This window comes from Rana temporaria, chromosome 2 (assembly GCF_905171775.1).
Source record: "Rana temporaria chromosome 2, aRanTem1.1, whole genome shotgun sequence".
NCBI lineage: Eukaryota > Metazoa > Chordata > Amphibia > Anura > Ranidae > Rana > Rana temporaria.
This window is the reverse complement of record NC_053490.1, coordinates 262,122,413-262,693,101: the sequence shown is the minus strand read 5'-3', so window position 1 is coordinate 262,693,101 and position 570,689 is coordinate 262,122,413. Positions and strand designations below refer to the sequence as shown.

At 44.3% G+C, this 570,689-nt stretch overlaps 6 protein-coding genes across 8 annotated transcripts; 4 read left to right on the top strand and 2 right to left on the bottom strand.

Moving 5' to 3' along the window:
- The first annotated feature begins 23,014 nt into the window (after positions 1–23,014).
- LOC120926720 (uroplakin-3b-like protein 1) lies at positions 23,015–86,417 on the top strand. 2 transcript variants are annotated; one of them, XM_040336876.1, is made up of 6 exons: positions 23,021–23,281; positions 39,839–39,991; positions 46,171–46,381; positions 52,268–52,344; positions 69,182–69,308; positions 86,129–86,417. In XM_040336876.1, the coding sequence occupies exons 1-6, from the start codon at positions 23,218–23,220 to the stop codon at positions 86,277–86,279; spliced, it is 783 nt and encodes a 260-aa protein (XP_040192810.1). In that variant the 5' UTR covers positions 23,021–23,217; the 3' UTR covers positions 86,280–86,417. The 2 variants fall into 2 exon arrangements, with proteins under 2 accessions (XP_040192811.1, XP_040192810.1); XM_040336877.1 differs by lacking the exon at positions 39,839–39,991 and having other exon boundaries at positions 23,015–23,281.
- Positions 86,418–138,362: 51,945 nt separating this feature from the next.
- RBBP7 (RB binding protein 7, chromatin remodeling factor) lies at positions 138,363–167,110 on the top strand. Its single transcript, XM_040336874.1, has 12 exons — positions 138,363–138,570; positions 154,573–154,717; positions 155,091–155,236; positions 155,419–155,592; positions 160,027–160,142; positions 162,166–162,326; positions 163,129–163,255; positions 165,022–165,099; positions 165,474–165,550; positions 166,066–166,123; positions 166,217–166,327; positions 166,833–167,110. Coding segments are annotated over exons 1-12 (1,263 nt in total). The 5' UTR covers positions 138,363–138,569; the 3' UTR covers positions 166,902–167,110.
- Positions 167,111–183,065: 15,955 nt separating this feature from the next.
- Positions 183,066–262,327, bottom strand: TXLNG (taxilin gamma). Its single transcript, XM_040336872.1, has 10 exons — positions 262,140–262,327; positions 238,112–238,388; positions 212,473–212,564; positions 212,199–212,369; positions 210,425–210,619; positions 207,981–208,100; positions 206,788–206,862; positions 200,606–200,698; positions 194,550–194,645; positions 183,066–183,591 (listed from the first exon to the last, which is right to left on the bottom strand). The coding sequence occupies exons 1-10, from the start codon at positions 262,209–262,211 to the stop codon at positions 183,262–183,264; spliced, it is 1,521 nt and encodes a 506-aa protein (XP_040192806.1). The 5' UTR covers positions 262,212–262,327; the 3' UTR covers positions 183,066–183,261.
- Positions 262,328–262,780: 453 nt separating this feature from the next.
- Positions 262,781–284,979, top strand: POLR2J (RNA polymerase II subunit J). Its single transcript, XM_040336873.1, has 4 exons — positions 262,781–262,910; positions 276,632–276,721; positions 284,280–284,454; positions 284,636–284,979. The coding sequence occupies exons 1-4, from the start codon at positions 262,858–262,860 to the stop codon at positions 284,669–284,671; spliced, it is 354 nt and encodes a 117-aa protein (XP_040192807.1). The 5' UTR covers positions 262,781–262,857; the 3' UTR covers positions 284,672–284,979.
- Positions 284,980–292,427: 7,448 nt separating this feature from the next.
- On the top strand, positions 292,428–313,447 carry SYAP1 (synapse associated protein 1). Its single transcript, XM_040336871.1, has 9 exons — positions 292,428–292,776; positions 298,752–298,870; positions 299,891–299,957; positions 302,965–303,038; positions 304,417–304,556; positions 304,872–305,017; positions 309,786–309,844; positions 310,149–310,293; positions 312,747–313,447. Exons 1-9 carry the CDS (start codon positions 292,563–292,565, stop codon positions 312,872–312,874), a joined length of 1,092 nt encoding a protein of 363 aa, XP_040192805.1. The 5' UTR covers positions 292,428–292,562; the 3' UTR covers positions 312,875–313,447.
- A 19,955-nt stretch (positions 313,448–333,402) lies between these two features.
- Positions 333,403–520,080, bottom strand: LOC120926714 (ras GTPase-activating protein 4-like). Of its 2 annotated transcripts, none has more exons than XM_040336869.1 (21): positions 519,835–520,080; positions 459,531–459,587; positions 452,741–452,854; positions 441,627–441,688; positions 429,825–429,954; positions 408,800–408,881; positions 407,602–407,733; positions 398,692–398,783; positions 391,131–391,248; positions 383,112–383,265; positions 378,800–378,864; positions 370,793–370,905; positions 359,224–359,416; positions 356,242–356,379; positions 353,742–353,886; positions 352,539–352,708; positions 351,424–351,561; positions 349,833–349,968; positions 346,455–346,575; positions 340,037–340,095; positions 333,403–336,439 (listed from the first exon to the last, which is right to left on the bottom strand). In XM_040336869.1, the coding sequence occupies exons 1-21, from the start codon at positions 519,942–519,944 to the stop codon at positions 336,309–336,311; spliced, it is 2,460 nt and encodes an 819-aa protein (XP_040192803.1). In that variant the 5' UTR covers positions 519,945–520,080; the 3' UTR covers positions 333,403–336,308. The 2 variants fall into 2 exon arrangements, with proteins under 2 accessions (XP_040192803.1, XP_040192804.1); XM_040336870.1 differs by having other exon boundaries at positions 452,741–452,849.
- Positions 520,081–570,689: the final 50,609 nt, after the last annotated feature.

Below are 570,689 nucleotides of genomic sequence, written 5' to 3'. Positions count from 1 at the left end.
CAAAGAACATTAAACCATTGAAGGAAAAGTAAGTAGCAGACTTTGTTTCTGGTTTAACAAAGCTAACTCATGAGACCTGAAAAAAAACATGGAAGAGTGATGAATAAAAAAGGTCAAGTGGTCCTTTGAATCTTCTGCTTTTTCTCCTAAATTGTATGTATTTCTGCCTTATCCACCTCAATACTGCTGTATACTGCTGTACAGTCTGACACCCTGCAACATCGATCTAGGTAAAGAGTCTCTGATGGAGACTCTTTACCACGTGATCAGCCGTGTCCAATCACGGCTGATCACGATGTAAACAAGAAGAGCCGGTTATCGGCTTTTCCTCACTCGCGTCTGTCAGACGCGAATAGAGGAGAGCTGATCGGCTGCTTCTCTGATGGGGGGTTTGTGCTGATCGGGTTTGAGGATGCCCACACTAGACCACCAGGGATGCCACCAGGGATGCCCTCCACCAGGTATGCCACCCTAGACCACCAGGGATGCCAATCAGTGCCCACAATGGATGCCAATCAGTGCCCACAATGGGCATCACTGATTGGCAGGCATTGTTTGGCACTGATTGGCATTCATAAGTACAATATAATACAGTACATTCATGCCCATCTGTGCCACCTATCAGTGCCCATCGGTGCCACCTATCAGTGCCCATCGGTGCCACCTATCAGTGCCCATCCATGCCGCCTATCTGTGCCCATCCATGCCGCCTATCTGTGCCCATCCGTGCCGCCTATCTGTGCCCATCCGTGCCGCCTATCTGTGCCCATCCGTGCCTATCAGTGCTGCATATTAGTGCCCATCGGTGCCCATGAGTGCCGCCTTATCAGTGCCCATCAGAGCAGCCCCATCAGTGAAGGAGAAAACGTACTTATTTACAAAGTTCTGTAACAGAAACAAAAAAAAGCATTTGTTTTTCAAAATGTTCGGTCTTTTTAATTTTTTTTAGCAGAAAATAAAAATTCCTGAGGTGATCAAATACCACCAAAAGAAATCTCTATTTGTGGGAACAAAATGATAAAAATTCTGTTTGGGTACAGTGTAGCACGACCGCGCAATTGTCATTTAAGCGCGGTCATTTAAGCGCTGAAAGCTGAAAATTGGTCTGGGCAGGAAGGTGTAAAAGTGCCCTGTATGGAAGTGGTTAATCAGCGTTTTTCAGTGTTGCCTTTTTTTTTCTTTTGACTTTTTGACTTTTTTTTAAATGGATAAAAAAACGCTTAAAAAGGCTGGTGCCAGCGTTTTTGAGTATTTTGCGTTTTTACCGCCAAAAAACAGCACTTTGAACGCAAATTTCGGGCGTTCAGAAAAAAGCCAATAAACTCCAAAGCTCATTAACACTAAAAAACACCCAGGTGTGCATGGGCACATAGGCCTTACATAGGGTTCAGTTTTATGGGCTTTAAAAAAAAAAAAAAAAAAACGCCAATAAACTACAGTTTATCAGCTTCAGCGTGCATGGAGCCTTACAGGTGATAGAATGGCCTTTATTAGGCTCTTCCGTTCCACTGGGGGGCCCAGTATCGATGCGACCTGTCATAGTTCCTCCCAGTCTCTGTGATGTCATAAACTGGAAGTAACGAGGATTTCCTCACCTCTGCGTTGTTTGTTCACAAGTCATTACCGGCTTCATCTGATCAAACTGATCTTGGTTTGTTTTGCTAAAAGTTTTATTGATTTTCACAATAAGGAGAAATAAACAGAAAATAAAGGCACATTGGGAAAATACACAAAGTGTGGCTAAGAAAAACTCACCTCATCGGGGACTTCATTGTCCCAGTTCCATGTATTAGAGTGTTCCCTTGGTATGCACAGGAAGGTAGAAACCAAAGGTAGGAACCAAAGAGAACAATGAAGTTCAATAATCAATAAAGAATGCCCTTTGCCATTCATAGCCAACACATTAAAATATGTTGTAAAGAGGGATGAGGGGAAAAAAAAGGGGGGAGGGGAAGAAAAATAAGCGAATGTTTCGGGAAGCTTTGGGAGGCAGAGGAAAGAAAGAGAACAAAAACTGAGGAAGAATGGAGTGAGAGAAGAGCATGTAGGAGGAAGAGCAGGAAAGAATTGCCTGGGAGAGGCTCTCCCACTTGGTCCAGCTAGGTCACACAATAATGTTGAGTTTCCAGATAAGGTTAAACTAAGAGTAAAGTCCTGTTGATGTTCACTTGGGAGTTGTATGCAATCCAGGGATCCCAAACCTTAAGAAATGTAATATGGGTGTCCTCAACAGAGGTGAGCTTCTCATGCACCATTGTGCCCATGAGCCTGTGTCTCACTTCTGTGAAATTGAGGAATGGTTGTTTCCATGCCCTAGCCAGGGTTTGTCGGGCAGCAGAAACACAAATCCCACCAGCTTTCTCTGATTTGCAGTTGGTGGTGGATTCGGTTCTAGCAAGATCTTCCCAGGGGTTGCGGGCTAGAGTGATGTGAAGGACTAATCTAATCATGCTATATACCCAAAACCAAATGGCATTGGGACAGGACCACCAAATGCCTCACTCTCTGCAGCCTCGAAAGCACATGGAGAACACCATTGGGATGAACTTGGACACACGGTCAGGGGTCATATGCCACTCGAAAAGCAGTTTGTAGGTGTTTTCCTGGGCAAAAATGTTTCAGGAACATTTGGACGAGGCAAGCCAAATTTTGACCCATGTGGCATGGTGGCATGGTTGGGGTTTTTGTTTAGGTCAGCCGCCCATTTCGCCGTGTAAGGAGGTGGCCCACAACTCATTATGTTGATCAGAAAAACATATAGATCTGAGACCAGGCCTCTCAAGTTGGGGTCATTACGGTAGAGATTCTCAAATGGAGTCAGGTGTTTAGGAGGCCCTTTGTAACATCGGAGCAAACTATGGGCATAATAGTTGATTTGAATGTAGCAAAAGAACTTATTAGATGGTAGTTAGGAAATGCTCTTGCAGGTACTAAAAGGACTTTACCAAGTACAAGGCAAGAAGCTTGTATACATCCTGAAGTCCCCTCCTACGCCAGTATCCAAAAGCCAACTGGCCATCGTATGCAGGTGTGAACTGTGGAGTGTCCAGGATGCCGGAGAGAGGTAGATGGAAAGAGAGTAATCCACAGGAGAATATCACAGAGTCCAATATGTGTAAAGAGTGTGTTGGAGGGGAGGGTCCAGGGAAGATTGTAAACGGGGAAGGGCCCAATCTCAGTTTGGTGGGATGCTTTGGAAGGCAGAGGAGTGATATGGGTTCTAATAGACTTCAGATCTCTCCAAAAAGAGATCCTTCGACGGCCCATGCTATCACAAGGAATATTGTTCATCCCTTGTGATGGCAATAAAGTTGATCAAAACAAATTTAAAGGTACAGTGTAAAAAAAATACATGTGCATGCGCATGTAGATCCTGCATGTATATGTAAACAGCAATCGCACCACATATGTGAGGTATCATCACAAACATCAAAGTGAGAACAATACAGTATTTCTAGCATCAGACCATCTTAATAACTTGAAACTGTTAAAGGGGTTGTAAAGGTACAATATTTTTTCCTAAATAGCTTCCTTTATCCTAGTGTAGTCCTCCTTCACTTACCTCATCCTTCGATTTTGCTTTTAAATGTCCTTATTTCTTCTGAGAAATCCTCACTTCCTGTTCTTCTGTCTGTAACTACACACCGTAATGCAAGGCTTTCTTCCTGGTGTGGAGTGTCATTGCTCTCTATGATGCAGATAGAGAAAGGAGCTGTGTGTTAGTGGGCATCCTGTATTCCAAGGGAGGGGGCGAGCACAACACTCCACACCAGGGAGAAAGCCTTGCATTAATGTGTGGAGTTACAGACAGAAGAACAGGAAGGGAGGATTTCTCAGAAGAAATAAGGACATTTAAAAGCAAAATCGAACCCCTTATTAATATAATTTTTTACTACTAATGGAGGCGATCAGCGATTTTTATCGGACACTTTTGACACATTTTTGGAACCATTGTCATTTTTACAGCAATCTGTGCTATAAAAATGCACTGTTACTGTGAAAATGACAATGGCAGTGAAGGGTTTAACCACTAGGGGCTGCTGTAGGGGTTAAGTGTGCCCTAGTGTGTGATTCTTACTGTAGGGGGCCGAGGCTGGGCGTGTGACGTCACTGATCGTCGTTCCCTATGACATTGAACAGACGATCAGTGACAAACCACTAGGAAGAACTGGGAAAGGTGTGTTTTACACGGCTCCCGTGGGCGTGGTCACGGAGCACAGGACCGGCTCGCGAGCGCACCGCCAGTGCCGCGCTCGTGACCCACGGTTGGGTTCTTAAAGGGGACGTACATGTACACCTTTGTGCCCAGCCGTGCCATTCTGTCGACGTATATCATCGTGCGGTGGTCCTCAATCGGTTAAAATGTATTTTTTCTGAAAGTTGCGTTTGATAAACTGTTGCACAAATATCGTTCTACATAATAACTTGCAACAATAACCATTTTATTCTACAGGGCCTCTGCATATACAGTAGCTCACAAAAGTGAGTACACTTCTCACATTTTTGTAAATATTTTATTATGTCTTTTTTTTTTGAACATTCAAGATGTCTTTTTATATGTAATCACTGAAGAAATTACACTTGGCGACAATGTAAAGTAGTGAGTGTACAGCTTATATAACAGTGTACATTTTCTGTTACCTCAAAATAACTCAACACATAGCCCTTAATATCTAAACAACTGGCAACAAAAGTTAGTACACCCCTAAGTCAAAATGTCCAAACTGGGCCCAATTTGCCATTTTTGCGTGTCAGTGCACGTGCTCAGCGTCATATCCAGAGATTGTCTTTGGGAAATAGAGGTATGAGTGCTGCCAGCATTTCTGCAGAGGTTGAAGGGGTGGGGGTCAGCCTGTCAGTGCTCAGACCATACGCCACACACTGTATCAAATTGATCTGCATGGCTGTCGTTCCAAAAGGAAGCCTCTTCTAAAGATGATGCACAAGAAAGCCCGCAAACAGTTTGCTGAAATCAGGCAGACTAAGGACATAGATTACTGGAACATGTCATGTGGTCTGATGAGACCAAGATAAACTTATTTGGTTCAGATGGTGTCAAGTGTGTGTGGCAGCAACCAGGTGAGGAGTACAAAGACAAGTGTGTCTTGCCTACAGTCAAGCATGGTGGTGGGAGTGTCATGGTCTAGGGCTGCATGAGTGCTGCCAGCACTGGGGAGCTACAGTTCATTGAGGGAACCATGAATGCCAACATGTGCTGTGACATATTGAAGCAGAGCATGATCCCCCCCTTCGGAGACTGGTGCTGCAGGGCAGTATTAAAACATAAATGACCCCAAAAACACCGCCAAGACGACCACTGCCTTGCTAAAGAAGCTGAGAGTAAAGGTGATGGACTGGCTAAGCATGTCTACAGACCTAAACTCTATTGAGCATCTGTTATTGGGCATCTCTGGGGCAACTTCAAATAGAAGGTGAAGGAGTGCAAGGTCTCTAACACCCACCAGCTCCATGATGTCGTCATGGAGGAGTGGAGGCGGACTCCTGTGGAAACCTGTGAAGCTCTAGTGAACGTCTTGCCCACGAGGGTTAGGGCAGTGCTGGAAAATAATGGTGGCTACACAAATTATTGACACGTTGGGCCCAATTTGGACATTTTCATTTAACGTGTACTCACTTTTGTTGCAAGCGGTTTAGACATTAATGGCTGTGTGTTGAGTTATTTTGAGGGGACTGCAAATTTATACTGTTATACAAGCTGTACACTCACTACTTTACATTGTAACAAAGTGTCATTTCTTCAGTGTTTTCACTCGAAAAGATATAATAACATACAGCAGATATGTCTTTCCTCTCCTGTCAGAATGGGGATTTGTGTGTTTACATTCACAGATCCCCATTATGTCTCTCGTGCCTGCAATTGCGGGTGGCCGGCGGACATCATGACCGCCGGCCACGTGCATTGGATTCCCTGCCGTGCCTGCTTTGGCTCTTAAAGGAGCCAAAATAAAAGTATGGCGATTAGTGGGAACAAGCCAGCCTGCTACCATATAATGATGGTGGCTGGTTGGCAAGTGGTCAAAAGGCTTCAGCAGTGGCAGCTGGTGCTATATTTTTTGGAGGGGGGACAGCAAACAATCCAACTGCTTCCCCCAGGCAGGGCTGGACTGGGACAAAAATTTGGCCCTGGACTTCATCCAGACAGGCCCACTTTAATAAAAAAAAAAAGGCCCTTACATCCATTATTGTATATCATGAGAGGGTGAGAGAGAGAGAGAGAGAGAGAGAGAGGGGGGGTTGAGGAAAAGGGAGTGAGTATAGGACCCCTTTCACACTAAGGTGTTTTTCAGGGCGTTAAAAAAAAGTCCTTCAAGCAGCTTCTTTGGGGCAGTGAAGGATCGCTGTATACACCGCTCCTGCCCATTGAAATGAATGGCCACTGCTGCTGAAGCATCTGCAAAGCACTTCAGCAGCAGAAAACTAGCAGCGTTTTACCGTCAACACCAGCCCCAGTGTGAAAGCAACCTAAGCGTCAGGGAGTGAATGAGACAGAGGAGGGGCAGAGAGACAGAGGAGTGGGTCTGAGAGAAAAAGGAAGGGGGCTGGCTGAGAGACAAAGGAGGGGGGGCTGAGAGACAAAGGAGGGGGTCTGAGAGACAGAGGGGGGGTCTGAGAGACAGAGGGGGGTCTGAGAGACAGAGGAGGGGGTCTGAGAGACAGAGGAGGGGGTCTGAGAGACAGAGGAGGGGGGACTGAGAGACAGAGTAGGGGGGACGGAGAGACAGAGGAGGGGGTCTGAGAGACAGAGGAGGGGAGCTGAGAGACAAAGAAGGGGGGCTGAGAGACAAAGAAGGGGGTCTGAGAGACAGAGGAGGGGGTCTTAGAAACAGAGGGGGTCTGAGAAACAGAGGAGGGGGTCTGAGAGACAGAGGAGGGGGGACTGAGAGACAGAGGAGGGGGTCTGAGAGACAGAGGAGGGGGGTCTGAGAGACAGAGGAGGGGGTCTGAGAGACAGAGGAGGGGTCTAAGAGACAGAGGAGGGGGGAATGAGAAACAGAGGGGGGTCTGAGAGACAGAGGAGGGGGTCTGAGAGACAGAGGAGGGGGGTCTGAAACACAGAAGGGGGGTCTGAGAGACAGAGGAGGGGGTCTGAAAGACAGAGGAGGGGGGACTGTGAGACAGAGGAGGGGGGACTGTGAGACAGAGGAGGGGGACTGTGAGACCGAGGGGAGGGCTGAGACAGACCACAAATCACGGTCCCTTCCTGCAGCCCCTCCCCCTTTTTAGTGTGCTGGCATGTATGTACAGGATGCCGGGTACCTAATGGCCAGCAGTGGCAGCACCGAGTCTCTCTCTTGATCCGAGGGGGGTTCTCTAGCTGCTCTGCTCCTTCCAGTGGCTCCTTGGCAGCCTTCCGCCTCCTGCATGTTCTCTTCCTCCAGGCTCCCAGTCTGTCCTCCGGCCCGGGATGCACGGTTCCTGGAGCAGAGAGGAGGTGGAGGAATCCAAGTTCTGGGAGCGCGGGGGTGGCCACCCTCGCTCCTGCTCATCTCTTCGATGGTCAGGAAGGGGGTGGAGCTCTTTTCCCTCCTCAGCTTTTACATCCAACTCCCCTCCTTGCTGGCCACCTTCCTGGGAGTAGACAGAAACACAGGGCACATTGTGCTGCACCGAGCACACAGAAGGGAGAGGCAAGGGAGGTGCAGCGTTCCTAATGACCACTTGGGGGTACTGCCTGTAGGTGGTCTTTGCTGAGTGGAGAAAACTCCTCCTTCTGCAACTTCTCCGGCCGATAGGTCAGTCCATCCCTGGGCAGTACAGCAAGCCGCACAGCCATTACTTTGACAGGCTGTTTTGACAGGAAACTCCCGGTAGTCTCGATGGCCAGTCCATCACTGCCCCCAGGTCATTCAGGTGCAGCACTCGTACCCCCCTCAGTCAGTCACCAGCCCGCACTTACCCCATCTAGGTTGCAGGTAGCGCTTCTTATGGGCAGCAGGGGGAAGCTACACCTGGCGTCTCCTCCTCAGCTTCACGGTGGCCTCTCCTGCGTCTCCTCCTCCTGTACCTATTCTCCTCCAATACAAGCACTTCTTCTCTCGGCCAATTGGGTCTCAGTTTTAGCTGTGCTTTTGCACCACTTTTTGGGCGCTAGCGGGGCGGTTTTTATCCCCCAAAAAAATGAAAACTCAATTTTTACAGTTTTAAAGCGCTTTTGAATCGCTACCTATTCATTGCAATGGGCAGAGCATTTTGGGAGCGCTAAATACAGTGCTCCCAGCCCGCCTCAAAGATGCTGCTTTTCGTAACGTCCCGCAAGTGCACCGCCGGCGCCCCAGTGTGAAAAGACACACTGCAGTGATGGGAGGTGGTTTTCAGGCACTTTGCAGAGGCTATTTCTAATGCTAAAGCACCTTAAAACTGCTCCAGTGTGAAAGGGTACTTAAAGTGGTACAAAACTCAAAAAGTGAAGGCTTGCTATGTTATAAGGTCTATTTCAAAACTGTATTGTGCCTAACCAGTGAAAAATGTACCTTTGCCTGAAATTTGCCTTGAAAAATAGCAGTGCACTTCCTGGTATGTGAGGGTGCCTAGACACTCCTGTGCCTACGGTCTCATAGTCATACATACAGTATGTAGCTTGAGGTGTAATGCTGGCCATACACATGTAGATTTTGTCTGTTTAGTCTTGCAGGCTGAATTTAAAAAGTCTGTTTCCTCCATCCACGCCATACAGAGTGCAGTTTAACGTACTTTCTGCTGCCGCTATTGTATTTTGACAGCCAGTTTGTCCAACAATTTTAGACCTGGTTCCTTCAATTTTTCAATTAGAGGACGTAGGCAGCCGACCGGGTTTCCCTGAGTGAATTTTGGCCGGTTTATCAGAAACCAGGAAAAATTCTTACAGGTTTGGAGTGAGATTCTGTGATGTCACTACTGTGTTGTTCACTGTTCTCCTCCTAAAGGCTTTGACATGAAGAAGGACAGTGTAAAAATCACACAAATAGGGATCAAAGTAAATAATAACTTAGGGACATTAAAAATGTATAAGGTGAATATCAATCTGCACAATCTCGTGAAAATAAAGTAGTGTAAAAATGTTATGAATAATTAATAATAGCTGCTATAACTAACAAGTGTTCTCACTTCACTTAAAAGGTGCAAATAATCAATAAACAGTGCTGCGCTATAAATCAAAAACCATCAATAATGATAAAAATGTAACTAAAAATGGTAATTAATAAACATATATTGCTGAAAGTTCAAGATATAATATCTGTGACTGATTGAAGTGAATTAAAAAATCCCAATAAATCAACGGTGCAAAAATCCAAACTGCTTGTGCTTTCCTCCACCAGTATCACAGGCTGCTCACCTCACATCTGAATAAATTCAGCAGTGTTCCCCTCTGGGGATAATAGAGAAGGCTGGCGTGGTGCTGGTAATCACTTTCCTCCTTCAAATCGCCTATTCCCATGGGATAAAACTCTGATCATCTCACCAAATATGATGGATATGCAAAAGAAGGAAAGCAGAATCTAGTGCTCTCTGTTAGGTAAGGTATGAACTCACAAAGATGGCACTGTAAGCAAACACATTTCAGACACAATAGGTCTCAGGATGGCCGCGATGTAACGTCAATACGCAGGCTTTGTCCCCTATAGGGGAAAGTGATTACCAGCACCACGCTAGCCCTCTCTATTGTCCCCAGAGGGGAACACTGACGATTTGACTCAGATGTGAGGTGAGCAGCCTGTGAGACTGGTGGAGGAAAGCACAAGCACTTTAGATTTTTGCACCGTTGATTTATTGATGTTTATTGATTACCATTTTTAGTTACACTTTTATCATTATTGATGGTTTTTGATTTATATCGCAGCACTGTTTATTGATTATTTAGAACTTAGGGACATACGGTATGGTTTGAAGTGCATTTCAAGTGGATAGAAGAATCCTATCTGCTGAGACATTGTATTTTGACAGCGGGAAGCACAGAATACATTGATCAGTGGCTTCAGCCGGTAGATCTAGAAATAAAAATTCCAACAAGTGCTTTCGACAAAAGTCAATCTAGCGATCCATTTTTATCAAACATGCATTGACACACATGGATCAAAATTTGGCTATTCCCTGTTAAACTGATCAAATGTTGATCCACATACGACCAACTAAAGAGACTAAATTGGTACATAAAGCAAAGCTGTCTAATAGACTCAACAAACCACACAAACAACTGTATTTGTGTACGCAACATCAAACCAGAAACAAAAGCTGCTTCTCCTTTCCCACGCAATCATTTATTGTATAGCAAAACACATCTTAAAACCATGGTGAGTACACATAGGTATCTAGGAATCCCCACCCTTCCACATTCCCCAAGTAGCAAAGTGACTCATAGCATACTTTCACACTATTAAAGCAATGTAAACAGTCCTCCTATTATTAATCACTCATAATAAAAATCATATTGCATGTAGCTTCTGGGATATATTCAAATGATAAGATATTGGTCAGAGATCACTATGCACATTAATGCACACAAGAAGATCCCCTTGGAAGGCATACAGTATTCAGATTTTTGCATACTTCAATACATTCTATCTAATACAATCTCCAAGCTTTAATCATGCAGAGCACAGTTAGCATTTCAGTGCAACTGGAGTAACAGAGGATGGCTGCCAGTAGTCTGGATATAATCATAAATGCCTCAAAATATACTGTGTATACGAATCGTTTGCCAGGAATGCGCCATCCCAGGAATGCTGCCAGAGCTGGAAGGGTAAGGCAAGCATGTACCTGACCAGCTTTACCAGTAACAGCTGGATGCACTAGAGGGAAGGTTCTGTTTACTGCCCCTAATTTGCATCCAAAAGAGGAAGTACAGGGGTAGAGTTTGCCCCCCATGCCTCTCACGCTGGGTAGACGAAGACCTAATGACACCACATAGGCAGTTCATCATGTCATTCTGTGTGTCCATCCACTCCATGTGCAGCCTCTTCAAAAAGTGGAGCTAAATGGGGATATTGGGTCATTGAGCAGGTACAAAAATATATAAGTGGCAGGGACCATTTTGTTATACAAAGAGAAACCAAATGGATTTGGGACCTCAAAGCCTCGTACTCTCAGGGGTTGAACGACAGTTTGAACTTTAGTTTGTTTTTGTACAATATTTGTTTATTATTATGTTTTCATTTTTTTTTTCAATTTCTTTAAAGTTATATAAATTATTCTGGTGCAGGCTTGTCCTTACCCTACCAGCTCCCCACTTGGACTGGCAGCATTCCTGCTATGGCACCTTCCTGGCGGGAGTTTGATTTAATAAAGGCAAATATACTGTGCACTGCAAGTGAAGTTGTGCTAGTTCTGAGGGGAAGCTATGAAATGAGGGAAAGCTCTGCTGATTTTTATCATTCAATCATATGCACGCAAAAATGCTGTTTTTTTTTTTTCCTTGCATGTTCCCCTCAGATCTAGAGCAACTGCACTTGCAGTGCACAGACTTTTTGCCTTTAATAAATCAAGCCCAATATTCTCTCATGCGTTTGTGATTATACCTGGACTACAGGTACCATCCTCTGTGACTTCATAGGGCCATTGGTGGTCATTAATGATTATGATTGGTCTTTCCTATTTTCATTTATTTTGTACTATGAATTTTTACATCTACTAGTGGTTGAACTCATTGGGAGATTTATGGAATGAGGATTACATAGTATTATGGCACAGATTTGAAACATTACTGCCCATATGTATGGAAGTTTATGTGGCCTCAGGGGACAGCATATTTCCCAAGATACTGTCCCGCATGCTTGATATTTCCAGACTTCATTGCAGTCATGCACTGATGCTATCATTGGATCTCTGTAACTATTTGATGACACTAACCATGACATCTTTTTGTGGATATACAGTACAATTACTGTACAGACCTTTATGGCCTCCCTTAATAACAACCATAGAGGTATAGAATTGAAATACGAGATAAGTCAGTCTGAGATCAATTTCCTGGACCTGAGAAAGTTGAAGGTGACAAATTGACTACTTTGACGTATTTCAAGTTTACGGACAGGAATTCATTCATCCCAGTTGAAAGTTGTCATCATAGGCCCTGGCTTGGATCAGTTCGGAAGAGTCAATATATGAGGCTTAAAAGGAACTGTTCTACCCAGGATGAATTCCTCCAACAGGCCCAGATACTTACCCATAGGTTTTTGGAAAAGGGCTGTACTGAAGCCAATCTAATGACCACTTTAGAATCTGTTAAACAATTAAATAGAGATGACCTCCTTATTGATAGACCACCCTAGCTTCTGGGTGTTTTTTCACAGGGAGTCCCATTTGTAACCATCTATTCATTGCAGCATAAAAACATCAAACAGATGGTGTCCAGACATTGGCATATTGTAAATAACAATCGAATATTGGGGAACATTCTGCCTGAAAGGCCTTAGAGGGGCCTCCTCTTTGAGGAATAGGGTGTCCCCCAATATTCTTGATCCTCCCAATAGGGTTAGTTTTTTCAGCCAACTAACAGGGTACTACCAATGCCAGAGATGCAGAGTATGTTCTCATAATAGCTGTACCCATAGGAGGACTACTTTTTTTGTCTACTAGTACTCAAATACGCCACAACATTAAACCAATTATCACATGTTCCACATCAGGCGTGGTGTATTTACCATCATGTGGGCTACAGTATATAGGGAGGACTAAACGCCCCCTACTGGTCAGATTAAACAAGCATATTACGAATATAAAATCAGGTTTTAAGAATCATTCATGCTGCATACACACAATCGGTTAAACCAATGAGAATGGTCTAATGGACCGTTTTCATCGGTCAAAACCGATCGTGTGTGGGCGCCATCGGTTAGTTAACCATTGGTTAAAAAAAAGGCAACTTGTTTTAAAATTAACCGATGGATTCCTAATCGATAGGACAAAACCGATCGTTAGTAGGCACGACCATCGGTTAATAATCCACGCATGCTCAGAATCAAGTCGACGCATGCTTGGAAGCATTGAACTTCGTTTTTTTCAGCACGTCGTTGTGTTTTACGTCACCACGTTCTGACACAATCGTTTTTTTAACCGATGGTGTGTAGGCGCGACGGACCATCAGTCAGCTTCATCGGTTAACCGATAAAAATGGTCCATCGGTCCGTTCTCATCGGATGGACTGATCGTGTGTACACGGCATAAGTGTCCAAGCACTACCTATTGGTGCATAAAAAAGATCATTCAAATACCCTGTTCCTAGGCATTGACAAATGTAGTCCTGATTGGAGAGGGAGTTCTTTAGTGAGGGAAATCTTTAAATTAGAGATGTCCTGGATATTTAAAGCCCAGACTAATGTGCCTCATGGGTTAAACATTGATGTAGGATGTCAATGCCTTTATTGATAATTCCTAAAGTGCTTACACTGTAAACTCCGTCTGAGTCACATATATGGTTTATATGTATCCATGTATTCATCTAACCAAGCCAGTGGTGTTGTGGAAATTATAATCAATTGCCAATGGAATATCAACAATTTCCAATGTAATTTCTGTGTTATTGATATTCAGGTTTCCATTTTTTATTTACATATTTCATAATTTTTTACATATTTTTAATATATTTTTATAATTTTTTTGTTTTTCCTATAGCCCACCTTGTACATAAACATCTCACTATTATGTCACGTACAATTATATAAATTTATATTGGCACTAATTGATTATTTAATGTCTATTCACTTATGCCGCATACACACGATCGGTCAAACCGATGAGAACGGTCTGATGGTCCGTTTTCATTAGACCAAACCGATCGTGTGTAGGCCCCATCGGTTATTTATCCATCGGTTAAAAAAATTCAATCTTGTTTTAAATTTAACCGATGGATAACTAACCGATAGAAAAAAAACTATCGTTTGTAGGCACGTCCATCGGTTAAAAATTCACGCATGCTCAGAATCAAGTCGATGCATGCTTGGAAGCATTGAACTTTGTTTTTCAGCATGTCGTTGTGTTTTACATCACCGCGTTCTGACACGATCGTTTTTTTAACTGATGGTGTGTAGGCACGACTGACCATCAGTCAGCTTCATCGGTTAACCGATGGAAAAATCCATCAGACCGTTTTCATCGGATGAACCGATCGTGTGTACGCGGCATAAGTCTTGATATAATATTTGACAATTATGTCATTTATTTCTTATATACAGTACAGACCAAAAGTTTGAACACACCTTCTCATTCAAAGAGTTTTCTTTATTTTCATGACTATGAAAATTGTAGATTCACACTGAAGGCATCAAAACTATGAATTAACACATGTGGAATTATACATAACAAAAAAGTGTGAAACAACTGAAAATATATTTCATATTCTAGGTTCTTCAAAGTAGCCACCTTTTGCAGCAGACACATCTCTAGAACTGTTAAGAGGAGACTGTGTGAATCATGGTAGAATATCTGCTAGGAAACCACTGCTAAAGAAAGGCAACAAGCAGAAGAGACTTATTTGGGCTAAAGAACACAAGGAATGGACATTAGACCAGTGGAAATCTGTGCTTTGGTCTGATGAGTCCAAACTGGAGATCTTTGGTTCCAACCCCTGTGTCTTTGTGCAACGCAGAAAAGGTGAACGGATGGACTCTACATGCCTGGTTTCCACCGTGAAGCATGGAGGAGGTGGTGTGATGGTGTGGGGGTGCTTTGCTGGTGACACTGTTGGGGATTTATTCAAAATTGAAGGCATACTGAACCAGCATGGCTACCACAGCATCTTGCAGCGGCATGCTATTCCATCCGGTTTGCGTTTAGTTGGACCATCATTTATTTTTCAACAGGACAATGACCCCAAACACACCTCCAGGCTGTATAAGGGCTATTTGACCAAGAAGGAGAGTGATGGGGTGCTGCGCTAGGTGACTACCTCTTGAAGCTCATCAAGCGAATGCCAAGAGTGTGCCAAGCAGTAATCAAAGCAAAAGATGGCTACTTTGAAGAACCTAGAATATGAAATATATTTTATTTATTTTTATATTTAGTTTTGATGCCTTCAGTGTGAATCTACAATTTTCATGGTCATGAAAATAAAGAAAACTCTTTGAATGAGAAGGTGTGTCCAAACTTTTGGTCTGTACTGTGTATATATATATATATATATATATATATAAATATATATATATATATATATATATATATATATATATATATATATATATATATATATATATATACACACAGTTGATTTATTTATATTAATCAATTGTAATATATACACTACTTGTCACATTAAATGTTTATATTTTTTTATAATGTATATATATAAATATCCAATACAAGTAAAAAATGCGCAAGTGAACAATGCTTCAGGTATCAAGCCAGCACCAAATGAGAGGAAGGGTTAAAGTCAATATATAATGTTTTTTTGTTTACAAAAGTTTATTGAAAATTTCAGTGAAAAAATAGCAATACATGGTTAGTCATAAAAGTTGACAAAGACAGATGTCAATACAAAGTTATTGAAAGGGTTGTGGAGACATATGTGGGGTACATTGCACGTTGTAACATTAAAAAAATACTGGGAGGATTAGTTGCTTAGTAAAACATGGGTAAAGAAAGCAAATTGAATAATATACAGAGTAAGGTTAATTGTGTGGTGGGATATTCCAACATGACCATTTTGTGTTGTATACCTGAATGCTGTCGTTAAGTGTGTGATAAACTCTTTCGGAGAGTTTGATCGTTTCCATTCTTTCAAGAACCTGTGGCCAAGAGATATTACTGGATCTCCAATTGAGTGCAATCATCCACTGAATTGAGCTACATAATGAGTGAAATAGTCTAGTGGAATGGATGGGGACCTCTGGGATCTTGGCATATAATATACAGATTTGAGGAGTAGGGGTAACTGTGTGGCCTGAGGAGTCTTTGAATATGGTGACTGCCAGATTCCAGATATGTTTCAAAAGAGGGCATCTCCAGAAAGTGTGTAACAGCGTGCCCGGTTCTGTGCAACCTCTAAAACAGTTCGGGGAGACTGAAGGATAAAATGTATTTAACTTGGAGGGGGTAAGATACCACCTGGTAAAGAGTTCCGTTGGGGTCTCTCTGAAGGAGATAGCCTTGTTGCATTTTCTTAGATTTTCTGCCATGGTGTACCATGTGTCAGGGGAGAAGGTGACATTTAGATCATTTTCCCAATGAAGCATTTGATTAGATTTGTCTTGTAGATTAAGGGTGTTGAGGTAGCAATATAGGCGGGAAATAATCCCTTTATCCCTGGATGATGAAATGCATATTCTTTCAAATACTGTGTTCGTGGAGGGAATGGTGAGAGAGAAGTGTTGGGCATAAAAGGATTTGATCAGTTCATAGTTTTCTAGTTCCATGGGGGGGAGGCCCTTTTCTCTCTGAATCACTGTAAAGGGTTTAAATACGCATTTGGTTAGAAGTGAGGAAAGTGTAGTGAGATTGTTATTGATCCAAGCAGAGAACCTCTGCCTGTTGTCGAAGGCAAGCCTAAGCCTAGGGTCTCCCAAGAAGGAGGTAAGGGGGGAGATGGGTGAGGAGAGGAGGTACGTATCTTTGATTTTCAGCCAGAGTTGGATTAAGTGTGCAACTATTAAGTTGAGTTTTGAGAGTTTCTTGTATGTAATGTTGTTGGACCAAATAGTACCTTGGAGATGGAAAGGGAGGGTCGAGATAGCTTCGAATCTCTTCCATGGTAAGTCCTGAGAAGGGGGAAACCACTGGGAGATCTGAGATAGTTTGGTGGCCAGATAATAATGCCAAAGATTTGGGAGTCCCAGACCACCTATAGATTGAGAGCGGTGTAGAAGTGCATAACCATACCTAGGTTTTTTATCCGCCCATAGAAATTTATTTATTGTTCTCTGAAGGCCCTCTATCTTAGATTTCGGAACTGTTATAGGGAGGGAGCGAAAGTAATAAAGTATTTTAGGTATGATAGTCATTCTAACTGCACATACTCTACCCAGGAAGGAGATATGATATGAGGACCAGGACTTAAGAAGGTTTTCAATCCGAGCTATGATATGGGGAAAGTTGAATTTATAGAGGAGCGAGTGTGAAGCTGTAATATTAACCCCCAAGTATTTGAATGAAAGAGGGCACCATATAAAAGGGAAGTTATGTTGTAATAAATTTTGCACATCAGAGGGAATATTAACTGAAAGGGCAGAACATTTATTGGCGTTAATTTTAAGGCCTGAGATATCATGAAATGTCTTTAGGGTATCTAGGAGGACCGGTATGGACAGTAAGGGTTCTGAGATGAAGACCAAGGCATCATCCGCATACATACTAATTTTAAATTCTGAGTCATTTTTAATATATCCTCGGATATCCGTGCTGGCTCTAATGGCATGTGCTAGTGGCTCTATGGCAAGTGCAAATAAGAGTGGGGACAGTGGGCAGCCCTGCCTCGTACCTCTGCCCAGTGGGAAGAAATCCGAGTTGTTGCCCAGAATCTTTATACGAGTCTGGGGTGAGTGGTATAAAGCGTTAAATCCCTGTAAAAATTGGGCTGAGATTCCAAATCTCGGGAGCAGATCATTTAAATAGGACCAGCTGACGCTGTCGAAAGCATGTGTATATCTAGGCTTAAAAGACAGGCCCGCCGGGAATTCAGATTGGCATCTTGGACAATGTTCGTTACCAATCTAATGTTGTCCACTATTTGCCTGCCTGGTATAAAACCAGTTTGATCTGGGTGAATTAGGGGGGATATGACCTTAGCTAATCTGTCTGCCAGTATTCTGCCAAAGATCTTTAGATCGTTGTTTAGTACTGATATGGGACGATAATTTTGAGGGAGAGTGTGGTCCTTATCGGGTTTAGGGATCAGGGAGAGGTTTGCTAGAAGCATCTCCTCTGGGGAATTGTTTCCTTCGAGAATGTGATTGAAGAGGTTCGTTAGGTTGGGAGCTAGTAGGGGGGAGAATTTTTTATAATAAGAAGACGTGAATCCATCCGGGCCAGGGGCCGTGGATGTTTTGAGTGTTTTAATAATTTGGGAGATTTCATCTGTAGTACAGGGTCTGTTTAGCGAATCTTTTTGGTTTTGATCTAAGGTAGGAAGTTGGAGGTTGTCTAACCAGGATTTGGAGTGAGCATTTGGTCTGCCACCTGAATCAGATAGTAGATCTTTGTAAAAGGTAGTAAAAAGTTTTAAAACCTCTTGAGGGTGTGTGATGAGGTTCCCATTATTATCTCTTAGCTTGTATATATGGGTGGGTTACCATCCTGATTTAACTTTCTAGCATACATGGCTGATGGGGAGTTACTGTGCAGTAAAAATTTGGCTTTTGAAAATCTCAAGGATCTTTCAGTATTAGCAGATAGTATTAGGTCGAGGTCTCGACGTTTAGCTTGTATTTGATCAGTAATGTCCTGGGAGGTGGAGTGTTGTAATTTTTTGTACAGTTGATTTAGTTCATTTGTTAGACTTTTAATTCCTGCCAGCCTCTCCCTATTCTTGGTCGCCGCAATTTGGATGATGTGGCCCCTCAGGACCGCTTTATGAGCAACCCAGAGGGAGGTAGGGGGGGTGTCACCATTAATGTTTGTCAATATATAATGTTTAACATTAGCTGACATAGGGATGAATAATAAAAGTCTGTGAATTGTTGATGAGGTTATACACTTTCAGGGCTGCCATCAGGGGGGAACAGAAACCATGTTCCAAATCTATAGGAGAAAAAAAAGGGAAGAGGCGCCTCTGGGTGTAATAGTTTTAAAACAATTTAATAAGGTTAAAACTTAGGTAATGGTCACTCACATTTTAGAAGTGACAAATAGGCATGTAAGTCAGCAATCCTGAGGTGGGGAGAGGTGTCATCCGGCCATCACTGTCATCCAGGGTCTGCTGGAGCGCTGTGTGGACTCACTGTCACCGCTGATGGAGGTGGTTGGCTGCAATGGGGAAATCTTTCCAAAACGAGGCTTGGAGCGCAGGTGGACAGCAGGCGAGGGATGATGACGTCACCGGGTATGCAACGCGTTTCCGAGTGACAGGCAGCGAGTGGTGAGGCTGCCGCACTCCTTTTTCAAGCATGTATATATCTGTATAAAACTTTGCACAAATTTATATGATTTTTTTAATAAAAAACAAAAAAATATTTTGTGGTTCAAATAGTGCCATGAAAATATTAATTATAATCTATTTATTCGTTTTTGGTTTGGTGCTCTCAAGGTTTAATAGCACTTATAATAATATAAAGCTTTTATTTATTTTTTTCTTTTTATCTCCCATACATATGTGACCCATATCACGTTCATGTGTGGTTGGATTGTCCTCTTTTATTGTTTGTTATTAGTGCCTCTTCTGGAAACGGATGGGCCTGGACAAAGTTTGTATATGTTCAAATAGGGCTGCCCATGGTTAAGATGGCGGTAATAGATTCATATCTGGGACTCAGACCGAGGCATGTTAGTATTTATGGTGGTGAGTCAGCACGCTATCTGTTTCTCATTGAGAATTTCAGTTATGATGAAACGTGTCTGAGGAGGTACGTGTTGACGTCACCATGCCATCTCGTTGAGGAGGACGGGAGCTTTGCACTGTAGGCGGCCAGCTTTGAACATCATGCAACTTTTTAACGTCTGTTTGTAAGTGTAACCTTTTTACTCAATTAAACCAGTATAGATGGTATTACACTATAGTCTATTATCTTTCTTTGGGTTGGAAATTATCAATTCCCATGAGACCTACAGAGTACATTGTTCACAGCCGAAGGTTTCTCTGCATCCATCCATCTATCAGTCCCTCAATCTGACTTAAATCAGAGAATATCTTTCAGCGTTTTTCTGCCTTCTTTATTTGTTATCTGGTAAGGAGATAATTTGTACGGTGGTGGTGCACATTGCGGATTTTTCACTCTGTGCCTCTTGATGGTCATCTGTTCAGGACAATTTTGGCTTTACTTATCTGCTGTTTGGGAAGGAGGCTCTTCTTGCACTGGTGGTACACCAGTGTGTAATCTATTCACTGAGTGCCAGTTGATGCAGTTTTTTTATTTTTCACACTGTAAGTTTAATGGTCATATTATTTAATCATTGGATTTGACAATATTACGCTATGGTACATTTTTATTTTTTTGGGACATTCACTAATCATCACTTGCGGAGTCAACTTTAATCCCATCTGGAGACCTTTAACCATACACTGGGGAGTTGGTGTCATCTCACAAACCAAAGGCCTGGGCTGGGTTATAGCCACCTGCTTTAGTGGCTTACTATCTGGTAAGCATGCCTTTTATAAGGTTTTGACCCAATTTCAGAACAACATTGTGTGTCACATTGCATCTTGTTCCATTTGTACATAAACTTGGGACTATTTATTTATTTTTATTTTTACTTTTTATTTGGACTGTAATCAGCGCAATTTTCTCTTTTCTATTCTATTTGTGCTTTATCTCACAATTATTTCTGATTTTTGGACTGGTTCATCCATTTGGATACATTTTTTATATTTATATTTTTATTTTTTATTTAGTTTTGTCTAGCGCAGTTTTTTACCCTTTACAATTACATGTTACTTTTAAGTTTAATTGTTTAAAGTAGAATTATACCCAAGGATTTAACCAGTGTGGCTCCAGAGAATTTATTTTTATTTTTCGCATACATGTAAAAATCTTAATGTTTGGCAATAAAATTATTTAAACCCCCAGAACATTATATATTTTCTGAAAGCATAAGCCCTGTAAAATAAAAAGGTGATAGTTGCCTATTAGACATGTTCTGATATTCCTTCATGAAAGTAAAGTATTCTGCTGTATACAAAAAGCTTCCAGCGCATGATTCAATACCCTGCTAATAAGTTATGGGTCCAGGCACACCCAGCAAACCCAGCAGGCACTGGAAAGATAATTCTGCAATGCTCAGTGAGTACAGCAAGTCTGTGAGTACTGTATACAAACTACTAAAAGATGGCAAGCGGTTCAGTTTTCAATTGCAAAGCTGAACAATGCCAATTACCAGCTGTGGAAGCTTAAACTGGAAGTGTTTCAGAAAGTTGTACAAGATGGCCAGCAAATGTGTAACCAGGTGAAAGCTATGCTACAGATCATAGAGCAGCTTTGTGCCATCAGAGAGGACATCAAAGATAATCATATTGTTGCCCTGCTCCTCTGCAGCCTTCCAGAGACATATACTGCTCTCATTAATGCTTTAGAAACTAGACCCGAGCAGGAGCTAACACTGGAATATGTCAAAGGGAATATGGCATAAGAAAAGAAAATATGTACCATGATGACAAAGCTCTTAAGATGTACAAAAAGGCACAAATCACAACAAAGAAAGCAGATCCTGTTTTCGCTGTAAGAGGACTGATCACTTAAAAAGGACTGTTCTATCTGGAAAGTCAAGCAGTGAAAGCTAGATCTATCCACAAAAGAAAGAGTCAAAGCAGCCACAAAGGAAACTGCAAACACATCATGGAATGGCACCTCTAAAGTGACACAGAGCAGCATGCCACGTGGCTGGTGCATAGACTCAGGTGAGACAAACTACATGACTAGTGATAAGACCTTCTTCACAAACATTGATTACAGTTCAAAAGACCAAGTTTTCCTAGCAAACTGAAAAAAGCATCACATCAGAAGGTAAGGGGCAGGGCTTCCTGAACTGCATTACAGAACTAGATATGAGAAGGGCAAATCAAGGTCAGGTTATGGGTATATGGGGTATCTCAGCCAATGGGCAGGGCTTTTTTTTGGATCCCTTGGCCTGCTGGGAGAGACCATATATTCGGGTGGAGTCAGGTGATCTGTGTTCTGTGCCACCTGGACGGCTGTCTGGGTGTACGTATGTTATGCTGCCCCGGGCTGCTAGGCCAGAATTCTGAGGCCTATCCTGGGGACATCTGGCTGCTAGGCTGTCTGAGAGCCTATCCAGAAGCAGGAGAAGCAGCACAGGGTTGGGACTGCAGGATTGGAGTCCAACCCGAGAGTAAAGGTTTAGCTGGCTGGGGAACCAGTTGTAGTCGGAGGTAGAGGGGAAGCTGTCGCCACTAAGGGACCATTCATTATTATATGTGTACACTTTGTGCAACACTGTGTTATTTTTCATTGCTAATTTATTGTTTTACTTTTAGCGCAACACTTATTATTTAAGTATTATTACAATAGGCTGTTCGGTAAGTGGTTAAGATACACTAATAAACTGAAGCTGAACTCCAGCTAATATTTTATAAGCAGTCACAGCAACAGTTTTTTGTTCCTTTTACATTTACTCAAATTAATAAAATCTGATCATTGTAAGCACTCCTGCCAGCGGTAAATGGCTTGCCTCAACCCTCTAACTGCCACATCTGCAGGACAGCTTTTTCTGTTAAAAACAACAGGTTAACTGACAAGATCACCAGATGAAAATAAAAGAAAGAACATAAAAAAAGGAAAACTAAAGCAGCCATCAGATATAAGAATTGGTAAGCTGCATTATAATAAATGTTTGCTTTTAGGTTTAATATTGCTTTAAGAAACAAACACTTAGAGGTCTTGTTCCCTCCCCAGCCAATGAAAGAAGACCAGCACACTGAGGATCTCTCTATCATCTTGTTAACACGTGAACAATGCAAGACAACTGACTGGCTCTTTGTGCTGCTTCGCCCTTTACTAGTCTTAGCTCTGCTATATAGGGGGCATCAAATGAATGATACCAAGTTAAATTCAGGTACTCACACTGCTAAGGCTGCAATCATTTGTTACAGTTGTAACTCCCCACCGCTTAGAACAATAGAATAATAATAGTCAGGTGTGTGTTAGTCTGTAAATTTAAGTCAAGGTATCTAAACCACCCATGTCATATAAGTTCTTAAACTCAACCAACCCTTTCTTTACCAGTAAAATCTTGTAAAAGAAGCTTAAACAAATTATCCTTCACTATGTTCAACCATTCAAAGAATCTGAGTTGCTGTTACCAAGTGACATTGTGATCTACTTTATCATTAATACCACAGTGTTCCTTCACATAAGGAACTGTGTCTCCTCCTATAATTTCCTTTTAAACAGGTTTAACACGTATGCCAATCATTCCATACACAGCTTAGGTCAAAGTCTGAAGAATGTCATTTTAATAAATAGCATTACACCCCTTAGGGGAGAACAAGTACTGCTGGGAAATGTCACCTCTCCTAAAGTACGCAACAAATGTTTCCGCATGTAAGGATATCAAACAGTGAAAAGTATCGATAGAAAACCTACTACAACATCAAACGCTTACAAGAAACCTTGATCTTTTGGAATGATGGATCTGATTATTAAACTGGGACTATTCTTAACAATGTGCACCGTTGTATCTACAGAAGGTAGGAATTCACTACAAAGGCATTATTAGATATCTAGATTCACTATTATACTGTCGTATGATCATTAGCTACCTATTTTTAGTAATAAGCTTTCATTAAGACACCATGTACATGCCTAGTCACTTTAGTTTGGACACATTTTCCAATTCTAGAGAAGGTTAGCAGCTAAAATAATCTAGTTAGTGAAAAATATAACTACATGTAGTAAGGCACATATAACCTAGTAGTCAGAGGGAACACATGTTTTAATGCAGGCATTAGGCAACCTGGGGGACATAGGAGTAACCTCACAGTCTAATGCAATGAATCACATGCACCCGTTTCAGGTTTGGTAAGCCTCTGCCATTTACATTAATTCACAGCTGATATTACACAATAAGCAGAAAAAAGTGGTAACAAAATCCGCTGAAACATCAGAATAAGAGTAATTATGAGGAAGAAGTTGGTATAGATATTTGCTGATGGCTGTTGATTAAGCTAGGTACACACTATAATTTTTTGTATATTAAACCCAGCAGGGGAGCTTGAGAGGAGCTAAAGAGGAGCTCGCTATACTAACGAACCGATGTTAGTACAGCGATCTCCCTCTGGGCTATTCTGACAGGCCGAATAGTTTCTGTTGAATCAGCCAATATTTGGCCTGTGTGTGTACGGAGCTTTAAGAAGCAAGCAACAGGACCAACAAAAATGTAATACATACTGTACAACAAGTGTAGAGGATGGTAGGACTTTCGAGGCAATACACAGCAACAAATACTTCATAAGATAACATTATTTTTATTCATACAGTTTTTTAATGTAAAGAAATGTAATGTTGATTAAAAGAAAGGTAGGTAGTAATGTAATTTCCCCAAATAAACTATGTACACTATCGTCCATTACAGGTAACTTAATAATGATAATACATCATGGGCAATGCGCAATAAATCCTTTAAACAGTTCCCTTTGATAGTTTACCACTGCCAATTTAGGGCTGAACTTGTTTCCCCGACTTCAAAATCCACTTCATCAGGAGTACCACGTGTCGATTACTCACTTACTCCTCCAGAGAGATGAAACAAGGGATCATATCATGGCCTGGGTGGGAGCCACACAGGAGGGCCAAACAATACCAAAGCAAGCACACCTCAAAACCCATGGTGGACATGCTAACCACAGGTTAACTGGTATGGTAGTTTGGTAAGATCTGTGTAATAAAGGAATATTACACACAGTGGCTCAAGTATAATAAACAAAATTTCCAGAGGAGTGCCTCTGCACTCAAGACAATTGTAGGCTACTTTCAAACTGGTCAGTAAGACACCATGTGCCGCAAAATAGTGTCCATAGTGTGGTTGGACAACACAGTTATGGTTTTGTACAACACAAAAAATCCATACTAATGTAGAGTTAACACTGCCAGCCATGATAAGCAGGGCTCACTGTCTCTCATAAACAAAATGCAGTTTATTTGTGAATCATTGTGATTTAGCTTACCGAAAAGGGATTAAAAAATAATCAAGTAGAATAAGAAGAGTCCTTTCTTGAGAAGTATTTTAAGAAAATATAAAAATAGGAATACGGAAAGCACTAAAATTATATAAAACTTTCTAAAATATATGCAAATGTAATTTTTTAATAATCTAAACAGTATACAACAGAAAACGTTATCCTTTAAATACTGTTTTTTTACTTAACATAAGCCACTGTTGTTCGCTTCAGTGATTTCAATGGGGAAATATGTAGCTTCAAACCTGGGTTAAAATATTCTAAAATTATTTTTCATAAACCACTGTTCTAAAATCCCTGCTCCCTTTCTTCTGTGAATTGAGGGGGCATACAAACAGAAATAACATTCTACAACCATTGGGATGTGTGCTGGACTTTATTGAATCTGCATGTGCATAGATAATCTAGAGCCTTGCATTTCCCCCAACGGACTTGGATTTAGCAAATCAGAATAGGGCAAACATGCTGTGATCCTAAAAAAAATCTGCAGCTTGGAAAACAGAAAATGGTATTAAATACCTACCATCATTTTCCTTTCCTGGCACCAATCCATGGCAGTAGACATGTGGCAGTTTAACCAGTTAACCACCAGCCGCCGTCCAAAAACGGCGGCAAGGTGGTTGCTTAACTGGGGGTCGCCGTTCTGAAACGGCGCACAGCAGAAGCAGTAATGCGCGCCGCCTCGGGCGCGCACACAGAAAATTCTGTGCGCGCCGGGTCTATGAGACCCGGCGCTACACAGATCAAGGTAATTGACCAGTAACAGCGGTCTTTTACCATGTGATCGCGCCGTCCAATGACGGCGCGATCACATGTAAACAAACCGGCGTCTTTTGAAGACGCCGGTTCCTCCCTCCTCTTTCTGTACCGAGCGGAACAGTGTGAGAGGAGGGAGCGCGGGTGTCAGCAGCGCTGTGGATGGATCTGTGACTATTGCAGTCACAGATCCATCCATCCCTGCTCAGCCATCCCTGAAACCCCCTGCAATACTGTGCATTACCCCCTACAATACTCTGCAATACCCCCCCTGCGCAATACTCTGCATACCCCCGGCAATACTCTGCATACCCCCCTGTGCAATACTCTGCATACCCCCCTGCGAAATACTCTGCATACCCCCCTGCGAAATACTCTGCATACCTCCCCTGCGCAATACTCTGCATACCACCCCCTGCGCAATACTCTGCATACCCCCCCCCTGCGCAATACTCTGCATACCCCCCCCCCTGCGCAATACTCTGCATACCCCCCCTGCGCAATACTCTGCATACCCCCCCTGCGCAATACTCTGCATACCCCCCCTGCGCAATACTCTGCATACCCCCCTGCGCAATACTCTGCATACCCCCCTGCGCAATACTCTGCATTACTCCCCGGCAATACTCTGCATTACTCCCCGGCAATACTCTGCAATACCCCAGCGCAATTACTCTGCAATACCCCTGCGCAATTACTCTGCAATACCCCCCGCACCAATACTCTGCAATACCCCCGCACCAATACTCTGCAATACCCACGCACCAATACTCTGCAATACCCACGCACCAATACTCTGCAATACCCACGCACCAATACTCTGCAATACCCCCGCACCAATACTCTGCAATACCCCCGCACCAATACTCTGCATACCCCCCTGCGCAATACTCTGCATTACTCCCCGGCAATACTCTGCATTACTCCCCGGCAATACTCTGCAATACCCCAGCGCAATTACTCTGCAATACCCCCGCGCAATTACTCTGCAATACCCCCCGCACCAATACTCTGCAATACCCCCGCACCATACTCTGCAATACCCCCGCACCATACTGCGGGGGTACTGCATACCCCCCCTGCGCAATACTCTGCATACCCCCCCTGCGCAATACTCTGCATACCCCCCTGCGCAATACTCTGCATACCCCCCTGCGCAATACTCTGCATTACTCCCCGGCAATACTCTGCATTACTCCCCGGCAATACTCTGCAATACCCCAGCGCAATTACTCTGCAATACCCCTGCGCAATTACTCTGCAATACCCCCCGCACCAATACTCTGCAATACCCCCGCACCATACTCTGCAATACCCCCGCACCATACTCTGCAATACCCCCGCACCAATACTCTGCAATACCAAGCGTGTGCAATTTTGAAGGGTGACATGTTGGGTATCTATTGACTCGGCGTAACTTCATCTTTCATATTATGCAAAAACATTGGGCTAACTTTAATGTTTTTTTTTTTTAAAAGCACAAAACCGTTTTATTTCCAAAAAAACGCATTCGAACAATTGCTGCGAAAATAACGTGCGCGATAAAAAGTTGCAACGACCGCCATTGTATTGTCTAGGGTTTTTGCTAAAAAAGCATATATAATGTTTTGGGGTTCTATGTAATTTTCTAGCAAATAAAAAATGATTTTTCCATGTAGGAGAGGAATGTCAGAATTGGTCTGGGTGCTTTAGAACGCCTGATGGTGCTCCCTGCATGTTGGGCCTCTGTATGTGGCCACGCTATGTAAAAGTCTCACACATTTGGTATTGGCATACTCGGGAGGAATAGCAGAATGTGTTTTGGGGTGTAATTAGTGGTATGCATATGCTGTGTGTGAGAAATAACCTGCGAATATGAACATTTTGTGAAAAAAAAAAAAATCTTGATTTTGCAAAGAATTGTGGGAAAAAATTACAACTTCAAACTCACCATGCCTCTTTCTAAATACCTTGGAATGTCTTCTTTCCAAAAAGGGGTCATTTGGGGGGTATTTGTACTTTTCTGGCATGTTAGGGTCTCAAGAAATGAGAGAGGCCATCAGTACTTCAGGTGTGATCAAATTGATCAATTTTCAGTAATTGGTACCATAGCTTGTAGACCCTATAACTTTCACCCAGACTAAATAATATCCAAATTTTTTTTTTTTTAACCAAAGATATGTAGCAGTATACATTTTAGGCCAAATTTATGAAGAAAAATTCATTTTTTGCAAAAAAATTTAATAGAAATGAAGAAAAATTCATTTTTTTACAAAATTTTCGTTCTTTTTTCTTTTTTCTTTTTTTTTTTTTCTTTTTTATTTCTCATCAAAAAGTCAGTCCTCACGGACCACCAATATACACAAGTTACAGTAGCAACAGTATAAATCAAACACAGTCACAGAGATAAATGTAGTCCTTTGGTTGTACAAACAATGTCACAGTGAGATAGTAAGGCACAACTGAGAGCTCTCAGAACTTGTCTCTTGGAGGGTAATGTTGCCCCCAGCTGCTCTGGCATTGGGACCCGATCGGACCGACCTCCAGATCCGTTTTCCATTTTCAATAGAAGAAATAGAGTAAAGGTTAGAGAGTATATTAGAGAGGGATAGAGAGAGGTTTATCAGAGTGGAGACAGGGAGGGGGGAAGAGAGGCGGAGAGGGGGGGGGGGGGGGGAGTCTGCACGAGCAGGGGTTCTTTTTTCATTTATAGCGAAAAAAATAAAAACCGCAGAGGTGATCAAATACCACCAAAAGAAAGCTCTATTTGTGGGGAAAAAAAAGGACAAAAATTTCATTTGGTTACAGTGTTGTATGACTGAGTTATTGTCATTCAAAATGTGAGAGCACCGAAAGCTGAAAATTGGTCTGGTTATTAAGTGGGTTTAAGTGCCCAGTTGTCAAGTGGTTAAGAAGAATGCTGTCATTCCAGGAAAATGTAAACTTGTATAAAATATTTACCATAATTTTCCTTTCCTGGTGCCAATTCAGGGCAGTATACTTAAGCTACAACATGTATTCTGCCATGATGATGCCAGGAATCGAAGTTTAGGATCTTGGTGAATCAAGTCTCTGGTGAATGGTGGCAATAAATAACGTGAACTCACATCTGGTCTGGCACCCAATGCTTTGCTGAGAAATGGGCTGTTTAGGGCAACCTTACTGGGTGTTACCACGCACTATTACAGTGCCTTGAAAAAGTATTCATACCATTGAAATTTTCCACATTTTGTCATGCTTCAACAAAAAATGTAAATGTATTTTATTGGAATTTTATGTGATAGACCAACACAAAGTGGCACATATTTGTATAGTGGAAGGAAAATGATAAATGGTTTTCAATTTTTTTTTTTACAAATAAATATCTTTTCATTTGTATTTAGGCCCCTTTACTCTTATACCAATAACTAAAATCTAGTGGAACCAATTGCCTTCAGAAGTCACCTAATTAGTAAATAGAGTCCGCCTTTGTCTAATTTAATAGTATAAATAAAACTGTTCTGTGAAGCCCTAAGACATTTGTTAGAGAACCTTAGTGAACAAACAGCATTGTGATAGCCAAGGAACACACCAGACAGGTCAGGGATAAAGTTGTGGAGATGTTTAAAGCAGGGTTAGGTTATAAAAAATTATCCCAAGCTTTGATCATCTCACAGAGCACTATTCAATCCATCATCCGAAAATGGAAAGAGTATGGCACAACTGCAAACCTACCAAGACATAGCCGTCCATCTAAACTGACAGGCCAGGCAAGGAGAGCATTAGTCAGAGAAGCAGCCAAGAGGCCCATGGTAACTCTGGAGGAGCTGCAGAGATCCACAGATCAGGTGGGAGAATCTGTCCACAGGATAACTATTAGTCATGCACTCCACAAATCTGGCCTTTATGGAAGAGTGACAAGAAAAAAGTAATTGTTGAAAGAAAGCCATGAGAATTCCCGTTCGCAGTTTGCGAGAAGCCATGTGGTGGACACAGCAAACATGTGGAAGAAGGTGCTCTGGTCAGATGAGACCAAAATTTTACTTTTTGGCCTAAAAGCAAAACGCTATGTGTGGCGAAAAACTAACACTGCAGATCACCCTGAACACACCATCCCCATCGTGAAACATGGTGGTAGCAGCATCATGTTGTGGTGATGCTTTTCTATAGCTGGGACAGGGAAGTTTGTCAGAGTTGATGAGAAGCTGGATGGAGCCAAATACAGGGAAATCTTAGAAGAATTCCTGTTAGAGTCTGCAAAAGACTTGAGATTGCGGTTGAGGTTCACCTTTCAGCAGGACAACGACCCTAAACATACAGCCAGAGCTACAATGAAATGGTTTAGATCAAAGCATATTCTACAATGAAATGGTTTAGATCAAAGCATATTCATGTGTTAGAATGGCCCAGTCAAAGTCCAGACCTAAATCCAATTGAGAATCTGTGGTAAGACTTAAAAATTGCTGTTCACGGATGCTCTTCATCCAATCTAACAGAGCTTGAGCTATTTTACAAAGAAGAATGGGCAAACATTTCACTCTCTCGATGTGCAAAGCTGGTAGTGACAAACCCAAAAAGACTTGCAGCTGTAATTGCAGCGAAAGGTGTTTCTACAAAGTTTTGACTCAGGTGGGCTTTTCACATATTTATTTGTAAAAAAAATGAAAAACATTTATCATTTTCATTCACTTCACAATTATGTACCGTTTTGTGTTTGAAATGCAAATTATATCCCAATAAAATAAATTTTGTTTTTGGTTGACAAAATGTGAACATTTTTAAGGGGTATGAATATTTTTCAAGGCACTGTATCTATGCATGCACTACTTCGATCAGTTAGCTGATTTAAATGGGAATCGGCGGGGGGATTCCAGTTACACATAAGTTGTTTTCCCACCTGTCATTTTGGGAATACACCTGGATGTTTATGGGTATCATACAGCCTGTGGGTAAAGAAAATTGGATGAGTGCACCCCAGTGAACATTAGTGGTATATTGATTCATTCATAAAACTTGGCAGCCTGGCACAATCCAACAAGTATTCTCTCGTTCTTGCTGTACTGTGCTGCTAACTTTAATGAATAAAGAATCTGCTAATTTTTGTTGTGCAGTCATCCAGTTTTCTCTTTCCACTTATTACCAGTGATGGGCTGGATGTGCACCCGGCTTCAGTGAGCCGACCTGCAGTGGCACCTGTAAAGTTTCTCAGTGGGTACAGTCAGGCTGTTCTGTAGGTATGGAATGAATGACATATATACAGTATATGTTTATGATATTGTTTACCATGAGCCCAGGGCCCTAAACTGTAAAGAGATCAGTACTAGTGATACCTTTGTAATGCTGAGACATTTATGGAATTTTGGAATAGCCATTCCCTTTCCCTAAACTTTGTCTAAGCTTTATTGTTGATAAAATTAAGGTGCTAGGCATATACATATTTAAAATTTGTTTCGCTAGTGATCTGATCTGTTTTGTTGTTCATAGTACTGTATTTATTGGCGTATAACACTCACTTTTTTTACCCTGAAAATAGAGGGTAAACTGTGCCTGCGTGTTATACGCAGGGGGCTGTGCAAAGTTTTTTTCCTGAAACTTCCCTCTTAAAGTTAGGGTGCGTGTTATATGCCGATAAATACGGTATGTTGTACAATTATGAACTGTGTATATATATATATATATATATATATATATATATATATATATATATATATATATATATATATATATATATATATATATATATATATATATAAAATTAATCATAAACAACAGAAATAATAGTAATCCCTACAAAGTTCTGTTATTTTGTTATACTGGACACATCTCTATTTTGCTTTTTGTACTAAATACCTATTTGTATCTTGAAATTGTCCTTCAAATTAATCTCGATAAAAAAAATATTGAAACAGAAGTAATAGTAATAATAAACTTGTCAGATTTTAAGGATTTTTTTTATCAGGTATATTATTAAAGTTAGGTAAAGGATAACTATGCTTGTAGAAGATCATTGGCCCACTATCCCCTTCTCCCTCCCTATCCTCAGGTCAACAGATAACAGTAGCTAAGCACCATGACCTACTAAAGGTGGACCATGGTCAATCCTCCATGTGTGGCCATGACAAAACGCCTGTCTACTTATCAAAATCTTTTTTCTTGGATGAACTCAAGGCCAGAAAATTAAAGCAATTTAAGCAACATCGGTGAATCAATTATACAATATATTCATGGATTTCAAGACTTGGCTTTAAGGAATACCAATAACAGAAGTTATGTTGAAGTGTGATAATCAAAAACGGCATTATGGAATACAACATTAAGGACCAAAATGTCATATCATTTTAATAAATAGTTCCATATGCTTAGTTAATCATTTAAAAAAAATTCAATATTTTATCAGCACCCTGTGCTCAGCAATGCTGGATATGAAAAATCTTGTACCTTGGACATTATTTGACCAGTGGCTGTACAGTAATGCCCTGTACACACGATTGGTTCGTCTGATGAAAACGGACCGATGGATATTTTCATCAGATATCCGATGAAGCTGACTTTCATCAGTCTTGCCTACACACCATCGGTTAAAAATCCGATCGTGTCCAACACGGTGACGTAAAACACAACGACGTGCTGAGAAAAATGAAGTTCAATGCTTCCGAGCATGCGTCGACTTGATTCTGAGCATGCGTGGATTTTTGACCGATGGATTTCCCCACAGACGATCGGTTTTTTAACCATAAGAAAAATTTAAAACAGGTTCTATTTTTTTGCACCGATGGAAAAAAAACTATGGGGCCCACACGCGATCGGTTCGTCCGATGAAAACGGTCTGTTTTCATCAGACGAACCGATCGTGTGTACAGGGCATAACAGCACTAACAGTTATGCCCTGTACACACAATCGGTCCATCCGATGAAAACGGTCTGATGGATTTTTCCATCAGTTATCCGATGAAGCTGACTGATGATCAGTCGTGCCTACACACCATTGGTTAAAAAACTGATCGTGTCTAAACGCGGTGACGTAAAACACGACGTGCTGAGAAAAATTAAGTTCAATGCTTCCGAGCATGCGTCGACTTGATTCTGAGCATGCGTTGATTTTTAACCAATGGATTTCCCCACAGACGATCGGATTTTTCTATCGTTTTTTTAACCATCAGATAATTTTAAAACAAGTTCCTAGTTTTTTAACCGATGGTTAAAATACCGATGGGGCCCACACACGATCAGTTAGTCTGATGAAAACGGTTCATCAGACCGTTTTCATCAGACAAACCGATCGTGTGTATGCGCCATTACTGTTATGCCGCGTACACACGATCAGTCCATCCGATGAGAACGTACCGATGGACCGTTTTCATCGGTTAACCGATGAAGCTGACTGATGGTCCATCGCGCCTACACATCATCAGTTAAAAAAACGGTCGTGTCAGAACGCGGTGACGTAAAACACAACGACGTGCTGAAAAAAATGAATCTCAATGCTTCCAAGGATGCGTCGACTTGATTTTGAGCATGCCTGGATTTTTAACCGATGGTTGTGCCTACTAACGATCGGTTTTATCCTATCGGTTAGGAATCCATCGGTTAATTTTAAAACAAGTTGCCTTTTTTTTAACCGATGGTTAACTAACCGATGGCGCCCACATACGATCGGTTTTGACCGATGAAAACGGTCCATCAGACCATTCTCATCGGTTTAACCGATCGCATGTACGCGGCATAAGAATGATAATATAACCCAACCTGTCTGGTGAACACATTAGGTTATTGGCAGATATTCGTTTCTTCCAGCAAAGAAACGTAGAAATGGCAATAGGGAAGGGGTAAGGTGGAAGATCGATGCTACATATCTATGCTAAGACCCCTTTCACATTGAGGCGTTTTTCATGCGGTACAGTGCTAAAAATAGCGCTGCTATACCGCATGAAAAAATCATGCTCTGCAGGCTTCAATGTGAAAGCCCGAAGGCTTTCACACTGAAGCGGTGCGGTAGCAGGACCGCTCCAAAAGTCCTGCTAGCCGCATCTTTGGAGCGGTCTAGGAGCGGGGTGTTTACCGTTCCTATACCACTCCTTCCCATTGAAATCAATGGGAAACGCGGTAATACGCATTGTGGCGGTATTAACCCTTTTTCGGCCGCTAGCGGGGGGTTAAAACCTCACCGCTAGCGCCCGAATATCGCGGTAAATACGTCGGTATAGCGGCGCTAAAAATAGCGCGGCTATACCGTCACCGCACCTCCGCTGCCCAATGTGAAAGCAGCCTGAGGGTAAAGTAGGGCAGATAGGTATGTTATCTAAAATATATATGTTTCTGAACATCTAACTTCGCTACAAATGAGTCATGAGATAGGCATCTAAAGATTCCTCAAAGGTCTTGCAATACCACTGCAATTATATTATTAATACATAGTATATGTGACTCCATTCTAAACTACCCAATTAAATGACCTAATTAAACTACCTAATGAAGTCTTTACTTAGCAGCTGTGTTCTAATCTATGCTGATAAAAAATGTTTTCAGTGTACTCAGCGATTAATTTAGCTGAATAAAATAAATGTATGACTTAATATTGTGTTTTTGTAAACACCCTAATGCATATTCATATTCTATGTAACAAAACCCAATGGGAAAGTAAAGTCAAACTGCGTAACAAGAAGCACTGTGGGAGTAGGCTTTTAAAGGAATGTAAGTGTAGAGGCCTGCTATTTTCATAGCTGGTGCTGCCTTAAATTTAGAGGGTAGTCAGAGATTTAACTACCTCTGACTGTATTGTTTTGCCAAATTTGGGCCTCTGTTCCAGCCGTGTCTGTACTGTGAGTGACCACTATTGTTGTCTGGGGTGTTGGTACCACCCCAGGCCAAGGGTAGCAGCAGTCGAGTCAGGGCATATTGGGTGTTTTTCCTCGGCAGCCAATTAGTGAGGGTTGATCGCCTCGCTGTGCATGCTGGGGGAGAGTACTTAGGGGACAGACGTCATTAGTTCTGGGTCGTCTTCGCCGATCCTGGTCTGTCGTCCCACCACCCCCCGTGTGTGGCCCTCATGGCCGGGGGTGCGTGTTCAAGTGTTCCTAGCTTTGGGACCACGTTGGTCCGGAGCTGTGATCTACCAAGTAGGCCCGGTAGCTAGGCTGGGTCTACGCTTGCAGAGTGGTCCTGTGCTGTCCGTCCTAGAGGGAGGAAGCCACTTATTGAAGCACCTATTCTGGAGAGCACCGAGCAGAAGACTGGTACGCTCAGGAGAGGCCTTGAACTTCATCGAAGGACGCACTTATACTGAGAGGCCAAGTGAAGGTCGCCTGTCAGTTCTGAGTTCACAAGAGTTTATTCAAGAGAGATCCAGGTGCTTAATCCTGTGCTGAGAGGATTCTGGACCGAATACATCTCCACCTTTGGGAATGTCTGTGGCAGAGACTTTGCTAAAGTTTCCGTGTGACACCCTGGCTGTTAGGCTAGTGAGAGAGGCCTATCCAGGTGCACAATACTCACTCTGGCTAGAGTGGCGACGAAAGCTACGTTGCTGGAAGCAGGAGTGTTTCCGAACAAAGTTATACACCTGAACATACTACCTATTACCAGGGCCATTTGAAGACATTTGGGGGCCCAGGCAAAAAAAAAGTGACATTTCAGTTTTTCAGTTGAGAAGCGGGGGGGGGGGGGGGGGGGTTGGCGGCTTACCTCTATCTCTACGCTGGCAGATGTTGGTGTCCGCACAGGGGATTCAGTGTGTGCACTTCCAGTCAGTCCATACCGTGTGGTTATGGTACACGGCCGACCGGACTGCAGGAGGACGCAGCGGTGCGGCAAGGGCCCTCCCTGCTGGGGCCCCTGGCCAGCTCGGGGGCCCCAGGCAAATTCTTGCTTTGCCTGTCGGGTTCCGACGGGCCTGCCTATTACCCTTTCACCTCTTCAACTACTACTTTTATTCTTTTACCATGTTGGGTAAATAAAGCAAAGAAAAAGAAACACAATGTGTGGAAGTTTTCTCAACTCTCATTGTATACCCTAGACGGCGAAGGAATAGAGGTAACATGCCACCCAAAACAAACCAGCAGCTCATTCAGGGGGAGTGCTACATAAGTACTGGATGTACTGCTTTATGTGAATTGTTTGAAGGGCACACATGAATCTTTGCATTTTCTCATATGTAATATAAATGTGCATTAGGACGTATACATACAAGAACATAGGACACAATATCAGGGTATATATATATTTTATTTAGCTACAGTAAGCACAGGTCACACAGAAAACACAAAAACAATACATAGTATAGAACTGTGAATAGAAACACTTAAAGCGGGAGTTCACCCATTTATTACATTTTTTTTTTCTCCCCTTAGATTCCTGCTCGTTTGGTCTAGGGGAATCGGCTATTTGTATTAAAATATGAGCAGTACTTACCCGTTTTCGAGATGCATCTTCTTCCGTCGCTTCCGGGTATGGGTCTTCGGGAGCGGGCGTTCCTTCTTGATTGACAGTCTTCCGAGAGGCTTCCGACGGTCGCATCCATCGCGTCACTCGTAGCCGAAAGAAGCCGAACGTCGGTGCGGCTCTATACTGCGCCTGCGCACCGACGTTCGGCTTCTTTCGGAAAATCGTGACGCGATGGATGCGACCATCGGAAGCCTCTCGGAAGACTGTCAATCAAGAAGGAACGCCCATTCCCGCAGCCCATACCCGGAAGCGACGGAGAGTATGCATCTCGTAAACGGGTAAGTACTGCACATATTTTAAAACAAATAGCCGATTCCCCTAGAGAAAACGAGCATGAAGCTAACGGGAAAAAGTGCCCTCTAAGGGTGAACCCCCACTTTAATATTGCTTAACTTAAAAAAAGAGGGACAGCCATTCTGTTTTCTGTTTTGTTTTGGGGTTTTATTTCCTTGAACTTGATTACCTATTTAAAGTCAATGCAGGTTTTCTAATCTGTCAAGTATTTGGAAAAATCACTTTTTTTTTGCAGATAAATATAATGTAGTGTTAAGCAGGCCATAGATGGTTTGTGCTTCAGCCAGTTCAGCAGGAACCGGCTGAGATACAAACCATGTGTAGGTGGGCTGAATGTACCCAAGGTGATCAATTGATCAACTTGGGTACAACCAGCCTGCTGGATTTTACATGCAATTATTGCAAGCAGTTGTTATAGCTGCTAGCAATAATTACTGTCTCCTCTTTGTGGGGATGTCCCCTTCTCCCCCCCCTCCCTCAAGAGAATGCAGTGACTCAGCTGGAGGGATTCACCCATCAACACGGCAACCTTTATTGTGTAAAGTCTGATATTAAAATATGAATTAATTGGTCAGTCTGAGAGATCAGAGACCAGATGCTCCAGTGCCTTGATTACATAGGCAGTAACTAACAGCTCTGTTGACTATTTCAGATGATTGCTGTTGCCCACTCCCAAGATAAGCCTTTGATGAAAGTGTCTGGTTGCGCTCTCCTTCCTCTATAGATAAACATGTATGTTCAGAAATTTCAAATGCACAATTATGTACAAACCTTTGAATAAAGGGTATAGCCTGCCTGCATGACCAACTGCTTTGTAGAATTTATGGGTGGTTTTAGTATGAAATGGTTGAATGGAGGTCTAATGCTTGACTTGATCAACTGACCAACATTCGGGCAGACCCTGCTGAACCTGATTTAGATCCAACTTTGGACAGCTTTATGCCCCATTCACACCTGAGCTGTCTGTAGCAGGAATCACAGGTGTTTGGAGACAGCCGCAGCTTTTTTCCCACACCCCCCCCCCCCCCCCATCTTCCTTCATTCGCAATAAGACCCTTAAAAGCTTAGTTAGAATGTTCCCATAGTCAGTACAGTACTATAATCAATATAATATTACATCAAACCTACAAATACAATTGAATGAGATTAAATGTAGTTATGTTAGATATGTAACTAAAGGCAACAGTTTTTTTAGTTCACCTGTCAGGTTTTCACTGCTGTCTGTGCCCCCATTATGGAGATTCACCCCCTATTTGTTCTTTTTAACCGTTGAAAAAATAGAGAACTCCGTGCTATGGTAATGTATTAAAGAAGCTTCTCCCCTAAAGTGGTGTGAAAACAACTTTAGCAATGTGGGGGGTGTATAATAATAAAGGGGCGCGAATAGTAGGTGATAGATAAATCCCAAATTCTATCTTGAAACAATATATTAACTATAAGGTCAACAATGCAATAGTGATTTAAAGTGCAAGTGCTTATAAAATAACTTTAAAAAATAGGTGCAAACAGGTCCAAAAAATGCAGCAATGTTCACTAAATGATAAGCATTGGTAAATCCATGCATCAAATGGTTGACTTGAGAGTAGACACCATCACCACGGAACAGATATCAAACTGACGACACCCCGATGAAAGGTAGAGGTAAGTGCCTACTTACCAGACCACCATGACCCTTCGTTTTAAAAAAAGGATCAGGTGGAGCGTTAGTATTTTTTTCAGGCGGCATTGGCGTTCGGCCATACAAAGCAATGGGAAGGCTTTGTTGAAAAAAAAAAAAGGTTACACACTCGCGGCAAAATACGCCGCGTACGCGGCGTATCTTGTCGCGGAGGTGTGAATGCAGCCTAAAAGAAAATCCCAAATTTTGGGTCAACACTAAAATTGAGGACACTAGTTCTGGTGACACCCTGGGATTCTCTGACTTTGGGGGACTTTCCTCTCTCTTCTTATTTTGGCTATAGGGCAGAAATTGAAAGAAAATCTCCTCTACTCAACTAAGATGGCAAAAAAAAAAAAAAGACTGACAGGGGTTAGAACTCTTCCTTACTCTATCCAAAATGAAAAAAACTCTCTGCTTAAAAGGACCAATACAAAGATGCTGCAGTGAATTTGTAATGAATCACATAGGTTGGACAACAGGCCTGAACGATGGACCTAATGGGAATCATCAAACCCTTATGCCGCGTACACACCATCACTTTATGTGATGAAAAAAAATGACGTTTTTAAAAACGTCACTTTAATTGACTGTGTGTGGGGGAAAACGTCGTTTTATGTCTTGTAAAAAACGACCAAAAAAAATTGAAGCATGCTTCAATTTTATGTGTCGTTTTTCAAAAGTGCACTTTTTACTTCACAGAAATTGACCGTGTGTAGCAAAAAACGTTGTTTTCTAAGACGTTTTTTCATCCACGCATGCCCAGAAGCTACTTATGAAGCAAGCTTCAATGGAAAACGTGGTGGAACGTAACCTCACTTGCAAGAACATTGTGAGAAAAACGATGGTGTGTAGGCAACTTCGTCTTTGAAAATTGAAGTTTCAAAAACGTCATTTTTTACTTCACAGAAAGTGTCATTTTTTTTCATCACATAAAGTGATGGTGTGTATGCGGCATTAGACAAAGTCTGACTTAAGAAGAGCACTTTTGCATGAAGAAATTCCCAATGATTATTAACCCCATTCCTTACTGGGCCATAATAATATGACGCCGGCAGGAACCCTCCCTCCCTACGGGTGGACGTCATATGACGTCCTTTCTTCCTGGCCATCTAGGGGGCGTGTGGCACCGCTCGTGACCCGGTGAGCGAGACCAGCGGCCTGCAATCATGGCAGGAGTGTGGATCTGTGTGTGTAAACACACAGATACACCTCCTGTCAGAGGTGAGGAGACCAATGTGTGTTCCCAGTACAGAGGAACACACATCAGTCTCCTCCCCTTGTGAGTCCCCCCCCTACAGTTAGAATAACTCAGTAGGGAACATATTAACCCCTTCAGCACCCCCTAGTGTTAACCCCTTCCCTGCCAGTCACATTTACACAGTGATCAGTGCAGTTTTATAGCACTAATCACTGTATAAATGTGAATGGTCCCAAAAACCTGTCAAAAGTGTCCGATATTTCTGCCGCAATGTCACGGTCACCGCCATTACTAGTCAGATCGCCGCCATTACTAGTAAAAAAAAAAAATTCCATAAATGTATCCCCTATTTTGTAGACGCTATAACTTTTGCGCAAACCTATCAATATACGCGTATTGCGATTTTGCCAAAAATATGTAGAAGAATACATATCGGCCTAACCTGAGGGAAAAAAAATGTATTTATTTTTTTAAATGTGATATTTATTAAATCAAAAAATAATTGTGTTTTTTTTTCAAAATTCTCGCTCTTCTTTTGTTTATTGCGCAAAAAATAAAAACCGCAGAGGTGATCAAATACCACCAAAAGAAAGCTCTATTTGTGGGGGGGTGGGAAGTATTAAAATTTGGGTACAGTGTTGCATGACCGCACAATTGTCATTCAAAGTACAACAGCTTTATAAATTGGTCTGGGCAGGAAGGGGATGAAAATGCCTTGTTGGAAGTGGTTAATAATGTGGCTGTTTGTTTGTTTGTTTTTTAGATGTGTCGCAATATCAACCAACGTTATTAACAAACCCAACATCTAACACAAAATATAAGCCGACATACAGTACGTTTGTACTGGAACAACCAAACTGCCTTTTTACTCAGTATAATACAACTAATGTGTGGCTAGTTGTTGCAAAGAATGACAGTAAGTAGAATAATTATGCATTTGTATTTTCTTAATGTAAAAAAAAAGGATAATGGGTATTAAGCTATGTGTATTTAAAATGAAACTTTTACTGTGGCAAATCCATTTCTATGGCCCACCATGAAGTGTTTCTAAACCCAAAACCAAAAATTTGATATATTGCAGCCTACTAGTCCTTAGATATGGTGGCTGCATTTGTTTTCTTTTTTCATTATTTCCTATTGTTTTCACCTGGCCATCCTGCAAATAACATACTTATTGTCCTACGTTGTAGATGGCTACACTCATTCACTCCATTGTATCTATACAACATGGTTGTCACCTAGGCTGTTCTCCTGGTTTAGGCTACAAAAACGTTTTCCTCTCTCCATTACCAGAAGGCAGAGGGATTTCTAGTTTACAAAAGATAGCTTTTGTGACGGAACGTCCAGCACCCAGCTTGGGTGTTTCCGTCAGTATACAGCTTCCTCCAGTCTGGACCCAGGAACCAGGTATTGTAGCTGAGAACCCAAGGATTAGACAACACTAGCTTAGGTGCAAACTGGAACTCGAACTGACTTTATTGTAAATTCACACAGAATCTATAGCATGCAAGATCAGGTAGAGTCTGATCTCATTATTGTATACAATGCAAACTGTAAACAGGAATATAATTAACACAGCTAAGGAACAGCCAACATAAGCATACATTGTACACTGATTAAACAACTAGCCACCTAGGCAAGTGTAGGTGACTTAGTGCCCACCCAGATCTTTCGGCACCAAGCCCACCTAGGAGGCACACAATGGGGCAAAGACACACATAACACCTTAAACAGATTATAGCAGGAAATCCCAGCATCAGGTTGGTTTGAGCTGATTATATTATATAACATTGGCCCTAAGTCTCATAGTCTAAAGTAGTCATTACTGGTTTGGACACAAATCTGTATCCTGGGCCTAGATTAACAGAGTCTGTATATTTCAGGGAGACAGTCCCGAAGCAAGCCCACTCCAAGGGTCCACCAGGCACACATCTCCCAAGAATAGAGCCACCTCAAAAGCCAGGATCCATAGTCAGTAGGCAAGAAGCTACCCTGCAGTCCCCTCCAAAAGCCCCAGTCCTGGTTGGGTCTGGTACAGCTCTGAACGAAGATAAGATTGTTTGGGCTTTTAGTTTATTTCACAGGAAGTTAAAAGTTCACTGGCAAGATCTTTTGGTATTTTCTATAGCTGCTGAAAATATTCTTATGCCACGTACACACGGTCGGAATTTCCGATGGAAAAAATCAGACAGAATTTTGAAGTATTGTGATGAAATGTAAAAACTGTAGAGAAAATAGAAACTGTAGAGAAAATAGAGACGGGGATTTGGTTTAAAAGGGAATTTGGCTATTCCAAAGGGGATTATCTATCCATCAGAATATTTCCGTCGGAAATTCAGACGGACTTAGAAAGAGAACATGTTCTCTTTTTTTCCTCTGTATGGAATTCAGACGGAGAAAAAAACATGCATGCTCGGAAACAATTTGACGCATGCTCGGAAGCATTGAACTTATTTTTTCTAGGCTCGTCCTAGTGTTGTACATGTTCGGAATTTGATGTGTCCGTGTGTATGCAAGACAGCTTGAGCAGAATTCCGTCGGAAAAACCCGTAAGAGTTTATTCAGACGGAAAAAACGGTCGTATGTACGCGGCATTAGCCTGAAAAACAAACAAATGCAGCCAACACATTGAAGGACTGCTAAGCTACAATATTATAATTTTGTTTTTGGGTTTAGGTATTGTTTAAGTCTCATGTTTAGCATCCACCTAAAATGTATAAGTGATCCTCTTTTTGGATAGATAATCCCCTTTGGAATAGCCAAATTCCCTTTTACAGCGGTTGTAAACCGCATATACAATTTTTTTTTTTTAAACCTGCAAGGCAAAAGGCATAATCAGCTAGTATGCACCGCATACTAGCTGATTATGAAATACTTACCTCGGAACGAGGTGAAGAGCACTTACCTGGTCCACGCCGAGCGAGATGTCATCTTGCTCCGGCGTGTCTTCCGGGTATCGCCGCTCCAGCGCGGTGATTGGCTGGAGCGGCGATGACGTCACTCCCGCGCGAGTGCGCAGGAGATTTAAATTCTGCAAGGTCCGGCGGCTGCCGGTCCTTTCGCCGTGGATTCCCCCTGCGCATGCGCAGCTGCAATCAGCGGCGCATTGCGAGGGGAATATCTCCTAAACCGTACAGGTTTAGGAGATATTCTTACAGGTAAGCCTTATTATGGGCTTACCTGTAGGTAAAAGTCAAAAAGTTTGGTTTACAACCACTTTAAACCAAATCCCCATCTCTATTTTCTCTTTTTACATTTACAGTTTTTTCATTTCATCACAATACTTCAAGGAGGGTCACAGATGGACTGCCACAGAGCAGTCTGCTACTAATAGAAAGTTCTGGCAATAGAGCAGGTACTCATTCTCCAGTAGTGATTGGCAAATACATTTTTGAACCCTCAACTAGAGGACTGCACGGTTTGGCAAATGTGTGGATCATAGAAACTCCAGACTGATTTGACAATGTTTATCTAGTAGTCTTTGCATTGAAAAAGCCACAAAGTAATAGAAGTGGGGAGGAGTTGAAACATGAAAACCCCCAAGATGCTGCTTTCATAAACCCTAGTGGTCCAAGGTGTACAACATTCACCGATAACTGCATAAAAGGTCCACTTTCAGCCAAACACACCAATCAATATAGCCAGCTGAAGCAACATGTATATGTATATGGGCGATTAGGACCATACACCTACCAGATCAGTTTAGGGCAGGGATGCCCAACCCATGTAGTTTGCAGACCTCTGATGTGGCCCGTGACCTCCTGATCTGGGATGGAATAGAACACTGTTATTAAAGGTCAGTTTTATTACTAAAATCACAGGGTATATATGCGCATATCTGTTCTGCAGTGGTTACTGGGCTGCTTTCAAACTCATCCGTAGGTGCAAAACAGTGCACCTGCGGGTTACCTTCACTGAGCTATAAACTTCTGTTATTACCTGTGAGTTTGGGGAGTGTAAACTGCAGCGCATCTGTGCGAAAGCAGCCTTGGGCTCCTTTCACAAGGTCAATCTGAACCAATTGGACTCTCCATTCACCTCTAAGGCCCCGTACACACGGTCGGACTTAACCAATGAGAATGGTCCGACGGACTGTTTTCATCGGTTCACAGCAGAAGTGGCCTGATGGTCAACAACTCGCATTCGGCGCTTCTATAAGTATTTTTTCCAATCCAATCCAATCCAATGGTCTGATGTGTGTACACACCATCAGTTTAAAATCCGATCGGGTCAGAACGCGGTGACGTAAAACAAACGACGTGCTGAAAAAAACGAAGTTCAATGCTTCCAAGCATGCGTCGACTTGATTCTGAGCATGCGCGGGTTTTGAACCAATGCTTTTCTGTACTAACCATCGGTTTGGTCCGATCGGGCAGCGGTCCATCGGTTCGGTTTTGAAGCATGTTTTAAAATTTTGGACCGAGGGAAAACGGACCGATGGCCTATACACACGGTCGGTTTGGTCTGATGAAACTGAACTTCGGTTCATTCTCATCGGTTCGGTCCGACCGTGTGTACGGGGCCTTAGGCCCCTTTCACACTGTAGCGGGAGGTGAGCTGATGGTATATCGGCGCTATACCGTCGGAATTCGGTTTTAACCCCCGCTAGCAGCCAAAAAAAGGGTAATATCGCCGGCAATGCGCCTCTGCATATTGAGACATTGAGACTGCAGGGCAGAAGTTTTTCAGGCGGTATTTAGGCGCTATTTTTAGCGCTAAACTGCCTGAAAAACTCTTCAGTGTGAAAGGGGTCTAAGGAGTGGCAGATGTAAACTGACTTGTGTCTTACCTCTAATCCAATCCACAAAAAAAAAAGAAAAAAAAAGAGAGTATAGTGGGCTGTGTCTGTGTCTGCTCTGCATATGCAGAGCAGACACAGACCTGCCATCCACCCGCTCCACTCATTGTGGCCCACGTCCTGTTACCAAGTCGCTTAAGTGGCCCTCTCTCCTCAAAAGGTTGGGCACCCCTGGTTTAGGGTAAGGCTCGGTGCAGACAGGAAGCCCATGCAAATCAATGCAAGGCCGACGCTGTCCACGGCTTTCCGCAGGTTTTTGCATGTAATAGTGCATGGAGCAGATGTGTACCCCTGGATGCAGACAGTCTGCATCCAGGACCATACATCTATCCGTAACTGTAGGTAATCGTTCCATGTGCTATTACATGCAAACATATAGACAGTGTCAGCCTGCTATTGATATGTACAGACTTCCTGTCTGCAGATGATCTAAAAAAACCTTGGCAGATCCACAACACAAATGTGCTAGTCTGGGATGTATACAGCCCTGATTGGCCTTTTGCATGAGCCCCTTAGCCTCTTGTTGATAATCACCTAGTTTTTTCAGCGGCATGCTGAACTCTAAGGACCCTTTCACACGGGGCGGATCAGTAATGTGTCCGTCCGTGTGTCCGTCAGCTCAGCGGGGATCGCTCCGTATATCCCTGCTGAGCCGGCGGCTGACAGGGCGGTCCCCGCACACTGTGCAGGGACCGCCCTGTCTTTTCTCCACTCTCCCCTATGGGGGATCGAATGAACACGGACCGTCTGTCCCTGTTCATCCGATCCGATCCGCAGACGGAAGAAAAAATAGGGTCTTCTTCCGTCCGCAAAATCGGATCTTTGCGGAGGCGGGTGATTACGGGTGTCAGCGGATGCTTATGTATGTCCCTTTTTCATCCGCAAATGGATGGATGAAAAAGCGGACATACGGTCCGCACATGTGAAAGGGGCCTAAAGCTGAACTCCAGGAAAACAGCTAAATACACAGTATATATATATATATATATATATATATATATATATATATATATATACACACTACTGTATATCATAGCTGTTATATCTGCCAAAGGATGGTTCTAAAGCCTAAAGATTTGTTACCTTAACCACTTAAGCCCTGGACCATTTTGTTGCTAAAGGACCTGCGACCTTTGCGATTCGGCACTGCGCCGCTTTAACTGACAATTGCGCGGTCATGTCACGTAGCTCCCAAATAAAATTGACGTCCTTTTTTTCCCACAAATAGAGCTTTCTTTTGGTGGTATTTGATCACTTCTGCGGTTTTTATTTTTTGCGTTATAAACAAAAATAGAGCGTAAATTTTGAAAAAATATATATTTTTTACTTTTTGCTATAATAAATATCCCCAAAAAATATATAAAAAAAAAAAATGTCCTCAGTTTAGGCAATTATGACAATGGCAGTGAAGCGGTTAACCTGTAGTGGGCGCTGAAGGGGTTAAGTGTGCCCTAAAGGAGTGATTCTTACTGTGTGGGGGCGTGGCTTGGCGTGTGATGTCACTGATCGTCGTTCCCTATGACAGGGAACAGACGATCAGTGACAGTCTGACTAGGAAGCATGGGGAGAGGTTTGTTTACACTTACCTCTCCCCGTTCTTCAGCTCTGTGACCCGATCGCGGGACACCGGCGGCGATTGGGTCCGCAGGTCCCTCGGTCACGGAGTACCCCGACCGGGTCACGAGCACGCCACCGGTGGCGCGCACGTGACCCACGGCTGTACATATTAAAAGGGACGTAGCTGTACACCAATATGCGCAGCCATGCCATTCTGCCGACGTACATCAGCGCGCGGCAGTCGGCAAGCGGTTAAAACAGGGGTAGTCAACCCTTCAGAGGTTGAGAAGAATAACCTGGAAAACATGGAGGAAAGATTTGGGGGGTGGACAGTGGTGTCCTCTGCTCCCCACCCCCATAGCAGTGTCCTCCGCCTCCCCATAGTAGTGTCCTCTGTGATCTACCCACCAGCTTCCCTTAATCGACAGGTAGATCGTGATTGACAGGTTGTTGACCCCAACGTTAAAAAGCATGCTCTGCTTCAAAATTTTTGGTTTTAAGAAAGTTTGTTTAATTTTCTAATAAATGTGGGGTTAAATTGATGTTTGTTTTCAATGACAAGAAAATTTGACTTTTTTCCTTTAACGGTGTTTTTTTTGTTCTGGAAATTACATTCATTCCAAAGTCAAATGTTAAAAGGAAATAACATTTTGAAGTACTTTCAAATAACATTTGTTCAGGCATTGAATTTACAAAGAATGGCCAGCTATACATTTTAACAATTTCTTGTTTTGTTGCAGCTTATTCCCAGATTACTGATACAAATCTCAGCACCCCAGTCAAATATACGTCATTTATAAATAATCTTTCAAATTATTATCATACTCTACCTATGCCAGCTGGAGCGTACCCATGCTCAAACGGCTTAATTAATGCTTTGCTAATTGGTTCACAAAAAAACTGTCCAGGAGATACATTCTGCAATGGTCCACTGAAAAATGATACATACAGGTAGGAATCATTTTTATGTTTTCCTGATTTTTCTTTTGTGATAGTACATGTGTGCAAATTGTACACTAAATATGTGTGCAATTTGAATGCTTTATTCTCCACCCCCTTCCCCACTGTTCCACAAGTGTACATTTTTAGGGTGGGAAAGACTCATGGCTGGCCTAGGGGGAAAAGCCAGGTGATCGTTTGCCCTGGCAGGATTACTGCTAAACATTGAACAGATTCCTGTATACTAGAGATGCTAAAAGCTATTTGTTATTCAGACACTGGGAATCCAGGCAAACATATGAACACTGGTATAAACAAAACAGATACACATGGGTAGATTCAGTAAGATCGCCGTAACTTCGCGGCGGCGTAGCTTAAGGAATTTAAGCTACGCCACAGTAAGTTAGCGAGGCAAGTACATGATTCACAATGTACTTGCCTGCTAAGTTACGTCGGCGTAGCCTGAATCGGCGGGCGTAAGGGCGCCTAATTCAAATGTGTTGGGGGGTTGGGCGTGTTTAATGTTAATGAGGCTTGACGTTTTTTTTCACTGCGCATGCGCCGGGCGACTACATTTCCCAGTGTGCATTGCAGTTACGTACGCCGCACGGGCCTATTGATTTTGACGTGGACGTAAACGACGTAAATCCCGATTCGCGGACGACTTACGCAAACAACGTAAAAAATTTGAATCTCGCGGCGGGAACGGCGGCCATACTTTAACATTGTTATTCCACCTAATAGATGGAATAACTTTAGGCCTGTAATGCGCTACGGAAACGACGTAAATCGACTGCGGAGGCCGGGCGTACGTTCGTGAATCGGCGTATAAACTCATTTACATATTCTACGCCGGCCGCAATGGAAGCGCCACCTAACGGCCATCCAAAATATTGCAACCTAAGATAGGACGGCGCAAGCCGTCCTATCTTAGATATGTTTAAGCGTATCTCTGTTTGAGCATAGAAGTTGGCTGACCAACTGGTAGATCTGTTAAAGCAGTCACTGAGGACCTCTGCATCAGCTCTGCAAATGTTCAGCAGAGGCTTCCTCTTACTCCAGTAACCAGTGGACACATTTCTAGGGACAAGGAGGATCCTATAATGAAAGAAAAGGAGAGGGCTCCAAAAGCCACTAAATGGTCCAGCTGTGCAGCAAGACCAGGGAGCCAATACAGCACTGGCATTGCTATGAGTGGAGACATACTACTGCAAAATGTCCTCTGTGCCAGGGAAGGGTACACTAAGGGGGAAAAGGCCCCATAACTCAAGCTTGTAGACCGCTGAAAGCATGTCTCTTACCCAAGCATCCACAATGCTTCTTGACCAGATGTTTGTACAAGCTAATTGAAGCCCTCCCCACCCCACTTTCTAATGTGGAGGCATTCTTTAAAGCTGGCGGACTTGTCTACAGACTTGTGGGATTTAGGAGCCCAGAGTTTAGGGTTGAACTGGGTACCTGGCCTGGAAACCTCAAAGTAATGAAAGGAGCTTCTCCTGGCCTCAGAGGAGAAGCTTTCATCCTAAGCTTCTTCAGGTGAAGCAAGTACTCATACCACCTGTAATTAGAGTTGAGCAGACACCTGGATGTTCGGGTTCGGGTCCGAACCCGAACTTAAAAAAAAAAGTTTGGGTTTGGGAACCCGAACTCCGAACCCCATTGTAGTCAATGGGACACGGACGTTAAAAAAAAAAAAATGTGCGGAGGTCCCCGCAAATTCAATAACCAGACCCTTTAGGTCTGGTATGGATATTAAGGGGAACCCCGCCGTCAATTAAAAAAAAAATGACGTGCGGTTCCCCCTAAATATCCATAACCAGACCCGTTATCCGAGCACGTTGACCTGGCCGGCCGCAGAAAAGAGGGGGGGGACAGAGGCTGGCCCCCCCTCTCCTGAACCGCACCAGGCCACATGCCCTCAACATGGGGAGTATGTCCCCATGTTGATGGGGACAAGGGTCTCATCCCCACAACCCTTGCCCGGTGGTTGTGGGGGTATGCAGGCGGGAGGCTTATCAGAATCTGGAAGACCCCTTTAACAAAGGGGACCCCCAGATCCTGACCCCCCCCTGTGTGAAATGGTAATGGGGTACACTGTACACCTACCATTTCACGAAGGAAGTGTAAAGTCTTGTAAAAAAAACACACACACACACACCGTAGAACAGGGATATGCAATTAGCGGACCTCCAGCTGTTGCCAAACTACAATTCCCATCATGCCTCTGCCTCTGGGTGTCATGCTTGATGCTGTTAGAGTCTCGCTATGCCTCATGGGACTTGTAGTTTGACAACAGCTGGGGGTCCGCTAATTGCATATCCCTGCCGTAGAATAAAGTTTTCCCGAACTCCGATCCCGGACCCAAACTTTTTCCAATTATTCGGGTCCGGGAAAACCCCAAAGTCCGTACCGAACCCGAACTTTACAGTTCGGGTTCGCTCAACCCTACCTGTAATATCTTTTGTGAGGGCATCCAAAACAGCTTCTAATAGACATTCACCATCAAAAGTCATGCACAGCAAACCCTTCCAGTGCTCACTGGAGTGCTGGGCTGGAGAGGGAGTGGGAGTAGCCAGCTTCAGTTCTCAGCTGCACACTGAAAGCCAGCAGTTAATTAGGCAGCTGGGCGGATCCTAGCAATATGGTTGAATCTTTTCAGAGCCTGGAATGGCTCTGTGATGCTAGCTAATTGTGGGCAAAATCCCACTATTAGCTGACCCTGAGAGCAAAAGTAAGTGCACTCCTCTGACCCAAAAGAGAAGTATGACCAAGAAAGCTTTGGTCATACATCTCTTTTAACAAAACATTTGGGAGGTGTGAATAGATTTTCAGGAGTTTTCCAATCTCCATGCAAAATGCTTTCAAGTAGGGTGTGTAATAGAAACGTTTTAGTAGTCTTGGGATCCTTAAGGCCCATTTCACACTGAGGCGGTTTGCAGGCGCTATTGCACTAAAAATAGCGCCTGCAAACCGACACTAAACAGCACCTGCTGTTTCTCCAGTGTGAAAGCCCTTGGCTTTCACACTGTAGCGGTGCGCTAGCAGAACTGCTCCAAAAGTCCTGCTAGCAGCATCTTTGGAGCGGTGTTTACACCGCTCCTCCACCGCTCCTTCCCATTGAAAGCAATGGGAAACTGCGGCTATACCGCCGGCAATGCGCATCTGCAGAGGCGCATTGCCGGCGGTATTAACCCTTATTTGGCCGCTAGCGGGGGTTAAAGCCGCATTTTCCGCACCTCCAGCCCCAGTGTGAAAGGGGCCTAAAGGTCCCAGACAAATAACAGTGCTAGTAAAAGCTACAGCCTTTTTTTACTTTTTTCATGTGATATGCACCTCATCAATAAAAAATAAAAAAAATATTGTAGAAAATAATCCCCCAAAAAATATTGTAAAAAAATAATAAAAAAAAGACTGACGCTGTCCCCTGCCCTACTGACACCAGTCTTTGCTCTACTGACACTGTACACTGCTCTGCTGATTATACACGCATGTGTGTTTGTGCTCTGGGGTGCACACCCTAATGCAATAGGCTGTGCACACCAATGGCGTGTGCATTAGCCACTTGACCACACTTCAGCTCCCAAGAAGTGCATTGCTGGGCGCAAACAGCCACATTTGTTCATCATATTCTTAAACCGCGAATGACTGGGTTTCTGTTCAAACTCATGGTCAGCCTGAATCCAAAGCTAATTTTTCATTATACTTCTTTGCCAATAGGCCAGTCTGACTCTGTTTAAGTGCTTATGCGCTGACAGTTAACATGCTAACACGAGGGCGCTGCCATTAAAATGTCAGTAAAGGCCTTTTAATGATTTATACCTACCGGTAAGCCAATAATAAGGCTTACCTGTAGGAAAAGTAAATATCTGCTAAATGTAAACCGTTTAGGAGTTATTTACTTTGCAGCGGTGGTGATGTCACTGGTGCATGTGGACTGCACTCTCAATGGACTGCATGCTGTCCATACAGACAGCCATGCCCGTGACTCCTGTAATGCGTGGAAGTTATGTCATCACGGCTTGGTCAGTCAACCGGCTGCAAACCCAGAAGGAAGACCGTGTGAAGATTGAAGTCCCAGGGCAGCCATGACAGCGCTCTGCTGGAGAGCTTTGTTTTCAGGTAAGTCTTTCATAATGTGCTAGTGTGCAATGCATACTGGCACATTATGCTCTTAATTTGCAGGGAGAGAATTTTTTTTTGTTTTAAGTTTTGCGGTTTACTACCACTTTAATCTACTTTTCAATCAGCAGGTTGAGGGTTTGTCCCCATTAGGGAAGTTTACCCTCTCTTTTGTATATGTGAAAAATAAAGTGAGGTAAAATACAAAATCATAGAGTTGTCCCCAGGACAAGAAGAAAATTGAAAACTTCTAATAGGGACAATGGTTACATTGACTTAGTCTAGGAGAGAAAATCCCCTCATTAGAGTTTTCCTCTGACAGGAAGTGAGGGGAAATGTCCCCAATAATACACAGACAGCAAAAACAGCATGGCAGAGGTTTTAACCTTTGCCTACTCTAGCTAAAACACAACATTTTGGATATACATACATTTTATTTACTTCTACACGTCTGAGGCCCCGTACACACGGCCGAGGAACTCGACGTGCCAAACACGTCAAGTTCCTCGTCGAGTTCTGGGATGAAGCCGCCGAGGAGCTCGGCGGGCCGCCTTCTCCCATAGAACAACGAGAAAATAGAGAACATGTTCTCTATTTTCTCGACGAGTTCCTCGGCGGCTCCATCGAGCCAAAAGTGTACAGACGACAGAGTTTCTCGGCAGAATCCGGGTTTTGACCGAGTTTCTCTGTGAATTCTGCCGAGAAACTCTGTCGTGTGTACGAGGCCTGATACTTCCTGCATTTGCTGGATGTTTTCTGCCTTTCTGAAATTAGTTCATCAGCAACCAGTACATACCTTTTCTTCCCCTGTGGTGAACAGTACATAGTGGGACAAAGTTGAAAGACCGAAGAAAACTGAAGCAAATTATGTTGTTCAAAGTTTCCACAAACCCAGAATGTAAACAATTTTATTAGTACTTTGAATTACCCATCAAGTTTATTAGGACATATGCAGGCTCTGGGGCAGATCCACATAGAATTAGATCCGTGCAGTGTATCAGAGATACGCTACACCGCCGTACCTTACCTGGCGGATCTTCGAATCCTCAAAGAATTTGCGCCTTAAGTTACGGCGGCGTAGTGTATTTCTGGCAGGGGAATTCAAATCGGCGGGTAGGGGGCGTGATTCATTTAAATGAAGCGCGTCCCCGCGCCGATTGAACTGCGCATGCTCCGTTTTGAAATTTCCCGCCGTGCTTTGCGCGAAATGACGTCGCAACGACTTCATTTTTTTAACTTAGTTACATCCATCCCTATTACATCCATCCCTATTCACGGACGACTTACGCAAAAAAAAGAAAAAATTCAAATTTCGACGTGGGAACGACGGCCATACTTAACATGGCAAGTCTATCTATACGCCGCAAAATACCAGCTTTAACTATACGCCGGAAAAAGCCGACTACAGACAACTTTAGAAAATGCGACGGCCGCGTGTACGTTCGCGGATCGTCGTAAATCGCTAATTTGCATACCCGACGCGGAAACCGACGCAAACTCCACCCAGCGGGCGCCAAAGTATTGCATCTAAGATCCGAAGCCGTACGAAGCCGTATGCCTGTCGAATCTTACCCAAATGCCGTCGTTTCTTGGTTTGAGGATTCAAACTAAAGATACGACGCAGAAATTTGAAAGTAGATATGCCGGCGTAATTGCTCTGTGGATCTGGCCCTATGACTGGGTAGATTTCAGCATTTTATTATACTTGTCTAATAATTATAACAAAGGTTTTAAATGTTTTAAATATTTACTTTTTCTCTTTTCTTTTTTCTTTTTTAGAGTAAAATTTATTTTACTATCAAGTACTGGAATATTTAATCAAACACAATGGTCTGATACAATTTTGGTTCCAAAACGTAAGAAAACACATTTAACATATTTATATAAGTAGAACGTCACATATCTTATCTTATCTCACGGCACTGGATTTGGAAATAACGACACCTATAGGTAAGCCTTATTATAGGCTTACCTATAGGTAAATGTAAGCAGAGGAAGTTTACTTCCTCTTTAAAGCTCCATTCACACCTACGCATGTTGCTTTTGACCTTTTCTGCAGTGCTTTTTGCATTTTTTACCCCATTTCTATTACGATTTTGCAGCAATTTACATTTTGCTATTTTTTTTTTTTTTTAGGCAAATCATGTCAAAACTGTGGTAAAAATTTGCTTTTCTGCAACTTCTCCATTAAAGTCTATTGAACCAAAAAAACAAAAAAAAGCAGCGAGTTTTGCATTTTAAAAATATTCCTTGACCCTTTCTAAAAGCCCAGAGGCACAAAAATGCATTGATGTGAACGTGTTCCATAGGAACCCATGTTAAAAATAATGTCATGTGTTTCTGCAAAAAGCAAACAGCATGAAAAAACGAAATGGTGTAAACAGAGCCTTAAAGTGGAACTAAACCAAATTGTGAGTGCACAACTCTTTATTGCAGAAGGGACATGCTATGACTCTTCTGCCTACTTTTACCTACAGGTAAGCCTCGATTAAGGCTTACCTGTAGGTGCTTGAGATATTTACAAAAATCACAGGCACCGATGTCTACGTGCTGTTCCTAATGGAGGCCGTGCCGTGACTGACGTCATCGCGGCTCCAGCCAATCACAACGCCGGGGCCGCGATACTTGGAAGTCAGTCCCAGGAGAGATGTCGCCGCCCGAGCGGTGTACGAGGACGGCTGCGGGGGCTTTGATCTGAGGTATTACATAATGAGCTAGTATGTTATGCCTTTGTCTTGCAGGGTTTTTTTTTTAGGATTTTTTACTTCCTCTTTAAATGTACACTGAGCTGTACATACACAGCTCAACATGCATTCCCAGAACACTCCAGCCATGCCAGAATGACTGACTCCCATGCATATGTATGGGGTGATGCCATCCCCTACCGGCAATAAAAAAGCTGCCATGGAAGGAGCCCGGGGTGGAGATGACAATGGCGGGCAACAGATGTAACCTTTGTATCACTGTAAGATGAAGGTAAGTATGTTAGGGAGTTTAGTTCCTCTTTAAAGCAGTTAGGGAGTTTGGTTCCTCTTTAAAAAACAGCAGCTACAGATACTGCAGCTTCTGGCTTTTAATAATAGGACACTATGGGGGGGAACTCCAATATAGGGGATGTGTTACCTTCCAGATCAGCAGGTGAAAACAGAGGGGAAAAAAGCCCAAAAAAGAAAACCAATATCACTATATAGAACTCATTGTTCCTTCTAAACAGTGGCGACTCTAGGAACAAAATATAGGGGGGGCACATAAGATACCACAGTCAAAACTGGGGGGGGGCAATAATAATTTTCCATGGTATAACTACTTGAAATCCAGCGATGTACAGGAAAATATAGTTTCCTGATAGACTCCATGGCAGCCTACGTGTGGGTTAATCCCGCCTCCTCTCCAATGCTATAGGACCCCATACCCATAAAAGTCGGCTCACCTCCCAGTACTGTGTTCCTTTTTTGTCCTCCTCCATGGATTTAGGATGCACATTCATTCAGATGTCCAACAGAACAGGATGGATAGCACACTTTAGTGGTGCAGCTCGGAACCCAGCCATGGGCGGGTGGAGAGCTTTTGCAGCAACTTCTTCACTATACTGCGTTGTTGCTGTGTGTGCTAAAGATTCTGGACTCCACGGCTGGCAAGGTCTGACAATATCTCCATGGCAGTCACCTCTGTGTATCATATGTTTTATGTCTGTCTGTTTTTCCCCTGGTATTATAATATTGCCTTTTCCTGCATTATTTGCCTTTATGGCGGCCAGAAAGCTTCTGCGTTCCAGCTCGCCTTGGTATTTCCGGGTCGCGGGCGCCATTGCCGCTCTCGCATGCGCAGTGTCCACTTCCAGAGTGAGGCTTGGCTCGCGCATCTGCAGTTCGGCGAAAATCGCGGCAGCCACGCAGGCGCCATTGGGCCGCTTTCCACCGCGCAGGCGCGTGCGTGGATGACGCGTGACGTCACCGGCAGGTGATTTAAAGCAGCTGCTCGCCTGTTTCTATTGGGATTCCCCTGACAGGCGAGCAGCTGCTGCACTGATACTCGGCTATCCAGGTCAGTGAGTGGGATCTGCCTATGGGATAGGCTAGATCCTCTTTTTCTTTTCTTGGTGCAATTTAAAAAAATAAATAAAAAATATAGAGTAAATAATATATTTAAATTTTAATGCATTACTGTCAGTCTGTAAAAAAAAAAAAAAAAAAAAAAAAAAAAAAAAATAAATATAAATATATATTATATATATATATATATATATATATATATATATATATATATATATATATATATTGTGAGGGATTAGCTCGTGGGGATCACCTTTTCTGAAATCATAGTCTGTAAGCAGGCACTTTCTTTTAAGTCTGGCGGATGCCAGATTTTATTTATAAACGGTTTGCAGATTAAAATAAACAAAACAATAAATTAAATCCTTGCCGTCCGGCGCTAAACTAAACAAACAGGATCTCCTCTCTATACAGTGTGGGGCTAGTCCCTGACACCCACAAAACATGTAGTAAAGCAAACCTTTTCAGTCCAGCACTCAGCGCTCCCCTCACTCAGGTCCCTTCCGGAGTTTCAAGCCAGAGCCCTGTTGTGCTCTCTTCCTGGACATTTAAAGTCCAGCTGATTGTGGACTCCAGTGGACCCAAACATCCGGACCGGAACCCTAGCCAGGCCCAGAGGCTGTAAAACCCGGAATGGATTCCGGTTCAGTCTCTCATGATAGAACGTATGCGAGGTGAAATGTACCTATGATCATGTATCGCACCTCGCATAGCGTCACATATCCTCCCCCTCTGCTCAAGCCCCTGCGGCTGAGCACTTGACCCAACCATACAGTGCACACGGGAGAGGGCATCTGCATTATTTTGGAGCTTCCCTGGCCTGTGCTCCACCGTAAATTTAAAAGGCTGTAGAGCCAGGAACCACCTTGTCACACGATCATTTTTCTCCCTGTTATCACACATCCACTTCAGGGGAGCATGGTCTGTGACCAGCTTAAATGACCTCCCCAGTAGGTAATACCTCAGGGAGTCTAAGGCCCACTTAATGGCGAGACACTCCTTTTCTACGATGGCATTATTTTTTTTTTCTCGTGCTTGTTCAGCTTCCTGCTCAGGTATACCACTGGGTGCTCCTCACCATCCCTGATCTGTGACAGTACGGCCCCTAGTCCCACCTCAGAGGCGTCCGTCTGTATAACAAACTCCTGGCTAAAATCCGGGGTTACTAGTACGGGTACCATACAAAGAGCCTGTTTTAACTTCTGAAATGCCCCCTCGGCTTCGGGGTTCCATTTGACCATGACCGACCCCTTACCCTTCGTTAGATCGGTCAAGGGGGCGGCAATGGTGGCAAAATTGGGTATGAAACGCCTGTAATACCCCGTAATGCCCAGGAAGGCCCTCACTTGTTTTTTATTGACTGGTTGGGGCCATTTTTGAATTGCCTCAATCTTATTGGTCTGCGGCTTGACCATCCCCCGGCCAATAACGTACCCAAGGTATTTGGCCTCCTCCAGGCCTATGGCACATTTCTTTGGATTGGCCGTGAGACGTGCTTCCCTAAGGGAATCTACGACCGCTTGTACACGGAGCAGGTGCGATTCCCAATCTGGGCTGTGGATGACCACATCGTCCAAGTACGCCGCTGCATACGAGCGATGTGGTCTCAAAATTTTGTCCATCATTCGCTGGAATGATGCAGGGGCTCCGTGCAGACCAAACGACATCCGCTTATACTGAAACGAGCCCTCAGGAGTGGAAAAGGCAGTCTTCTCCTTGGCCGATTCAGTAAGCGGTATCTGCCAATAACCTTTCGTTAGGTCTAGGGTCGTTATGTAGCGAGCCTGTCCCAACCTGTCCACAAGTTCGTCGACCCGGGGCATCGGGTAGGCGTCAAATTTGGACACACTGTTAAGTTTTCTAAAATCATTACAAAACCTAATACTGCCATCAGGTTTTGGGACCAGCACTATGGGACTTGACCACTCACTGTGAGACTCCTCGATCACATCCAACTCTAACATATTTTTTATTTCTTCCGCAACTGCCTCTCGCCGGGCCTCTGGAATTCTATATGGTTTTACATTTACCCGAACCCCTGGTTCCGTCACTATGTCACTATGTCATGTTGGATCGTGTTGGTCAGTCCCGGTAAGGGGGAGAAAAAGTCTCTATTTTTCTGCACGAATGCCCTAACGTCACTTTGCTGTGCTACGGACAGGGAATCTGTGATGGGAACGTCAGGTATCACGGGTATCCGGTCTGTTGGAGGCGGGGACGTGGCCAGTAAAGTCTCTCGGTCCTTCCAGGGCTTTAAGAGATTTACATGGTAAATTTGGTGTGGTTTCCTTTTCCCTGGTTGGTAGACTTTGTAGTTTACCTCCCCCACCCTTTGGACAACCTCAAAGGGACCCTGGAACCAGTACCAACACTCTGTCCCCCGGGCTGAAAGTATGGACCTTGGCACCCCGGTTATAGACCCTCCTTTGGGCCTCCTGGGCTCGCTCCATATGTTCCCGTACTAGGGGCAGAATGTTTGCGATTCGGTCCTGCATCAAGGAGACATGCTCTATGATGCTCCTATATGGGCTGACCTCTCCTTCCCATGTTTCTTTAGCAATATCTAGCAGGCCCCTGGGATGCCTACCATACAAGAGCTCAAAGGGGGAATAGCCTGTGGAGGCCTGTGGAACCTCTCGTATGGCAAACATGAGATATGGTAGCAAAAAATCCCAGTCTCTCCCATCCTTGTCGACCACCTTTTTCAACATACTCTTCAACGTTTTATTAAACCTTTCGACCAGACCATCTGTCTGGGGGTGGTAGACAGAAGTACGGAGATGGGAGATTTTGTACAATCTACACAATTCCTTGGTAACCCTTGACATAAAAGGGGTGCCTTGATCGGTCAAGATCTCTTTTGGGATCCCCACTCGACTAAACACCTGGACTAATTCCTTGGCAATAACCTTGGCGGAGGTGTTACGCAAGGGTATGGCCTCAGGATAGCGAGTCGCATAGTCCAGGATCACCAGAATATGCTGGTGTCCCCGGGCAGATTTCACGACCGGCCCCACCAGGTCCATGCCAATCCTTTCAAAGGGGACCTCAATTATTGGTAGAGGAACAAGGGGGCTGTGAAAATGGGGCGATGGTGCTGACATTTGGCACTCGGGGCACGATTCGCAGTACTCCTTGACCTCTGCATGCAAACCGGGCCAGAAGAATCTTTGGGTGATTCTCTCCCTGTTTTTTTCGACCCCGAGATGTCCCCCAATAACATGACCATGAGCCAGGTCTAGCACCACCCTGCGAAAGGGTTTGGGAACCAGTAGCTGTTCTACCTCTTCCTCTCCATGTTTTATCACTCGATATAACAAATTGTTTTTAATTGCCATGTAGGGAAAGGACACCACCCAATTAGGATCCACCGGTTCCCCATCCAACACCTTAACATTTTCCCTGGCATTCGTGAGGGTGGGCTCTCGCAGCTGCTCGGTACAGAAATCCTCCCTCTTGACCTCCAAGTCGGGTACCACATTTTGGCTACTCTCCATGTCAGGGTCAGGCGAGGTTTCCTGTTCGTTACCCTCAGGCTGGGTGCTAGCTTCTAAGTCATCCGGTTCCCCAGCCATGGCAGGGAATGGTGGAGGATCTCTGGCCTCCTCGATCCCACCAACAGCATGCCCTTCCCTTTGGCAAAACGGGTCTGGTGAGAGTTCTCGAGTTTCGCCAGTAGGGGGAGCGCTATCTACGGGCCTCCCTTCACTCTCCCATAACTTCCAAAAATGAGGAAAGTCTCTCCCCACTAAGGTTTCATGGAGCAGTGAAGGTACCACCCCCACTGAATGTGTTACACAGCCCCAGGGGGTATCAACCTCAACCACCGCTGTCTGGTAGTCCCGAGTGTCCCCATGGATGCATATTACCCCAATACAACTGGGGTGTAGTTTTGCGGGGTCTACACACGCACTCCTGACTAAGGTCACCACACTACCAGAGTCTAGCAGGGCTGTAAGAGGCTTTCCATCTATTGAAATAACGCACATTTGTTTTTCAAGGCGACTCTGACCTGTCGCAACACATGCGACCTGTGCAAACAGAGAAATGCGTCTTACCCTATCAACATAATCACATTGCATAGGTTCATCATTTAGAGGGCAATCTGCAGCAATATGGCCTAATGCATGGCAACGAAAACACCGTATTTGCTCTACCCCCAGTCCTTTTAACGGTCCCAAAAACCTTCCTGGCTTCTTTGGCCAGTCTCCAGGTCTAGGACCTACAGTCTCATCTGCTGTAACAACAGTCTTATCCACTCTCCCCAAACTCTTGAACCCCGGAACTGTCTTACCCGAACCGTTGGGAGATCTTGCAGCCCGAGACACTCCGAAGTGGGGCGTGGGTGGGTTTATTAAGTCCTCGGTAGCATTGTACCTCTCCACTAGGTCCACCATTTGGGCTGCAGTGTTGGGGTCCCCCTGTCCTACCCACCTTCTCAGGGCAGCAGGGAGCGCACGCAGGTATCGGTCCATTACCACACGCTCCACAATCTGAGGGCTGGTCAGAGTCTCTGGCTGCAACCACTTCCTGGTGAGGTGGACCAGGTCAAACATTTGTGACCGGGGTGGCTTGCTGCTGGAGTAGGACCACTGATGCACGCGCTGGGATCGGACTGCCATGGTGACACCCAAGCGTGCGAGTATTTCTGTCTTTAGAGTCTCATAGTCCTGGGCCTTATCTGCTTCTAGGTCAAAATAGGCCTTTTGGGGTTCTCCTGTTAGGAATGGGGCCAATAGTCCCGCCCACTGCTCTTTTGGCCATCCTTCGCGGTCAGCGACTCTCTCGAAAGTCGCCATGTACGCCTCAACATCATCCGCCAGTGTCATCTTTTGCAGGTGGTAGGAGGCACGTACAATCTTTGGTTCCGCTAACACCGGAGGTGCGGACCCCTTTTTCAGTTCCACGAGAGCTTCAGCGAACTGTCGGTTCATCTCCTGCTGGGCAGCGTGTTGTGCTGCAACGGCCTCTGCGACTTGGCGGTGTTGTGCTGCAGCGGCCTCTGCGACTTGGCGGTTTATCTCCTGCTGGGCAGCCTGTTGTGCTGTAGCAGCCTCTGCGACTTGGCGGTTGGTTTCCCGCTGGGCTGCATTGGCCTGTAGCAGGGCCTTTAACATTTCTTCCATTTTCAGAAAAGTGCCCGCTGAATCCACCACGTGTGAGGGATTAGCTCGTGGGGATCACCTTTTCTGAAATCATAGTCTGTAAGCAGGCACTTTCTTTTAAGTCTGGCGGATGCCACTTTTATTTATAAACGGTTTGCAGATTAAAAAAAACAAAACAATAAATTAAATCCTTGCCGTCCGGCGCTAAACTAAACAAACAGGATCTCCTCTCTATACAGTGTGGGGCTAGTCCCTGACACCCACAAAACATGTAGTAAAGCAAACCTTTTCAGTCCAGCACTCAGCGCTCCCCTCACTCAGGTCCCTTCCTGAGTTTCAAGCCAGAGCCCTGTTGTGCTCTCTTCCTGGACATTTAAAGTCCAGCTGATTGTGGACTCCAGTGGACCCAAACATCCGGACCGGAACCCTAGCCAGGCCCAGAGGCTGTAAAACCCGGAATGGATTCCGGTTCAGTCTCTCATGATAGAACGTATGCGAGGTGAAATGTACCTATGATCATGTATCGCACCTCGCATAGCGTCACAATATATATATATATATATATATATATATATATATATATATATATATATAATCTTAAAGGGGCAGCGTATTTATTTTACGTTTTTTTCCGGCACCATAGGATCCTCAATTTCAGACCTAGTGTTGCTGTGTTACGCCGGTCCAGAAGTTATGGACCAGTCACCGCCTATACGTGGCCAGCCCTCACGCACAAGGTATGTGCAGGAGAGGGCAGGGCGTGGGGTTGCAAGTCGCAAATCAGTGGTTTCTCGTTTGACGGTTTCCCCCCCTAAATTTCTTCTCTTTAGTCCTTCCAGTCCAGATCCTTGTGCCGCAATCCAGACCAACTCAGACCTTGCCAGGCAGCAACACAACCATCTTCTAAATTGAAGAGCAAACGTAATACTCCGTCTGCATCTCACCACCAGAGGAGAAGTTCCCATTCCTCCTCCAGACACCGCTCCCACCGACATGATAGCCACTCTGGTCGAAGAGCCTGCTGGGGATGTGACACACAAGTCCCCGAGGGCAAGTCATCATGTGACCGATGTTATGCCTGTGCGGTTGGGGAAAAGGAGACAGAAGATCGACGCATCAAGTCTCTAGTTGAACGGGTGGTGCAACGATCTTTAAAGGAGAAGGCTGCGTCCCACACACAAAGCCAGGCCAGTACCATTGGGTCTGGTTCTCCAGCCAATGAGGTCCACGAGGATCCAGGTCTTTCCCAGCCCTACGCTTCCTCGCCGGGTTCCCCGGAAGGCGAACTGGAAAGCGATGAGGAGAGTTTGGAGTTTGATTTCTCCCAAGTAACTCCGCTTATCAAAGCCGTTAAAACAGGCACTCCTGTGGGAAGATCAATCTACTCCCCCAGCTAAACAGAAGAAATACTTTGAGCGTCTGGGGAAAGAGCGCCAACGTTTTCCGTTACTAACTGAACTGAAGGGCATCTTTGACGAAGAGTGGAGTAAGGTGGACAGGAAGTCCTCCATGACCAACAAAGTTTTCAGATTGTATCCTTTCAGAACGGATGTGTCATGAATATGCATCAAGTCTGTCCGCTTACCTGATCTCCATGTGTTGTTTAGAGGCAGATCCTGTTCTGGTTTCCCTTTTTATCACTTCCTCTTCCTGTATGGCTCCACCCTAGTCCATCCCAGGAAGCCTATATTAACCTTTGCTCTACAGGTCTGCAGTGCTGTTCAACAGTGTTCCTATGCTTAGTTCCTGTCTGCAGTGTAATCGCTAGTTCCTGTTTGCAGAGTGCTACGATCATCTTCCGTGTACCGTTTTGGCTTGTCCCCGACTTCCTTGTCTGCCTGTGCCCCTAAATATTTGCATGTTCCACGGTTATCCTTGTCTGCCTGTTGCCCTGACCTCGGCCTGTCCATCACCACTGTTTGTCCTGCTGACTGCTTCCCCCTTCTCCCTGCGGAGTGTGACTTGAGGAATCTCGGGGATGCGACCTGGACCCAGTTGCGGCCAAGACCATCCCTACCATCAAGGGCCCTGGTGAATACAAAACTGGGTCTTAGACTCCGCGCCCTGGGTGATCTTAGGTTCACGCTTCGTCTCTGCTAGCAGCAGTCGGCCATAGGATTCACCACCCTGTGGTGCATCCCTGACCCCTACGGGGTGCACTTGTCACCTGGCTACGGGTGACCTGACAGTTTGAACAGCCATGAATCCGGCCGACATGCCGCTCCCCGCAGATGATCCATTACAGTGCATTGTTCGCAGACTCGAGACGCATGAAGCTAATCAGGATCAGGTGATGCGTTTCCTTCAGGATCTGGCTTCCCGCTTTGATCAGCTTCAGACCTCGCTGGGAACCCCGAATCCGCAACCCCAAGTACAACCAGCAGCTGCACCTGTTGCACCAGTCGCAGAGTCGCATTCACTGAAGTTATCACCTCCAATCCGTTTTTCTGGAGACTCCAAAGCCTGCAGGGGATTCCTTAGCCAATGCACTATCCATTTTGAACTACAGCCTCAAAACTTCTTGTCTGATCGGGCAAAGGTAGCCTATATCATTTCTCTCCTCTCCGGGGAAGCCTTAGCCTGGGCTGCCCCTCTGTGGGAATTGAATGATCCAGTGGTTTCTAGCCTGCCTGTTTTCTTGAAACTTTTTCGGAATATCTTTGAAGAACCGGCTCGTGTCTCTTCAGCAGCCAGCGCCCTTTTACGTCTCCGCCAAGAATCCCGTTCAGTGGGACAATATTCTCTTCAGTTCCGTATCCACTCAGCTGAACTGAGTTGGAACAATGAAACCTTAGTCGCAACCTTTTTGCATGGCCTATCTGATAGAGTGAAGGATGAACTAGCAGGAAGAACCATCCCCACTGATCTGGACGGAGTGATCTCCTTGTGTAATCAGATCGATATTCGCTTTCAGGAAAGGACCCTAGAAAAGCGACGCCAACATCCCTTGGCCCTTAGTCAGCCTGAGATCCCCTCTCTTCGACCCGTGGAGCATCCCTTGCCAACTGAGGAACCCATGCAGCTGGGTCGGACCAGGCTATCCCCTGAGGAACGTGCCAGGCGCAGAACTCTAGGCCTGTGTCTATACTGTGGGGGCAAAAGTCATTTTCGTGACACTTGCCCTCTTCGCCCCGAGAAACGCTCGGGTTCAATACATCTGGAAGGTGGAGTATTGGATCCAGAAATATCTCCTTCACCTTCTCGTCTTTTTCTTCCTGTGTCCCTTAATTTTGGTGCTTCTTCTCATTCGGTCTCGGCATATCTGGATTCCGGAGCCGCTGGCAATTTCATAGACTGGGAAATCGCATCGTCCATGAGACTTACCCTTTTGCCCCTCACCACACCATTGGTGGTCTCGGCGATTGATGGCACTGTTCTCCCGGGGGGTCCTATTCGCTTCCAGACAGTCCCTGTTAAGATGTCAGTAGGCACACTTCACCAGGAGTGGATATCCTTCCTTGTTCTACCTAAGACCTCAGCTCCTATCGTTTTGGGTCTTCCTTGGTTAAGACTCCATTCTCCTCACATTGACTGGACTGCCGGACAGATCCTGGCTTGGGGTCCCTCCTGTTCCACGTCTTGCCTACCCAAGGTTGCCCCAAAAGAGAAACTTCCTGTTGCCACCATTCCAGAATCTTTTGCTCGTCCTACCACATGTAGTGGTGTCCGGAATGTGTCCTGCAATAGTCAGGCTGATGCACTTTCTAGCCAATGTAGCACTCTGGATGAGGAGCCCGTCTGTGAACCTGAGCCGATCATTCACTCCAGTTTACCGTTGACTGTCCCTAAAACGCACAGCCAGGCTAACTTGTCTGCGAGTTCTGCAGTCACTATGCCTTGTGATGCGATTCGGGTAATCACTACACCTGACTATGCTATTCAATCAGCCTCTGCATCAGCTATGCCAGGTCGGCCCATGCCCAGTGAGCCTCCTACCTTTTTTTGTTCAGGCCCTCCTGCAACCTGTCTAAGGGGCTCAATCCATCCTTTGGATAGATTGCCTCATTCGGCTAAATGGGGTTTTCTACCTTGTTTTCAGGGCTCTCTGCATTCTGCTGATTTCCCTGCTATCCAGCTTGACTCCTGTGCCCTGTCACCTTCTAACCAACCTGACTTCAGGGTTCCTCTGATCTCTGCCCAGTCTGATGGTCTTGTGCTTAATCCCCAGTTCATCTTTAAGGGTCTGCTTGATCCTCCTCGGATTCCTGTTGACCCTCTCATGCCCTTACTTATTCCTAAAAGGCCTTTGGTCCTCAATAAATCCTCTCCTCCTGTCCCTACTTCGGTTTTGGTCAATGAGGATACTCAAGTTCTGGATTCTCGTCTCTGCGGAGGCATTCTTCAGTACCTTGTGCTTTGGAGAGGATTTGGTCCTGAGGAGGCGTCTTGGATTTCTGCATCTGAGATCTTTGCGCCCCATTTGTTAAAGAGGTTTCTTCTGGGATTCCCCTTTAGCCCTGGCTCCAGGCTGGGGAGGGGGAGGGGCCTTAAGAGGGAGGGTACTGTCATGAATATGCATCAAGTCTGTCCGCTTACCTGATCTCCATGTGTTGTTTAGAGGCAGATCCTGTTCTGGTTTCCCTTTTTATCACTTCCTCTTCCTGTATGGCTCCACCCTAGTCCATCCCAGGAAGCCTATATTAACCTTTGCTCTACAGGTCTGCAGTGCTGTTCAACAGTGTTCCTATGCTTAGTTCCTGTCTGCAGTGTAATCGCTAGTTCCTGTTTGCAGAGTGCTACGATCATCTTCCGTGTACCGTTTTGGCTTGTCCCCGACTTCCTTGTCTGCCTGTGCCCCTAAATATTTGCATGTTCCACGGTTATCCTTGTCTGCCTGTTGCCCTGACCTCGGCCTGTCCATCACCACTGTTTGTCCTGCTGACTGCTTCCCCCTTCTCCCTGCGGAGTGTGACTTGAGGAATCTCGGGGATGCGACCTGGACCCAGTTGCGGCCAAGACCATCCCTACCATCAAGGGCCCTGGTGAATACAAAACTGGGTCTTAGACTCCGCGCCCTGGGTGATCTTAGGTTCACGCTTCGTCTCTGCTAGCAGCAGTCGGCCATAGGATTCACCACCCTGTGGTGCATCCCTGACCCCTACAGGGTGCACTTGTCACCTGGCTACGGGTGACCTGACAGGATGATATAAAACACCTAGGGAACGTTCCTCTGGTAGACGCTGCAGTAATGCGTCTGGCCAAGCACGTTATGCTCCCAATGGCCGATTTAGTCTCCTTCAAGGACGGTCTAGACAGAAAGATGGATCAAGATCTTAAAAGAATTGACTGTCTTGCTGGTACAGCTTGCAAACCTGCCCTAGTCTTGGCAGCCTTATCAAAGGCAATGGAGGCCTGGACGGAGAATGTGGACTCCTTCCTTAAGGGCGTTTCTGAAGATCTGGCCAGGAATTCTGCAACAGCGGAGCTGAAGCTAGCGGTGGCCTTCCTGGGGGATTTAATCCGCCTATTGGCGAGAATTATGCTGTCTTCAGTTACAGCCAAGCGGGCCCTGTGGCTATGCCCTTGGGTTGCTGACCCGTCTTCGAAACAGAATTGGTGCAAAATTCCCTTTGAGGGAACGTCTCTGTTTGGCAACAAACTGGAGGACGCCATAGCTAAGGCTGTGGGTGGAAAATCAGGCTTCCTCCCCCAGGACAAGCGTCAGACCGGAAGGAAGAAACCTCAGTTCCGAAGACGTAGCCCGGAGCGTTCAAGGGAAGCTCGCTCTTACAGACCCGGTAGGGACTTTAGGAGGAACTGGAGCAGAGGTCAGACGTCTTTCCGCAAGCCAACAACAAGCCAGGCGTCAAGTGGACGCAAACAAGCGAAGTCTTTTTGAGATAACGCCCGCCCAGGTGGGTCGGGTGGGAGCCCACCTGCTCCTCTTTCGGCACGTCTGGGCGGCCTCGATCATGGATTTTTGGGTCATCAGGACAGTGTCATCAGGCCACGCATGGTCCTTCTCCAGCATTCCTCCCCCAGATTCATCTCCACCCTACTTCCAAGTATGCTAGAACAGAAGCAGGCTCTACTGTCCTACGTGGACCTGCTAAAATCTCAGGGAGCAGTAATATGCGTCCCAAAGGACGAACAGTTTCTTGGAGTATACTCCCCTCTCTTCTTGGTTCAGAAGAAAAGCGGTGCCTGGCGTCCACTTATAGATTTAACTTACCTGAACAGGTTCATAAGGCACGGGAAATTCAAAATGGAAACTCTGTCAACAATCCAACAAGCCATACAGCCAGGCGACTGGATGATCTCTATAGATCTAAAAGACGCTTATTTCCATGTGCCAGTGACAGAGGAGTTTCAGATGTACCTCAGATTCCACGTCGGGCAAGAACACCTTCAATTCATTTGCCTACCCTTCGGGTTGACGACTTCCCCGCGAGTCTTCACCAAGACCCAATTAGCAGTAGTGGCCCTCATCAGGCTAAAAGGAGTACGCCTTTATCACTATCTGGACAACCTCCTTGTCCTGTCCCAAGACAGAACTCATCTCCTGGCGCAAAGAGATCAGGTAATCTCGACCCTGTCCGAGTTCGGATGGCTCCTGAACTTAGAGAAAAGCCACCTGGATCCAACTCAGCTTTTAATATACTTAGGGGCTCAGTTCGATACAGTGAAGAAAACCATCTCTCTTTCGTTAGAAAAGATTCCTGTGATCCAGGAGAGGATCTCTCGGGCTCTGGATACTCATCACCTGAAAGCATCTCAGTGCCTAAGAACCATTGGCACGATGGTCTCCACGACCCCCATGGTGAAATGGGCACTGTGGAGGTTACGCCCCTTCCAGTCAGGCTTCCTCAAGCAGTGGAAGTCAGGGAACAAGAATCAGCGGATTCGCATTTCAACATCAATGAGGAACAGTCTCTTTTGGTGGCTTCAGCAGAAGAACCTGCAAAATTGCCATTCCACCCCCCTGTGTCCTGGGTTACAGTGACGACCAATGCCAGCTGGGGGGCCCTCTGCGGCGCGAACATAGTGCAGGGCAAATGGGATGCTTGCCTCCGCAATCCGGGGTCGAATGTCTTGGAGCTTCGGGCGGCCTGGTGTGCCCTTCAGTCCTTCTCCCGGCTCCTGAAAGGGAAATCAGTGCTGTTGAGGATGGACAACACCACGGCGGTGTCCTATGTGAAGAGACAAGGGGGGACACAGAGTTTAACACTTCTGCAGGAAGTCGAACTCATTATGAGGTGGGCCCAGAAGAACCTGGCCAAATTGTCAGCAGTCTTCATCCCTGGAGTACAGAACTCCCAGGCAGACTTCCTCTCACGCACTCAGACAACAACGAGTGGTCCCTCCACGAACGGTCAATCAGATGGATCCTGTCCCTGGGAACCAATCCCCAAGTGGATCTTTTTGCTTCCCTCTACAACTTCAAGATGGAGAAGTTCTATACGAGGGGCCGCTGCATGCAGGCGATCGGGATGGATGCCTTGACGGATCGGTGGAGGTTCAAGAGGGCGTATGCCTTTCCCCGATCCCAATAATCCTCAAATTCTTGCGGATTTGGTCCAGCTGAGCTATCGAGACCCAGTACCTCTACCCGTCAGACCGGACCTTCTCTCTCAGGGGTCACTCCTACACCCTTGTCCGGCTCTGATGAGACTGACGGTTTGGTTCTTGAGAGGGAGAGGCTGGAATCCCACGGTTGCGCCTCTAGAGTGATCTCCACGCTGCTGAGCTTGAGAAGAGCGAGTACAAACAAAGTTTATGGAAGAATCTGGGCCAAGTTTGTAGAGTTCTCCTCTGCTTCGGGCAGGTCCTACAGGAATCCAGAAATACAAGACATCCTCAGCTTCCTTCAAACGGGGTTAGACCTTCCCCTGTCCGTCAGCTCCCTGCGGGTTCAAATCTCGGCCCTGTCAGCCTTCTCTGGGATCTCGTGGGCAGTACACCCACTAGTTAGGCAATTTTTTAGAGGAGCATCAAGATTGAAGCCTCAAAGGAAGCAAAGATTCCCCAAGTGGGATCTTCCCTTGGTTCTTGATTTTCTGAACGGACTTAGTACAAGGGGGCCTTTCCCCTCCTCCATAAAGGACTTTTCAGCTAAAGTGGCATTCTTAGTCGCAATCACCTCGGCCAAGAGGGTTTCAGAGATCGGGTCTCTTGGTCATAAAGAACCGTTCCTGACGTTCTTTCTGGATCGGGTAGTCCTGATACCCATGCTGGGTTCAAATCCAGAAGTTTTGTCAGTATTCCACGAGAATCAAGAAATTGTTCTTCCTACCTTTAAGTTTCCGGAGTCCAACGAAACTCACTCCCTGTACATAGGCAAGATCCTTTCTGAGTATCTTCAGGTTATATCTCCCTTTAGACGCTCCGATCATCTATTTATCCTGCACTCAGGCAGTAACAAACGGAAAAAGCCCTCAGCCAGGACAATCGCATCTTGGATCGTCCAGACAATTCAGCAGGCTTATAGGGCTAAGGGCTTGGCTCCCCCACAGGCGATGACGGCACACTCCACCAGAGGGATGGCAGCTTCCTGGGCAGCGGCTCGTCATGTGGCCCCGGATGTCATCTGTAAAGTGGCCTCTTGGTCATCCATAAATACATTTATGTCTCACTACTGTATTGAGCCTGCATCTCTTTCCTCTGTGAATTTTGGTTTGAGAATCCTGTCGGTTGACAGGACAAATTAAAACGACTTTTTGTTCAGCATACCCACCCATGTGGTCTGGCTAGTTATTTCCCACACGTAGGCTGCCATGGAGTCTGTCAGGAAAAAGGAACATTTATCATAAGATACTTAACGTAATTTTCCTTTCCTGATGGACTCCATGGCAGACGGAGTTCCTACCCTAAGAAGAGAGTAGTCGGCTAGTTACGGAACACAGTATTGGGAGGTGAGCTGACTTTTATAGGTATGGGGTTCTATAGCATTGGAGAGGAGGCGTTATTAACCCACACGTAGGCTGCCATTGAGTTCATCAGGAAAGGAAAATTACGGTAAGTATCTGATAATAAATTTTCCTTTGTATATAGTGCAGGAGTATGTAAGGTACAATATAGTGTAGGAATGTGCAATGGATAATATAGTGTATATAGTGCAGGAGTGTGTAATGGACAATATGGTGTATATAGTGCAGGAATGTGTAATGGATTATATAGTGCAGGAATGTGTAATGGACAATTTAATGTAAGTGCAGGAGTGTTTAAAAGAAAAAACCTTGGATATAAATGTGTGGCTGTGGGCACCCACTACGCAAAAAAGGTATTTTAATTGGGGGGGCACAGTATAATGTTGGTGGGGCCATGGCCCCCTCTGGTCCCACCCTAGTGATGCCACTGCTTCTAAATTCTCATTATATGGTGGACCTGATTCAGATCTGGAGAGAAGCTGAAGTTATTGTCCATCAGTCAAATGCCTTGTTTTATTTTTAAAAATGAAACTTGAGCCATAAACTGTTTTTTATATGAAAAACAACTCCAAATGTGAGAAACTTTTTTCCAGGTTTCAAGAATTGGCCCAAATTACTTTACTTGCATAATTTCCTCAAAAAAATATATGATTTCTTTTTTTTTTCCAGTGGAAGTTTTTCGGGAAAAAGTTGAACCTGAAGGCCGAAGTAGAGGAATGATTGTGCTAACTTCCATACTTTCTGTTTTACTAGCTATTTTGGTAATAAGCTTAATTGCTGCATTAGCTATTGGAAGGTAAGAAAATATGTTAATGCCTAATCATCTTTTAAATATATCTTATTATGTGAGATATGAGATGATCATTAACAATCCAGCTAACCTGGCCAGTTCAAGAACAGTAGTATGTTCGTGGGAACCCTTCTACTAGCACAGGAATGTTTACATTGTCAGTGCCTTATGTTGATTGTAGAAATGGTTTGACATGTCCCTGTCCCCTTGCCGGCCCCTGGTATTTAACAGGTATTATACTCACCTGTCTGTCCCTTTGCTTCGCTTACCTTTACTCTTGTACTACAGTCCCAGTCATATTTCAATACTTTCAGAGTTTTGGATACCTAATGCCATGTACACACGATCATTTTTCAGCATGAAAAAATGTTGTTTTTCAAAAACGTCATTTAAAATGATCGTGTGTGATATAATAGTGTGGTATAGGGGTGGTGGCGCTGCCTAAGAGTGGTCACTAAAAAACTGATCACCAATGTGTTAATCCCTAAGTTCCATATAAGGTGATTGTGTATAGCGAAATTTGTCGGACACCTCTGTTCGGTGGGCTCATAAGAATAGGAGCCCCCGGAGTGGTCTCAATAGGTGATCCTAATAATGAACTTCAGGGTCCCACCTCTGGATTCTGAGTCTGTGTCACTTAGTAGTGTGTAGAATATCCCTGTGATAAATAGTGGTAATGTGGTAGTATGTGAATGTTTGGCCCTAGTGTGGCCAGTGGTTGATGTGTGACTGCCTGTGGCCAATTAATTAAATGATGATTTGTGTAAATAGATGCAATAGCGACTTTGCATATGAAAAATAATAAGGAAAACAATATAAATGTGGAAAAATTATAAATTATGCAATAATATTATCAGGTACTATCAGGTAGTAACAAAAGTACACTTACCAAGGCCAAGATGCTGAGGGTGGCTCCCTTTGCGACCCGGCGCGGTCCGCCCCCTGAATTGGGGACAGGGGAGCAGACGCACCAGGAGGCACCGGTACCGATGGGAAGGTGAAGGTTCGGTGCGTGAAACAGGAACAACCAGGCAGTAGTCCACTAGGGAATGGCTGAAGATATGGTAGGGAATTCCAGGAGGTCCGGGAAGCAGGATTGGTAGGAAACAGGGAAATCCAGAAAACAGGCTGTGGTCAAGGAAGTTCAGATAAACAGGGTAGTCCAAAGTTCAAGCCAAAAGGTCAAGGGCAGGTGAGATCAGAATAGTCCAATAGGCAAGCCGAGGTCAAGGTAGGAGAAGGCAGCAATCCGGTAGAGTATAGCCAAGGTCAGGTAAACAGGAACAAGATCAGATAAGGTTTTTCCAGGATCCAGGAAACACTCCAAACAAGCGCTGTGACAAACCAGCAACTAGCCACAGGAAAGGGAGAGGTTTAAATAGCCCGCTCAGGGCTCTGATGGGCTGGACGGAACTACAGATCTTGCGCGCCCGTGCGCGCGCACCTGCACACGCCCGCGCGCGCCAACACCACGCACGCGCGCGCGCGGCGCAAACAGCCGCGATTGCACCGTTCTGGAAGGCAGGTAAGAGTTAGTGCCCTGACAGTGCCCCCTCCCTAGGGGCGGACTCCGGACGCCTAAACTGTCCATCAGTTCTGGATGGTCCCGGTGAAAAATTCGGATCAGGCGAGGAGCATGTAAATTTCTGGAAGGTTCCCATGAGGTGTCTTCAGGCGGGTAACCCTTCCACTTGACAAGGTACTGGAGTTGTCTCCCTCTCTTCCGGCAACCTAAAATAGATTCGACCTCAAATTCTTTTTCACCTTCAATCTCCACTGGAGGAGGTGGAAGTTCCTCCCTTCCTGGAAAAGAGTCTGGAATAACGGGTTTGAGCAGAGATGCGTGGAATACGGGGTGGATCTTGTATGACCCTGGTAATGTTAGTTCAAAAGCCACAGGATTGATCACTCTTTTAATTTCGAATGGGCCTATGAATCTGGGACCTAATTTCCGAGAAGGAATGGGTAACCTAAGGTTCGTGGCTGATAGCCATACCTTCTCCCCGACTTTAAAAACTGGACACTCCTTCTTTCCCTTATCGTAGGATCTTTTGTAATTTTCCTGGGCCTGTTGCATGTTTTTTTTAAGTCTTTGAAAATTTTGTTGTAAAGCAACTATATGTTCTTGGACAGCAGGTACAGGAATCTCGGGAATTGAATTTGGAAGAAAAGTTGGATGGTAACCATAGTTAGCCCAAAATGGAGTTTGGTTAGTGGATGAATGTAGAGAATTGTTATACGCAAATTCTGCGGATGGTAGCAAAGACGACCAGTCATCTTGCGACGAGGAGCAGAAGCAACGGAGATACTGTTCCAACGTTTGGTTGGTCCTCTCTGTCTGACCATTGGACTGCGGATGGTAAGCTGATGAAAGGCAGATTTTAATCTCCAGAGATTTACAAAGTTCCTTCCAAAACTTAGATGTAAACTGCACACCTCTATCCGAAACAATGCTTTTGGGTGTTCCGTGGAGCTTCACGATCTCTTTGAAGAAAACTTTAGCGGTTTCTGCTGCAGAGGGTGTGCCAATCATGGGTACAAAATGTGCAAATTTGGACAGCCGGTCGACCACTACTAGGATTGTAGTAAAGCCTCCAGAAGGTGGTAAGTCTACAATAAAATCCATAGAGATGTCCGCCCAGGGGCGTTCAGGAACAGGAAGAGGTCTGAGTAAACCCCAGGATTTGGCGTTTGGGCCTTTGTAACGCTGACACCGAGAGCACGAAGTTACATAGTCTTTACAGTCCGACCTCCACTTTGGCCACCAGAAGGAGCGGCTAACTAGTTCCGCGGTTTTCCGAGCTCCAAAATGGCCTGCTAGTTTATGGTCATGGAATATGCTCAGTACTAGTTGTCTCGTTTGTTCAGGTACAAAAATTTTGCCTCGAGACCATAGTAAACCGTCCCGTCTTTCAAGAGAGAGTGAGGGTACGTTGGTAATTTGAGTGGAAGCCGTCTTTAAAGAGGAAAGTAGATCCAACTGAGAAATCAGAAAGAAATTTTGGGACGTCAAGATGGTACTGGGTTCTGACTGATCATGAGTTTCAGTGAACATTCTGGATAGGGCGTCAGCTTTTCCATTCTTAGATCCTGGTCTGAAGGTTATGTGAAAGTTGAAGCGGGCAAAGAACAAGGCCCAACGGGCTTGCCTAGGTCTCAGACGTTTGGCAGATCGCAGGTATTCCAAATTTTTATGGTCTGTGAAGATCAAGATGGGATGAAGAGCACCCTCCAAGAGGTACCTCCATTCTTCTAGAGCGAACTTAATGGCCAATAGTTCCCGGTCCCCAACATCGTAATTTCTTTCCGAGAGATTTAGTTTTCGTGAAGCGTAAGCTACGGGGTGCAGTAAGGATTTGGGTCCTTGCCTTTGTGACAGGATAGCACCGATGGCTGTCTCCGAAGCGTCGACTTCCAGGATAAAGGGCAAGCTTGGATCTGGATGCCTAAGGATAGGGGCTGAAGAAAACAAGATTTTTAACTTTTTGAATGCTTCTTGAGCTTCCCGGGACCAATGAAAGCGAAGACCTTGGTGAGTTAGACGAGTGATAGGGGCCACAATGCATGAAAAACCAACAATGAATCTTCGGTAAAAGTTGGCAAAGCCAATAAAACGCTGTACCCCTTTTTTGTTAACTGGCGCTGGCCAATCCTGAACTGCTTTGACCTTTTGCGGATCCATGGATATACCGTCGGTTGAAATGATGAACCCCAAAAACTGAATTGTAGTCTTCTCAAATTCGCATTTTTCCGCTTTAAGATAAAGCTTATGTTCTCTGAGGATTGTCAGGACCTTCTTAACGTGGGTGCGATGTAGTTCGAGTGATACCGAAAAAATGAGGATGTCGTCCAAGTAGACGACTAGAAAATCATCCAGATATTGACGAAAAATGTCATTTACCAGATGTTGGAAAGTGGCAGGGGCGTTGCAGAGGCCGAATGGCATTACCAGGTATTCAAAGTGCCCGAACCTTGATCTAAAAGCGGTCTTCCATTCGTCCCCATGCCTGATCCGGATAAGGTTGTAGGCCCCACGGAGATCGAGCTTAGAGAAAATCCGGGCTGATCGGAAGCGTTGAAAAAGTTCCGGAATGAGGGGCAACGGATACCTATTTTTGACAGTGATTTTATTTAGCTCCCTGTAATCGATACAGGGCCTGAGGGAACCATCTTTTTTCTCAACAAAAAAGATTCCAGCCCCGGCTGGGGAAGATGAAGGGCGAATGAATTTCTTTCCTAAATGTTCATCAATATAGGCCTTTAGAGCCACCAATTCAGTCTCTGAGAGTGGGAAGATTCGACCAAAAGGGATTTTAGAACCGGGAAGTAAATCAACGGGGCAATCGTATGGCCGATGTGGGGGAAGGCGGTCAGCCTGTTGCTTATCGAACACATCCTTAAAGTCCGAGTATGCAGCAGGAACGTGTTGAAGATCCGATGGTGCAGACATCAAGGCGGAGCAGGAGGCTTTAACGGGAGGAAGACAATGCTGAGAACAGAAAGCAGAAGGGAATGTGATGTCTTTTTTGAGCCAGTCTATAGAAGGTTGATGCACTTGTAGCCAGGGTAAGCCCAAAATAATAGGGAATAAAGGGGAAGGAATGAGATCAAGGCACAGATACTCTCGATGGCCGGTGTCGGAGATGGTGTGGATGGGCAGAGTTTCCATGGTAACTAATCCAGAGCGGGGTAGAGAGCCGTCTGCCAGATGGATCTGTAAGTGAAAGTTTTTTGGCCGGTATGGGACATGCAGCTTCTGGGCTAGGGCAGAATCAAGGAAGCAGCTGCAAGCCCCGGAGTCAACGATGGCTGGCAGCCGGACCGCCCCCTGCGGGAGCTGTAGGGAAAGAAAAAGTACAACGTAAGTCTGTGGTAAGTTGGAAATATGGCAATTGAAAAAAGACGGTAGTCTTGACTTACTGGGTCTTATGGGACAGGTGCGAAGAAAATGTCCTGCAGCGCCACAATACAGGCAGAGGTTGGACTGCCGTCTACGTTGTCTCTCTTCAGGGGTGAGAGGTGCCCGGAGTAGACCGAGCTGCATTGGTTCTGGATCTGAAGACGAAGCAACAGGTGGAACTGGAGCAGGTGGAGGAGCCGGTGAGAATCTAGGCGGAACCCAATTAGGACGGGATGTCTGGAAGCGTTCCTGCCGGCGTTCTCGAAGACGTCGATCAAGCTGGGTGGCTGATTGGATTAAGGCTTCCAGAGTGGCAGGCGGGTCACCTCTGGCTAGCTCGTCCTTGAGGGATTCCGACAATCCTTGGCGAAACTGGTATTTTAGGGCAGTTTCATTCCACCCTGTATCAGCAGACCATTTACGGAAGTCGGCGACGTAGTCCTCTACGGGTCTCCTCCCCTGGGTTAGTTGATGGAGAGTAAGTTCTGCGGTAGCTGAACGGAGAGGATCATCGTATAACTTGGATAAGTGTTCAAAGAAAGTGTCCATGGTGTCTAATATCGGGCTCCCTTGTTCCAACAAACTATGGGCCAAAGCTTGTGGTTCATCTGCAAGGAGGGAGATCACAAAACCAACCTTTACAGCTTCTGAACAAAAAGTCCTAGGTTGAAGAGTCAGATATAGGGAGCAAGCGTTCTTAAATGCCCGAAACTTCTTTCGGTCGCCAGCGAATCGCTCCGGGGTAGGCACACGTGGTTCAGGATGAGTTACCAGCACTGGAGAAGCAGAAGAGGGTTGAGAAGAAGTAGGGCCTGTAGCTAATGCTGCGGAAGCAGTCGAGGATCCGGGGGTGACATTCATCTGTTGTAAGCGACCGTCTATATGCAGATAGCCTTCTTGAAGTTTCTGTACCGCTTCGGTGAGGGCTGAGACTTGTTGGCATAGCGTCTCAAAAGGCGAGCGCACCCTGTCGGCCTCGGACATCTGGCTGGTTTGTACTATCAGGTACTATCAGGTAGTAACAAAAGTACACTTACCAAGGCCAAGATGCTGAGGGTGGCTCCCTTTGCGACCCGGCGCGGTCCGCCCCCTGAATTGGGGACAGGGGAGCAGACGCACCAGGAGGCACCGGTACCGATGGGAAGGTGAAGGTTCGGTGCGTGAAACAGGAACAACCAGGCAGTAGTCCACTAGGGAATGGCTGAAGATATGGTAGGGAATTCCAGGAGGTCCGGGAAGCAGGATTGGTAGGAAACAGGGAAATCCAGAAAACAGGCTGTGGTCAAGGAAGTTCAGATAAACAGGGTAGTCCAAAGTTCAAGCCAAAAGGTCAAGGGCAGGTGAGATCAGAATAGTCCAATAGGCAAGCCGAGGTCAAGGTAGGAGAAGGCAGCAATCCGGTAGAGTATAGCCAAGGTCAGGTAAACAGGAACAAGATCAGATAAGGTTTTTCCAGGATCCAGGAAACACTCCAAACAAGCGCTGTGACAAACCAGCAACTAGCCACAGGAAAGGGAGAGGTTTAAATAGCCCGCTCAGGGCTCTGATGGGCTGGACGGAACTACAGATCTTGCGCGCCCGTGCGCGCGCACCTGCACGCGCCCGCGCGCGCCAACACCACGCACGCGCGCGCGGCGCAAACAGCCGCGATTGCACCGTTCTGGAAGGCAGGTAAGAGTTAGTGCCCTGACAAATATACTGTGATTCAGTCCAAATATTCAGATGTGCATCATGGTGAGTACGCCAACTCATATGCAGAAATCTGTAAATTCAAAAGTGCAATCTCCAAAAATGGCCACATATAAACCTTACAGAAAACAAAAAACAAAAATAGAATCGTCCACTGATTGAATTAAGTGGTAATGCTGTGATAGTGACCAGCAGTGTGGATTCAACAGTGCATCACAGTTGATTTGAAATGGCTAATGAGGAAAAGAGATAACTTGAATATCTTATGCTTGGATCTTCAATATGCTGACATCCGTGTTCCCCCCTGCTAGATCCCCACTCACCAGATAGTTGTCCCCTATAAGGGGTGTAGTGCCTTACGGTGTCAGGGGAGATCCTCAGTTTGCTTCGCAGCTGCTTCTGATGGTTCGATTTTCCCAGCAGGGTTTGGGGGCCACGTTGAGCGGTAAAAAATAAAGAGAAGATTCCACGTAGTGTGATACCAAAAAGGAATTCGGGCGCTTTATTATAAAATTATGTATGCAAAAATAGCTAAAATAAGAAGTAAAAAACTTGCTTGCAAGCAAGATAAAAACAATGCCAGCAAGAAACAGCACCAGGCTGTTCCTGTTAGTCAGATCCAGTGCGCTCCGCTATGGAGAGCGTGTGGTCCGTCCGTTTGCGTTCCACACCTCGTCTTTCGCTACCCGTAAGTGACGTGTGCCGTGTGACGTCTGACGCTGCTCGATCACCTGACGTGTTTCATTCAATGGACTTCCTAAAAGGTGTTGGCAGCCTCAAGCATCGTGTGTGGGCTTCACATAATTTTTCAGGTTCTGAAAAACGACAAAAAAAAAAAAATCGAACATGCTGCATTTTTTAACAACGTTTTAAACAATGTCGTTTTTCTTGTTGTAAAAAATGATCGTGTGTGGGCTAAAACGACAAAAAAAAAAGCGCATTCTCAGAAGCAAGTTATGAGATGGGAGCGCTCGTTCTGGTAAAACTACCGTTCATAATGGAGTAAGCACATTCATCACGCTGTAACAGACAAAAAAGCGTGAATCGTCTTTTACTAAAACGGAATCCGCTAAAGCAGCCCAAAGGCGAATGAAACTTCCCCTTTAAAGTGCCGTTGTACGTGTTGTACGTCACCGCGCTTTGCTAGAGCATTTTTTTAAAACGATGGTGTGTAGGCAACATCGTTTTAATGACGAAGTTGGGAAAACATCGTTTTTTAGACATGCTGAAAAACAAAGGTTTTTTTTCATGCTGAAAAATGATCATGTGCTATAGTCTCCCCTCATGTGTTGTAGTTCTTTCTTCAAACCTCAACATCGCTACAGAAGTCAACAGTTTTGTGGGACTTAAGAATAGAGTTGTGTCATGCAGCAGGAGACTCCCAGAAGTATTGAATGCCAAGGAGTCTTCTCATCCAGTACACGATTAACGTTTTTTTTTTCATTCAACCCAATGGGCTGAATGACAAAAAAATTACAGATCGCCATACTATGACATTGTACTGATACCTATTCGCTATGGAAGATTTGTGGACAAGTTGAAGGATCTTGTCCATCTGTTGTTTGGTAAAAAAGTCACGTCTAGGTCAGAGTCCCAGTGGTGTACAGTATAAACGCTGGAAAGGAGTTGTCAGAGGATGCAGTCAGTAAGTCATAAAGGAGTAAAAGCATATGTCTCGATGGTTTCCCTTTCTATAAGATTGCTTCAGAGTACATAAGAGTATGTGGGGAATAATATACCATTTGCATTCAATAATACGATTTCCCAAGAGTCTGTAGATTAAGCTAATTTCCCAAGAGTCTTTAGATTGTGTCTAAGCTCAATAGTGCTCCAACTGTCCAGAGGCGGGTCAGAACATATAGATAGGTCAGCCTGAGTGGGAAATCATCTGTGTGGCCAAAAGTCTACCAGCCAGAATTTCCCTGATGTACTAAGGCGTCTGAGGTTCCTGTTGGTAAAGCCTGGTTTAAAGTCCAAGTTTACAATAATAGGTGTTATAGGTGAGATTGAAGGGGAGAGGTTGGGAGAGTGAAACACAGATTGAGCTACTCTGATTGAATTTCCGATGGGTGGGTGGGTCTGTATCTCAAATGGAGGCTGGGAAGTCATCCAGAACAGGTCACAGAGAGGGATGGAGGTATCCTCGCCCTCCATGGCCACCCACTTCTTTGAACTCTGGCCTTGGAGTGAGTTAAGAGCTGAAATTTTAACCTGGGCAGCTTTTGGGACCATAGAGATTCTGGAAACGTGGACATAATTAGTTGGAGGGAAGTTATGGGCATGTGCACCGGAAAAGCCTGCAACAGATAGGATCCGTGGAAGTATGGTCTTTTTCAGGGAGTTGCAATGTCTGAACCATGTATGCCACTGTTTCAGGTCCCAATTTGTATTTTGAAGTTTGGGTACGAAATTTGCCTGGTAGAGATCTGCAATATCCTTAGTAATCTTGGTGCCCAAGTACATGATTTCTTGGTCTCCCCAGTGAAAAGAAAAAATGTCATGGAGAGGTTGCAGGTCTTGAGGAGGAACCTTATGTCGAGTGCTGCTGATTTAGCAAGATTTATTTCAAAATGAGAGCTCCCCATAGGTACGCAACGCCCTCAGAATGTTGGGCAGAGTTGTGCTTAGGTTTGTTACATAGAATGTTAAGTTGTCCACAGTGGCCGCAATTTTGTGATGGCCCGAGGGTTTAATATAGCCGGTAATATCAGGGTTACTTCGGACTGAGCAGAGGAAGAGCTCCACAGCAGTGACAATCTTAAAGAACAATCTTTTTTTTTTGGAAAATTATTTTTATTAAATTTTTGCAACACAGATACAATACTAGGCCGCAACATGCGACCAACAATTACCGGTCAAAACACAGGAACCGGCTGGGAAGGAAAAAAAAAAAAAAAAAAAAAAGGGGGGGGGGGGGGTGGACAGCACTGGTACACATTAAATGTTCACAAACCTAATCAATCAAAATCAGTGAAATCAGATTAAATCAAATCAAAAATAGGTCTACACTCCACCCCCACCTGACACTATCACACATACACTCAATGACTGTACTGAACCCAGCCTAATCCGACACTGTATCCACCGAGGCCAACCAACCTCCCCACACCTTATCAAATTTTGTCATGGCCCCCTTGCTCAGGTAAGTAGCCTTGTAAAATGGAATGACCTTGTTGACCAGTACTTTCCAGGACTCCACCGTTGGGGCCGAGGAGCTCTTCCAAGAAAGGATGATCCGCTTTTTAGCATAAAAAAAGAGAAGAATGAGGAGTGTCCTAATCGCCCTGGTCGTAGCCAGGGGCTCCACCAAATGCAGTAGACACACCTCCACAGTGATGGGAATCGAAATAGAAGTGACCGACCGTATACAGTCCACCACACCTTGCCAGTATGGTTGAACCCGGGGACAGTCCCAAAAGACATGCATAAAGTCCGCAGAGGGCATGGAACACCGCCAGCATACTGATCTCTGATTCCCAAATATTCTAGCTAGTCTAGCAGGGGTCAGGAAATTTGTAATGAATGAGTCTATCCCTGGTAGAAACCAGGGCCTGAAAAGCTGCCCCCCAAACATCATCCCAGTCATCTCTGTCCAGTCCCGAAGTCACTGTCTCCCAGGCCCGTCTACATGGCACCAGCAGTTTAGTCGTTTCCAGAAAAAGGTCCCTATATAGGACAGAAAGCGCTTTGAACAGCGATTCACCACGAGCCAATAATTCCAAATCACTAAGTTTAAGGACAAGAGGACCCCCCCTGAATTGGGCCTGAAATGTATGTCTTAGTTGCAGGTACCTGAAGAAATGCGTGTTTGGTAAACCATAACAAGTTTTTAGGTTGTCAAACGGCATAAGAGTGCCATTGACCACTATATGGCGCAGGAGCTTGACTCCAAAGGCAGTCCACACCACTGGGTCTGGATAGTCAAGAAAGTGTGACAGCTTGGGATTCCTCCACAAGGGGGTCTCAGGAGAGAAAGTGACACTATCCTGGGGTCTCAGTTCCTGGGCCACAGCCCATGCTCTGAGTACCGAACGCATAGAGAACGTCAAGGGGTAGGGGGCCCTCGGCCCTCTATAGATCAGAAGCGAAAGCGCCTCATAGGAGCCCACACAAGCAGCCTCCAAAGAGACCGCAGCGTCGTCCGGAGCGGTGATCAACCAACGGTTAGCCACCGCCAACTGGCCGGCTAAAAATTATTTGTGGAAATTGGGTACCGCCAATCCTCCCTCCCCCCATGGTTGCTGAAGAATAGCCAGTTTGAGGCGAGGGAGCTTCCCTTGCCACAGGAAGGAGGAGATCATACTGTCTATGGACCTGAAAATTGACCTTGGTATCCACACCGGAGAGTTCCTGAGGGTATAGAGCAGGAGGGGAAGAATCTTAATTTTAATCAAACTAACTTTCCCAATGAGGGACAGGGGGAGATTTTTCCAGGAATGGAGTTTTTTAGATACAGTAGCCAGCAGTGGAGACACATTAAGGCTAATGAAATCTGTCACAGAATTTGTGATTTGTAGCCCCAGGTATCTAATCTGAGTCACCCACTGTAAGGGATTGGAAGGGTCAACCCGCCCGGGCATCCAATGGGAGCGTAGCGGAAGGATCTTCGACTTAGTCCAATTGACCTTGAGACCGGAAACCTCAGTGAACCTACCCATCAATGAGAGTGCAGCATGTAGAGAAGGGCCCGTATCCCCAAGAAATATAACCAGGTCATCAGCATAGAGGGCCACAGTCTCAGTCAGGGTGCCCACCCTAATCCCCTGAATCTGCGATGAAGAACGCAGTGCAATCGCCAGGGGTTCCATAACCAGAGAAAACAAGCCCGGGGACAAGGGGCATCCCTGCCTGGTGCCCCTGGATACCGGAAAAGTGTCAGACACCCCGCCGTTCAGGCGGATTGCCGCTACTGGGCGGTCATAGAGCATTGTTATCCATTGGAGGAACACAGGGCCGAAACCCATGTGCTCCAGCACCTGGACCATGTATCCCCAATCAATGGAGTCAAACGCCTTTTCCAGGTCAAAAAACACCAGGGCCCCCCCATGAGACAGCTCACCATCAATTTGCGTATGCGCGTACACCCTGCGGATATTAATATCGGTAGCTTTTTTGGGCATAAACCCCGTCTGGTCAGGTGATATCAAGTGGTCCAGGCATTGCATTAATCGATTGGCCACCATTTTGGTAAGGATTTTAAGATCCATGTTCAACAGTGCAATGGGCCTGTAAGAGGAACAGTGAAGTGGGTCCTTTTCTGGCTTGGGGAGCAGAACCACATGTGCCTCATACCACGTAGGGGGCAAGCTCCCAATCTCAAGACAGTCTGTATACAGGTTTAAAAGCTTGTGGGACAGCACTTCTGAGTAGGTCTTATACCATTCAGCCGGAAACCCGTCAGGTCCTGGCGCCTTACCATTCGGGAAGGAGGCAATTGCCACGCCCAGCTCCTTGGAGGTAAAGGGGGCCTCCAAGTCTGCCGCCGCCTCCCCGGGCAGCACCGGGATCTGAAAGGAGTCCAGCAAATCCATCAGCACCTGACTGTCATATTGCGGGATAGCCGCATAGAGATCAGAATAGTAGGATACAAAAGCCTGCATGATACTCTCTCTATCCCTCACTAAGGCACCCCCTGCCGAATAAACGCAAGGAATGGCCGCATGGGGTCGAGCATCCGCCGCCAAGTAGGCTAACAATTTCCCATTCTTATCCCCCTTCTCAAATAGCTCCTCCGCCCTGCACTTAAATGTACATTGCGGAAGAGTTTGAAAATGGACCAAGAATGCCCTCCTTGCCATCTGCAACTCCACAAGCGTCGATTGAGAAGGCGCCTCAGCATGTTTCTTCGAGCACTGTAATTCATGAGCCTGGAGTGCCTCCGACTCAGAGTTTTTCTCAATTTTAGCGGCTTTAATGGCCGCTATGTATGCCCCCCTGGTGGACACCTTAAATGCATCCCATACCATGTCACCATCCGCGTAGCCCTCATTCACATTTCAATATTCTGAGACATGTGCGGAGATCAATGGCTCCACAGATAACTCATCCACCCACCCCGGGTGCAATCTCCAGACCCTCCGACCTCCATCCCCAGGGCGGCTCAGCGTCACCTGCAAGGGGGTGGTCCGAGAGTCCACCAGCCAGATAACTGGCCTCCGCCACCTGAGGCAGCAAGGCCGAGTTCGCGAAGGCCAGGTCAATACGGGAGGAGGAGGAGCTGACGTGGGAAAGATAGGAGTAACCTCTCTCACCAGGATGTTTCCACTGCCACACCTCCTCCAAAGCCGCCGTGTCCGCCCACTGCCGGAGGTCAAGATTCCGCACCCGATTTGGGTTGGAGGCGTCCAGTGTATAATCAAGAATGTTATTTAAATCCCCGGCCACCAGCACTTTTATCGGGCCGAAGGCAGCAATTTTCTCCAGAACTTGGTACAGTACCTCTTTGCTAAAGGGGGGGGACATAGACATTCGCTATAGCCCATAGTTGAGAATCAACATTTAAAACCACAATTGCATACTTCCCATAAGGGTCAGTTACTACATGCTCAATAACACATTGCAATTTCTTGTGTAACAAGATAACCACTCCCCTGGCATATGAGGAATAAGTGGAGTGTATCGCCCTCTGTATCCAGCTCCTGTTCAGTGATAGGGTTTTACTGCCCACTAAGTGGGTCTCTTGTAAGAGAATGACATGGGGGTTCAGGGATTTAAGATACTGAAGGACTAGGGAACGCTTATACTTAGAATTTAGACCGCGGACATTCCACGAGACTACTTTAATGTCATTCATTAATGCGGGCAGGGTACAATAGAGAGACAGGAGAAGCCTGTAAGACAGGGCGACTAGGAGGGAGGAGACCGGACACAGAGAGCCACACTACAACACCATACAGCATCCCAAGAGCAAATCTCACACTGGGCAGAAAATAGTCCTCTGAACTTGCGTACAGGAAGCAAAAATCACATGTATTGAGAGGGGGGAACAAGATGTTGCTGTCCCGAACAAAAACAAAAAAAAGGCAAAAAAACATACCAAAAAATGTGAAAAAAATCGAAAAAAAATTACAACCAAAAAATCCCAACTCCCTGTTTGCTCCAGGCGAACCAAACTAAAAAACGGAAACACCGCTGGAGAAACTTAAGACCCAAAAACATGTTGGACAGAAGTGGAGTATCTGTAAAGTTCATCCACACAAAAGGAGGGGGGAAAGGGAGTCCAGAGAGACACACAAAAACTCCAACCTGAATAGTTCAGTACCTGATGCTCCTGTCAAGAACGGATAACTGATCTTGTAGTCCTCTGCAGCATGCATTCTTCCACAAGAGCCAACATCAGGAGGTAGCAGGAATGAAGGAAAGGATCGCAGCAATGAGGAACCACTGCTCCCAGCAACGACATCTTAGGTAGGTGAGTATCTCCCATCTTCAGGCCACCGGCATCACCACCCTGGAGCCCTGGATCGGAGCGGAACACTAGGCCAGCGAATCCAGCCAGTCCACCGCCTCCGACGGAGAGTCAAAAAACTTTGCAGACCCACGATGAATCACTTTCAGACAGCTAGGATAGAGCATGCTGTACACCAAGCCCTTTTCCCTCAATCGGCGACGGATGTCTGTGAAGGAGCGCCTCTTCTTCTGTAGATCCTGAGAAAAATCGGGATAGAGATGAATTACAGCATTATCATGCTTCAGCTCTGGGTGTTTACGAGCCTCAGCCAGGATCATATCCCTGTCTCTGAAATTCAGCAGGCGGACAAGGAAGGCCCGCAGGCCATGCACCCGCCGTCCTCCTCCCTGCAGGCACCCTGTGGGCACGTTCCACCACATAGACAGGGGACAAATTCTGTAGGCCCAGGAGTTCCTTAAAAAAGGCTTCCACAAACAGCACCGGGTTGGCCCCTTCAGCCCCCTCAGGGAGCCCGACTACCCGCACATTATTGCGATGGAGGCGATTTTCGGCATCTTCAGAACGGGCCATTAGGACCTTAACCTGCTGCTGCAACTCCCCCACATCATGAGTATTAGATGCCACTGCGTCTTCCACCGCAGATATGCGGTGTTCTGCTTCAGACAGGCGGCCCCGGAACTTGTCCATATCCTGTCTAATGAGCCCGCACTCTATAGCAAGAGTGTCAATCTTCCCCTCCACAGAGGACTTACTGTCAGCGATGGCTGCCAGGATCGCGGCGGTGGACTGGCTCCCCAGCAGCCCCGGCGGCTCCTTCATCTCCACCGACGAGTCCTCCAGGTCCAGAGCCCCCAAGTCTGCCATCCAGGACTCTGTCTGCACCGCCACCGCGGCCGGGGAAGATGACAGGGGAGGCAAGATGGCCGCCGCACGTGTGGCCGGCGTCTGGATCCGGGCTGAGTAGCTGTCTGCCTTCTTAGCTGAACCTCGCTTCCCAGGCATCGGGAGGACCTGGGCAGCCCCCCGGACAGGAGGAAGGTGTTTGCTGAGCAGGATGGCTCTGTAAGACAAGGATTCAGTCGGATGGAGAGCACGGATGGCAGGAGCACAGGCTGAACTCGTCCGTCTCTCTCTACATTCCGGCCACGCCCCCCTTAAAGAACAATCTTAAAGAACTCGGACCGCATCTCGTTCACCCTTACTGATGCCAAGGGTTTTGAGTGGAGGATCCACCGTTGCATATGGGGTCTAGGCCTATATGTTGCAGGGTGGCCTACATGAAAGGCCAGACCACCCTATAAAAGGCCTTTTCTGTGTCGGCCGAGAGCAATAGAAAGAGGAACTTTGAGAACTGGGCTGCATAGATGAGATTGAAAACCTTGGTGGTGTTCTCCCTGGACATTCCATTTTAAAGCAAACCCATGGACATGAAAAATTAAAAAGGCAAATCGATTTCAAAGCAAGCACATTAATGTGACTATGCTAAACTATTGGTATTTGAAGCCCTCTATCATAGTGGTGGGCCAAACTTGGATTTGGGAGGTTGAAGTGGGAGAGCTAAACCATAGTAGATTTATCACTCTCCGCAGAACAGCATACCATGGGTTCTGAGAATTTATAGTACTTTTATCAAAAAAATTAAGTTACATGCAGGTACCTGCTATTTTGTATCTAAAAGTGCTCATTCATCATTTGGAAAGGCAACATAACTGGGCTAAGAAAAAAATGCATTCTCAGAGTGACAGATATCAGGTTGAGAGCATTCCAAAAAGATAGGTTTGTAACATACTAATTCTATACCATGCTATATGTCAAGAGTTTGGTGTCTATTTTCTTTAATGTTTCAAATCTGGTGTGTTTTCCCTGTCAGTTTATGTCGTTGGCTTAATTTTTATATGTTTGTGACTATTTATGGGATGCTACCAACCAGTATTGCTGCAGCCTGAGCCTGTTAAACTTCAGCCCCTGCCTGCTTTTGGGCTAGGTCCTTCTGCTTTTATTCTAATCTGACGTGTACTGGCTTTAACTTCTGATCACTTTCTTGCCTGTATTGACCTTGCTTCTGATTCTCTGTTTTTATGGGTATTACAGATTTCACCCTTTTTTTTTTTGTCTACTGTGTAATGCAACTATATTTGTTCCTGTCCATTTGTACTTTCAGCGGGTCTCTGAAATTAGCCCCTGCAAATTGATGAGAGTAAACTTTCACCATATGGCAATAATGTATATTTCTGCCTATCTTCCCTGATCCTGTCCTTTATTTCTGCTTTGCTCCTGTCATCAAATTCTTTTAATTCAGATATCCCCAAAACCCCTAAAAATGGCCAGCAGTCCCCTGATACCTGTGCCAACCTGTTTCAAATTGAACTAAATATGATTTTAAGAGCATTTATACACCAATGTGCAAGGACCAGCAGTTGGTGACTGCAGGTAGTCAGAACAACAAAAGGATTTAGAGAATGATCGTTCTCTGAACTGAAAATATGATATTTTTTTTAATAATTACCAGAAGGGCTCAGTTTTACAAATGCAGTGAAGTGAATACAGTGGTGCTCCAAAATTTGATTATTTTAATTCTAATGAGTTGATTTAAGCCAACAAAACAGAACTCTATAAGCAATGCTTCAGTATAATTGTCAAAGTTAAAACATATACATTAACAGGTTAATTTTGCACCTCAATTTATAGGTACTTATTTATTCTGATGTATCTGTGGCTTATTTTATTGGCAATATTGTATAATTTGGGTGTTTACTCAACAACATTTGTGCAGGTATGTTGTTTTGTTGTCAGTACCTTAACAAACTTTGTTTTTCTTTTAATTAGTCGGGACATTTGTTGGAAACAAACACTGAACTACGATGTAGGTGTATATGGAAATTTTGATCATTTAACCCGTGGCACTTATAGAACACATTATGAGCATTTCACCTCTTCATCTTTTCGTGGCAGAAAACCACTTTCTGAGGACATGTAAACAAAAAACATTGTGTTTCTTTATAACCATACAGTATATGTATTTGTTTTGTCACTGTATACTGATTTCATTCTGTTGTGTACATAGAAATGAGAAAGAATGTATGCAAATGTCATTAAAGTATAACTAAAGGCAAAACTTTACCCTGTCAGTTCTTATTGCTGTCTGTGTCCCCATTACTTACCCCCCCCCCCCTCCCCTAACTTACATTCTCTGATTGTCCTGTTCACCATTAATATGGAAAGTAAAGGTAAAAGAAAATCCCCACATTTTTGGTTGTCCCCAGAAAATTAATAGAGTAGACATCTTCCAATGGGGACACTAGTTCTGGTAACCTGGGGGTCCCCAAGGAATTCCCTTAATTTGCAGGGATTTTCTCTCATTTCTTATTTGGTTGTGGGACAGGAAGTAAAGGGAAATCTCCGCAATGGGATGCAGATGGCAGAAAAAAATCTGATTGGGGTTACTCCTTTCCCCTGCTCTGTCCAAAATGAAAAAAAAAAGGTTTGCCTATAGTTCTACTTTAAGATTGTAACACATAATTACCCTTTCAAAGTGACTGCTACGTAAATGTTATCATTTTACTATTCATTTACAATGTGCTGGTTAAAAAGTGGGCCAAGAAATAATTACATTAAAATAAAAGAGCAGAGAAGGACACTTTAGAGCAAACTACTGCTTTGTCAATGCAGGGCAAAAGCAACAGGTTTGTTTTTATTGTACCTCTCCACAGCATGGCTGTATAAAAAGAGTCCTCAGCCCAGTGTAAGCTGGGAATAGAGTGATTAAGAACTTACAGTGGCCTTGTTTTCTTCCCTCTGGCAGCTGAACAGAGTGGCAGGGCAGTGAAGGAAAGAGGACTATGTGCTGCAACAAGGGCTGTAAGAAATAAAACCTTTTGCATTGCCCTGCATGAGCAGAGCACAGGTATGTTTTGCAAATGCCCTAAATGTCCACGTAGTTGAATCAAGTAGTATGTTGAATCAATAGGGTTAATTTACTAGAGAATAGACAAGTTTCACTTTGCAAAGAAAATGGTTATTTAATAAAGTGAATTTAGGGTACCTTAGTGGAAAAAATTAAGCTGTATTCATTTCGTTCAAACATATGCAAGGCTAATTCATATTTTTTATTTCCCTGGACATAATCTGGTAATCAAACTGGACATCTTGTTCTTTCAAAGTGAACACTATTTACTCAGTAAATGAACCTCAGTTTTTGTTAAAAAAAAAAAAAAAAAGCATGACCAAAGTTTAAAGAAAACTTAATCAGGAGATCCATGACAACCTGGTAACTAGCACTAGTCAACTCTCACATTTCCCCAGTGACAACTTCCATCCATTTTATTTTTTTTTTAACAAGAAAAACTTCCATCCATTTACTAATAAAAAAAATAATATAGCCATATAATAATCAAATTCAAATATTCAGACATAGAACATTGGGGCTGGATTGACATCACTTCCACTGCATTTGACGTGTGTTGATATGCCCTTAACCTCTTCCATACCGGGCAGTTATACACCCATCCATACCGGGCCTATTCTGGCACTTCTCTCCTACATGTACAAATCATAATTTTTTTGCTAGAAAATTACGCAGAACCCCCAAACATTATATATGTTTTTTTTAGCAGACACCCTAGGGAATAAAACGACGGTCATTGAAACCTTTTATCTTGCACGGTATTTGCGCAATAATTTTTCAAACGCCTTTTTTTGGGAAAAAAATTGTTTCATGAATTAAAAAAATTTAAAAACAGTAAAGTTAGCCCAATTTTTTTGTAAAATATGAAATATGATGTTACACCGAGTAAATAGATACCTAACATGTCACGCTTTAAAATTGCGCACACTCATGGAATGGCGCCAAACTTCGGTACTTAAAAATCTCCATAGGCAACGATTTGAAATTTTTTACAGGTTACCAGTTTAGATTTACAGAGGAGATCTAGTGCTAGAATTGTTGCTGGCACTCTAACGCACGCGGCGATACCTCACATATGTGGTTTAAACGGCGTTTACATATGTCGGCGGGACTTGCGTGTGCGTTCGCTTCTGCGCGCAAGCTACCGGGGACAGGGGCGTTAAAAAAATAAATTTTTATTTCTTTTTTTTTTTATATATATTTATTTCTTTTTTACACTTTTTTTTAAATTTTTTTTTTTTTTTATCACTTTTATTCCTATTACAAGGAATGTAAACATCCCTTGTAATAGGAATGTGTGTGACAGGTACTCTTTATGGAGAGATGCGGGGTCAGTAAGACCCCACATCTCTCCTCCAGGCTGGAAAGCATGAAATCGGTGAAAAAAAATTCACCGATCTCATGCTTGTGGTTGCTTAGCAGCCGCAATCGCGGCTTTGTTTACTTACGGGACCCGGGCGTGACGTCATCACATCGCGCCCGGGTCCTCCGACGGTCATAGAGATGACTGGTGACCATCTGGTCACCAGTCATCTCTATGCTTCCTGCGAGCGCCGGACGATTCGTTCTCCGGGCCCCCGATGGCACGGGAGAGCCCGGAGAAGCACCGGATGGCGGCGGGAGGGGGGGGATGTCCCCTCCCGCCGCCTGTAAGAACGATCTAGCGGCGGAACCGCCGCTATGATCGTTCTTACGTTGTGCAGAATCGCCGGCAGTTTAGAAGGATATCTGAATGATGCCTCTTAGCTGCAGGCATCATTCAGATATCCACCCGGAAAGCCCAGGACGTCATATGACGTCCACTCTGAACGGCAGAAGTTCTTTGTGGACGTCATTTTACTATGGGCCGGTAGGGAAGTGGTTAAACACTAAGGCCTGGATTCAGAAAGACTTACGACGGGCGTATCAGTAGATACGCCGTCGTAAGTCCGAATCCGCGCCGTTGCAACTTTAAGCGTATGCTCAAACTGAGATACGCTTAAATGTCTCCTACGCTGTCGTATCTTAATTGCATCTTAACTGCATATTTACGCTGGTCGCTAGGGGCGTGTACGCTGATTTACGCCTAGAATATGTAAATCAGCTAGATACGCCTATTCACGAACGTACGCCTGGCAGTCGCAGTACAGATATGCCGTTTACGTAAGGCTTTTTCCGGCGTAAAGTTACCCCTGATATATGAGGCGCAGCCAATGTTAAGTATGGACGTCGGGCCAGTGTCGAATTTTCCGTCGATTACGTCGTTTGTGTAAGTCATTCGCGAAAAGGGCTGTGCGTAATTTACGTTCACGTCGAAAGCATTGACTTTTTGCGGGTTAATTTGGAGCATGCGCACTGGGATACGTTCACGGACGGCGCATGCGCCGTTCGTAAAAAGCGTCATTTACGTGGGGTCACAATTCATTTAAATAAAACACGCCCACCTCTTCCAGATTTGAATTAGGTGGGCTTACGCCGGCCAATTTACGATACGCCGCCGCAACTTACGGAGCAAGTGCTTTGTGAATACTGCACTTGTCTGTCAAAGTTGCGGAGGCGTAGCGTAAATAGGATACGCTACGCCCGCACACAAATACGCGCTCCCTACCTGAATCTAGCCCTAAATGAGTTGACTTGTTTGGACATAAATTTTTTAATGCATTTTGTTCTCATGGCAGAAGCCAAAATACTTGATGCGTTGTAATGAGTTGAGCTGTGTTTAAATGCAGCATGGTACATTTTCAACCAGTGCTCAGCAATGCTTTCTACATAGAGAATTGCAATTATTAGATTGTGTGATCTCTCACAAATGTGAGATTGAGTTATCTCTTATAATTGCACAATTCCACAATTTTATGCAGTGCACGGCAAATAGGCCCATACACACTACAATCCAGTGTGCTTCAACACGTGTTCTCGTTTGTTGCCATATATTGTGTTAGGCAGTCCATTAATACACAGAAAAGCGGTCCTGCTCTGCTTTTAAAAATGTAGCACACTACAACACACAGAGCAATTGTTTCTGTGCATTGTGATGCACTGCAGTGCACTGTATTTGTGCATTGGGATTGACAATAAATGGCAAAGCAGAGCAACACACACACACATATGCAGTGCATTGCATTACCCATAACTCACATTATAATGCTTGTTATGATGTGTGTCAACGCACATTGTGGTATGAATAAGTGCTTGGTGTTTATTCTCCTCTATAGAATTAAATGGGAGATTAGTCACCACTTTTTGATTTCCAAGATTTTGGACAATTTACTGCAGTTCAGTTCAGGGCTGTATTAGTGATTTTAGTTCTGCAGTTGTACAACTTTGATCTTATGTTATTGATCATCATATCTGTATCAAAAGTGATTCATAAAATTGTTATGTGATTATTATTATTATATACCTATGGTATTGATCTCAGAAGGCTAATGCCGCATACAGACAGTCATTTTTTGTGATGAAAAAAAAAATGACGTTTGAAGTGATGAAAAAAAACGACATTTTTGAAACTTCATTTTCAAAAACGATGTAGCATACACACCATCATTTTGAAAAATGATGAACAAAGTGACGGCACTCTAAAGGGGAAGTTCTATTCGCCTTGAGGCTGCTTTTAGCTGGTTACTTGTTAGTAAAAGATGATTCGTGCTTTTTTGTCTGTTACAGCGTGATGAATGTGCTTACTCCATTATGAATGGTAGTTTTACCTCCCGTCTCAAAACTTGCTTCTGGGCATATGCGGGTTTAAAAACGTCGTTTTGCCCACACACTATCATTTTCATTGACACAAAAAATGACATTTTGAAAAACGACACAAAAAATTCGAGCATGTTCGAATTTTTTTTTGGTCGTTTTTCTGAAGACATAAAACGACATTTTCCCCACACACTATCATTTTAAATGACGTTTTCAAAAACGTCATTTTTTTTCATCACAAAAAACGACCGTCTGTATGCGGCATTAAGGCTACACTGCCTGTTTATAGTTGCTCTGTACAAAATAAAACCTCATGCAATCTTTTACTGTCTTTGCATTATACTAGCTTCACTACAAGTGCTCTTAAATAAATCTGAAAAAACATAACTAAGCAATCCATCTGCCAGGATTGTATAAAGCCACATTATTTTTTCATGCAGCAGAAAGTATCATTAATCATTCCTCTTGCCTTCTCCCCCAATTTCTGAATAGGAGTCAATAACATGTTCAACACCTATGTTACTTTATTCATATATTACTGTATATCTCATGAATCTCATGATGCTGATCTTTTAACAATTACCCCCACAAATGCCCTGCAGTAGCACACAATAACTGAATGTTTAACCCAGGCTATTCATACAAAATCCAAACTCAGATGGTAGATTGGACAACAAGAAAGCCCTGGAAATTGTAAAGGTAAAATCGACCTTTGGTGGTTGTCACTGAGAGGGATGTCCTGATTGGAAGATCTTCTTTTTTTGTCTGCATAAGTGTGTGCAGCCTATTACATTAGGGTGTGTACCCCAAAGCTCAAACCCAGATGCTTTTCTTTGCAGCCTCGGCTGCACTGCACAGGTGATGAACGGGATAGTGCTCTGCGCTTCCTGTTCATTCACAAACCGAAGCATAGTAACTAGGGTTGTCCCGATACCACTTTTTTAGGACCGAGTACAAGTACCGATACTTTTTTTCAAGTAGTCGGCGATACCGAATACCGATACTTTTTTTAAATGTGTCCCAAAATGCAGCCATGTCCCCCACATATGCAGCCATGTCCCCCCAGCCATGTCCCCCACATATGCAGCCATGTCCCCAAGCCATGTCCCTCACATATGCAGCCATGTCCCTCTAGCCATGTCCCTCACATATGCAGCCATGTCCCTCCAGCCATTTCCCCCATACCTTTGCCGCCGAAAGCCGCCACCGCCGCATGGACAAAATCACAGCATTCATTTGAATAGCTGTTTTGCCCGCGCGAATAGACACTCCCCCTTGCTCGGCATTGGACAGAGCACGATCACCCATCCAATCCCAAGCAAGGGGGAGTGTCTATACGCTCTGGAACACTACAGCTATTCAAATGAAAGCTGTGATGTTCCCGCACGCTGTTTAACCCATGCGGCGGCTTTCGATGCGGCGGCGCGATGCGGCGGCAGCGGCAGGAAAGTATTCTATTTAGGTATCGGGGGTATTTGCGCGAGTACAAGTACTCCCGCAAATACTCGGTATCGGTCCCGATACCGATACTGGTATCGGTATCGGGACAACCCTAATAGTAACCACAGTTTACTATGCTTCAGTTATGAATGGACACAGTGAATGAGTGTGTTCATTTAGAAAAGGAAGGGGCTGGTAAATTATATATCTACTAGCCCCTTCCCCCACTCTCCATTTTGGGTGCCTCCTGCTGGTTGATGCAGTCAGTGGAACTTTAGAAGTGGATTTTCTGTATTTAAAAAACTCCAAACAGTGTGCTAGCATGCATGAGTATTCAGAGTGGAAAATGCTCCAACACAGGGCTATGCATCAAACTGAAATGTAACCAGAACTGCTGCACAACCAGGATTTTCTGAAAAGGAAAACCCATTACAAAAGTATGATTAACTACATAAATCAACCCCGAAGAAGAGGGTGCCATTTTATTCCCTACCCGAATGCATACCCATACCCTATAAAATTAGCCCTTAATGCCACCCAACTGTTAATCCTTTACCTGCTCATTAATTTTTAATTTCCAACCCCCAACCCTCACACTTTTAACATTTAACCTACCTCACAGAACTATTTATTTTTAAAGTGAACACTTTAACGCCCCAAACACCTAACCCCCTATTTTGCTGCATACTCTCATTTCATCAGGAGCCACGGTGCTCAAAGAATGCCGGTCCCATTGCAAAAACATGCAGAATCAAAGATCCAGGGATCTGAAGAAACTGCTTTGTACGGGTACAGTATGTATATTTCTGCGATTGGCTCTTAAGTTGATTCGCTGCCATATTATGTGAGCTTTAGGGTTTTGTAATATGACATATCGTTTTTAAGCCTCCTTTAGGCTAGGCGTTTGTAGGAGAGGTTTTATTATCTTGTCAATGTGATGTAAACATTTGTGAGATTACATTTTTTTTTTACGTACTTTATTTATGAAAATGTTTCAGACATCGCCATGTAAAGCAAACAATAAAGATTATATATCAAAACAAAATGCTTCCATTGTATTTAGTGACTGCATGTATGTACACTCATACAATAGTCTTCTCACAACCCTCTATCTGGCGTATTCCATCCAGTTCTGGTCACCAATCCTCAGGTCTCCTTGAACTGAAGAGAGTCTAGAGAAGGCCAACTAAATGAAAAGGGGACTGGAGCACCTAAAGTATGAGGAACAACTACAAACATTAAACTTAAGAACAGATAGTGATATATAATGGGGCAAAAAAGTATTTAGTCAGCCACCAATTGTGCAAGTTCTCCCAATTAAAAATATGAGAGAGGCCTGTAATTGTCACCATAGGTATACCTCAACTATGAGAGACAAAATGTGGAAACAAATCCAGACAATCACATGGTCTGATTTGGAAAGAATTTATTTGCAAATTATGGTGGAAAATAAGTATTTGGTCACCTACAAACAAGCAAGATTTCTGTATCGTCTGTCCTCCACTCATTACCTGTTTGAATTTGTTATCGGTATAAAAGACATCTGTCCACAACCTCAAACAGTCACACTCCAAACTCCACTATGGTGAAGACCAAGGAGCTGTCGAAGGACACCAGAAACAAAATTGTAGACCTGCACCAGGCTGGGAAGACTGAATCTGCAATAGGCAAGCAGCTTGGTGTGAATAAATCAACTGTGGGAGCTATAATTAGAAAATGGAAGACATACAAGACCACTGATAATCTCCCTCGATCTGGGGCTCCACGCAAGATCTCACTTCTTTGGGGTCAAAATGATCACAACAATGATGAGCAAAAATCCCAGAACCACACCGGGGACCTAGTGAATGACCTGCAGAGAGCTGGGACCAACGTAACAAAGGCTACCATCAGTAACACACTATGCCGCCAGGGACTCAGATCCTGCAGTGCCAGACGTATCCCCCTACTTAAACCAGTACAGGTCCAGGCCCATCTTAGGTTTGCTAGAGAGCATTTGGATGATCCAGAAGAGGATTGGGAGAATGTCCTATGGTCAGATGAAACCAAAGTAGAACTGTTTAGTAGAAACACAACTCGTCGTGTTTGGAGGAGAGAAAATGCTGAGATGCAACCAAAGAACACCATACCTATTGTGAAGCATGGGGGTGGCAACATCATGCTTTGGGGCAGTTTCTCTGCAAAGGGAAAAGGACGACTGATCCGTGAACATGAAAGAATGAATGGGGCCATGTACTGTGAGATTTTGAGTGCAAACCTCCTCCCATCAGCAAGGGCATTGAAGATGAAACATAGCTGGGTCTTTCAGCATGACAATGATCCCAAACACACCACCCGGGCAACGCAGGAGTGGCTGCGTAAGAAGCATTTCAAGGTCCTGGAGTGGCCTAGCCAGTCTCCAGATCTTAACCCCATAGAAAACCTTTGGAGGGAGTTGAAAGTCCGTGATGCCCAGCGACAGCCCCAAAACATTACTGCTCTAGAGGAGATCTGCATGGAGGAATGGGCCAACATACCAGCAACAGTGTGTGACAACCTTGTGAAGACTTACAGAAAACGTTTGACCTCTGTCATTGCCAACAAAGGATATATAACAAAGTATTAAGATGAACTTTTGAGATTGACCAAATACTTATTTTCCACCATAATTTGCAAATGTATTCTTTCCAAATCAGACCATGTGATTGTCTGGATTTGTTTCCACATTTTTAGGTGGATTCAGAAAGACTTAGGCTGGCGTATCAGTAGATACGCCAGCCTAAGTCTGAATCTGCGCTGACGCTAATTTAAGCGTATTCTGGTAACCAGATACACTTAAATTAGGCTCAGATACGATCGGCGTAAGTGTCTTACACCGTCGTATCCTAAAGTGTACTTTTTAGGCTGACCGCTAGGTGGGGCTTCCATTGCGGTCGGCCTAGAATATGTAAATGAGTAGATACGCCGATTCAGGAATGTACGCTTGCCCGACGCAGTAAACATACGCCGTTTACGTAACGCACTTTCAGGCCTAAAGTTATTCCATCAAATAGCTGGAATAGTAATGTTAAGTATGGCCGTCGTTCCCGCGTCGAAATTTTAAAATTTTACGTTGTTTGCGTAAGTCGTCCGTGAATAGGGATTTACGTCATTTACGTCCACGTCGAAACCAATAGGACCGTGCGGCGTACTTTGCCGCAATGCACACTGGGATATGTACACGGACGGCGCATGCGCCATTCGTAAAATATGTCAATCACGTCAGGTCAACCCCCATTAACATAAAACACGCCCCCCTTAGCCGAATTTGAATTAGCCGTCCTTACGCCCGCCTGATTTACGCTACTCCGCCGTAACTAAGCAGGCAAGTACTTTGTGAATCATGTACTTACCTCGCTAACTTACGGCGGCGTAGTGTAAAGTTAAGGCGCTCTACTTGAATCTAGCTAATAGTCTCTCATAGTTGAGGTATATCTATGATGACAATTACAGGCCTCTCTCATCTTTTTAAGTGGGAGAACTTGCACAATTGGTGGCTGACTAAATACTTTTTTGCCCCACTGTACAAATACCTCAATGGTGATCCAAGTGTAGGTCGGAAACTATTCAGTCTCAGGGAATGTAAGAGGACATGAGGCTACACAATGAGATTGGAGGGGAAGCACCTTAAAGTGATGCTAAAGTCTGTTTTTTTAGTTAAAAATAACAAACATGTTATACTCACATTCCCGAGTGTTTGAACCTCTCCGGTGCCCCCCCACCTCTGGCCACATGCGGTACTGCATACAATAGAAGTCAGTGTGGAACGAATTATCTTTGTTTCCATTGACTTCTATGGGGAAACTCGCTTTGATATGCGAGTGCTTTGGATTACAAGCATTCTCCTGGAACGAATTATGTTCATAATCCAAGGTTCCACTGTATATTTATTGGTTTGTGTGAAAGTCATAGTGTCTACAAATGATGGTATACATACTGAATTGTTTTATTTTTTTGAGTATAAGATTGTATATATATATATTTTTGTTTTCCCTTCTATTGGTCAACCTGGGTGGACTTGTGTGTTTTTTTCGACCAGACTAACTATGTAACTGTGTACAGTGCCTTGAAAAAAGTATTCATACCCCTTGAAATTTTCCACATTTTGTCATGTTACAACCACAAACATAAATGTATTTTATTGGGATTTTATGTGGCACATTGTGAAGTGGAAGGAAAATGATAAATGGTTTTCAATTTTTTTTTACAAATAAATATGTGAAAAGTGTGGGGTGTGTTTGTATTCAGCCCCCTTTACTCTGATACTCTAAACTAAAATGTAGTGGAACCAATTGCCTTCAGAAGTCACCTAATTAGTAAATAGAGTCCACCTGTGTGTAATTAAATCTCAGTATAAATACAGCTGTTCTGTGAAGCCCTCGGAGGTTTGTTAGAGAACCTTAGAAAACAAACAGCATCATGAAGGCCAAGGAACACACCAAACAGGTCAGGGATAAAGTTGTGGGGAAGTTTAAAGCAGGATTGGGCTTTAAAAAAATATCCCAAGCTTTAAACATCTCACTGAGCACTGTTCAATCCACCACGAGAAGACAGAAAGAATATGGCACAACTGCAAACCTACCAAGACATGGCCGTCCACCTAAACTGGATTCGGATTCGGACTTACGACGGCGTATCTACTGATACGCCGTCGTAAGTCTTTAAGAATCTGGCTATATGTGTGGCGGAAAACAAACACTGAACATCACTCTGAACACACCATCCTCAAGGTGAAACATGGTGGTGGCAGCATCATGTAGTGGGGATCTTTTCTTCAGCAGGGACAGGGAAGTTGGTCAGAGTTGATGAGAAGATGGATGGAGCCAAATACAAGGCAATCTTCGAAGAATACCTGTTAGTCTGCAAAAGACTTGAGGCTGGGGCGGAAGTTCACCTTTAGCACCCTAAACATACAGCCAGAGATACTATGGAATGGTTTAGTAAAAAGCATATTCATATGTTAGAATGGACCAGTCAAAGCCCAGACCTAAATCCAATTGAGAATCTGTGGCAAGACCGGAAAATTGCTGTTAACGGATGCTCCAATCTGACAGAGCTTGAGCTACAGGTAATTTGCAAAGAAGAATGGCCATTGGCCAACAATTACACTCTCTAGATGTGCAAATCTGCTAGAAAGATCCCAAAAAGACCTGCAGCTGTAATTGCAGCTAAAGGTGGTTTTACAAAGTATTACTGTAACTCAGGGGGCTGAATACAAATGCACACCACACTTTTAACATATTTATTTGCAAAAAAAAAATGGAACATTTTGAAAACCATTTATCATTTTCTCTCTACTTCACAATTATGAGCCACTTTGTGTTGGTCTATCACATAAAATTCCAATAAAGTACATTTACGTTTTTAGTTGTAACATGACAAAAATGTGTAAAATTTCAAGGGGTAGATGGTACCTTACGCCCACCAGGTTACACAAGTGTTTCCCCTCTACGTCGGACCGCTGTTGGCGGTGCGGGGTGGAGGCGGGCTCACTACTACACATTTTCTGGTCCTGCCCAAGACTGGCGAACTTCTGGGCGGAGGTTCGCCGTATTACACAGACATTTACGGAGTATGTGATCCCGGACGACGCGTAAATTTTTTTGCTGCACTTGTCAACGATGTCGGTCAAATCCTACAAAAAATCGTTAGTATGTCACCTTGTGAATGCCGCCAAGGCGTGCATCCCCCTCCGCTGGAAGCAGCAGTGCCCACCGTCGGTTGGGTGCTGGCTGCAGAGGGTGGAGGAAACAAAACAGATGGAGGATTTGATTCTCACTACGCAACATAAACACGAGACCTTTACTGAGGTATGGGGTATCTGGAATGTTTTTATTTTCTCGGACGAGGGAGCATCCCTACGAGGGTCCTGATGTCGCGTTGGTCGGAAGCGGTGCCGTCTACTTCCCGCCCTGTCTGTATCCCCCATTCCATCCCCCCCCCCCTTTTCTTTTTTTTCCCCTTTCTCTTTTCCCTCTTCTTCTCTCTGCTACACCTGATTTCACTTGTACTTCTATCTAAGATAAAATTAAGCACGGGGAGGTTCTGGCTCTTTGATGCTATTCATATTGGTATAGATTGCAACATACATGTCGCTATGACTCATCTCTAAGTATATCTATATACAGTGTCATCTTACAATATTGGCTGAAATGTATACATAACCATTTTGTACTTCTCTTTTAAGGACATGTATGTCTTTGTTGTAATGTTGGAATTTCTCCATGCGTGCTTTCTCAATAAAATATATATTTGAAAAAAAAATTTCAAGGGGTAATTTTCAAAGCACTGTATAAAAAAACTGCCATCTATGCTGAATCTTTCTTCGAGGAGCTGGTAGAAAAAAAATCCAGAATAAAAAAAAAGCTTGTTTTTGCGCATTATTTTGTGTGTTTACATGCATATTGTTTTTAGCAGCATATGCACATAAACTCATTCTGTTGGCTAGAATATTCATGTAGGGTACATGCAAATATTTAAAGCATTTGAAGCGTTTACAGATCTGAATATGCTCTGTGTTTGGGTCTAATCAAAAATGTAATAATCTGCATCTGAGGACATGCCTTTTATGCCATACACATGTAAACACATGTACTGTATATGCAAGTGACTTCTGGGATTAAAAACAGAGCAGGAAGACATTGAAATAGAATTGTATGTATTTAAATGAATACACATCTGTACGCATTTAAATGCATCTAGGCGCAAGCATTTTACTAAGCTTTTATGAAGTAACTTTGGTGCCCCAAAAAAATGCCTACGTGTTCAGTAAAATTCAGTGTACTTGTAGCCTAATCCTAGCCACTAGAATAATTTTACTTGCATATACATGCATTTACAAACGTATGCCAGTAAGCTCCTCCTTGAACGTAGGTTTGGGGCATTTTTTTAATGCCACTGGATCCCCTTAAAATACAAATCATAAACACAAGATGGGGTTGTAAAAACAGGTGGGTGAACCACCTTTGTATGCCCCTCCCCCTTACAAAATCAACTGTACAGGACATGCTGTGGCCACAATGCTTTGCATGGGGGAATTGCAAAAATGTTCCCCCCTGTTGTGTATGGGTACTGCCCACTAGGGTGACCACATTTCCAAACTGCCATTCAGGGACACACACCCTCTATCACCTTCCCCAATAAAAGATGAGGGGGCGGGGGAAATGTAGTCTTGGGGTTGTGCCACTTGCCACCAGATGCAGTGCCGCTTGCCACCCATAACCTGCCACCAGATGCAGTGCTGCTGTCACTCCCTCTGCATGAGCCCGTGCGTAGAAGGAAAGGAGTGGCGTCACTATCTGGAGAGTGAAGATCACACCAGTCCTTGCTGCTTGCCGCTGGGTGCCGGAAAAGCAGGAGATTCCGAGGTGGGTGGGGACAGCAGTACTGCACTAGGCACACTGGTAAAATTGTCACTGGTTGCAAGATGCCAGGCAGTGCTGGCCCTAGCAACCAGTTCCAGAAATGTAGTTATTAGTTAGTAGGGGGTGGCTGTGTCCTCTATTTCATTCCGGGACATTGTATTGAATGAAGGTGCCCACCAATCATGACCCATTCAAGTTAATGGAGCTGTGCCACAGCCAGGTGCATTGCGACACAGTGGTGCAGGCTTTTAGGAGCTAAAGCAGGTGTTTTTTTTTAAATAAAATTAAATTATACTGCGCTATAATACAAAGTAACAGTGTAAACAATGTGAAAATCCAAAATGTAAGGCTGCCAGCACAACATGGAAAACTGTGAAAATGAATATGAAAATGAAAAGAAAGTGCAGCGCCAGTGAAAACTGTCTGGGACATTTAGGTTGTTGCACCTAGAATTTCACATAAGTATTGTTTGGGGAGAGTTTATTCCCGTTGACCTTTTATGTCTTGGAGGATATAATTGTCACTCCCTGTGCATCTTATTATTCACTAACACTGATATTGTTGTTGTATTTTCATAAGATATTGCCCAACAGGGCATATTTGTTTTCACTGACGCTGCACTTTCTTTTCATTTTTTTTTTTCAATGCCCGTGTGCATGAGGCTTTAATGCTAACTTTCAGCTCCACCTACTGGTCAAACACTGCTCTCACATGCATATTTAGGACTGATTTAGCACTGTTTGACCCCTGCAGGGCCATCATACTCACCATAAACCCTCACTTTCAGGAAGAGAAATTATCTTGGGAAGCCCTGCATTCATTTTGAGGGCTATAATGTGGAGTGAGCATCCAAATCCCTCACAGGTGGACACGTAGACCAAAATACGCCATCCAAGAGACACTTTTCTTCTAAAACCCCAATAACAAAAAAGGTGGGACGTTTGGTAAAAATCTACATTAAAACATAATGGAATGATTTGCATAAATATATCATATATCATATCATAAATCCATATGTTATTAACAAACATATATCAAATATTTAACTGAGAAAAAAATTACCATTTTAAGAAAAAATAAGGTTATTTTGAAATTGATGGCAGTAACATGTCTCAAAAAAGTTGGGAAAGGCCCATGTTTACCATGGTGTAGCATCCCATCTTCTTTTAACAAACTCTGTAAACATCTGGGGACTGAGGAAACAAGCTACTGGAATTTTGGGAGAGGATTATTGTCTTATGCCGCGTACACACGACTGTTTTTCGGGTTGTAAAAAATTACGTTTTTGTTTTAATTTCATTAAAAACGATCGTGTGTGGGCTCCAGAGCATTTTTCACGATGTAAAAAACGGGCATTAAAAATTTAGAACCTGCTCTAATTTTTAACAACGTTTTTAACGTCGTAAAAAATGGTCGTGTGTGGGCTTTAACAACGTGAAAAACCAAGTTATGAGACGGGAGCGCTCGTTCTGGTAAAACTAGCGTTCGTAATGGAGTAAGCACATTCATCACGCTGTAACAGACTGAAAAGCGCGAATCGTCTTTTACTAACACAAAATCAGCAAAAGCAGCCCAAAGGTTGGCGCCATCCGAATGGAACTTTCCCTTTATAGTGCCGTCGTACGTGTTGTACGTCACTGCGCTTTGCTAGAGCATTTTTTTTTTCACGATCGTGTGTAGGCAAGGCCGTTTTAACGATCGGGTTGAAAAAAACGTGTTTTTTTCTAGACCATTAAAAATTTCATTTTTTTACAACCCGAAAAACGGTTGTGTGTACGCGCCATTATTCTTCCCTGATATAGGATTCTAATTGCTCAACAGTCCTGGGTCTTCTTTGTCATATTTTTCGTTTCAAGGTGCACCAAATACTTTTAATTGGTGAAAGGTCTGGACGGCAGGCAGACCAGTTAAGCAACCAGACTTTTCTGCTACGTAGCCATGCTGTTGTCATAAATGCAGTATGCGGTTTAGCATTGTCCTACTGAAATATCCAAGACCTTCACTGGAATACGTCATCTGGATGGGAGCATACAAGTTGTGACAATTTGATTCCTGGAATGCACACGGTGTAGCACTATGGTGGTGAGTCACACAACCATACGCACTAGAATGTTTTCTGACATGACACAGAGAAGTTCCCTCTTCTCTATAGTCCACTTTGCAAGTGCAGTTAAACTCTGCAAGGAAATTTGCTCCAGAGCTTAGTAAATGAGGTGAAGCTTCACTTTGCAAAGAATACCCAATCACATGCAAGTAAAATAAACAAAATTTACTTGCAAATGATTGGATGATGTAAAGTCAGCAAAGCTTTCCCTCATTTATTAAGCTCTTGTGCAAATTCCCTTTCAGAGTTCAACTGCACTTGTAAAGTGCACAGTTCATTTGCCTTTAGTAAATCAAGCCCACTGTCTGCTTTTGGGGACATGCATCCATACGGTTTTCTGACTGGGAGCAGCACTGCTTCCCAATAAACATAATAAGAACTGCCTAGTCAGCGATGCCCAGAACACCTGTGCATCCTGTGGGAGCAAATTTAGCTCTTTACACAAGTACACAAGAAATGTATCCCTTTCGCTGTATACTATATTGGGAGTAAAGAAATGGACCTCACTACCCCTTATATACTTCTCAGCCAGTGCTCTAAAGTGCAATGTGTGCAATGTCACAATAGCTGTGATACTCAAAAAGGTGCCCTGTGCTTAATACGCAAACCAAATTCATTGATATAGGTGTAGCGGTACCCCCGTAGGGGCTGCTTAATGATTATGGCCCACCTGTCACCCTGCCCAGCCTGGCATTCACTTCCAGGCACCCCAAGGTAATGAACAAGTCCATCAGCTTTGTTTTTGTATTTTTATTGAGGGTTTAAACTTGGATGGGGTTAGGGAATTCGTGGGATGCCCAGGACAAAAAGATTCTTGCATGGTTTGGGACAATTTAGATAATCTTCTCCCGTACTGCACTTGATGCAGACTATCTCTCCTTCTCCCTCCAGCACAATTCTTCAGGTGAAGCTAGCACATGGTTAGGCCTAACTCTGGTTCCAGCCAGGCCTTAGTAAAGTTCCTTACTACAGGCAGGGACTGCAGGTCCCTATAGTGTAGCAAAAGAAAGTTCTGGTGCTAGCTGCCCTCTATGATGGACTACGGATCCCAGTCAGCCCCTTGCAGACCCTGACAGCCCTCCTGGCTGCAGCAGCCTGACTTCACTGCCAGTAACATTACAGTCTCTCCCGCTGACTCTACATCCATCTCAGACTGCACACTCCCAATCCTCTCCGCCATGCCTCTCCAAGCTCTCCCGACTGTGCCTGCCACTCACTGACACCTGATGGATCCCTCCTCGCCTGGCTGTATTCTCCTGTTTAGGACACCCCTTGGATTGTGTGGGGTTCCTGTTCAGCACCAAGCTCATTAGCCCAAGGTCACCTCCCCCCAGAGTAGGGGGCTTCCTCCAAGGCCCTGATAGCCTAACACTCCATCTCAAGTTCTTCCACCCGAACAACTCCTCCCCATCTGGGCTGACCCTAGGTATTTAAAGAGGCCAGGTTGGGGATTGGTCAGGGCTCTTTAGAACACTCCAGACAGCTCTACCTTTTTTCCCCACCTTCCTTCTAAAAGCCTCTAGAAGCAGAAGGGAGGTAATCGAAAGATGAAACTAGCTGTGAGTCACCAGCCTACTCTAGGCCAATCCCAGCCCACAGATCAAAACAAACAGGCCTAGGCCTGCTTAAATTTACCTGCACTACAGAAAAATCTCACTCTAGCACCTACACTAGATAGAGGGTGCTACATAGGATCACAAAAAAATATACAAAATTCATCATGCGAAAAATTTGCAAAATAACTAAAAAATCTCTAATCAATATACACTAAATTACCCTGTGTGTTATATAAAACATCAAACGGGTCAATGAACAGACATATAAGGAACTGAATCCGTGCCTCAAATTTATAATAATTAATCAAAAGATTAGCTCAAAAAGTCCCACAAATTATAGATGGTGATAAATTAATTTGCAAAGTCACAAATATCACCCACGGTGAAGAAAATGTGTTTCAAGTAATTGCTGCAATTTGGACCTTCAGGCTGGGTTCACACTGTGTGCGGACGCGGATCACAGCAGGGGTCCGGTGAGTCCCTGTTTTCCATTTCAGAGACGAATCAGGCCCCAATGTTTTTTTGAATTCAGACCTTATTTTTTTTTAACAGAAAGGAATTCAGACCTTATTTCTTGATCTACCTGACCTTGTCTTGGTATCAAGAGATCCCCAAATTTCCCACTTATTAAGTGATTGAACAGTACTGACTGGCATATTCAAGGCTTTGGATATCTTTTTATATACTTTTCATCTTTGTAAAGTTTCATTACTTTGTAACGCAGGTCTTATGACTGTTCTTTTCTACCTCCTCATAGCTCAGTGTCTAGCCTGCTTAGTGCATCCATTTGAGAGCTAACAAACTCATTGACTATTTATACACAGACACTAATGCCACATACACACGATTGGTTCATCCGATGAAAACGGACCGATGGATTTTTTCATCAGATATCCGATGAAGCTGACTTTCATCAGTCTTGCCTACACACCATCAGTTAAAAATCTGATTGTGTCCAACGCGGTGAGGTCAAACACCACGGACTGCCATCGAAAAATTCAACGCTTCCGAGCATGCGTCGTTTTGATTCTGAGCATGCGTGGATTTTTAACCAATGTATTTCCCCACAGACGATGTTTTTTTTCTATCAGTTTGTAACCATCAGAAAATTTTAAAACAGGTTCTATTTTTTTTCACCGATGGGAAAAAAAACGATGGGGCCCACACACGATTGGATTCATTCGTCCGATGAAAACGGTCCATCGGACCGTTTTCATCAGACGAACAAATCGTGTGTACAGGGCATAATTGTCATTTAAAAAGCCACAAATGTGGGAAATGAACCTTTAACCACTTCAAAACCGTCATATGACGTCCAAAAAGGGGATCTGTTATCCCGGGTGGATGTCATATGATGTCCTGTACTTTGTACGGGGATATCTGAATGATGCCTGCACCTAGAGGCATCATTCAGATATCATTTTCTTCCGGCAGCGATCCTGCGCACCGTAAGAACGATCATAGCGGTGGTTCCACCGCTTGATCGTTCTTATAGGCGGCGGGAGGGGACATGCCCCCCTCCCGCTGCCATCCGGTGCTTCTCCGGGCTCTCCCGTGCCATTGGGGGCCCGGAGAGATGATCGCCGTCCGCCGGATGTGAAGCATAGAGATGACCAGTCATCTCTATGACCGTCGGAGGCCTGGGTGCAATGTGATGACGTCATGCCTGGGTACCCGTAAGTAAACAAACCGCAATTGCGGCTAGTAAGAATGAGATCTGTGAATTTTTTTTCACAATCTCATTCTTTCCAGCCTGGAGGAGAGATGTGGGGTCTTATTGACCCCGCATCTCTCCTTAAAGAGGACCTGTCACACACTATTGCTATTACAAGGGATGTTTACATTCCTTGTAATAGGAATAAAGGCAATCAAAAATATATATATATATATAAAAAAAGTGTAAAAAATAAATAAATAAGTAAAATAAAAAATAAATAAAAAATCTAAAACGCCCCTGTCCCCGGTAGCTCGCGCCCAGAAGCGAACGCACACGTAAGTCCCACCCACGTATGTAAACCTTGTTCAAACCACACATGTGAGGTGTCACCGCGTGCGTTAGAGCGTGTGCAACAATTCTAGCACTAGACCTCCTCTGTAACTCTAAACTGGTAACCTGTAAAAAATTTAAAGCGTCGCCTATGTTGATTTTTAAGTAACGAAGTTTGGCGCCATTCCATGAGTGTGCATAATTTTAAAGCATGACATGTTAGGTATCTATTTACTCGGCGTAACATCATCTTTCATATTTTACTAAAAAAGTTGGGCTAACTTTACTGTTTTGTTATTTTTTAATTTATGAAACCATTTTTTTACAAAAAAAAGGCGTTTTAAAAAATGATTGCGCAAATACCGTGCAAGATAAAAAGTTGCAATGACCGCCATTTTATTCCCTAGGGTGTCTGCTAAAAAAACATATATAATGTTTGGGGGTTCTGAGTAATTTTCTAGCAAAAGAATGATGATTTGTACATATAGGAGAGAAGTGCCAGAATAGGCCCGGTATTGAGGTGGGTTTTAAAGCCCTGTATTGAAGTGGTTAATTTTAAAGCGGTGTTTGGACCAAAAAAATAATAATTAAAAACCAGCAGCTACAGATACTGCAGCTACTGGCTTTTAATAAATGGACACTTACCTGTCCTGGAGTCCAGCGATGTCGGCACCTGCAGCTGATGTTCCCATCAGCTGTCGGGTTCTGCCGCCGCCGTTGCGGGTAAGGGTACCCGGCAGTGTAGCCCCTACTGCGAATGCGCGAGGCCCACTCCTCTTTCCTACTGGCCTGGCGGCCGGGGGAGGGAGGATGAGGGAACAGGTATCCTGTCCCCCCTTCCCCCCGGAAAGGTGCCAATTGTGGCACCGCTTTAACCTGCGTGTGCCACCATCTGTGTCCGTACAAAGGCCAAACATTCCAGGGTAAGTAAACTTTTTATCAGGGCCATCTGGGTGATTTCTGTTATCATTATGATTTAAAAAGTACCCAAAAAACGATGTGATAGTACATGGCTTCGTGTGAAGCTATCCTTAAATAAAATACATTTTTTTGGCATGATCAGTCATATTGTCAATATTACTGATTAGTGTTTGCAATTTCTGCCAGAGTATGCAAACTTTTGAGCACAACTATATGTTGGAGTGTTGATCTATGTGGCTATATCGGTTTCACTTGGTGATTCTGTACTGGGGTAATAGATTCTGAGACCCATCATACAGCAAAGCAATATATGGTGTCACATTGCCCCCTACTGTTACTCTTTGGAATCCTCAATCCTGCTATTGAGTTGGTTGTTCCTGTAAACTTTTTATTAAGTGATGAGCTACTGTCCAGACACAGTGGTTAGGTGGGTTTTTAACAACGTGTCAACTTTTAGTTTGCTAGGAATTTACAGTGCCTTGAAAAAGTATTCATACTTGAAATTGTCCACATTTTGTCATATTACAACCAAAAACATAAATGTATTTTATTGGGATTTTATGTGATAGACCAGGGGTAGTGAATTAAAATTCAAGGAGGTCCGGTCACTACATTTTTTTTTACAGCCAAGGTCCGAATCACAAGTCTGTGCCATTAACGATTGTACGCGCCTTTCTTCCCTTTTTTGGCGCAAGCCGCACACTCTCTGGTGCTTTTCTTACGGTTTCCTCCACACGCTCTGGTAATACTCTGTGAATGTAAATGTCCCCAATAGTGTTCCCCCTTACATCAAGTACCCCTACCAGAGTAATTCATTACATTGGGTGTCCCCATCAGAACACCCCCATAAATCAGTTGCCACCATCAGAGTACCCCCCTTATATCAGGTATTTCCATCAGGTTTCTTCATCACACAGCTCCCCTACATCTGGTGTCTCCAATCAGTGTGCCCCCTTACATCATTTGTCCCCTTTAGAGTGTTCCCTTACAGTCGGTGCCATCATCAGAGTGCCCCTTTACATCAGGAGTGTTCCTTTACATCAGGGGTCGCCATCAGAGTGGCAATTTACATCAGGGTCCCCATCACAGTGCCCCCTTACATCAGGTGTCCCCATCAGAGTGTTCCTTTACATCAGGTGTCCCCATCACAGCGCACTTTAAATCAGGTGTCCCTATCACAGTGCCCCTTTACATCAGGTGTCCCTATCACAGCGCTCCTTTACATCAGGTGTCCCCATCACAGTGCCCCTTTACATCAGGTGTCCCCATCACAGTGCCCCTTTGCATAAGGTGTCCCCATCACAGTGCTCCTTTACATCAGGTGTCCCCATCACAGTGCCCCTTTACATCAGGTGTCCCCATCACAGTGCCCCTTTACATCAGGTGTCCCCATGACAGTGCCCCTTTACATCAGGTGTCCCCATCACAGCGCTCCTTTACATCAGGTGTCCCCATCACAGTGCCCCTTTACATCAGGTGTCCCCATCACAGCGCTCCTTTACATCAGGTGTCCCCATCACAGTGCCCCTTTACATCAGGCATTCCCGTCAGAGTGCCTCCTTACATCAGATGTCCCCTTCAGAGTGTCCCTTAACATAAAATGTGCCCATCAGCGTGCCCCTCTAACAAAATAAGGGTCACGCTGATGGGCACATTTTATGTTAAGGGACACTCTGATGGGCAAATTTTATGTTAAGGGACACTCTGATGGGCAAATTTTATGTTAAGGATAACCCTGATGGGCACTCTGATCGGCACAACAAAACGTGCCCCTTAACATAAAATATGCCAGAGTGCCCCTTACCATAAAATGTGCCCATCAGAGTGCCCCTTAACATAAAATATGTCCAACAGAGGGTCCCTTAACATAAAATTTGCCCATGGGCACATTTTATATTAAGGGACACTCTAATGGGCACATTTTATATTAAGGGGCACTCTGATGGGCACAACAAAACGTGCCCCTTAACGTAAAATTTGCCCATCAGAGTGCCCCTTAATACAAAATGTGCCCATCGGTGTTGCTTTTCACATAAAATGTGCCCATCAGCGTGCCCCTTAACATAAAATAAGGGTCATGGGGACTTTTTATGTTAAGGGGCACTCTGATGGGCACATTTTATTTCAAGGGGCACGCTGATGAGTATATTTTTAATGTGCACACTGAAGAGTATATTTTTAATGTGCACACTGATGGGCACATTTTATGTTAAGGGGCACTCTGATGTGCACAACAAAATGTGTCCATCAGTGTGCCCCTTAACAAAATATGCCCATCGGTGTGCACATTAAAAATATACCCATCAGCATGCCCCTTAAAATAAAATTTGTGCATCAGAGTCCCTTAACATAAAAAAAGGTGCCCATCAGCCTGACTTTTAACAAAATATACCCAGCAGTGTGCACAAAAAAGAAAAATATACTCATTAGTGATCAGTACATGTGGCCCACATACCTTGCATGTAGGAGGGCACAACTGAAATAACCAATGGGCGGAAGCTGCAAGATTGCCAGGACTCGGGAACGGGACGGCATCGGGGCACGCATGTGACGTCACACCCCTACTTGCAAGGAGAGCAGCAGGGGGTGGGGCACACACGTGACGTCACGCCCCTACTCACGGCCCGTGTCAACTCCGAGACCTGCGGTAAGGAGCAGGGGGCGGGCGCACGCACGGAAGCAGTGTCGCTGGTTGCTGGGGAAACCCGCGGTCCCAGTAAACCAGCGCTGACATTTACAATTACACTGGTGGTCTGGCGGTCCGGGGAAAAGCGTCACTCGGGCCGGACTCGGTTCGCGGGCCGCCATTTAGTGACGGCTGTGATAGACCAACACAAAGTGGCACATAATTGTGAAGTGGAGTGAAAATAAAAAATGGTTTTCCATTTTTTTTTACAAATAAACATGTGAAAAGTGTGGCCTGCATTTGTATTCAGTAACCCTTTACTAAATTAACTAAACTTTATTAAACTAAAATTTAGCGGAATCATTTGCTTTCAGAAGTCACCTAATTAGTAAATAGTCCACCTGTGTGTAATTTAATCTCAGTATAAATACAACTGTTCTGTGAAGCCCTCAGAGGATTGTTATAAAACCTTAGTGAACAAACAGCATCATGAAGGCCAAGGAACACACCAGACAGGTCAGGGATAACGTTGTGGAGAAATTTAAAGCAGGGTTAGGTTATTTAAAAATATCCCAAGCTTTGAACATCTCTTCGAGTACTGTTCAATCCATCATGAGAAAACAGAAAGAGTATGGCACAACTGTAAACCTACCAAAACATGGCCGTCCACCTAAACGGACAGGCCAGGCAAAGAGAGCATTATTCAGAGAAGCAGCCAATCGGCCCATGGTAACTCTGGAGGAGCTGCAGAGATCCGCAGCTCAGGTGGGAGAATCTGTCCACAGGAAAACTATTAGTCGTGTATTCCACAAATCTGGCCTTTATGGAAAAGTAGCAAGAAGAAAGCCATTGTTGAAAGAAAGCTGTGACGGGAGCAAGGGCGGATCCAGAGTCTAGTCTCGGGAGGGGCACTGTCAGAAAATAAGGTGTTGATTACAGAAATCAATTAGGTGTCCGGTGTGTCCGCTGCAATGTTGCAGTACCGCTAAAAAATCAATGATCGCCGCCATTACTAGTAAAAAATATTTAAATATAAATGCCATAAATCTATCCCATAGTTTGTAGATGATTGTCAGGGACTGCAGACATGGTAGAAGAGATGGTCAGAGACTGCAGACGTGGTACAAGAGATGGTCAGAGACTGCAAACGTGGTACAAGAGATGGTCAGAGAATGCAGACATGATACAGGAGATGGTCAGAGACTGCAGACGTGGTACAAGGGATGGTCAGAGACTGCAGACGTGGTACAAGAGATGGTCAGAGACTGCAGACATGGTACAAGGGATGGTCAGAGACTGCAGACGTGGTACAAGGGATGGTCAGAGACTGTAGACATGGTACAAGAGATGGTCAGAGACTGCAGACATGGTACAAGAGATGGTCAGAGACTGCAGACATGGTACAAGAGATGGTCAGAGACTGCAGACATGGTACAAGAGATGGTCAGAGACTGCAGACATGGTACAAGGGATGGTCAGAGACTGCAGACATGGTACAAGAGATGGTCAGAGACTGCAGACATGGTACAAGAGATGGCCAGAGACTGCAGACATGGTACAAGGGATCATCAGAGACTGCAGACATGGTACAAGGGATGGTCAGAGACTGCAGACGTGTTACAAGGGATGGTCAGAGACTGGAGACATGGTACAAGAGATGGTTAGAGACTGAAGACATGGTACAAGAGATCAATGCAGCCTCATCAGTGCCCATCATTGCAGCCTCACTGTACATATGAACGCAGCCCCACTTTTGTATATTAATGCAATCCCACTTTTGTATATAAATGCAGCCCCACTTTTGTATATAAATGCAGTCCCACTTTTGTATATGAATGCAGCCCCACATTTGTATATGAATGCAGCCCCACTTTTGTATATAAATTCAGTCCCACTTTTGTATATAAATTCAGTCCCACTTTTGTATATAAATGCAGCCCCACTTTTGTATATAAATTCAGTCACACTGTATATATAAATTCAGTCCCACTTTTGTATATAAATGCAGCCCCACTTTTGTATATAAATTCAGTCCCACTTTTGTATATGAATGCAGCCCCACTTTTGTATATGAATGCAGTCCCACTTTTGTATATAAATGCAGTCCCACTTTTGTATATAAATTCAGTCCCACTTTTGTAAATAAATTCAGTCCCAGTTTTGTATATAAATGCAGTCCCACTTTTGTATATAAATTCAGTCACACTGTATATATAAATTCAGTCCCACTTTTGTATATAAATGCAGCCCCACTTTTGTATATAAATTCAGTCCCACTTTTCTATATGAATGCAGTCCCACTTTTGTATATACATGCAGTCCCACTTTTGTATATAAATTCAGTCCCACTTTTGTAAATAAATTCAGTCCCACTTTTGTAAATAAATTCAGTCCCACTTTTGTATATAAATGCAGTCCCACTGTATATATAAATGCAGTCCCACTTTTGTATATAAATGCAGCCCCACTTTTGTATATAAATGCAGCCCCACTTTTGTATATTAATGCAGTCCCACTTTTGTATATAAATGCAGCCCCACTTTTGTATATAAATGCAGCCCCACTTTTGTCTATGAATGCAGCCCCATTTTGTCTATGAATGCAGTCCCACTTTTGTCTATGAATGCAGTCCCACTTTTGTATATTAATGCAGCCCCACTTTGTATATGAATGCAGCCCCAATTTGTATATTAATGCAGCCCCACTTTGTATATGAATGCAGCCCCACTTTGTATATGAATGCAGCCCCACTTTTGTATATTAATGCAGCCCCACTTTGTCTATGAATGCAGTCCCACTTTTGTCTATGAATGCAGTCCCACTTTTGTCTATGAATGCAGTCCCACTTTTGTATATTAATGCAGCCCCACTTTGTATATGAATGCAGCCCCACTTTGTATATGAATGCAGCCCCATTTTGTATATGAATGCAGCCCCACTTTGTATATTAATGCAGCCCCACTTTGTATATTAATGCAACCCCACTTTGTATATTAATGCAGCCCCACTTTGTATATGAATGAAGCCCCACTGTGCATGGCACTCACCATGGCATTGCCTCGATCACACACAGCAGGTATCTCCTCTCCCGACGTGTGTCATGGAACAAACAGGAGCTGTAGGTCTGTGTTTGGCAGGGCAGTGTGCTCTAGCAAGGTCCCCCCCTAGACGGGCTTGTGTGATAGACAAAACACTGATTCAATCAGTGTTCCATCTCCATCTACTATAACATGAGCAGGTCTAGCACAGGCAGCACAGCCGAACACAGACCCAGCTCTCACACACAGCGAGAGATGCCCGGTGTCATACACGCAGGAGAGAGGGGGAGCGCTGCAGTCAGCTACAGCTCAAAGCAGCCTCAGGACAGGCAGCCTACCGGGCTGCGCCAGATTGGCCCTGGTGATGACAGAGAGAGAGTGAGAGACTCGGCAGCGGCAGCTGCAGGCACTGCAAAGCAGTTTTAAAAAAAAAAAATGAAAAAAAAAAAAATGTGACATTATTGCCCTGTTGCCCCCCCCCCCCCCCTGGATCCGCCGTTGGACTGGAGTCACTTTTGGGCGCAGGGTGACCAAGGAAATAATGAACACTGAGAATATGATTGGATTACTTCAAATGGGACAGTAATATTCATTAACAATATCTTTTAAGAAATATTAAGATTTTATCCCCTGTACACTGTGAGGTCTATAACCAGAAAGTATAACTCCTAATATGGGCATTCCAGGAAGTTCAATGTAAGAGACCGACCGTTGATTTGCTTAACGATGTTTCTTTTGTCTGGATAAGTAAATTGTGTTAATCTTGTCTGAGGCAGCTTTCCATTCCATTCAAAAATTTTGGCCTATACTCACGGAGGATCCTATCCTCCAAAACCTACTTTTGGATAGACCCCAACTTACCTTCAGACGTGCGGACTCACTGGGGACTATGTTGGTCCGGAGCGAGTACAAGGGAAACTCCACCAAAGACCCCTGCAAGACGCATGGGACTTTCCCATGCGGACATTGCGCACAATGTGAGGTCATCGGTAGAAGGACCACACTGGCATTGCCTAATGGGGAGACCTTTATGCTTAAACACTATGCCAACTGCACCACACGTGGGGTGGTCTACCTCATGCAGTGCCAGTGTGGTTCCTTCTATGTTGGTAAGACTAAACAACCTTTTTACAAAAGAGTGGAAAAACATATGCACTCTATGCGAATTGGCAACCTGTATCTACCTCTGGGAAGACACGTGGCCAAAAAACATGGGTACCATATGCCCAAAGTCAATTTCACTGTTCTGGATAGAATACATATCCCCCTACGTGGGGGGGACTGGAATAAGGTGCTACTCCAATGCGCTGGATTAGACACCTTAAAGCAACAACCTTTCCAGGACTAAATGAGATGGAGAGCTTCAGGCCCTTCTTGGAGGGAAGTGATAACTGATAAAAGGGGGGGAGACTAAAGCGCTCGCCAATACTAATAAGGTGAGGAATGAAAATCGTGACTTAAACAAAGTATAAATAAATAAATAAATGCTGCTCAAATCTAACTTGTGCTAACAACAAACAATTGGATGAATAAATGAATGATGAGCGCAAAAACCTGTGAATGGTGCACTTATAAAACAAACAAAGTGTATAATATAATAATAAAATAATATAAATGATCCTCTAAATGAGGAATATCACAAAGTGCACAACCACCACATATGGCACTGTGACAACCAACGTGATAATGCAAACCAGAGTGAATCAAATAAACTGAAAATAATGAATATAAATGTCCCAGGTAACTGGCGTAGAGAATTTCAAGAGGCAGAGATAAACCATAGATCCATGTACAGGTGTTGTAGGTGATCCACAAAGTAGCTGGGCTCACAGAGCGCTTACCTCCCTGCCGTGGGGAAACAGCATGAGAATCCTCAGATGGATTATGGATACCCTTCTCTCTCTCTCGATGGGCAGCTACGATCTCTCTCTCTGGATGGGCTGCTACGATCCTGGATATTCTCCCAAAAACGTGTCCTTCTCTCTGTGTGTCGGCTCAGGGCTTCGCCAAAATGGAGGCTCCGTGCCCGAACATTAACCGGAAATCCACAAGGTATTAAAAAGAAGAGAATCCAATAGTGTAGTAGTTCTCAAAGGATTTTAATGAACTTCCAAAAGTATAAATTATTATAATGCAATGAATAAATATATAAAAATAAATAAATATAAATATATATATATTTATTTTTATATATTTATTCATTGCATTATAATAATTGTGAAGGAAGGGATGAAGCTGCACTTTGGTCTAGTCTTCTAGATTTTTGGTAGTCCCTCCCTTCGTTTTGGGTAATGGCTAGCCATCCCTGTACTAATATTACATTTTAGACACGTTTGCCCATCCCACTTCGGTGTGAGTGGATAATGAGGCAGGGTGGACCCCCGCATTTTAATTAAAGTATTTTAATATTTTAATTTTATTTTTAACATATAGATTATGCATACATTTTAATGATATATATTTTAATATATTTTATAATTATTCGATGGTGATTATTTTTTTTTCAGCAATCGGTCAGAACTTCTTTGATTGATGGCATTATCAGTTATCAACCACCTGGATTGATATGAGTGTTCGGTTGCACTCATTATATATTTTTCCTTTAGGCTGATATATTATAGTTATCTGACTTTGATTTATATTATATACTGGTCTCGGCATTAGTGGTGTCAAATTGGATTAAATTCTCCACCATCATTTAAGTGATAGGATTGTGAGAATTCTCTCTTTTATTTATTACAATACCCGTTTTTTGTGTTTATTTTTGCCCACTTTGCTTTACTAGGTTCTGCAAGACATTTCCAACATGTAAAATGGCCGCGGTGTGACTTTGAGGGCATCCAGCTTCTAAAATGGCTGCATCTCACTTCCGCCCGCTGGTCTATATAAGGCTTACCGGTCCAGCCAATCGCTAGCCTCTGATGAAGTCACGAGTCGTGACGTAACACGTAAGGCCCTGATAGACGTGACCGGAAGTGTCGTGACATCCCGTCCGCACATCCGCAGCTTGTTTGCAACTTGTTTGCCCACGTTTGAATTGTAGTTTTATGCTGAGCATTTTTTATATACTTTTGGAAGTTCATTAAAATCCTTTGAGAACTACTACACTATTGGATTCTCTTCTTTTTAATACCTCGTGGATTTCCGGTTAATGTTCGGGCACGGAGCCTCCATTTTGGCGAAGCCCTGAGCCGACACACAGAGAGAAGGACACGTTTTTGGGAGAATATCCAGGATTGTAGCAGCCCATCCAGAGAGAGAGATCGTAGCTGCCCATCGAGAGAGAGAGAAGGGTATCCATAATCCATCTGAGGATTCTCATGCTGTTTCCCCACGGCAGGGAGGTAAGCGCTCTGTGAGCCCAGCTACTTTGTGGATCACCTACAACACCTGTACATGGATCTATGGTTTATCTCTGCCTCTTGAAATTCTCTACGCCAGTTACCTGGGACATTTATATTCATTATTTTCAGTTTATTTGATTCACTCTGGTTTGCATTATCACGTTGGTTGTCACAGTGCCATATGTGGTGGTTGTGCACTTTGTGATATTCCTCATTTAGAGGATCATTTATATTATATTATACACTTTGTTTGTTTTATAAGTGCACCATTCACAGGTTTTTGCGCTCATCATTCATTTATTCATCCTTCTTGGAGGGGTTTAGTTCGGGGAAAACGGACTAATGCTCTCTCTCCCTCCTTCTTTTTCCATATATGCAGTGGTTCCCTCACTTCTCATTTTTTATATAATATGGTTTTGTGACTTCTTTTTTTCTTTCTTTCTTCCGGCTACAACCGTGTCCTGTATCGCAATCCTTTATATATTTTTTTATATACTGTCCTTATTGGGTATTTTTCGATCCCACAGGCTGTCCGGCCTCGCCTTGCCTCTTTTTGCGGGCGGCGGAAGTTTTCCTTCCTTGCGGACACCTCCATGGCTCCCTTTACTAGCTGTGACCCAGTGGAGTCAGGGGGGTATTGTCAGCATTCATTTTCCTCCCATCTCCTGCTGGAGTGGGAGGTTATTTTGGTATCTGGTTTTCTTTTTACCTTTTACCCATGACTGGAGTACCCGTTCATCTCTATTGAGCTGACCTACTAGGAGTGGTGAGTATCTTTTCAAGGCGGCTTTTTTCTTTGTCCTGTTTGTTGAGTGACAATCTAATTACCTCCTTATATTTATCCAAATTCTCCTTCAGTTGTAATACCCCCTACTTATCTTTGGCTGCTGACCCGTATGGTGGATATTTATGTCATCCTACCCCCTATGGTCCTGGAGCCCTCTAGGAGTGGAGGAGCCTTATGGGCACTGAATACACCACTTGGCCCGGCCGTTCTGGTTTTGGTGCGCACACAAGCTCCCTGGGGATGATCTAGGTGCTCCTTATCTGGGAGAGGGTGAGTCCTTTTCCCTTGTATACTGAGCTCTCCTTTTTCCTCCCCATCATGTCCACATGCTGCATTGTTTATGTCTGGCCACAAGAGTTTCTTTTCTCTCTTTATATGTATCTTTTCAGAAAAATGATACTGCTTATGTTCCCTGAAGAAGGATATACTACTAAACATTTGAAACGCGTCGGAAACGACCATCCATACCCTTAGCCTTGTCCTGGGGTATACGATGATCTTCTAGCAGTACTTTTTCCAAATTAGAATTTTCCATTTTTAACATTGATATGTTATTGTGAATTATTTATGTTTTGATAAATTGTAATAAATTTCTATATTTTTATGACCTAGTTGTCACCACCACTTTTTGTTGCCCTAAAAATCCCACCTTGCTTAGAGGTATTCATTTTTTCGCTTTCCATTCACCTATTATTAAGTGTGCTAATGAACTCACCTGTTGTCTGCTAAGGGATGTATTGACACACAGAATAATGTGTATTGGGGGCTCGTTATGTAACCATTGTGTGATGTTATGGGTGGATCCGGGTCATTGTTCATGTGGTGACTGCAGTATTCTCAACTGTATATAAAGAGCCTGTATTCCTTTAAATAAATAGTCTGATTCCTGCTTGACCCTCAATACAGAGCCTCGTCTCGTACTGGTGGGTCAGGGGAATTATTCGTATGGGTTTCTTGTTCGACTGATTGGAGTGTAGATGCCTTTGTGTTCGGGAATGGAATGTCCTAAGCGACTTTAACCCCTTTCATACTCGGGGTGTCGTTACAAGTGCTGGCAAGCAGCAGGATGATTCCCACAGCCCAGAAGGACAGCTACAAGAGGACACAGGCCAATGGAAGCACAGTATGAACGGCTAAAGCGCTCTACCCTCAAGGACTTACTGGAAAACCTTGGCCGACCAGCAAACAACTGCAAGAAGAGGGACATTATCACAGAACTAGTTAAAATGGATAGAGCCGAAAGACCCAACATAACCGAAAGGTAGGGTGACCAGATATCCCCAGTTTCTGGGGACAGTCCCCTGATTGAGGACACTGTCCCCAGACCAAGTCTGTCCCTGGTTTTGTCCCCAGATTGGATTTAATAGGGGGCAGGGGCAATTTCAAAGACAGTCAGTGCAGAATTAAAATAAAAAAAATGGAATTACACACCCCCGCTCCGCCGTGCCTACTAGCATAGGGGGGTTGTATTTTTCCCATTATCTGTGACCCTTTCTGATGATCAAGTGCTGGTCGGAGTGAAGGGAATATTTCTTCAGTTTCGGGCGCATGCCGATTCAGCTTCGCTCGCATGTTCTTCTGCCTTGGCTCAAATCCTGGCCAGCCACCTGCCTATCTCATTGCCTTCCCTGGCGGAGTGATCTTCCTCCGCTCCCCATCCAGTAGTAGCCGTGGCCCAGGGAGTGAGACGTGTGAGGCGGGCGACGATGGGCAGAAAGTGCTGATTGTTACCATTACTAGTAAAGAAAAATATGAGAAATATGTCCCCGGATTTCATTTTAAAAATCTGGTCACCTTACCGAAAGGCCCAGCGTAACAGACAGGACACCCGAAGAGGCAAGTTTTGATCGGGCTGTTAACATAAGACTGGCACATTATGGTCCTAACCCTACATGGAGATCATAGACCGAGTTATAGTGGCTGTGAAGGCAAATTGGCTACAGCAAAAAGGTGCTGCAGCAGCAGAAGTCACAGCAGAACCAACTGAAAGGAGAAAGATACATTTTGCTGCTTTTAAAAATTTCATAGAAACAGAAGGGGAGATTGATGGCAATGTGCCCTACACCGGGTGCCCACAGAGGAATGGGTTACCATTTTGTCTGGGAAATTGGCCGGGGCAGTGAAATGTTCAGGGCCATCCCAGACGAGGATGCCTGCATCTTGTCGGTCTGATGGTAAGGAAGAATCTCCAGGCGGCCCAGGGGAGACAGGAGAGATGGTACGATCGGGGGGCCCGACAGCATATCTTCCAGGTTGGGCAGAAGCTCTTAGTGCTCAGGCCTGTGAAGACCGGCAAGATGCAGGCATCTTGGCAGGGCCGTATAAAGTAGTAGCCCAGGTATGTGATACTACCTATGTTATTGCCAGCTGTGCAGATGAAATAATCCAGCGAACCTTTCATGTGAACATGCTGAAGGAGTATCAGGAACTGCAGGAGGATGTTGCTGCAGTATGTGCCCCTGCTGCGGACGACGAAGTTTACCCCTCCCTGACTTACTAGAGAAAGACCCCCGGACTGACCTCACTAGCCTTGTACAGCTAGGGGACCGGTTAAGGCCCACAAAGAAGGTACAGGCTATGCGGCTTCTGTGGGAGAAACAGGCGTATTTCTCCCAAGAACCGGGCTACACGACCCTGGCTGTGTTTAAGGTAGAGACCCCTGGACAAGCACCCCATTCGACAGCCCCCCTATCATATCCCTGAAGCAATCTAAGAAGGAATGGGGAAGGAGATACAGGAGATGACTCAGTTAGGAGTCATTGAGCCCTCTGACAGCCCTTGGGCCTCGCCTGTAGTCCTGGTGCCTAAGAAAGACAGAACTACCCGGTTTTTGCGTGGACTACAGGTGACTCAATGAGAAGAACACCACTGATGCCTACCTGATGCCCAGGGTAGACGAACTGCTAGATCCTATAGCCAGGGGACATTATTTAACTACAATAGTCTGGTTCACGAATAGGATTGCCTTGAGCTAGATTTTAGCGCAGTGCTCTAAATCAGTGCTTCTCAAGCCTGTCCTCAAGTACCCCCAACAGGCCATGTTTGCAGGTTTTCCTTCATCTTGTACATGTCAATGGCTTGGTATTTTGGACAGCTATTCTAGATAAGATAAATTCACAAAACATTACCTGTCGGGGGTACTTGAGGACTGAGGCTGAGAACCACTGCAGTAAAAAGGAAAATTGAATAGTTACCACTCTGTATTTTTCCTTTCCTGGTGAATATCCGTGTCAGCATACACACAATCCATGCATATGCTACCATGAAGGCACAAGGAAAGTAACTTTTAGACTAAGGTGATCAGATTTTTTAAATAAAATCCGGGGACATATTTTATTTCTTTGCTAGTAATGGCGGCAATCAGCGACTCTCTCCCACCTCACAACCTGTCAAGTCTTACTTTCCGGGTCCCAGCTACTACTGGGTGGGGAGCGGAAGGAAGATCACTACGCCAGGGAAGGCAAGGAGATAAGCAGGCAGGCGGCTGGCCGGGATTGAGCCAAGGCAGAAGAAAATGCAAGCGGAACTGAATGTGCATGTGCCCGAAACTGAACAAATATTCCCTTGGCTTCAACCAGCACATAATCATCAGAAAGGGGCACAGATAATAGAAAAAAAAACACCCCCCCTAAGCTAGTAGGAGCGGCAGAGCAGTGGGGTGTGTAAGTCAGTCTTTGAAATTGCCCCAGCCCCTGTTCAAATCCAATCCAGGGACAGACTTGTTCCATGGACAGTGTCCTCAATCCGGGGACTGTCCCCGGAAACCGAGCATGTCTGGTCACCCTATTTTAGACAAATCGCACCTGTTTTGTTTTGACATGCCAATCAGCCTAGTTAAGGACTGTTTGTCTATACTCATTATAAGTAGGGTTGAGCGAACCCGAATTGTAAAGTTCGGGTTCGGTACGGACTTTGGGTTTTTCCCGGACCCGAACCCGAATAATTGGAAAAAGTCCGGGTTCGGGTTCGGAGTTTGGGTATGTTTTGGCGCGCTGCACGGCAGCCAATCGCCATTCGTTTTACAACTGTGACTGGGAACTGATCACAGCCATGCCTGCTTATGGCATGGCTGTGATTGGCCAGTGTAGCATGTGACCTATCATGTGACCATCCTCTATATTAGATAGAGGCACACAGCACAGATCCTCACTCTGCTTCACTCTAGATAGGGAAAGGCTGCTGCATTCGGCGTTCAGGGACAGTGTTAGGTGTTCTGTGCTCCAGAAATCTCAAGAAACAAACTTTATTTTTTTATATCTACATCATCTAATGCTTTCTGACTCGCTGTCACTGTGCTTCACTTACGATAGGGAAAGACTGCATTTGGCGTCCAGGGACAGTTTTAGGTGTACTCTGCTGGCTCCAGAAATCTCAAGAAACACACTTTGGGCCTGATTCTCAAAAGAGATACGCAGACTTAACTGCTGTTCAGCCTGCGTATCCCTGTGCCTAACTTTGGAAACGATTCTCAAAAGGCTTTTTCCAAAGTTAGGCAGAAAATCTGACATGTGTAAGACACTTACACGGTCAGATTTTAGGATGCAGTACCGCATCCGCCACTGGGGGCATTTCTCATTGAAATGCAGCTTTGCGTATGCAAATGAGGACTTAAGCAGATTTTCAAAGCATTTCAGCACTGTGATTTCTGCGTAAGTTCCGAATTTGCCTGCGCAAAACTAGGGCTGGTTTTATAATGTGGAAAGTTAGTCACACATTGTAAAGGCCCATTCCAGCGACGGCATTTGGTATGCATTCCTGAGGGAGAACTCCACGGCAATTTTTAAATTCAAAACCGCCATGGGTTCCCCCCCAGGAGCATACCAGGCCCTTAGGTCTGGTATGGGTTGTAAGGAGACCCCCCCACGCCGAAAAATTGACGTAGGGGGTCCCCCTACAATCCATACCAGACCCGTATCCAAAGCACGCTACCCGGCCGGTCAGGAATGGGAGTGGGGACGAGCGAGCGTCCCCCCCCCTCCTGAGCCGTGCCAGGCCGCATGCCCTCAACATGGGGGGGTTGGGTGCTCTGGGGCAGGGGGGCGCACTGCGGGCCCCCCCACCCCAGAGCACCCTGTCCCCATGTTGATGAGGACAGGACCTCTTCCCGACAACCCTTGCCATTGGTTGTCGGGGTCTGCGGGCGGGGGCTTATCGGAATCTGGGAGTCCCCTTTAATAAGGGGGCCCCCAGATACCGGCCCCCCACCCTAAGTGAATGGATATGGGGTACATCGTACCCCTATCCATTCACCTGGAGGCAAAAAGTAAAGTTAGTAAACACACAACACAAGGCTTTTTAAAATAATTTATTATTCTGCTCCGGATGCCCCCCCTGTCTTCGTTATTAGCTCAATTACCAGGGGGGGCTTCTTCTTCCACTCTCCGGGGGTCTTCTCCGCTCTCCGGGGGTTGTTTCTTCTTCCGCTCTCCGGGGGGGGCTTCTCCGGACTCCGGGGGGCTTCTTCCATCTTCTCCCCTCTTCCGCTGTTGACTCGGCGAACCCCGGTTCTTCTGCAGCTCTCCGGTGCCTTCTTCTTCAGCGCTGGCTGCCTGCTATGTTTGTGTGTTAGCTCAATTAGTAACAGGCAGCCGGCGCGGTCTTCTGTGACGTCAGGGTCTTCTGTTCTTCTCCCCTTCTTCCGATGTTGCCTCGTCGCCTGTTGTCGCTGCAATGATGGAAGCGCGCCTTGCATCACATTTATATAGGCATCACCGTCCCATCATGCTCCGGTAGGTACCCAGGTGGTGGGTGCCTACCCACGTGCACCCACCACGTGGGTACCTGCCGGAGCATGATGGGACGGTGATGCCTATATAAATGTGATGCAAGGCGCGCTTCCATCATTGCAGCGACAACAGGCGACGAGGCAACATCGGAAGAAGGGGAGAAGAACAGAAGACCCTGACGTCACAGAAGACCGTGCCGGCTGCCTGTTACTAATTGAGCTAACACACAAACATAGCAGGCAGCCAGCGCTGAAGAAGAAGGCACCGGAGAGCTGCAGAAGAACCGGGGTTCGCCGAGTCAACAGCGGAAGAGGGGAGAAGATGGAAGAAGCCCCCCGGAGTCCGGAGAAGCCCCCCCCGGAGAGCGGAAGAAGAAACCCCCCCCGGAGAGCGGAGAAGACCCCCGGAGAGTGGAAGAAGAAGCCCCCCCTGGTAATTGAGCTAATAACGAAGACAGGGGGGGCATCCGGAGCAGAATAATAAATTATTTTAAAAAGCCTTGTGTTGTGTGTTTACTAACTTTTACTTTTTGCCTCCAGGTGAATGGATAGGGGTACGATGTACCCCATATCCATTCACTTAGGGTGGGGGGCCGGTATCTGGGGGCCCCCTTATTAAAGGGGACTCCCAGATTCCGATAAGCCCCCGCCCGCAGACCCCGACAACCAATGGCAAGGGTTGTCGGGAAGAGGTCCTGTCCTCATCAACATGGGGACAGGGTGCTCTGGGGTGGGGGGGCCCGCAGTGCGCCCCCCTGCCCCAGAGCACCCAACCCCCCCATGTTGAGGGCATGCGGCCTGGCACGGCTCAGGAGGGGGGGGACGCTCGCTCGTCCCCACTCCCATTCCTGACCGGCCGGGTAGCGTGCTTTGGATACGGGTCTGGTATGGATTGTAGGGGGACCCCCTACGTCAATTTTTCGGCGTGGGGGGGTCTCCTTACAACCCATACCAGACCTAAGGGCCTGGTATGCTCCTGGGGGGGGAACCCATGCCGTTTTTTTCTTTGAAAATTGGCATGGAGTTCTCCCTCTCAGGAATGCATGCTGAGCGACGCTGTCATTTTTTTTTCTAATTATTTGTTTTCCCGGCGCGTCTTTTTTTTTCACCCGTCGCAACTTTAGTGTCCCGTCGAAATTCTCAAAGCCGCCCGGCGTTAATTATGTTCGCGCGCTGCACGTCGGGAAAATGACGTCACACGCATGCGCAGTACGGCCGGCGCGGGAGCGCGCCTCATTTAAATTTTAAACGCCCCCAGGAGAGGAGGACCGCCTTACGACGGCGGCACTTAAGTTACACGGCCTGAAATTTCTACCTAAGTGCTTTGACGATCGGGCACTTAGGTAGAAATTTTAAGTCAGTGTAACTTAACTGCTGAAATTTAAGTTAGGCAGACTTTTTGAGAATTTGGCCCTTTATTTTTTTTGATATCTGCATCATCTAATGCTATCTGGCTCCCTTTTACTGACTGTGCTTCACTTACGATAGGGAAATATTTCAACAGCACTGCACCTGTCATATACTGTGTTTTTCTATAAAGTACATAGTTCAGTGACAGGTTCTATAGGTGACTCTGAATATTTCAACAGCACTGCACCTGCCACCACCTGTGCACCTGTGATATAGTGTGTTTTTCTATAAAGTACATAGTTCAGTGACAGCTTCTATAGGTGACTCTGAATATTTCAACAGCACTGCACCTGCCACCACCTGTGCACCTGTGATATAGTGTGTTTTTCTATAAAGTACATAGTTCAGTGACAGGTTCTATAGGTGACTCTGAATATTTCAACAGCACTGCACCTGCCACCACCTGTGCACCTGTGATATAGTGTGTTTTTCTATAAAGTACATAGTTCAGTGACAGGTTCTATAGGTGACTCTGAATATTTCAACAGCACTGCACCTGCCACCACCTGTGCACCTGTGATATACTGTGTTTTTCTATAAAGTACATAGTTCAGTGACAGGTTCTATAGGTGAATCTGAATATTTCAACAGCACTGCACCTGCCACCACCTGTGCACCTGTGATATACTGTGTTTTTCTATAAAGTACATAGTTCAGTGACAGGTTCTATAGGTGACTCTGAATATTTCAACAGCACTGCACCTGCCACCACCTGTGCACCTGTGATATACTGTGTTTTTCTATAAAGTACATAGTTCAGGGACAGGTTCCTGCAATTTTCCTATAGGGGCAGTCAGAAATCTATAGGTGACTCTGAATATTTCAACAGCACTGCACCTGTGCACCTGTGATATACTGTGTTTGTCTGTCAAGTACATAGTTCAGGGACAGGTTCCTGCAATTTTCCTATAGGGGCAGTAAGAAATCTATAGGTGACTCTGAATATTTCAACAGCACTGCACCTGTGCACCTGTGATATACTGTGTTTTTCTGTCAAGTACATAGTCCAGGGACAGGTTCCTGCAATTTTCCTATAGGGGCAGTCAGAAATCTATAGGTGACTCTGAATATTTCAACAGCACTGCACCTCTCCCCTGTGATATACTGTCTGTGCAGTAAATTGTTTAGGGCTGGGTTCCTGCTTCTTGCTATAGGTAGAGAAATATATAGCTGAATCTCTGCCTATTTCACCAGCTTACACTATTTTTGTATTTAAAATTTCTCAAAATTGGGGCAAGACCCTAAATTTGAGAAATATATAGGTGAATCTCTGCCCATTTCACCAGCACTCCGCCAGTACATTGTTTAGGGCTGTGTTCCTGCCTCTTGCTATAGGTAGAGAAATATATAGCTGAATCTCTGCCTATTTCACCAGCTTACACTATTTTTGTATTTAAAATTTCTCAAAATTAGGGCAAGACCCTAAATTTGAGAAATATGAGGAAAACCTCAAATAAGGGACGTGGCCGCGGTCGTGGTGCTGCTGGTGGAGCTCCTGTTACAGGGAGAGGACGTGGTCGATCTGTGCCAGCTACAAGCACAAGTGAAACACCTTTCTCAGGTGCGAGTAGCCGACAGAGCCTGCAGCGGTATTTGGTTGGGCCTAATCCAGCTCTACGAATGTTGAGGCCAGGAGCAGAACAGGCGGTAGTAGATTGGGTTGCTGACAGTGCCTCCAGTTCCTTCACATCGTTTTCCAACCAGTCTTGTGCTGAAAGTTCAGAGTTGGCGCCTGCAGCCGATGTCCACCATCAGTCTTTCACCTCACCCCCTTGCAAATCAGCCAAGCAGTCTGAGCCCCAAAGCATGCAGCAGTCTCTTCTTCTTTTTGATGAGTCTGTTAGCATGTGCTCCCAGGGCCATCCACCTAGCCCAGCCCCAGAAGGGGAAGAGATTGAGTGCACCGATGCCCAACCACTTATATTTCAGGATGAGTTCATGGGGGGACCATCACAGCACGTCTTGCATGATGATGATGAAACACAGTTGCCAGCTGGTGCTTTTGCAATTGTGCAGACCGACAAGGAGGGCAGTGGTGAAGACTGGGTGGAAGATGATGTGGAGGACGATGAGGTCCTCGACCCGACATGGAATCAACCTCATGCAGGTGACCCATGTAGTTCGGAGGAAGAGGCGGTGGTTGCACAGAGCCACCAGCACAGCAGAAGAGGGAGCAGGGTGCCAAAGCAGAGCGTCCGTCCCCTAGACAGTACGCCTGCTACTGCCCAACGCAGCAAGGGGCCGAGCACACCAAAGCCAGGTCCAAGGAGTTCCCTAGCGTGGCAGTTCTTCACACAATGTGCTGATGACAAGACACGCGTGGTTTGCACGGTGTGCAATCAGAGCCTGAAGCGAGGCATAAACGTTCTCAACCTGAGCACAACCTGCATGACCAGGCATCTAAGTGCAAAGCACGAGCTGCAGTGGAGTAGACACCGCAAAAACCAAGAAAGGTCTCTGGCTCCTCCTGCTTCCTCTTCTGCATCAGTCTCGGGCCTCTCTGCCTCTTCATCCACCTCCGTAGTGACAGTGCCACCTGCCACCCCTCAATTAGAGGACCGGCAAGCAACACTACCACCTGGGTCACCAAACATCTCCACAATGTCCCATGGAAGCATTCAGCTCTCCATCTCCCAAACACTGGAGCGTAAGAGGAAGTACCCCTCTACCCACCCGCGATCCCTGGCCCTGAATGCCAGCATTTCAAAATTACTGGCCTTTGAAATGCTGTCATTCCGTCTGGTGGAGACGCAGAGTTTTAAAAGCCTGATGGCATTGGCTGTCCCACAGTACGTCGTGCCCAGCCGCCACTACTTTTCCAGCCGAGCCATCCCTTCCCTGCACAACCAAGTGGGGGACAAAATCAGGTGTGCACTGCGCAACGCCATCTGTGGCAAGGTCCACCTAACTACGGATACGTGGACCAGTAAGCACGGTCAGGGACGTTATATCTCCCTAACAGCGCACTGGGTAAATGCAGTGGCGGCTGGGCCTGAGGCGGATAGCAGTTTGGCGCATGTCCTTCCACCACCGAGGATTGCAGGGCGCTTCAGTTTGCCTCCTGTTCCTAACTCCTTCTACTCCGCTTCCTCATCCTCTACCGCCTCTTCATCCAGTCAGCTTAAGAAACTCACCACCAACTTCAGCACAGCCATGGGTAAACGCCAGCAGGCAGTTTTAAAACGTTCCTGTTTGGGGGAAAAAACACACACCGCGCAGGAGTTGTGGAGGGACATGGAACAACAGACCGATGAGTGGTTGGCATCAGTGAGCCTCACGCGGGCCTGGTGGTGTGCGATAACGGGCGAAATCTCGTAGCAGCTCTAGGCCTAGCAGGTTTGACGCAAATTCCTTGCCTGGCGCATGTGCTGAATTTGGTGGTGCAGAGTTTCCTGAGAACTTACCCCAATATTCCACAGCTGCTGCAGAAAGTGCGGGCCGTCTGTGCGCACTTTCGGCGTTCTCACCCTGCTGCTGCTCGCCTGGCAGCGCTGCAGCGTAACTTCGGCCTTCCCGCTCACCGCCTCATATGTGATGTGCCCACAAGGTGGAACTCCACCTTGCACATGCTGGCCAGACTGTGCGAGCAGCAGCAGGCGATAGTGGAGTTCCAGCTGCAGCACGCACGCGTGAGCCGCTCTGCGGAACAGAACCACTTTACCACCAATAACTGGGCCTCCATGCGAGACCTGTGTGCCTTGTTGCGCTGTTTTGAGTACTCCACCAACATGGCCAGTGCCAATGACGCCGCTCTCAGCGTGACTATCCCACTTCTATGCCTCCTTGAAAAAACGCTACGGGTGATGATGGAAGAGGATGTGGCACAGGAGGAAGAGGAGGAGGAGGAATCGGGATCATTTGCAAGGCTTTCAGGGCAGTCATTCACAAGTGGCTCAGAGGGTGGGTTCGTGCACCAACAAAGGCCAGGTACACAATTATCTAGCAAGGGCACAGTTCTGGAGGATGACGCGGTGGAGGATGAACATTTTGGGGCAGAAAAAACCTTTTGCGGCCGATCCCATTCCTTGAACAAAAGCTTTTCCAGATAAGGACCACAAGGAAACACCTTAGCAGTGCGGGTCGGCTTACGGAACCCAAAAGGGACCACCGAATCCTCCATTTTAAGAGTATCCCGCACCGCGGTAATAAGGGCTCCTACCAGCGCCCAATCATGCGCCGACCCTGATGCAGAGTCATCCTCACTGTCCGTGTGGTCCAGGCCTACATCCTCTGACACATTGGAACCATGGCTGGGAGCAGTAGCTAGGACTGATTCGATGTCAGAGGCAACCCCTGAAGAAGGCGGGGAAGGGGGCGCTTTTCACCCCCCCTTGCCTACGCGCCACTTCCACCTTGGCAACAAATGCCTCCAGGACCACCACCATAGCGTCCACAGAGACCGCAGGTGCAGGGGCACTAAGGGTTAATTCAGGCATATCTGGGGGAGATGCTTCTGGTTCTGACGCCATGTTGATCCACCCTTTGTCACACTTAGGTATCTAAGGCAAGACCCACAGGCCACCCTCCTGGCTGCAGCAGAGAGACAGGGGACCCCCCAGAGGACTCACCACCCCGACCAGGCCTGTACAGCTGCCGTTCGCCTCCTAGAGTGCTGAAGCCGTTTGCGCCGATATTCCAGCCACAAGAGGCAAAATACACCTCCCAAAATGGCCCCCGACCTGCCGTTCTGAATACAGAGCATGCGGGTTACAAGAAAATGGCCGCCGACACCAGTGAAAATCGCTGGGCGCTCCCAAAATGGCGGCCGCGAGTGCAAACAAAAAAAACACCCACACACAGCATCATGGCAGTGAAAACCTGGGACCCCAAGGCAGTCCCTCCCCGCACACATGGCAACAAAAGCACCCCCCCGGAGAGCAGACCCGCCACACAGCCCCCAGTACTAGGATGGAGCCCCCTCAGGTGGACCCTCCCTCGCGGCCGACCCAGCTACCCAGAGCCTAGGGAGGAGTGGAGGAAGGGAGAGAGGAAAAGCAGGGCGGACCCTCTATCGACCTCCCCAGGATTGCCCAGCCGTACCACCCTGCCAGAGCAAGGGGACTGCTACTTACCCGTCCTGCGACGACCGGCTGAAGGCATCCCAGACAGAACCAACGTCCGTGCGGTTAAGGCATGGACATAGAGCCCGGTCATATGTGTGCCCTGGAGCATATAGCTCACCTGCCACCCCTGGAGCAACAGGGCATGTCGTGGACGGCCTAGCGCGTAGCTCAAAGGCAGGCACACGCTCAATGGCCGAACTGGGGGGACTACAAGGATCGAGGATCCAGCCTGTCACCCAGTCGGCAGTTGATTGTAGATCTCAGGATCCAAAAATGCAGAAAAAAGCAAAAGAAAAGCAAAAAATTTCAAAAATCCCCAGGCCACATGGGCCCACAGGGAGCCATGTCATTCTCCTGTGCTAGGCAGAAAAAAACTGAGGCTGCAGATGCAGGGAGAAGGGGATGTACCTGGGGGGGACCACCCCCTGGGAGGTACTGTACTGTGTGATGTGTTTTTTAACACTTAACATGCTGCCTAGTCAATCTCCTAGCAGGAGGATAATACCCTAATGCCGCGTACACACGATCATTTTTCGGCATTAAAAAAACGTTGTTTTTAAAAAAATTCGGGTTCTGAAAAACGACCGAACATGCTGCATTTTTTAACAACGTTTTAAACAATGTCATTTTTCGAGTTGTAAAAATGATCGTGTGTGGGCTAAAACGACGTTAAAAACCCACGCATGCTCAGAAGCAAGTTATGAGATGGGAGCGCTCGTTCTGGTAAAACTACCATTCGTAATGGAGTAAGCACATTCATCACGCTGTAACAGACAGAAAAGCGCGAATCGTCTTTTACTAACACGGAATCAGCTAAAGCAGCCCCAAGGGTGGCGTAATCCGCATGGAACTGCCCCTTTATAGTGCCGTCGTACGTGTTGTACGTCACCACGCTTTGCTAGAGCATTTTTTTTAAACAATGGTGTGTGGGCAACGTCGTCTTAATGATGAAGTTGGAAAAACTTCGTTTTTTCTACATGCCGAAAAACTGCGTTTTTTTTTCATGCCGAAAAATGATCATGTGTACGCGGCATAAGGTCAAGATGCTGCTGCGTCCATGAACGGAAGAGAAATATTTTTTAACACCGAGTACGAGACCCGATACTTTACCTCAGGTACTCGGCGATACCAATTACCGATACCTATCGCCTAGGAAGAGGGGTGGTTTGGGAGGTGGCGGTAGTTGACGGTGGGGTGAAATAGGGATTGTGGGGTGGGAGAGTTGGGATGGAAAAGGCTTTGATCGCTGGGGGGGAGGAGGATGGGGATAGGAGGGCAGTGATGTATTTAGGTTTTGTGCTGCCCTAGGCCTGACTAAACTTGTGCACCCCCTAATTTAAATATGACCCATCCCTTCCTGTCAAGGCCACACCCCCTCCTGTTTAAGACCCGCCCTGTCCGTGCAGCTCCATCAGTGCAGCCCTATCAGTGCAGACTACAATAGAGTCATATGGGACCTGGAGGGGTGTCTCTCTCTAATGCCACGTACACACGTACACTCTGGTGTGTTTTTGATGCTCACTGATGCGTTTTAAGGCACTCTAGTGTGTCACTGATGTGTTTTGAGGCACACTGGTGTGTTACTGATGCGTTTAGAGGCCCTCTGGTGTGTCACTAATGCGTTTAGAGGCAATCTGGTGTGTTTTTGATGCACTCTGGTGTGTTTTTGATGCACTCTGGTGTGTCACTAATGCGTTTTGAGGCACCCTGGTGTGTCGCTAATGCATTTCGAGGCACCCTGGTGTGTCACAAATGCGTTTCGAGGCACCCTGGTGTGTCACTAATACGTTTAGAGGCACTCTGGTGTTTTTTTGATGCGTTTAGAGGCACCCTGGTGTGTTCCTGATGCGTTTAGAGGCACCCTGCTGTGTTACTAATGCATTTAGAAGCACTCTGGTGTGTTACTAATGCGTTTTGAGACACTCTGGTGTGTTTTTGATGCGTTCAGAGGCACGCTGGTGTGTTACTGATGCGTTTAAAGGCACTCTGGTGTGTTACTGATGCGTTTAGAGGCACTCTGGTGTGTTTTTGATGCACTCTGGTGTGTTGTTGATGCGTTTAGAGGTACTCTGGTGTGTTCCTGATGCGTTTAGAGGTACTCTGGTGTGTTCCTGATGCGTTTAGAGGCACTCTGGTGTTTTTGATGCATTTAGAGGCACTCTGGTGTGTGTTTGATGCACTCTGGTGTGTTTTTGATGCGTTTAGAGGCACTCTGGTGTGTTACTGATGCGTTTCAAGGCACCCTGGTGTGCCACTGATGCAGTTCGAGGCACCCTGGTGTGTCACTAATACAGTTCGAGGCACCCTGGTGTGTCACTAATGCAGTTCGAGGCACCCTGGTGTGTTACTAATGCAGTTTGAGGCACCCTGGTGTGTCACTAATGCAGTTCAAGGCACCCTGGTGTGTCACTGATGCAGTTCGAGGCACCCTGGTGTGTCACTGATGCGTTTCGAGGCACCCTGGTGTGTTACTTATGCGTTTTGAGGCACCCTGGTGTGTTACTGATGCGTTTTGAGGCACCCTGGTGTGTTACTGATGCATTTTCGAGGCACCCTGGTGAGTTACTGATGCGTTTTGAGGCACCCTGGTGTGTTACTGATGTGTTTCAGGGCTCTCTGGTGTGTTTTTTATGCGTTTAGAGGCACTCTGGTGTGTTACTGATGCGTTTCAAGGCACCCTGGTGTGCCACTGATGCAGTTCGAGGAACCCTGGTGTGTCACTAATGCAATTCGAGGCACCCTGGTGTGTCACTAATGCAGTTTGAGGCACCCTGGTGTGTCACTAATGCAGTTCGAGGCACCCTGGTGTGTCATTGATGCAGTTCGAGGCACCCTGGTGTGTCACTGATGCGTTTCGAGGCACCCTGGTGTGTTACTTATGCGTTTTGAGGCACCCTGGTGTGTTACTGATGCGTTTCGAGGCACCCTGGTGTGTTACTGATGCGTTTTCGAGGCACCCTGGTGTGTTAGACAAGTGGGTGACTAAAGCGCTAGCCAACAGTGAAAATTAAAAGTGACCAGTGAAAAACAAAATGCTGCTCAAATCTAAAATGTGCTAACAACAAATAAAGGTCTGAATAAAGAATGATGAGCGCAAACTGAAAATCTAAAAGTGAATATAAAGACAGTCCATAGGGGACTGATAACAATCAATAAAGATATGCAGTGAATTCAAAATTAGTGAAATAACCCAAAACTGATAATAAATCCCAAAATAAAAGTCCAAATATATAAATCAAAGTTTGGATAAATCAATCTAGTGTGCCAGTGATAAACAAAACTTCTGCACTTCGGGCATCAATGTGGACAATCTTGATAACTCTTTGCTTAGCCTGGGCTCGCAGTGCGCTTACCTCCAGACACTAGGTCATGCGTGTCAACGAAATCCTCCCAAAACTGGAACAGAATCCAAACAGTGGGTAACACGTGTTGCACGGAATCTTCCCAGTGCTGAGATAGAATCGAGGGGCGTTCTCTGTATCCAATACCAGTATAGGTCCAGGCGCAGCGAAGTCGACTCCACAGGATAGCCACAAGGTGTATCAGGAGCAAATGTAGAAATAAAAAGCTCTCATGGTGAAGTATGCAAGCACTTTAAAATTTAATAAAGGTAAAAATGTGCTTACATTGAAAAAACGAATAAAACGCCAAACACGTGTTACCCACTGTTTGGATTCTGTTCCAGTTTTGGGAGGATTTCGTTGACACGCATGACCTAGTGTCTGGAGGTAAGCGCACTGCGAGCCCAGGCTAAGCAAAGAGTTATCAAGATTGTCCACATTAATGCCCGAAGTGCAGAAGTTTTGTTTATCACTGGCACACTAGATTGATTTATCCAAACTTTGATTTATATATTTGGACTTTTATTTTGGGATTTATTATCAGTTTTGGGTTATTTCACTAATTTTGAATTCACTGCATATCTTTATTGATTGTTATCAGTCCCCTATGGACTGTCTTTATATTCACTTTTAGATTTTCAGTTTGCGCTCATCATTCTTTATTCAGACCCTGGTGTGTTACTGATGCGTTTCGAACAGGGTTTGACAAATTTGCTTGGAATCTAGGAGCCAGCTAAAAAAGTTAGGAGCCAGAAAACGCCCCCCGTCCCACCAAGCTTGCGCGCAGAAGCGAACACATACCTGAGTAGCGCCCGCATATGTAAACGGTATTCAAACCACACATGAGGTATCGCCGCGATCGTTAGAGCGAGACCAATAATTCTAGCCCTAGACCTACTCTGTAACTCAAAACATGCAACCTGTAGAATTTTTTAAACGTCGCCTAGGGAGATTTTAAAGGGTAAAAGTTTGTCGCCATTCCACGAGCGGACGCAATTTTGAAGCGTGACATGTTGGGTATCAATTTACTCGGCGTAACATTATCTTTCACAATATAAAAAAAAAAATTGGGATAACTTTACTGTTGTCTTATTTTTTAATTAAAAAAAGTGCATTTTTTCCACAAAAAAGTGCGCTTGTAAGACCGCTGCGCAAATACGGTGTGACAGAAAGTATTGCAATGATCGCCATTTTATTCTCTAGGGTGTTAGAATAAAAAAATATATATATAATGTTTTGGGGTTCTAATTAGAGGGAAGGAGATGGCAGTGAAAACAGTGAAAAAACACTTTAAGAACTGCTGTTTTACTTGTAATGCCAACGGCCACCACCAGATGGCGCCAGATCACAGAAGTAAGCTTGGGCCTTCACAAGGTTGCAAAGCAGCGGCCTCAATTACCGGCCGCCGTGGGCCCGCCGCGATCGCGCGGCGGGGGAGGTGGGGGCGCTCGGAGACACAGGATCCTGTGCCGCGGCCTCAATTACCGGCGGGCGTGGTCGCCAGGTCACAATTTCTTGTCGCAATTGCGACTAGGCGCCCGGATATTGTCGAGCCCTGGTTTAGAGGCACGCTAGTGTGTCACTAATGCAATTAGAGGCACCCTGGTGTGTCACTAATGCGTTTAGAGGCACGCTGGTGTGTCACTGATGCGTTTCAAGGCACCCTGTTGTGTCACTAATGCAGTTCGAGGCACCCTGGTGTGGCACTTATGCGTTTCGAGACACCCTGGTGTGTCACTAATGCAGTTTGAGGCTCTCTGGTGTGTTTTTGATGCTTTTAGAGTCACTCAGATGCGTCTCTAAAGCGTTTAGAGGCACCCTGGTGTGTCACTAATGCAGTTCGAGGCACCCTGGTGTGCTACTGATGCAGTTCGAGGCACCCTGGTGTGTTACTGATGCATTTCGAGGCACTCTGGTGTGTTTTTGATGCGTTTAGATGCACTCTGGTGTGTTACTGTGTTTTGAGGCACTCTGGTGTGTGTTTGATGCACTCTGGTGTTTGATGATGCGTTTAGAGGCACTCTGGTGTGTTTCTGATGCTTTTAGAGGCACTCTGGTGTGTTACTGGTGCGTTTTCAGGCACTCTGGTGTATTTTTGATGCACTCTGGTGTGTTTTTGATGCGTTTAGAGGCACTCTGGTGTGTTTCTGATGCTTTAAGAGGCACTCTGGTGTGTTACTGATGCGTTTAGAGGCACTCTGGTGTGTTACTGATGCGTTTTTAGGGACTCTTGTGTATTTTTGATGTGTTTAGATGCACTCTGGTGTGTTTTTGATGCACTCTGGTGTGTCACTAATGCGTTTAGAGGCACTCTGGTGTGGCACTAATGTTTTTAGAGGCACTCTGGTATGTCACTAATGCATTTAGAGGCACTTTGGTGTGTCACTGATGCAGTTTGAGGCACCCTGGTGTGTTACTGATGCGTTTCGAGGCACCCTGGTGTGTTACTGATGCATTTCGAGGCACTTGAGACTGCAAAGTTGCATGACAAGTCGTACCCCATGATTTCCAATGAGTACCATTCATATCTGGGCGACCTCAAAGTAGTCCCTGCATACTTTGGTCTAAAAATCACTGTAAAATCTGAAAAATCTGACTTTCAGAGACACATACACATGGACTTTCATTTTTTATTTCTTGGTTATTTGTTTGGTCACAATAATTGAATGGTATAATGCAGCGCTGATCATTGTTGGTTTATATTCTTGGGGTAAAAGTTTGGGGTACACTTGAAGATTGGAGCAGCAGCACAGTTCTTTATAGATATTTTTGTTTTGAAATAAGGGTGGGGGGGGGGGGGGGGGGGGGGTTACGAGGGTATTATTGGTAATTATTAATCTATGACAGCAGACATCTGAGGGATTGGAAGGATTATATTTGATAGACGAACAACTGACAAGAGTGTAAAGTGGAATTAAATCCTCCTATCCTTTATAGCCAAGGAAGCTGCTTCTGTTTGATCTGCAACTGCCATGGTGCTGCACATGTGATCAGTTATGACACCAGCCATTTGATGGTTTTGACAGTTTGGTTGAGACCACAAGCAAATCTAACAGTTAGCAATCCCAACATTCCAGGAATATAACTGTCTTTATTGTAAACTGTAAAATTGATGGGTTTAGTTCTGCTCATGATTTACTGATATTCAGGGGCTCTGGGCTTTCAGCAAAATGGCAGCCTCCAGCAAGAAGAAACATAAACATTGCTGGAGGTAATTTACAGCACACACTAATTTTGGTAGCAGAATTATTAATGTAGAATGTATGCTAATGACTAAAAACATATTTTTGTATCCAGTTGTTATGGCTAAAGTTCCACTTTAACCCCTTCCCGACCTCCGCATGTATTTATACGCTGGCAGAATGGCACGTACAGGCACATTGGCATACCTGTACGTCCCTGCCTTCTAGCGGGTGGGGGGTCCGATCGGGACTTTTTTGCTGTGAAAATGACAATGGTCCCAAAAATGTGTCAAAATTGTCCGAAGTGTCCGCCATAATGTCGCATAAAATCGCTGATCGCCGCCATTAGTAGTAAAAAAAAAAAAATTAATAAAAATGCAATAAAACTATCCCCTATTTTGTAAACGTTATACATTTTGTGCAAACCAATCAATAAATGCTTATTGCGATTTTTTTACCAAAAATAGGTAGAAGAATATGTATCGGCCTAAACTGAGGAAAAAAAAATGTTTTATATATGTTTTTGGGGGATATTTATTATAGCAAAAAGTAAAAAATATTGCATTTTTTTCAAAATTGTCGCTCTATTTTTGTTTATAGCGCAAAAAATAAAAACCGCAGAGGTGATCAAATACCACCAAAAGAAAGCTCTATTTGTGGGGAAAAAAGGACGCCAATTTTGTTTGGGAGCCACGTCGCACAACCGCGCAATTGTCTGTTAAAGCGACGCAGTGCCGAATTGTAAAAATCCCTTGGGTCATGTAGCAGCATATTGGTCCGGTCCTTAAGTGGTTAAGGCCACTTTCACACTGAGGCATTTTACAGGCGTTTTTGCGCTACAAATAGCACCTGAAAAGAGCCTGTAAACTGCCTCTTCTGCAGCCCCAGTATGAAAGCCCGAGTGCTCTCACACTGGAGTGGCATGCTTGCAGGACGGAAAAAAAAAATTCCTGCAAGAGCAGCATCTTTGGGGCGGTGCAGTGTGCTTCTAAACTGCCATTGAAAGGTACTCGGGTACTCAGATGGGCTGGTGACAGGTACTTTTTTGGCTAGTGTCCCTCCTGATCATTTCCGGATGTTTCCTGTCCTTCTCTGGCCACCCTCTGTGTCCTCCTCTGCCCGCCGTGTCCTCCCCCTCCGGGCTCCATGTCCTCTGTGCCCCCTCGTTGTCCACCCGCAGCCAGCTCTATCCTCTCCTCTCCTGTCGGCCGCTGTGGGGGATGTCAGGATGGAGAGCGGAGGAAGGAACTGGTAAATATGTCATTTGCCAACCCCTTCCTGTTCTGAATGGGACACAGTGAGCAAGATCGCTCCTGTGTCTTGTGAAAACTGAGAATTGTAACCTGTGTGTTACTCTGTTTAGTTTATGAATGGAGAGAAGACTCTGTCTCCTCTCCATTCATCTTCAGTGCTGAACGGGACTGGGAAATATGTGTCCTCAGTCCCTTTCTCTGTCTCAAAGGGGAGATGTTTAGACCCCTGATATCTCACCAATGCCCCCCAACAGATAAAAAAAAATGCAATAAATAGGAAATAACTAAATTGTAAAAGAATTATAAAAAAATGTACCGGTAATTGTAAAAAAATATATAAAATAAAAAATGACTGACACCACTCCACCCTACCAACACTGTCCACTGCCCCAACCCCGTCCCCCCAAAAATCATTGTGAAAAAAACGTAAAAACAAATTAAGTTGTAAAAAAAAAATGTTTTTACATAAAGTGGTCAATTTATAGTATATTTCTAACACACAGCATGTATATAGCAAACATTACACCCCAAAACATATTCTGCTACTCGTCCTGAGTATGGCGATACCACATGTGAGACCTTTACACAGCCTGGCCACATACAGACATTGAAGTAGAACCTTCAGGCATTCTAGGAACATAAATTACACATCTACAGTAATTTCATTCTTTCCTATTACACTTTTGAAGGTCCTGGAGCTCCAGGACAGTGGAATTACCCACAAAATTACCCCATTTTGGAAAGCAAACACCCCAACATATATTCTATGAGGCATGGGCTGCAGAGAGGTACTTTGGTAATCTGGTGGGTTGGTGACAGGTATTTGGGTACTCAGATGGGCTGGTGACAGGTACTCGGGTACTCAGATGGGCTGGTGACAGGTACTCGGGTACTCAGATGGGCTGGTGACAGGTACTCGGGTACTCAGATGGGCTGGTGACAGGTACTATGATGGGCTGGTAACAGGTACTTGGGTACTCAGATGGACTGGTGACAGGTACTCGGGTACTCAGATGGGCTGGTGACAGGTACTATGATGGGCTGGTAACAGGTACTTGGGTACTCAGATGGACTGGTGACAGGTACTCGGCTACTCAGATGGACTGGTGACAGGTACTCGGTTACTCAGATGGACTAGTGACAGGTACTCGGCTACTCAGATGGGCTGGTGACAGGTACTCAGATGGGCTGGTGACAGGTACTCGGGTACTCAGATGGGCTGGTGACAGGTACTCGGGTACTCAGATGGGCTGGTGACAGGTACTATGATGGGCTGGTAACAGGTACTTGGGTACTCAGATGGACTGGTGACAGGTACTCGGCTACTCAGATGGACTGGTGACAGGTACTCGGTTACTCAGATGGACTAGTGACAGGTACTCGGCTACTCAGATGGGCTGGTGACAGGTACTCAGATGGGCTGGTGACAGGTACTTGGGTACTCAGAAGGGCTGGTGACAGGTACTCAGATGGGCTGGTGACAGGTACATGGGTACTAGGATAAGCTGGTGACAGGCACTTGGGTACTCAGATGGGCTGGTGAAAAGGTACTCACGGGCTGGTGACAGGTATTTGGGTACTCAGATGGGCTGGTGACAGGTACTTTGATGGCTGGTGACAGGTACTCGGGTACTCAGATTGGCTGGTGACAGGTACTCGGGTACTTAGATGGGCTGGTGACAGGTACTCAGATGGGCTGGTGACAGGTACTCGGGTACTCAGATGGGCTGGTGACAGGTACTCAGGGGCATGCACGAGCGCTGTTGACATTACCGCCTGTGTAAGGTGGTAAAGAGACATATTTTATTGTCTCTTTACACGGATCTGGGATGGGTTGTGTCCGAGGGACATGCCTCATCCCCGCGATTTGGACCCCTGGGGACCCACAGAAGCTGCAAAAAGCAGAGGACATCATATGATGCCTAACCCGGCATGGAAGATCCGTCCTGTGGACATCATTTTACTATGGGCTGGTAATGAAGTGGTTGACATTACTACATTCTGCGCTATGAAAGTCATCTCAGGCTATTAAACCATACCCCTTTTAAGCCACGCCCAATATATAGCGCAATATAAGCCATGTCCAAGTGCCAGCTCCCTGAAATGAATTTTTGCAGGTTGGCATGTCTGCACTCTTGTTTTACATTAGATGTAGATGATTATACCCAGCATCCTCCATCACTCCAGGGTACCGCGCCATTTCTAACGTAAACTCACGCAACGAAGACTTTTGCCAGCTTTAAACATGGCCGCATACGTCTGTCCTACGTCTTCCGGCCTGTCGCCCTACTTCTGATTGGCCATTCGGCCCCCATGGTACACGCATGCTACGTACCGGGAGGTGGAGCCGAGGAAGAGACAGCGTGCTCCTGTTACAAGTAGCTGGAACTTTGGCGGGTGCTGTTTCGGCTGAAACAGCTCGAATTGGTTGTCACCCTGAGCGCGGGAAGTAGCACAGGTGACCGGCGAGCGGGGCTCTGCACGGCTCCTGTGAGTTCGGAAGAGGCGGGAGTGATAGCAAATAAAGAAAGTAAGAGAGGCCTGGCCGGCCCGGGTTCTGGGGGTGGGGGGACTCGGCAGCGCTCTGCATTTTCTTATTGTCCTTAATGGGTGTGGGTGCTTGGAGATAGATGTGTGTTTGTGCTGGGACTAATCCTATTGTGCTGCTTGGCATCCCTCTAACCGGCGCCATTCATTCCTCTGCACTAGGAATGTGTACTGTATGTATTATAGTGTGTGGGCTCTAGCGCCTCCCTGGCGGCTTAGTACAGTAATGTAAGTGCTAGTCCTCTCCTGCAGTACTATGCCTTCCTTTGTTATCTATACACCCATTTACATTAGTGCATAGCCCCAGCTTCATGTCTGAGGGGGTCCAAGTTGGCTGGGGAGCATGCCATTTGTTGCTGCTTTTATGTACACCCTTGGCCAAAGATTTATTTTTTATTCTCATGCTGGCCTTACGTGGTACAGTTATTTTTTTTGTTTTCTTTTTGTACAGCCTTAAAAAAATGGAACTGATTCCCTCATCCACACATGTATATGTGCTATTGTCTTGTGACAGCAGGACTCTCTTGTCACAATACACAGATGGGCACTGCGACCTCTGATCTAGCGGCTTCTCTCAATCAACTTTTGTTGAGCGACAATGACCACAAAAATTTGTCCGGTCCCTGCTGAACTTGCTTCATTTTGATCAATCTGGTTTGGATGGAGTGATGGGTTTTATTGCCACCATTCTCCCCCCCCCCCCCCCCATATGATTTCCCCCTCACTTTGGTAATACAACAGGGGAGAAGAGAGCATTAACATCGCTAAAGTCTCTGGCAGAGACAGTCTGACAGTTGTCACCACAGTAGGTTTCTTCTTATTGGGAAGCTTCTCTGTCTACTTCTGTGCCAGTAAAAAGTAAACTTCACTTCACGATGTGTCCTGGGGACAGTAGTCAAACAAGACAGTGAATATCCCTGATGGGCACAGAGACAGTGTTATAAGGACCTGTGTCAGTGGTGTCAGTTTAAAGCGGAGCTCCTCTAAAAAAAAAAAAAATATTTAAAGCCAGCAGCTACAAATGCTGCAGCTGCTGACTTTTAATATTAGGACACTTACCTGTCCTGGAGTCCAGCGCCATCCGCAGCAGAGGACGAGCGATCGCTCGTCACTCTGCTGCCCCCCGCCATCCTCGGTGAGGGAACCAGGAAGTGAAGTGCTCCGGCTTCACTGCCCGGTTCCCTACGGCGCATGCGCGAGTCGCGCTACGCCTGCCGATTGGCTCCCGCTGTGTACTGGGAGCCGAGTGTTCCCAGAACACAACTGGGTGGACGGGAGGTGACTTCATGCCCGCAGTCTGCCTTTAGACAGGTATCTGCTCCCCCCTGAAAGGTGTCAAATGTGACGCCGGAGGGGGGAGGGTTCCGATCAGCGGGAGTTCCACTTTAGGGTGGAGCTCCGCTTTAAGATGCCTCAGAACTTTCCCAAAGTTCATTGACAGGTGTGTTTTACCGGCAACAATCCTGCTTCAAGGTGTTTGAATGCCTATAAACTGGTTTGGAAAACAAAAAACATGTCTGGAGAGAACAGAAGCCCATCAACTCTGACTCTAAATCTGACAGGTCTGCCTAGTGTTTCACTTTAATAGGAGGATGTATGTGCCGCCTCCTGTCAAGAATCGCACCAGTCTACAAAATAAAAATTGCTTCACTGTTCAAGAGACTATGGTTATGCTGGCAATAGCTTGTCTTAAAGGGGTTGTAACGGATTTTTTTTTTTCCCCCTAACTAGCTTCATTTACCTTGGTGCAGTCGTCCTTCACTAACCTCATCCTTCCATTTTGCTTTTAAATGTTCTTATTTCTTCTGAGAAATCCTCACTTCCTGTTCTTCTGTCTGTAACTCCACACAGTAATGCAAGGCTTTCTCCCTGGTGTGGAGAAAGCCTCTTGAGGGGGCGAGCAGGCAAGTTGGGACGCTCTCTACTTTGCAGATAAAGGAGCTGTGTGTGTTAGTGGGAGTCCTGACACTCCTGCTCGTCCCCTGAAGAGGCTTTCTCCACACCAGGAAGAAAGCCTTGCATTACTGTGTGGAGTTACAGACAGAACAAGAAGTGAGGATTTCTCAGAAGAAATGAGGACATTTTAAAAGCAAAATGTAAGGATGAGGTAAGTGAAAGAGGACTGCACTAAGGTAAAGGAAGCTATTCAGGGAAAACATTTTTTCCTTTACAACCCCTTTAAGCCTGCAATATTGCTTAAAGCGGGCGTTCACCCCAAAAAAATGTTTTGACATTAGATTCAGCCGAGTTGTCAGAATGACAATCGGCTTTTTTTTTTTTTTTATTTCATTGCCGTACATACCATATTTTCACCGCCGCTTCCGGGTATGTAATCTGCGGGACTGGGTGTTCCTAATTGATTGACATCCTTCCGACCGGCGCATACAGCGCGTCACGAGTTGCCGAAAGAAACCGAACATCGGTGCGCAGGTGCCGTATAGAGCCGACTCGCAGTCTGGCTTCTTTCGGCAACTCGTCATGCGCTGTATGCGCCAGTCGGAAGGATGTCAATCAATTAGGAACGCCCAGTCCCGCGGATTACATACCTGGAAGCGGCAGTGAAAATACGGTATGTACGGCAATGAAATAAAGTCAATTGTCATTCTTGCAACTCGGCTGAATGTAATGTAATTTTTTTTTTTTTGGGGTGAACCCCCGCTTTAAAAAAATAATTTGTCTATCTATTGTAATAAGATGTGGCTGCTATCTTTTTATAATTGTACGCTGATTGGGTTACAGCCCCACAAGCTGGAGTTGTCAAAAAGCTAAATACTTTTTTGACAACTCCAGCTTGTGGGGCTGTAACCCAATCAGTGTTTGGCAGATATTTGGATGTAGTAGTTTTGATTTCCATTATACTGGCCAGGAAAAGGTCTGTGCACCAATGGCCTATATCGTAATGAACTGTCCTGATCTGTAATGGGCACACTTTTTTTTTTTTTTTCCCTCTAGCTTGCATAATGGGTAAGGTTGGGGATATAATGCATAATACTGAAACGTATGTGCAAGGGAAGGGCGTATGGGGCGGGGCGGGGGAATGTGCAGCAGAGAAGAATAACGGGCAGTATGTGCAGGAGGGTATGACGGGGTAGAGCTGCATGGTTCTGGCTAAAATAAGAACCCCTATTTTTTTGCTTAGAAGATGGGATCACGATTCTCGTGGCGTAACATCTTTCACAACAAAAACAAATTGGGTTTACTTTACTGTTTTTTTTATTCATTGAAGTGTATTTTTTCCAAAAAAATTGCATTTTAAAGACCGCTGGGCGAAATACAGTGTTGCATAAAGTATTGCAGCAATTGCTGGAAAAGTTACTGGTAAGTCTGCCTCGTACACATGATAGGTTTTCCTGGCGGTCAACTGTCCGCCGGGAAAACCGAGAACCTCCTCTGTTGCTTTTCCTGTGTACACACGGCCGGTTTTCCCGACAGGAAAACTGTCATGACCGCTTTGGTCGGCAAAACCGGACGTGTATGCTCCACTGCAGTGTTTGCCATAGGAAAACTGCCGAGCAAAAAAAAACGCAGAGAATCGTGGCAGGAAAGTTCTCATTATTTTTTTGCTTGCAGTTTTCCTCTCGGGGGGGAAAACTCCTATGGTCCATACACACGGCCAGTTTTCCTGTTGGGAAAACCGATCGTGTGCGTACGAGGCATAACTCCCAGTTCCCCCAATCGTCTTCCAAATGCATGTTCCTCTTTTTTTTTTTTTTTTTTTCCAAGTTCAGACAAACTGGACAAACATGGAGAAACTAGACCAGGTTGCTGCTCTGCATATTTGCTCCGGGGTAGTGCCAACCTTTTCTGGCCAAGAAGCATGTGTAGAATGAGTGTTAAGCCCTTGAGAATGACTTCACGGCTTTATACAGGGCTTGATAAATTTGCTTTGAATCTAGGAGCCAGTTTAACACCTTCATGGCCAGGCGGGGGCTTCATTATGACACCCTCCAGAACGGGCGGTTTGTGCGATGGCAAACCCTGGTGCGTTGTTCCTCAGACCTTCCACATCACCAATCTCGGTAAAGAGCCTATGATGTAGGCTCTTTACTATGTAATCGGCTGTGTAATGACAGTGTAAATAGGAAATGCCGGTTATCGGTTTTCCTCTCCTCACACTAACGGTGCGTGAGGAGAGCCCGTCAGTGGCCTTCCTCACAAGTGAGATCTTCCCCATTGGTAATGCCTATCGATGTTGCATATTGGTGCTGCCTCATCAGTGCCTATTGGTGAAGGAGAAAAAATATTTTATTACAAAATCTCATAACCAAAACTTTTTTTTTAACACATTTCCGGACTTTTTCCCGTTTGGCAAAAAGTAAAAAATCCAGTTGTGATTAAATGGCACCAAAAGAAAACTCTCTCTAAAGATAACAGTTTTGTTTGGGTACAGCGTTGCATGACCGCGCAATTGTCATTTAAAATGTGACGGCGCTGAAAATTGGCCTTTGCAAGAGGGGGGTGAAAGTGCCAGTATTGAAGCGGTTAAATCTAGGGCTTGACCTATTATCAGAAACCGTTAGGCCCTGCTACTGCAAAAAAAGAAGGTGAATAACGTACCAGATGTTGGTTCAAGGAGTTTTACCGAGGTGATGCATGCAGCTGTGATTACAAACGATGCGGCTCGGCTGTTATAAGCCAATCGCTGCTTTCCCGTCCTGGCTGGCCGAAGGTCTAGTAACCCGGAAGCAATGTCATGACATCACTTCCTGGGTTACTGGCATCTTGAGGCGCCAGTTTAAAAAAAATATAAGGTATTCAAAAATGCAGATCTTGATGTTTTGAATACAGTACTTTCAAGTGCAGCGTAGGGGTTTGGGGGTCATATAGACCCTCTATCCCTCCATAAACAATACCTGTCACTGCCTATTACTGCAAGGGATGTATACATTCCTTGTGACAGCAATAACAGTGATAAGGTGTAACTACTTTGATACAGGGCACTTAAACTCCTTCCCGCCTAAGCCAATTTTCAGCGCTGTCGCTGTTTAAATGACAATTGCGCGGTCATGCTACACTGTAACCAAACAATTTTTTTTATATAATTTTGTTCCCACAAATAGAGCTTTCTTTTGGTGGTATTTGATCACCTCTGCGGTTATTTTTTTTTATAAATAAGCTTTTCGTTTGTTTTGATTATGACATTTTGTAAATAAGTGTTTTCTCCTTCACTGATAAGGCGACACGGACGATGGGCATTGGTAGGCATCCCTGGTGGCACTGGCAGTAGTAGGCATTGTGGGTATGCACTGATTGACAGCTGCCTGGGCACAGATTGGCATTCCCTGGTGGTCCTGGGCGGCTTCCCTGGTGGTCCTGGGCAGGATCCGAAGGGGGGCTGTGCTGATAAACTATCAGCACAGACCACCCCCTGTCAGGAGAGCAGCCGATCGGCTCTACTCACGTCTGTCAGACGTGAGGGGTAAAGCCGATCAACGGCTCTTCCTGTTACATCGTGATCAGCCGTGTCCAATCCTTTCGACTTTTTACCTAGATCGGAGTTGTGGTGTTTTACTGACATACCGCAAAACCATTCGCCGCAATGTGTGCCCACGGCGGCGCGCGCTGGCTAGATATCCTGCCGACGTCATATGACGTTCAGTGAGTGAGTGAAAAATGTATATAGCGCTGCACATGCGAAACTAAATCGCCTCTGGGCGCTCGTTTGTCCATCTCTCCTTTGAACTCAAAAGAGATGGGTTTTGATCATTCTCCTAAAGGTCAAGTGATTCTCCTCCAACCGAATGCTGGTTGGTAAAGCGTTTCATAGTCTGGGGCCCTGGAGCGCAAATCTTCGTTCTCCCTTGGACTTGTATCTGGTTTTTGGTATTTGGAGTAGATTTTGATTGGTGTTGTGAGCTTTTAGTTTTCCGCATAGATATTGGGGGGGCATTTCCTTGAACACATTTATGCGTCAGACAGAGAGCTTTGAAAGTATTTGATTCCCATGTTTTTTTCCCAGTCACCAGTATAGCAGCCTTTTTTTGAACGACTTGCAGACGGGTGATTTGGTACTTTGGGAGTCCGAGGTAGAGGGCATTTGCATAGTCCAGTCTAGAGTTAACAATTGTTCCCACCACGACTGCTATGTCCTCTTTAGGAATAAATGGAATAAGTCTGCGTAGTAGGCGCAGCAGATGGTGCGATCCCCTGACTACTGACCCTATTTGTGCATCCATTGTCATGTAGGTGTCGAAGATGACTCCGAGACTTTTGACTTTGGTGCTAGGGGTGATGATTTGGCCCAGAATGGGCGGGGGTGTCCAAGTTGTTGCAAGTTGATTCTTTCGATTGGTGTGACACAGGAGCAGTTCTGTTTTCAATCCGTTGAGTTTAAGATAACTTTGTCATCCAGTTTTCTATCAGAGAGGGATTTCTCTAGCCCTAGATGCGAAAGTACAGTTGTGTGTCATCTGCATAAGAGTGGTAAAGTAGCTTTTGGCTACTGATGATTTCAAAGAGAGGGTGGAGGTAGATATTGAACAGTACCGGTGACAGGGGGGATCCTTGCGGGACCCTGCATGACACTGTGCGTTTTTCAGAAGTGAAAGGTACCAATTTCACTATTTGTGATCGGTTTTCCAAAAAGGAGAACCACTGCCAGCATAGATCACATTCCGTGACTCTGGCTACTTCAGCTAGCCGAGTCAGTAGTAGTTTGTGTCGAAAGCTGCGCTTAGGTCCAACAGTACTAGAAGACAAGATTCTCCTTTGTCTGCGGCCGCGAACATCATCCCATATTTTAAGCAGTGCTGTTTCTGTCCCGTGACCGGGACGGAAATCCGATTGAAAAGGATCGAGCAAATTATGGGTATCTAGATGCTGTTGTGCCACTTTTTTCTCCATTACCTTGGAGAAGACGTTTAGGCCTGTTATGGGACGATGATGTTTTGGGTCTTTGGGGTCAAGGGTGGGTTTCTTTAAGATGGGTTTTATTATGCCCTGTTTCAATTGGGAGGGCACCATGCCTTCCTTGATGGACTGGTTTATAAGCTGCGTGATAGGTGGTCCCAGGATATCGGCACATTCCTTCAGCAGTTTGGTGGGGATGATATCATTAGGCGCTGTGCTGTCTCGCAGAGTACCGATTAGATTGTTGGTGGTCTCGATGGGGATGAGTTTAAGCGTGAACTTTGTTGATTGCGGTGAGTTTATGTGGGTATTGGGCGAGTGATTGAGGGAGGGGTTAAAGGGGGTACTGTTTCGCTGAATGCGTTCACGGATTTCTTCAATTTTGTTAACGAAGTAATCCGATAATTCATTGAAAAATTCTTGGGTATCAGTATTGGGGGCTTCAAGACAGACTGGATTCATGGTCTGGGTGACCTGCTTGAAGAGTTCACGAGGGCGGTTTAGGTAATTGGTGATGGCATTGGAAAAATGCTTTTTTTTTTGGCTTTAAAGATTTCTTTGTGATATTTTTTTTGTTATTGCCTTGTAAATGGCGTGGTTTTCCCCTGAAGAGCTTTTCCAGACGGCTTCCGCTCTTCTGTGCTCTTGCTTCAGCAACGACAGCTGGTCGTTAAACCAGCTGGAGTTGTTTTTCCGGATGCAGGTTTTGTGTTTTGGCGCTACTAAGTCGGCTGACTGTAGTAGAGCTGTGTTGATGGCATCCAGAGTTTCTGTGGCGGTTTGATGTAGTTGGATTGTTTTTATTTTGTTCCCTAATGTAATTTTTGAAGAGTTCCGAATGGAGCTTCTTCAGAGATCTGGTCCAGTGCGTTGTCACCGGTTTTAACCTTTTTGTTAAGGGGGCGTTTTTGGTAATTGTGAATTTAATTACATGGTGGTCAGTCCATGGTAACGTCCTTATTTTTCAGATTGTTTCCAGATCTTGTCTGAAAATAAGATTGAGCGTATGCCCTGACGCATGTGTGGGCCAACTTACTAGTTGTTGCAGCCCTAATCTTTCCAAATGGTTGATGCAGGCGTCGGCAACGGGATCCTGTGAGGAGTTGACCCAGAGGTTGAAATCCCCGAGCAGCAGAAGATGTTTGCTGTTTAGGGTATAAGTGGAAATGAACTCTGTCAAAGGTGAGAGAAGCTGCGATTTTGTACCCGGTGGTCTATAGCAGAGTAGAATATGAACAGTTTCCTGGGGATTGGTTTGCAGTTGCAGAGTGAGGGTATCGCAACCACTTTGCCACCGTAATTTTGCTGGATGGCAAGTGGTTAATGTACAGAATAGCGACCTGAAAGGTGGCCGAAATATTGATATCTGCACTAACAAAACAATAGCAATCCCTATCGGCTGCCTGAAACTGCATGTCCGGGGACATCAGGCAATACGATTTGCTTGCGCCTGTTTCCAGGGCTGGACCAAAAAATGGGCCCGGGCATTTTAGACTGAGTAGCTCAGACTTGCTGTTGCTACATTTTTCTAGCTTGCGTCAAAACAAGGCTTGAAACTGACTTGGAGCCTGCCCCTCTGCACCCTAGACTGCACATTCAGTGAGAACGTGTCACATAGCCAATCCACATTGTATTCTTCTCTCAGAATGTTTGTTTGGTTGCCTGCCCCCTTGCCGGTAATTGGCTGAACCCTGACACAGGGCTGTGGAGTCGGTAGATAAATGTTCCGACTCCTCAGTTTTATGTACTTCCGACTCCGACTCCTCTGTATTAATATGCGAATGTATTTTATACATTCCTTGAGGGAAAGAAACGCAAGCTACCACAGGACTACTGGCTGGGAAGCCAACAGTCTACTGTATTGCACAGTTTAAGCAAAAGACAAACACAATGAAAACAATCAAGTGGCTGGATAGTAGCAGCAGGCATAAACAGGATCTTTACCAGTTCAAAAATACAAACCACATTATTTGGTTGTTTTAGAACAAAAACAAAGCTTATCTATAATGAACCAAAAACAAAATCTGTAAAACCTAGAAATAGTTTATATTAATCTTGAAATGTAGTTATAGGCTTAGCAAATGCAAATCAATTCAATGTAGAGTTCTAAGGAAGATAATTGCCTCTGCCAGATCCTCTTTCATAGAGGCTCTTAAGTCAGACTTTATTATTTTTAGGGCTGAAAATAATCTTTCGACACTGACTTGGGTGGGTGGCATTGCAGTAACTATTCTGGCCACATCACTAACGATCTCTGGATAAACAAGGATGGCTTCTTCAACAGTAAGTTTTGATGAGCGATCATACTTTTCAACTTCTTTTAGTGCTTTATAAAACTCCTGTTGGAATTTTTTTATTTGGACACTTACTGGTTCTCTAACATGCATTCCCTGTAACAGCAGAACACAACACTATGGAAAGTATAAGTATTGCAGCTCCTAATTGTGCGTTGCGTGCCATATAGTGAAGCACATGAAAAGCATGCTTCTTCACGGTCACTTAACGTGTTCGTTTTGCGGTTACGTGAGGCACTGCATGCATTGGTCTTTATTCTTACAGTAGAGAAGTCATTAATTATAACTTTTTGTGAATTGGGACATTTAAACTTGCTTTTTTTTTTTTTTTTTTTAATTCCAATCTAAATTTAGTAGGAGTCGGTGCATTGTTTGCCGACTCCGACTCCAGGTACCCCAAATTTCCCCCGACTCCTCGACTCCGACTCCACAGCCCTGCCCTGACACCATACAAGCTGTAGCTGTCGACCTCGATTGCGCATTGCCTGTTTGCATCCTTAGGACGGCTTGTGTGCTGTGCACCATGTCCCTGTGCGGGAAGTGTAAGGAGATCTTAAAGTACAAGGTGCCATGGACTATTTGGCAGGAACTGGAGGGTGAGGCCGGACAAGAGGTTCCAGTTGGCTCTGGTCAGGTTTGTGGTGGAATATATAATGAGGTAACCAGGGTCTGAGAAGGAATTTTCTAGCAGCTTTCATCTACTGTTTTTATTTTATTTTTTTCCCTCAATCACTGTTGCAGCTTTACCACAGCTGCAACACAGGAAGCCTGTGGAATAACTTGTTTAAAGTGATGTACACTGCATCCTGTGTACCCATTGGAGGAAGTGGGAGGTGGTATCACTCTTTTGCACGTCAAAGTTGGTACAAAAAAGAATTCTGCACATTACACCGCCCCTCCTACTGCCTTGGAAACGGTCCAGGACAGTGTGAATGAGCCATGTTAGTTGGCAGTAGACAATTTGTGGTCACTAGCTGTCAAACTGGGCTGTCACGGAAAGCTCTTGCCCACATTAATATTCGGGGGGGGGGGGAGTAGAGTGGGTCCTGATTTTTGTGCTCACTGTCAGGATTGACTCAGTGATCACATACGGCAGGGTTCGACAAATTCCGGGCGTCAGGTCGCGCCTAGAATTATCGACCTGGCGCCCGGGGCAGCAGAGCTGGGGTATCCTGTGCGCGTCGGACGCCCCTCCCCGTGATTTCGTAGTGCCGCGGCTTTGCGGCCTATGCTTCCTAGGGGACTGGAGGCAGAGGCGTACTAAGCGGGGGCGGGCCTCCCTGGGTGACACCCACTGGGGGGTGTCAGGCCGGCGGCGCCCCTCCCGCGACTGAAGACAGTGCCGCAGGTATAGGCAGCGGTAGCACGGAGCGGTTACAGGACACGTGTAGAGCCCGAGGTAGTGGCTTTGCGGAGGGTATTGCGAGCTACTCCCGGGACCCGGCGCAACCATCATTCTCTCCTCTCCGTGGTCGCGGCTCTGATCAGTCTCTGCAGTGGCTTTCACAGACGCGAGTTTCACAACTCGCATTCGGCGCTCTATAAGTATTTATTCCAATCCAAGCAGAGAGTGAAGCCACCTCCCCCTCCTCCGTTATGTCTACACAGTGCTGTGCATGCAGGAGGAGGTGGAGGTGGCTTCACTCTTTGCTAGGCTGTGACAGCGACTGGCGAGGCTGATCAGAGCCAAGAGTCCGCGCTACCACAGAGAGAATGGGATCATCATGGCGCCGGGTCTGCCGACTGGCTCAGGTGCGACTCCATTACCCCTCCCCCTGCAAAGCCACTACAAAGTATCGCCACAAAGACTGTTGAATGAACAGTTGATTGGTCCAGTTTCAATCCATTCTGTGGTTGCAAAGCAGTGTGATCAGAAAGCTTGCCCCTTTTCTCCCCATTGCTGACCACATGGAGACAAATACTTTAAGTGGACTACCTCATTCTCCATGTGTGGTCTGGGGTATATGGGTGGGTCTGTCATGGCGCCGGGTCTCGGTGTGCTGACTGGTTCAGATGCAGCTTACAATACCCCTCCCCCTGCAAAGCCACTACTACTGTACTACTACTTTACTGTGGGGGGGGGGTCTTCACTCTAGGGGGTCTGTATGCTGTAGGGGGTCTGCACTGTATGGGGTGTCTGTATTTTTGGGGGGTTTGTATTGCTGGGGGGTATGCACTGTAGCAGGGGTCTGTACTGTAGGTTCCAGAGTGCTGTGTAATGTACAGGAGTCCAGAGGTGCTGTGAAATGTGCAGGGTGCTGTGTAATGTACAGGGGTGCAAGGTGCCGTATAATGTAAAGGGGTCCAAGGGCTGTGAAATGCAAAGGGGTCTAGAGGTGCTGTGCAATGTAAAGGCGTCCAGTGGTGTTTTCGCTTCTGCGTGCTTGGCGGGGCACGTTTTCTGGCTCCTAACTTTTTTTTTTTTAGCTGGCTCCTAGACTCCAAGCAAATTTGTCAAACCCTGACATACGGGCAAGAGCAGGGTTCTCAATGTACCGGCCTGCATACCGGTTACAAATGGCCTGGTACAATCCTGGGTGGGTGCGCTGCAGAGGGGGAAGGCACTGAAGTGCTTGTAATGTCAGGTGAAGTGGTGTCTCTGGAGGGGGAACGATTGTCCCCCCCCCCCCCCCCAAAGTTTATTCCTTGCCCCCGCTTGTGTCACATGTGGCTGGGAGAATTCTCTCCGTCTCCTGTATCCTCTCCCCCCGCATGCTGCAGCAGTATAGGAAAACGGGCACAGGAGAGCAGAGAGATAACCGAGCGAAGGGAGGATCCACCCATCGTCCTGCCCAACTAGGCACTTATCAACCTCGAAGGCTGTGCCCGCCCCAGGGTCCTGCTACCTCAGGGTGGGAGATCGTGGCCTTCTCAGGGTGCCCTGCCACTACGCCTGTGTTGAAGCTAGGACCTGAGACAGGAGGTGCAGGCTCTGTAGGCAGAGGATCAGGCCACCAGCTGACTGCCAGGAGGAGAGGTAAGTGAGCATCACAGAGGCTGAGCAAAGTCCTTAGTGGGGTGACAGGGTTGAAATTGGAGGGTGGGGGGGGTGTGTTTGTGTAGGGGGTAATGCTGGGGGTTAATGTGTCTGCTGACACCAGTGCTGGGAGAAAGGAAAGTTTGCATGTGGCCCCCCATGGGATATGAGAACTTGTCCTGTGACCCTTGGGTAAATTGAGTTTGAGACCTCTGGGCTAGAGGATCCATGCACTGCAAATTGTTCAACTGCAGCATGAAGATGACAATGTACTGTTATGTAATACAAAAAATATCAGATATGCAAATCTTTTTTTTTTTTTTTTTTTTTTTTTTTTGTGCATTTAGTAAAATGCTGTGTAAACTGTGGTTGCTATATGAATTTTGCATAATATAGGAAAAGCAATGTTTTGTGTTTTTTTAAGCAGAGTTCCACCCAAAAATTGAACGTCCGCTTATCCGGTTCCTCCCGGTGTCAATCTACGCCATTGCCCCCCCCTTGCTGTCTTCTGGGAGACGCACAAGTCCCAGAAGACAGCAGGGACCAGTCAGAATGCACAAGTGAAACTTGCACATTTACAGTAGGGAACTAGACTCTGAATCTGTGGGTGTTCCCCTGTAGTGTTGCTGCCGTCGGGCACTCTACAGTGTGTTCCCTCACTGTGTGTGTTCTGAAGGGTGTGCAGTAGGATGTACAAGCAGGATGGCAGAGATTCTTCTCTTGTATCTCTGCCATCCTGCTTGTATGTCCTACGGCCATGGCACACAGCTGCACATCCTTCAGAACAAACGGTAAGGGAATACACTGCAGAGTGCCTTACAGCTGCAACCACTACAGGGGAACACCCATAGCTCTACAATATATCGCTGTGAGGCTATCCCTGTCCCCCACTTGGATGTTCGGTCAGAAACTACTATAGGAGAGAGGCTGCAACATCAGCAATAACTAAATGGGTCTCCAAGACCGATGGCTGATTTTGACCCCTTCACCCCCTCACGGTGCTGAGAGCACAGTGATGTAGAAGGGACCTCTCTACAGTGAAGGAAAATCCACATAATGGTGGACCGCTCATCCAGTCATTCACCACGCATCCAGTCCTCTACATTTTAAGATGCAGACCTGGTACCTTAAGGCTCTGAGGAAGAGGCAAACCCTCGAAACACGTTGGCGGATTCAATTTGTATCCTGTACATGGTCACTATTTTATTATTTAACACCGTTCAATAAGGGTTACTTATATTATAACTCATCCACTTTTATGAATACGTTTATATATATATATATATATATATATATATATATATATATATATATATATATATATATATTTTTTTTTTTAAATGTTCAGCATTTACGTGGTAAAGTCCTTCTCTTTTCGGTATTCAAGATCAGTGATTATTGGTCAGAATGAAAAAAGTAAAACATTTTGTGTATGTGGGGGATCGTATGCATGTATGTATGATGGGAAGTGAGGGCAAATATTACCAATAGGGACATAAGCTGCAAATAAAAGCAATGCATATTCCTTGGCAAGGAGTAGGGGGGTACAATTCAGAATGAAAGGCGCTATATAGCACCAATGCGTGGTACTGTGCAGGCTCTTGGGGTCATTTACGAAAGGAAAATCCACTTTGCATTACAAGTGCATTTGGAAGTTCAGTTGCTGTATATCTAAGGAAGACATGCAAGAAAAATAAATGGCATTTTAGCTTGCACATGATTGGATGATAAAATCAGCGGAGCTTCCCCTCATTTCATATCTACAGTGACTGCACTTGGGATTTGCCTTTTGTAAAAATACCCCTTTGGAGTTTACTCTACATAATGGCCTTAGAAATATTTCTTCCTCTGGAGTGTGCAGTGACTCCTGTTTCTCAATCGCCATTTAGACATGCCTTTTTTTTTTTTTGGGTTGGGGTTACCCAAGGGTTCCAATAGACCACCAATGTCTCTGCTGTACTATGGCAAGACATTTAATGGGGCCATGGCTCGTGTGCACAGGACCTGGCAATGATGTTTTTGATGCAAAGACTGCAAGGCAGCACAGTGAAAAACCCAGGAGTGAGTATGGCAAATGTTTTAAACTATCCTGGCTACACTCAGGAGGGCTGTATTTAAAGGACCACTTTACAAAAGTAAAGTTGCCCTCTAAGGTGGACTTTATTGCCGGGAAGTGGCGCAGCACCCTGATTAAGTGACCGTTGATTGGCTTTCACAGCAGTCATGTGCTCAGGATCCTATCCCTCTGGCTCCCAATCAGAAGTTGTGCCTAAGAGCTGTCGGTGTATGCACTCAACACAAAACCTCTGTCTTGGATGCACGTGTGTGTGTGTGTTGTGACTGTTGGTATATCTTGGATGCATGTACTATATTAGGAACACCATGGCCAAAAGTTTTGAAAACATTTCTCAGTCTGCTGCCATAGTTTTTGTGATGGTAATTTGCATATTCTCCAGAATGTTATGAAGTGATCAGATGAAGTGCAATTAATTGCAAAGTCCCTCTTTGCCATGAAAATGAACTTCATCACAGAAAAACATTTCTACTGCATTTATGAAGAAGGCTTAAGGGTGTCCAAGAAAGTCCAGCAAGCACCGTCTCCTAAAGTTGCTTCAGCTGCGAGATCGGGGTACCACCAGTATGGAGCTTGCTCAGGAATTTCAGCAGGCAGGTGTGAGTGCATCTGCACACGGTGAGGTGGAGGGTGGCCTGGTGTCAAGGACAACAAAGAAGCCACTTCTTTCCAGGAAATGCATCAGGGACAAATTGATATTCTGCAAAAGGTACAGGGATTGGACTGCTGAGGACTGGGGGTAAAGTAATTTTCTCTGATGAATCCTCTTTCCGATTGAGGCATTCGGAGCAATCCTTGTCTGGAGAGTGAGTGCTACCATCAGTCATGTGTCATGCCAACAGTAAAGCATCCTGAGACCATTCATGTGTGGGGTTGCTTCTCAGCCAAGGGAGTCGCTCACAATTTTGCCTAAGAACAGCCACGAATAAAGAATGGTACAAAAACACCCTCTAAGAGCAACTTCTCCCAACCATCCAAGAATAGTTTGAGGAATGATGGAGCATCTTGCCATAAGGCAAAAGTGATAACAAAATGGCTTGGGGGGGGGGGGGGGGGGGAACGAACATTTTGTGTCCATGGCCAGGAAACTCCCCAGACCTTAATCCCACTGAGCACTTGTGGTTAATCCTCGAGGCAGGCGAACAAAAACTCACAAATCTTGACAAACTCCTAGCATTGATTATGCAAGAATGAACTGCCATCAGTCGGATGTGGCCCCAGAAGTTCACTGCATGTCAGGGCAAATTGCAGAGGTCTTTCTTTGAAGAATGGTCAACACTACAAATATTGACTCTTTGCATAAACTTCATGTAATTGTCAAGAAAAGCCTTTGACACTTATGAAATGCTTGTAATTATACTTCAGTATACCATGGTAACATCTGACAAAAAATCTAAAAAACACTGAAGCAGCAGACTTTAAAGTATAGTTGTGTCATTCTGAACTTTTGGCTAAGGCTGCACATTTAAATACAATCTGCAACATTTAGAACAGGGATCCTCAAACTACGGCCCTCCAGCTGTTGTAGAACTACACATCCCATGTGGCATTGTAACACACTGACATTCACAAACATGACTAGGCATGATGGGAATTGTAGTTCCTGAACAACTGGAGGGCCATAGTTTGAAGACCCCTGATTTAGAAGAAGCTAGCTACATGTGCTTAATGTATTTGGTTTTATTTTTAGTATTGAGTTCTGATCTAACAATTTTTTCCAAGCATGTTTCATCAAAATAGAGCTTTGGTAATTTTAATCTACAAACTTTGTAATCCATCTTCTTTTGTCAGTGTTTGAAGATACTGTGGAGGAACGGGTCATCAATGAGGAGTATAAAATATGGAAAAAGAACACTCCTTTCCTGTATGATCTGGTGATGACGCATGCCCTAGAGTGGCCAAGTCTTACTGTTCAGTGGCTTCCTGATGTTACTAGGTAAAGCTCATTTTGCATTATGTGGTATACAGCTTGTGTGTAATAATAAAAAAAAAAAAAAAAAAAAATTATATATATATATATATATATATATATATATATATATATATATATATATATATATATATATATATATATATATATATATATATATATATATATATATATATATATATATATATATATATATATATATATATATATATATATATAATTTTTTTTTTTTTTTTTTTTTTTTTCTCCAGTTCATATTTTTTACATATTTCTGTGGAGCTTTATTTTTAACTGGCCCATTACAAGCTTTCCTAAGCTGATGGTTTTTGGTTCCAGTCCCTCTTGTTTTAAATTGTATATTTTTGTTTTCATCCTGTAGACCTGAAGGAAAAGATTATGCGCTGCATTGGTTGGTACTTGGCACTCACACGTCAGATGAACAGAATCACTTAGTTGTGGCGCGAGTTCAGATACCCAATGATGACGCACAGTTTGATGCCTCTCACTATGACAGTGAGAAAGGAGGTAGGCTTTAATATTTTGTAATAGTACTATGATGTGCTTTTTTTTTTTTTTTTTTTTTTTTTTTTCCCCGTAAATTTTAAAATCCACACGTTTCAAGAAATCATACTTTATTGCCAGGTGGTATCGCATGTAAAATGTAGTAATGGAAGAAATGCCCTAATATGTTCATTCTTTTTGTTTAGAGTTTGGCGGATTTGGCTCTGTTAGTGGCAAGATTGAAACTGAAATTAAAATTAACCATGAAGGTGAAGTGAATCGGGCAAGGTACATGCCTCAAAACCCTTGTATAATTGCAACCAAAACACCCTCCTCTGATGTCCTGGTATTTGATTACACAAAGCATCCATCCAAACCAGGTAAAGATTGTCTAAAGTCATATTTTTGTATTAATGTTAAATCTTTTATATAAAGTCCTTGTTGCATAATGAAACTTGCTTTTGAAGTCTTTCACACCTATTTGCAATGAACCTAGTAGTATATTTGCGTCAGTCTTTGAGAAATGCTCAGCATGGGGAGGAGACCCAGCAAACGTAACGGCAATAAAAGTGCCCATAAAGCTAAATTCCATATAGATAGAACAACTTTTGCATTTTTAAATTCAGATAATGTAGGCAAGCCAACTGTCTTTACATCAGCCTCTTGTAGTCCTATATGAGAGGGAATGTCTCTATACTGAAGTAGAAAAGGGAGGGGTAGTTGGCTTGGCTGTGCTGTTTAGGTGGATAAAGTAGCAAATCCTTTCAGGTAAAACCACATATTTTACCTGTGTATTTAACTTTTTTGGTTTGCGTTAAGCTTTATTTTTATATAGGAGCTATGTAAACCAATTTGTAACAATGCTACAATATACATCTTGGTATGAATGACTTTACAAAAGGTGTGTTCTTTTTAAATGAAAACAAAAAATGTTGAGCTCTATCCAAGGCTTGGGTCACAAAGCAAGAGTCTGGGTAAATTATGTTGTCCTAATGCAGGCAGGAGTAAGCATTTCCACTGTCTTTGCAGTCAGTGATTACTGCTGCGAATTGAGTATCAAGTGACAGGATTAGAGGCTGAAGCATGGAGGCTAATCTGTCAAATTTTAACACTGCCAAGAACAGACCTAAATCTACATTTTTGAGCCAGCATCTCACTTTAGCAAATAGATGCTGACCTTGTATGAAAATATGAAACTGGGTTTCTGGGGAGACTAAAGCTTTGCTAGGAGGCGTAATAAGACTTGTGTGGTACCTGAAAGTACTGTACTTGCACATTTTAGCGTGCATTCACTAAACTTGGATATAAAAAAAACACTAGGTCCGCTTCCATTCACGTCCTAAAAATCTATTCACTACTGGGTGTGTTAATATTCGGCAGTTCTATATATGGTGATCATGTGACTTGCTCTTTACTCTTTCTGTGACAGCGCTTGGTGTCACATTAGGGTGGGGAGAGGGCCCCCTACCCCCTCTGTAAGCTCAGACTGATGTCTGCTCAGGGCTTTTTTATGTTCCTGGCAAATAGGGGTGGTGGAATGAAGGGAAGAGTACTTAAAGCGGAGTTCCAGTCTCCTAGCCAAAATGATCCCAATCGTGTCATTGAGATTGCCAGCAATATCCATTGCACTGATGGTGAATTACAACAATGTTCACATTAGAATTACTAGATGATTTCTCGGATTCTGGGTTTGAGGCCATGGATGCTGTGGGCAGCTGAAGCCAGCCTGGCTGAACTTCGTGCAGCTGGCTACCCAGCATGCGCCTCGTGATCTTGTGCCTGCGCAGTAATGACACTGCAGGTGTGCTTTGTTACGACCAGGAACTCTCAACTTCTGGGAACAAGGACATGGATATCCCAGAAGTCAATGGGCCAGTCTGATGTCTCCTAGGTGGCCTACTAACAGCGCCACGAAGAAGATTAATTTTCGAAGAAGATTAATGACCTTTTTCCATATATGCAGCGAAAAGTTGCATAACTATAAGTGCACATTACAATGTGGTTAATAAAAAAAAAAAGTGGCACTCCTATTTAAATATTGGATGCTGACCTTGTGAGATTTGTTTCAACTACAACCAGTGGTCCCCAAACTGCAATCCTTTTGCTTGCTTCCTGTTTGTGCCACCAATGGTGGGGCACCATTTCCTCAGAATGACAGAACATTTTTCTACTCCCTCTGGTATCAGTCTGTGCCCTGCCCCCCCCCAGTCTGCAGAAAAGTATACTGACCCTTTGTTAGGAAGTTTGGAGACCCCCTGGTGCAGACATTCAAAAGTTCTGAGACTGCAACTGAGTGCTCACATTTGCATGTGTTCGTCACCCCCAAGCTGAATTTAACCTCTGCCACTATATTCCTGCCTACACGCTCTGTTGCTGGGGCCTTTTTGGAGAATGTGAGGTTGAGATGCTTTTAAAGTGGTTGTATGCTCTTTTTGGTTTTTACCTACAGGTAAGCTTATAATTAAGCTTGCCTGTAGGTAAAATGAATATTGCCTAAACAGACCCTAGTTAGGATAGATTTGTGCGGCCAAACCCAGAATGAAGACTGGGTGAAGGTGGAAGCAGAGGCGTTGCTAGGGGGGTGCGGTCCGCACCCGGGTGACACCCGCTAGAGGGGTGACACCATCCTGACATTGAGGATTTAAAAAAAAAAAAAAAACTTTTTTTTTTTTTTTTTTTTAAGATGACATGCCCAGCGCAGCCGAGTGTGTGTCTATCCATCTGGACTGTGTCTGTACTTTTTCTTCCTCCGTTCCCCTAAGCCAGTTGCCAGCCACCAGCGAGCGGCGAGGCGAGCCTCAGCAGAGCTCAGCCTGTGCGTGCCTGTCACACTGCACTGTGATGTGACGTCAGTCACGTCACACAGTACTTTCAGTTTCTCCGCCCGGGCGGCGCGGCGGCTGCTCAACATGTGATGGTGCCCTGCTGTGATGATTGCTGCGGCGGCTCCAGTATCCCGGCCAGCGGCGGCTCCAGTATCCCGTCCAGCGGCGGCTACAGTGTCCCGGCAGCTCCTTCTACAGCCCATGTGTTCCGACTGTCACTGCACATCCTCTGTAAGTTGAAGCTGCTCTTTGGCAGCAGCCCATCTGTCCACTTTTCTGTCCTTTTTTTCTGTTCTGCAGTACTAACTAACTTTTCACCTTATGCATAGAGAACTTTTGACCCTTGCACCCTGTCCATAACCACCCCTGCACCCTGTCCTAACCACCCTGCACCCTGTCCTAACCACCCTGCACCCTGTCCATAGCCACCCCTGCACCCTGTCCATAGCCACCCCTGCACCCTGTCCATAGCCACCCCTGCACCCTGTCCATAGCCACCCCTGCACCCTGTCCATAGCCACCCCTGCACCCTGTCCATAGCCACCCCTGCACCCTGTCCATAGCCACCCCTGCACCCTGTCCCTAGCCACCCCTGCACCCTGTCCCTAGCCACCCCTGCACCCTGTCCCTAGCCACCCCTGCACCCTGTCCCTAGCCACCCCTGCACCCTGTCCCTAGCCACCCCTGCACCCTGTCCCTAACCACCCCTGCACCCTGTCCCTAACCACCCCTGCACCCTGTCCCTAACCACCCCTGCACCCTGTCCCTAACCACCCCTGCACCCTGTCCCTAACCACCCCTGCACCCTGTCCCTAACCACCCCTGCACCCTGTCCCTAACCACCCCTGCACCCTGTCCCTAACCACCCCTGCACCCTGTCCCTAACCACCCCTGCACCCTGTCCCTAACCACCCCTGCACCCTGTCCCTAACCACCCCTGCACCCTGTCCCTAGCCACCCCTGCACCCTGTCCCTAGCCACCCCTGCACCCTGTCCCTAGCCACCCCTGCACCCTGTCCCTAGCCACCCCTGCACCCTGTCCCTAGCCACCCCTGCACCCTGTCCCTAGCCACCCCTGCACCCTGTCCCTAGCCACCCCTGCACCCTGTTTGTTTGTATCACATTCCTGAATGCTGCACTCTGTATGTAGTGTACTTCTGAACCCTGTGCATAATGCACTCATGGTATTTAACAATGCCTTTGTATGGTCCTTTGGCCACATCTACCCTTTAATGTGGTGTGCTCTCCCCCTGTGGGGGGGGGGGGAGGGGGGCGGCGTGGTTGAGCCTTGGGTGACACCATTAAGTGCATTGTGGCAGGCTAGACAGGAAAGAGCCTTATGCACTAGCTTGCCAAGTCTCCTTTTGGTGGTACTCTATTTGTGTATTTTTTTTTCCCCCCCCAATATGCGCTATAAAACATATTTTTTTTTTTTTTTTATAAAAAAATTTTTTGCATCAAGTAAAGACTCCAAACATGTCAAGGCTCAAAATTGCAGCTGACTATCTTTAAAAAAAAAAAAAAAAAAACCTTTACACTGACAGACCCCCTCTACCTGTAAAGGTGCAAGATCATGACTGCATCCATGATATTGAGATAGGTCAGCAAGTAATAATATGCTCATTGTGATATATTTTACAGTCTAGTTACTTGGTGCATTGTGTTCCAAACATTTTAATGTCTCATTTTATAGCTTGGTTAAATTCAATTGCTGGCTGGAGTGTCCGCTGCTCTGATGTAGACTTCCCCAATAGGACACACAATTGTCTTGGGTCTGTGACCAGGCTTAGCCTGTTTTCTAAACCATTTTAGCAGGCTTTCACAGGAAAAGATTACTGTAAATCTCATGCTTTTGGGAAGCAGAAGGCAGAGTTTACTTTTTTAAATACAAATCTCTCAGGGTTTTTGAAGGTAACAAATTATTATGGTGCTGCTTGTGGACCTTTTTTTTGTAGAAGGGAATTACTTGCTGTTTTTTTTTCTTTGTAGACCCTAGTGGCGAGTGCAGCCCAGATCTCCGATTGAGAGGGCACCAAAAGGAGGGTTATGGACTGTCTTGGAATTCTAATCTCAGTGGACACCTACTCAGTGCATCTGATGACCATGTAAGTAAGCGAAGATGCATTTAATGTTGTCATCTGATGCTACATAGGAGGAAAGTTGTCTTTAGGGACCAAATGCACTTGAGCTCCTGTTAAATTGGTGATTAAGGGTATATTAACATCAGATAACTAACACTAACCATTTCTGCGTAGTGTTAAAACTTGTATTATAGTTGAAGACAACACTGCACTGGGGGGGAGAGACTTTCTACTCCCTTCCTGTGCTAAACTAAATCGGGAATTGAGTGGATCCCTGTTTTTTGCCAGGGTCCACAGATGTAGTATCCCCATTGGATGATTTTTAATTTCTTATTATTCAGGGGGACATTTTGTTTTTATTTTAAACTTCAATAATGGTAACATGACAAATGGTGTGAGTCTTGCCAATAAGGGTACAGACAGCAATGTCCTATTCCTCCCCCACACTATCCATAACTAAAGTTTTTTTTTTTTTTTGCCTTTAGTTATACTTTAGGTAGTAATTGGTGACGTTCTAAATTCTGTAAGAACATAATGGGTTGTTTCTACTCCCGGGAGGTAGAAAATGTATTGAAAGACAGTTTGAAGCTATATTAGATTTTTTATTTTATTCTCCATTTCAGCTTTAGTTAAATATGAAGCATGGGCTAGGGAAGGAACGTGCCAACTGAGTGTAGTACCCCAAGATTTAATCTAGGGGTGCACTGAAATTTCTTCCGAAAATGGCTTTTTTGGCAATTTGCTGAAAGAGTTCACGCCGAAAATGGGGCGGGGCGGAGGTGTCTTTCTGGAACGCCCGACCTTACTCTGTCCTCCCCACCCTCTCCCATGCTGCAGGCGACCCGTGGGGTCTCCGTGTGACAGCGTGGATCTGACGTTGCCAGAAGAGCAGACAAGTGTGGTATAGTAGGCTATGTGCTCGGAGCATTTGGCTCCTTCTACAGGCCTATACTGGCAATAGCAAGATGTTTAACCACAAATTAACGTATCTATGTAGGTATTTTGACATTAAATACTGTGGTAATGGCAGCAGCTAGCCATAACCCTTTTTTTGTATTTATTTTTCATAAACGGCACAATGTCTATGAATATTATAACCACCTGTTTAAGGAGAAGAATGTGCATTTTTGGCTTAAGGTGGTTATAGACCAATTTTTTTGTTAAAAAAAAAAAAAAATGGTCTTTGTAGCTCAAAAAAATAAATTATGTATGGTGTACAGAGTAATTGTCATTCAAAGTGTGGGAGCGCTGAAAATTGACCTGGAAGGGGGTTGAAGTGCCCTGCAGACAAGTGGTTAAATACTTGGGGTCATGCCAGCAGAGGCAGTTTGGAAGATGGAGTGCTGAGGAGGCTGTTGGTGGCCCTTGAGGGTAGTTCCTTGGGCGACCTCTGGCTCTTGAGTCCTGTCCAGAGGCGCAGGAGCCAGCTAGAATGTCCAGGGGATCTTCAGGAGATGGCAGCCGGGTGGCTGGTGAGAGGCAGAAGGGCTAGTGAGGCAGCTCCAGCCAAGTGGGCTGGCAATGCCTGAATTGGTAGTCCTGGGATCAGTAGCCACACGAATGTAGCTGGACACTAAATTTTCTCTACACAACCCAAGGGGCTTCTGCGTAATTCAAGTGCCTTTCTGTCAGATTCATCAGTGTTTTTTCTACAAGTGAGCGCTGGAGGAAGAGGATTGTCTATAGACTGTGGGTATATAGAGCAGTTGCAAGTCAAATGGGCATCCCTTAATTTTCTTATTCCCTGTAAGTTTTATCCCCTCAATAAAACGCAAAACCAAGCACTGGGATAGGCTAATATTCGGTGTGCCTGACTGCGCAGGGTGGGGTGATCCTTATTCACCAGTGGCACCTACACTTTATGTGCTACACTACAGTAGTGGATTTCCTGTGATGTGTGGCTGGACTGCAAAATGTGTTGGTGATACACTGGTATTTTAATGGTTACCAGTTACATTTTTAGGTGTGTATGTATAAATATATATATTTTTTATTTTCCCTCTTTAGGTAAGTTACTCTGATTACTAAAATCTTATTCTGTTTTCAGACTGTTTGCTTGTGGGATATAAGTGCTGGACCAAAAGAGGGGAAAATAGTTGATGCTAAGGCCATTTTTACGGGCCACTCAGCAGTGGTAGAAGATGTAGCCTGGCACCTTTTGCATGAATCTTTGTTTGGCTCTGTAGCAGATGATCAGAAGCTCATGATGTAAGTGGTGTTTTTTTTTTTATATATTTTGTTTATTTCTCCTCCCTCCATTTTGTGTACATGCACCAACTGAACACTACACTAATGGGGGGGGAACTTCCCTTTGCTACAAAGCTGACTAATCACAGATGTAAAGATAGGTTATTGGAGTTAAAATGACCTATGTTTACTCAAAGCAGTCTCCTTATTCTGCTTTTGACCTTTCTCAGCAGGGCATTTCCATTCACAGAACTAGCTGTTCGTCAGGTGTGTGTTTTTGTTTTGGCGCATAAATTTGGCACATAAATTAACATAAATTAATAATTTAACTACATCTGGCGTTTACATAAGATGTCACAGCTGTTTTAAGGGGCTCATCCACATTGGCCTATAAAAAAAACTACATTTTTACATGACACGCATGCAAAAAGGTCCAATGCCCAGAACATTTCTGGCTGCATTCAGGTGGTGGTCTTTGGCTGTCCTGATTGGCTGGGCTGATGTGGTGTCACTCCCGTGCATTGCCATTTATCCCAGCACACTGGCACTGCAGAATGTAAATGGAGCTGTGCATTTCCAGCAGAGGACTGTAAACGGGCAAGTGTATTTGTAGGAGAGACATTGCATGTCTCTTCTGTAATAAAGAGCCTGCCTGTTGGCAAAAAATGCCTGTAGCTCTGCCTTTCCAAATCAACTATTAATAACCATATTCTAAATGGTACAAATGTTATAATATGGGTAAGACTTGGGGGGGGGGGGGGGGGGGGGTTGAAGTTATCGCTGCTTGTGTAATTTTATAAATCAATTTTTTTTATTTTGCCAGTTGGGACACCCGGTCTAATACAACATCAAAACCAAGTCATTCAGTAGATGCGCACACTGCAGAGGTCAACTGTTTGTCCTTCAATCCATACAGTGAGTTTATCCTGGCCACAGGTTCTGCTGATAAGGTTAGTGCCTGATTTTGATTGCAAAAAGTTATTGTGAACTGAACATGTCTAGAGATTGACAATACAATTTGGGATAGTAGAAAGTCTAAGACATGGCTAGACACAGGGCAGATTTCTTTCCTGTGGTTGCAGGAAATAAATTTGCACAATTCCCCCAACAAAACTGATGGTGCTGGCAGGTGAATTCCTCCTGCCGAGATATTGTATTCTCCCAGCGGATGGGTGGGTGAAGTTGTCTTTGCCGGGAAGATCGTTATCGCTAGTGGCTATACCAGCTGCTAGCGATTAATTGCAAGAGAATCGGGCAGGTTTGGTTTTACCCAAGTTGATCAACTTGGTACATTCAGCCTGCCCATTAACTGTTCAAATATCTGCTAGTTCCTGCTGAAACAGCTAAGATTTGAACAGTGTATGGCAAGTCTAAGGAATAAGTAATTTGAACTGCTACAGCAGGTGGGATTTTTATGTACCAAGTTAACTTTCATTTATCAGATGAAATGGATTACTTCCACACACCCTGGCAACGTGTAAAATGGCACTTTTGGTTTCTGGTGTAACTTTCTCTGGCTGGCGAAAAGGCTAATGGAGCACAAACTGCACTTTGTAAGTCTTTATTGGAGGGAGGGGTTGTGTTTTAGACCCGGGATGTCGCATTAAAGAGAATCTCTCACCAAAAAAGCAAAGATTTTTGTGAGTTTCGTTATTTTAGTCACGCAAGATAAAACTATTCTCTTTTAATTGTGACATGAGCAGCATTTTGGGGGGGGGGGGGGAAACTCATCTATACCGTGATTCAACAAGCCAGGAATTTTACTCTTAAAGTAAAAAAACCTGCAATACAAAGGCATAATGAGCTAGTATGACTAGCATACGAGCTCATTATCAATTACTTGCCTTAGATCGAAGCCCCTGCCGTGGTCCTCGGACACGTCCTCCGTCGGCCCCATGATACCCGGAGTGACTTCCGGGTTTCGCCGCTCTGGTGCTGTGATTGGCCAGAGCGGCGATGACATCATGCGCACGGCACGCTTCCGGCAGGCTCCCATTCAGGAGCCACCGCGCTCAGTGCGCCTGCGCCAATGTCTATGGTGCACATGCGCGCCCGCTTTTCTGCAAATATCTCCTTAACCATGTAGGTTAAGCAGATATTGCAAAGACCTACAGGTAAGTCTTAATGTAGGCTTAACTGTAGGTGCAAGTATACCATTGGGGTATACAGCCACTTTAAGTCTTTGCTCCCTGCTCATTTGTTTTTTTAGACTATGGTAGTAGTGGTTTTACCATGAGCTGTCATGCTTCTACTGGCATTTATTGAGCAGGCTATTTTAAAAATTGATATTAAGTCTTTAAAAAAAGGTACTTGTGTGCTCTGTACTGCCCCAATCCTCCCTTTGTGTCCCCCGCTGGCGCTTCTGCCTCCAGCACAAGCAGCTTGTAATGGGGGCACCCTCAAACAGGCGTGCTCCAGCTCTGCATGTCTGTTTACATGCAGAGCTGTGGCTTGGCCCCTCCTCCGATTGGCTTAGTGGCTGTGATTGACAGTTAATGGCTCCTGCTGCTGTCTCGGCCAATGAGGAGGCAGAGTCCGGAGCCCAGGCACTCGTGCACATCGCTCTGTCTAGTATTGAGAGGGGGGTGGGGGGAGAGACTGCTGCAGTTTTACCTTTATGCATAGAATTCATGAAAGTAAAAAACCTTGAGCCTTTAGAACCACTTCAAATGTCATGAATCCTGCTGATTTTAGCCTTTTTATGCTTTCTTTTAAGACTGTTGCCCTGTGGGACTTAAGAAATCTAAAACTCAAGCTTCATTCGTTTGAGTCTCATAAAGATGAGATTTTCCAGGTGAGTGTTGATCACTGTTTTAAAAGCCCAATCACCATAGTTTTAGTAGCCGCAGAAGGGCATTTTGTGTCTCTCTCCATTGTTGCCAAGAGCTCTACCATACAGAAGAGAGAATTTAAAGCTGTGTATTTGCTTCGATACATTGGCAGAGGAGGCGGCAAGTGCAGAGGTGTGTGTGTGTGTGTTTTTTTTTTTTTTTTCCCCGTTTTATTAAATACTCAATGGAAATGCTTATTTTGTTCTTGCTGGCTTGACTTTGCTCTTCAGCGACAGACCTGATTATTTTTTTTTTTTTGAGCGTTACATTTAGTGATGTTAATTTTAAAGTCTCCAATTTGTTTGATCTATATATTTTTTTTTCTTATTTGGACAAGGTTCACTGGTCACCTCATAATGAAACTATCCTTGCATCCAGTGGTACCGATCGCAGGCTGAATGTCTGGGATTTGAGGTAAGGTTTTTACTAGTCACAATTCAGATTAAAAGGTCAATCCACTATTTGATTTTAGTTGGCTTAAAGGAGGACTGAATATATAGATCCCCCCCCCCAGGGCTCTTCCCATGATCAAGTATGCACAGGATGTTTTGGTATTATAGCACATTTATCTTCCAACATGCCCTAGCGAAGCAACATTCAAAATCTTGCGCTTGTCGCTCAGTCACCACTGACCTTTTGGTCCAAAGTCTTCAGCTATCTTGATTGGCTAGCCTAGGATAACAAGTCTCAGACATAAGCACAGTAGTTTTTTGTCCTGGCACCCACTGTGGAATGCAGGAATTGTACAATGAGTGTTCAGCTTGGTGAACAGTTAAAATAAACTGTTGGTCCCCTATGTCCTTTTTACTGTGCTTAAACTTGTGGCCATATAAAATCTGAAATTTGGTTTTGGGTGGACGTTTTCATAGGATATATGTGGATTTTCAAATGTACTCAAGTTTTCTAATGCTAAATATGTATGTTTCTAGTAAAATTGGTGAAGAACAATCAGCAGAAGATGCTGAGGATGGACCCCCTGAACTCTTGGTAATCCTAATTTTGTTTACCTGCTTGCATTTAAGCCTTTCGTAACATTCTATACAGCAAATTGCAGCTTTATTTTTTTTTTATTTTTTTTAGTTTATTCATGGTGGGCACACAGCAAAGATCTCGGATTTCAGCTGGAATCCAAATGAACCCTGGGTAATCTGCTCAGTGTCTGAAGATAACATTATGCAAATATGGCAAATGGTGAGTTCAAGCAACTATTTTTGACTTGTCCTAATCTTCCAGTAACATTTTTGGTTTATAAATATGTAAACATTTTTTAGATTCACTTTTTTGCTATCGGTGTCCCGTTGTGGAGATGTCCCATAGCCAAAACAGAGAAAATCCCTCAAGTGTTTCCAGAACTAGTGCCTCCATTGGAAGTTTCCCCTCTTCCTATTTTTGTCAACCCAAAACTTGGGATTTATTATTGGTACAAATGGAGCAAAAGAGGGCAGTAATTTATGGCAGGAGTACTACAGAAATGAGTGGGTTGTGACTTCAGTGCTACGTGAACCTCCCCCATAGGAATGGCTTTAATTTGGGCTTCTGTTGAGGGTGGAGCTAGTCAGCACTGGCTTTTTACTTTAGACTACAGCACTGATTTAGTTTAAGAGCACACAGGGTCACCATGGGGTTTTAACAAGCCTTTGTAATTCTGATGAACTAATGTATGCTTGAGACTAATGTTTTAATGTATTCATTGCAGGCTGAAAATATTTACAATGATGAAGAGCCTGATATACAGCCTTCTGAGTTGGAAGCCCAAGGTTCATAGATGAATTTTCACCTTAAACTGGCAGATGTTGCCACTTATTGTAAAGCCGTTGATATTCATCTAAGTTATCTTTGGTTCCTGTGAATACAGCACACTTTGACAGTTTCCATGTATATTGTATTGTAATGACATTGTTTGTACTTGAAACAGGGGTTGTGAAATGGTTGGTTGGATCAAGAATCACAATAAAATAAAATATTTTAACTGTGTTCTAAGTTATTCTGTAGCTTTTGAATGTTTCTGCATTCTTTCTTGATGTCCCCCTCTGACTGTACTTAATGTGGCAGATTTCTCACAGGCAGCATTGGTGGAGCAGGGTCACTATAGGCGTACCAGGTGGCTTGTGCCAAAACCATACATTCTAAGGCACAAACTAGCTCATGGAGGCTGAAGGGCAGAAAATCTGTTCCTAAGAATTTGTGTACACAGCCCTCAGACTAAGTCCTACACTAAGAGTAGAGCTGGGCATTTTGGACAAAGTAAATCCTTGTTTCCTAATCAATGGCTGTTAAGTGGCCAGAGGAGTGGTAGGGTCTGTGGTAGTGAATTGGCAAATCGGTCTGATGCTGCATCCACCTAGGCAAGTATGAATGGCAAAAGGTTTTTATTTAACTACAAGCAACTGTTGAGACAATGAACACTTTGTTGAGAAGTATGTAAAGTACAATATATTGTATGTAGTGCAGGAGTGAGAATATCTTCATAGGCCCCCCCATTCCCAGGCTTAACTGCCCCCCATCCCATTCTCAGTCCTTGGTTATCCCACCAACCCTGGGCTTAATAGCCCCCCCCATCTTCACAGTCCCCCCCCCCCCTGTCCTCAGGCTTGACTTTGGCACCCTTCCGAGACACGACTGCAGCAGCTCTTAAGGCTTGTCTCGTGCATGGTTGTAGAGTGGGCTAAAGCACGTTGGGCTCGGGCCTATGGGCACAGCACACATGGATGATATGCCACTGGGTTTTGGTATGTGCAATCCTTTTAAAAAAAAAATTGGTCTGTAGCATAATTCTAATGGTATAACTGCATTTTCAGTAAAAGGTGTTGCTATAAAACATCATGAACAAATACATCCTAGGTAAAAGTATACCATGTGGAAAAATTACTTTAAAAAAATCCAAAGCGACAATCCCTACACCATATAAACATGGATATAAAGTCTTGTTTGATGTTACTTTAAATGCAAGCTTCACCATGAGTGCCCATGAGGAAGATGGCAACTCACCAGAGGTGTTTGACCACTTTCTACAGTGGATCAAATTGTGCTTTGTTTGAATGGACCAGCTGTATATCATAGGTAGACATCTCTCCACTTTGAGACCTTCAAGAGACTGAGGATAAGGTAACATACTGCACCAAGGACACATAGACAAACTTGTAGTATCAATTATTAAAAATTGACAAAGATTGCATGTGACTGTTCTGCACCTAGGCGGGTTGGTATATCAAAATCGAGGAAGGTCACTCGCCTCTGAGTTGCCATCTACCTCATGAGCACGCCTGGTGGAGCTTGTATTTGAAGGAACATCAAACAATGATATTATATAGAGGCTGGCTGTTATTTGGCTTTTTTAAGAAATTGGCATCAGCCGATTATTATGCAAATTTAGTCAATTAACCACACCACACCGTGGCCTTTGACCCACGAGTGTTCATCCTCCCTTCCCTACACTCCACTGGCAGAGCAGCGCATGACACTTGCCAGAGCTGCTCTGTGTGTGAAACTGACATTTGTAACTGAATGCAGAGAGGAGCTGTCAGAATTCAGCAGTTATGTCGGGGGTGGGCGAGACCCAGCAGCTATCAAACACCAGCCGATTGGATCTTGGCAGGCTATGTGTATGTGGCCCTGTCCCTTAAGCAGCTCAGTCATTGGCTGCAGGCCCCCACCCACCCTGACATCACTGCTGAATTTTGGCAGCTGGTCTCTCTGCATTCAGTTACATATAGTGGAACTGACATCTGCTCAGTGAGACCTGCCAAAAAAAAGAAATTGTCCGCAAAAATCTGCCTCAGATATTGCCCACCCTGATTTTTTGTATTTTTTTTTTTTACTTTACGATTGGCATCTGCCAGAGAAAAACCCCCATATTTGTCGACCTTTTATTTCACATATGTTAGGTGTTGGAATTTTCACTTTGGATGTGTTTTTTTTTTTCTTTATTTTTTTTCTTTTTGCACATGGTATATTTATACCTATGATGTATTTGTTCATGAAGTTTTATAGTGCCAGCATGTTTACCCATTCGCATATTAAGTTTACATGTATTTAAAGGGGCAGCTGTCTTCTATTGTAAAACATCACTTCAAGTGCCATTATTCAACACACCAAATGTTTTAATTTTCCGTAAAATGTATTGGTCTTTATCCCAGCAGCCACTAAAAGTGACCTGTACCGAATGTGACCTTTTCTAGAATTACTGCTTGTGAAAGCTCCTGGCTGAGAGAATCCTGCTCTGCTGCTGAAAAATCTGGTCCTGGGAGTAGAAGAGTGTATATGCAATGAACAGCAGGCCTCTTGTTTATGAACTGCATCCTAAAGGGTTGGCTGGGGAAAAACCTGTTTAGGGAATAGATGAAAGGCGTATAGGCCAGGATTTATTTTATGGTAAACAATACTGGCATTTTTTATAGACTGTAATGACAAGTACTAGAGTAATTAAACAGGTGAAAGTTGGTAAGGAGCAGCACGTTGTATAAAAGAAAATGAATAAGTAGAAATCAATACTAAATTGATTAAACCGTGCTCGTTCCGTAATAAAGTGAAAACATGCAAAAGTAATTCCAACTGAGCAACATAAGAGTATGATAAAATGTGTATAAAGTCCAAACACTAAATAAGTTCAGCAGTGCAAATATTCAAACAATGTATCAGTCTTTATATAGGGTTTCTGTACTACTTTTTCCGATTTCGGCACGCGATTTTTATTGACATCTGTGCAGAAACCTGACCAGTAGTGCCATCAGCACAGAACTGTCAGGTACTGTCAGAACTCTGGCCAGAAGTATCTTCATGGAAGAATTGAGACCAGTGAGCCTTACCTCTGACGTGGAAATGAGGCTAAGCGACTCAACTATGCACAAAAACATAGGAAATGCAGAGCAGAAAAATGGCAGCAGGTGCTCTGGACTGATGAGTCATAATTTAAAATATTTGGCTGTAACAGGAGGCAAAGTATCTCACACATGCAGAGTATGATTATACCGCAAGTTCTTGCAGTTTATGCAAAGCTAATTTTTTCCCCTAATCGTCTTTCAGGACAGCCACCTGAGACCTTGGCTCCTCCCCTCTGTAGGAAACACCGTGCCAGCCTTCTATAAATTTCCTCCTCCCCTGCTGGTCCTCAGTTATTTGTCTTTCCTCCAGAGGGGAGACACCGTTAGGAATCGCCCAAGGGAGGCTCGGGCAGACGGTCCGGAAAGAGAGCAGGGGCTCTTGGGACGGGACAAGACCAGGTCACTAACCTGTGTAGAATGGCCGCCCTCACATCCCTGAGCGCGGGGGGGGCTCCGTTTTTGCAAACACTGAGTGCGGTGTAAAGGAGTGCAGCCGGCGTGTGGCTGCAGCAGGAATGGGGATTCCAGAGCGCAAGCCACGCCGGGTATTGGGACCGACGGCGGCTGACGTCATGTCTGGCATACGGGGCGAACACTTCCGGGTTTGCGGCTTCCGGTTCCGGCCAAAAAACAAAAACTGAGCCAGGCAGAGGCTGGAGGGAGCTGCAATCACTGTAGAGACAGCAGAAACAGCGCTGGTGACACGGATATGTCAGGGACAGAAGGGAAAGATACTGCTCCAGCAGAGACCAGCTCCAGCCATATTAAGGTAAGGGGAACCTAGGGTGGACCTCCCCTCTGCTAAAAAAACAAAACCCCCCCTCCCCCCACAGGGAAATAGGGAGGGGGAGGTGGATCAAGCCCTCAGTGTCAGAGGGTGATTCATAGGGCCCCTAGTGAGGCAAGCCTGTATGAAGGCACTGCACACCTGCCGGGGGCAGGGGAAAGGTTACGGTACTGACTATGGGGTATATCTTTTCCCTTATGTCTTTCAGAAAACTGACAAAGATAAGACCGCTCACAGTTCAAAGAGAAAGTGTCCTCCCTGCAAAGTCACACTTAGGGAGTCTTGGAATAAAGCTATTTGTAGCGACTGTATTAACAAACTAGTACAGGAGCATACTGCGGAACAGAGTGATCTGGCATCTTCTGTTAAAGAATTGTCCAACACCTTTTAAAACCTTTTTTGAAGGGTTTCAGATTCCGCAGCTTCAGTCAGCTACTCCTGTACAGGCAGCAGCTATTTTACCGGAATTAAGATCTTCCACCAGTGCAGGCCCTTCAATAGCTCCTAGAGAGGAGCCAGAAGAGGAATCTGATAACGCAGTGTCCGGTTCCCAAGAATCAGAGGAGGAGGCTCAGGAAGGTGATTCCAGGAAGCCCTCCCGTTATAAGCTCTCATTAGAGGATGTCGATCACCTCTTGGGAGCCATATATACCACTCTGGGTATACAAACAGAGAAAAAAAAAATCCCTATCCCTGCATAACCAGATGTATGAGGGTTTAGGAGAACGGGAAAAGAGGAATTTTCGAGTTTATGAAGTATTGGCAGAAGCGATTTAAAAAAAAGAATGGCAGGAACCAGAAAGAAAAACATTTTTTTTTCCCTAAAGCTTTAAAAAGACGATTTCTATTTTCAGATGACCCATCCTCAATATGGAACAAAATACCAAAGGTAGATGCTGCCTTTTCACAGGTATCAAGGCATACCAATCTAGCATTTGAGGATATGGGCATTTTATCCGAAGCAAATGACAGGTTGCTCGCAGTGGGAGGAAGACTGGGGGCTTTCCTCCCACAGTGGGAAAAGATAACCTCCAATCAATTTATCTTAAGAATAATAAAGGATGGTTATCATCTGGAGTTCTCTAAACCAACCCCAAACAAATTTTACTTAACAAAACTTCCAAAAAACAGAGGGAAAGCCGAAGGATTAATGAGAGCCTTGGAGGATCTAAAAAAAAAAACGTAATTAGTTAGAGGTACCCAAGGAAGAAAGAGGTCACGGGTTTTACTCCCACATATTCGGAGTACAGAAACCCACCGGAAAGGTCAGACCTATCCTAAACCTCAAACCCCTGAATGTGTCCATAACCTACAAGAGATTCAGGGTGGACTCGATATATTCAGTGAAAGCCTTACTACCTCCAAACTGTTTCCTGGTCTCCCTAGACTTAAAGGACGCGTACCTGCACGTCCCAATACACAAAGAATGTCAAAAGTTTCTAAGGCTAGCGATAGAAACGGAAAACAAAACCATACACCTACAGTTCCAAGCCTTACCCTTCAGCCTTTCCTCTTCACAAAGATTCTGGCGGAAGCCCTGGCACCCTTGCGAGTCCAAGGCATATCCATCATCGCCTATTTAGACTATCTGCTTTTGTTTGCAGAATCCCCAGAGAGGTTACGAGAAAACCTTGAGATCACACAGACCTTTCTACAGGGTCTGGGGTGGCTAATAAATGTGGAAAAATCAAACCTACAGCCCACTCAACGGATACCATACTTGGGATATATGATAGATTCTGTTCAGCAAAAGATATTCTTACCCAAAGAAAAAATATAAAAGGATGCAAGGGCAATCCAGGTAAACTTACCATGTACCATCAGAAAGGTGATGTCAACACTGGGGTTACTAACATCTGCAATCCCAGCAGTACAATGGGCAGCCTTGCAATTTCGACCACTGCAAATGTTCCTATTAAAGATTTAGGATCACAAGCAGGAGTCCTTGGACACTCAGGTTCTAATTCCTACAAAGGTAAAAAGAACCCTATGGTGGTGGAGGACATTAGAAAATGTGACCAAAGGTCGCCTGTGGACACTTCCCAGATCCTTACCACGGACGCAAGTGGCGTAGGATGGGGGGGCGCATCTAGGCTCCCAGATAACTCAAGGGACGTGGGAAAAGGGAGAGAAGATGAGATCATCCAACTGGAAGGAATTTAAAGCAGTAGGGCTTGCACTTCAATCCTTCCAGAAAGAACGAAAAGGACATCACTTACAAATCAGGTCTGACAACGCCTCAGTCATTGCCTACATAAACAAGCAGGGTGAAACACGAAGTGGAACCCTGTGGGCACTAGCAGAGGAAATCATGAGAGGAGGAGAGGAAAACATACTCTATCGGCAATCCACCTAAAAGGGAATTTAAACACAGTAGCGGATTTTCTCAGCAGGACACAAGTGAAAGAAGGCGACTGGGAGTTAAACCAAGAGGTGTTCAAAACAAATCAGGCAAAAATGGGGAACACCTCAGGTGGACCTATTTGCATCAAGAAGAAACAAGAAAGTCAGAGCTTTCTTTGGGAAGAGAAGACGGAGCACTAGGAGTGGATGCGTTGGCACAAAGGTGGACATTCAGGATAGGTTATGCCTTTCCTCCACCAATATTAATACCAACAGTAATAAGAACTTTATGCAGAGAACACAACCTTGATTCTCATAGCACCTCACTGGTCCAGAAGACTGTGGTTCTCTATGCTGAAAGAACTAGCTATAGAGCCCCCCTGGTTGTTGCCAGTCTGGGAAGATCTACTCTCCCAAGGCCCAATATACTGCCCCCAAGTAGAAAGGTGGAGCTTGGCCGCATGGTATCTGAGGAGCAGCTGCTGAAAGCGAAGGGGTTCTCGAGCCGCCTAATTGCGACTCTGCTAAAAAGCAGGAAAATAGAGACACGGAAAATCTATGACAAAGTGTGGAAGTGCTTTAGCAATTGGTGCACAGAAAACTCCTTCAACACGCAGAGTTCAGTGGCCGTCCTAGAGTTTCTGCAGAGTGGTGTAGAGACAGGACTAAGCCTTAGTACTTTAAAGAGTCAAGTGTCAGCACTGTCAGTTTTTCTAGAAAAAAAGATTAGCATCCGACCCATGGATAATCAGGCTCTTCAGATCCCTGAGCAGGCAAAGACCTATACAAAATTCAGTTTTTCCAAAGTGGGACCTGTCATTAGTGCTGCAAACTTTGACAGCAGAACCTTTAGAGCAGGGATATGCAATTAGCGGACCTCCAGCTATTGCAGAACTACAATTCCCATGAGGCATAGCAAGACTCTGACAGCCACAAGCATGGCACCCAGAGGCATGATGGGACTTGAAGTTTTACAACAGCTGGAGGTCCGCTAATTGCATATCCCTGCTTTAGAGTATTGCAACCTAAAGACGCTGACGCTAAAAGCAGGCTTTCTGGTGGCAATCACCACAGCAAAAAGGGTCTGTGAGATAGAGGCCTTATCAATCGGACCCCCCTTTTTTTTTTTTCAGATCTTTGCAGATCGCGTAGTTTTTAAAATGGGATTCCTGCCAAAAGTAATCTCGAAGTTTCATAGGGAACAAGAAGTTGTTACCTTCATTTTGTCCGAACCCTTCTAAATTAGAAGAAGTTAAGTTCCATAACTTAGACATCAGGAGATGCATCTTACATTATTTAGAAGTGACTAAAACACTAAGGAAGAAGGATTCCTTATTTATTTTGCATTCTGGAGCTAGAAAAGGGCATAGAGCCACTAGACGCACAATAGCCAGATGGCTAAGAGAGGCCATTGAACAGGCTTACAAGTTAGGAGGCATACAGATTCCAGAGGGTATCAGAGCACACTCCACAAGATCAATGGCAGCCTCACAGGCAGAAAGAGCTGGAGCAACGCCGGAGCAGATCTGTAAAGCGGCGACATGGTCCAGCTTTGCCACCTTCGTAAGACACTATAGGGTGGATCTTTGGTTAGCTAAGGATCAGACCTTTGGACGCAAGGTCTTACAAGCGGTGGTCCCTCCCTAAGGTAAGTGCTTGATTATCCTCTCAGGTGGCTGTCCTGAAAGACGATTAGGGGAAAAACGAAGTTACTTACTGGTAACGTTCTTTCCCGGAGTCTTTCAGGACAGCCGGGTACCCACCCAAATGTGTATGAAAAATTTCCTTACAGGAAATGTGATATGGTTAACTATGTGTATCATGTTGTCTTGTGTCTCCCCAGCAACTGGAGGTGCTCTTGAAAGAACTCTGCCCCATCAGCGGGGTTGTGACGGTTTTTGTTTTCCCTGCAAATCACGGTAACAACCGTTGCATCCATTAATGAAAGCAGTTCACAGTACACACAAAAACTGGTTAGCCACACATTTAACCCTTTGATCACCCTAGATGTTCAAGTGGTTGTTAAGCCACCTTCTATAAAATGCTCCCATCCCCTCTGTAATATAATCAATAAGTTTCCCTGTGGCTAGGGTATATAATAAATATGCTTATCTGTACCGATAACACAGCGGCTCCCTGCACTCGGGTGCCTCCTCTCCCCAAATGCCAGTTCCAGTGGGTGGGGCCAAGCCACTGATGTCAGCCAGGGAGGAGAGAGCCAAGGAGTCACATGAGCGCAGGGAGCCGCTGTGTTATCAATACAGATAAGCATGTTTATTATATAACCCAGACACAGGGGAACTTATTGTTATATTACAGAGGGGATGGGAGCATTTTACATTAAATATGAGAGCAGCAGGGGAGGGAGGAGAGGAGACAGAAAGCAGGGCTGCAGATGACATAAACTGACCACGGTGTCAGGGCTCAGCAGTCATGATAAACCGTGGTCAGTTTACATGGGGGGAGGGTATAGCCAGGCAGGATGAGCTAGGTATTTTAGGGGGCCAAATTACACAGCACACGTAAAGTGCTGTATATTTTGCCTTAAGGCAACAGGATGTGTTTGTTTTGGGGGGGGGGGGGTTAAACACTTGAATCCCTTCCCAGCCAGTGTCATTGGTACAGTGACACTGTACAGTATATTTGTAGCATAGATCACTGTATTAGTGTCACTGGTTCCCACACAGTGTCCGTGTCAAATTTCCCACCATGCAATCACAGTCCCATTATAAGTCACTGATTGCCACCATTACTAGTATAAAATAAATAAAAACTCCAGTATATATACACACTATAGTTTGTACGCTATAAACTTTTGCCCCAACCAATGTTACGCTTGTTTGGATTTTTTTTTTCTTTTTCTTACCAAAAATATGTAGCTGAATACAGATTAGCCTAAATTTATGAAGGATTTTTTTTTTTTTTTTTTTAACATCTTTGTATTGAATATGTTTTATAGCAGAAAGTAAAAAAAATATATATAAACATTTTAAAAAGTTTGTCTTTTTTGGTTTATAGCGCACAAAAAATAAAGAACCCAGTGGTAATCAAATACCACCAAAAGAAAGCTCCATTTGTGTGAGAAATAAAAAAAAAAAAAAATTATATAAAATTTATTTTGTGTACAGCACTGCATGACTGAACAATAGTCAAGCAAAGTTAGGCTTCATTTCCATGGACGTTTTTACAGCCACTTTTTTTTAGCCTTTTTTACAGCTTAAAAACGCCTGTCCCTGTTTAAAAAAAAAAAAGAAAAACATTTTTTTTTTAGCTGGAGCTTAAAAACGCCGTGGTAGCGTTTTTGAATGTCTGGTGTTTTTACAGCTCTAGGCTGGAGCTTCAGAACGCACTGGTCCTGTGTTTTTTTTTGCAGCTTAAAAATCTACAGCTTAAAAACGTCATGGTGGGCATGAGGCCATAGACTAACATGGAGAGCTGTTTTTAAGCTGCTAAAAACGCTCAGAAAAGTGGCTGTAAAAACGTCCATGGAAATGAAGCCTAAGAGTTCCAAAAAGCATCTTCCAGAAGTCAAGTGGTTAAGGAACACAGGGTGAAGTATACAGGTACAATGGGTTATGCTGCTGTCTTCATGATATTGGACACTGGCAAATAAAACCCCTTCCATTCCCAGCCTGCGTAAGGCATGTTGCAAGCAATAGGAGTGGGTCATAAGTGCGCCTTCATTTATTCCAACAAAAGTATTTTATATAAAGTCAAAATCCTGTTTTCCTAACCGTACATTTAAAGGTCATAGGATGAAGAGGCTAACCAGAGCTTACAGAGCTGTCTGAAGAACTTTACAACCAAAATGGACATCAGCTGAGGCCTGAATACCCACCTGGTAAAAGGCAAAACTTTTTTCAGTTTTGGATAAAGTGGAGATGGATTACAACAGCTATTAGGTTGTTATTGTGGTATGTGCGCCCATTAGAGTGATTCACCTCACTCTCTTTTTCCCGTTTACCATCATCATTGAAAGTAAAAGATCCCAAATTTTGGGTTGTTGACCAAGAAAAGCAATAGAGGGGAAATGTTGCATTGGGCACACTAGGTTTGGTGACCTGGGGTGCCCCAAGGAACTCCGTTAATTTGCAGGGATCTCCTGACTTCCTGTTTGTACCATTGGGGAGGTTTACACGTACTTCCTGTCCCATAGCCAAAGATGTCAAAACGAAAAAAAAAAACAGACAGACTTATAAACCTTCCTTTATCTATAGACTTTGCTTCTAGTTCTACTTTAACCACTTCCGCCCCGGAAAAATGTACCCCCTTTTTGAACAGGACATTTTTTGCGCTACAGCACTGCATCATTTTTACTGAGAATTGCGCAGTCGTGCAATGTTGTACCCCAAAAAATGTACGTATTTTTTTCCCAACAGATACAGCTTTCCTTTGGTGGTATTCAATCACCTCTGCGTTTTTTTTTTTTTTTTTGCGCTATAAACAAGAGAGAGACAATTTTGGAAAAAAAAAACACTTTTTAAAATTTTTGCTATAATAAATATCCCCCCAAAAGTCTTCATCGGTTTAGGCCAATATGTATCCTACATATTTTTGGTATAAAAAAGAAAAAAAAATCGCAATAAGCGTATATTGAGTGGTTTGCACAAAAGTTATAGCGTCTAAAAAAATAGGGGATAGCTTTATGGAGTTTTTATTATTTTTTACTAGTAATGGTGGCGATTAGCGATTTTTATCAGGACTGAGACATTGCGGCAGACAGATCGGACACTTTTCTTTATAGTACATCACGGGACACTCTCTGTGTCCCGTGATGTACTATAAAGAAAAGTGTCCGACCCAATTACTATGTGGGTTATAGGTCACCTTCAGGTGATGGACACTGGTGCAATCAAAGACAGGAAGTCCCTCCCTATATAACCCCTCCCATCCAGGGAGTACCTCAGTTTTTTTGCCAGTGTCTAAGGTGAACCACGTTCTGGCTTGGGCAGAGAAGCATGTATCTTGCCTATCTGCAGTCTTCATTCCGCAAAGTGGAGAATTGGCAGGCAGATTTTTTGAGCTACCAACAATTGTTCCTGTGAGAATATTCTCTACCTCCAGAAATTTTTCTGGCCATATGCCAGAAATGGGGTATTTTGGTCATAGATCTATTGGCGTCCAATTCAACACAAAGTCGGACAACTTTGTGTTAAGGGCAAGGGATCCACTCGCATACGGGAGATGCGCAAGTATCCCCGCAGGTTCAGTTTTCACCGATTTATGCATTCCCCCCAGTGCTGTTTCTACCGGGGCTTCTATACAGGATCAAAAGGGAACGGAAACCGGTAATCCTAGAAGCTCCGGCATGACCCAGACAATCCTAGTACGCAGAGATCACATGAGGGTGGCAGTAGGGGATCCATACACTCTTCTTTCTTGTCCAAACCTACTTTCGCAGGGGTTGCTATTCCATCCTGCCTTGCAAACACTGAATTTAGCGGTTTGGCTGTTAAGGCAACATTCTAAAAGAATCAGGTGCTTTCAGGGTCAGTTGTAACTACCCTGATTAATGCAGGAAAACCGGCCTCTAGGACCATTTACTATAGGGTCTGGAGGGCCCATGATCCTGGTGGAAACCAAGGATGGCATCCTCGGAAGTATGTCATAGGTAGAGTTCTTACTTTCCTACAATTAGGAATGGAAATTAAGCTAACCTTGAGTTCTATCAAGGGTCGGATCTCGGCCTTGTAAGTGTTTTTTTCCCCAAAGGCCGCTTGCTTTGTACTCTTTAATCCAGGCCTGTATACAAGGGGTAACGCATATAAAATCCGCCAGTTAGGTCACCCTTGTGCCTGTGGGATTTTGATCTAGTTTTGTCAGCGTTACAAAGACAACCCTTGGACCCGATGCACCTTATTCCCTTGTTCCTTCTGACAGGGAAATTGGCGTTCTTGATTGCGGCAACCTCCGCAAGACAGTTTTCAGAGTTTGGCAGCTTTCTTTTGTAAAAAAAACAAAAAAACAAACATCCTTAATTATTCATAACGATAAGGTGGCGTTGAGTCCCCATCTATCCTTTTTTGCCTAAGGTATCTAATTTAATCTGAATCAAGATGTTTCCCTACCTTCCTTCCTTTTTTTTTCCCAGAACCTTGTTCTGCGGAAGGAATGTTAAGGTCTATCTGAAGGGTTCAGATACAGAAAACTGACGCTCTGTTGGGCTGCAAGAAAGCCCTAGGAAAGGGCAGGCAGCATTGGAATCAACTATTTCAAATGGATTTGTCAGGTTGTTATTCAGGCTTATGGTTGAAAAGAAGGATTCCGCTTTTTCAAGTTAGAGTCCACTCTACCAGGGCAGTAAGTGCTTCATGGGCAGTGAATCACCAAGCCTCTATGACTCAGATTTGCAAGGTCGCAACTTGGTCGTCAGTGCATACATTCACTAGATTTTATCATCAGGTAGACGCAAGATGGCAAAAGGATACTGCCTTTGGGCACAGTGTACTGCAGGCAGCAGTATAGGTCCTCGCGTCTGATGGCGGCCTGCTTTTATTGGTGTCTCCCTCCCCTCAGAAGGCATTACTTTGGGACATCCGACATAGTAATTACTATGGCTGCTCCGTGTCCTGTGATTTACGATAAAGAAAATAGGATTTTTATAACATCTTACCGGTAAAATCCTTTTCTTGGAGTACATCACGGGACACAGAGGTCCCTTCCCTCTTGTTAGGATACTTATTGCTTGGCTACAAAAACGGAGGTACTCCCTAGATGGGAGGGTTATATAGGGAGGGACTTCCTGTCTGATTGCACCAGTGTCAATCACCTGAATGTGGCCTATAACCCACATAGTTACATAGTTAGTCAGGTTGAAAAAAGACACAAGTCCATCCAGTTCAACCACAAAAACAAAACAAAAAAAACACAGTAAAATCCTATACACCCAACTCCATACCCACAGTTGATCCAGAGGAAGGCAAAAAACCCCAGCAGAGCATGATCCAATTTGCTATAGCAGGGGAAAAAATTCCTTCCTGATCCCCCGAGAGGCAATCGGATTTACCCTGGATCAACTTTACCTACAAATCTTAGTACTCAGTTATATTCTGTACATTTAGGAAAGAATCCAGGCCTTTCTTAAAGCAATCTACTGAGCTGGCCAGAACCACCTCTGGAGGGAGTCTGTTCCACATTTTCACAGCTCTTACTGTGAAAAAACCTTTCCGTATTTGGAGGTGAAATCTCTTTTCCTCTAGACGTAAAGAGTGCCCCCTTGTCCTCAGTGTTGACCGTAAAGTGAATAACTCAACACCAAGTTCACTGTATGGACCTCATATATTTGTACATGTTGATCATATCCCCCCTTATTCTCCTCTTCTCAAGAGTGAATAAATTTAGTTCTTCTAATCTTTCCTCATAGCTGAGCTCCTCCATGCCTCTTATCAGTTTGGTTGCCCTTCTCTGCACTTTCTCCAGTTCTCCGATGTCCTTTTTGAGAACTGGTGCCCAAAACTGAACTGCATATTCCAGATGAGGTCTTACTAATGATTTGTACAGGGGCAAAATTATATCTCTGTCTTTGGAGTCCATACCTCTCTTAATACAAGAAAGGACTTTGCTTGCTTTGGAAACCGCAGCTTGGCATTGCATGCCATTATTAATAGTAATTACTATGGCTGCTCTGTGTCCCATGCTGTACTCCAAGAAAAGGATTTTACAGGTAAGCCGTTATAAAAATCCTATCTTTTGGGACCATTGACATTTATACAGCGATCAGAGCTAAAAAAATAGCCACTGATTACTGTATAAATGTCACTGGCAGGAAAAGGGTTAACACTAGGGGGGCAATGAGGGGGTTAAATGTGTTTCCTAGGTGTTCCAACTGTGAGGGGATTGGACTGACTGGGGGAGGAGACATATCGTTGTTCCTACTTCGTAGGAACACATGATCCATTTCTCCTCCCCTTACAGGACAGGGATTTGTGTTTACAATCATGTGTTGCCAGTGTTGATTGTGCGTGCGTCTGCTATGGCTCTTAAAAGAAAGGAGGAGAAACTTGCACACATCAAAAGTGAGCCCCTCCCTTCAGATACCACATAGTTTGAACATGTATGAAATCCCTGTTCTGCTTAATGTTGGTTTGGTTATCTTTGCCCATGTTTAAAACAGAACAAAATCGAATAGGACTTGTGGCAGCAAATTTGTGGCATGTTGTACAGCCATCCATTAGGTTGGTTTGGTAGGTATCTATTACTCATGATTTGTAGTTGTCAGTTATTTTAAAACGCACAAATGTAACCTATGGCAACCAATGTAGTTTTCAACTAAGGTTCAGAACTGCTGCTAAGCTACACTTTTCTTCTAATATTCAGTTTGCTAACAAGTATGCACAACTGGCAAGATTAATTATTTTCAGGTCTCATCAGAACTCTGGGCCAGATGGAGAACACATGGTAATGATGAGGTTATTTTTATCCAGTGTGTTGTCTACCAAAATTTGTCTGCTCACAGGCACTTTTAGACTTCTGAAAGCATGCATGTGAATAGCAACTGAATGTGGAGGATACAATTCTTACTGCACAGACATTTTACAATAAACCAATATGACCTTAAATGGTCCCAATGTTTTTTGTGAGCTATTCGAACTGACCCAAAAATCCTTTTAAATTACAGATCTATCCATGCAGATCTAGCATAAATACTATTTAACAATGGTCTTTGTGTATATATAACATTGCTAGTGAAAAACATTAGACTTGTGTTCAACATCATGCACAATTCACTAGAGCATGGGTCTTCAAACTACGGCCCTCCAGTTGTTCAGGAACTACAATTCCCATCATGCCTAGTCATGTCTGTGAATGTCAGTGCATTACATGGCCTCATGGGATGTGTAGTTCTACAACAGCTGGAGGGCCGTAGTTTGAGGATCCCTGCACTAGAGAGTGTCAAAAGTATTGTGACACCTGCCTTTACATGCAGATGAACTTTAATGGCATCCTAGGCTTAGTCTGTAGGGTTCAATGTTGAGTTGGCCCACCTTTTGTAGCTATAACATCTTCAACTCATCTGGGAAGGCTGTTCACAAGGTTTAGGAGTGGGTCTATGGGAATGTTTGACCATTCTTCCTGAAGCACATTTGGGAGGTCAGGCATCAATGTTGGACGAGAAACCCTGGCTTGCAGTCTCCGTGCTAATACCTTTAACAATATAATGTATGTAAAGTACTGCTATCTTCAAACTCCAGTGTGAGGGTGGCAATTCTAATGCCCACCAAGTATTCCTAGGCATTAAATTCTGCCCTCCCAGGGCATGCTGGGTAGTTTATACAACCAACTGAGCTGGCTAATTAGCATTAGCTCCGGGCTACTGATGTGGCAACACACAGTAAATGTGGGACACAAGTTGTTAAAAAAAAAAAACACATCCCTTTAAAGGTCTTTGATTTCATTAAAAAATAAATAGTGAGCCCCTCCCTTTAGATACCACATAGTTTGAACATGTATGGAATCCCTGTTCTGCTTAATGTTGGTTTGGTTATCTTTGCCCATGTTTAAAACAGAACAAAATCGAATAGGACTCGTGGCATGTTGTACAGCCATCCATTAGGTTGGTTTGGTAGGTATATATTACTCATGATTTGTGACAGCCCCTTTAAAAGGAAATCTTCCACAAACTTTGAATATGTGCCACAGAATGCAGATCAGCACTCAGAATATCTGCTTTCATTAGCAGCTTCCAAGACACACTTAAGCTGGCCATACATTATACAATTTTCTTATTCTATTTCCTTTGATTTATATTCAACTCTGTAGTGCAAGGGCCTCCCTGATTGCATGCAAATTTAAAGGGTTTAGGTTTGACCTCATATTATATGGTTTTGGTAAATCTAAAGGAAAATTTTATAACAAAATTAATGTATGGCCAGCCTAAGCTTTAAAAAACCTGGGCCTGGAGTATGTGGCTAAGACATATTAGATACAAAAAAATTAAATGCAGACAGCTACCAAAGGAATATGAGAAAATCTATTAGACTGCGTTGTTACTAGGAAGCTTTATGTAGCACATGTAGTCCTAGGAAAATACAAATATAGTAGAAAAAGTAGGAAATCTCTCACCACAAAACAAATTACCACCAACAAAGTTATACACAAAATATATATGTATATTTTTATGTATATACATATGCTTGTGTATCTGTGTTCTTAACAGTGTTAAATTCCCCCCCTTTTTAGTCAACAGAATCAACGCCAGAAGGCGGCCCTTTTGAGACAGTCTTTTGCAACACAATTTGTCTGTCTGGCAGCGGAGGTTCGGGTAAAGGCTGGATTCCACACTCTTTAGTTGTGACCACATTTTTATCTTCTGGAGATTCAACTGAATGAGTCTCTAATGACTCTCCATCAGCTGGGCCACCACCATCACCATCAGATACTTGATCCTGAAGGCCTTCAATCTTCTTATTGAGCTCATTGCGCTCTGTCTGGAGGGCTCTGCAGAGTTTTTCCAGACGTTCCAGTTTCACTTGCAATGCTTTGTGCTCCTTATCCCTAACAGTTTTCTAGAAGAGAAGTAGAAATTGTTAATATGCCACAAAATGCCCAATGTCAGTGGTGATCATCTCAAATCCTGAAAAGCTAGAAGATATAAGGTACTTGGATCTAAGGTCCCCGAACCAAAGAGCCAAGAGGGAGCAAAAGGGGCCAATTAGGACTATTGCGGTACCAATATAAAATTACACATTGGAATAAAAATATAAAAACATATTATCCTTTATTACACAAAAAAACATGACAGACAATTGACAATATTAAAATGGTCATAACCAAACAACACCATGAATAGAGGTCCCCGGTAGGGGAAAACATTGCGATGAGTTGAGGGTTATGGTAGTATGAGATACTGCCATAACCCTCAACTCATCGCAATGTTTTCCCCCTACCGGGGACCTCTATTCATGGTGTTGTTTGGTTATGACCATTTTAATATTGTCAATTGTCTGTCATGTTTTTTTGTGTAATAAAGGATAATATGTTTTTATATTTTTATTCCAATGTGTAATTTTATATTGGTACCGCAATAGTCCTAATTGGCCCCTTTTGCTCCCTCTTGGCTCTTTGGTTCGGGGACCTTAGATCCAAGTACCTTATATCTTGATCCCAAGGATGATGGCACCCCCCATTATAATACTAACTTAGCTTATCCCTGAGGCTCCCCTTCTTTAAAATCCTGAAAAGCCACTAAGGCCTCATGTACACAGAGTGTCTGCTTAGCCCCCAAGAACCAGAAGATATTGGCATTTATATTAATTTATTCTGTACATTGGGATGCATTAACGCTCAATCACTAGAAGTGTCTCTAGATCAATGATGGTCAACCATGGCACCCCAGATGTTTTGGAACTACATTTCCCATGATGCTCATGCACTTTGCAGTGTACTTGAGCATCATGGGAAATGTAGTTCCAAAACATCTGGGGTGCCAAGGTTTGCCATCAGTGGTCTAGACTTTAGAGGTGCATCAACACACGTTTAGCATTTTTCTGCTCTTCAAACGCCTCTCCTGAACAAGGCTTTGGTGTTTTGTTTTTTCCCAGCCTGTAAATGCTTCTATCCTAATACACAGGTAAAATTGATGCGTGCATGGACACAAGCACTTTTACAGGCTGGACAAAAACAAACGCCTATAAATGCAGGGTTTAAGCCCATTGTGCATGAGGCCTAACAGTGCATGTTCTTCAGTATTCCACAACCTCGCAAATTATCTAATCAGTGTTCTCTTACAATGGGGTCCATAGTAGTACTAGGTACCTAGTACTATGGGAAACACACAGGACCATTCAGTACCCATTTCATGCAGGCTTAATTTGGCTCATAAATGTCAACACATTCCTTGGCAAGGCAGGCTGAGTGAGTGAAAAACGTATATAGCGCAACACATGCGAACTGAATCGCCTCTGGGCGCTGTATCCATTCCGTGAGTGAAACCCTTTGACCTCAGAAGAGATGGGTTTTAATCCTTCTCCTGAGGGCCAAGTGGTCCAACTCCAATCGAGTGGTGGTTGGTAGAGCGTTTCACAGTCGAGGTCCCTGGACTGCAAACCTTCGATCTCCTTTGGACTTGTATTGGTGGATCGCAGAATACGATTGGGGTTGTGAGCTTTTATTTTTTCGCATAGATATTGGGGGGCGTTTCCATGAATGCACTTATGCATTAGACAGAGTGCCTTGAAAGTGATTCTGTCTTTTACTGGCAGCCAATGAAGGGCTCTCAGTGAAGGCGAGATTGATTCCCATGTTTTTTTGCCGGTCACTAATTGAGCAGCCGTATTTTGAACGATTTGCAGACGAGCGATTTGGTATTTGGGAAGTCCGAGATAGAGGGCATTTGCATAGTCAAGTCTGGAGTTGATAATTGTTCCCACCACGACTGCAACGTCTTCTTTCGGAATAAAGGGGGCGAGACTGCGTAGTATAGCAGAGTATAGCAAATTAATTAAAGCAAAATTCCTACAGCTTTAGTCACATCACTTGAAGTATGTCCCACATAAAGCAGGAAGCTGGATCCTGGAGAAATATTTTATTTATAATGCACAAGGACCGAGGAAAAAAAAAAAAAATCTTTATTGTTCATTAGAGACACAGGACTCTGTCATTCTGATACAATTGAATTAAGTAGTCACTTGCAGGAGTCACTTGGCAAAAAATATAACACATTGGCCAATGGGGAATAACCCCGTCACCTCCCAGCATGTTTTTTTTGCTAGTGTCCTAGGCGAATGGAGGTCTAATAATTTTTAACTATTTCCCCCCCCCCCCCGCATTTCTTTGCCTTAGGACCTAAGATTGTTGAGCCTGGATAGAATGTGAACAGAGGGCTTGCTTGTGGTGCTTCCCTGACTTTAAGGAACTGCGTTAGCCACAGAGCGCTTTCTAGGTCCAGAATCATAGCACAGCCTCTGGTGTGACCCAGTCTCCGAAGACTTAAATGAGTAACTCCTGTTGAAGATGTTAACACACGGATGATGCAATTTCATTCGTTTGAGGGTAGCACACACACTTCCTGGTCTGTTCCCACATGTTTTTAACACATGGAAGTTCTTTCCACCATAGCCCCTATCTGCCACAGAAACCTAGTTTTCCACCATAGCCCCTATCTGCCACAGAAACCTAGTTTTTCACTTTAGTTAGTCTTTACTTACGTCTACAGTGACCTGGCCACCTAAGGCCATTGAACCTCTCCTTCTTGAGCAACAGGATGTAAGTAACCATAGTTTTTACCTGGCATTCTCCTGCTCGTCAGATCCCAAGCACAAGACAGGCAGTCCCAGTATATCAAGTCACTCCAGCTGACAATCCACTAACGGTTCTTGGAGAGCCTGTCCCTCTTAGGGGCCTGACACAGATGGTCTAGATCACGGGTCTTCAAACTACGGCCCTCCAGTTGTTCAGGAACTACAATTCCCATCATGCCTAGTCATGTCTGTGAATGTCAGTTTGTTACAATGCCTCATGGGATGTGTAGTTCTACAACAGCTGGAGGGCCGTAGTTTGAGGATCCCTGGTCTAGATCATTGTCCTCTGTTTGAGTCAACATCTTCTTTGGAGTCTCCCATAGTTTAGTTAGGTGTGGCTCCCTCCTGTGTCTTATCCCTGTGTCTTATCCAAGAAAAAGAGTTCTCCACAGCTATGCTAGATATTCTGGGCCAAACTGCAACTATGATTGCGAGCATAAAATCAAGAGGCAACAAGATTACGTCTATGCCTTCCCATCCAGAATCTGTATCTGGCATTCCTGCAGCTATACTGTCTGGCAGAGAATCTCCCCGAAATGTAATTGATGAATTTGTTCATAAAGAGCCTTAAATCAGCTGATCTAGATCCCAGGCTAAAAGGTTACCAAATCAGATCTTATTGATGCCGTGCAAACCACATTTAAAGTAGAATAGTCTTTGGCTTCTTGCGCCGTTACTAGTCTGGCATCCTTAAAAATCCCAAGACTATTAAACTTTTTCAGTGCATGCCTTACTTCAACCTGTTCTGCCTGGAAACTGAATACTACCGAGTAACGATTTATTCCTCCTAAATGCTTTTCAGACCAGTATCTGAGAAGGATTTTCTTTCTTTTTTGTAAACGTAGGTAATTTCTGCTGTAATTATGGTACTATCCCACCTAAAAAAAAAAAACACTGAGGGGTTGATTTACTAAAACCGGAGTGTAAAAATAGTGTAAAATCTGGTGCTCCTTTGCATAGAAATCAATTAGCTTACAGTTTGTCAAAGCTTAATTGAACAAGCTGAAGTTAGAAGCCGATTGGCTACAATGCACAGCTGCACCAGATTTTACACTATTTTTAGTAAATCATCTTCTGAATGTACCTGCTGACTATGCTCCAGTGTTTAAAGCACTTTTACGTTTTGACAGGTACCCGCTCCCACTTACGAGTAAGATCGATGACCTGCAACTTTTCCGGACCCTCCTTCTCCCCCCTCTGCCTTCTGGGATACACACAGGCGGGACCATTCAGAAAGCACAGTGCAATTTACACTTGCGCAGTAGGAAACAGGCTGTGAAGCCACAAGGCTTTATTCCCTGTTTACCTTACTAAAGATGCCAGCGCCTGCACCCAAAGCCGATTTAAGAATAGGCTTGGGGTGCTGTCGTAACGGGATCCTTATTTTAAAAGTCAGCAGCTACTGTATTTGTAGCTGCTCACTTAATTTTTTCTTAAGGCGCCTGGAGCTCCTTTTTAACCACTTCCCGCCCGGCCAATAACAGATTGACGTCTGGGAAGTGGTTCTGTTATCCTGACTGGGCGTCATATGACCCCCACGGGTGCATCTCCGATCGTGATAAGGAGCCTCTGTCAGAGGCTTCTTACCACCAATTTTGTCGACTAAAACATTTTAGTCGACTAACTTAATTTTAGTCTACTGAAACGAAAACAATGAAGATGACTAAAATACGACTAAAACATAATTTTAGTCAAAAGACTAAAGTGGGACTAAAACTAAAATGCCATTTTAGTCAAAAGACAAACTAAATTGAAATTTGACGTAAAAAATGAACACTGGTCTGTAGTGCATGTTCATACCTCAATATCATATATAAAACTTATTCGATTTTTCACTCCAGCAGTATATAATGAGTTTGGAAATTGTCGAAAAAAGCTTAAAATAATGCATTACAATTTAACTACACCCATTAGATTTTAGATGACTAAAATTAGTTTTTTTTCTTTTTTTGATCAAAACAACGTTTAATCGAGCATAGAAAATACATACACAAAATGGATATCAAGTGCAACATGCACTACATTTGCGGATAGGTCCTATTGACGTACATACAGGCATGGCAAGAAAAAGCAGTACAGGTGCATATATATTACATTTTTAGTGGAGGACAAAGCGGTGTCAAGCCCAAAGGGGGGGCCACAGGCCTGCGATGGAGGTGCACGGCTAAACCCCTGCGTCACAAGTGGAGGCATTCCCCAGCCATCTGTCCCATATTTTATGGTATTTGCCTGGGCATCCCCTGTCGACAGAGTAGTTTTTTTGAAAGGAAGGGTAGTGTTAACAGCTCTGATCCACTGTTGCAGCGTGGGAGGGAGGGGGTCCCCTCATCCATGTCTTGGCTATCTGAAGCCTAGCAAGGAATAACGTTTCCTGTAGGAATATATTCAGGTACTTTTCGGCCTCAGAGAGTGAGAGAAGCCCCAGCACGCACTGACGGGGCAGAGGGACAGTGGGGAACCCATGCTGTCGTGAAGGAACCGGACCACCTGGGTCCAGAACCCCTGTATGCAGGGGCATATTCAGAGAAGATGGTAGAAGTTGGCGTTAGGATGGTCGCAGCCGGGGCAGTTAGGGTTGTGGCCAGGTCTGTACCTAGAGATGTGGTAGGGCGTCAGGTATGATCGGTGGAGAATGTATAGGTGAGTGAGACAGTCGGAGAGCTTGGGAGAGACGATTCTGCAATTGGCGAGAGCCTCCTCCCAGTCCTCAGCCGACACGTCACCCAAATCAGGTTCCCATCAGGTTTTCAGCCGACGGGTGACAGCAACGGCCGAGGGCGCCAGAAGATAGGCATAGAACTGGGAGATCAGCCTCTTGGGGTCCCTACCAAGGACAATGTCCACCAGCAACGGGATCTCGAGGACAGGGACAGCGCCCCCGAACTGTGTGTTGAGTGCATGTCGGAGCTGGAGGTAGCGGAAGAACTTGCAGTGGTGGAACAGCATATGTTTCCTGTCGCCCATCTGGGATTAGCCGCAAGGCCCACAGAACAGAATCTGAAAGGGGTGGGACAACGGGCTGGGAGCAAACCAAAGCAGAGTAACAGTCTCTGTCTTACTGGTTGAGGTAATAGAAATGGGAAAGCTGGGACGCTAGGTAATAGAGGAAGAGATCAGGGACAGAGGCGCCACCCTGATTGGTCGGGCACTTCAGGACCCGCCACAACAGTTTGTGTCGGGAGGGGCCCCAAACAAACGAGTTGAGGATAGACTCCATAGCTTTGAACATACGTAGGGGTATATACAGCAGGGCCTACCAAAAGACATAGAGTAGCTTAGGGAGAAGAATCATCTTAACCAGGTTAATTCGGCCCATAACCCCAAGGGGGAGACGGGACCATATCTGCGTTTTGGTTTTAAGGGTATGAAATAGGGGCTCGATGTTGAGGGCAATGTAGTCCAGGGGGGGATCTAGAGACATGGACGCCCAGGTAGTTAATGGTGTTCGTTCTGACAAGAGGGAGGGCGGCTTGGTCAGCAGTGGGGGGCGCCTAGATCTAGGGGGGAGTATGTGGGATTTGGCCCAGTTTACCTGTAACCCTGAGAATGCCCCGAAGGCTGTTATAATTTGTAGGGCTGTCTGGAGCGAGGGGCCAGCATCCGCGAGGTAAAGGAGCATATCGTCCGCGTAAAGGCTGACTACCTCGGTCATCCGACTGCAGCGAAGTCCCCTGATTCCTGAGTGGCTTCTGAGGGCTATAGCAAGAGGTTCTACAGCCAGGGCCGAATAGAAGGTCCTGAACTCCTCGGCTACCAGGTTGGGGTCCGTGAGCACAGCCCTGGACGCCGCCTGGAGAGCCACCACCACCGGGGGCTTGTGGTCAAGGTGGGCCATATAGGCGAGGAGCTTACCTGCTCACCGTGTTCATATGTACGCTGTATGCTCAAAAAGATGCCCTGTCTTGCCTTCTCGAAGTAAAACTGGTCTGTGAGCCTGGTCTGCAATCGCAACCGAGATGCATTAGCAGCTGTCGGGTCGGTCTGGAAGGTCTGCTCTAGGGTGTTTAAGCGATCCTCCGCCTGGCGAATCAGCAGCTTGGAGGTGGCCTTATGTCTGTTGATTCGCGTGGAGAGAATCATATGGGTGTGAATTTTGAAGGCCTCCCATACAGGTCCTACCGGAGCAGAACCGTCATTCGTGCAAAAGTAATGTTCCCACTCGGACTGGGCAGAGTCCAGATCCGAGATGACAGTGAGCCAGAATGGGTTCAGCCTCCAGATCCGGACCGCAGGGGGAACCAGGAGTCTCAGCGTGATCCAGTAAGGGGAATGATCGGAGAGTATTCTGGTGTCGAAGCCTACGTCTAGGAGATGTGGGAGAAGGGGGGGGGGGGGGCGAGAAAAATAAAATCTATTCGGGACATTGCCAAGCGTGAGGGGGTGAAGCAGGAGAAGCCTTGATGTGTCGGGTGTCTATATCGCCATGTGTCAGTGAGGGCAAATTCTGCATGAAATTTCCGGAACCTGGTGACATCAGGCGGGGGGTTTGAGGGGGCAACCAGGCTGAGTCTGTCCAGGCTCGGGGAAATAACCATGTTAAAATCGCCTGCCCAGACAGCGGGCACCGAGGGGTGCTGGGCCATGAAGGCCACCTCCTGTTGTAGCATAGCAAATTGAAACGGGGGGGGGGGGGGAACATAGAAGGCCAGGAGAAGAGTCTCCAGGCCCCCAAATGTAGCATGCAAGAACAGAAACCGGCCCTGGGGGTCTGACTGTAGAGTATGGAGCTGGAATTGCACCGACCTGGCGATGAGGATCGCGACCCCGCGGGAGTTGGTAGTGTGTGGGGCCTGGTACACCCATCCCACCCATGTTTTTTTAAGACACATCTGTTTCTGGCCTGCAAGGTGGGTCTCAAGGATGGAGATGTCCGCCCGCTGGGACTTAAGGTGGGAGAGGACGGCAGAATGCTTGGCCCGCTCACCCAGACCCCGGACATTCCAGGTCACAATTTTTAAGAAGGCCATGGCGTGAGGGGAGAAATAGGCAAGTGCAGCCATGCCCCCAAGGGGCGGCAGGCAGTGCATGGCATTGGGTACATCATTAAATACAGCCTGAGAATATAGACATACAAATCAAACACCTGGAGGTCGGGGGGGGGGGCCACAGTCCCACGGAGAGCTCGGGAAGGGCTCACATCATAGGGAGGCAGGGCACACCCGACCAGACGGGTCACATACAGTAGCATCAATAGCACAATAATGGAAACGACAGTTAATGCAGTACATCAGTAGGGGTTTGGAAAATAAGAAAAACAGGAGAAGTAATGCACAATAAAAACTTTCTACAAAAATGGAAGCATAGCAGACTTAACACACCGCCTCCCACTGCAAGCAGAGGGGCAGAGGCTGGCCAGGGAAACTTCGGTAAGTAGGTGGCAATCAAAGGTGGCATAGGAGCCCAGTGTCTAGGGTGGCCACCAAGGTCAGGGGGACGAACAAGCTGGAGAGCGCACAGTGGTGCAGGGGGGGTATCCAGTCTTGGGGGATATGGGTGCGGGTGAGCAGCCCGAGACTCACATGGTGAACATAGTGGCAGGGGGGAGTTGTGCGGACAAGAAAAGAAGGGGGGGGAGCGGGACAAGCAGGAGGTTTCAGCCAGGGGCAACGGGAGAGAGCAGGGGGTACAAATCAGGCAGTGCGCAAAGTCAACTCACGGTTCCAGGATGATTGGGAAGGTGACAGGCACAACAGGCAGGCGTGGGCCCCCAGCACCGGGCGGTCGGCGGCCGTGGGAAAGGGGAAGACAGGGATTTAGGCGTGTGCTAGAGCAGCCTCGCCGCGGCGCTCCAACCAGGAGAGAACAGCCCGCGGATCTTCAAAGAACTGTGCCTTTCCGTCACTCACCACCCGGAGCCGCGCTGGAAAAAGCATCGCGTATGGCAGGTGATGCACGCGGAGCTGCTGCGTGCATCACCCGTACATCATCTTCTGGACCTCGGCAGAAAAATCCGGGAACACCACCACTCGTGTTACCAAGGGGGATGTTGTCTTTCTCACGGGTAAGTCGACGGATGGCATCTCGATCGCGGTAGTTCAGGAACTTGGCTATGAAGGTTCTTGGCGGGGCTCCAGAAGGCGGAAGGCTTTGCCGCTAGGCGGTGAGCACGCTCCACCACAAAGGTTGAGAAGGCCTCTCTGCCGAAGGTCTTAATGAGCAGGTTTTCGAGGTAAGCGAGGGGGTCCGCTCCCTCAGATCTTTCGGGGAGTCCCACGAAGCGCAAGTTGCACCTCCGAAAGCGGTTCTCCATGTCATCCTGCTTGTAGAGGACCGCATTCAGCCGATGTTGGAGCTGTTCAGCGGTGACCTGGAGCGGGGGCAGGCCCTCCTCCACGTGGCCGACACGGCGCTCGGTTTCATTCACCCGGTCCCGCAGCCTGTGCATATCCTGGCGAATAAGGGAGATGACGACTTTCACCTCCTTCGATCCTGGTTGTAAGGGTGGTTTAGCACACAGCTATGGCATCCAGCACCCTAGCAGTGTCGCCGGAAGGCCGCTCATCTTCCTCAGGGAGTGGGACGACGCCATCTTCCTCCTCAGGGTTCCGCTCCTCGTGGCGGTATTTATCGAGCTTGGCAAGTACTCCGATCTCTTCGGGGGGAGACATAGCAGCTCAGAGGTATGCAAGCAGTAACGGGTGTCTTGATGTCTTTTTGCGGGAAGTATAGCCCTCAGTATCAGTTAAAAGGATCAGTCTCGAGCGGAGCTCTCACCCTGCATGTCCTACTCCATGCAGCTCCAGACCACGCCCCACTAAAATTAGTTTTAAAGCTGGAACTAAAACTAAAAATGCCATTTTAGTCCTAAGACCAAATTGAAATTTGCTGCCAAAATTAACACTGCTTACCACGTGATCAGCTGTGATCATCGCGTGAACCAAAAGGTGCCGCTAAACGGCATTCCTCCATTTGCGCCGACAGGGAAAGCTGATCAGCTCTTCAGTGCCCAGCAGTAACACCTGTCAGTACTGCCCATCACAGCCGCCTGTCAGTGCCCAACACAGCCGCCTCTCTATCCCTTTAACAGCAGCATTTTCATCCTCGCTCGCAGTCCTACCTTATACGGTTCAGGTCTGCACAGAGGGCGAGAGCTGCCCAACTTTTTGTTACCAAGCAGATGACTGGATGCTAGGACGTCCAAGCAACCAAACAAAAAACCCTGCCAGGTGAAAGCATAATGTCCTCAGAATTGCATACAAGCACATTATGAAAGACTTGCCTTGAAACAAAGCCCTCCAGCGACACGTTATCATTGACAGGGCTTTCATCCTCACTTAATCTTCCTTCTGGGACCAGTGTCACAGATGGAAAACAAGGATCCGAACCCACTGGCTTCCTGATTTAGATACAAACAGAACAGGCTTGTCACCAGGTGCAAAGATCCTCTTGCAGAAGCAGTGGATGCTCTGGTGGCTCCATGGGATTAGTACAGCCTTATCTATGTGTTTCCTTCTCTGAAACTCCTTCCTCATTTACTCTGAATGGATAAAGGGCATTCCTGCATCTCTTATTGAATTCCAAGAAACACATTTTGTGGCAAGTACAAAAATTCTGTTATATTGCCCGTTCAGGAGACTGCCAAGTGATTTTCCCCATATAAGCATTTTGCTGCACATTTAGTAGAGCATGCAAATTACAAATGAGATGATCAGCAGCTGTGCGTGTTCTGTGCATTTTCTTCCTGTTTAATTGTCATGTAGGTTGACAAGTATGAGCGAAAAGCCCGCACGCATGGTTTTTGGTGCAAGTGCCCGTTCACACCAGACCATGGTGCAAGGAACCCGCTTTTGGTGCAGGTGTCAATATCTTATTAACGATACTCCAAACGCAGGTCACAAATGCAGTGTGTTTGCCTGCACCAGATCGCATGGTACCATGTGATCCAGTTGCAGTGCATTTTCTAAAGTAGTGCATGCAGTACTTTTTGTGCGGCCCAGTGCAATTCAACTGGTAAAAATAAATGGGCAGCGTGTGCCTGTACGATTCTTGGTGTGAACCTACCCACAATGAGACAGATGCTTTATCACTAGAATTAAAACTAAACAATCCGTGACCATAGAATTTACCTCTCAGAGACATTGATTACATTCTTTTTAATTTAAGAGCTTATAAATTATTAGGAACGCACGATAGAAGATACACAACACCAAAATTAGAGAAATTACTTGTAGGATGCTTTTTTTAAAAAAAATATAGGACAAAAAGACAGCTACAGTCATACTCACCTCTTCAGCCATTTGTAATAGGGCTTTATTGTTATTTTCCCACTTGGTACGCCAAACAATGGTTTCTTTTTCTAGTTTCTTTATTTTCTTGGTCATCTAAGTAATAAAACAAATGGCAGAATTAAAATATTTTTCTTGGGGCAAAGTCCTATTTTTAATGTTTCCTCAACATTGTTATATATCTTTTCGGCTGTATAAAAATGTCTATATTCCCCAAACTTTACCTGTTTAAATACTGTATCGAATCATAAGATCTGTATGCATAAAGGTAAAAAACCTGTGTGCTCCTCCCGCAGCCCTCCTAATACTTACCTGAGCCAGACCTCGATCCAGCAATGTGCATGAGTGCTGCGGCTTTCCTGGGTCACTCCCTCAGACAGTCACAGCAGCAGGAGCCATTGGCTACCGCCACGGTCAATCACAGCCAGTGAGGAGGGAGTGGAGGGCGGGACTGAACAATGCTTTGCATGTCTTATAGACACACTGAAGGTGGCTTGGGAGCAAGCATGCATGAGTGCCCCCAGAGCAAGCAGCATGCGCTGGAGGCACTCGACAACGGGGAGAAGCCAGAAGCGCCGGCGGAGCGCCTGAAGTGGACCAGGGCTGCTCTGGAATGTAAATATTATTTTATAAAAAAAAAAAAAAAAAATTGAACTTTTACTTTAAAATTTTATTTAGAAGCAAGAAAATAATACATTTCATGAGCATCGTATATAAACATAATATCCATCTCCATCTGCTGAATAATATACCATAGTATACAAATAATAGCATCTTTCCCCTGAAACCTTATTCATTTAATACATCAAAACCAAACTACTATTCCTTCTTAAACACGCATATAGGTAATTCCCTCTGTGGGAAAACGGATACTGACCTACATTTTTCCGTCATCAGTTACTGAAGATCACATTCCAGATTCTCCATAAAATTGAGAGCGAGCTGTAGTTTGCAATTAGTGATGACAACATTCTTGGACCCCATCATACCCATCTCTAGAGTTTTAATTTTTCTTTAACATACGAGGGGATTGGTTTTAAATATTGACGCCAAGTTTTAGACGGTTCATAGCTAATATAAGGTATAGCACCCAGTCTTACATTTATTTACATATTTTTATTGTTTTATCGTTACCCCCAAGGGGTTTTATAGATATGGGGTTATAGTTTATGGCAATTATTTGTTAATTCATTTTTTGTGTTAATGTTTAATATTTTTTTTAATGTTAAAGTTATTGGGCTTGGCATAATATAGAGGTAACTGTGCTTATCAATGGTTAATTTCTGCCTGTGAAGGAGTGGGTATTACTGCGCTACCAAAGGGGGGTGAGGGAGGGGAGAGGGGGGTACAGCTGCGGCACTGGAAGGTGTATCAAACCAAGGATAATAGCAAAAAATGGAAGATAATGCTGCGCTGTAAGCGGGGGATGGGAAAGGTGTAGAAAGGAAGTGAAGAGTGGTCTGTCTGTGGTAGGAACAGTACAAACAAACTGGCATCAAAAATTGATCAGTGAACTGGCTGACAGAAGTATAACAATTCTAAGCATTATTGCTAATGCTTAACTTCGTGAATTCTACTTGGTATATTGAAATAAGCAATAAAAATATGCAATAAAATAAGTGCAAATATACAATGTGTATAACACAACACCCAGGTGGTTGTGATAAACTCGGTGGTAAGATTGTGATGAGCTATGCTAAAAGGTCCATAAAGCAGAGCTTAATAGTAAGAACGGAAATCTGAATGATCAAAAGTCCAAAATTAAAATGTGCTGGTGTTAATCCCAACGTATAATGTGAAGAAGGATGGATATCCAGTGATCCCTTTAGAATGAATGAGGATGTCCCCTTACCTTACTGCTGTAAGGTAACAGCATATAGGTCCAACCGTAACTGTATGGATGGTTATCCAAATGGACTCTAGTACACAGAAACACAGGTCCCTCTTGATAGTCGCGTCCCGGGATGGCCAATAACTCGCACCCAGGGATGAAACACCAATAGTGTGATACCGTTTTAAAAATTTATTCAGCAGAAACAATACATAAGGGTACTCACATGGTTAAAAATAAAATCAGGCATGTAAAAAGAGGGGCAGTAGTTCACCAACATCACCTCCGGTGCCTCTCAGTGGACTCTTACGCGTATTCGTCACTACACGTGACTCCTGAGGAAGTCACGTGTAGTCACGTTGGCGAACTACTGCCCCTCTTTTTACATGCCTGATTTTATTTTTAACCATGTGAGTACCCTTATGTATCGTTTCTGCTGAATACATTTTTAAAGCGGTATCACACTATTGGTGTTTCATCCCTCTGGGTGCGAGTTATTGGCCATCCCAGGATGCGACTATCAAGAGGGACCTGTGTTTCTGTGTACTAGAAACACAGGTCTTCCATTTGGATAACCATCCATACAGTTACGGTTGGACCTATATGCTGTTACCTTACAGCAGTAAGGTAAGGGGACATCCTCATTCACTTTAAAGGGATCACTGGATATCCATCCTTCTTCACATTATACGTTGGGATTTACACCAGCACATTTTAATTTTGGACTTTTGATCATTCAGATTTCCGTTCTTATTATTAAGCTCTGCTTTATGGACCTTTTAGCATAGCTCATCACAATCTTACCACTGAGTTTATCACAACCACCTGGGTGTTGTGTTATACACATTGTATATTTGCACTTATTTTATTGCATATTTTTATTGCTTATTTCAATATACCAAGTAGAATTCACGAAGTTAAGCATTAGCAATAATGCTTAGAATTGTTATACTTCTGTCAGCCAGTTCACTGATCAATTTTTGATGCCAGTTTGTTTGTACTGTTCCTACCACAGACAGACCACTCTTCACTTCCTTTCTACACCTTTCCCATCCCCCGCTTACAGCACAGCATTATCTTCCATTTTTTTAATTTCTGCCTGTATTTCTATGCAATTTTATACTGTTGTATAGCCATCAGCATCACCTAAACAATGTGCAGTGACAATTTAAATTAATTAAAAAAATGGTATAAGTGGGTGGAGTTTTCCCCATCTTCACCCCCTATCAGAGCAGTACAAACTATTTAAGACTTCACTAATATGGCGGCTGGTCTGCTTCCTGATGAGGTCATTGATGAAAACACGCTCTAGGTGGGAATGGAGTGCACACTGAAGAGAGTGAAGATTACAAAACACAGGAAAGAGCCTGTCACTTTATATTAAATGGCCTTTGGACTGATTTTTTTTCATATACACATCTGATATTTTTATGGTGGAACATTATATATTTTTTTTTTTGTAAATGTGTTTATATTTAATTAAGGATGTATACTTGGGATACATAAACATTGGAGATATAAGCATAGTTTGCATATCAGAGTATGTTTACATATAAAGCATTTATTTCATACATATGCACATTTGTATAGTGCACCTTCCCATCTTTATCACCTATACTCCTGGTAGAATAAGCAGCCATTTTAAAAAATTATACTTTTCCATTCAAACCGTAGGCTTCAGAAATAAGCTGACAAATCAAATATGAGAAATTGTAGACTTGGAAGCTTTGTGACTCTTACTTGGGCCTTATAAAGCACAAAGAAGGAATCCGATAGGTGAATCACGAACACCCGATAGCACATCCACTCTGTCCTGCAGAGTCTGAGGCTTAGGACAAAAAGAAGGCAACACAATGCCCCGATTAGAATGGAATGCAGAAACCACCTTGGGTAAAAAGGATGGCCGATAACCACCATGGTGGTTCATCAGGAAAGGGCAGAAAATTCTGAAAAACCTACGAGCAGAAATAATGGCAGCCAGAAAAATACCCAGTGTCATAAGGACTTAACGGAAAACACTGGATGGGTTCAAACAGATTTCTGTAAAACAGAGGCTACCACACGGATTCCTGATTGGAGTAACAATATGTGCGATACTTTGCATAAAGGCATGCACCAAATAATGTGAAGCAATTGGCCTCTGAAACTCGACCTTTGGTTGCACTCAAGGCCAGTCACAGATAAACACCCAACTGGATGAAAGAAAATACAGCCCACAAGTTGCAAACATGAAAATGCCCACAAAGCAATATTAAGATTTCCAAGTCCTATGGTAAATCTTCCTTAAAGTTGCATTCCTAGCCTTCAGCAGGATAGGATTGATGGAATTAGAGACTCCCCGTTTCTCAAGACTCTGGCTTTAACAGCCATGCTGTTAAAGTCAGTTGGGGCCTTGCAACAAAAGGTTGTGTCAATTTAGAAAAATGCCCACTGAAAAATTACCTGCCAGATACCATGTTTTTCTGGGCCAAGCCTGGGCGACCAGAATTACAGCAATCTTCTTCACCTGAATCCAGTAGACGAGATAGAAGCTGCAATGGTGAAAAGTCATAAATTAGACACAACTGGTCCCAGAGTGTCACTACGGCAACCACTGCAAAACGCCTGAGAATCCAAGGTCCTGGAGACAAATCTGTCCAATGTCCCAGTGAATCTGGATGCCAGAAGGTCCACATCTGGAGTGCCACACCGCTGGGTGAAGCGCCCACTCGCCCAAAGGCAATCATTGATGGCTGAGGAAATCTGCCTGCCAATTTTCCACTGCTGGAATATAAATGGTGGACAGAGTGGAAACATGAAATTCTGCTCAAGATTGGATTAGATCCAGTTCCTCTTTGATGATTTCTGTACGCCACCACTGTTGTTCAATGGGACCCTTACAGCAAGATCCTTTAGCCGTATCGATCAATGTAGGAGAACAAGTCAAATCACCCTCAGCTCTAGAATATTGGTGGGCAACAACCTTTCCTATGGCATCCAAGTTCCCTGGACCGAAAGATTGTAAAGAACTCCCCCCCATCAAACTGCTGTGTGTCAGCATAACCTTCCAGGTGAGGGGGAGAAATTACTTTTCTATGTCCAGCTGTCAGGAGGACATCCACCAGCCTCAGAGGCCGTTGCATTTTGAGGCGTAAAGACAATTGTGACCTTCTGTTCTATGCAGTCAATATTCTGCTATAGAGGCCTGGAATGAAACCAGGCAATGGGTAATGCCTCCAAGGAGGCTACCTGCTTTCCCAGGACCCTGGATTTGACAGCATAGTGAGCAAGTGCACCTGAGTTCTCAGAGAAAGGCATTTTTTCTCTGCTTAACAGTATCCGGCCTGGATATTGTAAACTCTGGGCTGGGAGTAAGGCAGATTCGTGGAAATTGAGAACCCATCCAAACTTCTTTAGAGTGTGCACCATGTGAGACTTATTGCTCTTCAGGAGAGAAATTAGATTCTCTCCCCAAGTAGTTCAGATACCCTATAAGAAAACCTTGGGTCCACAGGAGGCCCAGACCCTGAGCCAAGACCTCGGTGAACATTCTGGGGGCTGTAGAAAGGCCAAACGGTAAAGCCACCAATTGAACATGGTAATTCACCACAAACCGCAGATAGCGCTGGTGGGGGAAAGATCAGAACATGCAAGCATGCATCTTTGATGTCCACTGACGCTAGGAATTTCCACACTGGAAAGAGGCCGCCACAGGCTGTATGAACTCTATCCAGAACTTCTGCACTCCCAGAAACTTGAATCAACTGAGATCTAAAATGGGGAAAACATCTCCATTTGGCTTTGGAACCATGAGTAGGTTCATGTAGAAACCGAGAAACCTTTTTTTTCCCTCTAGAACGAGAATGATCACTCTCTGGAATAGTGGGCAAACGAGAACATGCAAAATAGCAAATCTTATTCGCAGATTTAAAGAAACATTTGAAAGGATGAAGGGGGGGAAGAGGAAAGCTCTGAAAATCCAGTTTGTATTCGAGAGACACAACATTGCAGACCAACTCGTCCCTCATTCTTCCTTTCCGCCCTCATCAGCATGCTAATAAAATTTTTAAATAAAACCTTTCCATTTTATTACATACACCTTAGTTTAGTTCCAGGGATGTTATCACTGCGTCTCTATGCCACACAATGAAGGCAGATCATGGTTCGTGGGAGGGGCCAGCACAATGCTGTATTTAGTTTTCTGAAAACATCACAACAGCAGGTACCAGTGATGAAAAACACTAACCTTTTCCATTTCTTGACGGAATGTTGTAAAGAGTTCATTGCTTTTTGCCATTGTGGTTTGAAATTCCTCAAACTTATCCATGTACAGAGAAAGCTGAAAAGAAACAGCAGATAGTAAGAAAAAACAGTCTGAGAAAAAAAAATTTTTAATTAGAAGTGTTTAACCTAAATAAACAAAAAAAATGGATCCTGATGTCTTGTAATTTAACCCCCTGTATCACCTTAAATACCTGTCTGATTCTGCCCTCCCCCTTTACCCGACATATATCATGGCTGCTGAACCCTGACACCATGGTCGGTTTACATGCCTCCTTCATCCGCAGCCCTGCTCTGCTCCCCGCCTGTCAGCTACGCGTTTCTCTTCCTTTCCTCCCGAGTGACGTCAGCGGGGAATTAGTGGCCCCTCCCACTCTAGCTGTCAGACGGGGAGAAGAGAGCCGGCAGGTCACGTCATCGTTGATCAGCACACTCAATTCTATGGAGGCTTTATGCAATGTTTTGTAGCAAAACCCTATAGGAACTTATTTTTCATCATTAATTCTACATACAATAGTTTTCTTGCTACATATGGCTGGTAGGACCCCATAACTTAGCTTAGTTTATTAGACATTATGCATTTTTTGTATCCATTTTGTCTTCTGGATCACGTTTCTAAATATAAAAACAGTTTGTGTTCAACAGTATTGCCACCATAAACCCTGTTTTTTTTTTTGTAGATTTCCCCCTAAATAACATTTTACTTTCAATCTAAAATAACACATACAGTTTCTCACAAAATGGAGTACACCCCTCACATTTTCGTAAATATTTTATTATATATATTTTAAATGTGACATCACTGAAGAAATTACACTCTGCTACAATGTTACAATGTAAAGTAAAGTAGTGAGTGTACAGCTTGTATAACAGTGTATATTTGGTGTCCCCTCAAAAGAACTCAAACACACAGCCATTAATGTCTAAACCGCTGGCAACAAAGATGAGTACACTCCTAAGTGAAAATGTCCAAATTGGGCCTCCCAGGGTCATGTGACTCGTTAGTGTTACAGATTGTCTCAGGTGTGAATGGGGAGCAAGTGTGTTAAATTTAATGTTAACGCTCTCACTCTCTCATACTGGTCACTGGAAGTTCAACATGGCATCTCATGGCAAAGAACTCTGAGGATCTAAAAAAAAATTATTGTTGCTCTACATAAAGATGGCCTAGGCTATAAGAATATTGTCAAGACCCTGAAACTGAGCTTCAGCACGGTGGCCAAGACCATACAGTGGTTTACCAGGACAGGTTCCACTCAGAACAGGCCTCGTCATGGTCGACCAAAGAAGTTGGGTGCACATGCTCATGTTATAACCAGAGGTTGTCTATTGGAAATAGACATATGAGTGCAGCCAGCATTGCTGCAGAGGTTGAAGGGGTGGGGGGGGTCTGCCTGTCAGTGCTCAGACTATACGACGCATACTGCATCAAATTGGTCTGCATGGCTGTCCTCCCAGAAGGAAGCCTCTTCTAAAAATGATGCACAAGAAAGCCTGCAAATAGTTTGCTGAAGACAAGCAGACCAAGGACATGGATTACTGGAACAATTGTCCTGTGGTCTGATGAGACCAAGATAAACGTATTTGGTTCAGATGGTGTCAAGCGTGTGTGGCAGCAACCAAGGGAGGAGTACAGAAAAAAAGTGTGTCTTGCCTACAGTCAAGCATGGTGGTGAGAGTGTCATGGTCTGGGGTTGCATGAGTGCTGTCGGCACTGGGAAACTACAGTTCATTAAGGGAACCATGAATGCCAACGTATACTGTGACATACTGAAGCAGAGCAGGATTCCTTCCCTTCGGAAACTGGGCTGCAGGGCAGTATTACAACCCCAAACACACCTCCAAGACTACCACTGCCTTGCCAAAGAAGCTGAGGGTAAAGGTGATGGACTGGTCAAGTATGTCTCCAGACCTAAACCCTATTGAGCATCTGTGGGGTATCCTCAAATGGAAGGTGGAGGAGCGCAAAGTCTCAAACATCCACCAGCTCTGTGATGTCACCATGGAGGAGTGGGTGAGGACTCCAGTGGCAACCTGTGAAGCTCTGGTGAACTCCATGACCAAGAGGGTTAACAAATGGAAAAAGAAAATATGGACAGCCGCACTCCAAAAAACCTTGACGGTTGTCTTATTTAAAAAAGGAAAAATGCACTAAAAGTCACAGCACACAACACAGGAGTAAAACAGCTGACGCGTTTTCGCACTATTTTTTCTGGCCACCATTATTTTCCAGCCCTGCCTTAACTCTCTTAACCCTATGATTAATAGAGTTAAGGCAGGGCTGGAAAATAATGGTGGCCAGAAAAAATATTGACATATTGGGCCCAATTTGGACATTTTCACTTGTGTACTCACTCACCAGTAGTTTAGACATTAATGGCTGCGTGTTGTTATTTTGAGGGGACAGCAAATGTACACTGTTATACAAGCTGTACACTCACTACTTTATATTGTAGCAAAGTGTTATTTCTTCAGTGTTGTCACATACAAGATATAATAAAATATTTACAAAAATGTGAGGGGTGTACTCACTTTTGTGAGATACTGTACCTATTTTGGGACATATACAGCTTTTGTATCAGATTTGGATACATACAGTATATTTTAATTCTACAAGTTTATATTCTGGGAAAACAGGCTATAGTTATTGTGATATTGTTTTAACAGTAAACATCTACTTTTTGATGATTGTCTCAATTGTTTGTGACACTTCTGCTTTAATAAGGCTTATGAAAACAATAAAACCACAGATTATACCTGCACAGTGTTGGGATGGTAAATCTAAAAGCTTAGTATTTAATACTGCCATAAACTGCGCCCAACGCTCTCCCCACTTCCACTATAGTGGACATAGGACCAAAAAATAGATCAGCAATTTATATCATTGGAAGTTTCTTTTCCCACAGTTAAATTGTATTCATCAGGTATTACAATCTGACAGCAGTTCTACAGTTCCACTTTAAAAGCCTGCTAATGTGTCTTAATTTGAATTCTGAATGTTGTTGTTCACTATAAAATCCAACAACAGGGGAAGACCTCAAAATGCAAGGACAGTAGTTTTAAGGCCACGTAACACTTAAACCAGGGTTTGACAAATTTGCTTGGCATCTAGGAGCCAGATAAAAAAGTTAGGAGCCAGAAACGCGCCCTGTACCGCCGAGCTTGCGCGCAGAAGCGAACGCATACGAGAGTAGCGCCGGCATATGAAAGCGGTGTTCAAACCACACATGTGAGGTATCGCCACGCTCGTTAGAGCGAGAGCAATAATTCTAGCCCTAGACCTCCTCTAACTCAAAACATGCAATCTGTAGAATTTTTTAAATGTAACCTATGGAGATTTTGAAGCGTGACATGTTGGGTATCAATTTACCCGGCATAACATTATCTTTCACAATATATAAAAAAAAAAAATTGGGCTAACTTTACTGTTGTTTTATTTTTCAATTAAAAAAAAGTGTCAATTAACAAAAGTTGCCACAATGGGTCCTCTTAAAAGTATATTTTTCCCCAAAAAAGTGCGCTTGTAAGACCGCTGCGCAAATACGGTGTAACAGAAAGTAATGTAACGACTGCCATTTTATTCTCTAGGGTGTTAGAATAAAAAATATATATAATGTTTGGGGGTTCTAATTAGAGGGAAGGAGATGGCAGTGGAAACACAGGGGAAGCTCCATTAGTCTGGTCATGCCAACAGCCACCACAAGATGTTACCAGATCACAGAAGGAAGCATAGGCCTGCAGAAGGCCGCGAAGCCGCGACCTAAATTATCGGCCGGCATGGCCCGACGCGATCCCGCGCCGGGGGAGGTGGGGCGCACAAAATGGGGTAGCCTGTGTCTCCGTGCGCCCCCGCCGCGCGAACACGTCAGGCCACGCTGGCTGGTAATTGAGGCCGCGGCTTTCTGCAGGCCTATGCTTCCTTCCCCAGGTTGCCAATTCTAGTTGCAATTGCGACCCGTCGCCCAGATTTTGTCGAGCCCTGACTTAACTCATATAGTAGGTTTTATAACACCAATGCTCACACCCCTTTTCACAGGTAAAATTATGCACATTTGTGCTATGAATTTCTGCTATTGTAAAACTAAATTTACCCATTCACGCCAATCGTACGCAAATATGCGGCCTCATTGGACTGGGCTTTTTTCCATGGGGCTGCATATTTGCCCATCTCCCATTGTGCTGGGAGTGCGCTGCACAGCTCGCTCCCAGCACAGAGACCGAAGTCTCACCGAGAGCCCCAGGCCCCGCTCCAACGATCACAGTGATTAGTCACTGTGAAGCCCGCCCCCGTGTCTCCTGTCTTTGTGAATGGGTGAGACAGACAAATACAGTGCATCTTTCTCTGTACTTGCAGAGATAGTTAAAAAAAAAAAAAAAAAAGGATAAACAGATCAAGGTTTGATCTAGCTCAGCCCTAAGGTCAGTGTTTAGGTCAAGGTCAGTATTTTTTGGACAGGATTTTTTTTTTTTTTTAATTAGCATCAGTGTGTTTTAGGTAGGATTAAAAAAAGAAAAATGCGCACTATTGTTTCTGGGCTGTACTACGGTGCAAAGAAGTGGGCTTATCAGGAGATATCTATAGCCATTTACCACCAAATGAAAGCCCAAGGTATAATCCACCGGGATGCACAAAGTAGTTGTGATATGTACAGTTTTACTAACATGTCAATTTGCAAAATTGGGCTTAGGCATTAAGATTGGTTTTACCCTTAGGCGCGGAGGGGTTAAAGTATTCATCATTAGGGCCTGGGATGTACAGGCACCGGAAGTGACGCAGGCGAGCTTGGCACTCGTGGATTTGTAACTATCCGTTTACTTTTTAATGAGAGTACCCACTGTTTTGTACCTTAAACCAGGGGTTGACAAATTTGCTTGGAATCTAGGAGCCAGCTAAAAAAAGTTAGGAGCCAGAAAACGCACCCCGTCCCGACGAGCTTGCGCGCAGAAGCGAACACATACGTGAGCAGCGCCCGCATATGTAAACGGTGTTCAAACGCAATTTTGAAGCGTGATGTTGGGTATGAATTTACTCGGCGTAACATTATCTTTCATAATATAAAAAAAAATGGGGATAACTTTACTGTTGTCTTATTTTTTAATTTAAAAAAGTGTAATTTTTTCCCAAAAAAGTGCGCTTGTAAGACCGCTGCGCAAATACGGTGTGACAGAAATTATTGTAACGATCGCCATTTTATTCTCTAGGGTGTTAGGATAAAAAATATATATATAATGTTTGGGGGTTCTAATTAGAGGGAAAAAGATGGCAGTGAAAATAGTGAAAAATGACATTAGAATTGCTGTTTAACTTGTAATGCTTAACTTGTAATACCAACGGCCTCCACCAGATGGCGCCAGCTCACATCTGGTGGTAATAACTTGTAATACCAACGGCTCACCACCAGATGGCACCAGCTCACAAAAAAAAAAAAAAAAAAAAAAAAAAATTTTTTTTTTTTGCCCACCTTCCAAGCCAAGTCGCCAGGACACTATTTCTAGTCGCCATGGCGACCTGGCGCCCGGGATTTGTCAATCCCTGCCTTAAACATCAACTTTTACCAAACATATTACACTATTTTGGGATTCCCTTACTTCCTTTCCCCTGCTACCATACATGCACTTTATATAGAGATATACAACGCATATCGGACGAGTGAGCTGCGTTTTAACACCCAGGAACCAGACCCACATCCACCCAAGGACCTCACAGGCAGGATTACGCTGGACCTCCCCAGGTTTTTTGTATACACAGCAGTGAGGTAAGAGGCCACCTATCACCTCAGGGGAAGATACAGAAGAGTCATAACCCCACATCCATCACTGTTTATGTGTGACTTTGTTCACCCACCTGCAATTGACAATATATTGTCATATTCAAGGACCCATCACGTTTCACCCATGCACATTTATGTGACCATCACTTTATACCTTGATTGTGTTCTATGATCACTCAGTTCATGTTTTTTGAATGTTTGTTTGCACGCCATTACCCTTCAGAGGACGAATCTTTTAACATTTCAGTAGGTTTTTTCATTCAAGCATTATTTTCAGTTTACTCATATGTTGGCAATCTTTTGCACATTCATTATCTGTCACTTGCACTAGCTAAAAAAAAAAAAAAAAAGGCACCAAAATGCACAATTCTCTAACCTGCTGCTTCAGTTGAGTTTCTTGATGTTTAAGCTCTTCGAATTTTTGCCTGGTTTCTGTAGCCTCATTCAGCAACTAGAAAAGAAAACAAGCCATTTCATTCAACCTGCTGCACAGAACCACAATGCTATTCATTTCAAATCTTTTCTCAGGTATATTGAGTTACAGCATGCATGCACTATTGTGGAAAAAAAAGTGAAGCCCATCACAGTCTGCACATCTGTGAAATGTATAGGCCAGTACAAACACGACTAAAGCACCACACATTTCCATTCTTACTGAGAGGAATAAGTGGTTCCCATTGCTGACCCGTTTCTAAGAACACTAGTTGCCTGGCTGACCCAAAGAGATACCTGTGATCACTTACAGACCACCAGGAGTCTATAGGTAAGCTGGAAAAATTCTGCAATACTAATCTGTTTTCGCAGATAAAACAAGATCTTTAGTAATAATTGGGCATTGTACAATAAAGGCAAAGAATGTGTTGTTACTCCTAAGCAGAACTGTAACTGCAATTGGCAGCTGTAAGGACAGACAGTGTTCATTAAATAAAAGTACTGCATGGAGCTAGATTTCACAGCACCCAATGTTTCTTTCATGAAAAGACACAAATTATAATAAAGCCTTCCTGCTGTGCCACAGCTGGTGCAAGAGGCTGCTCCTTCCCTTTAACACATTAGGAGGAAACGTATCTCCCCTGCCCATGACAGTTCACTTAGAACTCAGAAATGTCACGATCACTACATAGATAAGTGTGAAGAGGTGAACATGACTGTACAGCTGTAACACTAGAATTGTAATAACAATCTGTACTTTACTTCCAACGTTGGAGCAATGAGCTACTGTATATTGTGCCTCTAGGCTTGTGCAACTTTGGAAATTCCATCAAGCTCCCAAGCCCTGGATTTATTTACTATATCCAGAATTAGGTTTATCTGAAGGCAATGGCTACATCTACCACAGCAATTCATTTCAGGTTATCTGGTCTAAACCAACACACTAGGCATATAGAAACCTGTTAACCTTGCCTGTCATTTATTTACTAAATACTATCTTTTCACAGGTGGATAATTTAACCAATAGCTATATATTTGAATGATTGTCACGTACAAGCCTGGATAAATATAAATGTGGCATTTTCTAAAATGCCGACTTTAGCTATAAAACTTTCTCCATCAACAGTCTGTACTTACAAACTCTCTTTCCCGCTGGTGTCGTTCTTCAGCTTCTTTCATAAGCTGAGCTGTCTGCTGTAGTTTGGCATCAATTAGCTGCTGTTGAAGCTCCTTATGTTTGAAGACTTTATCAATGTGCTAAAACAATAAACAGTTTGACTTGGTTAAAATTAGATACTATATGAAGGACTGGTAAGTGCAGCTTTTCCTTGCGCCCCTAGACAAGACAAGCAGTTTACCCATGCAGTGCGGGCACAGCCCCACAGCATGAGAGAATACATTTTTTTCATGGCGTTATGCTTTAAAAAAAGAGAAAGCTTGTTTGACTGTACTACTCCTGTGGACCATAAGAGTGCAGTTTGTTCTGCACTCCTGTGACCCGTTTTCAGCAGACAGTAGGCTAAAGCCCGCTGTCGGCTGATGTCACAAAGCCGGTCCAGTCTCAGGAAGAATCGTGACCATATGGTCAGGATCTGTCCACATGTCTGGGCCGGTACCCAGGTCAGCCTGTCATCTCTCGGTTCTCAGTGCTAGAGCCAGTGGGGGACCAATGCTGCATGCAGCTAGGCAAGTATGACTTAAAAAAGAAAAACCCATTCTTCTATTTTAACAATCTCTCCAGATGGGGCGGAGTTTTGCACTGAAGTCGATGGGAAGCAGCATTGTCGTCACTTTTTTTTTTGTATCGGCAAAATGCTGATAACCCCATTTTCAGGCTGATCATTTTTGACAGCCGATATATCGGTGCATTCCTAAATCAGTCTATTGATGAAAAGTCTAAATTCATGCAAAACAGACAAAAAAGTAGAAGATGGTAAATAGTAGGATCAAAAAGCACAACCTAAAGCATAAGCTTAGCCTATAAAATGTTCAAAACATCCAGTTTCTCGTTAAAACCCCCCCTAGAAAGGGGTGCCCAACTTGAAAATCCAAAAGGTTTCTCTTGTGCATAACCTCTTGAACCTTATCCCATTTGGCAGGGATCGAGAGACTGAGGCCTCGTACACACGCACGGTTTTCTCGACAACAGCAAGAAAACTACTGGCAGAGCTTTTTGCCGAGAAAACCGTGCGTGTGTATGGTTTTTCGTCGAGAAAACTGCCTGAAGATCTCTATTTTCTCGTCCGGATTCTTGGCAGTGTTTTCCTGCCGAGAAACCCGAGCGTGTGTATACTTGCCTGCCTCCATGGAAACCTGCGCATGCTCGGAGACTTTGGCACATGCGCGGTAGCTTCCAAGGCATAGTGTAGGGTGTAGCAAGATGGCGGCGACCGCATCGAATGTGACGAGCGCATGCTCGTCGTAGTCTATGACGTCACCGCATTCTTGCTATTCAAAAGAACGGCGGTTCTTTTGAATGGTGTGTGTGTACACTCGGCGAGCAAGAAAGCTTGCCAGGAATCACGTCAGGAACACCAAAGTTTTTTTCCTGACGAGATTCCTGGCCGTGTGTTCAGGGCTTGATACCTCTGATGACAATAATCCTTCTGCCCAGTACAATTTCTGAACAGCCTGCAATGCTGACTATACGAAATGTTCCATTTACACAGAGGATTATGACAACTCTTTATGTAAATAGGAGTTGCCAGCTGTGGGCTTAAAATGTACACATGAACATATCCTCCCAGAATTCCCATGCAAGAGATCCAAATGCACGGAGGTCAGGACTTCCTTATTGATGACCGATGTGAAAGTTATGCCAAATGAATTCTCAATAAGAAATTAACTCATGGATACTGGCTTCCGACCTTTGCCAGATGATGATCACAGCATCTATGTATCTGCCATAGAAGACAGTGGAGTAAATATTTACTAAAACTGTGCCCACAGAATCTAGTGCAGCATAGTAACCAGCTTCTAACTTCAGCTTGTTCTAAATGAACCTTTAATAATAAAACCTACAAGCGGATTGGTTTTTAAGCACCGTTGCATTAGATTCAGTGTGCACTAGTTTTGGGAAATTTCCCCAAATGTGTTTCGCAAAGGGGTTGTTGGCCCATATATGAAGCTCCTCCCAATATCCCATTAAAATATAGGCATAATCTATTGCTTCAACTACGAATTTTCGACATGCTCTTCGATCCACGTACTCTATTGCATCTGGTTGCTCTTGTGACCTACAATACATGGGTAAAACAATTATAATTCTTAGGGCCTGTTTTGGAGAACACAGGCGTACTGAGAATGCCTACCCCCCCCCCCCCAATATGCTGGCATTTTGCCCAGTATCACGATAACGACCCGAGTCGACTTCTTCTCCCGGCCGCTGAGTCAGTCACTCGTTCCTTCTCGGATGGGGAAAGGTTTAAGAGATTATGCTCCAGAGAAACCTTTTGGATTCTCAAGTTAAACACCCTTTCTCCAGAAACTGGATGTTTTGACAGTTTTATAGGGTAAGCTTAATTAAGAATTAAAAACATGATCACTATCATAGGGGCTAAATGTATATACAAATACCTCACCTCTTCTCGCAGGGCATACTGTTCAATAAGTTTCTTTAACTTATCTCCAAGCTCTGCATTTTCCTGGCGGAGCTTAGCATTGTATACATCATGCTGCTCCATCTGTGCTTGGATTTCATTCAACGTCATCTGGAAATGTGCAGTGGCTTCTTTACGCTCTTCCTCATATTCACGCGCCTGATGCATATTGTCTTCCTATATATCAGTAAAAAATTTAATTAGGTTATTTCTCAAGTATATTTCTCAAGTATAAACCTTTATTGCTCCCAGTAGTTTGTATATAACTGGAGATCAAATTAAAGTACACCTCTCCAACAGAACGTTTTTGTTAAGGTAGTTTAAAAGACAATACCTCTGCCAAAGGGATGGGATAATGATACTTTTCCTATTAAGAATTAAGTTCAGTTGGTGACAATGACGGCAAAATAAAAAATTATATTATAATATATAATAATAATAATAATAAACATGTCTATACTTACCTGCTACACTGTGTAATGAAATTGCACAGAGCGGACAGAAACTGCCTCTTTGGTCCCACCTGCTGGCGCTCCTGGCTGCTCCTCTCTGTCAAGTGCCCTTGTGCGTGGTAGCTCCTGGCGTCCATTGACACTCTGCATACCCCCCACGTCACTGGCTTTGATTGACAGCAATGGAAGCCAATGGCTCCCTGATGCCCCAGCAAGACTTGGAAGTGAGGAGAGAGAAGAGCTGCAGACGTGCACAGGGCTGGATCTAATGAGGGCTCAGATCAGTATTAGGAAGGGGCGAGAGGGATGCTAGAGCCTAAACATTTAGGCTCTAGAACGACTAAGCCAGTTTGAAAAAGGATGTGGAAAAAGGCAATTTCTACAAAATGGCAGCAATACATCTGTTACAATCTTTGCAATGTGTAAAGCTCATGGAGGAGGTTGTTTCTCACCAGTTTTTCGGCCCTATGGCTGACCTGATCAGTTGCATCATCTTGCAACCACCCACAATCTAGACAAACCTTTTTCAACATTTTAAAACTTAGGAACCCTTTAACTAATTTTCAAATTGTAACGTTCTATCTAAAAGCAATTTTTAATCATAAAATGAAGACAAATAGTGGCCAAATATGAAAAGAAATAAAAAAATTGTAGCGCCCCTTTACCTGGTTAATCACTTGCTGGTTAGTAGACGGAGGGAATTCTTTACTCGGTATTCAGGGAGAAAACCCTGAGTCAGTGGAACAAATTTCCCCTCTCAGAAAGATATACAAAGGAGAGGCTCCACTGGTCCCATGCTCCTGTCTGCTGCTGGAACTAAGATGGCAATATAAGGCAAGTAGAAGCTAAATCCCCCATTACTCATTTCTCAAGGAAACTAACACATATCCCATTATGGAAACAGCTCAACACCAGTAAAATGTGAAATCTGGAATTTCCCGAATACAAGTCAATGAGATTAGGAGAATATTCTATATTCAGAAAAAAACATAACATATTAAATATTCTCAAGTTTGAAATTATAATACACTTTATCTGAAGCTGGCTGACCTCAGGTATTCAGTTACATAGTGTAACTTTTGGGTGTTTTTCATGGGTTGTGTTTATTATGAAACGTACCTATTCAAGCTTGACAGCTTTTGACAAAACAGATTATTTAATTTTTTTTACAAATAAATAGGAAAGCCCATAACCTAACAAAGCTGATACAAAGGTTGCATTTTAGGGAAGTGCTGATAATACTTTTTTAGTTCCAGATCTCTTCTGATGGAGCTAGGATTGCGACATTATAAAACATTGCTAACCTTTAATGTTTTGTTGTGCCTTTGAAGCTCTCTGCAGAGCGATTCCAGTTTGCTTCGTGCAAGAATGGCCTTGCTGTGCTCACTCTGGAGATGAACCTTTTCTTTTATCACCTGAGACTGCTTTTTCTGCAAAATCTTCATCTGCTTCTGGAAGTTCCGGCTCTCTTCCAGCTGAACGAAGCAGTACAAGATTAAAAGCTTGTAAATCTATCATTAATGACAATATACATATTAACAATAATACATATAAAAGCAATTAATATGTAATACGCACAAGATCAGCATATTTCTTGCAAAGGGCAGCCAGTTTTTCCTCTGGTGTTCTCAGAGTATTCAAAGCCTGCATTAAAAGCAGAACTTCTTTACCTGCAATGCAAACAAGTTATAAGGGGCACTCATTAAACATCACATTATTGGGTAATCAATACAGAAGCTCATTGTGTAAAATAAGGATTTTTGACTAATGCTACACGTACACAGGCATATGAATTTATGCTCCAGATATGTGGCCAGAAGCTGGCCGAAAAATTGCCTTTAAATTAATTGTTTATTAAAGACAAAAAAACAACAACACAGATGCCTTTAAATGTGACATTTTTTTCTGCCCGTGTGCCAAAAGGTCCTACCTGAGGAATCCTTTTCTCCTTTAAGTCTTGACCATGGGTTATTATATTGCAGATACTTTCAGGTGAGGACACTCACAAAAAGTTGTTAGGCCAGCTCATAAAACCCCTCCTGCTCACAGCAATACTCTTTTTTGACAAGCAAAGGAAAATGCCAGAACAGAGGAGAGGGTGGCCTGTGTCCTGTACTGTACTCCAAGAAAAAAAGATTGTAGAGACAGGGAAAAAAGCCAAATTTCTTGATAGTAGAGTGCAGGAGTAGAGTGCAGGACACAGGCTCTTAAGTCTTGACCAAGGGACATCCCCCCAAGCAATACAACTGAGAGGTGGACAACACAGCAAAAAGCGCCAACAGACCCAAACAAGAGAATAATATTAACCAAATCAAAGAGCGGCTAAAAGAAACTTGCAGTAGAAGTGGGAGTCAGCAGAGGCCTGAACTTCAACCTGATAAAAGCTCACAAATATGTGTGAAAAGAGGTCCAGATGGCAGCCTTGCAAATACAAAAAAACGATGTCTGGTGCTGAAAAGCCTAAGTGGCACTGAACAAATGAGTTAAGTGGGCCTTAAAATGTCATTAAACCCAAATTACATTGTGTTCATACCAGGGTGGATATTAAATCAATGATTATATAATTTTTTTTTTTTTATTTAAATCAAATTTATTTTAATAAAATGCTTTTGGAATAAAAATCTATGTAAAGATAGTTTTCGATTTAACCACTTAAGACCTGGACCTTTATGCAGGTAAAGGACCTGGCCAGTTTTTGCGATTTGGCACTGTGTTGCTTTAACAGACAATTGCGCGGTCGTGTGACGTGGCTCCCAAACAAAATTGATGTCCTTTTTTTCCCACAAATAGAGCTTTCTTTTGGTGGCATTTGATCACCTCTGCATTTTTTGTGCTATAAACAAAAATAGAGCGACAATTTTGAAAAAAAAAACACAATATTTTTTTACTTTTTGCTATAATAAATACCCCCAAAAAAGTTATACATTTTTTTTCTTCTCAGTTTAGGCCGATACATATTCTTTTGGTAAAAACAAAAAAAAAACGCAATAAGCGTTTAACGATTGGTTTGCGCAAAATTTATAGTGTTAACAAAATAGGGGATAGTTTTTTGGCATTTTTATTAATATTTTTTTATTTTGCTACTAATGGCGGCGATCAGCGATCTTTTTCGTGACTGCGACATTATGGCGGACACATCGGACAATTTTGACACATTTTTGGGTCATTTTCACAGCAAATATTGCTATAAAAATGCATTGTTTACTGTGAAAATGACAATTGCAGTTTAGGAGTTAACCACTAGGGGGGCGCTGTAGGGGTTATGTGTGACCTCATATGTGTTTCTAACTGTAGGGGGCGGGGCTGGACGTGTGACGTCATTGATCGTCTTTCCCTATATCAGGGAACAGACGATCAATGAAGCTGCCACTGTGAAGAACGGGGAAGGTGTGTTTACACATACCTCTCTTCAGCTCCTGTGACCGATCGCGGGACACCGGCGGCGATCGGGTCCAAGGGTCCCACGGTCACGGAGCTTCGGACCGGGTCGCGGGCGACCCATGGCTGGGCACTTAAAGGGGATGTACAGGTACGTGCTTGTGCCCAGCCATGCCATTCTGCCGACGTAAATGTGCAGGAGGCGGTCCTTAAGTGGTTAAGATACAATAATTTAGTTTATTCAGCATAAAATGGAGCTTTGCTATGTAGCGTTAAGGCTGTATATTCTGCAATATTTACATTTTAGGTAAACGCATTTAATGAATCCAAGCTCTACAAGCTGAAACAACATGCACTGCATTGATGCATTCACACAATTTTACAGTAACCATGAGATAAACCAAAGTTCAGGCATATTCCTTCATCCCATTGTTTTGCAAATCTTTGTACACTACAAACTGTATGATTGAAGCAGTTCTGATATCGCTGTTTAACTAACCTGACAGCTTATTCTAAATAGGAAACCTTCATTTTGTTTGCAAATATTAAAGATTCCAACTACCAGCAAGAATAAGTCCTTACATTTAAAAAGAGCACCTGTCATTTCAGATCCATCACGGCAGCGCCTGTTAGCGGACATCCACTCACCTGCTGCCGCTACATCCCTCACCTTGTTGCGTCACTGCCACATCACCAGCCATCCTATCAAAGTGAATGGGACTGTCGGTGAGTCAACAGCAGGTCAGAGGAGGAGCCGCTGCGGGACAGAAATGACAGTTGCTCTAAAAAAATATGATTTTAAATCAATTTGATTTTAATCAAGCCTTTTTAATAGCGATTTAAATTGCAATTTAAAGCGGGGGTTCACCCTATGAACGCAAAATTTTTTTTTTTTTTTTCTGCTACCATAAAATCAGGCATTGTAGCGCGAGCTACAGTATGCCTGTCCCGATTTTTTTACCCCCGTACTCACCTTGTACTCGTACATCGAAGATACCGGGGAATGGGCGTGCCTATGGAGACGGAGGATGATTGACGGCCGGCTCTGGCGCGTCACGCTTCTCCGGAAATAGCCGAAATAGGCTTGGCTCTTCACGGCGCCTGTGCGCAGGCGCCGTGAAGAGCCGAGACCTACTTCGGCTGTCTTCGGGGAGAGTGACGTGCCAGGGCCGGCCGTCAATCATCCTCCCTCTCCATAGGCACGCCCATTCCCCGCGGGAGCCGAAATCTTTAATGTACAAGTACACAGTGAGTACGGGGGTAAAAAAATCGGGACAGGCATACTGTAGCTCGCGCTACAATGCCTGTCTCGATGGAAAAATTATGTAAGTGAGGGTGAACTACCGCTTTAAAATCATTTGTTTTCTTTAGATTGCAAAAAACCTGGTTCGTCCTGCTGTTCACTGTCCCTCCTAGTCTGTGTCCCTGCTGCAGCCTGAGATTGTGTAGACCAGCCGTTGCCACATCTACTAAGCATGATGCAGTGAATTTCCTCCTTTTTCTCCATCTGTGACTATACAGTCAAGTTTGGGCACATATAAAATGGTAAATGACAGTCCCCTCGCTTCTTCCTCTACGTCCTTGTATTGCTAAACAATATGGGGGTGGGATAGATGATGTTGCTTGATGGAAGCTTCAAATCCCTGTTAGTCCCAGAACATACACACCAAAGACACAGGCCGGAGCTGTGATTGGCAGAACCTCCTACAGATATCTTTAGTGTGAACAAAGCAAAAGCTATTGTCACCCAACTTAAAGCGGGAGTTCACCCAAATTTTTTTTTTTAACATTAGATGGAGGCTCATTTTGTCAAGGGCAATCGGGTGTTTTTTTTTTAATCGAAGCAGTACTTACCGTTTTAGAGAGAGATCTTCTCCGCCGCTTCCGGGTATGGTCTTTGGTACTGGGCGTTCCTATTTGATCGACAGGCTTCCGACGGTCGCATCCATCGCGTCACGAGTAGCTGAAAGAAGCCGAACGTCAGTGCGGCTCTATACGGCGCCTGCGCACCGACGTTTGGCTACTTTCGGAAAATCGTCACGCGATGTATGCGACCGTCGGAAGCCTGTCAATCAAATAGAAACGCCCAGTCCTGCAGCCCATACCCGGAAGCGGGGGAGAAGATTGCGCTCTAAAACGGTAAGTACTGCTTCGATTTAAAAAAAAACACCCGATTCCCCTTGACAAAATGAGCCTCAATCTAATGTTAAAAATTAAACTTTTTGGGTGAACCTCCACTTTAAACTCCACCTACACCAGGTTACTCAACAAAACAAAACACCTTTATACTATACCCAAACGACTGCTTTGTTTAGGCAAAAAATTGTCTTGTAATAAAATTTGTTTAGAACAAAAAAAAAAAAACCTACCTCATAGGGACCTGACAGTAAGGGTATTACACATCTTTGTCCAGGTCCACAACAAAATACGTGGATTCCCTGAGAATGCAATAACACAAGGCTTGGGGCAAGCACCCCGGCAAATACATGGGGAGCCATGGACAGGGAAAAGTTAAAGGCCACAAATTGAAAATAAACATAAAGTGTAGCGCTAAATATACGTGAATAGGAGATTGGATATATTGATAATTGTCCAATCATATATAACCGTATAAGTGAAAAGTGATGGTATATCCACAGATACAGAAAAAAACTGAAAAAAAGTCTCTACTAAATAAATCCTTGAAAACAGTTCATAATTATTGGTTGTGCAAAAATTGTAGTGACTAATCTTCACAGATATGAGATGAGAAAATCCAGCACCGAAGTGGATGGAGGCTTACCAGAAACAGTGGACCCAAAATAGGCTTATACCTAGTGGGTCATACACGCTTATGATTGATGGTACCCAGCACGATCATCATCTGGTGATGATGATCGTTTAGATCGAAACGCATCGGGAACCTGTTGACATTACTGCCTATTGTTATATGCCTGATACAAGTGCTGAAAATGTGAGTGTAACTTTTTAAACTTTGCTGCTAAGTAAATTTTAAAACGGATTTACACTATGTGCATCTTTGCCTTCTTTCTCCTTCCTTCCATTGAATTGAGTGTCTGAACCTCCCTATGGATCTAAGTTTACAATACATCTCAAGTTGATTCCAAGTCATCCCTTTCCTGATCATGCATTGGACTTCACCTTCATGCTGGGTACCATCAATCATAAGCGTGTATGACCCACTAGGTATAAGCCTATTTTGGGTCCACTGTTTCTGGTAAGCCTCCATCCACTTCGGTGCTGGATTTTCTCATCTCATATCTGTGAAGATTAGTCACTACAATTTTTGCACAACCAATAATTATGAACTGTTTTCAAGGATTTAGTAGAGACTTTTTTTCAGTTTTTTTCTGTATCTGTGGATATACCATCACTTTTCACTTATACGGTTATATATGATTGGACAATTATCAATATATCCAATCTCCTATTCACGTATATTTAGCGCTACACTTTATGTTTATTTGTTTGTTTTTTGCAGGATTGATCTATTCTGTGGTGTTGGCTGCAATTTATATGGTTAATTTAGTAGCGCGGTGTTGTGTTCCCCAACCCCCGGGCCGCGGACCGGTACCGGTCCGTGGATCAAACGGTACCGGGCCGCCCGAGGAACTTTAAATTATTTCACTGTGGCGGCCGAGGTGCAGAGCATTGCACTCCCGAGCCCGCCCATTGTGTGACAATAGCGAATGAAAATTCGCTATTGTTGCACTGATCCTCCTGGCCAATCAGCGCCGCTGTCCCGCCCTAACATTCAGGGCTGCAAGGCTACGCTACACAGCGTCGCAGCCGCCCGATGAGAGCATTAGGTCATCTCTCCGCCCTCCCCCTCTATGCATTCCCGCAAGCGAACGGCTCCCCTCACATTCCCGCCCTGAGACTAAGTACAGTGGGCACTGCGGAGGGACATGCATATTGTTTTATACTGGGACATTTAATCTTTTTTTTATTATGGGACATTAAATGTCCCAGTATAAAAAAATTATTAAATGTCCCAGTATAAAAAAACGATTAAATCATTTTTTTATACTGGGACATTTAATCGTTTTTATACTGGGATATTTAGTATTTTTTTTTTATACTGGGGCATTTAATCATTTTTTTTATACTGGGGCATTTAATCATTTTTTTTATACTGGGACATTTAATCTTTTTTATACTGGGACATTTAATCGTTTTTATACTGGGATATTTAGTATTTTTTTTTTATACTGGGGCATTTAATCATTTTTTTTATACTGGGGCATTTAATCATTTTTTTTATACTGGGGCATTTAATCATTTTTTTTATACTGGGACATTTAATCTTTTTTATACTGGGACATTTAATCGTTTTTATACTGGGATATTTAGTATTTTTTTTTTATACTGGGGCATTTAATCATTTTTTTTATACTGGGGCATTTAATCATTTTTTTTATACTGGGGCATTTAATCATTTTTTTTATACTGGGGCATTTAATCATTTTTTTTATACTGGGGCATTTAATCATTTTTTTTATACTGGGACATTTAATCTTTTTTATACTGGGACATTTAATCGTTTTTATACTGGGATATTTAGTATTTTTTTTTTATACTGGGGCATTTAATCATTTTTTTTATACTGGGGCATTTAATCATTTTTTTTATACTGGGGCATTTAATCATTTTTTTTATACTGGGGCATTTAATCATTTTTTTTATACTGGGGCATTTAATCATTTTTTTTATACTGGGACATTTAATCATTTTTTTTATACTGGGACATTTAATCATTTTTTTTATACTGGGACATTTAATCTTTTTTATACTGGGACATTTAATCTTTTTTATACTGGGACATTTAATCTTTTTTATACTGGGACATTTAATCTTTTTTATACTGGGACATTTAATCTTTTTTATACTGGGACATTTAATCTTTTTTATACTGGGACATTTAATCTTTTTTATACTGGGACATTTAATCTTTTGTATACTGGGACATTTAATCTTTTTTATACTGGGACATTTAATCTTTTTTATACTGGGACATTTAATCTTTTTTATACTGGGACATTTAATAATATTTTTACACTGGGCCATTTAGTGCCGGTTCACACTGCACCAATGTCAGAGTTCGGATGTGATTTGCACCGCACTGCAGTGCACATCACATGCGATCTCTGTGCGATGCGATTTCAGCCATAAAAATTGTATGGCTGAATTCACATCAAACTCGCACAGGTCCCTTTTTTTTCGTAGCAGAAACGGATCGCATGGGTGTTCACACCCATGCGATCCGATTCCTGTCCGAGTTTGCAGATCGCACTGCGATATGCGAACTGATTTGGGGGTGTTGTTAACTTTTAAATGACACTCCCAGCAGTTCGCATAGGGCAATGTGAACTGCCGCAAAACATGTGATGCGGGAACCCGCAATGGATTTGCAGGGTTCCCGCACTAACCGCTAACGCAACACATCGCGATTCCTCCTACCGGGCCTTGGAAAAATATTCTTCCACAAACCGGTCCTTGGTGCCAAAAAGGTTGGGGACCACTGGTTTATACTATATAGTATAAAATTTCTTCTACACAAATTGAAAATGTTCCTCACCCACTGCAAATCTCAAGAACAGCTGATGTGGGGGGGAATCCTTGATGTCTATGCATGCTAGAAATTTCCCAGTGATGCAATTACAAACTGGGCCGATTCCATCTGGAACTTCTGGACGTGCAAAGAGGTGCTGAGAACCTCCAAGTTTAGTATGAAACAAAAATACGAAGGAAACTTGGACAGCCGCACTCCAAAAATTTTCTTTTAATTATAATCGATCACAAAATGAACATGCCAACAGCAAAAAAATTGGAACAAAAGCGAACGTTTCGCACTGTAGCTTCAGTAGTCTTTGAAGACTACTGAGCGGTTATTTTCTCTCTCTACCTTTAGTATGAAACATATGCCTGCATTGATCTTTGGACCCATGAACAAGTTTCAATAATAGTAGTTAAATTGTTACTTGTAGTGAAGTGGTAAAAATCGCTCCCAAAATGTGAAACTATTGCTAAGCTGTCCAAAGGACCCACAATTCAGGTGACCCTAAACGTCTGCAGATGGCCCCCTCACACGTGGGGGCATTTCTTCATTACAAGGAAAACTTGGCTAGTTTCGATGCCCAGGAGTTGCTACAGATCCGATTAGAGGACTTGGGCTTTGAAACAGAGGATGGGAGGGACAACAGGACTGCTTCCTGAACCCAGAAGCAGCAGTACTGCTCTGGGCACCTTAGCCTCTTCTTACTGGACAAGAGTCATTCTTCACCAAACAGTATCCTCCTCTCAACTCTGTAGGCCAGTTCTGCAGCCAGAGGATCCTGAACACCTGTACTGAAATCAGTGCCAGATGAGAATTTTGGTGCAGGAAGTCTGTCAAGCAGAGTACTGAGGGATCCATCTAGGGTCATACCCCATGTCCCAGCCTGGCCAGTGGTCATAGACCCCAACAGTTGCATGGTGGTGCTTGAGTGATTAACATAGGCTTTGAGGCATGACAAAGTTTTGTCCACAGAGTCTTTAACGACTCAGACATCCTCACAAGTAAGGGTAAGGGATTTGTTGAGGTAGGAAATAATCTGGAACCACATGCTAGATCCCCTCCAATGGGAACTGCTGGAGGGGAACTTCTGCACAAACCTCCTGGGATGTGTACACAATTAGACTGGTCTCTTCAAGTCCTCATATAACACACTGTGTACAAGTTGGTGAACTTAGAAATTTCTTAGCTTTGGGAAGGGATCCCATTCCAGCAAGTGTGATGGTTCTAGCTTTAAGTAGGCGTACACCTCTTAAAAATGTGTTTTGAGAGCAGGCTCAAGTCCGCTCTCTGCGAAAATGACACTGGCAGTGGAGGGGTTAACCACTAGGTGGCGCTGTAGGGGCTAAGTGTTCCCTAGGGAGTGATTCTTACTGTTAGGGGGTGTGGCTACATGCGACACGTAACTGATGACCGTTCCCAATGACGGGGAACAGCCATCAGTGACAGTGTCACTAGGCAGAATAGGGAAATTCCTCGTTTACAAAGGGATCCCCCTCTTTTGCCGTTGCCGACTGCAATCGCGGGCTGCCCGAGAACATCGAGTTTGCGGGACCCGCGAACACACTCATGAGGCAGCAGATTTAACGGGAGGTACCTGTACGCCAATCTGCCTGCCCTTGTCATTCTGTTGACATACATATGCGTGCGGCGGTTGGCAAGCGGTTAATTTACATTGTCCCTTCTATTTACGTATGTGGATAATGTCACTGAAATTATTTTATATAAAAAAAAAAAAAAAAAAAAACACACACACACACACCACCACCCAAGTACCTTTTCCCCAATCAATATACAGCTGTCCTGTACCCAGATCTTTCCCAGCTTGTCTGCAGAGAAACAAACAAACAAACAAACAGGAGGAGCTTCTAGTCCTCTGCTGCTGGTCACATGTTAAAAATAAAAACAGCCTTTGGAATAGAGAGTAAAAAGTAATTATATCTCAGACAGGAGGCTCATATCTTATGCATTATCTTTCCTTTAATAATGCTCACAGCAGAAAAATGTATCTTAAAACATTCAGTGTAAAAAACTTGAACAACCACCACCCCCAGCAGACCATATAGTCACTAACCACGCCCCAACGGGGACTCCATAAAGAGGGGCTGCTGTGGTGGATCCTCCTCTTTCTTTCTGCTCACAGGATCAGATAAGTACTCTATTTCATATCGTCATCAGTATATATATATCTTACATTGGTATTGCCTAGGGATATATATTGAGTTTTCACTCCTGTTTGTTCCCTGGCTTACCCTCGCTATTGTTCCCATTCATGAGTGAACTATTTCTTCATTAGATTGATCTCATTCCATTATAGATTTACCATCTTGTTTACCTTCTTCCTGTATTTATCATTCCATTAGATTTACCATCTTGTTTACCTTCTTCCTGTATTTATCAGAATTTGTCTCCTTATCTCCCGCTCCTATCGTGCAGCTTCTCTAGCGCGCGGGACTTTCGCTTCCCCCCTCTCTCACTGTTCAGCACTCCACTATCTTCCCAGAGCGCGTCGGTGCTTGTCACCGCCATATTGAGGGAGAACTCGTCTCCCTCACTCACTACAACGCGGAGCGCGCGTTCGGGGGGGGCGGAGCTTCTCCTCAACTCGATTGTCCAATCAGCGCCCAGCGGCCGTAGTCTCGCGAGACTTCGTTCCCGGGCCGCTGGGCGAGTTCAGGTTCCCTTCCTCTCTGTCGCCATTCAGCGCCGACGGAGAGGAGGAATAGGGAACCTGGAACTGATAAGTCTGGCAAAATTTTTCTATACAATCGCTATCAATAATATCACAATAATAACTATAACTAGTATATAGTATACTAGTATATAACTAGAATAACTAGTTTACTGGCACTGACCTGCAGTACACTGGCAGGTCCAGCTAGATAACTCTTAGCTCTATATCTTTACATTCCCTGCTTAGTGCCTGCCTTACCTTGAGATCTGTTCTGTACAGAAATACCTAGAAGACATTGTAAGAGACATGTCTGAATTTAATCCCATTAATGGAGATGCCTCTCCTGCTGCTACTTCTCATACATTGAGCGCCACACAATTGCAGGACATCATACAAATGTCCATTCAAGCGGCCCTGGCTTCCACTGCCTCACCCGCTTGGGCGTTACAACCCACTGTGGTACCCCCTCCACCGCCGCAGAGCGGCGAACCACCGCTAAAAAAGGGAAAGGTACCACACAAAAGAAAGCACACATTGGTGGTAATTGACTCCCCGGCAGGGGAAGGAAATAATGTGCAGCAGATAGCCCCTAACTCGGGCTATCACCCTCAGCACCTACCTGAATCTGTTCGACCCCTGGACCCCAGGGAGACTCACCAAAAGGGGTTTAGAGTTCCTAGAAGAACCAAACCAGATTCATACGAAGATTCCTCGGCTGAGGAGTCGGCGGATTTTTCTGAAAGATCAGACCTATCTGATTCTGAATCCATTAATCAGGATGCTGAGGTCATGGCGACCGACACAGTCGCCAATCCTGCCACGCAGGACGATGTCCTACTGGACGCTTTAGGGGAACCATTGTTTCACCCGGACGCGATTACTCACCCGCGCTCCGGAGAGTGGACACCCTTGCCGCATGTGGCACAGTATGTAGAGCTTTGGGTCAGAAAGTCCCTGGACAGAACGGCCCGCAACAAGCTGAGAGCCGAATGCCCTAGACCCTCTTTGCCCAAGAAAGTGGTGGCTACCCCGGAGGTAGACCCCGTCCTTACTAAGTACCTAATAAAATCAGGTAAATTTCAGAAAAAAGGCATTGAGAGGTCCTTCCGGTCGATACAAGACCGAGTTTTAGATCTTATCGGTCCACTGACCAAGATCTTAAATTTATCCGAACAGGCTGCAACTTCAGGTCAGGCAGTTGATTTACCACAACTGAGGGGTTGGGCACAGAGAGCCCTATGTCTAGCGGGCACTGCCAACACGGCATGTTCCGTAGAACGGCGCAGATCCATTCTCATGCGCCTGGATCCCCAACTCTCACACCTGGCTGAGACCGAACCCGGCCCATCGGCCGAAGGCATGCTTTTTGGGGATTCAGTCATTAAGGACATTAACAAGTTCGTTGGTCTGTTTTCCAGCCTGGACAAAGCTCAGAGTTCTCTGAGACGTGCCGGAACCAATAAGGTTTTCAACAGGGCTGGCAGAAGTAGAGGCCGTTCTGCCGGCCGCGCAAATTTTTACAGGCCACAGGGTAGGAACTCTACCCAATATCAGTACCAGGCTCCACACTACTCCGCCCCGGTGGCTCAACCGGCACCATTCTTTCCCCCCAGAGGCAGACCCTGGCGCGGACGCGGGGGACGCGGCTACCCTCGATCCAGACCCTATACCGGTGAGTACGAGTTACATCACACCCGACCTCATCCCAGTGGGGGGTCGTCTGAGGTATTTTACCCACGCCTGGTCTGCGATTACGGCAGACCCGTGGATTTTAAATTCCGTAGAAGGGTTCGTGATAGACATACTTTTCCCTCCTCTACTCAATATAATTCCCCCTCCCATCCGCTTTGCAAAACAAAATTGCCTTCTCATAGACAGGGAGGTGAGAGATCTGTTTACCAAACAGGCCATAGTGGAGGTGGATCCCTCTTCCCCAGGTTTCATCAGCAACCTCTTTCTGGTGCACAAGAAAGGAGGGGGCTACCGCCCGGTTATCAACCTCAGGGGTCTGAACCAACACGTCCAGTATCGCCACTTCAAAATGGAGGGAATTCATTTCCTACGAGACCTTCTCCAACCCAGAGACTGGCTCGTGAAGGTAGACCTCAAGGACGCCTACCTGACAGTACCCATACACCCGGACTCCCAGCATCTGCTGCGTTTCCCGTGGAAAGGCAAGATGTGGCAATTTACTTGCCTCCCCTTCGGCCTATCATCCGCCCCTTGGTGTTTCACCAAGATCATGAAGCCCGTAGTGGCAGCTCTGAGGAGCAGAGGAGTGCGTCTGATTATTTATCTAGACGACATTCTCATCATGGCATACTCAAAGTCCCAAGCCCTGTTACACATGTCTTGGGCCATGTCCCTTATACAAAACCTAGGATTCATAATCAACCGCGAGAAATCGGTCTTAATCCCATCTCATCAGATGGAATTCCTAGGTTTCACAGTGGACACTGTCCAATCTACCCTCAGCCTCCCCAAACCCAAACTTACGCTTATTCGCAAAGAGATTCGCTCTGCACTTCGCAAGAAATATCTCTCATTACGTACCCTAGCTCGACTGGTAGGCTTACTGGCTGCCTCTATCCAAGCCATATTCCCGGCCCCTCTACATTACAGGGCCCTTCAGAGGCTCAAAATTATGCACCTGAGGCAGGGCCTCGGTTACTCAGACGAGATTCCCCTATGTCAGGAGACCACAGAGGAACTGAAATGGTGGCTTCATCATGCCGTCGAGTGGAACGGCAGAGCTATATTCAATCCCAGCCCGGACGTGGTCATAGAGTCAGACGCCAGTCGACTGGGCTGGGGCGCAAGGTGCGGCGCAGCCTCTACAGGGGGGACCTGGTCCCAAACAGAGTCCTCTCTGCACATCAATGCACTGGAACTGTTGGCAGCCCTATTCGCTGTCAGGAGCTTCATGCCTCATTCTCCAGCATGCTGTATTCTTTTTCGCATGGACAATGTGGCGGCGGTGCAGTATGTCAATCGACTGGGGGGCACCAGATCCAAAACGTTGGCGTATATCGCCAGGGACTTCTGGCACTTTTGTCTGTCCCACAACATCACGCCTATAGCGGAATACATCCCGGGAGTCCTCAACTCCGTGGCCGATTGGAATTCTCGATATCTTCGAGATTCCAGCGATTGGAGACTAGATCGGCCTCTCTTTCTCCTTTTGCAGAAACTTTGGGGTCCGCTATCTTTCGATCTCTTTGCCTCTCGGCTCAATCGCCAGTTGCCCCACTTCTTCAGCTGGAGGCCGGATCCAGAGGCTTACGCTGTAGACGCTCTTCGCCAACCTTGGCCGGAGGGGACGCACTACGCTTTTCCCCCCTTCCAGATGCTATCCAGACTCCTCCTTCGGATAACCAATCTGGGAGCAACGGTGGTACTGATCACACCATGGTGGCCGACCCAACCCTGGTTCCCGCTGTTATTGGCAATGTCGGTGGACTATCCCAGACACCTCCCTCAATACTCACACCTCCTCACCAACCCGAACGGGGAACCCCATCCCCTAGTTCTGGAGGGCAATCTCACACTACTCGCGTGGTTAGTATCGGGATCCCTTCCCCTGATAGAATCCTTTCAGAGTCAGCTCGAAACCTCCTCGCCCTGGCCTGGGCCCCCGGGACTAGATCGGCATATCGATCAGCCTGGGGGCGTTGGGTTCGCTGGTGTGATCAACGGCAAGTTGATCCCGTGCAAGCCCCTGTATCCCTAGTGGTCAATTACTTGGCCGATTCCTTCGATTCTGGTAGCTCATATAGCTCCATTAATATCTACCGTTCAGCCATTTCAGCTTATCACATACCGGTTGATTCTTTACCTATTGGCAGACACCCTCTAGTATGCCGTCTTTTGAGAGGTGCAAAATTCCAACGTCCCCCTAGGCCTAGATACCAAGCAACCTGGGATGTTTCCAAGGTGCTGGATATGTTCGCCAGTTGGGGGGACAACACTAACCTTTCTCTCAAACTGTTATCCATAAAACTGACGGTCCTTCTCTGTCTCCTCTCTGTCAAGAGAGTATCGGATGTCAGAGCGCTGGATATTTCCAGGCGTCAGTTTTCCCCGCAGGGAGTTGAATTCTCCATTGTACGCAGGACAAAGACCGGCATCTCTTCGGTCTTTTACCCTTCTTTTCCGGATCATCCGTTCCTTTGTGTCGTCCGCTGTCTTCAAACATACGAATCGCAGACTTCTGCTCTGCGCCCGGCGGGCTCTTCCCAACTTCTTCTGTCCTATGTTAAACCCCATTTCCCAGTTTCTCCCGCCTCTCTGGCTAGGTGGGTTAGGACCGCCATGGACATGGCGGGAATAGACGTCGCACTTTTCGGGGCCCACTCCACCAGGGGTGCAATGGCCACAAAGGTGCTCGTATCAGGAGGCTCTCTCTACGATTTATTGAGAGCAGCGGATTGGTCCTCGGAGACCACGTTCCGCCAGTTTTACTTCAGACCTACAGATCACATATCCAGATCAGTTCTCCCTTAAGGAATATCTTATGTTTTATATGTTAAGTTGTGATAGCTACATTAGCTTTGAATTTGCATAAGATATGAGCCTCCTGTCTGAGATATAATTTGAGATTTTCCTAGCTTGTGACGGAAAATATTGATTATATGAAGACAGGAGGCGAGTATCTTCCCTCCCTACCCTCCCTATTACGATTGTTTTTTCTCTCCTTCACAGGCTACTGACCGACAGGCTGCGTGCGGCAGACAGTTTTGCCAGTTTGAAGAAGGACGGAACCCCGTCCGTGGGAGGATTTACATCCAGGTTTAATTCCCCGTTGGGATCGTTTGTTATCGGACCTCTGTTGGTTCATGAAGATGAAACTCGTCTCTTCTTCACAGAAGACGCCCGTCGTCGACCGGCCGGTCTAGACTTCTAGGCTACAGTTTACTTCTCCTCCGATGCCGTTCTACCCTGCAAGCGTCGCATCAAGAAAGAGGAGGATCCACCACAGCAGCCCCTCTTTATGGAGTCCCCGTTGGGGCGTGGTTAGTGACTATATGGTCTGCTGGGGGTGGTGGTTGTTCAAGTTTTTTACACTGAATGTTTTAAGATACATTTTTCTGCTGTGAGCATTATTAAAGGAAAGATAATGCATAAGATACTCGCCTCCTGTCTTCATATAATCAATATTTTCCGTCACAAGCTAGGAAAATCTCAAATTATTATCAATAAACCATTTTAAATTGTCATACAAATATATATTTGAAATCAAATCTTTATTATTTTTTGTGGGTGGATTTCTGCCATTCACAGGCAGTGTCACGCCCCCCCATCCTGGGTTTGAGAATAAAAGAGGCAGGTGAAGCCTCCATTATTCCACATGCAATATCCTGCCCTCAGCTGTTTAGCTGGTTAGTGGGCATGGAGGAGGGAGGGAGGTAGTGGGCTGTCACTTACCACTGTGTATACACCCACATGTGTAACTCTATAGTCACATGTGCTGCTCAGACGTAAAAGGAATGAAATGCTCAGCATAGAAACTCAATGAAAACTGAGCACGTGCATAGTTGCCACTACAACTGCAAAATCCCTAGCTGAATTGGGGACATGGACAAGAAGGGGGAGATAGAGAACAGCAGAATCAACCAGGTATTTTTTTCAAAATACAGAAAACGAATCTCAAAGTGACCGAGTATGAACAGCATGTAGTACACCATTTGATAGTTTTTAAGATGTGGGTTTAGCGACACTTTAACCGCTTCTTTACCGCCCACCGCATATACACTGTGGCAGGGCACCCTGGCTGCACAAAATCGCGTACCCGTGGCCGGTGCGACCCGCCGATCGTTCAGTGGAGAGATGGAGCAACAGTATGCCTATGTAAACAAGGCAAACCGCTGATCTGTCAGGGGGCAAAAGAGAGCTAAAAGCTATGCCGAAACACAAATCTCTTTTTCTCCAGTGTATCTGTCCCCCACACAGAAAAGCACCTCCCAGGGACACACTTAACCCCTTGATCATCCCTGGTTTTAACCCCTTCTCTTCCAGTGTCATTTATACTGTGACCCAGTATCACAGTATTGGTGTCAATGGACCACAAAAAAAGTGTCACTTAGACCCCTTTCACACTGGGGTGTTTTTCAGGCACTTTAGTGTTAAAAAAAAGCGCCTGAAAGAAGCTGCATCTGCAATGCCAACATGAAGTGCTTTCACACTAAAGCGCCTGAAAATGTCCCAGTGCGAAAGGGGTCTTGGCTTTAAAAAAAAGCGCCTGAAAGAAGCCTCATCTGTAATCCCAATGTGAAAGCCCGATTGCTTTCACACTGAGGCGCTGCGCTGGCAGGGTGTCAAAAAAAGTCCTGCAAGCAGCTTCTTTGCAGCGCTTTAGGAGTGTTGAATACACCGCTCCTAAAGCCCCCTTCCCACTTTTTTTTAATGACAAAGCGCTTCAACGCCACAGTGTGAAAGGGGTCTTAGTGGAGCTTTACCAGCGTTTTTTGGGCGCTGGCAGTGTGAAAGGGCTCTGAAAGCACTCGGGCGTTCACATTGGGATTGCAGATGAGGCTTCTTTCAGGCGCTTATTTTAACGCCAAAGCGCCTGAAAGTGGTCTTAGGGTGCAATTTGTCTGCCACAATGTTGTAGTCCTGCTAAAAAACGCTGATCGCCATCATTAAAGCGGATCTCCACTCTAAAGTAGAGTCCCGCTGATCGGCACCCTCCCCCCCTCCGGTGTCACATTTGACACCTTTCAGGGGGGAGGGGGGTGCAGATACCTGTCTACAGACAGGTATCTGCACCCACTTCCGGCCCTACGATACGGGCAAAAGACGGGTTTTTTCCTCGCTTCCCGTCCGTCCCCCGTTGTATGCTGGGAACACTCGGCTCCCAGCACACAGCGGGAGCCAATCGGCGGGCGCAGCGCGACTCGCGCATGCGCCGTAGGGAACCGGGCAGTGAAGCCGGAGCGCTTCACTTCCTGGTTCCCTCACCGTGGATGGAGGGGGGAGCAGCAGGGTGACGAGCGATCGGCTCGTCATCTGCTGCGATCGGCGCTGGACTCCAGGACAGGTAAGTGTCCTTATATTAAAAGTCAGCAGCTGCAGTATTTGTAGCTGCTGGCTTTTAATATATTTTTTTAGTGGCACATCCGCTTTAACTAGTAGAAACCGTATTAAAAAAAGTCCCTAAATATATCCAATAGTTGTAGAGTCTATAACTTTTAATGGTATAAAATGGTATACCACCATTAAATGGTATAAAAAAAATAAAAAAAATCCAGTATATATTCCATAGTTTCTAGATGCTATAACTGTCACGCAAACCAATCAATATACCCTTATTGGATTTTTTTTTTACCAAAAATATGTAGAATACATATTGGCCTAAATTGATGAAGAATTTTTTTTTTTTTATTAGGAATATTTTATAGTAGCAAGTAAAAAATTATGTTTTTTATTCAAAACTGTATGCTTTTTTTTTTATAGTGAAAAAAAAAAGCAGGAGGTGATCAAATACCACTAAAAGAAAACTATTTGTAAGGGGGAAAAAAAGGACATCAATAGTATTTGGGTACAGCGTTGCATGACAGCGCAATTGTCAGTTAACCACTTAAAGACCTTAGGTGTTTTTCAGATTTGGTGTTTGCAAGACTAAAACAGTTTTTTCTGCTAGAAAATTACTTAAAACCCCCAAACATTATATATATTTTTTTTCGAACACCCTAGAGAATAAAAAAGTGGTTATTGCAATACTTTTTGTCACACCGTATTTGCGCAGCGGTCTTACAAGCGCACTTTTTTGGGGAAAAATTCACTTTTTTGAATTAAAAAATAAGACAACAATAAATTTGGCCCAATTTTTTTATATATTGTGAAAGATAATGTTACCCTGAGTAAAATGATACCCAACATGTCACGCTTAAAAATTGCGCCCGCTCGTGGCATGGCGTCAAACCTTTACCCTTAAAAATCTCGATAGGCGACGTTTAAAAAATTCTATAGGTTGCATTTTTTGAGCTACAGAGTAGCTCTAGGGCTAGAATTATTGCTCTCGCTCTAACGATCGCGGCGATACCTCACTTGTGTGATTTGAACACCGTTTTCATATGCGGGCGCTACTCGCGTTCGCTTCTGCGCGCGAGCTCGTTGGGACGGGGCGCTTTAAAAAAAAAATTTTTTTGTTTTCTTATTTATTTTTTATTTATTTTATTACTTTTTACACTGAAATAAAAAAAAAATTGATCACTTTTATTCCTATTATAAGGAATGTAAACATCCCTTGTAATAGAAAAAAGCATGACAGGTCCTCTTAAATATGAGATCTGGGGTCAAAAAGACCTCAGATCTCATATTTAGACTTTAATGCAAGAAAAAAAAAATAAAACATTTAAACTCATTTTTTCAAATGACAAAAAAAAAAATGTCTCTTTAAGACGCTGGGCGGGACTGACGTTTTGACGTCACTTCCGCCCAGCAGAGCTATGAGGACGGGTGGGGGCCATCTTGCCCTCACTCAAGTCCTCACCGCTCAGGCTGCGGCATCCGATCTCCTCCGCCGCTACCGACGGCTACGGTAAGCGGCGGAGGGCGCGGAAGAGCGGCGGGAGGCCCCTCTCCCGCCGCCGATAACGGCGATCTCGCGGCGAATCCGCCGCGGAGACCGCTGTTATCGTTTACACGGCCGCCCGCTGAAAAGATGGATATCTCAGTTGGGGCAGCAGCTGCTGCCGTTACTGAGATATCCATCTTTAAAAAGAGGACATACATTTACAATACGCGGGTCGGCAAGTGGTTAAACCAATGCAGTGCCGTATCGCAATAAATGGCCTGGTCAGGAAAGGGGTAAAATGAGCCTGTGTCCTGTACAAAAAAGTTACGATTTCTCAAAATGAAAGCCCTGTATTGCGCACATATGTGAATTTACTATTGCAAAAATTACCACTACTGAATACATAAAAAAAGAGATTTTTAATACAGCTTACCTGTAAAATCTTTTTCTTGGAGTACATCACGGGACACAGAGCGGCATTCATTACTATATGGGTTATATGGAGTACCTTCAGGTGTAGACACTGGCAATCTCAAACAGGAAATGCCCCTCCCTATATAACCCCCTCCCATAGGAGGAGTACCTCAGTTTTGTAGCAAGCAGTATGCCTCCCAAAATGGTCCTCAAAAAAGAGGGGTGGGAGCTCTGTGTCCCGTGATGTACTCCAAGAAAAAGATTTTACAGGTAAGCTGTATTAAAAATCTCTTTTTCTTTATCGTACATCACGGGACACAGAGCGGCATTCATTACTATATGGGATGTCCCAAAGCAATGCTTACAATGAGGGGAGGGAGAACATCTCCAAGACAAAAGGATTTAATTTAGAGATATACTCAAATCATAATAAATCCAACTTAGTTGAGAAAAATAATCTTAAATTTTTAAATTTAACTCAAACAAGAGGAGCCCCCGGAATCCGAGGGTCTCAAACTGCAGCCTGCAGCACTGCCTGCCCGAAGGCAGTATCAGTATTCCTTCTTACGTCCAACTTGTAGAATTTTGTAAACGTGTGGACAGAAGACCAGGTTGCCGCCTTGCAAACTTGAGCCATAGAGATCTGGTGGTGTGCTGCCCAGGATGCGCCCATGGCTCTAGTAGAATGAGCCTTTAATGATACTGGAGGAGGCAACCCTTTCAAGCCGTAGGCCTGAGTGATTAATTGCTTAATCCACCTAGAAATGGTGGACTTTGCAGCTGCCTGCCCCTTCTTGGGCCCATCCGGTAGAATGAACAGCACATCTGTTTTCCGGATCTTCTTTGTAGCTTTAAGATAGGCCTTCATGGCCCTGACAATATCCAAGGTATGCAGCAACCCTTCCTTTCTGGAAGTAGGTTTAGGGAAGAAGGATGGTAATACCAAATCCTGGTTCAAATGAAAACTGGATATGACCTTCAGTAGGAAGGAAGGATGAGGGCGGAGAACGACCCTGTCCTTATAAAAAACAAGATATGGTTCCTTACAGGATAAGGCTGCCAGCTCCGAAACTCTTCTTGCGGAAACTATGGCAACCAAAAATACTAACTTCCTTGTCAGTAGAACCAAAGGAATATCAGCCAACGGCTCAAACGGTTGTTTCTGTAAACTTGACAGAACAACATTTAAATCCCACGGACAAAGCGGGGATTTAACTGGAGGTCTAATACGTAAGACCCCTTGAAGGAAGGTCTTAACCAGCGAGTGGGTGGCCAGCGGCCGCTGAAACCACACTGACAGAGCAGAAATCTGTCCTTTGATTGTGCTTAATGCCAATCCTTTATCCACTCCTAGCTGGAGAAAACTTAATACTCTATCGATGGTAAATTTGCGAGAAAGCCATCGCTTGGACTCACACCAGCCTACATAGGCCTTCCAGACCCTGTAATAAATCACCCTAGAGACCGGTTTCCTGGCTCCGATTAGGGTAGAGATTACTTTCTGAGACAGACCTCTACCCCTGAGAATCAGGGATTCAGCTTCCGGCCGTCAAATTTAGATGCCGTAAGGCAGGGTGGAGGATCGGACCTTGCGATAGCAGGTCTGGCCGTAGAGGAAGAGTCCACGGGTCTCCCACTACCATCCTTAAGATTAGTGAGTACCATGCCCTTCTGGGCCATGCTGGAGCTACCAGGATGACTGGTATGTGCTCCACCCGGATCCTGCGCAGCAGGCGGGGTAGTAACTGGAGCGGGGAAAACGCATAAAGAAGTTTGAACTGATGCCAAGGGCAAACCAACGCATCGGTTCCGCAGGCCATCGGATCCCTTGAGCGGGATATGAACCTGTCTAGTTTCTTGTTGAGTCTCGATGCCATGATATCCACGTCCGGCACTCCCCATCTTTGGCAGAGTGCTTGAAAGACTTGTGGATGCAGAGACCATTCCCCCGGCCATAGAGTCTGGCGGCTTAAGAAGTCCGCCTGAAAGTTGTCCACTCCTGGAATGAATATTGCCGATATGCAGGGCACATGAGCCTCTGCCCATAGGAGAATCAAGCTCACCTCTCTCTGAGCGGCTTGACTGCTGGTTCCCCCTTGGTGATTTATGTATGCCACGGCCGTGGCATTGTCTGATTGAATTCTCACCGGGAACCCCTGCAATTTTGACGTCCAAGCCCTGAGGGCTAGTCGAGCAGCTCTGAGCTCCAAGATGTTGATGGGCAACTGCTTCTCTGGCTTTGCCCAAGTACCTTGGCGAGTGCAACCATCCAAAATTGCTCCCCAGCCCGTCAGGCTGGCGTCTGTGGTCACCATCTTCCAAGCCACTGGGCTGAAAGACTTCCCCTTCAGTAGATTCTGAGGGTCTAACCACCAACACAGACTTTGTCGGACTCTTGATGAGAGCGGCAACGGGATATCCAAGGCCTGTGGCCTTCTGCTCCATGCTGACAGGATGGCTGCCTGTAGGATGCGAGTGTGGCTCTGGGCGTATGGTACCGCCTCGAATGTGGCCACCATCTTGCCTAGTAACCTCATACATAGGCGAATAGTCGGTTCTTTCTTGCTTAGAACCAGTAGGATTAATTCCTTGATGGCTTTTTACCTTCCTCAGAGGTAGGAACACTCCTTGTTGTTCTGTGTCTAATCTCATGCCGAGATATTCCAACTGCCTTGTGGGCTGGAAAGCTGACTTTTCTCGATTTAGGACCCAGCCGAACCTCGAGGTATTGGACCGTGAGGGCCACTGCTCGCTCCAAGCCGGGAGACGAGTGGTCTATGACTAGGAGGTCGTCCAGGTATGCTAGGATCGTGACCCCTTGGATCCTTAGCTTGGCTAGGATCGGAGCTAGGACCTTCGTGAACACCCGGGGGGCCGTAGCCAACCCGAAGGGAAGCGCCACGAATTGGAAGTGACGCGAAGCCACCATGAAGCGTAGATATCTTTGATGTGGCTGATAAATTGGAACATGAAGGTAGGCATCCTTTATGTCTATGGACGCCATGAAGTCGTCCTTCTGGAGTGTGGCAGCTGCTGACCGCACGGATTCCATCCGAAATGAGCGGATCTTTAGATATGCATTTACCATCTTTAGGTCCAAAATTGGCCTGACATCTCCCTTGGATTTTGGGATGATGAATAGGTTGGAGTAGAAACCCAGCCCCTGTTTTTCCAGGACTGGTACCTCTACTATTACTTCCTGGGAAAGTAGATGATCTAATGCCGATCTTAATGCGGCTCCCTTTTCCGGATCGTTTGGAATCCTCGACTTCTGGAAATGAGGAGGAGGAAACCTTAGGAAATCTAATTTGTAGCCTGTGGCCACGGAAGACCGTACCCACTCGTCGGGAATGCTGGCTTCCCAAATCTCTGAAAAGAGTCGCAGCCTTCCCCCCACCTTCGTGGGTGGGGGCGCCCCTTCATAAGGTTGGCTTGGGGGCTGGTTTTGCTGGTTTGCGAAACCACTGCCTTTTGCCTCTAACAGCCTGTCCTTGTGATTTGCTGTTGAAGCCGAAGTTTGCTTTTGCAGGAGGCCGTCGATACTGCTTGGCATTAGAGGGCCCCTGCCCAGGGGAATACTGTCGTTTAAACGCAGGTCCCTGAACCTTCTTCTTAGTTGGCAAGAGAGTACTCTTGCCGTTTGAAATGGTCTGAATGTATTTATCTAGGTCTTCTCCGAAGAGTCGTCCTCCATGGAAGGGGAACCCTACCAGGAGCTTCTTGCATGGGGGCTCAGCCTCCCAGCTTTTTAACCATAAGAGTCTTCTCATATGGATAAGGGATAACGATAAACGTGACGCTTGCTGGATAGAATCCTTGATTGCGTCTACCGTAAAACATATGGCCTTAGGGACATCCGAAAATTTTTCTGCCTGCTGGGCCGGAATAAGTTTAAGCATCTGCTTAAATTGATCCGATAATGCTTGAGCGACCCCAATCGCAGCCACAGCTGGCTGTACTACTGCCCCTGCAGTAGTGAAGGAGTTCTTAAGTAGTGCTTCCAAGCGCTTATCAACTGGATCCTTGAACACCTGTATGTTTTCTACAGGGCATGTTAACGATCTGTTAACACATGAGATGGCTGCGTCCACTGCAGGAGTAGCCCATCTTTTGGAAAATTTTTCTTCCATAGGATATAGGACAGAGAACCTTTTAGGTGGTAAGAAGATCTTATCTGGCTTGTTCCAATCTTGGAACAAAATTCCCTCTAATAGAGGATGGATCGGAAACACAGCATTGCTTTGAGGCGCCCTCAGTGAGCCCAAAGCTGAAACCGTCGATACCTGGAGATCTGGTACTGGCAAGTTGAACTGCCCCAGACTCCTCTGTATCCGGATCTTCGATCCCTGAACCTACTTGGTCCTTGTCCAAGAGGTCGTCCAATTCCCCTGAGGAAAGGACCTCCTCTTCTGAGGGTCCGCGCTCGGGCGACGGAGATCTATTCCGCTTACTGCCCCGCATAGCTGCGGCTACCCATGCTTTTCTGCATCTCTTTTAAAGAGGTGAGTAATACCTCCTCCGTGACCATCTTAGGGTTGGACTGACCCGCGTCAGCTCCAGCCCCAGATCCCGATGGCCCCAAGGCTCCCTGTGGGGAAAGCAGCGGCATAGCTTTGTCCGAGACCTCAGACTCTCTGGGGGAATCCCCACCTCTTGTACCCTCTGACCCGGATGCCATGGTACAATACCGAGGTACACCTGCTACCTATTGGTATTTGGAACTATAAAAGTTAATTGCCCAAACACCTGTTTGGGGGATAAAAAAAAAAATGCTTCCTCTCCCCTAGATGACTTTTTTTTTTTTTTTTTTTTTTTTTTTCAAATCCAGGAAAGAAAAAACATTCTGTCCCCCTGAGTAGTATTGCAAAGAAAAACTATGAGATGGAAAGAAACAGCCTATTTCTAGGCTTGAAAAACAGTCCTCTGAAGACTGCAATATCCTTTCTGGCCACTGTGTGTCCTCGGCGCCCCCGTGCTGCCGCTCTGGTCTTTCTCCTCAGTTCCAAAGTATTGAATGGAACAAACAAGGAAGGGCCGCCCCTTCCTTTAAGCCACTGACCCGCCCTTCCCCCCCAGCAATCTCAAACAGGAAATGCCCCTCCCGACAGGGGGGGGGGGGGTTTGGGAGGAAGGGACCTCTCTGTTCCAGCAAACTGCAGCCTGCAGCCTGGAACCATGAGGAGGTCAGCGTTTTGCCTGCTTTGCAGGCCTTGAGGAGGAAGACTGAATGGAGCATCGCCTGGAGGCTTGCAGGTAAGCACAGCTCTCTGACACACACATATATTTTTATATAACACAGGCCCCACTCAATGCTTTTCCAACACTACAAGGGAGGTCACATCTTATGGGGAATAATACATAGAGAGCCATCCTATCTTTATGATATGTGACTAGTTTGCCAGATGCAGTGCATAACTTTAGGCATGTCCCCTGTGACCCCCCAGAAAAAACCTGCTAAGAACCAAGTTCCGCAAGTTTTCCCCTCACTTACCTGCTCCATGCCGCAGGACTTTGCCAAGCAAGAGGCCCAATCTTCCCCCATCTCCGTGGGGATGTCTAGACCTTCAGGCCCTGGGTTCCTATGAAGGATCCACTGTCCTGGGCCCATATAGCACCCTGGCAACAGAAAACATTAGGCACCCAAAGGTTTCTAAGTTCTGGGCCCAGGGTCCAGCTCTCTAAAAAGAAAAGCATTATGGGCTATACCCCAAGGGTTTGGGGTCCGGTTACTGACCACTTTAGCGCTGAGGCTTTTTTGGACAGAACCGGTAGCTCACCTAATCCCAAGGATGCGGAGGCAAGCTAAACCATGACTAACACCTAAGACACTGGCGTAAAAACTGAGGTACTCCTCCTATGGGAGGGGGTTATATAGGGAGGGGCATTTCCTGTTTGAGATTGCCAGTGTCTACACCTGAAGGTACTCCATATAACCCATATAGTAATGAATGCCGCTCTGTGTCCCGTGATGTACGATAAAGAAAAAAGTGTATACATAAGCAAACTTGTCTATAGTTTTGAATAGAGTGGGGAAAGGATAGAACCTCAGACAAATTTGTATCTGTGTCACCACTGTGGAAATTCACCTGCTCTATTACTCCTGTTTAGACACTGTCACTGAGACAGTAGGTGATAGAAAATCCAAAATGTTAGCGCTGTCACAAAAATGGAGGTAAGGGACAAACTTCCAATAGGTGCACCATGTCTGACGACAGCTTTCTAATAAAGGAAATTCCCCTCACTTTGTAGAGAATTCCTCTCACTTCCTGTTGCATGGGACAGGAAGTCATTGGAAATCTGCAAAACAGAACAGAGCAAAATAAACTGCAGTATCAAACCCTTTCCTATGCTATCCCAAAAAAAGAAAGAAAGAAACTAAACTTTAAAGAGGAACTGCAGTCTGCTCACATAATTTGTAATAAAAACATCTTTGCCATTCTGAAGAGTGAGAGCTATGCATGATATACGGCCCAGGAAGTATTTACTGGCAGAAAAAAAATATGTTTTACTATCCAAAGTTAAAAACAAAGGGCAGAAGGTGGAAAGATGAAAAAAAATGACTGAAGATCCGTTTTAAATATAAAAACTTCAGCATTTCAAAAAGAATATAGCAAAAACACACAGAAATTACACTGGGAGATTTTTAAATAGACTGCTCTACACTTGCAGTAGTCCTACCTACCAAGTGTCTTTTCTTTGTAGTTTTCACTTCCTGGGTCTTGTTGGCCATCAGGTGGGCCTAGTCTGGTGTCTTCTCTTCCAGATGTTTTCTCTTGAGACTTGTTTACCAGGTGGTTTGACACCAGAATATCTTCAATTTTTGTGCTTTGTACTTTCTCCAGACCATCGGAGTTAGACAATTCTTTTCCATTTACCAAAGAAAGAGGTAACCCAGTATTTGCCAACAGATCAATGTTATCCTCATTGGACCTATTTAATTCGCTTTCACCCATCGTAATCTGTCAAGAGAAATAAATTAAAAGTAGTCAATTCAGAATTAGAAGACCTGAGACAATGAAGCTCTGTATCACATAGAAGAGAAGAGAAAACAAAACATTTTAAATCTTTTACTAGGGGAAATTACCGATCTTCTGTTCATACATTGTATGAACAGAAGATCAGCATTTCTCTCCCTGACAGGACCGGGAGCTGTGTGTTTACACACATAGCTCCCGGTCCCCGCTCTGTAACGAGCGATCGCGTGTGCCCGGCGGCGATCGTGTCCGTCGGGCACACGCATGGGTGTCGGGGGCGAGCGGGTGACGCGCACGCGCCCCTAGTGGCCTGCGCGAGAGCCGACGTTATATTACGTGCTCTCGCGCAGGGGAGCCAACCTTGCCTGTTTTTCAGACTCAGTGTTTACAAGATTAAAACAGTTTTTTTTTGCTAGAAAATTACTTAGAACCCCCAAACATTATATATAAATTTTTTCTAACACCCTAGAGAATAAAATGGCGGTCATTGCAATACTTTTTGTCACACTGTATTTGCGCAGCGGTCTTACAACCGCACTATTTTTTAGAAAAAAAAAATCACCTTTTTAATTAAAAAAATAAGACAAGAGTAAAGTCAACCCATTTTTTTTTTTATATTGTGAAAGATAATGTTACGCCGAGTAAAATGATACCCAACATGTCACGCTTCAATATTGCGCCCACTCGTGGAATGGCGTCAAACTTTTACCCATAAAAATCTCCATTAGGCGACTTTTAAAAATTCTATAGGTTGCATCTTTTGAGTTTCTAGGGCTAGAATTATTTCTCTCGCTCCAATGATTGCGGCGATACCACACTTGTGCGGTTTGAACACCGTTTTCATATGCGGGCACTACTCACGTATGCGTTCGCTTCTGTGCGCGTGCTCGTCGGGACCAGGGCTGTGGAGTCGGTAGATAAATGTTCCGACTCCTTAGTTTTATGTACTTCCGACTCCGACTCCTCTGTATTAATATACAAATGTATTTTACACATTCCTTGAGGGAAAGAAACGCAACCTACCACAGGACTACTGGCTGGGAAGCCAACAGTCTACTGTATTGCACAGTTTAAGCAAAAGACAAACACAATGAAAACAAATCTGCTGCTGAAGATAGGGCAGTGGGAGGATCCAGGAAGGGGCATTTATTCTAAAACATGATTTTCCTAGGAGAATCCCATAGTCATGTTTAAAGTTTAAGCTAAAAATCGGAGTTTACAAGTTTTTATAGCCTTAGCTGAATGACAGCAGTTTTTCCAATGGTTTACAGCTTCAGTCTTGAACTATTGGCCCTCCATTCCCTTCACTTATACAAGTGTCTCACTCTCTAGTCCTGCAAAAAACATATTTATTTAATCCCTTATCAGTGAGAGGCTAGGTTACACATGGACGCTGCGTTCCCTGTAAAAGCAGAACACAACACTATGGAAAGTATAAGTATTGCAGCTCCTAATTGTGCGTTTCGTGCCATATAGTGAAGCACATGAAAAGCATGCTTCTTCACGGTCACTTAACGTGTTCGTTTTGCGGTTACGTGAGGCACTGCATGCATTGGTCTTTATTCTTACAGTAGAGAAGTCATTAATTATAACTTTTTGTGAATTGGGACATTTAAACTTGCTTTTTTTTTTTTTTATTCCAATCTAAATTTAGTAGGAGTCGGTGCATTGTTTGCCGACTCCAGGTACCCAAAATTTCCCCCGACTCCGACTCCTCGACCCCGACTCCACAGCCCTGGTCGGGACGGGGCGCTTTAAAAAAAAATATTTTTTCTTTTCTTATTTATTTTATACATTTTTACACCGTTTAAAAAAAAAAAAAAAAAAAAATGGTTCACTTTTAGTCCTATTACAAGGAATGTAAACATCCCTTGTAAGAGAAAAAAGCATGGTAGGTCCTCTTAAATATGAGATCTGGGGTCAAAAAGACCTCAGATCTCATATTTAGACTAAAATGCAATAAAAAAAAAATTGTAATTTGAAAAAATGACAACAGGAAAATGTGCCTTTAACCACTTGCCTACTGTGCACATACACCCCCTTCCTGCCCAGACGAGATTTTAGCTTCCGGCACTGCGTCGCTTTAACTGACAATTGCGCGGTCTTGCGACGTGGCTCCCAAACAAAATTGACGTCATTTTTTTCCCCACAAATAGAGCTTTCTTTTGGTGGTATTTGATCGCCTGTGCGTTTTTTTTTTTTGGGCTATAAATAAAAAAAAGAGCGTACATTTAAAAAAAAAAAAAAAAAAAACCACAATATTTTTTTTACTTTTTGCTATAATATCCCATTTTTTTTTCTCAGTTTAGGCCGATACGTACTATTCTACATATTTTTGGTAAAAAAAAAAAAAAACGCAATAACCTGGTTTGCGCAAAAGTTATATTGCCTACAAAATAGGGGACATATTTTTTTTTTATTATTTATTTTTTATACTAGGAATGACGGCGATCTGTGTTTTTTTTTCGGGACTGCAACATTATAGCGGACACATCGGACACTTTTGACACATTTTTGGGACCATTCACATTTATACAGTGAACAGTGCTATAAATATGCATTGATTACTGTATAAATGTGACTGGTAGGGCCCAAGGGGTTAACCACTAGGGGGTGGGGAAGGGGATAAATGTGTAGCCTATTGAGTGTTCTAACTGTAGGGGAAGGGGGGGTGACTGGGGGAGGTGACCGATCTGTGTCCCTATGTACAAGGGACACAGATCGGTCTCCTCTCTCCCTGACAGGACGTAGAGCTCTGTGTTTACACAGAGCTCCACGTCCCTGCTCAGATCCTGGGCAATCGCGGTTGCCCGGCGGCCATCGCGGCCGCCGGGCACGCGCATTGTGTTCCCAGTGACGCGACGGGTGCGTGTGCGCGCCCTAGAGGCTTTAAATGACAGGACGTCATACGACGTCCTGTCAGAACAATAGGGTATTCCGCCCGCCGTCATTTGACGGCGTGCAGTATCTTAGTGGGTAAGAAGCATGGGCGGAAGTGACGTTTTGATGTCTCTTCCGCCCTGCTATGCTATTGAGATGGGTGGGGGCCATCTTGCCCTCACTCACATCCACGGCAGGCAGGAGACAGGTCCTGATCGCCCCTGCCGACGGCTCCGGTAAGCGGCGGAGGGCGCGGGAGAGCCCTTTCTCCTGCCGCCGATAATAGTGATCTCGCGGCAAATCCGCCGCACATACCACCATTATCGTTTACAGGACCCGCACGTGAAAAGATGGATAACTCGATTGTGGAAGCAGCTGCTGCCGTTACCGAGATATCCCTCTTCAAAAATAGGACGTATATAGTCGTGAGCAGGTCCTTAGACCCCATTCACACCTAGGCGTTTTTACGCCTGTAGCGCTACGCCTCTGCCGCCAGAGGGCTGGAAATACATGTCCCTCTATGGAGATGGTTCACATCTCCACGCCGAACGCCGGACGCCTGTCGCCTGCGGCGTGAAAAAAGGTCCCGGACCTTTTTTTCAGGCGTCTTCGAGCGTTCGGCTAGGAGATGGCAATCATCTCCATAGAGGGGGTCATCTTGGGGCACATCTAGGCGGACAATACCCGCGTTTTGTCGCCGCAAATCGCGGTACAAAACGCCGCTATTTTTACCGCGATTTGCGGCGACAAAACGCCGCGATTTCGTCCGTCTAGATGTGAATGCAGCCTTAAGTGGTTAACCACTTAAAGGTCAGAGTCTCTTTTTGACACTTGTTGTTTACAAGTTAAAATCATCTTTCTTTGCTAGAAAATTACTTAGAACCCCCAAACATTATATATTTTTATTTTTTCAGACACCCTATAGCAATTTTTTGGGGAAAATACACTTTTTTTTTTTTTTTACATAAAAAATAAAACAGTAAAAAGTTAGATCATTTTTTTGTATTGTGAAAGATAACATTACACAGAGTAAAGTGTAAAGGTACTACAGCGCTGCTAACAAAGGTTTCTGTACCAGATATTAAGTTCTGCTTTTCTGATGTATCAAATACGTATGTCATGCAATAAAATGCATATGAATTAAAAAATCATACAATGTGATTTTCTGGATTTTTGTTTTAGATTTCGTCTCTCACAGTTGGAGTACCCAAGATAAAAATTACAGACCTCTACATGCAAGTAGAAAAACCTGAAAAATAGTCAGTGTATCAAATACTTGTTCTCCCCACGGTACATACATAAATACATGAGCTGCACGATTAAGTATCAAGATCGCAATTTTTTTCGCAATCCGCAATCCGCCAGCTAGAGGGATAGGATAGGTTCACACATTGACAGTCTTGCAGTTTATTCATCCATTACACTACCTGTGGTGTTTTTCATTTGCAATCTATGCCAATTACCAAGATTATTACACAGGGCTTTTTTTCCAGCTGGAACTTGGTGGAACTCAGTTCTACCACCTCTGGCTCTGCACTCTGCTCACCACCATCAATTGTAAACACAGAAGTCCAGCTTATGAGTTTAAAAGTGACAGCTTGTCTCCTAAAGGCTCCCACAGATCTGATCTCCTGAGCAGCTCCCACTGAGTACAGGATGGGGAAAAGTGAGATGCAGGTGTTCAGGGTGCAGTGCAGATGCCAACACTCCCACTGGATGATCTCCCTGCTAGTGAGAAATACAAAGAAAACTGCAGTGTGAGGGAAGGTACTAGAGCTGGCTGGGTGCTTCAGCTTAACACAGCAGCAAAAGTTGGACATGTGGAAGATGGTGGAGCTTTTAAGGGGGAGGAATAAGGGGGTGGGTATGGCATGCAGAGAGGTCAGAGCTGAAGAGGGGTGGAAGCGAGATGTGGACAGGGGATGCAGAGGTAAGCAGCTGTGGAAGAAGGCTGGTGGTCATGGTTAAGTTCCTGCACTTGTTTTCAGAGGGGGGAAAAAAAAAAAAAAAAGCGGCCTGTTTTTACATGTGTACCATTTGTTTTTATGAAATAAATTACTTTATCGTTCTAATGAGGATATCGCACTGCCATTTCTTTGTTGTTTTAACACCCATGCTGACCAACATGTAAGAAAGATGTATATACAGGCCGCAATGGCGACTGGAAACTATGTCATGGCACCCGGGTTTACACTGCAGAAGTGGTTTGGATTCCTGCCACGCGGACTCAGGTCGGGTTGGCTAAAATTGAGGACGCAGCTTTATGGCCCGCTGGAGCGCGATATACGCTCCTTTCTGCGAACCAGCGTCCTCTGGTGGGCAGTGCTGAGGAGCGTGGCTTGCAATGTCACCTTCCCAGTTTGGAACCCCAGCTGGGGTTGAGGTTGCGGGCTTGATCGGTCGCCTGTTTCTTACCACTGCTGTGGACGGGGAGTGCCACCCGTCAGTGCCCATCATTGCCACCTCAGTGCTGCCTGTCAGTGCCCATCAGTAATGACTGTCAGTGACACCTCAGTGCAGCCTATCAGCACACATCGGTGAAGGAGAAAAAGAACTTATTTGCAAAATCTGATAAAAAAGAAAAATAATATGTTGGTCTTTCTTTGCTTTGCACCAGGCGTGAGCAATTCTTACTGCCCGAAGCCCCGAACATACAGTTCCTTGCAACGGGGCAGCCAATTTAAAAAAATCCTAACTTTTTTTAGCTGGCTCCTAGATTCTAAGCAAATTTGTCAAGCCTTACCCTAACCATATAGCTGGTTAAATTTACTACTGCATATAATTCAAGAATAAATTGTCTTTTTTTAAACTTTACATATTAGCTAAATCATACAAACTTTTTTTTGTTGCCTTTTATCCGATCAAAAAATGAACAGGCCAACTAATAGATTATGAAAGTAATCGTTAGTTGCAGCCCTATATATGTTTTTGTATGTCTTTCCGATGTTTTTGTTTAGTGTATGATGATGAAGAATCAAACATTCCGCCACTTGCTGTTTGCTCCTGCTGTGGTCAGTCAAATCCTGTGAGCAGAGTGGACCCAAACAGCTCGAGCGGGTCTGCCCCCAAAGCAAGTTGCAGACACAGGAGGAGCCAATATCGCCTGCAGGTGGACCTTAGAAGAGGCGGTTCGGGGACACTTCGTACAAGATTGTCACAAAGAGCAGGCGAGTTGAATATGTTTATTATATATATATATATATATATATATATATACACACACACACACACACACACATACACACATACACATACACATACACATACACACACACACACACACACTTTAGTGGTAGCCAGTATTTAAAAATTTCCCAACATCTGCATTACCACAACCAGACTAGAAGTATATGCAATTTAAAAAAGTCAATAAAGCAAGCTAAACTTTGGTAAAGAATAATACAAAAAGGTAAACTAAACAACACAAACGATCCTGCAACTATTACTGCCCATTAGAATGGTGAGATACTGTACATCAGTGTTTCTCAACTCCAATCCTCAAGGCGCACCAACAGGTCATGTTTTCAGGATTTCCCTCAGATGAAATGGCTGTGGTAATTACTAAGGCAGTGAAACTAATTAAATCCCCTGTGCAAAATAATGGAAAGCCTGAAAACATGACCTGTTGGTGTGCCTTGAGGACTGGAGTTGAGAAACACTGCTGTACATAGTAGTGCAACCTTTACAGAGTGGATAAACTATTCATCCAGAAGTCTCAATTGACATTCTAACACACAACCACACCTGTTATAGATTACACTGAAACAGAACACATTTACCAGGTAGGCAGCTATAGTTATCAGGCAGTTCCAATGAACTGAAAGGTTCATTGCACAACTAAACTATATTAGACACTAAACACTACACAAGCACACTACTTAGCCAGGTCACTGCTTCTATATGCAAAGCAGCTTGAAGAATTGTGTGAACTGAGTCACTGGGATTGCAACATACAACCTCCATTAGACTGCTTAGGGGCATTTAGGAGATTACTACATATGAAAACAGATCTCTAGAACAAGTTTCTGGTGCCTTTCCCAAAGAAAATAATTTAACTAGTTTTACTAACAGAACTAAACTGACAGGCTTTATTACAATGACCAGATTAACAGCAATCACAACACACATAAAAAAAAAAGGCAAACAAGATCACAATAAAAATGATAGAAAAAGGGAGAGAGAGCAAATTTAAAAGGGAAACATTAAGGACCCTTTCACACGGGACGGATCAGTAATGATCCGCCTCCGTGTATCCGTAAGCTCACCAGGGATCGCTCCGTATATCCCCGCTGAGCCGGCGGCTGACAGGGCGGTCCCCGCACACTGTGCAGGGACCGCCCTGTCTTTTCTCCGCTCTCCCCAATGAGGGGATCGGATGAACATGGGCTTTGTGTCCGTGTTCATCCGATCCGCAGACAGAAGAAAAAAAAATAGGGTTTTCTTCCGTCCGCAAAATCAGATCTTTGAGGAGGCGGGTGATTACGGGTGTCAGCGGATGTTTATCCGCTGACACCCGCAATCACATAGGGACCAATGTATATCCCTTTTTCATCCGCAAACGAATGGATGAAAAAGTGGACATATGGTCCGCACGTGTGAAAGGGGCCTTTACAAAAAAAAGATTAACCTAATTTACTCCAATATAGAGCACACATATTTCCCTAAAGCGGAACTGAAGGCATTTTACAGCAGACTGTGAGCAGGCAGTCTTTCATTACATTAGAGACAAGCAATGTCTTTTCTGCAAATAAATACAGCTACTTGCATGCTCACAGTCTTCTGCAGAATGCAAATAGAGTTGTGCATATGCACAGTTCCTGTGCTCTGGGATGACCAACGACTCCTTGTGGGCAGGAGTTACATCACCCCATGCCAGTCAATGGCGATGCCTGAAGTCCAGCACTAATGATTCTTGGCATATCATCATCTTTTACCTTATTATACAAAAAAAATTGCATGGAGAGCGTCTGAACAGCAATTTTCAATTCTTGCCACAGATTCTCAGTTGGATTTAGGACTCGTCTTTGACTGGCCTATTCTAACACGTGAATATGCTTTGATCGAAACCATTACATTGTAGCTCTGGCTGTACGTTTAAGTCCAAAAAGTTACATTTTAGTCTCATCTGACCAGAGCACCTTCTTCCACATGCTTGCTGTGTCCACCACATGGCTTCTCGCAAATTACAAACGGGACTTCTTATGGCTTTCTTTCAACAATGGCTTTCTTCTTGCCACTCTTCCATAAAGGCCAGATTTGTGAAGTGCAAGATAGTTGTCCTGTGGAGATTCTCCCACCTGAGCTGTGGATCTCTGCAGCTCCTCCAGTGTTATCATGGGCCTCTGGCCACTTCTCGGATTAATGCTCTCTTTGCCTGGCCTGTCAGTTTAGGTGGACGGCCATGTCTTGGTAGGTTTGCAGTTGTGCCATACTCTTTCCATTTTCTAGTGATGGATTGAACAGTGCTATTTGAGATGTTCAAAGCTTGGGATATTTTTTTTATAACCTAACCCTGCTTTAAAATTCCCCACAACTTTATCCCTGACCTGTCTGGTGTGTTCCTTGGCCTTCATGGTGCGGTTTGTTCACTAAAATTCTCTAGCAAACCTCTGAGGGCTTCACAGAACAGCTGTTTTTATACTGAGATTAAATTACACACAGGTGGACTCTATTTACTAAGGTGACTTCTGGAGGCAATTGGTTCCACTGGATTTTAGTTAAGGGCATCATAGTGAAGGGGGCTGAATACAAAAGCACACCACACTTTTTTGATATGCAATTTCCATGTTCTGTGTACTGTGGGAGACCAGATATAGTAAACCCTGGGTTTGTAACACTAAAGTGAACTCTTTTCCGCCTTGTCAAGGCAAAGTAACAAGCTTGTTTCATAACAGCACAATAATCATCCTGTAGCTACCTTCCTTGTGCGCTAATAAATGTGTGTATTCATTTTAAGGAGTGAGGTGAAGTTCATATAGCAATGTGTACATTCTATTTCAGAAACCAAGACTTACACAGGATTTTCTGTGGGCCCTATTGTTATGAAGTGGGCCCATTACTTTGCCTAGGCACATTTCTACTTTAAATACAAGCATAGAGAGTTTTAAGCATGCTACACATCTGTCCTTTGTGTTGCATTTTCTTAACCAGTAAACATTCAAGTATTATATAATACAGAAGGAGCTCAATTAACATAATTGACAAAATCCCAGGTGCAGCAAAATAGAGGGTGTATCCTAGTAAGCGTTCAAGTTTCAAAGAGCCGAGAACCCTGAAGCCAGTCGGAAAGTGATCAATCTTTAAAGAATAATAGTTTTTTGTTTTGTTTAATATACATGTAAAAAAGCAGCTTTAAGTGATATTAAAATTTCAAATTTTTCTTCTTTTTAGAAACTGACTTTTTTTCCTTCTGTGGCCAGTAACAAGCCACTGGTACCCCCTGCCCGTTTGCCATTTGCAGGTGTCACCTTAGCAAGCCAGCAGCATAGGAGACGCACATGCAAGTTAGGTCCTTGCATTCTCCTCTCACCTCCCAGTAATTACAGCAAAGGCAGCAGGTGCCTATGGCTTCCCTCAGAGGTGTTTTAGGGCTGAAAGTAATCAATTAAATTGACAACGAATCGATTAGTTGGCATGCATGCATACAGAATGCATTATTTACTTATCAGGAAATACAGTGCAGCACACATACAGCTCAGTACACCATCCACACGTCAGTAAGTGTCTGAGAACTTGTGAAAAGCAATGCCTCATGGGTCTCCCCCCCACCACTGTACTCATGCACTTTTCCCAACCAGCAGATAACAGAGGGACAGGAGTCCAGAACTGCCTTTCCCCAGACCTGCCCCATCACTCACCAGTAGGGTAGTCCCCACCCTGGGTTTGATGTTGGGGCGGTTTAGAACATCTGCCCGTGTCACCAGCAGGGAGATTCCCTGTGCGGTCATAAAAACTAAACCTAATTTATATGCACCTTTTTTTCTTCATTCTAAGGCCCCTTTCACATTGAGGAGTTTTTCAGGCGGTAAAGCGCTAAAAATAGCGCTGCTATCCCGCCTGAAAAACTCCTGCACTGCAGACTCAATGTGAAAGCCCGAGGGCATTCACACTGAGGCGATGCGCTGGCGGGAGACAAAAAAATCTCCTGTCAGCAGCATCTTTGGAGCGGTGAGAGGAGCGGCATGTATACCGCTCCTTCACATTGAAAACAATGGGAACCGCGGCAATACCGCCCGCAATGCGCCTCTATAGAGGCGCATTGCGGGCGGTATTAACTCTTTATCGGCCGCTAGCGGGGGTTAATACCGCACCGCTAGCGGCTGATACCCGCGGCAATTCCGGCGGTATAGCGCCGCTATTTTTAGCGGTGTTATACCGCCACCGCAGCTCCCGCCCCAGTCTGAAAGGGGCCTAAGGCAGTGTAAAATACATTTACTGAAGAGTGGCTTCTGTCTGGCCACTCTCCCATACAGGCCTGATTGGTGGAGTGCTGCAGAGACGGTTGTTCTTTGGGATGGGAAGGTTCTCTTCTCTCCACAGAGGATGCACACAACATGGCTTGAAGTGAGCCCGCATGTGTGCCCCCATAGCAAGCAACTTGCTGTGGGGGCACACAGAGTAGGAGCAGTGGACTGCACTAGCGGGGGACCCCAAAAGGGGCCACTCTGTGCAATACCATTGCACAGAGCAGGCAAGTATGTTTTTTTTTCTTTTTAATATAAACAAAAAAAAATGTTTGACTTTACAAGTGCTTTAATCCTACAAAATAAGAGTTGCCCTTGAAGCACCAACAAATCTGAGTGAGCAGTAAATATTCATAATCCGCAAGAGACAGATGGCACAACAAATTAGGATAATCTTGGGTAATCCAACAGGAGTTGAACTGGATGTGATATGATAACCACTAACTGCAAGAAAAAAAAACAAATAAACAGACTTCCAAGAGAAAACATGTAGTAATATTAAGAGTGATAAAAAGTTGTATGAAAATTAATAAATTATTTTTCCCCCCCATTAGCAAAACCAACAATTGTTCCTTATTTACTAGATATCCACAGTTGCTGCCTTTGTTACAAGGGTACTTGAACTAATTACATCAATATCAAAAGGTGCCATTACATTGGCATGGTCAGAATTATGGTCTCTCAAGAGGGAAAAAAAAAAAAAGCCAGAATATCCAACATAAAGGAAAACATGGCCCATCTAAAACAAGGGTATGAATCCCTAGCAATATGCCCATTGCTTACTAGCGTGGAGGGAACACACTGCGCTAGGATGTTGGTAATTTCTATCAAGAAATCTTGTGTCATGTCCCAACTTTGCGGTGGACCCTCTCTGCTTTTAGATTTCATTCACAGTCAGTCTTGCAATTTGCAGCTGGATCTGATAAATGCTTGTTTTACTAGAGGATGATGTAATAAAGAGCACAGCAGCCGACCAACCTTTTCTCACATCATCAGGTAAATGAAGAGTTATGAAGAGTGATCAGATGTATTGCAAAGTCCCTCTTTGCCATGAAAATGAACTGAATCTCAAAAGAAAAAAAAATAAGGACCAGCTGGCATCATGTCAGGGATTCTCTCGTTAACACAGGGACGAGGACAAGGCTGAAAACCATTCTGTAATGCTGTTAAAATAAGACTAAGCTTTAAAAAGGAGGGGGTGCTTGAAATCATTGTTCTTCCTCTGTTGACCATGGTTACCCACAAAAAAACATGTGCATTCATCACTGCTTTGCACAAAAAGGGATTCAATGGCAAGGATATTGCTGCTACCAAGATTGCATCCAAATCAACCATTTATCAAGTCATCGAGAACTTCAAGGAGAGAGGTTCAACTGTTGTGAAGGCGGCTTCAGGGGCCCAAGAAAGTCCAGCAGGTGCCAGGACCGTCTCCTACAGTGGATTCAGCTGCACTACAGCAGAGCTTGCTCAGGATTGGCAGCAGGCAGGCACGGGTACATCTGCACATACAGTGAGGCAAAGACTTTTGGAGGATGGAGTTGTGCCAAGAAGGGCAGCAAAGAATTAATTTTTCTCCAGGAAAAACCATCAGGGACAGACTGATATTCTGCAAATGGTACCGGAATTGGACTGAGGAATCCCATTTCCGATAGTTTGGGACATCCGGAAAAATCCTTGTCAGGAGAAGAAAAGGGGAGCGCTACCATCAGAAAGCATCCCGAGACCATTCATGTGGGAGGCTGCTTTTCAACCAAGGGAGTGGTCTCGCTCACAATTGTGCCTAAGAACACAGCCATGAATTAAGAATAGTACAAAAGACTCCTAAGAGAGTAAGTTCTCTCCAAGAACAGTTTGGTGATAAACAATGCCTTTTACAGCATGATGGAGCACCTTGCCATAAGGCAAAAGTGATAACCAAGTGGCTTGGGGCACAAAAACATTGACATTTTTGGTTCATGGTCAGGAAACTCCCCAGATCTTAATGCCATTGAGAACTTGTGGTCAAGCCTCAAGAGGCATGTAAAAAAAAAAAAAAAAAAAAAAAAAAAAGAAAAAAAAAAAAAAAGAAGAACTCCTAGCATTGATTATAGAAGAATAGGCTGCCAAGTGAAGATGTGGCCCAGACAACATGCCAGGGTGATTTGCAGAGGTCTTGAAAAAGAAGGGTCAACACTGCAAATATTGACTCTTTGCATAAAACGTAATGTAATGGTCAACAAAAGCCTTTGACACTTAGGCTCCATGCACACTGAAGCTAAAAAAAAAAGCTATAAAATAATGCCAGTAGCTTTGCATTTTTGCAATAGCTTTAATGAGCCATTTTCGGGGGTAGCTTTTTTTTTTTTTTTCAATGGATAAAAAAAATGCTGGTGCCAGCGTTTTTGAACGTTTCAGCGTTTCGCGTTTTTTCCCCGCCGAAAAACGTCACTTTGAACGCAAATTTCGGGTGTTCAGAAAAAAGCCAATAAACTCCAAAAGCTCATTAACACAAAAAAACGCCCAGGTGTGCATGGACACATAGGCTAACAGAGTTCAGTTTATGGGCTTTAAGAAAAAAAGCCAAAACGCCAATAAACTACAGTTTATCAGCTTCAGTGTGCATGGAGCCTTATGAAATACTCATAATTATACTTCAGTATACAATAGTAACATCTGGCAAAAAGATCTAAAAACACTGAAGCAGCAGACTTTGTAAAATGTATTATTTGTGCCATTCTCAAAACTTCTGGTGGTGGCTGTATGACGACATCAGTGAAAGGGGTTGGGTACATTGGAGATCAGCAAGAAGAGCAGCTTGGGCAGACCAACTGTCCCACCTGGAACAGGCAGGTAGGGAGACAGTGGGACCTTGGATTAAATTTACATATCTGTATTACATTATCTCTTAGTTAACCAAAGATTTTCTACACCAGCTGGGGCTCAGGGCTGGCTGGATATTTTAAAGGGGTTGTAAAGGAAACATTTTTTTTTCCATAATAAACATCCTTTACTTGCAGACATTCCTCTTTTCACTTCCTCATTGTTCGTTTTTGCTCAGAAGTTGCTCTACTTCTTCTCTGTTCACTTCCTGCTTGTCTGATTATTACTCACCACCGTGAACGGGAGGCTTTACTATGGTGGTCAGCCACATGCTCACCCCCTCCTGGGAACTACATCTGTGCGGCAGGATGCTCTCTACGTGTTAGAGACTTCAAGGAGGTGTGAATTACTGGGCGTGCCACAATGCATACTGGGAAATGTAGTTCTTACATGAACAAGCGCCGCAAACCAGGAAGTGAATGAGAGAACAGAAACTAGAACGCCGGAGGTGATATAGATGAAGGAATTTAATAGGTATTTACTTGTTTTTTAACAGAATCATTACACTATTCTGTCTGTCTACCTAGCAGACATTAAAAATGTTTCCTTTACAACTCCTTTAATTTACTGTTTCTAGAGTTAGGCCGGCTATACACTGTGCAAAATTTCTTTCTTGCAACCACACGTTAAATGCACATGAACACTAGGCACGTTTAGCACTTGCTCATTAATTCATTTCATTGGCTAGAATAAATTATTTTTTATTTTGGCTATTAAAATGAATTACGCTCAAATGCTCGACACAGGTAAATGCGTTGGACGCTGTTACAATTGTAAGGAAGAAGGCTTCTAGAAGAGTTTAGAAAATGTCCTGCGTGCATGAGGACTTGAGTGCCTACATTCTGGATAAAGGAGCAACAGGGACACCTTTGGACAGCCATTGCCAGTCTAGGGAAAAGGGGAGTGTTAGATGTACTACCAGATTTAGATCTAGCTAACACTTTTTAAGGAGTTAAAATAAAGTTTTGCTTCTTTAGGGATAAAGGTTTTACATAAATAAAAGCGGATTATTGTATGCACCCCTATCAGTGATAAATGTAACTGCTACATTTGTGGTAGAACTTGTTCTGTTGAAATACAACAGACTTTTTGGATGGATTGGCAAGTTGCAATATGATAAATGTTTGCTTTGGGGTTTAATATCGCTTTAAAAAGGGTCCAAGAGCACTATTAGGGTCCTTTCATACTGGAATTATGTGTAAAAAAAAACATGAAAATGGAATCCCCCTTTTGTACATCTGTTGTCTTACAGTTCACATCAGGTTACATTTGTATTCCATATGTTGAAGAAAATAGAGGTAGCCTAAAACTAGAAATACGATTCTTGCCGGAAAAAGGATATAGAACAGACTTGGGGCCGGTTTACACCAGAACGTGGTGTAAAAAAGCTGCGTTCCCTATTAATTTCCTGCACTGCGTTCAAAACACACCGCTTTTTGAGCTTCGGGGTGCCAATACATTCCGAATGCAAATTGCAAATGCAGTGTGTTTGTGGGCACCAGACCACATGGTACTGCAGTAATACACAATCTGGTGCAAGCACTACTTTCTGTGCATTGCGGTGTGCACTGCAAAGGAGTACGCAGGAATCACACATCACATTCCTGTGCAATTCTGTTGGGAACTGGCCCTCTAAAGGCATGTTTAAACTTGTTTCAAAATGTAGCATTGGACACTCTTTCTTTTAAAGCACTCTGAATGCCAATCAAAGCACCAGTTATTAAATAAAATGGTAAGCTTACAATCCTGTTTACACGTTGTGTTTGCTTTAAAATGTATACCCCATGTCACTTTTTTGGTGCTTCAAAACATCTTCAAAGCCTCCATAGATGTCCATGACAAAGCTCGCTTAGAGCACCTGCAGCTTTTGAGGTTTTTTTTTAGCTTTAGCTTTTTCACTTTTTTCGAACGAATTGCAGGTATGAGATATTCCAGGATGTAATGGGAAAGCAACAAGCAAATCGAAAAGACGTCATCAGCAGTCACTTCTGGTTCATGTGTATATATATTCTGGAAGTGTTTGGTGCAGGCGTCACATCTGGTGTGCAGCAGCAGGTAGGTGAGCGGGGTCCAGACTGGTCTAGCAGATGGCACACCTGGTGTGAAACATGGGAACACTATAGCAGAAAGTGAGCAGGGATCGGAGAGAGAGAACTGAGCAGCAGAGGATTGGCAGAGCTGGGGGGACCGGAGCAGGAACAAAAAGCAATGTCACATGTGGTGTTCAGTGTGGGAGCAATATAGCAAAAGGTGAGTGGGGACCAGAGAGAGGAGGATCAAGAAACATGAAGATAAATAAGCAGAGCTGGGGGATACTACTGAGCGGGGCATCAGCAGAGCTAGGGGATATTCTGTACAAGGGTAATGAACTGGGGATTTGCTGTACAGGGATACTATTGATCTGGGAGTTGAATGAATGAAGAACTTATATAGCGCAGCACATGCGAACTAAATCGCCTCTGGGCGCTTGTTCCTTTCCCCTTTGATATCAAAAGAGATGAGTTTTTATCCTTCTTTTAAAGGCCAAGTGGTTCTCCTCCAACCGAATGCTGGTTGGTAAAGCATTCCATAGTGTGGGACCTTGCAGCGCAAATCTTCTTTCTCCTTTGGACTTGTATTTAGCTTTGGGTATCTGGAGCAGATTTTGGTTTGTGGATCGCAGAACGCGATTGGAGTTGTGAGCTTTTATTTTTTGGCATAGATATTGGGGGGCCTTCCCATGGATGCACTTATGTGTCAGACAGAGTGCTTTGAAAGTAATTCTGTCTTTTACTGGCAACCAGTGGAGGGTTCTTAGTGAAGGCGAGATGGATTCCCAGGGTTTTATCCCAGTCACAAGTCTGGCGGCCGTATTTTGAACGACTTGGAGACGAGAGATTTGGTACTTTGGGAGTCCGAGGTAGAGGGCATTTGCATAGTCAAGTCTGGAGTTCACAATTGTTCCCACCACGACTGCTATGTCTTCTTTGGGAATGAATGGAATAAGTCTACGTAGTAGGTGCAGGAGATGGTGAGATCTGCTGACTACTGACCCTATTTGTGCGTCCATTGTCATGTAGGCGTCAAAGATGACCCCGAGACTTTTGACTTTGGCGCTATGGGTGATGATTTGGCCCAGAATGGGTGGGGGTGTCCAAGTTGTTGCCAGTTGATTCTTACGACTGGCGTGAAACAGGAGAAGTTCTGTTTTGGAGCTGTTGAGTTTAAGATAACTCTTTGTCATCCAGTTTTCTATCAAAGAGAGACATGTCTCTAGACTGAGATGATGATCCTTTTTGTTGCAGATGCGAAAATACAGTTGCGTGTTGTCTGCATAAGAGTGATAAAGTAGTTTTTGGCTACTGATGATTTCAAAGAGAGGGCGAAGATAGATGTTAAACAGCACCGGCGACAGAGGGAATCCTTGAGGGACTCCGCATGACGTGCGTTTTTCAGAAGTGAAAGGTCCCAATTTTACTATTTGTGATCGGTTTTCCAGAAAAGAGGAGAACCAAGGTAGATCACCTTCTGCGACTCTGGCTACTTCAGCTAGCCGAGTCAGTAATAGTTTGTGGTCTACCGTGTCTAAAGCTGCGCTTAGGTCCAACAGAACTAGGAGACAAGATTCTCCTTCGTCTGCGGCCTCCAGAGCGTCATCCCATATTTTGAGTAGCGCTGTTTCTGTCCCGTTTCCAGGACGGAAACCAGATTGAAATGGATCGAGTAGATTGTAGGTATCTAGATGCTGTTGCAGCTGTTGTACCACTACTTTCTCCATTACCTTGGAGAGGACATTCAGGCCTGTTATGGGACGACGGTGAGTTGGGTCTTTGGGATCGAGGGTGGGTTTCTTTAAGATGGGTTTGATTATGCCCCGTTTCAACTGGGAGGGCACTATGCCTTCCTTAAAGGACTGGTTTATCAGCTGCGTGATAGGAGAACATCGGCACATTCCTTCAGCAGTTTGGTGGGGATATCATTAGGCGCTGTGCTATTTCGCAAAATACTAACCATGTTTTTTGTGGCATCGATGGAGATGGGTTTAAGAGTGAACTTTGTTGGCTGCAGTGCATTTGTGTGGATATTGGGCGCGTAATTAAGTGGGGGGTTAGGGGCGGTACTGTTTTGCTGAATGCTTTCACGGATTTTTTCAATTTTGTTAATGAAATAATCTGATAATTCATTGCAAAATTCTTGGGTATCAGAATTGGGGGCTTCAAGACATACGGGATTCATGGTCTCGGTAACTATCTTGAAGAGTTCACGGGGGCGGTTTAGGGCACTGGTGATGATATTGGCGAAATTATTCTTTTTGGCTTTGAATATTTCTTTGTGGTATTTTTTTGTTATTGTCTTGTAGACGGATAGGTTTTCATCCGAAGAGCTTCTTTTCCAAGCGGCTTCCGCTCTTCTGCGCTCTTGCTTCAGTAACGACAGCTGGTCATTAAACCAGCTGGGGTTGTTTTTCCTGATGCAGGTTTTGCGTTTGGGGCGCTGCTAAGTCGGCTGACTGTATATAGTATTGTATGTAGTATGTAGTATTTATGGCATGGAGTGTTTCTGTGGGAGTTTGATGTGGTTGGATGGTTTTTATTTTTTTCCCTAAAGTGGTTTTGAAGAGCTCTGAATAGAGCTTCTTTTGCGATCTAGTCCAGTGTGTGGTCACCGGTTTTGATGTTTTTGTTGGGGGGGCCTTTGTGATGATTGTGAGTTTGATTGCATGGTGGTCTGTCCATGGCAACTGCTCATTTTTTTGAATGTTTATTTCCCAAATCTTGTCTGAAAATAAGATCGAGCATGTGACCCGAAGTATGTGTGGGCCCACATACTAGTTGCTGCAGACCTAATCGGCAACGGGATCCTGTGAGGAGTTGGCCCAGAGGTTGAAGTCCCCGAGTAGCAAAAGGTGTTTGTTGTTTAGGGTGAAAGTGGACATGAACTCTGTCCAAAGTGAGAGAAACTGCGATTTTGGACCCGGTGGTCTATAGCAGAGTAGAATATGGACGGTCTCCTGAGGATTTGTTTGTAGTTGCAGAGTGAGGGTTTCCATGAATGGAAGTGAGTAGTGAAGGGCTGGTTTAGTGATCGCAAGGTAAGTCTTATGGATCACTGCCAGGCCTCCTCCTCTTTGCCCTACTCTGTTCTCTGTTATGATGCGGTAATTTTCTGGCACCAATTCTCCTAGAATGGTGTTACAGTCTGCTGTGAGCCAGCTTTCTGTGATAAATAGGCAGTCTAGATCGTTTTGTAGAATGAAATCGTGGATATCTTGTCGGTGTTTTACTGCCGATCTCGTGTTGACCAGAGCGCATAATGTGCGCTTTGGCTGGGGTAGATGCTTACGATGTTTGACTGTTGATCATCGATTAACTCTAAGAAGTTGCTCCTTCCTTAGAGCTTTTTTGTGACAGCTGGTAAGTTTGCGGCGAATGGTTTTAGTTCCCAGATGGTTTCTGCAGAGTAACTGAAATTACCCATAGTTGCAGAAAAAATGCCGAGAGAGTATTGTTGATTGGCGGGAGATGGTAATGGGCGGAAAGAAATCTAAGTGGGGCGCCACTCATCAAATCTTCCCTCCCCGTTTTTGATCCAGAGGAAGGCGAAAAAACCCCAGGGGTGCTGGCCAATCTGCAATAGCTGGGGAAAAAAAATTCCTTCCTGACCCCTCAAGAGGCGGTCGGGAAACCCTGGATCAAAATACTGAACAATGCGCCAATTCTGGAAAAACTGGCTGTGGCAGGGAAGGGGTGGGGGTGAGTGGTATGGCTGTTAGTGGAATTGTTTTGGGTGTACTGAGATGGCCGCCGACCGGGACTAGGCCCGAGCCGGGGCTAGGGTATTGGGACAGCTGGGGTGTGAGCAGTGGATCTCGTGGAGGAGCACGAGGAGTCCTGGGGTGGCTGGGGCTGTGTGGGGTAGCACGGGGGGGGGGGGGGGGGGCGATTGATTTAGTTTGGGGCGCTGATTCGAGCGTGCCGCTAGGCCTCGGCTGAAGCCGGGGGCTTTCCTATGAGCGGCCGCCACGATCTCGTCCTGCAAAGTTTGGGGGAGGTTGCTGGGAAGTGTGGGGGAGATTCCTTAGCTGTTGGTGTTTTATTACCGCCGCTGTGTCTGGGTGGAAAGCCGCAGCTTATCCTTAAAAGGACAGCTGCAACTCGTCCCCGGGCAGAGGGCAGGAGGAATGGGGCGGCGGTCGAGTAAAACACCGGGAGTAAACACCGGGGCTTACCTGTAAGAAAGGAGCCTTTTGGGGGAGGCAGCAGATGGTCTGCTGGAGGCCAGGGGGAGAGAGCCAATGGCTGGGTCCTGGAAGTGATGGTGTGTGCAATGCCGCTGGGTGCTGGGAGGAGTGCGTTTGCCTGCAGACTGACTGCCTGTCTAGCTTGTCCCTGAGTGGAGCAGACTCGTCGGGAAGCGTCCTACTCCACCTAGCAGCTGGGCCCTTTAAAACAAATTTAAAATCAACAGACACAGGGCATTTGCGAAGCATCATTAAAGCTTCAAATAAGCATTTAAAAAAAAAGCATGCTGAAGAAGTAGGAGCTTTAACCACTTATGGACCGGAAGGATTTTCTCCCTTAATGACCAGGCCATTTTTTGCAATACGGCACTGCATTGCTTTAACTGACAATTGCGCAGTCGTGCGATGCTGTATCCAAACAAAATGTACATCCTTTTTTCCCCACAAATAGCTTTCTTTTGCTGGTATTTGATCACCTCTGCGGTGTGTATGGTTTGCACTATAAACAAAGAGCGACAATTTTGTTCTTTTGTTTTATAATAATAATAAACAAACTTTTTTTCTGTTTGCTATAATACATATCCAAAACAAAAAAAAAAAAAAAAAAAAGTATTCATTAGTTTAGGCCAATATATATTCTACATATTTTTGGTTTAAAAAACAAAAAAAAACAAACACACACAATTTGATTGGTTTGTGCAAAAGTTATCGCATTTATAAACTATGGGATAGATTTAGGGATTTTTTGTTATTGTTTTTACTGGTAATGGCGGCGATCTGTGATTATTAGCGGGAATGCGACATTGCAGCAAACAAATCTGACCCCAAATGACATTTTTGTGGACCAATGACATTATAGCATTGATCAGTGCTATAAAAATGCACTGATCAATGTATAAATGACACTGGCAGGGAAGGGGTTAACACTAGAGGGCGATCAAGGGGCTACCTGTTTTCCCTAGGTGTGTTCTAACTGTAGGGGGGAGGGATAGGCTCTCCATTAATCTTAGCTCTAATTGGATGTAAATGGACTGTCAGTTCAAATTCCCCCGCCTATAGACATAGGCTCACAGGCTACTTTATTAGGTACACCTGTTCAATTGCTTGGCAACCCAAATTAGTGTTCAGCCAATCACATGGCAGCAACTCAGTGCATTTAGGCATCTAGATGTGGTGAAAACATTTTTCTAAAGTTCAAACCGAGCAGCCAAATGGGGAAGAAAGGGGATTTAAGTGACTTTCAATGTGGAATTGTTGTTGGTGCCAGATGGGCTGGTCTGAGTATTTCAAAAACTTCTGATCTACTGGAATTTTCACATACAACCATCTCTAGAATTTACAGAGAATGGTCCAAAAAAGAGAAAATATCCAGTGAATGGTAAAAAATGCATTGTTGAGGTCAGAGAAGAAAGGGTTTGAGATGATAGAAAGGCAACAGTAACTCAAACAACCACTTATTACAACCAATGTATGCAGAATACCATCTCTGAATGCATATCACATCGGATGTTGTAGCTGATGGGCTACAGCAGCAGACGACCACACCGGGAGCCACTCTTGTCATCTAAGAACAGGAAACCAAGGCTACAATTCGGACAGGCTCACCAAAATTGGACAATAGAAGATTGGAAAAATGTTGCCTGGTCTTACGAGTCTCGATTTCAGCTGCAACATTGGTAGGGTCAGAATTTGGCGTAAACATGAAAGCATGGATCCATCCTGCCTTGTATCAACTGGCTTCAGGCTGGTGGTGTAATGGTGCGGGGGGATATTTTCTTGGCACACTTTGGGCCCCTTAGTACCAATTGAGCATTGTTAAAAGTGGAGTTCCAGACGTTGTGTTTTTCAAAAGTCAGTATATTTTATATACTTTAAAGGGGTTGTAAAGGAAAATGTTTCCCTAAATAGCTTCCTTTACCTTAGTGCAGTCCTCCTTCACTTACCTCATCCTTCCATTTTGCTTTTAAATGTCCTTATTTCTTCTGAGAAATCTTCACTTCCTGTTCTTCTGTCTGTAACTCAACACAGTAATGCGACACTTTCTTCCTGGTATGGAGAAATCGTCTTGAGGGGGCAAGCAGGAGTGTCAGGATGCCCACTAACACACAGCTCCTTTCTCTATCTGCAAAGTAGAGAGTGTCCTGACTTGCCTGCTTGTCCCCTCAGGAGGCTTTCTCCACACCAGGGAGAAAGCCTTGCATTACTGTGTGGAGTTACAGACAGAAGAACAGGAAGTGAGGATTTCTCAGAAGATATAAGGACATTTAAAAGCAAAATGGAAGGATGAGGTAAGTGAAGGAGGACTGCACTAAGGTAAAGGAAGCCATTTAGGGAAAAAAAATTAAAAAAATTCCTTTACAAACCCTTTAATATAACAAATAAAAAAATAAAAAATAAAAGTGTAGCTGCCGACTTTTAATAAATGCACACTCACCTGTCCCACAGTCCAGTGATGTGGCTGCCCAAACCCCTGGCTCTCTCTTTTGTCTCTCCCCGGCGCCGTCATTGCAAGTGTGGGCAGCCAGCTGTGACACCTTGCGGCTTCACAGCCTGGTGCGCACTGTGCATGCATGAGTCACGCAGTAGCTACCCATTGGCCAGCAAATCTTCTGGGACCTGTGACATGTCCAAGAAGATGGAGGGGGAGAGAACATCCGCTCGGATCGCCTAGGCGGCCCGAGCAGAAGGGGGAGCAGGTACCTGTCAAAACTAGGTACCCACCCCCCCCCCCAAAAAAAAATCACAAGCCACATTTAGGGGGTAAGGAGTGCTTAAAGCGGAACTTCCAATTTTGGGTGGAACTCTGCTTTAAACCCTACGACCTAACTAAGTATTGTTGCTGACCATACCCATCCCTTTATGACTACAGTGTACCCATCTTCTGATGGCTACTTCCAGCAGGATAATTCACCATGTCACAAAGCTCAAATCATCTCAAACATGACAAGGAGGTTACTGTACTCCAATGGCCTCCACAGTCACCAAATCTCAATCCAATAGAGCAACCTTTGGGACGGGAGATTTGCATCATAGATGTGCAGCCGATAAATCTACAGCAACTGTGTGAGGCTATTCTGTCAATATTGGCAAAATCTGAGGAATGTTTTCAACACCTTGCGTAATCTATAAACAACAAAGAAAGGTGCTACTACCCCAGATTAATTAAACTCCTCCTGAGCTGTCGGGTGCAGGATGTGCAGTTGCTCAGCGGCCAAAGTGATGAATGTGTAATCTATGCCATGAAGAATTAAGGTAGTTCTAAAGGCAAAAGGGGGTCCAACACCATACTAGCAAGGTGTACCTAATAAAGCAGCCGGTAAGTGTATGTTATGATTCAGTCTGGATCTGTCGGAAAAACTGAAGAGCTTAGAGATCATAGCAGGCAGTGAGTCCTGGAGCGCCAATCAGAGCTTGGTGTCGGGAAGGACTGGCATAGTCGCTGAGCGTCAGGAAGGACTGGCATAGTCGGTGAGCGTCGGGAAGGACTGGCATAGTCGGTAAGAACTGGCTTGGTCACTGAGCGTTGGCAAAGCCGCTGAGCGTCGGGAAGGACTGGCAAGGCCGCTGAGCATCGGGAAGGACTGGCAAAGCCGCTGAGCGTCGGGAAGGACTGGCAAAGCCGCTGAGCGTCGGGAAGGACTGGCAAAGCCGCTGAGCGTCGGGAAGGACTGGCAAAGCCGCTGAGCGTCGGGAAGGACTGGCAAAGTCGCTGAGCGTCGGGAAGGACTGGTAAAGTCGCTGAGAGCCGGGAAGGACTGGCAAAGTCGCTGAGCGTCGGGAAGGACTGGCAAAGTCGCTGAGCGTCGGCAAGGACTGGCAAAGTCGCTGAGCGTCGGGAAGGACTGGTAAAGTCGCTGAGCGTCGGGAAGGACTGGCAAAGTCGCTGAGCGTCGGGAAGGACCGGTAAAGTCGCTGAGCGTCAGGAAGGACTGGCAAAGTCGCTGAGAGCCGGGAAGGACTGGCAAAGCCGCTGAGCGTTGGGAAGGACTGGCAAAGTCGCTGAGAGCCGGGAAGGACTGGCAAAGCCGCTGAGCGTTGGGAAGGACTGGCAAAGTCGCTGAGCGTCGGGAAGGACTGGCAAAGTCGGAAAGGAATAGTAGAGTGAGTAATCGTAGACAAGTTTAGCCCCGTGTCCCGACTAGTAAACACGGCTCACGTTGCGGAGTACACAGTGACTTTGGCGGCCATGGAGCAGAGCCGTACAGGCAATGTGACAGGTGGTGTGCAGTGTGTGTGAGCTCTCTTCCCTCGTGTAGCCCCCCGGGGGCACCGCACATACACAGCAAAGCAGCGTGCCCGGCTTCTTCTCATTACCTGCCCACAGCCGTCCAACTTCCCGGACTCCTGGGAATCCACAGCAGCCGCCGTTTCCACCTGAGACGACATAATATGACGCAGTGCTAGAAGTGCCGCGGTCTCAGCACCAGCGAAATCCCCTGCGCAGCGCTCAACCCTACAACCTCGCACACCGCCGACCAATCAGGCGAAGGGCAACATTGCACAACGCTGCAGCCCATGGCCACGTGACAGGCATCAGCGTATGGAAAGGGCTCATCTGCGGCCATGTTTGAGAAGGGAAACACGCGATGTTCGTATTCGTAGGATATTTCTATACGTGTAAATGATATTATTAAACAACCTTGGCGGTCCTGTTACGCTTACTAAACATAGCGAATGTAGTTACCTGACAGTACGTAGAAACATGTAATGACTACAAAAGTCGTGAGGGGTCATTTCCGAAGAAAGCCATTCTCACACAACACCTAAAATAGAAGCTGGAGAGACAATTCTACACAATATTTTTTAAGGTGAGCCTAAATAACCACCACAGTTCCTAAAGAGGACCATTTCCTATTTGTCTTCTAGAAAATGGCCGCTAGGCAGAATGACAGTACGAGTTACTGAAGACGGAAGGCGAGAGAAAGCGAGACGTGAGAGGAGGAAGTGAGGTAAGACGCATGCATGCACGCACGTTGTACACACAGCTTCTGAATAGAGTGAACGACAGGAGAAGAAAAGCTTTCTTGTGAAAATGAACGCTCCGCCGGCTTTTGAATCGTTCCTGTTGTTTGAGGGTGAAAAGAAGTGAGTGTGATGGTGGTGACTGGAGAGACTCCACCGCTTACTGTATTATCTGCTATAAGACACAGGCTCTCCAAGGCACTCATTTACCAATCCCAGCATCAGGTCTTATCTATACAGTTTTCTTACTATGTTATTTTCAATCCGCTAAAGGATTTGTATTGGTTTTCTGGTACCTGTAACCCTGCACACAGCATGGCACTGGTTGGCAGGGCAGCAGACCTGATTTGTCTCTGCTGACATTTAGTAGAGCCTCGTACACATGGTCCTAGTGTCAGGCAACATTCGCCGGGTCAATAGAAAAGAGACATCTTCTGTCAAAGGATCATGACTGAAAAAGGTCTGCCAACCGTCTTCCAGTCAGTACTCTCAGCCAATGGCTGTGAGCGCTGACTAGAGTGTTCTAGTGGGTAGGCTGTCCCCCTGTCAGAACACAATAGAACAGGAGAGGTCGCTGTACTAACATTGGATTGTTAGTACAGTGGCTCCTTCTGAGCTCTGTGTTTTTTAGTTCAACCTGCAAAAAAATGTGTATGAGGCTTAACACAGAGCTTGGCTCTCCCCCTGCCTGTGATTGGGACAGTGAAAAGAGAAGCTGCAGCTTGGCTCTTTCTCGCTCTGCTCACTCCTCCAGTCAGCAGGGTCCTTGTTGGCACATGAGCACCCTAGCCACTAGGGATGCACCGATACCAGGCATTTGAGTGAGTATCGGTACTTGCCCAGATACTTCTGATACAGCAGCCAAAACTTTGTGGTGCTGAGGACTGAACAGACTGGTGACAAAAAAATCGTCACCAGTCTAACACCGCGCCGGTCCCGAGGAGCTGCGGGCAGGTGTTTTTAGGTGAGGCCGCAGCTTAGCCTAGTCCGCGAGGCCAGACGTTGCAGACTAGGCCGGAGCTGCACTAAAAAACTCCTGGCCGCAGCTCCTCAGGACCGGTGCTATGTCCATCAAAAAAAAAAAAACTGGATTCAAATCGTACATTTTAGGGGGAAAAATCGCCCAGCTCTAGGAGGTGGTTTGTGCCGGTGGGGCGCTGTTTCTCGTGAGTTTCGTGGTTGGCTCTGGTGGAGTTAGCGTCTGCCTCTTGCCAGGGGGCTCCTTGGGGCTGGGCAGTGAGCTGACGAATCACAGATCATTTGGCTCTCCCTTGTTGGTTGCCTGCACAGCACTGTCTTTATGGTGGAGCACTTCCGGCCGCTCCTGGCGTTTCTGGGTGTGCCAGCCGTTGCCGACTCCGTCCATAGATTTGTCATCCATTGGGCTCGCCGCCCGTTCCCAGGGGCTGCAGGGTTGGGGGCGGTACCCTCTCCCTGCAATGGGCTTGTGGTCTGTTTGCAACACACACATACTTCTTTACAGTGATATTTGCGCCGTCCTTTTTTTTTTTTTTTTTTTTTTTTTTTTTTTATTGTATTGACACAAATTGTACGGCGGACTGATCGGACACTTTTGACACATTTTTGGGACCAGTGTCATTTATACAGCGATCAGTTCTAAAAAAAAAGGCACTGATTACTGTATAAATGTAACTGGCAGAGAAGGGGTTAACACTAGGGAGCGATCAAGGGGTTAATTGTGTTCCCTAATGTGTGTTCTAACTGTAAGGGGGAGGGGAGTGACCTAGAGGAAATTACTGATTGTGGTCCCTAGCTATTAGCAACTCACGATCTACATTTCCTCAGCTCACAGAACATGGATGTGTGTGTGTTTACACACACACACCTCTGTTCTGCCTCTCGTGGCCGGCGGTCATCACAACCGCCGGTCACAAGCATCGGCATTCACGCAATGCAGCGCGCGTGCACCTGCTAGCCCGTTTAAAGCGACCGACGTACAGCTACGACGGTTCGCCCAGCGGAGCCAACCTGCCACAGTATAACGGCGGCGGCTGGTCCGCAAGTGGTTAATGACGGGCCATTTTTTTTTGTGTTACTTTAATTGGTAATTTTGCGGTCATGCAACGCTGTACCCAAATTAAATCCATATCATTTTTTGCACACAAATAGAGCTTTGTTTTGGTGGTATTGATTGACCGCTATAAACAAAGACAACCAAACATTTTGAAGAAACTATTTATTTTTTACTTTCTGCTATAAAACCTATCCAGTAAATAAGAAAAAAAATAAACGTTTTCATAAATTTTGGCCAAAATTTATTCTGCTACATGCTTTTGATAAGAAATCACAATAAGTGTATATTGATTGGTTTGCGTGAAAGTTATAGCATCTAGAAACTATGGAATATATACTGGAATTTTTTATTTATTTTTTATACCATTAATGGTGGTGATCAGTGACTTAAAATTAGACTGTGATAGTTCAGTGGGCAATCTGACACTAACTGATGCTAGGAGGGAACTAACTGACACTGACATCACCAGTGATATTAATACAGTGATAATACTATACACTGTCACTGTACTAATGACACTGGGAAGGGGGTTAACATCTAGGGCGATCAAGGGGTTAAATTAGTGTAAAGTGTGCTGCTTTTACTAATCTCTAAGTTTCTCATCCCTGCTTTTCAGGGGTAAGAAACAGAGTTCATTGTTTCTGTTCAGAGCTCTGTGTTAATTGTCAGCACAGAGCTCTGGGCTGTGATTGGACACAGACGATCAGTAGGCCCTGGCCGTAAATCATTGGCCAGGACTTGCTGACAGGGGGTGCCTTGAACCTGGAAGCAGACAGTGACGTGCAAGTAATGTTGTTTTGCATTTGTGGGCCTGCTGTTCACAGTACATTTTGGGGGGGTGGTCTGCAAGTGGGTTAAAGTATAACTTTTAGTTTTGGATAGAGTGGAGAGGGATTGGAACACCATATAAAAAAAAAAAAATTTTTTATTGTTCTTTCGGAAAATAAAACAGCAGAACATTGGTACAAATATGGCAAACTGACATTGGCAGGAATGAAATTGTAAAAATGCCGAGCAAGCAAATGTTAAAGTCATGGAGGAGGGACCCTCCTCCGATCCTTGGCATCACACAGACTTACAGTAATAAGTGTCTCAAGTAAGATATGTAGTGTACAGTACCTTGAGACTGATGCCTCATTTAACTTTCCATAGTCGCAAACAAAATAAACATGGAAAGGGGAAGGGGGAAGAAAAAGAGAAAGGAGGGGAGGGGGGAAAATGGAAGACCAGATAAACGAGAAGGGAAGGGGGGAGAGAAATGTACCGGCATACCTCTGTGTTTTTCGACCGCCGGATCAGAACGGGTCCTCCCGAGAATGCCACCGCTCCCAGACACTCTTGTGGTCATCTAGTCTGTCCCGCAGTCTGGCCGTCATTTTCTCCATAATCTCTACGTATTTGACCCTAGCATAAAGGGCCTCCTGTGATGGGGGCGCAGTTCTCTTCCAGTGGAGGGCTATTAAGCACCTTGCCCCTGTGAGAACGTGCCTAAGCAGTTTTTTGTAGGGTTTAGCTATTTTTGGTTGGGAGAGACCTAACTGGAAGAGTTTTGGGGTCAAAGGTATGGGTGCCTCAAAGAGCCGAGTCAGTAATTGTTGCATTGAGGTCCAGAACGGGACTATTAAGGGGCACGTCCAAAAAAAATGTGGAAGAGCGTACCTCTGGCTTGCTGACATCGCCAGCAGCGATCAGAGGTGGAGGGATAGACTTTATGGACTACGTCCGGAGTCAGGTACCAAAAGAAGAGAATCTTAGGTATTTTCCTTTTTATAGAGGGTACACATGGAGCTCTTAGCAGCCTGACTCCAGGCCTCCTCTGGGATCTCCTCTCCCAACGGAGCATATATGCATGTTTGCCTTGGGCCTGCATGGAGTGCTTGTTCAGGATCTGGTATATGTCAGAGATCAACCCCCTACGTGAGCGGCCTTCCAGTACAATGCATTCAAATGGGGAAGGCGCAGAGAACTGTAGGCGTGGGGCTATAGTTTGGGCATAGTGGCAAATCTGTAGATAGCTGTAAAACACTTGTCTGGGAAGGTCATATTGAGATTGGAGCTTGGAGAACGGAAGCAGCGTACGGGACCTGGTGTCCGAAGTGGAAAAGATTCCACGAGGCCCAAGGCCACGACATTTGGTGAGTGAGACTAGCTGGCACTTTGGGGTTGCATAGGAAGGAGGTCATCAGAGAGTATTCCGATTTAAGCTCACATTCACGGGATAGCTTCCGCCACAACCGTCGGAGCTGGGACATAGACCCTAACAATCGACCAGGCTCTATCTCCACATTTGCGGTCCAGAGGAGGGTGCACGGGCGCCAACCAGATATTCTCTATCTCTGTCCACTTGTTGTATGACCTCTGGGGGAACCAGGAGACTATTGCTCGCAATTGGGCTGCCTGGTAATACCTAACCAGGTTAGGAAACGCCAGGCCCCCATCGGTGCGGGCCGCCATCATGACCTAGCATGAGACCCTGTGTCGCCCATAGTTCCATACATAGCGCAGTAGGTCAGCCTGAAGTTTACGTAGATGACTATAGGGAATGGGTAGGGTCTGGAATAGGTATAAAAGTTTAGGGAGGATGACCATTTTGACTAATGCAATGCGCCCTAAGAGAGAGAACACCATACAATTTGTATTGCGGTTTGTGTCCCCATTCGGGAGAATTACCTTATCTGTTGGCTCCTGTTTGTGGCTGCAGATGCTGCTGCTCCAACCGGCTTCTGTTTCTTTGTGTTTGGCGCTCATCCATCCATCTCTGTTGGTTTACGGGTTGCGTTCTGTTTGTTCTTAGGGCTGAGCACTCCACTCTTGGAAATCCCAGGAGGATTGCACACTGTTGTAATGTAAGTGCTGCTTTTTAATAAATGGTGCTTATATGATCTCACTAACCTAGCGCCCTGTTTGCATCTTATTTTCTAGTTCACCCTCTTTATTTGTCCTGTTTATTATTATTATTATTATTATTATTATTATACAGGATTTATATAGCGCCAACAGTTTGCGCAGCGCTTTACATCAGGGAAGACAGTACAGTCACAATACAATCAATACAGGAGGGATCAGAGGGCCCTGCTCGTTAGAGCTTACAATCTAGAAGGGAGGGTCAAGTGGAACAAAGGGTAGTTAGCTGTGGGGGATGATCAGATGGACTCAAATGAAAATACAGTTATGTGTGAGAAGGGTAGGCTTCTCTGAAGAGAAGGGTTTTCAGGGATCCTCTAAAAGCTGATAGAGAAGGAGATAGATGGATAGATTGGGGTAAGGAGTTCCATAGGCATGGAGAGGCTCTAGAAAAGTCCTGGAGACGAGCATGGGAGCAGGTGATGAGAGAGCTAGATAGTAGGAGGTCTTGAGAAGAACGAAGAGAACGTACAGGTTGGTATTTAGAAACTAGGTCAGTGATGTAGCTGGGGGCAGAGTTGTGGATGGCTTTGTAGGTAATTGTTAGTATTTTGAATTTAATTCGTTGGATGAGCGGAAGCCAGTGGAGGGATTGACAGAGAGGAGTAGCAGAGACAGAGCGGTTGGTAAGGTGGATTAGTCTGGCAGCAGCATTCATGATGGACTGAAGGGGGGATAGAGTATGCAGAGGTAAGCCAATGAGGAGGGAGTTGCAGTAATCGAGGCGAGAGATGACCAGGGAGTGAATTAAGAGTTTTGTGGTGTCATTGGTTAGAAATGGGCGTATTTTGGAGATGTTGCGAAGGTGGAGGCGGCAAGATTTGGACAGTGATTGAACGTGAGGCTTAAAGGAGAGTTCAGAGTCCAGGACTACTCCTAGGACCTTGACATGTGGGGATGGGCAGATAGTTGTACCATTAATTTTGACAGAGAGATCAGGGGAAGAGGGACGTGGGGGAGGAAAAATTATAAGTTCCGTTTTGGATAGGTTGAGTTTGAGGAAGTGGTGTGACATCCAAACTGATATATCTGATAGTAAATTAGTGATACGTGAGGAGAATGAAGAAGTGAGTTGGGGGGGGTAGAGAAATAGATTTGAGTGTCATCAGCATAAAGATGGTATTGGAAGCCGTGGGAGGCTATCAGCTGACCCAGGGAGGAGGTGTAGATAGAAAATAGGAGAGGTCCAAGAACAGAACCTTGGGGGACCCCAACAGAGAATGGAAGAGGAGAGGAGGAAGTAGAGTTGTAAGCAACGCTGAAGGTGCGGTTGGATAAGTAGGTGGAGAACCAGCGAAGAGTACAGTCACGGAGACCAAAATTGTGGAGTTTTTTGAGGAGGAGTGGGTGGTCAACCGTATCGAAGGCGGCAGAGAGGTCCAGGAGTAGGAGCACAGAATAGTGTCCCTTAGTTTTGGCTGTTAGTATATCGTTTGTTAGTTTTAGGAGAGCAGTTTCTGTGGAATGTTGAGGACGAAATCCAGACTGAAGGGGATCATGGAGGTTATTTTGAGCAAGGTGGACGCTCAGTTGGTTGTAGACTAGACGTTCAAGGAGTTTGGATAAAAAGGGGAGCAAGGAGATGGGGCATAGGTTGTCAAGATTGGACGGGTCCAGTGAGGGCTTTTTAAGTATGGGGCTGACTAGTGCATGTTTCAAAGAGTTAGGGAAGATGCCAGAAGAGAGGGAGAGATTGAAGATGTGGGTTAGAGTGTGTAGAATCGAGCCAGAGGGTGAACGTAGCATTTGCGAGGGAACAGGATCCAGAGCACAGGTGGTAAGATGGACATTAGCAAGTAATTTAGCGACCTCGTCTATAGTGGTGGGGTTGAAAGAGGGAAGTAATGACTGTACCTGTAGGCGTGAGGCGTGGAGGGTATCTGAACAGTAGAGATCTCGTTGTGAATTGTATCAATCTTCCGCTTGAAGTGATTGGCGATCTCCTGGGCGGTGAGTGAGTTAGTGGGTGGAGGACGAAGGAGAGAGTTGAAGGTAGAGAAGAGTTGACGGGGGCGGGATGATAAGTTTTTAATAAGGGTGATAAAATAGGTCTGCTTGGCAGTGAAGAGGCTAGAATTGTATATTTGGAGGGCAGATTTATACTGGGCGAAGTCTTCCTGGGACTTCGTCTTGCGCCACAGGCGCTCGAGAGCACGGCTATGTTTTTTCAGACTTCTAGTATCATTTGTTTGCCAGGGTTGAAGGGGACGGGGCCTTATTCTGCGTGTAGTGAGAGGGGCCAGTCTGTCCAGTGATGCTAGAAGTGAAGTGTTGTAGACTGAAGTGGCTAGGTCGGTGCAGGACAGGGGTGCAATTTTGTCATAGAGGTGGTCAGTCTCAGAGTATAGAAGAGAAGGGTTGATATGGTCAAGGTTTCTACGAGTAACTGTTAGGCATTTGGGGGGAGAGGATGTGGAGGAGAGTGAGAGAGTAAAATTAATAAGGTAGTGATCAGAGAGGGGGTAAGGATAATTGGAGAGGTTGCATAGAGTGCATAGGTGGGAAAAGACAAGGTCAAGAGTATTGCCTTCAGAGTGAGTAGGAGCATGTATCCATTGCTTCAGGTCAAAAGAGGAGGTTAGACTGAGAAGTTTGGAAGTTGCAGGAGTGTTAGCATTAGTAGGGATGTTGAAGTCGCCAAGAATGATTGTGGGGATTTCAGAAGAGAGAAAGTAGGGTAGCCAGGCAGAGAAGTCATCGAGAAAGGAGGATACTGGACCGGGGGGGCGGTAGATGACAGCTATCCTTAGAGAAACTGGGGAGAAGAGACGAATGCAATGCGCCTCAAATGAGGAGAGTGACATAGAGGGAGGTGGCTGAAGCACCTGAAAGGTGCTATGTGGGGCCAATAGGATTCCAACACCCCCTCCTTTGCGTCCACTGGGTCTGGGGGAGTGAGTCCAAAGAAGACCACCGTGGGATAGAGCAGCAGAAGACGCGGTGTCGGATTCATGAAGCCAGGTTTCAGTAATGGCTAGTAGATTAAATGAGTTAGCGATAAAGAGATCATGGAGGGGGGTGAGTTTGTTACAGACAGAGCGAGCATTCCAAAGGGCGCAAGAGAAAGGGAGTCTGGTCTTGGGAAGAAGGGAAATGGGAACTAGATTGTGTGGATTGCGACTGCATGCAGAGGGTGTAGGGCAATGGGTGCGTTGAGCACAGTTAGATGGAGGGCCAGGGTTTGGGGAGACATCACCAGAGGATAGGAGAAGTAGAAGGGTGAGGGAGGTAATGTGGGAATGCGATTTATATGAGGGGACATGCCCCAGCGATTTGGCGCATTGGGCATTTGGTTTTAGAATTAGCATGAGTTGGTGAGTGCAGTAATAAGAAGAGGACAGAAGTGAGGGTGATATATACAAGGTGTGGGGTGGCAAAGAGGGGTGAAGGGAAGACAGTTTAAGGATAGAAGACACAGCTGTCAGAAGCAGTGGTAGACAGTGCATTTTAGAAAGGGGAGGAAAAGTAAAACCTCCCAAAAAAAAAAAAAAAAAGTGATACCTGTATTATACAAGACAAGTCATTTAATACCTTCCCGCCTTGTACAATCGCTGAAGTGCAGAGCAGAAGTGCTTCCACTTATAGAAACGCCCCACTTAAAGATTGAGCCCCAGACGCTATGAGCCCCCTGCTAATGCTTCCCCCTAAAGGATGCTTACATTTATACTGACAGAGATAGGGGGTGGGTGCATTTCAATTAGCTGATCAGGAGGTATTAAAGTTATGCTGATCAACAGGGCAAAATTCTTTGGTCAAAAACAGATCAGCAAGAGGGCAATAAAATTAATGGGCCGTGATTTTGGGTAAGTCAGAGGAGATAATAAAACATTGTAAGGTGGACATATCTACAGAGGGTTAAGCAAAAACAACATGCCAGTATTATCAAATAGACATAAACAAAACAGACAGCAATGTTTCAAATTCTAGGTGGATCTCAGACAGCTGAACATACCATAGTCATTTAAACTAGAGAAAACACATCAGTTTATTATCATCAAAAGGAAAAGAAAATACCAAATTCTGGGTTGTGCCGAAAACAGGAATTGAGGGGTAATCGCTGATTACACTCTGGTGGGATTCCCTAACTTTCCTCTCCCTTCTTGTTTGGCTATGGGACCATAAGTGAGGGGAAATCTCTGCAATGAGACACAGATGACAAAAAGAAAAAAAAAAAAAAACTGGAGGACTATAACCCTGTGTTACTTTATCCAAAATGATTAAAAAAAAGGTTTGCCTTTAGTTCTACTTCAAAAAATACTTTTAATTTAGAAAAAAAAAAAAAAAGCTTTTATATTTTGCATCCTTTATATGTGCCTTGAATGCAGGTCTCTAAGCCAATTATATGTTGCGACTCTGTTGCAATGTTTCTTACCTAGAGATCCTGCCAGTAATAGCACGACCTCTTGCAGGCTGACATTGCTAAGATGCTGCTTCACAATAAGCTGCAGTGTTGTTGGTCTTCCATATAAGCTCCTCCAGTGTCTTTGTTGGGCTGTCTAACAAATAGTTAGCCCATTGGCCAACTGAGTGCGCTTGCTTGGTAGGCTGACAACAGCACAGGTGTCAAAATCCTCAGATTTACCATTCAGTCCTGCATCTCTGTCCTGATAATGTTGTGTTCTGGGTTGTCTACTGAGATCACATCATTAGACATCTACCATGTGGGTTGCACTGCACAATTTTTTCTTTCTTTAATTTAATTCTTTGTACTTAAATTAGTGTGAGCTGTAACACGCTGCACAGAGAATAATTTGGTTTCACCCTTATTTGGGTTACTGAGCATGTGCACTAACTCAAAAAAGGGTATTATCTGAGGGGATCGTGGCCATGAGAGTGTGGTTCCCACATAATTGGGTATAAAGCGACCCAAAAAGTGGGCACGATCTGGGCAGGACTGCCCAGAAGGTGAGCATGTATACTGTGGGCCATGCACGAGAGTAACACTATCCTGGGGACTGGGAAGGAAGATGTTGTAGACAGTGGCTTATTGTTAGCCTGCTACATGATGTGATTACTAGCAGGATCTCCACATAAGAAATTTCAAAACGGATTAACAATAATGATTAACTTAAACTGTATATATTAAGACTTGATGCCAAAAGTCAATATGGGTTTACAAACACTTTAAAGTCACTCTGTCGCCTGTGAAAATAATCCTATAAAATGGCACTTATTGGTCAACAAATCCAAAATTTGCTTGCTTCAAGACAATCTCCAGCATCTGACACATAGAGTGTCCCCCCGCTATGTGCTGTGGTTCCACCCACTGGACCCTACTTCATTACAGGATACAGTAGTGACATGGCAGCCCGTGGAAGGAATCGTTGCACAGTGGGGACGCATGTATTTGTGTACAATACTTGTAGGATATATGGTTGAATTGGTGACTGAAAAAAGAGCCCATGCCTATGTGGGTACATTCTGTATTTAAAACCTAACTTCAGGCAGATCCTTTTGTTTTTTCTTCATTCAGGATAGCCACTTGAAGATTAGGCCTATTCTGACACTTTTTGTTTTGACATTCAGAGTTGTCTTGTAGCCAATCCTTTGTTATCTTGGCTGTGTGCTTAGGGTCGTTGGGAAAATGAACCTTCGCCCCATTCTGAGGTCCAGAGCACTCTGGAGCAGGATTTTTTCATCAAGGATGTCTCTGTATATTGCTGCATTCATCTTTCCCTCGATCCTGACTAGTCATCCTGTCGCTGAAAAACATCCCCACAGCATAATGCTGCCACCACCATGCTTCACTGTAGGGATGGTAATGGCCAGGTGATGAGTGGTGTCTGGTTTCCTCCAGACATAAAGCTTGCCATTCAGACCAAAGAGTTCAATCCTTGTTTCATCAGACCAGAGGATTTGGTTTCTCATGGTCTAAAAGTCCTTCAGGTTCCTTTTAGCAAACGCCAGGCCTGATTGGTGGAGTTCTGCAAGGTTCTCCTCACAGATAAACGCTGGAGCTCTGTCAGAGTGACCATCGGGTTCTTGGTCACCCCCCTGACTAAGGTCCTTCTCGCCTGATCTCTCAGTTTAGCTGGGCGGCCCATTCTAGCAAGAGTCCTGGTGGTTCCATACTTCTTCCATCTACGGATGATGGAGGACACTGTGCTCCTTGAGACCTTCAATGCTGCAGAAATTTTTCTGTATAATCACAAAAAAGGGGATAACTTGGGGGGACATACTCACTTAAGGGGTATACAAAGCATACGTTGCTGACTCACCCAAGTGATGATCTGGAGTCAAAGTAAAAAATGCAGGAAAAAGAGAAAATAGGCTCCAAATAGAAACTCACTGCAACATATGTATTCTTACAATTGTATTGTTGCAAAAGGTTAAATATTATGCAAAATGTCAAAACAAACCTTCCCCATACCACAATAAAACAAGCATGCATGACAACATTGTCAAAAACAGTTAAAACACAGCACCAGACACGAGCAATTCTTATTGCCTGATGCTATGGACATGCTGTTCCAGGTGCAGGGCAGCTGATTTAAAAACTGTCTCCTATTTTTTTTGTCAAGCCCTGATATAATGCTTTAAAAAAAAAATGGCCTTGTTTACATTGGCCGTGAACTGGAAGTTGCATCGATTCAGTCCTTGTAGGCCATAGCGATGAGCAAGAGACCATCTTTCCTCTGCTTATTTCTGTGGCCAGCTGCTGCCAGTGCCAGAATGGTTCTCTAGCTTCCCGATCAGCCAGGTAAGCCTGAGAACCATTGGAAAATCAGTCACTCAGATCACTTTAAGCAGAAAGAGCGGCGCCTGAGGAAAATTTTAACACCGGGGTGATGGCATCAAGCTGCAGTCCTAACCCCAGTATTAAATGTCAAAGTAATGACATATTTTTTAAGGTTAGGGGTCGGCAAGTGGATAGCATGAAATGAGTGAGAATTTTATTACTGTTTGTTTTGTTTAGGGATTTTCCCACTCGGGTCCTGTTGGGGTATCTCAGGCAAAGCATGTGATGGGTAATCTCTGAAATGGGTGAAGTCTAACAACACTTTGTAGTAGAGCAGGGCAAGGATAAAATGTTGTGTGAAGTTCTATTGCTTTCCAGGGCTTCACATTCTGTTTCCCTTTTATTCCTTGACTTGTAGTCATAGGGATAACATGAAAGGGAAGCTTCTGCAGAAAAAATAGAGACTGTAATAAAACGCCAACAGAAGTTCTAACCCTTCTCTTCTTGTCAAAAACCTAAAGTGGTTGTGAACGTTGAAGGTTTTTTACCTTCATGCATATTCTATACATGAAGGGAAAAAACCTTCAGTGTGCAGCTCCCCCTAATACTTATGTGAGCCCGATTTAGCGATGTGCACAATAGCAGCAGCTCTGCTGGGTCTCTCTCTCTCCTCATTGGCTGTGAGACAGCAGTGGGAGCCATTGGCTCTCGCTGCTGTCACCGTCTGTCACACAGAGGTAGCTCAGGAGCAAGCACGCATGAGTGCCCCCCATAGAAAGCAGCTTGCTCTGGGGGAACTTGGCAAGGAGGAGTGGCCAGAAGCTCTGGCGGGGACAAGAGAAGAGGAGAATCTGGGCTGTTTTGTGCAAAACCACTGCACGGGGCAGATAAGTATGACAAGTTTCTTACTTTAGGTTGCATATATGTTTGTTGATTTTTGAAAAACAATACAACAGCATGGAAGATAATGTTAACCACTTAAGGACCGGAGCAATATGCAGCTAAATGACCCAAGGGGTTTTTACAATTCGGCACTGCGTCGCTTTAACAGACAATTGCGCGGTCGTGCGACGTGGCTTTCCAAACAAAATTGGCGTCCTTTTTTCCCCACAAATAGAGCTTTCTTTTGGTGGTATTTGATCACCTCTGCGGTTTTTATTTTTTGCGCTATAAACAAAAATAGAGCGACAATTTTGAAAAAAATTCAATATTTTTTACTTTTTGCTATAATAAATATCCCCCAAAAACATATCTAAAAAATAATTTTTTCCTCAGTTTAGGCCGATACGTATTCGTTTACCTATTTTTGGTAAAAAAAATCGCAATAAGCGTTTATCGATTTGGTTTGCGCAAAATTTATAGCGTTTACAAAATAGGGGATAGTTTTATTGCATTTTTATTAATTTTTTTTTTTTACTACTAATGGCGATCAGTGATTTTTTTTTTTTCGTGACTGCGACATTATGGCGGACAATTTTGACACATTTTTGGGACCATTGTCATTTTCACAGCAAAAAATGCATCTAAATTGCATTGTTTATTGTGAAAATGACAGTTGCAGTTTGGGAGTTAACCACAGGGGGCGCTGTAGGAGTTAGTGTTCACTTTGTGTGTGTTTACAACTGTAGGGGGGTGTGGCTGTAGAAATGACGTCATCGATCGAGTCTCCCTTATATAAGGGATCACTTGATCGATACGCCGCCACAGTGAAGCACGGGGAAGCCGTGTTTACATACGGCTCTCCCCGTTCTTCAGCTCCGGGGAGCGATCGCGACGGAGCGGCTATAAACGAATAGCCGCGCCGTCTTCCCGGATCGCTCCCCGAGGGGATCCGACCGCCGCATGTAGCGGGGGGGGGGTCCCGATCGGACCCCCGACCCACGTCTAGGCAGGTACGTTGATGTGCCTGTCCGTGCCATTCTGCCGACGTATATCTACATGAGGCGGTCGGGAAGTGGTTAAAATGTTACAAATCCCAGGAGCCTGCATTCACTATATCTGTTCTCCCACCAGTACACAGCAATGCAATAGTTTTAGTAAATATGAACGGCTAAATACTTTTTCTCATCAGTAGTTAGAGCAGTCTTGTGACTTCTATCAGTTTCCAACAGAGCACTTGTTAAACTTTGTAGGAGGAGTTTTCATTCTTACCTGATTGTCCTCTTTGGCTTGGTGTGTTCTAATAGACAATATATATATCTTTTTTTTTTTTTCTTCTCTTCATAGAATAACAATCACCAAGGACACAAAGGTACCCAATGCCTGCCTGTTCACTATAAACAAGGAAGATCATACCATTGGAAATATCATTAAATCGTAAGTCAATATATGTAGTAAGACCTTCTACGCAAGATAGTCTCATCGGTACAGAAGCCCTGAATCATATTGGTGTGTAGCTCTGCTCAGTGCAGTGTATGTGTGTGTATGTATATATATATATATATATATATATATATATATATATATATATATATATGTTTGTGTGTAATCTCTCATATACAATTGCTACACAAATCATTGAAATTCAAAGTTAATAAAGTTACCTTTTCCTTTTTTAATTTGCAGTGCTGTAATTTTCTGTAAAATGGGAAACCTGCAGGCATTCTGTGCACTTGGTGTACAGAGCATCTCTAAAATTTGTGTGATTGGCTTGCTAAATTTTCTCAACTCGCCTTTCAGGACAACCTTGGAGAGAGCGCAGCTCCGCCTCTTAATTATGAAACACATGCTAATCTTTAAAACCCTCCTCTTCCACCATGGCCTCAGTTATTGTGTTTCCTCCGCCATGGTGGAAGTGCATGCATGTGGACCAGAGGAGCTGCGCTCTTTCCAAGGGGAGAGGGGTAAGCTTACCTTTTACTTGTGTTTTTCTGCCTGGTGTGCAGAGGCCATCCCAGCCCCCCCTAAACGAGAGGGGGGTGCTCGAGTCTCCAGCCTCTTCCTGCTCAGTGGAGTGAAGACTCTACAGGAAGCAGCGCTGAGTTCCCGGGGTACGCAGTCTTGGCTCAGGCGGCCGGGCGGTACGTTACCGCGGTTGCGGTGTTTTCTTTTCCACATGTCGGTTCCGGGTCCTTGCGGGCGGGTGACGTCATGCACAGCGGCGCGGCTTCCTGTAGAGGCGTGGCGGCGCATGGTTCACGCTGCCTGGAACGCAGAGGCCAGGGGACAGGCCTAGAGAACGGTGTCTTCCGGTTCCGGCCATCTCTGATGACGCACGGACCCGGGAAAATTTTAAAATTGCTCGGTCCCAACTGCGTTTCTCTGCAAAGGAAGAGGGATCAGCAGCAATGGCGGAAACAGGCGCCTCAGACACCGCTCAGGTCCAGGTAGGAGGGGTACAGTGGTGCCTCGATTCTTTACCTTTTGGACTCATGTTTGTGATTGTTTTGTTCCTCAAAGGAGCCTGTACTGCAGGGTCAGAGGTAACTTCTCTCGGTCCCTGACAGTTTGCACTTTTTGGTGGTGATATGTTTGTTATGCTGGGGGCCTTTCCTCTCTCTTCTTTCCTTAGCGGTGGCGGTTTTCCTTCTGGTAAAAACCAAAATGGTAAACCGTTAAAGTGAGATATCTCTCCTTTTTATGTGTTTTAGGAAAAAACAAACATTTTAAAACCACCACCTCAAAGGAAGTGTCCTTCTTGCAAGAACCCTCTTAAAGATACATGGCAGAAGGCAATGTGCAGATCCTGTATCAAGGATTTAGTGGAAGAAGAGACATCCTAGCAATATAAGGATCTGTTTTCTTCTGTGCAAGAACTCGTAAGTTCTTTGAGCTCAGTTAAATCCATGTTGGCTCAGAGTCCAGCAGTACAAACTGAACCTCAACAATTGCCACCTAGCCCAAAAGCTTCCACCTCCTAAATCCGAGGTTGTGGATTCAGGGGATGAGGGGACAAGTACTCTTCGCTCGGTCAGAGATTCAGATGAGGAGGAAGAGGAAGAAAGTTGCAGAAGTTCTAGATACAAAGTCTCCCTAGATGAAGTAGACGATCTGCTTGATGCAATCTATACTACACTTGAAATTCAGGAAGAAGAGGTACAATTGTCCCTTCATGACAAAATGTACCAGGGGTTGGACGACTCCAAACATAAAGTGTTTCCAGTCCACAAAGTAGTATCAGATACTATCAAAAAAGAGTGGAAAGATCCAGAAAGGGGTCCTTTCTTTTCTAAGAGCCTAAGGAAGAGATTCCCCTTTGGAGATAAGGATTCTGAAGCCTGGAATAAAAAGCCACGAGTAGATGTGTTTTTTTTCTCAGGTGTCTCGACGCACGGACCTTGCGTTTGAGGACATGGGGGTACTGAAGGATGCCATGGATAAAAGGGCGGACTCCTTGTTAAAAAGGGTTTGGGACTCTACATCACTCAGTCTTAAACCCACTATGGCTTTCACAGTGGTGGCAAGAAACTTATAGTGATGGGTGGAAAAGCTGATGAGCCATGTAGAAGCAGGCACGCCAAGAAAAGATATTTTGGAATCTTTTCCCTTGATTTTAAAATCAATCAGGTACATGGCTGATGCATCAGCTGAATCAATCAAGCTGGCAGCTAGATCTTCTGCTTTAGTAAATTCAGCCAGGCGTGCAGTCTGGCTTAAAACCTAGACAGGGGATACAGCCTCTAAAATTAAACTCTGCGGTTTACCCTTTTCAATAAGGTACAAGCCCTTTGTATGGACACTATCCACTCTATAACGAAGTTATTAACACCGGAGTGCTTCATGGCCTCTCTGGATCTAAGAGATGCTTACCTACATGTACCAATAGCTCAGGCCTCTCAAAAGTTTCTTCGCCTGGCAATCAACTTAGGGACTTCAATTTGGCATCTACAATTCAGGGCTCTGACGTTCGGCCTTTTGTCCTCCCCCAGGATTTTTACAAAGGTGATGGCGGAAGCCTTGGAACCTCTGAAGCTGAGGGGGGTCTCAGTTGTTCCATATCTGGACGACCTCCTGTTTTTTGCAGATTCAAAAGATCAGCTGGTGACAAATCTCCAAGTGTCGGTCTCATCTCAAGAGCCTGGGGTGGCTTTTGAATCTAGAGAAGTCAAACCTAGACCCTGCACAGGAGATGAGGTTTCTCGGTTACACCATCAATTCAGTCCTCCAAAAAGTGTTTCTCCTTCAGGAAAAAATAGAGAAAATCTATACCGCAGTGAGTCAGATTCAGACGAATACGGTCAGCCATGGCAGTTTTAGGCCAGCTCACGGCTTCTATTCCGGCCGTCCAATGGGCGAGATTACATTCCAGACCCCTACAGAGGAACATCCTACAAGTGTGGTCTCACCAAGAATCACTGGAAAAACATTTCAAACCAACATCAAGAGTAAAACGGTCCCTCTGGTGGTGGAGAGATTCTTCCAATCTGTCGAAGGGTCTCTCATGGGTCCTCCCTTTGGATAAGCGTCTGACAACAGACGCAAGTTCTTGGGGATGGGGAGCCCACCTGGACGGGCAAACCGCACAAGGCTCTTGGTCCAAAGTGGAGGCAAGGAGGTCATCAAATTGGCGAGAGCTAAAAGCCAATTTTTTGGGTCTCCTGGCTTTTCAACAGATACTGAAGGGTCATCATGTTCAAGTCTTGTCAGACAACACAACAGCAGTAGCCTATGTGACAAAACAAGGCGGGACCAGGAGCCAAGGTCTGATGGAATTAGCCAACCAGTTGTTATCATGGGCGGAGCTAAACGTGACTTCTTTGTCAGCAATTCACCTAAAAGGGTCCCAAAACCTGCTAGCAGACCCTCTGAGCAGAAGGAGAGTAATAGACGCAGAATGGAGTCTGAATCAGGAGATATTCAACATGATCTCCAAGGAATGGGGCATCCTCAAGTGGACCTTTTTGCCAGCCAACAAAACTCAAAGGTCCAGGAGTTCTTTTCTCTCCACAGAGGAGACCAGGCATTAGGCATAGATGCTCTAGCCCAACCATGGGATTACCAGCTGTGCTACGCTTTTCCCCCCTTTCCCCTAATCCCGTTGGTTTTAAGGAAATTCAGGGAAGAAAAAACAAACCTAATTCTGATTATTCCCTTTTGGCCAAAAAGGCCTTGGTTCGCAAAGTGTTGAATCTGGTCGTAAAACCTCTGTGGAAGTTACCATCCAGGGAGGACCTTCTAACACAGGGCTCTGTGTGTCATCCAGAAACAGACAGATTACACCTAAGCGCTTGGTTTCTGAAGAAGACATTCTAAAAAACAAAGGTTTGTCTGACAAAGTAGTAAGGACTCTACTGTCTAGTAGGAAGGAGGTAACGATCTATTTACCTAAAAGTATGGAAGAAATATAATTCTTGGTTTTCTTCCAAAGTTTTTCAGACCAAGAGTGTGGTTTCAGTTCTGGAATTTCTCCATGAGGGAATGGAAAAAGGACTTGCAGCCAGTACCTTTAAAAAAGCAGGTAGCGGCTCTTTCTGTTTATTTTGAAAAAACTCTGTCCAGAGAACCCTTGATTTCTAGTTTTTTTTAGGGCTCTTGCACGAAACAGACCAGTGACCCTCATAAGTCCCAAATAGGAAAACTTTTCAGTTGTTTTACAAGGATTAATGGGAGCTCCGTTTTGAACCTTTTAGAAGATACTTCTTTGAAAAATGTAATTCTCAAAACAGTCTTTTTGGTGGCCATTACTTCAGCAAGACGAGTTAGTGAGCTCCAAGCTCTGGCCATTACTGAACCTTTTCTAAGAATATTCTCAGACCGAGTGATCCTTCAGACGGATCCCGCCTTTCTTCCAAAAGTGTCATCAAGATTCCATCGGTCGCAGGAAATAGTTTTACCCACTTTTTCTTCAAATCCTTCTAACGCTGGAGAAGAAGCATTTCATACTTTAGATGTGAAAATGTGTCTGTTGCAGTTTCTTTCAGTCACCAGAGAATTCAGAAACTCAAATGCTCTTTTCATAACATTTTCAGGTCCCCGTAAAGGGGAAAAAGCTTCCAAAAGTATGCTAGGAAGATGGCTTAAACTCGCAATTACAGAAGCCTATAAAGCCAAAGGAGTTGTGCCTCCCTCAGGTATTTTTGCACACTCAACAAGATCAACTGCAGTCTCCTGGGCTGATGGGGCCGGTGCGACACTGAGCAGATTTGCAAGGCTGCCACCTGGTCCAACTGCTCAACGTTCCTAAGACACTATAGGTTGGACCTATTGTCTGCCGCAGATCAAGCCTTTGGCAGAAAGGTGCTGCAGGCAGTAGTCCCACCCTAGGGTAAGTTACTTGTTTATCCTCTCCAAGGTTGTCCTGAAAGGCGAGTTGAGAAAGACTTAGACTTACCGGTGAAGGTATTTCTAAGAGCCTTTCAGGACAACCGCTATTTCCCTCCCTAAATGTATGTTAAAGTAATAGTTATATAAATCTATCATGGTGTTGTGGTTTTCTGTGCTTTATCTTCCATAGAGTCGGACCACAATAACTGAGGCCATGGTGGAAGAGGAGGGTTTTAAAGATTAGCATGTGTTTCCTAATTAAGAGGCAGAGCTGCCCTCTCTCCAAGGTTGTCCTGAAAGGCTCTTAGAAATACCGCCACCGGTAAGTCTTTTTCAGAAGTCCGCACTTACAAGTCAGATTTTAGGAACCCCCTAAAATCTATTTCCCAATACTTTATTATTTCTAAAGGGATGCAGATACTGCAGCTTCCCTCATTGGAAAACGGTGCTCCAGACGTTTATAATGAACCAGGTGCACCCATTCAAAAGGAGAATGCGATCAGTCTGGCAAAACAGAACTATTTTTTCAAGGCAAACTAAGGCTGCATTCGCACAATTGCGTCCAGATTTGCCACAACTCTGCCCACGATTTGAAAGTGCCCATGTGTGAATGACAAATCGCAGGACTCGCATTTGAGATGCCATTCATTTGATTGGCACCTCAAAATCGCAGTGCAGGTAAGCCGTGAAATAAATTGCGCTGCAATCGCATGCAACCTACATTTTGGGAAGCATGTTGCCCAAAAACAGTTCAGGAGCTGCTTTTGGGCAACAAGCTTTCCCGCAGTGCAGGTTGCTGAGATTTATCAAGCGTGTGAATGCAGCGCAGCCTAAAAGTAGGAATCTGCTACAACTTTTGTTAAAATCCCTGCAGTGTACATTACTCCTCCAGAGGGTTTTTTTTCCCTCCAAAAAATTGAAGTTTCTTTTTTTAAGCAGTACCCTTTTTTTTTTTTTTGTTGTTGTTTTTTCATTGTTTTTTTGCCATCTCTGATGCTGCACTACCTTCATCTCTGTGGCTTGTAAATGAACTGTAATAAATCTTAAATAGTTGTGTTGTGCTGTGTGGCAAGTAAACCTCTATACATACTGGTCATTTAGTGCCGGTGATCTGACGTGCTGGTTCCATGTATCATGGAAGTTCCAGCGCATGCGCGAACTGACGCGCTGAGCTGGTTCCAGCCATCGGGAAAGTTCCGTCAAGCACTGCGCAGGTGCAAACTTGCTGACGGAAATCCCCGAACGGCGGCCGGCATCCAGGGCGACGTGGACTTAGAGGAAAGTGGCCAGTCGGCCTCACGTCCTCGCTGCGCTCGGACGGCTCGCTTCGCTCGCTCGGCCTCCTGGCTCTTTTTTTAACATCCTCCAATCCACGGGGATGTTAAAGAATGAGCCTGGATGCCGGGCGAGGTTCGGGGATTTCCGTCGGGAAGTTTGCGCCTGCGCAGTGAGTGGAGGAACTTCCCCCATAGGGGAACATTGAGGACAAGTCACCGGTTCACACTGGGGCGACTCGTCGGCCTGACAAGTCGCGTTCCATTCTATTCACCAGAACCGTTCTAATAGGAGCGACACAAGTCGCTCCGACTTGGAAAAAGGTTCTTGTATGACTTCGGGGGAGACCGGGGGGGGGGGGGGGGGGGGTGGGGGACTTGCATTGACTTGTATACAGAAGTCATTTTTGAAGGCCGCCTCGGAAGTCGTCTTCAGGACGCCTTGCCGAGTCACCCCCGAAGTCGTGCCGCAGCAGTGTGAACCGCCTCGAATTGTTGCCTAAATATCAACATTTCCTTTCCAATGGTGAGAAATAATACCGCTCAGAAAACTGCTGATCCCCCTGGCTTTGCTTCCGTACCACCAAGCCAAAAGGGTGCTGGCTATGCACTGGTGCATTGGATGAAAAGAGGTCCTGGACTGCCGCACTCCTTAAAACTATATCTTTATTCGGCAAGTGAAATCCAAAAAACAGCAAACGACGTAAAACGCGACACTGTTCCGACGTCCATACCTAACATGACTTACCCCTGCTTTATGAGGGGTAACTTTACGCCGGCGTATGTCTTACGTAAACTACGTATCTTGCTACGCCGGGCGCACGTATGTTCGTGAATCGGCGTATCTAGCTTATTAGCATATTCGACGCAGTAATCTACGGAAGCGCCACCTAGCGGCCAGTGTAAATATGCACCCTAAGATACGACGGTGTAAGAGACTTACGCCGCTCGTATCTTAGCCGAATTTATGCGTAACTGATTCTAAGAATCAGCCACATAGATACGACGGCTCTCATTCGGACTTACGACGGCGTACATAGCGCTACGCCATCGTAAGTCCTTTGAGAATCTGGGCCAAAGAATCCAAGCTGAGATAACATGCACTGCATTGATGCTTTCACACAAGCCTAAAACTCATTCTTTACAGGCTCCAAAAAATATAAAGACAAACCTGCAAAAAAATGTTGTTTTGTTTTTCTTTAAAAGGTCAACTTATTTTTTTAAAGGGAAATTATGCTTTGTTTCTCCAATGGCACAGTGAGACGTTTTCCTGAATAGCAATTAGTTCACCAATTCATTTTACCAGTTGTCTGTACCTGCTTTTTTAAGTAAGTTCCCTGTACAGAAATCTTTATGGTGTTTGATATTTACTAAACTATACATTTATTTTCTCACAGGCAGCTGTTAAAAGATCCCCAGGTTCTATTTGCAGGGTACAAGGTGCCTCATCCCCTGGAGCATAAAATTGTTATTCGAGTTCAAACCACACCTGAATATAGCCCTCAAGAGGCTTTTACCAATGCTATCACAGACTTGATAAGTGAATTGTCTCTTTTGGAGGAAAGATTTAGGGTATGTGCATCATTTGCTGTGCTTTTGAATGTTTTTTTGTATTTAAAAAGATACCCTTTTAGACAGCCATTACTGTCGCCCCCTGACCCCTCGTTTCTGTTGTATATGACCCCCCATTGCTTTTTTTTCCATACCTCACGGATAATTTATGTATTTGATTTTATTTAAACTTCTTTTCCAGGTTGCCATTAAAGACAAACAAGAAGGAATTGAATGAGTGTAAACACTGAACCCTGCATTGGCTCCAAGTCCTCTGCTTTGATTTAAACATATCCCTTTTCTGCGGGGAATATATTTGAGTGGCATATTTGTTTGACTTTGTAACAAATAAAATACTGTTTGCCTATTTGCAACATCATTTTTTTTGCTTAAATATTTGGGAATTATGCCTTATTAGTCCTAAAGCAGGACTGCACATTATGGTAGATGCCTTTATTTGAACATTTGGAATCTGTGAGAAATGCTTTTGTCTTGTGGAAATAAAGCCAGCTCAAAATGGCTGTAAGAGGCAGACCTTTCAACCAAGTTGACTTTGTTTTTCTTTTGTGTGTGTTGGAAATTGTTTTTCTTTTGTGTGTGTTGGAAATTGTATGTCAGTGGGCTGCCTTAATGCAATGCACTTTAACATGACATAATGCACACAGGGTGAATTGTAACAAGGAAACCCACAATAGTTGTAAGAAGCCAGTGGTGACCATCTAAAACTGACTTGTCACTTCAGGGTTGACTTATCATTAAAGCATTTTGCTTTTGGCTAGTGGCATATGAATATACAATGTGGAATCAATATATAAACTTTCTGAAATGAATGCATCTGACCCTCGCCACACTTCAATACATAAATCCATGAGCTGTGTTGCAGTACAAAAAATGTAGATTCTCAAATCATGTTGAGAATCTATAGGAAATGAATATGTCCATGCAACATGTCTCTAAGAACCAAAAAAGGGCACAGTGTGAATGAGCCCTCAAACATCCAGTTATTGATGAATTCACTTACAGACCAGTCCTTTCTTTTATTGGAAAGGTTATTTGCCTACAGAAAGCTATCAAACCTTCACAAAGACACAGGATTCAATTGTTTTTACTGTTCTCACATGGCAACCAGCAACATTTCAGCACTTTTAATTGGAAATTGTTAGGGTTGTCCCGATACCGATACCAGTATCGGGACCGATACCGAGTATTTGCGGGAGTACTCGTACTCCCGCAAATACCCCCGATACTAAAATAGAATACTTGTTCTCCTCCCCCCCCAGCACCCCCCCCCCCCCCGCGGCTGCCGCCGCAAACCCGTCACCGCAAAGCGTCCGCCGCCGTTAATCAGCGTGCGGGGAACAGCTTTCGTTTGAATAGCTGTATCCCCGCCGCGTATAGACACTCCCCCTTGCGCGGGATTGGACGGATGATCTGTCCAATCCCGCGCAAGGGGGAGTGTCTATACGCCGCGGGGATACAGCTATTCAAACTAAAGCTGTTCCCTGCACGCTGATTAACGGCGGCACGTGCGGCATCAAGGTATGGAGGACATGGCTGGAATATGTGGGGGGACATGGCTGCATTTGGGGACACATTTAAAAAAAAGTATCGGTACTTGTACTCAGTCCTAAAAAAGTGGTATAGGGACAACCATAGAAATTGTTAAAACCTAAGACCCTGTACAAATAATGCCTCAAATTATATATACACATTAGTGTATGGTGAAAGATCAGAAAGGGTTTGGAGACGTGCTATTATTTGTCTGTATAAAATTCTGCGTGTGTGTATATATTATATGAAGTGCTTCCTAATGCCGCGTACACACGATCGGACATTCTGACAACAAAACCGTAGCTTTTTTTCCAACGGATGTTGGCTCAAACTTGTCTTGCATACACACGGTAACACAAATGTTGTCGAAAATTGCGAACGTCAAGAACGCGGTCATGTACAACACTGCGACGACCTGAGAAAAAGGAAGTTCAATGATTCCGAGCATGCGTAGGATTTTTGTGCGTTGAATTGTGTACACACGGTTGGACTTTCCAACAAGAACTTTTGTTGTCGGAAAATTTGAGAACCGGAAATTCCGACAGCGCATAAACACGGTCGGATTTTCTGACAACAAGCTCACATCAACACACTCCCATTTGTTGTCGGAATGTCTGGTCGCGTGGATGCGGCATAAGTCTAGTAATGAGGTCTAACTTGCCCCTCCCCAACCACTGAAGCTGAACCAACAGCAGCTAGAAGGGAGATGGCTACTTGAAAACGGCAGCTTATCTTGGCTCTGAGACTTTTCTACAGACAAATAGTAGCAGGTCTCCAAATCCTTTCTGAGGCTTTCAGGGTACCCTTTGTGGTCATCAAGCCTGTGCAGCAGCTGCCTCATTCTTAAGCCCATGTGTACACATGCTAAACGTGTATGTATGTGTGTATGTATGTGTGTGTGTGTGTGTGTGTGTGTGTATATATATATATATATACAACCGTGTTTCCCTTAAAATAAGCCTGGGTCTTCTATTCATTTTGGCAACAGAAGACACAGCAGGGCTTATTTTTGGGGTAGGTCTTACCATGTAATGTGCTGTCTTCTCTCCTCCCCCTCCCTGCTGGTCAAGAATCCCCAGTGTGAACGGAGTTAAAATGCTTGTAAACTCCTATAATCCACTCTATTACAGTAGTATATAATGTTTGTTTCTGTAATATAATTGTGCCAAATACCTTTGTTATAGCACCGCTCTGCGCTTCTGTGACCTGCCGGAGCTCTCTTCCCCGCAATTATATTACAGAAACACACACACTACATTATATTCTACTGTAATATAGTGGATTATAGGGTTTTACCATTTTTTTTTTAAACTAGGGCTCATTTTTGGAGTAGGGCTTATATTGCATCCCATTAGGAAAAAATATTGCTGTCCTTACACCACTTCTGTAATCCAGGCAGCAATGTGGGCTCTCAAAGAAGGCCCCTTTGCAGTCCAAAAAAGAAGACAGGACATCACATGACCTCAAATTCAGGTAAGTATTTGGGCCATTTTGTTTATATATATATTTTTTTTTTATTACGGGGGCAAATAACTAAAGGGCGGCAAGTTCCCTAGCTAGACTTCAGTGTATGTAAACCCAATCATTGAAGTGTCTTATAAGCATTAACGGTTTCAAAAAAGTTTTCAATATTTTTAAATCTAAAGCATTCATTAAAATGCTAGTTGGTGGTCCTGCCATGAAGGTCCTCATTTAGGCACTTCTGTTAAAGGCTAACCAAGCCCTTTTGCTGTCTCCCAGTTCTGTATCCCATTGAGCCTACACGTGATCATTTCAACACACGTTTTGCAGACATGATTTAGTATTGTCACCATAAAGAAACTATCTCTCTAAAGGCCCATACACACAATCGAATATTCTGACAATTGTTGTTGGAATTTCCGACAACAAATGTGTTCCGTCGGATTATCCAATCGTGTGTACATAAATCCGTCTGACTAAATCCAAAGTACAAACACACATGCTCCGAACCAGTGCTAAACATCAGACATTAGCAGAAGTTGCCCAAAGGGTGGTGCTAAAGAGCTGAAAAACAACTTAGGTTTGTGAATGTTGGCTGAAAAAGTTTTGCCGTGTGTATGCAGAACCAGTTCACGGATTTTTCTGATGGAAGTCAGATTATGAGTATGAGGCTTTTGAAATGCCATGCAGCCATGTCTGAAGTACATGCATTTATACAAATGGCTTGGAGATGATCAGCAGCAAGGAGATGGAACAAATGATGACCATAAAAAGTGAAAACCATGATTTTACTTAAAGCGGAATGAAAGACCTGTAAAAAAAAAAAAATAGAGTTTGCATGATTTTCTAAAAAAAAAAAAAAAAAAAAAGGGCCTTCATTTCACTTGTGTTTTTTTGCATGCCCAGAATAGAGCCAGGTATAATACAATTTCTATATGCATGTGCAGGAGTTATATCGTCAGTGGCCATACAATGGTCAAAGAGGACTGTTGCAGGACTTGGTGGATGGAGTTGTGGCTGGAGACTGGACCTGTCACAGCTAGAGGGAGACATTGGGGCCACATCATACTGATGTGTCGTAGTAATGTGCACCACACCAGGCATGCATGTTACAAGTATTTGTATCAGGAATACTTCTCATTTTAAATGGCACCCAAAGCAGTAAGGCAACACAATTGCAATGCAGGGGCCCATAGCATGAAAGGGTATGTGCTGTGTTCCTGAAAAAGGGTGAAGTTTTTGTTGGTGATTAGGTACCATAAGATACAAGAAAGAGAGCAAAGCATGCTCCTCCTCATTTCCACCTCCTATAAGGTTACATTCAAATAACAAAAAAGCACAGATAGCTTGTTTTCAGAGGCAGCTAAACACCACCTCTGGCTGAAGCTACATTTTGTGCTATGATGACTGCATCAAATCTGGCCTATTACTTGTTTGTGTGTGGTCAAAGCTTCACAGAAACGCCAACCCAGGACTCAGGCTGGCTGTGTCTAGCCAACAACTGCAGTTAGTATTTTACAGTGACTGGCAAAATTCTACTCTTGCCTGTGATCGCTGCTGTCTGGATTACACCCAGGGCTTTTTTTTTCTCAAACAATAGGTGCTGGAACCCAACCACGACCCCCCAAAACCCCTCTATTTACACACACCCTCCAAATTACATCAACTAGTGGGTGTGGTCAGTCAAATTTCATGAACAGTAGGAGGGTCTTAAAGAGGCATTAAATACAAGGATTGCATTACATACAGAATGCCGAGCTGTCACTTGTAAACACAGAAACCAGACTCCTATGTTTACAAGCGATTGTGGTGAGCAGGCCCCCCAAGGGTCTAAACCAGAGGTGGTGGTACTGAGTTCCACCAAATTCCCCCTGAAAAAAAAGCCCTGATTACACCTAAATATTACTACTGCCAGACCAGGACTCTATTCCTGCCTGAGGCTCCATTCACACTTGGCACTAGAAATCTTTGGCAGAATAGCAGTCCTTGCACTGGCTACCTGTCAGGGTTCGCATAGACTTTAAAGCTGAACTCCATCTTTTGATACACTTTACATTGTTTGGGCCAAGCTGGCCCAAACAAGCTATGTCCCTTACTAACCTGTGAGGCTGCTGGATGTGCGGTATAAACTGTATATAACTGAGGCTACATATAGTGCCGAGACCTTCCTGTCTCATACCTGAAACGCAGTAGAGTCGCTCAGCCGTGCAGAGAAAGCAATGTATTCTAGCAATGAATACAAAGCTTCCTTTGGCTGAGTCAGAGGTTGTGATATCATCAGCACACCTCTCTGGCTCTTGCTCGCCTATAAGGCTCTTCACGACTTGGCACCCTATTATTTATCTAAACTTTTTAATGTAAGTCCCCCCCACCTCGTAACCTGCTTTTTAAATTCTGGTCTTCTGTGTGTCCCCCATACTCGCCTACACTCGATGGGAGACAGTCTTCTCCTGCTATGCTTCAAAACTTGGGAATTTTCTTCCGAAGAACCGCAGAGAGTCATCTTCTCTAAACTCATTCAAATCAAATCTAAAATATTTTTTCTTTAGACAAGCTTTCACTTAATTGTCCTTTTTTTCTTTGTTTTATCCTGTGTATTTCTTGTGTTTTCTTTGTCAGGCCCTGTTCACACAGAATCCCGATGCGGCTCCCAGCTGGGGTCCTGTGTGTCCTGGTTCACCATTTCAGGTCCGATTTCAGCCTGAATTTTGGGCTGAATTCAGACCTAAAACGGACCAAAAGACGCACAGGGCTCCTGTGCAAATTCGCACTGGAGCCGCATCGGAGATATGGGAACCAGCTCCATAGAGAGCCATTCTCAATGGTGTGAACCCGGCCTAAAGAAGCTACCGTTAAAGGCGCTCTATAAAATATTTTTTTTATTATTATTACTGTTCAGGATTTATATAGTGCCAACAGTTTGTGCAGCGCTTTACAACATGAGGGCAAGACAGTACAGTTACAATATAACAACTCTGGGTGTCTGCTTTCCAAAAAAGGGGTCATTTTGGGGGTGTCTCTTCTCTCTTGGAATTTTAAGTTGATATATTTTAACACAAAGTAAGAAAAAAAAATTCACTCCGAATTGCTAGAGAGCGAAATAGACTTGTATTGTAATCAAGAGCTCATATAGAGAGCTTTGCCCTCATTTCCTCCTCACTGGCAATGTCTGCCCAGACAGGAAGTGAGGGGAACTCTCACACAGAAATAAAAATGCTTTAGTGGAATATAGAAGGCTAGAACTATTGTGGGCAAGGCTGGAAGGGAGTGAAATTCTCTCTAAGGTTCCATTTATATGGGTGTCCCCCCCCCCCCCTTTTTTCTTTCTTCTTTTTGTACTAACACTGAACTGCACGCAGGCGGCCCATATAAAAACAAAAAAGGTCTCGGCCCACTTAGACCTGACTGAGGGGCCGCTTGAGTGTGACCCCTGAGTGAACCAGCCTCATGGCAGGGCACTGTTATACTCCAGAAATATGGTAATATTTATGGGTATGAAGTAGAGCTGCACGATTAATCGTGGAGAGAATCGTGATCTCGATTCTCCCCGCCTGCGATCTCCCCGCGGGATGACCTGCGATTATTATGTGTCACCGCCATTCCACATAACCAGCGTGGAACGCAAATGCCGCCGATATCGGAACAGACGTCAGCAGCCTGGGCTTCTCTCACAGTTCAATACAACTCTAGTGTGTATCCATGCGCCACCCAGTGGTTGCCGGCGGTACTGCTTCTGATGTATAAAAAACAGACCAGTGATATGTCTATATTGTTAAAGACCATATAACTCCTATGAAAAAAGCAGAATCAAAGTTTGATTATTATTTTTTCAAAGGAGTTATATGGTCTTTAACATTATAGACATATCACTGGTCTGTTTTTTATATATTTGTATTTTCAAATAAATCACAGTTTTATTTATTTAGGGGGGGTTCTGGCAATCAATTTTTGAGAATCGTGATCTTTAGTCTAAGCAAAAGAATCGCGATTCTCATTTTGACCAGAATCGTGCAGCTCTAGTATGAAGGTAGCTGGGTCCTGTAGCAAGAATCCTGAGGGTGGTGTATGGGTAAACAACACAGGGCTCTGTACAAAGGGAGGATCTGTCAGTTTTGAGATCAGTTAGTAAAAGCAGCACACTGTACACATAGCTAGGCATATATTTGAACCCTTGATCGCACTAGATGGTAACCCCCCCTCCCAGCCAGTGTCATTAGTACAGTGACAGTGCATATTATTAGCACTGATCACTGTAGTAATGCCACCGGCAGTAAGTTAGCCCAGGCATCAGTTAGTGTCAGATTGCAATATCACAGTCCCATTATAAGTTGCTGATCACCACTGTTAGTATTATAAATAAAAGAAAATTCCAGCATAAATAGCATAGATTGTAGGTGCTATAACTTACACTGGAACCAATCAATAAACACTTATTGGGATTTTTTTTAATTATTGGGATGACTGCGGAATTGCCAGTTAAAGTAGCGCAGTGCAGAATAGCAAAAAATGGCCTGATCATGAGGGGGGTAAAATCTTCCTGTGGTTAATACCCGATATGGCTGACCACAAACAAGGAAATTTTGAGACAAATGAGGGGGATTTACTAAAACTGGAGAGTGCAAAATCTGGTGCAGTTGTGCATGGTAGCCAATCTGCTTGTAACTTCAGTTTGTTAAATTAGGCTGTGATAATGCTGCACCAGCTTTTGCACTCTCCGGGTTTAGTAAATAACCATGATGTCCTAGTGTGCTTGTGGCTCAGTAGCTCCCGGTACAGAAGGCAGAGGGTCAGCCTGACATGGTAAACACAATAGTCCAGTGGTGGGAACTCAGCTGTACACAGATGTCTCACGTGACACCTACCCCGCACAGCTGGGGGGAGGAAACGGATGTGCCTGATCCCCTCGGAGTCATTGGGCAGAGGGGGCTGGCCTCTGGTAGGCTTAGCCAGTCACGTGACTTACACAGCTTGCACCATTGGTTGGCATAGGTGCTGTTGACGTAACGCTCATAGATGAGGAAGTTTTGATGCTCCGGACAGGAAGATAAACACGACCGTCGTCATTGTCGCTGAGCGGTGCTGTAACGTGTACTGGGGGCTCGGGCCGTGCAACCGACATGCTACGAGGGCTGGGCAGCTGGCTGGGCCTGGACCCTGAGCCGGACATAGAGTCTGCAGAGGAGAAAGAACAGCAGAGAGCCGCCGAGCAGGAAGTGGTGACCGAACAGAGAGGAGAAGACAAGAGGGTCTGTGTACAGCCTGAGGAAGAAGAGGCGACCCCACATGACGAACCCGAGGATGTTCTCGTCAAACAAGCCAAAGGCTTCGGCAGTGAGTGTTCTCAGGGAGGCGACCCTAACATATGCCCTGGAGACACAACCCAGCTGTCATCCTGACATGTGACAGCTCTAGGGGAAGGATAACACTGTGTGGAGAGTTCCCTTCACTTCCTGTCCTCTATAGACACAACAGGAAGTGAGAGATCTCTCCAAAGTCAGGGGTGCCCCCCCCCCAGTGGAAGGATTCCCCTCTGTTTTTGTTTTGGTGAAACTCAAAATGCTAGATTTTTCTGTCATCGGTCACCAGAAGAGAGAGTATCTCTCTAGTAGGGGACTCAGTATATGTAACGGTCAGTATTCTTATTGCACACATTCCTGGAAAAGGACACGGCAAAGGGGTTCTGCGCAGACCTCTATGCTGTGATGTCATCTCTCTTCAGTGAAAAAGTTATGACATTACAGTAAAACCTTGGATTGAGAGCATAATTTGTTCCAGAAACATGCTTGTAATCCAAAGCACTTGTATATCAAAGCATTGTTTTTACAGGGTATAAAAGAAGAGAGGCACCTCAGTGTAGCAATAAGTTGCTAAATGTTGTACCTTCATTAAATGTAACCAAATTGTTACACTTAGAGGCCCCTCTCTTCTCTTTTATACTCAGTTGTGACATGACGCTACTCTTATATCAAAACATCGCTTGTATATCAAGGCACAATTTATTAAAACATTTTGCTTGTCTTGCAAAACGCTCTCAAACCAAGTTACTCTCAAACCAAGTTTTTACTGTATCTGAATGTGTTGGCAGATATTTACACAGAAAGGTAAGGGGAGGGGGAAACATAAAGGCACTCACATTTGCCGATATTTACACAGACTCAGTATAAACCCCAGAGGGGCTCGGAGTCTTCTTCTCTTGTCATGATGGGCGATGTATTCTGTATTACTATTTCCAAGTCTCGCGTCATCTCTCTTCAGCCATTGGGTGGCCACGAATGATGTCATCTGTATACAGTAGTGACATCATCTCTGGCACTCAAATCCGTTAGTGACAGATTCCATAGATGATCTGGGAGTGTGCAGTGCTGATATACGCCATATTAAGAATTGGCAGGAACAAAGGAAAGGATAGGCTTGTTTCTTCATTTAATATCACTGCTGGAGAAATGTATTTGTGCAGAGTTAAAGCTGAATACCAGCAAAAAATGTTTAACCCATAACAACTTATTATAACTTTTTTTTTTTGCAAGGAACGTACATTCCACATTAATAATTCTGCTACCAAAATCAGTATTTTCTGTAAATTGCCTCCAGCTCTGCTCCTGTTTCTTCATGCTGGAGGCTGCCATTTTCCCCAGAGCCCCTGAACAGCAGTAAATCGTAAAACAAAGCTAAACCCATCAATGTAACAGTTTAAAAAATGTGGGATTTGCGAACTGTGACATTTGCTTGTGTCCTCAACCAATGTGTCAAATAATTAAAGCAGAGTTCCACCGATCTGCTTCCCCCTCCAGTGCCACATTTGTCACCTTGTGGGGGGAGGGGCGGCAGGTACAGCCCCCCTCCCCCTACTTCCGCCGCCAGGCCAATTAGAAAGTGCAGAGCGCTTCTTGCATGCGCAGCAGGGAGCTGCTGTTAAGCTGAAAGACTTCACTGCCAGTTTCTCTTAAGACGAATGGTGACCGCAGCACCTGAGAGCTGATCTGAAAATCGGCTGGGGTGCCGATGTATGTTTGTCTGTCAGCAGCTACACTATTTTTAGCTGCTGGTGTCATAACTGATCACATGTGCAGCACCATGGCAGTTGCAGATCAAACAGAAGCACCTTCATTGGCTGTAATGTATAGGAAGAGCCTTATAGGCTTAACCACTTGCTGACCGCAATACGTACATATGGCTGAAAAGTTTTTTTCTGTAGATGGCCGGCTTTCTCATAAAACCAGTCTGAGGGGCTCGTGAGCCACTGGGCCGGTTTCTGAAGCAGTGGGAGGGGATGTCTCTTTGATCAACTCTATGGCCTTGGAGGACCAGAGTGATGTCATTACATCACTTCTGGTCCTATACTTTTAAAGGTAAAGGAGAGATTTTTGGTCTTTTTTGAGCCTAGATCTCTCAATAAAGAGGACCTGTCATCCTTATTTTCTATTACAAGCAATGTTTACATTACTTGTAATAGGAATAAAATGGAGAATAATAATAAAAAATAGGGATGCACCGAAATGGAAATTTCAGAACCGAAATGAAAAAAAAATTCAGTCCGAAACCGAAAATTACTTTTCTTTTTTCCCCCTATTTAAATTTTTTTTCCAATAATTGTATGCATTACATGAGACATTTTAATTAGCTTCATTGATTTAAAATAACCAGAATTGAAAAGCTCCAATTCAATATAATAAAATCCAAACTTTTATTAAAAAATTAGACACAAATAGTATATAATTGGTTACAGTGGCTGCGTTTGATGGGCACAGTGGCGACGTGTGTTGGCACAATGGCTGCGTTCGATGGGCACAGTGGCTGCGTTTGATGGGCACAGTGGCTGCGTTTGATGGGCACAGTGGCGACGTGTGATGGCACAATGGCTGCGTTTGATGGGCACAGTGGCTGCGTTTGATGGGCACAGTGGCTGCGTTTGATGGGCACAGTGGCTGCGTTTGATGGGCACAGTGGCGGTGTCTGTTGGCACAGTGGCTTTGTTTGATGGGCACAGTGGCGACGTGTGTTGGCACAGTGGCTGCGTTTGATGGGCACAGTGGCTGCGTTTGATGGGCACAGTGGCGACGTATGATGGGCACAGTGGCGACGTGTGATGGCACAATGGCTGCGTTTGATGGGCACAGTGGCTGCGTTTGATGGGCACAGTGGCGACGTCTGTTGGCACAGTGGCTGCGTTTGATGGGCACAGTGGCGACGTATGATGGCACAGTGGCGACGTATGATGGCACAGTGAGGCTGCAATTAATGTTTTTTTTTTGGTAGTCAGAGAAGGCAAGCATGGCTCAATAACACACAAACGTTTTTTTTAAAAAACGTTTGTGTGTTATTGAGCCATGCTTGCCTTCTCTGACTACCAAAAAAAAAACATTAATTGCAGCCTCACTGTGCCACTGTGAAAAAATAGCAGATAATTCTTTTTTTTATCTGCCATTTTTTCATTAGGAAAGTGCTGGTCAGTCTCAGTTAGTTTACCACTCCCCCCCCCCCCCCCCCGAATCCAGCCATTTAACACAAACAAAGTTAAATCTTCATTTCATACAAGTTCTGTGCTGCTAGTGCTTACTATTTTATCAGGTTACGCTGCTACTAGGTTCCTCCTAGGCAGGCAGTGTGATTAGTCTGAGTCTGTGTCACAGGCTCCGACACAGCTCCTGGCCTGCCCAGCGCTCCGAGTCCTCCCTCACCTCCGGCCGTGACGTCACGCCGCTCACGCCGCTGGACTAGACCAAAAGACTCCCCCATAGGGGGGAGTCCAAAAAACAGGAAATGGAGCTAGGAGGAATGTCTGTACATGTCTGGCGGCCAGCTTGTGTGTCTGTCAGGCTATGTATGTATTAGAACTGTGCCCCCTTGTAAACGAAATGGTCCCGCCCACGAAGTTCATTATCGGCAATTTTAATGTGTTTCGGCAGGGACCCAAAAATGCGGTTTTCGGCCGATATGTATCGGCCACCGATATATCGGTGCATCCCTAATAAAAAATATTTAAACGGACAGTGCACAAATAAAAAGTATAGTGATAAAAAGAAAAATAATTGAAAGTGCCCCCATCTCTCCATGCTCGCGCGCAGCAGCGAATGCATACGTACGTCGCGCTCGCATATGTAAACGGTATTCAGTCCACACGTGAGGTATCGCAGCAAATGAGCGAGAGCAATAATTTTAGTGCTAAACCTCCTCAGTAACTCTAAGCAGGTAATCTGTAAAAGCATTTAAAGTGTTGCCTATAGAGATTTTTAAGTGCCGTAGTTTGTCGCCATTCCACAAGCATGTGCAGTTTTAAAGCGTGACATGTTGGGTATCCATTTACTTGATATATCATCTTTTACATTTATACAAAAAAAAATTGGTGTAGCTATTGTGTGGTGTTTTTTTTTATTTTTTTTTGTAGTGTGTATTTTTTTCCAAAAAAAATCGCGAATGCAAAACTGCTGCGCAAATATCGTGTGACATAAAAAATTGAAACACTCGCCTTTTTATTTTTCTAGGGTCTCTGCTAAAAGGTATAATGTTTGGGGGTTATAAGTAATTTTCTAGCAAAACATGCTGATTTAAACTTGTAAACAAAAAGTGCCAGCAAAGCCTGGTCTTCCACTTTAAGCCTGTCAGCAGGTCGGTATCTACCAATTTAACAGTGCCTAAAAATGGAGAGCAACTGAGCATGTGCAGGGCGGGGTGAAACAGTGTATTACTGACTATTAATTATTAAACAGTATGGGCACATATGTTTAATGATTTACATAGCTATACCTGCACAAGTGGCTAGCCTGAAGTCATCTAGCAGGTCTCTGACCTACACTAATGAGCATGTTCATATCCGTGGTCTGAAACCTTAAGCACATGCTTTGTTTTCGGCACTTCACTTCTAATTAGTAAAGTAAGGCGAGAATGAAACGTGTATTATGTACCTGCAAACACAAGTCAACATCCATTCCCTGCAACTTCCAGTATTCTATCCTAGCATATTCCCCTAGCAAAACCTAATTGCCGAAGCCCTTTGATTACTTTGTCAGGTGGCACTTGTGTTTTTGTACGCTGTGCTGACTCCTTGCATTACCACTTGTGGGAGAGCACATTATGAAGAACAATAGCGATCGCATCAAAACTAAACATTGCTCCAGTCCTCCATTGTTATAGGTTTAATATAAATACTTGATTTGGCTCAATAAACCTAGGGTTCCAGGGCACCCTTTGTGGTCATCAAGCCTGTGCAGCACCTGCCTCATTCTTAAGCCCATGTGTACACATGCTAAATGTGTGTGTGTGTGTATGTGTGTGTGTGTATATATATATATATATATATATATATATATATTAGGGGTGCAACGGATCACAGTTGATCCGTGATCCGAACTGGTCACCCCCTTCGGATCGGTCTGTCGGTACTAGCTGAGGGGGGGTCATTGTACTGCGGGGGGGGGTTACTGTACGGGGGGGTTACTGTACGGGGGGGTTACTGTACGGGGGGGGTCACTGTACTGAGGAGGGGGGGTCACTGTACTGAGGAGGGGGGGTCACTGTACTGAGGGGGGTCACTGTACTGAGGAGGGGGTCACGGTACTGAGGGGGGATCACTGCTGAGGAGGGGGGGGTACTGTACGGAGGGGGGGATCACTGTACGGAGGGGGGGGGTCACTGTACAGAGGGGGGGATCACTGTGAGGAGAGGTGGGGTCACTGTACTGAGAGGAGGGGGGGTGTCTGCACTGAGGGGGTACTATAGTTGGTGGGGGGGGGGGACATGTGGATATTACAGTGGGGGAGATTTTTTTTTTTGCCGATCCGAAAAATGATCCGATCCGTGACTCCTGATCCGAGGAACGATCCGAACAGTGAGTTTTTTGATCCGTTGCACCCCTAATATATATATATATATATATATATATATATATATATATATATATATATATATATATATATATATATATATATATATATATATATATATATATTATAATAATATATATATATTTTTTAATTCCATCCCAATTAATATTATTATTATTATTTTTTGTAGAACATTAGCCAGCATTGAGTTGCTCTAACGAAGCATAAAAAGATTTATCACCTTCCACATATTCAGGCATTGATATAACTTGTCTTTGTCACAGGACCCGTCTACATTTTTTTTTCATACTGTAGTGTAGCTTTATCCCAGTGGTTATTTTTTTTTCCTTTCCTTATACTATAATCGTAAACAGAGCGGGAAAATGGATAACAAATTGACAAGATGTTTTGTAAATCATACCATTTTACATGTAATTTTAGGTACTATCCTGTTTATATTTTTAACTTTTACAATATTCCTTTTAGGTTATCTCCTGAATTTTGCTTCAGTTGCCACAAAAAAGTTATCTGAATCCGTTGCTGAAACTGCCCACAACATTAAGAAGTCAGTCGAAGATGGAAAAATTGATGGCATCATTGAGAAGGTGTTGTGTTTTTTTTATAAAGTATAGTGTATAGCTAAAAGGAAGCTTCATTAAGGCTGGGTATATACATAAGGTGGTGGTCAGCTTCCTGAACTATATGTCCTATAAATTGGATGCTTTAATTTTATATCAGCAAACAATAGTTATTTTTGACGATCCAGTATAAGCCAACTTTAATGTTGTGAGTGCCGTCTGTCTGTTGGCCATCTCTTTCCACAACTTCCTGGATTCCCTGCATGCTTTGCAGTTTCTCAAATCTTTTTGTATTCTATTTCTAAGGACTACATATCCCATGGTACTGTGCTGGCTGCAAGCAGTGTTTCCCGGACTGCTCCTGAAACTCCTCTACACCTCTGTAGTTCAGAATCCAGGCCCTTATATTACACCACTGTGCATGCATTTGAACCTCTGAGGCTGCCCTTTTCTCAGGAAAAAAATATTGATCGGTGGAAAATTCATCCCAGCCAGTCATCTTTTTCCCATAACTGGTCAGATGTTAGTGAGGAGTCTGCTCGCATTTAAAGATGTGCAGACTAATGGTATAGTCACTCACTTCTGAAATCCACTGGATAGAGAGACCATTATCTAATGTCCAACCACCTTGTGAATAAATTGGTGAATTAGGAGGGTGTTCATATAATATACAATTTTCTTTCACAATGTCCTATCCATGTGTTGGATGTTGCAGACATAGGGGGTTAATTTACTAAAGGCAAGTCCACTGTGCACTACAAATGCAGTCTTTGTATATCTGAGGGGAAGCTCTGCTGATTTTTATCATCCAATCATGTACAATAAAAAAAAAAAAAAATTTGGCATGTCCCCCTCGGATCTACAGCGACTGCACTTCCAGGTGCACTTTTAGTGCAAAGTGGATTTGCCTTTAGTAAAAAAAAAACAATGTCTTCATTACAAAAGCGAGTATTTTTGGAAGAGTTTTTGTTGTATTCTATGAATAGAGAATGAGAATTGTTTAACACGTGCAAACTATGAAATCCTTCCTTTTTTTTTTTTTTTCAGACGATTATTGGGGATTTTCAGAAGGAACAGGAAAAGTTTGTACATGAGAAGAATGTAAAAAAGACAGGTATGTTATGTGGCTTGTCCTGGACTACATTCCATGCTTGCAGCCAAAAGTTACCCTAAATTTTATGTTTATGTTCATATTATAATATATATTCAATAATATTTGTTTAGCTTAAAGGGTAACTCTGCTTTTGTGGAGGAAAAAAAAAGACGTATACAATTGCGACTCAAGTCATACTGTAATTGAAAGTTATTAAAAATTATCTTTCCTTTTCAATAAACCGGTGTGAATGGGGGCTAAAGGGATGCAGACCTTGCCACTTTACTCATTAGAGCCCTGCAAATGCAGTAGTTGATTGAGAATTATAAAACCACTCCCATACAGATTCACTCTACACATGGACACAGACAGCTATTTCTTAAAAATGAACAAAAGGGAGAAATCTACAACAGCGTTTAGTAAAGTCCCTGCAATGTACTTAGATCACCCAGAGGAGAATAATGTATTTTATTAAATGTGAGTTCAATGCTAGCTGGGGTGGAGTGGCATCATTTATAACCCCTCAGATACTGCACTATAGGAGGCACTGTCTCGTTTTTTTTTTTTTTTTTTCATGTGTTGCTGAACTTACCGGTAGTCATTGTGGATTAAGGCCGGATTCAAACTAGTGCGGTGCAAATTTTGGCTCTCTTATCTCTGCAGAGAGATAAGACAACTGTTCAGCAGGTCAGCTCCATTTTAGATGCGAATTTGGAGACCTGGGAGAGGGGGAGGGGGGAAGTGTATTGAGCTGAACGAGACTAATCCTGAAGAGAAATGAACACATGTGCGAATCAGATGCTTACCCATAGAAGATAATGGGCCTGAATTTGCACCTGAGCCGCACCGCAATGCCTAGAAAACGCACACGTTTTTTCGGCAATGCGCAGTGCGAATGCATCGCACATATGTGAACCAGCCTCATTGAAATCAATGTTTTTTTTTAATGTTATGCAAATTGGATGCGGTTTAAGCCGCAACCAATTCTCATAGCTGTTCTGTTCACTTCCTGCTTGTCTGATTTTACTGACCACCGTGATGGGAGGCTTTACTGCGGTGGTCAGTGACGTGCTCACCCCCTCCTGGGAACTACATCTGTGCGGCAGGACGCTCTCTACGTGTCAGAGACCTCAAGGAGTTGTGAATTACTGGGCGTGCCGCAATGCATACTGGGAAATGTAGTTCTTACATGAAAGAGCGCTGCAAACCAGGAAGTGAATGAGAGAACAGAAACTAGAATGCCGGAGGTGATATAGATGAAGGAATTCAATAGGTATTTACTCGTTTTTTAACAGAAACATTACACTATTCTGTCTGTCTACCTTGCAGACATAAATTTTAGGCAAAATTCTTTTTTTTCCTTTACACCTCCTTTAAGGAAATTGTTACACATTCGAAATTTTTAGGGACTATGGTGCCCACCCTGTATGGATATTGGTTTACAGTAAACTTATCAAATGTAATTACCATTATTCTTCTGCAGGTGGCTCTAAATTGTGTATTGTGCAGCAGCTAGTTTTATCAGTACAGCATGTCATCGTGAATCTTGTTGACTCTTCTGTGTTTTCTTTTACATTGTTTGTTTAAACTGCCTGATTTGTAGTGTTAATGCCATTATTGCAATTTACCCTTTTCAAGGAACAGATACAGCTGGTATTTATTATAATGCAATGATGATACAGCTATATTTTGGTTATTAATGATTTGTTTAGCATTTTACATTTTTTAGCTGACTTGCGTCAAAGTTTACCATAAAGACAAAGGGAGTACATGGGGAGTGTATGTGAAGAAAGCCACAGTACGTCATCTGCAGAATTTTGTGCACCATTGGATCCATTATTCCTATTAATCCCCAGTTCAGACTGGCCATACAAAGGCAGTACAGGCGTTTTCATTTTTTTAATCAGCATTAGATTGCTAATATGGTCAAAGCTACTGGGGAAAAAAACAAAGCCAACCTACTATTAACAAATATTGAAAGCTGCGATTTGATTTTGCAGATTTGAATAGATCTAATGATACACTCGCATAAACCTAGATTGTAAACAAGAGCCCTGACAAAAGCAGTCCCGATAGAAAGTGTTCATATTTTCCACCAAATTCTTTCAGGGTTTCTGTAACTTTGTTGCCCTTTTAGTTAATAAACAAAGTAGATAAATAAAATGATTATTGTGTGCAACTGCATTGTGTTCTAACATTTTAAGGCTTCATTTCCATGGACGTTTTTACAGCCACTTTTTTTAGTCTTTTTTACAGGTTAAAAACGCCTGTCCATGGTTTATTTTTTTTTATTTTTATTTTTTTTATTATTTTTTTTCTTTTGAGCTGGAGCTCAAAAACGCAGCGGTAGCGTTGTTGCAAGTTTTTTAGCGTTTTTTAACTTCTGGCGTTTTTACAGCTCTAACGCTGGAGCTTCAGAACGCACTGGTCCTGGGGTTTTTTTGCAGCTTAGAAACGGCTCAGCCATCTACCGCTCAAAAACGTCATGGTGGGCATGAAGCCGTAGACTAACATGGAGAGCAGTTTTTTAAGCTGCAAAAAACGCTCAGAAAAGTGGCTGTAAAAACGTCCAAAAACGTCCATGGAAATGAAGCCTAATTCTCTATTAGCCTGGGTATACATTTTCAGAGGTCAGTTGGCAGAACATGTGTGATCCTCACTACCAAAGACAGACCCATTGTTCAACGCTTTCCTAAATATGAATGTTCAGCTTGGCTAAAACATTTTCTGCTAATTCAATGAAGAGTGGAGGCAGAAGAAAGATGCAGGCAGATGTTGCTTGCACCACTTGTCCTGGTGGCAACAACTGCGTTTGGAACAGGTCTGCCTGATCAATTGTTTCACCTAAGAACAGTTGTGTAGAGGTCATGCTAGGGACTAATAATGGAAACAGTTGCCATCTTATGTCTATGGGCACTGCAGCTGTACTGTCTGGCTTTCTTCATTGCTGACCATCTGAAACTCTCTAGTCTATTTTGCACTAGTACTAGAAGCGTAAACCAAATATTTGTTTGTTTTGTCTTATTAGATGCAGCAGTTCCTCCTTGGGTTGGGTACAGCGAAGAGGAAACCATTCAGCAGCAGATTCTGGCCCTTTCCGCAGTAAGAACTTCTTTCATCTGTGTAGTGTTCTCGTATCTGATCTCGGTTTCCTTTATCGGCTCCTGACAAGCAGTTAGTGCCTTTTTGGAGGGAATGCAGGTTCGGTATTAAAGGATACTATACTGAACATGGATTAAAAATTCAAGGACACTGTACTGAATGTTGGTTCTGTTTTCAAGGACACTACACTAAATGTGGGTTTATAGAGGAAAAATGGGGAAAGGACAACCAACCCTGGGACTTTAGAGGTGTCAAATTAAATAAGTCATATAAACATAGTAAAAAACGAATTTTTTAATTTGACAGAATCGAACATTGAAATTTAAACACAAATAGCCATCCCAAAGGACATAATATGCTCAACAAAGAGCAAAAAAACCTGTGCCGGAATTGCTCTACATGTTTCGCTCTATTAAATGTGGGTTTAATATTTGGGGGCACTGTACTAAATGCTGGAATTCTATTTTAGGAATGGTCATATAAAAAAAACAACAAACATGTTATACTGTACTTGCCTGCTCTGTGCAGTGGATTTTCTCAAAGCAGCCCAGATCCTCCTTTTCTTGTTTCCCCCATTGGCGCTCCTGGCCCCTCCCTCCTCCTGAGTCCCTTCAGCACTTAAGCATGCTCACTCATGCGCTGCCGCTCTGCGTGTTCGTTCATACACAGAGCTGCTGCTTGGCCCCGCTCCCTCTCTCCTCATTACCTCACTGGCTGTGATTGGCAGCAGCGAGTGCCAATAACTCCTGCTGCTGTCTCAGCCAACGGGGAGGGAGATTCCCCAAAAGGGCCTAGGCTCTCGTGCACATTGCATGATCGTGATGGGGCTCAGGTAATTATTTAGGCTGAGAGTGGCTGCACAGAGAAGGTTTTTTACCCTCATGCATAGAATGCCTGGAGGTAAAAAAAAACCTTCAACCACTTTAAGATTTATGTGGAATAGTCTTGTGGGATTAGGTTGGAACTTTCCACTGGCACATGTCTGCAACACTCAAGATAATTCCAAATAAGTTGCACAGTGTACCTGCACCAATGCAGCATGGTATAGAGCAGGGATATGCAATTAGCGGACCTCCAGCTGTTGCTGAACTACAAGTCCCATGAGGCATAGCAAGACTCTGACAGCCACAAGCATGACACCCAGAGGCAGAGGCATGATGGAACTTGTAGTTTTGCAACAGCTGGAGGTCCGCTAATTGCATATCCCAGGTATAGAGTAATTCTTTCAACTGGACGTTTAGGAAGTCTTGTTAATGTGAACATTGTGTTCCAAAGTCAGAATATGTGAAATGTGCAAACAGCAGTTGCATTTCTGTCATCTTGGCTGTATTAATGATTTCTGTAATCTGCTCATGTTGCAATGTTTTTGTTATCATAGGATCGAAGAAACTTCCTCAGAGATCCTCCTGCCGGTGTCCATTTTAATTTTGACTTTGAGCAGATGTACCCTGTTGCTCTAGTAATGCTCCAGGAAGATGAGCTGCTTAATCGTATGAGATTTGATCTTGTACCCAAGCTGTAAGTGATCTGACTTTGTTGTCATTTCTCATAACAAAAACCTAATCCGTTTTCTATTTTACTGGGATTCCCATTGCTGTTTATTACTGGCTTTATGTACATTGCAGTATTTTTTGGAAAGACTTCAATAAGACCCCTAGATGTAGCTGGTGATCATAGGAGATGAGAATCGTATTACAAAGCATATGATGAAAATTAGTTGTGCTTGTGTGCAACATCCATGTGACAAACTTCAAATACATAGACCCCTAAAAGTCAAACGCATTATCAGTCTGTGGTAATCCTTCCTTCTTTTTTTTTTTTTTTTTTTCCAAGAGTGAAAGAAGACGTTTTTTGGAGGAACTATTTCTACAGGGTATCGCTAATAAAACAATCTGCACAACTAACTGCATTAGCAGCCCAGCAATCCACAGGCAAATCTGACAAGAAAAATGGCAAGCCAGATGATGGTGGTTTGGAAGGTACTAGAAATATGGCTTTTGTAACTAGAATTATATGTTTTGTAACGCACATCAATGGGTTTGATTTACTGAAACTGGTGTACACAGAATCTGGTGCAGCTGTGCATAGTAACCAATCGACTTCCAAGTTTTAGGTCGGGTTCACACTGGTACGACATACCCTCCGACTTTAGGAGCACATGTAGCATTAAGTGTATAAATCAATTGTTCTCTATGAGAGCCGTCTTCACTGGTCCGACTTTGAAAAAAGGTTTCTGCACTACTTCGGTCCGACTGTTTTCAGCCCATTAAAAATCATCAAAGTCGGATCATCATCTTAACTGATCTGACATTGGCATGCAACTTGTGCCCTGAGGAGCTTGCAGGGCAACCCCACACCATTTTTTTTTTTTTTTTTTTAAAGGTGTAGGGTGTCCCCCCCCCCCCCCCCAATTCCATTCCCTTAGCCGAGCACGCAGCCTGCCGAGCGCCCACCCTACCAGGCCACATGGCAGGGGGCTTTGCGCCCCCCACCCCAAAGCACTTTATCCCTATGCTCATGGGAACAAGAGCTTCTTCCTGACAACCCTGGGCGGTGGTTGTCGGGGTCTGCGGAAGGGGGGCTTATTGAAATCTGGAAGCCCCACCATGAATGAGTATGGGGTATATTGTACCCCTACCCAAAAAAAGTCCTTTATTAAAGCAGCTCCAGTGTCTCCTCTCCCTCCCGTGTTGTCTTCTTCCTCTGGTTCTTCTCCCTGCGCTGATGTCTTTTTCCGCTGCCGGTTCTTCTCTCTCTGCTGTCGTCTTCCTCAGATCTGCTCCCGCTGTAAATGTTAGCTGCAGTATGTCTCATTACTCGTATAGCCATGGGGCATGGCCATTCTGTGACACCATCCGGAGAGCCCGTCCCATTGTGACCTCGCCGCCCCATCATGTTCTGAGCAGTGACGTCACAAGGGGCGGAGTCTCTAAATTAATTCACTAGATGGCATTGCCCCATGGCTATATAAGCATTGGGACAAGGTGCTTTGGGATGCCCCAAAGCACCCACCCCTCCATGTTGAGGGTGTGTGGCCTGGTATGGTCCCCCCCCCCCCTTTTTTCCTGACCTGCCGAGCTGCAGGCTCGGTTAAGGGTCTGGTATAGATTTGGGGGGGACCCCCACTTTTTTTTTTTTTTTGCGAGGGGCATGGGGTTCATACCAGACTCAAAGGGCCTGGTATTTGTCAGGATCAAAGTCTGGTCCCGTTTATTGAAGTCGGATCCACAGTCGTACGTCTGTCGTGCCATAACAGTGTGAACCCGGCCTTGTTCAATTAAGCTTTGTCAATAAGCTGAAGTTAGAAGCTGATTACTATGCAGAAACTCTTCCCAGCAGCAGCACACGCATATTCTGTGTGCACCAGTTTTAGTAAATTTCCCCTACTGTGTGTGTAATCATGCATACTGGTTTTCCCTTCCAGAATAGTATGGCTAAAGGTATCCGGTATCCAGTTATGTAACCATTATTTCAAGCAGTGTCTGGCAATCGTATAGGAAATTGCTAATCTATTATGATAAGGTGGGAAAATCCTACTTGCCAGTTTATTATAGTAACAAATTAACCACTTCTCTACTTTGGGTGTTTTTCAGATTTGGCGTTTACAAGACTAAAACATTTTTTTTTGCTAGAAAGTTACTTAAAACCCACAAACATTATATATATTTTTTTTTCTAATACCCTAGAGAATAAAATGGCGATCATTGCAATACTTTTTGTCACACCATATTTGCGCAGCGGTCCTACAAGCGCACTTTTTTTGGAAAAAAATCTCTTTTTTGAATTAAAAAATAAGACAGCAATAAATTTGGCCCAATTTTTTTATATATTGTGAAAGATAATGTTACGCCGAGTAAAATGGTACCCAACATGCCACGCTTACAAATTGCGCCCGCTCGTGGCATGGCGTCAAACTTTTACCCTTAAAAATCTCGATAGGCGACGTTTAAAAAATTCTATAGGTTGCATTTTTTGAGTTACAGAGTAGGCCTAGGGCTATAATTATTGCTCTCGCTCTAACGATCGCGGCGATACCTCACTTGTGTCGTTTGAACACAGTTTTCATATGCGGGCGCTACTCACGTATGCGTTCGCTTCTGCGCACGAGCTCGTCGGGACGGGGCGCTTTAAAAAACATTTTTTTTTTTTTCTTATTTATTTTTATTTATTTTATTATTTTTTACACTGGGAAAAAAAATAAAAAAAAAATGATCACTTTTATTCCTATTACAAGGAATGTAAACATCCCTTGTAATAGAAAAAAGCATGACAGGTCCTCTTAAATATGAGATCTGGGGTCAAAAAGACCTCAGATCTTATATTTAGACTAAAATGAGAAAAAAAAAAAAAAAATTGGAAAATGTCATTTTTTCAAATGACAAAAAAAAAAAAATGTTTCTTTAAGAGGCTGGGCGGGACTGACGTTTTGACGTCACTTCCGCCCAGCCGAGCTATGGGGACGGGCGAAGGAGATTTTTCCTTCAGTCTCGTCCCCGCTCAGCTCCCGAACGGTCGCGATCTCCTCCGCCGCTACCGACGGCTCCGGTAAGCGGCGGAGGGCGCGGGAGAGCGGCGGGAGGGGGGGGCCCTCTCCCGCCACCGATAACGGCGATCTCGCGGCGCATCCGCCGCGGAGACCGCCGTTATCGTTACCAGAACCGCTGACAGTAAAGATACATACCTCGGTTGTGGCAGCAGCTGCTGCCGTTACCGAGATATGTATCTTTAAAGTTAGGCCGTATATAGTCGTACAGCGGTCTGGAAGTGGTTAAGAAACACTGGAAAGTGAGCAACCTGCATACACCAGTTGTACACCATAGCTATAAAACCTCTTGACCATGGACAATTAAAGACTGGCAGGACTTCTGAAGTTTCCTGTGACAGAAAGTATCTGTAGAGCAGTGGTTGCACATGATTGGATGATAAAATCATCAGATCTACCCCTCAGATTTTCAGCGACTGCACTGCCAAGTGCACTTTCAGTGCAATTTCAAGTGCACTTTGCACTTGTAGTTTGCATTTATAGTGCAAAGTGGATTTGCCTTTAGTAAATAACACCCATTGAGTGTCAAAACTAAATTTAAAGGATAAGTTTACCTTCTTCCTCCATATCAAAGCAAGTTTCACCATTGAAGTCAATGGAAACAAAAATAATTTTGTTCTACATTGACTTCAATGGCTTCAATGACTTCAATACTGCATTCAGCCAGAGGTGGGGGCGCTGGAGAGCCTTGTAAACACTCAAAGGGCAGAGGAAACCTCAGGCTCGGGAATGGAGTATCTCCGAGCATTACCGAATCGGCTCTGGTGCCCCCCCCCCCACCTCAGGCCAAACGCGGTATTGCACACCGCTTTGACTTGAATCCTGCTAGTTTTGCGAGACAACACTCGCAAACCGAGTCAGGATTTTTTAAAATACAGTGCTCATATTGTGAAACGCTCGTTAACTGCGTTAATCGTTAATATCGAGGCTTTCCGTTAAATTTACAGACCCTTACCTTACTGCCCTCAATCCATGTTTCCAAGTGTATCTATTGCTTCTGTCTTGTGTCCTTACAGACTAGAGATTATCACACATGAAGGAGTTGACCAGCTGACCTCACCTTTCACCCTCCCATTCCCAGCTGCACATTTTTTAAATTGAAATGCAATCAATCAGTGATCACCCTTCTCACTAAATACACAATCTACAATCCGATTGCATAGTGTATGGCCATCTTTACAGAAGTACATAGGAGGGAGTGTACAGAAACACTCGGCTTTCAGGCCCCGTTCACAACTCTGCAAAGCGGGAACTCTCAATCCCACATGTGTCTTTAATTTTTTTGAGGGGGGGGTGTTTTGGAGCATTTTCATTCATCGCACATAGGGCAGCCCATCCATGTGAATGGGCTGCCCTACACGCAGCAATCGCCCCAAAGGAGCTTCAGAACTATTTTTAGAGTGGAATTTGGTGCGTTTTTACTGCAATTTTTGGTGCAGTGCATTTCTGAAATGCGAGGAAACGCATAGATGTGAACAGAGGCTCATCATTGTTGTGTTATTGTACCAATTTCACTTTCAGGCCCCATTCACATTTAGTATAGTGGGAGTGAACGTTTTGTGGCTCATTTTTACTGTGACGTGCATAGGGCAGCCTGTTGATTTTAAATGGGTCGTGCAATGGTTAATGGGATGATATTTTGTGGGTTGCGTGTTTTTTGACCCTTGTTTTTTTCACATGGCAAAATGTGTTTGCTTCTGTGTTTGGTGTGCCATTAACAATTAATGGCACTGAAAGCGCAACTAGTAATTTTGGGTGTATAAAGGTGGCCACACACTATACATTTTCATTTGAGTATTTATATAATTGGAGGAAATGTCTATCTAGCCAATCGCTCTGTATCCAATCAGACAGGCCCTTGCACTACATAATTGATGGCAGATCTAAAGGATTGTACAATCAGTTTGTATAGTTGTATAGCTGGTCAACTCCTTCCTTTGTCATGACCCTAAAAGTCTGTAAGGAAGTAAGACAGAAGCAATAGATACGTTTGGAAACATGGATGGAGGACAGTAAGGTAAGTGATTGTAAATTTTTTGGAAAGCTTTGATATTTTTGCAAAAAAAGTACATGAATGCTATATTGGTGCATAGGGGAATTAGAGGGGGAAAACAACTTAAGCTTTTTAAGGGTCTGTTTCCAAATATTCTCCTGTTTCTTACTGTTAAATACTGTAAAGTGATTATCTTTCTGCTCTTGTTTAGAAACTGTCAGACCAAAGACTCCACCTGTTGCCATTAAAAATCAAATGAAAACTCAGGAGGTAACACATTTTCTACTTCACGTAATCACTATAAAATACCATCATTCAAAATGATTCGCTCAGGCTGCAATGTGTTAGCTAGTGGTTAGAAAACCGAAGCTGTCATTTTCTATTGCAATCATCATTATTTTTACTTTTTTGCTAATCTTTTTGTAAAAATGGTTTGAGCATTTATTGTATAATCTAGTAATCGCTAATGGTGGTTTTATCGGCTTTATCCTCGGCTTGTACTTATTTTGTTACTGTACAAATACACAATTTTCATGGCGTTTCCAAAGATCTGTCATAAATTTCTCTTTCCCAGGAAGAAGAGGAGATTTCTACCAGCCCAGAAGTATCTGAATTTGTGAGTGAAGCATTTGATTCCTGTGACATAAACCAAGAAGACCTACGGAAAGAAATGGAACAGCTTGTGCTGGACAAAAAGGATGAGCTTGACACACCAGAAGGTGATCAACTGAATGTGTTCTTGTTTTGCCATTAGATAGGAATATGTCTTCTTTTTTTTTACACTTTGCAATGTGTTCGTTTTGCAGATTTCATTCTGCCCTAAATTGGTTACATTTATTTTTATTTTTTTAAATACCTCTATGCCTTTGCCCCTGCAAGGCATGTTTGCTTTTATTGTACAACATCGGCAACCTGCTTGAAGACAGGTCAAATAATTTTAAAATAGACTTTTTCAATCATCTCTCAGGTGCTGCTGACACCATCTGGGCCTTGCAGCTTCACAGCTGGTTCCCTACTGTGCAATGCGTGACGCATGCTGCACTTTGTCAATAGCCCGGGGGGGGGGGGCAGGGCAAGGAGGAGGTGGCTACTTTGACAAACCTAGAATATGAAATATATTTTCAGTTGTTTCACACTTTTTTGTTATGTATAATTTCACATGTGTTCATTCAAAGAAAACTCTTTGAATGAGAAGGTGTGTCCAAACTTTTGGTCTGTACTGTATGTTAGGTCCACTTTAAAGCAGAACTTCACTCTCCCAAATAGCAATTGACTATTTTTAATCCTTCTGTCACTAGCATTAGTATAAAGATAGGGAAATCTATCATATTTACTTGTCTTGAACAGTTTTTTTTTGTAAATTTCTTCAGTTACTTCCTGGTTTCCAGGCCCAGGCCAATGATGTCCTACATCCCAGGAGTCTTCAGGAGGGGAGGAGAGGTTTTCTTAGCTAAGCACACCCTCCTGATGTAGTGGCTGCATTTGTTTTTCTTTTTTCAGGCCTTCCTTTTTTTTTTTTTTTACTTTTTTTTTAAACTGGTGATCATTCCAATAACACACTTCTGGTCCTAGAGTTACAACGCTCAGTTACTGTACTGTATCTTTGCAGGAGCAGTATTGTCACACCAGGATGGTCTCTTTAACACAAGGGAAGGTGATTTATAGTTCAGGAAAGAGAACTGATAAGCGCTAATAACATTGTTTGTACTTTCAGTTTAGTGGCCTGGGTTCTGGTAGGATCTCAATAGGCATTATTCTGTACTTGCCTAAAAAAAACGAATTTAATGCAGCTGCCACATTGAAGGACTTGTAAGCTGCAATATATTACATTTTTGTTTTTAGGTTTTACAACACTTTAATTGCATGTTTAAATGCATGTAAAAATAATGCTGAGTGTGGGGTAACTTCCCCTAATACTCCCAAGCAGAAGTAAAACCAAATGAGGCATTGTACACTGTTTCTTTTAGAATGGGGAAATATGCTTTTGGGTAGAGTTCTTCTCTCTTCTCTTTCTTCTTCTTCGCGGGAGCAGCCGGCTCAGTTTCTCAGCGGCACGCTGAGAGGCTAATTTGGGTGCTGATGTGGGTGCCTGATGTGGATGCCTGATGTGGGTGGATCCCGACCCTAGTGTCGCAATCTTGCCCGAGCATGGACTGGCTCTGTGACACCAGCAGGTAGTGGTCTTTAGTCTACTGAAAATTGGTCACATGAACCACAAGATAAGTACAGCCAAAGAGCTATGACTGTACTTTCTCTAAGCGTCTTCCAGGACAGGAAACACGTTACCCCCACCAGATAAAAGGGCGATCCTCCAGGCCCCTTTTTAGAATTAGTGTTTCCTCCGGATGGAGGGTAACCTGTTCCCCTGGGGCTCTAAAGGCCATTTTTTGGGGGTGTTTCACTGACCTTTCTCCTCTGCCAGAAGCAGCATCTCCGCTGGGGAAGTTGGTGTGCTGCTGTTCTCTGCCTGGAGAGGGCCAAGACTACGGATCCTCTTGGATATAGTTTCTGGGGATGGGGAGCCCACCTCAGCAACACAGTGGCACAGGGAGAATGGTCCTTGAGGGATGCAGGTTTTTCAGACGGAAATCAGGTGTCGCAATCTCCAGATTCTATCCGAAGATATCATGACGGTTGCGTACCTCAACAAACAGGGAGGTACAAGGAGTCTGATACTTCAATCTATTGCCCAGGAGATTTTATCATGGGCAGAAGGGAATCTAGTCTCAATTACAGCAGATATCTGGAGATACGCCGCCATAAGTCCTTTGTGAATCTGGGCCCAGGTGTCTCAATATATACATATTGCAGTGTTTTTTGTTTTTTTGGCTTTGTGTAAGTACAGAGGTCTCTCAAAAATGGCAACTCATCCATTTTAGATGTCAACTAGCTATTATCTTTATTGTAGATGTCATTCCTATTCCACAGGTGATTAGCAGAGATCAGACTGAGCATCTAGGGTGGCTGTACAATGACTTTTTTTTCCCCAGTAGGTGATACTGTATTGGTTTGGTCTGTTGGGATGTGACTAAATATGATAAAGTTGCTGACCTGGTTAAGTAGACTGCCATTCTGTTTGTTATAATTATCCTTCATTTCACAACTACCTTGTGCAGGCTTTATTTCAAATCATTTATCATTTTAATTGTTTTTATTGGTTTCTGAATTTCAGAGGAGTCAGAAGACTGGATCCAGGAATTACAACAAGTGGTTCAAGAATACGAAGTAGTCTCTAACTCTGACAAAATGAAGGATGAGAACTGGGACAAAGAGATAGAGGAACTCCTCCAGGAGGATTAATTGCACTCATTCCAAATACAGCCTGGACTAAAAAACAAATCTCTTCTCTTGTGTAACGTTACTACAGTCATTCCAGCACAAAGGCAGAATGGCCTTTTCTTGCTCAAGTGACCTTGTCATCTGTGGGGTTTTCCCCTGATCATCACCAAATGTAGGAGCTCAAGGAAAATGGTTGATGAACTTGCTGTCACTTGGAAGTGCATGGACCTATGAGATGCTCTCTCTGTTATGGTTTTATACTGTAACAATATTTTTTTCATAAGGAATAATTTCATGATGTAACAAACTAAAGTACATTTAAACTGTATGTATGGTATATGGGTTTATAAATTATGTAATATTTTCATTTTTTTCCTCATAATATATTTCAAGAAAAAATAAATGACACTCAAAATCTAAAAGTTCAAGCTCTTGCACCTCTTGCCCAGGTGCCAAACATATGTTTACTTCTTTATGGTAATGAATTGTCTTATGCGGTTTTCTTTCTAATTTAACAGCATTTCAGCGTAAAATTGTTTGGCCTTACACACTTTATTGGTTAAATTATGACAGTAAAGTTTTACATTATTTTAATATTAGTAATGTGCTTCCTTTTTTTTCTTCAACTTGTTATTCATTTGATTTTGAACACTTGACCTTGGCAGTAATTGTAGCATTTGCTGGCTTCCCTATTAGAAGACTCCAAAATATGAGGGCAGGGTAACTTTAGTTACATTCTAATGTTCAAGGTTTTAATGGCAAATACAAGAACAGCCATTCCCAACCCTGCTTTCTCTATGCCTGTAGCAATTGTACAAACCAGCACCAAATATGTTCTTGGAATACAGTGATACGTCGGTTCACAAACTTAATTTGTGAAATGACTCTGGTCGCGAACCAAATTGGTTGCCAACTGAGGCAAATTTTCCCATAGGGTTCAATGTAAATTCTGAACCTCCTTCTCCCTTTTTTTAGTTTTATATATAAATTTATGACATGCATGTACAAAAAAAGATTTTAAACCTATAATATTGCATACAGTCTTTTTACATTTAGCTGACTTTTTTTTTTTTTTTTGTCATGTGTAAAAAAACTATAGCTCATCTTTACTCCTTGTTTGAAACAATCCCAAACCTCAATTTAAATGACTAATCACAGGGCCAGAAAACGGCACTGTGCATCCAGAAAAAGATCAGCCGAGTGCATGGTAAAGTTGTAGAATTCATATGAACTGTTTTTCCATGATTCCCAATCAAGTGAGCCCACCCTTGTGGTAGTCAGGGGGCAGAAACCCCCATCTGAGTGGACTGTTCTTCCAAGACTCTCATCTTGCACTGCTCTTCTCAATATGAACATGTCAGAGCGGGAAAGATGACTGCGACTCGTGTTCGTGACCCAAAGCAATTTTTTGGGAACCCTTCCGTTTGCGAACAGAAGCGTTTGAAAAACCGAGGTGTTGCTGTATGTTGTCTCTCTAGTATCGGGTAAAATAACTGTGTGCAGATCTCTCTTTAGCCTCAAGGGGTGCTACAGAGTAAGTAAGTTGAAAGACCACATTTCTATTCTGCTGCTCGTACACTGTCCAAACACAGACTGGAATCAGGGAGGTAACTAAGGCCTCGTACACACCAGCGCACAGTCCGATGAAAACGGTCCGCCGGACCGTTTTCATCGGACTTGTCCGTTGGGAGATTTCGGTCTGATGGTTGTACACACCATCAAACCGAAATCCGCGCGGACAGACAGTGCGGTGACGTGGCCGCAACGATGACGCGGCGACGTGAGCGACGCTGGAAGGTCAATGCTTCCACGCATGCGTCGAATCACTTCGACGCATGCGAGGGATGGCGGCCCAGCGGACATGTCCGGTGAGTCTGTACAAACGACCGAACATGTCCGACGGACAGGCTTCCAGCGGACATGTTTCTTAGCATGCTAAGAAACATTTGTCCGCTGGAAACCTGTCCGATCCGCCGGGCATTTGTCCGATCGACCGAACATGTCTGCTGAAACTGGTCAGCGGACCAGTTTCAGCAGACATGTTCGGTCGTGTGTACGGGGCCTAAGGGGTTGATTTACTAAAACTGTAGAGTGCAAAATGTTGTGCAGCTCTACATAGAAACAAATCCGTTTTTTTTTTTTTTTTTTTTTTTTTTGTCAAAGCTTAATTGAACAAGCTGAAGTTAGAAGTTGATTTGCTAACATGCACTTCTGCACCAGATTTTGCGCTCTCCAGTTTCAGCAAATCAACCCCTAAACGTTGTTGTTTAACTGCGGTAAAGAAAAGTCAGACCACTGACCTTTCTGTTTGAGCTGGGCTGTGTAGATCTCAGGACTTTTTAAACAGAATGACAAATCTTATATCCCATATATTAAAACCTCTTATGTTTTCCCAGAGTTATACACTACAAAAAAGCAACATATTTATTTATTTTCTCTTTCTATACTGTTCTTGAGCCTTTTTACTTTTTGGTGTATTGCAATTTTTTTGCAATTGCAATTTTTCACCTGTAAAAATCTGTTCAAAAAAACATGTCACTGATCCTAGTGAAGTGCTGTAAGTTCTGATTCTCACCTGATCCTTGTACGGCTTTAGCCACCTTTATTCTATTTGCATGTTTGCTCGCAATATTTACATGCTGTAATTGCTGCTTTAGTAATGTAGTACAGCAACTGCTTCCCTTTATTACAGGTAAGGTCAGAGACCCATAAAGATAATTGTACACAAGTTGTTTAAAGCTATTTAAAGTGGATGTAAACCCACACTCATCATTTCTAATCTCCTGCCATAGTGGTTATCTATAAGGATATACATGCCTCCTGCATGTATCCTTACCTGTCAAATGTCTCCCCTCTGTCTGTTATAAGAACTGAAAAACTGCAGATTCTGTGGGTGGATCTGTTGTCTGGAGCTCTGTGGGTGGAGTCGTGATGTCAGTAGACTCCCCGCTCTCCTCTACACTCCCCTTGTCAACATGCATTTTTCCTATGTATCCCTTACACTAAATTCTGCTATAATCACTAACATCCAGTCAAAATCCAGAAAAGTAACCACATGACTTCAGAAAAGGAGTGGGGGTGGGAATTAAAAAATAATGCCTGTCTCCAGACTCTGTAAGTCCGTTTTATTTCACTGATCAATAAGAGGATTGCTCAGAGCTGGATTAACTGTGTGGCAAGACTGGGCACAGATGATAGGAAATCTTATACTGTACATTGTGTACGGGTTTACATCCACTTTAATGATGTATCTCAGTATGTGTTCATCCGTTTTAATGATAAACTCCAGCCACAGCATGACGTAATAAGTTATCTATGGATAAGAGCAGAAATGTAGGCGCAATCTGACAATTGCCAGGGTATAATCTTCAGATTGCGCTAACCTTATAATTGAACCCAAAATAATGAGCAACCTATCTATGAAAAAACCCCTAAAAGTTTATCTTGTACAGCATAAATATGTACCGTATTTATCTGCCTATAGCGCGCACCCCTAATCTAGACGTGAAATTCGAGATTTTCCTAGCTTGTGACGGAAAATATTAATTATATGAAGACAGGAGGCGAGTATCTTATGCATTATCTTTCTTTATTAATGCCCATAGCAGAAATACAACTTTTTCAGTAATTTCAAGTAGAAAAACGTTTAACTGAAAGAAAAAGAAAAAACTACAACACCCAGCAGCCCTCAGGCTGGGTCTGCCAATCATGAGGCAGGACAGCCGGCATATAAGGGGCTGCCTCCTTAGACCCTTCCTCTTTCTTGAGGTGAATTGGCAGGAAACCTGGAATAGAAAAACAGTTCGAAACACCGGGAGCCTGGCAAACTGGAACTTCCGGACAGGATTCAGTCGACGGCATCCATGCTCCGGATCCGGAACGCAGTAGGAACCTCCACTTCCGGTCTGTGGTGCACAAAAACCCATGGATCGAAATGGGAACCGCAATCTCGACGGTGATATTGAAAAACGAAGTCCCGGGCGTATCAGCCTCCGACCTGTAGGATGCGTGATGCAATGGCCTAGAACAAGAGAGACAACATCGTGATAGGGTTGGGTTGGGAGGGAAGATACTCGCCTCCTGTCTTCATATAATTAATATTTTCCGTCACAAGCTAGGAAAATCTCGAATTATATATCAGACAGGAGGCTCATATCTTATGCAAGTTCAAAGCTACAACAATGTATATATTAAAGATAACAGTCGAAATAAACTACAAAACTGACATAGATATGTGTTCCTCCGGTCTAAAGCAGAATTGGTGGAAGGTGGTCGGGACGACCAGTCCGCCGCTAGCAGTAGGTCCTAGAGGGAGCCTACCGAGGTGACGACCTTAATAGCCACCGCCCCTCAGGAGGAGTGGGCACCAACCAGGGTTATGTCAAACCCTGTCATTCCCATGGCCGACCGTACCCCTCTGGCTAGCGTAGTCGAGGAAACCGGAAAATGAGGTTTAACGTAGGAAAACGAGGAGTAGGGAGAATTGCGAAGATCGCAACGGCCGACAAGGACTCGCAAGTCTGTAGGCAGCGGGACACACACAGGCGTGGATGCGCGGAGAAGAGCGGGTAGAAAACCATTTGAAGTCCCGTCTTTGTCCTAAGAACTCCGGAAAACCTGATTTTGAGGCGAGAACTGACGCCTGGAAACGTCCAACGTCCGGACGCCTGACACACGTTAGGCGGAATCAGATACGAGAGGACAGTAAGTTTGAAAGGCAGTAACCTCAAAGATAGAGTGCCATTGTCCCCCCAGTCCGAGGACATGGTCAGGGCCTTGGTCACATCCAAGAGTGTTGATACTTGGGCGAGATGGGCGTTTCAAACCTAACGCCTACCAAGTCGGCACACCGACGGATGTTTACCCACCGGGCAAGTCTACAAGGGAGCGGTAGGCTGAGATCGCAGAGCGATAGACGTTAAGGGAGCTAAAGGGCCTCCCGGAATCAAAAGTCCGCCCAACAGTTGGCCACTACAGACCCAGGCGCCTGAACGGGATCAACCTGTCGTTGATCACACCGGTAAACCCAGAGACCCCCGGCTGATCGAGATGCCGATCTATTCCCGGGTCCAGGCCAAGAAAAAAGGGATCCCTAGTCGCTCTTGAAAAGTCGCTGTCCGCGACCGGCACCCCGAAACCAACCCTGCGAAGAGAGGTAGGATGTGTTTCGTGAGGAGCGGGTGCAGATCCCCCTTCGGACCGGCAAGGAGATGAGGGGAGTGAGGAAGCAACCTGGGGAGATCCACAGTCATCTCCAGAAGGAGGGGAAAACCATGGTTGTGTCCGCCACCGCGGAGTGAGCCGCACGACTGATGCTCTCAGGTTTGCTACGAGAAGGACCCAGAGGGTCATCGGGAACGGGGAGAAACGCGTAGTGTGTCCCCAGTGACCAGGTTGGCCGAGGGCGTCCACAGTGTGCGCCTCCGGATCCGGCTCCCGGTTGTAAAAGTGCGGGAGCTGATGGATGAGGCGAGAGGTGAACGGGTCCATAGAGAAGGATCCCTTAGGTGAGCGAGGGCCAGGAACACTGGTCGGTGCAGTCGGCAATCGCTGGAATCGGCCAGGTAACGAGAATTCCAATCTGCCACCATATTGGAATAGTCTGGGCTATATTCTGCAACCGGAACAATGCTGCGTTCCAGGCAGAAAGGTCCGAAGTCTTTTGCCAGAACCGCTAGGACTGGATCTGGGGCCCCCAAAGCGATCAACGTACTGGACTGTGGTTACGTTGTCTAACTGCAAGAACACACAGCAGGTTGATGTGTGTGGCAGTAGACTCCTGGTGGCAAGAAAGCCGCCGGGATTCTAGTGATGATGTGCAGCAGAGATTCCTCTGCGGACCGCGTCCCACCTGTGGACGAGGGGCTGCACCGAGTACCCCAGCCGATGCGGCTGGCATCCGACCCTATGACGAAATCCGGTGTAGAATTGAAGATGGACTCGTCGTTCCGTTCGACGGCATGACGTAAACACCACCGTAGTTCCACTATGGCTACTGCGTCCAAAGTGACTTTGTCTGCATAGCGAAAACCCCTAGCGAAGGTGTAGAGCCTCGAGTCTCTGGGGGGCTCGATAGTGAAGAGGGGCTGGAAAATGGCCTGGATTGACGCCGATAACAGGCCGACTAAGCGAGCCAGTCCGCGTAAGGACACCCGTTGCTTGCCCAGCACGATACTGATCTAACAGTGGAGATGGGGCCACGCTGAGCCCTGGTCCGTGACATCGCAGACTATCCTGGGCTTGAACCCAGAATCAAATGCATGCAGGGCAGACACCCTAGCCCTGAGCTAAACCTGCTCCTTTGCAGATGGCGCCTAAGTGGTCATGGGCAGCCGAAGGGATCCGCCCGTCCAGGAGGCGTGTATGTTCGTCAGGCGAGGAGAACGAGCCATTAAGAGTAGGTTGTACAAGTAGATGATCCACCTCGCCCCTGTTCCGCAGGGTGCCGTAATTTGGTGAGATTTCACAAGTTAACACTGGGCGATAACCGTCCCACTCTCCCTGACCAGGAAAATGAACGCTTGTTTGGTCCAAGGTCTTGCAACTCGTTGTCTATTAGGACGGTGTACAGGTTTGAAAACCCGAATGGGATGGGGGACCAGGTCCATGTATGGTGAATCCGCCTAACATGTCTACGGCGGCCGATCCGTGTTCTGATTCGGTTAGGTGGGACCGTTGGGGTCAAGTTTCCTTAGGATTGAGCGGCGGCGTTCTGTCGAACACGAAGTGTACGCGCATTGCAGGAGGCAAAACTGCCCGTTGGGCCCAGCCCCTAAGTTGGGCTAGGTCAACTGGCTGTACAGAGGCGGTAGCCTGCTCACTAAGGCGTAGGGTTTGGTGATAGGTCCAAAGATCTAAGACCCTGTCCTGTGTGGTCTTAAAAGTTCCTCTCTATTCCCCTAGGAATACTTCCCGTGTTTGGTGAGATACCTCAAGAGTATGGGTCCACCTCGGGAGTGTGCACAACCTTATTTGGTACTGGAAAGGCGGGCATTCTGCCCACAACATGTTTCGGTTAGCTCTACCGACCGATCTCTGGATCCAGTTTTCGATATATTGGGGTGCCCAGTCACCGGAGTGTGGGTGGATAATCGCCCCCTGATCGAAAAATGGCTCTCCACGAGAGTCCAATAATGTTTCACCCTGGGACACAGGGTTGGCGTCGTCATGAAGCGCCATGTGCCCACTGCTCTCATAATCATCGTCATCATCCTCAGACTCAAGGTGTTAGCCGCCTCGGACTCCGTGGACTGTTCTAGAAGAATCCACGAATGAGTCTGGCTTAGTCCGTCTAGTGGACTGCTGCCTCTGCATGTGCATCTCCCCGAGGCTCGGGGGTCGGTTGGAGTCTGGGAGGGCAGTGGGTTGGCAGTCCTGGGAGGGTACTGCCTGGGACATGTTATTTACTTCCCCTGCCGGGGAGTCGGAGGCGGTGTCATTGGGACACCTTGCCCTATTTAGGGGCGGTATACCATTGTCGGTTGGACCGGACATAGGGGCGCAGGCGGGTTGGAACCGACGCCATGGTAGCCTGGATGGACCTACCGATCAGTTCTTGAAACTGTGCCGCACTGAGGTAGGCTCGGCCTGCCAGGACTGTGTCCACCCCGACAGGGGCGCTAGCAGGGGTAAGGTCCAATTGTCAGCCACAGGAGAAGAATCTGCTGTCTGCGGACAGCACCGTAAAACAGCACAGTAACATATGGCAGGCATGTACAGGAACATGCTATAAATGTATTTATTTGTTTGTACATTCATATAAATATTTATTTATTTAGATGTGTTTATCTGTATTTTTATTAATTATTTTCCTGATAAATGAGGTATCTATTCTAGGGAATAAATTCCCCAGAAACAAGAATTAATGAGTAAGTATCTATTTATTTATTTAATTAGATTTAGATTATTTACTTAATTTATTTAATTTATTTATTTAATTTAATTTATTTATTTAATTTATTTATTTAATTTATTTAATGTATTTATTTAATTTAATTTATATTTAATTTATTTATTTAATTTAATTTATTTATTTTATTTATTTATTTAATTTATTTAATGTATTTATTTTATTTTATTTATATTTAATTTATTTATTTAATTTATTTATTTAATTTATTTATTTAATTTATTTAATTTATTTATTTAATTTAATTTATATATTTAATTTATTTATTTAATTTATATTCAAATATAGATTAGAGATGGTTTTGTTTAAATGCCTTTTAATTAATGGAAACATGTAAGGAACGATCGCAGGTTCCTGCCTCCAACACCGCTGACAGCTTGCGGTGGGAGGAGAGTCTGGTGAGGAGAGCCAGACGAGATTCTAACTCCAGAGGCGAAGTCTCGCGAGACTACGGCCTCTGGAGTCTCTACTGAGCCGTGGATGTGAGGGACAGAGCGGTCGATGAGACCCGCTCTTTCCCGTCCTGCTCGGAGATAGGGGGGGGGGAACGCCGAGGTGTCACCCGGATCGAGAGAGGCACCGTAGACGGCGAGAGGGGGGGAGGAGCGGCCGCGGCAGAGACTCCGCCCACCGACCGAGCGCGCGAAGGCGAGCGTGGGGGGGAAGGAGAGGGGGGGGGGACAGATGCCCAGAGATGGCGCTCGCTGAGGGAGTGAGGGAACAGCACGGACCCCGCACGGAGGAAGCCGCAGCGCTCCGGCGCCAGGGAAGGGGGAAGCCCAAGTCAGGATGACTAAAGTAAAAGAAAATCAAGTGAAAGATTTCAGGATGACTAAAAAGTAAAAGAAATCAAAGATTTCAAATAAGGCTCAAACATAACTACCTGACACCGTGCGGTGTCAGGGAAAATAGACATAAAAGTGCAAAAATCGGGGAATAACAGGGGGAACCCCCCATATTCCACAACTTTCCAAATAAAACAACCGAAATTTCCAACAAAACTACCTGACATCGGGACATCCGGTATCAGGGAGACAGAAGTAAAAATGTAAAATCGGGGGAATACAAGGGAAAACCCCCAATATTCCACAATATATTAAACATTATTCAACAAAGTTACCTGACACCACATTCGGTATCAGGGACAATATATATATATATATATATATATATATATATATATACAATCACAGAATAAAGATATATGAAGTACTTATCTTGTATGCTCTGCCATGAGCAGAAAGAAAGAGGAAGGGTCTAAGGAGGCAGCCCCTTATATGCCGGCTGTCCTGCCTCATGATTGGCAGACCCAGCCTGAGGGCTGCTGGGTGTTGTAGTTTTTTCTTTTTCTTTCAGTTAAACGTTTTTCTACTTGAAATTACTGAAAAAGTTGTATTTCTGCTATGGGCATTAATAAAGAAAGATAATGCATAAGATATGAGCCTCCTGTCTGATATATAATTCCTGGATTTTTTTTTTTATTACTTACAGATTTGGTGTCTTGCCCGCTGTCCATTGGCGGCCTTGTCCGGTCCGGCGTCCGTCTGCGGCCTTCGTGGTGTCCTCCCTGCTTCTCCCGCGCTGTCTCTGAGCCAATCCCCCGCTTCCCGCACTGTTTGAACGCCGACATATACAGAGCGCAGTACACTCAGGCACGCTCGGCTCCTTTCGGCTTTTCTCGCTTAACCGCGAGGGGAGCCGAGCCTGGCCGAGTGTACTCGGTATATGTCGGCGGCGGCGGCGTTCAAACACAGCGCAGGAAGCAAAAAAGTGTGCGGTATACGCCGATAAATACGGTACTTGTATTAAAAAAAATATACAAGGGGGGCGTGGCCTGGACATGGCCGAGTGAAGACACGTTTCCTAGGAGCTCCTGGCCTGATCCCCCAATTCTAGGCAAAAATCACCTTTTATACCGGCATGTACTCTGCCAGAAAATACAAAACAAGGGCGACTTCCCGGGGGACCCCAGCTGGCAAGAATTCAGGGAAAATACAGAAGTACTTCAAGCTCATTCAAGAGCTTTCCCCCGGAGGCGATCTACCGACGCCACGAGGCACTCCACGTGCGGCAGGAGAGGAGGCCCAAGCACCGGACCCTGAGGGATCTCTGTCCCAACTACCACTGATCCGGACCTTATCCCCGGAGAACCCGATGTCGGCCCCGCAACTACTGGCGATGGGAGACCTGGACCCGGACATTAGATCATTTCTACAGGCTCTTCCCACCAGGAGCGACATCGAAACCCTGATCCTCCGCCTGGAGGAAACACACAGGCGGGACATCCAGGAGGTGAGGGGAGAGGTGTCCGGCCTAGCAGACCGAGTGACAACAGGGGAGGAATCGGTCTCCTCTTTGGAAGCACGGGTAACGGCCCTAGAACATTCCCGGGACCAGCACCGTGACGCGGCCATCTCCCTCCAACTACATCTGGAAGATGTCGAGGACCGGAGCCGCCGTAACAACCTGCGGCTACGGGGAGTGCCGGAATCCCCAGACCGAGAGGACGTAGAGGAAAAGGTCACGGGCATCTTCCGGAGAGTCCTGGGCGAACCTGACGTGGCCATTGAGCTCGACAGAGCGCATAGAGCACTGGGCCCCAAGTCGACAGATCCCGACAGACCACGGGACATCGTGTGCCGAGTACACCGCTATCTCATGAGGGAGGCGATCTTACGCAGCGCATGGGACCAGGAGGAATTGGAGGTAGAGGGTTCACGCGTCAAGATCATGCCAGACCTCTCCAGGGCCACGCTGCGGCGACCACTCCTGGAGCTAGCCCGCCAGACGGACCACACCTACAGATGGGGCTATCCTTTCGCCGTTACCTTTCGCAAGGACTCCAAGGCATTCACACTCCAGACGACGGCAGACCTCCCAGCTCTATTCCGGTTTATGGAAGCAGAACCCATCACAGTTCCCGACTGGCTCCAGCTCCTTCCCCGACAATTTGGCCGGCCTGGCGCAGCACCCTATCGGGATCCTCTACAGCCACGTCAACAGCGAGGCAGACGAAGACGCCGGTCGGTTGGGGGAGAAGCGCCACGTGAGTAGGCCCTGGGCCGTGTATCCCTGACCCCCGCCATGCCATTCCCGTCCCTTGCTCAAGTTACCCCCCCGCGTAGCGGTGCCCCCATCTCCCTGCAGCTGTAGCCCCGGTGCTGCTGACGCTTCTCCACCGTGCCTCCGGGCTCCGCACCGGCTGACCCCCCCGCTCCCTCGCAACATCACTCTTGCGCTGGTTCACACTGGGACTTCCTTACGGGAACGGCGCACAGAGAGGATCCCCCCTCAGACTGCCAGGGTCACCCGCCCCGGAATCACCCCAATTAGAGGCCGGCTCCTTTGTGACAATTGGCCTGCGTACTGCGGACATACGACACGAACCGTTGCGGATCTGTGTGGGCCTACTTGACCCTGGCCAACGTTTTAGACCGGGGAGCCGTTTGGGGGGTCGCCTCACTACACCACAGATCCCGGGACAAAGATCACCCCCTGAGCCCAACAGTTGTTCCCTCCGGATTTGGAGGTCCTCCATGGGACCACTGGCGAGACCCCCCGATGGGGACTCTGGGGGAGGGTGGGTTCCCTGGGGCCTGGTGGGACCGAACCTGGTGACTGACACATGCTGAAGCCCCGGGAACCGCGGGAGCCGGGACCACATGCGGGCACAGACTTTTAATGGCGGCACTTTACAGCTCCATGGGTTGATGGGTGGGGGAATGGAGGGGAAGGGCTGCCACCCTTCCTTTTTTGGCACCTGAGATCCCCTGGCGGGCTGGGGGGGGGGGGGATGTATGGCGGAGACCCTGTTTACAGTGACTCTCACACTAGCTAAGCACCCTCTGCCGCAAAGGGTTGTAATTGCCCATGTTATGTTCACGTGTTTGATTGCACTTACTATATTACCTCCAGTGCCGAGAGTGATTTTATGTTATGTTCTGCCGTTTTTGATTCTGATTTTGATTTTCCTTGCCCTTATAATGTGTATTGAGTGCTGCTATGTTATATGCACTTTGATGTTTTCCTAGTTATATTTGCCGGGATTGGGAGGGGAGGGCCGGGAGCTCGCTTCCTGACCCTGCCCAGTCTCTCCCCCACATAGGACTACGCTCGATTACCGGGATTCCCTGGTGAGCGTATTAGCCGTTTGTAGGCTACCTTAATAGACCCCTTTCGGGCTGCACACTCTAGTGCTCGCCCCCTTACATCTGTCTCCTTTCTACTCGAACCCCTTTCCGACCCTACATACCTCTCTCTAATCCCCTCTCAGCCCTCTCCTCCGCCTTCACCGAGCCCTCCCCTCCTCCCCCTGCCCCCGCCCCTACTTCCCGCCCTCACCCCCCCCCCCCAGCTGCGCAGGCATGGAGGTTCTCAGAGTAGTCTCGATGAATTCCAAAGGCCTCAATACACCAGAAAAGAGACGCATGCTACAACAAGACATGCGCCGCATGAAGGCCGATATAGTGATGCTGCAGGAGACCCACTTTAGAGCCAGCAACCTGCCCCTTTTGAAAACAAGGTACTTCCCGGTTGCATACCACTCACAGTACACTGAGGCTAAATCCAGGGGGGTCTCCATCCTCATTTCTGCTAAAGTCCCGTGGCGGCTGCTCGATGTCCAGACGGACGAAAACGGCCGTTTTTTATTTCTAAAAGGCCTAATAGGGGACAAGAAAGTATCCTTCGCAAATTTATACGCCCCCAACACCCACCAGGATGCCTTCCTTAAAAAACAGCTGGGGAAATTCCAGCGCTTTGCGGAAGGCCACTGGATTGTGGGAGGTGACCTTAATGTACCCTTGATCCCCCAGGAGGACACCTCCTCGGGGAAATCGTCCACAACCCGCGACCAACGCAAAAGCATAGGCACGACCCTTCACTCCCTACAACTGGTAGATGCCTGGCGTCTACTCCATACGGGAGAATGAGACTACACCTTCTTCTCTAAGCCACACCAATCCTACTCACGTATTGATTACTTTCTAATACCCCATCGACAGCTCCACGCGATCCAAAGTGTCACAATAGGATCAATCACCTGGTCGGACCATGCACCGATTGCACTGACCTATACCCTCTCTGACCCTACCGGGGACCGGAGGTCAATGTGGAGGCTTAATGAAAGTCTTCTGCAGGACGCTGAAGTTATGGGAGAAGTGGTAAGGGAATTAGGCCATTACTTCACGACCAACACCACCCCAGAGAGTATGTGTGGAGTGATATGGGAGGCCCACAAGGTTGTGGTCCGAGGGATACTCATGAAACACGGCGCTCGCCTATAACGTGAAAGAACAGAACAACTGACCAAGCTCCTCACTAAACTACACGACCTGGAGACAGCCCACAAACAGTCCCCCACTAGACAGCTAGGTATAGACCTCGACACCGTACGTTCACAAGTGAAAGACCTCCTGCATTTCAAAGCCAAATCTGTGCTACAAATATGTAGACAGAAGGCCTACATGTCGGGAGGCAAGTGCGGCAAGATGCTGGCCAACTCTCTAAAATCACAGCGATTAGCAACCTATATACCCTGTATTATGTCCAAGACCGGGGGGAAGCAATCAATGCCCCAAATGATCACCCAGGAATTCAGGAACTTTTATAGCTCTCTGTATAACCTCGACAAGACCCCAACTGACCTTGACACAGTAGCGCACTACCTTTCGTCATCCCTAATGCCTTCCCTACCGGAAGAAGCGAGAGAGAGCCTTGAGGCCCCTATCACTCTGCCCGAATTACAGATGGCTCTGAAGGGCGCCAAACCAGGTAAAGCCCCCGGCCCCGATGGTCTAACCATCGCCTATTATAAGACCCTCCTCCCCTCCTTAGGCCACCACATGGTCAAACTATTCAATGAGATAGGCTCAGGAGGGGCGTTCCACACCGCTACACTACAGGCCCAAATGTCGGTGATTCCCAAGGAGGGCAAAGACCCGACCCACTGTGGGAGTTACCGCCCGATCTCTCTCCTAAACACAGACCTCAAGTTATTCACGAAAATTCTGGCGAACAGGCTGCAGCAGCACCTGCCACACCTGGTCCATTTAGACCAGGTGGGGTTCGTGCCCTCCAGAGAAGCCCGAGACAATACTGCGAAGGTTCTCAACCTACTGCACCTGGCAAATAGTGAGGGAATACCCTGTCTCTTTTTAGGGACAGACGCCGAAAAGGCGTTTGATCGGGTTGATTGGCAGTTTATGCTGTCAACTCTATCCTACATAGGGGTGGCAGACAAGATGCGGAACTGGGTCACAGCAGTTTACAAAGACCCGACGGCAAGAGTTAGGGCCAACGGGGTGGTCTCCGAGCTATTCACCATCACCAACGGAACGAGGCAGGGATGCCCCCTGTCCCCCCTTTTGTTCGCGCTCTCATTAGAACCCTTCTTATGCCACGTGAGACTGAACCCTGACATCACTGACATACAAACCAGAAGCACGCAACACAAGGTCGCCGCATATGCGGACGACCTGCTATTCACTCTCTCCAAACCAGATACCTCCCTACCGAACCTGCTGAGAGAATTTGATATCTATGGTCGCCTATCTAACTTGAAGATAAACTTGACCAAGTCAGAGGCCATGGGGGTGGGAATCTCACGGGAACTACTGTCACACCTTAAAGATAACTTCCGTTTTAGCTGGACGGCAGTGGCGCTGAAATACCTGGGAACGTTTATACCCCCCTCCCTCTCCCAGGTGTACAGACTTAACTCCCCCCCCCTACTGAGGGAGGTCCAGAGGCTTCTTCTCCAGTGGACAGGAGACCTCCATTCGTGGGTGGGACGCTGCAACATCCTTAAAATGACGGTGCTCCCCAAATTCCTGTACCTACTACAGGCACTCCCGATCTCTATCCCGGGTAGCTACTTTAAACTAGTGCACTCGGCATTTACTCGGTTTTTGTGGGCGGGAAAAAGGCCTCGCATACAGAGAAACACACTCTCCCTACCGAAGCTCCACGGGGGATTAGCTCTCCCGGATGTAAGGAAGTACTATCACGCAGCACAATTGGTACGCCTCCTAGACTGGTGCCGCCATGGTGGCTCCAAACTCTGGGTCAGGATAGAACAGGAGCAATCTGACATACCACCTAGGGGAGCTCCCTGGTGCCTGAAAGATCTGCCCACGCGGTTCGTGAGACACCCATTGATGGGGAACACGGCTAAAATCTGCGCGCGTTTATTCACACAATACTCTCTATCCGGTCAGAACTCCCCCCTCTGCCCCGTTATCGGACACCCCAAATTCGACCCCGGTCTGGGGGACCGTAGATTTCTAGACCTTAGCAAAACGGGCCTTTTCCAGGTATCACATTTCCACACGAACGGGAGGTGGAAAACAGCGACGGAATTAGCAGACCCTGACGGGATGTTCAGACTCGACTTCCTAAGGGCGAACCAACTGAGCCACTTCCTAGGTAGCCTCCCCCCCTCATGCAGACCCACAGGCCCATCTCACGACTCTAGAGGAACTCTGCACAGAGACTGGTACACTGCCCCATGCACTCTCTTTGATGTACTCCTTGCTGAACACCCCCCCAGACGGCCACCAGATCTCGGCCCTTGTTAAATGGGAAAAAGACCTAAACACTCAATTCTCTCCACTCAAAAGGCAAAACATGCTGCGATTTACGCACAAGTCATCAATATGTTCCAAAACACAGGAGACGAATTATAAGATCCTCATGCGCTGGTATAAAACCCCTGACCTGCTGAACAAAATTTTCCCTGCCTCTGATGCCACTTGCTGGAGATGCAAACAGGACAGAGGTACAATCCTTCATATTTTTTGGTCCTGTCCCCGGATTGGGGGATTCTGGTAGGAGGTACGCCGCATTGTCCAGAAATTTACAGAGAGAACGGTGCCAGATGATCCGGCGTTCTTTTTGCTTCACACAACGGAATGGCCGGCTGGAGCCTACAAAAAATCGATTGTCCGCCACCTACTGGATGCGGCTAGGGCATGCGTGCCCCTCCACTGGAAATCCCCCCGCCCGCCGACGACAGCGACATGGCTCAGGAAGGTGGACGAGATAAGCCGCATAGAGGACTTAGTCCTCTCAGGCCAACAACGACAGGAAGCATACACCAAAACATGGCAACTCTGGAATATGTTCAAATATTCGGAGGAAGGACAGTCCCTCAGAGAGGCAGACTGACTTCAGCCCGTCCATCTAAGACTCACCCAATGATCCCCCGACTCAGTAAAACCCAGTGGATACACTGGGCCCCCTAGGGACACTCTTGGACGTCCCTGCCTGTGCAGCCCCCCCCCCCACCCCCCAAGTCTCCATTCTTTCCCCAACCTTTTCTCTCTTTCTTTTCCTACCTCTTATATTCTAACTTTCCCACATCTCCTTGAAGAAAACGCGAAAATTAGGAAGGAGGACGGGACCTCTCGGGCCTACAGCCCTATTCCAAACATACACCCTTACGAATGCACCTGCTTGGTGACGAAAAGCAGCCGGAGACCTCTCAGGGCCACCACTCGTGGTCTAGGGGTGAGCCGTACTGACCCGCGAGCTGCGCCTCTTCCGTCATCTCGGAGGGGCATGGTTCCGAGGAGGGAACATTACTGATAAGAGGTCATGCGAGGCCCTGATATGATGCTATTTTATTTCTCTGGATGCCTTTTCAATGCCTGTGTGGACTGTGTTACCAATATCGTACTGTCTGTACATTTTATGGCCCGGGATGGGCAGGTTCCTTTGTTCATAAATAAAAAAATTTGAAAAAAAAAAAAAAAAAAAATATACAAATATGTATGTTCTCAAAAATGCATAAATTAGACAAACAAGCAAAACCTCTGTGCATTAATTGGGTATAACGTGCAGAATATTCCCCTAAAAGGACAGTGCAAGTGCTCACTGGCATATGCCACCAGTTATACCATACCTGTAGTAACTACTCAGCTTATTCCAGTGAATTTCTAGACATTTATATTACAAATATGAAAAAAACTTGAAAATAAATAATGTGAATAAAAAGGAAAAGAAAGAAAAAAAGGGGAAAACTTTATGTAGACCCCTTTCTTTTCCTCTGTTATGTTAAATAGTCCCAGTGAGTGATCAACTTTTCCAAAGAACTTGGTATTCCTTGTGTGAGAATTACAAGTGCAGCTGTGTTCACCACTTCGGTGATTATCCCACCACCTTCTGCAATGGCCACTCACCAGATCCTACTTTATTTGCGCCGTTGGTTCATTATATGGATAACCAATCATACTGCAGCCTTCCCCAGGTAGATAAGTTGTTATGAGCACCAATAGAAGAAGAGCGGCTATAAGAAATAGATGGCCATCATAGTGTAGTAGATAAAAACTTGTTTATTGAATTCAAATAAAAAGACTATTGCACTTGCATATTCCTGTGCCTGTGTGCCGGCACCCAGCTTCTCCAGCCGTATATGTGGTTTATAAAAGTGCATAGCTATAGCAGCATGCCCCGCAAGCCTCTCCTACGATTGACGGTGTGTCGCGTGGGTCCTCTCCCAGCAGAGTCTACGCGTTTCGCACAAATATTTCCGTAATTTAGCAAGGAATGTTTATTCCACAATAATTACTATGCAAAATTAGCGTGTGCTGTACATTGCCTCCAGCATTCTTCATGTTCCTACTTGCTGGAGGCTGCCAGTTTGCTGAAGCCCAGAGCCCCTGAACAGCAGTAAATCTTTAGGCTGTCAGCAGACCAGCCTCTATAAATTCGACACAGTGCTTAAAAATAGAGATCAACTGAGCACGTGTAGAGCAGGGTGAGACAGTGAATTGCTGGATTTTAACCACTTCCAGACGAAGGTCGGTATATGACGTCCTAGACCTTGAGTGGAGATATCTGAATGATGCCTGCAGCAAAAAATTACCATAGAGAATACCACAGACTAGATGGTCCCCGGCAATCTCTATAACATTCGGAGGCCAGGCGCAATGTTAAGACGTCACACATAAGGCCCAACAGATGTAAACACTGCCGGCTGGAAAGGCTGAGATTGCTTTTCCAGCCTAGAGGAGACCCCACATCTCTCCATAAAGAGGACATGTCATGCCCTATTTGTATTACAAAGGATGTTTACATTTCTTGTACTAGGAATTAAAGTGATCCAAAAAAAAAAAATGTAAAGGGAAAGTGTAAAAATATAAAACACATTTTTTTTTTAATGCGCCCCTGTCCCTGCGTGCTTGCATGCAAAAGAGTGTTGTGCCCACATATATAAATGGCGTTCAAACCACACATGTGAGGTATTGCCGAGAACGTTAGAGTGAGGGCAACAATTTTAGCCCAAAACCTCCTCTGTAACTCTAAACTGATAACCTGTAAACATTTTTAAAGCTTTGCCTATAGAGATTTATTCTGAAGTTTGACACCATTCCACGAGTGTGCGCAATTTTAAAGCGTGACAAGTTAGGTATCCATTTACTTGGCGTAACATCATCTTTCACATTATACAAAAAAATTGTGCTAACTTTAGTGTATATAATATATATAATGTTTGAGGGTTCTGAGTAATTTTCTAGCTTGTAGGAGAAGAGTGCCAGAATAGGCCTGGGCTGGTGGTTAAACAATATAGGCACTTCTTTTTAATGTTTTACACAGCTATACCTGCAAAATGGGGCAGCATGAAGTGATTTAGCGGGACTTAATTTTCTGGATAAAGTTTTACTTTAGGCAACACAGTTCAGTACAACACCCCACTGGACCAGGGACAGAAGAGAAGTCTCCCCAAAGAGAAACAGGAAAAAAAGCTGACTAAGGGCTCTTTCACGGGGGGCAGACCGTTTTCGGGCTCCGCTTTGCTCAGCGGGGATCGATCCGTTGATCCCCGCTGAGCCGGCAGATCTGTCTCTGCACACTGTGCAAGGACCGACTTGTCAGAGCACCGCTCTCCCCTATGGGGGATCGGATGACGACGGACCGTAGAATCCGTTGTCACCCGATCCGGTAGACGCATGAAAAATAGGGTTTTCCTCCGTCACACTTTGGCGGATCGTAGCGGGTCGGATGTCAGCGGGCATGTCACCGCTGACATCCGTGGCTCCATAGAGGAGCACCCGTTCAGGTCCACCTAAAAAACTGGCAGGTGGACCTGAACGGTCCGCCCGTGTGAAAGAGCCCTTAGACCCCATTCACACTGAAGCGTTTTTACAGCGTTTTAGCATTAAAAATAGCGCTCATAAAACGCTCTCCATGCATCTCAATGGACCCTTTCACACTGAGTCCTGCAAGCAGCATCTTTGGAGCAGCTTTTGGGCGCTGAAAAAAAACGCCCCTCTCCATTGAAATGAATTGAAAGAGCTGTAAAAACGCCTCACCCTTTCACACTGAGGCACTGCAAAAACGCCCTAAAATGTTAGGGTCTTATCGGTGCTTTACCAGCACATTGGGATTGCAGATGAGGCTTCGCTCGAATAACGCTCAAAAAACGCCCCAATGTGAAAGGGGCCTTAAAGCGGGGGTTCACCCAAAAAAAAATGTTTTAACATTACATCTAGCAGAGCCAGCATACTAAGGACATTTACTTTCGGCAGGTGATTTTTTTTTCTTTCTCCGTACATACCTTTATATTCTGATTTTGTCCAGGGCTTCCGGGTTCCGATGACTGCGGGACTGGGCGTTCCTATCCTTCGGTTCGATGATTGACGGCTTGTGAAACAGTTCCCCTGTCGCACAACACGCGTCACCAGATTTCTGGAAATAGCCGAGCTGCGAGTCGGCACTATACGGTGCCTGCGCAGTCAGCTCTACACGGCGGGCGCAGGCGCCGTATAGTGCCGACTCGCAGCTCGGCTATTTCCGGAAATCTGGTGACGCGCGTTGTGCGACAGGTCACCTGTTTCACAAGCCGTCAATCATCGAACCGAAGGATAGGAATGCCCAGTCCCGCAGTCATCGGATCCCTGAGGCAGGGATAGGAACACCCAGTCCCGCAGTCATCAGAACGTGGAAGCCCTGGACAAAATCAGAATATCAAGGTATGTACGGAAAAAAAAAAATTACCTGCCGAAAGTAAATGTCCTTAGTATGCTGGCTCTAATGTTAAAAATGAGTTTTTAGGGTGAACCCCCGCTTTAAGGTTTAAAAAGCTAAGTTCACCTTTGGAACATGTTACACCAGTATTTAGGGTGGAACATGTTCAACAACCTCCCCCTGCACCACTAAACCCCTCCCTTCCCTGTAACAGTGTGTAGAGTTCTTCTCCTCATACTCGCTGTCACATATTAAAATCGTCAGGGCTCCACCCACACGGCCCTGTCATTCGCTCGCCTGGGCGACTTTCTACTGGGGGAACAGTTAGCAAAGACCAGTCAATGTCCAACAGACAGTTCAAAGCCTCCAGAGATTCGACTGAATCCTGCTGTTTAACTGATGAGATATCAGCCACACTGGGAGTGTACTGCTCATGCGAATCAGCAAGCTGGTCATAAATTATTCACAGTATATAGAATCAGGATTTATAAAGCATCGATAAGCTAAATTTCATTTTTTTACACCACTTTCTCAAAAACGTTGGAAAGCCTGTACATTTCCCTTTACATTATTGAACAGTTTAATCAGCCAGGGTGTGTTTTAGTTGAATGCTTATATAAGAAACGCAAAGCAGAAAAACAGATGAGGTATACATAAATAAGTAAGTGATGGATTGAAGGCCAAAATATGTTTAATGTTCATATATACAATTTACATGGAGGCTGTTTAAAATAATATTAAAAAACAGAACTTTACTCTCCAGTGTGTGGCAGCACCCATCCAGTGGTGTCTGTTATCGCCCATATTTACGGAACCAGTATGTATAGTTCTTAGATGCTCTGTCACATTTGCGATAACAAATCTTTAACGTTGTAAAGGATTGTTTCCCAAACGTTTGTCAGTCATGTATCACCTTTACATCCTGTACCCTTATGTAACATTGATTTAGCTGTCCGGAAGTCTCCCTTTGTGTTAGCGTACATGCCCCTCAGAATCAGGAGCAGAATGCTTTCAGGGATAAAAGCATGGTAAAAACAGCAAAAGTAAACACTGCTTAATATGATTCAGTTCAAATGAATGCGTTTCAAACATCCATATGCACTTAACCTGGCCATTTACTATATGAGTTTTGGCCACTTTCGAAAGAATCGGCAGAAACTTGCTCAGGGGGTAATCCTGTTGCCCGTCTCTTGGCCGGAATCCCTAGTTTAAAAAAATCCAAAGACACTGGGCAGGAAATTATTGTCCAAAAAGTGCCTGCATCCAATGAGTCAAAATGTAAAAGATACAGCGGAGGTTTGTTCATCCACACTGAATAGCGTGAATGGAGTAGTTTCTTATAGTCCATGTATGGCCAGCTTAAGCCTTTGGCTTTTGGGCATAGAAGGGGCAATGAAAGCTGTTGCAGGCAAGTGTAAGCACCTATAAGTAAATGTACTCTTATACTTGTAAGCATCTCATATTTTTTACTGATAGTCCCTTAAAAGTCCCCGCTAAACTGGCCAAATTTCGATCCATGGATGGGTAGGCTGGTTGTTCACAAGTTGATCTATTGACGGTTGGGTTTTTCCCGAATGATCAGTGCCAGCACAACGGATGTTGTGTACAACCAGCCTGTCAATTTTTAGTGGTGCCAGCTATATTCTGATGGCAGGGAAGGCTCCCCGCTGTCAGAATTCAATATCCACATCGAGTGTAATACATAACGTATGGGATGTCAAACACTGAGCTCTCCCAACATTCAATTACAGAAAATATATGCGGCATACCTCTGACACCAGGAAACACTGTTTATATTTACTTTATTTAGGTAGTTATGATATGGATAAAATAATGTACAAAACATAAAGTTCCTATATTCATGTTAAATATAAGTAAAACCTGTACATGACCTTCCTTATCATTTTTTTCATTCATTCTCGATTTTCAGAAACATGGAAATCCTGTTCTTCTGAACAAGAGAGCAGTTTTTTGTTATCTCATAGTGAAAAATGTTACATAATAAAAAAACACATAGAACCCTAATAAGTCTACATATATATTTTTTACTTTCAATTTGAATCTGATTTATAAATAAAAAAAATTACCACCTGCTTTAAATATGTTTTTGGTTAAATATGTTATTACTTTCAGGTCATCATACATGTGGCAGCATAAGGTGCTGTTTGGTAATAATACATCTGTAGCACAGGTACACTAAAAATTGCCCTCTGTTTATTCAAGAAAGCAATTCATACTAATGTGGTGATAGCCATTACAACCAATCTGATTAAGCTGGCCATAGATGGTTCGCATCTTCCTGCTGAACTGGCCCAGATTTGAACCATCTATGGGCAGGCTGAATGTACCCAAGTTGATCCATCAATCGACGTGGGTACAACCAGCAATGTCTGATTTTTGGCATGTGATTAAAGCCAGCAACTACAGCCGCTAGCAATAATCAGTGTGTTCTCCCAGCAGAGACAGCTCCCTGCGCCCCCCAACCGGGAGAACACAATGGGGGTTATTTACGAAAGATCTACAGCGACTGCACCTGAAAGTGCACATTCAGTGCACTTTCAAGTGTACTTGTAGTGCAAAGTGGATTTGCCTTTCGTAAATAACCCCCCACTAGCTCCACAGGAGGGATTACCACCATCAACATTGACTGTGTTGATGACGGAATTGAGATATTTTCTGAGAAAATTGCACCATCTATGTCCTGCCTTAGATGAGTGCTTTGATATCAGGGAAATATGGATGCAATGTGTTACTTAAATCCATGTAAATACCACAGTGCAGGGCTGGTAGGTTTCAGCTAGAAAGGCAAATACTGCCAGTTTCCCTTCCAAGCAGTTTGGGATTGGGACCAGTAATATCCTGACTGGTAACTACTCTGTTGTAGTGACTACATTTTAAAGGCTCACTATCAAAGTTGAAAAGGCTAATAATAACATATACTTACAAATTTTGTCTTCTAATCTGCACTTATTGTGTTCTAAGCCTGCCATAGTATAGACTAGCAACACCACTGTGAACGAGGAGGAAGTAGAAGATGATAGTTACCCACTCTGGCTCTTTCCAACTCAACCAGGCAATGATCATATCTACAGGGCAGGCAATTTCCCACCAACCAATAGCGGGATTATTGATCAAATAGGTTAGAAATGCCATTTTCCTCTTAAAGATATGCACCACCTTCAGCTTCTGATGGAGCACTCTGTAGTGCTCAAAAGAATTGTAGTCATAAGGGCTGCTGGGCAAGCCTGCATGGGCAGCAGCCAAAGGACTCGTATAATGAGCATAATGTCATTATACCTTGAGAAGTCTGATTGATACATCCAGGATTTATCTGAATAAATATTCAATGCAACTGCTTATGTGCTGTTGGGATAGATTGATTCAAACATAATTAATGTTTTTAGTTTAGCTCACTTGGCAATGCCCTGCGTCATCCCAGATCTGAATAGAGATAGGCTCAGAGCAGGAAGATTCAACTGTTCCCTTTCTCTCAGTTATACATTTTGACTCTGTGGAGACCAGCTATGAAAAAATGCCATCACCACTGCAGTTCCTCCTTACATTTTACAGAGATGCTATTTACAATTCCAACAGGTATTTCTTCTCTTGATCTGCTATACTTGGAGAGTCAGATAAAAAGGAATCATGGGCAGCTTCAAGATCTTGCAGTGTCTGGAAAAGCTGTGTAACGCTGTCTGTCTTTGCAGGATCTAAAAGATGAACACAATTTGTAGGAATTATCATGAGGTCATTTTTTTGCAAGACTTTTGAAAAGTGACAACTCGGTTAGGGAGTTCACATAAATACACACTGTAACTGTAACAGTTATCATTCAAGGCATGCCTTGACTAACTATTTTGGGAAACAGTTAAATTGGTGGTGTTTCCATTAGGGCGATTGACCCCTCTGTACTGGTGATCACGGTCACCTAGAAAGTGAGAGGAAATATTTAGAGCTGTCCCCAGAACAGGAGGTATGAGGATATCTTCCAATAACGACACCTGTTTTGGGGGGGCACCTGTCTCAAAGGCTTCTCTAGGACACGTGGAGGGACATTTAGCCAATGGTTAACATAATGCATATAACCCCACAGGATTTTGAACTCTTTTTTGCAATTTTGGATAGAGCAGAAAAGTTTTGGCTATATACAGTGCTCAGCATAAATGAGTACACCCAACCGATTTGTCAGAAAACCTTTACTTTCTTTTCAGAATCAAAATTTTAGTACAATATACTACAAAATACTCCCACAAATGCGGGCCATCGATTGCAACCAAGATTTGTTCATTTGCAAACACAAAAAAGTATTTTTCCTTACAAATTAATTCAAGACCACTATGCCAAAATGAATACATCCCAATGAAAGCCTTGGTAGCAAAGCTACATTTTAGACAACATCCCAATTAACAAAAAAGTATCTACAGGTGAGTCTAATTGTTCATTAAACAGGTGCCCAGCAGACAGCTGATTATAAAAGGGTGTCACCTAACAAAGAAAACCCCTTCCCATTTAATGCTGTCAGCAATGGCACCACATGGAAGAGAAATGTCACAAGGCCTCAGAAAGAAGACAATTTAAAGGTGAAAGCCACAAGAAGATCAGCAAAGCTTTACTTATCAGTCAGAATACTGTAGCAAAAGTGATACAAACATTTAACAAAGATGGAACTGCAACCATCTCACAGAGACGTCTAGGCCGTCCATGGAAGGTAACACCTCCACAGGCGCATCTTCTGATGAGAAGGGTTGAAGAAAATTGCCATGCAAGTTCACTACAGTTAGCTAAAGAAGTAGAAAACCAAACTGGGGTGATTGTTTCCCGTGACACAATACAGCATACACTGCAGAAGGATGGCATGCATGGGTGTCGTTCACGAAGGAAGCCTTGGACAAAAATGCCCAACTAGAATTTGCCCATGCTGAAAAAGACGACTATGGGACTCTATACTCTAGAGCAGTGATGGCGAACCTTGGCACCCCAGATGTTTTGGAACTACATTTCCCATGATGCTCATGCACTCTGCAGTGTAGTTGAGCATCATGGGAAATGTAGTTCCAAAACATCTGGGGTGTCAAGGTTCGCCATCACTGCTCTAGAGTGATAAGACCAAGACAAATGTTTTTGGAACTGTTGGCTTCAAAACTGTATGGTGTCGCAAAGGTGAGGAGTATAAAGAAAAATGCATTGTGCCCACAGTGAAACATGGTGGTGGCAGTGTCCTTCTGTAGGGCTGCATGAGTGCTGCTGATGTCGGGGAGCTGCATTTCATTGATGGTATCATGAATTCACAGGTGTACTGCTCTATATTTAAAGAGAAGATGCTACCATCACGTTGTGCATTTTTCTTACATGAAAATGATCCAAAACACACATCTAAGGCCACTGTTGCATTTCTGAAAAAGTAAAGGGTGAACGTAATTCAGTGGCCAAGTATGTCTCCTGATCTGAACCCAATCGAAACACCTGTGGGGAATTTTAAAGAGTTGAACATCACTCTCCATCCAGAATCCAGGCTATAAAAGAGGCCGTTCTTGAAGAATGGAAAAAGATAGATGTTGCAATATGTTGCCAACTTGTTCATTCCATCCTAGAAGACTTGGTGCTGTCATTACAAATCATGGAAATCATACAAAATACTAGATGTTGTAGTTTTTGTTGTGGGGTGTATTTATTTTTGCATCAACTAATTTGAGTAAAACTGAAGATTTTGTTATATTATGAACCATACTTTCATGTAATGGAGCTAAACAAATGTTATATAAAGCTCAGATTTGTCATGTGTTCGTTCTTTTCAAAAAGAATGTACTCATTTATGCATAGCATGGTATACACTTTAAGAATAATGACTGGCAGACACTGACTGACACAAGCACATTATTGTAAAGTCCACTAACTTCCAAAAGAAAAGAATGATTCTTGATACCATAGGGCCTGGTTCACATTATTGAGGCTCCGAGAGCCATATTTGCACGGCATGGCAGCCAATTAATTTTAATGAGCTGCTGTGTCTGTGATTTACGCAGGAAAAGGGTTCCTGCACCATTTTTAGAAACACAGCAGCAAGGAAATTATGGGATTTCCCGGCGGTTCCTGCACTTGCAATTTTTACGGGTTTTAGACATGTGGGGTGCCATTAAGAATAAATGGCAGCCCCGTTTTTAAAGAGTAGCGCGTTGTGGCTGTGGGTGGTTGCAGGTGCAGGAACAGGTGCAATTCCCCCACTAACAGCCACCCGCAATAGAGTGAACCATGGCTAAAAGGCTGAGGCTGTGAAAAGCTACAAAAGACACGGTATATTGTCTGTGTATACATAAGATATTATCTGCATCAGTACTGTGAATGTGGCTGTCATTAAGAGCAATGACCCACTGGCATCCCTAGGATATTTATTTATTACAGGGACTTATATAGTGCCGTCAATTTCTGCAGTGCTTTACACAGAGGCGTATCTAGTGAAAATAGCGCCTATGGCAAGCACTGAAACTGCGCCCCTGTCGAAACATTGGAACCCCATCTTTCAGATAACCTTAACAAAAAAAACAGCTAACAAAATTAGTGATATTTATCATCCCTTGTGATACCTTGGGTAGTGACATATCCTCTTTATGGAGAAATCTGGGGTTTATTAGACCCCTGATCCCTCCTCTGCCCTCCAAGGAAATCTTCATCACTTAAGGCCTTAAGGAGAGCGAGAAACTGATGTTCCTCCTTCTTCTTTGTGCGGGACCAGATGGAATGGGAGAGCCTGGGAGAACAGGGGAGGGCTGTGGCTGAACGCAGCAGGGATAGCGCTGCCATTGTCCATTAGCAAAGGTGCTGAAAAGGAGATCCTGCCTATGCTTGGGAGGAGGGAAGAAGAGATCCACAGACCCTAGTAAGTGCCTTGCTGCCCAGCCACTCAACAGTGCCCCCTTCATATGGCGCCCATGGTACTTGCCATGGCTGCCATACCCTAGATACGCCACTGGCTTTACATATATATTATACATTCACATCAGTCCCTGTCCTCAAGGAGCTTACAATATAAGGTCCCTAACTCACACTCATACATACACATACTAGGGCCCATTAAGACAGGAGACAATTAACCTACCAGCATGTCTTTAGAGTGTGATACAGTACAGTGAATGCACATTACAGAACAACCTGTGCAAGCTGATACTGTGCAAGGCTGCAAAAGTGACTTTTGCAATTTCTGTGTTTACATATACAGTATAATTTTGATTGACAGTGATGAAAGGCAGTGATGTGTCAGAGTCTTACTGTTGCAAAACACTGTAAGTTTACGTAGTACCTGAAAAACCTACCTGAACTGGAATGAGATTTGCCAGTATAATCATGCTTTGTCAGCTCCACATATTTCTCCCTACACATACAAAAGATTATATTATGTAAAGGATATTCAGTAGAAAGTTATACATTAAAGTAGAATTCTATCCTCAACCCAACTAGTCTTAAAGGGGTTGTAAAGGTACGTGTTTTTTTCACCTTTAATGCATCCTCTGCATTAAGGTGAAAAATCATCCGACGATTAGCGCCCCCCCGAGCCCCCGTCTACTTACCTGACTCCTTGAAAGTCCCACACCCTGAACGCGCTGGCTTCTCGGCAGGGGTTCTCGGCTCATTCATTGGTTGATTAAAAGCAGCGAAGCCATTGGCTCACGCTGCTGTGAATCACATGCAATGACGCGGCGTGGCGGGGGGCTGGGCCGAGTGATACAGGGTTTGATTTATTAAAGCTGGAGAGTGCAAAACCAGGCTCACTTTTGTATAGAAACCAATCAGATTCTAACCTCAGCATGTTCAATTAAGCTTTGGCAATAAAACGTGTCTGCTTTGCCTGTGTAGCTACTAGATGCCCAACAGGATAAGGAATGTCTTTAGGAGGTACCATATCTAAATTATAAGTATAAAACTAGGTCTTCTCTACACTATTTTTTTTTTCACAATAAATGTTTTCATTGAAAAAACAAGAGAATAACAATTGTACAAAAAATGCTTTTAACATAAGCATGTCAGTGAGTATATAAATTCACTTAACGGTAAATATGCATTGAAAAATAATCTTCTCTACACTATTTCTAAGCACCTTCAAATGTATGTCTAGGCCCAATGTTTGATTTACTTCACTTTCCACTTGCCTAGAAATTTTCAGTCCTCTCCCCTCTCTTTCAGCCCAGACTAAGCAAGGAAAACTGTCAGCCATCTTTTATCTGTGCACTGGTAATTTATATACGTTTTCATGTATGACCCCAGTCACTACTTAAATGATCAAATTATACTTTGGTTTACACGTTTGGTCATGAGCACACATGTAACAGGTACATAACATTGTCCTTGTAATCTCGTAGGATGTGAAGGAGAGATCCCCAACCTAACTAAAGCCTCATGCACACTGGGCACTTAGACCCAGTGCACGATATGCTGGTGTTGTGAGTAGAAGGCACAGATGCACCATCCAGGCACGCTACCGGCAGCCTGTAAAACCCTATGAGAGGTTGAAAGCTACTGCTGGATGGGGCTGGACAGTGAACCAAGTGGTGCTAATGTTTATGGTAACATACATTTAGGGGTGAATTCTTAGGGACGACTGACAAAATGTCGGGATCTCATGCACCAGAGCTAAACATCTTGTCTGCATGAGGCCTATGGTATTTGACCCTTCCCTGATCTGAAGGCCAGACCCTCCTGAGGCTATGAGAACCTTGGTTTCACTTAGTTTCCTCAGGAGAGTGAGTGTATTTTCTTCAGCTCTGATGCGTTCTGTTAATTTGGAAGATTTTTCTACTGTCAACAGTAGTTGGTAGATTCAGACCAGATACTGAAAACCTACAAATCTCTCCAGTTAGCCAACTAGAGCAGGTTTTCTTGGTTCATTAAGTATACTGATGTTCTCTCTGCGACAGCCCTGAATTCTTGGAATTTTCTACAGTCAGCTAAGAAACACAAATTTTCCAGTTCATTAGGTATACTGGTATTCAATCTGTGATGGTTCTGCAGTTGGCAGTGTCTACCTGTCTGTGGTTTGTTTGGAAGAGAATTTACTTTCAGTTCAGGTCTAGGGATTTCTTGTGGACTGACCGGGCCAGAGCTGTGGCAGCATTCCTTTCCCTTTCCCTGGAGTACCAAGCAGGCCTAAGCTGTGTTGTGTCCCTTACAGGACGCTGGATGCATAGATTGCAATGGGGGTGGCAGGTGTCTTTTTGAAGCACCTGATTAGACCCGGGGGCTCTAATAGGCTTCAAAATAGGGTGGGCTCGGGAGCAGAGAATGCAAACTGAGCCCACCCAGGTGTATTTAATAGCGAATAAATGATTTCTATTGTAACACTGATCCTCCTCCTAGGCAATCAGGTTCTGAGACCCGTCACTCGATTGGCTGAAAGGACAGGCGGTCCTAATGAAAGCCTAGAAGGAGGGGAGGAGACGCATGGCAGAAGTGAAGAGGAGGAGAGGACACAGGAGCCACTGCCCGCTGCCAGCTACCTTCCACCTAGATGGTGTAAGGTCCAGAATGACCGGCAGACAGTGAGCGGGCGGGGGGGGGGGGGGGGTTGTTCCCCCCCCCCTAAAAAACACACCAGCTGCCACTGAGAAGCAGTTGTAACTTACTGACTAGGAGTTAAAATTAAACTTTTACTTTTAGGCTTGATTTACAATTTTGTGTGATTAACTTGGTAGCCACATTGGGGGAGCCCTCCTTTTTATTTTCTACTAGGGCTACACAAGGGAAAAGTTAATACTTGTATTTGTCTCAGACAGCAGGACTCTGTTTAGGCTGAGCTGACACATTAATTTTCCTGATTCCACCTTCTTCTAGCCATAAAAGGGAGGGAATGTAAGCATGTGTGCATGTACACATGGGACAATGCGGTAATGCATGCACACACTGGCGTAGGAAGGGGGGGGGCAGGGGGTGCTGTTGCACCGGGCGAACCATTTAGGGGGGCGACTTTCCGTGCCTCCTCCTAATTTTAATTTCCCGTGTCACCGCGACGCGGATGTTCCGAGCGGCCAGCGGCCACCATGTGTAATGTCCAGCCGCCAGCGCCCTGTGATTGGGCATATGGGGGTCATGTGAGGAGTGGGGCTGGAAGTCCCGCCTCCGCACATGACCGCCATACGCCCAATCACAGAGCGCCGGGAAACTCTGAACATGGCGGCGGGAGACGGCAGGTGCTGAAAGTGTGAGCCGCCGTCTTCCCCTCCGCTCTGGTGCTCTGCGGTACGGCGCTGTCTGTGTGGAGGGAGCGCATGGAGCGGGCTGCGCGTGGATGGCGCTGGCGGCCGGCGGGGGAGAGAGTCGGGACTCAGTCTGAAGCAATTCTGTCAGACAGAGAGGTAAGGAGGACTCTGAGGAGGATGGATTTTCACCAAGCTGGGGGAGGGGGGGGGGTTTGCGAGTATTGCAGGACTTCTACTGTCATGGTCAGTGTCATCATGGTCAGTGTCATCATGGTCAGTATGGTCAGTGTCATGGTCAGTGTCATCATGGTCAGTGTCATCATGGTCAGTATTGTCAGTGTCATGGTCAGTGTCATCATGGTCAGTATGGTCAGTGTCATGGTCAGTGTCATCATGGTCAGTGTCATCATGGTCAGTGTCATCATGGTCAGTATGGTCAGTGTCATCATGGTCAGTGTCATCATGGTCAGTATGGTCAGTGTCATGGTCAGTGTCATCATGGTCAGTGTCATCATGGTCAGTGTCATCATGGTCAGTATGGTCAGTGTCATCATGGTCAGTGTCATCATGGTCAGTATGGTCAGTGTCATGGTCAGTGTCATCATGGTCAGTATGGTCAGTGTCATGGTCAGTGTCATCATGGTCAGTGTCATCATGGTCAGTATGGTCAGTGTCATCATGGTCAGTGTCATCATGGTCAGTATGGTCAGTGTCATGGTCAGTGTCATCATGGTCAGTATGGTCAGTGTCATCATGGTCAGTGTCATCATGGTCAGTGTCATCATGGTCAGTATGGTCAGTGTCATCATGGTCAGTATGGTCAGTGTCATCATGGTCAGTGTCATCATGGTCAGTGTCATCATGGTCAGTATGGTCAGTGTCATCATGGTCAGTGTCATCATGGTCAGTGTCATCATGGTCAGTGTCATCATGGTCAGTGTCATCATGGTCAGTGTCATGGTCATGGTCAGTGTCATGGTCAGTGTCATCATGGTCAGTATGGTCAGTGTCATCATGGTCAGTATGGTCAGTGTCATCATGGTCAGTGTCATCATGGTCAGTGTCATCATGGTCAGTGTCATCATGGTCAGTGTCATCATGGTCAGTGTCATGGTCATGGTCAGTGTCATGGTCAGTGTCATCATGGTCAGTGTCATCATGGTCAGTATGGTCAGTGTCATGGTCAGTGTCGTCAGTGTCATGGTCAGTGTCATGGTCAGTGTCATGGTCAGTGTCATGGTCAGTGTCAGTATGGTCAGTGTCATCATGGTCAGTGTCATCATGGTCAGTATGGTCAGTGTCATCATGGTCAGTGTCATCATGGTCAGTGTCATCATGGTCAGTGTCATCATGGTCAGTGTCATCATGGTCAGTGTCATCATGGTCAGTGTCATCATGGTCAGTGTCATCATGGTCAGTGTCATCATGGTCAGTGTCATGGTCATGGTCAGTGTCATCATGGTCAGTGTCATGGTCAGTGTCATCATGGTCAGTATGGTCAGTGTCATGGTCAGTGTCATGGTCAGTGTCATCATGGTCAGTGTCAGTATGGTCAGTGTCATCATGGTCAGTGTCATCATGGTCAGTGTCAGTATGGTCAGTGTCATCATGGTCAGTGTCATCATGGTCAGTATGGTCAGTGTCATCATGGTCAGTGTCATCATGGTCAGTGTCATGGTCATGGTCAGTGTCATGGTCAGTGTCATCATGGTCAGTGTCATCATGGTCAGTATGGTCAGTGTCATGGTCAGTGTCATCATGGTCAGTGTCATCATGGTCAGTGTCAGTATGGTCAGCGTCATCATGGTCAGTGTCATCATGGTCAGTGTCAGTATGGTCAGCGTCATCATGGTCAGTGTCATCATGGTCAGTGTCATCATGGTCAGTGTCATGGTCAGTGTCATGGTCATGGTCAGTGTCATGGTCATGGTCAGTGTCATGGTCATGGTCAGTGTCATGGTCATGGTCAGTGTCATCATGGTCAGTGTCATGGTCAGTGTCATCATGGTCAGTGTCATGGTCATGGTCAGTGTCATCATGGTCAGTGTCATGGTCATGGTCAGTGTCATCATGGTCAGTGTCATGGTCATGGTCAGTGTCATCATGGTCAGTGTCATGGTCATGGTCAGTGTCATCATGGTCAGTGTCATGGTCATGGTCAGTGTCATCATGGTCAGTGTCATGGTCATGGTCAGTGTCATCATGGTCAGTGTCAAGGTCAGTGTCATTGTAGGTGTCTGGTCAGTGCAGGTGTTGGGGGTCAGTACCATTACCGGTTGAACTTTCACATATACACGATCGGCGGCTCTATAGCCTGCCAATTGTGTATATGTGCTGGCTGCGTGCCCCCCTACCCCCCTCCAGTACTGCCGCCGCCCCCCCTCCTGACCCCTCACCTTCAATCCCGGGATCCGCTGCCCCATCTGCGGCCCGGGACCGGCTCGGGAGGGTGTCAGGAGGTAAGATGGGAGGGAGACCAGCATCTTCCTCCTTGCTGATCTCCCTCCAGGCTGTGAATGCAGAAGTGATGTGTATTACATCTGCATTCACCTGTCAGTCATCTGGCTGCTATAGCCAGAGAGAAGAAGCAGATCTGTGCTTCATCAGCTTCTTTTGGGGTCCCCAGGTGACATTAGGGGTCCTAGAGACCCCTAATGTCTCCATAAAGAGGACCTGTCAGTGTACCTGTGCTATTATATAGGGGGATTTTTATCCCCCTATGTAATAGCAATGACATAAAGTGTAAAAAAACATAAAAAGAGGGAAAAAAATAAGTAACTATAAAAAAAAGTGGATGTTTATATAGGGGGGGGGGGGGGGGGGGGGGGCGAATTTTTTTTTTTGCCCCGGGCGCCCATAACTCTGGTTACGCCACTGCATGCACACATTGGCCATTTTTCTTTTTGAAAGTTTCTTCTAGCACACAACCCAGCAGCTCTCCTATGCAGCCAGTACATGCTACAGCCAGTGCATAGTGGCCTCCTCTGTAAGCCAGCATCTGGGACATGGCAGACACAGTTGCCTACTTGGGTGAATCAGCCAACCTCCATACTCCTTCTCACAAACTTTAAGCTCTGCTGGTCTGAGGTTACAGAAGAGGGGTTGGCCTACTGCTACAGGAATCCCGCAAATTTAAACTAATTATTATCAAACTTTGTCCCTCAATGGACAGGGTAATTAAGAATTTTGTATTGAGTATAAAATCCATTAAGGGACACCACTCATATGTTATATTTTTTCTTATTGAACTGTTAGCTACTATTGAGTAGGTGTGAGGGGGTTAAAGCCTCAAAGGGTGCTGGCCTTCAGTTTCCTGTGTGTTTAGTGTCCATTTAGTCAGCAATATAACCCTAGGTTACTTAATTATCTTCAAGCTGTGTCCCTCGACAGACTGAGAAAAGGGTTTTATGGGGAGTACAACAATCCTATTATGTGATTCTATGCTCATTATGAATTACACTGCACCTTCTAAACTCTTAAACTGAGGGAACATTTTAACATTTATTATCACAGATGTATATAAATCTTTGACCCCTCTTACTTCATCTGCTCTCTCACTCCAATGAGGTGTTTGAAGATGAGCTGAGCCTCTAGATCGGGATTCAAGAGATCATTCCATTCCTGTAATGTGACTTCATGTCGTGTTTTGTCACAGCCAGCACCTGAATTACATAAAGACCACATATAAAACAAACAGATCAGTATAACGTACAAAATCATGGATTTACTTCTAATTTACCCTAAATATTTGGCATTTTACCTACTCTGTTTTGCAAATTCTAACTGCCCTTTTTACTGTAAGTTAGAATACATGCAGAATACTGTATGCATTACTTTTATTTTCAAAAGAAGAGGCACCGTAAAAATTGATACCATGGGGAAATAATGACAGTATGCTCTATGGAAAGCTGTTAGGGGCTCATACAGTAGAATAATCAGTAATAGTGGATAAACTAGTACAAGTTTGCAAATAATGCTGTCCTGGAAATATTTAGAAGAGTCTGTGATGGAAGCAATCATTTCATCATTGTTTATTGGTTTTAAAACACTAAGGGGTAGATTCAGGTAGCTTTTCAAATCTGCGCCGGCGTATCGTTACGCCGATTCTCAAAGGCAGATACGCTAAAAAAAATAGGCTTCCTCCGCCAACGTAACTTGAATGCGGCGGCGTAGAATTGTGTGCAATATTACGTTGGCCGCTAGGGGTGCTTCCTTTGTTTTCGGCGTAGAATATGCAAATTACCTAGATACGCTGATTCACAAACGTACGTACGGCCGGTACAATTTATTTACGTCGTTTACGTTAGGCTTTTTCGGCGTAAGGCTGCTTCTGCTATTAGGAGGCGCGGCCAATGTTAAGTATGGACGTCGTTCCCGCTTTGAAATTTGAATTTTTTACGTCGTTTGCGTAAGTCGTTCGCGAATAGGGCTGGACGTAATTTACGTTCACGTCGAAACCAATACGTCGTTGCGGCGTACTTGGGAGCAATCCACACTGGGATATGTACACGGACGGCGCATGTGCTTTGTGAATACTGCACTTGCTCCTGTAAGTTACGGCGGCGTAGCGTAAATACGATACGCTGCGCCGCCGTAAGAAGAAGCGCAGGTACATGAATCTAGCCCACAAGCTACTCATTGTAGGTACTTGCCATGTAATTTTATGACTATACATAAGTGCAGGATCTTTATAATTTAGTTACCAGTAACACAGTATCAGGGAATGGTGACATACTTGATCCATAGTCATAACATGTTCTCTGCTTTTGGACAAGCACAGAAGCATTAAAGATCACACTCAAACGTTTTATTCATTGCTTTTATGAACAGAAAGCCATGTAAATTATGCCATTGTAAAGCAAACAACAACATACCCTGTATGGTACTAAAATTACTGTGGACCCTGGGACCCAAGTAATAGTAAAAACATCTGTTGTGGAAAAAAAACTGACTGGGTCATTTGCACATATGTATAAGATAGGTAGGTTTCCTTGATCCATTCAGATGTTTTTGTGATTAAAAATCTGAAATCTGTTTTGAAAGTGTTATAATATGCCCAACAATTTCCCACATGTATGGCTTTGACTTCTCTTCCTCAGCCTTCTCTCAGCAGCATTGGTAGGTAACTGAGCTCTTTGGTGGGAATGGAGCAAGATTGTTAGATACCAGTATATTGGGAGCATCTAAAGCAGGGGTCTCAAAGTACCGGCCCGCGGGCCAATTGCGGCCCGCGGACCGGTTTTAAATGGCCCGCAGGCAGGGCGGGTGCCGCGGAAGTGTAGATCGAGGCGCATGAAGAGTAGCGCAGGAAGCGTCTGTCATAAGTTCACTTGTCTCTCATGTCACGCTGCTACTCCCCGGCGGCCCCTCCTCTCTTCTCGTCCATCCCCATTTGCTTGTGACATCATCTGAGATGGACGAGAAGAGAGGGGGGAGCTGCCGGGGAGTAGCAGCGTGACATGAGACAAGTGAACTTATGACAGACGCTTCCTGCGCTACTCTGCCTTTGAAGAAAACAACAAGTAAATGCTGACCTGTGCCCTGGTGTGCTGTCATGTGCCCTGATGTGCTCTCATGTGCCCTGATTGTGTTCTCATGTGCCCTGATTGTGTTCTCATGTGCCCTGATTGTGCTCTCATGTGCCCTGATTGTGCCCTAATGTGCTCTCATGTGCCCTGATGTGCTCTCATGTGCCCTGATGTGCTCTCATGTGCCCTGATTGTGCCCTGATGTGCTCTCATGTGCCCTGATGTGCTCTCATGTGCCCTGATGTGCTCTCATGTGCCCTGATGTGCTCTCATGTGCCCTGATGTGCTCTGATGTGCCCTCATGTACTCTGATTGTGCCCTGATGTGCTCTCATGTGCCCTGATGTGCTCTCATGTGCCCTGATGTGCCCTCATGTACCCTGATGTGCTCCCATGTGCCCTGATTGTGCCCTGATGTGCTCTCATGTGCCCTCATGTGCCCTCATGTACCCCACGTACCCTCATGTGCCTCATGTACCCTGATGTGCTGGGCTTTGTACCCTGATGTGCTGTTTCATGTGCCCTGTACCCTGATGTGCTGGGCTTTGTACCCTGATGTGCTGTTTTATGTGCCCTGTACCCTGATGTGCCATGTGCCCTGATTGTGCCCTGATATGCTCTCATGTGCCCTGATGTGCCATGTGCCCCATGTACCCTGATGTGCCCCATGTACCCTGATGTGCTGGGCTTTGTACCCTGATGTGCTGTTTCATGTGCCCTGTACACTGATGTGCCATGTGCCCTGTCCTGATGTGCTGTGCCCTAATGTGCCATGTCCTGCACTGTGCCATGTGCCCTGTTCTGATATGCCCTGCCCTGATGTGCCTTGCACGCTGATGTGGCCTGTTGTGCTGTACCCCTATGTGCTGTGCTCTAATGTGCCCTGTACCCTGATGTGCTGGGCTGGGCTTTGTACCCTGATGTGCTGGGCTTTGTACCCTGATGTGCTGGGCTTTGTACCCGGGTGTGCATTGTGCACTCATGTGTGCTGTGCCCTGTGCCCTGATGTGCTGTACCCTGATGGTGAGTGGTCAGTGTGTAGTGTAGTGGTCAGTGTGCAGTGTAGTGGTCAGGGTTAATAATGCATTCACTGACACCAGTACTGTTTTTGAAGTTTGAAAGTTTGCATGCGGCCCCCCATGGGATATGGAAACTTGTCTTGTGGCCCTCAGGTAATTTGAGTTTGAGACCCCTGATCTAAAGCAATCATACCTGTGGTATTTCACTGCTCGTATTTCTGTATTATCCTAACAATTTCCACTGGTTTAAACAAAAGCAAGTGACAAGTTTGCTTGCTTAAACTCTAAAACTAGATGCAAATGCAGTGAGAACTAAAACATTATTATTGATCAAGACCATTTCTTGTTAAATGCCATAAAGTGTTTGCAATACCCCCTTTGTCCTTCTGGTGGCAGCAGCTCCATTTCTCTCCTTTAAACACTCCAGGATGATATGAGCACAGCATGTTGGCGTTGTTGACACAGACCTTTCGCAATGCTGACAGCCATTGATTCAGTTCATTAACACACTAAAATAGATGAACGCATTTATTTTACTTTTTAAACATACAGGTTTTATAAGGTGGCATCTTAGCAAGCATTTTTTGACATCTGCAGGGGGCAACCAAAAGCTGAATATGAAAGATTGCACTGTGTGTTCAACTCACCACACCTGAACATGATTGAAAGGGCATGCTTTTATGTTGTGTGGACCTGAACTTCACATGCAACATTTGAGCCACACCAAATTATAGATAGACATTAATTTCCAATAGTGCTGCCCAGATTTACTCCCTTTGCCGCCCCAAGGCCGGGTCCTTCAATGCCCGCCTCACCATCATTGCAGCCTTACCGTGCCTTCATTGCAGCCTCACCATCACTGCTGCCTTACTGTGCCCTTATTGCAGCCTCCCTCACAATCATTGCTGCCTCACTGTGCCCTCATTGCAGCCCCCTTCACAATCATTATAGCCCCCCTCACCATCATTGCAGCCCCCCTCACCATCATTGCAGCCTTACTGTGCCAAACAATGTAGCCTCACCAGTCATTGTGTGCATTACACACATCTGGCATCTCCTGCTGTGTCACGGAGCTCACTGTGAAAAGTTTGGGCACGCTTTGATAAAAGTCCCGCCCTCCTCCTAGACCAGCTCGTGTGATAGACAGAACACTGCCTCTATCACACGAGCTGGTCAAGGATGGGGGCGGGAGGGCGGGCCCAAAATTTTCACAGTGAGCTCCATGACACAGCAGTCTCCTGCTGTGTGTTACAACCGGTGCCGCCCCTGCACCCACCGCTGCCCGAGGCCTGGCCTCAGTGGCCTTGTCGGGAATCCAGTCCTGAGTGCTGCCACCTGGCTAGTATCATGGTCAGTCTGGCCTGTAAAAATAAAACTGGCGGCTCTTGTACATAGAACTATAAAGACAGCCATTTCCCACATAGCTGTAATTGCACTGATGCAAATTTTAGACTACCAATAAAAAATGTCAGTAACTGGGAATACTTCTGCAGATTTCAATAATTATTATTTTCTTTCTGTAAAGTAGTTGCTCCCCCCCAAAAATCAGCAGTCAGACATTGATTAAATAAATGATTCTGCAAACCTTGACTTTTAAAAAGATCAATAGGAGCCTCTGCGTATAACATTCACCATATTATAAATACAGATAAATATGGAAAATGTTAAAAGGACTTTTATACACTTTCTTACTGAACAATGGGAACTACAGATATGTGGCAAATGTTACGCAATCCAGCAAACACACAGTATAATAAGTATTTGTCAGTAAATGGTCAAAAAATCATTCATAGCCCACTTTATAAGTATCTGATACTAACAAAGAGTAGCGACATAATGTAACAAAACAAATTATGTGTTGATGTATAGGTACATTGTTTAATGCTATTAATACACTAATGGTAGAGTCTATACCATCTTACATTGGTGACATTGTTTGTTCCTAAAATACAATTTATCAGTACCTTACACTGCAAATATAACGCTTCCAGGCTACCAGTTTCATCTGTGTAAATGATCTGCATTACATTGGAATTCCCAAAACACTTTTCTTCTACCTTTTCCAAGGCTCGAATTCTTGATAGAGGTATAAATGAACTTGTCTGTAAAAAATAAATAAATATATAAAACAAAAACTCTTACTTAAAGCAGAACTATAGGCATTTTTTTGTTAGATAGAGTTAAGGAGGGTTATAACCCATGTTTGGTATTTTTTGCCATATGTGTCTCATTGGTAAGATTTCCCTTCACTTCCTATCCATCCTCCTCATCCTCTATCACCCAAGCTGACACTAGCGCACAGTCCACTGCAGCTGCCAGAGCGGCTTATTCTGCCTCCTTGTCCACAGCTACTCCTGCCATAGCCCCAGCATCATACACAGAGGAGTCAGCTGAATAATTTAAACACCGTGTCAGCCACTTGCTTCTTGAGGATGCACAGACATTACTTGATTCTGATGTTGGTTCTGAGGTAGAGGAAGGGAGTAACATGAGTCTACAGAAAGGGGAGAACACTGATAAACATCAAATTGGCAGTCATGTTCCCCCAGCCTCAGTGTATTGCCAAGTTGGCTCCACCCCATCAGGAGAACACAATAGTTCCACATGGGGGTTTCCCCTATCAACACTGGCTGCGGTGATGGTGAAAAGTGGTTTTCTTTACTGTAAACCATGGTTTGAGTATTTTATGCACATGAGAGAGTGACATATGGTGTGAGCAGTTGTAATTACTATATTTGTATTTTCCTACACATAAGACGTTTTATTTTCAAATTTTTGCTACGTGTAGGAGTGAAACTGGTATAGTTCATACAACCCTCATGTCTACTATTTTGGTAAGCAGTGTTGTGGTTTCTGTGAAAATGTCATTTATGGAGATCACTAAATTCTTTTGCACTGATCCAGTGAAAACTGGTGCAGTACAAAAAAAGTGGTAAGTTTTGCAGCAGAGACTTTTGTAATAGGTAAAGTCAGACGGAAAATTTTAATTGGGCTGTGCTTTCAGGTAAAAATGCAGTAATTAAGTTTACAAAAAGTTTGAACATTACAAGGGAATAAAGAATATGAATACATTTTTTACCTTTGAAAACTGAGTCTTGGCAAAATTTAAGGCATCAACAGTTAGTGAAAGGAAAAGCTTTTTGAAAGATGAAGTCAGTAGGTATCCTTTGCATTTAGTTTTGTAGGCCATTAACTGACCTTCTTTGACAGTAAGGCTCTGAAGATTTAGTGACTTCTGTAGATCTAGTTCTGCAAGATAAAAGCCAATATAATAAATGTAATCCAATTACCAAAGCTTTTTTTTTTCTATGGGAAATATCAACTTTTTAGAAGTTTAGCATATTTAGTATTTTGCCCTGGGCAATTTCGGTGATCATTTTCAGCAAATTCTCAGAATAATGGAGATAACCCAACAAATTTTGTTCTGACGATAACATCACCTACTTAGAAAATTTCATCAATAATTCGTGTCACTCTAAACCAGATAATATTTATAATTATCATTTGACTTTAAAGTGATTGTAAAAGGACTTGTTGACATCGCTGGACAGAGATGGGGCTCAGGTATTAGGGGGGCTGCTGCACACAGAAGGCTTTTTATCCTAATGCATAGAATGCATTAAGATAAAAAAACCTTCTGACTTTACAACTCTTTTAACCTAGACTTTTAGGGGTTGATTTACTAAGACTGGAGAGTGCAAAATCTGGTACAGCGGTGTATGGTAGCCAATAAGCTTCTAATGCCACGTACACACGATCCGAATATTGTACGAAAAATGTCGTCCGAGGAAGAATCGTCCAATAATCGGATCGTTAGTACAGGGCTTCCGTGAGCCGATCATGACAGTTCATCCGATATTATTTTATCGGACATGCACGAAAATTTCGTCGTACGATTTTCGTTTGGTCAGTACAGTTGTCGTCCGAAAATACAACACAAATACATTACAACACATGACATCACTTCCGATTTTTTTTTCTGTCGTACGAGAATTTTCGTGACTTTAGTAACCTATTCAATTTCTACTTGCGACTAGTAAACGGAAAAAGTCGGACGATCTGTTGTCCGATTTTCGGATTGTGTGTACGTGGCATTACTTGTTCTAGCTCGTTCAATTAAGCTTTGAGAAAAAAAAACTGGAAGCTGATTGGTTTCTATGCACAGCTGTGCCAGATTTTTCACTCTCCATTTTAGTAAATCAACTTCTTACTGTCTTGAATTTGTTGTGTTTTCTCAAATTTTTTGTATTTTTTTGATAAAATTGTTATAAAGCACTATTACCTTCCTTCTCTTCAATATCTATAAGTTTGATAATGAATTCTTTCAGCTGTGAAACTCCTTGCTGAATACTTGGTTGTAGTGGAGCCATCCATGATTCCTTGGCTCTACTTGCTGGAGCATCCATGTTACCAACATTCTGTATTGCCTAAAATTAACAAAATATTTATTTTGAAATTGTATTATATAGAAATATATTTTTATAGCTGCATTTTCCTAATTCACATGTCACAGGCAAATGTGACATTTAGCGATCCTTGCATTCCAGGAATTTAACTGTTTTTTGAAAAGATGGGTTTATTTTCGCTTTATGGCAACCTTTAGCAAGAAGAAACAGGAGCAATGCTGGAGGCAACTTACATCACACACTAAATTTTGTAGCATAATTATTAATGTGTTCCTTGCTAAAGAACATTGGGCCAGATTCACATAGAACTGCGGCGGCGTAACGTATCGTACACCGCCGCAAGTTCTCATCGCAAGTGCCTGATTCACAAAGCACTTGCGATGAAAACTACCCCGGCGGCCTCCGGCGCAAGGCGGGCCAATTCAAATGGGCGTGTGCCATTTAAATTAGGCGCGTTCCCGCGCCGGACCTACTGCGCATGCTCCGTTTCCTAACTCCCGCCGTGCTTTGCGCGCCGTGACATCATTTTTTCGAACGGCGACGCGCGTAGCGTACTTCCGTATTCCCGGACGTGTTACGCAAACGACGTTAAATTTTACATTTCGACGCGGAAAAGACGGCCATACTTTAGACAGCAATACGATTGCTGACTTAAGTTAGGGCAGGTCAAATAACGACTAAAATTGCGACTGGGAAACTTGACTACGGACGACGTAGCGAAGGCGAAAATCCGTCGGGGATCCGCCGTAACTGCTAATTTGCATACCCGACGCTGGTTTACGACGCAAACTACACCCAGCGGTGGCCCCGGTATTGCATCCTAAGATCCGACAGTGTAAAACAATTACACCTGTCGGATCTTATGAATATCTATGCGTAACTGATTCTATGAATCAGTCGCATAGATAGAAACAGAGATACGACGGCGTATCAGGAGAAACGCCGTCGTATCTCTTTGGTGAATCTGGCCCATAGAGTCTGTGGTTCCTGCCGCTGGGCTCCCACTGTGTATAATCACACAGCGCACCCCAGACCCAGAAGCGTCAGATCACGTACTAGGTATGTGATCTGACACAGAGAGGCTGCCCTGTGGCCACCCTGTCGTAGTATATCTGTGCTGGGCGGTCGTTAATATTGCTGGCCACTATTAGGGTGACTGTGCCCAGACTATAGAAATGTAATTATTTGCATATACTAAACTTTAAAACAAGTCATTACTGACCTAACTAAATATAGGCACCATGAAGTAGTTCATGCTCAAAGATCACAGCAGAGACTAAAATTGGGTTAAAGTCCAGCATGTGCTGTTTGGTTGCGTTAAAAGGCTGCAGAGTCACTGCAACCAGAAAAAAAATTAGGGAAAAGGAGCTGCAATTTTTGTGCCTCTGTCATGAATTTTGAAGATACATTTCTCCATGGTGTAGATACATTTCTCCACAACTCCAGAGGATAATAGGAGATTATTTTAAAGTTAGTTTACTGATTGCTAAAATAAACAATTGAATGTACTTAGTCTGACATAGGTTACTATAACACTGACTTATTTTTGACTATATACCAAAATCTTTATTAAACATATTTGTTCTTCCTCATTGTGCATATAAAACAAAGAAGCAGACATTTTATATTGATTGATTCCTACACTTGTCTTTCTTTGAATAGGATTTTTCAAAAATACAGTACACCCTTTCTTTCGCTATTAGAACAAGGCAATAGACACATTTGCTAACATAGTTACATAGTAGGTGAGGTTGAAAAAAGACATAAGTCCATCAAGTCCAACCTATGTGTGTGATTATATGTCAGTATATCCCTGTATGTTGTGGTCGTTCAGGTGCTTATCCAATAGTTTCTTGAAACCATCGACCCCCCCCCTCCCGAAGAGACCACGGCTTGTGGAAGGGAATTCCACATCCTTGCCACTCTTACAGTAAAGAACCCTCTATGTAGTTTAAGGTTAAACCTCTTTTCTTCTAATTTTAATTAGTGGCCACGTGTCTTGTTAAACTCTTCTTCCACAAAAAAGTGTTATGCCTATTGTGGGGTCACCATTCTGGTATTTGTAAATTGAAATCATATCCCCTTTTAAGCGTCTCTTCTCCAGAGAGAACAAGTTCAGTGCTCACAACCTTTCTTCATAACTAATATCCTCCAAACCCTTTTTTAGCTTTGTTGCCCTTCTTTGTACTCGCTATTCAGAGTCTTGTAGAGCAGAAGAACAGATTACATGCGTTGCTTAATACCACATTTTTATTGGTGTACATTTAAATAGTCCCAGTTATTATTATTTTTTATAGTTGGATTTGTATTGCACTGCAATATAAAAGCAATCTTTGCACATTCTCTTACATTACATGTGATATAAACAGATGTTACCTTAGCTAAGAGCAGCAGTGTCCGACTGGTCCGAGCATCTGCGTGTTTTTCTCTGAGATGGAAAAGCTTAGGAGACATGATAGCAGGAGAAAAAAACCGAAGACACAAGAAACTGGTAACTGCAATAAACTTCACATTCTGGAAAACAAAAAAGACCAACAAAATTACCAATAGTATTAAACCAAGGCCTCTTTAGTAGAAACAGAAATAAGTACAACACATAAATGAGAAGAGTGTCGAGCTAAACATAAAACGTATTTGCAAGAATATATACATCATGGGCCAGATTCAGGTAGGACTTACGCTGACGTATCTTCTTATATGCCGCGTAAGTCCACGGATGCGCCATCGTATCTATTCTTGAAACCAGATACGCCTGAATTCTGTCTCCATCCGACCAACGTAAGTCTCCTACGCCGTCGTATCTTGGGTGCATATTTACGCTGGCCGCTAGGGGCGCTTCCATTGATTTACGTGTCGAATATGTAAATGACCTAGATACGCCGATTCACGAGCGTACTTGAGCCCGACGCAGTAAGCTATGCCGTTTACGTAAGACGTACGTCCAGCGTAAAGTTATCCCACCTAAAGCAGGGGTAAGTCATGTTAGGGGATGGACATCGGAACAGCCGTCGTATTTTACGTCGTTTACGTAAGTCGTACGTGAATGGGGTTGGGTGTAGGTTACGTTCACGTTGTATGCATTGAGCCGTCGTATCTTAGGGAGAATATGCGACGTGATTCTGAGCATGCGCACGCACGCGCCATTCGTTCGGCCAATCATTTACATGGGGTCACGGTTAGAGTTAATACAACACGCCCACTACCTTCCTAATTTGAATTAGGCTGGCTTACGCCGGCCCATTTACGCTACGCCGCCGTAACTTAGAGAGCAAGTGCTTTGTGAATACTGGTCTTGCCTCTCTATGTTACGTCGGCGTAGCGCATATGAGATGCGCTACGCCCGCTCAAACGTACTTCGCTGTCTGTGAATCTGGCCCCATGTAAATAATCAACAAAAACACTGTAGCGCCAATAATCAGCAACTATACAATAATCTCATCAATATCTATTCAGCCCTTGAAATTGTTTATTCTGTTCCTAGTGGATTCCAGACATATTGAACAAAAAATCATATTTTATACTTTTTTTTTTTTTTTAATGGGATTTTCAAGACAAGCTCGGTCCGTCAGAACTTTGCTTGGTGATTCTGAAATTTGTGAAGTGAAAATAATGCATGGAATTGGATTGGTAATTACAGTGCAAAACTCTTTTTTTGTTTTTGTTCTTGCTGTCCTTAATATTTCTGTGTAAAAAATACATTTTTGTTGCTTCATTCTTTTTCATCCCCAGGGTATTTCCTCCCCAGGGTTTTTCCTGTGCCTTATAAGCACATGGGTATTGTTGCTTGTTATACTGCTTTCAACAAGGGCAAAAACAGTATCCCAAGTGAAGTAACCTTTGCCAATCAATCAGGATTTCCTTTTCACTGCTCTGATATCAGTAAAGTGAAATCTGATTGGTTGTTCCTGAATACTACACTTTGTATGCCGTCATTGGCCTTTCCACTACTTTACTGGAAAGGCCATTTCTATGTGCAGGTGTTCTACACAATGCTATAGACCAGCTAACATTCATCATTAACATACAGCCAAGATGAAAAGCTTAACTGGATAAGCTGGCACACAATAGGATAGCACAGGTGAATCAAATGTCTAGGTTTACAGTTTTAAATTAACCCCCTGTGCCCAAAATACACTTTCAAAATTGTGGAAATATAATATTTATAAACAAATAAATATCTCTTTTCCAAAATATTGGAAAACTAAGACTGCATATCCTTTTTTCAAAATGTTTCTTGAAACTCTCTAGATCAGCCTTCCATAACCTTTTTAAATTGAAATAACTTGGGGGTCTTAGAGAACCTCTGCTAAAAATATTATGGTACAGTAGAATGGTCAGTAAGTTGTACATATATTATTAAAGGAATAAGTAATAAGGCGTACCTAGCATATTCAACACCAAGAGCAGGTAATTTTTAACACTCCGTTATACAAAAGCTTTACTTTTAGCAATCATCATTTATTTAAAATCTAAAAAAGAAAAAAAAAATGGATTCCTCTATCCACATAAGCAAGGTAGAAGGAGGAATTATGCCCACTGAAACATTGTATTCTTACAGCAGGGACTCTCTGCTGCAGCCACTGATCGAGAGAAAACATTTTCAACATTCACATTTGACAGAAGTCGATTGTTAGAGTGTAAGTGGCTACACATGGATCACCATTCAGCTGGTCCGTGCTGAACTGGCCAAATTTTGATACATCTATGGCAAACTTAAAAATAATAATGGCAGGACAGTAAATGTAGTAGTATCCCTTTACATTGGGAGTAGTGAAAAAATACCACCCGGATAAGGACATGGAGGAATATCAGACCTTTCCTTGGTGAACTGTCTCTGGGTGGGTAGCTTTGTTTTTTACACTGTGTTTTTGACTCCCTTGGTTTTTGTAGTTTAATATCTTCTTTTTGAAGAGCTGCATGCATGATTGGTGTGGGTTTGTTTCTTGACCTTGATGTAGTGTAGTAGTAGGATTTTTAAACATTTATTTTCCTCCCAGTAATAACATACTGGGTTAATTTACTAAAACTGGAGTTTACAAAAGCTGGTGCAGCTCTGCATGTTAGCCAATCAGCTTCTAACTTCAGCTTGTTCAGTTAAGCTTTGACAAAAAAAAGCCTAGAAGCTGTACTCCAGTTTTAGTAAATCAACCACTGTGTATTAATTTATGTGATTTTCCTGTTGGCATAAAACCATATTTTGATTTCAGAGCTGATTTTTTTGTGCTTAAATTGTTTTGTTAATATGTATTTATTTATTTTTAATGTACATTCCAAAGTATTTTTTATGAAAGGGGCAAGTCTGTCGGAAAAGTATGTGATTCAATCAGATTCATGCCCTAATAAACTGTCTTTACAAACCATATGTTTATTCTCTGGAAAACACTCTTCCACCCGCCTGTAGAGTTGCCGGAATGTAGCTCGTATGGTAACTGGACAAGTGTTAACTGACTTGGCTATTGCTATAAGAAGATCAGTCAGGTAAGACTGGAGACACTGAGCACTCTGCAGAATTATTTCACTCTCAGTCTGGATCCGGTGTAACCCTGAGCACCTGAGAAGGGAAACAGGATGAAAATGTAAAAACTGTAAAAAAGGATTTGAACTTTCATGTAAGAAAACAGTACATTTATAAGGACTTGTTTCCAGGATGCTAGGGGCACAGGGATTTCCTATTTTTAAACTGAACTCCAGGCAGATGAAAGATAATGCATTAATGCAACTATACGGAATCTGACCATTTTCCTTTCTAGTCTGACATTCACTTTCACTGCCAATAGTTCAAAAGTTGCCTTAGCATGCAAACTTTCTGTTTAGGTGACCAGCTGCTTTCTGCACACTGGGTGACCAGTCGTCTCATTAGTCTCCTGAAATTTAGGAAGCACTTACATGTTATTGAAGAATATTGAGCCATGCCTTCATATTGCTTCTGTCTTTCCAGCTCTGCCTCTCCTTGTTCAGCTCCACCTATCCCTGTTTAGCACCTGTTTCTTTCTGCACAGCTCCTCAACCTATTACCTTGTTACATCACTTGTGATCTCTTGAGTGCTAATTTCTATCAGGCAGGAGGAGGTAGAGTCCAGTAATGATTTTTGCATGGACCAAAGCCATAAAGTAAATATAGAGGACAACAAGGTGGCAAACGTGACTTGATTGGAACTTGATGTCTTCATCATGTTATGCGCTACATGGAAAATTCCCTGTGCAAAGCTCTGTATTGCACAAAAAGCTGAATTCTGGTCTGGACCCAGCTGCAGTACAGAGAGGATTTGTCCCACAAAGTCCTGGTGTGGCACCGCAAGACTCACACCAAATGAAGTATGCCATCTATGTCTGATGATAGACCTTGCAAGAAGTAGGATTTTAGCGTCCAGAATGCAATAGTCATATATACCCTTTTAGCTCATATCCTGGGCTTCAACCAGCATGCCATTAAAGCCACTGACTGTGAAGCAGGATGGCAAATTAGTCCTTGAGACAGAAGATCTTGATGATGTGGCAGAGCCTACGGAGTATCTGCCAGGATTTTACTAGGTTGGCATACTACATCCTCCTGGGCCTGGATAATGAGCAATGAAGATCACCAAAATACCCTGTCTCGATCCTGCACAGCAGACAAGGAAGAGGTTTTAGAAGTGGAAGGGCATAAATCTGGATGTACTGATCCTATGAGCCACCAGAACAGTATCCATGCACCTATACACAAAACTGTCCCATTTGATGTTGAATCTGAAAGTGAGAAGATTCACATTCAATGTACCCCACCTGTGGCAAAGGTCATTGAACACCTCATGGAATAGGAAATATATCTGCCTATGCATGGAATGTACCGCACAGGGTGGACAAGGTGGGAATATGAAGTTCTGCCTATGACAGGATCCAGTCAACCACTCATGCCGTAGTGAGATTTCTGGTTTCTCCCCAATGGTTGATGTACACCACTTCCAGCAGAATGATCCAATGCTGCATAGACAGCCAAATCGCCACCAGGTCAAGGACAACCTGGTCCTTGGTGCCAAATATATCAATTTGTCCAGGGACTCTCAAAAAGACAAAATGTTGCATTGTGGAGGTCTGGAGTGAAACTGCACAAAAAAGGATTGCCACAACAAAGGCTATTTTAAGGCACAAGACCCATACAAATGTGGAGAGTTGGGCAACACATGGACTGGAGGCTTTAATTTGAGATTGGAAAGACTCGTGTAGAAGAAACACTCTGGACTAAGTTGTGCCGAAGGCTATACCCTGATACTCCAAACGAAGTGTCGGTTCCAGTAATAATATCCAAATGTTCAGGATCCATCTGAAACACTGTAATGTCTGGACAGTCAAAGCCACTTTATCAGATTGATTCTGCTCTGACTATTCTCTTAACAGGAAGTTGTTTAATCTATCCCACAATAGAATGAATGAATGAATGAATGAAAAACTTATATAGCGCGGCACATGCGAACTGAATCGCCTCTGGGCGCTTGATGTTTCGTGTCTCATGACATCAAAAGAGCAGAGTTTTAATCTGTCTTCTGAAAGTCAGGTGGTTTTCCTCCAACCGAACGCTGGTTGGTAAAGCGTTCCATAGTCTCGGACCCTGAAAAGCAAACCTTCTTTCTCCTTTGGACTTGTACTTAGTTTTTGGTACCTTGACCAGATTTTGGTCAGTGGATCGCAGAACGCGATTAGAATTGTGAGGTTCTATCTTGTCGCAAAGATATTGCGGCGCCTTCCCATGGATGCACTTATGTGTCAGGCAGAGTGCTTTAAATACAATTCTGTCTTTTACTGGCAACCAGTGAAGGGTTCTCAGCGAAGGTGAGATTGATTCCCAGGGTTTTTTCCCAGTCACCAGTCTGGCGGCCGTATTCTGTACGACTTGCAGACGAGCGATTTGGTACTTTGGGAGCCCGAGGTAAAGGGCATTTGCATAGTCCAGTCTGGAATTCACGATTGTTCCCACCACGACTGCTACGTCTTCTTTGGGGATAAATGGAATAAGTCTGCGTAGTAGGCGCAACAAATGGTGCGATCCGCTGACTACTGACCCTATTTGTGCGTCCATTGTCATGAAGGTGTCAAAAATGACTCCTAGACTTTTGACTTTGGAGCTAGGGGTGATGATTTGGCCCAGAATGGGCGGCGGTATCCAGGTTGTTGCCAGTTGACTCTTTCGGCTGGCGTGAAACATAAGAAGTTCTGTTTTGGAACTGTTGAGTTTAAGATAACTCTTAGTCATCCAGTTTTCTATCGAAGAGAGACATTTCTCTAAACTGAGATGATGATCCTTTTTGTTGCAGATGCGAAAATACAGTTGCGTATCGTCTGCATAAGAGTGATAAAGTAGTTCTTGGCTACTGATAATATCAAAGAGAGGGCGAAGATAGATGTTGAACAGTACCGGTGACAGGGGGGATCCTTGGGGGACTCCACATGGCACCGTGCGTTTTTCCGACGTGAAAGATCCCAGTTTCACTGTTTGTGATCGGTTTTCAAGAAAGGAGGAAAACCATGGAAAATCACCTTCTGCGATTCTGGCTACCTCGGCCAGTCGCACCAGTAACATTTTGTGGTCTACTGTGTCAAAGGCTGCGCTTAGGTCCAGCAGAACCAGGAGACAGGATTCTCCCTCGTCTGCGGCCTCGAGGGCATCGTCCCATATTTTGAGTAAGGCCGTTTCTGTCCCGTGTCCGGGACGGAAACCTGATTGAAATGGATCGAGTAGATTGTGGGTATCCAGATGCTGTTGCAGCTGTTGTACCACTATTTTCTCCATTATCTTGGAGAGAATATTTAGGCCTGTTATGGGGCGGCGGTGAGTTGGGTCCTTGGGATCCAAGTTAGGTTTTTTCAAGATGGGCTGGATTGTGCCCTCTTTCAGCAGTGATGGTACTATGCCTTCCTTAAATGACTGATTTATAAGCTGTGTGATGGGAGGCGCCAGGATGTCGGCGCATTCCTTCAGCAGCTTGGTGGGAATGATGTCATTGGGTGCTGTGCTGTTCCGCAACGCACCAATGATATTTTTGGTGGTATCGATGGAGATGGGTTCCAGAGTGAACTTAGTTGATTGTAGAAGGTTTCTGTTGGTGTTTTGTAGTTGATTGAAGAGGGGGCTGAGGGGGGTATTATTTTGCAGAATACTTACCCGGATTCTTTCGATTTTGTCGATGAAGAAATCCGATAGTTCATTACAGAACTCTTGGGTGTCTGAATTGGGGACTTCAAGACATCCCGGATTCATGGTCTGGGTGACCATCTTGAAGAGTTCTCTGGGGCGGTTCATGGCGCTGTTAATCCTCATAGAAAAATGATGTTTCTTGGCTTTGAAGATTTCTTTATGATATTGTGTTGTTATTGCCTTGTAGATGATGAGGTTATCTTCTGAAGGGCTTCTTTTCCAGGCGGCTTCCGCCCTTCTGCGCTCTTGCTTCAGTAGGGACAGCTGGTTGTTGAACCAGCCGGGCTTTTTTTTCCGGATGTGGACTTTGCGTTTCGGTGCTACTAAGTCGGCTGATTGTAGCAGAGCTGCATTTATGGCATCCAGTGTATCTGAGGCTGTTAACTGAGGATGAATAGTTTCGATTCGGTTTCCCAAGGTAGATTTGAAGAGTTCCGAATGGAGCTTCTTCTGAGATCTAGCCCAGTGTATTGTCACCGGCTTGGGTGCTTTTATAACTGGTGGAATTTTGGAAATTATGAAACTAATTGCATGGTGGTCTGTCCATGGCAAAGGTTCATTTCCCAAAATGTTTATTTTCAGATTTTGTCTGAAAATTAGGTCGAGTGTGTGACCTGAAGCATGCGTGGGTCCGCATATAAGTTGCTGTAGTCCTAATCCTTCCAGGTGATCGATGCAGGCATCCGCAATGGGATCCTGTGAGGAGTTGGCCCACAGATTGAAGTCCCCGAGCAGCAAAAGATGTTTGATGTTAAGGGTATAAGTGGATATGAACTCCGTTAATGATGGTAGAAGCTGCGATTTTGGCCCAGGTGGCCTGTAGCAGAGGAGAATGTGAACAGTCTCCTGGGGGTTAGTTTGAAGTTGAAGAGTAAGGGTTTCCATAAATGGAAGAGGATTTTGAAGGACCGGCTTAGTGATTGCAATATGAAACTTATGGATCACCGCCAGGCCTCCTCCTCTTTGCCCTATTCTGTTTTCCGTTATAATTCGATAATTTTCTGGCACCAATTCTCCAAGAATGGTGTTGCAGTCGTCTGAAAGCCAGCTTTCTGTGATAAAGAGGCAGTCTAGATCGTTTTGTAGTAAGAAATCGTGGATTTCTGATCGGTGTTTTACTGCCGATCTTGTGTTGATCAAAGCACATGATATGTGCTTGAGCTGGGTTAAATGGTTGAAATTTTTGATGGTCGATCGTTGATCGAATCTCAAAAGTTGGTCTATTTTTAAGGCCTTTTTGGTGACGGCTGGTAATACTGTTGCGAATTGTCTCAGACCCCAAATCGTTTCTGCAGAGTATCGCAGTTTAACCATTGTTGCCAGTCACCGGGGGGGGGGGGGGGGGTTAATTGCAATAGAGGGAAGATTCGCTGAATCCTCTCGCTTGGGCTTGGTCCAGAGGAAGGCAAAAAAACCCTGGCAGTGCTAAGCCAATTTGCTGCCGCAGGGAAAAAAATTCCTTCCTGATCCCTGAAAGGCGATCGGACGAAACCCTGGATCAAGTACTGTTTGGAATGGGGGGGGAAGGGGGGGAAGAAGGGTGTCACTGTAGCTGAGGAGTACCAAGATGGCCGCCGACCGGGCCACAGGCCTCAGGTTTGGGGGCTGTTTGGCTTGGTGGGTATGAGCTGGTTGTTAATCCAGGGGAGGATGGGATCCTCCAGGGATAGGGGGATGATCCCTGACAATTCCAGGAAAATTTCCAGGCTGTCAGTGCTCCATTTTGCGGCGCGCCGCTAGGCCACGGCTGAAGCCGCGGTCTTTCCTAATTGCGGCGGCCGTGAATAAGGCCTGGTCTGGCGCGGATGTGGGAAAGAGCCGCAGATCGCCAGAAAAAAAAGCGCTGCTATGCGCGGCGGGTGGCCGGGGTGATTATGGGTGACTGATTGGGGTGCATGCGGCTCTAAGAGAAGGTAAACAGCCGCAATTTGGATCGCTGGAGTGGCTGTCCTGAAAAGGACGGTCACTAGCGATTCCTGGGGGTGGAAAGATGGCCCTGAAAGACAGGGTCTTACCTGAAGAGAGGGGCCCACGAAGGGAAGGAAGGAGCCGGTCCTATGGGCTGCAAGTTGATTCATGCAGCAAAGATTGTAGGAGCCTGCCTGTCTGCGGTGTCTAGCTGGCTATCTGTCTGGTCCCTGGAGAGAGCAGACTCGTCGGGAAGCGTCCTACTCCCTCACTGAACTGACACTGACTGATTATCCAGCTAAGCCTTGTCAGCTGTGATGAGCTCGGGTGTGTTCAGGCTCTGTGGATCATTAACACAGAGCCACTTCACATGTCCTACAATAGTGCCTGTGAAGCAAATGCCTGACCGTCTGTTCATACAATAGAGATGCCACAAAAGAAAATAAAGGGCCAGCACCTTGGCGATTGAGAACGCTGGCTTGCTGTCTAACAGAAAATCTCTCCCCAAGCCCATCAGGTAAACAAACCTGTAAAAGTATTTTTTGCTGTCACACCTTGTTCACCATTGAACCTTTTGACCTATGAAGAAAAATCATGGGTGGTCTCCGTGTTGTACCCTTTCCCCAAAAGACACCCTTTATCTCCCCTTTCCAGGAGTCCCCTCCTTTTTCCCCCCAGTGGTGATGGGGGGGTGACTCCTTGTAAGCTGGTTGGAGGTGGGGCTTCTTATCGTGGGGGACCTGAATCGCGTGGAGACACCGCGGAGTCATGTGGGCTTGGTTAATTTTTAGAAGAGCAGCAATTTGGTCGGCCATGAAATACAACTTTCTCGCTAAGGAACTGAACATATTCCTCTGAAACATGAGGGATCTCCCGTTCAAAAGCACCTTGGTGAACAACCCACAAACCAGCCACAAACTTGTAGTGTAGAGGCCCCACAGCAAGGTGTAGAAAACACTAATGTGCTGTAAAAATGGGGACATGTAGGTATACATCCTTGATGTCCACAGAAGCCAGAAATGCTCCCTAGTGAAGGGATTTAATGCCAGACCTGGTGGATTCCATGCAGAAGTTCTGAGATCAAATAAAGACGTTCAGAGCTCTGAGATCTAAAATAGCATGGTCTAGGAATGGTGAACAGGTTGGAGTAAAATTCTTGGGGAAGAGGAGAAAGCAGAGCTGAGTGCAGCATAAATTAGTAAAATTCAGGTTTAGTCGTAATAAACTCACATGTTAGTGAAGATAAACAGGAATGTAGTACAATTAGTAGTCACAAGCATCCCTTATCTTGCTGTGCATTAATCCTTTGTGGTCCGGCCGCTCTGGTGGTGTCCGAGGCTCAAGTCCAGAACAGGGGTTAGCCAGGCACCACTGGACCCTCGGACACTACTGGAGTGGACAGACCACAAGGGATTCATGCCCAGCAAGATGATAAGGAATGCCTGTGACTACTAATTGTACCCAATACCTGCTTATCTTCACTAACATGTGAGTTTATTACAAATAAACCTGAATTTTACTAATCTAGGCTGCACTCAGATTGGCGCCGCTCTGCTTTCTCCTCTCTTCCATTACAGAGCCTGCTTCTGCTCTGACAGCTGGTCGCCTATATCCCTAATTCAGGCAGCGTGGACATTTCCCCACTGGACTTTTAAGTTGCCCTTTCCCCTATGCTACCTCCCATCCCGCCTCCCCCACCTCCCTGGCTGTATACCAGCGCTCCAGTTATGGTTTATGCGTTTTCATTTTCTTTCCACGTCTTCTGAAAACTTGTGGAAAAAATGAGCCGTTTAAAAGACTCACAATGCTTCATAGAAAATATATACGTTGGGATGTTTGCTTTCCAAAATGGGGTCAATTTGTTGGCGTTTCCATTGTCCTAGTGCTCCAGGGCCTTCAACAGTGTGATAGGTCATCATCAAATTATATATGTAATTTATGCTCCTAGAACGCCTGGAGGTGCTACTTGGATGTTGGGCTTCTGTATGTGGCCAGGCTGTGTAAAAGTCTCACACATGTGGTACCGTCTTACACAGGAGGAGTAGGAGAATCTATTTTGGGGTACAATTTTTGCTATGTACATGCTATGTGTTGGAAATATTATATAAATGGAGAACTCCAATTTTGTGGGCGTTTCTATTGCCCTTGTGCTCAAGGGCCTTCAAAATGTGATAAATTATCATGAAATTATATGTCGAATTTATGCTCCTAGAACACCAGGAGGTGCTACTTGGATGTTGGGCCTTTGTATGTGGCCAGGCTTTGTAAAAGTCTCACACATGCGGTATCACCATAATCAGGAGGAGTATCAGAATGTGTTTTAGAATGTAGTTGCAAGTATGCATATGCTGTGTGAGAGAAATAACTTGTTAGTATGATAATTTTGTAAAAAAAAAAATCTTAATTTTGCAAAGAATTGTGGGGAAAAAATACAACTTCAAAAAAACTCACTATGCAACTTACTAAAAAGCTTGGAATGTCCAATTTACAAAAAGGGGTAATTTGGGGGGCAGTGTCTCAAGAAATAAGAAATAAGGCCTTCAGTACATCAGGTGTGATCAGGTGTGATCAATTTTCAATGATTGACTCTATAACTTCCACAAAGACCAAATAATATACACTGATTTGGGTTATTGTTACTAAAGATATGTAGCAGTATAAATTTGGCCAAAACGTATAAAGAAAAATTACTTATTTGCTAAACTTTATGACAGACACAAAGAAAAATGTATTTTTTCACAAAGTTTTCGCTCTTTTTTTTATTTATAGCACAAGAAAAAAAACAGTAGTGATTAAATACCACCAAAATAAATCTCAATTTGTGTGAAAAGAAATGATAAAAATGTTGTTTGGGTACAGTGTTGCATGACTGAGTAATTGTCATTCAAAGTGCCATTTATTGAAGTGGTTAAAGACAGGTACACCCTTCACGGGTATAGTAGTCAATTTTAAAGGCGGGACACTGCTGGATTCACAGTGTGGGTAGATCGTTTATGTGTAAAAGGTTCTTCCAACAGGTACAAGTTTAATTAGCCCTTGGGGGAAATAAAGAGCTTTTCATTGTGTTTCCAATCTCTGAAGCCTCGTACACACGGCCGAGGAACTCGACGTGCCAAACACATCGAGTTCCTCGGCCAGTTCAGCACTGAAGCCGCCGAGGAGCTAGGCGGGACGAGAGCTCCCATAGAACAACGAGGAAATAGAGAACATGTTCTCTATTTCCTCGCCGAGCTCCTCGTCGGCTTCCTCGGCCGAAAGTGTACACACGACCAGTTTCCTCGGCAGAATTCAGCCAGAAACTCGGTCGGAAGCTGAATTCTGCCGAGGAAACTGGTCGTGTGTACGGGGCCTAAAAGTTAAAGAGTTAGTACAGTGGATGCAATAGCAAAGTCTTTGTGGCTTTAGGGGCATTAAAGCACTCAAGACTAGAAACAGCATTGGGAGAGTCAACAGGCTCATCCTCTAGTTTTAGAGTGAAACCTTCTCTTTTTATTTGATAGCAGTGGACTGTGACATCAAAGACAAGAGTCATTCAGAATCAGAGTCCCAGTGACTGATGAATCAGAAGACGCCAAGGCTGTTGGTAATTCAACCTAAAGCTACAGAAAAAGACACAGGAGCTCAATGACTATGGCCTCTGTGGTCAAAGTCAGCAAATAAATGGGTGATTCAGGCCATAAAGCCTTGAATGACTGTAGTAAAAAAACCTTATGCAAAAGGGAAAGGAACTAACACCTAACAGAGGCAAAAATGAAATATTAGACTTTAGGAGCAGAAGGCAAGCAGCCCTGGATCTGTTAGTGGAGAATGTCGAACTGTCCCCCCTTTTGTTTAGAATAAGACATGTTGCAACTACATGACAGTAAGGTAGACCTAGCAAGACTTAGTACCAGCTGGCAGAAGGTAAGGGTTGGATGGATAAAGATAACCAAAGTAACTGGAGGCAAGAAGCAGGAATGTACTGAAGATCAAAGTTATTTTTGTAAGTAGGAGCAGCATTGGGGAGATGCCTCCTCGAGCCTGTATGGCAGTAAAGAAAGGACAAAACTGCACACAAGTGACACTCTACTCAGTGGATGACATCAACGCTCAGTCTCACTGTGTTAACTCCTTCTTGAAGCAAAACAGGTAAAAAACAGAGGATGTTAAAGGTGCACAGCAACCTACGTATGTAATTGAGTGCTCATCCCACCCAACCAATCAATCGGTCTTCAGAAACAGGCAAAGCACCAGGGATAAGGGTGTGCAAAACACCCTGGGGTTGATTTACTAAAACTGGAGAGTGCAAAATCAGGTGCAGCTGTGCATAATAGCCAATCAGCTTCTAGCTTCAGCTTGTTCAATTAAGCTTTGACAAAAAAAAAAAAATGGGAAAGTGCCCCACATGGAACTCAGTATTTGAAGGTCACTTCTAGACTATATTTACAATGTAGTCTGTGGGATCTGAATTGGGTACTCCATTAGCCAGGCTGAGGATGGGCACACCTGATAGCTGGAGTGTAAGAGACAAGTTCTAGCAGCAATGTAGAAGAGAGCCTTGTCTGAAGAAGAAAAATATTGAAGAGATAAACAATAAAGGTGCTAACAAAAAATATGCTAGCCTTACACAGCAGAGCTGATGATAAGACATTCATCCTCCTAAGACACTAGCAAAAAACAGAACCATGTTGGTAGTTGGAGGGGTTAACCTGGGCCTATGGTTTTCTTTGTTTTCCAGTGTTCTACCCCATTGTATATCTATACAATCTGAAGGTGAAAGAGTTCATGTGCCTCTCAATGGAAGAGAGAACAAAATACATGGTTATGCACTATAAAGTCATGCACTTAAAAAGGATGTGAAAATCATTAGTTATCAGTATTTACTTCCTCCTCTCTCTGATTTACAGGCAAAGCCTTGCTTCTGACATCCTATTTTTTATGTGATACACTTCTGGTATGTCTAAAATTGTTTCAAGTGGACAAAAGGAACACCGGAAGGTCAGATGTTCAGCCTCTGGTCAGTGTAAAATTTATGTGAACACTATCATTATTAATCTTTGGGGGGGGGGGGGGAAACTGCAATAAGCTAAATTTTAGATAAAACTCCACCCAAACCCCATTTTATTTATTTACTTCTGTCAGTGACCATGGAGCTTTCCCCCAACTCAGCTGTGGTTCAGCAGTAAACCTCCTGGCTCTGCCACATTTTTCACATTGGAAAAAATACACAAGGGAAACATGGAAATGCTGAGGTTTGTAAAGTGCAATGCTTGCATGCAGCTGCTCTTTGCTTAAAAATGCTGGAATGTACAAGACTTCCTATAAAATCACCTGCTTCAGGATTTAGATTGCTGATAAATATTTTGTCTTCATTAAACTATATTCACAGTGCATAATATAATTAATTCTAACACATATTACTAAAACCTATCTCTGGGGAAAAGAAAAATCTTTCCTGCAGGGGTTAAATGCTGGTTTACCAGAAAAAGCAGCTTTACATACCTGATCCCTTGGTTACCCAGCAGCCACCGCTCTCCTACTATCTTACGCTCCATACGTAGACTGTCCCTAGGCACCCTCATGTCTAATACAAGGGTATGGGCCTTGCAATAAATTTGATGTCAGAGGACCTGCAACTGTCAAAGCATGGGGAGAAGAGGCTAGGGGGGCTGGTCTGGAAGTGTGTAGGGAACCTGCCGGGGCAGGTGAGTGGGTCAGTAAACGTGCTTTTACAAATACTCTAGACCTAAATGAGCATTTAACCCTTGCACTTTGAGGAAGCCCCACAGCAAGGGGGAACTTTTGTTTTCCCTGGAGTTCAGTTTTAACTTACTAGATAATATTAGATATTAATAAAGTATCCACACTTACCCAGCTTCTTTAATCTCTAATTTACTAGGATCCAGTTCAATATATTTTTTCTCTTCAAAGATACGATTGATTGTTGGTCCAACAACACTGTGTAAATACTGGGTTCCTGCTACCTACAGTATAAACAATATTTGCATCATAAACATGAAGAATATGAAAAATAAAACTATTGTTATTTTTATGAGCTGGCTGAAGGGTCAAGCTGTGATTACCTACCAATCTTAACACATTTCTGAAGCTTTATTATCTGGATTTTCTTCTAGCCCATGAGCAAGACTGACAAAAGTCAAGCTGTGCTTTAAATCTGCATCCCTGGAGACACCTGCTTTAGAGAATTTTCATCTGCCCTCCAATAGATTCTCTTTAGGAATATAAGAGGAGGTCACTTGGCTCAAAGAATAGCTGAAAAACTGAGCTTTTTGTAGCATTTCCTTTCTGTACAAAAGTTGGTGGCAAGTTTCCCCGGCAAGGTCTTAAAGAGAACCAGGATCATATTTCCTGTGTCTTACCCCTGACACAGGATATTTCTTTAAAGGAGTACTAAAGTCCAATTTATTTCATAATAATACATCACATTAATCACTAACTCATAATTGCTATATTTACAAGGAAAAAGCAGTTTGTTTTACAGTTTTTAGTTCACATCAATTTACATCCACCCGCTGAAGTTCTTAAAAAACAGGATTCATCCCCACTGACAGCAAAGTGTAAACAAAAGAGCTGAACTTTGGGCATGTTATGGATTTTCACATGATGAAATAAAAAATAAAAAATGTCTGTCCACCAAACCTGACCGCTCCCATAGCTTGCCGTCACCAAATGACATTGCCAGTTTTTCCTGCCTGCTTATGATGCCATTGAGCATTGACTACACATGGACATATCCATATCTGGCCAATGATGTCATAAGTAGGCCGGGCACTTAGTGATGCCCCTTTGTTTACTTCAGCAATGGGGATGATTGGTGTTGCCAGTTCTGCACTAAACAAAGGGATATTACTGGGTGACCCCACCCACTTATGACATCATTGACAATATATGAACATTTTCCTTTGTTTACTTTAGTAGTGGGAAGAACTGTAATTCGGCATCGGCAACAGCAGCAGTCACTGTGTGGGTTGGCAGGCGTCATTTGTAATGATTGACGTGAACCTACATCGCTGGACAACGTGACTGACAATAGATCTACATTTCAGGACATTTATTTAAATAAAGGACTTTTTGTTGTGTGTTTATTTTGGTGAATGATTATTATGTACCCCATACCCCTGCACCCCACAACCACTGCGGCAGGAGTATGGGGAAGAGGTCCTTGTCCTCATTAGCAGGACATGGGGACAAAGTGCTTTGCCAAGGGGTCCCCCTCTGGCAATATTCCCAGCATATTACGGGCATGTGGCCCAGTATAGTTCGGAAGGGGGGAGGGGCGCAAGCTGCTAATCGACCCCTTTCCTGGTCTACCAGGCTAAATGCTCAGATAAGGGTCTGGTATAGATTTTGGGGGTGGACTTCACACCTTTTTTTTTTTTTGCCAAAGGCCCCCCGCCAAGAGCCATACTAGCCCCAAAGTCCTAATATGGATTGGGTGTGGCCTCATGCAGTTTTTTTTCTATTTGAATTTTTGCCTTTTTTGTTTAAAATTCTGCTCTCAGCGGGACTCCCAGTCACTGCTTTTTCATCGGAACCAGAGTGAAGGAACACATCTTCAGGCGTCCTTTAGATGTGTATGTTCTGGGGGGGAGAGGGTCACTTGATGATGTAGAATCTTGCTATGTAGTCTACCCAGCAGTTGCTTTATAACATTTTATCAGCACTGCTAAAGTCTCACCACTATGTGGCCAGCAGAGAGCAAAATGCTTATCTAAAGGGACTTCAGGGATGTGTTTTTTCATTCCAGCTCATCACTTACACTTGTATAGCTAGATTCAGAAAGAGTTAAGCCGGCGTATCAGTAGATACGCTGTCGTAACTCTGAATCGAAGCCGTCGTACATTTAAGTGTATTCTCAAATTGAGATACACTTAAATGTAGCGAAGATATGACGGCCTGCGCCGTCGTATCTTAGCTGTCTAGTTCCGCCGGCCGCTAGGGGCGTGAACGCTGATTTACGCCTAGAATGCGTAAATCAGCGAGATACGCCTATGCACAAACGTACTCTTGCCCGTCGCAGTAAAGATACGCCGTTTACGTAAGGCTTTTTTTAGGCGCAAAGTTAGTCCAACAAAAAGCTGGCCTAGCCAATGTTAAGAATGGACGTCGTTCCCGCGTCGAATTTTGAAAATTTTACGTCGTTTGCGTAAGTCGTCCGTGAATGGGGCTGGACGTAATTTACGTTCACGTCAAAACCAATAAGTCCTTGCGGCGTACTTTGGAGCAATGCACACTGGGATATGTCCACAGGCGGCGCATGCGCCGTTCGTTAAAAACGTCAATCACGTCGGGTCATGGTTTATTTACATAAAACACGCCCACCTCTTCACAATTTGAATTAGGCGCGCTTACGCCGGCCCATTTACGCTACGCCGCTGTAACTTAGGAGGCAAGTGCTTTGTGAATACAGGACTTGCCTCTCTGACTTACGGCGGCGTAGGGTAAATACGATACGCTACCCCGGCTGGAACATACGCCACCCTACATGAATCCAGCTAGTAGTCTTTGTTTTCAGTGCATCTGAATTGGTGGCAACAAAGGGAGATACTGCGAGAGCAGACTGAATTGTAGACACAGGCATAAAGAAAGCAGTGGCGGCCCGTCCATAGGGACGCACGGGCACCGCCCCCCCTCCCACAGTCACAAAAAAAAAAACGGGCCCTTTAAGAACTTTTATTCGGCTAAAATGTCATTTTGACATTTTAGCCGCAGTTCTGGCGGCCGTCTATAGAGGGCGCTGCAGCGCCACCCCCTCTCGCAAATAACACACATTCGTGCATAAATGCACAAATGTATGTTATTGTTGGTTGCCAGCGCTGCCTGGTCTATTCAGATAACGGGACGCCGGTTACCCGAATAGCGGCAGCTGGTTGGCTGAGGGGAACTGCCTATCAAAGCCAGCGGCTCTGATAGGCTTTTCTCCGGCTCTCAGCTGTCTATACTCTGAGCGCAGGCAATCTGCGCTCATTGTATAAGACAAACGGCCGTTTCAGCCAATCAGGTTCCCGGATTCTGGTTATCAGGAACCTGATTGGCTGAAGCTTCACCACAGCGGCAGAAGACATCGAGGGAGCACATGGAATCCTCAGGTAAGTGCTTTTTACAGGGAAAGGGGCACAGTGACATCATGGGGCACAGTGGTGACAAAGGGCACAGAGGTGACAATTGGCACAGTGGCATCATGGGGCACAGTGGTGACAAAGGGCACAGAGGTGACAATTGGCACAGTGGCATCATGGGGCACAGTGGTGAGTGACAATGGGCACAGTGGCATCATGGGGCACAGTGGTGACAATGGGCACAGTGGCATCATGGGGCACAGTGGTGACAATTAAAGGGCACAGTGGTGACAATTGGCACAGTGGCAACAGTTGAGGGGCACAGTGGCTGCGTTTGATGGCATGGCACAGTGGTGACAATTGATGGCACAGTGACTGCGTTTGATGGTATGGCACAGTGGTGACAATTGATGGCACAGTGGCTGCGTTTGATGGCATGGCACAGTGGTGACAATTGATGGCACAGTTGCTGTGTTGCATGGCACAGTGGTGACAATTGATGGCACAGTGGCTGCGTTTGATGGCATGGCACAGTGGTGACAATTGATGGCACAGTGGTTGCGTTTGATGGCATGGCACAGTGGTGACAATTGATGGCACAGTGGCTGCGTTTGATGGCATGGCACAGTGGTGACAATTGATGGCACAGTGGCTGCGTTTGATGGCATGGCACAGTGGTGACAATTGATGGCACAGTTGCTGTTTGATGGCATGGCACAGTGGTGACAATTGATGGCACAGTTGCTGTGTTTGATGGCATGGCACAGTGGTGACAATTGATGGCACAGTTGCTGTGTTTGATGGCATGGCACAGTGGTGACAATTGATGGCACAGTGGCTGCGTTTGATGGCATGGCACAGCGGTGACAATTGATGGCACAGTGGCTGCGTTTGATGGCATGGCACAGTGGTGACAATTGATGGCACAGTGGCTGCGTTTGATGGCATGGCACAGTGGTGACAATTGATGGCACAGTGGCTGCGTTTGATAGCATGGCACAGTGGTGACAATTGATGGCACAGTTGCTGTTTGATGGCATGGCACAGTGGTGACAATTGATGGCACAGTGGCTGCGTTTGATGGCATGGCACAGTGGTGACAATTGATGGCACAGTGGCTGCGTTTGATGGCATGGCACAGTGGTGACAATTGATGGCACAGTAGCTGTTTGATGGCATGGCACAGTGGTGACAATTGATGGCACAGTGGCTGCATTTGGTGGCATGGCACAGTGGCTGCGTTTGATGGCACAGTGGCTGCATGTGATGGGCACAGTGAGGCTGCAATTTTTTTTTTTTCGTTTGCGCCCCCCCAAAAATTTTGAGCACCAGCCGCCACTGAAAGAAAGTGAAGGCAGTTGGGGATTTTAGTAATTATTTATAAGCTATTTATGGGGACTAAATATTGTGATACATTTGCCTATATGTCTCAGTGTACTGCTCCCTGCTAGCCATGTCTGTAGAGGTAGAAAGGAATTTCATGTGTGATTCATTCCTCTGACAGGTTATTGACGTGCTAATGTCCCCCTCACTATTCTAAAGGTTAATTGATCTATTGTGTCGTGTAAAGAAGATCTGTGTTTACCCTTAAAAGATGAGTATTGTATCATCAGGCTAAATGATTAGAGAAGTAGTATGTTAATTATTCTGATTGCTTCAGTGTATTAATTAACTCCCCTGATGTCTTTATCTAAAGAAATGTGTCTGCATGGTCGGCTTCGACTTGTCTCCTATAATCTGTATGGGAAACCCCACTGTGTGAGGGGGGCGTTCCTAACAGGCTGTAACCACATATAAGCTGAGTTTTTGTGTCAATAAAGTGTCTTGGTTCCAGCATCCAGTCTTGACTCATGTGTGGGGAATCCTGTGATGTTCTTGTATGGAGAGGAGGGAATGCTTGACGGGGATATCATACCGATACCGTCACAATTGGTTGGTAGCAGTGGGATTTTCCCTTCTACTCTCCTTTACACCCGGATTCCAAGCAGACACTGGAAGAACTACTGGAAGTTCGTGGAAGGATTGCTAGCAACAAAACCAAGCGGGTCATCATAGCAGAATCAATGGAGCTAGACCAGGAGGACGGGATTGCAGCAACGCCAGCAGTACAAGAGATGGAGACACCAGTGATTCAGGAGGAGGAATCGCCAGCCAACAAGCTAATGAGAGAGAAGCTAGCGTGGTTCGGCCCGAAACCGAAGGGCAGATGTGGTGCTGAGAGTGATGGACCTGTTAGCGAAGGAGGCTAAAGAAATAAGAGACGCAGAACTACAGAAGGATAAACAAATAAGAGACGCAGAACTACAGGAGGCTAAACAAATAAGAGACGCAGAACTACAGAAGGATAAACAAATAAGGGACGCAGAACTACAGTTAAAACTGGCAGCAGTCCAACAAGCAGCCGCACCTTCTCCGAACAGTGAGTACAGCACAGCAGACGCAAGGAAGATTCCGTTTAGCGCTTTTAAAGCTTTTGATGAAAAGGACTGTGAAATTGATAACTACCTGGCGGATTTTGAGCGACAATGTAACCTGCACCGAATAGCTAGAAGAGAGTGGGTTGCAATATTGTCAGGCAAACTGTCAGGCAAAGCTTCTGATGCTTTCCGGACCGTGCCAGATCAGGATATCCATAGCTACGCCCGGGTTAAAGAAGCGCTCCTGGCTCGTTATGCGGTAACCCCAGAGTCCCACCGACAGAAGTTCAGGGACTCACGCAAAACCACGAAAGACTCTTACGCAGAATGGGCATGCCAGTTGTCCCTGTCGGCCTCTAACTGGGTTAACAGCAGCCAGGCCACCACCGCAGAGGACATTTTGCAACTAATGCTCCTGGAGCAATTTTACAATCACATCCAGACGGACGTCAAGGATTGGGTGAGAGATCGCAGGCCCATGACTCTACCAGAGGCCGCGAAGTTGGCGGATGAATATGCGGATACTCGCAAGACAAACCAGGTCACACCACGGGTACAACCCCCACAACCAACGGCGCCCTCACACCCACCAGCCGCTAGATACCAACCGCCTAACAGACCGATGACATATAGCCCTCGCTACCCACGCCAGGAGGACAACGAACAACGCTGCTTCCGGTGCAAACAGTTGGGTCACTTCAAGCAGAATTGCCCCATGAATGACAACACCAGGTCAAATTGGTCTCAACCTGGGTACCGCCCACCAGCAGCAGCCCATTGTGTAGACTCGGCTTGGGATCCCCAGGAGCTGGGTCAGGAAGAACCATTGGGCACCCCTTACGAAGCCCTCATGGTACAATCTGTTATTACGGACAACAGGGAACACCATTGTCAGCTGGTCATGGGCGACAGCCATGAGCCGGAGGGGCCTTGGAGGGAGCTGGGCAGAAAGAGGCACCACCAGCTACCCTCCAAGAAGAAGAGGTCCTGGAAGTCATATAACCAGCGGACCTGGGAGGAGAAGAAGCGACTGGAGGAGATGGAATCGCAGCGGGCGCCCCAGATGCGGGCCGAGATGTTCGCCAAGGGCCCACCGGTGGCCCCTTACACCACCACCCAGTTCCTGATGATGAAGGACCACGTGGAAAGCCTGCAGGACATGAGCAAGCAGGATCTGATCCGTGAGTACATAGAGCTGGAGGAGTGCATAAGCCGCATGGAGGAGGAGAACAACCACCTGAGGTCACAGCGGGCTGACCCCCCCAGGCTCCATGAACTGGAGATGGAGCTGGAGAAGCTCAAAGAGGAGAACCGGCGGCTGCGGAGGGAGCAGGGGGTGGCTGACCTTATGGGGCTCTGAGTCCCCTCCCCCCCCCCCCCGGACTCTGAGCACCAGTGCTACAGCATTTCAACAAATATAACTTTTTCTTTTTATGAATCTCCTGTGATTGTCACTTCAGAGCCATAACCTGCCCCCTCCCATAGCGGGACACCTAGACGGCGGCGCACAGACCCATTCGCTGTCTTCACACTGACTTCTGGTGACTTTGCAGATCGCACAAAGACTTGGGGACTGACCGGCGTGTGATCTGACGACCCGGTGACATACCTGAGTCTGAAGCAGTTGCCAAGGGAGGTCAGTCATGCCAAACGGAGTTAACCTCGGACTAAAAGCTCTAAACCCGTCAACCCTAATGGACCAGGAAAGGTCCAACCGGATTTGCCGGAGCAGGGAGCAAAAGGGGGGCCATTGTGATACATTTGCCTATATGTCTCAGGTGTACTGCTCCCTGCTAGCCATGTCTGTAGAGGTAGAAAGGAATTTCATGTGTGATTCATTCCTCTGACAGGTTATTGACGTGCTAATGTCCCCCTCACTATTCTAAAGGTTAATTGATCTATTGTGTCGTGTAAAGAAGATCTGTGTTTACCCTTAAAAGATGAGTATTGTATCATCAGGCTAAATGATTAGAGAAGTAGTATGTTAATTATTCTGATTGCTTCAGTGTATTAATTAACTCCCCTGATGTCTTTATCTAAAGAAATGTGTCTGCATGGTCGGCTCCGACTTGTCTCCTATAATCTGTATGGGAAACCCCACTGTGTGAGGGGGGCGTTCCTAACAGGCTGTAACCACATATAAGCTGAGTTTTTGTGTCAATAAAGTGTCTTGGTTCCAGCATCCAGTCTTGACTCATGTGTGGGGAATCCTGTGATGTTCTTGTATGGAGAGGAGGGAATGCTTGACGGGGATATCATACCGATACCGTCACAAATATACATAGCATGAAACAATTGGGAATTCATTAGATAAAGCCTTCACACGTAAACATTTGACAAGACTGAGAATTAAGATGATAAATTAAAAATATATTGTTTACCTTAAGAAAGGATTCCATTGACTTGGAAGCCAAAGAATTACTTCTGAATAATGTGTTTGGTTCATCTGTGATAATAATATATTTGATTTACAATTCAAACATCAATATATAAAATCTAGAAATATTATTTATCAACCATAAAATGAACGGAACAGAAAAGAGCACATGTGCAGACTGAATGCTTATCTATTCAAGCTCTGGTTCCCATCATCATTCAACCAACATCACCCAATTTCCAATACATGCATGTTGATACAAGTATTACTTTTAATGGTCTTCACTAGGGATGAACCCGGGCGTGTTCGTACAGTCCACGCGCAGAGCCCGCCAGGAAGTCTGCACAGCTCTGCGCTAATCACAGGCAGGGAGACATTGTCCCGATGCTTGACTGCAGAGATTGGGAAATGTCTCCTTCCTGTGGTTAGCGCAGCGCTGTGCAGACTTCCCGGCGGGCTCTGCAGGTGGACTGTGTGAACACGCCAGAGCTTATCCCTAGTTGTCACCTAGGAGTTCAATCCCAACAGTACTATCTACATGGTGCTTGCATGACATTTCCCCAATAATACTGACAGATTAACTGGTTTACATCCGAACTAGCCTTTGGTCTAGTTCACGCTAATGCAATTTGAGTCACACATAATCACATGACAATGGAATCTTTTTTCACATCAATGCAACAACATATGGTACAATATTGGAAAAGGATCCTGTACTACACTTTGGTGTGATTCCAGTGAGATTTTGGCTCCATAGGACACACAAACCACATCTAAAACACAACCAAATTGCACTGAAAATCAGATCAAGATCTGAACGCAGTAGAGTAAACCTATCCTTACTGTGAGTACGGTGCCTTGAAAAAGTGTTCATACCCCTCTAAATTTTCCAACTTTTGTCATGTTACAACCAAAAACGTAAATGTATTTTATTGAGATTTTACGTGATAGACCAACACAAAGTGGCACATAATTGTGAATTGAAAGGAAAATGATAAACAGTTTTCCAAATTTTTTACAAATAAATATATGAAAAATGAGGCATGTATTTGTATTCAGCCCCCTGTACTCTGATACCCCTAACTAAAATCTAGTGGAACCAATTGCCTTCAGAAGTTACCTAATTAGCAAATAGAGTCCACCTGTGTGTAATCTCAGTATAAATACAGCTGTTCCGTGAAGCCCTCACAGGTTTGTTAGAGAACCTTAGTGAACAAACAGGACAGGCCAAGGAACACACCGGACAGGTCAGGGATAAAGGTGTGGAGAAGTTTAAAGCAGGGTTAGGTTATAAAATGCAAAGTGAAGTAAACAGGGTTACTAATCCGGCACTTCAGTATATATGAGGGTTAATTACACTTAATAAAATTAGCAAAAATTTGCAGAAATTAAAAAAAGGGTTAGGTTATAAAAAAATATCCCAAGCTTTGAACATCTCATGGAGCACTGTTCAATCCATCATCCGAAGAGAGTATGGCACAATTGCCAACCTACCAAGACATGGCCTTCCACCTAAACTGACAGACTGGGCAAAGGAAGCATTAATCAGAGAAGCAACCAAGAGGCCAATGGTAACTCTAGAAGAGCTGCAGAGATCCACGGCTGAGGAAGGAGACTCTGTCCACAGGATAGCTATTAGTCGTGCACTCCACTCCTGGCCTTTATGGAAGAGTTGCAATAAGAAAGCCATTGTTGAAAGAAAGCTAAAAGAAGTCCCATTTTCAGTTTGCGAGAAGCCATGTGGGGACATAGCAAACATCTGGAAGAACAGCTGAGACAAAAAATGTTTTTTTTGGCCCAAAAGCAAAACGCTCTGTGTGGCAGAAAACTAACACTGCACATCACCCTGAACACACCATCCCCACTGTGAAACATGGTGGTGGTGGCAGCATCATGTTGTGGGGATGCTTCTCTTCAGCAGAGACAGGGAAGCTGGTTAGATTTGATGGGAAGATAGATAGAGCCAAATACAGGAGAAGAAAACCTGTTAGAGTATTCAAAAGACTTGAGACTGGGGCAGTGGTTCACCTTTCAGCAGGACAACGACCCTAAACATACAGCCAGAGCTACAATGGAATGGTTTAGATCAAAGCATATTCATGTTTTAGAATGGCCCAGTCAATGTCCAGACCTAAATCCAACTGAGAATCTGTGGCAAGACTTGAAAATGTCTGTTTACAGATGCTCTTTAGCCAATCTGACAGAGCTTGAGCTATTTTGCAAAGAAAAATGTGCAAAAATGTCACTCTAGATATGCAAAGCTGGTAGAGACGTCCCCAAAAAGACTTGCAGCTGTAATTGCAGTGAAAGGTGGTTCTACAAAGTTTTGACTTAGCAGGGGCTGAACACAAATGCATGCCACACTTTTCAGATATTTAATTGTAAAAAAAATTGAAAACCATTTATCATTTTCCTTCCACTTCACAATTATGTGCTACTCTGTGTTGGTGTATCACATAAAATCCCAATAAAATACATTTACATTTTTGGTTGTAACATGACAACATGTGGAAATGTTCAAGGGGTATAAATACATTTTCAAGGTAATCCCTCTAGTTTGAATATAATTAGGCAGAAGTAAATGCCGACGGGAAATGCAAGTCTTCAGTATATGCAGTAGCAGATGTTGATATTTTAAAATAGCCTTTAATGGGCAATTCTAAAAAAATATTACTTCTGCTGTGGGTGAATATTTGTAGTTTGAATGACCTTCAGTCTTCTTACATCTCTTATAGACTTCCATAGTGATTTTGTGTCTCTATTTTCAACCAGATTCGATAGTTGTCTGTTACATTATAATGAGTCCCAGGGAAACCACTATTTCACTTTTAGTAAAGGCCATGACAGATGGGACTTTGCGTTCTGATGGGGGGGGGGGGGGGACTGCATAACTGGATTTAAGTGATTCAAACTGCCAGCAGCAAAACAAAACTTATAGCTAGATTTAGATAGGTTTACGTCGTCGTAACTCTGAATCTACGCCGTCGTAAATGTAAGCGTATTCTGGAAACCAGATAAGCTTAAATTAGGCTAAGATACGAGCGGCGTAAGTCTCCTACGCCGTCGTATATTAGGGTGCATATTTACGCTGGCCGCTAGGTGGCGCTTCCGTTGAGTTTGGCGTAGAATATGCAAATGCAATAGATACGCCGATTCAGAAATGTACGTGCGCCCGTTGCAATTAGTTACGCTGTTTACGTTAGAGATACGCCGGCGTAAAGATAAAGCTGCTCCCTAGGTGGCGCAGCCCATGCAAGGTATGGACGTCGGAACTATCTTTTTACGTCGTTTGCGTAAGTCGTACGCGAATCGGGCTGGACGTAATTTACGGTCACGTCGGAATGGCGTACTTTGGAGCAATGCACACTGGAATATGTCCACGGACGGCGCATGCGCCGTTCGTAAAAAAAACGTCAATCACGTCGGGTCACGAGTAATGTACATAAAACACGCCCCCTCATCCTCATTTGAATTAGGTGCGCTTACGCCGGCCCATTTACGCTACGCCGCCGTAACTTAGGAGGCAAGTGCTTTGTGAATACAGCACTTGCCTCTCTGACTTACGGCGGCATAGCGTATATGCGATACGCTACGCCGCCTCAAAAGTGAGCCGCCCTACCTGAATCCAGCTATTAAAGCGGAACTTTACCCATAACAACAAAATCAGTGTGTGCTGTAAATTGCCTCCAGCATTGCTCCTGTTTCTTCTTGCTAGAGGCTGCCATTTTGCTGAAGCCCAGAGCCAGTGAACAGCAGTAAATCATAAAGCGGAACTAAACCCATCGATTTAATTTTTTTTTAAAAACAGTTACATTCGTGGAATGCTGGGATTGGCCTCAACCAAACTGTCAAACCATCAAATGTCTGGTGTCATAATTGATCACATGTGCAGCGCCATGACAGTTGCAGATCAAACAGAAGCAGATTTCTTGGCTGTAAAGGATAGGAGGGTTTAATTCTGCTTTAAGGCTGCCAGCAGATCGGCCTCTACAAATTCTGCAGTGCATAAAAGTGCCTAAAAATGAAGAGCAGGGTGAGACAGTATATTACTGGATTTTAAACAGTATAGGCACTTATTTTTTATGTTTTACATACTCATACCTCCCAACCCGCACAGATTCTGCGGGACTTTCCCACACAGGCTGCAAGTTCCACTTTAAATATCAGCTATGGGTGTGGTTAGCCTCTCTAAAACAGTCACTTAATTTAGCCACTTAATGCCCATAATTAATAAAAGATCAAATGCAACATGACACCTCTTCTGAAAAATGTTACTTTTGTTCCCGCAACAAAAAACATGCACAGATGTCACTTACTTGTTTTTTCCAGCTCAAGCCTAAAGAGTAGGTCAAGGAATTCCTTTGCTAGCCCTTGTCCTAAGAAAATCTTTACAAGGTTGGTGGCCACTTCCTGTCTGCATTCAGCAGATGTGGTTTCATCTATCAGTGTTATTAAAGGTCCACACTTTTCCTGTTGAAACACAAACAGAATTTGCAGGACTATAGTTTTAATGTCCATGGCCTTCTCAAAAAAATCTAATTTCCACTGCTACATGTTGCACACTTTAAAGCTGGTCTCTCTTTTTTTAGTAAAGTTTAAATCGTTTATTTTGACCAAGCTGGTCCAAATTAACTATTTACTTCACTAACAGGTGCAGTAGCTATGTGCTCTGTATAAACTGTATGTACTACATACAGTTTACAGCTCTGTGTTTGTTCCAGCAGTGGGACAGGAACTTCCTGCCCAGATCCTGGAACAACATTGAGGGGGCCGAGTGCTGCTCAGCCATTCACAGGGAGCTTTGTATTCTATGAATTAATACAAAACTTCTGAATGGCAGAGACGTGGTAGCATAATTTTTTCCCCTGCCACAGCATATTGGCACAGCTCGGCCAGGTTTTTTTTTGCCTTCCTCTGGACCAAGCCAGGAGGGAGGATTAAGCTAATCTTCCCTCCATCACCCTTAAACCCCCCCCCCCTTTGGTGTTTGGCGACCATGGTTAATCTGCAATATTCTGCTGAAACCATTTGGGGTCTGAGGCGTTTTGCCGCAATACTACCAGCCATCACCAAAAAAGCCCTAAGAATTGAGCAATTATTGAAAATCGATCAACGATCGACTGTCAAGAATTTCAGCCATTTACCCAAGCCTAAGCACATATTATGTGCTTTGATCAACACAAGATTGGCAGTAAAACACCAACTAGAAATCCACGATTTCATTTTACAATGCGACTGCCTCTTTATTACAGAGAGCTGGCTCACAGCCGACTGTAACACCATTCTCGGAGAACTGGTGGCAGAAAACTATCGTATTATAACCGAAAATAGAATAGGGCAAAGAGGAGGAGGCCTGGCGGTGATCCACAAGAATCACCTTGCGATCACTAAACCAGTTCTTCAAAACCCCCTTCCATTCATGGAAACCCTTACTCTGCAACTGCAAACAAATTCCCAGGAGACCGTCCGTATTCTACTCTGCTACAGACCACCTGGCCCAAAATCGCAGCTTCTGCCATCATTGACGGAGTTTATCTCCACTTACACCCTTAACAGCAAACACCTTTTGCTGCTCGGGGATTTCAACCTTTGGGCCAACTCCTCACAAGACCCCGTTGCCGACGTCTGTATTGACCACCTGGAAGGATTAGGGCTACAGCAATTAGTATGTGGGCCCACACATACTTCAGGTCACACGCTCGATCTTATTTTCAGACAAAATCTGGAAATAAACATTTTGGAAAATGAACCGTTGCCATGGACAGATCACCATGCAATTAAATTCATAGGGCCAAATCCTCAAAATCATAGCCTAACTTAATTTTTCCCATTTAAGTTACACTGGCGGGAAATTTCTACCTAAGTGCCCGATCCACAAAGCACTTACCTAGAAATTTCACGCAGTGTAACTTAAATTCTCCCGGCGCAAGGCGGTCCTGTTATCCAGGGGGCGATGGCAATTTAAATGAGGCGCGCTCCTGCGCTGGCCGTACTGCGCATGCTCGTGACGTCATTTTCCCGACGTGCATCGCGCTAAATTACGTTACGCCGGGCTTTGTGGATTGCGACGGGACAATAAAGTTGCGACGGGTTAAAAAAAAGAAACGGCGAAAAAAAAAAAATCAAATTTAAAAAAAAATCGCGGCGATCGAAAAAAAGGTCTGTTTTTACAAGGTGTAAACAGTTTACACCTTGTAAAAGCAGCCCTAATTTTACGCATGCAAACGTAAACTTACGGAGAAAAAACAAAGCTGAAAAGCTTTGTGGAGCTCCATAAGTCCTCATTTGCATACGCGAAGCGGCATTTCGACGCGAAATGCCCCCAGCGGCGGATGCGGTACTGCATCCTAAGATCCGACAGTGTAAGTCTCTTACAGATGTCGGATTTTCTGCCTATCTTTGGAAAACTGCTTCTGAGGATCAGTTCCAAAGATAGGCACAGGGATACGCAGGCGGAACAGCAGATCCGCCTGCGTATCCCTTTTGAGGATTTGGCTCATAATTTCCAAAATCCCCCCTTAACAAAAACATCAAAGCCAGTGATAACACACTGGACCAGATGTCAGAAAAAGCTCCATTCGGAACTCTTCAAAACCACATTAAGGGACAAAAAAAAAACAATTCAACCTCATCAAACGGCCTTAGAAACACTGGATGCCATAAACACAGCCCTATTACAGTCAGCCGACTTAATAGCGCCGAAACGTAAAACCTGCATCCAGAAAAACACCTCAAGCTGGTTTATCAACCAGCTGTCGTTACTGAAGCAAGAGCGCAGAAGGGCGGAAGCCGCCTGGAAAAGAAGCTCTTCAGAAGAAAACCTCATCATCTACAAGGCAACAACAAGAAAATACCACAAAGAAATTTTCAAAGCCAAGAAAAATTATTTTTCCAAGGCTATCAACAGCGCCCTAAACCGCCCCCGCGAACTCTTCAAGATGGTCACTCAGACCATGAATCCCGTCTGTCTTGAAGCCCCCAATTCGGACACCCAAGAGTTTTGCAATGAATTGTCGGATTACTTCATTAATAAAATTGAGGGAATCCGGGAAAGCATTCAGCAAAACAATACCCCCCTCAACTCCCCCCCGCAATTACTCACACAATACCCACAGAAATTCACCACAATCAGGAAAGTTCACTCTAGAACCCAACTCCATCGATGACACTAAAAATATCATCGGTACTTTGCGAAACAGCACAGCGCCAAATGATATCATTCCCACCAAACTGCTGAAGGAATGCGCCGACATCCTGGCACCTCCTATCACGCAGCTTATAAACCAGTCTTTCAAGGAAGGCATAGTGCCCTCCCAGTTGAAAGAGGGCATAATCCAACCCATCTTGAAGAAACCCACCCTAGACCCCAAGGACCCACTTCACCGCCGTCCCATAACAGGCCTAAACGTTCTCTCCAAGGTAATGGAGAAAGTAGTGGTACAACAGCTGCAACAGCATCTAGATACCCATAATCTACTTGATCCATTTCAATCGGGTTTCCGGCCCCGGACACGCTACGGAAACAGCATTGCTCAAAATATGGGACGACGCTCCCGAGGCCGCAGACGAAGGAGAATCTTGTCTCCTGGTTCTGCTGGACCTAAGCGCTGCCTTCGACACTGTAGACCACAAACTATTACTGACTCGGCTAGCTGAAGTAGCCAGAGTCGCAGAAGGTGATTTATCTTGGTTCTCCTCTTTTTTGGAAAACCGATCACAAACAGTGAAATTGGGACCTTTCACTTCTGAGAAACGCACGGTATCGTACGGAGTCCCTCAAGGATCGCCTCTGCTGTTTAACATCTATCTTCGTCCTCTTTTTAAAATCATTAGCAGCCAAAAACTGCTTTATCACTCATATGCAGACGACATGCAACTGTATTTCCGCATTTGCAACAAAAAGGATCACCATCTCAATCTGGAGACATGCCTCTCTTTGATAGAGGACTGGATGACAAAGAGTTATCTTAAACTTAACAGAGCGAAAACAGAACTTCTCCTGTTTCACGCCACGCGTATGAATCAACCTGCAACAACTTGGATACCGCCGCCCATTCTGGGCAAAATCATCACCCCTAGCGCCAAAGTCAAAAGTTTGGGGTCATCTTCGACTCCTACATGACAATGGACGCACAAATAGGGTTAGTAGTCAGCGGATCTCACCATCTGCTGCGCCTACTACGCAAACTCACTCCTTTTATTCTCAAAGAAGACATAGCGGCCGTGGTGGGAGCAATTGTAAACTCCAGATTGGATTATGCAAACGCCCTTTACCTCGGACTCCCAAAGTACCAAATCGCTCGTCTGCAAGTCGTGCAAAATACGGCCGCCAGACTAGTGACTGGGAAAAAACCCTGGGAATCAATCTCACCTTCACTGAGAACCCTTCATTGGTTGCCAGTAAAAGACAGAATTGTTTTTAAAGCACTCTGTCTAACGCATAGATGTATCTATGGGAATGCTCCCCATTATCTATGCGAAAAAATAAAAGCTCACAACTCCAATCGCGTTCTGCGATCCACCAACCAAAATCTGCTCCAAATACCGAAAGCCAATTACAAGTCCAAAGGAGAAAGAAGATTCGCGGTCCAGGGTCCCAGACTATGGAACGCTTTACCAACCAGCATTCGGTTGGAGGAAAACCACTTAGCATTCAGGAGAAAGATCAAAACTCATCTCTTTTGATATCAAAGGAGACAGGAACAACAAGCGCCCAGAGGCGATTTAGTTCGCATGTGCCGCGCTATATAAGTTTTTCATTCATTCATTCATAACATTGCTTCTTCAACACAGCTATCAGAGGAAGCTTTGTTTTCATTCATAGAATACAAAGCTGCCTGTGAATTGCTGGGAAGTGCTCAGCCTGACTGTATAATGTATATAGCTTAGATTACATACAGTTTATACAGCTGACACATCCGCTGCATCTGTTAGTAAGGGAAATGTTTTTAACACATACTGTTAGACAGGTTAATTGGTTGTTCTGCAAGCTGGTCAGTAAGTAGGCTTGGTTTTTCCCTGGGCATTCCCCAGGTTTTGTTGTTATCTGCTTTAGCCTTCCAATGCTACTTACTGCGATTGCCAGCTATAGATGGGGGCTGTGGACACGTTTATGTTTCACCTGTGGTGCTTATATTGGTCCAGCAGTGCACCAACACTTTTGTAGCCATTGTGCTACATGCTGGGTGTTTGGTGTGCTCCTGTACCTTAAGGAGGGGTGGCTCCCCTTCAGTCCACCTGCCCCTATCTATCCATTAAAATGCATGTGCCTCCACTGTGGGGACGCTCATTGTTTAGTGTTAGGACCACAGCTTACAGGGTGCCTTGGCGCGGCTCTGTGGCTCACGCATGCGTTTGCAAATGCGTGCAGACAAAACCCTTGTTTTTAATGCATACTGTTAGACAGATTAATTGGTTGTTCTGCAAGCTGGTCAGTAAGTAGGCTTGGTTTTTCCTGGGAATTCCCCAGGTTTTGTTGTTAATAAGGGAAATAGTTTGTTTGGACCACCTTGGACTAAACCACGGAGATCAGCTTTAAAAACACTGCATTGCTTAAGTATTACTATCTAAGCTTACATGTACAGTATGCATCACTATTGAGAGTCTGGGTGTGTATGACCAGCAATCAAAATAAACAGTGGCTTATATAATAATGCTGAAGCACTGGTTTGTCTATGGAAAACAAATAGAATTTTTAGAAGAACCTTATTAAACCTGATTATTTTAGCTACCAAGATAGTCACTGTCGCTCTAGGCTGGTTTCTAATTAGTTTCTGTTGGTCACTTGCTATCTCTGCCCTCTGTACTCTCTTGTAAATCTCTAAAGTGTCCTTCAGTAATATTATACCTTAACGCTAGAACTAGGAAGATAGGCAAGGCAGCGGCCTTAGACATAAGCTATTATTGAGTGTGTGTGTTTATATTCTATCTACAGTCCAAGTGCTTTGTAATCTTATACAGGTAAGAACACAACTAATTTGAACTGATCAATCGTACCAGCAACAGGAATGCCACACGAGAGGCAAAATAATATTCTTGTATTCTAAAACAGCCAGGTGGAAAAAGTTATACTCTTCACACTAGGCTCATTGCTTTCTCAAAGAACAACAATGCCCATACCCACACACTATTATACAGAAACATTAATTTATCACACATGATGGTCCGGTCAGTCGGGTGCGGAACACTTATCCCATCTATGGTGGGCATCACTTCACCCAAACGACAGGCGGCTGGCATCACTGGCGGCTTCCCTTAGCCCTGCTCTCCTCTGCGGGCATCACGGCTGCTTCCGTTTCCTCCCTCCCCCTGGCGGCCAATCTGAATGCTTGTCCTTTTGGCCAATCGGAAAACAGGTCTCAGAATATTCATTTGCTATGGTCACACAACTGGGTGGGCTTTGTTTACAGTGCTCTGCTCCCCGAGCCCACCCTTTTTTAAAGCCTCTGGCTCCAATCACGTGCTTAAACCTCTCCCAATTGGAATTCGTGCATCCGGCGTCCTGCATGGGGGCTGGATGCATGAATAGGGGGGGCAGCGCCCGTGCTCCTCTAATGGATGGGCCGCCCCTGGCGGAGGTGCTGAGCTAGTGATCCCCTGTTGCTCACTATACAGGCTGAAAAAAATGGGCTCTTATTGATTACAATTTTCATGTTTGAGTAATCGATTTTTTTTTTAATCCATTAATCGACTAAATTTAGATTAATTATAACGCACATACATTTTTCGGATCACCACCATATATAGTCCCCACTGTAATATCCACAGACATATCCATCACTTTAATATCCACAGACATCTCCCTACTGTAATATCCACAATCACCCCCCACTGTAATATCCACAGACATCTCCCCCACTGTAATATGCACAGACATCTCCCCACTGTAATATCCACAGACATCTCCCCCACTGTAATATCCACAGACATCTCCCCCACTGTAATATCTACAGACATCTCCCCACTGTAATATCCACAGACATCTCCCCACTGTAATATCCACAGACATCTCCCCCTCTGTAATGTCCACAGACATTTCCTCCTCTGTAATATCCACAATCACCCCCACTGTAATATCCACAGACATCTCCCCCACTGTAATATCCACAGACATCTCCCCACTGTAATATCCACAGACATCTCCCCCTCTGTAATATCCACAATCACCCCCACTGTAATATCCACAGACATCTCCCCACTGTAATATCCACAATCACCCCCACTGTAATATCCACAGACATCTCCCCCACTGTAATATCCACAGACATCTCCCCCACTGTAATATCCACAGACATCTCCCCACTGTAATCCACAGACATCTCCCCACTGTAATCCACAGACATCTCCACACTGTAATATGGTCCACATCTCACCCACTGTATAGGAAGCTTGCTTAGTCTTACCAGAGAACCCGGTCAAACACGAGCAGTTGAGGCCGGGGGAAGACGTCAGCGTGCCGCTCCGGGAGATAGGCCGAAGCCGCGGCAGCAGCGGAGCTCCGTAGATCACGTGGTGTGCCGATCCGCATATGGTGACCCGTTCGGATCACGGATCATTTACGATCCGTTGCACCACTACTACCGATCAAAAGAATTTTGATCGATCAAATAATTTAACAATTAATCAAGGAATTCATTTTTAATTTCCGCAGCCCTAAAAAAAAAAAACAGATTCCTCCATCCACACAAGCAAAGTGTTTGGAGGAGTACCCCTTGCTGTGCCATTGTATTCTGACAGCAGGATCTCCTCCACTATCACAACATCCTGATCAGCACTGCAGCCAATTGGCTTCAGCAGGCTGATCAATATTTTTTGTTCCAACATTCCATTCAACAAAAGAAACGGCCATAGATGGATCGAAATTTGGTCGGCATCTGCTGAATTTCTATGTCAAGCTTTACATTGGTCCAAGCGGAACAAATGTAATGTTGCATTTGCATGGGGACTATCTGCTGATTCCTCCTGATGTTTTTGCCACCTATAAGTAGCTAGCTGCAGTGGACAAGCCCTGTAAACTTCAATGACAGGTCCCTGGTGACTGCAGGCATCCATTACTTTCCACACAGCCAGTGATTACCTGCAGTGATCATTGCTGGATGCACACAAAGTGATCACTGCAGGTAATTGCTGGCTGTGCAGACAGCTATGGCCATTGTTGACCTGTCATTGAAGTGTACAGGGCTCAGACGCTGCTCACAAGTGGCAAAAAACTGATTCCTGCTTTTGTCATTTGCACTGTGCTAGTTGCTGGTGTGAATTTAGCCTAACTTTTCAAAAAAAATCATACATGGAGTTCAGCTTTAATACAACCAAGTAGCCCTTGATTTGCCTGTTACCTTGTAAGAAGCTTTGACTTCCTGGCACAGTAGCTCCACCAGAGGCTTGTAGTAATCTGATGGCAAAACAGTCTCATCACGAAGCCGCACCTGCAGCTGAAGAGAGCCAAGGTTTCCCCTAGGTAAAAGAAAGGAACAGCTAAATTTAACAATTAAATGTATAAAAGGGAATCGATCACAAAAAACATGCACAGGTAAGATTGGGGCCTTAGCTTTTGGCCAGGAAAACTAGCCGTGTGTATGCTCCATCGCAGTTTTCCGGACAGGAAAACTGCTGGGGAAAAAAAGAGAACCAGCTCTCTTTTTTCCCACCGGTTTTTAATGCGGCAGTTATCCTATGGGAAACAATGGAGCATATTCCCGACCAAAGCTCTCATGGCAGTTTTCCTGTCAGGAAACTGGTCGTGTGTAGGGGGAAAAAGTTACAGAGCAGGTTCTCGGTTTTCCCCTCGAGTTCCCTGGCGGTAAAAAGCCTGCTGGGAAACCCGTACGTGTGTACGAGGCTTTAGAGTTAATAATCAGGGAGATCAGGAAAAGGAAAGTAACAGGTCTAGACAGACTGAGAACAAACAGGATCCAGGAGTAAAACAAACTATAAGACAGAGCCAAGAATACACAATCAGGAACTCAATTAGTGACTGAGAAACTGAGAACACTCTAGGCATAGGAAATAAAGCAAAAAACAACAACCGGATACAAGATACAGAACATCAGGATCACACAGACACACACCCTAGCGACAGCAAATTAAACGCTACAACGGCAACTAGAGTACGGACACTAAGATCCTGTGAAAGAGATGCAATGAAGACATGTGCTCCTGTCTAAGCACAGCTCACCTAAACAGATAACTAGCATTAATTATTGATCTATAGATATGTGGTGTGTCACCGGCAGCAACATTTTTTTTTAATAAGGTGTAAAAGATCTGCTGCAGTACTGTATACGCCTCAAAATGAAGTGTAGAAAATATAAGTGAATAAATGTGTTACTGCGCCAATCCTGCAATCTTATCTCCAGTGATGGTGAACCCAATATAATTATGCAAAAAACAAGTCCATAATACTATAAACCAAATACCCTGTATAAGTAAATATAAATTATATAAATTATTAGGTGTGATCTGGATAAAAAATACAATATAATCTTCCAAAGCAAGTACAGTGCTATAAAAGAAATCCAATGAAAGTCCAAAATAATAGTGAAAAGATACATGTGTGACTGCTGTTCCACCAAAAACGTGCCACCCTCACCAACTTCTGAAATGGGCACTCACCAGACCTAGATTAGAAATGCGCCTGTAGTTTTAAAGTAGAGCTCTCCCCTCCTCACAGCCCATGCGCAATCCTCCTCCACATAAACATTCATATGGTTCCTGATGATAGCTAGTTGTTCTAAAACAAGGTACTAATCATAGCGCAGTATGCTCAAAACTAGTTTATTGAGAAAATATAAAAACAAGGTCTCACTCACAAAGTATGGTGCCTCCAGACCGGCACCAAGTCCTTCCAGCAATGCCGAGCGATAAGACGCTCACCTCGGGTCCCCTCGGGTAGCGTGCGCTCTACGCCTCCGTCTCCATGCGGCTCAGCGGCAGGAGGTGACGTGTGACGTATTTCGGCCCAACGTGCTACCCAGAAGCCTCTACGCGTTTCGCAATCAACCTTCGTCAGGAAGGATCCACGCGCTGGTGAGCGTCTTAACGCTTCGCATTGCTGGAAGGACTTGGTGCCGGTCTGGAGGCACTGTACTTTGTGAGTGAGACCTTGTTTTTTTATTTTCTCAATAAACTAGTTTGAGCATACTGCGCTATGATTAGTACCTTGTTTTAGAACAACTAGCTACCATCAGGAACCATATGAATGTTTATGTGGAGGAGTATTGCGCATTGGCTGTGAGGAGGGGAGAGATCTACTTTAAAACTACAGGCACATTTCAAATCTAGGTCTGGTGAGTGCCCATTTCAGAAGTTGGTGACGGTGGCACGTTTTTGGTTGAGCAGCAGTCACACATTTATCTTTTCACAATAAGGAGCACTATTATTTTGGACTTTCATTGGATTTCTTTTATAGCACTGGACTTGCTTTGGAAGATTATATTGTATTTTTTATCCAGATTACACTTAATAATTTATATAATTTATATTTACTTACACAAGGTATTTGGTTTGTAGTATTATGGACTTGTTTTTTGCATAATTATATTGGGTTCACCATCACTGGAGATAAGATTGCAGGATTGGCGCAGTAACACAATTCTTGATCTAGGAATGCTATATTTACCTTTGACCATTACTGGCCGTGAATAAGCTCACTTCATTGGGGGGGCCTTGGGGCTAGTTTGCCTGAGCTCCAAGTTGAAGTTAAGCCATACATGCAAAATTTCTCTGAACAAGAAAAATATTATACATTTCTCCATCAAAACTAAGCAGCTTGAATGAAGGAATCTTCCCTGCCAGCTACCATATTCAGCAGTTGGTGGTGCACATGGCTGCTTAATACAACCATAGTGGCAGCATCTCATTGGATGCAGTCATTTTTCGCATGGCAATTTTCCACCCAGCACATGCAACAGAAGTTGATTGATATTTTGTTTAGCTGGGTGGTGGTGACAAGGTCACTTTTTACAAACTAGGCAGGTTTTTGGGATACAGAGTGTTGTCCCCCTTTAACAGGACGTGTGTGAACAGGTTTACCCAGTACTATTTTAATGAAAGTTTTAGATTTTAACATATTGGAAATTACTTTTGAAATCACACTTATATGTTTAAAGTGGTACTAAATCCAAAAGAAAACCTTTATTATAGTGCAGCTTACCAATTCCTACATGTGATGGCTTTATTCGTTTTAAGTCTTTAGGCTCTCTTTTATCTTCATTTTGTGATCCAGTAAGTGTTTTTTTTTTAAAAGAACAAGCTCTCCAGTAGAATAGATCAGTCACAAGGAGGAAACAAACCACGTAACACTGGCAGGGTACTTAAAACTATCCGTTTTTATTTATTCATGTAAAAAAAAAACTGTTTGCTGTAGCTGTGAGCTGGAGGTTGACTTCATTTTGTTAGTGCATTTAAATATGCTAGTATTTCTAACACTCCCCTCCCCCAGGCTGACAATGCCACTATCCAAAGGTGCCCCTGTGTTCCTTCCTCCAGAGTGGGGGGGCACTCTAATACAGGAGGTGTATTACTGGTCAGATCACCAGGTGAAAACAGGAGAAAAATTTAAGGAAGGAATACCAATGCAGCCATCACATCTAATGATTGGTAAGCTGAAATATTTTACATTTTGGATTTGGATTTAATACCACTTTAAACTTTTGTAAGATTTTAGTGATTGGGTTTACATATACTGGGGATGTAAATCAGCAAGTGAATAGTTAAACATTAGCAACGGCTTCTTGCAACATAGCATCAAGCATGGCAGGAAAGAACAACACATTTTGAGTAACAACAGAGTCATTACCATATGTGTGTGTAAAAAGTACACTGACACCTAGTGAGAGTGTTGAGCATTGCAGGCAATCATCCAATCACCCCATCATCCCAATATGCAGATTAGTACGTCCCCAGCTACAGGGCTCAATTACCCAGCTTCTAGCTCTGTTTCTGACTCCTTTGTGCCTAATTTTATCTGCCCTATTCTCCAAAACATAAATTAACCTAACTTTAGTAAGTAGGTAACCTGGGAATTTACAAACAGAGATCTGGTCACTGACTTTGAGATAACACACAACGGTTGAGTCTGCAAATATTAGTTTTAGCTAAAATTATTTTTAGCAGAAACAACTTTTTCCAATAAACTGTGCCAGAAGCAAAGTGCAGCAACTTATTGCAAGCAATCAGTATTTTCTTTACCAGACCAGTAAAGTTTCAGATTGATTGCTATGGGTACTGAATTTGTATCTTTTTACAAATGTCACAACCTTGGAGAAGACAACATATGTCAATAATGTGTTGTTCCAAAGTAGCAAATGTTGACATTTAAAACTCTGTGGGGATATCTCCATTTCCCATTACACAATACTCTCTCTCTCTCTCTCTCTCTCTCTCTCTCTCTCTCTCTCTCTCTCTCTCTCTCTCTCTCTCTCTCTCTCTCTCTCTCTCTCTCTCTCTCTCTCTCTCTCTCTCTCTCTCTCTCTCTCTCTCTCTCTCTCTCTCTCTCTCTCTCTCTCTCTCTCTCTCTCTCTCTCTCTCTCTCTCTCTCTCTCTCTCTCTCTCTCTCTCTCTCTCTCTCTCTCTCTCTTCTTTTTTTTTTTTTTTTTTTTTTTACAAACTGTTGAATTAGTGTAGGCAGCACTGAAGAATGATTTGGTTCTTTTCTAAATACCTCTTGGCTAACAAGTTTACAGATATACTAAAAATAGACCTGAATGTATAGATTTCTTCCTGTGCAGTTTAAGTATTACTTAAAGTAATCAAAAGGTTTGACATTTTCTTGGCTTTAGAAACTTTCCAAAGACTTAGTGACTCATGAAGCAGTACACTTTTTCCAAAACGGAAGACTGGGCAAACAGTGTGGATTATAATACAATCAGCCTAATTGTATAAAACAGAGGATCAAGTAACTAAAATGTTTAATGCATGCTGCATGCAGGCTCTTTACACAAGAGAATACAGCACGTGCAGGTACACATTTTTGCAGGTTAAAATATGAAGCCGGGTGCAATTGTGTGTTCTTTGCTAATCACAAAAAAAAGAGGCGTGAGAGTCTCTTTCTGTACAGGGTACTGATAAGAGGGAGTTATAGTCCAGTATGAGTTCTATAAACAAAAGCAGTATGCTCTTAGGCCCCGTACACACGTCCGAGAAACTCGACGGGCAAAACACATCGTTTTGCTCGTCGAGTTCCTTGTGAAGCCGCCGAGGATCTCGGTCGAGCCAAGTTTCCTTATTGACTAACGAGGAAATAGAGAACATGTTCTCTATTTGGCTCGACGAGTTCTTCGTCGGTTTCCTCGGCCAAAAGTGTACACACGACCGGGTTTCTCGGCAGAATACGGCTCCGATCGAGTTTCTGGCTGAATTCTGCTGAGAAACTCGGTCGTGTGTACGGGGCCTTAGTCTCTTTTTAATGTTTACAACAATAATCACACGGTATAATTAGGAAGCCAGAGATTTTGAACCTATACCTCATTTACTTGTGCATGAGACAGTATCTAAATCAGAGTTTCTCAACTGGCGGGAGGCCGTGGCAAAAGGACCAAAATTTCCCCAGCTGAGGCAGGCATCCTAGCAAAGCTTCTATGCCAGTGGTTAACCATTTCTTTATTGCAGCAGTGCCGTCCAGTCTGTCAAGCTTGCAAGAAGCTACGGCTTCCTGCCAACCAAAGATGTCATCAGTTGCTAAGGACACGTCGGGCCACCACAGCTTTCTGGAATGCGCTCTGGTGGTTTTTGGGATGTGTTGGTTGGTGCTCTTCTGTCCATGTAGATAGGGAGGCACATGCAAGTGTGTGAGGGAGGTGGTACAAAAGACACAAAAGCTGTTCAGTGGGCTTCATATGAGCTTTTGTGAGCTCCTGGAGGTACAACAATGTTTGTGATGATATCATTTCACTTTAGCACAATTAGACAATGAAATGTAATGTCACTAATTGCAGGCATGGTGATTTTACCACCTTTGGACTAATGCCGCGTACACATGGTCGGAATTTCCAATTAAAAAAATCGGACGGAATTTTTTCATTGGATATTGCGACCATGTGTATGCCCCATCGGACTTTTTCCGTCGGAAATTCCGACGGACTTGGAAAAAAATTCGAACGGAAATTCTGTTTGTCTGTATGGGAAAAAAACACGGATGCTCAGAAACAATTTGACGCATGCTCAGAAGCATTGAACTTAATTTTTCTAGGCTCGTCGTAGTGTTGTACGTCTCCACGTTTTTGATGGTTGGAATTTGGTTTGTCCGTGTATATGCAAGACAGCTTGAGCGGAATTACGTCGGAAAAACCCATCAGAGTTTATTCCGATGGAAAAACCCAACTGAGTTTATTCCGATGGAAAAACCGTGTGTACGCGACATTAGTATTTGAGTTCATTAATTTTAATTACATTATATTATATATATTTTCATTAATATGTTTCACATGATTATACAGTATATGTGGTATTGATGGGCCTTGGCCACACTGTGGGTGCTGCGCAGGGTACCTGTGGTTTTCATGCATTATCTGTGGTTTCCTATAGACTTCTATTATGTCCTGCTTTTTTGCTGCATCTACTGAAAGCTCACCAAAAATGCAGCATGCATGACTTTTGGCAAGATTTTAGAAAATGCACCAAAAAATTAAGACCTAAAAGAACCCTATTGGAAACTGCAGGTAACGCGCATGAAAACCATGGGTACCCTGCGCTGCGGCCAAACTGCAGTTGGTTAATGTGAAAGTGCCCTAATTGTCAATAAGTGTTATGCAAGCTAATGTTTTTCAACTGGGGTGCCTCGAAGAGTTATCAAGGGTGCTGTGGTAACATCCCAGTCTGAGCACGACTCTGTGTTAATGCCCATGCACAAAGGGGAAAGAAAGCACAGCCCGGGCCTTCCTCCGGCTCTCTCCTCCCACCCTGCTATCAGTGCTATTGTTGGCCAAACAGAAAGCTGTCGCGCCCCTGCTCGCGTCCTACCAACCAAAGACGTCTGTTTTGTTTACTACTGATAGCAGCAGGGGGGCTGCCAGGGCATATCTGTGCATAGGAGTTAACACAGAATCTCTTTCACATCTTAGTGTGCAGGGTTTGGTTACCGCTCCCCTTCTCCTCCTTAAACTGCTCCTGTACAGGCAGTAGGAGGTGGGATTTTGGGGTTGTGCAAGAAGGGAGGATTGGAGGGGGTGGTGGTTTGGGAGCAGGGTTTGTGTAGGAGGAGGAATTTGGGGGGTTTGTGCTGGGGTTATACTAGGAAGGGAAATTGGGGGGGGGGGTTGGAGTTTCAATCTAAGAAAACTGCTTCACAGACAATTTAGGACTTGTTCACGCCAGGTGCAGTGAGGTAACACGTGCGAAATTGCATTTGTACCACACAAAAATGTGCTGCCTCATGCAGTCATGCATGGGTACCTTTAATTCGTAAGGACACTCCCATGCATTTAGCATATGTTCGTCCATTAAAAAATGTGATGCGCAGGAACACGCAAAAAAGCATGCGTGTTCAGACACACCACCTGGCGTGAACGGGCCCTCAGACTGGTGTGCCCCGGGATTGTGCACAATTCTAAAGGGTGCTATGAATGAAAAATTGTTGAAAAACACTGATCCAAATGCACACCTGAACCTGAAAGCAGAAACGTCCAATAACTTCCTGTTGTGTTCAGATGTTAGTAGAAATGTCTCCATTGGGCTCTCAGAGCATTTTTATTATGAACAGTATATTATCACGAGCAGGCACACAAATATTACTCTGCTAAAGAAGCCTAAAAAAGTGTAGATACCATCTTTCCTAGGAGAACTATATAGCAATGTTTGGGTCCCTTAACTGGATCTCCACCAAGACAAGACAGGGGAGGACACTTGTACTGCAAAGACTGTGGATGTAAATATATAATATTTTTCTGGATAGGTACTTACTCATCCATGCTGGTCTTGGATTTCCCAGGGCTAAGTCTGAACCATCCTTCTTCCTGTAAATCTTTCTGAAGTCCATTTACATTGATCACTATCTAAAAAGAATTAAAATAAAGTCTAAGTTACAAATGTTTGACTCTATTAGCTTAAATGTACATGTCGAGAACAGAATGTTTTACTTATGTAATACAACTTACTGTTGCTTATCTGTTTCTGTGTTAAAGTGATTCTTATTTTTATAGAAAAGAAAACTTTACAAACATGTTATACTTACCTGCCCTGTGCAGTGGATTTGCACGGAGCAGCCCAGATCCTCCTCTTCTCAGATCCCTCTTCTGTGTTCCTGGCCACTCCCTCCTGTTGAGTGCCCCCACAGCAAGCAGCTTTCTATGGGGGCACCAAGCCAAGCTGCAGCTCTGTGTGTCCATTCAGACATGAAGCTGTGGTTTGCATCACCCCCTCGTTCCCCTGATTGGCTAACTTGATTGACAGAAACGGGAGCCTCAGCCAATCAAGAGGGAGAGTCCCGGATGACCAAGTCACTCATAGACATCGCTGGAAAGAGATGGGGCTCCGGAAGATATTAGGGGGGCCGAGGGGGGCTGCTGCACATATACGTTTTTTTTTTTAATGCATAAAATGCATTAAGATTAAAATACCTTCTGACTTTACAACCCCTTTAAAGTTCATCTACAAGATTGTGGCATAAGAACCTCATCTATGGGAGAATAATCCTAAAAAGTGAAAATATATTTTGATAAACCTGATTACATAACAAAAACGAATTTGGAAACCAATACAAAGGTTTTTACTAGGAGCTGAACATGACATACAATCTCCACCAGGACTGCACATATTTTTTTTATGGAAAGATAAAGGATATCAAGATAGTGTCATGGATGGAATAATCTTTAATGTAAGTCTATAGCAGGCATCATTCATTTTGGACAGCTGTCTAGACCCAACCACTCATCTGCGCAGGTGTCTCTCTCTCTCTCATGGCTCCTTCACCTGGCCACCCTGTAGATCCCTCTTCTGAGTCACCACCCAGCCACCGTCACTGTCATCCTCAGAGGGTACGAGGTACAGGAAGTCTGTCCCCACTTTTCTTGATGAGTCTTTTTAATTGGTTTTAAGATGAGTATACAACCATACCATTTTATCAAGATTAAATGGTCTAGTACATGTTCACAGCATGTCTGCTGTATAATGGAAAAGACATAGGAAATGTACAAGTCTGCCTAACTTGTGAACAAGCAGGCGATTGGTTTCTAGGACATAGGATGATCCTAGTATTAATTACCCGCTTGTTAAGAAGAAAAGTTGGCCAACTCCCGTCCTCTGTCCAGACCTGCTGCGCCTCTTCCCTGCTGTGTAAGTTAGAACTATAAAGAGGGGCTGTGATGAGAAGGGGACTAAGGATACTGATGTAAAGGGGGGCTGCAATGTAAAGAGAGGTTTGACTGTTGTGTAAAGGGGAGACTGTAATGCAAGGGGGGCTGTGATGTAAAAGAGGTGGGATGTGATGTAAAAGGGAAGGGCTGTGATTTGAAGGGGGGGGGGCTGAGGACACTGATGTGCAAAGGGGAGTGAGATGTGAAGAGGGATTATAATTTAAAGGGAGAATTTGCTGTAAAGGGGCTGGGGGCTTTGAGGTGAAGGGGGTCTAATGAAACTGAAGTAAAGGTGGGCTGTGATATAAGGGAAGGACTGTGATGTGAAGGGAGGACTGAAGACACTGATGTAAGAATGGGGACAGAAGACACCAAAAAGTAAAAAGGGGGAACTGTGATGTAATGGGGAGAGTAAGCATACTGAAATAAGAAGGGGGACTGGGAACACTAATTTAAGAAACTGACTGTCAAGTAAAGGGAGGGGGTACTGTGATGTGAAGGATCTGAGTCAGCACACAAGCATGAGATTTGGACCCGTGCCATAAGAACATTGTACAGACTGGACCTCTATGAGTTTGAATTCAAAACCCCTGGTATATTCCGTCCTTGCTATTTACCAATTGGATAGTCATTTTTCACCCCATTAATCTGAAACCCAGTTATGCTTTAAGTAGAGCTGCACGATTCTGGCTAAAATGAGAATCACAATATTTTTGCTTAGAATAAAGATCACGATTCTCACGGTGTAACATCTTCTTTTTTTTTTTCAATCAAAAACCCCCTTTTTCCCTCCCCCTCATAACATCTTCTTTAACATTATACAAAAAATTGGGCTAACTTTGCTGTTTAGTTTTTTTTTTTTATTCATTAAAGTGTATTTTTTTAAAAACAAAATTGCATTTGAAAAACCGCTGCGCAAATATGGTGTGACATAAAACATTGCAACAACCACCATTTTATTCTCTAGGGTCTCTGCTAAAAAAAAAAAAAAATGTTTGGGTGTTCCAAGTAATTTTCCAGCAGAAAATAATGATTTTTTTTACTTGTAAGTAAAAATTGTCAGAAAAGGTTTGGTCTTTAAATGGTTAAACTTCCTTCCTCTACAGGCCATAGTTCTTTCCTTTGATAAAAGAACGAAAAGATACTTTGTTTACACTTATTGTGTTGTATTAAAACTTGGCAGACTGCCTGGATTTTGTTTTTCCAGCTGTGAGAAAATTATCGCAATTTAGATTCTTCGCGATTAATCGTGCAGCTCTAGCTTTAAGTGATTTCTACAAAGTTTAAATTAGATTTTATCATGTTTTCAACTGCTGCAGCTAATCAGTTTTTTTCTATATCTATATACCTTTGTTTTGGAATAAACATTTTTTACATAAGAAACGGTTCACTGAGCACTATGGAATATCAAACAAGATAGCACAGCAAGCAGGTATCTGGCTTACAGGCAAGACAAGATGGAATTGTAGATGAGGGACTAAATACCCTCCCAGCAGCCAGCATCAGGCAAATACTAATTGCTTGGATCTGCTGGCTTGTTATGGCCCTGTTTGATTAAAATCTTGTTTTGTCTATATTCCTATCGCACACTTTTTGGAAAACAAGGCTCATCAATAGTGGGTGTTGTAACGATTACCAGCTGGATCCTGGAAACATCAAGCAGGTGTACATATTCGCCAGATCACCAAGGATCCACAATCACCATCCAAATGTTTTTATTGCAGAGAGATCACATCAGAGAGACGCGTTTTGGAGTCAAGCAGGACCCCTTCGTCAGGTATGCCTGGCAAAGGGGTCCTGTGTGACCCTGAAACGTAGCACTTGTCTCTGTGTCTTGTCACTTGTATCTCTGATGTGATCTCTCTGCAATAAAAACCTTTGGATGGTAATTGTAGATACTTGGTGTGCTGGTGAATATGTACACTTGATTAAAATCTTCGCCAACTGATCAAAGAGGAGTCACTGTGCCAATTACTTTGTTGTGTACAAATCAAGCTTCTTCCAGCACAGCTGAATTTAGGAGAAATTATAACACAGATTAGTACTTTGCCCATAATCCAGGCAAATATAATTAGTACACAAGAATGGCTCTCTACACTCAATAATAAATTCATGAATAATTGTTTTATGAAAACAATGTAAGTACACAAATCTAAGGAAGCTGCGGTGGCTCAACGCGATTGGCACTGCGCTGACAAGCCATTTGCCTCCGCAGCCAGGGGTTCGGATCCCGGTCTCAGCTACATGTGAATTGAGTTTGGTGGTCTCAGCCCGGCTCCCGGTGGGTGTGCTATGCGAGGTAAGCCTGCGCTTAGTACGCCCACCCCCCCCCCCCACAAAAACCATCACACTTACACGCACTCGAAATTGAGCTAACATGCACGCACTTTGACCACGCGGTCTCTAAAAAGAGAGGTGAAGGACTAACAGGGCTGGTTGAGCGGGCAAATCCTCTCACTCCCTTGTAGGGAGTCCCTCTGCCCTGTTGGGCTTCAAAGCGGAGCAGGTAGGGTGGGCTGTGTGGAAGGACCCCCTCACACACCCGCCATTGCCACCTGGGGCATGGAGAAAGGTGGCAGATTGCCTCTGGGGGAGGCCTGCCTACGCTCAACTCCTGCAGTCCGGCTCCTCTCTCGAGTACACGCACCAAAAAATACACTTTAAAAAAAAAAAAAAAAGGTACACAAATCTGGTATCATCCTATTGCAGTCTAATACGAACAGTCTATACAGAAGTGCTCAAAGAAGGAGAGGGAGTAATGGCACAAGCAGCCAATAAGGGAAGCTGCCGTGCAGGATGCATGCTGATAGGAGGAAAGAGCATTCTGGCAGATGGATGAGCTTCTCATTTTGCTGCTTATCCATTTATAGATGAGTCACAGGGTTGGGTTGGGGAAGGAACCTGTAAGTGAAATTGCAGCAGAGGAAGATCAGGTCCCCTCCATTGCTAGACAGAGCTGTGTTTGTGAGCAGAGCTGTATGCATTTGAGGACTCTCATATATGTATTTAGCTTTAAGTTGTATTGTGTTTATTTTTTTAAAACTCAGTTTATTAGAAGTCTAAAGGAATGGGCATGAAAGAAATGCTGTGCATTGATGCAAAGTTGATTTAGTTCTATACTGTACAATGCACCAACACAGAAGAAAGAAGAACGGGAGAAAGAAAATAGAAACATTGCTGAATATAGATACAAGCCAAAAATAGCAGCTAATTTTCTCGTGCTAGAATACCAATATGAAGCAACTAACTCCCTGCTGGGTATGCACAAAAGCAAGAACGTGACATTGAAAAACTCACTAGCTGACAAAACAACAATTTCTAAACATTTTTAATTTCAACTGGCATCATCCTGTACCATCTTATTTTGTGGTTCACATGAATTCACTTTGAACAGCATCTTTACATCAGCACCAGTAGAAATGTAGATTTAGGCCTGAAAATAATAACTAACTTCTAGGTGTTAAGTGTCAGCATTTCAGATGTCAGCATTAATGGCGCTCATTTCATATACAAGTAGATTGACATAACCCGCATGCATTTTAATGTGTAGGTTTTCACACATGTCTGTTTCTGAAACTTGTATAAATATGTCTGAATAATACCTGAAGAAGTGTCTGTAATTCCTGTATCAATCATTAGGATTCAAGATGTAATTTTTTTAGTTTAGGCTTGAAAATTTCAGCAAGTCTAGTTGCTATAATCATGTGTAATTTTCTTTTAACGCCTTTATGAAACTGTATGAAACACATTCTGGTATTTTGACCAGTGTAGCAGTTCTGAGGGCGTTATTTCGCACACTGTCACATAAACATGCACACTCAGAATGCTCATGCATGTTTATACATACAGGACAGGTAGAGGTGACAAGGCACCTCCAGCGCTGACTTATCTGAGAAAAAAACAATAGCAGTCAGCCCACATTACCCAACAAGATGAATCATTTTTTTTACTTGGGACATTAGCATCATCTACATTTGTCACAATTAGGAATAGGTCCCATTTCCTATGTTGTATTTTTTAAATATTAAAGAAAAACTCCAGGATTTTTTATACATGGTTACATTGAACCAGCTTGGACCAATGTACCAAACCTGACCAATCCCCCTGGAAGTTGAAAATCACTGTAGATCAGTAGACACTGATACTCCAGTTATTTCTCCTTGCTCCTGTGCCAAGCGGCTGCCCTGCTGCACAAGAGGTCGGCCGCTCAGTACAAGTGCCATCCAGAAAATCCTTTACATATTTTGAATGAATGCAAAGCATTCTCTGATTATTATTATACAGGATTTATATAGCGCTAACAGTTTACACAGCGCTTTCCAACATAAGGGCAGACAGTACAATTATAAAATAAATCAATTCAGTAGAAATCAGAGGGCCCTGCTCAATACTGTAGAGGGTACAATCTAAGAGGGAGGGTCAAGAGATACAAAAGGTAATAACTGTAGAAGAAGAGCTGATGGAGAAAAATACAAGTACAGTTGTTAGCTGGGGCAGAGTAAGCCTCTCTGAAGAGAAAGGTTTTTAGGGATCGTCTAAAAAAGTACAAGTTAGGAGATGGACAGTCAGGAAAAGTCCAGGAGGCAAGCATGAGAGGAGGTAGAGAGCATGAGGTCTTGGGAGGAACAAAGAGAACGACTAGGTTAGTAATTTGAGACTAGGATAGTGATGTAGCTGGGGCAGAGTAGTGAATGGCTTTGTAAGTTGTTGTTAGAATTGTTAGATTCATTTGCTGGGTGAGCGGAAGCTAGTAAAGGGATTGGCAGAGAGGTGTGGCAGACACTGAACCGTTGGTAAGGTGAATGAGTCTGGCAGCAGCATTTATGATGGACTCAAGAGGGAATAGCCTATGTAAAGGTAAGCCAATGAGGAGGGAGTAGTCAAGGTGAGAGATAACTAGGGAGTGAATTAGAAGCTTTGTGGTGTCATTGGTTAGGAAGGGACGTATTTTGGAGATGTTTGCAGATGTAAGCTTTGGACATTGATTGGATGTGGGGCCGAAAGGATAGTTCGAAGTCCAGGATTACACCTTGGCGTGTGGGGACGGTGATAGTTGAGCTGTCAATCTTGACAAAGAAGACAGGGGAAGGGGCATGTGGGGGAGGAAATATTATGAGTTTGGTTTTGGATAGATTTAGTTTGAGGAAGCGGCATGATATCCAGGCTGATATGTCTGTTAGTAAATTAGTGATGCGTGTGGAGACTGATGGAGTGAGCTGAGGAGTAGAGAGATAGATTTGGGCATCATCAGCGTAGAAATGGTATTGGAAGCCATGGGGGTCTATTAACTGACCCAGGACACCAACGAAGAGTGTAGTCATGAAGACCAAAGGAGTAGAACTTTTTGAGGAGCAGGGAGTGGTCCATTATGTCAAAGACAGCAAAGAGGTCCACAAGTAGGAGTACAGAATAGTGTCCATTGGCTTTGGCCGTTAATAGATCGTTTGCGAGTTTTAGGAGAGCAGTTTCTGTGTAGTGTTTAGGGGTGAAATCCAGACTGAAGGAGATCAAAAAGGTTGTTCTCAATGAGTTGGTCACTTAGTCGGTTGTAGACCAGACATTCAAGGAGTTTGGAAGAAAAGGGGAGCAAGGAGATGGGGCATAGGTTGGTAAAATTGGTGGGGTCCAGTGAGGACTTTTTAACAATGGGGGTGACTAGTTAATGTTTTAGAGAGTTGGGGAAGATGGCAGAAAAGAGGGAGAGATTAAAGATGTTAGTTAGAGATCTCCTCACGAATAGTATCACTCTTTTTTGTAAAGTGACTGGTGATCTCCAGCGCAGTGAGTGGGTTAGTGGGTGGAGGCAGTGGAGGACAAAGTAGAGAGTTGATGGTGGAGAAGAGTTGATGGGGGTTGGATAAGAAGATGTTAATGAGGGGGGTAAAATAGGTCTGCTTGGCAGTGAGGCAGGAATTTTATTTTTACAGGGTTGATCGATATTGGTTGTGAAGGTTGTAGGGATTGGAGCCTGATTCTATGTCTAGGGAGGATGGCAGTGAACTGTTGTAGACAGAAATGGCTAGGTTTGGGCAGGACATGGATTATATTTTGTCAAAGATGTGGTCAGCAGCAGAGTAGAGAAGGGTTGAAGTGGCAAAGTATCTTATGGGTAACTGTTAGGCAGTTGGAGGGAGAGGAGGTGGAAGACAGGGACAGAGTGGTGATCAGAGAAAGGGAAAGGATTGTTGGAGAGGCTGCACAGAGTGCATAGGCAAGAAAATACAAGGTCAAGGGTGTTGCCATCAAAGTAGAAACAGCAGGAGTATTAGCATTAACAGGGATGTTGAAGTCACTGAGAATGATTGTTGGAATTTCAGAGGAGAGAAAGTAGGGTAGCCAAGCAGAGAAGACTTCAAGAAAGGTTGATACCTGTCCAGGGGACCGATAAATCACAGCAATTCTTAGAGAAACATGAGAAAATAGACTAATTCAATGTGCCTCAAAGGAGAGGAGTGAAAGAGAGGGAGTTGGCTGAAGTACCTGAAAGGTGCTGTGTGGGGCTAGTGTGTACTGACCACTCCCCCAGAACCATTATTTCCTGCTTGTGTGATTGGCTCACAAATTTTCCCAGAAGTCTGCCTAAGATACAAGTCAGATTTTAGGCATCCCTTGTAACAAAAATGTCATTTGTTGAGAAATACTTTTAATAGGAACCCGTCTAAAGGGATGCAGGCCCAGCAGCTGTCTTCATTAGTGCCCAGTAGCTTCACACCTGACAGTTAATTATGAAATCACTCCCATTAGACCTACTCAGAACAGAGGCGTTTAGGTCCGCCTGTCAGTTTTTTAGGCGGACCTGAACGGGCGCTCCATGCACCTCTATGGAGCCACGGATGTCAGCGGTGACATGCCCGCTGACATCCAACCTGCTCCGATCTGCCAAAGTGTGACGGAGGAAAACCCTACTTTTCCATCCGTCTGGCGGATCGGATTGGATGACAATGGACTCTACGGTCCGTCGTCATCCAATCCCCCATAGGGGAGAGCGGCGCTCTGACAGGTCGGTCCCTGCACAGTGTGCAGGGACCGACCTGTCATCTGCTTGCTCAGCGGGGATCGACGGAGCGATCCCCGCTGAGCAAAGCGGAGCCCGCACATGGTTCCCCCCCCCCGTGTGAAAGGACCCATACACACATGGATTTCTTCAGAAAAACAAAAGGTAGGATTTTGCAACAAAGGTTGTTATAATCCTTACAATGTACATTGATCATCAGAGGGGAATGTTTATTTCTCAACAAAAATGGATTTACACTTTAAACAAAATAGAGCAGGGGGTAGAGGGAACCCCCCTGATCTAACAGGACAAGTGGGACTCCAAGTTGAACAGTAAAAGATGATAATTATACATCCCAGAAATCACGTTAGTCCATTTGATGAAAGTTTTGAGAATCCACTGAGTAACGCAGACCATCATACTCGTACAGCTTGTACATAAATCATTATTTTTGGGTGGACCGACCCAAGGGACTTACAGATTATATCATTATATTAAAAATCAGATTAAAATAAAGACTATTACCTTTCCCAGGAAATCATTTTTACTGACCAAATCCCAGTCCCAGACTTCCATTGTTAACTTCTCAGTAAAAGATTCATCTAATTCAAATTCAAAAGCCTCATTCCACCGTGGATAACACGATTTTTTCACAATCTGTAAAGTAAAACTTTGATAAATAGTAAAAACATACTGAAAGTGGACAACTGCAAGCTAATTCAACAATCCAGTGCAAAAAGCTAGGATGATGTTCAAAGTGTGAATTGGTAATTCAAGAATTCAGTAATTTATGGCAAATGATGGTCATCTAGAAGACTGAAATGGATTATACTGCATGTGTTGATTTTGCACATCAGTTAATCTTGTTTAATACAAATTTGCTGTTGAAAATATTTAAATATTGAAATTCAATAAATGCAAAAAAATATCTGTGATTCTGCAAAAAAATCCAATGAGCTCATATGCTCTCTGCAGTGTTATCTCAAGCAGTATTATCAGCCCTTCCCATTTCACCTCGATGGACTACAGAACACCTACCCCCTATGTTATGGAGATAAAAAGAGTGGTGTGTGTTTTGTAGTCCTAACACTCTTTTTTTCATAGAGAGACCACACTCGCCCTCTGTAAATATAGTAGATTGAGTGAGCACTGTCACCCTAGGCCAAGAAATGTGGGGGGGGGGATCACCAGGGGAAGATACATAATAATAAAGGGGAAAAAAGCCTGTCAAAGGAACTGTAAGCTTCAATAAATATTTTTTTTGTTCTTGGGTTTAGACACACTTTAAGTTTTCACCTTCTTTCTGTTGGCAACCTCTGCTGCTATACTGAAGGTTGCACCAAGGAAAGTGGTGGCAGATGCAAGTGGATTTTTGAATTGCCTTTGGTATTCCATTTGAGCTTAAAATTACAGATAACACAGGCAGACAAGTCAAGTTAAACAATCATGTAAACTGCAAGCTGAGCTCTCTGATGATTCACCATTATAATAAATGCTGTTCTGAATGATAATCATTATTTACTGAGAGCTTTAATCAATATTATATTCATGGTTTAAAAAAATATATATGTAGAGTCCAAGTAAGATCAATACTAGCCAAGCAATTTTAGTAATAACTGTCTCTGACTCTTTGTTTCTGTAGTCAACACAAGACACAATGTATAATAATTTCATGTGCAGAAATAAACTAGGAAATAATAAGAAAGCCATACAAAGAACTTACTGAGCTCTCTTGTGTTTTGCCATTGTACTGCACTCTAACAAATGGGTCTGATGCTCCGTTCCGGTCCTTTCTTGCCAAGTCCCTGAAAGGTAATATGTACACAGAGATAAAGCTCAGTCGGGGATTAGTTGACTTTATGTAGGAATGTTAAATAGAGTCTGCATGACACGTAACTTTTTCTAGTTCTAGGATCACTGCCAAAGAAATAGCAAAAACTTTATTAGTAGATACATAACACTGTATATCAAAGATGGGGCTTTATAAGGAGCACTATTAATGGTTCTAGGTAACAAATCTAAGCACCGGCTATAATTATCTTAATGCTTAGGGATCAACAGCAGTTATAAAAAACACCCCTCCAGTTTTATAAAGGTGCTTACTGATGTAAGTGTTGGGTATGGTCAAGAAACTAAAAGTATATTTTCATTTTTGCAGCCAGATTGGGATAACACTTACCATTTGGTACATATCCCTTTTCCCATAGCATAACCAAAAAAAAATAATTAAAAATTGCAGCTTACTTTCTTAACCTCCCTGGCGGTATGATTCTTTCAGAAAAAAGGTGCTGAAAGCGGTACCATTATTTGCAAGGAAATTTGGCGTTTTATACTGTAGGCCTGTAATTTTTAGGAATAACTCACTTAAATCTGACCAAACAAGAGTCTTGTAGGCATCCCAGGTATGACATTTTTTTTAAAAACAAAATTATAAAATAATAAATAATTCTAAATAATTATAACAAATAATAATATAATTATAATAAAAATTATTCAATAATGTAATCAACTCAAAATCACTGAAATGTGCTCAGTTGCAGAATTGTCGCTGTCATTACTTTTATTTTTTTATGACGGATTTCCCCACAAATCGCTATCGCACAATTCTGCAAGTGATTATAATTTATTATCGCTGTTTTCTAGCTGCTCCAAAACCATTTTTTACATAAAAAGACACTTTTGGTTGCTATGGACAATCTACAGTTTGCAGGGAGAAAGAACAGTTTTTATTATACAAAAGTACATGTATGGCACTGGGCAGACCACTAGGGACAAGGGGGGGGGAGTATTTTTTACATACAGTACTGTAATCTATAAGATTACAGTATACTGTGTGTATTGTGTTTGTTTACGTTTTTGAATTTGGCGCCGTTCTCCGCTCCCGTGCGTCGTAACGTCGCAGGGAACGGAGATCGGCGGCACAGGAGGACGCTGTGTGAATCGAGCGAGGTCCTGCTCGCTCACACAGCGCGGTGGCATCGCTGGATCCAGGGACAAGGTAAGTAAACACTGTCTGTGGATGCTGCGAGGCAAGCCCGAGTCTGACTCGGGGTTACCGATCGCAGCACAGAAATCTAACCCCGAGTCAGACTCGGGAACCCCGCCAGGAGGGTTAAGTCCTCTATTCTAGACTAGCAAGGAAAAATCTTAGGTACTTCTTTTTGTTTATGAGGGAGCTGAGAAGCTATGTTTGCCATATATAACCCCGTCTGAACCATTCAGGAAGATCTTCATTACCAATTGTAAATAGATTTGAACACTTTCTGTCCTAACAAAGGGCCAAAGGTATAGATCAGGGGTCTCCAAGGGCCAGTTTAGGAGGGCCAAATTGTGGCCAGCGGGGGCAGAAAATGTCCTGGGCCCAGCACCAGTGAGAATAAAAATGGCCTCAGGGTTGGTGGTCAGTAGGAGGAGGAGTAGGGCCCCTATCAGTAGGAGGAATAGTATCCCATCATTTATATCAGTAGAAGAAATAGTGCCCCCTTGTAGGTGTCAGTGGGAGGAATAGTGCCTCATATCAGCTGGAGAAATAGTGCCCCAAGCGCCGGATAAAGGCTAGCAAAGGGCCACATCTGGACCTTGGGCCGCAGTTTGGAGACCCCTGGTATAGAGGCTGGGCTTGCATGTTTTTGAAGATAGACATGGGACAGGCTAGCTGTAAAACTGTAAAAAACATGCAGGTAGCCATGACACCTCTTCCTTAGAAACATACAAGGGTAACAAATAATAAAAAAAAATAAAAAAATAGGTATGCTGTGTGAATGAGAACACATAACAAACATACTGTTTAGTGGGGTTTTCTCATATTTGACTGCAAATGTGGAAATGCGCTTTAAGTCTGTAAGCATTGCCCAACAGCTCTTTGACACAGTGTCTGAAATAATTGGCCGGGATGAAAGTGTGAATTGGTAATTCAGTAATTTATGGCAAATGATGGTCACTTAGAAGACTTAAATGGATTATATTGTATGTGTTGATTTTGCATATCAGTTAATCTTGTTTAATACTCTTTCCTAGCACAAAACTTACAGGTTAGGCCAATGTGAGCAAGTATATTAGTACAATGATCCTTTATATCTTAAGTGTTTTGTATCGCAGAAAGAAATTTTCACACATATTGAAAAAAAATAAAAAAACGTGACTGATAACTATAGATGCCTGTTGATTTCAATAGGTTCAGACAATATTAAGAATTGCTTTGGGATACCACAATTGTACTGTACATCCTACTTTGGTTTGGGATAAGCAATTGACCATATTGAAAAGTTTTAAGAGATAGCTTCCGGTTCCTGTGCACTACAGAGATACACATCAATGCCACACAGTATATACTAGGACACACACACATCTGCAAAAGATTTTTGGGTGTTTGGATGTCTACATTAACAATGCTTAGAATTATATTTTAATAGTGCTGTCTAGTGATTTAGCAGCATTTTAGTCAATAACATGTAAATCTAATAAAACAAATGTCTAGCAGCTGCCATATAAAAAACATTTTATTACTACAACATAAATACAGCCGAACTTAATAAAATGGAAAGGCTGAAAAAATAACATTTCAAATGTGTAACTTTTAAGAAAATTAATATTAACATTCACTTGAGAATCAAACAGGTTTAAAGGTCTGCACTGACTTGTTCCTGTTGTTTTTAGTGGCATTTAATCTAAGATAACCCCTTCACTGAGCTGCTCTGATGAATTAAATGTTCCCTTGAGGGCACTTAATAAAATGATATAATCTTATTTTATAGGTCACCAGAGCAAGAATCTTGTTTTAAAACAATGCCCTGAATCAGGAATCATATTCACTACTCCCCCCCCCCCCTCCATACTAAGATTAAATAATATACAGAATATTGCAGATGTCACACAGTTGAATGAATATTTAAAAAAAAATATATATATTTTCTGTGATGTCAAATGATAAGCAATGACCTTGAGTGGCAAGCAAACAAGGATTAAGCCACTCAACTTCCAGAAGTCCAGGAGTATGTTTATTAATGCCATACAATACAAGGAAAGTTCGCCTGCTCCTCCTACATGTTTTACTCCATAAGGAGCTAAGTCTTAGAGCAGGGGTGTCCAAACTTTTTTTAAAAAAAGGCAGGATTTGATGAAGTGAACATGCGTGAGGGCCAACCATTTTGCCTGACATTATTTGAACCATTAAAATTAAAAGCAAATTAACTAATACATTGCCCAACAAGAATTATCTTGTCTTTGTGGCTGTGTGTGGTGAAGAGTCTAAGGATATACCATATTTATTGGCATATAACATGCACAGTGCCATCAAAGGCAGCCTCACCATTGCCATGAATGCAGCCTCACTACTGCCATGAATGCAGCCTCACCATTGCCATGAATGCAGCCTCACCATTTGCCATGAATACAGACTCACCATTGCTATGAATGCAGCCTCACCATTGACATGAATGCAGCCTCACCATTGACATGAATGCAGTCTCTGAATGCAGCCTCACCATTGCCATCAGTGCAGCCTGATCGAAGCCCATCTGCAGCCTCGGAGGGGACAGGGAGGGGGCGAACGAGCGCCAACAGATTACATACAGGAGAATCTCCTGTTTACTCAGTGGCCTCTTTAATACAAAGTCCTGCCTCCTATGATAGGCAGAACAGTTGTCCAATGCCAGCCCAGGAGACGGGACTTGCTTTTACAGAGTAAACAGGAGATTCTCCTGTATGTAATCTGACAGCACTTGTCCCGCCCCCTCCCTGTCTCCTCCAAGTCTGCCAGAACGATAAATATGGTATATATTTTTTGTGGCCCCCAACGGATCCTGAGCGCTGCTCGAAAATTTGTTGGCGGCCACAAAAGATATATACAGTTGTGCTCATAAGTTTACATACCCTGGCAGAATTTATGATTTCTTGGTCATTTTTCTGAGAATATGAATAACAAAAACTTTTATTTCACTCATGGTTAGTGTTTGGCTGAAGCCATTTATTATCAATGAACTGTGTTTACTCTTTTTAAATCATAATGGCAACAGAAACAACCCAAATGACCCGGATCAAAAGTTTACATACCCTTAATACTGTGTATTGCCCCCTTTAACATCAATGACAGATTGAAGTCTTTTGTGGTATTTGTGGATGAGGCGCTTTATCTTCTCCAATGGTAAAGCTGCCCATTCCTCTTGGCAAAAAGCCTCCAGGTTCTGTAAATTCTTGGGCTGTCTTGCATGAACTGCACGTTTGAGATCTCCCTAGAGTGGCTCAATGATATTGAGGTCAGGAGACTGAGATGGCCACTCCAGAACCTTCACTTTATTCTGCTGTAGCCAATGACAGGTCGACTTGGCCTTGTGTTTTTGATCATTGTCATGTTGGAATGTCCAAGTATGTCCCATGTGCAGCTTCCTGGCTGATGAATGCAAATGTTCCTCCAGTATTTTTTGATAACATACTGCATTCATCTTGCCAACAATTTTGACCAAATTTCCAGTGCCTTTGTAGCTCACACCTTTCGCCAAAACATCAAACAACACCACACTACAATCCTGTGCTCATGGGAAAAAAAACATACATGCAGACTGTCTCTTGATAGTGTGGAAAAAATCTAACATTTATTCAGCCACAAAATAAAAAAATTTTTTTTAAAAAAAATCCAATCCTAAATGGACTCCAATAGTAATAACAGATAAAAAACTTGAAGTATCCTCTGTGTTCCTTAGAGCAGGGAGGAGCTGACAGTTTCCAAAGTGATTCAGTGCTAATGTAATGACCTTAATCAAATAGCGGATTACTGCTAGTACCTTATCACCGGATGTTACCCGGGGGACATGCAGTCCGGTATGCGGGGGCCTTCCAACACACAGGGCACAGATTCCAAAGCGGTGTCAGCAAAAAGGGGAGCACAACTGTGCTCTGCTGCTCTCTGGAGTACAGTTGTGACTCACTTTGGAGAGAAAGAGCACTCCGCAGTGCACCTATACCATCGTGCGGCCGTGCCTCTAGCCCCTGGGCTGACGTCTCGTGGGGACTGACGTCATCTCCCTGCTCGACACCGAGCTTCCTGGATCTCCCCCTTTTGCTGACACGCTTTGGATTCTACACAGCGGATACTTTAAGTGTTTTATCTATTATTACTATTGGAGTCCATTTAGGATTGGATTTTTAATTATTTTTGTATTTTTCATTTTGTGGCTGAATAAATGTTTGATTTTTTCCACACTATCAAGAGACAGCCTGCATATATGTTTTTTTCCCATGAGCACGGATTGTAGTTGGGTTAACTAGTTGCTTCCAGGAACGATTTTTTTCCAGCTGCTCTGGGGATACTTCTTTCCAATTTGATTTTCCATCCCTAACCATGAGGTCTCATGACACACCTGCACACATCAGCCAATTATAGCGCTAGTGTTTTTGCTGTTCTCTTTCCCTAAAACATCAATGATCCACCTCCATATCTATCATCATAGGCCCTGTTGACTCCTCTCCAAATGTAGGGTTTATGGTTGTTGCCAAAAAGCTAAATTTTGGTCTTATCACTCCAAATGACTTTGTGCCAGAAGGTTTGAGGCTTGTCTGTTTGGCGTATTGTAAGCGGGATACTTTGTGACATTTGCGTAGTAATGGCTTTCTTCTGACGACTCGATCATGCAGCCCATCTTTCTTCAATTGCCTCCTTATTGTTTAAACAGCCACACCACATGTTTTCAGGGAGTCCTATATTTCATCTGAAGTTATTTGTGGGTTTTTCTTTGCATCCCGAACAATTTTCCTGGCAGTTGTGGCTGAAATTTTAGTTGGTCTAACTGACCGTGGTTTGGTTTCAACAGATCCCCTCATTTTCCACTTCTTGATTAGAGTTTAAACACTGCTGATTGGTATTCTCCGTTCCTTGGGTATCTTTTTATATCCCTTTCCTGTTTTATACAGATCAACTACCTTTCCCCGCAGATCCTTTGACAATTCTTTTGCTTTCCCCATGACCCAAAATCCAGAAACGTCAGTGCAGCACTGGATAAAAGATGTAAGGGTCTGCCAGGAGTCCAGAAACGCACTGACTTTTTATACACACACACACACTAATTACAATCAAACTGATCACAGGTGAGGATGGTTACCGTTAATAGCCATTCAAACCCCTTTGTGTGCATGTTATCAGGCCAAAATCACCAGGGTATGTAAACTTTTGATCAGGGTTGTTTGGGTAGTTTCTGTTGCCATTATGATTTAAAAATAGTAAACACAGTTGATTGCTAATAAATGTCTTCAGCCAAACACCAACCATGAGCGAAAGAAATGTTTTTGTGTTATTATTCATATTCTCTGAAAAATGGCCAATAAATCATAAATTCTGCCAGGGTATGTAAACTTATGAACACAACTGTATATCCAAATTACCAGTGGGGACACATTAAGCTGGAATGCAGGCCGCAATTGGCCCGCGGGCAGGACTTTGGACATGCATGTCTTTTGCCGCGTACACACGATCGGAAATTCCGACATGAAAACCGTGGATTTTTTTCCGACTGAATTTTGGCTCAAACTTGTGTTGCATACACACGGTCACACAAAATTCCGACCGACAAGAACGCGGTGTAGCGGAGTGCAATTTTTAAAATCCACGATCTCCGCTGGTAACCAGGGTAACTCCACAGTCAGTGCTGAACAGTAAGGCAATGTCCCAAATCCCCCCCAGTAACCGGACGAAACGCAGCTCTGGGAGTCAACTGACTTTTTATTCACAGGCTTCCATATTTATATAATTCCCCATGCAAGGGGTTTCCAAACAGTCAAACAGATTTAGCAGGGGTAATACAGTGAGGACCACATGGGGAACTTAACATTTTGGATAATTCTCCCATCAGGCATTGCTGCACGAGGGAACAGTCGGTTGATAGCTGGGGTCTGGGGTTATGTGTTGTAAGAGTTTGCTTTAAAACTGCCGAACACCGATTGGGCAACATAAAACGAAGAACTTGAATGCTAGTGGCTTACGGCTGCTAGCATACGAATTACCATGCCCACATAAGACCCAGCAGAATACATAGCATATAATACAGACAACCCTTTGACATGTAACGTCCAGTGTTCCAGAAGTGGCTAGGTTTGCCACACGCGGTGACGTACAACACTACATCAAGCCGAGAAAAATTAAGTTCAATGATTCCGAGCATGCGTCGAATTGATTCCGAGCATGCTTCAAATTTATTCCGAGCATGCGTGGCTTTTTGCCTGTCAGAATTACATACAGACGATCGGAATTTCTGAAAACTTCGGAAAATTTGAGAACCAGCTCTCAAATTTTTGCGGTCGAAAATTTTGACAGAAAAAGTCCAATGGGGCCTACACACAGTTGGAATTTCTGACCAAAAGCTTGCATCGAAGTTTTGTTTTCGGAATTTTCGATCGTGTGGATCTCTGACCAAAAGTTTACATCAAACTAAGCTACTGATGGAGTGAAACATGTAGGAGGAGCAGGTGAACTTTCCCTGTATTGGATAACATTAATAAGCATAAAAACAAATAGACCATGCGCTAAAAAGTGCTAACCAATTATTAAAAAAGACAGCTGCCCTCACCAAAATTTACACATGATTGTTTGAATTAATACAACATGTGTAGCACTGTCAATTTAAGTAAATGAATAACAAACACATGTTAATTATTAGATTAAATTGATATCACTGTATATATGCATATGAGTCCACAAGTGCACTCATTAAATCAAAGTGTTAAATGAAATTAACATCACTATGTATAAACATAGCAGTCCACAAGTGCATATCGCTATTTAAATCAAAGTCCACCAAAATTAGTGAATAAATCTTCTTAAGACACACCACCACTGTGTACCATCCACCAAGAGTCCACACCGATGCTTACCAGAGAGCTAGACCTTGGGTGAAAAGAGGTCTAACAGTGCATTATGGAAAAATATCCCAATGGATGGTTAGTAGCAATTATCAATGCCAGGCACAGCCCTCCATATTTACACACAGCTCTGATTAAGTTCCACATGAATCGCCTATCAAGGTTTCAATTACACACACAGGGAAAAGAGCATGGAGAATCAAATTGCAATGGTGCAGTACATTAAAAGTTACTAAAATTATTAAAATCCAAGCATGTACGCACATATTAGAAAAGGTACAAAACATATCAAAATTGTCCTTTGGATACCCTGGCAGGCCTGATCACATCACTGCGTTACCTCCTCTAGGCATTTCGTCCGAAAGGACATCTTAAAAACGCTGTTAGACCTCTTTCCATACAAGGTCTAGCTCTTTGCTAAGCAACGGTGTGGATTCTTGGTAGTTGATACACAGTGGTGGTGTGTCATAAGATGATTTATTCACAAATCCTGGTGGACTTTGATTTAAACAGTGATATGCACTTGTGGACATTTATACACAGTGATATTCATGTAATTTAACACTTTGATTTAAAGTGATTGTAAAGTCTTGTGTTTTTTGTTCTGTAAAAATAACAAACAAAAATAACCTGCTCTGTGAAACGGTTTTGCACAGGGCGGCCCCAATCCCTTTTCTGTACTCCTGTCCCCTCCCTCCTATTGAGTGCCCCCCATAGCAAGAAGCTTGCTATGGGGGGCACTCAAGCTCTGTGTATGCACTCAGACATTGAGCCGTGGTTCAGCTCAGCCCTCTTTCTCCCCTGATTGGCTAACTAACTTTGATTGACAGCAGAGGGAGCCAATGACACTGCTGCTGTGTCTCAGCAATTCAGGAGGGAGAGTATCGGATGGCCGAAACACTCGTAGACATCCCTGAACAGAGATGGGGCTCAGGTAAGTATTAGGGGGGCTGAGGGGGACTGCTGCACACAGAAGGTTTTTTATCTTAATGCATAGAATGCATTAAGCAAAAAAACTTCTGACTTTACAACCCATTTAATTAGCGATATGCACCTTTGGCTCCTATGCTTACATGAATTTAATTTAATACTTAATATTTGTTTGTTATGGATTCACTTAAGTTAAAGGTCATACAGATGGATACATAGGATAAACCCTATACAAGCCTCAACAAGGAATGGAAGGTCAGCATTTCCTGATAGGATTGCAATGTTGGAATGCACCCCTAGGGTCTTTGTAAGTAATACAATCAAACTTGACTGTAAGCAGGGCAGAATGCTTCCCATGGAAGGGCCAAAACTGCTTTCCTCACAACAGGTGAGAATGCTGACAAGGAGCAATGGCAGACCTGGAAGAAAGTAAGCTTCCTAATATACCCTGAGAAGGGATGAATAATTCAGTGAGACTACCATCTCCCAGGATGATAAAGCAGTCCAAGGGAATGAAGAGCAAGGCTTTGTAGAAGAGTCCATAGGGCATTCACCAGTAGTCTGGCCAAGTTAGCCACTTGGGCCAATCTGGAACTAGTGAATTTCATCCCTCCCCCACAGAAATTTACACCCAAAGAAAAACAGTGCATGAATCTGAATGATTGTCCATTATTTTATTTCACTTAGAGCCCATTCACACCTCTGCGACAAAACGCCTGACGCCGGACGCTCGTGCCGCTGGAGGGGAGAATTCCCATTGCTGTCTATGGAGATGGTTCACATCTCATAGACGCCGTACGCCTGTCGCCTGAAAAAAAGTCCCGGACCCTTTTTTTCAGGCGGCATTGGCGTTCGGCCATACAAAGCAATGGGAAGGCTTTGTTAAAAAAAAAAGTTACACACTCGCGGCAAAATACGCCGCATACGCGGCGTATCTTGTCGCGGAGGTGTGAATGCAGCCTTAATGGATTATTAGTGAAAATATTTTTTGGACGTATAAAGCAGGAGGCTGACGAAAAATACTGCAGGTACAATCATTTTCAGCAGGGTTTCCCTGAGTCATAAACATGCGTTCTTCTGGGGTAACATTTTGAGAAAGGCTGTTCAAGATGCAGAAGCACATACTTAGAGGTAGACAACTAAAATGTGGTATTTATTTACAACCATTTCTGTTGTAAACTTTGATCTGATAGCTGCAATCTCAGAAGTATAGAGCAAAGACCAAAGCCTGTATATGGAACCCATGACCTCAGCACAAGCTCAATGCAGATAATAATCCCATCTCTTAGTTTGCAGTTTGATGTTTACCCTGCAATAAGTATTGACTCCAAAAGAATCATGTACATTCTTAGGATCTGAGTGCACCTTTTTCTATGAGAAATAGCTAGATAGACGGTTGTCAACAATTGGATGATCTGCAAAAGTTCAAGAACTGTCTACTCTACATCTATAGCTATCCCAAGTGTGAACAGCCAGACAGGCTGAATGGCTGGATCTCATGTACTGCTACCTTAATATCCCAATCTCAGATTTATAAATGCAATAAGAACTCTTCTGAAATGACTGTACAATTTGCTAAATGGAATGTGACTCACCCTTTGTAAGTGCCATTTACTGGATTTTATGTATTCTGCATGAAATGTTAGCACATAAACATTTGCTGGTAAATTAGTTTTCTCTTCTCTGCTGACAATATGTGCTGAGATAAGCAGCATACACATTCCCTAGAGTGAAATAGCCAGTGGCTCCAATAATTTGACTCCTATAAATATGTTACCCCTTAGAGATGTTTTTTAGTTAATTAAGCGAGTTTTTCTCCTGCATACAATTTCAAAACACTTTCATATAACTTCTATTTTAAATGTAGCATTAATGTAGCACACACATGCTCCATAAATAGACAATGATTGGATTTTCTGATTTGTGCAGCACAGTTTGAGTCTGAGGCATCTGTGCTGGTGATCTGCAGGATGATTACACAGTGGGGGGCCAATTGCACCCAAACACATACTATTGCTGGATACATTTATTGTTATTGGAATCCTACAAAAGTTTCTGCACGTTTGTGGGTACAGCTGAACACATTGGAAGATAAGTGCTTAAAGACGTTTTTTACAAAAAAACTCCCAACCCCCTCCCTAACCTAATATACATACATATCTGGTCCCTCTACCTTGTCCTGCATTGCCTGCAGCCTAACTGGTAAAAGATATAGTGCTACACACCTACTAACCCTCACTACACTATAAAGGCATGTACACCTACTGCAGGATCACTTGGGGGTAGTGGTTGAGCTTTGTATATCTAGGAGACAACGGATGAGGGCTACCCCCCTTTAAAAAAAAAAAGTTGACCCATAAGAATTAAAGTTTCCCCTTTAAAAAGTTAAGCCAGCCATATTCAGCACTGCAATATATGGAGAAATAGGTTAGATAAAATCACCTGGGGAACTGATCATTCTATTTGATGTGTCCAGATCCCCCATGTGTGACTAGCTTTAAAGCCAATTTCCATGCTAAGCTTCCCCCTTTCCATCCCTCCCTATCACCTACAGAACCTTTCAGCCATTTGCACATTATTCTGATTCAAACTGTTGTAATGGTGAATTATCCCTTGCTGAGACCTCTATGCCTGTATAAGCAGATCTAATCACAGCAGACAGTTCTCATCAGACACCAATTCATCGGCGTGGGTACTTTATTGCAAGCAGCAGGTATAGCAAACAACAAGATGTGGCAGATGAATGAAAGACTGTATCTACAGGATAAAAAAAAATGGTAATGTGTTCCCTAATGCAAGCAGATTGCATGAAAGGCCTATACAGAAGTAGCCATCTCTTATCCCATTAGCATAATGAAGCAGGAACAGGAAGTACAGTGGGAGGGGGCACAGAGAGAGTTAAATTGTACCTGGATAGGGATTCTGGCCTACAACCGAAGCAGGTAGACTTCATTATGTCTCTGCTGAGGTTCGCGGCGGACTCAAACTATTTTTGGTTTGAGGACTGTTTCTTTAAACAAAACACAGGGGTGGCGATGGGAGCCAAATATGCTCCGAGTCTGGCAAATCTGTTTATGGCCAAATGGGAGGAGGATGTCATCCACCTCGAGGAGGTCCCCCAGATTGTTATTTGGGCGAGGTATATTGATGACATCCTCCTCCTATGGGCCGGTGAACAGGATGACCTGATTGAATTTATCAGGAAGCTTAATACCAATGACAGGGGTATACGTTTGAAATTCGAAGCCAGCCAGACTATGGTCCATTACCTTGATCTAAACATTCAAGTAAGGGAGGGTAAACTGGTTACTTCGACCTATTTTAAGAGCACTGATAGGAATGCCTTCATACCTATAGACAGCTGTCATCATGAACCGTGGCTGAGGGGTGAGGCGTAATTGCTCTGACCTTGGGGAGTTCCACATCCAGGCCAAGATCCTGACCGAAAGGTTTGTGGAGAAAGGGTATTGTCCCAAATCCCTACAGACAGTTCTCCATCAGGTTGCCTCATTAGATAGGAATGACTTGCTGCGTGATAGGGAGGTGGGAGGGGGGGACACTTTCCCTGAGGGGGTCCCTTTCATCACCTCCTACTCGATCCAGCATAGGGCTATCACGCACCTTGTCAACAAGCATTGGCATATTGCCATGAATGACCCTCAACTTAAAGAAATTCTGCCCCCTAAACCTAGGGTGATTTTCAGGGGGGTTCCGTCCTTGAGGAACAAAATCTCCACTAATGTCATTGATCCTCCCCTGAGGGGTTCAGGTTTCATTTTTGACCAATTAAAGGGGTACTATAGGTGTGGCCGATGTCGTGTCTGTACGTTAAATTCTAATAGACAGAGATGTGTTAGATCATTTACCTCCACGGCAACGGGGAAGGAGTTTAAAATCAGACCATGTGTGACCTGTGCCTCTGTAGGCGTGGTCTATCTGGTACAATGTCCATGCGGTCTCCAGTACGTGGGCCGCACCAAACGGGCATTCCAAATACGCGTTAATGAGCATATCACAAACATATTGTCTGGTTTTAGGCACCATTCCGTTTCAAACCATTATAGACTCAAACATAATAAAGATCCCTCCAGCACGCTGTTCTTAGGGATTGATAAATACCAACCCCATTGGAGAGGAGGGAATTTGGTACGTGAAATCTCACAGATGGAAATGGGATGGATTTTTCGCCTTAAAACTTATACACCCTTCGGCCTGAACATAGAAACAGATGTTAATGCTTTTATCAACAATGCCTGATGTTAAGTCTAATGTGATCGGCTGTACGAGGGCAGGAGTAACATTTTTTCTAATATGTTTTGGTGTAGTTTAGGGCCTCATTGAAGCCCTGCCATCAAGTCTGGACTTATCACTTTTTTGATTATTTTATATAGCTATTTCCATTTTGGTTTTTTTTTATAAAAAAAGAAAATATAAAAGTTTTTTGGGGGGTAATTAACACTGGACGGATCACAGGTCTAGTCACTTTGAATTTTTATAATAGTGGGCCTTGCCCCTTTACACACATAAATATTTGTTTTATTAATTAATTAGTTTGATTCACATGAAGTCACGAGTAAGATTTGCACTAGCGACAGTGGATAGAAGTGAGAGGGAATAAATGTATTTGTAGTGTCCCACAAATATGGGGTTTCTTTTCTTAATATAGTTTTGATTACTACACTGTTTAAATTACAGTTCTGAGGACTATAATATGTCCTCTCACGTTTTTTTGAAGTAGGTTCACGCTAGTGAGTAGCATATTTTTTATGTTAATTTATTCCAGATAACCAGATTCTACATAATACAGTCTTCTAACGACTCCATAAGGGGGTGGATGCGGTCCGTTTGAATATTTGGTGCTGTTTAATTTATTTTCATGCTTTGCATGAGATGGGGTTATCTCATTAACGGACACTAGATGGAGGTGGTGAGCTCACGTGGAGTATTAGTGGAGGGAATGTCCGGTGCCAGACATAACTTCCTCCCCGCTGTTTTTCCCATGAGCTCCCCCCGTCACCGGTCTTTTTTAAGAAGTTATTAAGAAGTTTGAAGTCCCGTTATGGAGGCGGGTAATATCCAGGTCACGATTAGGATCCAAGATTAATGTCCCTCCTAAGGGTTTTTTACTGTTCAATTAAGGGCAGGGTTTACCACATCAAAGATGGCGTACCTGGACTCAATACCAGCGTTCACAATAGGCGGCTGGTCTATTTATAGAAGGTGAATTACTGCATGGCCCTACCCCCATTTGACAACGTCCAATAGCGACGAAACGCGTCTGGGAGGATCACGCAGTGACGTCACCACGCCAAGGAGTAGGGCTCCTGTTATGCCGGCCGGCAATTACTTTGTACACTTGTTTTATCCGCTCATATTGTGAGTACCTTTTACCTTTTTTAATTAAAAGTACTGTCTCAGAGTTACGCTATGTGCGTTTTTCTCTTCATTTAAACATCCTAAACGGGGGAGTTGAAAACCTTACGCTTAGGGGACAGAGGACTTCCCACCGCAAGGAGCCAAAGACCTAGGCTGGGTTAAAGCCATCTGCCTGAAACGGTCTTTTTCTGGTAAGCGGCCTCTCTGGTTGGTGGAGGGTCACTTCACTATTAGGTTCACTGGGTGGTGTGGACTGCATGTATTAACCATTTCCAGGACATCACGCAGAGGGGAAGAAGGACCCCCTACTACAAGGAGAAAGGCCTGGGCTGGGTCATAGACATTCGCCCTAACCGTTTGCCTTCTGGTAAGCGGCCTCTGGAATTGGTGGAGGGTCACTTATGCGAAGTTGTCACTAGGTGGTGTGGACCTTAGGCACTATTGCTAGGATTTTTGTCCCAGTATCACGCTATGTGTGCTCTCTTTTTTGTTTACATTTAAATACGGTGGAGCTGAGAACAACATACTCAGAGGACGGAGGGCTTCCTGGTGCAAACCTCAAGGATTAAAGGCCTAGGCTGGGTTATAGCCATCCGCCCTAACTGCTTGCCTTCTGGTAAGCGGCTTTCCTTTTCTTTCCCAGGGGATGGTCACTTTGTATATAACATCACTGGGTTGCTGATTGGAGGAGCCATCATAGTCAGGACTGATCCAGACCTTTTTATCATTATACAAGCATCATTCCATCTAATACGGACTTACTACACTCTCACAGATTGTGTACACTAATAGACTGTTTGTTGTGGCGCGGCTTTTTCTTTGTTTATATTTCCTTGTGATTCACACGCCAGTTGCTGCCTAGGGTCAGGGGTGGGGAGACATTAGCGCGGTTTTTGTTTTGTGTACAGAGAGAGTATAGAAAGGAAAGACAGAAAGGCAGGTGCAACAACCGAAATAACCACAAGATGACAGTATATTAAACAACTATACAGAAGTTAAAGTGATTGTAAAGGTTTGTTTAAAAAAAAAAAAAAATAACAAACATGTAATACTTTTTTTTTTTGCACAGATCGGCCCTGATCCTTCTTTTCTGCAGTCCTTCTGCGGTGCTCCTGGCTCCTCCTCTTCTCGAGTGCCCCCTTGGAAAGCTGCTTTCCATGTGGACACTCATGTGGGCATGCTCCCGAGTAGTGCTGCTGCATCCATCGACACAGACAGTAGGACTCGGCCCCGTCACCTGGATTTCATTGACAGCAGCGGGAGCCAATGGCTGCGCTGATATCAATCTATCCAATGAGGACCTGAGACAGCGGCTGGAGCTGCTTTGCTTGTCCCGGTCGCTGAAACGATCAGCTCAGGTAAGAAAAAGAGGAGGTCTGGGGGGGCACAAAAGGTTTTTCACATAGGGTGAAAAACCCTGAGGGTTTACAACCCCTTTAATAACAATGGCTATGAAGATGAACTAAATTAATTCTCACACAACATGTGTAACAGCACACAGATTAAAAAATATTATACCCTCTGAAGCCTCTTGTATAACGCACCTGAGTCCGCTGTATATGTCCCTCTCTGCACTGCTTCCAAGAGTGATGACCAGTGGATCCAGCACTGAAGTCTATAGCCGTCATCGTGTCATCATGCTTGGGCAGTGTCTGGAAACTGCCTGGGTTATGTGGACACCTGATAAAGGACAGCCCTACTCTGCAATGAAGAAGCTTTAAAAGACCTCATCATGTAAACAGGAATTTTTGTGAGTTTTGTGGGCATTTAGAATATACTGTATATATATTTTTTAAATTAAACCAGCGATTAGTTGGTGGGTGGGGCATGGGGATGGCAGAAGAAGGAATGCCAAGAGTTCAGCTTTATGTCCTACAGTTGAGTGGAGCCTTACCTCTTGATTAAAACATGAAAATGAAGTGCAGGAAATATATAAAACTATACGTTCTTGTAATCAGGTATATCGGTTAGACTTCATGGTAAATGGTGTAGTAGTCTATCAGTCTTAATTTTGGCATCAAATTTCCATTTAGTTTTAGTCATAGTCTTTGGACTAAAATGCCATTTTAGTTTTAGTCACATTTTAGTCATCTGCAATTATTTTAGTTTTAGTCATATTTAATTGAAAAAAAAAAACTCCAGTACATTTTAGTAGACTAAAATAATTGTAGTCAACTAAAATCTCCAGTACATTGTGTTGTTTAAGGAGGCCTGTAATGCACAATGCTCTGGGACGGTGGTCTGAGAGGCCTGTAATGCTGCACACAGCTCTGGATGGTGGTCTGAGGGGAGGCCTGTAATCCACAGTGCTCTAGGTGCCTGTGGTCTGAGGAGGCCTGTAATGCACACAGTGCTCTGGACGGTGGTCTGAGGAAGCCTGTAATGCTGCACAGTGCTCTGGACGGTAGTCTGAGTAGGCCTGTATTGCTGCACAGTGCTCTGGATGGTGGTCTGAGGAGGCCTGCAATGCACAGTACTCTGGGACAGTGGTCTGAGAGGCCTGTAATCCTGCACAGTGCTCTGGATGGTGGCCTAAGGGGAAGCCTGTAATGCACAGTGCTCTGGATGCTGGTGGTGAGAGGAGGCCTGTAATGCAAGCAGTGCTCTGAACGGTGGTCCGAGGGGAGGCCTATAATGTACACCCTCACAGTGCTCTGAGCGGTCTGAGAAGGCTTGTAATGCACAATTCTCTGGAAGGTTGTGAGTCTTAGGAGGCCTTTAAAGCAGGGTGCTCTTTATGGTTGTCTGAGGAGGCCTGTAATGCTGCACAGTGCTAGGCACGCTATGGTCGTTACTCGCTACCTTGCTTGCTGGGAGCGGAAGCACTCATGGGCTCTACAGACAGAGCTCCAAGGAAACCAGATGTCCACGTAGGTAAACCTCCCTCACATCTTCATTGAGTTTTCATTCGTTGATAAAAATGGAATTGATTTTCGTCAGTTTTCAGCGATTGATGAAAATGTGTGGTACTTTTCGTTTAGTTTTCGTCACTGGAAATATGCAGCTGACAAACATTATGACGAAAATGTTTTCCTCAATGAAATTAACGCTGTAGTATATTCTCATGCATTTTCTTTAATAAGAAGCAAGTAACCCAATAAAGGAACCTCCTTTACACCCAAATGATTATTATTTATCCCAGCCCAGCATCTATTAAGAAAAAAAAACATTCCTTAATTAAAAGAAAGATGGTGGCACATTGCAGTGTACACATTACAATTACATGAGTGTATGACAAGCACCAATTAGTGGGCACATGTATTGACACAGCAAGTTTATTATTTTTCTCTTAAAAGGCTTCTATGGGTTTCTTTCTTTTGTTTTGCACAGCAGTCTGTTGACCCAAATTTGTTCAACTTTAAAGATGTACGGACAAAAGATTTTCTTATTTTAGTCCACTGCTGATGGTGCTTGTTATAAAAAAAAAAAAAAGGAAAAACGTGTTTCTAAAACCTGCCGCTATTACACATTCTGATCTAACTGCCGCCCTGCCACAAACTGGTCTACCTTCCTCTTTCTCTCCCCCTCTAAAATCTGGTCATTGTCTCTGTGTTATGTCTGTTCAGCATTAGCTTTTGATTAATTTCATGATGATACTGAAAATAGTTTTGACGTCCATGTTCCGCCCCATGCAAAACAAATGCGTATTTCTAACAAAGCACAGAATTTGACTTGGTTTTGGCTTAAAATTGTTTTATTGCTGCCCCCATTTGTGATAAATATTGAGATACACTATGCAAAATAAACATGTTATGAGAAAAATATGGAGGCTGCCACTGCTGATCTTGTGTTCCTAAAATGTTAATAGTGTAGCTCTCATGCGACTCTCTGGATTCAAAACCTTGGGTCATTAACCCTTTCCCTGCCAGGCCCTGTGCTCCATTTTGGCCAGACCATTTTTTGCAATTCTTCCTTTGCTTTTTTATTTTTCACTTAAACCTTTCAGAATTTGTGAAAGAGCCCCCAAACCATATATTTTCTGAAAGAACATGATCAGTAGAATAAAAAGAATGTACTACAGATTTTTTAGACCCCGCGGTATTTGTGCATACAAATACACTAAAACCATTATTAGCACATAAAAACACAGCAAATTTTACAAAATTCCTGCTAAATCCCTACTAGATATAAAAGCTTAACCTGTATGGAGTTAATAAATAACAAAAAATATTTTTTTTTACGTTATGTCTATTTGCAAAATGGTGAAAATCGAACATATACCATCATGTATATCATGCTGTTGCTACATCCCAAATGACATCAATGGGACGGCCTGCCCAGAACACCTATGCATCCCTGTAAAAGAAAGGTGTGTATGCCCTGTGTAAACAAGACCTTAGGCGTCTTTCACAGAAGCACACCAATCGGGTCTGCCTGTCCATTTTTCCGGCAAGCCTAATGGGACCACCCATTGTTCTCTATAGATAGGCTGATGTAAAGGGACATGTGTTCGCTTACACCCACCTGCATCCGATCTAAGCCGCTAAAAACAGACGGATGGGGATTGCATTTCCCATACATCTAGCAGATCGGATCAGATCGTTTCCATCTGACCGCCCCATAGAGAACAGCGGGATGTATCCGTGTCCGCTCTGCATCAGCAGAGCGGACACAGACCTGTCATCCACCTGCTCAGCAGAAAGATCCATTTGCTTTTTCAGAGTCTGCTCCATGTAAAAGGGGTCTAACCAGGAGTGGCTGGTCCATTAGGGGCGATTGGGGTGCCACCCCCCCTGCAGGGTGCCGGACTCAAACGTTTGTATGAGTTTTTTTTTCAAGCCACATGAATAGAGCCTGAGGCACTAATTGTTTTGAAAAAGGTTGGCCTCGGGGCGCAGAGCATTGCACCCCGACCCCACCCACTTGTGGCAATAGCGAATTAATATTCACTATCGTCTTTCGGCTTCTCCTCCTGGCCAATTAGGACGGATTGGGTTGGACGGGAGCTGAGGTATCCGTGAAGGGGTAAGTGCGGGGGGGGGGGGGGCCATCACCATGGAGTGCGGGCGGACTTGGGGGGGTCTTTCTATGTTTGTGTTTTTTTTATTATTAACTTTAAAAAAAAATTACGATCATTTTATAATTATTTATTTTTGAGGGGGTCTTGGTGAGATATCAGAGGTCTAAACAGACCCCCATATCTCTTTTTTTGGTACAGAGAAAGCAGAGCGGGGGCCCCTCCAAGCCCCCAGCAGCACCTAAAGCCAGCGGGAGTGGCAGAGGAGGGATGCCGGCATATGATGTTGGCTGCAGGGGATCGAATTTGGGGGAGGTTGGATCGGGTGTGGGGGGTCAGTGCTGAGGGGGGGGAGAAGGGGGTAAAGGGAGAGGAGAGTGGGGTAGTAGTTTAAGGTGGAATGGAGCTGCGGGAGGTGGCGAGGCTGGGGACAGGGAAGTGGCGGCATGGAGGGGGGCGGGTGGTCACATTAGGGGTTAATAACTCTGATCAGCTGGTTTTAATCTACTGATCAGAGCTATAGAATTTTTTTGGCAGAGTCTGCTGAACAATTCTGATATAAGCTTATGGTCATTGAAGTGACCATAAGCTTATATGAGAGGGAGAAGGAGGTCCGTATGCTGTACTGACCTGGCAACCTGCAGGCCCTTTTGTAGGTCTATACGGCGTACAGACTTGGCAGTGAAAGGGTTAAACCAGAAGAAGTATGCAGATATGGTTTTGTCAATTTTCTCTGACTTTTCTGATCTGCAAACTTGACCTGGGTCACCGACTCTGCAAGTTTTGCAGCAAGTTGGTCAGAATAACAGCCTGGTAAAAAGTCTATTAAGAAGAAGGTAAGCAATGGCAGGTTATATTATATTTATCTTAGGACATTTTTATTGGGATGCTTGTTGGTAACTGAAATATAACAAAAAAACACAGAGAAGACGGTAACACACACTGGGGTCATGTGCAGATAGGAGTAATCACTTTCCAGTAAAATACTATCCAAGCTTAAACTGCTCCCACCCCCATTCTAAGTGATATTCTAAATACCCTGTAAAGGAAAGATGTCCATACTTACCTATGCTGAGGGCACTCTGATCTGGTCACATGATCAGCTCCCAGCGGCTAGTTTCAGTGTAGAGGAGGGACAGATGACAAGAGATGCCTAACTCTACCTATACCTCTGCTCTAGGCATTCAGACAGCACACTGAGGGCTGGACTATAGGAAATGGGGCTATAACTGCTGAGTGAGTGAGTGAGTGAGTGAGTGAGTGAGTGAGTGAGTGAGAAACTTATAGCGCAACACATGCGAACTGAATCGCCTCTGCTAATGCTCATTCTAAAAATATACATTTTATGGCTGTCATATTCACCCTCTGGCTGTCATATTTACCCTCTTTCCTCAATAATGTGCATCCTGTAAATGGAACGAGTATACAAGTAAAGATATCTTAATTTACAGATATGCATATTTGTACCCAATCAGTGATTCAAACCTGACTGAACCCAGTTAGCTAGTTAGTATACTAGCCAGAAAACTCGAATCTGCAGCCTTTTACTGCTTCCATCAAAGCTTTACTCCATAAAAGTGACAACAGGATTAGATGCAGAAGATACAAGTACCCTACGTTGTTGACAACTAAATCTTACCTTGCTTCAAAAACAGTGCAGCGCAGTTTACGAGACAATTCGCTGTTTAATATTTCAATTTTGAGGTGAATTTCTCCTTGAACTTCTTCATCAGGGTCAATTTCTGTTAAATTCATCCATCCATTGTATCCTACACAAAACACAATATTACTCATTAAACCTTCAACCTTCAAATGCTAAATTTCAAGGTTGTTCTCTACTTTTAGGCTCAGTTCACACTGGAACCGGCTGTGAATATCGCACAAGAACGCTGTGCGTCCCCATTCTCTGGTTCAGGGACGAATCAGGGCCGAATCTTTGCCTGAATTCAGCTGAAACTGAGCTAAAGATACACAGCGTTTTTGTGCAGTGCGCTCCGCAGCTGCCCCGGAGATATCTGAATCGGCTCCATAGAGAGCCAGTCACATTCTCCTGCTATGCAAATTGGATGCAGGGAAAAACCCACATCCAATTCGCATAGGTATGAACCCAGCCTAAAACCAGCTAAGTTCACAGTGACAGTGGCTGAATGTGTATATCATTAAAAAGAACTCAAACGCATCAAGATGAACTCTGAATCTGAAGTATAGGGCCATGGACCCATTCACCATTTTTTAGTACTTACAAATTGCAAATACTATTCTTTGGCTGGATATGATGAAGCAATATGACACTTAAACTTTTTACTGAGTCAACTTTTATATACTGTACAGAGGCATACTCATATCCTGCAATCAGTGATTTGTAGCCAATGGCAAGGTCTTGTAGTACTGGTGCCTATCTTCTTAATGTGTAAATAAATGGCGTGGAACTGAAAGTGGTTGTAAAGTCAGAAGTTGCCTACAAGTCGGATTGAAGTGTACATTGAGACGGCTCCCATTCACTTCCATTGATTTTCTCAACCGCGCGACTTGGGACAACTTGGGGAGACTTCAAGTCGGATCCCAGGTCGCCCCTGTGTGAACCGGCTCTAAGACAATTATGTATGAGAATTTGAAAGTATTCAAGATATATGTACACAAAGTATAAAACTGAATAATTGTATTGGGTGGGTAAACATTAAGTTATTTTATGTATATAATACAAGACAGATATGCATCTCTACAATTCTGATGAGTTTCGAAATTCTTTCTCAGGGGAGAAGAGACCCTGTTCACACTACAAGAACATTTTTTATTATCCACAAAAATAAAATTATACATTTTTAGATTTTGTGTATGTACAGTATACAGTATCTTGAATGCCTATACAATCACAAACAGAATCTCATAGAGATAACATGGTAATAAAGTTCATTCAACTGTTTAAAAGCATGTGATCTGCTATGACTAAGAATTCCACTGAAAACACCATAAACAGATTTAAAGTACATACTTCCCCTGCTTGACATACATATTTGATGTTGAAATCCTCCACAATACTGTTTCTAGTTTACAACTGGGAAGTGTTTTCAATCACCATATGGAAGTTCTTATGCCCTGTACACACCATTGTTTTTCCTGATGTGCAAAAAGCCGTTGTTTTACCCCGAAGTGATTCCTCTCCAGCCCGACTTGCATACACACGTTCATGCAAAAAAACGTCTGACCAAAGCATGGGGACGTACAACGGCACTATAAAGTGGAAGTTCCTTTCAAATTGTGCCACCCTTTGGGCTGCTTTTGCTGATCCTCGTGTTAGTAAAAGTTTGGTGAGAGACGCTTTTCAGTCCGTTACAGTGTGACGAATGTGATATCTCCATTCCGAGCGCTAGTTTTACCAGAACGAGCGCTCTCGCCACATACATGATTCTGAGCTTGCGCGTTTTTTCCCCCCTCGGAAAAGCATACACACGACCGTTTTTTGCAACGAGAAAAAGACTGATGGGAAACACGAGGAGAAAAAAGATATCTGGTTTCAATTTTTTTGCGGGCAGTTTTTTCGTCGAGAAAACTGGTAGGGAGCATACACATGACCGGTTTTCACAACCAATATAAAAAATGTCTCGTCGTGAAAACCGGTTGTCTGTACAAGGCATAAAAGTTCAAATTAGCCTACAAATGAGCTCTCATCTAATAAGACTGTAAGTCTCCTTTAACCACTTCAACCCTGGAAGAATTTACCCCCTTCCTGACCAGAGCACCTTTTGCGATTCGGCAATGCGTTGCTTTAACTGACAATTGTGCAGTCGCGCGACGTTGTACCCAAACAAAATTGACGTCCTTTTTTTCCCCACAAATACGGCTTTCTTTTGGTGGTATTTGATCACCTCTACGGTTTTTATTTTTTTAACTATAAACAAAAATAATCCGAACATTTTGAAAAAAAAACAATATTTTTTACTTTTTGCTATAATAAGGGAGTGATTCTAACTGTGGGGGGCTGGGCTACGAGTGACACGACAGTGATCACTGCTCTTGATCACAGGGAGCAGTAGATCAAATGTAACAATTGGAGCACAAAAGCACTTTATATATGGGACGTTTTAAATTTTTTCATATCACTATTTTAATCCTTTAATAATTTTTCACATCCTTCTGATCAATAATTATTCATGATGTAGATAGTTTTGTGAGCGCTGTAGAAGTTATTTTATTTTCATTCAGTCACGTGAACAGTACTTTGTGTACAGCAGCTGCAAATATCAATATTATTTTTTAGATTTTTTTTCACTGGTTTACTTTCAGCGCGAGTATATTTCTATCCACTGTTTTATAATAGAAATTGAAATTAGAACTAGCATAGGATATAATATTCAGAATTATGGATAATGTAAAGGGTAACACAGAACAATCTTACCTTGCAAATTTTTGAGCGTTTGCCTAAAGAAATACTTTAGTTCTGCATTAACTAAAAAATATGTTTATATGTCTTTATCTCCATTGGAAAGATTCTGCTCCCTTTTAGCTTTAAAGACCAGACAGAAAGTAAGGGGGGAAAACTCCCCAAAGGTGACACAGACAGCAATAAAAACATGACAGACATTTTAACTCTCCTCCCACCTTCCATACCATAAAAAAAAACAAAAAAATTCTGCATTCACACTGCCCTGGTGCTTTGTATTTTTGATGCGTTTTTGCCACATTTGCATTGGGTTTTTTCCCTGAACATGTGACTGGACAAAGCACTTTTGTTGCAGTTTTCATTCATTTCAATGGAGAAGTAAGTTTTTGGTGTATTTTTTTTTAACACGCCAAACGTGCACCAAAAGTGAAGCAAGCAGGACTTATAAAAAAGCAACTGAAATGCAAAGGACCAGTGTGAAGCGTTCCATGGGATTTAAAGGGTTGCATTTTTCATGCATTTTTCTTCTGCTTTTTTCAAGGGCCCTAACAAAGAAAAGGCTTTTGTGTGCTAGTGTGGCTTGAGGAAAACAAGTTATTCTGTGTATATTGCAGGAAAAATTTTAATGAGAAACTTTTCCACACTGCAATTGGAAATACAATATTGTCATTTACCACACTGGGAGCTGTTCAATAAAAACGATGCTTCTGGCCTGTACTATTCTCAGAAAACAGTTTGTCCTTTGTTCAGCTTTGATGTGTATGATAATAACCTACTGTAGCATGGTGCACCTACCAGTGAACTATCCACAATAAATTATTTCAATGTCATGCTCATAGAAAGAAATATGGATAGCACATAAATGGAATCTCTTCTGATTCACCAGGGCCACTTAAAATAAATCAGGTCACACTGGATGATTGCAAGAATCTGAATAATCAGTCTGCAGTTATTAAAAAAAAAAAATGTTTATATATATATATATATATATATATATATATATATATATATATATATATATATATACACACACACACACACACACTGTAATGATCCAGGGTGGTTATGCTGTAGTGGTGTAGGCGTTTTAAGGAACACCGGTCAGTCCAAAGTGTATTTTTAAGGGCAGGGCAGCCCAATTTTATTTAAACAAAACAAACTTAACAGAAAATCTTCCCTCGCAGGGGGCTCCACCATCATTGTATAACAGAAACTTCAGCCTCCTGGCTCACTCACTCTTAGTTCATCTCCCTCCTGGAGCTTGCTTAGCTTTGTGCTGCTTGGTCGCTCAGACTGGCACCTACAGCCTTAGGCCCTGTACACACTAGAGGATCTATCCGCTGGAATTTATCCGCGGACCGGTTTCAGCGGATAGATCCCCTGGTGTGTACGATCCAGCGGATATTTTTCGGCCCGATGGATTTCCAGCGGATCAAAATTTCTTAACATGCTAAGAAATCGATCCGCTGGAATCCAGTCCAACGGATTGATCCGCTGGTCTGTACAGACTCACCGGATCAATCCGTCCGAATCCATCCCTCGCATGCGTCGTATTGATTCGACGCATGCGTGGAAGTCCTTATATCACAGCGTCGCGCACGTCGCCGCGTCATCATCGCGGCGACGGCGCGACACGTCACCACAGAGGGAATTCCGCGGGGATTTTGATCTCATGGTTAGTACAACCATGAGATCAAAATCCGCCAGAGGATTTATCCGCGGAAACGGACCTCCGGACTGTTTCCGCGGATCGATCCTCTCGTGTGTACTAGGCCTTAGACTCCTAGAGACCACCGGTTTCTCTCTTGTGGAGCCGTCTCTTCACCTGAAAGCCCTCCTGACTGCTACACCAGGCCACCTGCCTGTAGGGTGGAGCTGTTCCCAAGTGCGAGCCCTGAGCTCTCTTCCTGAGCGGATTATAAACCCAGCCCACAGGCGTGCAATCATCATGCCTGTCTGAAGGTGCTAATACACACCATGACCTGGGGTCGCCTCTCCACAATATATATATATATATATATATATATATATATATATATATATATATATATATGTGTGTGTGCTGGTCAGTGCCGATCCTGACCTCCCTGGGGCCCTAAGCAAAATTATATGTCACAGCGAGTTGAGAAGCGGGGTGAGGGGCTGAAAGTAACTTCTCACCAGGTGGGGCCTCTAGTAATTTGGGGGGCCCTCCGCAGCTTTGTGGGGCCCTAAGAGGCTTGCATAGTGAGCCTATAGGGCAGATCGGCCCTGGTGCTGGTCCCCTTTTTCGCTTACTTTATTTACGGTCTGAAAATAACTCTCAAGGCTGAAAATCAGAGCTTCATGTTAAATGCCAGAAGCATCTTCCTCCCAGAAGTAGAGGAAGTTAGACTTTAAGGTTAACATTACATTGTGTTGTCATTTTTTTAATCATTAAATCATGTGCAGGATCGCATGCATGTCATAAAGTAGACCACATTACCATCCAGTTTAAAGAAAAAAGAATATTCAAGAGTAGCAATTGGCTATATAAATGTATGATCTCATATATTGCATCACAACAGTAGGCGTGCACAGACATTGTGCCTAAACACACTATGGGGCTGATTTACCAAGCCTTTGCTCCATGACTCATGGAGCAAAGCAAGGAGTAACAGCCGTTTTTACATTTACTAAAGAAATACGCCGGCAGTGCAGTGTATTTCTTTATTAACTAAAATGCCTAGTGCGCCTGTATAGACCTGGCGCACAGCATTTGAAAATGTAAATAGACGGGGTTTGAGTGGGCGTTTATTAGGGGGGGATGTGGGGTGATGTTGTGAAGTGTAGTGACATGTGTTTGTTTGAGTGTTGCGGGCCGAATTGAAAGTGAAAGTGATTTTTGGGAACCGATCGCCGTACACCTGCACAGTAAGCCTGAACCTCGGAAGGTTCATTTGCATACTGGGCATGCGTACACGGCAATTTCGAAGATTCACGCTCGCCTTGCCAGTACGGCGGGAAAATCTTGGTAAATTCCAAGCGGCGTAGCTGTAATTGCGCGGGTTGACGCGGCGCACGTGAATCCCGAACTGTTTTCAGCTTACGCTGACCATGAAGGGGAATTCCGCACCAAATTTCAAACAAAAAAACGGCTTGAGTTCCCCTCCAAGCGCCCCCCCCCCCTCCTGAGCCGTACCAGACCGCATGCCCTCAACATGAGGGAGTGTGTGCTTTGAGGGAGGGGGGCACTGCCCCCCCGCCCCAAAGCACTCTTGTCCCCATGTCGATAGGGACAAGAGCCTCTTCCCAACAACCCTTGCCTTTAATAAGATGGCCCCCTACCCATTCACATGGGGGGAAAATGTAAAGTAAAAAAACACACCACACAGGTTTTTAAAATAATTTATTAGTCAGCTCCGTGGGTCTTCTGCCGGGGCCCCCCCTTTCTTCTTTAAGCTCTTTTACAAGGGGGGGGGGTGTAGGCCCGGTCTTCTCTCTTCCGCCGGGGGCCCTGGGCTTCGCCATTTTTCTGCCAGGGGGCGCCACACCCCCGGTCTTCTCCGCTCCCTACCCTCCCACTCCTTTAAGCTCTTTTACATTGGGGGGGGGCGCAGGCATCGCCGTTTTCTGCGGGGGGGGTGCCACACCCCCGGTCTTCTCTGGTGCCTTCCGCCGGGGCCCCGGTCTTCCTCGTTTTCTGCCGGGGTGCGCCAACCCCCCGGTCTTTTCTCTGCTATCTTGTCGTTACCTCTTCTGCCTGGCTCCTCCGCGGGGGCCAGGGCTTCTCTCCGGTGTCTTCTTCCTTCTTCTCTTCCATTCGATGTTGACACGACGAGGTCTCCCGCTGTTATGCAGTCTGAGCAGACCGCGTCGACTTATATAGGCATAGGGCGTGGTCACCGGCTGATGCCACCCTGCGACCTCAACCTTTGTGACATCACATTCCCATCATGCCCCGGGAATGTGATGTCACAAAGGTTGGGGTCGCAGGGTGGCATCACCCGGTGACCACGGCCTATGCCTATATAAGTCGACGATGTCCGCTCAGACGCCATTTCAGGGAGGGCCAGCTGATCCTGGGGGGGGGGGGGGAACATTAACGTCCCACTGATCCCCTCTTCGGATACCTCTGCAGGCGGTTCGTCCATTCCCCCATCAATCAGGAAACGCATAGCGCAAACCCTCCACGGTGCTCAGTTGTTGGACGTGTGGCGTCTGCAGCATTTGGGAGAGCGGGATTACACTTTCTACTCCGCCCCGCATAAGGTGTACTCTAGGATTGATTTTTTTGTGATACCCCCATACCCCAGCTGCACCTAGTGAGTTCCACCTCTATAGGTCTGATTACTTTGTTGGATCATGCCCCTGTCTTCCTCACGTACACTCTCACTGATCGGTCCTCGTCTAGGTCCCTGTTTTGGCGCCTGAACGAGAGCCTTCTCCAAATCCCTGAGGTCAGGGCTCAAAATTTTAAGTCCTGAGCTACTAGCCAGGCCTCAAGGCGTACTCGCCACCAGTTGCCCCGCCCAACCCCTACCATGTCCCGCCCCTAGACACGCCCTCATAAATCTCATGAAATTACACTTAAATGTTTTATGTACAATTAAGTTATAAAAATAAATATTAACAACAACTTTATCCGTGCCCAAAAATGCAGCCTGCCCATGTCTACCAATGCAGCAAAATGCACCCATTTTCCAGCCAGAGTCCCCCCACAATTGCAGCCAGGGTCCCCCCTCACCCACATTGCAGCCAGAGTCCCCCCTAACCCACATTGCAGCCAGAGTCCCCCCTCACCCACATTGCAGCCAGAGTCCCCCCTCACCCACATTGCAGCCAGGAGCGGATCCAGAGTCTAGTCTCGGGAGGGGCACTGCCAGAAAATAACTGAATTTAATGTATAATACAGTGTACAGAGGTCAGTAGGATGTAGGGTAGTGTGCAGAGGACAGAGGACAGGGGTCATTAGGATGAAGAGCAGTGTACAGGGATCAGAAAAGCAAAGGACTATGTGTCACCAGGGGGGTAAAAACGGCACACACTGGGGGGTCATAACGGTTGGGGGGACGACCAGGAGAGCATACACTGGGTGGGGGGTCAGGAGAGCTTACACTGGCGGGGGGGATCAGGAGATTACACTGGGGGGGGATCAAGAGAGCTTACACTGGGGGGGGATCAAGAGAGCCTACATTGGGGGGGAATCAAGAGAGCTTACACTGGGGGGGTCAAGAGAGCATACACTGGGGGGGATCAAGAGAGCTTACACTGGGGGGGGATCAGGAGAGCTCACACTGGGGGGGGTCAGGAGAGCTTACACAGGGTGGGATCAAGAGAGCTCACACTGGGGGATCAAGAGAGCTTACACTGGGGGGGGGAATCAGGAGAGCTTACACTGGGGAGGGGGGATCAGGAGAGCTTACACTGGGGAGGGGGGATCAGGAGAGCTTACACTGGGGAGGGGGGATCAGGAGAGCTTACACTGGGGAGGGGGGATCAAGAGAGCTTACACTGGGGGGATCAGGAGAGCTTACACTGGGGAAGGGGGATCAGGAGAGCTTACACTGGGGAGGGGGGGATCAAGAGAGCTAACACTGGGGAGGATCAGGAGAGCTTACACTGGGGAGGGGGGGTCAGGAGAGCTTACACTGGGCAGGGGGGGATCAGGAGAGCTTACACTGGGGAGGGGGGGTCAGAAGAGCTTACACTGGGGAGGGAGGGGGGTCAGGGGGGCTTACACTGGGGAGGGGGGGGGGGTCAGGAGAGCTTACACTGGGGGGGAGGGGTCAGGAGAGCTTACACTGGGGGGGGGGGGTCAGGAGAGCTCACTGATCTACATGAATAGAAGATGAAGAAGGAAGATCCCATTTGTCAGCTAAAAGCACCTCTATGCTAAGCGGAGAGTGCAGTCCGAGGTTTCTGAGCAGTTTCTCATACTGAGAATGGCTGCCAGCGTCCCGACCGTAGCTATGGTTACCCGGGGAGCGTTCAGAGTTAGTAATATTTTCTCGGGGGCACTATTTACTCGCCAGCCCTCAAAATTTACTCGCAAAATGCGAGCAGGCAAGTTAAATTTTGAGGGCTGCCTGAGGTACTGGCGGACGCGACTACGTCATTGACTCACTATTTCCAGGAAAATTATACTCCCGACTGCGACCCGGGCTCCTTATGGGAAGCCCACAAATCTGTCCTCCGAGGGGTCCTTATCAGACACATTAAGAGGGAATGGAACAAACAACTCTCCAACCTACTCTCCACGCTAGCCTCTGTGGAAGCGCGACATAAACGTGCTCCCTCACAGGCAATGGAAGCCGAATTGAGTACTTGATACGCTATAGAGCCAAAACAGCGTTGCAATTCTGTCGCAAGGTGACGTATGAGTCAGGGGACAAGTGTGGAAAGACGCTAGCCAGATCGGTCAAAGAGATGAAATCCGTGGCCTACATTCCTCAAATAGTTGGCCCTAGGGGTCAGAGAGCTACGACCCCAGCACAAATATCGCAGGGGTTCGGCGATTTCTACTCCGCCCTATACAACCTTCTGAGTGCCCAGTCTGGCCTGACAGATGTGGAGGGTTATATCACGTCCTCCCAACTCCCGTAACTCCCTACAGAGGTACAGGAGGAATTGGACGAGCCGATCACTATGGAGGAATAGCAGGCGGCAGTAGGCTCCATGAAGCTGGGTAAACCCCCGGGCCGGATGGGTATACCATCCAGTATAATAAGACCTTTCTCCCACTACTGGGCCCCCGGATGGTGAAATTTTTTAATGCGCTAGGATCCGAGGCCGCATTTCCCAGAGACACCCTGAGGGCCCACATTTCTCCGATTCATAAGGAGGGTAAAGACCCAAGTCTGTGTGGGAGCTATAGGCCTATTTCCCTCTTAAATACAGACCTGAAACGGTTCTCGAAAATCCTGGCAACTAGATTGGCACAACATCTCCAAACTTTAATACACCTAGACCAGGTTGGGAAGCAAGGGACAACACTGTCAAGGTGCTTAACCTTCTTCAAGTAGCTAACATCACTGGGGTCCCCTGTGTATTTGTGAGCATGGATGCCAAAAAGGCTTTTGATCGGGTGGACTGGACCTTCATGCTCTCTGTCCTCCGCCATATTGGTTTGGGGGATATGATGATGGGGTGGATAAGCAAGATATACTCAAACCCTACAGCTCAGGTGAAAGCAAACGGAGTGCTCTCTGCCCCATTCTCAATTGGAAATGGGACGAGGCAGGGTTGCCCGTTGTCCCCTCTCCTCTTTGCCCTGTCGCTGGAGCCATTTCTTTGCACAATCAGACTAAACCCAGATATTACCGGGCTACAAGTAGGCGACTCCCACTGTAAAATATCGGCTTATGCGGATGACCTACTTTTCTCCCTGACAAACCCCATAATTTCTCTGCCAAATCTCCTCAGAGAATTTGAAGTATATGGAGCAATTTCCAATTTAAAAATCAACTTTTCCAAGTCGGAAGCGATGGGAAAAGCAGTTCCTCCCCACATCTCGTTGGCCTTGCAATGTAACTTTCGGTTTAAATGGACCGACACGGCGCTAAAATACCTTGACACATACATCCCATTCGACATAACGAGTACATTTGACCTTAATTTCTTTCCCCTGTTAGCCAAGATACGCATTTTGCTAGAAAAATGGCACGCAGGCATACACTCCAGGTTTGGCAGATGCAACCTCATTAAAATGAGTATACTGTCCAAAATCCTTTACCTTATTCAAGCCCTGTCGTTCAGATACCTCCCTCTTTTTTCAGACAAGTTCAGGCCCTTTTTACCCGGTTTATCTGGGCACACAAAAAATCCTGATTCAGTCGAACACAAATGACGCTCCCCAAAAATAACGGCGGCTTGGCTGTGCCTGATATATTTGTCATCAGTGGGAAATTGCCATCCATTTTAGAGTTGACTGTGGAGACGGGGACCTTCCAACTCCCCTTCTGGAAGGCGGTGAAACTGCATCACTTCCTGCACTCCATTCCCGACCCCCAAGACTTCTCACGTCAGTTGACCACGTTTGAGGACCTCTGTACAGGGTCGGACACATTGGCCCACATACTTTCCCAAACATATTCCTTGCTGAATACTCCAAAGGAACAATCACATCTTCACTGCCTGGTCAGATGGGAGACAGACCTGAACTGTACGTTCTCAGCTGTTCAAAAGCAGCGTATCATAGGCTTCGCACTTAAATCCTCTTTGTGTACCAAGACTCAAGAGACAAATTTTAAATTGCTCTCCCGTTGGTATCTGACGCCCTCCAGACTGCACAGATGCTTCCCCTCTACACCAAACTGTTGATGGCACTGTGGGGAGGAGGAGGGGTCGCTGATACATATTTTTTTCTGGGGGGGAGGTCCGTCGTATCACGCAGGAATTTACAGAATATGACATCCCTGATGATGCCGCGTTTTTTGTCTCCTACATCATTCAAAGATCCTAACCGAAACATACCAGAAGTCACTGATACGCCATCTGCCTAATGCTGCAAAGGCGTGTGTACCCCTGTATTGGAAGCAATAGTCTCCCCCGACTGTTGCACACTGGCTGAGGAAAGTAGAGGAAGTGAGGAAAATGGAGGATTTGATCCCCACCGCACAACATAGAAGGGAGTTATAGACAAAGACCTGGGATATATGGATCATCTTTATCTTTTCTAATGAATGGCAACGCCTTCTGGGATCATAGATTATTGCTTCTCAAGCCCTGAGTTTGCGCCCTACAGTCGCCGCCTTGTCTTTTCTCCCTCCCCCCCCCCCGTCTGAGATGTCCCCTTCCTCTTATTCCATTTAGTATTTCTTGTTTTAAGAAAAGGTGAAAAGGTAAGGGGAGAGAGCCCTAGGCCCTTTGATGTATCCACGGAAATTGATGAGAATAAATGTGGACCTCGTGGGGCATAATCACTCAGTCCACAGTCTCTTGCCAACATGTTAACTGACTTGTATACTATTTGTTCTTACTGTGGATATGGTACAGGGACTATGTATTTTTGTTGTTCACATTCTTTTTGTACTGTGGGGGGCTCCCCTCCTTTTTTGGTGTTCAGTAAAATATATATTTGTAAAAAAAAAATGATCATACCTTTGGGATGTTCTGCCAGTGTGTTACGTGTTAAACAGACTTTTCCAATGACATCATCACGACTATAAGAGAAAACAAAAACAGCTCTTGTTAAGGACTGTAGGACATTCACAATTTTGCTTGTCATGGGCTGCTGCATTTTCATTTAGCTTGAGGCTTTCCATTATGCAAATGAAAATTCATCAATAGAACCGTTTATTAGCAGTCTATTACATTTATTGCTTGCTAGGACCTGATAAGAAAGCAGTTGGCATTTCGTGCTATGAAATTCCAGTTTCCACATTAATTTGTGAACAACGAGGAAAGGGAGGATACAGTTTTAGATATAACATTTCTAGGAAATCTGTATTTTCACTGCTTGAAGATAAATAATATAATAATATCTACAACATTCTTTAACTCATACATCGCAACCTAATAAGGAAACACCTTTCTCCACTTTCAATAGAGCCTTTATGGAAATCCTCTGAATCTGCACGACCCTAATCAATTTGTGCTGTACTTATCCCCTTTTTGGCTCATGTATTACCAATATCCACCATTATATATAATATACCAAATATCTCTTTCCCACCATTCCATATAACCTTGCTTATTCTTCTGAAATAGAATATTCATTCTTAAATAAAAATTGTATTCCTAGTATCCATGTACACCATACATCCCCCTATGCCTTTTTCGCGGCACTAAAAATGTTACCTCCTGACCACCGTAGCAGCTTGCATAGGACACTGGGTAATGTATATCCTCCCGCCTCTATGTCACCATATAAATAATGCCTCAGTCCATCAAGATGCTATCACAGCCTGAAGAAGGAGCACGCATGCTCCGAACGCCCACCTGCCGGCCCTGTGTTCCACATCCAGTGACCCCACAGCCGACGGGGAGATGACTGTCAGCTTGACTCAGAGCCTTGGAAACCCCTGCAGCTAGTGAGACAGCAGCAGCACCCCACACCACCGGCTATCTTGATCAGTACTACACAGCGAGCCTCCCCTTTTAAATAGCCTTTTTAACCCTTACCCTGTAAATTCATTCTTATTTAAATTTTTATCTTAATAAACTTATCATTAATCATTTTAATATACTGCACTCAGATGAGAGCTGCTGTTCACCACATTAGACAATCACTGTAATGCCTGTGGATGTCTTATGCAATAAATGTGGATGTCAGTAACCCTTTTGGTGTACAGTGGTTCCTTATCCTTACATTGAGATGGAGTTTAAGATTGTAGATGGATCATATGGATCAAGTGTTTGATTGGCTGTGGGGAGGAATGGCCTGGAGCAGAGAGCTACTTGTCAATATATGTATCATCTTAAGAAAAAGAAGAATGCTTATAATGATAAAGCAGAACATACTGAAAACTGATTGCGTCAGAATAACATTAGAATTGTTGGAGTTTCATAAAAAACTGAAGTGGCAATATAATGGAGTATATTGAGAAATGTCTTCTTCATGTGTTTGTGAAAGATGCATTTTCTTCTTTCGTGTTTGCAGTGGGAATGCGCATCATGTTTTGCAGAGAGCACGATGCCTTGAGAATATTACAATACATGGTGCAAAGATATCATTATATCCCGATTTCTCTGCTGAGGCACAAAGAAAAAGCTTAGTTCCAGGTAAATGAAACATGTTTGCAGAAGCTGAAAGTGCTATATGCTATGTTCTGTCCTACAGGACTGAGATTTGTTACTAGAGGAGAAACCTATTTTTTGAATAACCAACTGATGCACCTGCATGGATTGAAAAGAAAAAAAAACATTTATGATAACATTGGCTGGAAAAATATTGCACCTGGTGGTTCTTCAAGGCACTGGAATTCTATCTTTTTTTTGGGGGGGGGGGGGGGGGATTGGGAGTAAAAGATGTAGGCATTCTGTCTCCTATTATTGACTTTGTTACAAATTCAGGATTTTTTTCCCCTTTTAAAACCAAGCTTGGACATTTAGGCCCCGTACACACGACCGAGTTTCTCGGCAGAATTCAGCCAGAAACTCGGTCGGAGCTGAATTCTGCCGAGAAACCCGGCCGTGTGTACACTTTCGGCCGAGGAAGCCGACGAGGATCTCGGCGAGGAAATAGAGAACATGTTCTCTATTTCCTCGTTGTTCAATGGGAAATTTCGGCTCGCCGAGATCCTCGGCGGCTTCACAAGGAACTCGACGGGCAAAACAATGTGTTTTGCCCGTCGAGTTCCTCGGACGTGTGTACGGGGCCTTACACTGTCCGAAGGGAATAATGCTATTTAAACATTACAACTTATGAACATTTTTGAATTGTTCTCTTCTGTCTCCCTTTATATTATAAAGTACTGCATAAACTGTTGGCGCTATATAAATCATGTATTATAATAAAAATATTATTCAGGTGAAGCGATGAAAATCTTTCCAAAGTTTCCTATTGCCGTAGAGTTTAACTGGGTTACAATGTCTGAAATGGACAGATATCCTCCTCCTGGGATGTGGTCTCCAAGCTGTCATTCTACTTGTGGAAACATCATGCAGAAGCTTGTATTAACAGATATATTGTGCACAATCCTAGAGTGTTTCAGGTACAAGATTTTGCGGGCTGGGTTAAGGGGATTCACCCTGTGTATCTGTTGATAAGTGCAAGTGTGGGAGAGGTAGATCTTCCAAAGGCACAGCTGGAGAAGATGATCTTCTGTACCCTTATTTTCCAACTGGTAAACAAAATCTAGAGATTAGTTAAAGAAATAGAATAGATAATACTTCTTCTTTTACACCTGTTTGGGGTACATGTATAATGAATTGGCAAAAGCTGGAGGGACTTTCCCTCTGGAAACAACAGGGTATTTTGGAGTTCTATCAAACTAAACTGCACATTAAAAATGCACTGAAAATACATGTGCAGTAATGTGCATTTGATCTTACCCCGAAAGTGTCCCTACATGCTTAGCGGAGTTCCTGGGGGAAAAAAAAAAGACCCAGGGACTAGGAGCTGCAAGAAGCAACAAGAAAGCAGGAAAGGCTTTAATTTCCCATGAAAGACCGGGATAGTAGGGGCCTCCTGGAGCTCAACAGGGAGGCTATTCCACAGCACGGCACCCTGGTGGGAGAAAGCTCGACCACCATGCCGGATCTTCTTACGCACCGAGACGTGGGGGAGATGTCTTCCGGTTGAGCTGAGTGATCTGCCAAGAACTTGCTTATGAAAATGAGAATGAAGGTAGCTCGGGGCAAGGCCTCTCATAATTGTAAACATAATACATCCTGCCTTAAATAAAGTGCGATAGTGGACTGGCAGCCAGTGCAAGGCACAGAGGACAGGGGTGATATGATACCTCAATGGGACATCCATAAGTAACCTTGCCGCAGCATTTTGTATGAGTTGAAGCTTCTGTACTATCATCTTTTGCAATCCCAGATATAGCGAGTTTTATAATAGTCTAGGCAGCTGCCTATCGTGGCACAGATGGCAGTTTTCCTGTCCGGGAGATCCAGATATTTAAACAACACCCTCAGGAGTTTTAGCTGCCAGTGACATTCATTGACCACCTTTTTTACCTGAGGGGCCAGGGTTAAACCTGAGTCTAAGACAAATCCCAGATCATAAACCTGGGAGGCCACCTCCGGAGGACGAGGACCAAATGAGGGAGGCCAGGGCGGAATATCTGGAGGGGTAGCCAGATCACTGATCACTGAAGATGATCACCTCAGTTTTTCCACCATTAAAGTTTCAGAAAGTTGGTGGACATACATGTATTGATGGCCTCCAGACAGATGCCAAGGGTGGCATCAGCCGGCTGGTTCCTAGGGATCCTCAGGTAAACCTGGGTGTCGTCCGCATATACGTGGTACTGGACGGCGTGGGACTTTAGAAAGGCGGTAAGAGGCCTCATATAGATATTGAACAACAGAGGATACAATGCAGAACCCTGTGGCACTCCGCAGTCCAAGGTGCTGTACTTAGACTAAAAAGGGCCAGTCTTGACTCTCTGAACTCTGCCCTCTAAAAAAAGAGGCCACCCATGCCAAAGCCGACCCGCTCATGCCCAAGACTGATCTCTCGGACATAATCTGATCTCAAGATTCCATTAAAAAGGGCGTGTTGATGTCATATCATGCAAAGGGTATTATTTCTTCTGTATGCAAACTTTGATTCATAACTTCCTGATGAAATAACTCCTAAAATACAGAAAGAAAAGGTCTTGAGACTTAGGAAATGTTGACAAGGATGAGTGGTCAGAAATACAATATATTGATGGCTCCTGAAAGAGTAACTTAGGTGTTTATTGTCCAACCATTCACTTTATAAAGCAGGCCTTTGGGATAAACCTAAATGTACTAGATATGGACAGGCCCTAGGTGATTTCATACATCTCATTTGGAGACATTGCTAAGTGGGTAAGCTATTGGAAAGATATTATTTATCATGTTAATGTTATTTTTAAAACAATTGTTAAATATATTCCATATACTGTACATGCATTGTGTGGCACCTAAAAGATCCAGAGGGCCAGATTGGTCTGAGATTAAGGCTAGGTAGAATATTGTTCACTGCTAGAAAATTAATTGCACAAAAGTAGGTTTTGCCACTGTGGCAGCAGGCAGGTTAAATTCCCTGTTTGCATCCAGGATGCAATGTATATATCACCTAGGTTCAGGCTTTATGCCAGTTTATACCTCTAGGGGGAGTGCTGGGAGTCCTGCTGGGAGGACTTGATGAGCCCAGCTGAGTTAGGTGGGCTCGTTAGGTCCTCTACAAAAACTCCCAGCATGCTAAGAGATATGCTCCAACCTGGAACCAGATCTGTGTGAATAGTCTGGGGAGTGTTCTCTGTGCGGTGAGACAAAGCCTGTGTGACTACTATTACCATAACTTTAAACAGCAGGTAGTTAGGGACTGGGGTAGCACTAGGCTGTACCCAGGTGTTAGTTAGGGACACCGATGTGTTTAGTGAGCGGTCAAGTGACCAGGGTTTATTTTTGTGTTTCTTTTGTTTCTGTCACATTTATTTTTGTATATAGTTCAAATAAAAACCGCACCTTTTTGTTTTCCTCCTACCACCGTCTGCTGTGCCTAATTGTTTTTGTGTGCTGAACCCATCCAGGGGGTCACACACACCCGCTGCCGGGCTAACTCCCTCACACCACATACATTGACAGTGGGGGTATCGATACTGGAAGTCAATTTTATTTTCAAATAATTAGAGCTATTAACCTTTTAGAATTTGGGAGCTTTAAGTAAATGTAAAAAGGTTTAGCCGGCATGGTGTCAGGTATCTGGTATGGTACTAAATTTATGAGAATATGAAAGATGCTATAAACTTGTTGGTATGATTTTTTTTTCTGGACAAGATGGATGGGATGGAATAAAGTAGAATGTGTATTATTTTAAATATGCATTGTTTGATTTAACGTGGCATTTTTCTGGCTTTTTGGATGTGGTATGTTTTGTATTGTGATGTTTTTCTATTGTATTTGTCGTAAAAAAAAATTCGATAAATAATATATGGGATGAAAAAAAAGATGGGCTATGACCTGGTGTGTGTGATTGAAATGAGAATGAATGTGCCAGGCCAGCATAGATAGTAGATCCTTTCCTCTCCCCCTATGTTTCCTTTCTCCATCCTTTACTTTTAGTTAGCAATAATCTTATACATCTATCCCTATTTGTAAATGATCCAAACCCTTGTATATAAAGATCCAGCTGCCCATGATCAAAATCAAAATGCAACATACAGGGCACATTCTACACAAACCCCAAGACATTCAGGGCTCCTATTTCGTAGCTTTCTCTGTAAAACAGATAGGAGATATGTGCGAGAGCAATTATGAAAAGGCCTACCCACTATGGAGGTTTACTTCCTCTGTTTCTTCATAATGCAAACAAAATTAAGTTATAGAACAAATGTGGGACAAAGACAGGCTGGAACTTAGTTGTGTTGAACTACTGTGGTTCCATTTAGATATAAAAAAAAACATGTTTCAACTTTCTAAAGTTAAACAAAAATGAATGAAAATTGACCCTTCAATTATACAGATTTTTGCATAACATTTTGTATATATATATATATATATATATATATATATATATATATATATATATTATGGTTCGGTCGGAAACAACAGTAGGTGGGCAGGATGTGAGAAAGCTTGTCAGTTACCTAGCATATCAGTTTTATTTTTCTTTTGGATTCCATTTACTATACTATACGCGGTTTCCCCTGCAAAAATATTCCACACTTAATTCACTATTTAGCAGGAATGAAGGAGTGTGTATTTTCTACATTGCATTGTTTATTCGTGGCTCATTATGAAGGTTCAAGCTTTACATTTGCAAACGTGTTCTGTTGAAAGGCACAAAACCTCTGTGGAATTCAAATCATTTGAAATCATCTTAGCTAAGACACTAATGAACCTCATTCCACTGCTGGAGATTCTGATTTACTAATCAATTTAGGTTTCCCAGAAAAGTTGTGTACTGCATTCCGGTGTTCTGCATGGTAACAAATTTGTACTGCAGGCTTCCAATAACACATTTTTTTCAATATAATGTAATTATGTTGTTAAGATTTTCTTCTTTGTATTACATGCCTATAATGTATCTGCCTACATAAACCTTTCAAATTATTCCACAGCTTCCTGGGAGCCCTGAATCCTGGGGTGCTCTAATAAGCAGATACTGACTTGCGAATTCAAGGCCAACCTTTGTTGCCTCCCGTGCCTTACTATTGGTCACTGAGACTATCCATTGTGTTTTTCTCATACAAGGCAAAGCAACAAGTCTGCTTTAATTTCCCACTTCTAATCTTCACATGCTCACCTTTCCTCTGCTTACCCCCTGCCAGTCCCCTGCTGCCAGCTGCCAATAAGTTATTGGTGCAAAGAAAGGAAGACCTGTGTAAGCTCCAAGCTACTCTAACTTACACTGGACTGAAAACTCGCAGCATCCTCAATTGAAAGCACTGAACCAATCACCAGCACTGTCAAATTAGAAAAAAAGCAACAAGGGGAGTAATTCCGGCCATCGACGAATCTCAGCTGGTTCAGCAGGGACCGGCCGATATTCAAACCATGTATGGGCAGGCTGAATGTACCAAGTTGATTGGGGACGACCGCACCCTGTCAACAATGTCTGTGGTTGCAGGAAGTATAACAAAGACTAAACCAAGGGATGGGGTAGCAAAGAAAAGGTATGTGAGAATTTTGCACTGCACTGGTAAAAAATATTTGCCTGGAATTCCAATATATATTTTTTACTACAGGGGTGTGACCTTATGGTCACTGCTGAACACCTACAACATAATAAATTATGTTTTTAGGTAGGGATTCCTAATTCTACCTACCACAGTGCATTCTGTGCAAAATGATCCCTTTTCAATGATGCTATGCATACATTCAAATATTCAATATTCATACTGATTTTAAAACCCAATAATGTGATCATCTGTAATAGAACTTCTGTTCTCATCTAAACAATAGTTAAAGGAGAAGTCTAGCCAAAGCTCGTTTGGCTGTACTTCTTCTGTGGATCCTAGGAGTGCAGTTTCTTTTCTGCACTCCTGTGATCCGGTTTCAGCAGAGAGTGGGCTGAAGTCCGCTCTCTGCTAACGTCACAGTCAGTCCAGGCACCGCGTCATCATGACCATAGAGTCAGGATCCGCCCAGATCCCTGGACCGACACCCGATAAGTGCCTGAGCCAGCCGCTCCCTCTCCCTCCACAGCTCAGCGCTCCAATGACAGTCAGCAGCTCTCTGCTTGAGGAGCTGTGAGAACCGAGTGATCGTCAGTGTTCGATTAGTCACCTCTGCAGAGGCACTGGGTGACAGATGCAGCATCAGTCCGATGCTGCATCCACCCAGGTAAGTAAGCATCTCTTTTAAACAGAACCCGTTATAAGAATGCTACAAGCAGATGGTGATGCATTATCCATCTACCCTTTCTTACTACTGTAATACATGTCTAAGATTTTGCCATGCCCAGCTGTATTACTTCCTGTCAGGAACACTTTATATGGGGGACAGGGAGATTACAATAAACTTACTACTAGTATGTACAATGAAGCAACTTCATTATATTAATTAATAGAAAAAAAAAAAAAAAGATTTTACCACTTCACGCCCTTAGGGCATAACTGTACATCCTCGGGTTGAAGTGTTTATACCAGGATCATGGCTGCAGCTGTGACCATGATCCCAGTAGCAAAATTTGCAGCTAGCGAAGGACTTTCTTGCAGAAGTGATCCAAGCGGCTCTACAACCGCCTGATCACCTGTACAAGACAAGCCTCCCACCATTTTTCGGGCTCTCTGATGCGATTTGGGAGCCTGAGACCATTGCGACCTGTCAGTTTGGCAGCTAGAAGAAGAAAGGCAAGCACATCCGTACTAGCCGCGCCCAATAAGTAGAAATGAAAAAAACTTTTTCTACAGGAGAAAAGTTAACAAAAAGTCCAAGAAAAGAGTCCTTATATTGATAAGCAAAGCTCCCAATATGACAATCAATAAGTGTATTCTTTAAAGGTTGCTCGTGTTGTAATATTGGATCTTTCAATCACCCGGTGACATATCATACAATTCGTGAGATCCCTCCACCGAGAGTAATGAGCCTCTTACCAGATGGCAAGTAATCAGAGCAGTTGGCTATAGACCAGCCACGGCCTTTAGATTCCCAGACGTCCCAAGACAGGACCAATAGTAACACGACCTTGGCTAAATCATTCGCTCCAATAGCGGGAGTATAAAAAAGAAAAGACGCATATAGCGTAATACCGCTGGGTAACAAATATTTATTAAAAAGTAATGTACTTACAGCAATCAGTATTAAAAACAGCGTGTGTTTTAAAATGCCGGCCGGCATGCAGGAGCCCTCCTCCCGAGCGTGGTGACGTCACTGGCTACGCCAGGAGGAGGGCTCCTGCATGCCGGCCGGCATTTTAAAACACACGCTGTTTTTAATACTGATTGCTGTAAGTACATTACTTTTTAATAAATATTTGTTACCCAGCGGTATTACGCTATATGCGTCTTTTCTTTTTTATACTCCCGCTATTGGAGCGAATGATTTAGCCAAGGTCGTGTTACTATTGGTCCTGTCTTGGGACGTCTGGGAATCTAAAGGCCGTGGCTGGTCTATAGCCAACTGCTCTGATTACTTGCCATCTGGTAAGAGGCTCATTACTCTCGGTGGAGGGATCTCACGAATTGTATGATATGTCACCGGGTGATTGAAAGATCCAATATTACAACACGAGCAACCTTTAAAGAATACACTTATTGATTGTCATATTGGGAGCTTTGCTTATCAATATAAGGACTCTTTTCTTGGACTTTTTGTTAACTTTTCTCCTGTAGAAAAAGTTTTTTTCATTTCTACTTATTGGGCGCGGCTTTTTGTTTATTTATGTTGATTGTGTACTTCGCACGATAGCTGCTGCCTTGATATTATTGTGTTGCAGCGCAGTTTTTTTGTTTCTTTTACATCCGTACTAGCCCCTATGATGTCAGAAACTGGAAGCGATGAGGATTTAGTACATTTAGTACATTTTCATTTTGGTTTGTTGTTTACAAGCTGTTATCAGCTTTTAAAACATCTGATCAAACAATCTTTGTTTGATCAACTGCTTTACGGGCAGAGGAAAGATCTGGGGTCTAAAAAAATCCAGATCTCTCAGTAAAATGTACCTGTAAAAAAGTACCCATGCAATAAAATTGATCCAAAAATAAAATGTAAAGAGACAGTGTAAAAAATGTAAATAAAATAAATAAAACTAAAGTTCCCCATCCCCCCGTGCTTATGAAAAAATGCAAACGAATGTGAGGTATCGTTGCAAACATCAGAGTGAGAGCAATAGTTATAGAGCCAGAACTCCTTTGTAACTCTAAACTGGTAACCTTTAAAGGAATTTAAAACCTCACCTATGGATAATTTAATGTATCGTGGTACATAGAATGGCATAGCATGTTAGGTATCTATTTACTCAGCGTAATAATTTTTTTTACCAAAAGAGTGGGTATATATTGTGTTTGTGTGCACAATTTTTTTCTGAAAATTTGCATTTTAACCTCTTCCCGCAATGCGGCTCTGAATTGCCGGGAGGCCGCCTATATACGGCCTCCAGGCCACTGGGGGGGCGCACGAGCGGCGCCTGCGCACGCCCGCTGCGTCAGTCAGGTGCCGATGCGCGTGCCTGGCGGCCGCGATGTCCGCCAGGCACCCGCGATCGGCAGTCACGGAGACAGGGACGTGGAGCTCTGTGTGTAAACACAGAGCTCCACATCCTGTCAGGGAGAGGAGACTGATGGTGTGTCCCTTGTACATAGGGACAACCATCGGTCACCTTCTTCACCCCCCTCCCCCACAGTAAGAATCACTAATTAGGGAATACATTAACCCCTTCCTCGCCCCCTAGTGTTAACCCTTTCCCTGCCAGTCACGTTTATACAGTAATCAGTGCATATTTATATCATTGTTCGCTGTATAAATGTGAATGGTCCCAAAAATGTGTCAAAAGTGTCCGATGTGTCCGCCGTAATATCGCCGTAAAAAAAAAAAAAAAAAAATGTCATAATTCTATCCCCTATTTTGTAGACGCTATAACGTTTGCGCAAACCAATCACTATACACTTATTGCGATTACCAAAAATATGTAGAAGAATACGTATCGGAATAAGCTGAGAAATTTTTATTTATTTTTTTATTGGATATTTATTATAGCAAAAAGTAAAATATTTTTTTTTTTTTTTTCAAAATTGTCGCTCTATTTTTGTTTATAGCGCAAAAAATAAAAACCGCAGAGGTGATCAAATACCACCAAAATAAAAAAGCTCTATTTGTGGGGAAAAAAGGACATCAATTTTGTTTGGGAGCCACGTCGCACAACCCCGCAATTGTCATTCAAAGTGTGACAGTGCTGAAAGCTGAAATTTCACCTGGGCAGAAAGGGGGTATATGTGCCCAGTAAGCAAGTGGTAAAAATGACTGTTTAAGAAGTAGGGCATAGTAACCATATTTACATATAGAATTAAAATGTGTCTTTTTGTAATCAATAAAAAAAACAATGAAGAATCTAAAAAAACACTTACAGAATTCTGATTTTCTAATGTTCAACTTTGCACGAATATGCTACATATATTAACATTGTTTACCTAAGCGCATCTTCATCCATGACATAAAAAGAGACGGAATGGAAGTTGGGTGGCAAGTGGACTTTGTATTCTTCTCCCCAGAATGGTGATAGAGTCTTCCACACTGTTGCTGTCCTATGCAAAGATCACAGTCATTGTTTATTCCTTCAGAACATTAAATTAAGCTAATAAAATAGGAGGAATAGCTTTATAGTTAGTTTTACAGACACTAACAAAGCAACTCTGAAATGGCCAACTGAAGGGCCGAAGTGAGAGAGCCTTTTTAGGTTAAATAATTGGAAGAGGATAGAAAAAAGAATTAAACTGTAAATACACCTGTAAGTTCAATAACCATCTAGTTTATTTTCCTATCACAACAGAATATAGTAGTTTGGTCTAAAGCTACCTACGAGATGACAGTCACCCCATCCTACAACAATATCAGATCCAATGCCTGGGATTTATTGTTTATGGGAAAAGATATTAAGATTTATAAATGTTTCACACATACATACTGTATCTCCTAAATCACACTCTGAAAAGTTGTTGTTTGTGCCATCTTGCTTTACGATCACTGGGGGGCAAGTGGAAGCCATGCTATGTCTGTATTCACTACTACCACCTAAAGGGAGAACAAGGGGCTCCTAAGTTTTTGAATATTTATTATTATTTAATGTGAATTTTTGATTTATATTAAAAAGGCACGGGACCCCAAGAACAGTAACTGCTATAAAGCTGAAGTTTATTGGTATATTGTTTAAACACCAGAGATAGTAATTACAGTGTCTTGAAAAAGTATTAATATCCCTTGAAATTTTCCAAATACATTTAAGTTTTTGATTGTAAGGGCCCTTTCACACGTACGGACCGTATGTCCGCATTTTCATCCGTCCGTTTGCGGATGAAAACGGGACATACTTGGGTCCCTATGTGATTCCGGGTGTCAGCGGATGAATATCCGCTGACACCCGTAATTTGTCCGCCTCCGCAAAGATCCGCATTTGCGGACGGAAGAAATCCTATTTTTCTTCCGTCTGCCGGATCGGATGAACACGGACATACGGTCCGTGTTCTTCCGATCCCCCATAGGGGAGAGCGGAGGAAACACAGGGTGGTCCCTGCACAGTGTGTGGGGACCGCCCTGTCAGCTGCCAGCTCAGCAGGGATTTTACGGAGGATCCCCGCTGAGCTTTGCGGACACACGGAGCGGATCATTACTGATCCGCTCCACGTGAAAGGGCCCTAACATGACAAAACGTGGAAAATTTCAAGGGGTATGAATACTTTTTTTTAAAGGAACTGTACATGAATGTAGTATGGTCCATGTGTTGGTGACTGTTGTGTTCCTTGTAATCTTCTATCCTCTGTACCCCTGCTGCTGTGATCTTACAGTGCAGTGGGGGTTAATATGAGCAACTTTACATGTCACTGCCACTTGTCAAAAGTGCAGACTATGTCCACCCTTTCTTCCCCCATGCGCCATTCGTTTGGTTCCCACAATGAACAGTGCTGGGTTGAGAATGGGTTCATGAATAAAAGCACATATATATACCGCTTTAAATATTTGTATTGTACATTCACATCAGTCCTTGCCCTCAAGAAGCCCACAATCCAAGGTCCCCACAACCAACATTCACACATACTAGAGTCAATTTAGACAGGAACCAATTAAGCTACCAGTGTGTCTTTGGAGTGTGGGAGGAAACCCATGCAGGCACAGGGAGAATATATAAACTCCAGGAAGGTAGTGTCATGGTTGGGATTCAAACCAACGACCCTAGTGCTGCTATGGAGAAGTGCTATTCACTTAACCACTGTGCCGCCCCACCTGGGGCACTTTTCATTCATATAAATACTGTCCCTGGTGCTGATTTAAAAAAAAAAAACATTAAACTTCAGCTTGAAGTATGAATGTTTTTTAACTAAAAACTGTAGTTAATTCTCCCAAAGCCACCAATCAGAGACGGTCTTAGGCTGATTGAAAGTTTCTGATTGAAGGTTAAATCTAGGGAGCAACTGAGAGCAATCAATTGCCCATGCATGCCCATGCGTTACCCCCAAACCTCTGTCTTCCTCTCTAGCAGTTTTCAGAATTATTTTTAACTTGGGAGGTAACTTTGTCATTACCTAAGATGAAATAAAATGTATATCAGGGAAAATAAGGCTTTCTTTTAGTAATACTGTAATGCAATCATTTTTTTTTATGTAATCCATAGACAGAAAAAATGTAACAGAACTAAAAATGTACTTTCTTCTAATTTGACCTGTGTTCGTTTAAATAAAATGAGTGTTACTGCAGATAAAAAAAATTATAGATTTGTTCTATAATGTATAATTTGTCCTTTTAGAATTATGATTCTGGTACAAAGCATTGCCAAGTTATTAACAAATTAAAACAAATTCGATTTTGCAAATTTTTTAAAGCAACACTAAAAAACTTAAAACCCAGCTCTGGGCAGAAAAAAAGAAAGTAAATAAAATAAAATGAGGGCCCTATGCAAGTGTTAAATGATCATTAACTCTAGGAGGAAGAGGCTGTATCAATTATCTTAACACTCAATACCAGCACTCTTTTCTTCTCCCCCTTGGGCTGTGGGGGTCCCTTGGCGTTAACTACAAAGCAAGGCTTTTAGTCCTGCACTGTATGTAAAGGTAGTAAGTGTGCTATCACAGCCAGGAGTGCCTTACAGAGGAAGCTGCTAGGGACTGGTCACACAGACTGAGGGAGATAGCAAAAACGGTAAATATTAGAGCGTATTCCTTTACCCCTATAAAAAAAACCTGAGTATTTAACCCTTACAGTGTGGGGGGCCCACTGCAACTGTATTTTTTTCTTGTGCAGCAACTTGGGATTTAACAAAAAAATAAAATAAAAAAACACTGTACTTTGTACCTCTCTATCCTACATCCGAACATTGTTTATAAACGCTGTGTCAGATGGTCCATTTTTTTAACAGCAGCAGCTGTGTCAGTTGCTGTATTTACACAACTCCCGTAGCATGTAGCATTCCCACTGTCCACAACTGTACAATTGTACATAGTACAATTAAGGTTCTTGCTCAGGCAGTTCCTGTTATAGGGTGACACTCTGCCTCTATCTCCCAGTTGTCACCCTGTCACATACTCTGCCAATGGAGACTACAAGCGGCCGTTCCAACATACATTGCACAGGTATGTTCCACTGCTGAAATCCATCCTGAGAAAAGCCATGCTGCTATTGCTGGAGTACATGCATGCAGATAGAAAGAGGCTTCAGAAAATCCAGTAAAGCCTCGTACACACAACCGAGGAACTCGACGGGCGAAACACATCGTTTTACTCGTCGAGTTCCTTGTTAGGCTGTCGAGGAACTCGACAAGGCAAGTTTCTCCATTCCCGTCGAGGAAAAAGAAGACATGCTCTCTTTTTGGCTCGACTGGATCCTCGTCAGTTTCCTTGTCGAAAAATGTACACACGACTGGTTTCCTCTGCAAAAAAAAAACCCAGCAAGTTTCTTTAACCACTTGCCGCCCGCCAATTAAAGATTGACGGCGGCAAAGTGGTTGCTTAATCCTGACTGGACGTCATATGATGTCCTCAGGATATTGAGCCGCTGCGCGCCCCCGGGGGTGCGCATCGCGGCGATCGTTGTTGCGGGGTGTCAGTCTGATACCCCGCAACACCGATCTAGGTGAAGTGTCTCTCACGGAGACACTTTACCACGTGATCAGCCGTGTCCAATCACGGCTGATCACGATGTAAACAGGAATAGCTCTTCCTCATTTGCGTCTGACAGACGCGAGTAGAGGAGAGCCGATCAAGGGCTCTCCTGACAGGGGGGGGGGGTTCGCGCTGATTGTTTATCAGCGCAGCCCCCCCTCGGATCGCTAAACACTGGACCACCAGGGAATTAAAAAAAAAAAATTTGCAAAAAAATAAAAATAGTAAAAAAAATGACAGTAAAAAAAAAGATGCCAATCAGTGATTGGCAACATGGATCCATAAGTGCCACAGTGTCCATCAGTGGCACCCCACCGTGCCAATCCATGCCCAGTGCCCACCTACCAGTGCCCATCTGTGCCACCCATTAGTACCCATCAGTGCCACCCATAAGTACCCATCTGTGCCGCCCATATGTGCCGCCTATGAGTGCCCTTCAGTGCCGCCTATGAGTGCCCATCAGTGCCGCCCATCAGTGCCCATCAGTGCTGCCTATGAGTGCCCATCAGTGCCGCCTATGAGTGCCCATCAGTGCCACATACCAACGCCGCCTATTAGTGCCACCTCATCGGTGCCCATCAGTACTACCTTATCGGTGCCCATCAGTGCCACCTCATCAGTGCCCATCAGTGCCGCCATATCAGTGCCCGTAATTGAAAGAGAAAACATACTTATCTACAAAAAAATTAACAGAAAAAAATAAAAACTTAATTTTTTTTCAAAATTTTCAGTCTTTTTTTAGTTGTTACGCAAAAAAAAAAAAATCGCAGAGGTGATCAAATACCACCAAAAGAAAGCTCTATTTGTGGGGAACAAAGGACGCCAATTTTGTTTGGGTACAGTGTAGCATGACCGCGCAATTGTCATTCAAAGTGCGACATGGCTGAAAGCTGAAAATTGGCTTGGGCGGGAAGGTGCATAAGTGCCCTGTATGGAAGTGGTTAATTTATTTATTTTAAAATGAATGCTAATTGCTAATGTGGGACCGTGATTTCGTAAATTAATATGTCATTGTCAGTTTTGGTTTTGTATACTTTAATGTTCTTTATTAAGGCCAGAAGCAATATCGACTTGCAACCACGCATAATAATAACACATAATAATAAACCAAAGAAAAATGATCATCTAATTGTTCTGTGTGCAGCAATGCAGCTGACATCTGGTGTGGGTAACTGAATACCACTGCACTGTGCACTAAAGTTGTCCCTAATTAAAAGTCCCCTAACACCCAGCCACAAATATGCATATGTTTCAATAATTTGCATAATAAGAAAACCCACTGGTAACTATATGATTTATAAAATTATTCATGTTGGAAAAACCCTGTGTGATTCCAAAATTATAAAGCATATCCAATACATAGAATATGACATTTTAGACCGCTTGCCTGTGAACGCCAGGGCTGCAATATCTATTTATAACTTCCTTGTTATTCTCCAAATGGCAGTAATATAAACTTTATTTTGGTTTCATTAATCTCCAGTGGCCACAAAGAGGACAACTATGACTGTAGTTGTTTTATGAACTACGCACTTTGATAGGTAAAGCCAAATGTTTGACTTGGATGGCAGCCATTAACACTGTCTTTTACGTTTGGTAAATGTCAGATAAAGGTTCATTAGATGGATTCTTGCAAGCTTAGCTGTAAATGTAGAAAGGTAAAGCTGAACTCCAGGCAAATATAAAATGTCGATATTGGACCCAGTTATGGTTTCATTTAAAAGGACACATATTTTATATACAGCAGGGAACATATTTCTTCATATCTTAACAAACCGGCCTGCTATAATCTCCTGTACAGTAGCACTCCGACTGAGGGGGAAAACTTGTGTAGCCAGATAGGCTGTACAGAATTTCACAGAGCTGCCCATCTAAATATGGCAGCTGGCAACCTTCTTTTCAGCCAAGAAGGCTGCCATTTTAGCCTACATTTGATCCCCAACTGCCATGGTGCTGCACGTGTGATCAGTTATAACACCAGACATTTGATGGTTTGACAGTTTAGTTATCAGCACAAGCAAATTGGACCGTTACATTCCTGGCACGTGTCAGAATGTAACAGTTTTTTTGAAACTCCTAAATTGTTGGATTTAACCACTTAAGGACCGCCTCCTGCACATTTACGTCAGCAGAATGGCACGGCTGGGCACAGGCACGTACCTGTACGTTGCCTTAAAGAGCCCAGCCGTAGGTCCGAAGCTCCATGACTGTGCCAGTGGGATCCCCGTGGGACCCGCGGACCCGATCGCCGTCGGTGTCCTGCGATCGGTCACAGGAGCTGAAGAACGGGGAGAGGTGTGTGTAAACACACCTTCCTCGTTCTTCACTGTGGCAGTGACACTGATCGTCTGTTCCCTGATATAGGGAATGACGATCAATGACGTCATGCCTACAGCCACACTCCCCTACAGTAAAAATCACTCCCTTAGGGCACGCATAACCCCTTAGCGCCACCTAGTGGTTAACCACTTCACTGCCATTGTCATGTTCACAGTAATCAGTGCATTTTTATAGCACTTTTCGCTGTGAAAATGATGGTCCCAAAAATGTATCAAAAGTGTCCGATGTGTCCGCCATAATGTCCCAGTCACGAAAAAAATCGCCGTTCGCCGCCATTAGTAGTAAAAAAAAAAATATTAATAAAATTGCCATAAAACTATCCCCTATTTTGTAAACGCAATACATTTTGCGCAAACCATTCGATAAACGCTTATTGCGATTTTTTTTTACCAAAAATAGGTAGAAGAATATGTATCAGCCTAAACTGAGGAAAAAAAATGTTTTATATCTTTTTTTGGGGATATTTATAATAGCAAAAAGTAAAAAAATATTGCATTTTTTTCAAAATTGTCGCTCTATTTTTGTTTATAGCGCAAAAAATAAACACTGCAGAGGTGATCAAATACCACCAAAAGAAAGTTCTATTTGTGGGAAAAAAAGGCCAATTTTATTTGGGAGCCACATCGCATGACCGCGTAATTGTCAGTTAAAGTGACGCAATGCCGAATCGCAAAAAGGGGCAAGGTCCTTAACCTGCATAATGGTCCGGGTCTTAAGTGGATAATTACACTTTAAATGCCTAGAGTTCAACTTTTATTTAAGTGGGCTGTACCTGATGATGGTCTCATCATCAATCTTCACAATGCAATATGGATCACTGCTGCCAGTTCTGAAAAAAACAAAAAAGAACAAGTCATTAATTAGGAACGTATTTTTTTACAATGACAAATCATCTATTAACAAATCGTTCATTGCTGTACACCTTTAATTTGCTGCATTTGTATAGCATGTAAGCTAGCTCGATTTACCCAATCATTTGACAAGTTGGGTCTCTTTTGCCAAAGGTAACCCAAAATCTGAATTTCTCATTCGTCAAAGTGAAGTTCAGGCTTCAGTAACCTCCTTTGTTTTTTATTTTAGAGAGTTTTTAGAGAGCCTTGTTTTCAAAGCTTTCAGGACAGCTTCCATCCCAATGCTTCAATACTTTCACTGATAAAGTATGTGAATAAGTTCTACTAAAACATATCTTATCTGTACCTGTTCGTTGTACCTGGTCAGTGACTCAGTACTGAGGTCCGACACAGCCAGGCAACTAACATTTTCTTCCAGTACAGTTTTCTTTATCATAGTATACAAAAAAAAAACAGTTACAAAACACATTACAGAGGCATGTTTATTGCTCCAAATATTGGGCCAGATCCACATAGATCGGCACCGGCGCAGCGTATCTAAGATACGCTACGCCGCCGTAACTTACTTGGCTTTGTTTCAAATCCACAACGAATTTGCGTCGTAAGTTACGGCGGCGTAGTGTATCTCTGGCGGCGGAATTCAAATCGGCGATTAGGGGGCGTGATTCATTTAAATGAAGCGCTTCCCTGCGCCGAATAAACTGCGCATGCTCCGTTTCTAAATTTCCTGCCGTGCATTGCTCGAAATTACGTCACAAGGACGTCATTTTTTAAACTTAGACGTGACTTACGTCCATCCCGATTCACGGACGACTTACGCAAAAAAAAAATTAAAATTTCGACGCGGGAACGACGGCCATACTTAACATGGCAAGTCTAACTATACGCCGCAAAATACCAGCTTTAACTATACGCCTGAAAAAGCCGACTAGAGACGACGTAAGAGAATGTGACGGCCGCGCGTACGTTCGTGGATCGTTGGAAATAGCTAATTTGCATACCCGACGCGGAAAACAACGCAAACTCCACCCAGCGGACGCCGAAGTATTGCATCTACAAACCGAAGGCGTACGAAGCCGTACGCCTGTCGGATCAAACTCAGATGCCGTCGTATCTTGGTTTGAGGAATCAAACTAAAAATACGACGGGGGAAATTTGAAAGTACGCCGGCGTATCAGTAGATATGCCGGCGTAATCTCACTGTGGATCTGGCCAATTTAGCTTAAAGTGGATGTCCTGCCCAAAAAAAAAAAATAAACACATAATGCAGCTGCAGGCTTTTAATAAATGGACACTTACCTGTCCTGGAGTCCAGCGATGTCACCACCCGCAGCTGATGTTTTCATCAGCTGTCGGGTGCTGCCGCTGCCCTTGCAGGTAAGGGTACCCGGCAGTGTAACCTTTCGGCTTCACAGCGTCCGGGGGAGGAAGAGGGAGCACCGCGTTGACGTCCCAGGCTCCACTTTTGGGTGTAACTCTGGTTTATTGTGGCTAAAAAATAAAACCTTAAACACTATTTCATGATATTTGACCCTAGATGTCTCCCTCCCCCCCAGACCTTGTTCATAATCTCCAAGAATCTTATGAATGCCAATGAATGATGGATCCTCTTCCATATCTAGACATCAATCTTACCTAATCAAATGACAGCATTTGTCAAGCTAATTGTCTTCCTATTTTCAAATATCTATGCAAACAGTTAACAGAATAGGAAAAGTATCCCTTCTCTTGTCTGGGACGTGTCATTGTAATAAAAATTACCTTTTTACTTCAATTTATTATACACTTTTTGTGTACGCTTACTCCCCATACTCTCCCATATTCTCTGAATTCTACAGAACAGAATCCTTCACCCCATCTGGAAACCAATTTGACCAGATTAGCACGACAAACTATCTATAAGCCTAAACCTAGAGGGGGGCTAGGTGTACCCCATTTAGCAAACTACTACTAAGTTGCTCAAATTACTCAACTTACTGCCTCGTTTGTCAGCAACAATGAATCAGCAACATGCAGACAGGGTAAACACAGTTGATCGATAATAAATTGCTTTATGACTCACTAACCATGAGTGAAAGAAATGTTTTTGTGTTACCCAAGAAATCATAAATTCTGCCAGGGAAGGTAAACTTATGAGCACTTCTGTATGTGTAATTTTTAGAATCTTTATATAACGTATAAAACCAATTAATGAGAATCTTAAAAAAAAGGAGTAAACACAGGTCTTTTTTTGTTGTTATATATTTTTTAGATTTTTAGATTTTTTAGGGTTGGTTTACAAATGTGCAGGTCGTGCAGGCCGCATTTGCTCGGGCAGGCAGTCCATTCAGATTCAGGTCTTCAAAACTCCCATTTATAAACAAACTTAAAATGTGGCTAAAGACCAAGGACTAGTATTTTCCCACCAGATCCCACAATGCAAAACACTAACATGCAAGGGTAGCTGAAAAGATCAGAATTTATAGTCAGAATTAGGCCCCTTTTGTATGGGTGGTTCGATCAGGTCTGCCTGTCAGTTTCTCCCAAGCAGACATGCCGTATAGGTTCATAAACAGACGGATGTAAACAGAAATGCACCAGCGCACATCCACTTAGCTCTGAGTGCATCCAGGTCTGGAAAAAATAGAAGAGGTCTGCACCATTTTTCATTTTTTTTCCAACCTACACATGACAGATAAGAGGAAGTTTGTTGAAACAGACACAAGTCTATTTACGTTGGTGTAAATGTAGCCTTAACAAAAATACTTCCTGTAGCTTTACTGCTTCCTTATGTCATTTCCTGCTTATTGGACAGAAGTAATGGTATTAATTCACTGCCCCATGAGGAAGTTCGAAAAAAGAGGTGACCCAGAAGGACAATTACCTGCACCAGGAATATGAAAGTACTGTATAGGCAAAACATTTTTTTTCAGTTTTGAATCGAGTAGGGAATAGTTAAAATCCAGTGAGTTAAATGTTTGCTGTCTGTGTCCCATCAGGGTGATTTCCGTTTACTTTCTGTCCCAGAGACACAAGAGAATTTTTTAGAAAGTTAAGGGAATCCCCATTGTAGACAGCTGTCAGTAGAGCAGGTGAGCCTATTGAAAATCTTCTCTTCTCTATTTGTTGTGGTGAAGACTCATAATTTCTGTATTTCACACAATTTCACACCTTTATGTCTTGATGACAGTGGTCACTAAGGCAAATAGATGGGTGGAACTACCCAGCTGGGATACAGACAGCAACTATAAGGTCACATAGGTTCTAACCCTTCACTACTCTATTCAAAACTGAAAAAGTGTTTAGCTATATACAGTTGTGTTAAAAATTATAGCAGTGTGCTTAAAAAAGTGAGTAAAGTTCAAAATCCTTATAATTTAGCTTTTATTTCCATACACGCAAATGCATTGGGAACACTGCACAGTCTATTCCAAATCAAAACATGAAGAAAAATAGCAGTCTGCATTTTTCTTTACAAACTCAAACATTTACTGTAAAAAAAATAAAAAATGCTTGAAGATTTAGCTTTCCTGTGAATCACTGAACTAATATTTAGATGTATAACCCCTGTGTTGCATGGGGTCAACTAATTTCTGGCACCTGTAAAAAGGTATTCCAAACCAGGATGATTGTACTACATTCCACAATTGCGCTCCATTTTCTGGTTTTACCTCAAAAACAGCATTTTTTATGTCACCCCACAAGTTTTTTATTGGATTAAGGTCTGGGAATTGGGCTGGCCACTCTATTACGTTAATCTTGCTGGTCTGGAACCAAGATGCTGCTCACTTATTGGTGTGTTTGGGGTCGTTGTCTTGTTGGAACACCCATTTCAAGGGCATCTCCTCTTCGGCATAAGGCAACCTCTTTGAGTATTTTGATGTATTCAAACTGATTCATGATCCCTGGTATGCGATAAACCCAACACCGTAGTATGAGAAACACCCCCATATCATGATGCTTGCGCCACCATGCCTCACTGTCTTTACAATGTACGGTGGCTTGAATTCAGTGTTTGGGGGTTGTCTGACAAACCGTCTACAGCCCCTAGACCCAAAAAGAACAATCTTGCTTTCATCAGTCTACAAAATGTTGCACATTTTTCTTTAGGCCAGTCAATGTGTTCTTTGGAGAATTGTAACCTCGTTGAGCAGACCGTTTTTTCAACAATGGGACTTCTTGCCGATAGTTTGGCTTCACATAGGCGTCTTTTAACTGTTACAGTACTCACAGGTAACTTTAGACCTTCTTTGATCACCCTGGAGCTGATCATTGGCTGAGTCTTTGCCATTTTGTCTATTCTTCGATCCATTTGAATGGCAGTTTTCTGTTTCCAAGTTTTTCTGGTTTTGGTTGCCATTTTAAAGCATTTGAGATCATTTTATCAGTTTCTGCACTTCTTTATATGTTTTCCTCTCTCCAATCAACGTTTTAATCAAAGTACCCTGCTCTTCTGAACAATTGGCTAGATTCACAAAGAGTTACGCCGGCGTATCAATAGATACGCCGTCGTAACTCGGAATCTAAGCCGTCGTATGTTTAAGTGTATTCTCAAACTGACATACACTTAAACTTAGCTAAGATACGACGGCCTGCGCCGTCGTATCTTAGCTGTCTAGTTCCGCCGGCCGCTAGGGGCGTGAACGCTGAATTACGCCTAGAATGCGTAAATCAGCGAGATACGCCGATTCACGAACGTACGCTTGCCCGTCGCAGTAAAGATACGCCGTTTACGTAAGGCGATTCCCGGCGTAAAGTTAGTCGAACAAATAGCTGGACTAGTCAATATTAAGTATGGCCGTCGTTCCTGCGTCAAAATTTAAAAAATTTACGTTGTATGCGTAAGTCGTCCGTGAATGGGGCTGGACGTAATATACGTTCACGTCGAAACCAATACGTCCTTGCGGCGTACTTTGGAGCAATGCACACTGGGATATGTCCACTGACGGCGCATGCGCCGTTCGTAAAAAAACTTCAATCACGTCGGGTCACGAGTAATTTACATAAAACACGCCCCCTCATCCTCATTTGAATTAGGCGCTCTTAGGCCGGCCCATTTACGCTACGCCACCGTAACTTAGGAGGCAAGTGCTTTGTACCTGAATCTAGCTAAATGTCTGGAACGACTAATTTTACTCAGATTTTCAGAGAAAAATGCACTATACCAAGTATGTACAACATTTGCTGCCTATAATCGTCCCTAAATAATTGCCACCTGTTTGACACCTGGTTTTCTCACAGACTGAATGACCTCATTATTGAACTCCACACTGCTGCTATCTTGAACACACACCCTTTCACTTAATGATTCAATTACACAGAATTACACAACTGCATGTCATGACTGTTGGGTTTTCTATTACTCTACTATACCTACTAGTAAATTATTTGCCATGTAGAAATACAGTATCTCACAAAAGTGAGTACACCCCTCACATTTTTGTAAATATTTTATTATATCTATTCATGTGACAACACTGAAGAAATTACACTTTGCTACAATGTAAAGTAGTGAGTGTACTTGTATAACAGTGTAAATTTGTTGTCCCCTCAAAATAACTTAACACACAGCCATTAATATCTAAATAGCTGGCAACAAAAGTGAGTACACCCCTAAGTGAATATGTCCAAATTAGGCCCAATTAGCTACTTGACTTATAGAGCGGATGCTGAACTGAAATCCATCCTTCAGGCACTACCGACGAAAGCTGACATTGAGGCCCTGAAATGGCGCGTGGAAGCCATCTATAGGAAGGAAATCTGTGCCTTTAAACAGGACGTTCAAATCCTTACCACCAGAGTCACGGCGGGGGAAGCCTCTTTGTCCACGATAGACCAGAGCGTAACTGCATTGGAGGCACTATAAAGTTCTCATACAGAAGCTGCAATGGGCCTGCAGTTACACCTGGAGGAGATGGAGGACCGGATTGATCTGATCTGGTTAGTGATGTTGGACTGCTATTATTTAGAAACACAATTGTATATGATCCAGAACTGTTGCACTGAAAACAAACAGTGAACCCCTTTACAGATGTGTGGTATAATGTGTACAAATTATAAGCACCATTAGTGAATACATTTCAAAGAGTTCATCAATATATATCTAGAATACACTGTGACTCCCTCCACATCGCCGCACGTAGCCTCTTACCGACACTGAAGCCCCCAAGCTACAGGCGATCTATAGAGGTGTGTAGACTTTAAAGCAATGAATCCTTCCGCTCTGGAACCACAGAGCATAGGAGACTGCACCAATGATATTACCCCACAAAGGAAACCGATTACAACCGCCAATAGTGTAAAACCCTCAGGTCTATTGGTGTAAAAGCTAAAAATCGACTCACATTACATCCACATGGCGTATGTATCATCCACAAACAGCGCCGCTAGTACCAGCTTCAGCGGTGCTGTTTGTGGATTATACATGTGCAAAACTATAGATGTGATGTGAATAGGTGAAGTGATTGGGAGGAGCAGGACCATTGTTAAATTCAATGATTTGTCAATGAAAAGCATTGGCTGACGTTTCGTTCCCTGCATTTTAAGTGTACAAGAACTAAATATTTCAAGTTTGAGTAATCCATACAGAATGGCTGCAATAAAAAGGCTTAATTTGCAGAGTTGAATTTCTGCCACTTTATAAATATGCTTTTTAGTCATCTAAAAACATATACAAACTCTTCCTAGCTATAGACAAGGCAGTACCATTCTAATTATGTTTGCGCCTTAGCCACCCACACTGTTCTAGAAACTGAGAGATTGCACAGAACAAAATGAATAAAACCACCCTTCCAGAGGTTTACTGAAAGATTTTCTTAGTCAATGAGAAATTATATACAACTTGAAAGTCATTTCTGATTTCAGCCTAATAAATTCACTGAGTGATCTGACTTCGCTAGATTGATCAACCGAAGCTTAAAGGACAAATCCAGCTTCAAATGTCCTTTTGCTTTGGATAGTATGGAGAAAGAAGAGAACTTCTGTCAATTTTTTTTTGCTATCTGGGCTCTACTGAGATTTCTTCTGGCTTTGTTGTCACCAGAATGGGAAGTAGGGGTAAATGTCCAGCAGGGACACTTAATAAGACACAGTATTAAAAAGCTAATGGAGCTTCTATCCTTTTACCACTCAAATAAAAAGTAATTTTGATGTTTTATGTGCCCCATTGGAAACTTTCCCTGTGGAACTGCACTCTCGCCATCATTGTTTACTATTTTTAATCCTCATTCTGCTACCAATAGTAAATAGATAGGAAAATATATCATATTTACTTGTTTTAAATGTTTTTTCTACATTTCTTTAGTTACTGTTTTTTACTGGCTGTCAGTAAAAATACTGACGGTTGGCAATACTGAGTGTGACATGGCCACACCCCCACTCTCTTCTCAAAGGATTTGACTGACAGCCTATGGCTCCCACTGCTCACACAGGCCCAGATTCACGTAGCAGAGCGCATCTTTGTGCGGGCGTAACGTATCCTATTTACGTTACGCCTCCGCAACTTTGACAGGCAAGTGCTGTATTCACAAAGCAAAGTTGCGGCGGCGTAGCGTAAATAGGCCGGCGTAAGCCCGCCTAATTCAAATGTGGAAGATGTGGGCGTGTGTTATGTAAATTTAATGTCACCCCACATAAATGATGCTTTTTACAAACGGCGCATGCGCCGTCCGTGAAAGTATCCCAGTGCGCATGCTCCAAATGAACCCGCAAAAAGCCAATGCTTTCGACGTGAACGTAAATGACGCCCAGCCCTATTCGCGAATGACTTACGCAAACGACGTAAAACGTGAAAAATTCGACGCTGTTCCGACGTTCATACCTAACATTGGTACGCCTCATCTACGCCTCATAGAGCAGGGGTAACTTTACGCCGGAAAAAGCCTTACGTAAACGGCGTATCTGTACTGCGACGGCTGGGCGTACGTTCGTGAATCGGCGTATCTAGCTGATTTACATATTTCTAGGCGTAAATCAGCATACACCCCCCTAGCGGCCAGCGTAAATATGCAATTAAGATACGACGGCGTAGGAGACTTACGCTGGTCGTATGTTATACAAATTCTGGCGTATCTGATTCTTTGAATCAGGCGCCAAGATACAACGCCTCAGACTCAGAGATACGACGGCGTATCTGGAGATACACCGTCGTATCTCCTACGTGAATCTGGGCCACAGTCTCTTGTTAGTAGAGGAAGAGAGTAGTGCAGTTCTGCAGACAGGACAGCAATGGATCGGTGAATAGAGCCATGTAACTGTTTAGAGAGGGGGGTGGGGGGAAGCCGGTAGTTTATGTTTTTTTTACCTTAATGAATAGACGGCATTAGGGTAAACAAATAAAAACACTTTAAAACTACTTCAAGTCCGTTTCTATAAAAACACCACTGTAATAAAAAGGCATAAGAATTTTACCTACAGATAACAGTAAAAATTCAAATTGAGATTTTAACACATCCCAACACTGTAAAAAATGTGCCCAGAATTCCATTTTAGTGAACCCATCTGCTTTATATTATGACTAGATGTGCCAGTTTAAAGTTTCCTCATTTCATGAGTTAATGCCAGTAAAAGCATGACATTTCTCTCCTCTAAATACTCAATGGCTCTTTTGTGATATTTTAGAAACAAATAGATGTGGATTTACACAGCTTCTGCCAAGTTTCATTCTGATTCAGATATCAAGCCAACATTACCAGCAAGAGCAGATGGCTATGTGGATAATCACATTCTAAATTATTCTCCATGAAGCATATGTTGTATATTGCAGTAAGAATTGCAGGATAACACTGGTAACAACAATAAAACAATAGATTTATAATGTAAATGCAAAAAAATCTAATAATAACTGTAACTCAAATATAGTCAATGCCTAAATGGCAAGTATCAGCAGGTGCTCAGCTTTATAAAGTGGAGTGTTAGGTTATTCACAATGCAGCTAATACTGGTGTATACGTTTAATAGCAGGAGGCTCAATAGGGCAAATAAATATTTGAGTGTCTCCCCGAGGTGGTGTGCAGCCAAAGCTTTTGTCCCGAAAATAGATCCGATTTTTTAAGACTTTGTATGGCTACTTTATTTCTTTTTTCTGTTAAATTATTTATTTTAGCTTAGGGGAAAAGAATACAAATCAAATAATTAAAATAGAAAGTGACGTGTGATAAGAATATATATAGCACAAAAAAAAATAGAACCCTCTACTATTCGGCTTTATATTTTTTAGTGACATGAATTGTTTAAATAATCATACCATTAGTAAGTCTGCTTAACCACAATCAAGATTCATATACTATATACAGTGCCTTGAAAAAGTATTCATACCCTTTGAAATTTCCAAATGTTGTCATGTTACAACAAAACACGTAAATGTGTTTTATTGGAATTTTATGTGATAGACCAACACAAAGTGGCACATAATTGTGAATTGGAAGGAAATTTATAAATTGTTTTCAATTTTTTTTTATAAATAAATATCTGAAAAGTGAGGTGTGCATTTACTCTGACACCCCTAACTAAAATCTAGTGGAACTAATTGCCTTTAGAAGTCAACCAATCAGTAAATAGAGTCCACCTGTGTGTATAAATACAGCTGTTCTGTGAAGCCATCAGAGGTTTGTTAGATAACCTTAGTGAACAAACAGCATCATAAAGGGCAAGGAACACACCAGACAGGTCAGGGATAAAGTTGTGGAGAAGTTTAAAGCAGGGTTAGGTTATAGAAAATATCCCAAGCTTTGAACATCTCACGGAGCACTGTTCAATCCATCATCTGAAAATGGAAAGAGTATAAACCTACCAAGACATGGCTGTCCACCTAAACTGACAGGCCGGGCAAGGAGAGCATTAGTCAGAGAAGCAGCCAAGAGGTCCATGGCAACTCTGGAGGAGCTGCAGAGATCCACAGATCAGGTAGAAGCATCTGTCCACAGGACAACTATTAGTAGCAATAGTAGCAAGAAGCAGTGGGGGCCCGTCAATTAGGGGCTCCAGAGCACCGTCCCCTCTATCCATGGCCGCCACCCCCATGCTCTATTCACGTCCGATATTCTGACAGGACACCGCTACCCCCTATCCATGCATCTGGCCCCTTTCATGACACTGGGTGCGTGAATTACAATGGCAGGGGTGTTTTTTTGTAGCACCCGATTAGAGCCATACTCTCTAATAGGCTTCAAAATAGGGTGGGCTTGTGGTGCAGAGCATTGCACCAGGAGCCCACCCAGGTGTTACATCAGCGAATGAATATTCACTATTGAAACACTGATCCTCAATCCGGCCAATCAGAAAATCAAAAGCAGGTCTGAGACCCGTTTTCCGATTGGTTGAATAGTGAAGAGTCCCAATTGGCCGCCGAGGAGGGAGAAAATGGAAGCCGCCGCCATGCCTGTGGAAAACAGGGGAAGGGAAGCCGCCGGTGAAGCCCAGGAGAAGCGCTGCCCACCATAGATGGGGTAAGTGCACCAGACCTACCCACCTGAATGACCGAAGGGGGGGTGGTACAGATTGCCACCCCCAAAAAATCACCACCGGCCACCACTATCAAGAAGAAAGCCATTGTTGAAAGACAGTCATAGGAAGTCCCATTTGCAGTTTGTGAGAAGCCATGTGGGGGACACAGCAAACATGTGAAAGAAGGTGCTCTGGTCAAATGGGGCCAAAATTTAACTTTCTGGCCTCAAAGCAAAGTGATATATGTGGAGTGCAAAACTAACACTGCACATCACCCTGAACACACCATCCCACCGTGAAACATGGTGGTGGCAGCATCATGTTGTGGGGATGCTTTTCTTCAACAGGGAAGCTGGTCAGAGTTGATGGGAAGATAAATAAAGCCAAATACAGGGCAATCTTAGAAGAAAACCTGTTAAGATTCTGAAAAAGACTTGAGACTGGGGTTGAGGTTCACCTTTCAGCAGGACAACGACCCTAAACATACAGCCAGAGCTACAATGGAATAGTTTAGATCAAAGCATATTCATGTGCTAGAATGGCCCAGTCAAAGTCCAGACCTAAATCCAGTTGAGAATCTGTGACAAGACTTAAAAATTGCTATTTACAGACGCTCTCCATCCAATCTGACAGAGCTTGAGCTATTTTGCAAAAAGGAATGGGTACCAATATTACTCTCTAGATGTGCAAAGCTGGTAGAGACATCCCCAAAAACACTTGCAGCAAAGTGCAAGGGTGGTTCTACAAAGTATTGACACCAAGGGGGGGGGGGGGGGCTGAATACAAATGCACGCCACACTTTTCAGATATTTATTTGTAAATAATGATGAAAACCATTCATCATTTTCCATCCACTTCACAATTATGTGCCGCTTTGTGTTGGTCGATCACATAAAATCCCAACAAAATACAATGATATTATTACTAGCAAAAGTATGCCTGTTCCAGAACAGAACAGGAAAGGTTAGGAATATAACAAACAACGTTAAAGAAGTGTCTTAGCAGGCAGTATATGCAGTAGAGGAGTGTGAAGGGTATGACAACAGGCAGTATGTGCAGGAGAGTAGTATGAAGGGTATGATAGGGAAGTGTGGGTGATAAGATAAGGGACAGCATGTGAATAAGAGAAGAGTGGATGAGGGATGCAAGCAGTATGTGCATGAGAGGAGTGAAGATATGATAGAAAACAATGTGCAGGAGAATAAAGCAGAGGATATGATCGGACGCAACTTGTGCAGAAGTGAAATGCACTGGATATGACAGTGGGCAGTTTGTGTGGAAAAGGCATGTGGAGGCTATACCAGGAGCAGTGTTGCCAACCACCCGTATTTTTACAGCAGCCCGTAAAAATACGACACTTTTACCCATGCCCGTAAATGTCCGTAGTACAGAAAAGGTGCCAGTAAAAATGCCTGTGACCAGCTCAGCTTGGAACTGCGCATGTGCAATTCCCAGAGATCCCCGAGAGCCAGCTGCCTGAGATGATCAGATCTGCACCTCTGCTAATTGCTCCTCCCACCGCCGCCGCCTCTCAGCCAATCAGTATTACTGTAACCCGCCACATTTGACAAGATGCGGGCAGCTCGAAAGTGTGACGGTACTGTATTACCGTCACCCCCGCTTGTTCTCCTGGCCACACTGTGACAGAGGAGAGGCACAGCTGTGGGCTGCGTGTTCTATAGAGCCTGCTTCTCCCTCTGTCAGGACCGGAGTGACTGAGTCTGTGACAGGGAGTGAGGCAAAGCTCTCTGTGATGACCCCACCCATCCCCCTTCTCCGGTCAGCAGCACAAGCACTGAGATCGAAGACACACAGATAGGGCTGTGTGAATTCTTCCTCACTCCTCTTCTGCCAGCAGCGGGGGGTGGGGATTAATAAAGCAGCGGCAGGACTGAGCAGCTTGCAGAGGGGGACACTAAGTAATGTGTAGTAACATCTAGAAACTGGATGGCGGACAGTAATGTGTAGTAACCTCTAGCAACCGAATGGTGGCCAGTAATGGGTACAACTAGCCTGTCAGATTTTTCGTGAAATTATTGCCAGCGGCTATAGCTGATAGCAATAAGAACTGTGTGTTCTCCCGGCTGGGGCTGCTCCCCCCGCCCCTCCAGAACATAATGGATCTGCGGGAGGGATTCAGTGTTGATGGGGGAATCAAGCAATTTTCTTTCAACTTGTGGTTGCAGGGAAAAAAATCAAGCCATCTATGGCAGGGCTTAAAGGCTAAGTTTACTCCAGCTTTCTATGTACTAATATAGCATCAATGTACTTATTTTTCAAAAATAGAACAGCTTTCCATTTATTCTACACACGCTTACCTCACTGTCCTCATAACTGTTTAAAAACATTACTTCTGCCTTACTTCCTAGACAGATTTTAGGTCATGACACAGGAAGGAGCTTACCAGCTGAGGGTAGATGATGCAGGATGTGTACTAATGAGATCAGCTGGTCATCTCCTTCCTGTGTCATAGCCTAAAGTCTGACCAGGAAGTATGGCAGAAGTAATGGAACAGTGATTTTGAACAGCTATGAAGACCGTGAGGCAAGTATAAGTAGAATAAATGGAAAGTTGTTTTATTTTTTCAAAAGAAGTACATTAATGGTATATTGGTACATAGGGGAGCTGAAATTCAGAAGAAAAAAAAAGGTGAACTTAGCCTCTATGTTGGCTATACACTGAGGCCCCGTACACACGACCAGTTTCCTCGGCAGAATTCAGCTTCCGACCGAGTTTCTGGCTGAATTCTGCCAAGAAACCCGGCCGTGTGTACACTTTCGGCCGAGGAAGCCGACGAGGACCTCGGCGAGGAAATAGAGAACATGTTCTCTATTTCCTCCTTGTTCAATGGAAGCTCTCGGCCCGCCGAGGTCCTCGGCGGCTTCAGGGCTGAACTGGCAGAGGAACTCGATGTGTTTGGCACGTCGAGTTCCTCGGCCGTGTGTACGGGGCCTCAGTGAATTCCAGACAGTTTCTAATGAACTGGCCAAAATTTGATCAGTGGGTGACCCTACCAGCATCACTCCACTCGGCATCCTTCAATTGAAAAATCCAAGGAGCAGGTTGGGAAACTGTCAGCCGAACAGCAGCACCGGCTGTCAGACAAGAATAGCAACAGTAGGAGATGCGTTCATGTGTGCTGTTTAGAGGAATCTGTTAGATTTCTTTTGTGCAGCCCACAGGCAGAATGAAAGGAATCTGTGGGTACATGAACAGCTTTAGGCTAACTGTTGACGTGAAATGGTAAGACCTGACCGGCAAAACACCTCACCCGCAAACGTTCTTTACATAACTTTAATACATTTTAATAAGGTTTTTTACATAACTTATAATAACTTCAGCAGAATATATACTTATATGCACTGAGCATGCTTCCATATTCCCCCTCAAGATCATTATGCAGTGAAGTAATATTATGTAATTTCAGACAAGTGCCTTTTGTTATTTTCTAACAGAGCAGAATGCCTATTTACTTTTTAATAGCATGTGAAACCTCACAAGTCATATCTCACAGTGATTGCGGGAGGTTTGATAAGGATGTCAGCCACCACAGCCTACTTTCCTGTTCATGGTACATTCACTTGAACAATGGCATGGGCACTATGTAAATTTTGCCTTTGGCAAGGCTGCAAGCTTCTCATTGTTTGCCTTACATAAACCTCACAGCACAGAATTAATGAGATTGCTCAGGAAATAGCTGCAACTCACAGGAGAGAGTGAGCAGCAGAGTTTTACGAATGGAGCAATTGCCTGTTCTTAATAGCTATTCCTCACAAACTGCCACAGAGCCAATTTTCTGCCTAACTGAACACTAACCTTCTGGTACAACACAACTTATCAAATGGTCTGTTCCTACTGTTGCCTTTATCCAATGATGAAAAAGTCAACCTAGCCAAAAATCTGCCTACTCATTCAGAGGAATGGGGCAAGGAAGAGAAAAACATAATGAAGACAACGCTTTAACTTTTTCTAAAAGTATAACTATAACTTTGCAGATTAAATGTAATGTTTAGTGGTTATGGTATGCTATGTCCTAAAGTCATACTATACAGTGGTAATTGTCAAATATCATTCACATAAATCATATACATCATGCCATTATATATATATATATATATATATATATATATATATATATATATATATATATATATATATATAATTGTTTTATTTTTTTTAATCATCTAAGTACCTTATTCCTGCAGCACTATTGTGCGGTCACATGATCTTTCCCTGTTGTTTTGCATCTGCAGGAAAATATCTCTGGGAGGGGCTTCTACTACTGCTGATGCTCTACATTGTGAGTCTGTGTTTAGCCAGCTGTGATTGGTGCTCTGCCAGTCACATGACTACAAAAAATAAAACTGTTTCAGAAGAGCAATTTTAAATTAGATTATATAAATATCAAATAACTGTTTTACCTCTCCCTATAGATTTTTATTGAACATTGTTTTGTTCAGATGGCATCTACAGCCAAGATTCTTATTTAAATTTTACATGTATTAGCAATTACATTTGGTAGATCTAATACTGATATATATATCAAGACTAAGCTTTTGGTGAGTTTCTTAGTGAATATAATCAATCAGAATTCTATATCCTGCCCACCATAGTGTTTAGCGATGGTAGGACATGGAGGAGTGGGAGGCAAAGAGGGGAAGTCTTCTTTACTACTGTGTATACACCCACCTGTGTGACTTTATTGTCATGTGGGCTGTACAGATAGGGAAAAGGAGGAAATGAGGAGCTTAGAAGGGAAATTAAATATGAGCATGCTCTGTAAACAGGGCCGTTGCTATCGCTTGGCAAACCAGGCAGCCGCCTAGGGCGCACTGCTTCCTAGGGCGCAGTCACCGTGACTGGTCTGCGAATGTTCCTCACCAGGGTCGCTATCAGGAGAAGCGGCTGTCAAAGAAAGCCTCCATGAAGTTCTTCAGCAGGTCCTGATTGGGGGCCGTCACAGAGATTCTTGGGCACAGAAGCCTGGCAGTTCAGTGAAGCTGAAACTGGGGGCTGCTCTTCATGCTCCTTCTTAGTCTTCTAGGGCCCCCTGGGCCCCTCAGCTCCATCCTGACCTGCACCACAAGGCTCCAACAGGCTTCATCCTCATCATCACCTGCACAGCAGGTACAGCCGGGTATCTGGACTGCTGCAATGGGCTTATATGTGTTTGTGACCTGACTGATAATCCCACCACTGATCCCGGCTATGGATCCTGAGCTCCAGCACATGGCCAGACCGGGCTCTTCCTCTGGGACTTAGAAGTAGCAGTCTATGTCTGTCCTGGACTGCTTAACTGCCACTCACACCCAGTGCTGATCTGCAGAAGGAGATCCCTGCTCTCTGTTCGCTCCACATCCCCTCTCATCAGAGGAGGACCACTCCAGCTGTCATCCACTCTCAGCTCCTCTGTACACCTTCACTTTTCCGCCAGGACCACCCCAACCAGCAGTATCCCCAACACACTCAGCCTATTCATATACTACCCTCGCCCATCCGTATATTATCCGTATATTACCCTAGCCCAGGGCTCAAAATTTCATGTCCTGCGCTACTAGCCAGGCCTTAAGGGTTACTCGCCACCAGTTGACCCAACCAATCCCTACCCTGCACCACCCCTAATTCTGCCCCTAAACACGCCCTCAAATTATCTCATGAAATGACACTTATATGTTTTATGCCGAATTAAGTTACAAACTTTATCAGTGCATCCATACCTGTGCCCACCATTGCAGCCTCTGCCCACTGTGCCCACCATTGCAGCCTCTGCCCACTGTGCAAACCATTGCAGCCTCTGCCCACTGTGCAAACCATAGCAGCCTGTGCCCACCATTGCAGCCTGTGCCCACCATTGCAGCCTCTGCCCACTGTGCCCTCCATTGCAGCCTCTGCCCACCATTGCAGCCTCTGCACATGCCCCCTTTTACATCAGTGTCCCCCCTCTTACATCACATCCCTCCTCATCACAAACCCCCCATTACAGGCCCCCCATCACAGACTGATCCCCCCAATCACAGATGGACCCCCCAAACACAGACTGAACCCCCCCACAATCACAGACCACCCCATCACAGACTGAACCCCCCCACAATCACAGACCCCCCCATCACATACTGATCCTCCCAATCACAGATGGACCCCCCCATCACAGACTGATCCCCCCAAATCACAGATGGACCCCCCAATCACAGATGGACCCCTCCACAATCACAGACCCCCCCTATCACAGACCCGCTATCACAGACTGACCCACCAAATCACATACTCCCTATCACAGACTGACCCCCCAATCACAGACTGACCCTCAAAAATCACAGACCCCCTATCACAGACTGACCCCCCATCACAGACTGATCCCCCCAATCACAGATGGACCCCCCATCACAGACTGACCCCCCAAATCACAGACCCCCATCACAGACTGATCCCCAATCACAGATGGACCACCCATCACAGACTGACCCCCCCAAATCACAGACCCCCCATCACAGACGGATCCCCCAATCACAGATGGACTACCCATCACAGACTGATCCCCCAATCACAGATGGACCCCCCCAATCACAGACTTAACCCCCCACAATCACAGACCACCCCATCTAAGACTGATCACCCCAAATCACAGTCCTCTCTCAATATCAAACCCAAGCCCTGTCCTGCACTGCACAGCACACCCCCTCCACACAGAAAACCTACCTTATTCACACAGGACATGAAGCGTGGCTGTGCTGGACAATGGGCGGGACCTTTCCCATTAAAAGTGAGTGGTTTCTTGCTGGGACCGGCCGGCTGCCTAGCAACCAATCACACACTTTTCAACTTAAAAAGTCCCGCCCATTGTCCAGCGTGGTCGTGCTTCACGTTTGTATGCTTTAGGCAGACAGACAGTGTGGGGAGGGGGGAGTGCAGAGAAGGCACAGACCTGTCGCGCCTGCCATACTGTGTATATAGCGGCATTGGCAGGCAGGCAGGCGAGCCGGCGACAGAGACAAACAGGCGAGGCTGCGACATAGCTGATAACCCGCTGTTACAGCTTACTTTACATTGCGGCTCCCTCCGCTCCACTCGCGGTTACACACAGCCCCGCCTCCTGACCCGTGCCTGTATCAGATTGACAGAATGCCAGTCCAATGCTGGGATGTTTTCTGTCTATATGATACAGGCACGGGTCAGGAGGCGGGGCTGTGTGTAACCGCGAGCGGAGGGAGCCGCAATGTAAAGTAAGCTGTAACAGCGGGTTATCAGATTGTAATCCCGCGGCTTTTCTCTTCCTCAGGGTGATTGATGGGAGAACGGCTCCCCATCAATCCCCGCATGCCGGCGGTAACCGCGCTCCCCCCCCACTCCCAGCTCCTCACCAGGAACGATTTTGCACTCGCAAAATGCGAGTGGGCGAGGGGAAATTTTGAGGCCTGCCCTAGCCCATCCGTATACTACCCTAGCCAATCCGGGTACTAGCCTAGCCAATCAGTATACTAGCCTAGCCAATCAGTATACTAGCCTAGCCCATCAGTATACTAGACTAGCCCATCCATATACTAGCCTAGCCCATCCGTGTACTAGCCTAGCCCATCAGTATACTAGCCTAGCCTGTCTATATACTACCCTAGCCTGCCTATATATGACCCTAGCCTGTTCGTATATGAACCTAGCCTGTCCATATACAACCCTAGACAGTCTATCTACTACCCTAGCCTATCCATATAATACCCTAGCCAGTCTACTACCCTAGCCTGTCCATATACTACCCTAGCTTGCCCATATATTACCCTAGCCTGTCCATATACTACCCAAGCCTAGCCAATCCATGTACTTTCCTAGCTCGTCCGTATACTAGCCTAACCTGTCCATATACTTGCCTAGCCTGTCCATATACTACCCTAGCCCATCCATATACTACCCTAGCCTGTCCGTATACTACCCTAGCCTGTCCGTATACTACCCTAGCCTGTCCATATACCTGTGGACCACAGCTGGCGTACCACCAATATTTGTCTTTAGGCCGGGTCCAGAGGTGCAGTCGTGGGTCTGCAGACCACGGCTGAAGAAATAGGTGGAGAGGCGCTACAAAAATCTCCACCCTGCCACTTCCAAGAGCAATGCCTTTCCTCCTGGCAGCAGCGTTATGGCAGAATTTTTTTTGACACGCCACTGTATCAAAATAAGGGAATGCATTAAGGAAAAATATTACCTTCTTTTAGATCCACTTTAATAAGGCTAAGTTCGATAAGATTTAGGTTCCGTGACTTTTTTAAATCCCTTTTTTTTAAATATTCCATGTGATGGGAAAGACCATAATGTAGTGTGCAAAGGCAAATGGGAATATACGATTCAAAAGGCAAAAGTTGTTTAATATTCAAAATGTTCATCCGATTTTCTCATAGTATTTACTAGGCTTTACTTGTGTCCAATTTCTGCAGCAGAGAAGGCAAAGTGTTACTAATCCCAGGAGCCTGCATTTACTTTATCTGGTCTCCCACAGTACAGAGAACATGGACATGCAATTGTTTTAGTAAATATAAACGGCTAAATAACTTTTGTCATCAGCAGTATATACAGTAGCATTCTTGTGAATGCTACATGTGTCCGGCTGAACACTGGTTAAAGCTGGTCGATCACATGCACCCTTGCAAAAAATAAAAAAAATCTCTAGCACCAAACTGAGCATGTGCAGAGAGTCCCCAAGGCTCTGTTCTATCAGCAAATGGATTGGGGACTGTAGAGGAAGGGGAGGATTAGAGAAGACAGGATCATACAGCCTTTTTACACAATGCAGAGGCTTAACCCCTTAGGATACACAGTGACCATAACAAGCATGCGTTACTGCATATACAGACTGATTTTTACTGATGTGATTTTAGTAACACTTTAAACCTATCTGCTGTGTTGCTGCATTGGAGCTAGCATATGGCACATGAGTCAGGAAGTAGTTACTTCTATCAGGGCCTAATCACACATACATAACTAGCAAAACAAGAAAAAGGCTGCAGTTCTGGTTCAAGCTGTATGTTGTAATAATTCAAAATACCTGATAATTAACTCCCTAGCAGATGGATATTGTCTGCCACCCCCATAAAAGAGTCATAAAAGAAAGTGTGGATAAAGCCTCTTATCTGGTAAGGTGCATGGCGTGACCTCGCGGGGATCTGCACTTGGTGTGTTTGAGCACTGACTTAAAGGGGACATGCACTAATTTCACGGGAGTTTTTTTATGTATAATCCAAAAAAGTTTTAAAGCGGTATTACACTATATTAGTGTGTTTTTTTTGGGGGGAATTATATTAACATCCACAGTTGGAGCCAGGTGGAAGGAAACAATTGGAGGGTTTTTTAAGCCCATTTATTAGGACGTTTATTAGGAGCGCCGTGGAGTGCTTTTGTGGATGCACGTTTCACTTTGTGGATTTATTACGTGGTTAATGGGAATAAGCACGTTTCATGAATATTTATTGTGAGTGGTTCATTTACTTTGATTGGCACATTTAAAGCAATATTACATTATTTAAGTGTTTTTTTTTAGCTATTTTGCAATCACTCGCAGAGGAAGATTCTCGAAAGAGATACAGTATCAGGAGTACTGCAGTGGTTTACGAGGGACCAGATTCAATAATTTCAAGGTAAGGCTATATAAGGAAAAAACATATGAGGAATTTTGGTGATATAGTATATTGGGAATTGAAGCTTTAAATGTGAGCGCATATAATGATTTTATATGTGTATATATACACTGCTCAAAATAATTGAAGGAAGACTTTTGAATCAGAACTCCTGGGATATTGATCTGGTCAGTTAAGTAGCAGAGGGGGAGGGGTGTATACAGAGGGGGTTGTTAATCAGTTTCAGCTGCTTTACTGTTAATTGAAATTAACAACAGGTGCACTAGATGGGCAACAATGAGACGACCTCCAAAACAGGAATGATTTTTCAGGTGGAGGTGTCTGTCATTTTTTTCCCTATTCATCTTTTCTGTCAGTTTTTCACTAGTTTTGCATTTGGCTAGAGTCAGTGTCACTACTGGTAGAACAAGGCGATACTTGGACCCTATAAAGGTTGCACAGGCAGTCCAACTTCTCCAGGATGCCACATCAATACGTGTCATTGCCAGAAGGTTTGCCGTGTCTCCCAGCACAGTCTCAAGAGCATGTAGGAGATTCCAGGAGACAGGCAGTTACTCTAGGAGAGCTGGGCAGAGCCGTAGAAGGTCCTTAACTCATCAGCAGGACCAGTATCCTCTCCTTTGTGCAAGGAGGAACAGGATGAGCACCGCCAGAGCCCTACAAAATGATCTCCAGCAGGCCACTGGTGTGAATGTCTCTGACCAAACAATCAGAAACAGACTTCATGGGGGTGGCCTGAGGGCCCGACGTCCTCGAGTGTGCTCTGTGCTCACTGCCGGACACTGTGGATCTCGATTGGCATTTTTCATTGAACACCAGAATTGGCAGGTCCGCCACTGGTGCCCCATGCTTTTCACAGATGAGAGCAGGTTCACCTTGAGCATATGTGACAGACGTGAAAGGGTCTGGAGAAGCCGCAGAGAATTTAATGCTGATTGTAACATCATTCAGCATGACCGGTTTGGTGGTGGGTCAGTGATGGTCTGGAGAGGCATATCCATGGAGGGACGCACAGACCTCTACAGGCTACACAATGGCACCCTGACTGCCATTAGGTATCGGGATGAAATCCTTGGACCCATTGTCTGACCCTACGCTGGTGCAGTGGGTCCTGGGTTCCTCCTGGTGCATGACAATGCCTGGCCTCATGTGGCGAGAGCATGCAGCCAGTTCCTGGAGGATGAATAAATTGATACCATTGAATGGCCCCCACGCTCACCTGACCTAAATCCAAAAGAACACCTCTGGGACATTATGTTTCGGTCCATCCAGTGCCGCCAGGTTGCACCTCAGTCTGTTCAGGAGCTCAGTGATGCTCTGGTCCAGATCTGGGGGGAAATACCCCAGGACACCATCTGTCGTCTCATTAGGAGCATGCCCTGATGTTGTCAGGCATGCATACAAGCACTTGGGGGCCATACATACTACTGAGGACCATTTTGAGTTGTTGCAATGAAATTTCAGCAAAATGAACTAGCTTGCTGCATAATTTTTTCACTTTGATTTTTGGGGTGTCTTTGAATTCAGCCCTCTGTAGGTGGATCATTTTCATTTCCATCAAATGATATGCCATCCTTTCATTCCTAACACATTACCCAGTCCATATCAGTATAGATATCCAGCATGAGATTTTTGCCCGTTAAGATCTGATATGTTTTCAAAGTGTTCCTTTAATTTTTTTGAGCAGTGTGTGTGTGTGTGTGTATATATATATATATATATATATATATATATATATTATATATATATATATATATATATTTTTTCATTTTATTGTTATTGAACATACTACACTATATTATGTTTTATATATATTTTTTAGCACATTATTGATAGGAAGGAGGATTTACTTGTGATCAACTGGCACTTTGAACTTTTTCACCTGTGATACCAAGAGCAAAAAGAACAAGATGCATCTGGGACTGTTTTGAGATATGCATTTTATTGGATAAATTGGGTTGACAATATTTGGGCCTGATTGCCTCTGAAAGGTGCTGGTTTTGTATTAGGTTGTTGTAACATTGATTTGAAAACGGTGCTTTTGACAACTCCTGTTACAGTGCACTTTAATAAAAAAAGAAACTATTGATGCTGATGACAGTTACCTTTCATTGTTTACGCGAACATAATCTACCTGTCAGAAGACATTGGCTGTTCACATCTATTGTATTGCTAGGAAGACTAACTGTCAAAGCTAAGATTCATCAGAAAAATGCATTTAACAAACAAGGATTTTGATGCAGCTCATAATGCATTTACAAATTTTTAAACAGAATTTTTTTGTGACTGTTTTTTTAAAATAGGGTTGTCCCGATACCGATACCGAGCCGCTGTCTTCTGTCCATTCATTTTAGCTGAGGCTGCAGAAAAGGGACTGGTGAATCAATATCCTTAGTCCATCTCTCTGTCTCAAAGGTGAGATGTCAGGGCTCTGTTAAGACCCCTGATAGCTCACCAAAACCCCCAACAGGGCTGATAAAAAAAGAAAAAAAAATGCAAAACCAAAAAAAACGAATTGTAAAAAATAATGAAAATTTAAATAAAAAACACAGACACAAGAAAGCACTGTAAATAAAGATAACAAAAAATAGTAAAAAATTAAAATTGTAGAAAAAAAATACTGAAACATGTGCCACTGTCACATGAAATTAAAAAAAGTATCGGTAATCGGTATCGGCGAGTACTTGAAAAAAGTATCGGTACTTGTACTCGGTCTTAAAAAAGTGGTATCGGGACAACCCTAATTCAAAACATACAAAAGAAACACCTAATATTGGGCCAGATTCACAGAAGAGATACGACGGCGTATCTCCTGATACGCCGTCGTATCTCTGAGATACGCTTGTCGTATCTATGCGGCTGATTCATAGAATCAGTTACGCATAGATAGCCCTAAGATCCGACAGGTGTAATTGACTTACACCGTCGGATCTTAGGATGCAATTCTAGGCCGGCCGCTAGGTGGCGATTCCATTGCGGTCGGCGTAAAATATGCAAATGACTAGTTACGGCGATTCACGAACGTACGCTTTACCCGTTGCTCTAACTTTCCGTAGTTTCCGTCGAGATACGCCACGTAAAACTAAGGCTGGCCTCTAGGTGGACTAGCCAATGTTAAGTATGGCCGTCGTTCCCGCGTCGAAATTTGAAAAATCATGTCGTTTGCGTAAGTCGTCCGTGAATGGCGCTGGACGCCATTTACGTTAACGTCGAAACCAATGACGTCCTTGCCACGTCATTTAGCGCAATGCACGTCGGGTAATTTGATGGACGGAGCATGCGCAGTACGTTAGGTGCGGGAACGCGCCTAATTTAAATGGTGCCCGCCCCATTTTAATTAGGCGGGCTTGCGCCGAGCGGATTTACGTTACACCGCCGCAAGTTTACAGGTAAGTGCTTTGTGAATCAGGCACTTACGCTGTAAACCTGCGGCGGTGTAACGTAAATGGGATACGTTACGCCGCCATTGCGCAACGTAAATGTACCTGAATCTGGCCCTTAGTGTTCTCTGCCTTCTCGGATGTTCAGTATGTGCCATTTGGAAAAAATCCATCAGGGCAAACAGAGCACAGGAATAAGTATGATAGCATATTCTACTAAGTCAGTTCTCTAGCAGACAAGGTGTGACATTCTGTTCTTCACTTTGTATCTAAATAATAAGCCATAAATTGGATATTGCCAACTCGTCACTCTTATATACTAGTTTTCAACCACTGTTAACGTGAATGCAGCCTTTATTCCAGCAGGGTAGGTGAGACTTATTTTTTTAAATCAATGTAGATTCAAAAAATGAAATTGGCAAGAGCATTTCATGGTAATTCACTTCCTCTATATTGTGAAGGGATGGCTAGCTAGCGGGTGGAAGGCAGTCTCTAGTGTTCTTCCCAGATCAGAAAAGTTCATACACTACTTTGAACATCCATTGTGTTTAAAATAATTTCTTGAAATTGAAAATGGCAAATTCTGTGAAGAGGATTGGTCTTTGGTATTCCCAGGCAGAACAATATAATTACTTTATCTAAAATCTCCAGGAAAGTAAGAGAGATAGAGAATACGTTTTGAATTGTAATAGTTGCTACAGGCAGCAAAATCACTGTGCTGTAGACTTTCCTATAGACGTGTGATCATTTAGACGTCTCTTGCAATTCCTGCTAAATCGTCTGAAATTAGTTTGAGTTGTGGGTGGCCCTGTTGCCATCACCTGGGTCAACAACAATAGATTTTAAGTGGTAGTAAACCCTGGAATTTGATTTTTACCTAGAGGTAAGCTTATAATAAAGCCTACCTGTAGGTAATATTAATATCTCCTAAACATGCACAGTTTAGGAGATATTCTTGTGAGCAGCAGCCGGTGACATCATGGGCTCTGAAAGAATGGCATACCCGTGCCATTGCTTCAGAGCTGTGTGCCGCCCGCAGGAGTGACGTCATCGCGGCTTGGCCAATCAGACTCCTGGAAGGTAGAACAGGTGAAAATGGAAGCCTCTACAGCAGTGATGGCGTGCTGCTGGAGGGCTTTGTTTTAAAGTAGGTTTTTAATAATGTGCTAGCACAATCTGATATTGCCTTGCAGGTGGAAACTTTTTTTTTTTATAGAGTTTACTACCGCTTTAATAATCAACTGAGCTAAGCGGAAAATGATCAGCCAAACAGTGACTGCATCTATACAGATGCAGTCACTGCCCGGGTATTCAGACATCTAGGGGTATGAATACAATAGCCAGCAGTAAATGCACAGAGTACAGGAGTCAGACACCTATAGTGTGACTCCTTGGATCCCTGTGTTGTGACCGTTGCTGTAAAATAGTACTGTCCTGTGACCCTGCTATTTGTCCCTTGCTGTGACCGAATTTTTGAATTGTGATCCTGGATTGAGAGGCTTACGCATTTCAGGGGACAAGAACCGTTCCCTTGCTGTGTTATATTGCCGCTCTATTATCCTGCTGTTTGTATCATGCTTGGATTGTTATCCATGTATTACCCTTTTTTGCTGCACCATATTCACATTTCATGTTCCTTCTGACTATCCCATACTATTGTACTGCACCCCCTAGACCTAACCCTATTCCTTACTTATTGCTCCTGTATACCAAAGTACCCACAGGAAACTCCTGACAGGTTGGGTTCTCTGTGATTCACCTCTGTGTGCTTCCATTGGACAACACCATGTAGGACTCCCCATTCCCTGCCCTCTTAAGTAGAGTGTCCCTAAACCAGGTAATCATTCTAAGGCCATGTTTACAAAAAGTTAGGTGGCAGCGCCACTGCCTTTCTCCACCTTCGTTTTATTTTTTTGCATACTCTAAATTCTTGCATTGGGAAGCATATGTGCACCCTGTCCATTATTTTGCTACTCCTTTCCTAGCAAACTTGAAATAAATCCTCCTCTTCAATAAAGCCATATTAGGGGTTAACTTTATGGGAGAACTGCTCTCCAGTCTTTTCGGTGCAACAGAGAATTTTAGACTGAACAGTAGGATTCTGGTAGATTCCCATGGTCCAGTTCCCATGCTATCATTGTTATTTACAGTGGATGATAAATTGCACTGGAACTATTGTATTTAGTACCATTTGTGTTTAATGGTTCCTATTCCTACTGATTGATTGCTTGAAAGAAGTAATTAAACGAACTGGATTAGAAACAGCATGCTTCTGGCCAGCCATCTATTGGGTCAAAAGCTCAGATGCCTCCTGTGCAGCAGCATCATTGTTTGTTTGTTTATTAAGTTAAAAGGTGAATAAAAAAAAGTAAAATTAAAACAAAGCAACAGATGAAATTGCTGCAGTTAACTAGCTGCTTGCTTGTAAACCCTAAAAGTCAATAATAGAAAATGTAGAAAATTATAACATGTGCTATACATGCAAATGCCTTAAATGGCGTATTAATTTAATTAATAATTAGTGGCAACATATTTCACATCAAAGAGAGCACTGAGCCATTTACTTGCACTCAAAGGAGCTTATAAACGAATGTCCTAGCTGCAGTCAGACTAATGCACATAAACTAGCACTAGAGTTGAAAGCAAACCAACCAACCTACTGTATGTTTCTGGACTTTGGGAAACCGAAGCCAACAAAAGAAATTAATGTAGACTCCATGGAGAATTCCTAGGAATTGGAACTAAATATAAAACACCAATAACACAAAGGAGTGCTAAGCACTCTTAGGCCTCGTACACACGATAGGTTAAACAGAGGACAACGGTCTGATGGACCGTTTTCATCGGTCCAAACCGATCGTGTGTAGGCCCCATAGGTTATTTAACCTTAGGTTAAAAAAAAGCCAACTTGCTTTAAAATTAACCTATGGAATCCTAACCGATGGGAAAAAAACGATCGTTAGTAGGCACGTCCATCGGTTAAAAATCCACGCATGCTCAGAATCAAGTCGACACATGCTTGGAACTTCGTTTTTTCAGCACGTCGTGTTTTACATCATCACATTCTGACCCAATCGGTTTTTTAACTGATGGTGTGTAGGCGCGACGGACCATCAGTCAGCTTCATCGGTTAACCGATGAAAACGGTCCATCGGTCCGTTCTTATCGGATGGACCGATCGTGTGTACGAGGCTTAACACAATGTTTTCTGTGACAATGACAAACAGATAATTAACGTACCATACTGGTCCTTCCAATGGTGCGATGAAGGGGAAAGAACCATTCATTTGGGAATCCATATCTGATCGGAGTCTACATGACCATGAACATCATAGCATTTGTTACCCCTGCTACCCTTATTACTAATTATAATTAAATATTGGTGTGTAGTCAAACAGGGGAGTAAACATTTGAGTGAGTGAGTAACTTATATAGCGCAACAAATGCGAACTTAATCGCCTCAGGGCGCTTGACATCCAGAGTCAAGGATTTAATGATCAGTGCAAATATGTTGCCTCTTCATCACCTGATTTAAACCCATGATTTCAGTGCAATGCATCTGATTGCGACATGGTAGTATGGCAATCAGGTGTGAGGAGGCGACACTGTACTCAGTGATGTTTGACTTCTGTGTTTTTCAGGTAGATCTCCACCTCTTTAGGGTTGCCTACCCCATGCTCTAATCTTTCCCCATAGCTGAGCTCCTCCATGCCACTTATCAGTTTGGTTGCCCTTCTTGGCACCTTTTCCAGTTCCCTGTAATCCTTTTTTGAGAACTGGTGCCCAAAACTGAACGGCATATTCCAGGTGAGGTCTCACTAATGATTTGTACAGGGGCAAAGATATCTCTCTCTCTCTGGATTCCATACCTCTCTTAAAGCGGTTGTATGCCCTTACAAAAAAAGAAATAACACCTGTAAGGCAAAGGCATAAACAGCTAGTATGCATCGCATGCTAGCTGATTATGAAGTACTTATCTTAGAACGAAGCACCCGTACCGCCTCTTGGTCACCGCTAAGGGAGCTGACATTTTCCCTCTACGTTTCTTCTGGCTCCGGCGCTGTGAGTGGCCAAAGCCGTGATGCATGCGCAGGAGTTCTCCATTCCGGCAAGGAGCGCTGTATTTTCAGCACGATCCGCCGGACCTTCAGAGCGCATGTGCCGCTGACGTCAGTGGCTGCATGCAGGGCGAATATCTCCTTAACCGTGCAGGTTTAGGAGATATTAATTTTACCTACAGGTAAGTCTTATTATAGGCTTACCTGTAGGTAAAAATCGCAAAGCGGAGGATACAACCACTTTAATACAAGAAAAGACTTTAAAAAAAAAAGCCTTCCATTACTTTATTTGGGCTGCACCGTCCAGAGGTCAAATGATCTTTCCCTGCTTTGAAGTGAAATTTCTGTGGGAGCAACTTCCAGTAACCTGCCGATATATGCTATATACGTCAGCAAAAGACGTCTGCATTCTCATTCCATGTCTGCACAACTCTGATTGGCACTGTGCCGGTCACATGACGTAAAAAAAAAAATTCAAACAAAGTCAATATAATTAATAAAGAGCGATAACGTGTTTTAAAGCTTCATATTAATCTTTATTTGAAAGCATGTGTAGCTATTGTAGAGCCTGAGTTTAATATGATTGACAATGGGCCAGATTCAGATAGAGATACGACGGCGTATCTCCTGATACACCGTTGTATCTCTGAGTTCCGTCGGTCGGATCTATGCGCCTGATTCATAGAATCAGGTTCCGCATAGATCTCCCTAAGATCCGACAGGTGTAAGTGACTTACACCGTCGGATCTTAGGCTGCAATTCCAGGCCGTTCCAGGTCGTTTTTTTCACGCGACGAATATGCAAATGAGAATTTCCGCTGATTCAGAAACGATCGCCCTGCGCATTTTTTTTACGTCGTTTGCGTTCGGCTTTTTCCGGCGTATAGTTACCCCTGCTATGTGAGGGGTATCATATGTTAAGTATGGCCGTCATTCCCGCGCCGAGTCGTTTGCGAATACGGATGGACGTAATTTACGTTCACGTCGAAACCAATGACGTCCTTGCGACGTCATTTAGAGCAATGCACACTGGGATATTTTACGGACGGCGCATGCGTCGTTCAACTAAAACGTCAAAAACACGGGGTCAACATAAATTTAAATAAAACACGCCCCCTACATCCCCATTTGAATTACGCGGCCTTACGCCGCAACACATACGCTACGCCGCTCTAACTAAGGGTGCAAGTTCTTTGTGAATAAAGAACTTGCTCCCAAAGTTAGAGCGGCGTAACGTATCGGAGATACGTTACGCAGGCCGGACAGATACGCCAATGTATCTGAATCCGGCCCAATAGCTGTTCAGAGAGATTGGATGGTAACTGGAGAATGCACACTAGATGTGGCAACCTCTAATCCATACAATCTCACACACTGCAATTTAGCATTTAGCAACAGTTTTGTATCATTCTGGGTTTAATGACACTAAGGAAACTGCTAAAGACTCCTGCCAAGTTATGTGAGACTGCTAGAACCCAGCATGCCATGTTAAGTACAAAGCATGGTTTTATGTGCATGTTCAGTGAGAAAAAAAAAACGGATCCTGTATTGGCTTAACAATAGTTTTATGTAAGTGTGGGACTTGATTCATGTAAAGTTGTAAACTGTCCTGAAACAGCTCTTGACACACTGCAGGATTTCCACTACAGTAAGGCTGCATTCACACCTAGGCGACAAAACGCCTGAAGCGCGACGCTCGTGCCGCTGGAGGGGCAAATTTCCATTGATGTCTATGAGATGGTTCACATCTCACGCCGAACGCCGTACGCCTGAAAACAAGTGCCTGACCCTTTTTTTCAGGCGGCATTGGCGTTCGGGCATAAGATATGAAGAAAGAGGATGGATAGCTGCACTCCAATGACCAAACGGTTGTCTTTTATTCAAAAAAACACAGCAAGTACATCACTTCACAAGGTGCAACAAAGGAACAGGTAGATAGCCGACGCGTTTCGCACTGAGCTAGTGCTTAATCATGGCTAGCCATGATTAAGCACTAGCTCAGTGCGAAACGCGTTGGCTATCTACCATCCTCTTTCTTCGTATCTTATGCATGGTCAGTGCATCGCCAGCACCCACGGTATCCTAAGTCAGTCCATCTCTACATAGACAGAATTCTCACCGCTCCAGGTGAGCCTCGTGATGATCAGGGGTTGTTGAACCACCAGGGTGCTGGCAATGCGGTAATAGCAAAAATAAAAGAACAAAAGCTGGACAGCCACACTCCAAAATGTTTCTTTAAAAGAGATGTCTTTATTTTCAACTGTGCATACAGTCACTGCAAGCCCACAAAAATCAGTATGGCCAACGCGTTTCGCACTGGCGTCAGTGCTTAGTCATGGCTCATTTGAGCTGATTTTTGTGGGCTTGCAGTGACTGTATGCACAGTTGAAAATAAAGACATCTCTTTTAAAGAAAATTTTGGAGTGCGGCTGTCCAGCTTTTGTTCTTTTATTTTTCCATCTCTACATAGTGGCCCACCTGGAGCGGTGATCCCTTCTCTTCTCTATTGGCGTTCGGGCATAGGCATCAATGGAAATTCTTTGTAAAAAAAAGGAAACAAATGGCGGCAAAATACGCCGCTTACGCGGCGTTACAATGTGAATGCAGCCTTATTGTATGTACTTTATCTGTTAGTCGTAATTACTACAACATTCAAAGTTTAGGTATCCAATGTAAGCCTGGCCATACATTATACAATTTTCTTGTAAACATTTCCTTTAGATTTACCAAAACCATATAATAAATGAGAAACCTAAACACTTTCAGACAGGCCCTTGCACTACATAGTTAAATGGTAAATCCAAAGGAAATTGAATGAGAAAATTGTATAATGTATGTCCAGCTTAAATGTATATTTCTTCTATTTTATTGTGTGTTTATTGTAAGTTAGATTTCTATGGATGTGCACTGAGGGATATATCTGGAAGTTCAAATAAATAAATAAAAGGTGGGCAATTGGGAACATTACTGCACTGACCTGGAAAAATATGTATGAAGAGATACGGTAATTTGTTTACTGTAATCTACCTGAAATACGCTAGAATTCTTTTTAGTCTTATTTCATGAAAATAATTAGCTTTTCCTAGGAGGATTAGCTATTGTTCTAATGACTGATTACAGATTTTAGAGATAGGATTTAGTGCCTAAAAGATGTATTGTTGCCAGTCAGCAGAGATAATTTGAAACCTACAGGAATAATTTTATCTTTAAAGCGGGAGTTCACCCATAAAAAAATGTTTACCCGTAGATTGCTGCTCATTTTGTCTAAGGGGAATCGGCTAGTTGTTTTAAAATCCGAGCAGTACTTACCGTTGTAGAGAGCGAACTTCTCCGCCGCTTCCGGGTATGGTCTTCGGGAGTGGGCGTTCCTTCTTGATTGACAGTTTTCCGACGGTTGCATCCATCGCGTCACGAGTAGCCGAAAGAAGCCAAACGTCGGTGCGGCTCTATACGGCGCCTGCGCACCGGCGTTCGGCTACTTTCGGAAAATCGTGATGCGATGGATGCGACCGTCTTAAGCCTGTCGGAAGACTGTCAATCAAAATAGGAACGCCCAGTCCCGCAGCCCATACCCGGAAGCGGCGGAGAAGATCGCTCTCTACAACGGTAAGTACAGCTTTGATTTTAAAACAACTAGCCGATTCCCCTAGACAAAATGAGCAGGAATCTAAGGGTAAAAAATTGCATTTCTGGGTGAACCTCTACTTTAATCTGCACATCTTTCTGGCCATGACGAGTCAGTAAAAGAAGAGGGCTCCAGGGCTTTTTGTTGTTGTATTATTTTAACTTTTCTTAAAGATTTGATATTTTTTTCCTTTAACAGCAATTTTTGAGTTTGGAAGGTACAATACGTAAGGTATAACTTGTAAACTGTTTTAATTCTGCTCAAAACTACTACTACTAGAAAATTTGCATTAAAGGGGAGTTCCACCCACAATTTCACTTTTTAAATATAAATACCCCTGTAATACACAAGCTTGATTTATTCTAGTAAAGTTAGTCTGTAAACTAAGGTCCGTTTTGTTAGGTTGTTACAGCATTTAGATAGTTTATAATCTAGAAATAGACCGTGGCCATCTTAAGTGTGGGCATCATGAAGCCAGACTGTATGACTTCCTGGATTTCAGCTTTGCATATCTCGCACATGCTCAGTGCACAAGCAATGTAATAGGTTTTAGTCAGGTTTGCAAGGACTACTGGGAAACATGATGCCTATCCCAGAAACCCTTGCAAATAGCCTAGGCAAACAAGGAGGAGGAAGTAATGAAGGACTACAAAATAAAGGTATTTACAAGCAACAAATTAAATAAAAATTGTCCATTCTGAACACTATGAGATTAGAGCATGCAGCACAGACAAACATAAAAAAATGGGTGGAACTCCACTTTAAGGAATGGTACAAGATGACGGTTGTGCAGAGAATGAAGATACATATTTAATGGCAAACGTGGGCCAACAACTCAAGAGACGGTAGCAGTCGGAGCTTTAACCACTTAACGACCGCCGCACGCCTATATACGTCCGCACAATGGCACGGACAGGCACAAGGGCGTATATATACGCCCTTGCCTTCTAGCGGGTGGGGGGTCCGATCGGGACCCCCTCCGCTGCGTGCGGCGGTCGGGTCCCCTCGGGGAGCGATCCGGGACGACAGCGCGGCTATTCGTTTATAGCCGCTCCGTCGCGATCGCTCCCCGGAGCTGAAGAACGGGGAGAGCCGTGTGTAAACACGGCTTCCCCGTGCTTCACTGTGGCGGCGCATCGATCGAGTGATCCCTTATATAGGGAGACTCGATCGATGACGTCCATCCTACAGCCACACCCCCCTACAGTTGTAAACACACACACAGTGATCCTTAACTCCTACAGCGCCCCCTGTGGTTAACTCCCAAACTGCAACTGTCATTTTCACAATAAACAATGCAATTTAAATGCATTTTTTGCTGTGAAAATGACAATGGTCCCAAAAATGTGTCAAAATTGTCCGAAGTGTCCGCCATAATGTCGCAGTCACGAAAAAAATCGCTGATCGCCGCCAATAGTAGTAAAAAAAAAATAATTAATAAAAATGCAATAAAACTATCCCCTATTTTGTAAACACTATAAATCTTGCGCAAACCAATATAAACGCTTATTGCGATTTTTTTTACCAAAAATAGGTAGAAGAATACGTATCGGCCTAAACTGAGGAAAAAAATATTTTTTATATATGTTTTTGGGGGATTTTTATTATAGCAAAAAGTAAAAAATATTGAATTTTTTTCAAAATTGTCGCTCTATTTTTGTTTATAGCGCAAAAAATAAAAACCGCAGAGGTGATCAAATACCACCAAAAGAAAGCTCTATTTGTGGGGAAAAAAGGACGCCAATTTTGTTTGGGAGCCACGTCGCACGACCGCGCAATTGTCTGTTAAAGCGACGCAGTCCCGAATCGCAAAACCTGGCCTGGGCATTTAGCTGCAAAATGGTCCGGGGCTTAAGCGGTTAACCAGTAGTGGGGTGCCTTTTCTTTAACCACTTGCATACCGCCTGTACACAGTACGCATTGGTACATTGCTGCCTGTCTCCCCCCCCCCTCTCTTTCTCTGCTGACACCCGCTGTGATTGTATATAACGGGAGTCAACCAGCAGGTCCTGGCTTCATGGCTGGGACCTGCTGATCGGCTGTGTTAAATCACAGCTCAGAGCCCTGTGTTGACAATCAACACAGGGCTCTTTACAGAGGGAACAATCAGGGATAAGAAACAGAGAGATTATTAATAACAATTAGCCCACATTACACATTGTTAGGCACACATTACCCCCCCCCCCCTGATTACCCGAGATGTTAACCTTTTCCTAGCCAATGTCATTAGTACAGTGACAGTGTATAGTATTAGCACTGTGTTAGTGTCACCGTTGATGTCAGTGGCAGTCATCAGTTCCCACTCAGTGTCAGATTGCCTGCTGCACTATCACAGTCCCATTATAAGTTGCTGATCACCGCTCCTTAGTATTATAAAAAAATATATACAGTGCCTTGAAAACGTATTTATACCCCTTGAAATATTCCACATTTTGTCATGTTACAACCAAAAACGTAAATGTATTTTATTGCGATTTTGTGTGATAGACAAACACAAAGTGGCACATAATTGTGAAGTGGAAGGAAAATGATAAATGGTTTACAATTTTATTTACAAATAAATATGTGAAAAGTGTGGTGTACATTTGTATTCAGCCCCCCGGAGTCAATACTTTGTAGAACCTCCTTTTGCTGCAAGTCTTTTTGGGGATGTCTCTACCAGCTTTGCACATCTAGAGAGTGACATTTTTGCCCATTCTTCTTTGCAAAATAGTTCAAGCTCTGTCAGATTGGATAGAGAGCATCTGTGAACAGCAATTTTCAAGTCTTGCCACAGATTCGCAATTGGATTTAGGTCCGGGCTTTGACCTAATCCATGCCATTGCAGCTCTGGCTGTATGTTTAAAGTTGTTGTCCTGCTGGAAGGTGAACCTCCGCCCCAGTCTCAAGTCTTTTGCAGGCTAAAGCCGTGTACACACGATCGGTTTGTCTGATGAAAACAGACTGTTTCACTGTTAAAATAAACCTACCATTAAAATTATAGACTGATGATTTCTTTGTCAGTGCTAAACATATAAAATTAGCAGGTGATCAAATACTTTTTCCCCCCTCATTTTACTTACATTTTAACTGAAAAAAAAAACAACATAGCACATGCCTCTGATGAATTCCAGGTATGGATATTTTATACATAGTTACATTGGTCCAGCAATGTAAGTATGTATGTACCCATACCTGGCTAATGTCTCTGGAAATCACTGAAGTAGAGATAGTTACTTCAGTGATCTGCACTTGCTTCCGGCTCCTATGCTGAGCGGCTGGCTTGTTGCATTCTGAACATATTTTCTGAATAAATACAAATAGCCAGATTCAGGTAGAGATACGACGGCGTATCAGTAGATACACCGTCGTAACTCCAAATCTGCGCCGTCGTAACATTAAGCATATGCTCAAACTGAGATACGCTTAAATGTTGCTAAGATACGAGCGGCGTAAGTCTTCCTACGCCGTCGTATCTTAGCTGTCTATTTATGCTGGCCGCTAGGGGCCTGTACGTTGATTTACGCCTTGAATACGTAAATCAGCGAGATACGCCTATTCACGAACGTACGCACGGCTGTCGCAGTAAAGATACGCCGTTTACGTAAGGCGTTTTCAGGCGTAAAGATAAACCACCAAAAAGATGGCGCAGCCAATGTTAAGTATGGACGTCGGAACCGCGTCGAATTTGTCACGCTTTACGTCGTTTGCGTAAGTCGTCCGTAAATGGGGCTGGGGGTAATTTACGTTCACGTCGAAACCAATAAGTCTTTGCGGCGTAATTTGGAGCATGCGCACTGGGATACGTCCACAGACGGCGCATGCGCCGTTCGGAAAGCGCGTCAATTACGTGGGGTCAAATTAATTTCCAGAAAACACGCCCACCTCTTCCACATTTGAATTGGGAAGGCTTACGCCGGCTAATTTACGCTACGCCGCCGCAACTTACAGAGCAAGTGCTTTGTGAATACTGCACTTGCCTCTCTAACTTGCAGCGGTGTACCGTAAATGACATACGCTACGCCCGCACAAAGTTAAGCCGGCGTACGTGAATCTGGCTAAAAGTGTTCTCTGACTGGACGAGGTGGAGAGCATGACGTCCCTGCTCCACCTCATCCAATCAGAAAATGCGAAGCATTCTCTGAATGTTGTCTGTGTTGAGCGGCTGATTTCCTGTGTTTAGAATGAAGCAGACCATTAGCGTTGTCTATCAGCCTTCAGGGGCGTTGGGCAGTTATGTTTTATGCATAGTTACATTGGCCCAAGCTGGGCCAAGTATAAAGACACATACATGGAATTCTTCTTTACTGAAATTGTGGAAATCAACAAATAGCATGGAGCTTTAAAAAAATTCATTTTGTGATATTTTAGTAACCTATTATTCTACCCTCAATGGAATATTAAGCCAGTGTATAAAGTATAGGAAACACAGATACGGTGGTGTGAGCTAGATGAGATATGTTTTACCTGCGATGTGACATATGATATTGCCACTTGCCCTTTTACACCACTTCATACTGTTCACCGTCTGTTCCTTTCATGATGATGTCTAGGTCAGCCTGGCATATGGCTGACAATTTAATACAACCTGACACTCACTAGCTAAAACAGGAGATCATCTGTTAGAAGAACAAGCTCATTTTAATACACATGCTCTGCTTTCATTTATATGTCATTTGAAATGCTCTATATCTCAGTTAGGATGTAGAAATGTAGCATTCAAACATTCTGTGCATTTCTAATCACTAATCAGTAAATCTGTTACTGAGAACATTTTGATGATTTCTAATGAGTATGCTTATCAATTTACATAATTTTATTAAATTATTTTAAAAAAATGAAATGTTAAGTGTAAGTGCAAAAAAAGAGATACTATTGCTTCTTATTGGGAACGTGTGCTTTCATCCAAATCAGAAGGACAATGTGTGCCAATCTAGCTACAACAACATGAAAGCTTTTATTTTTAGCAAAACATTTAACATTTACCAATACATTTTGTTTTGGAATTTAATATCATTTTAAAAAGAATGCATATCATTTATAAAGGGAAGTATGGAAAAAAAAACAAAAAAAAAAAACAACCTTAGTCACCCAGGTGGATACAGCATTGGTTCCTTACTGCATCTGTACCCTGTTGCCTCTAAGACCAAGAACTGTGTGCTCAAAGAAGGCTGATCACTTGGTTCTAAGTCTTCAGAGAGTAGAGAGCTGGGGACTGTCAGTCAGCGGCTCTCTCCCTCCAGTGCTCACTGGAGCACTGGGCTGTAGAAGGGCAAGAGTGGTTAGAACAGGCTCTCAGCAGCTCACTGAGAGGTTGAACCAGCTGCCGGTCCAGGCACCTGGGTGGATCCGGGAACTAAATCAGGATCGCTACACAGCCTGGACCAGTTGAGTGATGTGGGCTTTAGCCTACTGCCACCCATAAAGGGGTCAGAGGAGTGCAGAACAAAGTGCACTCCTGTGACCCACAGGAGAAGTAGGGTCAAATAAACTTTGGTCCTACTTCTTCTCTAACCAAAATCCCACTTGAACTTCTTCATAAAAATCCATAGCCTCAGAATGTTGCCAAGATAGCATTAAGCAATTGAAATCATTATATAATTTTAAAGAGTCTCTATCACGTGGTCCTAGGTTATTCTATAAATATGGCAATAACAAAGTGCTCCTTGGCCATTGCCTTGAAAAAGCAGAATGAAGCTTCATTCACTAGACAGACAGTGGGAAACCTTGACATTAAAGATACTGCAGGGACATTTTGACTTTGCTACTCTTTTTAAATTCTTCAAGATCTCGAGTCGGCCATGTCTTCCAACCCCTAACTAGATACAGCCAATTCAACAAAATCTAACCTTTCTAAATTACAAGAACTAGTGACAGACCTCATGGAATCCCCTATCCCAAGGGCAAAGGATGGTCTCACTTTAGCCTACCAAAATATATTTTCTTCCCAAAATGAAAAATGGGGAAAGGGTAACAAACCCTGGGGACTTTTAAACCGTGCCAGTAAATACAATAACACAGTAAATGTGTTATTGTATTTACTGGCACTGTTTAAAAGACCCCAGGGTTCGTTATCCTTTCCCCATTTTGCATTTTGTACTTTTCATAGGGGATGTGGTGCCTGGATTTGAGGGCCTGTATTCCACAAATTTTTCTCATATTTTCTTCCCAGTTGATGCCTTCTTTTTTAAAAACATAGAATTCCCTAGTGTAAATAAAGCTTTATCAATCTGAAACTATTCAGAAAACTTTTGACTACCCATAATATTGTCCATCTGAATGTATTTTATGTTGATCAGACTGAGCACATAGGGTTTATACCCACTAGGGAGGAAAATTAAAATTCTATTAGAGTAGTGCCGCGTACACACGATTGGAAATTCCGACAAGAAAACCGTGGATTTTTTCTGACTGAATGTTGACTCAAACTTGTGTTGCACACACATGGTCACACAAAGAACGCGGTGACGTACAACACATACGACGAGATGAGATCAATGAAGTTCAATAGGCAGTTTGGCTCTTCTGCTTGATTCTGAGCATGCATTTTTTTTGCATGTCGGAATTGCATACAGACGAGCAGATTTTCCGATAGGAATTTCTTCCGTCTGAAAAATAGAGAACCTGCTCTCAATCTTTTCTTGGCGGAAATTCCGACAGCACAAGTCCGATGGAGCATACACACGGTTGGAATTTCCGACCAAAAGCTCACATCGGACTTTTCTTGTCAGAATTTCCGATCGTGTGTGCGCGGCATAACTAATGCACTTGGCGTGTAGATCTTTTTACTTTTCCTGTTCTCCACAAATGCAGAGGAGGAATTTAATCAAACCAACCACTTATCCTGTAGTGAAATGTAAAGGTGTATAGGATTTGGAATCAATATGCTGCTTTCGGATTACTAAAATGTTCTCTTGGTGTCAGTGAGAGCAAATCAGATTTCACCAATACTATTTCAATTTTAAATTGTCAGGAATGTCTTTTCTACCTTTATATCAAAATATACAAAGTAGCTGCATGTGAACACATTTATATTTCTCACAGGTTTCATTTCTTGATCTGATAATAGAATTTATAAAAGGCTCCTTATCTAAATTTAAAATTAGTTGTATGAATCAGAAATCATGATAATAACAATACTCAACACCAATCTACAGAGATTCAAGAACACTTTCTTTATATATCTTATTATTTGGATTTAGATTGGGTTTTCAGTTTAGACTCTTCAAGTATTGAATTACAAGGAAACTGACAACATGTAAAAATGTTCTTCTACAACTTTATATAAAACAGTAACAGAGAGGTGCGACATTATGCCTGTAATAGGGGGGAAAGAGACACTCCATTCAGAAAGGTATAAGGAAGTAAAACAGGTGTGAAGCACTGCATTCAAAACAAAGGTACAAGGAACTGGACAAGGCAATGCATGTAATAGAGGCATAGAGCACTGCATATAACAGAGAGGTGTGAGGCAGTGCATGTAATAAACATAAATGAGGCACTGTATGTGATTGATAGGATGCAAAACGTAGCCATGTCACCACAACACAAAAATTCAAAGGTTCATGTAGCAATTGGCCCTGTTTCGATTTTATATTAAAAGGCAAATTTTATTTTTCTCTGTGCTGACTTTAGCTTTATTCCAGGATAAATCCCAATTTATGAGCAGTCCCGTGGCAAACTATAGCTGGTACTATAAAAACCACGCCCTTTAGTAGTAAAAAAATAAATAACTACATTTTTTTCATTTTTATTACAATCATTCTATTGTTTTACTTTTTTTTGCAAACTGTAAAGCAATAAAGTGTAACCATTGAGACACTGTACTAATCTGGGGAGGTGGTCTGGATTTGTTGATAATAAGCAATGTTTTTTATGAATGGTATCCATTCATCCAGTGTATACTTATGTAAAGCTGTGGTTGGTCACAGCTATCAAATGGTACAGATGCACTGTGATTGGCCATGTCTGTACCATAGGATCACTGTGACCAATCACAGAGATCAACACAACAGTACATAATGAATGGCTATGAAAGGCATTCATTGTGTACAACTGTCATGTGATCTGCTATGATTGGTCACAGCGATCACATAGTACTGGCAATAGCCCGGTACACTGATTGAACACAGAGGGTGACAGATTGTGCCATGCGGCGTGTGGGGGGCGCGATTCTGGGGATGTCATATGACGTCCACCCAGGAAGGCAGTGATTGGCCGTCATTGTACTACAGGATGGGCAGGAAGCAAAGAGCCTTGGTGCCAGAAAAGTGTTGATATAAAAATTATCAATTTAATAAATTCCTATATCTAAGGCCTAGTACACACGAGAGGATTTATCCGCGGATACGGTCCACCAGACCGTTTCCGCGGATAAATCCTCTCGAGGATTTCCGCGGATTTGGATCCGATGGAGTGTACTCACCATCAGATCGAAATCCGCGCCGAAATCCCATCGCGATGACGTGTCGCGCCGTCGCCGCGATGATGACGCGGCGACGTGCGCGACGCTGTCATATAAGGAATTCCACGCATGCGTCGAATCATTACGACGCACGCGGGGGATCCATTCGGACGGATTGATCCGGTGAGTCTGTACAGACCAGCGGATCAATTCGTTGGGATGGATTCAAGCGGATAGATTTGAAAGCATGTCTTCAAATTTTTATCCGCTTGAAATCCATCCCAGGGGATAAAAATCCGCGGAAACAGATCCGCTGGATTGTACACACCAGGGGATCTATCCGCTGGAGGCGGTCCGCGGATCAATTCCAGCGGATGGATCCTCTCGTGTGTACGGGGCCTTAGGGTCCCTATTAGTAAGATATCTGCACTTATGTTTTCTGGGAAAACACATCTGGAGTGGCCAATATGGGGGGTTCTCAGTCTTCATTATTAATATTAGGACATTCAAAGTTGGGCAGGGACACCCAAAACTAAAAGGTAGACAGGAAAAGAGATGAAAGTTTGGCAGGGGGATTTTGTGGTTGTAGTATCAAAGATGCCAGGGGCTAACTTACTGAATCAGGCTCAATATATAACAAAAATATCACTTTAAATCTCATTAAAACATAGGGTTGTTGGGCACTGATGAGGCTGCGCTGGTGAGCACTGATGCGGCTGCACTGATAAGGTGGAATTGATGGGCACTGATAGGCAGCACTGATGGGAATTGATAAGGCTCCACTGATGGGCACTGATGAGGCTGCAATGATGAGGTGGCACTGATAAAGAGGCATTGATGTGCACTGATATGTTGCCTTGATTGTCATTGATGCTGCACTGATGAGGCTGCACTGATATTTAGGGATATCAGTGCCTCGATTAGTGAAAAAGTCCCCTGTCACAGGATAGCTGGATATGGGCTTTCCTTATGCTGTGACAGCGCTGAGGAAAGGAAATGCTGATAATCGCATTTGTTTACTTGTAAACAACTGTGATTGGACACAGCGAGCACAAAGAGAACCCAATGTGCACCCTGGGGGTGGGGTTCTGGAAGGACGCCTCCCAGAACTAGACGACCACGTTGTAGCAGTCTTTCAGCTATATACCGTATTTATCGGCGTATACCGCGCACTTTTTTTCCCTGAAAATCAGGGCAAAATCGTGGGTACGCCGATACCCGCTTTCCCGCGCCAAGTTTGAATACTGCGCCGACATATACCGAGCGCAGTACACTCGGGTATAGTCGGGCAGTCTCGGCTCCTTTCGCGCTCACGTCCTGGACTTACAGGACGTCAGCGCGAGAGTTGCCGAGCCTGCCCGACAATACACAAGTGTACTGCGCTCTGTATATGTCGGCGCAGTATTCAAACTCGGCGCGGGAAACGAGCGGGGAGGACGCCGCAGAAGGACGCCGGACCCGACGAAGAGGACACCCGCAGCCGCAGAAGGACGCCGGACACGACGAAGAGGACACCCGAAGCCGCAGACGGACGTCGGACCCGACGAGGCCGCCGCGCAAGACACTAAAACTGTAAGTACAAAAAAAACTTTTTTTCCACAGGATTCGGGGCAACTTTAGGGGTGCGCGGTATACGCAGGAGCGCGTTATACCGCGATAAATACAGTAACTGGGTCGGCATGTGCAAGGTGGATGCGGACAGCTGAAAAAAACGCCCAGGCGCCAAGATGCAATTTCTAGTCACTGGCCAACTGGCACCTGGGATTTGTTGAGCCCTGCCTTGATTTGTATTCATAGCAAAAACATTTTTAAAGTTTGCAATGGAGTGAGGAAGGATATACATCCTTTTAAGTTTTACTGCTAGCTGGGACTCTGTGACGGTATCGGTATGATATCCCCGTCAACGTTCCCTTCTTCCCATAACGACAATTACCCCAATATTCCACGAGGAGGGATATCCCTGGAATCCCCCAGAAAGCCACACATGAGACAAGCTTACTGCTGGAACAAGACACTTTATTGACACAAAAACTCAGCTTATATGTGGTTACAGCCTGTTAGGAACGCCCCCCTCACACAGTGGGGTTTCCCATACAGATTATAGGAGACAAGTCGGAGCCGACCATGCAGACATGTTTCTTTAGATAAAGACATCAGCGGAGTTAATTACTAGGTGTAACAGCCTGACCACAATGAAGCAATCAGAATAATTAACATGAGCCCCTTATCTAATCATTGTAAACAGTAAGGCCGGTCTCCTTCCCACACACAATAAATCAATTACCATTTGAACTAGGGAGCTGGCTGAGGAAGGGTCATTAACATGTCAATAGCTTGTGACACATGAACCAAGCAGGGAGATTTACACTGACATCCTTCACAATGGCCCCCCTTTTTCTCCCTGCTCCGGCAAACCCGGTTGGACCTTCCCTGGTCCAGTAGGGTTGACGGGTTCAGAGCTTTTAGTCCGAGGTTAACTCCGTTTGGCGTGACTGACCTCCATTGGTAACTGCTTCCGACTCAGGTATGCTACCGGGTCGTCAGATCACACGCCGGTCAGTCCCCAAGTCTTTGTGCGATCTGCAAAGTCACCAGAAGTCAGTGTGAAGACAGCGAATGGGTCTGTGCGCCGCCGTCTAGGTGTCCCGCTATGGGAGGGGGCAGGTTATGGCTCTGAAGTGACAATCACAGGAGATTCATAAAAAGAAAAAGTTATATTTGTTGAAATGCTGTAGCACTGGTGCTCAGAGTCCGGGGGGGGGGAGAGGGGACTCAGAGCCCCATAAGGTCAGCCACCCCCTGCTCCCTCCGCAGCCGCCGGTTCTCCTCTTTGAGCTTCTCCAGCTCCATCTCCAGTTCATGGAGCCTGGGGGGGTCAGCCCGCTGTGACCTCAGGTGGTTGTTCTCCTCCTCCATGCGGCTTATGCACTCCTCCAGCTCTATGTACTCACGGATCAGATCCTGCTTGCTCATGTCCTGCAGGCTCTCCACATGGTCCTTCATCATCAGGAACTGGGTGGTGGTGTAAGGGGCCACCGGTGGGCCCTTGGCGAACATCTCGGCCCGCATCTGGGGCGCCCGCTGCGATTCCATCTCCTCCAGTCGCTTCTTCTCCTCCCAGGTCCGCTGGTTATATGACTTCCCGGACCTCTTCTTCTTGGAGGGTAGCTGGCGGTGCCTCTTTCTGCCCAGCTCCCTCCAAGGCCCCTCCGGCTCATGGCGGTCGCCCATGACCAGCTGACAATGGTGTTCCCTGTTGTCCGTAATAACAGATTGTACCATGAGGGCTTCGTAAGGGGTGCCCAATGGTTCTTCCGGACCCAGCTCCTGGAGATCCCAAGCCGAGTCTACACAATGGGCTGCTGCTGGTGGGCGGTACCCAGGTTGAGACCAATTTGACCTGGTGTTGTCGTTCATGGGGCAATTCTGCTTGAAGTGACCCAACTGTTTGCACCGGAAGCAGCGTTGTTCGTTGTCCTCCTGGCGTGGGTAGCGAGGGCTAGATGTCATCGGTCTGTTAGGCGGTTGGTATCTAGCGGCTGGTGGGTGTGAGGGCGCCGTTGGTTGTGGAGGTTGTACCCGTGGTGTGACCTGGTTTGTCTTGCGAGTATCCGCATATTCATCCGCCAACTTCGCGGCCTCTGGTAGAGTCATGGGCCTGCGATCTCTCACCCAATCTTTGACATCCGTCTGGATGTGATTGTAAAATTGCTCCAGGAGCATTAGTTGCAAAATGTCCTCTGCGGTGGTGGCCTGGCTGCTGTTAACCCAGTTAGAGGCCGACAGGGACAGCTGGCATGCCCATTCTGCGTAAGAGTCTTTCGTGGTTTTGCGTGAGTCCCTGAACTTCTGTCGGTGGGACTCTGGGGTTACTGCATAACGAGCCAGGAGCGCTTCTTTAACCCGGGCGTAGCTATGGATATCCTGATCTGGCACGGTCCGGAAAGCATCAGAAGCTTTGCCTGACAGTTTGCCTGACAATATTGCAACCCAGTCTCTTCTAGCAATTCGGTGCAGGTTACATTGTCGCTCAAAGTCTGCCAGGTAGTTATCAATTTCACAGTCCTTTTCATCAAAAGCTTTAAAAGCGCTAAACGGAATCTTCCTTGCGTCTGCTGTGCTGTACTCACTGTTCGTAGAAGGTGCGGCTGCTTGTTGGACTGCTGCCAGTTTTAACTGTAGCTCTGCGTCCCTTATTTGTTTATCCTTCTGTAGCTCTGCGTCCCTTATTTGTTTAGCCTCCTGTAGTTCTGCGTCCCTTATTTGTTTATCCTTCTGTAGTTCTGCGTCCCTTATTTGTTTAGCCTCCTCCGCTAACAGGTCCATCACTTTCAGAACCACATCCGGCGTTGGGTTCGGGCCGAACCACGCTAGCTTCTCTCTCATTAGCTTGTTGGCTGGCGATTCCTCCTCCTGAATCACTGGTGTCTCCATCTCTTGTACTGCTGGCGTTGCTGCAATCCCGTCCTCCTGGTCTAGCTCCATTAATTCTGCTATGATGACCCGCTTGGTTTTGTTGCTAGCGATCCTTCCACGAACTTCCAGTAGTTCTTCCAGTGTCTGCTTGGAATCCGGGTGTGAAGGGGAATAGAAGGGAAAAATCCCGCTGCTACCAACCAATTGTGACGGTATCGGTATGATATCCCCGTCAACGTTCCCTTCTTCCCATAACGACAATCACCCCAATATTCCACGAGGAGGGATATCCCTGGAATCCCCCAGAAAGCCACACATGAGACAAGCTTACTGCTGGAACAAGACACTTTATTGACACAAAAACTCAGCTTATATGTGGTTACAGCCTGTTAGGAACGCCCCCCTCACACAGTGGGGTTTCCCATACAGATTATAGGAGACAAGTCGGAGCCGACCATGCAGACATGTTTCTTTAGATAAAGACATCAGCGGAGTTAATTACTAGGTGTAACAGCCTGACCACAATGAAGCAATCAGAATAATTAACATGAGCCCCTTATCTAATCATTGTAAACAGTAAGGCCGGTCTCCTTCCCACACACAATAAATCAATTACCATTTGAACTAGGGAGCTGGCTGAGGAAGGGTCATTAACATGTCAATAGCTTGTGACACATGAACCAAGCAGGGAGATTTACACTGACATCCTTCACAGACTCCAAAAAAAACAATGGCTGAACAGTTGTCCTAGCATCCCCTTTTATTATTAAAGTGTCTGAAAACATAAAATATGAAAAAACCTCATCCTTCTATAGCAGGGATCTTCAAACTACGGCCCTCCAGCTGTTGCGGAACTACAAGTCCCATGAGGCATTGTAAAACTCTGACATTCACAGACATGACTAGGCATGATGAAAATTGTAGTTCCTGAACAACCGGAGAGCCATAGTTTGAGGACCTCTGTTCTATAGTGTGTACTTATCTCTAGCCAAAGCTCTAAGTGTCATTTCTCTCTGGTGCCTGGTTCCTCTGTTATCAGCATGACTCAGTTCTGACAACTTTTCTCAAGACCAGAAGTTAAAAACTATGATGGGGGGCTGCAGCACTCAGCCTATGACTGATACACACAGCTGTGCCTGTCCTCTGTATTGTGTGAAGTGGCTCCAATCCCTCTAATGAGGGCACAGAACTGTTTGTATATAAAGACTTCACATCCCCGCCCCCTGCTCTGAGAACTAAAGAGAAATCCTGTCTTCTGTAGATCATTCTGAAAACACACAGAAGAAATGGCTGCAGATACACAGAGACAACTTATGTAGGAGTATTTGTTTAATATCTGTGTATAACCTAATGCTAGTCACTTCACTGGGTATATGGAAGGATTTACAACCACTTTAACTTAAAGCCCAGCTCCAGGAATTAAACTAGGGTTACATGCTTGTTACTCTAGGACAGGGGTCTCCAAACTTCATAAACAAAGGGCCAGTTTACTGTCCTTCAGACTTCAGAGGGGGCCGGATTGTAGCCAGCGGGAGTAGAACATTTTTCTGGCATCAGTGGGACTAAACAATGCCCAATCTTTTGAATTAGGGGGAGGAATATCAATATGGTGTCAGTGAAATGGTACTCCATTGTTGATGTCAATGGTAGGAAACATGCCCCATTTTTGGTGCCAACGGGCAGAATAGTGTTGCATATCAGTGGGATGAATAGTGTCCCAAGGGCCAGATGAAGGCAAGCAAAGGGGGCCACAGTTTGGAGACTCCTGCTCTAAGAGATTGGAAATAAGTTGTTACCTAATTCGTCACTCCAGCTGTCTCCCTCCATCTGAGCAACCGCCCCCTCAAGTTTCTTCTATGAGATTCTTATGGCCGCTGCTGCATGATGACATCATCAAGTAATAGTGAGGCCAATGTGGGGACGACTCACAAGCTGGAATGGAGGAGAGCACTACAATTCCCCTAAGATAGTGATGGCCTTGGCACCTCAGATGTTTTGGAACTACATTTTCCATAATGCTCAACTACACTTTAGAGTGCATGAGTATCATGGGAAATGTAGTTCCAAAACATCTAGGGTGCCAAGTCCAAAACATCTAGGGTGCCAAGTCCTACAAATTTACCTGTTGACCCTGCCAGTGAAGTCTACCTAATGTAGATTTCTGTTAAGGAGTGGTGGCAATGCTGTGCCTCTCCTGAAATCAGGTTGTACCTGCTTGTACTACAGTGGGTTAAAAAAAAATGTTGCAGAGGCGTGGCTATTAGCATTTTCATGGGTAATTCACAAGCCTGTAGCATGTCAATCAGCACCTGGCCACACCCACTCCTTCCCACTGCTACCTGGATTGGTAGACTGCCTCTGTTGCTGAAAGGGGAGCACATGAGACTGTCTGAGCTGGGCTAATTGCCAGCTCCTTTCTCTCCACAGTGACTCACCTGTTGATGATCCTGCTTGTCAGTCCTGCCCACTTAAAGCCTTCCAGCTCACTTCATCTCTGCCTTCACCTTTGTCAACATCACAGAGACTTTCTCCTGCATTCCTGTTGTGGACTTGCTCGGCTGACGTTCCTTCTGGCTCCTGATCCTGCTTGTTGGACTACTAAGTTCATCTCTGGCTCTCTGACATTGGCTTGGCCGACTACCCGATCTGGTTACTGAACTCTGGCTTGTTTGACTATGCTTACTCTGTTTACCTTTTTATTATTATTATTATTATTATTATTATTATTATTATTATTATTATTATTAAACAAGTGTGATTTAACTGTGCTTCTGTCTGATTCATGGTTTCTGATGGAGACACAAGCAAAAGAGTCCTCTGTTTACTTTATGAAGCGTGTACAGGAAAGTGTCTAGATTTGGTACTTGTTTACTACAAGAGCCTTTAGTTGTACTTTAAATAAAATATCAACTAGGTAAGTTAGGCTCAATAGATTCTCTTTCCAGAAACTAATTTGCTAATATACCCTAAAGAGATTTTCAGCCATAGAAACAAAAGCCACAGATTGTTGTTCCTGCCAAAAGCAACAATGCTCAATACTAAATCCATATATTACTTGATTATCACTAAGAAGCTCAAATATGTCACATCAATTCCCAAAATTGAAAAGAATTTATTCACTATAATTACTAAATATACAGTATATTCTGAAATCATAATAATAATAATAATAATAATAATAATAATAATAATATGTGTGGAAGATATTACATTTCTGTGACTAAATCGGGTATGGTAGTATTATTATATGACAACATATGTCACTGTGTACATGTGTATGATGCATAGCAACCTATGATTATAGACAGCTGTTCTCTTATACGTTAACCTTTTTATGAGACTATAGTATGTCCCAGGGTATACAGTGCCTTGACAAAGTATTCATACCCCTTGAAATTTTCCACATTTTCTCATGTTACAACTAAAAGCGTAAATGTATTTTATTGGGATTTTGTGATAGACCAACACAAAGTGGCACATAATTGATAAATAGTTTTCAATTTTTTATTTACAAATAAATATCTGAAAAGTGTGGCATGCATTTGTATTCCGGCCCCTTTACTCTGATACAACCCAACTAAAATCTAGAGAAACCAATTGCCTTCAGAAGTCACCTAATCAGTAAATATAGTCCACCTGTGTGTAATTTAATCTCAGTATAAATACAGCTGTTCTTTGGAGCCCTTAGAGGTTTGTTAGAGATCCTTAGACACAGGGTTCTGCGGGAACGCATGGGAACGGAGTCCTTGCACTTTTTTCACAGCTGGAACGCAGTTCCCTTTGCAGGACTAGAGCAGCCGAGAGCAGCCGAGCCGCCCAAGCAAATCCTTCACTAAGCGGCGATGCCCAGCTCGAGTCACTGTCAGGGACAGGCGAACCTTAGTAATCCTTTATGTTACTGCCCTATTCCTGTATATGGATTCATCGGTTAGTGTGCGGGTATTCCGTCACTTCCTCGATGCCGCAATGTCTCCTAGGAGCTTTTGTCATTGTTCTCAGGAGACATTGCAGAGGTCTGCCGCGAGTTATTGCGGGATTTAGAAAGAACTTGCTTAGTTCTTTCTAAATCCAGCGACAACTCGCGGCATCGAGGAAGTGACGGAATACCCGCACACTAACCGATGAATCCATATACAGGAATAGGGCAGTAACATAAAGGATTACTAAGGTACAGTGGATTGGAAAAAAAACATGCGTTTTTTTTTGGTGGGGGGGTGGATCTTGGGTGGGAGTTCCCACACTTTTTTTCCCCATGCACAGTGTTTTCCATGTATTTCAATGGCTCTAGTTGTCTCTAGTTCACACCATGCAGTCAGTTTCCAGTGCAGAAACTGACTAGAAACTGACTGCATGATGTGAACTTGGGCCAACTAGTGCCATTGGAATACATGGAAAACACTGTGCATGCATTTTGTGCAGAAAAAAAGCACACAGAACTAGTGTTGTCCAGATACCAATACTAGTATTGGTATCGGGACTGATACTGAGCATTTGCACGAGTACTTGTACTCGCACAAATGCTCCTGATGCTTTACCAATACTTTTTTTTTTCACCCTCTGAGAGCGGGGCGGAGAGGGGGCAGAGAGTGGTCGGAGAGGAGGCTGAGAGGAGACTGAGTGGGGGCGGAGAGGGGGCGGAGAGCGGTCGGAGAGGAGACTGAGAGTGGGCGAAGAGGAGGCGGAGAGCAGAGCAGTCCTAGGGTATGTAAAACATGCCACCGGAGGAAAGGAGAGCTGCTGTCGAGCCGCCGCTGCCGTCTAGTTGATCAGCGCTCGGGGAACATAACAGCTTTCATTTGAATAGCTGTGTGTTCCCCCGCCGCGCTACGTCATATATAGCCCCTCCCCTTTGTCCGGGCACTTTGATATACAGATCACCCATCCCAGGATTGGACGGGTGATCTGTCTATCAAAGTGCCCGGACAAGGGGGAGGGGCTATATATGACGTAGCGCGACGGGGGAACACACAGCTATTCAAATGAAAGCTGTTATGTTCCCCGAGCGCTGATCAACTAGACTGCAGGGGGGGGGGGGGGTGACCTGGCTGGAGACCTACACAAAGCTGAATTTGGTGACACATCTACATTTGGGCACATGGCTGCATTTGGGGACACGGCTATATTGGGAGACATGGCTACATTAGGAGACACGGCTGCACTGGGAGACACGGCTGCATTGGGAGACACGGCTGCATTGGGAGACATGGCTGCATTGGGAGACACGGCTGCATTGGGAGACACGGTTGCATTGGGAGACACGGTTGCATTTGGGGACACACGGCTGCATTTGAGGACACACGGCTGCATTTGGGGACACACGGACACATTTTTAAAAAAAGTATCGGTAATCGGTATCAGCGTGCACATGAAAAAAAGTATCGGTACTTGTACTCGGTCCTAAAAAAGTGGTATCGGGACATCCCTACACGGAACTGAACGGAACTGCGTCTGGTCTGAACTGGCTCTTAAAGCGCCTGAAAAAGGCTCCCCTGCAGTCTCAGTGTGAAAGCCAGAGGGCTTTCACACTGAGGTGATGCGCTGGCAGGATGTGAAAAAAAACTCCTGCAAGCAGCATCTTTGGAGCGGTGTATACACTGCTCCTGCCCATTGAAATGAATGCTCTATTTGTGGGGAAAAAAAGATATAGATTTTGTTTGGTTACAATGTCACACAACTGCGCAATTGTCAGTTAAAGAAGTCCAGCCTGAGCTTGTTATGCTGAGCTTCTCCTATGGGTCACAGGAGTGCAATTCGTTTTGCACTCTTGTGACCTGATTTCAGCAGAGAGCGGTCTGAAATCCGTATGTAATATATGTTTAAAATCCTTTTTTGTACTGCACACACATTTCGTAATTTTATATATATATATATATGTATAAACCAAAAAAGTTTAGATTTACATTGAACCCTATAGGAAAATTTGCCTCGGTTTACAACCAATTTGATTAGCGACCAATCGTTTCACAAATTACGTTTGTGAACCGAGGTATCACTGTACCTGAAAAAAACTAAAATTGTGCCTGTGTCCAAATATATATGGACCTATCTGTATATAAATTAAGTAATAAATAAATAAACTATGGGTGCGTGTGGATCAAACAAAGACAGCGGCTTAAACGGGAATGCCTATTCTTTGTATAAAATCCACATTTGCCAAGGTCCTGGGAAATCCCTGTGCCACAGGGAAGAGTCTCACAGATGCACATAAACCTCATGACAAGAAAATTAAACAATTCTGTTATCTATGCTTTTTCTGAACTTTGCTGAGCATATCTTTCTTGATTAAAATATTTAAAGCCAGAGTCCAGGCAAAGAAATAAGGTTTTTCAATGGAGTGGGCCTTTGCCGGGTCAACTGCTTGTTTTGTCCAGGGCAGAGAAGTAAGCTATATACAGTACTCACCTGATCCTTTGTTCCAACGGCACACGGTGCTCCTCCATAATCCAGCATTCAAACTGGAGCACGACCGTTTCTGAGCATTAGGTAAGTATCTCTGTGTTCTCCAATCCCCTACACAAAAACTAAGCATTTTGCCTGGAGTTGTGCTTTAAGGACTAGTTATTAAACCAGCAACTGTAGATACAATGAACACTTTGTTCAAGAGTATGTAATGTACAACACACAATCACATAACAGCGTGCAGTTGTCAAGAGTAAAAGCTCCCTTGCATTGGTGGTCAGTGGTGAATGGGGTTAGTAGTCAGTACCCCTTAAAACACTGGTGGTCAGGGCACCCTAAAATGTTGGTAGTCAGTAGGGAGTGTCCGCTTAGAAGGTAGTGGTTGGTGCTCAATAACTTAAATGGTGGTGGGCAGTACCCTCTACAAAATTGGTGTTCGGCAGTGTGCCCCATGAAGCATTTGTGGACAGTACCCCCAGCAGTGTGATGGTCAGTATCCTCTGCAGCATTGGTGATCCATACCCCTTCATGTATGGCCAATGGTAGCTTAGTAAGACAAATCATTGGTGCTCACTGGTAATTACATAAAGCCTTGTATACACGATCGGACTGTCATCGGACAAATACATGGATTTTTGTTCGAAGGCCGTTGTCCGTGAACTTGGTATGCATACACACGGCAGAACATTTTCAGCCAACAAACACGAACGTAGTGACATACTAGACATACTACGTGGTTTTTCTGCTCTTTAGCGACACCCTTTGGGCAACTTCTACTAATGTTGTCTTATGGTTAGCATTGCTTCTGAGCATGCGTGTTTGTACTTTGGATTTTAGTCCGACAGACTTGTGTACAGAAGATCGCATGATCCGACGTAACACATTTGTTGTTGGACAATTTGAGAGCATGCACAGCCAAAATTTGTTGTCGGAAATTCCAACAACAATTGTCCGATGGAGCATACAGACGATCGGATTGTCCGACAAAACACGTCCGTCGGACAATTGTTGTCAGAATATCCGATTGTGTGTGCGGGCCTTAAGAGAAGATGCAGAGGTACCATGACTCCATGAGTGCAGAAACTATGTAGGTAGCATTGGGAAGAATATCACTCCACCTGGCGCTACCTGCATTTCTCTTTTTGACCTTTGAGACTAACTGACTTTAACTCTGTGTGACGGATCTCACATACCCCAGGTGGGCACATTCTCCAGACCTGTGTCTCCTGTCCTCCACCCGCAGCCTGCAGATTCGCCATAACCAGCCCTTTACCCCTCAATCACGAGACAATCCACACTGGTGTTAAGGGTTAAACATGTAAAGCATAAACTGTTTATTAAATACAAAACATACACTTTTACACACAGTTAGGGACACTCCCCTTAGCTTTGTCATAGAGGGGAGGGGGGAGGGGACAAGGAACAACCAATGGGAACTGAACACTTGTGTATTGAAACAGAAACTACAGATAAACATAAAGGGATTATGGTAAGCAGGCAGCCTCTCAATACACATCCCCTGCGGAGAGATGTCTCTAGTCCAGACCATTTGTCTATGTGCCATTTACCAACACAATTAGACACAGCAACAAGAGGGGGGATGGGGGAGAAGGGATGTAGCATTACATTACATTATCTCAATGCCAGCTTGTCCCCAGGTCTCCAGTCTCTTCTGGGCCATAATCTGTGTGTAAGAGGCCCGCCCACAGTCCCTTACAAAACACACAGTGACAGTGGGTTCTGTCACACTCTGTATTCCGCAATGCTTTTTGTTAAAGATACGTTGTAATAAAGAGACACAGTTAGTGACAGGAACACAGGAAAGTCAGAATTATTCTGGGAAAAGGCAGTTGTCACTAGACCCAGGCACCAGGCAGGGGAGTTGGATCATAAGCCCCAGGTAACAGAGTCTGGCAACATCTATGCTGTGTAGAGCTGGGGTTCTTAAAGCGGTAGTTCACCCACAATCCCATGATGTTACCATCGAGACAGGCATTGTAGCGCGAGCTACAGTATGCCTGTCCCGATTTTTTTAACCCCGTACTCACCTCGTAGTCGTCCATCGTAGATTCCGGCTCCCGCGGGGAATGGGCGTGCCTATGGAGAGGGAGGATGATTGACGGCCGGCCCTGGCACGTCACTCTCCCCGAAGACAGCCGGAGTAGGTCTCGGCTCTTCACGGCGCGTGCGCACAGGCTATGCGCACGCGTCGTGAAGACCAAGCCTATTTCGGCTATTTCCGGAGAAGCGTGACGCGCCAGAGCCGGCCGTCAATCATCCTCCGTCTCCAGAGGCACGCCCATTCCCCGGTATCTTCGATGGACGACTACAAGGTGAGTATGGGGGGAAAAAATTCGGGACAGGCATACTGTAGCTCGCGCTACAGTGCCTGATTTAAAGGTAAAAGAAAAAAATTTTTTTTTTTTCCTGTCGATAGGGTGAACCCCCGCTTTAACCTTTTTATAACTACAGAACCACAACGGATTGCCTAAAATGTCCCAATGCCATCTCAACTAGAATATCAAAATGTATCACCTAAATATTCATTGGGAATCTGTATGACTTTAAAGATGTCAATAGCTTGATTTTGCTTTTTGTATGTACACCTATGAAAGGAACAGTTAAAAGAAAATCATAATAATTTTATAATATTTATTTTATTTTAGGGATGCACCGATGTATCGGCCATTGAAAATTAATGAAAAAAAATAGGTGTTTTGCCAATTTTGCCAATAGAAAATAAAAAGGTGCCAATAATGGCATGCTGTGTCCAATTGACTTCAATGCAAAAATCGCACCCCACTAACTTCAATGCAAAAATGCCCCCTATTGACTTCAATGAAAAATCACCCCCCATTTACTTCAATGCAAAATTGCATCCCATTGACCTCAATGCAAAAACGCTCCCTATTGAATTTCGGGTAAAACCAGGTCCTATTGACTTTGATGCAAAACCGCCAGCCACATTAATTCAGTTTTACCCTTTTTTTCCTTTAAAAATTTCCATTTCGGTTTTGATTTTCAGCCAAGTGTATCCTGAATTTTCGGTTTTCGGCACTGGACCTTTCATTTAGGTGCACCACTAATTTATTTATATAAAAATGTCAAACCAAGTACACATGAAGTAGGGAATTTGCCCAGCTTTTCTGAACACCTTTCTCCTGGCAAAGAGAAAAGCAGGGTTAAAAAACACACCTATGCGTGTACACAGCAACAATTGCATGGACACATAGGCCCAGATTCTCGTAGATCTGCGTAAAAATGGGCAGGTGTAACGTATCTGATTTGCGTGTAAAGTTGTGGCGGCGTAACGTAAATCACCCGTCGGAATTCAAATTCGGCAGGTAGGGGGGGCGTATAGCATTTAAATGAAGCGCGTTCCCACGCCGAACGAACTGCGCCGTCCGTAAAATATCCCAGGGTGCATTGCTCCAAATGACGTCGCAAGGACGTCATTGGTTTAGACGTGAACGTAAATGGCGTCCAGCCCCATTCACGGACGACTTACGCAAACAACGTAACTTTTCAAATTTCAACGCGGGAACGACGGCCATACTTAACATTGGTTGCGCCTCATAGACCCAGGGGCAACTTTACGCCAGGAAAAGCCTAACGTAAACTTCGTAACTTTACTGCGTCGGCCGCGCGTACGTTCGGGGAAATCGACGGAAGCGCCACCTAGCGGGCCAAAAAAAAATTGCAGTTAACCACTTAATACCCGCACGCCGTCATATGACGTCCAAAACGGGGACCTGTTATCCCGGGTGGACGTCATATGACATCCTGGGCTTTGCGGGGGGGATATCTCAATGATGCCTGCACCCAGAGGCATCATTGAGATATAATTTTTTAGCGGCTTCCGCCACTAGATCGTTCTTACAGGCGGCGGGAGTGGACATCCCCCCCTCCCGCCGCCATCCGGTGATTCTCCGGGCTCTCCCGTGCCATCGGGGGCCCGGAGAGATGATCGCCGTCCGCCGGATGTTTGCCATAGAGATGACTGGTGACCAGATGGTCACCAGTCATCTCTATGACCGTCGGAGGCCCGGGCGCGATGTGATGACGTCACGCCCGGGTCCCCGTAAGTAAACAAACCGCAATTGCGGCTAGTTTGAATGAGATCTGTGATTTTTTTTTTCACAATCTCATTCTTTCCAGCCTGGAGGAGTGATGTGGGGTCTTATTGAAGAGGACCTGTCACACACATTTCCTATTACAAGGGATATTTACATTCCTTGTAATAGAAATAAAAGCGATTGAAAAAAAAAATGTAAAAAATAAATAAATAAGTAAAATAAAAAATAAATAATAAAAAAATTTAAATGCCCCTGTCCCCGGTAGCTCGCGCTCAGAAGCGTACGCACACGTAAGTCCCGCCCACGTATGTAAACGTTGTTCAAACCACACATGTGAGGTGTCGCCGCATGCGTTAGAGCGTGTGCAACAATTCTAGCACTAGACCTTCTCTGTAACACTAAACTGGTATCCTGTAAAAATGTTAAAGTGTCGCCTATGGAGATTTTTAAGTAACGAAGTTTGGCGCCATTCCATGAGTGAACGCAATTTTAAAGCATGACATGTTAGGTATCTATTTACTCGGCGTAACCTCATCTTTCATATTTTACCAAAAAATTGGGCTAACGTTACTGTTTTGTTATTTTTTTATTTATGAAACCATTTTTTTACAAAAAAAAAGCCATTTGAAAAATGATTGCGCAAATACGGTGCAAGATAAAAAGTGGCAATGACCGCAATTTTGTTCCCTAGGGTGTCTGCTAAAAAAACATAATATATATATAATGTTTGGTGAGTAATTTTCTAGCAAAAGAATGATGATTTCTACATGGAGGAGAGAAATGCCAGAATAGGCCCGGGAAGGAGGTGGGTTTTAAAGCCCGGTATTGAAGTGGTTAAGATCCGACGGCGTAAGAGACTTACGCCTGTCGGATCTAATTGATATCTATGCGTAACTGATTCTAAGAATCAGTCGCATAGATACGATGGGCCAGATTAGGATTTACGACGGCGTACATGGCGCTGCGCCGTCGCAAGCCCTTTGAGAATCTGGGCCATAGGCTAACAAAGAAGGGGGTTTAGAGGCAGAAAAATAATGGAATTTTTTAGCTGAAGTGTGTATGAGGCCTTAAAAGGGTGCTTGAAGATGGCTCCCCAAGAATAAGGACGTTTTTTAACGAGAGTCCCCCCCTGCTGGTACCCCCTCCTCCCCTTAGCAATCTCTTCCCCTGGCATCAGGAATGCCAAAGAGCTCAGTGCTTGTCAGCATTTAGGAAGGGTACCGCTTTTTTAAATACAAAATAAACAGAGCAAATTTCTCTATAGTGTGTACTAGCCTCAACCCAAAGCACTGGGTGTGATTTGTCTCCTCTCTCCTCCCTCTGCATCACTAATTTCTGACAGATTATATTAACATTGCCCGCCCCCCCTCCAGAACACAGAAGGTCATTGACAGCCTTAGCTATGCATGTTTCCCTGAGACTGTGTGTTTAGATGGGAGTGTCTTTTCCCTTCACTCAGGTCCCAGATTACTCTGAGCTCTGTGCACTATGATGTGCAGTGTGTGAGATCAGATCGGAAATTTCAACAAGAAAATCGTAAATTTTTTTCTGATGGAATTTTGGCTCAAACTTGTGTTGCATGCACACGGTCACACAAAATTCCGACCGTCAAGGATGCAGTGACGTACAACACTACGACGTGCCGAGAAAAATGAAGTTCAATGCTTCCGAGCATGCGTCGACTTGATTCCGAGCACGCGTAGGATGTTTCTCAGTCGGAATTACATACAGACGATCGGAACTTCCGGCGTGAACTTTTTCCGTCTGAAAATCTGAGAACCAGCTCTCAAATGTTTCTTGGCAGAAATTTCTGTTGGAGCCTAAACACGGTCGGAATTTCCGACCAAAAGCTTACATCGGACTTTTTTTGTCGGAATTTCCGATCGTGTGTACGCGGCATTAAGGTTTGATCTCATATTATATGGTTTTGGTAAATCTGAAGGAAAAAAAATGTTGTTCATATTTCATATCTGAGGTTTACAACCACTTTAAATATTTAAATATTTTGTCTTAACCCTCTAACTGCTACATCTGCAGGGCAGCTTGTTCTGTTACAAAAAAAAACAAAACAGTGTCAGCCAGTGAAAATAAAATAAAGCCTAAAAACAGAAAAACTAAGGCTGCCATCACATCTAATAATTGGTAAACTGCAATATAATAATTGCTTTCGAGTTTAATACTGCTTTAAGCAGTGGCATCACTGGGGGGGGGGGGGTGCGGGCCGCCACACTCGGGTGACACTTGCCAGAGGGGTTACACCTGTAGGAAGCTAACACCGCACGGTGCAGACCCCCTACACTGATCCGGCTGTCTCCCTGTCTCATGGAGCGGACTGAAGCTGCCTCCCCCTCCTCTCTGTATTGTTTACATCTACACAGGAGGAGGGAGTCTGAGGGACACACCGCGTTGTTCTGAGGTCTGTGTACAGTTTACTGTAATGTAAACTGATAGAAGAAGGGGACATTGACCAAAAAGGGGGCTCAATAAAAAATGATTGGAGTGATGGGAGGTTAATAGGACATGTGTTGGGGGTGCCCTAAGTATAGAGGGGCTGCACTGAGGGGGGGTCTATAATGATAAAGGGGGGCTGCACTGAGGAGGGTCTATACTGATAGAGGGCTGCACTGAGGGGGGCTATACTGAGAGAGGGGGACTGCACTGAAGGGGGTCTATACTGATAGAGGGGAGCTACACTGAGGGAGGTCTATACTGATAGAGGGGGGCTGCACTGAGGGAGGTCTATACTGATAGAGGGGGCTGCACTGAGGGGGGTCTACACTGATAGGTGATCTATACTGTTAGAGGGGGGCTGCACTGAGGGGGGTCTATACTGATAGGGGCTGCACTTAGGGGGGCTATACTGATAGAGGGGGTCTATACTGATAAGAGGGCTGCACTGAGGGGGGCTATACTGAGAGAGGGGGACTGCACTGAGGGGGGTCTATACTGATAGAGGGGAGCTACACTGAGGGAGGTCTATACTGATAGAGGGGGGCTGCACTGAGGGAGGTCTATACTGATAGAGGGGGCTGCACTGAGGGGGGTCTATACTGATAGGTGGTCTATACTGTTAGAGGGGGGCTGCACTGAGGGGGGTCTATACTGATAGGGGGCTGCACTTAGGAGGGCTATACTGATAGAGGGGGGCTGCACTGAGGGGGGTCTATACTGATAGAGGGGGGCTGCACTGAGGGGGGTCTATCCTGATAGAGGGGGGGGGGGGCTACACTGAAAGAGGTCTATACTGAAGGAGGGTCTTTACTACGGGAGGATGGTTTGTACTTAGTGGTGGGGGTCTAAATTGAGGAAGGGGGGTCTGTACTAAGGGAAGGGGATCTATACTGATGGAGGGGGGTCTGTACTGAGGGAAGCGAATCTATACTTAGTAAGGTCTGTACTTTATAAGGTCTGTACTGAGAATGGGGGGGGGGGTATCTATACTTAGTGGGGGGAGTCTGTACTTATTGGAGGACTATAGTTGGTGGAGGGGGGGATGACACCATGTTATTCCGCACAGGGTGACACCTATGCTAGTGACGCCACTGGCTTTAAGGTATGTTCTTATGGAGTGTCACTTCTGTGCTGTGCTCTGATCCTTGCACACAAATACATATGATAATAGCACCAGCACACACAGTACAATATCTATCATACAAGAGGTTTCCCATGGAAGGTAAACAATGCTTCCAGATGATCTCTTTGGGTGGCCATTATTCATTGGGATATTCTGTGACAAGCTAACAAGCTTCTAGAGGTAATACCCTAATCTTAATTGGAATCTTCCATTTCAGATGAGATGCTAAAATCTGCAATGCTTGGTATGTGCGATTAGCATAATTGTTGATACGACACTAGCTAACACATCATGAAGTCTAAGCTGTCAGGATCTGAAGCAACACATTGATGTTGTAGGTATAGGTGCTTAATAAAAGCCAATGGCACGTATGTCACTAGACGGCTTATGTGACAGGACGGCTTGGATGGGTAGACAGCTCCTGCAATTTCACAGCCCAAGGCAAAGATTGGCGTCTAGAGACAACTAGTACTGCAGCATCACTTGGCTGCTTACCTGTAGCAGTACGGAATGTCTGGATTTCTAGGGGCTTGTGTACACGGACATAATATGTATATCTAGGCAGGAGGAAGTGCAACGCAGACGTGCCAACGGACCTAATAGGGATCAAGGCGTTTGCCCGTGGACTGCGCTCTGCAAGGTGGACAAGCGCAATCCTAACGCACCTGGTGTAAACAAGCAGAAAACATTTTGCGTCTGCAAAATATTTCCTTCCTTTAGCTAATGTGATCAGGAGTAAATGACGCTGAAATACTGATCGCAGGGGCAGAACTTTCTACTTTGATTTTATGCAGCGCAGCGCAAGAGAGAGCAACGCATCGCATAATTAAAGAGCGCACTGCCGTGTAAGATTATAGAACGTAACACAGCTTCAGATTACAGAACGCAACGCAGCTCGAGGTTACAGAACGCAACTCGGCTCGAGATTACAGAGCGCAACGCAGCTCGAGATTACAGAACGCAACTCGGCTCGAGATTACAGAACGCAACTCGGCTTGAGATTAGAGAACGCAACACAGCTCGAGATTTCAGAGCGCAACGCAGCTCGAGGTTACAGAGAGCAACGCACCTCGAGATTACAGAACGCAACTCGGCTCGAAATTACAAAGTGCAACGCGGCTCGAGATTACAGAGCGCATCTCGGCTCGAGATTACAGAACGCAACGCAGCTCGAAATTACAGAACGCAACTTGGCTCGAGATTACAGAACGCAACTCGGCTTGAGATTACAGAACGCAACTCAACTCGAGATTACAGAGCATAACGCAGCTCGAGATTAGAGAGCGCAAAGCGGCTCGAGATTACAGAGCGCAACTCAGCTTGAGATTACAGAGAGCAACTTGGCACGAGATTACAGAGCGCAACGCAGCTCGAGATTACAAAGCGCAACGCAGCTCGAGATTACAAAGCGCAACGCGGCTTGAGATTACAAAACTCAACGCAGCTCGAGATTACAGAGAACAACACAGCTCGAGATTACAGAGCGCAACGCAGCTCGAAATTACAAAGCGCAACGCGGCTTGAGATTACAGAGCTCAACGGGGTTCGAGATTACAGAGCGCAACGCAGCTCGAAATTACAAAGCGCAACGCGGCTTGAGATTACAGAGAGCAACACAGCTCGAGATTATAGAGAGCAACACAGCTCGAGATTACAAAAGCGCAACGCGGCTCGAGATTTCCTAGAGCAACACAGCTCGAGATTACAAAAGTGCAACGCGGCTCGAGATTACAAAAGCGCAACGCGGCTTGAGATTACAGAGAGCAACACAGCTCGAGATTACAAAGCGCAACGCGGCTCGAGATTATAAAGCGCAACGCGGCTCGAGATTACAAAGCGCAATGCGGCTCGAGATTACAAAGCGCAACGCGGCTCGAGATTACAAAGCGCAACTCGGCTCAAAATTACAGAGCGCAACGCAGCGCAAGATTAAAGATCTCAACGCGGTTTGAGATTACAGAGCGAAACGCAGCTGTGTGCACTTATATAACCAAATGTGGTCCATAAAATCACTATACGCTGTTACAGATGTGAACGCAGAATTTTCTACGCCCGTGCACACGATTTATGATGGGTAGGAGACTGGCATGACTAATTCATGTCATTTAGCTGTCATTATCCAGGAGGGAAATAAAGACTGTGTTCATCTGACATGACATGTAGAGGTGACAATGACATTTGTGGAATAAAGTTGCTCTGATGATATGAGGATGATTGCAGATCACCTGGTCATAGAGCGGAGTACAGGCTCATGTCCCCCCTCTCCCCTGACTTACATGTCCTTGGCCGGTAAGTTCTTCCCTTCCACTATCCGGATAAACAGAGAACTCCTTCTCGCCATGGCTGAGCACACAGACAGGGATGAGGCGCCTGTCCTCCGGTACATCCAGCGCTGTGTGTCTGTGTCAGGTGCTCGTAGCTCGGAAGGAACAAATAACAATCACATCGCAGCCAGTAGCTGGAGGAGAGCGGGGAGGGCGTGGCTAGGAAAGTGCACACAGCAGCCCAGACCTGTTGTAGTCCGGAGTGTATGAATGTAAAGCGGAGTCCCGGGCTGAGGGGGGCGGTACTGAGTGACGTACACACACCTTGTGTCATCTCTACACCACCACACTCCCCGCACTCCCAGTCCCTTCTAACCCGTGCTAGGCTGGGGCTCGCTTAGTGACGTCAGGGAAATTACCTTTTCCACTCAGCACTTCATTAAACCATCATATGCATTGGCATCACTGGGCTTTGCCCTGAGGTAACCTAATAGGGGTTGTCTTTCAGGAAAAAGTGACAATAAACTATGGGGTAAAAATTCTATTTACATTTTGTACTTTACCTCAGAACGGTCCCTTCTATTGTCCTCAGCCTCCTTCAAATCTACACATTCCTTCTTTTCTTTTTTTGCCGCTGTGATATGTGTGTAGGACCATAGACCAGGGCCGATCCTAGGGTAAGGTGACCAGATTTTTAAAATGAAATCCGGGGACATATTTTTTCTTTACTAGTAATGGCAACAGGGCCGGCCCTACCATGGGACCCGATGGTACCATTGTACCAGACAGCACTTTCAGGGGGGCAGCAAATTTCCTGCCCGCATGCCATCCCATTCCGCCAGCTCCACTCTCCACTCCACTGTGGGGCTAATCGCCGCCCGACCGCTCCTCCCGTTCTGCTCTCCGCTTCACTGTGAGGTTAATTGCATGAAAAGAGCCATAACAGGTCCTCTTTATACTCCTATATACATGTATAGAGCCATGATAGGTCCACTTTAGTTATCATGATATAAAATAATGGATGTGGGGGCATTTTGGTGAACGTAATTTTTTTTGAGGGGGGGGCAGCATTTCATTCTTGGTACCAGGCAGCACAATGTCTTGGGCCGGCACTGAATGGCAACAATCAGCGACTCTCTGCCCGTTGCCGCCCACCTCACAGCCTCTCAAGCCTCACTTTTCGGGCCCCGGCTACTACTGGATGGGGAGCGGAGGAAGATCACTCTGTCAGGGAAGGCAAGGAGATAGGCAGGTGGCTGGCCAGGATTTGAGCCAAGGCAGAAGAACATGCGAGCGGAGCTGAATGGGCATGCGCCCGAAACTGAAGAAATATTTCCTCCGCTCTGACCAGCACATAATCATCAGAAGGGGGCACAGATACTGGGAAAAATACAACCCTCTATGCTAGTCGGCACGGCGGAGAGGGGGTGTGTAATTCTAATTTTTTTATTTTAATTCTGCACTGATTGTCTTTGAAATTGCCCCTGCCCCCTATTAAATCCAATCCGGGGACAAAACCAGGGACAGACTTGGTCCGGGGACAGTGTCCTCAATCAGGGGACTGTCCCCTGAAACTGGGGATGTCTGGTCACCCTATCCTAGGGTCACAGACGTATTTCTGGCGCCCCCACATGGGCGTGGTCATCTTACCAACTCCTCCCCTGTACAAATGTTTCTATGGTAATGACTCAAACACAGAGCTGCTCCCCTAACACGGACAAGGAGAACACATCAGGCACGGACCGCCTCCCAGTGATGTCACTGCACGGTTGGTCTCTCTCCACACAGAGATAGCTGCTGCTTCGCTCTCCTCCTCTGACAGAACGACGGAGGGGGGACGGGCTTGGGCAGAAAACACAGTGGCGGCAGCGGTGACCGGCAGAGAGAGCCGCCTCTGGACACGGACAAGGAGAGGAGGAGGGAGGGGAGCACTCTGGTGCTTCAGTCCCCCCACCTCTGTGGCGCCTGGGTGCACTGCACCCAACACACCTGCCTAGGATAAGCCCTGCCATAGACTCTCTCTTGCTTGTTACTGAGATGGAATATGGACTATAGGCTGGACAATGAACTATGGACTGTGACCATAGGACTATGAACTATAGCCTTTGACCTATGGACTGTGGACTATGAATGATGGCCTACGGACTGTGGACAATGGCTATGGACTGTGGACTTTGGCCTATCAACTATGGCCTATGTAATATTAACTATGAACTATGACTATGACTATGACTGTGAAAGTGTGGCAGACAATCTGACACTAACTATACACTGTTACTGTACTAATGACAATGGCTTGGAAGACGTTAACATCTAAGACGATCAAGGGGTTAAATGTCTGCCTAACAATGTGTAATGTGTGTATTATGTGCGACTTTACTAACAGATCTCTTTGTTTCACATCTCTGCTTTTCCGGGATATAAAACAGAGAGATGGTTCAGTCTGCACAGTGTCACATTAAAGATGAATTCTGGTTACATAACATCTTCTTTTACATGTTGCTGCTCATTCCATTTTTTTAATCCTGGTGACAGGGGCATTTACCATTTGCTGTACACTTTATAGGAAAGCCTTTGTTGCATTCTTAAAGTTTTTTCACTCGACAGATCCACTTGCACATTAGTCACATTACAGATGAATTCCAGGTATAGATGGACCAGTGTAAACATTCATATGCCATACCTGTGGGACTGCTGTGGAAGCTGGAAACCACTCTGGTATTCACTGCTACTACAGCGATTGCAACTGCCCTCTGGGTCCCATGCCCTGCAGCAACAGCTGCCCTGTTGCATAGTAAACACAGAGGATCACTCACTCATCACTGCCACCCTTTTTCTCCAGGAATACAAGACATTTTCTGGTTGGACAAGATAGAAATGTGCCTTTGAGTCATGGTCTCATCAAAAAGTCCCACCTTTATTTATATATATATCATTTTGGTAGATATTTGTTTTCATAAGATAGAAATGTGAGATGGTGACCTTACAATTTCCACCTTCGTCCAAACAAAGAACTTCTTGAATTCCTTGAGAAAAAATGAAAGGCATTCTGCGAATGGTGCCCAAGCAGGGAGAGCAGTCTCCTATGGTTACTAAGCAGCAGGGCAGCCATTCTGCATATAATTCAGAAGACAGCAGCAATAAATGTAGTAGCAATGACTACTAGAGAGCTATTCCTGACAACTCAAAATTTTTGATTTTCTTTCACTTTCACTTTTGGTGATAATGGTAAACAGGACAACTAGAGAGGATGAATCGCCCTTACGGGGGACACAGACAGCAATAATAACCTGACAGTAGACTAGGGCGAACAGTTGGAGCCGAGCAAAAGTTTGGCCCGAACATTGCCTGTTCGCCTGTTCAGGGAACACTAGAATTTGCAGGCCACTCAAAGGGATGTTCACCTGCCGAGTGCCCCATAATGCACTGCACGCTGCACAGTGCATTCTAGGGCCCTAACTGGATGAAGCAATGCACCTGACCACTAGTCAGGTGTGATGGAGTTGATAAAATGACTATTGTGTCTATGATTATCCCTCTCTTTTACCAATCCAATACTGTTATTTTCTTTCCTTTCTTTCTTTTATTATTTATTTTCTTTCTTGTTGCGATATGTATATATATATGTATGTATATGTATATATATATATATATATATATATATATATATGTATGTATATGTGTGTGTGTTTTGGTATTCGTGTAACAAGAAGACAGCAGTATACAGTATATCCTTACTCAAAAATGACAAACAGATAAATGACAAACAGATGTCTCTCCCAATGCCCACTCCTCCCCCCTCCCACCGAGCAAAGGGAAAATGGCCCCCATGTCCTGGAATGTGAAGCCTCGTGGTCAAGAATAAACGTCACAAGAGAAGACTATATATGGATGAGCCAATCATATACACACATATGTGATGACGATTGCTTATGTCACTTTGGCTATAAAGAGCTGTAACCTGAATAAAGGGTTTCCTGTTGAGAAGGAGCTTTATACTGACCAGTGTGTGCCAGTGTGATCTCTTATACATGCATGCATGCTCTTACATCATAGATTTGGATTAGCGGCAAGAATAGAAAATTAGGGCCAGATTCACGTATCTGGGCGCATCTTTGTGCGGGCGTAGCGTATCCTATTTACACTATTCCGCCGCAACTTAGACAGGCAAGTGCAGTATTCACAAAGCACTTGCTCCGTAAGTTGCGGCGGCGTAGCGTAAATTGGCCGGCGTAAGCCCGCCTAATTCAAAGTAGGCTGGTAGGGGGCGTGTTGTATGGAAATGAATCGTGACCCCACGTAAATGACGCGCCTAACGAACGGCGCATGCCCGCATGCTCAGTATCACGTCGAATTTTCTCCCTAAGTTACGTCGGCTCAATGCTTTGTCGACGTGAACGTAACCTACGCCCATCACCATTCACGTACGACTTACGCAAACGACGTAAAATACGACGCTGTTCCGACGTTTCCGACGTCCATACCTTAACATATACACATATTCGCCAGCACACCAAGGATAAAAAAAACGTCAAAAAATTTAATGCATATTAGCGATCCAGAAAAGCAATGTTTCGAGGTCGCGCAGGACCTCTTCGTCAGGCAAAAGATACCTTAACATGACTTACCCCTGCTTTATGAGGGGTAAAGTTACGCCGGTCGTACGACCTTACGTAAACAGCGTATAGTAATACGCCGGGCACAAGTACGTTCGTGAATCGGCGTATCTAGGTAATTTGCATATTTATAATGGGAACGCCGAATGGGTCCAGCGTAACTATGCGCCCACGATACGCCGGTGTAGGCAAGTTACGTCGGACGGCTGAAGCCATGTTTTTGGGCGTATCTCGCTTTGTCATGATGACTTTGCCCAATCATGACTCAGTGCTCATAGTCTCACCCCACACTATAGGAGGTTCCTTCCCACAGTGGAGATAGATAGAGCAGGGCTCAGTTTGCTACTAGCAAGTTAGGGCCAGATTCTCAAAGGCGTTACGACGGTGCAAAGCCATTTGCGCCGTCGTAAGTCCTAATCTGGCCCGGCCTATCTATGCGACTGATTCTTAGAATCAGTTACGCATAGATATCCCTTAGATCTGACAAGCGTAAGGCTCTTACGCTGTCAGATCCTTAATGCATTTTTTTTCCCGCCGCTAGGTGTCGCCGACGTCGTTTTCCCCGTCGCTAATGTAAATTAGCAATTTACGACGATTCCCGAATGTACGCGCGAACGACGCAGAGAATTTACGACGTTTACGTAAGCGTAAACTTGCCCCTGCTAATATGAGGGGCAAGTTTACGTAGGTCCGTCGTATGCCATGTTAAATATGGCGTCGGGTCAGCGTCGGCTTGTTCCGTCGGTTACGTAGTTTTCCTAAGTCGTCCGCGAATACGACTTTACGTCAATGACGCCCACGTCAGCGTCATTGACGTTTTCCGTCGAGAACTGGAGCATGCGCACTGGGCTATTTTAAGCCCGGCGCATGCGCAGTTCGATTGGCGTGGGGGCGCGCTTAATTTAAATACAAGCCGCCCCCTTTGAATTACGCGGCCTTACGCCGGCCAATTACACTAAGCCGACGCAAATTACGGAGCAAGTGCTTGGAGAATACGGCACTTGCTCCAGTAAGTTGCGGTGGCGTAGTGTAAATGGCTTACGCTACGCCGCCGCAGATTCTACAAGAATCTGGCCCATAGTATGTTATTGTGACTGTAGAGTGTTAATGTAGCGTGTCAGTATTGTGTGAGTATAATGCAGTGTGTTAGTGTAATGCAGTGTTTAACACAGCATTATATAACATTTAGTGCTGTATACCCCCCCCCTTTTTTTTGGTTGCTGAGGTTTTTTATGGCCTGTGCCTGCCCCCTTTTTTAAAATTGTTAGCCGCAGTTTTTCTGACTGCGACGCTGTTGTGCCCCCTTTTTTACTTTTTATTTTTTTTCTAAATAGTTTTTACATTTCTGTCAGCAGCAGTCCTCAATTTAAAGTGCACCAAACACCACTTTTCATAGAATAAAGTGCATCCCCAAATCTCTCATTTACCTTTTAAACAAACATTTTTTTTGATCTTTTGCCTTAAAAAAAATAAAAAATTGTTTACTTCTGCCCTGGACCGAAAGTGATGTCATGCTGTTGCTCCAGTCCTCCAAGGCCATTGAGGCGATCAGAAATGATCTGGTCTCTGCTTGCTTCTGTGACCAGCCGACTGCGCCATCAGATTGTTTCTCCATTTCGCAGACAAAAACAGTAAGCCAGAGAAACACTGGTGAGCAGCCAGAGGGTGGACGTCCCATCCCGCTTCTTCTGAAAGCAATCCAATGGCTAATGAGCCGCTCATGCCACTTTCATGTAAAAGCCAGCATCTGGCTGATTTTTTTTTTAAATACTGGGGTTATGGCTGATAGCTTCAGCCATAACCCTGGTAAACCACTTGAAAATTGCAGCGTATATATACATATTGCAGTCGGCAAGTGGTTAATGGTCAGTTTCTGCATTGTACTGCAATATGCAGAGCTACTTGAACTCTATCATTACTGCTTTTTTTTCACTAAACGTAAACGGCTAACGGATGGGTATTTGAGCAGGGAAATTCCTTACAAATCCAATTACGGATGCAAATAAACACATTTTTTAATGTACTTAAATTGTATCTATAGCCAAAAGTTTTTTTTTTTTTTTTTAAGTTTTTTTAAGTGCCGCGTACACACGATCATTTTTCGGGTTGTAAAAAACAACTTTTCAGAGTCTAGAAAAAACAAAGTTTTTTTCAACCCGATCATTAAAACAGCCTTGCCTACACACGATCTTAAAAAAAAATGCTCTAGCAAAGCGCGGTGACGTACAACACGTACAACGGCACTATAAAGGGGAAGTTCCATTCGAATGATGCCACCCTTTGGGCTGCTTTAGCTGATTTTGTGTTAGTAAAAGACGATTCACGCTTTTCTGTCTGTTACAGCGTGATGAATGTGCTTACTCCATTACGAACGGTAGTTTTACCAGAACGAGCGCTCCCGTCTCATAACTTGCTTCTGAGCATGTGCAGATTTTTCACGTCGTTAAAGCTCACACACGACCATTTTTTTCAACCCGAAAAACGACAACGTTAAAAACATTGTGAAAAAAAAAGGAAATGTTCGAATTTTTTTTGGACGTTTTTCAGAACCCGGAAAATGCTCTGAAGTCCACACACAATCGTTTTTAATGACATTAAAAAAAAACGTCATTTTTTACAACCCGAAAAATGATCGTGTGTATGCGGCATAAGGATAGTGTAGGTAAGGGTCAGGAGCTTTCTTAGATTTGTCACTGTGCTGGGAACAGATGATGGTAAATTATATTTTTTTTGTTGTCACAATAATAGAAGGTATGAGGAACCATTCCAATGGGGACAGCTGTTCTAGTGACAACTATTGGATGTGCCCTAGTTTTGGAAAGAATAACTATTGTGTTTCCAGAAGAGGAAGTGAAAGGAAATCTGCCAATTTGGACACAGACAACAAAAAACCCTGACAAAGGCTTTTGCCATTCCCTACTCTATACAAAACGTAAAAATGTTTTATATACTGTATGCATGAGGTCTATTTATATATTTTTTTTATTGCAGGACGAATGACACAAGCATTCACCCAACTATAACAAATTATTTCTGTATTTTGTCTAATGTTATTTTTTCCTATGATGGACAATCAAAATTTAGTGGCCTTTCAGGAAAATACTGCATTATGGTCACTAAATGGAGCTGACGATAGGGAAAAATCACATTAGACAAAATATGGTAATTATTCATTACAGCTGGATGGAATATATTTGCCCAGTAAATTTTGTTATAAATAGACCATGTAAAGAAAGTGAAAAAAAATATTGTTTTTGCCAAGTCTGCAGCAAAACATAATCTCAGGCCCCGTACACACGACCAGTTTCCTCGGCAGAATTCAGCTTCCGACCGAGTTTCTGGCTGAATTCTGCCGAGGAAACTGGTCGTGTGTACACTTTCGGCCGAGGAAGCCGACGAGGACCTCGGCGAGGAAATAGAGAACATGTTCTCTATTTCCTCGTTGTTCTATGGGAGCTCTCCTCCCGCCGAGGTCCTCGGCGGCTTCAGGGCTGAACTGGCCGAGGAACTCGACGTGTTTGGCACGTCGAGTTCCTCGGCCGTGTGTACGAGGCCTCAGCCTTTCATTTGACTTTTTCATTTGTTTTGACTTTTTTCCAATCCCTCCAGCCAAAAAAAATACTCCAGGTCATAGCTGGTATATGCATATGCACTATGAAAGCATCTAATTTATTTAGGGATTGTAACAGAACAGGTTTTAAAGATGTTCCTGCAGCATTTGCAATAATTAAACTGGCCAGAGGGATGCAATACTATGAATGGACAGAAACATAAATTTATGTAGAAAGGAATCTCATAAAGCAGTTCTGCATAATTAGTGCACCCTGAACGATAGTGTTCTGTGGGTCTTCCATGTCAAAGAAAAACACGTACTTTTCAGAGAATTGCAAGTAGTTAACGGACACGTCTTGTTTGCTGAGACAGTTTAGTAAGGGCTCATGCACACAGAGCGATATTAAAAAAACTAGCTGCAATGCCACTGCCAACGCTAGGAAAAAGCTGTAAAAACATGCTTTTAGTAGCTTTTTGTATTGGTGCACGTTTAGCCACGCTAGCTTTTATCTGCATTTTTCTGCCTCTATTCAAAATCAGTGGTTTGATATGAGAGCCCATTGATGTGAATAAAAGTTGCACCAGAAGCCGGATCATGATGATCCGACTTGCAATGCGACTTGTGCGCTGAGGATCTTAAAGAGGGACCCCACGCCAAAATAGAAAAAAAAACAGTGTGGGGTTCCCTCCAGGATCCACACCAGACCCTTCAGTCTGGTATAGATTTTAGGGGGAACCCCAAAGCCAAAAAAACAATGTGGGTGTACCCCCAAAATCCATACCAGATCCTTCTCCTAGCATGCAGCCTGGCAGGTCAGGAAAGGGGGGAGAATGAGTGCCCCCCCCCTTCTGGACCATACCAGGCCACATGCCCTCAACATGGGGGGAGGGTGCTTTGCGCCCCCACCCCAAAGCATGTTGATGGGGACAAGGGCCTCTTCCCAACAACCCTGGCTGTTGGTTGTTGGGGTCTGTGGGCCGGGGGCTTTTTGAAATCTGGAAGCCGCAACACAACACAAACAGCTTTTACATATTCTACTTTAGATGATCCAGCACAACCTCAACACAAACAGCTATAACATATTCTACTTAAATGATCCAGCACAGCGACAGAAATGATAGATAGCCTTTGACAGGTTGATCTTACTTTTCTTTCAATCTGAAATCACTATTTTTCCAGCAGTGCTTGTAAATAATTAAATATAACACATACTGTAGATGGCAATAGACCAAAGCAAGGGTGCTGAAGTGATCAAACAATACATGGTGCCATTGTATCATATTTAGCAGCTGGAAAGCACTGCCACCAGTACACCAGACTTCTCCTAATGAACACTTTTATTAATCAGATAGAGACAGCAGTGTTTCAGAACCACTAGAGGATGCCTTAATTCCTGAAGAAGGAGTCTAATAGCGATTGAAACATTTATGTAACAAATGCTCACTAGGAGCAGTATGGCATCCTATTGACGCTGCTTTTTAACTTGAAAAGAGTGGAAACCATAGTAGGCAGCATAGTGGTTAGCACTTGTTTTGAAGCACTGGATGCCAACCCCACATTGGACACTATCTGCACGGAGTTCGAATGTTTCCTGCATTAATCCTAAAATGTACTATTAGGTTAATTGGGTTTCTGTTAGTGTGGCCATATGTTTGACTACAGCAATATGGAGAAGAAGACAATGGGGTTGATTTACTAAAAATGTAGAGGGAAAAATCCTGGCTCTGCATAGAAACCAGCTTCCAGTTGTTTTTTTTTCTTGTCAAAACCTAATTAAAGCTGACGTTAGAATCTGATTGGCTACCATACACAGCGAAACCAGGTTTTGCACTCTCCAGTTTTAGTAAATCAACCATTGCCTTTTATTCTTCTCTCCCTCTACTAAGCTACTGATGTTATGCTGCATCATTCTCCTCTGGCTAGTAAGGGGGAGAACTAAAGCCAAGCAAGCCCATAGACCTCTATGCTAAGCGCTGAGAACCCTAGGAGTTGGAGTATGGAACGGCATCCATATAATGGGACCCATAGACTCTTTGGACTACAGATCCCATTGGACACTGTGCAGTGGAGAGAGGATTTTTGTATTTCTATTGGTGGCAAAGAGAGAAGGGGAGCAAAGCACCTCTATCCGAGTATTCACCTGCCAGTGGGCGAGGAGACCCGGGGCAGCACAGCACCAGCGTCCACATCATAGCACCTGCACTGCTGCCGCAGAGAGACTGAAGCATTTACTCACCCTCTGCTTCCCACTGCTGATCACCAGAGGCTTCCAGGGAGAGACTGAGAGGGGCCCCTTCTACAGCGAGTGTCCACAGCATCATCCTGAGGACTAGTGAGAGGGCTATCCACCCATTATTGACACTGCTTAGAGAGACCGAGTCCCTGGCAGCAGGACACCAAGCGAATCCAACCTATCCTATCTAGCAGCTCCAACAGGGTGTGAAAAGTGCTACATGAGTATGAGTTCCTTGGAGAACAATGGCGATGTGGATGTACTCTATAATGTACTGCATAATTTGTTGGCACTATATAAACATTGAAAATAAAAAATACATGTTAATTGCTAATAGTAAATGTTGTGTTGATTACCCCTGCACTAAATCCCCCTTTCCCCTATACCCCAAATGGATGTATCAATAATTTAATTAGAAGCTTACTCACCTGCAAACATTGAAATTTGTAAATGTCCATGTAGGTCATACTTGAGGTAGTTAAATAAAGATTACAGAGTTCACAGTAAACATGTAACAAGGGATGTACATTTGCAAGGATTTTTTGTTCTTTCCTCTTTACTTGATTATTATGGGGTTGTCTGTCTTGGGTTGCAGATTTGGGATCATTTTTGTGTAGCACTACCCCCGAAGGAGCTGCTGGTTTGTTTTGGGTGGAATGTTACCTCGTGGCTCCTCCGCCGTCTTAGGGATGTATGGTGAATATAGCAGTAACGGAATGTCCACGACAGGTGTCTTTTTCTGTGCTCTTTATTGCCCAGCCGGGAAAAAAACATTAAAACTTGTGATGAAGAGTAGAGGTGAAGTAGAAGGAGAAATAGCAAACTCAGGCGTAACAGGGAAACAGTCCCGCTCCCGACAACACCCTGTATTTTTCGCCACTCCAGCCAGAGTGGGCACAGCGCACCCAGACAGGCCTCTCCCACTGGCCCGGCAGCCAGAGCACCACTTGGAACTCAAAGGAAAAGTCTCTGCCACAGACCCTCCTGAAATGGACTCAGGAAAAAGCCTCTGCCACAGGCCCTCTCTGTGATTGTAATTACAGTGATGATCCTCCTTAATAGAATTGCGCCTGGATCTCCTTCAAATAGTTTTCAGGTACCGACTGACAGGTGACCAGCCTCTCAGTGTTCAGCTACCTTGATCCCTGGTGGTTTGTCGAGACCCTATTGGATCGCCAGCCTCTCATTGGCTCTCCTCAGATGGACTCCCCACCGAACAGCTATCTCGCTTGGGATCTTCAAGACTGGGAACCCAGTCGACCACTGGGCTCTCTGCCACAGCTTAAATGTTCCGGATCAACATGGTCCCGGAACCAGAAACACCGCGTGGCGTGCACACCCTGCGCTGGGGCGCCGTGATGCAGTCACTTCTTCCTGTATGCAGCCGGCCGGCCTTCCGCAACTGTGGGGGGGCGCTCAGGGCAAGACTCCTGACAAGGCCACTGATGCCAGGCCTCTGGGCAGCAGTGGGTGCAGGGGTGGATCCAGGGGAAGTTAGTTGCGGGTGAGTGTGCGGGAGTCGTGGTGGTTGAGTCGGTGGGTGTCTCGGCGTACAAGTGACTGTGCGGGCGGTGTAGTGGGTGAGCTGCCTGTCTGCTCGGCGCTCGCACAGTCACACAGACTGTGTGAGTGGAGGCGGCTCGGCGGGTGAGTGAGACAGACAGGAAGCTTCTGGCTGGAAGGCTCGGTGGGTGGACTGGCCAATCAGCGGGTGGCCAAGCACCTGCCCTGCATCCCGGCAGTTCTGCCCTCACTCACTGTGCAGGCAGCAGAGAGATTACATCATCTCTCGGCTGCCTGACTCCGGGACACAGAAAGTGACAATCCCCATTCCCCACCTAAGCAGGAAAATGACAATCCGCAAGGTGTGGCAGGTGACATGGCAAGTGGAAAATCCGCAAGGTGTGGCAGGTGATGTGGCAAGTGGCAATCTGCAACGTGTGGCAGGTGATGTGGCAAGTGAACAATCCGCAAGGTGTGGCAAGTGACAATCTACAATGTGTAGCAGGTGACGTGGCAAGTGGACAATCCACAATGTGTGACAAGTGGACAATCCACAACGTGTGGCAGGTGACGTGGCAAGTGGACAATCCGCAACTTGTGGCAGGTAACGTGGCAAGTTACAATCCGCAATGTGTGGCAGGTGATGTGGCAAGTGGACAATCCGCAACTTGTGGCAGGTGAAGTGGCAAGTGGACAATCCGCAATGTGTGGCAAGTGGACAATCCGCAACGTTTAGCAAGTGACAATCCGCAACTTGTGGCAAGTGACAATCTGCACTTGGTGGCAGGAGACGGTGGCAAGTGACAAACTCGGGGCTCCCACTGATTCTACATTATGGTGAGTTGAACTATTTAATTTTCTATAACAATGTAATAATATAAATAATGCACTACAATCATCCTGACACCATAACAACCACAGTGCCGTGATGATTGAAGCGCCAACACCAGCCATTTCCCAAATAAATTGTCTTCAGTGCCCCTCCTGAGACTAGACTCTGGCTCCACCCCTGGCGGCGCAGTGGCAACAGGGGGATGAAAAAATCCAGTCGTCCCGCAGTACAAACCACAACGGGGCTGACGGACGGGGGGGGGGGGGGGGGCGATCATTGAAGGACCCAGCCTTGGGGCGGCAATCGGAGTAAATCCGGGCCTGGGGGCGCTGCTTCTAATTTTGGCTGTCCTATCCTCCTGGACCACAAACCTACCTCACTTTGCTATATGTCTGCTGCACCATTGGTATGGTTATATCTTTTTAGTCCTCTCCATAAAATTATCAGACATTTATGCTTAAAGTAGAACTATAGGCAACACTTTTTTTTTTACATTTTGGATAGAGTAAGGGAGGGTTATAGCCCCTGTCAGTTAATTTTTTACCATCCCTGTCCCATTGCAGAGATTTCCCTTTACTTCCTCCCCATAGCCAAACAGGAAGTGAGAGGAAATCTATGCAAATTAAGGTAATTCATTGCCCCCCCAAGGCCCTCAGAACTAAGGTCCCCACTTAAAATTTTATGGCGGTTCTTAAATGGCAAGGGGTGTGGCCTTGACAGAAAGCAGTGGTTCATATTTAAATTAGGGGGTGCACAAGTTTAGTCAGGCCTAGGGCAGCACAAAACCTAAATACACCACTGTGCACTGACAGGCTGACCCCCCCACCCCTTCAACCTCTGCAGCATTGCTACAAGCACTCATATGTCTTTTTCCCAAACACAACCCTCTGCATATGACACTGAGCACGGGCACTCAACTTCTTTGGTCGACCATGGCGAGGCCTGTTCTGAGTGGAACCTGTCCTGTTAAACCGCTGTATGGTTCTGGCCACCGTGCTGCAGCACAGTTTCAGGGCAATCTTCTTATAGCCTAGGCCATATTTATGTAGAGCAACAATTCTTTTTTTCAGACCCCCAGAGAGTTCTTTGCCATGAGGTGGCATGTTGACCGTCCAGTGACTAGTATGCGAGAGTGAGAGCGATAACACCAAATTTAGCACATCTGCTCCTCACTCACACCTGAGACCTTGTAACACTAACGAGTCATATGACACCAGTGAGGGAATGATGTTTTATAATGTAAAGGTTCACTAATACTTCAAAGCAGAACATCACCTAAAACGAGAAGGAAACTAAAATTCCTTTTGCAGGATTTGGATCATAGTGCAAACGTCTGCAAAAATCAGGAAATTACATTTCTGGGGACTTTCTGTACACAAACTATGTATAAAACACCTCCAGTCTGCCGTATTGCATTACATTTTAGGATACTTTCACACTGAGGCGCTGCGCCACCGTCGATAAAACGTTGCTATTTTTAGCTGTGCTTTACCGTCGTTTTTGACCCCCGCTAGCAGGCCGAAAAAGGGTTAAAACCGCCCGCCTTGCTGGCTGTTTGGCGGCGCTGCCCATTGATTTCAATGGGCAGGGGCGCTGTAGGAGCGATGTATACACCACTCCTACAGCGCCTCAAAGATGTGGCTGGCAGGAAATTTTTGAGCGTCCTGCCAGCGCACCGCTCCAGTGTGAGAGCCCTTAGTCTTTCACCTTGGAGTGAGAGAAGCCGCTCTTTCAGGGCGCTTTGCAGACGCTATTTTTAGCGATATAGCGACTGCAAAGCGCCTCAGAGTGAAAGTAGCCTTATAGTAAATTATAGTCAATGCTCATTGAAAAAAGGTAATTTTAATAATAATAAATTATAATATGGCTTGTGTAGGAACTGTGTACACTACATTATTTTTCTATTTGTTATTTGTTGGAGTTATCTATTAAGTTAAATCAGGTAAGCAAGATCAGTGTTTTGTAAGAAAACTGTATTTGGAGCCCTTTCACACTGTGCCGCCTCTAGCGTCGGCGATAAAACGCTGCTATTCTTAGCGTTGCTTTACTGTCAGATTTGCGCCGCATTTTGCCTGCTAGCAGGGCGCTTTCAACCCCTGCTAGCAGCCAAAAAAGGGTCAAAACCGCCTGCAAACCACCCCTACAGCTGCGTTTTGCTGGGCTTTCACACTGGAGTGAATGGAGCAGCTGTTTTAGGGCGCTTTGCAGGCACTATTTTTATAGCACCTGCAAAACGCCCTCAGTGTAAAAGGTGTCTAATAAAAAAAAAATGCTTTGTGTATTACCTGATACTAGTCACTTCACTGGGTCTATGTAAGCGTTTTCAACCACTTTAACCTCCCTGGCGGTAATCCTGAGTCAGGCTCGGGGTGAAATTTCAGTACCATTAGCGGTATCCCCGAGCCAGACTTGGGATCGCATCGTAGTATCCAGGCAGAGTTTACTTACCTTGTCCCTGGATCCTGCAATGTCTCCCCGCTGTGTGAGCGAGCTGTCTCCTCGCTCGATTCACACAGTGCCCCGAGTGCTGCCGCGCTCCGTTCCCTGCGACAATACGACGCACGGGGGCAGAGATCGGCGCCAAATTCAAAAAAATAAAAAAACAGTACACATATAGTATAGTGTAATCTTACAGATTACAGTACTGTATACAATAATTACACACCCCCTTTGTTTCTATTGGTCTGTCCATGCAGTTTTATATATAAAATACATTTTTTTCTGCCTGGAAACTGGATTGTCCATAGCAACCAAAAAGTGTCCCTTTATGTCAAAAGTGGTTTTAGACCAGACGTCAATTGAGTTTTCAATGCTTTATTCCAAGGCCTAACATGGCCAACACCAACATGGCACACAATAGAGAAAAGTTGATAAGCGTAGAGAAACTTTAGTATCAGGCCTTGGATATGAAAAAGAGCAAGCCTGCTCTCAGCAATAATGTAACCCAATTAGTCGCCACCACAATCAGGGTGGGTAAAGTGCCCCCGGACAGGCGTCTATCACATACCTGGCAGCCGGAGCGCCACTTAAAGTTCACTGGGAGGAACAGGCCTGTAGCACCGGCCTGACTCAGAGCCTCGGGTACAGGCTTTATCAATTTGAGGTATGTGAGATCAGGATGAGTGAATCCTCCCAGTCAATGTAGATTTTTGTGTCACCAACTGACAGCTTAAGCATACCTGTCATGCGGCGTGGTGACCGGATCCCCGTTGGTTCGTCTAGGCCTCCTGGACAACCTCTAGTTCTAGGTTCTCCTCGAGCCGATCCCCTATCGCACAGCTCCCAGCTTAGGATCCTAACAGCAGGAGGTTGGGACCCAGCAAGTTGCTGGGGCCCCTCTCAATATTAAGGTGAGGCTCTGCATGGTGCGTAACCTCAGTGGAGCAGGCCATGGTGGCGGGGCCCATGGGTGCGCGTACCCTGAAGATGGATACCGCACCTGGAACTGGGGCCCTGCACAGAACAGAGAACAATGGCGGTTGTCACAGATATATCCCCCCAGCATACCCAACGAGTGCAGAACTCCTCTGATTGGCTGCTGGGGAAGGTGGGTCTGTCAGAACCCTTCTAGTGCCACCTGCCGCCCGGGGGTGATAACGCACCCCCGGAGCGCAGACTGACCTACAGGACAGATTCTGAAATTGGCAACAACCCACATTTCCACAAATTATGAATATGAGTAAACTAATCCTCCCATTCCCCACTAATTTTTAGCGTAACGCCCATACTAAAAGTTATTTATTATATTATAATTTATGATTTTGTTTTTCAAACTTTATCATACCCGAGATGTCTACTAGACTCTTGATAGGACAGATTTAAGTGAGTTATTCCTAAGGATTACAGGCCTGCAATATAAAACGGCAAATTTACAAGCAAAATAATTGTATGGCTTTCAGCACCTAAAATCTGAAATAATCATACCGCCAGGGAGGTTATGGGCTGGTATAGGTGGGCAAATGCAATCTGCTTTTAGATGCATTTAGCTTGCATTTGAGAGATTTGTTTGAGACACTTCTGTTATATTTAGTGTTTACTGAACTGCATTTGACTGCCTTTCTAAGCTGCATTATGTTGTATTTGCATTCCCTTTGACTGGTATGGGGAGAAAAGCAATTTAAACAAGAACAAAAACCCATGTACAAAGGATTAGCTTTTAAAGTGCTTTTAAATGTAGTGCATAGCAGACATTTTTAGGTACCCATGCATTAAGCCTTTTTTCCAGGTTAGTCTCTTATTGTGCACCCTGGCAGGTGATGTGGGCTCACTCAAGTTGCAGAGTGTCAGTTGGTCTTCATCAGCCTTCGCCAGAATTCATGATGATGGAAATGGGCCTGGAAGGCACATGCTTCCAGCTGAATGCTGGGTGTTTGGTGTGCTCCTGCACCTTTAAGGTGGGGTGGCTCCCCTTCATTCCACCTGCCCCTATCTATCCATTAGAATGCATGTGCCTCCATTGTGGGGACACTCATTGTTTAGTGTTAGGACCACAGATTACAGGGTACCTTGGTGCGGCTCTGTGGCTCACGCATGCGTTTGCAAATGTGTGCGGACAAAACCCCTGTTTTTAACGCATACTGTTAGACAGGTTAATTGGTTGTTCTGCGAGCTGGTCGGTAAGTAGGCTTGGTTTTTCCCTGGGCATTCCCCAGGTTTTGTTGTTATAAATGGTTTGCAACTTGTGGTGAACCCTTTGTATTTGCTCTTGTGAAGTCTTCTCTTGATTATAAACTTTGACAATGATACGCCCATATCCTGGAGAGTGTCCTTCACTTGTCTGGATGTTGTGAATGGGTTTTTCTTTACCAGAGGATCCTGCGATCATCCACCACTGTTGTCTTCTGTAGATGTCCAGGCCTTTTTATGTTGCTGAGCTCACCAGTGCGTTCTTATTTCCCCAGAATGTTCCAAACTGTTGATTTGGCCACTTCTAATGTTGCCTGCTATCTCTTTGATGGATTTGTTTTGTTTTTTGAAGCTTTACAATGGCTTGTTTCCAGGGCTCAAGTCCTGCGGGAACGCGTGGGAACGGAGTTCCTGCACTTTTTTCACAGCAGGAACTCAGGGCCAGATTCACAGCGGAGATACTCCGTCGTATCTCAGATACTCCGTCGTATCTCAGATACTCCGTCGTATCTCAGATACTCCGTCGTATCTCTCAGATTATCTATGCGACTGATTCATAGAATCAGTTACGCATAGATAGCCCTAAGATCCAACAGGTGTAATTGTTTTACACTGTCGGATCTTAGGATGCAGTACCGCGTCCGCCGCCGGGGGGAGTTTGCGTCGTAAACCAGCGTCGGGTATGCAAATTAGGAGTTACGGCGATCCACAACGGTTTTTTCGCGTTTGATACGTCGCTGCTAGTCTAGTTTCCCGTCGCAAATTTAGTCGTCGTTTTGGGTGCCCTAACTTTACACAGCACACGTATGTGCTGTATAAAGTATGGCCGTCGTTCCCGCGTCGAAATGTAAAAATTCACGTCGTTTGCGTAAGACGTCCGTGAATACGGAAGTACGCTACGCACGTCGCCGTTCGAAAAAATTATGTCACTTTGCGCAAAGCACAGCGGAAATTTCGAAACGGAGCATGCGCAGTAGGTCCGGCGCGGGAGCGCGCCTAATTTAAATGGCACACGCCCATTTAAATTACGCGGGCTTACGCCGGAGGCCGCCAGCGTAGGTTTTCATTGCAAGTGCTTTGTGAATTAGGCACTTGCGATGAAAACTTGCGGCGGTGTAACGTATCTACGATACGTTACGCCGCCGCTAGTCTACGTGAATCTGGCCCTCTGTTCCCTTTGCAGGACTAGAGCAGCCGAGAGCAGCCGAGCCGCCCGAGCCAATCCTTCACTAAGCGGCGATGCCCAGCTCAAGTCACTGTCAGGGGCAGGCGAACCTTAAATCTTTCTAAATCCCACGATAACTTGCGGCAGACCTCCGCAATGTCTCCTGGGAACAATGACAAAAGCTCCCAGGAGACATTGCAGCATCGAGGAAGTGACGGAATACCCGCACACTACCCAATGAATCCATATACAGGAAGCAGCCAGTAACATAAAGGATTACTAAGGTACAGTGGATCGAAAAAAAAAACATGTGGTTTAGCAATTATGCATATGAGCGTATCATTTATTGATTTTTTTGGTGGGGGAGTGGATCTTGGGTGGGAGTTCCCACACTTTTTTCCCCAGGACACTTGACCCCTGCTTGTTTCACTTGCATGAACAGCTCCATTGAACGCATTATGTAGGCTCAGAGCAATAGATTAAAAAAATGCAAATACCACACTTAGAATAAACTCCAGACCCTTTACCTGCTTAATTGATGAAGAAATAACGAAGGAGTAGCCCACACCAGGCCAGCTTTTGATTACATTTTTCAATTACTTTTGGTTCCTTGAAAAAGGAGGGGGTGGCTTTTCTTAAGAGCTGTAATTCCTAAACCCTTCCTCTGATTTGGATGTACAGTACAGACCAAAAGTTTGGACACACCTTCTCATTCAAAGAGTTTTCTTTATTTTCATGACTATGAAAATTGTAGATTCACACTGAAGGCATCAAAACTATAAATTAACACATGTGGAATTCTACATAACAAAAAAGTGTGAAACAACTGAAAATATATTTCATATTCTAGGTTCTTCAAAGTAGCCACCTTTTGCAGCAGACACATCTCTAGAACTGTTAAGAGGAGACTGTGTGAATCAGGCCTTCATGGTAGAATATCTGCTAGAAAACCACTGCTAAAGAAAGGCAACAAGCAGAAGAGACTTGTTTGGGCTAAAGAACACAAGGAATGGACATTAGACCAGTGGAAATCTGTGCTTTGGTCTGATGAGTCAAAACTTGAGATCTTTGGTTCCAACCCCCGTGTCTTTGTGCGACGCAGAAAAGGTGAACGGATGGACTCTACATGCCTGGTTCCCACCGTGAAGCATGGAGGAGGAGGTGTGATAGTGTGGGGGTGCTTTGCTGGTGACACTGTTGGGGATTTATTCAAAATTGAAGGCATACTGAACCAGCATGGCTACCACAGCATCTTGCAGCGGCATGCTATTCCATCTGGTTTGCGTTTAGTTGGACCATCATTTATTTTTCAACAGGACAATGACCCCAAACACACCTCCAGGCAGTGTAAGGGCTATTTGACCAAGAAGGAGAGTGATGGGGTGCTGCGCCAGGTGACTACCTCTTGAGAATGCCAAGAGTGTGCCAAGCAGTAATCAAACCAAAATGTGGCTACTTTGAAGAACCTAGAATATGAAATATATTTTCAGTTGTTTCACACTTTTTTGTTATGTATAATTCCACAGGTGTTAATTCATAGTTTTGATGCCTTCAGTGTGAATCTACAATTTTCATAGTCATGAAAATAAACAAAACTCTTTGAATGAGAAGGTGTGTCCAAACTTTTGGTCTGTACTGTACATACGGTACTAGGGTTATCCCGATACCACTTTTTTGATACAGAGTACAAGTACTGTACCGATACTTTTTTTCAAGTACTCACCGATACCGAATACCGATACTTGTTTTTAATGTCATGTGACAGTGGTGGTTTTTTTTTTTTACACAATTTTTTTGTTTTACTTTTTTTTTTTTTACAGTGATTTTTTTTTTAGGGGGGGGGTTGTAGTGGATTGTCAGTGTGTTTTTTTTTTGTTATTATTATTTACATTTTATTTTTTTAAATTATTTATTGCAATTTTTTTTTCTTTTTTGTTAACCAGCCCTGTTGGGGGGGCTTTGGTCAGATATCGTGGGTCTTAACACACCTCTGACATCTCCCCTTTAAGACAGAGAAAGGGACTAAGGACACAGATTCCCCAGTCTCTTTCTCTGCAGCCTCAGCTGAAATGAATGGAGAAAGCTCCTCTCCATTCATAAACTGAAGCATCGTAATCACAGGTTACGATACTCAGTTATGTGAATGGACAGAGTCAGTGATCACTGACTCTGTCCATTCGGAAAAGGTAGGAGCCGGGTTAAGCGACTTCTACCTCCGCTCTCCTTCCTGACAGATTGAGGGGGGAGAGCGGCACGGAGGGGGGGGGGGAGACGGCTCGGGGGGAGAGCACAGCACGGAGGGGGACAGAAGACGGCACGAGGGGAGAGAAGATGGCACGGGGAGCACAGCACAGAGTTGGACAGAAGACGGCAGGGGGAGAAAAGATGGCACGGGGGACGGCACGGGGGGAAAGAAGATGGCACGGGGGGAGCACAGCACGGATTTGGACAGAAGATGGCACGGGGGACGGCACGGGGGGAGAGAAGATGACACGGGGGTAGAGAAGATAGCATGGGGGGAGCACAGCACAGATTTGGACAGAAGACGGCAGGGGGGAGAGCACAGCACGGAGGGGGACAGAAGACGGCACGAGGGGAGAGAAGATGGCACGGGGAGCACAGCACAGAGTTGGACAGAAGACGGCAGGGGGAGAAAAGATGGCACGGGGGACGGCACGGGGGGAAAGAAGATGGCACGGGGGGAGCACAGCACGGATTTGGACAGAAGATGGCACGGGGGACGGCACGGGGGGAGAGAAGATGACACGGGGGTAGAGAAGATAGCATGGGGGGAGCACAGCACAGATTTGGACAGAAGACGGCAGGGGGGAGAGAAGAAGGCACGGGGGGAGAGAAGATGGCATGGGGGAAGAACACAGCACGGATTTGGACAGAAGGCGGCACAGGGGGGAGAGAAGATGGCACGGGGGGGTACAGCACGAAGGGGGACAGAAGTTGGCAGGGGGGAGAGAAGATGGCACGGGGGGAGCACAGCACGGAGTTGGACAGAAGACGGCACAGGGGGAGAGAAGATGGCACAGGGGAGAGCACAGCACGGAGGGGGAGAAGACGGCTCGGGGGGAGAGAAGATGGCACGGAGGGGGACAGAAGACAGCAGGGGGGGAGCACAGCACAGAGGGGGACAAGACGGCATGGGGGACGAGGAGACAGCACGGGGGATGAGAAGACAGCACGGGGGACAAGAAGACAGCACGGGGGACGAGAAGACAGCACGGGGAAGAAGACAACACTGAGAAGACTTGTAACTCCCCCCACCACCCGACACCTGACTGCCCAGGTATCGGGAAATGCTCAGTATCGGTACCGATACCGATACTAGTATCAGTATCGGGACATCCCTAGTACATACCCATTAAACCTGAGAGGGTGCACTTTCAGCCCATGTCCATTATATTCTATGAATGCAGCCCCACTTTTGTATATAAATTCAGTCCCACTTTTGTATATAAATGCAGTCCCACTTTTGTATATAAATGCAGCCCCACTGTATATATAAATTCAGTCCCACTTTTGTATATAAATACAGCCCCACTTTTGTATATAAATACAGCCCCAATTTTGTATATTAATGCAGTCCCACTTTTGTATATAAATGCAGCCCCACTTTTGTATATAAATGCAGCCCCACTTTTGTATATACATGCAGTCCCACTTTTGTATATAAATTCAGTCCCACTTTTGTATATGAATGCAGCCCCACTTTTGTATATAAATGCAGTCCCACTTTTGTATATGAATGCAGTCCCACTTTTGTATATAAATTCAGTCCCACTTTTGTATATAAATTCAGCCCCACTGTATATATAAATTCAGTCCCACTTTTGTATATTAATGCAGTCCCACTTTTGTATATAAATGCAGTCCCACTTTTGTATATAAATGCAGCCCCACTGTATATATAAATTCAGTCCCACTTTTGAATATAAATACAGCCCCACTTTTGTATATAAATGCAGCCCCACTTTTGTATATAAATGCAGCCCCACTTTGTATATTAATGCAGCCCCACTTTGTATATTAATGCAGCTCCACTTGTATATTAATGCAGCCCCACTTTTGTATATGAATGCAGCCCCACTTTTGTATATTAATGCAGCCCCACTTTTGTATATTAATGCAGCCCCACTTTTGTCTATGAATTGCCTTGATCACACACAGCAGGTATCTCCTCTCCCGACGTGTGTCGTGGAACAAACAGGAGCTGTAGGTCTGTGTTCAGCAGGGCAGTGTGCTCTAAAAAGGTCCCCCCCTAGACGGGCTTGTGTGATAGACAAAACACTGATTCAATCAGTGTTCCATCTCCATCTACTATCACATGAGCAGGAGATGGTCAGAGACTGCAGATGTGGTACATGGGATGGTCAGAGACTGCAAACATGGTACAAGAGATGGTCAGAGACTACAGACATGGTACAAGAGATGGTCAGAGACTGCAGACATGGTACAAGGGATGGTCAGAGACTGCAGACATGGTACAAGAGATGGTCAGAGACTGCAGACATGGTACAAGGGATGGTCAGAGACTGCAGACATGGTACAAGAGATGGTCAGAGACTGCAGACATGGTACAAGAGATGGTCAGAGATTGCAGACATGGTACAAGGGATGGTCAGAGACTGCAGACATGGTACAAGGGATTGTCAGAGACTGAAGACATGGTACAAGAGATCAATGCAGCCTCATCAGTGCCCATCATTGCAGCCTCACTGTACATATGAATGCAGCCCCACTGTAAATATAAACTCAGCCCCACTTTTGTATATTAATGCAGTCCCACTTTTGTATATAAATGCAGCCCCACTTTTGTATATGAATGCAGCCCCACTTTTGTATATGAATGCAGCCCCACTTTTGTATATAAATTCAGTCCCACTTTTGTATATAAATGCAGTCCCACTTTTGTATATAAATGCAGCCCCACTGTATATATAAATTCAGTCCCACTTTTGTATATAAATACAGCCCCACTTTTGTATATAAATACAGCCCCAATTTTGTATATTAATGCAGTCCCACTTTTGTATATAAATGCAGCCCCACTTTTGTATATAAATGCAGCCCCACTTTTGTATATACATGCAGTCCCACTTTTGTATATAAATTCAGTCCCACTTTTGTATATGAATGCAGCCCCACTTTTGTATATAAATGCAGTCCCACTTTTGTATATGAATGCAGTCCCACTTTTGTATATGAATGCAGTCCCACTTTTGTATATAAATTCAGTCCCACTTTTGTATATAAATTCAGCCCCACTGTATATATAAATTCAGTCCCACTTTTGTATATTAATGCAGTCCCACTTTTGTATATAAATGCAGTCCCACTTTTGTATATAAATGCAGCCCCACTGTATATATAAATTCAGTCCCACTTTTGTATATAAATACAGCCCCACTTTTGTATATAAATGCAGCCCCACTTTTGTATATAAATGCAGCCCCACTTTGTATATTAATGCAGCCCCACTTTGTATATTAATGCAGCTCCACTTGTATATTAATGCAGCCCCACTTTTGTATATGAATGCAGCCCCACTTTTGTATATTAATGCAGCCCCACTTTTGTATATTAATGCAGCCCCACTTTTGTCTATGAATTGCCTTGATCACACACAGCAGGTATCTCCTCTCCCGACGTGTGTCGTGGAACAAACAGGAGCTGTAGGTCTGTGTTCGGCAGGGCAGTGTGCTCTAGAAAGGTCCCCCCCTAGACGGGCTTGTGTGATAGACAAAACACTGATTCAATCAGTGTTCCATCTCCATCTACTATCACATGAGCAGGAGATGGTCAGAGACTGCAGATGTGGTACATGGGATGGTCAGAGACTGCAGACATGGTACAAGAGATGGTCAGAGACTACAGACATGGTACAAGAGATGGTCAGAGACTGCAGACATGGTACAAGGGATGGTCAGAGACTGCAGACATGGTACAAGAGATGGTCAGAGACTGCAGACATGGTACAAGGGATGGTCAGAGACTGCAGACATGGTACAAGAGATGGTCAGAGACTGCAGACATGGTACAAGAGATGGTCAGAGACTGCAGACATGGTACAAGAGATGGTCAGAGACTGCAGACATGGTACAAGGGATGGTCAGAGACTGCAGACGTGGTACAAGGGATTGTCAGAGACTGAAGACATGGTACAAGAGATCAATGCAGCCTCATCAGTGCCCATCATTGCAGCCTCACTGTACATATGAATGCAGCCCCACTGTAAATATGAACGCAGCCCCACTTTTGTATATTAATGCAGTCCCACTTTTGTATATAAATGCAGCCCCACTTTTGTATATGAATGCAGCCCCACTTTTGTATATGAATGCAGCCCCACTTTTGTATATAAATTCAGTCCCACTTTTGTATATAAATGCAGTCCCACTTTTGTATATAAATGCAGCCCCACTGTATATATAAATTCAGTCCCACTTTTGTATATAAATACAGCCCCACTTTTGTATATAAATACAGCCCCAATTTTGTATATTAATGCAGTCCCACTTTTGTATATAAATGCAGCCCCACTTTTGTATATAAATGCAGCCCCACTTTTGTATATACATGCAGTCCCACTTTTGTATATAAATTCAGTCCCACTTTTGTATATGAATGCAGCCCCACTTTTGTATATAAATGCAGTCCCACTTTTGTATATGAATGCAGTCCCACTTTTGTATATAAATTCAGTCCCACTTTTGTATATAAATTCAGCCCCACTGTATATATAAATTCAGTCCCACTTTTGTATATTAATGCAGTCCCACTTTTGTATATAAATGCAGTCCCACTTTTGTATATAAATGCAGCCCCACTGTATATATAAATTCAGTCCCACTTTTGTATATAAATACAGCCCCACTTTTGTATATAAATGCAGCCCCACTTTTGTATATAAATGCAGCCCCACTTTGTATATTAATGCAGCCCCACTTTGTATATTAATGCAGCTCCACTTGTATATTAATGCAGCCCCACTTTTGTATATGAATGCAGCCCCACTTTTGTATATTAATGCAGCCCCACTTTTGTATATTAATGCAGCCCCACTTTTGTCCATGAATTGCCTTGATCACACACAGCAGGTATCTCCTCTCCCGACGTGTGTCGTGGAACAAACAGGAGCTGTAGGTCTGTGTTCGGCAGGGCAGTGTGCTCTAGAAAGCACCACCCCTAGACAGGCTTGTGTGATAGACAAAACACTGATTCAATCAGTGTTCCATCTCCATCTACTATCACATGAGCAGGTCTAGCACAGGCAGCACAGTCGAACACAGACCCATCTCTCACACACAGCGAGAGATGCCTGGTGTCATACACGCAGGAGAGAGGGGGAGCGCTGCAGTCAGCTACAGCTCAAAGCAGCCTCAGGACAGGCAGCCTACCGGGCTGGGCCAGTCCGGCCCTTTTTTTAAAAGCCAATGTGACATGATTGTCTCGGGGGGGGGGCAATTGCCCTGTTGCCCCCCCTCCCTGGATCCACCGTTGGTGCAGGTACAGGGATGTTTCTTCAAAGTAGTACACATAAAAAAGATGGCTAACATTTATTCACAATGAATTTACCAGCTGAATATGTATATACAAACCCACAGTAAATTAAAATAATGCCTACAGCTAGATGTATTTAGAAATATTGTAAACTAAGATAAAAAATAATATCCTCTTTACTCGGAAAAGGGAACTTCTACAAGTGATACCTAGTCATTGTGATACTACAGGCTAGGCATAGACATGTATAACTGGATTCCTCTGTATATTTGCAAGTGATAAATCTGTTCTAGGACTGTGTTGTGTACTTACCAAATACAGTAGCTCACATCCTACTCATGAATCTGTGTCAATTCAAACTGTCAAACAAGTTTACAATGTATAAGCGCCACAGTTCAGAGAGGAAATACTGTCTGTGAAGGTGTGGTTGGTTCCCTCTCATTCCTGGAAACTTGAAACGTCACAGCTTAGCTGACATTTTCCACATTGATACATTCCCTATTCCATTCTAACCAGAAATGTCTTTTAGTCTGCATTCTCACTTGAGCTAAGAGTCTTTACTTGCTTTTACAGGCTTTTTCTTGAGAGTTTGTACCGGCATTTTTAATTGTCTTTGCAGGTGCTTTCTTGAGTGTTTTTATTAGTTTAGTCAATGGAAAGCTAGTTACTAGGAAAAATTTGCATATTTTTGCATGTTTTTCATGCATTTTTCAGACATTCCGATTGAAGTCTATTGGGAACAAAACTACTTGAAGCTTGTAGCTCAAAAGAAACTCATGTACTTTTTTCAAGGTACAAGCATCAAGCAACACGACACAGCGACACGACACCATGGGATTTTGGATGCTGAGCATTTTCGAGCTTTGGAGCTGTGCTATATAAATATAACATATATAATATATTATAGTGGCTTTGAGCCACTATAATCACAAAAAAACAGCACGTAAAAAGTAGGGCTGTGGAAATTAACTATTAATTCCTCGATTAATCTTTCATTTTTTTGATCAATCAAAATTTTTTTGATCGATCAAAATTCTTTTGATTGGTACTCACCTCACCGCCAGCTTCCGGACCTTCAGGGAGTTCCGTCGGAGACCCGGAGACGTCACGGACTCTGGTGGGGCTTGCCGTGTCCATCTGAAGGGCTCCATTGCTGTGCCTTAATATCTGCATGCTGGTGGGACCTTATTATCTGCCACACGCAAGGGCTGTTACACTTCCATCTATCAACCTGGGATTCTACAGCCATCCACTGGGAGTTGTGATAGTTCCCTTCACGGAACATCTACATGCCGATGGACTGATGTTAACCTCTCCTCATCTGGATTCAGCAGTGGTATCATTGTACACATTTTTATACCAGTATCATACTTAGCTACATGTTTTTATGACTGCTTTTGCTACCGTTTGGTATTACTCGCCCCGTTTTTACTGTTTATGTAACTACATCGATTTTATCTCCAGTGCAATATTTATTTTGTTACCTACTTGAAGACTATAAACGTTTTAATGCTATTCCCATCGAACGCTGCCTTTGTGTGTTTTTTGTATCCTGCTATCCATTTTTTCAGTGGTTGGTAGCTGCACTGGGAATCAGCCTGCAAGGAGATCAGCTAAAAGTAGTTGGATCTGTATGTGCGTTATAATCGAAATTGGTTGATCAATCGATAAAAAAAAAAAAACGATTAATCGAACACAAAAATTTTAATCAGTAACATCCCTAGTAAAAAGCAATGGTTCCTGGCCTGCCCTAGGCCCAGGAGCTAAAACAATCAACTTCTGAGCTTCTAATTCTTTTATTGATTGCTCCATAGCAAACAAGTGCAAATAAACAGAATGGGGTTGATTTACTAAAGGCAACTAGACTGTGAACTTTGCAAAGTGCAGTTGCACGCTGCAGGTGCAATTGCTCCAGAGCTAACTGAATTTTTGCTTGCACATGATTGGATGATGGAAGTCAGCAGAGCTCCTAATCATTTACTAAGTTCTGGAGCAACTACTCTTGCAGAGCGCAACTGCACTTCGAACAATGCTCAGTCTATTTGCCTTTAGTAAATTAACCACAATGCTTCCACATTTTGTTTACATTAAGAGTGTATTGACATCACAAGCAATATCAGGCCACACCCATAAGTACGGTGGCCAGGAAAGAGCAACTCTAGCTTTGCCTCTCCTTTTCCTGCAACAATAGATAATTTTTATAGTGATCTATTGCTAGCCGATTGAGCAGAGAGCTGCAGACTGTCAGTCACAGCTCTCTGCTCTTCCCCCTCCTTCACTAGAGAGCTGAGCTGTGGAGGGGGCCGAAGCGGCCATCTCAGGCTCTCATCGGCTCGCTGTGAGGCCGAGACATTGGTGACATTGGTGACATCAGCAGAGAGCGGATTTCAGCCCTCTCTCTGCTAAAAACAGGTCACAGGAGTGCAGAAGGAATTGCACTCCTGTGATCCATAGGAGAAGTACAGCCAAACAAGCTTTGGCTGGACTTCTCCTTTAAAGTAGTATTAAACCCAATAACAAATACATATTAAATTGCAGCTTAGATGGGGTGGCTGCATTTGTTTTCTTTTTTTTAGGCTTTTCCCCTTTATTTTCACCTGGTGAGCCAGTTAGTAAGTATGTAATCGTAACGGTCACCACCGTTTACGACCTTCCATCCCATCCAAGACAGCTTATCGACACTCCACAATCAGGCAAACAAACACGACCCATAAGAATTCCCCCCAGACACGAGACACACAGCTCTGTGCTTCTGGTTTTAAATGTAATACAACTTTAATGGTTCAATCTCAGATTTTATACAGTTTTCAAGGCACAGGAACAATCAAACTGTCACCACCCACACATCACACCTTGGGGGGCTCCAATCACATTCTTTGAGCTAATTACTAAACATTCTAGACATGTCGGCGCTGGCCTATAATTATCATGATCTAATCACTGCACATTCCTTCATTAACAGAACTCAAACAAAACACCATCACACAATGATCTCTTCTCAATCCACATCCCTAGACAGACGTTCTGTCTCCGACAAGGTCTTAGGAGCAGACCTGAATTAACACCTCTACAGCCTTACACAATGGTTAATGGAATATCTTGGAGTAGATGTAATTAACACCTTCCAAAAAAATGTGTCCCCACATTGAATAAGCCAACAACTTGTGATATCTCAAGACATCCTGCAAACATGAATTATTATTAATGTCCCCTGTCCTGTAATTTAGGATATAATTTCTCAGTCACCCTATGGCCCTATCGGACATAAGGTGACCCTAGACATAAGACTCCTTGGTGACGCCGGTACAGGAGTACCCCTCATCCTTACAAAGTCTCTGGGTGTCCCGGGTCATTCCGTTACAGTAATATTCAACATTCTTTAACCACTTCAAAACAGGGCACTTTCACCCCCTTCCTGCCCAGACCAATTTTCAGCTTTCAGTGCTCTTACATTTTAAATGACAAAACACTATACCAAAATGACAAAACACTATACCAAAACAACATTTTATATCATTTTTTCAGACAAATAGAACTTTCTTTTGGTGGTATTTAATCACCACTGGGGTTTTTATTTTTTGCAATATAAGTAAATGAAGATTTAAAAAAAAAAAAAACACTTTATTTAATTTCTATTATAAAATTTAACAAATAAGTAATTTTTGTTCTCAAATTTGGGCCAACATTTTTTATACTGCTAGATATCTTTGGTAAAAATAACCCAAATTAGTGGATATTATTTAGCCTGTGTGAAAGTTAGAGAGTCTACAAGCTATGGTGCCAATCATCAAAAATTGATCATACCTAATGTACTGGAGGCCGCTCTCATTTCTTGAGGCCCTGAAATGTCAGGCCAGTACAAATACTTCCCAAATTACCCCTTTTTGGAAAGTAGGCAGTCCAAGAAGAGGCATAGTGATTGACTGCCAACACATCACTACCAAATTATTAGGTATTAGATAAAAATATTTTTGTGTGTTAAAATATATATTTTTTTGAAATCTGGATGCAGTTGACTTTTTCTTTTTCGTTTCATCATTCGTTAGAAAATTCCATCATTGGAAATAATATTTTTTCTCTGTGGAAATTCAGAAACCACAGACATGTGAACTGTGAAGTTTTGCCAGCAAGCTGTGGAGAAAATTATAGCGATACTTTTTCTGTGCTTTGAGAGTCTTTCTGTGACTCAGTGACTATTTTTGTTTTATTGCTGTACGCTTTTCTAGATACTTCATAGGTAATTTGTCAGACATATTGAGCTCATATTCTAAGCAATTAAATTGCCATTTCCACTAAACCTAATGCAGTCAGCTATTATAGAACAAATCAACATAGTCTTTCTTGATCATGTGCACTGTTTAATTACTATTGTTTCTTGTAAGCTATTTTAATGGCAAATGAGCAAAAATAAAAGTTCCCTTACTTAATATAACCACTACTTAATGCACAGTTCCAGGCACAAAAACATTTATTTAAATAGATTTTTCAATAGCCACAAATGATATAAATCCAATTTGTTTAGCTTGAGGAATTAGCAGTGACCTCATCACTGTGCTGTGCAGAGCCGTGAGAGGAACCCAACAGGCCAGAACCACTACAGGCTGCCTGTAGACAATTACAGGAGGGGGCGGGGACAAGACCAGTCACCCTGCAGAAGTAGAGGGAGAAACAGTGATTTGTCTTTATTATAGGAAGCGCCTGCACAGTGGAAAAGTTTCACACTGGATTACTACACAGATCTGGAAGAAATACATAAATCACACCAAGAGTAAGAACACACATGAATCTTGTATCTAGACAATATTTGCTTTTTCCGGGGGCCAACTTTGGTTCCTTTACTTAATTTAGAAAACACTAGCAAAATGATGCTCTATTAGGAACAGAAAAGGTGGAGGAATTAAAGCGGAGCTCCACCCTCCACCTCCACTCTCGCACTCTCCACTCCGCTCTCCCACCACCACTACCACCATATACCTTCCGCTTGAGTCACAGGAATTATTTTCCGATCCTTTAGAAGACATTTCCAATGCGCAGCCATTCTTGGCATTGGATCAGGAAGAGAAGGTAGCAACAGCCGCCACTCAGCAGTCTGACGGCAGTACCCAGATCAGCCCAAGGAGGTTGGTCCCCGCTGTTGCTGCCCACTCCGAGATCTCTAATGTTAGTGATGGGGAAGGTGACGTTGATGATGACGTGTCTACAGACGTCACGTGGGTGCCCACAAGAGATGAAGAGGAGGGGAGTTCAGAGGGAGAGATGGACCAGCAGATATGGAGGAGAAGCAGGCCGAACTTACATTGCACAGGAAGGACAAACCAGACACCTAATATATCAGGAGCGAGCCATCAACCATGTATGGTCACATCTGGCACTCCCACGACGCCAGCCCATGACTCAGCAGTGTGGGCTTTTTTTAACGTAAGATTATAGCTGCCCCGCCTGTGTGTGTGTGTATACTGTGTGGCCTCCTATTGCCCAGGGGCCCCATAATCTCCCATTGCCCAGAGGCCCCATAATCCCCTATTGCCCGGGGGCCCCACAAGTTGTCAGTCTGCCCCTGACCAGTGACCACCAGCCACAGAATACAAAGTTGTTTGCTGTCAGGTGAATGCCTGTGGGCTAATTTTTGGGGCCTGTAATGGGCGGCACTTACTTCTGTATCCGGTGAATGCCTAATATACCACCAGCCACAGAATACAAAGTTGTTTGCTGTCAGGTGAACACCTGTGGGCTAATTTTTGGGGCCTGTACTGGCCAACACTTACTTCTGTATCCGATGAATAGCTCAATGTACCTCCAGCCACAGAATACAAAGTTGTTTGCTGTCAGGTGAACGCCTGTGGGCTAATTTTTGGGGCCTGTAATGGCCGACGCTTACTTCTGTATACGGTTTTTCGCTTAATACTTCTGGTAGGTCAGTGTCCATGTTGTGGGACTTTTTGTGCACAGCTTGTAAGTATTTTGTGGCTGAAAGTATGACCTGCAGGTTTTTTTATGTTTGCCTGCCATTAAAGTCAATGGGGCCCGCCGCGAACTTGGGGTTCGTGAACATTTGAGAAAGTTTGCGGTTAGTGTTCGCGAACCGCCCCGTCAGATGTTTGTCCATCACTAGTGGAGAGTATGCCAAGGGGCAATATATGCTGGATGATTCACAAATATTGTCAGCTATGACAATATTTAGTTTTAAGAGTAGACATACACTATATTGTCAAAAGTATTGTGACGCCTACCTTCTCACACACACACACATCAATTTTAATGGCATCCCAGTCTTAGTCCGTACGGTTCAATATTGAGTTGGCCCACCCTGCAGCTATAACAGCTTCAACTCTTCTGGGAAGGCTGTCCACAAGGTTTAGGAGTGTGTCTATGGGAATGTTTGACTATTCTTCCAGAAGCCCATTTGTGAGGTCAGGCATGGATGTTGGACAAGAAGGCCTGGCTCACAGTCTCAGCTCTAATTCATCCAAAAGGTGTTCTATCGGGTTCAGGTCAGGACTCTGTGCAGGCCAGTCAAGTTCCTCCACCAACTCGCTCATCCATGTCTTTATGAACCTTGCTTTGTGCACTGTTCCAAAAAAAATTATGAAGGGAGGATTACGGTGCAGGGTTGTTTTTCAGGGGTTGGGCTTGGCCTCTTGGTTTCAGTGAAGGGAACTCTTAGGGCATCATGATACCAAGACATTTCGGACAATTTCATGCTCCCAACTTTGTGGTAACAGTTTGGGGATGGCTCCTTCCTTTTCCAACATGACTAAGCACTAGGGCTGTTACTGATTACATTTTTTTTTTTTTAATCGATTAATCGACTAATTTCGATTAATTATAACGCACATACAGATCCAACTACTTTTAGCTGATCTCCTTGCATTACAACTCTGCATTAGTCAGTGGTGAATGTGGTATACACTATATACAATGAATCACCCGACACTAGTTAGTTTCCACAATCCATGACTTAACTACACAGTTCACACAAATACGTTTTAAATTCAAACCGTAGTACTGACATAAGTAATTTTTTCTTATTAAACTTTAAGAAAAAAGTAGAAAGTTAGTTTAACTTTAATTATAAAACATATTTAGTATATTGAGGCCCCATACACACCATAGAATCTATCCGCAGATAAATCCCATCAAATGGGTTTCTGCGGATAGATCCTATGGTGTGTACACGCCAACGGATATTTATCCGCAGATAAATCTCCCCTGGAATGGATTTCCAGCAGATAAATATTTGTCGACATGCACAGAATATCTATCTGCTGGAATCCATTCCAACGGATGGATCCGCTCGTCTGTACAGACTTACCGGATCCATCCGTCCAAAGGGATTCCCCGCACGCGCCGTAATGAATAGACGCATGCGTGGAATTCCTTATATGACAGCGTCGCGCCCGTCGCCGCGTCATAATAGCGGCGACGGCGCGACACGTCATCGGCAGAGGATTTCAGCGCGGATTTCAATGCGATGGTGTGTACACGCCATCGCATTGAAATCCTCTGAAATCTTAGAGAGGATTTATCCGCGGATACGGTCCGCTGAACCGTATCTGCGGATAAATTCTATCGTGTGTATGGGGCCTGACTGTCAGTCACTTTATAGTAGGCAAGTAGGCATCACTTTAGCCAGTCAGGCAGACATACCAGAGTGTTCACATTTTCTGGAAGCAGACATGATCGCATTTTATTGACAATATACCCTGAAGAACTGAACAGTCTTTCGCACGGAACAGATGTTGCTGATACACAAAGAATTGTCTGCACAAAACTGCTTAGTACAGGAAAACAATGGTTATTTTTGCCCCCCTTCCCCTGATGGAGCCTGATGCATCCTCATGCTCCACAGATGCAAAGGTACCTCAATCCAATGGGTGCAGTTTGCTCACATCCAGCAGGGTAAGTCTCACTGTCCAGGCTGTCCGATGACGTCAAGAATTAATCTTTAATTTCCCCAGCCCTACTAAGCACCAGTCCCCAAATAAGGTCCATAAAGGATCAGCAAGTTTGGGGTGGAGGAACTTGACTGACCTGCACAGAGTGCTAACTTTAACCCGATAGAACATCCAAGTCTAATGCCCCGTACACACGATCGGAAATTCCGACAACAAAAGTCCGATGTGAGCTTTTGAACAAAAATTCCGACCGTGTGTATGCTCTATCGGACTTTTGCTTTCGGAATTTCCGCCAACAAAAGATTGAGAGCTGGTTCTCAAATTTTCAGATGGAAAAAATTCCTATTGGAAAATCCGTGTTGTACATCACCGCGTTCTTGACGGACGACAGTTTCGAGATCTTTTGTGTGACCGTGTGTATGCAATCCAAGCTTGAGCGGAATTCCTTTGGAAAAAAACATCCAATGTTTTTCCGACAGAAAATACAATCGTGTGTATGCGGCATTAGTCTGTAAGGTTTATTAGAGCAGAGACTTCTTGTCCAACATCAGTGCTGCAAAGGGTGAGCCAACTCAATACTGAACCCTACCCTACCATACAGACCAATACTGGGATGCCATTAAAGTCCATGTGCGTGTAAAGGCAGGCATCACAATACATTTGACAATATATTGTGCATATATATACAGTATATATATATATATATATATTTATATTGTAAGGGGTTAGCTCGGTAGCAGGGTGTGTGACCTCCTGAGTGGGTTCACTACACACTGAATTATACAGGGAGGCAGCCGTGGGTGGTTGAAAAACAAGGGCTATGGTTTATTTTTTCATATTGCTGAAAACAAGTGCAAGCATCAAAACAGCATAAACAAAATAAAACATAAAATAAACCCTAGCCACTACCTTCACAACACAGGAACCTACCTATGGAGTCTGGCACAGCCTACTGCTGGGCAGACACTGCTGGTCTTCCAGCAGAAAACAATGGTCTTTTTGATTTTCTTATCACACAGCAAAGATATCAACAACCACTTCACCTTCAGAAGTCTTCCTCAGCTCACTGCTCTCCTTAACTCAACAAGCCTCAGGATGCAGCATTGAGAAGTAATCCTCTGAACAATTTATAGAGGCGTTAATTTCCTCATTCTGAACAGCTAAAGCTATCCAACGTCCTTAAACCTTTCTGGCTACCTCTGCAGCCGACACCTGATAGTAATTGGTGAATTTTCTAAACAAGGCAGAAATGTATCTCCCTTCTGTGACAACACCCCCAGATTTACCTGGCTTCCTGTCACAATATATATATATTTATTAATAATAATAATTACTGTATTTATTGGCGTATAACACTCACTTTTTTACCCTGAAAATAGAGGGTAAACTGTGCCTGCGTGTATTACGCAGGGGGCTATGGAAAGTTTTTTCCCTGAAACTTCCCTTTTAAAGTTAGGGTGCGTATATATATTTATTTATTTATTTATTTATTTATTTATACAGTGCCTTGAAAAAGTATTCATACCCCTTGACATTTTCCACATTTTGTCATGTTACAAGCATAAACGTCAATCTATTTTATTGGGATTTTATGCGATAGACCAACACAAAGTGGAACATAATTGTGAAGTAAAAATGATAAATGGTTTTCAATATTTTTTTTTATAAATAAATATGAAATAAATATGAGAAAAATGTGGCATGCATTTGTATTCAGCCCCCCCCAAATCAATACTTTGTAGAACCACCTTTTGCTGCAATTACAGTTGCAAGTCTCTTTGTTGATGTCTCTACCAGCTTTTCCTATCTAGAGAGTGACATTTTTGCCCATTGTTCTTTGCAAAATAGCTCAAGCTCTGTCAGATTGGATGGAGAGCGTCTGTAAACAGCAATTTTAAAGTCTTGCTACAGATTCTCAACTGGATTTAAGTCTGAACTTTGACTGAGTAATTCTAACACATGAATATGCTTTGATCTAAACCATTCCATTGTAGCTCTTGCTGTATGTTTAGGGTCGTTGTCCTGCTGGTAGGTGAACCTCCTCCCCAGTCTCAAGTCTTTTGCAGATTTTAACGGGTTTTCTTCTAAGATTGTCCTGTATTTGGCTCCATCCATCTTCCCATCAACTCTGACCAGATTCCCTGTCCCTACTGAAGAAAAGAATCCCAACAACATGATGCTGCCACCACCATGTTTCACGGTGGGGATAGTGTGTTCAGGGTGATGTGCAGTGTTAGTTTTCTGCTACACATAGCATTTTGCTTTTAGGCCAAAAAGTAAAATGTTGGTCTCATCTGACCAGAGCACCTTCTTCAACATGTTTGCTGTATCCCCCACATGACTTCTCACAAACTGCAAACGGGACTTCTTATGGCTTTCTTTTAACAATGGCTTTCTTCTTGCCACTCTTCCAGTCATCTGTGAGATGTTCAAAGCTTGGGATTTTTTTTTTATAATCTAACTCTGCTTTAAACTTCTCCACATCTTTATCCCTAATCTGTCTGATGTGTTCCTTGGCATACGTGATGCTGTTTGTTCTCTAGGCTCTCTAGCAAACCTCTGAGGGCTTCACAGAACAGCTGTATTCATACTGAGATAAAATTACAAACAGGTGGACTCTATTTACTAATTAGGTAACTTCTGAAGGCCATTGGTTCCACAAGATTTTAGTTAGATATCAGAGTAAAGGGTGCTGAAAAAAAATGCACGCCACATTTTTCACATATTTATTTGTAAACATTTTAAAAAAACATTTATCATTTTCCTTTTACATTACAGTTATGTGCCACTTTGTGTTGGCCTATCAAATAAAATCCCAATAAAATACATTTATGTTTTGGGTTGTTAAATGTAAAGGGGTATGAATACTTTTTCAAGGCACTGTGTGTGTATATGTATATATATATATATATATATAAATATATATATATATATATATATATATATATATATATATATATACTGTATATATAGATAAAAAAACTATTTATTTTATATATAATTCATATTTTTTTTATAGAAAAAACACAATACAAGAGATGTTGCTTTTTTATACACTTGTAATCCATATAGGTTTCATAAAAAGAAATCTGCCTTACCATCCAACAGTCTTATTATGTAGGTTTTGTATGAAGCTGGTTATTTAAGAAAACTGTATTTTCCCTCCACATTCATTCTCCTGGTGATTTAATAGCTTCTACTGAATGTCGGTTCACAGAAGCTTGCCCTGTACAATGAACTGTAATTGCAGTCATCTACCCATTGTTCTGGATTTTCACAAAACATATTTGCCTCAAACAGTTTGATACACTATTAATGATTTGTTTGCTGGAATGTGTTATATTTAAATGCAATTTATTGTTAAATACATCACCCACCTCTTTGAGACAGTTACAGATCACTTGCTGTGCTTTTGACAAAAAACATTTATTTGAAACGATAGATGTGTAGGCAGAGCTCTGGCTTAAAGACATATGTCTAATTTGTGTTTCTCCTATAAGAATCAGAACATTTTCTCTAGGTAATGCATGCTTCTAAATCATACTGTATGTGCACTACAATGAAATGTAAATGTATTTAATTTAAAGCAACGCAAGAAACATAAACCACATTTCACAACTATAAAAGGGCCTAGGACAGGGGGGTAAAACATAATTTCATCGCGAGCCACATCAGCATTATGGTTGCCCTCAAAGGGCCGGTTGTATCTTTACGACTAGATGTCCAGAGCACCCCCCACCATCAGAAGTCACTAGTCCCCCACCCTCCCTTACATCACAGTGCACCCACCTTAACCATTCATAAAGTGCATGGTCTGGAGGAAGACCCCCGGGGGAGGGCTGGAGCTTTCCTGCAGCAGCAGGAGAGAGGCGAGGGCCACATGAAATGGCCTGGGGTTACAGATTTGGGGCCAGATTCACATACCTCTGCGCATCTTTAGGCGGGCGTAGCGTATCGAATATACGCTACGCCAACGTTGCGCAAAGCGGCGAGCACAGTATTCACAATGGAAATGCTCCCAACGTTGCGCCGGTGTAACGTAATTTTGTTGGCGTAAGCCAGCGTAAGTATAAGTGGGTGTGACCTTATGCAAATGTTGATCCGAGCGTGGAGCAATGTTTTACGCCCGTCGTATCATGAACGGAGCATGCGCAGTGACGTGGACGTATGATCGCTCCCCTGTGCGCATGCTCACAACTACGCTGACGCTACTTCCTGGGATACGCCGGCCCACTGACTTACGCCAAGCGCATAAATACACCCGTCCGGCGCAAAAGTACATCCTGTTTGTTTCCCCCCCTGAAGCAAGGTACTTTTGCTGAGCGATGGCGGCAGCTGGAAATGGAGGCAAGGACAAGAGGAAAAAAAACTTTAACAAGGAGGAGAGGCAATTATTATCAGGACAATTGCCAAATATGATAAATTCCTCCATGGTGCCCACAGTGCCCAGACCAGCAGGGCACGTAAGAGGGAGATATATGAGGAGATCACCCTGGAGGTCAATCCCGTGGGTAACGAGACCAGGACCCCCGACGATGTGCAAAAAAAAATCAATGACCTGAGACGTCGGGTCCGTGACAAGTTGGCCCTTATGAGCAAGCACGCCAGGGGCACGGGAGGAGGACCAGCCTGTGATCTGCGGTTGAGGGATGAGGAGGAGGTCGTCGCCCAATGTCTGCAGCGGGATCAGATGGAGGGCATGGAGGGATTCGACTCCGGTGACCAGGCCTTGAGGTCAGGTAAGTGTGTTTTATCTCCTATCCGGTGTGTAGCATGTGAGGGGGTGGAAGGGAACATGTGACAAGTGTGTGGGTCCACCAACATGTGAATGCTTTGTGTCATCCACAGATATGCTGGAGGGAGCTGGGCCGTCGTCGGCTGCTGGGCGACCCACGCCATCCCAGGAGGAGAGTGCCCACACCTCTCCTCTAGAGGAAGTTGTGGAGGAGCACGGGGACCTGGAGGAAGTGGTCTACCTCATTGAGGATCTTATCATCCCTGGACCCTCCCAACCCTCCTCCCTCATCAGGGGAAGCCCCTCACCCTCCTCCCACATCAGGGGAAGCCCCTCACCCTCCTCCACCATCAGGGAAAGCCCCTCAAGGGCCTCCCCGTATACACATCCCCAAGCCTCTCCTGCCCCCAGGAAGGCTACCCGCAAGACCAGGGGTGTTCCTGTGTCCCTTCAGGAAAATCTTGCCAGGGATCAGGCCCGCCAGACCCTCCATATGGGTGCTGTCGCCAGGGACCTGCGACGTGTGGCAGACAGCCTGGCCTCCTCGGCGCAGATTAACGACAGTCTGCAGGATATAAGTGGCAACTGTGCAGCTGTGGTGACCTGCGTTGGTGAGCTGCAGGCCACAACCTCACGCCTCGTGGCAGAGGTCAAGAGCCTGACAGTGACTGTAAAGGCCAATTCTGCTGCCATCGAGTTGGAGGGGAGGCAGAGAAGGTGCCACCAGCAGCACACCACCACCCGCCAGCTGCAGATGCAGGCTCAAACAAACGCCGTCCTCACCCGCATTGCCCTGGCGTTGGAGGGCAGCCAGCCAGCACCTGCCAGGAGTGGCAGACCTGAGGATGAGCCTGCTCCTGATGCCCCACCACCCCCACCTGAGGCTCCCCCCAGACAACTAAGGAGCCGGACCCGTGGCACCAGGCGTAGCCCAAGACAGGGCAATTGATTGCCTTTTTTTGTTCCTTTATGCTCAGGTTATGAGCCTTTTTTGTTCCTTTATGCTCAGGTTATGAGCCTTTTTTGTTCCTTTATGCTCAGGTTATGAGCCTTTTTTTTTATTTGTGTATGCACACGGTGAGGAGTGCAGGCTACAGTGTGACTGGTGTGTGAATGTGGGGGTGACATACCTGCCAGTAAGGTGTGTCACCCTGGGTCGTCAGTGAGAGGTTATCCCCACGACCGTGTGAATGTGGTATGAATGGACAGCGACACCATTGGGACCTGCAAGTCCTGCATGGTGGACTTGGGCTAATCCAATGTGAGGTGAATGTGGTGTGTGTGAGCTAGGGACACCCGTGGTTTGCATGCGTGCATTCTCCTTGTGCCATGATGAATGTGTGTGTTTAACGTGCAAAGATGCGTTCCACGAGGCAACTCCTGACTGCTGTCCCTCAGCAGACAGGGTAGCCTCGAACAGGGGGGGACTGTCTGGTTCGGGGGTCAGGTCATCACATATGTCAATCTCCAGGCCCTTTCTCATGGCGTAGTTGTGCAGCACGCAACATGCACCGATGATCTCGCACACAAAGTTTGGGGAATACAACAGGGCCCCCCCGGACGTATCCAGGCATCGGAAACGGGACTTCAGGAGGCCAAATGTGCGTTCCACCACTGCACAGGTACGTATGTGTGCAGCATTGTATCTTCTCTCTCCTCTGGTTTGGGGATTCCGGTATGGAGTCATGAGATGGGCCCAAGTGCATATGCAGAGTCACCTAGAAGGGAAAAGACAGGAGAATGTTAGTCGTGCATGTGCCCCTCATGATGTCTGCATCATGGGGTCGGACAGTCATGCCTGACACCCATGTCACTCACCAACCAGCCAGCTGTCCCTGTACACGTTCTGTTCGAATTCTGTTGGGATGTTGCTTTGATGGTATATGCAGCTGTCGTGGCTGGCCCCTGGGTGTTTGGCACGGACGTGCCATATGAGGCATTGGGCATCGGCTATCACCTGTACGTTGCTGGAATGCCACTGCTTCCGATTGCGGTATATGTGCTCTGTGGCACGGTGAGGCCTTAGTGCCACATGTGTGCAATCAATGGCCCCCACGGTGCGTGGGAATCCTGCAATTCTGTAGAAAACCTGCATTGCCTTCTGCCGCAGGTGCTCATGGGTGGGTTTGATGATGTGGTGGGACATGCGTGTGAGGATTGCGGGGACAACCTGGTGCACACATCTGCTCATGGTGGATTGTGATATCACAGCCACGACTCCACTTGTACGCTGAAAAGATCCACTTGCAAGGAAATGCAGTGTTGCCAGTACCTTGACCAGTGGCTGCACTGCATGTGAGCATTGTGTCTGGCTGGTGATTTCATCTTGCAGGGCTGTGGCTAATTCCAGGATGGCAGCAGGGCTGAATCTGAAGATGCGATACACCTCCGATTCACACATGCCAAAGACGTTCATGCGCGTTCGGTATATCCTCTCCCGTGCCCTCATATGTGCCTGTGGACACAGTAGTAGTGCTAGGACCACGGCATGTTGGCATACAGATGTGTTGTCCTGCAAGTGTGGTTGCTCAGCTCGTCTGTAACGGTGCTGCTGCAGCTGCTCTCCAGTTGACCTGTGCACGTCTGTTGCTGAGTTACACCAGCTTTATGAGGGATAACTTTAGGCCGGACGTACAACTTACGCGCACCGCGCGTAGCCTGCGCCGGGTGCACGTACGTTCGTGAATCGCCGTATCTCCCTCATTTGCATATTTGAATAGGAAATCGATGGGGGCGCCAGATGCGCCCAGTGTAAATATGCGCCCACGATACGCCGGCGTAGGAAAGTTACGTCGGTCGGAAGAAGCCTATTTTCAGGCGTATCTAGTTCTGTGGGTACGGCGCACAGATACGACGGCGCACATTTAGACTTACGCGGCGTATCTCGAGATACGCCAGCGTAAGTCCTACGTGAATCTGGCCCTTGGTGTTTGCAACATGTGGCCTAGGATGATTGAAACAATTTGTACCAACTATACAAGTACGGTATATATTCCCAGGTGATACAAAATAATAGTGCTGTCCTCTACTGTCTATTTGTAAATGCCTGCAAATATTTTATGTATGCACTTCCTGTTCCTGGGTTGTTGACTTTGAAACCCTGGAAGGAGGAAGTCGAGTAAGATTTACATTTAGAGTGGATTTAGATTTTGAAGTGGGAAAAGTTTTGAACTCTTGTAATTTTTTTTTGTTTGCTACCTGTGGCTCTGTTAGACATTTCCCCTTACTGACTGTCAACGTTACCATGACTTCAACAGACAGGAAGTGAGGAAGCATCTGCAACAGTGGCACAGACAACAATAAAAGGTTGACAGAGGTTCTTAAAGCGGAGCTCCACCCTAAAGTGGAACTTCCGCTCATGGGATTCCTCCCCCCCTGGCGGCCTTTCGGCTTCACACCGGGAACCCTACTGCCAACATCGAGGGACAGCAGGACAGGTACAGTAAGTGTCCATTTATTAAAAGCCAGCAGCTGCATTATGTGAAGCTGCTGGCTTTTATTTTTTCCCCGGACCTCCTCTTTAACTTGTGTAACTCTACTAAAATTAATCTTTTTTTTTCTATCTGTATTACTGTTTCCTCTCAGTTCTTTTCTAAAGAAACCATTGTTCACAGATGACACCAAGTTATGCAGTGCAATGTCCTTACAGAGTGCATGTATCATACATTCTAGCAGGAGAACAGCTAGAAGAGTCAATGGTTGAGAAGGATCTGGGTATTCTGTTACAAAAAATAAGAAAATCCCTCTTTGTTTTGGGACTTTACCGGCAATAAAATACAGCTGTGTTGCAAAACATACATATACATTTTTATTTAAAAAAATTATAATACAATTCATCATTAAACATGGAATTACGGCTGTTGTGTATACAAATATATATTGCGGCATGAGCTATAGAATAAATCCTACTCCTCCTGTTAACATAGCATAATTCTGATCTTTTTTTTTTTTTTTTTTTTTTTTTTTTTTTTTTCTCTTTTTCTTTTGCCACTTCAGACTTCACCACAGCGAGAGATTTGCTCATGATTTTATTCATAATTCCGTCTCTACATCTGGTTTAGCATCATTTGTGGTGTATTTCTTTTGCAAGTTTTTATACTTGTTATTATTTTTATTTTATTTATTTGTTTATTTTTATATTTTCCTCTTTTTTTTTTTTTTTCTCACCGTTTAGAACTCACTCTTTTATAGTAAGTACGGAATTTTTAAAAGGTTTTATCTGCGTGACAAAGAAATACCCAACACCCCATCTCCCCCCACCCCAGCTAAATCCCCCCTCCCCCCCTACCCACCCCCACCCTTGACCATCCCACGACTCCACTGTAAGAATTTATTCCCTTAATAGAAAAAATGCGTTCCTATTCCACTCTCAGGTTTTCTGCGAACCTCCAGGATTTTTTAAATTCCAACCAGGGTACCCATATATCCTTTTCCCCTACCTTGTGTTTATAGCTCCCGTATTTTAATTTCTCTCTCCTATAAGTGGCCTCTACGGAGTCGATCCACTCCCACATTTGCGGACTTTTCGCGTCTCTCCATTTAAGGGGAATCAATCGTTTCGCTGCGTTCAACAAATGAGGGATCAGTGAACCCTTGTACTCCTTCTCTGGGGTCTCCCCCCCATGAAATAGAACTACCCATGGGTTATCTTCCACTTCTTTTTTTGTTATTACCTTTATCAGGGCCAAGATTTTATTCCAATAGGCTTTAATTTTCAGGCAGTTCCACCAAAGGTGTGCCATGGTTCCTCTTGACTCACAACCTCTCCAGCATTTCTCTGACTCTCCCCCTCTGAATTTTACCATTTTATCTGGGGTGGCGTACCACCTCGTCAGACATTTGAAGTTCATCTCGGCGGTTCTTACATCTACTGCCGAGGTGTGAGTCATTTTCAGGATTCTTCCTATGGTCGTTTTCCCCCTTGGGACCCCTAAGTCTGTTTCCCAATTTTGGATGTATTTTAGCGTGTCCAACTCTTCCGTTTTCTGCAAGTAATTATAGATTTTAGATATATTTCCTTTTGAGCTTTCGATGCTACACAATTGTTCCAATAAGGTGTAATCCTCTTGTGACCTCAAAGGGTGTGGTAGGCGCTTGACGAATGATACTAACTGCAAGTATCTCCACTCGTCGAGCGCCCTAATTCCAATCCTATATTTAATATCGTGAAGTGTCCTAATTTTGCCATCTAGTGTTATATCTTTTAGCTGTGTTCTATTTGTGATCCAATTTCCCCCTACTTCTTTTGTCCCTGGAATGAAATATTCATTTTCTTTTAAATCAATAAAGGGTGAGTTGAATTCTGTTTTTAATTGTTTGTGAAGTCTATCCCAGATCCTCCATGCATTATGAGTAATTGTGTGTGTTGAGGTGTGTAAGGTTCTGTGTTGTGGTGGATTCCAAATTAATCTCCCTAACTGTGCCCTCGCTAAAGTGCATTCAATATTTATCCATCTTTTGTCCTGGGATTCTTTAGCCCATTCTATAACCCGTGAGAGAACCGAAGCATTATAATACAATCTGATGTCGGGTACAGCTAAGCCTCCCTTTTTCTTGGCCCGTTTTAGGATTTGAGCAGACACCCTGTGTTTTTTATTATTCCAAATATAGTTCATTATGAGGGAGTTAATTATTTTGATGAATGACGGTGGTAGGTATATTGGGACCATTTGGAACTTGTATAGAATTTTTGGGATGAGCACCATTTTTACTACATTTATCCTCCCGAACCACGAAATTGGTCTATTAAATATGTTTTTAATTTCCCTTTTTATTTCGTTGAGTAGGGGGATGAAGTTTATTCTATATATTTTCTTGATGGTATTTGCCAGTTTTATCCCCAAGTACTTTATTTCTTTTTGCCATTTAAAATTATATTTCTTCCGCAGATGTTGTTCTTCTTCTTTGAGAATATTGATATTTAGGATCTCCGTCTTTTCTGTATTCATTTTGAAGTTTGACACCTCGCCATATTGTTTTAAGGTGGCTATTAACTTCGGGAGAGTGACTCTTGGGCTACTTATAAAAAATAAAATGTCGTCTGCGAAGGCGGATAATTTGTGCTCATCTTCTCCAACCTCCATTCCATATATTTCTGGATTTTGTCGGACCATTGCCAGCAGGGGTTCCAATGATAAGACAAAAAGAAGAGGGGACAGGGGACAGCCCTGCCTGGTTCCATTTCTCATCTCGAAGGGTGCGGATAAAGATCCATTGATCTTGATCCTAGCGCATGGGTGGAAATAGAGCGTTTTGATCCATTTGATCATCCTTGGGCCAATTCCTATACATTCTAGTGTTTGTATCAGGAACCCCCAGTCTACCCTGTCAAATGCTTTCTCGGCGTCTACCGACAGGAATAGACCGGGGGTCCCTCTTTCTTTGGTCTGCTCCATGAGAAGAAGTGCCCTGACCCCATTGTCCTTTCCCTCCCTCCCAGGTATGAAACCAACCTGGTCTGGGTGGACAATGGCAGTCATCACCCTCTTCATTCGTTCGGCCAAAATTTTTGCATACAGTTTGGTATCTGCATTCAGGAGTGAGATAGGTCGGAACCCTGAACAGTTCGTATTGTCCTTTCCCTCTTTTTTAATGACAGTGATCGTAGCTGTTAATGCCTCTCTGCTCATCTCATAGTCTCGCCCCAACCCATTGAAATATTGACATAGTCTAGGGACTAAGATAGTACTAAACCTTTGTATGTAGGCCGACGTGAAGCCGTCTGGTCCCGGGCTTTTCCCATTGGGAGTATTTTTTAGGACCTCACTTATCTCCTGTTCAGTAATACGTTCCTCCATTCTTTCTATCTCAAATTCTTCTATCTTCGGTAGATTAGATTGCCGTAATACTTCCCTGATCTTATCCTGTTTTTCGGCAGGGTCCCTGATCTTCTGTTGGACATTGTATAGTTTTTCATAATAGCTTCTAAAAGATTCTGCTATTTTATTTGTCGCGTATACTAAGTCCCCATCCCCATTCCTAATTTTTTCGATAAAGTTCCTGGTTTTCTTTTTTCTTACCATTCTGGCCAAGTTTTTACTAGGTTTATTTCCCCCGACATATCTTTCACTCTCTACCCTGTCTATGAAATTCTTGGTTTCTTGCCCGGCAAGGGCTTTATATTCATCCCTTGTTAAAGTTAACTTACGGAGTGTCTCCCTCTTTTGGCCCTGTAATTTATGTTCCTGTTCCAGCCTATATATCTCCTCTTTTAGTGTTTTTAATTTACTCCCTCTTATTTTATTTTTCTTTGCCCCTTCTGCAATAAAAATCCCTCTTATATACGCTTTGTGGGCGTCCCACAGGGTTGCTCCTGTGATTCCCTCCTTGTCATTCTCCTGAAAGTACCATTCCAATTCTTTCTGTACTCTCTCGACCACAACCTCGTCTCTCAACAGACTTTCATCCAATCTCCATTCAGGTAGAGTGCATTTTTGTATGGATGTGCTTATTTTCATGGTTATAGGGGCGTGGTCAGATAGCGTTATGATCTCACAACTTGCTTCGACCACCCTCTCCAAAAGTCTATGGTCAACAAGGACGTAGTCGATCCTCGAGTACGTCCCATGCACCGGGGAAAAAAACGTATAGTCTCGTGTCTTGGGGTTAAGGATTCGCCAGACATCCACCATTTGGTTTTGTGTCATTTGTTTTTTCAGTAGCTTAAGGTGCTCGCCGTTATTCCCCTGAGCATGGGACGTACTATCGAGGCTCGGGCACATACAGAAGTTAAAGTCTCCCATCAACACCACATGTCCCTTTTCAAAATTTTTTAATTTTCTAAGGATTTTACTGATATATTTAGCCGAATTCACATTGGGTGCATACACATTTGCCAGAGTGTAGTCCTCCTCTCCTAGTTTTATTTTTAAGAACAAGAATCTCCCCTCCGGATCATTCAATCTGTCCACCAGTGTGTATCTAACTCCTCTTGCAAATCCTATGGCAACCCCCCGAGATCTCGATGAGACTGTATCTCCATAATACCAGACGGGAAATTCAGATGAAAACAGCTTTATATTGGACTCTAAGGTAATGTGGGTCTCTTGTAGGTAGGCAATGTCTACTTTATACTGCGTAAGTTCGGCATGAATTTTATGTCTCTTAATATGGGAGTTTAATCCTTTTACATTATATGATAAGAACTTAATATCTGTCATTTATCTCTCTTTTTTTTTTTTTTTTTTTTGAGTTTGAAAAGAATTCTTGTGGAGTCGTTCAGATGGTCCCCCTCCCATTACCCTCCCTTCCCCCGCCTCCCATTTCCCCCCCTCCCCATTCCCCCTCCCCCCCCCCTCCCTGGCCCACTATTGGCCTGGGAGCCGCTGGTAGAAGACTCGTCATCTTCATCCTCGGCTCCTCTTTCGTGGTGGTACTCAATGCACTCCATTGACTCCTCCTCCCTCTCCCTCCCCCCCCCAATCAGCCCCCTGATATTCTAGGCTAACCCAAGCCCCACTAGCCCGCCCACTCCGGTAAATCTGGAACTGTCAAGTCCATTTTTGAGCAGAAATCTTTGAGATCCTCCGGGAACCTAAGTCGTGCAGTTTTACCCCCCTTTATGCCTATAAGGCACGCCGGAAAACCCCAATGATATTTTATGTTTTGTGCCCGCATCAGCTCTAAGAGGGGTTTCAGGTGTCTTCTCCTTTCTAGCGTTTCTTTCGACAGATCAGAAAATATCTGTAATTCAGTCTCTCTATATTTCAGGGGGGGTTTCCCCCTAAGCCGTCCCCAAATTTCTGCTCTATCGATATAGTTCCTGAAACGTACCACTACATCCCTAGGACCGGATCTTTCTGTCTGTTGGGGATTCCCCACTCTGTGAACTCTATCGATCTTGAGGGGCTTGGATTCTACTGATCTCTCCAGTAGGGGATTAAAAATTGTGTTCATGATATCTCTGAGATCTTCATCCCTATCTTCTACCACCGATCTGATTCTGAGGTTCTGTCGCCTGTTGCGGTTCTCCTGGTCCTCGATCCTGTATGCCGTCAATCGCTGGCTTTCGGTCAGGGCCTTTACTTGCTTTTTCAGGGAGTTAATTTCCTGGTCCTGTTCTTCTATTCTCCTTTCCGTCTCGACCACTCTTTCACGCAGCCCTCCGAGATCTATTCTTACCTTGTTAATTTCTGTCTTTATAATATTTTCCATGACGTTTTCCATCCTCTGCAACATTGCGTTCATCTCTGCCTTTGTAGGGGGATGTGTATCTTGGGCTAGCTCCTCTGCATTTGTTTGCTCTTGTTCGCTTTCTAATGTCGTTTCACTTCTAGAGCTCTCCGCACTATCTACCCCTTTCTTTTTATCGCTCTTCTTCTTTTCAGTCTTCTTTGCGAGTCCTGGACTTTTAAGGGTCCCTTCTTGAGTCATATATTGCTGAATGGAGCTATTCCCCGAATTATTCTTAGTTGGTTTAGTAGTACCGCCTCTCGTAGCTCTATTCATTTTATTGGAGGGTCTAATTCTCTTCCCCAGTTTGGAAACAGCAACAAGGAAGAGGTCCGTAAAGAGGGGCCAATGAAAGGGGGGACCCCAGAGCGGAGGTGTCACCACGGCCAGTCTACCCCTTTTCCCATTCAGGTTTTATCTGTACCAGTCACTCAATTACTATTATGGTCAGGCCTGCCGTATCTTCCCGCTTGTCCTCTTATACTAGGTATGTCAGCGATGTAGTTTAGGGGTATTTTCCTTCTTGCTCTGGAATGTCCGCCCAACCAAGTGGTAGACTGCTATAGGTCAGCTACCTTTGAGTCCTACTCCAGGTGTATCCTACAGGGTTGTGTAGTTATAACCGCTAAACCGTTATTACTTCGGGGACAGTGATTAACATGTTCTCCAGTAAATCCCGTAAATCCCAACCCAGAGACTCTGTAATGGGAAATGCTCCACAAATGCCCTGTGTGATTTAATACTGTGACTGCACCCTGTATGAGGGTTTTACACTCCTTAGTCAGTAAAGGCTTAATAGGTTTAATACCGGTAATACCGGTTTATCTCTCGCCCTCTTTAGTCACAGCACTACATCATAGTCAATACTTACTTATCAGAGCTCCCAAGATCGAGGCAATTATTTTATCGGTACTCCCAAAATCAGAGGAACTCACTGCATTCCATCACAATCACAATTCAACTTTTTTTTTCCTCCTCTTATGCATCGGTCTATCCCAGTTCCCCTTTTTTGAATATTTTGGATATTCAAGGAGTGGATTTTATGCCTTTTGTGTAGCAAGCGCTTCAATTCTAGTGTTATCTCAGCGGATCCTTCATTACCACATACCTATTAATATCCTGATCAATTACCACAAGTTTCAATCCGTCCAACCAGGGTTTTTTTTTTTTGTTTTTTTTTTTCAATTGGGGTTTGGCAAACTGCTGTTTCTTTAAACTATACCAGACTGGTTTATGCAGGGGGGAGGGGGCGAGGATGTCCCCGGGGGGAGGGGGGGGATCGGGACGGCACCCGACCCTGCTCGGCTCTACTGAGCGTCTCACCCAACCGGAGGACCCACGCCTTCAGCCCGCCTGACAGTTCCGGCTTCCTCCGCTGCTCTCCTCCTCCTCATGTGCAGCAGCTGTGTCCCGAGCCGAGCTCGCCTCTTCACGCGCCCGGGTGCGTCCTGGGTCTCGGCTGAGCTAAGGGCCGTGTTGCGCAGGGCTAGATCTCCAGCTCCGGTCTTCCGGATGTCAGCCTCTCACGCTGCATCCTCCGGTCAGCTGCTGGTGTCCTCGGATCCCCGCTGCTCGCAACCTCGAGCCATGGAGCGCGCGGCACCTCCCACCGACGCACTCGTCACGTCCGCATCCTCTGCCCTTCGGCCCGGTAATAATTCTGATCTTGGTTTTGGTTTTAGTCTTGGCTTTAATGATGAATTTTATGGTCATTTAAGAGCCGGTTCACACAGGGGAGACATGGGATCCGACTTGAAGATGCCCCAAGTCGCGCGACACGGCAAATTACATTGCAAATAGGAAACCAGACCTTCAACGTGAGGTCTAAGGTACTCATCAACCAATTAGCTCGCCTTTTCCGTAAGTGATCCATTTTCAGATACTATTGGTCTACCCAGGGGGTTTGAGGTGTTTTTGTGTATTTTGGGAAGTGCGTATAGGGTAGGTGTACATGGAAAGGTAACATTAAGGAACTCCCAAGTTGGTTTAGTAATTAAACCATCATGGTAGGCAGAGCCAATTAGATGTTGGTAACGACTAACAGTAAATTTTAAATGGGACTCAGATACCTTACGGTACCATTCCTTGTTGCTTAACAATGCATAGACACCAGCGACCTCTTAAGGACCCTAGAAGGAATCAGCATTCCTGCTGGTTCCTGGCTGGTTGCATTGGATGTTGAGGCCCTCTACAACTCTATCCCCCACAATTTGGGTGTTTGAGTTGTGGAGGGCTTCATCTTAGAAAGTAATGAGGCTTCCCCCTGTTACAATAAATTCATCTTGGATCTGCTTGACTTTATCCTATCAAACAACATCTTTCTTTTTGGTGGCACTCACTTCCTCCAGGTGCAGGGTGTGGCCATGGGGACAAAGTGTGCCCCCTCTTATGCTAACCTGTACCTGGGGGGGTGGGAGCGGGACCTGTTTCACCAAGACAACATGCAGGTACCCTTTGAGCAGATACCACTATGGCGCAGATTTATTGATGACATTTTTTTCATCTGGACGGGTTCCAATGCTGATCTCGTGACCTTTTTGGATAGCTTAAGGGTGAATAAATACAATCTTAAATTCACCTTTGAGACTAGCCAGACAAGACTTACCTTTCTGGATATTGAAATTGTGGTCCATGAAGATGACACAATAGGTACCACACTATTTCGCAAGCCATCAGCAGGCAATTCTCTGCTGCATGCTTCAAGCTCGCATCCTAAATCCTTGGTCTCGAGTGTACCTTATGGGCAGTATCTAAGACTCCGACGCAACTGCAGTCGTGACTCTGAATTTGAACCAGAAGCTAAACAATTACAATTACGCTTCCGTGAACGAGGTTATAGCAACAAATGCTTGAAAAAGGCCAAACACCAAAATAGAAGGTCACTCTTGTGTAATAATGTTGATCCCTACATAGAGGTCCATCTTTCATACTGTTTTGACAATTCAGGCACATTGCTAGAGTTTTCATCATGTGCAAATAACCCATGCAAAGGCACACCTTTGTGTTTCGCTGCTGTGCTGATGAAT

Excerpts from the sequence above, each read along its gene's own strand:
- LOC120926720 (XM_040336876.1), top strand. The coding sequence starts at position 23,218 with ATGATGGATCTGATTATTAAACTGGGACTATTCTTAACAATGTGCACC. Across the intron at positions 39,992-46,170 it reads AGTTGTTGCAAAGAATGACA|CTTATTCCCAGATTACTGAT; the intron begins GTAAGTAGAATA and ends GTTTTGTTGCAG. Across the intron at positions 69,309-86,128 it reads GCTGCATTAGCTATTGGAAG|TCGGGACATTTGTTGGAAAC; the intron begins GTAAGAAAATAT and ends TCTTTTAATTAG.
- RBBP7 (XM_040336874.1), top strand. Across the intron at positions 160,143-162,165 it reads TCAGTGCATCTGATGACCAT|ACTGTTTGCTTGTGGGATAT; the intron begins GTAAGTAAGCGA and ends TTCTGTTTTCAG. Across the intron at positions 162,327-163,128 it reads GATGATCAGAAGCTCATGAT|TTGGGACACCCGGTCTAATA; the intron begins GTAAGTGGTGTT and ends TTATTTTGCCAG.
- TXLNG (XM_040336872.1), bottom strand. The coding sequence starts at position 262,211 with ATGTCGTCTCAGGTGGAAACGGCGGCTGCTGTGGATTCCCAGGAGTCC. Across the intron at positions 208,101-210,424 it reads AGTATGCCCTGCGAGAAGAG|CACATTGATAAAGTCTTCAA; the intron begins GTGAGGTATTTG and ends TTATTGTTTTAG. Across the intron at positions 183,592-194,549 it reads TATTACAAATGGCTGAAGAG|AAAACTGTTAGGGATAAGGA; the intron begins GTGAGTATGACT and ends CTTCTCTTCTAG.
- POLR2J (XM_040336873.1), top strand. The coding sequence starts at position 262,858 with ATGAACGCTCCGCCGGCTTTTGAATCGTTCCTGTTGTTTGAGGGTGAA. Across the intron at positions 262,911-276,631 it reads TTGTTTGAGGGTGAAAAGAA|AATAACAATCACCAAGGACA; the intron begins GTGAGTGTGATG and ends TTCTCTTCATAG. Across the intron at positions 284,455-284,635 it reads TTTTGGAGGAAAGATTTAGG|GTTGCCATTAAAGACAAACA; the intron begins GTATGTGCATCA and ends CTTCTTTTCCAG.
- SYAP1 (XM_040336871.1), top strand. The coding sequence starts at position 292,563 with ATGCTACGAGGGCTGGGCAGCTGGCTGGGCCTGGACCCTGAGCCGGAC. Across the intron at positions 292,777-298,751 it reads ACAAGCCAAAGGCTTCGGCA|GTTATCTCCTGAATTTTGCT; the intron begins GTGAGTGTTCTC and ends TATTCCTTTTAG. Across the intron at positions 305,018-309,785 it reads AGATGATGGTGGTTTGGAAG|AAACTGTCAGACCAAAGACT; the intron begins GTACTAGAAATA and ends GCTCTTGTTTAG.
- LOC120926714 (XM_040336869.1), bottom strand. The coding sequence starts at position 519,944 with ATGTACCGGAGGACAGGCGCCTCATCCCTGTCTGTGTGCTCAGCCATG. Across the intron at positions 429,955-441,626 it reads ACTGGCAGAACATCCCAAAG|GATACAATGGATGGATGAAT; the intron begins GTATGATCATTT and ends TGTTTTGTGTAG. Across the intron at positions 378,865-383,111 it reads GCTTGAGCTGGAAAAAACAA|ATGAACCAAACACATTATTC; the intron begins GTAAGTGACATC and ends TTATTATCACAG.